The sequence below is a fragment of the Pseudophryne corroboree genome, chromosome 7 (assembly GCF_028390025.1).
Source record: "Pseudophryne corroboree isolate aPseCor3 chromosome 7, aPseCor3.hap2, whole genome shotgun sequence".
Classification (NCBI taxonomy): Eukaryota; Metazoa; Chordata; class Amphibia; order Anura; family Myobatrachidae; genus Pseudophryne; species Pseudophryne corroboree.
In genome coordinates, this window is record NC_086450.1 from 273,415,613 (window position 1) to 273,992,328 (window position 576,716).

General features: G+C 44.1%; 8 pseudogenes; 5 read left to right on the top strand and 3 right to left on the bottom strand.

Moving 5' to 3' along the window:
- Positions 1–70,985: 70,985 nt before the first annotated feature.
- Positions 70,986–71,103, top strand: LOC134945953 (5S ribosomal RNA; annotated as a pseudogene).
- Positions 71,104–71,250: 147 nt separating this feature from the next.
- On the top strand, positions 71,251–71,368 carry LOC134946981 (5S ribosomal RNA; annotated as a pseudogene).
- A 108,736-nt stretch (positions 71,369–180,104) lies between these two features.
- Positions 180,105–180,222, bottom strand: LOC134946331 (5S ribosomal RNA; annotated as a pseudogene).
- A 2,661-nt stretch (positions 180,223–182,883) lies between these two features.
- LOC134946291 (5S ribosomal RNA) lies at positions 182,884–183,001 on the top strand (annotated as a pseudogene).
- A 253,365-nt stretch (positions 183,002–436,366) lies between these two features.
- LOC134947039 (5S ribosomal RNA) lies at positions 436,367–436,486 on the bottom strand (annotated as a pseudogene).
- Positions 436,487–441,767: 5,281 nt separating this feature from the next.
- Positions 441,768–441,887, bottom strand: LOC134947040 (5S ribosomal RNA; annotated as a pseudogene).
- A 2,114-nt stretch (positions 441,888–444,001) lies between these two features.
- Positions 444,002–444,121, top strand: LOC134947082 (5S ribosomal RNA; annotated as a pseudogene).
- Positions 444,122–450,852: 6,731 nt separating this feature from the next.
- LOC134947041 (5S ribosomal RNA) lies at positions 450,853–450,972 on the top strand (annotated as a pseudogene).
- Positions 450,973–576,716: the final 125,744 nt, after the last annotated feature.

A 576,716-nucleotide genomic window follows, 5' to 3' on the forward strand; every position in this document is an offset into this window, starting at 1 on the left:
CTAAATAAACTACAATTCCCAGAAGCCCTTGCACTGACCATAATAGAAGGGATAATGGGGCAGATGTATTAACTTGGAGGCGGCATAAGGAAGTGATAAAACAGTGATATGTGCAAGGTGATAAAGGCACCAGCCAATTAGCCCTAATATGTATATTAACAGTTAGGATCTGATAGGCAGGTGCCTTTATCACCTTGGACATATCACTGGTTTATCACTTCCTTATGCCTACTCCAGGTTAATACATCTGCCCCATAATATGGCAGACAGAGATAGTCACAATGTCCATTAGGGGAAAATCATAGGGGTCACACACCCTGATATGTAAAAAAAGGTATAGTAGGAGCCTGGGAGTGGGGTTCACACGAAAACATACATCAATGTAGCAAAAACAACAGCAATATAGAATAATAAAGACAATTATTGATGTGGTAATGTAAATACATAACTATATCAAATGGCAACTGGATTAGAGAATATATTAAATAGAAAAAATAGATAAATAAATATAGCGAAGAGATGAGATCCAACCATTAGGTGCAGATGGATATGAGACCCCAGCATAGACTCAGGACCAGAAAAAATGACTTATAACATTATCAGATGACTATGAAGAGTAGACAACAGGCAATGATGTCACTAATATATCTAATATATAAAAAAAATATATCTTTTAAAAAAAATAATTTTTTTTTATATAAACTAAGAGAAGGATCAACAAAGCATAAAACTCAATGCTATGTCGGGTAGATGTCCAGGAGTGGTATTACTTGAGGAGGATGGATAATGGGTTATTCTCATTCATGCCTCTAGGCGCAATGGTGTCTAACTGGCAGATCCAATATCTCTCCTTCTTTCACAGCAACAGTGCTCTATCACCTCCACGAGGTTGTGGGGGGATCCAGTCAATAAGTTTACATCATAGGTTGGAGACTTGATGTTGTTGGGACAGAAAATGTCATGGGACAGGTTGCTCCGCTGTTCCTGATTCTAATGCCTGATGTATAGAGGTACGATGGTTAGCCATCCGGTCTTGGAAGTGCCTTCTTGTCATGCCCACATAATAGAGGACACATGGACAAGTGAGGATATAAATGACATATTCCCTAGTGCAGTGTAGTTTAAATCTAATATTGATGGGACGCCCAGAGTGTGGATGTGGAAATGTAGGACCTGTCAACATGCTCCTGCAGGTAATACATCCAGTGCTTATAAAGCAGCCCGGTTTCCTCTCATGCAGCCATGTAGTTGTGTTGGGCCTGCTCAGACTGGCCATAGGTCTGAGCAAAAGTTTTTTAAGGTTAGGGGTTTTTCAGTAGGCCATCATGGGTGGACGAGTTTTCTCTAGCCTAAGATGTGCATCAGTGGTGATAATGGGCCAGTGTTTCCGGAGAGAGCAGCTGATTTTGTTAGAGAAATTGTCATAGGTAGTCGTGAAGACCATACGATCTGGTTTCAGGGAAGAGTTTGAGATTGGTATCGGAGGGCCAAATTTTGATCGAGCCTTCTGTAGGCATTGTTGGACTGTGTTCTTGTCATAACCGCATACAAGGAAGCGGAGTAACATCTCCTGGAGCTGTCCTTCCATCGTCACCTCAGTGGAATTATTCTGCATCACTCTCAAAAATTGTGAAATACAGTAGGTAAATTGTCCTTGAGGGCCGGTGGGTGTTGGCTAGTAGCTAAGAGTAAAGTGTTTCTATCCGTAGGTTTCAGAAACAATCTGGTGTGGATCATATCACCCTCGAGAACCACTGTGATTTCCAAGAAATTGATGTGGTGGTCATCAATTTGATTAGTAAATTTGACAGGATTGTCCAAAGTATTTAGTGTCATCACCATCTTATTGAGTGAGTCAGCAGTACCCTTCCACAAGATAAACACATAATCAATAAAATGCTTGTAAAACTAAATCTATGAGCCGTAAGTTAGAAAAATATGTGCTTGTTCATAGGCCGTCATGTAGATATTTGCATATGCAGGGGCCAGGTTAGATCCCATTGCAGTCCCGGACTGTTGTACATAGTATTTATCTTGATAGGCAAAGTGATTATATTTCAGGACAAGTTCTGCCAATTCCAATATAAAGCCAATCGGAGGACCTGTAGGGGGATATGTAATCATAGTAACTAAGGTTGAAGAAAAAAAGACAATTGTCCATCGAGTTCAACCTATTTGTGGTCTCCTATGCAGTCTTATTATAGGACTAGTTATTTTTATGTAAGGACTAGTTAAATTAACTATAATGCATGCCTACACACCATAACCCTGAATGTCTTTATCCAATAGGAATTTATCTAACCCATTTTTAAAGGTGTTGACTGAGTCTGCAGTTACTACTCTCTCAGTCAGGGAATTCCAAACACGTATTGTCCTTACTGTGGAAAAACATTTTCGCCTCAATGTGCGGAAACTCCTCTCCTCTAACCTAAGCGAGTGACCACATGTTCTCTGTGCTGATCTTATAGAAAACAGGTCCCTCCCAAGCTCTGTGTATTGACCCCTTATATATTTGTAGATGTTGATCATGTTCCCTCTTAGTCTCCTCTTTTCCAATGTAAACATGCCTAGCCTTGTAAGCCTTTCCTCGTATTCCAGCGTCTCCATGCCCTTGATTAGTTTGGTTACCCGCCTTTGAACCTTTTCTAGCTCCAGGCTATCCTTTTTGTAATATGGTGCCCAAAATTGCACACAGTATTCAAGATGTGGCCTCACTAGTGATTTATATAATGGGAGTATAATACTCTCGTCCCTTGCATCAATTCCCCGTTTTATGCATGCTAATATCTTATTAGCCTTCTTTGCTGCACTCCTACTTTGGGTACTGCTGCTTAATTTGTTATCTATGTGAACCCCTAAGTCTTTTTCCAGTACAGAATCCCCTAATATTACCCCATTTAATATGTAGGTGTAATTTTTGGTCTTGCCCCTACAGTGCATGACCTTAGACTTGTCTGTGTTGAATCTCATTCTCCATTTTTCCTCCCATGTTTCCAATTTAGTTAAGTCGTTCTGAAGAGTGAGTCTCTTCATCCCGCTCCGTATTTATAACCTTACACAATTTGGTATCGTCTGCGAAAATTGACACCATGCTCTCTAGACCTACTGTTAGGTCGTTGATGAAAATGTTGAACAAAAGTGGTCCAAGTACAGACCTTTGTGGCACACCACTTAGTACTTTAGTCCAATTTGAAAATGATCCATTGACCACAACGCGCTGCTCCCTATTATCTAACCAATTACTGACCCAAATGCATATTGTGCTCCCTAGCCCTATTTTTGTAGCTTATAGATCAGATGCATGTGTGGTACAGTGTCGAAAGCTTTGGCAAAGTCTAAAAAGATTATATCCACCTCCTTACCCTGATCCAGGTTCGCACTTACGGTTTCATAAAAGCCAAGTAATCCTTCTTCATGAGGTATTATGGTGTATAAAGAGCCAATGTCCATAGTGGCTAACAAGATGTTGTCAATCGTTGGATGTATATTGGAGAGTTTTGATAGAAAATCAGCAGTGTCTCGAATATAGCTATCACTCTGGTGTACTATGGGCTGTAGAAAGGAATCCACATAAATTTCTAACGGTTGCAATAATGAATTCCTGGCTGAAATAATCGGCCTACCAGGTGGGTGAGAGAGGGTTTTATGAATCTTAGGAAGGGTGTATATGATAGGACAAACTGGTTGCTCAACAGTAAGGAATTCAAACGTGTTCTTATTGATCCAGAGTGATCTAAAGCCCTTCTGTAAAACTCTATCAACCAAAGTTTTAAAGTTGGAGATGGGATTAGTGTTAAGACAAATGTATGTAGTATCATCTGCTAATTGTCTACAGATCTCATCATGATAATCAGGCCATTCCTGCACCAAGACTTCTCCCACTTTATCAGCGGGTCTGATAACAATAGTAGTATCCTATTTTAAAGTGGCTAATGCTCTGGATAGATTATCAAAACTTCTGTTGGGTAAAGCAGAATTAATGTCCTGTTCAAGTAGGTGAACAAACGTTTTGATGCTTGGGTTGGAGGAGGGTGGATCAAAAACAGAGGGTTGGCGAAATGGTGCTATGGTATCACCCACACCAGTGGGAAAGTGTTCACAAAATGTAAGTTTGTGGCTGAACTTGTACGTCTACAGCCGTATCAAATGGTTTATGAGGACAAGTGGGGACAAAAGAAAGTCCTCGAGATAGCAAATTCAAAGATGCCTCACCAAGTGGTTTATTGGACAAGGTAAAAACTAGGTCCGCGTTTTGTCTCGGTACCTTCGCCACATATCACCCCTTCGTTGGGTGCAGTCTACATGACCTGCTGTGGGGGTAGGCCGGAGCTGGTTGACTGCCTAAAAAAGTATTCTGGGAAGGTCGAGTTTCAGAGTAATCGGTATCTGAGGCAGAAGCGGAAGAACCAGTATCCGATGTGTGGAATTGTCTCCAACCTCGGCGGCGTTGCCTATAAGGTCTCTGGGGTATATTCAGTCTAGAGTCACCCAGTAACCACCTATAAACTGTATGGTTCTGATAATCAGAGGATACCGTGGATAGTTTGTTACGTTTGAAGGCTCTAAGTTCCTTCTTATTAATATCAATCTGCACCCTTAGCTTTTCAATCAGGTTACATGTTTAATCGTTCCTAATGGTCGCCAAATGGGTGCTATTAAAAGCATTAATTAGTGTTTCTCTTACGTCCTAGAGGATGCTGGGGACTCCAAAAGGACCATGGGGTATAGACGGGATCCGCAGGAGACATGGGCACACTATAAGACTTTGAATGGGTGTGAACTGGCTCCTCCCTCCATGCCCCTCCTCCAGACCTCAGTTAGATTCTGTGCCCAGAGAGACTGGACACACACTAGGGGAGCTCTCCTGAGTTTATCTGAAAAGACTTTATGTTAGGTTTATTATTTTCAGGGAGACCTGCTGGCTACAGAAACCCTGCTTCATGGGAGTGAGGGGAGAGAAGCAGACCTACTTCTTCTGAGTTCAAAGGCTCTGCTTCTTAGGCTACTGGACACCATTAGCTCCAGAGGGTTCGATCACTTGGTGCGCCTAGCTGCTTGTTCCCGGAGCCGCGCCGTTAACCCCCTCACAGAGCCAGAAGAAAGAAGCCGGGTGAGTATAAAGAAGAACAGAAGACTTCAGTGACGACAGAAGACTTCAGTAATGAGGTGCAATTAAAGACGTTTTGTATATTTCAGAGGTACCTACTGTTCCTGATACAAGGGTTTGTTTGTATAAGGGAAAAAAGCCTGAGGTGACGTTTCCCCCCTCTCATGAGCTGAACACTCTTTGTGAAAAAGCTTGGGAATCTCCTGACAAAAGGTGGCAGATTCCCAAGAAAATTGTAATGGCATATCCTTTCCCCTCTGGCGATAGGGAAAAGTGGGAGTCATCTCCCAATGTGGACAAGGCTCTATCAAGACTGTCCAAGAAGGTGGTGCTTCCGTCTCCTGACACTGCTGCCCTAAAGGACCCGGCAGATCGTAAGCAGGCAACGACCTTAAAATTCATTTTTGTCACTACAGGTGGGCTGCTCTGACCTGCCGTGGCGTCGGCATGGGTGAGTAGTGCTATTGGTAAGTGGGCAGATAATTTGGCATCTGACATGGATACCCTGGATAGGGAGAGCATTCTTTTGACTCTTGGTTATATCAGGGATGCTGCAGCTTACCCAAAGGATGCGGCAAGGGATATTGGCCTCTTGGGATCAAGGGTCAATGCCATGGCAGTCTCGGCCAGGAGAGCGCTGTGGATTCATCAATGAAATGCTGATGCCGACTCTAAGAAAGTATGGAAGCTCTCCCATATAAAGGTAGTGTCTTGTTTGGTGACGGTCTCGCTGATCTGGTGTCTACAGCTACAGCGGGTAAGTTATCTTTTCTTCCTTATGTTCCTGCACAACAGAAAAAGATGCCGCATTATCAGATGCAGTCCTTTCGGCCTAATAAATACAAAAAAGGAAGAGGGTCGCCCTTCCTTGCCAGGCTCCCAGGAGCAGAAGTCCTCCCCGGCTTCTGCCAAGTCCACCGCATGACGCTGGGGCTCCTCTATGGAGTCCGTACCGATGGGGGTGCGTCTCCGACTCTTCAGTCAGGTCGGGTTTCACACGGGCCTGGATCCTTGGGTGTTAGACATAGTGTCCAAAGGGTACAAACTGGAGTGTCAAGACGTGCCCCCCCACCAATTTTTCAAATCAGCCTTGACAGTTTCTATCCCAGAAAGGTAAGTAGTGCGTGCTGCGATACAAAAGCTGTGTCAACAGCGCGTCATTGTCATGGTACCCCCATCTCAACGGGGAGAAGGGTTTTATTCAAGCCTATTTGTCATACCAAAGCCGGATGACTCGGTCAGACCGATCCTGAACCTAATTTCCCTCAATCTATATTTGAAAAGTCTCAAGTTCAAGATGGAATCTCTTTGAGCAGTGATCTCGAGTCTGGAAGGGAGGGATTTTATGGCGTCAGTCGACATAAAAAATGCCTACTTACATGTCCCAATATATCCTCCACATCAAGCTTTCCTGAGGTTTGCGGTTCAGGATTGTCATTACCAATTTCAGACATTGCCGTTTGGTCTTTCCACGGACCTGAGGGTCTTCACCAAAGTAATGGTCGAAATGATGGTACTTCTACGCAAGCAGGGTGTCACAATTATCCCGTACTTGGACGATCTCCTGATAAAGGCAAGATCAAAGGAGCAGTTGCTAAGAAACGTCGCACTCTCCCTGACAGTTCTGCAACAACATGGTTGGATTCTAAATTTGCCAAAGTCACAGTTGATTCCGACAACTTGGCTGTCTTTCTTGGGCATGATCCTGGACACGGAACTGCAGAGAGTGTTTCTCCCAGCGGAAAAAGCTCTGGAAATCCAGACCATGGTCAAGGAGATTCTGAAACCAGCAAGAGTGTTGATTCATCAATGCACTCGGGTGCTGGGGAAGATGGATGCAGCTTACGAAGCCATTCCAAATGCCCGGGTATTTCAGTGGGACCTGTTGGACAAGTGGTCCGGGTCTCACCTGCACATGCACCGGAAAATAAGCCTATCTTCCAGGACCAGAATATCTCTCCTGTGGTGGCTTCAAAGTTCTCACCTCCTAGAGGGACGCAGATTTGGGATTCAGGATTGGGTCCTGGTGACCACGGATGCAAGCCTCTGAGGCTGGGGAGCAGTCACACAGGGAAAAAATTTCCAGGGAAAATGGTCAAGCCAGGAAGCTTGTCTGCACATAAACGTTCCGGAACTATTAGTCATCTACAACGGCCTTCTGCAAGCGGAACACTTTCTTCGAGGTCTACCTGTACTGATTCAGTCGGACAACGTAACAGCAGTGGCGTACATAAACCACCAGGGCAGAACAAAGAGCAGAGCGGCGATGGCGGAGGTCACAAAAGTTCTCCGCTGGGCGGAAAAACATGTAAGCACTCTGTCAGCGGTCTTCCTTCCGGGCGTGGACAACTGGGAAGCAGATTTCCTCAGCAGACACGATCTCCATCCAGGAGAGTGGGGTCTTCATCTAGAGTTTTTTGCAGAAGTGACAAGTCATTGGGGAATTCCTCAAATAGACATGATGGTGTCTCACCTCAACAAGAAGCTTCAGAGATATTGTTCCAGGTCAAGGGACCCTCAAGCCAGTGCAGTGGACGCCCTGGTAACTCTGTGGGTGTTTCAGTCGGTATATGTGTTCCCTCCACTTCCACTCATTCCAAAAGTGATAAGGATCATAAAAAGAACAAGGGTTCAGGCGGTACTCATTGTTCCAGATTGGGCACGGAGGGCCTGGTATCCGGATCTTCAGGAATTGCTCATAGAAGATCACTGGCGTCTTCCTCTCAGAGAGGATCTGTTACTGCAGGGGCCGTGCGTCTTCCAGGACTTACCGCGGTTGCGTTTGACGGCGTGAAGGTTGAATACCAAATCCTAGCTCGAAAGGGTATTCCCGGGGAAGTCATCCCCACTCTGGAGGAGGTCACAGCGTAGCATTATCACCGTATTTGGAGAAAGTATGTGTCTTGGTGTGAAGTCAAGAAAGCTCCTACGGAGGAGTTTCAGCTGGGTCGTTTCCTCCATTTTTTGCAGGCAGGTGTGTATGCAGGCCTAAAATTAGGTTCCATTAAAGTGCAGATTTTGTCTTTGTCTATTTTCTTTCAAAAAGAATTGGCCGCCCTTCCAGAGGTTCAGACCTTCGTGAAGGGAGTACTGCACATCCATCCTCCGTTTGTGCCACCCATGGCACCATGGGATCTTGACGTGGTGTTGCAATTTCTTATGTCTCGCTGGTTTGAACCTTTGTGAAAGGTTGAGTTGAAATTTCTCACTTGGAAAGTGGTCATGCTTTTGGCCTTGGCGTCCGCAAGACGGGTGTCGGAATTGGCGGCTTTGTCTCACAAGAGCCCTTGTTGGATTTTCCAAGTGGATAGAGCGGAATTGAGAACTCGTCAACAATTTCTGCCGAAGGTGGTTTCTTTGTTTCACATAAACCAACCTATTGTGGTGCCTGTGGCTACGGATGCCTTGGCTGTTTCAAAATCTCTCGATGTAGTCAGAGCTTTGAAAATTTATGTCGCCAGAACGGCTCAAATTAGGAAATCAGAGGCTCTGTTTGTCCTATATGCTCCCAACAAAATTGGGGCTCCTGCTTCCAAGCAGACTATTGCCCGCTGGATCTGTAATACGATTCGGCATGCTCATTCTACGGCTGGATTGCCGTTGCTGAAGTCAGTGAAAGCCCATTCTACCAGGAAGGTGGGCTCATCTTGGGCGGCTGCCTGTGGAGTCTCGGCGCTTCAACTTTGCAGAGCAGCTACGTGGTCTGGTTCAAACACTTTTGCTAAGTTCTACAAGTTTGTTACCCTGGCTGATGAGGACCTCATGTTTGCTTAATCGAGTCATCCGCACTCTCCCGCCCGGTCTGGAGCTTTGGTATAGACCCCATGGTCCTTTTGTGGTCCCCAGCATCCTCTAGGACGTAAGAGAAAATAGGATTTTAATACCTACAGGTAAATCCTTTTCTCCTAGTCCGTAGAGGATGCTGGGCGCCCGTCCCTGTTCCCTGTGCGGACTGTTTTTGCAGTAGTTTTGATAGTTATTGCTTCTGTTACATGGAGGTTGTGCATCAGCTTGTTGCTGTTTTTAGTTCATGCTGTTAACTGGTATTGCTTAAAAGCCATGTTGTACGGTGTGTTGTGGTGTGAGTTGGTGTGTATTTCACCCTTGGTTAACAAAAATCCTTTACCTCAAAATGTCCGTATCACTGGGCACAGTTCCTATAACTGAGGTCTGGAGGAGTGGCATAGAGGGAGGAGCCAGTTCACACCCATTCAAAGTCTTATAGTGTGCCCATGTCTCCTGTGGATCCCGTCCATACCCCATGGTCCTTTTGGAGTCCCCAGCATCCTTTACGGACTAGGAGAAAAGGATTTACCGGTAGGTATTAAAATCCTATTTTTGACCTTAGCCAGTTCAATACCAACCTCCTCTACAACCAAAAGAATCAAACCTAGTGAGCATTTGTTCAAAACTCCGCACCAGCGGCTGCAAAAAGTGGGGTTATTTCTGCCTAGTGTCGGGATATTACTAACTCTCAAACCTCTGGGTATTTGTTTTTTCCTATGGTATTCGGACAGAAACTGTCCATGTAGGGTGAGAACTACCTCTCTACTCCTTAGTCTGAGGAGTTGGTGATATAGGTCATTGGCTGTCTCAGCCGGTAACGCATCAAATTCTAGTTGATCAAATAGGACCTTGTCCGCATCATCATCCGTAAGGGAGATGACTAGAGATGAGCGGGTTCGGTTCCTCGGAATCCGAACCCGCCCGAACTTCAGCTTTTTTTACACGGATCCGAGCGACTCGGATCTTCCCGCCTTGCTCGGTTAACCCGAGCGCGCCCCAACGTCATCATGACGCTGTCGGATTCTCGCGAGGCTCGGATTCTATCGCGAGACTCGGATTCTATATAAGGAGCCGCGCGTCGCCGCCATTTTCACACGTGCATTGAGATTCATAGGGAGAGGACGTGGCTGGCGTCCTCTCCATTTAGATTAGAAGAGAGAGAGTGAGATTGAGACAGAGACACTTGATTTACTGGAGCTTAGGAGTACTAGAGAGTGCAGAGTTTACTAGTGACTGACCACTGACCAGTGACCACCAGTGCAGTTTTATTTAATATAATCCGTTCTCTGCCTGAAAAAAACGATACACAGTGACTCAGTCACATACCATATCTGTGCTCAGCCCAGTGTGCTGCATCATCTATGTATAATATCTGACTGTGCTCACACAGCTTAATTGTGGGGGAGACTGGGGAGCAGTTATAGGTTATAGCAGGAGCCAGGAGTACATATTATTAAAATTAAACAGTGCACACTTTTGCTGCAGGAGTGCCACTGCCAGTGTGACTGACCAGTGACCTGACCACACTGACCACCAGTATAGTATACTATATTGTGATTGCCTGAAAAAGTTAAACACTCGTCGTGTGACTTGTGTGGTGTTTTTTTATTCTATAAAAAACTCATTCTGCTGACAGACAGTGTCCAGCAGGTCCGTCATTATATAATATATACCTGTCCGGCTGCAGTAGTGATATATATATATATTTTTATATCATTATTTATCATCCAGTCGCAGCAGACACAGTACGGTAGTTCACGGCTGTAGCTACCTCTGTGTCGGCACTCGGCAGTCCATCCATAATTGTATACCACCTACCCGTGGTTTTTTTTTTCTTTCTTCTTTATACATACTACATCTCATTATCATCCAGTCTATATTAGCAGCAGACACAGTACAGTACGGTAGTCCACGGCTGTAGCTACCTCTGTGTCGGCACTCGGCAGTCCGTCCATAATTGTATACCACCTACCCGTGGTTTTTTCTTTCTTCTTTATACATACTACATCTCATTATCATCCAGTCTATATTAGCAGCAGACACAGTACAGTACGGTAGTCCACGGCTGTAGCTACCTCTGTGTCGGCACTCGGCAGTCCATCCATAATTGTATACCACCTACCCGTGGTTTTTTTTTCTTTCTTCTTTATACATACTACATCTCATTATCATCCAGTCTATATTAGCAGCAGACACAGTACAGTACGGTAGTCCACGGCTGTAGCTACCTCTGTGTCGGCACTCGGCAGTCCATCCATAATTGTATACCACCTACCCGTGGTTTTTTTTTCTTTCTTCTTTATACATACTACATCTCATTATCATCCAGTCTATATTAGCAGCAGACACAGTACAGTACGGTAGTCCACGGCTGTAGCTACCTCTGTGTCGGCACTCGGCAGTCTGTCCATAATTGTATACCACCTACCCGTGGTTTTTTTTTTCTTCTTTATACATACTACATCTCATTATCATCCAGTCTATATTAGCAGCAGACACAGTACAGTACGGTAGTCCATGGCTGTAGCTACCTCTGTGTCGGCACTCGGCAGTCCATCCATAATTGTATACCACCTACCCGTGGTTTTTTTTTTCTTCTTTATACATACTACATCTCATTATTATCCAGTCTATATTAGCAGCAGACACAGTACAGTACGGTAGTCCACGGCTGTAGCTACCTCTGTGTCGGCACTCGGCAGTCCGTCCATAATTGTATACCACCTACCCGTGGTTTTTTTTTTCTTCTTTATACATACTACATCTCATTATCATCCAGTCTATATTAGCAGCAGACACAGTACAGTACGGTAGTCCACGGCTGTAGCTACCTCTGTGTCGGCACTCGGCAGTCCATCCATAATTGTATACCACCTACCCGTGGTTTTTTTTTCTTTCTTCTTTATACATACTACATCTCATTATCATCCAGTCTATATTAGCAGCAGACACAGTACAGTACGGTAGTCCACGGCTGTAGCTACCTCTGTGTCGGCACTCGGCAGTCCGTCCATAATTGTATACCACCTACCCGTGTTTTTTTTTTTCTTCTTTATACATACTACATCTCATTATCATCCAGTCTATATTAGCAGCAGACACAGTACAGTACGGTAGTCCACGGCTGTAGCTACCTCTGTGTCGGCACTCGGCAGTCCATCCATAATTGTATACCACCTACCCGTGTTTTTTTTTTTCTTCTTTATACATACTACATCTCATTATTATCCAGTCTATATTAGCAGCAGACACAGTACAGTACGGTAGTCCACGGCTGTAGCTACCTCTGTGTCGGCACTCGGCAGTCCGTCCATAATTGTATACCACCTACCCGTGGTTTTTTTTTCTTCTTTATACATACTACATCTCATTATCATCCAGTCTATATTAGCAGCAGACACAGTACAGTATGGTAGTCCACGGCTGTAGCTACCTCTGTGTCGGCACTCGGCAGTCCATCCATAATTGTATACCACCTACCCGTGGTTTTTTTTTCTTTCTTCTTTATACATACTACATCTCATTATCATCCAGTCTATATTAGCAGCAGACACAGTACAGTACGGTAGTCCACGGCTGTAGCTACCTCTGTGTCGGCACTCGGCAGTCCATCCATAATTGTATACCACCTACCCGTGGTTTTTTTTTCTTTCTTCTTTATACATACTACATCTCATTATCATCCAGTCTATATTAGCAGCAGACACAGTACAGTACGGTAGTCCACGGCTGTAGCTACCTCTGTGTCGGCACTCGGCAGTCCATCCATAATTGTATACCACCTACTCGTGGTTTTTTTTTCTTTCTTCTTTATACATACTACATCTCATTATCATCCAGTCTATATTAGCAGCAGACACAGTACAGTACGGTAGTCCACGGCTGTAGCTACCTCTGTGTCGGCACTCGGCAGTCCATCCATAATTGTATACTAGTATCCATCCATCTCCATTGTTTACCTGAGGTGCCTTTTAGTTGTGCCTATTAAAATATGGAGAACAAAAATGTTGAGGTTCCAAAATTAGGGAAAGATCAAGATCCACTTCCACCTCGTGCTGAAGCTGCTGCCACTAGTCATGGCCGAGACGATGAAATGCCAGCAACGTCGTCTGCCAAGGCCGATGCCCAATGTCATAGTACAGAGCATGTCAAATCCAAAACACCAAATATCAGTAAAAAAAGGACTCCAAAACCTAAAATAAAATTGTCGGAGGAGAAGCGTAAACTTGCCAATATGCCATTTACCACACGGAGTGGCAAGGAACGGCTGAGGCCCTGGCCTATGTTCATGGCTAGTGGTTCAGCTTCACATGAGGATGGAAGCACTCAGCCTCTCGCTAGAAAAATGAAAAGACTCAAGCTGGAAAAAGCACAGCAAAGAACTGTGCGTTCTTCGAAATCCCAAATCCACAAGGAGAGTCCAATTGTGTCGGTTGCGATGCCTGACCTTCCCAACACTGGACGTGAAGAGCATGCGCCTTCCACCATTTGCACGCCCCCTGCAAGTGCTGGAAGGAGCACCCGCAGTCCAGTTCCTGATAGTCAGATTGAAGATGTCAGTGTTGAAGTACACCAGGATGAGGAGGATATGGGTGTTGCTGGCGCTGGGGAGGAAATTGACCAGGAGGATTCTGATGGTGAGGTGGTTTGTTTAAGTCAGGCACCCGGGGAGACACCTGTTGTCCGTGGGAGGAATATGGCCGTTGACATGCCTGGTGAAAATACCAAAAAAATCAGCTCTTCGGTGTGGAAGTATTTCACCAGAAATGCGGACAACATTTGTCAAGCCGTGTGTTCCCTTTGTCAAGCTGTAATAAGTAGGGGTAAGGACGTTAACCACCTCGGAACATCCTCCCTTATACGTCACCTGCAGCGCATTCATAATAAGTCAGTGACAAGTTCAAAAACTTTGGCCGACAGCGGAAGCAGTCCACTGACCAGTAAATCCCTTCCTCTTGTAACCAAGCTCACGCAAACCACCCCACCAACTCCCTCAGTGTCAATTTCCTCCTTCCCCAGGAATGCCAATAGTCCTGCAGGCCATGTCACTGGCAATTCTGATGATTCCTCTCCTGCCTGGGATTCCTCCGATGCATCCTTGCGTGTAACGCCTACTGCTGCTGGCGCTGCTGTTGTTGCTGCTGGGAGTCGATGGTCATCCCAGAGGGGAAGTCGTAAGCCCACTTGTACTACTTCCAGTAAGCAATTGACTGTTCAACAGTCCTTTGCGAGGAAGATGAAATATCACAGCAGTCATCCTGCTGCAAAGCGGATAACTGAGGCCTTGACAACTATGTTGGTGTTAGACGTGCGTCCGGTATCCGCCGTTAGTTCACAGGGAACTAGACAATTTATTGAGGCAGTGTGCCCCCGTTACCAAATACCATCTAGGTTCCACTTCTCTAGGCAGGCGATACCGAGAATGTACACGGACGTCAGAAAAAGACTCACCAGTGTCCTAAAAAATGCAGTTGTACCCAATGTCCACTTAACCACGGACATGTGGACAAGTGGAGCAGGGCAGGGTCAGGACTATATGACTGTGACAGCCCACTGGGTAGATGTATGGACTCCCGCCGCAAGAACAGCAGCGGCGGCACCAGTAGCAGCATCTCGCAAACGCCAACTCTTTCCTAGGCAGGCTACGCTTTGTATCACCGCTTTCCAGAATACGCACACAGCTGAAAACCTCTTACGGCAACTGAGGAAGATCATCGCGGAATGGCTTACCCCAATTGGACTCTCCTGTGGATTTGTGGCATCGGACAACGCCAGCAATATTGTGTGTGCATTAAATATGGGCAAATTCCAGCACGTCCCATGTTTTGCACATACCTTGAATTTGGTGGTGCAGAATTTTTTAAAAAACGACAGGGGCGTGCAAGAGATGCTGTCGGTGGCCAGAAGAATTGCGGGACACTTTCGGCGTACAGGCACCACGTACAGAAGACTGGAGCACCACCAAAAACTACTGAACCTGCCCTGCCATCATCTGAAGCAAGAAGTGGTAACGAGGTGGAATTCAACCCTCTATATGCTTCAGAGGTTGGAGGAGCAGCAAAAGGCCATTCAAGCCTATACAATTGAGCACGATATAGGAGGTGGAATGCACCTGTCTCAAGCGCAGTGGAGAATGATTTCAACGTTGTGCAAGGTTCTGATGCCCTTTGAACTTGCCACACGTGAAGTCAGTTCAGACACTGCCAGCCTGAGTCAGGTCATTCCCCTCATCAGGCTTTTGCAGAAGAAGCTGGAGACATTGAAGGAGGAGCTAACACGGAGCGATTCCGCTAGGCATGTGGGACTTGTGGATGGAGCCCTTAATTCGCTTAACAAGGATTCACGGGTGGTCAATCTGTTGAAATCAGAGCACTACATTTTGGCCACCGTGCTCCATCCTAGATTTAAAGCCTACCTTGGATCTCTCTTTCCGGCAGACACAAGTCTGCTGGGGTTGAAAGACCTGCTGGTGAGAAAATTGTCAAGTCAAGCGGAACGCGACCTGTCAACATCTCCTCCTTCACATTCTCCCGCAACTGGGGGTGCGAGGAAAAGGCTCAGAATTCCGAGCCCACCCGCTGGCGGTGATGCAGGGCAGTCTGGAGCGACTGCTGATGCTGACATCTGGTCCGGACTGAAGGACCTGACAACGATTACGGACATGTCGTCTACTGTCACTGCATATGATTCTCTCAACATTGAAAGAACGGTGGAGGATTATATGAGTGACCGCATCCAAGTAGGCACGTCACACAGTCCGTACTTATACTGGCAGGAAAAAGAGGCAATTTGGAGGCCCTTGCACAAACTGGCTTTATTCTACCTAAGTTGCCCTCCCACAAGTGTGTACTCCGAAAGAGTGTTTAGTGCCGCCGCTCACCTTGTCAGCAATCGGCGTACGAGGTTACATCCAGAAAATGTCGAGAAGATGATGTTCATTAAAATGAATTATAATCAATTCCTCCGCGGAGACATTGACCAGCAGCAATTGCCTCCACAAAGTACACAGGGAGCTGAGATGGTGGATTCCAGTGGGGACGAATTGATAATCTGTGAGGAGGGGGATGTACACGGTGATATATCGGAGGATGATGATGAGGTGGACATCTTGCCTCTGTAGAGCCAGTTTGTGCAAGGAGAGATTAATTGCTTCTTTTTTGGGGGGGGTCCAAACCAACCCGTCATATCAGTCACAGTCGTGTGGCAGACCCTGTCACTGAAATGATGGGTTGGTTAAAGTGTGCATGTCCTGTTTTGTTTATACAACATAAGGGTGGGTGGGAGGGCCCAAGGACAATTCCATCTTGCACCTCTTTTTTCTTTTATTTTTCTTTGCGTCATGTGCTGTTTGGGGAGGGTTTTTTGGAAGGGCCATCCTGCGTGACACTGCAGTGCCACTCCTAGATGGGCCCGGTGTTTGTGTCGGCCACTAGGGTCGCTTATCTTACTCACACAGTCAGCTACCTCATTGCGCCTCTTTTTTTCTTTGCGTCATGTGCTGTTTGGGGAGGGTTTTTTGGAAGGGACATCCTGCGTGACACTGCAGTGCCACTCCTAGATGGGCCCGATGTTTGTGTCGGCCACTAGGGTCGCTTATCTTACTCACACAGTCAGCTACCTCATTGCGCCTCTTTTTTTCTTTGCGTCATGTGCTGTTTGGGGAGGGTTTTTTGGAAGGGACATCCTGCGTGACACTGCAGTGCCACTCCTAGATGGGCCCGGTGTTTGTGTCGGCCACTAGGGTCGCTTATCTTACTCACACAGCGACCTCGGTGCAAATTTTAGGACTAAAAATAATATTGTGAGGTGTGAGGTATTCAGAATAGACTGAAAATGAGTGGAAATTATGGTTTTTGAGGTTAATAATACTTTGGGATCAAAATGACCCCCAAATTCTATGATTTAAGCTGTTTTTTAGGGTTTTTTGAAAAAAACACCCAAATCCAAAACACACCCGAATCCGACAAAAAAAATTCGGTGAGGTTTTGCCAAAATGCGGTCGAACCCAAAACACGGCCGCGGAACCGAACCCAAAACCAAAACACAAAACCCGAAAAATTTCCGGCGCTCATCTCTAGAGATGACACTGTGTTCTGCCTGTGCAAGAAGATTGTCATCTAGAAACCTCAATGATACGCACCGTGGAATGGTAACTACAGCATCTGGTATTCCAAGTAGTCTCCTGTCCAAGTACTAACCAGTGGAATTGGGCATACCCAGTGTGGTATGGCTGTAGATTCAGTCACGTATCAATGGCAACAATAAAACAAAGGGCAGACAGGCAGGGATAAACAATACAACCAGATACCGGCAAGACAACTCTATGCAACATTAGTATAGAAGAAGCAGAGCCGGCCCTAACCAATATGATGCTCTAGGCAAGATTTTGGCTGGTGCCCCCTAGCACCACCGCTGGTTCCGCCTCTGACCTTGCACCTATTTCCCAGCACCATCACCCCTTATCCATAGCAGTCCTTATTTTGGTGTTTGTACCCCCTATATTTTAAATAGGAACAGTTCGCACATTTGGCGCACAGCCCAAAAAGGGGTGTGTTTTTGCTGGCAAGGCACATGGCCACACACTAGTAACCCCAATTCCAATTACGCCACACAGTACTGCAACTTTATTCACATTTGATCATGTGATAGTGTCCATAATTCATATTACATCCCACAGTGGTATCACTTTACCTTATAAACGTTACTCCTCACAGTAGAGACCCTTATTCACATTACATCACACTGAATTGCTCCTTATTCACATTACACCACACTCTATTGCTCTTTATTCACATTAGACGACACAGTAGTGCCCTTTCTATACGCAACGCCACATAATAGAGCACCTTATACACATAATGCCACACAATAATGCCCCTTACACATATAAGACACATTATTAATGTCCTTATAAACATAATGCGCCTTATACATTGTGACAACCCCGACCTTGCAAAGCTTCAAATGGGCACTAAAAACCCACCTATTCATCAAAGCATACCTTCCTGATGCATAATCCAGTCCTGAAGCCGCGCCTCCACCCCCCTGCCTCATGCCGTGAACATCTCAGCTTTGCTTGCATACTGCCATCAGGCTACCTCCCGCTTGCCTGCACCTCTTGTCATCTGTCTGTCGCCCCCCCCCCCACTAGATTGTTAGCTCTTCAGAGAAGGGCCCTCTTTCCTCTTGTTGTCAAAGCCCTCTTCTCGATACATTTCACTCGCAGCTCTCCCCTACTCAACAACGATCTTTACCCTGCTAGTAAAGGCTCATCTCCATCTATGGCCACCAGCCTCTAGTAGTATGATGATCACTCAGTCAATACTTACATCTTAGATGTATTATGTATGAGAATGTGTGGTGCTCTATGTTACCTGTACTCTATTTCTGTTATTTATTTACTGTAATGCTATGTTTTGTCTCCCTGTACTGTCCTTTGTACGGCGCTGCAAAACACTTGTGGCGCCTTATAAATAAAATGTAATAATAATAATAATAATAATTAATGCCCTTTTACACATAATGTCTCTTACACATATGCTGCACATTATTAATGCCCTTATATACACAATGATACACATAGTGCCCCTTACACATATGTTGCACATTATTAATGTATTTTTACATGACACACATAATGCTCCTTACACATATTCCGAACACTACTGCACAACCAACCCACTCACATGCACAAAGCACTCACACTGCCACTAACACTGTGACCTCTGCCTCTGCTTGGATACAGATGTGTCCTCATAAATCTTGCCTCAATACTAACGTTGGGCGCCTTTTTTTACGAAAATGCATCTTATTTGCATTCCTATGTGTCTAGGATGCACAAGCAGCTTCTGCTGATTAAAATTATATGCAGCATGCCTAAATACTGTGTGAGACTGTGGCTGTATCTGCCTATGAAAAGCTACACACAGAATATAGGCATCCCGCATATCATTTTATTCAGTAGAAGCTGCTGATGCTCCTAGACATATCAAATGCCCTAGGCAATTGCCTAGTTTTCCTATGCCTATGGCCGGCTCTGAGAAGAAGTATGTACTCAAATCCAGTGATCCCAGTCACCATATAGATAATGGTTTGAAAATAAGTGGTGGGTGCAGAAAAGGATATGGCTCAGAATCCTGGGCTATAACCAAATGTACACAGAGTATCCCACACTCTCACCTGACCTAAACAACATGTGGGGAGCCAAATCAAAGTCCAACCCACCACGGGGAGGGACCCATAGTACAGTGCACTGTTTTCCATGGGTGTAGTATGGTGTGCCGGCGGTCAGGGTCCCGGCGACCAGCATACCAGCGCCGGAATCCTGACCACTGGCATACCGACAGCTGGGAGAGCGCAAATGAGCCCCTTTCAGGCTCGCTGCACTCACCAAGCTGCGGGCACGGTGGCGCGCTACGCATGCCATGCTATCTATTCTCCCTCCATGGGGGTCGTGTACCCCCAAGAGGGAGAAAAGATGTTGGTATGCTGGCAGTTGGGATTCCGGCGCCGGTATGGTGGTCGCCGGGAGCCTGGCCGCCGGCAACCTGAAGACCACCCGTTTTCCACAATTGTGGAATTGATAGCACTCTCCAGACTTCTTAGATATTCAAAAGTCAAACAATTTATTTGCCAAAATCGTGGCAATAGTTCAAACAGTTCCAATGCTCACAGAAAATATGCTCACCAATGTTTCAGTCCCATTCTAGGACCTTTTTCAAGGTAACAGCAAGTCTAGCAGAGTCACAAATGTCAACAGTACAGCAGCAGTAGAAAATGTGGAACAGTCTCTGTCCGCCTCTATATCTGTGACATATGCATTTTTAGTTGAGGGTACCCGGCGTCTGAGCAAGTGGAGGGGTGAGTGCTGATCCCGGAAGAGGGGATACTTTTTTGCACCCCAGATCACGAAAAAGCTTTTTGATTAAACATGCCCTGACTTGTACCAGCAAATTCATAGTTTATTATATCAAATGCCCATGTGGTCTATTGTATGTTGGTAAAAGTATTAGGCAATTTAAGGAACGTATTGCCTTACATAGATCGAGTATTCGCGCTGCGCTGGAGGATAGAGGCAGTGATTTACCGGTTGCCAGGCATTTTAAAAATAATAATCATAGTCTGGCCACAATTAGATACAAAATGATTGACCACGTCCCCGCTAACAAAAGGGGAGGAGACCGGGGCAAGATTTTGTTACAGAAGGAGGCCTGGTGGATACATAAGTTACAAACGGTGCATCCCCAGGGCCTCAACGAATCTTTAAGCTTTAATTGCTTCTTATAATTAAGTTTTGCTCTTCGCTAGCTTGTTATGCAAATGTGCTCAGGTTCTGCATTGTAGCATTGGCTATATGAGCACTTGAGGTAATATTCGCTCTTTTAACATTATCATTAAGCACAGCTTAGGTCATACTGAAGAGTAGGGACACAGCGTATATAGTGCTACATTAATTAGTATTTGCATAGACAGGGGCGTCTAACGAGCGGTGATGTTCCTCATACTTTGTATCAGTGTCTTTGTATGTTTTTTTCTATTGATGTGCACATTGTGTTTGTTTAGGTTTCCAGGCAACCACACTCAGACCCGGGCTAGCCGCGCCTCCTACCCGACTGACGATGATTCCCGGCGCACAGTCGCATAGGTGACGTCATCGCATCTCGGCGGGACGCGGCGGCCTCAGATTCACGATAGGTGTTTGGTAAGTCTCATACTTGTATAAATATTTGTTCTTTGTTATATGCTGGTCGTGTCTTGATAAAAGGGATTCGTCCCTGAAACGTCGACCTATCCAGCGGTGTGTCGTCTTTTTCTTTCTGAGTGCCTCCATTGGTTCCAAGTTTGCATGCTCTGTGAGAGGTTGTGCACCAGAACAAGTTGTTTGAAGCTGAACAGTGAGTGCCGGACAAAGGGTATTTATATATATATATATATATATATATATATATAGACCAGGGTGCGGCACTCCGACAAAATAAAGCACTTGAGGTGACTTTAGTGAATCAACGTTTCAATGTGGATACATTGGGGGTCATTCCGAGTTGTTCGCTCGTTGCCGATTTTCGCTTTACTGCGCTTAGTTATTTTACACAAAAGTTAGGTATTTTACTCACGGCATAACAAAGCTTTTTCATCGATGTGCTGATCGTAGTGTGATTGACAGGAAGTGGGTGTTTCTGGGCGGAAACTGGACGTTTTATGGGAGTGTGCGGAAAAACGCAGGCGATCAAGTTGCAAAACGCAGGAGTGGCTGGAGAAACGGGGGAGTGGTTGGGCAAATGCTGGGTGTGTTTGTGACGTCAAACCAAGAAAGAAAAGGACTGAGTTGGTCGCAATGGCTGAGTAAGTCTGGAGCTACTCAGAAACTGCTAAGAAATTTCTATTCGCAATTCTGCTAATCTTTCGTTCGCACTTCTGCTAAGCTAAGATACACTCCCAGAGGGTGGCGGCTTAGCGTGTGCAATGCTGCTAAAAGCAGCTAGCGAGCGAACAACTCGGAATCACCCCCATTGTCATCAGGATTACAAAAGAACATTAAAAGTTCCTACCTTGAATAGCAAACACGAGTACCCTTACTGCGGCTGATGGCGGGATTCCAAACCCGATCAGTCGCGTCCAATTGACGTCATCACGCACGCTGCATGAGACATCTGTGACATACCATCACCATAACAACCAACACTTAAACAGGAACTGTGAAAAAAACACATCTATATGTCTGTAGTAGATCAACACAAATGCTGTTTTCAAAGCTACAATGTTACACAGCTACACGGGTCCCCAGGGGGTGTAGTATGAGTTAGCGGCACTTGGTTCGCCGGCGTTTATATTGGCGACTCCACCATGCCGAAGATTAATGATCCCGATGTAAATAATGCCGGTACAGTTGTATTACCTACAGACAGTGTCCCGATAGTGAATATGCCGACAAAGTTGTAATAAAGACATATAGAATTGTTGACCTTGAAAAGTCCAACAGATAGATATGCCGGCATCATGTTCATACCGACTTATCAGTATACCGAAAATGCCGTAATATAGACAGCGCCATGTGTACCGAAATGCACAATTCCGACACATAACATACCGAATAAACAAAACTGTGCATTACCCAATCCCGACACTTACCCATTCCGATTCCCCATATCCCGGCAGTACCATCTTTCTAACACATTACCGATACAAAAGCATCCCGGAGTTACCCAATCCCGACACTTACCATACCGATTCCCCATTTCCCTGCACTATCATCTTTCTAGCACATTACCGATACAAAAGCGTCCCGGAGTGCATCACCCTGACAACTACTACAATAACGAAACAAAAATGTCCCGACATAACAAAATACCGACATAAGGCAATACCGAGAATACCGACATTAACCAATACCAAAACCAAAATGTCTTCAACCTGTTCCTACTTCTACCTGTAAACCCCCCCCCCATCCCTGTTTGTCACCAACCAAGCTCCCGACGACCAGCATCCCGACCGCCGGCATACCGACAGCTTTTCGTGGAAGTACTCATCCAGCTGTCGGTCTGCCGGTGGTCTGGATTCCGGGAGGATGGGTGTCAGGTGCCAGCAGTGACCGTCTGCCCCCCCCCCTATCACTGACGATCCGTCTTATTACAGACGGCAAGCCCACCCGTACCTACTGTCAGCACCATCCTATTTATGGCTGCACCAGCTTATTACAGGCGGCAAACCCGGTCGGACTTCTAGCCCGTATATCCCCCCCTCCCTGTCCCCCAGGGTACCAGATGGGAGAGGACGGGTGTCAGGTGCCGTCATGTTGCTACCCGAAGGCACCAACATGATGGCACCAGACACCCGTCGTCCCCAGCAGTGACCGTCTGTTCCCCCCCCTTATCACTGACGATCCGTCTTATTACAGACGGCAAGCCCACCCGTACCTACTGTCAGCACCGTCCTATTTATGGCGGCACCGGCTTATTACAGGCGGCAAACCCGGTCGGACTTCTACCCCGTATATCCCCCCCCCCCTTGTCCCCCAGGGTACCAGACGGGAGAGGACGGGTGTCAGGTGCCATCATGTTGCTAACCCAAGGCACCAACATGATGGCACCTGACACCCGTCCTCCCCAGCAGTGACCGTCTGTCCCCCCCCCCCCCTTATCACTGACTATCCGTCTTATTACAGACGGCAAGCCCACCTGTACTTACTGTCAGCACCGTCCTATTTATGGCGGTACCGGCTTATTTCAGGCGGCAAACCCGGTCGGACTTCTACCCCGTATAGTCCACCCCCCCTTGTCCCCCAGGGTACCAGACGAGGGAGGACGGGTGTCAGGTGCCATCATGTTGCTACCCCAAGGCACCAACATGACGGCACCTGACACCCGTCCTCCCCAGCAGTGACTGTCTGTTCCCCCCCTTATCACTGATGATCCGTCTTATTACAGACAGCAAGCCCACCCGTACTACTGTCAGCACCGTCCTATTTATGGCGGCAACGGCTTATTACAGGCGGCAAACCCGGTCGGACTTCTACCCCGTATATTCCCCCCTCCCCTTGTCCCCCAGGGTACCAGACGGGGTAGGACGGCTGTCAGGTGCCGTCATGTTGCTACCCCAAGGCACCAACATGACGGCACCTGATACCCGTCCTCCCCAGCAGTGACCGTCTGTTTTCCCCCCCTTATCACTGGCGATCCTTCTTATTACAGATGGCAAGCCCACCCGTACCTACTGTCAGCACCGTCCTATTTATGGCGGCATCGGCTTATTACACGGTGGGTCAGCAGAAATTTCAAAAGTTGTTATTTTGGACCACGTCTAGACGAAGTGGCGCCCCAGTGATCAAATCTATTGTTTAAAAGCAGACTGTTTATCCTGACCACAAAGTGATTTCCAAGCTCACATATTGTTTATTATTTTCAAAGCTTTGGCCTAGTTCACACATAACAATGATGTCTGTCAAAGTGTAATATGTTATTTAGAGTCACAGTGACTGCCTCCCCTCCACACACCCCACTCCCCGCCCCTCTATAGTTGATATGTGTAAATTAAAGTGAACTCACAGGGAGAGGAGGGACATTGACCCTTATAAAAATGAAGACATCCAGCCAAATTATATACTACATTGATTGGTGGATCTGATCGTACTTGCAAAGACTCTGATCCAAGCTTTTTTGAACTTTGAAACTCATGTGCAATAGGTTTTCTGAAAACCTTTACTATACACCTGTGCTGATTACAAATTTCATCCTAACTTCTGGATTTATTTACAAAGGGATGTACAAGAAATACCACAGCTGTGTCAACTCTCCTGCAAACTTGTTCCTTCACAAAGGGGAGGTACGTTACTCAACATCGATGGATATCTTTTTGCCAAGAACAAACAGCGAGGGGACATTTGTTATTGGAATTGCGTTGAAAAGAAAAGTGGATACTGCTCATCGTACGCAAGTACCATTGATTTTGCTGAACATGCAGTACGTTCCCATGGTGAACATAATCACCCTCCCCATGCAGATCGGACTGCTTTAGCTATTGCAATAGCTGCTATTAAAGACAGAGCAAAACAGACAATGGAGACACCAGCGCAAATTATACAGACCGTAACCACTGAAATGCCCTCAGCTACTGCTATCTCAATGCCTAACCGTGCAGCACTGAGGCAAGTTATTAAGCGTGCACGAAAAGACAATTTGCCACCTGAGGCACAGTCATTGTCTGCTATAAATGTCCCACAACATTTGAAAGAAATAGATGGAGCTGTGTTCCTGGTAAAAGATAGTAGTTTTGCTGGAAACATAACACTGCTATTTACCACCGTAGACAATATGCGTAAACTGCAAGAGGCGCCATATTGGATCATGGACGGGACATTTAAAACGTGTCCCACCATTTTTCGTCAATTATATACTATACATGCACGTGTTGGAACTGATGAGTCAACTCAAAGGTTTCTACCATTAGTTTATGGTTTGCTCTCAAGTAAAAGCCAGGAATGTTACCAACGGTTCTTTTCGGATTTGCAGGATTTTGCTGAGGAAAATGACATACAGTTTGCGCCACAATTTATAATGACAGACTTTGAACTGGCTGCTATAAATGCTTCTAAACATGAATTTGGTGGCAGTGTACACAAATGCTGACTCTTCCATTTGTCACAAAACATATGGAAAAGTATACAGACAGCAGGACTTTCGCAACAGTATGGAGCTGACCCAGAATTTTCATTACAACTGAGACATTTGCAGGCATTGGCTTTCTTGCCAGAAAGTGAAATCCCAATAGCTTTTGTGGAGCTAAAAGGTGGCATGCCTTCCAATGCACATCAAGTAATTCAATATTTCGAGGACAACTATGTTCTGGGAATAGCTCGTACAGGAACTAGGAATAGGTCAACAAGAATCCCTCCCAGTTTCCCCCCCTCAATGTGGTCTGTAGCTGAAAATAATGCATTGGGTATTCCAAGGACACAAAATAAATTAGAAGGTTGGCACAGACATTGGAATACCATTCTTGGACACAGGAAATTAGGCATTTACCAACTTATTTCATATATCATCAAGGAGCAGCGAAACACTAATACCCAATTTGAACGAGTGGTTGCAAACATTGCAAGAAGTCCTTCCAGAAAAGCTCAATTCAACAAGGAAAAGGCATTGCAGGTGTGCATCCGCACTTGCCAATCTGTCGACACAATGATATTTCTAAGAGGTATTGCACACCATTTAAAATAGTAATTAATGTGTAACAAAAAATGTCTGAATGCAGGAACACATTTTTATACTTTATTTCTTGCACTTTGTATAAAGTTATGGAAGTTATTTTTATTGTTATGCACTTTTTAATATAATAAATTTTGAAAGGTTAAATTTATATATTATGTTTGCTGCACTAAGCCTAATAAGGAACAGTGTACTATAAGTAATCTACCTTGTTATGTTTTGTTGTGACTTTCAATAAACTTAACATTGTTTCAGAATTATTTGGTGTTTTCTTTTATAATAATATAATGACAGCTAAGCTAATGTACACAATTAAAGCATACCAATAGGACTATTTCTGTGACTCTAATAACAAATATAAACTACCACCCTTGTTATCACAGCTAGACTGCAAAGCAGTCATGGCTTGAATATGTCCGCTATCCGCACCTTTACACCGTGCATAGCCGCCATGTTGTAGACAGCTAGAACATGGCGGCAATCCTAGTTTTTAAAATGTGCATAGCCGCCATGTCACTGAGTAGAAGAGTACTTAACATGAGATTCTACAGTTATGTCCAACATCCAGTTTATGTGCTGCTTTGTAAAGTTTGTTCAGTTAGCACAGACACGGACCAAAAGGCCAGAGCGTCGGTGCAGTACACCTTTCTTCCATCACATACTGAGGGGATGGTGGGGGGTGGCGGTTTTGTTATTAGCGTTTGTCACATATATACATACATTTTAAGGTGTATGTAGTACAGTATATGTTGATTTTCAGTGTACTAATATTATTGGGTTCCGTCGTGTAAATAGTCTAAAATTCCACAATATATTTAATTTCTATTACTAACTGCATGACAGGAATAAAATGGCTGCAGGCAAGTATCCCCCTCCCTCTCTCTCCATCCACACCTTGTTCCCCTGGATTGTTTGTTTGTTTGATTGGTTGGATAGTTGCTGTCTGCGATGATGTATTGTGGTACCACAGAAGCCAACCAATTCCAATGCATAAATGAAAGCCAGTGGGAGGAGACAATAAAAAATTTTTTCCTAGGTGCCATTTTGCTAACACTGCCACTGATTGTGCCAGCGTGTCGAATTTGGCTTTGGTAATCTCTGATTACTACTACCTAATCGTGATCTTTACTGAGACCGCTACCAGTGCTGTGCGCCACCTGCCTTCTCCTGGAAAGAATATTTTATTTATCTTTCAGATTAAGGTAATGCCAAAACTTCCTTCTGTAATATAAAATCTCTACTCTATTTTCTTCTTTATTAACTCATGTCATGTTCTATATTGTAACCGCTTTAATACAGTTAGTTTTTCATATATATTTTTATACACTCCCTTAACTAACCTATGATCTTTTAACACACTAGCATGCCTTTTCATTTCAGGGACATCAAGGTGGGAATTCAAATGTTGTAAAAGTCAGTTGGGTTTAAATCCCCCCCCCCCCCCAAAGAGTGTAATGATGTGTTTGTCGCCATGCTTCTAATTAAATAAAGCACTTTATTCAGCCCTCCGCATGGTAACCAACACATGGGGGGGGGGGAATAAAATTTTGAAATCCCCCCATGGACTGTCCCGGACATGTGAGAACTTTTTGCGCTCATTTTTAATAATGCGCCTCTTGAAAGCCAATCGTGCTCGCGCTGCTTCAGCCACTGCATTGGCTGCCTTATAGCATGATTCTATTGGCATTCAGAAAGCGCCAGATTCAAAATGACAGCGGCGCAATCTGCATAGCTGTCTCAGACTAGAGGTGGGGGGGGGGCTAGAGGTGGGAGACTGAGGGGGTGGCCAGTCCATGGGCTGTTACTAGAGGAGGCAGAGTAGCTGCAGCACTGGAGCGACTGGAAACACTGAGTGACGCTGCGGCCAATTATTGGGATGATGCCACGGACATGGAGGTAGTGATGCGGCCAGGCTTCCATCGCTGCTGCTGCTGCTGCTGCAGTGGCAAGAGCTTTGCTCTGATTGATTCTCACACTGTCAGAGAGCCAATCACAGCATGCAATCTGCTCTGTTGCCTAGCCGCAGCCTGGGAGAGGGGAGTGACCGAGCAGGCACTTACGTCTGAGGCAGAGAAAACGTCCAATGGGTCACCAAGATGTTCGGCTGGGGCAGCGCAGATTTCATTGTTTAAATCAGCTAACCATCGGAAAACCATCCAATTAATACCATTTGATGGCAGCAAACATCGGAATGCCGCCATTGAATGGTAAAAACACTAACATTACAACAAAACATCGATGGTTGCTAAGCATCACAATTTGATGTCCATCCAGACTTCTCAGGCATTTACCATGGGGCATAATGACTGAATATTGCCGCCATGTTCTAGCCGTCTACAACATGGCGACTATGCACTTTTAAAAGGTGCAGATAGTGGACCTGTTCAAGCTGGGTGAAGACCACCCTGTCACAGCGCTGCCGCGGTCTCCATACTTACCCCTCCGGGCGCGCTGGGTCTCCGTGCGGCCGTCCTCGCTGGCGGTTCCCGGCATCCAGCGCTCCATCCGGCCAGCGTGTGCGCTCGACGTCCATGGGAGGTGCGGGTGACGTCATCGGTACCTCCACCAATCAGGCCCTGGCGGGAAATTCAAATTCAGACGCCGGGCAATGCTCCGGCGCCTAAGTATCATTGTTGCTGCGACTGTGGTGGTGATCTCCAGAGCTCCAGCATCTCCGTGCTTCCCAGCACCTCCGTGCCTCAGCATCTCCGTGCTTCCCAGCACCTCCGTGCCTCAGCATCTCCGTGCTTCCCAGCACCTCTGTGCCTCAGCATCTCCGTGCTTCCCAGCACCTCCGTGCCTCAGCATCTCTGTGCTTCCCAGCACCTCCGTGCCTCAGCATCTCTGTGCTTCCCAGCACCTCCGTGCCTCAGCATCTCCGTGCTTCCCAGCACCTCCGTGCCTCAGCATCTCCGTGCCTCCAGTGTCTCCATGCCTCAGCATCTCTGTGCCTCAGCACCTCCGTGCCCCAGCACTCAGCACCTTCGTGCCTCCAGTGTCTCCGTGCCTCAGCACCTCCGTGCCTCAGCTCCTCCGTGCCTCAGCACTCAGCACTTCCGTGCCTCAGCATCTCCGTGCCTCAGCACTCAGCATCTCCGTGCCTCAGCACCTCCGTGCCTCAGCACCTCCATACCTCAGTACTCAGCACCTCCGTGCCTCAGCACTCAGCACCTCCGTGCCTCAGCATTCGGCACCTCTGTGCCTCCAGCGCCTCTGTGCCTCCAGCACCTTCGTGCCTCCAGCACCACTGTGCCTTCAAGCATCTCAACGTCTCTAAGCGCCTCAGCGCCTTCAAATACCTCAGTAACTCTAGCATTTCGGTGCCTCTAGCACCTCAGTGCCTCCAGCACCCCAACATCGCTCACAGTAAGCTTTTGGTACTTTCCACCAATTCATCAGCACCTTTACAAGTCTTGTCTTTCAGGAGACCTTCAAGCATTCACCCGTGCCTCCTGCCTACCGTCCTAATCCTGTATGAGGAAGACCTACCCAGTAGCGGTTCCTCTTCCCAGTCACCGGAAGAAACCCAGAGTCCACAACACTTCCAAACCAGGTCAGTGATAGTATACTCAGGCCACATGGACCCGGGGATTCGGAACACAGAGTCAAGCGCCATCCAAAGTTTGGCTTCCCGAGTTCAGTCTCAAGAGGTGACACAGGGTCAGGTGATGCAATATCTCCAGGAATTGTCCGGCCGATTGGATCAAATCCAAGCATCCTTAGCCTCCGCAATTCCGGCTCCAGCTCCTGTAACTGCTCCAGTTGCTGTTTCCAGTAATGAAAAAGGTATAAGGAATATATACTCCTTTACATCGGGCGCTGGAATTTTTAAGAATTTAAAAAGCACACCTGATTGACAATTAGATAATATAGTAGCAGCTCCTAGAAGGCACCTGGATGCCTAATACAAGGATATAGCAGTTAATGTTCTATAGAAAACATTAAAGGAGCGCTGTTTACAGATAAAAAGTCATTTAATAATAAATATGGTGGAAAAGACCACCTGAATAGTAAAAATGAAGTTAGAAAAAAAACACAGTGCAAATACAGTTGCATATACAATAATCACATTACCCAATTGGCGATATGTTAGCTGTGATCGGCCTGAGCGCCAATTTGTTTTTTTCTAACTTCATTTTTACTATTCAGGTGGTCTTTTCCACCATATTTATTATTAAATGACTTTTTATCTGTAAACAGCGCTCCTTTAATGTTTTCTATAGAACATTAACTGCTGTTTCCAGTAATGTCCAACCTCCGGCCGGTACCAGGTCACGTCTTCAGCTTCCTACTCCTTCCCGCTATAATGGGAAACCAAAGAATTGCCGTGGTTTTGTAAATCAGTGCGAGGTGCACTTCGAGCTGCTCTCTCATAACTTCCCTACGGATCACTCTAAGGTAGCGTATATCATTTCCCTGCTTGAAGGGTCAGCGTTGGATTGGGTGTCTCCGTTGTGGGAACGATCTGATCCCGTGGTTTCCAACTACACCAACTTCATCACGTCCTTTCGAAGAATCTTCGACGAGCCCGGCAGGATGACCACTGCTTCTTCTGACTTGCTCCGTGTTCGTCAGGGCTCCCGTTCCGTAAGTCAGTACGTGGTTCATTTCCAGACCATTGCCTCTGAATTGCGCTGGAATAATGACGCTCTGAGAGCTGCCTTCTGGAACGGTCTCTCCGACCGGCTGAAAGATGAGTTGGTAACAAGGGATCTGCCGGATCCATTAGAAGAGTTGATTTCCCTTTGCGTCAAGGTGGATCTTTGGATGCAGGAGCGTGGAAGAGAACGTAGCCGTTCAGATCGTTCCAGGTTCCGGAATCCTACTCCTAGACCAATGGCTATGCCTAGCTCGGACGAGCCCATGCAAATTAACCGATCCCGACTGTCTCCGGAAGAACGACAGCATCGTCGTGAGGGTAAACTTTGCCTTTACTGTGGAGCCGTAGATCATTTACTCAAGTTTTGTAAATCCCGTACTGGAAACGGGCAGGCCTAGCTTGTTCCGGAGGAGTCAAGCTGGGGGTTACGACAAAATCTTCTCCAATTTTGGACTGTTTGCTTCCTGTAACTTTAGTCACCGATTCAGCCTCCAAGTCTTGTGAAGCCCTGTTGGATTCCGGAGCTGCGGGGAACTTCGTTTCTTCCTCCTGTGTTCAAAGCATGGATTTAAAGTTACGGCCTATCGAGCGGCCTATTTCATTGACGGCTATCAACGGTACTAGAATTTCCAAGGGTCTCATAATGTGGCGCACAGAGCCAGTTAAGCTGCAGGTCGGGGCTCTACATCAAGAAAGTCTGGAACTCTTGGTGATTCCAGAAATGCATCACGATCTGGTCCTTGGAATGCCTTGGCTGAAATTTCATAATCCCCACATTGACTGGAAGTCTTCTCATATTCTGTCTTGGAGTTCCTTTTGTCACGCTAACTGTCTCACTCCCGTTTGTCCGCTCCGTGTCTCTTCTAAGACGGATGAAGAGCATATTCCGGAGGCGTATCAAGGGTACAAGGATGTGTTTTCGGAACAAGCAGCTGATCTGTTACCACCTCATAGGCCTTGGGACTGTCCTATTGACCTTGTCCCAGGGAAGACGCCACCTCGTGGTCGCACATATCCCCTGTCTCTTCCCGAGACTCAAGCTATGTCGGAATATATTAAGTCCAATCTGCTCAAGGGATTTATTCGTCCCTCTTCCTCCCCTGCTGGAGCGGGCTTCTTTTTCGTGAAGAATAAGGATGGGGGTTGAGACCATGTATCGACTACCGCGGCTTAAACGATATCACTATCAAGAATAAATACCCCTTGCCACTAATCACAGAGTTATTTGATAGGGTTCGTGGTGCCCGCGTTTTCTCCAAACTCAACTTGAGGGGAGCTTATAATCTTATACGCATCCGAGAAGGGGATGAATGGAAGACTGCCTTCAATACCCGGGATGGGCATTACGAATACCTGGTGATGCCGTTCAGTCTTAGTAATGCTCCTGCTGTTTTCCAGGGATTCGTCAACGAAATCTTCCGAGACATGTTATATCAGAGTGTTGTGGTATATTTGGACGACATACTGATTTTTTCCAAAAATATTGTTGAACACAGGACTCAAGTCAAAGAAGTGCTCCACCATTTACGAGAGAATCATCTCTATGCTAAGCTTTCCAAATGTACCTTTGAAGTAACATCAATTCCGTTCCTCGGTTATATCATCTCGGGGACGGAGCTTCGCATGGATCCGGAAAAGCTCTCTGCCATTCGTGACTGGACTCAGCCTCTCTCTTTAAAAGCAATACAAAGATTCCTGGGCTTTGCGAATTACTACAGGAAATTCGTTAGAGGTTTCTCCACCATTGTTGCCCCCATTGCTGCCTTGACGAGAAAAGGCTCTAATCCGAGTTTGTGGCCTCCTGAAGCCATTGAGGCCTTTTCCCACTTGAAGTTAGCTTTCATGTCTGCTCCTGTCCTCCAACAACCAAATTTCGATGAACCTTTCTTCCTAGAGGTTGACGCATCTTCAGTCGGGGTTGGGGCCGTTCTCTCTCAGTACTCCTCTGATAAGAAATTACATCCGTGTGGCTTCCACTCTCGTAAATTCTCTCCGGCCGAACGAAATTACACTATTGGAGACCAGGAACTTTTGGCAATTAAATCCGCCTTGGAAGAGTGGAGATACCTCTTAGAAGGGGCTAAACATGTGTTTGCCATTTACACGGATCACAAAAATTTGTTATACATCAAATCCGCACAATGCTTGAATCCTCGCCAAGCGAGATGGGCACTTTTCTTTACTCGATTTTCTTTTGTTATCAAGTACCGGGCCGGGACTCTCAATATTAAAGCGGATTCGCTGTCCCGTTCACAAGTTTCCACAGACGAGGATGAATCTTTTGAGCGGAGTTTAATTCTAAATCCAGTTTCTGTCTCCGCTGCTTTAACTGCTCCAGCTCCTCCTCCTGGAAGAATGTCCGTACCTGCTAGATTCCGGCCAAGAATATTACAGTGGGCCCATAACTCCAAGTTTTCCGGTCATCCCGGTGCCCAGAAGATGTACAAGTTTCTGCAAAGGTCTTACTGGTGGAACACCATGAGGAAGGATGTACAGGATTACGTTAATTCTTGTCCACAGTGTACACAACATAAATCTCCTCGCCTGCCTCCTGCTGGGTTGCTTCGTCCTTTGCCTATTCCTGTGAGACCCTGGACTCACATTTCCATGGACTTCATCACTGACTTGCCCTGTTCCAATGGTTGCAACACCGTCTGGGTGATCGTCGACCGTTTTTCGAAGATGGCACACTTCGTTCCATTGACTGGTCTACCGACAGCTCCGAAACTAGCTCTACTATTCATCCAAGAACATTTTCGGTTGCATGGGTTGCCACAGGAAATAGTCTCTGATCGTGGGGTACAGTTCACCGCAAGGTTTTGGAAAGACCTCTGCTCAACTTTACAGATTAAACTTAAGTTTTCCTCCGCTTATCATCCCCAAACGAATGGACAAACGGAACGAGTCAATCAAGATCTAGAGACTTTCCTTCGTCTTTATCTCTCCCCTTCACAGGACAACTGGGTGGAGTTGTTACCTTGGGCGGAGTTTGCCCATAACCATTCGTTTCATTCTTCCACTGGTGAATCTCCATTCTTCGTCAACTACGGGTTCCATCCACGTGTTCCGGAATTACCAAGCCTTCTGATAGAAGAGGTTCCAGCTGTAACGTCCACTCTACAACACTTCGGACAAATTTGGAGTAAGATTCATGCTAATCTTAAGAAGGTTTCAGTCCGGTACAAGTTCTTCGCAGATAAGAAACGGCGAGCCGCTCCTCAATACAAGGTTGGTGACAGGGTATGGCTGTCCACACGTAATCTCCGGTTGAAGGTGCCCACCATGAAGTTTGCTCCAAGATTCATCGGTCCTTACCCTGTGCTACAAGTCCTAAATCCTGTGGTCTGTAAGCTGGGTTTACCTTCTCACCTACGTATACCAAATGCCTTCCATGTTTCTCTTCTTCGTCCTCTCGTCCTTAATCGTTTTCATTCAAGGACCTCTAGCCCCACCTCAGTGCAGACTGAAACAGGAACAGACTTCGAGATCAAAACTATTCTAGACTCTCGTTACCTTCACAAGAATTTGCAATATCTGGTGGAATGGAAAGGATATGGTCCTGAGGAGAGAAGTTGGATAAAGGCTTCTGAGGTCTCGGCTCCTCGACTAATCCGGATTTTCCATTCTAGACACCCTACGAAACCAGGAAAGTGTCCAAAGGCCACTCCTAGAGGAGGGGGTACTGTCACAGAGCCGCTGCGGTCTCCATACTTACCCCTCCGGGCACGCTGGGTCTCCGTGCGGCCGTCCTCGCTGGTGGTTCCCGGCGTCCAGCGCTCCGTCCGGCCAGCGTGTGCGCTCGACGTCCACGGGAGGTGCGGGTGACGTCATCGGTATCTTCCCTGGCGGGAAGTTCAAATTCAGACGCCGGGCAATGCTCCGGCCCCTGAGTATCATCGTTGCTGCGACTGTGGTGGTGATCTCCAGAGCTCCAGCATCTCCGTGCTTCCCAGCACCTCCGTGCCACAGCATCTCCGTGCTTCCCAGCACCTCCGTGCCTCAGCATCTCCGTGCTTCCCAGCACCTCCGTGCCTCAGCATCTCCGTGCTTCCCAGCACCTCCATGCCTCAGCATCTCCGTGTTTCCCAGCACCTCCGTGCCTCAGCATCTCTTTGCTTCCCAGCACCTCTGTGCCTCAGCATCTCCGTGCTTCCCAGCACTTCCGTGCCTCAGCATCTCCGTGCTTCCCAGCACCTCCGTGCCTCAGCATCTCCGTGCCTCCAGTTTCTCCGTGCCTCAGCATCTCCGTGCCTCAGCATCTCCGTGCCTCAGCACCTCCGTGCCCCAGCACTCAGCACCTCCATGCCTCCAGTGTCTCCGTGCCTCAGCACCTCCATGCCTCAGCACCTCCGTGCCTCAGCTCCTCCGTGCCTCAGCACTCAGCACCTCCGTGCCTCAGCATCTCCGTGCCTCAGCATCTCCGTGCCTCAGCACTCAGCACCTCCGTGCTTTAGCACCTCCGTGCCTCAGCACCTCCGTACCTCAGCACTCAGCACCTCCGTGCCTCAGCACTCAGCACCTCCGTGCCTCAGCACTCAGCACCTCCGTGCCTCAGCACTCGGCACCTCTGTGCCTCCAGCAGATCTGTGCCTCCAGCACCTCAACGTCTCTAAGCGCCTCAGCGCCTTCAAACACCTCAGTAACTCTAGCATTTTGGTGCCTCTAGCACCTCAGTGCCTCCAGCACCCCAACATCACTCACAGTAACTTTTGGTACTCTCCACCAATTCATCAGCACCTTTACAAGTCTAGTCTTTCAGGAGACCTTCAAGCATTCACCCGTGCCTCCTGCCTACCGTCCTAATCCTGTATGAGGAAGACCTACATCCGGCCATCTCTACTGCGACCCAGTAGCGGTTCCTCTTCCCGGTCACCGGAAGAAACCCCGAGTCCACAACACTTCCAAACCAGGTCAGTGATACACCCGTTCAAGCTGTGTAGAACATGGCTTCTATGCGGTCTAGCAATGATAACTGTGGTAGTAAGTTATAATTTTAGTAATGCAAGAATGGCGGTATGGGGCCGCACTGTGTACCAGCTAAAAAATTGTCAACCGGTACGCAGTAACACCGGGCCGACCGCTATGCTTGAAACCCGCTGCTGTGTCAGGGAAAAAGAGCAGAGCAAAGCGCGGTCCCTCAGTCTAGGGATGGAAATTAATGGTTGATGTTTCAGAAACATTGATGGTTTTCTTTACATGGGAGTATTTTGACCATTTGATGGTGACCTTCCAATGCTTGTGATGATTGATGGTGATCATTCAATGGTGTTCCGATGGAATTTTTTTTTAAATTTCGAATGTGTCCTCATATGTGTATATTATACATATACATATATATATCATATATATCATTATACACACAATGCACAGTGATGAAGTAGTGTATACAGAGCGTAGTCCTAGTGCTTGAACATGATATTGTAAAAGTTACACGCTGGATCTTGTGTGTTAGGATGCCGCTGTTTGTCTTACTATTTTCACAGGGGCACTGACATGATGTGAGGAGGGGAATGGAGTCACCCCGCGGTGGCGATAGATTAAAAACTTTATTATTAACTGAATCTAGATGGATATTCCACCTTAATTCTATGGCCCCTAAGGGGGTGTAGTATGGCATGCCGGCGGCCGGGCTCCCGGCGACCAGCATACCTGCGCCGGGAGCCCGACCGCTGGCATACCAACAGCGTGGCGAGCGCAAATGAGCCCCTTGCCGCCTCGCTGCGCTCGCCACGCTGCAGGAGCACTAATGAGCCCCTTGCGGGCTACGCGCACCACGCTATTTTATTCTCCCTCCAGGGGGCCCGTGGACCCCCACGAGGGAGAAAAAGTGTCGGTATGCCAACTGTCGGGATTCCGGTGCCGGTATACTGTGAGCCGGGATCCTGGCAGTCGGCATACTGAAGACCACCCCCCCCTAAGGGACTAAATGATAAAATAAACTGGAACAATCTTACGTAGTTTTTTATAATATAGTATCTAATTAATTTAACGGTCGACCATGCCAAGTGTTTAAGCATTGTGACTTAAGTAACTGTGTTCCAATAGTATTACTTTTTGTGTCTTAAATGTGACGAATATTAAGTTAATTAACAATATTTTTAAGGATGTCCAAAGAAAGTGGTGAAAGACAGTTTCCTTCTGCAAGGGAAGAAGAGAAGGACCAGCATTCACAGCAAGATAAAACTGAGAAAGAGACATTGGAGTCACAGCCTGTGACTATGCCTGGGTTACCCGCTGACAATACTCTGTCTCAAGAGAAAGACAATGAATTAGCAGAAGAAAGAGCAAGCTCAAGAGGACCAAAGTTTTCTGAGAAGGAAACTGAGGCTCTTATCAATGAGGTCAGTAGTCACACTTGTCGCTTATTTGGGCCACAGGCAAGGAATCTCAATGCAAAGCTGAAGACATCCACATGGGATCAGAAAGCCCAAGCTGTCTCAAGTACTGGTGGAACAGAGAGGACTGCGGAGGCCTGTAAGAAGAGGCTTAGGGATTGCAGGCGGCTCTCCCAAAACAAGCTAAACTCAAGACCAAAGAAACTAAAAGATTGGGAGAAGAAGTTCCAAGAGTACTTCATGCTAACCGAGGAAGAACCAGTTCCGGGCACCAGCAAGCAAGGTGAATTAAATTAATGTAGTATATATTATATGAAATCTAAAATATTTTAAATAGAAGTTTCTAATAACAAGTTATCTTATTGTGTATTTAAAAATCATAAATTATGTGCTTTGTGTATTGTACTACAGACACACCGGAAAAGACCAAGAAAGAAGACACTCCCAGAAAACAAATAGGTCCATCACCCAAGAAAGGGACACCGGAAAACAACATGAAGAAACCAGAAAGAATACAGATGGCAAGCTATATTGTTATTGTGGAATACATACCGTATCCCGCCAGACGGGATGCCGGCTGTCACGAATCCGACAGCATCCTCCCACCAGGCATAATACTGGCACTGAGTCCCCTCATGCGCTTGCCAGGGTGTAGTATGTCTGACTGGTGGTCAGGAGCCCGCCGGTCAGCATACCGACACTGGGATCCTGGCAGCATACCGACGCCGGGATCACGGCGGGGAGGGTCCAGTGCAGCAAGCCCCTTGCGGGCTTGCTGCGCTCGCCGCACTGCGACCAACCGCCGGTCACATGACTAACACCCCGCTTGCCAAGCTTCGTGCCTATACTCTCTTTTGTGTGGTGACGTGGACCCACCACCAAAGTAGGAATACCGTGGAGCTATGGTTAATCTGACCGCTGGCATTTTAACGGCTGTTGGGACACCGGCGTCGGTATCACAACAGTTGGTATGTTATGCGCATCCCTGTTATTGTAGTACTTCACATATAATTCCATTTTAATCTAATGTTTGAAAATACATATTTTAAAATGCAGGTAGGAAAAGAAGAAGAGTTTCCTTTTCAAAAACTGACAGCCAGTTGAAGACCAAACTGTGTCCCATGAAGAAACAACAGTTGAAGTCAATCTTCCAGTGGTTGAGGAGGAGTTGACTGACGAAAGCATTATGGGATCCGGTCTGAAGATCGACAGTGTCTAGGTCGGCAATGTTTAGGTCGACCACTATTTATACATTTCATGAACTTATTACGAGACTTTTCTCTTTTGTTTTATTTCTTTTGTGAGAAATAAGACGTATGGTATATATACTAATGTGAAGATTTCTGGTGGATAAAAAAATCATCTCACATATAATCAAAAAATTGTTTTATGGTGTTTACCACACCCTAAAAAAGTGTGCTATATACCCTTTCTAGTGCGCAGGAATTCTTTCCCCTTCTTTTTGACTATTGGTCGACAGTCACTAGGTCGACATGGATGGAAGGTCGACAGGGTTTCTAGGTCGACATGTGCTAGGTCGACAGGTCTAAAGGTCGACATGAGTTTTTCACATTTTTTTTCTTTTTTTGAATTTTTTCATACTTAACGATCCACGTGGACTACGATTGGAACGGTAAAGTGTGCCGAGCGAAGCGGTAGCGGAGCGAAGGCACCATGCCCGAAGCATGGCGAGCGAAGCGAGCCATGCGAGGGGACGCGGTGCACTAATTTGGGATCCCGGTCACTCTACGAAGAAAACGACACAAAAAAAATAAAAAATAAAAAATCCTCATGTCGACCTTTAGACCTGTCGACCTAGAAACCCTGTCGACCTTCCATCCATGTCGACCTAGTGACTGTCGAACTAGAGTGGTCGACCTAAACATTGTCGACCTAGACACTGTCGATTTGATGAACCACACCCAAGCATTATACCACTGAGACAGGAGCTCACGGATGTTGGCAGTGCAATCCCAGTGGATGTAGAAGAGACTGGTAAGGACAATATCATTACATTGGAGGTGCGGTTGCTAAAGTGAACCGCTCAGCATACATCTCTCTCCCCGCTCAGCACAGCGTGATGTGTGCTGAGCATGCGGGGGGAGAGGGGGGCGCTCATTTCACCCGCTGGCCTGACCTGCTAGATTGAGCCTGCAAGTGTGTAGGGCACTTCTGTGTGTATCCAGCTTAACAGGTGCGAGCTATAATGACTTGTGAATACAGCAGGTCCATACCTTGTGACTTGGAGAAGAAACACCAGTTAACCCCGGGAATGCTTGAGTCAAAGCAACAATTGCTCTTCTTACATTCCGCAGCACTTATTGTGGGGTAGCCGCAATCCCTTCTGCTGAACGGTTCCACATTACATTGTTTCTTGTCACTTGCTGTTGATGCAGTAAGGAAACATCCAGAAATTACAGCAGCTTCATTTTTTTGTTTTTAAACTGGGGCAAATTAGCTAGATCACAGGGCAATTTAGCTCCTTTGGTCAACTGATCATTTGGGTTTATTTGTGTTAAAATAACAATGTATTAATTTTTTGGGGAACAGTTATTCAAACTGAACAACAGCTTATAACAGGAAATTTCCACTTAAACAATGGCATTTTCTTATATACCATCTGACCACGGCTAAGAACAAAACTCTTAGAGCTATGGACCTTATCCATGTTTGTGCTCTATCACATCTCTAATAAATAGCACTACCTGCTCCTACTCTACCACTGCACTTCTGGGGTAAAAATAAAAACACCATTTAACCCTGGTAACAAATGAATTACAGCAGCAGCCTTTGGAATAGCATTCCTTAGGAAATATTACAATGCATGATAAGAAAGGTGTGAGCTCTACTGGAAGGCCTCTAACCCTTTGATGGTGCCAAATACATAGGGCCTAATTCAGATCTGATCGCTGCAGCAAATTAGCTAATGGGCAAAACCATGGCCCTCATTCCGAGTCGTTCGCTCGGTATTTTTCATCGCATCGCAGTGAAATTCCGCTTAGTGCGCATGCGCAATATTCGCACTGCGACTGCGCCAAGTATCTTTGCTATGAAGAAAGTATTTTTACTCACGGCTTTCTCATCGCTCCGGCGAACGTAATGTGATTGACAGGAAATGGGTGTTACTGGGCGGAAACACGGCGTTTTATGGGCGTGTGGCTGAAAACGCTACCGTTTCCGGAAAAAACGCAGGAGTGGCCGGAGAAACGGGGGAGTGGTTGGGCGAACGCTGGGTGTGTTTGTGACGTCAAACCAGGAACGACAAGCACTGAACTGATCGCACAGGCAGAGTAAGTCTGGAGCTACTCTAAAACTGCTAAGTAGTTTGTGCTCGCAATATTGCGAATACATCGGTCGCAATTTTAAGATGCTAAGATACACTCCCAGTAGGCGGCGGCTTAGCGTGTGTAACTCTGCTAAATTCGCCTTGCGACCGATCAACTCGGAATGAGGGCCCATGTACACTGCGGGGGGGGGGGGGGGGTGTATATAATATGTGCCGAAAGAGTTAGATGTTGGTGCGGTGTGTTCAAACTGAAATCTAAATTGCAGTGTAAAAATAAAACAGGCAGTATTTACCCTGCACACAAACAATATAACCCACCCAAATCTCTCTGCACATGTTGTATCTTCCCCCCCATCCCTGCAGTGCACATGGGCCCTCATTCCGAGTTCTTCGCTTGCTAGCTGCTTTTAGCAGCATTGCACACGCTAGGCTGCCGCCCTCTGGGAGTGTATCTTAGCTTAGCAGAATAGCGAACGAAAGATTAGCAGAACTGCTACTAAATAATTCCCTGCAGTTTCTGAGTAGCTCCGGACCTACTTATAGATTGCGATCAGCTCAGTCCGTGTAGTTCCTGGTTTGACGTCACAAACACGCCCTGCGTTCGGCCAGCCACTCCCCCGTTTCTCAAGACACTCCCGCGTTTTTCCCTGACACACCTGCATTATTTAGCACACTCCCGGAAAACGCTAAGTTACCACCCAGAAACCTGTCAATCATTCACCGATAAGCAGAGCGACTGAAAAGCGCCGCAGGATCCACAGCAAATCTGCTAAGTTTTTAGTTAAATAACTAAGCACATGCGCCCTGCGTGCCTTGCACATGCGCAATTAGCAACAAATCGCAACGAGCGAACAACTCTGAATGACCCCATGGTTGCACTGCGTACCATGCGCATGTGGCTTTTTGCCATTTTTCAATCTGATCGCTGCACTGTGAAAATCGTCAGCGAGCGAACAACTTGGAATGACCACCAATGTGAATTAACCATATGGAAACAACCATGGTTATCATTACAACCCGAGAGGTCTATTTACTAAAGTGACATTGTGGATGATTTCAGACTAATTTAAGATCGATCTTAATCGATGTTGGGCTTTCAGGATGAAAAACACACACATTTACGAACATTTAAATTTTTTAATTAAAAATCATATATTCGTACAATGTTTTTTGTTTTCCTACCACACACAATATATTACTGTTAGGTTATTTTTCTACAGACAGAGTATTGCACCCGGTGTGTAAATTTTCTTAATAAAAATTGGTTTATGTCAGGAAAATGGATGATTATCTACTGACAAATTCTGTTTGTTTTGCAGAGACCCAGGAGCAGGAGACGGACAGTGTCATTATAGCAGCGGAACAAGTAGAGACTGAGGTCTTAATTACCCAGGACATTCAGGAGCAAGTCACTGAGATACAGGGCATCCCAGGGATTGACGAAACAAGGGATGGTGAGAGACGATTAATACCCGAGGAACCAGTTGATCAAACTACTGGACAAGGTTAACAGTGTAATTTTTTTTAAAAAAATACACATTTAATATGTTGGTCTATATTAGTTAATAAATTGTTAACACAGTTTAAGATATTTACAACATGCTTTGTGTGTTTTTGAAAGAAGTCCTGGAGTCCCTGGATGTCCAAGAACAAATGAGAGATACAACAGTTCTAAAAGATCGTCAAATGATGGAATATCAATGTACTAGATTGTCACAGAATATGCAACATCAATTTGCCAGAATGTCGGAGAGGATGGACCGGATTCAGGAAATTCAACATCTACATGCTGAACTAATGATAACTATGGCTCGCAGCATTGATACCTTAGCTGCATCTCATGGGCATTCACATTCAGTAACAGAGCAAGTCCATCTTGGAATGCTGCAAATGCTCTCATGGCAACAAGAGGCGAATACCAACACGTCGTTGATTGCGACAAGTCTGCAGATGATGTCTGAAGATTTAAGGCGACCAACATTGACAGAGACAACAATACCAATCAGACAGGAAAACATGCCTGGACCTTCAACACATACGACGCAGCCATCAAGTTCAAGACAGCCAAGGTACGATGAAAATATGGCTCTCCGTGTGCAAATGGAGTACGAGCGTTTGAAAAATCATCCTGAAGGCAATTTTGAAAGAGAATTCAAATAGGCGCTGGTATGCTGAGCGCCGGGATCCCGACAGCCGTCCAATCATACTACACCTAGTAAGATCAAAGTACAATGATAATATCATTACTGAATACCTGAACATTGTGGACTATGTTTTGATTTGGGTTTGTTAAATGTTTTTTTTTTGGGGGGATGGGGGTGTTTGGTGACTTTCAGGGCAGGTATGGGCTTCGCTTTGAGTAAGGTATTTATTTAGATTTTTTAGAAGAACAAGTAAACCGACCACCGACGGCCACCGGAGAGAAGCACAGAAGTGTGCAAGGGCCCAGCCTGCAGCGACACAACTGAGACACAGAAGCAAAGCGTCACAACTGAATACATACAGCGTGTCATTTAAATAAAAGTGTACATTTTAGAAATGTAGATATTTCGTGATGTGCACCGGAAATTTTTCGGGTTTTGTGTATTGGTTTTGGGTTCGGTTCCGCGGCCGTGTTTTGGGTTCGGACGCGTTTTGGCAAAACCTCACCTAAATTTTTTTGTCGGATTCGGGTGTGTTTTGGATTCAGGTGGTTTTTCAAAAAACCCTAAAAAACAGCTTAAATCATAGAATTTGGGGGTCATTTTGATCCCATAGTATTATTAACCTCAATAACCATAATTTCCACTCATTTTCAGTCTATTCTGAACACCTCACATCTCACAATATTATTTTTAGTCCTAAAATTTGCACCGAGGTCGCTGGATGGCTAAGATAAGCGACCCAAGTGGCCGACACAAACATCTGGCCCATCTAGGAGTGGCACTGCAGTGTCACGCAGGATGGCCCTTCAAAAAAATACTCCCCAAACAGCACATGACGCAAAGAAAAAAAGGCGCAATGAGGTAGCTGTGTGACTAAGCTAAGCGACCCTAGTGGCCGACACAAACACCTGGCCCATCTAGGAGTGGCACTGCAGTGTCACGCAGGATAGCCCTTCAAAAAAATAGTCCCCAAACAGCACATGATGCAAAGAAAAAAAGAGGCGCAATGAGGTAGCTGTGTGACTAAGCTAAGCGACCCTGGTGGCCGACACAAACACCTGGCCCATCTAGGAGTGGCACTGCAGTGTCACGCAGGATGGCCCTTCAAAAAAATAGTCCCCAAACAGAACATGATGCAAAGAAAAAAAGAGGCGCAATGAGGTAGCTGTGTGACTAAGATAAGCGACCCAAGTGGCCGACACAAACATCTGGCCCATCTAGGAGTGGCACTGCAGTGTCACGCAGGATGGCCCTTCAAAAAAATACTCCCCAAACAGCACATGACGCAAAGAAAAAAAGAGGCGCAATAAGGTAGCTGTGTGACTAAGCTAAGCGACACTAGTGGCCGACACAAACACCTGGCCCATCTAGGAGTGGCACTGCAGTGTCACGCAGGATGGCCCTTCAAAAAAATACTCCCCAAACAGCACATGATGCAAAGAAAAATTAAAGAAAAAAGAGGTGCAAGATGGAATTGTCCTTGTCCACCCACCCTTATGTTGTATAAACAGGACATGCACACTTTAACGAACCTATCATTTCAGTGACAGGGTCTGCCACACGACTGTGACTGCAATGACTGGTTGGTTTGAGCCCCCACCAAAAAAGAAGCAATCAATCTCTCCTTGCACAAACTGGCTCTACAGAGGCAAGATGTCCACCTCCTCCTCATCGTTCGATTCATCACCCCTTTCACTGTGTACATCCCCCTCCTCACAGATTATTAATTCGTCCTCACTGGAATCCACCATCTCAGGTCCCCGTGTACTTTCTGGAGGCAATTGCTGCTGGTGAATGTCTCCACGGAGGAATTGATTATAATTCATTTTAATTAACATCATCTTCTCCACATTTTCTGAAAGTAACCTTGTACGCCGATTGCTGACAAGGTGAGCGGCTGCACTAAACACTCTTTCGGAGTACACACTGAAGGGAGGACAACTTAGGTAGAATAAAGCCAGTTTCTGCAAGGGCCTCCAAATTGCCTCTTTTTTCTGCCAGTATACGTACGGACTGTCTGACGTGCCTACTTGTATGCGGTCACTCATATAATCCTCCACCATTTTTTCAATGGTGAGAGATTCATATGCAGTGACAGTAGACAACATGTCAGTAATCGTTGGCAGGTCCTTCAGTCCGGACCAGATGTCAGCACTCGCTCCAGACTGCCCTGTATCACTGCCAGCGGGTGGGCTCGGAATTCTTAGCCTTTTCCTCGCACCCCCAGTTGCTGGAGAATGTGAAGGAGGAGCTGTTGACGGGTCACGTTCCGCTTGACTTGACAATTTTCTCACCAGCAGGTCTTTGAACCCCTGCAGACTTGTGTCTGCCGGAAAGAGAGATACAACATAGGTTTTAAATCTAGGATCGAGCACGGTGGCCAAAATGTAGTGCTCTGATTTCAACAGATTGACCACCCGTGAATCCTGGTTAAGCGAATGAAGGGCTCCATCCACAAGTCCCACATGCCTAGCGGAATCGCTCTGTTTTAGCTCCTCCTTCAATGTCTCCAGCTTCTTCTGCAAAAGCCTGATGAGGGGAATGACCTGACTCAGGCTGGCAGTGTCTGAACTGACTTCACGTGTGGCAAGTTCAAAGAGTTGCAGAACCTTGCACAACGTTGAAATCATTCTCCACTGCGCTTGAGACAGGTGCATTCCACCTCCGTTGCCTATATCGTGGCCAGATGTATGGCCTTTTGCTGCTCCTCCATCCTCTGAAGCATATAGAGGGTTGAATTCCACCTCGTTACCACCTCTTGCTTCAGATGATGGCAGGGCAGGTTCAGGTATTTTTGGTGGTGCTCCAGTCTTCTGTACGTGGTGCCTGAACGCCGAAAGTGGCCCGCAATTCTTCGGGCCACCGACAGCATCTCTTGCACGCCCCTGTCGTTTTTTTAAATAATTCTGCACAACCAAATTCAAGGTATGTGCAAAACATGGGACGTGCTGGAATTTGCCCAGATGTAATGCACGCACAATATTGCTGGCGTTGTCCGATGTCACAAATCCCCAGGAGAGTCCAATTGGGGTAAGCCATTCTGCGATGATCTTCTTCAGTTGCCATAAGAGGTTTTCAGCTGTGTGCGTATTCTGGAAAGCGGTGATACAAAGCGTAGCCTGCCTAGGAACGAGTTGGCGTTTGCGAGGTGCTGCTACTGGTGCCGCCGCTGCTGTTCTTGCAGCGGGAGGCAATACATCTACCCAGTGGGCTGTCACAGTCATATAGTCCTGAGTCTGCCTTGCTCCACTTGTCCACATGTCCGTGGTTAAGTGGACATTGGGTACAACTGCATTTTTTAGGACACTGGTGAGTCTTTTTCTGAGGTCTGTGTACATTTTCGGTATCGCCTGCCTAGAGAAATGGAACCTAGATGGTATTTGGTACCGGGGACACAGTATCTCAATCAAGTCTATAGTTGGCTCTGAATTAACGATGGATACCGGAACCACGTTTCTCACCGCCCAGGCTGCCAAGGCCTGAGTTATCCGCTTTGCAGCAGGATGACTGCTGTGATATTTCATCTTCCTCGCAAAGGACAGTTGTACAGTCAATTGCTTACTGGAAGTAGTACAAGTGGTCTTCCGACTTCCCCTCTGGGATGACGATCGACTCCCAGCAGCAACAACAGCAGCGCCAGCAGCAGTAGGCGTTACACTCAAGGATGCATCGGAGGAATCCCAGGCAGGAGAGGACTCGTCAGACTTGCCAGTGACATGGCCTGCAGGACTATTGGCTTTCCTGGGTAAGGAGGAAATTGACACTGAGGGAGTTGGTGGTGTGGTTTGCAGGAGCTTGGTTACAAGAGGAAGGGATTTACTGGTCAGTGGACTGCTTCCGCTGTCGCCCAAAGTTTTTGAACTTGTCACTGACTTATGATGAATGCGCTGCAGGTGACGTATAAGGGAGGATGTTCCGAGGTGGTTAACGTCCTTACCCCTACTTATTACAGCTTGACAAAGGCAACACACGGCTTGACACCTGTTGTCCGCATTTGTGTTGAAATAATTCCACACCGAAGAGCTGATTTTTTTTGTATTTTGACCAGGCATGTCAATGGCCATATTCCTCCCACGAACAACAGGCGTCTCCCCGGGTGCCTGACTTAAACAAACCACCTCACCATCAGAATCCTCCTTGTCAATTTCCTCCCCAGCGCCAGCAACACCCATATCCTCATCCTGGTGTACTTCAACACTGACATCTTCAATGTGACTATCAGGAACTGGACTATGGGTGCTCCTTCCAGCACTTGCAGGGGGCGTGCAAATGGTGGAAGGCGCAAGCTCTTCCCGTCCAGTGTTGGGAAGGTCAGGCATCGCAACCGACACAATTGGACTCTCCTTGGGGATTTGTGATTTCGAAGAACGCACAGTTCTTTGCTGTGCTTTTGCCAGCTTAAGTCTTTTCTTTTTTCTAGCGAGAGGATGAGTGCTTCCATCCTCATGTGAAGCTGAACCACTAGCCATGAACATAGGCCAGGGCCTCAGCCGTTCCTTGCCACTCCGTGTCGTAAATGGCATATTGGCAAGTTTACGCTTCTCCTCAGACGCTTTTAATTTTGATTTTTGGGTCATTTTACTGATCTTTTGTGTTTTGGATTTTACATGCTCTGTACTATGACATTGGGCATCGGCCTTGGCAGACGACGTTGATGGCATTTCATCGTCTCAGCCATGACTAGTGGCAGCAGCTTCAGCATGAGGTGGAAGTGGATCTTGATCTTTCCCTATTTTTTTAACCTCCACATTTTTGTTCTCCATATTTTAATGCGCACAACTAAAAGCCACCACAGGTATACAATGTAGATGGATGAATAGTATACTTATGGACGACGAGTGACGACACAGAGGTAGGAACAGCAGTGGCCTACCGTACTGCTGTATACAGTATAATGGACCTGGTGGACACTGTCAGCAGACTGCTAAACTAGTACTACTAGTATAAAGAAAAAAAGCCACCACAGGTATACAATGTAGATGGATGGATAGTATACTTATGGACGACGAGTGACGACACAGAGGTAGGTACAGCAGTGGCCTACCGTACTGCTATATACAGTATAATGGACCTGGTGGACACTGTCAGCAGACTGCGTTTATAGTATAAAAAAAAAGACACCACAGGTATACAATGTAGATGGATGGATACTTAGTATACTTATGGACGACGAGTGACGACACAGAGGTAGGTACAGCAGTGGCCTACCGTACTGCTATATACAGTATAATGGACCTGGTGGACACTGTCAGCAGACTGCGTTTATAGTATAAAAGAAAAAGACACCACAGGTATACAATGTAGATGGATGGATAGTATACTTATGGACGACGAGTGACGACACAGAGGTAGGTACAGCAGTGGCCTACCGTACTGCTATATACAGTATAATGGACCTGGTGGACACTGTCAGCAGACTGCGTTTATAGTATAAAAGAAAAAGACACCACAGGTATACAATGTAGATGGATGGATAGTATACTTATGGACGACGAGTGACGACACAGAGGTAGGTACAGCAGTGGCCTACCGTACTGCTATATACAGTATAATGGACCTGGTGGACACTGTCAGCAGACTGCGTTTATAGTATAAAGAATAAAAGACACCACAGGTATACAATGTAGATGGATGGATAGTATACTTATGGATGACGAGTGACGACACAGAGGTAGGTACAGCAGTGGCCTACCGTACTGCTATATACAGTATAATGGACCTGGTGGACACTGTCAGCAGACTGCGTTTATAGTATAAAAAAAAAAGACACCACAGGTATACAATGTAGATGGATGGATACTTAGTATACTTATGGACGACGAGTGACGACACAGAGGTAGGTACAGCAATGGCCTACCGTACAGCTATATACAGTATAATGGACCTGGTGGACACTGTCAGCAGACTGCATTTATAGTATAAAGAAAAAAAGACACCACAGGTATACAATGTAGATGGATGGATACTTAGTATACTTATGGACGACGAGTGACGACACAGAGGTAGGTACAGCAGTGGCCTACCGTACTGCTATATACAGTATAATGGACCTGGTGGACACTGTCAGCAGACTGCGTTTATAGTATAAATAAAAAAAGACACCACAGGTATACAATGTAGATGGATGGATAGTATACTTATGGACGACGAGTGACGACACAGAGGTAGGTACAGCAGTGGCCTACCGTACTGCTATATACAGTATAATGGACCTGGTGGACACTGTCAGCAGACTGCGTTTATAGTATAAAAAAAAAGACACCACAGGTATACAATGTAGATGGATGGATAGTATACTTATGGACGACGAGTGACGACACAGAGGTAGGTAGAGCAGTGGCCTACCGTACTGCTATATACAGTATAATGGACCTGGTGGACACTGTCAGCAGACTGCGTTTATAGTATAAAAAAAAAAAGACACCACAGGAGTGTTTTTCAGGCAGACAAACGTATACTGGTGGTCACTGTCAGCAAAACTTTGCACTGTACTCCTGCTATAGCTGCTCCCCAGTCCCTACAATTAAGCAGTGTGAGCACTCAGCACAGATATATCATGCAGCACACTGAGCACAGATATGGTATGGAGCGTTTTTTTCAGGCAGAGAACGGATAAAAAACTGGTGGTCACTATTAGCAATACTGTACTCCTCCTAACAGCTGCTCCCCAATCCTCCCCACAATAAGCTAAGCAATCAGATCAACTGTGTAACTATATAAACGGAGAGGACACCAGCCACGTCCTCTCCCTATCAATCTCAATGCACGTGTGAAAATGGCGGCGACGCGCGGCTGCTTATATAGAATCCGAATCTCGCGAGAATCCGACAGCGGGATGATGACGTGATGACGTTCGGGCGCGCTCGGGTTAACCGAGCCATACGGGAGAATCCGAGTATGGCTCGGACCCGTCTAAAAAGGGTGAAGTTCGGGGTGGTTCGGTTTCTCGGAAACCGAACCTGCTCATCACTAGTAGATATGAACTTTCAATGTATAGTTATTGATAATTGTATGTGGCTCCAGCACTGAGAATATTACTGTTTGTAAAAGGTTCCAAAAGTCAGGTGAATTTATTTGGATAACTTTGGATGAAAATAAACTTTGGAAAGTAACAGTTGTAATTTTTTGGCATTTTTACACATGATGACAATGGTGTGTGTGTGTGTGTGTGTGTGTGTGTGTGTGTGTGTGTGTGTGTGTGTGTGTGTGTGTGTGTGTGTGTGTGTGTGTGCATATATATATATATTTATATTATATTAAAAAACATGCAAGGGTTTGGGTATTCTGTAAATCACAGCAATTCAAATGGGTTTGGTATGGTATGCCGGCGCCGGTATACTGTGCGCGGGTATCCCGAAGACCACCCATTCAAATGGCAGCCTTCAGAAGAACAGAATAAATAATGAAAATATGCTGACACTGTGAAGTAAGTATCCCAACCATAACGAAAGCAGGCTAACACTATGGTTGAGCTTCAAATCTCTGCCCACCCTCTCCTGGCCCTTATAGTTCCCACTGACAATATTGTAATGTAACTGCAGAGGGGTGGCAAAAAGTTATTTTTGTGATGCTGATAAATACTATAGCGAGGAGGGACTGGGGTGCTTGCTGCTGCTTGTTGTATGCGGGGGTGGGTGGGGAAGCAGAGACGTGCTTTAGTTATTGCCGCCTGTAATAAGATGGAGCCGCCATAAATAGGAGGTGGCAGATAGCAGGTGGGGGTGGGGAATCAGGGAGATGCTTTAGTTATTATACCGACGTAGGTGTCGGTATTGTGGTTGTAGGTGCGCCTAGTCACTTTGAACATCTTCATCTGGATGAGCGCGCACGGATTGACAGAGATGCTCCATATTCACTTGAATTGAGAGCATCTCCGTCCGGTCGGCGGCGCACGCCCACAATACCGACACCTGCGCTTACAATGGGAAGCGACTTGTGCATTCCCGGCGTGACTAGGCGGACGGATCGCCTAGTCACCCCGGGAGTGCATGTCTGCGACTAGGCAGGATGAAATGACGGAGGCTCCATCTGCATAACTGTTTGTTGGATTTGACTGTGTAATTATAGGAGGGCTTTGAGCATGTTTTCTAGATTTGGCATTGGTGTCAAGATCTTCTAAGCATAAACAATCAAAGTTGTCAGTTGCATTTTTAACATAATTGTGCCCCCTCGTTCTACCTTGGGCAAGTTCCTCCCAAGTGCAGCAAGAAAGTGCCGCAAGACAGGCAGCTTGAAGCCAGCTGATGCTTCAGGACATTCTTGTACCACAGGTATTGACCCCCAGCCTTGCGTTTTACACTTGTAAACTCTGCTTAGAAATCTGACTTCGGCACCTTGAATCATTCAGCCCCACTAGGTGCCCACACCATCTCAACTGACCCCTCATTAGCATGCCGTTCTTCTTGGGCTGACAAAGAATTACAGAATTACACATGAAGAATGTGAGCATTTTCAGTTGGAAGCTGTCCAGTCTTCTAATGGAGGTGGCAGATAGCACGTGGGGGTGGGGGAAGCACAGACGTGCTTTAGTTATAGATAGAGAGGTAGAAGGAGGGCGGGCTCTGCTTGCTGCCTGTAATAAGACGTAGCCGCCAAAAATAGGATGGCGCAGATAGCAGGTACGGGTGGGCTTGCCGCCTGTAATAAGACGGAGCTGCCATAAATAGATAGAGAGAGGTAGAAGGAGAGCGGCCTCTGCTTGCATCCTGTAATAAGACGGAGCCGTCCTAAAGATACGGTCCGCCTGTAATAAGCCACCCTAAATAGCAAGGGTCAGACAGCGAATACGGGTAGAAGGCAGGCCGGGCTTGTGGGGTGATGAGGGATTGGGGATAGCTTAAACCTGAATGTTGGCTGTGTGGTTGTTGGCTGTGTGAATGTTGGTGTGAAGGGCCATCGGGATTTTTTGGGTCGGTATGTATTATACCGACGTAGGCGTCGGTATTGTGGTTGTAGGAGTGATGCGGTGTGAAGGGCCATCGGGATTTTTTGGGTCAATATGTATTATACCGACGTAGGTGTCGGTATTGTGGTTGTAGGTGTGATGGGTCGGCGGGTTGATGTAAGGCTGTTAATTGTTTGATTTCGCTATTTTGTTAAAAGATTGGATTGCCGGGACATTTACTGTCTGCAACCCAAGTGTCGGTAATGTGGCTGGCGGCGTGTTATGGCATAGGTATCCCAGTACATCGTTGTAATGTTCCGTCTGTAAGTAACGTGTGTGATCAGTGTGAGCTGTCGGTATTGAGTGTTGTGTCGATAGAATGTGTGTCAGTGTTTTTTTTGCCGGTGGGTTGTAGTATGCCGGGATGTTGATAATCGGTATGTTCATGTTTGTCGGCCTCTGTGCTGTCGGTTTTGTGTGGTGCGGGTTGTGTATTAATCTGTAACATGGATGCCGGGCTTGTGCTTGTGTCGGTAAAACGGATATCGGTGGTTTGACGTCGGCAATCCATTGATCGGTAAAGTATGTACCGGCAAACTGAATACCACCCGTCCCCAGGCACGGGTTACCATTTAGAAGAGCTACATCATAAACGCTCAATGATGTAGCTCTTCAAATAGGTAACTCGTGCCTGGTGACCCGTGTAGCTGTGTAACATTGTAGCAAGGGCACTGGTGTTTGCTATTTAAAGTAGGAAGTTTTAATGTTCTTTGTAATCCTGATGACAATGTATCCACATTGAAACGTTGATTCACTAAAGTCGCCTCAAGTGCTTTATTTTGTTGGAGTGCCACACCCTGGTCTGTATCTAAGTGTGGGGATTTTTTCCACTTATGTGAGGGCACCCGAAACAGTTTTCTTGGTTAATGGAGTGCCAGACACCACTCTGTATATATGTATATATATATATATATATATATATATATATGACCGAAACGTTGACATAAATTATATGCTTATGGTCTGAATAAATTACCTTTTTCTACTTGAAGACTGGTGAGTGCTCCCTTAATTTGGAATTGTATATTTATATATATATATATATATATATGTATATATATGTATATATATATATATATATATATATATATACTTACATACAAACATACATGGTGTGTGTATATATATATATATATATATATATATTTAAAAATTAACTCTCTAAATCTCTATATGGAATCTTTGGGTTAGGCAGGTCCTTCATCAGAAGGTACGGATGGGACTGCAGTCCCATGGCCCCCAGATAGACAGGGGGCCTGCCTCTGAAACTGCTGATGAGGATGTTTGTGGCACCAGGCTGTGTGCATGAGACCGGCTGCTGCTGTGGATCATGCGACCCTTTCCCCGGACAATGCTGCGTTCCAAGGTTGCTGAGCGTGAGACTGGCTGCTGCTGTGACCGTGCGCCACTCTTACAGAGGATAAAAAACAATATTAGTTGAAAATAAATATAAGTATAAGCCGATACTGAAACACACGACTCACAGTTTTGCCGGTAAAACCCTTTCACATACCCCATCTTAAACGCAAAGTCACCAACTGTGACCTACAGAAGTAGGGTAAGTGGAAATTATGCCATTACTGACTCACTTACAACTCCCCCTGTGATCACATGGCATCCAAAAGTTGGATGATATGATTGGAGGCCAGCTATATGTACATTGACATTTTATTTTATTTATACTACTGTCCTTTGGATGAGAAGGAATATAATTATTTTGCATCCGGGACTGTGCATCCACCTACTTTATCCAGGAGAGGGGCCCTGCCTTTTTTGTCAGTCCTGAGCCCCGCCATTTCTGATGGCAGCCCTGGGATTAGGCTTCGGAAAAAAGGGAGGGTTAGGGTTAGGCTGTGGAGTATGGAGGTTTCGGTATAGGCTGCAATGAGGGTGGAATAGGTTTAGGCTGCGGGGGGGGGAGTTAGGGGGCATTGGGATAGGGTAAGTATACTTACTTTGCCCATGTTGGAATTCTTAGCATCAGGATGCTGCGGTCGGTCTTCTAACTGCCGGCATCCCGACCACCGGCATTTCCTACACAATGCCTCTATAGCTCTATATCTTCCAGTGCCAGCTGAGGTGGTGAGCTTCTACTGCTACTGGCCATGGGTGGAAGAACAGGGGAATGACATTTCCTATGTCCCAGCATGTACCGGAGGCGATTGCATCCTGACAAGAGCTGGAGAGTGCACACAGTGTGTAAGGGTCACTACTGTGTAGCATAGTGTAAATAAGGGCTCTACTGTGTAGCGTTACGTGTATAAGGATTACTACAGTGATGCGTAACATGAATAAGGGATACTACACTGATGCGTAACATGAATAACGGACACTACTGTGCAGTGTAATGTGCATAAGGGGCACTACTGTGTGTTATAATTTGAATTGGGGGTACTATGGGGTGGCAACGTGTCTTCCCTATTTCAAATTGGGGGGGCGCCAGTCCATTACTTTGCCAGGGGCGCTCGGACCCCTAGATACACCCCTGGTGGTCCCCACGGTAGGGGTCATTGATTGACTGACAACTCTCCAATTGCAGGAAACATTGTGGGCGTGGGAAGGGAGGGTAATGGAGGGTAGTGTGGGGTAGTGTAGGAAACCAGTGTGTGGGGAGGCAGTGCAAGGTGAGGTGTAGTGTAGGAAATAAATTTGTTGAAAGGGGGTGCAGGGTGAGGTGTAGTGTAGGAGAGCAGTGTGTGTGGGTAGAGAGAGTGCAAGGTGAGGAGTAGTATAGGAGAGCAATGAGCGGAAAGGGGGTGCAAGTTTAGGGTAGTGTAGGAGAGCAATGTGTGCAGAGAAGGTGCAGGGTGAGGGGTAGTATAAGAAATCAGTGTGTTGGGAGGGTGACCAGGTGAGGAGTAGTCAGGAGGAGGGGGTGTGGAATAGTGTAGGAGAGCAGTGTGTGTGCCGTGACCTGGTACAGTGTGAGGGGTGGTGTAGGAGAGCAGTTTGGGGGTTGCAGGGTGAGGGGTAGTGGGCAGGAGGAGGTGCAGGGTGAAGGATAGTGCAGGAGAGCAGTGTGTATGGAGAGGGGGTGCAGGAGGAGAGATAGAGTAGGAGAGCAGTGTGAGCTGGGAGGGGAGCTACAAAAAACAGGGAAAGCCATCAGTCAAACATTCCAACTGGGGTAAGATAGAAATCTGAGATCTTGCCACGGGTGTTGTGGGAGAACTATACCAGGCAAGGGGGCATCTCGTGTATGGCATTGAACTGACATTCAAGTTGGTGAGTAAATCGACAGGTCTTGGGCTTCTTGCAAATAAATTTGGCCATCTTCAGGATCTGTAAAGTCCTTAAGGGAGTCTTCTTCAAATAAGCAAAACCTCACTGAGTAAATACTGTATTGTAAGAGCGAAAGTCGTTTTATCTTGCACAAGGCTGCAGCATATGGGAGCAAAAGCCTTTCCTGCTCTGTTTATTTCGGCAGAGACATCTTAAAAAATGTACAGCTTATTGCCTTCCCACAAGATTGCGCTTTTTCCTGGAGGCATTCCAAAATGCTGATTTATGCAGGCAATTTTTAACATTTTAGCAGGGTGACTTTAGGTTATCCAATGCTTTAGGGCACAGGTTCTCAAACTCGGTCCTCAGGACCCCACACAGTGCATGTTTTGCAGGTAACCCAGCAGGTGCACAGGTGTATTAATTACTCACTGACACATTTTAAAAGGTACATAGGTGGAGCTAATTATTTCACTTGCGATTCTGTGAGGAGACCTGCAAAACTCATCCTGAGGACCGAGTTTGAGAACCTGTGCTTTAGGGTATAGCCCTACCCTTTGGGCCCTCTCTATCACTATATCCTTGGATTTGTTGGCTATTGCCAGCAGTAAAGGTAGTGTGCAGTGTACAAATTGTGCTACTGCTGGCCCTTAAAAAAATTCAGGCAGCCCCACCAACCTACAGTATTACAGGTTGAGCTGTTATCCAAATCATCAAGTTTGATTCTAAGCTGATCATTTTCTTTATATAGCTTTTTCACTGAGCATTGCAGGTCTGCGTCACAAGTCAGCCAAGCAGCTTGTTCCCATTGTGAGTCCCTGTTGTTGCCTGGCAACCGGGACATTGTGTCTTCCATTTAGAAGGGCTGCTGGTCCCTGTCCAATTCTAGGCAACCAGGGTGCCGTGGGTGCCAAGAATTTATCCATGCTGCTGCAGGGTAATTAAAAGTATCGGGAATCCCCTTTTGGAGGCTGTGAAACACCTTAGGAATACAGAAAGTAGTGGGTTAACGGCAGATCTCCATAGGTTAGTGGCTCACTTAATTCCGCAGGGACTAGACGTCACTCACATAATTTTGTTCATGTGTGTAGGCACTTGACAGCCAATGTTATTCCTTTTGAGGAAGATAGATAATTTTTGTTTTCGTATTCTCCACCATTATCAGACCTCAACATTTTTAACTTCAGGTCTGTTTGAGTTTCTACAAGATTCTTGTATTCTGCAATCTTACGGCCTGTTACTTCACTCTTGACTTTCATAAAGTAAATGTGTGTAATCCTTGTAGCATCATCTCTGAGCATAATAAAATTGAGGTTGCCACTCACTAACACCATCTCCATTGACCCAGATACATCTGTGTGCACTAATTACAGTGGTCTTACTGTAGCCCCTGACATAGGAAAGGGCATCTTGTTTGCTTACCCGTTACACATTCTGGTCATTCAGTATTACATTCCCATCATCATGCCATCTAGCGGTTTATGCACATTGCAGTATCCTAGGTATCCAAGTCACCTACTGTATGCCATAGTTCCATTGACTATTTGTAATCTGAATCCATCATCGCACAACACTCCTCACTGTTCAGGATATATAGTTGTTTGCATAAAGTTGCTATTGCAATTACAGTCCCTCTTTTGTTATACACAACCAGTAACGTGCAGTGACGTAAATGGCTGGGGAGGCATTAGCTAGTATCAGAGCTAGATTTACACGCGCATACAAAGCTGAGGTTTCTTGCAAACATTATACAAAAGTGCAGCAGTATACACTGCTTTAATTTGTTGAATTTTGATAAAAGTTGTGTGGACAAGGTAGGCAGGGGAGACAGTGCCTCACCTGTCATAGACCAGTATACGCCAGAATTTTGACTATAAAAATGATTAGAATAATACAAATAAGATATTTATAATTACTTTTGTATTTTTCATATTATTTTTATAGTTAAAACTCTGTAGTTTTCTGGAGTATGACAGGATTGGCTCTGCCTCACCTGACCACACATCACTCTACACAACACACCTTCCCTTTGCATATAGGCACTCAGATTTGTTCATAGATCTGTTACAAACAACACATTTTCTATATCTGACAACTGGTTCTTAAGCATACTCTAACTTTCCCATCTTTCATTCCATTTTTTACTTTATCACCTAATCCTCTGAAATTTGTAGGTTCATAGTACTTTAGTGATTTGAACCTATTCTAATTACAGCTGAAGTGCTTTGTTGCTCCAGAGTCCATGTACCAGCATTCCATGCATGACTGTCTGCTAATTCATCGGTGACTCATTCTTGCTGTCATGCTTGTATGACAAAATACAGTACCACTTGGTTCACTTACTTTACATTCTAAGGCCTTATGTCCTAATTTATGGCACTTCAAGCACTTGTACTTGGGCTTTTAAACTTTATACCCTTTGACAGCAGAAGAGATTTCTCAGCATTGGCTTTGCTCTTGACACTGCAGTAGCTTGAACCATGCAATCTCCATTGATAGCTTAGTAGATCATGAGTCAAAAGCCACTGCTAGAAAATCATACTCTAGCATAAGGTTTTGATGCATCGCCATTGCTACCTCCTTGTCATCTATATGGACACCTACTGAAATTAATTCATGAGAGATAGACAGCATGCTATTTATATATTCATTCATATTCTTGCCTGCACTTACAGACATGTTTTCATTGCTGCAGTCACACCAAATAGCACCTCTGGCATGGCAGGTCATGTGGGAATCCTCTAGCGCCAGGCATAATTTTTGCTTCTCTTTTGTCAAAAATACTTCGTAGTTGCAGCACAATGTGACTAGTACACACAAGTAGACTGTGCTGATTAATTTTATATATGACACTTGTATATCTCTGTGCGTCTGACTCTCTGAATCTGTATGCAAAGTGCTACAATGACAGAGCCACAGCTTTTTTCCAATACAAGTTCTATTCTCCTCCATTTACAGATTCATTCACACGCAATAGTGTCAGGTATCAAATTAATCAGCACAGTCTCCTTGTGCATCTTAGTTACATTGCATTGCGACTAAGATGCATTTTTTGGCAAAAAAATGATGCCCAACGTTAGCAGAGTTGTATGGGACCTGGCAGTTCATTTATTCCAGGCATCTCACGCTGCATGTACATTGATGCTAGATGTATGAGGATGCATCTGTTGCTCAGTGCATTACAGAGTGTGCCTCAGGTAGATTCATATCATTACTGTAAGTCTTTGTACTTGTATGAAGTTAGTAGTACAGTACCACCCACATTTCATGTGTGGTCACTTGCCAAAGATCAGTAGAATTCATGTACTGCTCTACGACTAAGCCTATGGTTCCCATGGCTTTATCTACTGTATATCATCAAGGTTGTAGTTGGGATAACTAGTGACTTTCCATAATATTTCCTGCTTTAACGCATTTGAATGGCAAACTTCCATGAAGCATAGTGCACAGTGTCGTTAGTTTGGCAAATCCCATACTTTAATTAGTAGCATAAATTTTCTCCCATGGCATTAAAAAGGGGCTTTTTCATACTCACTCAGATCCTTTTATTCATTCTTCTTGTGACATGTGCATTCTTAGTATCATTGGTAGTCATTCCGAGTTGTTCGCTCGCTAGCTGCTTTTAGCAGCATTGCACACGCTAGGCCGCCGCCCTCTGTGAGTGTATCTTAGCTTAGCAGAATAGCAAACGAAAGATTAGCAGAACTGCTACTAAATAATTCCTTACAGTTTCTGAGTAGCTCCAGACCTCCTCCTAGATTGCGATCACCTCAGTCTGTTTAGTTCCTGGTTTGACGTCACAAACACGCCCTGCGTTCGGCCAGCCACTCCCCCGTTTCTCCAGTCACTCCTGCGTTTTTCCCTGGCACGCCTGCATTTTTTAGCACACTCCCTGAAAACGCCAAGTTGCCGCCCAGAAACACCCACTTCCTGTCAATCACACTACGATCACTCGAGCGTTGAAAAAACGTCGCTCGAGCTTGTGTAAATCTCCAAAGTTTTGTGTTAAATTACTTAGCGCATGCGCGCTGCGTACCATGCGCATGCGCATTTTCCATCTAATCGCTGCGTTGCGAAAAACGGCAACGAGTGAACAACTCGGAATGACCACTATTATTCAGTGCACACTGGCAGCCTAGGAGCCTGGTGGCCTGGTCCCATAACCTGTTTTTTTAGACCCTATGTTGATATAAAGTAGGAGGCAGTGGTGTGTGATGGAGATTAGTCCATACATTGAATAGCTTAACCAGATGTTTGGTTTATTAACCAGGTAGACCAACAGGTTGTGAGATAACACAGGGTTAATGAAGAATAAGTCAGGCACGTGCAGTATGATACGGATCCAGCTAGGAGTGGGTTAACAGAGGCATGGTGTCTGGGCTTTGCAGAGGTTAATGCATGCAGTGGTGGCACTGAATACTCATGGGCATGTCCCATGTTTAAGAAGGACAGAGGAAAAACACGTGCTTCATGCATAGTAGTAGGCACATTAGGTCGTAGGTCACGCATGCCCCAGTAATGTGCGCCTCTGTTACTATGGGAATAGACTGAGGAGGCAACATGAGCGCTCTACTTTAACAATTAACATACCTTTTTTTCCTATTGAAGACATCAAAATTTAGATTTTTATTTATCAGTAGTAGTAAATTTGATGGAATACATGACTAACTTTTGCAAGTATTTTTTAATCTTTTACAGGTTGATGTGAAAGGGATGCTTACTTTACTTAATTTTACTTTTTTTGATCGAAAATATTAAACTTCGACAAAAAGAGTGGAAAAGAACAAGACTCCAATAATTTGAATGCACTAATATAAATATATATCTTATAGTGTTAATAAGACATTTTTGGAGAATTAGGCCCTCATTCCGAGTTGTTCGCTTGCTAGCTGCTTTTAGCAGCATTGCACACGCTAGGCCGCCGCCCTCTGGGAGTGTATCTTAGCTTAGCAGAATAGCGAACGAAAGATTAGCAGAATTGCTACTAAATATTTTCTTGCAGTTTCTGAGTAGCTCCTGACCTACTCCTAGATTGCGATCAGCTCGGTCAGTTTAGTTCCTGGTTTGACGTCACAAACACGCCCTGCGTTCGGCCAGCTACTCCCCCGTTTCTCCAGACACTCCCGCGTTTTTCCCTGACACGCCTGCGTTTTTTAGCACACTCCCGGAAAATGCTCAGTTACCACCCATAAACGCCCCTTTCCTGTCAATCACTCACCGATCAGCAGTGCGACTAAAAAGCGCCGCACGAACAACAGCAAATCTACTAAGTTTTGGGTAAAATAACTTAGCGCATGCGCTCTGCGTACCATGCACATGCGCATTTAGCAACAAATCGCAGCATAGCGAAAATCGCCAACGAGCGAACAACTCGGAATGACCACCTTAGTGCAATACTTTAGCACTGGCAAGCAGCAAATATCAAACAATATAGGCTTAGAATGAAAATCTGTATAGTTGGAGCAGTATTTTAGACCAAATTCACAACAGAATTTGTGCCATACTGTTCTGCGATCATTATTAACCACCCCACATTACCAGATAAGAAAATGGAGTGGGTGGGGGTCCTACAGCACAATATATCGCTCTTCTTCAATTCCTGAGGTGCCAGATCACAATAAAAGGATAAAATAGCGCTGCTATTTCCAAATTTTAAAAACTACAAAAATGTTACTGTAAATGTTGTAGATGTAATGGTTTTAGGAAGAGATATAATGCAATACTGTGACTTTTAACCCATAAAGCCATAATTAACATTGATTTTCTTCCTAGACAATATGTCACTGGATTGTTTTGGCTCGACCATCAAACATGGTATACCTTCCTCTTGTATTCTGCTGTTTACTTCATTCTCTCCATTGTCTACATTTCTGCACAACTAAAATAAACATATACTTAATCTATTTCACTGTGCTAAACAATTGAATTATTTTCCCAGGAAACATTAATTTAACAAATGGCACATCTGCCCTTTTGGTTCAACTGAAAATGTAAAGTTTAGTTATGTACTGTTCTGTCATATTAAACTGACCTTGAAATATTGATTCTTTTAGAGATTCTCAAATAATCAAAATAATTGCATACTGTACTGTGCAAACAATATATTTAAAGCCTATTGTATTTTATCTGTATTTTAAAGGATAATGACTTTTAGAAATGATTAATGAATTCTGTCTCAACTTAGTTGAGTCTAATTAAATTTGATATTACTGGCACGTATAGAGATGATAATCTTTGCTTGTATACCGCTCAGCAAACTAGTTGGTGTACCCAGAACCAAATTAAGGGCCTGAACTGAAAATGTTCAAAGGCCTATACTGAGAAGGGAAGGAGTTGTGACAAGTCAAGTGTGATTGTAACCAGAGCCATGTGGGCATGTATACTCCCTATATTAGTAGATCTCTCTCTCACTGAATACATAAAAATGGCATAACTTTGTGAGAAAATACAATTTCAATACTTATGGTTTATGGCTGACTCTGTGGCAAACTCTAGGCAGTTGGTCATTAACATGCTACCATGATGATGGGCCTATTTTTGTTTTGAATTGAATACTCCACGAGCTGTCTTGTGTGAATTGGTCCACAATTGGGGCCACATTTCCCAGTAATCAAGGGGTAAAAAAACAGTAAAGTGCAAACACTGACAAGGACAGTTGGGGAAGGCATAACCTATTTACTGTACATCAAGTTACAGTACCAGCATCATTGCCTAAGTATAGTACTTCACACTATACAAAATCAGAGATGTGCTCGATTTGGTTCTCGTTCTAATTCGCCGGAGGGTTATGGTTTTGCCAAAACCGACTTACTGGTTTTGGATCCAGATTTTTTAATTTTTTTTAAAAAAAACCTTGCGAGAAACAGTTAAAACCATGTTATTTTTGCAATCCAAACCAAATCCAAAATTTGGATTTAAATTCTGATTCCAGATGTTGAAGCTAGATTAAAAAAATTCTTTGCTATTTGGCTACCTTATCTGATTACGCTACCTACCTCAACGAAAGATTATTTGCGTAAAGCTGTCAGACTAACCACATGGTATAATGCTGAGATACTTTCCAGTGGGGCTTCCCTGTTCTAGGTCACATTATATTACACAGTAATTGATTGATGACTATCGTTCTAACTGTTATGCTTTTGAAAGCAATGGATGCCATTTGTCTCCCACTACTGCTGATGTATTCATTATCTACAGTATATGCTTTGCCAAACTGTGTACATTATTTAATACATTTTTGTACATGGTTATGGATAACATGCTGTGTGTTACCTTCTGGAGATACGGTATGGGTTTTGGTTCGGTTCAGATTCCCAAAATTTGGATGAGTACAGATTTCTAAAGAACCGAACTGCAGTAGCTGATTTAGCACCAGAAAACCAAAGCAGCTGCTTAGGGCCCTGTGGGTCCCAGGGGGCCCGGATTATCCCAGAGGGCTCACGACAAGGTTGTATAAAGGGCATTTCTGGCGGGCCGCAAAATTGTCAGAGAGCTAGGCTGGCTGAATACTTTTGTGAGGCTGTCAGTGATTAGACAGATGTTGGATGCCAGCTCCAGTGCACACTTGTGTCTCCAGTCCTGTAGTATTGTGCGTGTGACCCGTCATAACACACGTCTTTATGATATCAGATGTGCAGAGAAGAGATCTATTACATGCACAGAGAAAAACATGAGGTCTTCCATCAGTATACATCCACCTACAGATGTAGCCATGCTCATCGTGGCTACATCTTAGCGCAATCGAGTCTTGCTTGACATGACTGTGTGTACATCTGGGGCACACATGGGTTTTAGATGTGCAAACTCCCCATTAGCATGAATGGGAGTGGCAAATGCCGCAGCTCGGCCCAGCCGCGCCAAGAGTGCACTTTTACCAGATGTAGCCACAATGAGGGTGGCTACATCTGTACTTCAAATTTAAATCAGAAGGGAGTGGTGGTGGTGTATGGACAGTGTTAGTTTAAGTACAGTGTATAACATCTGACTGCTACAATCATGACTTGAGGGGAGGCACACACTGACTAGTGTTATATCAATATACTATTAATATCTATTTTAAGTAGAGATGAGCGGGTTCGGTTCTCCAAGAACCGAACCCCTCCCCCCCCCCCGAACTCCACGTGGTTTACACCAGTCCGAGGCAGGCTCGGTTGTTCCCGCCTTACTCGGAAAACCCGAACAAGGCAAAACGTCATCATTCCGCTGTCAGATTCTCGCGAGATTCGGATTCCATATAAAGAGCAGTGCGTCGCCATCATTTTCATTCGTGCATTGTAGAGAGAGCAGAGAGGACGTGGCTATGTTCTCTCAGTGGCAAATCCCATATCAGTGCTCAGTATCAGTGCTTACTTATTGCTGCTCAGTAATACAAGTACAGTGTCTCTCTTGTGCTGCATCTTGCTGCTCAGTGTCAGTTCTCAGTAGTATCATCATCAGTGCTCAGTATCACTGCTCATTGTCTTGTGCTGCATTGTGGTGCTCAGTAATACTACAGTACATTACTAATATACTAGTCCAGTGTCTTGTGCTGCATCTTGCTGCTCAGTGTCAGTTCTCAGTAGTATCATCATCAGTGCTCAGTATCACTGCTCATTGTCTTGTGCTGCATTGTGGTGCTCAGTAATATACTAGTCCAGTGTCTTGTGCTGCATCTTGCTGCTGTAGGGTGCTGTGGTACTGTGCATAGGTCATCATCATTCCAGTCACAGTGGTATCTGGTATCTATCTAGTGGTATCTAATTCCAGACAATACTGCTGTCTAATTCCAGATATATTACTGGCATATAATTCCACACATTAAAAAATGGAGAACAAAAATGTGGAGGGTAAAATAGGGAAAGATCAAGATCCACTTCCACCTAGTGCTAAAGCTGCTGCCACTAGTCATGGCAGAGATGATGAAATGCCATCAACGTCATCTGCCAAGGCCAATGCCCAATGTCATAGTAGAGAGCATGTAAAATCCAAAAAGCAAAAGTTCAGTAAAATTACCCAAAAATCTAAATTAAAATCATCTGAGGAGACGAGTAAACTTGCAAATATGCCATTTACGACACGGAGTGGCAAGTAACGGCTAAGGACCTCTCCTATGTTCCTCATGACTAGTGGTTCAGCTTCACATGATGATGGAAACACTCATCCTCCCGTTAGAAAAATGAAAAGAGTTAAGCTGGCAAAAGCACAGCAAAGAACTGTGCATTCTTCTAAATCACAAATCCCCAGAGAGAATCCAATTGTGTCGGTTGCAATGCCTGACCTTCCCAACACTGGATGGGAAGAGGTAGCTCCTTCCACCATTTGCACGCCCCCTGCAAGTGCTGGAAGGAGCACCCACAGTTCAGTTCCTGATATTCAAATTGAATTGAAGTACACCAGGATGAGTATATGGGTGGTGCTGGCCCTGAGGAGGAAATTGATGTGGAGGATTCTGATGGTGAGGTGGTTTGTTTAAGTCAGGCACCCAGGGAGACACCTGTTGTCCGTGGGATGAATAAGGCCATTGACATAAAAAATCTACAAAGAAATATGAGTAGGCGCTGGTGTACTGGCTATGGACACTGATGATATCAATACTGACTGCAGCTTCACTTATTTGAGGTGCTGAGCCTTAAAAAACAAAAATTTATAAAAAACCACAGAGAGAAGCGCTGTCACTAAAGTATTACTATGTTTTATTAAAAATAACCTTATTTATATATAAAAATTATGAGAAAGCCTAAACATCCTGTGACTTTAAAAAATCTTTTAGCAGCAACACATCAAAACATGTAACAATTTGTATTCCTCACTAAGGTCTCCTTTGGAACAATGTGTCAATCTACCCTTTATATAATGTATGGTAACTCTTGTGATTAACAAGAATTCCTTAGAATAAGCTCCACGTGTGGGCTGATTGAAACACTTGAAACCATATATTGGTAGAGGGTTTAAAAGTTCATCCGTGATGTATATAGGGATTATTCACATTGATGTCATCCGCTCCATTATTTGTGAAATCCCTATTTAACTCTTATTTCTCAATAATGCCGTCCAGAATTGACCAGCTTTTCTTATGAAGCTTATAATTGCACAATAACAGATTAAGCATGTGACGCTATTTTGGAGCCTGTTATTATACTTAACCCAATTTATGCAATGGGCAACAATTGTGTTATGTCCGTAGGGCGCCGGCTGCCCGCTCTGGGACACTGCATTAGAATGTGCAGGGCTTGTGGGAAATAATAGATATAACGCTCACAGTCTCATTCAGAACGGCATGAAAATTCAAAGGCTATAATGCTCTCTCACCACTTTCCATCAAGCTTCACCTGGAGCACACTGCTAGCTGTCATAAGCTGAATCTCCGTTTGGTGCGGTGAGCCAAATGCCGAACAGATGCTGGGTGAGGCGCTGAGCGGCGGATGCTGTCGGGGACGTGCTGCTGAAATCAGTCTCTGTTCGTGATGGTTAGCTGGATGCCAGGCAGAATGTCGGGCAATGTAGTCAGACGGATTGCTTGACGCGTTTCTCAGCCTCAATCCTGGGGCTGTTTCCTCAGAAGTAAATAGAGAAATAAGAGCTAAATAGGGATTTCACAAATATTGGAGCGGATGACATCAATGTGAATAATCCCTATATACATCACGATGAACTTTTAAACCCTCTACCAATATATGGTTTCAAGTGTTTCAATCAGCCCACGCGTGGAGCTTATTCTAAGGAATTCTTGTTAATCACAAGAGTTACCATATATTATATAAAGGGTAGATTGACACATTGTTCCAAAGGAGACCTTAGTGAGGAATACAAATTGTTACATGTTTTGATGTGTTGCTGCTAAAAGATTTTTTAAAGTCACAGGATGTTTAGGCTTTCTCATAATTTTTATATATGAATAAGGTTATTTTTAATAAAACATATTAATACTTTAGTGACAAGGCCATTGACATGCCTGGTCAAAATACAAAAAAAATCACCTCTTTGGTGTGGAAATATTTCAACAGAAATGCGGACAACAGGTGTCAAGCCGTGTGTTGCCTTTGTCAAGCTGTAATAAGTAGGGGTAAGGACGTTAACCACCTAGGAACATCCTCCCTTATAGGTCACCTGGAGCGCATTCATCAGAAGTCATTGACAAGTTCAAAAACTTTGGGTGACAGCGGAAGCAGTCCACTGACAACTAAATCCCTTCTTCCTCTTGTACCCATGCTCCTGCAAACCACACCACCAACTCCCTCAATGTCAATTTCCTCCTTAGACAGGAACGCCAATAGTCCTGCAGGCCATGTCACTGGCAAGTCTGATGAGTCCTCTCCTAACTGGGATTCCTCTGATGGATCCTTGAGTGTAACACCTACTGCTGCTGGCGCTGCTGTTGTTGCTGCTGGGAGTCGATCGTCATCCCAGAGGGGAAGTCAGAAGACCACTTGTACTACATCCAGTAAGCAATTGACTGTCAACCAGTCCTTTGCGAGGAAGATGAAATATCACAGTAGTCATCCTGTTGCAAAGCGGATAACTCAGGTCTTGACAACTATGTTATTGTTAGATGTGCGTCCGGTATCCACAGTTAGTTTCACAGAAAGTTAGAGAATTGCTTGAGGTAGTGTGTTCCTGGTACCAAATCCCATCTAGGTTCCACTTCCCTGGACAGGCGATACTGAGAATGTACACAGACGTCAGAAAATGTGTCCTCAGTGTCCTAAAAAATGCAGTTGTACCCACTGTCCACTTAACCACGGACAAGTGGAGCAGGGCAGACTCAGGACTATATGACTGTGACAGCCCACTGGGTAGATGTATTGCCTCCTGCAGAAACAACAGCGGCGGCACCAGTAGCAGCATCTCGCAAACGCCAACTCATTCCTAGGCAGACTATGCTTTGTATCACCGCTTTCCATAAAAGGCACACAGCTGACAACCTCTTACGGAAACTGAGGAACATCATCGCAGATTGGCTTACCCCAATTGGACTCTCCTGGGGATTTGTGATTACATGTGGGCAAATTCCAGCACATTCCATGTTTTGCACATACAATTAATTAGGTGGTGCCGAATTTTCTGAAAAATGACAAGGGCGTGCAGGAGATGCTGTCGGTGGCCAGAAAAATTGCGGGCCACTTTCGGCATTCAGCTACCGCGTGCCGAAGACTAGAGCGCCAGCAAACACTCATGAACATGCCCTGCCATCAGCTGAAGCAAGAGGTGGTAACGAGGTGGAATTCAACCCTCTATATGCTTCAGAGGATGGAGGAGCACCAAAAGGCCATTCAAGCCTATACATCTGCCTATGATATAGGCAAAGGAGGGGGAATGCACCTGACTCAAGCGTAGTGGAGAATAATTTCCATGTTGTGCAAGGTTCTCCAACCCTTTGAACTTGCCACATGTGAAGTCAGTTCAGACACTGCCAGCCTAAGTCAGGTCATTCTCCTTATCAGGCTTTTGCAGAAGCAGCTGGAGAGTAAGAAGGAGTAGCTAAAACGGAGCGATTCCGCTAGGCATGTGGGACTTGTGGATGGAGCCCTTCATTCGCTTAACCAGGATTCACGGGTGGTCAATCTGTTGAAATCAGAGCATTACATTTTGGCCACCATGCTCGATCCTAGGTTTAAAGCCTACATTGTTTCTCTCTTTCCGGCAGACACAAGTCTGCAGATGTTCAAAGACCATCTGTTGAGAGAATTGTCAAGTCAAGCGGAATGTGTCCTGCCAACAGCTCCTCCTTCATTTTCTACCGCCACTGGAGCTGCCAGGAAAAGGATAAAATTTCCAAAAACCCCCGCTGGCGTTGATGCAGGGCAGTCAGGAGCAAGTGCTGACATCTGGTCCGGACTGAAGGACCTGCCAAGGATTACTGACATGTCGTCTACTGTCACTGCATATGATTCTGTCACCATTGAAAGAATGGTGGAGGATTACATGAGTGACAGCATCACTGTAGGCATGTCAGACAGTCCATACGTATACTGGCAGGAAAAAGAGGCAATTTGGATGCCTTGCACAAACTGGCTTTATTTTACCTAGGTTGCCCCCCTCCAGTGTGTTTAGTGCAGCCAGTCACCTTGTCAGCGATAGGCGTAGGAGGTTACTTTCAGAAAATGTGGAGAAGATGATGTTCATCAAAATGAATTATAATAAATACCTCTGTGGAGACATTTACCAGCAATTGCCTCCAGAAAGTACACAGGGACCTGTGATGGTGGATTCCGGTGGGGACGAATTAATACTCTGTGAGGAGGAGGATGTACACGGTGAAAGGGGTGAGGAATCGGGGGATGAGGATGAGGTGGACATCTTGCCTCTGTAGAGCCAGTTTGTGCAAGGAGAGATTGATTGCTTCTTTTTTGGTGGGGGCCCAAACCAACCAGTCATTTCAGTCACAGTCGTGTGGCAGACCCTGTCGCTGAAATGATGGGTTTATTAAAGTGTGCATGTCCTGTTTATACAACATAAGGGTGGGTGGGAGGGCCCAAGGACAATTCCATCTTGCACCTCTTTTTTTTAAATCTTTGCATCATGTGCTGTTTGGGGACTATTTTTTAAAGTGCCATCCTGTCTGACACTGCAATGCCACTCCTATATGGGCCAGGTATTTGTGCCGCCCACTTGGGTCGCTTAGCTTAGTCATCCAGTGACCTTGGTGCAAATTTTAGGCTTAAAAATAATATTGTGAGGTGTGAGGTGTTCAGAATAGACTGGAAATGAGTGGAAATTATGGTTATTGAGGTTAATAATACTATAGGATCAAAATTACCCCCAAATTCTATGATTTAAGCTGTTTTTGATGTTTTTTTTTTTTTAAACACCCAAATCCAAAACGCATCTGAATCCAACAAAAATTCGAAAGGGAGGTTTTGCCAAAACTCGTCCAAATCCAAAACACGACCGCGGAACCAATTCCAAAACCAAAACACAAAACCCGAACAGTGTCCAGTGCACATCTCTAATTTTAAGTAATATCATGTATAGGAGATACCTGCTACAATCAGTGGGGCACTGATACAGTATATAATCAATACAGTCACACTGACTGAGGGGTGTAATAATGGGTATTATAAGAGATGGTGGACCTGCTAGGCTGCTACCTACAGTATTAAAGGCACTCAAATATAATGCAGTCAACACTAATGTGGTAATAATACATATTATAAGGTATGGATGTCTGCATTATATATCAATTCCTCCCCCTCCACTGATTGTAGCACGCCCCCCACCCACTATTAGCCGGTCCCCCATGCCGTATAATACCCATTATTGCACCTCTCAGCCAGTGACTGTATTCATTATTAATCAGTAATATAATACCCATTATTGCACCTCTCAGCAAGTGACTGTATTCATTATTAATCAGTACCTTTCATGTAACTCAATTATGAATGCCTCCCATCCCCCTTCCCCCTCCTCACTGATTGTAGCTGGCGCTAGGGCTGCCATCAGAAATTGTGGGGCCCGTGAATGACAAAATAGGCACACCCCCCGCCCCCGAAAACCATACGATATATCTTGACGTGCTCCAGCACATTTGTTGTTTACATTATATGTTGCCCTTGTGGTCTCCTCTACGTGGGGAAGACCTCTAGGCAAATCAAAAAACAGATGGCTTTACATAGGTCTGCTATTAGACAGGCTATAGAAAGTAGTGGCACACATAGTCAGCCAGTTGCCCGACATTTCAAGGCTTTCAATCACGGCTTGAGTACCCTTCGATATAAAATTATTGATCAAGCCCCTAAGAGATTGCGTGGCGGAGACCGCAATAAGGTGCTGCTACAAAAAGAAGCGCGGTGGATTCACCGTTTGGACACGGTCTCCCCACGAGGTTTAAACGAGATGCTGCCCTTGAGCTGCTTTTTATAATTAGGGCTAGCAGCAGATGATACAGTTGGGTATTCAGTGAAGTTAGGGATCCTGTACCAGCATATTATGTCTACATTAGTGAGGTTTTTTACCATCCTCTGTCTGCCCACTATGAGTGCTGGTGTTGACATTATGATCATTGGTTTTTGTATTATGTTTGCTTGTAACAGTATTCAGCTTGCAATCATTTGTATGTTTTATATGTTTACAGGGGTTTGTTTATGTATTGCCGGGTTGCCATGACGCCGGGCTGTCATCTGGGTGCGCCGATGGGCGCGCGTCGCACACGGGCGACGTCATCGACCCGGGAGACGGCGCGATGGAGGCTTCCTGACAGGGGGAAACGAGGTTATGTAAGTATGCACTTCATGTTATGTTTGCTATATGATCCTGATGACGGTTTTTCATAAATTGAAACGGTGATCTCTACGGAGTAGTTTCTTTGTCTCCTCTATTGTTCTGAAGTTACCAGTCCTGTGAGTGCCGCCTATTGCTACACATTGATATATATATATATATATATATATATATATATATATGTATATAAAAATCCAGCTCTCCACGAATCAACAATTATACTTAGCCGGGTGACCTCCAGAAACCACGTCACTGCAGGTGGCGTGTCTCACATAACTCTCCAACGGCGGCACTCCGAGCGGAAAAATAAAGTTCAGAAAGACGTCATGACTATGTTTCAGCTCATTTATTGAGCTTTTTTCAAGCAGGTAACATAATACAAAAATACCTCACCTCACTTAAATACCCTCCACCAGTGCACTGTGCAGAAGCCTGTTACTGCTTCCGGTCACCGACGTGACTCAGACCAGGAACCTACGTCAGCTATGATCACCATAATTCCCAACACCACATACAATTACAAACATCAATAAAAATTATTAAAAAAAATAACATTGTCAATTGTTTGTTAGCATAGGTCTGTGCCTACTAAGTCTCTTAGTATAAATGCTAAAAAACTATACTATCTAATCATAGCGGTCAGTGTTAAATGGAACGGCAGCATGACACATGATTTGATGGATCACCTAGTTTAACAAAGACTTAATCACTGCTGAAAATATATGCTCAAATGGTTGTAAAATTACAAACGGGACTTAAGGATACATTTTACTTCAAACTTATCCTGATCAAATGAAACATTGTAGACCCAGTGTCTCATTCAATCCCTTTGGAGATAATGTATCTAATCTTATGATCCACTGTGATTCTAAACGTAGAAGTTTTTTAGCCCTGTCTCCACCTCGCTGTAAGGGGGGAACATGGTCTATTATTCTATAACCTAGTGTGGCTAAGCTTTGTTTGTTAATAGCAAAATGTCGCGCCACCGGCTGCTCACTAATACCTGACGTGAGAGCCAGGCGGATGGCAGAATGATGTTGGTTCATATGTTCCTTAAGGGTACATTCTGTTTTGCCCACATACAATTTAGAGCACGGGTACATTATGACATAAATGATAAAACGACTGGTGCAAGTTAAATGGAAACAGATATTATACTTAATCCCTGAGTATGGGTGAAAAAATGCAGATTATGTATTTATGGTAGCATTCTTATTATTATAATTTTTGCTTTCTCTGGTATTCATCAACGAAAAATTGACACTTGGTATCAATTGCTCCCACTCTGAATTTAAGGGTGAGAGTACCAGTTGTGAAATAGCCTTGAGCTCCTTATCAACAATTTCGGCTCTAATTATAGATTAATTGACATTTTGTTATTAACCCTCTCTACTCTGAGATCATATACACTGTTCATGAGCCAGCTTTGAGCTCTCTTTTTTTCATAAGATATCTACACATATCTTACAACATCCCCACAGTATTTCTGTGGGAATTTTACCATCTACTATACTTCACCAACCACACCATATATTTTTTCCATACACTTAGAACCATCTCGACACACCCTGTCCGGAGTTACCATTTGAGACCATCGGTGGCCCTGGTTGAGTGCGAAGTATAGAAAGCAGTGTATTCTTCTTTTCTATATATTTTCTCCATACTGGCCCACGGCCATACTACCCTGAATACGCCCGATCTTGTCCAATCTCGGAAGCTAAGCAGGCATGGCCTGGTCAGTACTAGGAAGGAGAACCTCCTGAGAATACCAGGTGCGGTGGGCCCGTTTTTAATTCTCCAACGCTTTCTATTCTCCATTTCCTGCTTTTGGAAAAACACTCCCGGACTACACATGGTTGTGTGATGCACAGTACGGACAATAGGAGTGAACCCTCTCCCTCATAATTTTCTCCTCCCAAACCGCACAATAGGCCCACGGCCATACTACCCTGAATGCGCCCGATCTTGTCCGATCTCGGAAGCTAAGCAGGTATGGCCTGGTCAGTATCAGGATGGGAAACCTCCTGAGAATACCAGGTGCAGTGGGCCCCTTCTTCTATCCATCTCTTTACAATATTCAGTTCACTCAATCCTGCTACCATACTACGTTTCTATTGATACCTTCACTTCTAAGGCATGCACAGTGATTGTTCTGGATACATTTACTTCATCAGAACACATGGATATTCATCTAACATATTGCTTCTGATATTTTCACCTTCTCTCAATAACTTGTACCTCATTTGCTAAAAAGGTAAAACAAGTTTCTTCGTAAACATTAGACACGAGTCTCATAATCATTCCACATTAATCTCTCTTTTTATTCAAGAAACAATTAAAGGTTAAGTTTTATTATACTCATCATTAATTTCATCTATACAAATTATCACAAACGAGTGCTCCCAAAAAAGGGTTTTTTGTCTTTTCTCTCCTTTTCAATTGTATCTCCTCCCAGACCTGGACTAAAGCATCCGCCAACTCCTGGACAGTCTGTGGTGCAACGTGGCATTGGTGGATGGAGCGAGACATGATGTCACAGATGTGCTCAATTGGATTCAGGTCTGGGGAACGGGCGGGCCAGTCCATAGCATCAATGCCTTCGTCTTGCAGGAACTGCTGACACACTCCAGCCACATGAGGTCTAGCATTGTCTTGCATTAGGAGGAACCCAGGGCCAACCGCACCAGCATATGGTCTCACAAGGGGTCTGAGGATCTCATCTCGGTACCTAATGGCAGTCAGGCTACCTCTGGCGAGCACATGGAGGGCTGTGCAGCCCCTCAAAGAAATACCACCCCACACCATTACTGACCCACTGCCAAACCGGTCATGCTGGAGGATGTTGCAGGCAGCAGAATGTTCTCCTTGGCGTCTCCAGACTCTGTCACGTCTGTCACATGTGCTCAGTGAGAACCTGCTTTCATCTGTGAAGAGCACAGGGCGCAAGTGGCGAATTTGCCAATCTTGGTGTTCTCTGGCAAATGCCAAACGTCCTGCACGGTGTTGGGATGTAAGCACAACCCCCACCTGTGGGCGTCGGGCCCTCATACCACCCTCATGGAGTCTGTTTCTGATCGTTTGAGTAGACACATGCACATTTGTGGCTTGCTGGAGGTCATTTTGCAGAGCTCTGGCAGTGCTCCTCCTGTTCCTCCTTGCACAAAGGTGGAGGTAGCGGTCCTGCTGCTTGGTTGTTGCCCTCCTACGGCCTCCTCCATGTCTCCTGATGTACTGGCCTGTCTCCTGGTAGCGCCTCCATGCTCTGGATACTACGCTGACAGACACAGCAAACCTTCTTGCCACAGCTCGCATTGATGTGCCATCCTGGATGAGCTGCACTACCTGAGCCACCTGTGTGGGTTGTAGGGAGGTCATACAGGCACGTGGAGGCCACACACACTACTGAGCCTCATTTTGACTTGTTTTAAGGACATTACATCAAAGTTGGATCAGCCTGTAGTGTGTTTTTCCACTTTAATTTTGAGGGTGACTCCAAATCCAGACCTCCATGGGTTAATACATTTGATTTCCATTGATAATTTTTGTGTGATTTTGTTGTCAGCACATTCAACTATGTAAAGAACAAAGTATTTAATAAGAATATTTCATTCATTCAGATCTAGGATGTGTTATTTTAGTGTTCCCTTTATTTTTTTGAGCAGTGTATATATACACACACATACACTGTATATATATTATATGTATTATATGTGAGTGCAGGATTGTTCGTATTCTTTATATATTGTATGGTTTTTTCCATATTTGCTGACACCCATAATTTGATTGTGCATTAGTAATTGAGGCATTAACTTGAACACCTCTGTATTTAGACAGATTTTTGAAAATAATTTTAATCTATCTGTATTTTTTGTAAATTTTGTTTATTTTGGTTAAGCTATACACGCACACTAGATACTTGCCAGGGTATGGCTCAAGGTGGCTCATGTCTATTTGATGAAGGTCTTCTTTCTCAGGCTGAACAAGGAACTATCTCATTTACGGATGACGATATTGAGAGTTTTATTTGCCAAACTAGATTTTGACACTCTGCCAGCCGAGTCATCTGCAGATATATTTTATAGGATACTGAGACTTAAGCGCCGTGAAGTGGACTTATTACTTCACGGTCAGTTTTTGTCAGAGTATCACAGATGAAAATTGATTCCACGTGGCTTTAGGGTAAACAATGTACCCACATTAGGGAGTAACAACCCTGTCTTCTGTAGTAGGTGGTGCTCTATCCTAAACAAGTGTTCACTTGACCTATTGATACTTGTGATTGAAGAAGCAGGCAGTGAACTCAAGAAAGTTAAGGTTGAGATAGAACAATTGGAGATTACTTCTATGCCCACGCTACGTGATGATAAAAGTACTAATTGGTTAGATAGACTTCAGTCACAAGTTGAGTCCTATAGGAACGAACTCACCTCATTTAAGAGAATGAAACTCACCACTGTAACGGCGGATTATCAAAATCACACTGTATACAGCTGGTTGTTAGGTAATAGCAATCCACAACAGGGTGATTGGGCTGGACGGTTCTTTAAGAGACTCAGACACGCGCCTTACTCACGTGAAATTGTCTCATCTGTATCTACCTCTGATACGGATCAATCTGATGCAACTCGGGGTAATTCCTCTAATTTTTTAGACACAGCCACTGAAGCAGCAGGTCTTCCACCGGTGCACGGGGATTCACGAAACACCGAACAATCACGAGGAGGGGCGTTTATAAAAAGAAGGGGTCGCAGGAAGCAAAATTAGACCTAGTATTTAATCTATCCAAGCGACCACTTGACCAGTCTGAGTTAAGCCTTCTTGCTAGGGGGACTGTCCTTTGTCCCCACGTTTCAACACCACACATTCCAAGGAACCGTTGATCAATATCGTTTCGGAAGGAATCTTAGGCTTAAGGAATATTTTGCAGATCGGTCCACACCTGTGGATAAGAAGCCCATTAAAAGAAGTTCTAAATTTGACCCTATTTCTCATAACCCTAGCATGAAGACGTTCCTAAGGCTGGTTAATAATGATGTGCAGAACTTTAAGCTCCCCCCCCCCCGTCTCTTTGATAATTTAACCACTGGTGAAAGGATGGCCCTTAAAAAATTGAGAGAAGATGCTTCCATTGTAATACGACCTGCGGACAAAGGAGGAGCCGTGGTAGTCCAAGATTGGATGGACTACGATACAGAGATTTGTAGCCAGCTGGCAGACACTAACACATACTGCAAGGTCAACACTAATCCTATTCCCTCCATCAAAAAAAACATTGATCTTGGTTTAAAGAGAGGACTCGATAGTTGCTGGATTGATCAAGAGATTTTTGAATTTTTGAGTGTTGAAGAGCCTAAATGTCCAATCATTTACACGCTTCCAAAGATTCACAAAACTATGATTAAACTGCCAGGGCGACCTATAATTGCCGCTGAAGGCTCGTTGTTACAACCCATTGCCCAGTTGGTGGATTCTATACTGCAACCTTTGGTGAGCAAGAGCTGTAGTTATATACGTGACACGAGTGATTTTCTGAACCAATTGGGATTGATTGATACACCCTTGAGTAATTGCCTTTTGGCTACTATGGATGTGCAATCACTGTACACAATTATTCCACATGGTGAAGGATTGGAAACAATTAAGGAAGTGCTTATCAGAAACCCTGGTGGCACTATACCTACCGAATTTGTTCTAGAACTGACTCATTTTGTTTTGAGTTTCAATCACTTTAAGCACAAAGATTCTTATTTTTTGCAGCAGTCGGGCACAGCGATGGGGTCCAATTTGGTGCCCGCATATGCCAATCTCTATATGTCTAGATTCGAAGAGACCCACATTTTGCCCATTTATGGTTCAAAAATGTTGTTCTATAAAAGATTCATTGATGATGTCTTCCTTATTTGGGATGATACACATGAATCTTTTATGGAGATGGTAAACAACATTAATGCACTTAACAGTCCCGTTAAAGTTCTAGCACCTCGATCCACTTCTTGGATGTGACGGTATCCATTAAAGATGGTGTATTGATTACATCCTTAGTTAGAAAGCCAACAGATAGGAACACTATGTTATTGACCAGTAGTTTCCACCCCCCCTTCCTTGAAAGATAATCTGCCTATCTCGCAATTTTTGCGTGTAATGCGTATTAACAACGATAGTACAATAAGGGAGAAACAACTTGGTGAGATGAATCTCAGGTTTACCGAAAGGGGTTATTCAACCAAAGTGATTAGTAATAACCTTCGTAAGGCTAGGAATATTTACTCAAGAACTGAACCAAAGGCTACCACTAAAGAGAATCACATGGTCTTTTCAACTAAATTTGATAACTACGCACAGGCAACGAGAAAAACATTACGTAAATACTGGCCTATACTCAAATCAGATCAAGGGTTACCCTTTACACATATGAATCCACCTATGATGGCGTATAAACGGGTACCCAATTTGAGACAGATGTTGATGAGACCGTCGAAAATCCCAGAGACTAAGTTGAACTTTCTTCAAATCATGAGTAGCAAACCAGGTTGTTTCTCCTGTGGAAAGTGCACTACATGTAGATCTCTCCTTGTTGGCCCTACATTCCGCCATCCACATTCGGGCAAGAATATTAAGATCAGGTTTCATCTTCATTGCAAACTTGATTTTGTGGTCTACATTCTTACATGCCCTTGTGGGTTGTATTATGTTGGACTCACCACCCGGTGTTTCAGGGAACGAATGGCAAATCACCGTCTATCAATCAGAACGGCCATACAAACAGGCACTACAGATAAGCCGGTAGCCCGACATTATCTACAAAGAGAACATCAGGTCGCGGACCTAAAATGTAAATTGATAGACTGGGTCCCACCCCTACCACTAGGGGGAGACCGCACCTTAGCGCTGCGTAAACATGACAGCTTTTGGATTTCACACCTCAATACGGTTTCACCTAAAGGTTTAAATGAGCATTCGGCTATGAATGCATTCCTGTAAGATATCCTTTACTACATCTTATTTAGCAGTATGGTTGGAAGCCAGTTAGATTTAATAAGTATCTAGTGTTATCTCTGCGTAGTTACGCTGACCTTGTGTACTTGGGGTATGCCAGGTAGCACAGTAAGACACATTTATCTACAGTTAATGAGCATCCATTTTGACCCCTATATTGCAACTGATTAAGTTAGAGTGAGGCATGTTGAACTTACGATATTAGCCTCAATGGATGTTTAGGGATAATGTGTGGTTTTGTGCTCGCTTGTTATGTCCTAGTATATTATTGTATATTATGAAATTTCTATTTTTTGTTTTATCATTGTCTTTATACGTTGACTCCCATGTCCCATTATTCATCATTAGATTTATTCTGTATTATTATTACATTTTTTATTATACTTTCTGTTCCTGATTCCAGCCACCGAAAGTGTGTTATGTTCTATCTGACTCTAGCAGAAACTGACTATCTGTTGGTGACGTCCAGAATACCCTGTTGTGAGTGGCGACTTATTTAAAACTGTGGAGACTTTCTCCCCATCCCCGTCTAGTATATTAGCACTGATGTCTGCAGTATAGTGTGTGGAACGCATTGAGTTTCCTGCTTCCGGGTTGTGGAACGCATGGTGAACTATGTGCTCCGTTATACACTTGGTGTGTGTTTTGTGTCTCAATTTGTACTTTATCATGTACATAGTTTTTGTTATCTCTATATTAGTTTAGTTATCTGTCCAGCCAGTGCTTTCCTCGATGCCTGCCTTGTTTTCCCCGAGCGGGACAACAGCGGTTCGCGTTGCACACGGGACTTCCGGTTCCCGGAGGTTGGAACGCATTGCATTCCACGAGTGCCGCGAGTAGCCGCGATTAGCCGCATTATTATGGCTGTACAGTAACCCTGGCACTCTATCTGGTTTGGAACTCCTCCAGTTTAGTTGTGGTACAGGTCTAGTTTTGTTGGTATAGTGTTTTAGAGGTGCCAGGACGGTTTTAGTTCTCGTTTCCAGCACACACAGCCTACTTCCTGTAAGGGGGTATATAAGGATCACACACATGCCGTTGGGCTGTGTGGCTGTAGATACTCTGTTGGCTCGGTGGGGCAATTAGAGCTGAGTTCTGGGTTGCTTATGTGATGATGTACCACATCTATATATGTCTCAGCTAGATTGTTATATGTACTTTTGTACTTTGCTTGCAGTTATGATCCCAGTTGACTGATTTGTTCTATGGCTGAGAGTCTATGTATTACAGTGTGAGTATTTCTCTCTCTATGTATATTTAATGGAGGAGTTATATATGCTACTTTACTCAACTGTGATATTGCATGATCTATCATTGCAGAATTGTTATATGAATTGTTGAAAGATTTGCCGTACAGCCATGACACTGTCTGAATATGACACATTGATTTTCTTGAGTAAGTGGATGGTATTACTGGCATATTGGCAATCGGGTGTTGGTATAAAATATCTACATTATCTTGTGTGCCACGTGTGTGGTATTCGATTATATAAGCCTTTTACAACTATGGCGCCCTGACATAACACAGTGACTCTGGTTAAGGGATATGGCACTTCTGACCTGCATTGGTCTTATATCTCTTTGTTAAATCCTTTATGGGACCTGGAAGTCTATCTTTGTGTTTTTGTTTTGTGTCTTTGCATCTTCTTTTATTTTGTCTATTTTTGTTTTTTATAGCAATCAATGTGTGATCATTGCAAATAATCTTTGTACACGGAAGCTTGTCTTGATAAAGATCCTGAACATAGGATCGAAACGTCGACAACTTTAAGCCTGATTTCGACAGAAATAAAGCTATTATGAAATTGAAGCTGCTGAAGACATTCTGATTGGATGAGTGCGCCTCCACATTGTTGGACTATATATATATATATATATATATAAAACCACAGCACTCACCATCCCAGAAGTGGGGTACATGAATACACTTACCACTCATAGGGTGGGGTGCATGTAACACAGCACTCACCACCCCAGAAGCGGGGTACACAACTGCACTTACCACTCATAGGGTGGGGTGCATGTAGCCCATGACCACATCACTCAAATACATACAAACAGAAAACCTAGCACTCACCAAAGTAAGCTCACATATCCTCAACACTTCAATAAATAAATGATGGGGGTTTAGTTAGTGGATTGGCCAATACACAGAAGCCTGCAAACCGATCACCAAGGTACCCCACCTTCATGCAGGTCCTACACTATCACAAAGTCTTAAAATCTGACTACTTAACTATTGTTTCACACATCATCTGCCTGCTAGAATTATTGTGCACCTGGCACATACTTCATGGCTTTTAAAGGTACACTAGTCACCTTACATTGACTAGATAGATTGCTAAGGAACAGCTGAGACAGATTCAGGATAATAGAGTCCACACAGGGGTGCATGAGAAAGCTAGTGGCCATGGTTAATAAGAGTTAATTATAGATTAACCCCATCATATACACAAATAGAAAACCACAGCACTCTCCATCACAGAAGCGGGGTACACCAGTGCACTTACCACTCATGCTTTAAACCCTGGTACTGGCTGATGAAGCAGCTTCTTGGGCTAAGAAGCCTATAAGACCTGGTCTGGGCCAAATGGATGGGAACCTGGTCCATCCACACTTCCCACCTACCCCCAGGACCCTGTGTGTAGCTTACAGGTGGCAAAGTACCTCTCCTGCCACATACCATTTCCCTCAGCTTTTCGTGGCTCAGAAAAGTGGCATAATTGTTCTGAGGTCATGGTCCAACTTTGCCTCCACCCTTTCCCTCAGAGTGATTCATTGGTCCCGAGTCTCAGAAAGTCCTTTCATTTGTTGAACTTCTAGTGCTTTCTTCAGTCTTTCCAGCTTTAGTAACATTTCCTTCATTAACGTGACTGCTTCATCCTCCGATCTCCCATCTTTGACCCTAGTCACCATTTCCTGCTGTTCTATGACCGGCACATAACCCATTTTGAGTCTCTTATCCAGGTCTCTTATTCGACTCCATAGCTTAGGAATCTCCTTCACTGTTTCTTTTAGCTGGCTGTTGCCAGCTTTTGGATCTCTCTCCTCAAATTTTACAGCTCTCTTGTCTCATATAGAGAACGCTCCCTGGGTAGAGCAACCTCAGAAATGGGACTCTGTACCGATTCCTCTGAGACAGGCTCTTGCTCCTTACTTAGTGTGTCCTTTATGAACTGTCCCAGTTCAGTAATTGGATCTTGAGCCTCTCCTGGTGGATCATGCCGGGGTGCAACAACCCCAAGATCGAAATCTTGCACCTTATCCTCCTCATACACGAGGGGAACCCCTTCAGAAGCAGGTTCCTGGATGACTTTGGAAGTGGACTCCTGTATTGCAACTAGCTTAGCCATGACTAGCTCATGTAGGCAAGACACCTCTAAAGGTACGGTCTTTGTCTGTGATTCATCAGAGAAAGTCTCACATGTGTACTGTATGTCTAGAACCGGGGGCTTCTGAACCTGTGATGTCCCATCAGGGATTAACTTCTGAACGTATATATTGCATCAACAGGAGAAGGAACCTGGGTTTCCAAGACCTCAACAGAAGCTATCACCAGCTCAGACAAGACATCCTGTTCTAGGATGGTCTTTTGAGTAGTCATCAAATTGCCATCTGTCCAGGTAGATTCCTGGGGTTCATCATTCTGCCACAGATCCAGCAGATTAGAGGATTCTTGTTTTGGAGGTGGATAATCACTTGACACCAAGTAAACCTCTTACACCTCCATTACCGCTTCCTCCTCACTCCCTGTCAATGGAGGAGCAGCCGGGAATCCCACATCCTCATCTCGTGTCTCCATAAACACATCTTCTGTGAGCCCCTGTGGCTGCCATGCTCCATCTTGAACAGGTTCCACTGAACTCAGGACTTTGTTCCACTCTTCACCTAAGCTACGACATTCTTTTTCCGGAGAATGAGGTGGTCCTGCTTCTCACTGCTGACCTAGGGGCTAACAACAAAACACTGCCATCTGATGTGGCTCTCTCTTGCTGCTTGAAAAATTCCAGTGGATTTTCTGTGTTTTGCGCAATAATGGCTGCAGCTTACTCCATGCTCTGGAATGGCAATACCAACTGAATGGATATTAGTGCCTGTAAATGCTCTACCTCTGAGGAAGGGCCCTCATTTCCACTTTCCAGGCAGATGACCTTACTAGTGACATAGCAGGGAGCCTTCCGGGCCTTAGGCACTGGCAGCTCTGGCTCAACTTTCCTGTTCCTTCTGGCTGGAACATGGAATCCAGTATAGCCGGGTTCCAATACAGTATGGTACCATTCTTACACAGCCTGCACCACCGTTGGCATAATTTCTCCCGAAGATGGCATCTCCATTTCGGCTAATGTCTCTGACCCAACATTCGGCATAACGTCTTCAGCAATTGGTGAAGCTACACCAGTCTCTGAACTGAAACTAGGCACAGCCAACAATTTTAGCTTAGAAACCTCCTCCTGAAGCTCCACCAAGTCTTGAAACTGAGTCTTAATGGCCAGCACCAGACTCCCATATTGTGTCTGGTCACAGGAGATTTCCGCTAATAGTCCTTGGCTATGTACTACAAAGTTTTCAGATCTGGGTTTAGCCTTTGCCAAGGTTTTCTGCAACTCTGACACCTGGCCTGAGAGCTTGGCAATCTCTTCTCTACTCCTTCCCAATTTGGTCAGAGAGTCAGTCAAAAGAGATTCTTTCTCCTCCAGATTTTGCGTTAAGGAGTTCACCTGCTCTTGAAGAAAATCCCATTTTTTCTTAAGCTCTTCTAGCTCCTGGTTCTTTAATTGGACATTCCTTTCAAGGTCACTTATCATGTGACACCAAAAAAAAAGGTTCCATGCTAAAATCTTCCCCAAGACCTGGATTACTCCCCAATAAGCTCTCCACTTCACTTTCCAACTGTGGGGCTTTAATTGGGTCATATAAGTTCCTGACCTGAGGTATTAGATCTGTCATCACTTTTGTTTTTGTAGCATGAAATCTCTTTTTGTTACCCATTTAAAGAGACACTTCAGAATGAGCTGTATCTCTGAAAATCTTTATTTACCCTGTTACCTTTGAAAACTGCAAGTGAAAGGGAAAATAAAAATTCCTTTTTTTTTTATAGCACAGATTAAGCTTTTAGCAAAGCACTGATAGGTAGCAGGTACATAGTGGTCCCAAATACCTTACACTTGTAGTGCAAATAAACAACTTCTCCCTTCAGGCACTTAAAACTAGAACTCAGGGATTGCTGGGACACATAGTGCCACAAAATGTCTCTATTTAAATAGAACCACATTTATAAAAGGTTTCAACTTTTTTTGATTGGTCTTAATGAGCTAATTAACAGGGACACCAGACTCCCTCTACTAGATTTTGCAGGCACAGGTAAACATAAGCTTGGAAAAGAAATTCAGTCATAAATTATCAGATGTTTGCAACCCCTTAGAGCAAATCAACACAGCTACTTTCAATGGATGGTGCGAAGCAGGAAAACAGAACAGTCCAGGCAAACTGTTTAACCTCTTTGCTGCCAATGCAAACCTTTGCACCAAAATCAAACACATTCAGTTTAAACAAATCATATCATTATTTTTACCCCGTGGGGTTGGTTTTAACCACTACTCACAACACCCTTGGTCTTGTCAAAGTCGAAAAATATCATGATGCATATGCCTTGTACTAACCCCTCATGCACATGCCCGCTGCGCGTGCACACACTCTGCCGTGCGTGCACATATCCGCAATTTGCGTAAAGATCGCTCCGGCGATCACGCACGTGGTATGCGCATTTACGGTAGAGTTTGTAAGCGTCTAGCGTGCGACTCGATCGTAGCATATTTAACCCATATAGTGTGTTTTGTAGTAAATATTCCCCTGGACAATGTCAGCAAGTATGTTTAGTTTAAACTGTTCCTGGACAGAGAGATTCCTCTTTACATGATAGGAAGGGTCAGACAAAGGTTGAAAGGTGGTGTCTAGTATCCAGCTGTAGGGTATTTTAAGGGTAACATTCCGATGCTAGTTAGGAAAGGATCGCTCGCTCCTGCGTATAGTTATGTACAAATGTAGTTTATGAACATTAACTGTATTTGCTGTAAATTACACATGCGGCGGGAATCCTGAGGATACCTCCCACCAGAGCAGTTGGGGAAAGACACAGCCCACCTGTTCAAATCCACCTATGACCTTTGCTATAATGTGGAGACACATTCCTGTGTCCAATGAACAATGAGATTACAAGGTACCATTGTATTGTGAATGTATGTTGTGCTATATAAAGACCACCATTGCCTGGCCAGCCTCACTCTCTCTGAAGGCTTTCTCCCTTAATGCTGAGGACTGGATCCAGGTCGCGCTTGCGAATCATCCCCACGTATGTATATTCTCTGTAGCCATTTTGTTCGCCATTTATGTTCTCATTTGTTCGCTCTTGTTTGAAATTGTTTGCCATTGTTCACATTATTTTCTGTTATTCTGTTTAGATTTCTATGTTAGTTTGTAGTGTATAACTTGTATTGTGTTTCCCTTTTTCTCTAAACCATCCACGGCGGTGTTAGAGCTGCTGTGGTTTTTAAATCCAAACCAGGTCTTGTGTTTTCACTGTTTACTGCAAGGGCTTTTCTTTGGTGTCTCAATCGCTCAAACAGCATACACATTGTTAAGGTTTTTAAGCGTTACATCACTGTAGTATCTGACTACTAAGGTTTAGAGAATAAGCATATTCTTACTGTGTTTTATTAATAAGGTTTACTGCGTATCATTCTGTGAGCGTCTGCGCCGCTCGTGTCTCACTCTCACGGCGCAGCATCAGCTACGCCAATAGCGTAGGAGTACGGTACTCGGTACGCCTATAGCATGCTTGATACGGAGCGTGAATCCGTGAGTGTACGTGTCGCTCATGCGTCGCACCCACGGCCTAGCGTCTGTTACGCTAAGTACATACCCCTACGGTACTCAGTACGCAAATAGTGTACTCAGTCTGTAGTTGTGTATAGCTTTATGTTTAATGGTAATAATTGACATTATCAATTGAGGGCTCGTCCGGTCCTCCTCATATCCGCAGCCTAGCAGGACAAGGCAGACTTCTATCTATCAGCAAAGGGCGGGAAGGTAGTATCCCCTGTTAGCCGTTTGGTGGTCGGAGATACAGTAGTGCTGATTAGATAAGCGTCTGCTCCGCTTGGTTTGTAGGGATGCTGGTGGGATCCAGATCCGAAAGGTAAGAATGTTAAGCTATTGTCTTTTAAATCTGTTAAATTTCTGTTTGGTGCAAACTGCACATGTAACACACGCACACACCTGTATTTTCATTTGTGTATTTTCACATATCTACCCTCTTGTTTGCCATTAGCATTGATCACGTGCTGAGAAATTTGTTGCTATTTAGTTAAAAGTAAAGGGTAATTCTTAAGGGAGTAATTGTAAAGCACACACGCAGCCTGACCCAGTTATAAAGGTTTTTACAGGAGATACTGTGCGGTGCTTGGTAAGCGATTATAGTTAAATATCATTTACATTTTATAGAAGCGTGTTATTTGTGTTACTGCGGACGTATCCGGCCTGTGTACACGTGTCTCTGACCGCGTGCGAGACTGCGTACGCAACGCAAAGGCCTACACCCGTGGCGTATATTACGCAACGTGCATACGGATACGCCCACTAAATACAAATCACACTATAGCATTATTTTAGTCTAGTAGATACGGAAGCCACGCGATAATAGCACAAATTTGTTCAGTTTCCAAAATTTTAGTTTAAAAGATCCTTCTCTTATTGCATCACCTCTGGGATTAGCCTGTTTCACCTGAATAAAAGTAATTTTCTGTACAGAAAAATCAAAGTGTATATGAGTGAGCAGGAGTGAGTGTGAAAATAAAGGTTTTGTGAACCCATAATTCGGGATCCCGTCGGAGACCACATCAGGTGAGTGGACACTTGGTGGCGTGGGAGTGGCTTTCTCACGTTACCATTGTATAAGGTATAAAGGAGCAAGGTAGCAATCAGCAGACCCAAAAGGTCGGCGAAGTCAGAAATCCATTTAAGGTAACTAGAGAAGTTCTGAAAACCCTGACTTGAGAAAGGTCAGAGGCAGTGAGCGCAGCCCCGGGGGTTTGCGTAGTACCCATATAGGCCCGTTTTAAGAATACGCTCCGGCTGAGGTTTCGCAGCCTTTACAATCGATTCCGCTGGTCGTTCGGCGGATAAGTAATAGTTACTTATACGCAGTGCGACTGGACCGCACGCTACTGTGTACACTAGTTAGTTCACCTTGATACCCACTAAATTTGCTGCGGGATCATAGATGCTAATTGTACAGGTAAACGTGATTTGTGTAGGTTTTTTTTATTTTAAGGAAGTTTCGCTGTCCACTCAGGAAATCTCCAACAACTGATATTTACTGGGAGGGGTAGCATACTCCCACATGCTCTCAGTAAATAGAGGTTACAAAAGATCCCGAGGTTGGGTACTACCGGCACTGGACACAGGGCTTGGTGTATAGGCCAATAGGGGCGTGAGTGGGTGAAAGCGCTCGGAGAACTTTCACCGTCGCCTTACCGCTGAGTAAGTTGGTTTTTGTAAGGGTTCGCTGAGAAGGCAATACCTGCAAAGAATGGGGGCCAGTTGCTCAAGTAGGGGACGATCAACAAGGGTTCACGTTGATATTTGTCGGCCCAAAGGGTCGGCGAGGTACATAATGTGTGAGAAATATGGATCACACGCAGAGGTCTTGTGCAATGAGTGGGAACGTATGACTGTGAACGATGGGGAACAGTTCCCTAGGGTAGGCAGTTTTAATCCTGAGGTTTTGCAAAATTTAAGGAGAAGGATATGTCTGATAAAATCCGGAAAGCAACGGATTAGACATTATGATTATTTACAGTTATGGCAATAGGAAGGTGAGATACAAAGGGGATTAGCTCAAGCAGCTGGCTCCAACCCTAGCAGGAAACTGATAGCAACAGCACCACCACCACCATACATGACAGGAGAGAAAATGGCTACAGAGAATGGCATACTGGTATATGATAAAAGTGCACTTAATAAATGTATTAATGATAAGAGTAAATTAGATAAGTGTATTGATGCTAATGCTAACCCGTGCAAGTTGTATCCCATCTTAAACTTCCCTCAGTACTGCGACCAGGAAGATGAGCCCACAACGATATCGGCACTCTCTTTAGCAGCCACCATACAAGAGACTACAGTGGGCACGGCCCAACCAGTAAGAGGAGTAGCGAAGGCCCCTAGTGGAGGGATAGGTGAGGTCGTGTAAGTACGGAACTGTACATTATGCAGAAACAATCACACCTCACATTGTAGAATCAACCCAGAGTGATGTAATTGAACTTAATCCTGTCAGGGTGATCGCAGTCCCAAATAGAAAGACTGACGCTCAGGGAGTCACTCCCGTCAGGAACATTGCGATGCATTGCACCTGGTCCCGGACAGAATTAAGGACAATTATGTCTGAATTTTCTGATCCCAGGAAAGATCTAGCCGCATGCCAAAGGTTCATTAAAGAACTAGGTAACGCCGCCGAACCCACTAACAAAGATTGGCGGACAGTACTGCGGGCATGTTTGCCCTCTACTATTGACCCTTTGAAATTCATTTCTGATTGTAAGTTAGATGAAGAGAAACCTCTCACTGATGCTTACAATCAGGAAAATGTTAAACAGATCAATCTGCAGTTAGGAGTATATTTCCAAACTGTTGTCAAGTGGAACAAAATTTTCTCCATTAGACAAAAAGAAGGTGAAACTGCTTCTGACTATTTCCATAGGGCATTAGAGGAAATGGCTAGATACACTGGAGTTGTAGACATTGAGGAAAATGTGCACCATAGGGAAGTAGCGGTTTCTGTATTAATGGATGGGTTAAAGGAAGTGTTGAGAACTAGGGTACAAACCACTCAACCTAACTGGAGAGGTATGTCGGTGGCTGCTATGAGAGAGACCGCTGTCGGGCATGATCGGAAAATCATTAGACACAAGGAGTCACAGGGCGATAAGCTGATGGCAGTAAGTATACAGGCCCTTACAACAAGGCCACCTCAGCCTAAGCCCCAGACCCCTGACTGTAAGTCGTATGTGGTAAAATGTTATAACTGTCAGAAGGAAGGACATTTTGCACGAAACTGCACCTATAGAAACCCACATAAGGTATATCGACCCCCTATACCGGAACATGACACACAGTATGACGCATGCAAATGGGATCAGGGACCGCAGAGGAGGAGTTATGAGCCACATGCAGGGTTAACAAAGAGGTACCCTCCAAAGAGAGACTGGCAGGTCTCTGAAAATTCTCTGTTACCCCCCTCACATATTGTAGCTGCCAACGCACTGCGGGAGGGCCACAACTTACAATAGGGATCAGGCCACACCTGTAGTCTGCAGCCAGTGAAATTAATTGCGAGCCTTGGAAGTGAACCCGAGGTCACAATTGATGTAGCTGGTAGATCACTACCTTTCCTTGTAGATACGGGGGCAGCCAAGTCAGTGTTAAATTCAACAGTGGGTATGAAAACCACTGGTAAAACAATTCCAGCCATGGGAGTAACAGGAGTAGTACAACACTACCCTTTAAGCAGACCAGCAGAGATTACGATAGGGCCTTTGCAGACCAAGCACTCCTTTTTGCTAGCTGCATCGGCTCCGACTAATCTACTTGGGAGAGATTTACTGTGTAAGATGGGGTGTGTCATATATTGTACTCCTGGAGGTGTGTTCTTAGATACACCCGATAATCTTGCTCAGGAAGTGCAGGATATGTTAGACTCCCCTCAAACGTTAATGTCACACTCTGCTGTTACAGACAGGTGTCCATCCAAGGTAGAGGAAATGATCTCCCAAATACCGGAGTCACTTTGGACCAAGGATGGACAGGACACTGGATTGATGGCAAATGTAGCTCCTGTAGTAGTTCAAGTAAAGGATGGTAGGATAGCTCCAAAAATCCCACAGTATCCTCTGAAGCCAGAGGTGGAGTTAGGAGTTTACCCAGTAATAGAGCGCTTGCTACAACAGGGCATTCTGGTTAGGACGTCCAGCACAGCCAATAGTCCCATCTTCCCTGTGAAAAAGAGTGGGGGGAGGGGTTACAGGCTAGTGCAGGATCTAAGGGGGATCAACAAAATAGTTGAGAGCCAATTCCCCGTAGTGCCAAATCCAGCTGTCATCCTTATGCAAATCCCTCCCACTGCGAAATTTTTCACTGTGATTGACCTCTGCTCCGCTTTCTTTTCGGTTCCTCTGCACCCTGATAGCCAATATTTGTTTGCATTTACATACAGAGGAGTACACCTGGACTCGTTTACCTCAAGGTTTCATTGACAGCCCAAGTATTTTCTCACAGGCTTTGCATGATTGTTTACAATCCTTTCAACCTGAGAGCGGATCAGTATTAATACAGTATGTAGATGACTTACTGCTGTGTTCTGATTCACTCGAAGCGTCCTTGAGAGACACGAAACAGCTTTTGTTTCATCTTTCTAATATGGGACACAAGGTTTCAAAGGATAAGTTGCAGTTATGCCAGACCAAGGTAATATATTTGGGACATTGCTTGACACAAGGACTGAGACACCTCACCGCTGATAGAATACAGGTGATTCGCGACATGACTCTGCCACAAACCCAGCAACAGATTCGCACTTTCCTAGGAATGTGTGGGTACCGCCGCAACTGGATCCCAGGGTTTTCCATACTGGCTTTACCTTTACAAGAGATGGTCTCATCAAACAAACCAGATCGGATTTCGCACACAGATGAGTCCGAACTGGCATTTGAGAGACTCAAACAGTGCCTATCGCAGGTACTAGCATTAGGTATGCTAGATTATGGGAAACCCTTTGAACTGTACTGTACGGAAAGTGCTGGGTGTGCGGCAGGTGTTTTAACCCAGAAACATGGTGATGCCAGCAGGCCGGTAGCCTACTACAGCGCTCAGCTAGACACCGTAGCACGATCTCTCCCCACATGCTTGCGAAGTGTTGCAGCGATAGCATTGCTAGTGAGTAAAAGCGAAGATGTAGTGCTAGGACACAACCTGACCATCCATACACCTCATGCAGTGTCAGCCTTACTGAATTCTGCCCAAACCAGACACGTCTCATCTGCACGGTTTACAAAGTGGGAATTACCACTAATGGCCCCTGTAAACATCACCATAAGGAGATGCAGCGCACTAAATCCTGCAACGTATCTCCCAGGTGTGCCTGGACAGGCACAAAGGGTGGGGGATGAGAGTGATGGTGAAGAAGGATTTAGTACAGACACTGACACACATGATTGTATGGAATATCTGAACCAAACTTTCACTGCAAGGCCCGACATCAGTGACAACCCACTGGAAGGTGTAGATTTTACTTTTTACACTGACAGTAGTTGCCACAGACAGACGGACTCGGGAGACTTGTGTACTGGATACGCAGTCGTAGATGACAAAGGTACCTGTCAAAGTCAGAAAAATATCTCTATGCACACTACCATATTTGCACCTCATACATGTCCCTGCTGCGCATGCGTGCGCTCTCCCGTGCGTGCGCATACTCGCTGTTGCGGGCACCCGCAGGCGCACGGTATGCGCATTTACGGTAGAGATTGTATGCGTCTAGCGGGCGACTCGTTCGTTACATATTTTCACCATATAATGTATTTTAAAGATCATGGTCCCTTTGATCTGATTCTGAAAGTTTAGTTAATGTAGCATGTTCCTGGACAGAGAGATCCCTCTTTGTATTGTACGAAGGGTCCAACAGGAGTCATACAGTGATGTTTAGTATCCATCGGAAGAGTATTTAATTAGCAATATTCCGGTGTTGGTTTGGAGCGGATTAATCGCTCGTGCGAATAGTTATGGACATAAGAAGTTTATGTCCATTTACTATTATTTGCACTTACTTAGCCATGCGGCGGGAAACCTAGTATCCCACCCACCTGAGCAGTTGGAAATAGCCACAGCCCACCTGTATGAATCAACCTATGACCTTTTGTTATAATGCGAAGACGAATTCCTGTGTCCAATGAACAATAAGAATGTAGGGACCATTGTACTGTATTGTGTGTAGTGTATATAAGGTCAGCCAGCCTGAACAGGGACCAGACTCTCTCCACAAAGGGTTATCATATTGACAAACTTGGGGTCTGGTACCAGGCTGCGCTGCGATCGTTCCCAGTGTGTGTATGTAAGTAATTCTCTGTAATCATTGCTCTTTGTTTGTATTTGCCACATTCTCTCTCTCTTTCGGTTTAGTTTAAGATTGTAACGTTATTGTATATTTCTGTCTAGATATTCTGTTAGATTTATATGTTAGTTTGTAGCGTATGACTTGTGAATTGTTTTCCCTTTTTGAAATAATTTAAGACTCTTGTTAGTAAAAGGTTTTGGACCCTTAACACGGTAGTGTGTATTCATTATATTGCAAGGGGTAATAAGAGCATCTCAATCGCTCAAACAGCTTTAGTATTAACAAGGTTAAACAGCGTTATATCGCTACATTGGTTCTAGTACAAGGTTTACAGCATAAGAATATCTTTTCTGTGTGTTACATATAAGGTTTAATGATTGTTATCTTGTGAGCGTATGCGCCGCTCGTGATCTCCTCGTGGTCTCGAGCGTCCGCTACGCTGATAGCGTAGCATTACGGTATTCGCTCAACTATTGTGTGCCCGATACCAACAGCGTATTCTCGCGAGCGTTTGTGTCGCTCGAGCGGCTCGCTCCCGATACAGCGTCCGCTACGCTAAGAGCGTACCCTTACGGTACTACATACTCCAATAGCGTACAAAGTCTCTTAACCTCTTAGAGTGTTTAATAAGGTAATCAAATCAACATTCTCAATTGAGGGCTCGTCCTCCCTCCACACATCCATCCGCACTAGCTAAAACAGACTTTATCTGTCAGCAAAGGGCGGGAACGCAGTATCCTATCGTATCCGTATTGGTGGTGAGGGATACAGTAGTGCTGACTAGATAAGCGTCTGTTTCGCTACGCTGTAGGAGTGCTGGGGTGGAATCCGGAACCGGAGGTAAGAACAATACACTACAGGTTGAGTCTCCCTTATCCAAAATGCTTGGGACCAGAGGTATTTTGGATATGGGATTTTTCCGTATTTTGGAATAATTGCATACAATAATGAGATAACATGGTGAAGGGACCTAAATCTAAGCACAGAATGCATTTATGTTACATATACACCTTATACACACAGCCTGAAGGTAATTTTAGACAATATTTTTTATAACTTTGTGCATTAAACAAAGTGTGTCTACATTTACACAATTCATTTATGTTTCATATACACCTTATACACATAGCCTGAAGGTCATTTAATACAATATTTTTAATAACTTTGTGTATTAAACAAAGTTTGTGTACATTGAGCCATCAAAAAACAAAGGTTTCACTATCTCACTCTCACTCAAAAAAGTCCGTATTTCGGAATATTCCGTATTTCGGAATATTTGGATATGGGATACTCAACCTGTATTATCTTTTAAAACTGTTTATTTCTGCTTTTGCATACGCACACACGCATGCACGCACACATCTACATTGTTGTAGCTCACTTTCTTGTTGCCATTAGAATTGATTATTAGACACGTGCTGAAGAAATCTGGTGCTATTTAGTTAAGATTACAAAGGAAAATTGTTAAGGGTATAAGTGTAAAGAACACACACACAGCATAGCAAATACTGTGTGGTGGACGGTAAGCGATTTCTGTTGAGTATTGTTTACATTGATAGAAGCGTGTTGATTGTGTCGCTGTGGGCGTATCTGCACTTTTGTCTCGGACAACGTACAAAAGCACGTACGTGACGCAAAGGCATACGCACGTGGCGTGTTTTACGCAACGGAGCGTACGGATACGCCCATTGAGACTCATATCACACAATAACCTTGTTTAGGGTGGGCGGTATAGTATAGCCACCTGATAAATAGCACACAGTTGTTCAGTTCAGTTTTCAAAAAAAAAAAGTATTAGTTAAAAGAAAACCTTTTTCTACTGCAAACCCAGGGATTGGACTCCTGCCTGTATGAAAGGAATTTCTGTACAGAAAGATTAAAAGTGTATATGATTGAATAGGAGTGAGTGTGGAACTTAAGGTATTGTTTTTGTGAACCCACAAATCGGGATCCCGTCGGAGACCACATCAGGTGAGTGGACACTTGGTGGCGTGGACTGGCTTGCCCACGTTAACATTGTATAAGGTAAAGGAGCAAGTAGTTTCCGCAGACAAAAGGACTGCGAGGTATTCAAGCGCAGCCCCGGGGGGGTTTTGCGTAGCACCCATATAGTTAAAGCTCCGGCTGAAGGTTTCGCAGCCTAAACAACCGATTCCATTGGTCGTAAAGCGTATAAATATTTAGTTATTTATGCGCTGTGCGACTGGACCGCACGTAATTGTGTGCATTAGTTTGTTACCTTGGTACCCATCAACAATTTATTGTGGGATCATAAACGCTATTTGTACATTCTAACGTGATTTGTGTAGGTTTTTGTTATTTTAAGGGAGTTTCGCTGTTCACTAAGCAAATCTCTAACGACCAATACTTGCTGGGGAGGGATCGCATACTCCCACGCGCCCCAGTAAATAGAGGTTACAAAAGATCCCACGGATTGGATAGGCCAATTGGGGCGCAGAGTGAGTGAAAGCACTAGTTGAACTTTCACCGTCGCCTTACCGCGGGCAATTTGGTCTGTTTGTCAGAATTAGCTAAGACAGCAATATCTACAAACGATGGGGGCCAGTTGCTCAAAGAAGGGACGTCCAACAAGGGTTCACGTTGGTAGTTGCTGGCCCAAAGGGTCCGCCAGGTATCAGGTATTATGCAACGAATGGGAACGGATGACAGAGGATGATGGGGAACAGTCTCCCCGGGTAGGCAGTCTGAACCCTGAGGTATTGCAGAACCCACAAAAAAGGATAGGTCTAATAAAATCTGCTAAGCAGAGGATTAGACAAAATGATTGTTTACAGTTATGGCAACGGGAAAGTGAAATACAAGGAGAGCTAGCTCATACAGCTGACTCTCACCTTGGTGAGAGAAGTGTGGCAGTGAAAGAGAAGGTGGTTACAGAGAATGACACACTGGTGAATGATAAAAATGCACTTAGTAACTGTGTTAAAAATGAAAGTGTTAAATGTACAAATGTTAACCTGTGCAAGTCGCACCCCATGTTAAACTTCCCTCAGGATTATCAGCAAGAAAGTGAGCCCAGAACGATGTCGGCACCTCTTCCAGAAGCCATCACACAAGACATCCAGGTGGTCGCGACCAAATCGGTAAAGGCAATAATCAAACCCCCTAACGGAGGGTCAGGTGAGGTCGTGTCCACAGGTACGTACAATGTTATATATCATGCACAAACAAATGTACCTCATATTGAAGAACCAACACAAGATGATATAATTTAATTTAGTCCTGTCAGGGTGATCACCGTCCCCAATGGGAAGACTGACGATCAGGGAATCATTCCCGTCACGGACAGTGCACTGCGCCGTCCCTGGTCCCGGATGGAATTGAGATCAATTATGTCTGAATTTCCTGATCCTAGGAAAAATCTGGTAACATGTCAAAGGTTTATTAAAGAACTAGGAAACTCCACAGAACCCACCAACAAAGATTGGCGGACAGTGCTGAGGGCATGTTTGCCCTCCAGTGTTGACCCTGCGAAATTTATTGCTGATTGTAAATTAAACACAGAGGTACCACGTACGGAGGAAAACAATCAGAAATGTATTAAGCAGATCAACCGACAGTTAGGAGTATATTTCCCTGCCATTGTCAAGTGGAATGAGATTTTCTCCATAAGACAAAACGAAGGGGAAAGTACTTCTAATTATTTCCATCGGGCATTACAGGACATGACTAGGTATACGGGTATAGAAAACATCGAAACAAGTGCACCGCACAGAGAAGTAGCAGTATCTGTGCTAATGGATGGTTTAAAGGAAGTGTTGAGAGCAAGGATACAGATCACCAATCCATACTGGAGAGATAAATCAGTAACTGCATTAAGGGACTCTGCTGTTGGGCATGAGCAAAACATCAGCAAGCACAGGGAAACGCAGAGACGTAAGGAGCCTCAGATCCCTGTGGGTAAGTCCAAGGTGATAAGGTGTTATAATTGCCAGAAGGAAGGCCATTATGCAAGAGATTGTAGATTAAGAAATTTACAGAAGGTATATAAACCCCCTAGACAACAACATAATCATGATATCCAAGGAATCAGGGAGGTACAGGGAAAGCGGTTGATGGTGATGAGCATCCAAGCGTTTGAGGAGGCATCAAATCAACCAAGACCCCATTTCACTGACACTTGGAGGAAGCCCAGGGTTTGTTATCGTTGTAAAAGAGAAGGGCATTATGCCAGCAACTGCAACAGCCCACATAAAGTCAGACCCCCTAGACATGAATACGAGCAAAGTTATAACACCCCAAATTATAATCAGGGATCACATAGGCCGCACCTGTAACATGCAATCAGGAAAGGTGATCATTAGGACTGATGGTAAGCCTGAGGTAACAGTTAATAAATTGGGAGGTCATTCCCTGAAGACACAGGAATGACCGGGTGAAACGCTGTAAATGTATCTGTGAAATGTTTTTTTTCTCTCTCCCCATCTCTGACGATTATTGGTAGGACTCAAACATTGCATATCTACTTGGTCTTTGCAGAAGTCTACCAAACCCCAGCATGACCTATCCGCATCAATGTATTCTGGCCAGATACAGACAGTGGAATATGGAGGTGCTGGTGGGAGGGACTGCGCAAGGAAACCATTGGACATGTAGATATGACAGCCTGATGATCTGACAATGTTTTAAAAATGTTTGAAAAATGTTTTTCCCTGTTGTTGTTTATTGTTGATTTATGTGATATATACATATATGAACGGTTCTCTCTCTCTCTTGTTGTTTTTTTTTCCTCTCCCTCTTCTCACCCATGTTTTTATGTTTTAAAGATGGTATGTCACACCTCAGTTAGACAAATGGTAATGCAAGATTTTTGCTCCTTACAGAAAGATCGCTGGTTTGGAAGAAATATTGCATCACCGGAATGTTCGTTTGGAAGACTGAGAGACAGCACCTTTGAGATGGCAACAGAACAGGAAGAACGACAAAGACTAGAGAACTTAATTATCGTAACAAGTTTCTCTCCCCCTCAAACTGATTTTCTGTACCCCATTACAAATTTCTTCTTTTCTCCTCCTGTAAGATGGACTTGCCCCAAAAGACTGTGATATGGATTTTTCCTGTTGACCAGAGCAGTCTGTTTCGGTGAGAGTACCAGTGAGGTCGAGAAAGGATCCAGAAAGGTTTCTGATGACTGAGACGGAGGTGTAAATTTCCAATAGCAACACAATCACCAAGCAAAGGCGAGTACCGGAAACGATCTAGCAGCCATGTTATTTGTAAACATTGTGAAGGATTGTTAGCTGAAGAAAACTGTATCTGTAGGCTCTGTGACAATGTAGTTGAGGATGGGTGCATCAAGAAATGCCAATCCAGTTTTAATATCCATATGGACCGGCATCCATTGAGTGACTATCACTCCTTAGTGGGTAGTGTGATAAATCAAACAGATTGTTGGGTATGCTCTCAATTACCTCAAGGTCATAGCAAATCAGGACTAGTACCATTTCCTTTAACGATAGGGGAGGTACTTGAGCTAAAGGGTGGGAGACCGGTGGACAGGAGGTTTAATATCTCCAGTCCTCCTAGTTTGAAGCTCCACCAATATCATGTGGATAGATCCCTAATATGTTTTAACATTACCAATCCCCGAAAGCCTGGAAGTTGGGAAGTGTCATGGAGCAACCAAACCATGACCTTTTCATATAGAGCAGATAGAATGCCTACAGATACAGAGCTTATACGCCACATAGCCAGTAGAGGAAAATCTTTCCGATATAGGTATACCCTAGGAAGTAGGATTACGAGAGTTGGAGAGGTATCACCAGGATACTGCGCACATATCGTACAAACTGATACGTGTACTAAACAGATGGGAGCATTAGGGTTAGGAGATTTCACATGGAAGATGTGTAATATAGTTATGTCCTACTCCGTCCCATATGTTCTCCCCGATGATGCATATTTCATATGCGGGAGGAAGGCGTATAAGTGGCTTGCCCCAAACTCTGAAGGATTGTGTTATATTGGAAAAGTACTGCCTGAGGTAATGACTGTATCACATGCCAAAATGAAAGATATACACCGTGTTGCCCAAGCTCCTTATACTCACACCCATTACGAGCACGTAGTTAAACGGCACCTGATAGAAAGAACAGAGCATCCGGCCTCTGACATGATCCATGAATCCACCGGGATTCAGTTTCTAATCGCGTTAGATTTCACTCGCACCGCCAGAGGAGTGTTGAATTATAAATACATATCTGCGCTCGCAAATTTGTTAGATAATATCACTGAAATGCATGATGACACGTTTAGGTATACTGGAAGAGAACTTCAAGCTTATAAAACAGAACTGGTACAGCATAGAATGGTTCTCAATTATCTCACAGCAGTGACAGGCGGATATTGCGTCACACTGGCAACGCAGTACGGCGTGAAATGCTGCACATATATAACGAATAGTACCGAGGACCCGGTCGAGGTCATAGACCAAAAGATGGACGATATTCTCCAATTGAAGTGGGAATTTCGCAGGAGACACAATCTCACTCTTGCTGCTGTAGGTAATAAGCTGACGGGTTGGGTGTCATGGTTGAACCCGCGAAATTGGTTCTCTGGTTTAGGAGAATGGGCTCAAGGAGTCATAATGGATGTTGGGAAGTTTCTTCTATGTATCTTAGGTGTTGTCATAGCCATTGGCTTGATATTTAGATGCGGTCAGGCTTTAATGAAGTGCAAACGGCGTACCAGGGTAATGAGTCTAAGGAGTGAGGAAATTGTAATTCCAATGGATTTGATTTATGACCCAAATGTAGAAACAATGATGTGATGAAAATGCGATTTCTACGGTCCGTTTCTTTCACTTGTTTTTCTGGTTTTTCCAAGGTAAAAAGACCCACTTTTGACGAGGAATTTGATGATCCGGTATACAGACAACTGATGGATTAAAGAAGAAGTTTTGACAACCTTATACACAGATATTTGATGAACAATGCCATAGACCCCCAGTTTCCCTAGAAATTTTAAAATTACGCTAGCCCAACACTTTTGTAAGCCTATGGACATTGACAAAGCTTTTTGCCCACACGCCTTTTGGCAAAAGCACAAAGAAGACTGCATTCAACAGACACCGAACAAGACTTCAACCGACAAATGTTCATTAACCTGACATAGAATACCACTGCATTTACCGTAATTATGTCTTTTCTTCATCTCTACAACCTTCAGGTAATTACACACATAGTCGATAGGGAATACAGGCACAGATATCAGCAATCACATATTTCCCCAATCATGTATCATCAACTAAAATGTGCTCCCCCATTTTGTTGCAACCAAAATCCGAAAAGAGCTCGGTAAAGTTTGACAGCCCATCCACAGACCCGTACCACGGGATAAGAAGGAATTCAAATGTATACTTCGCAATACCTCGAAGCTTGATGTACAACACGTACGGCACGATGATACACGACCCCCCAAACATGGATTCATACACACATGCTTCTGCTATCTCACTAGGTCATACCCTCTTCACACCTTCTCCTCTCTCCTCCCTTACCCAACCATGGAAATGTATTAACCCCTAACATATATTTTTCTCTTTTTGAAATGTTTAGAAAGTGGCAGTTATTGTTGACTGCCAAAGGGTGGACTGTCAAAGTCAGAAAAATATCTCTATGCACACTACCATATTTGCACCTCATAAATGTCCCTGCTGCGCATGCGTGCACTCTCCCGTGCATGCGCATACTCGCTGTTGCGGGCACCCGCACGGTATGCGCATTTACGGTAGAGATTGTATGCGTCTAGCGGGCGACTCGTTCGTTACATATTTTCACCATATAATGTATTTTAAAGATCATGGTCCCTTTGATCTGATTCTGAAAGTTTAGTTAATGTAGCATGTTCCTGGACAGAGAGATCCCTCTTTGTATTGTACGAAGGGTCCAACAGGAGTCATACAGTGATGTTTAGTATCCATCGGAAGAGTATTTAATTAGCAATATTCCGGTGTTGGTTTGGAGCGGATTAATCGCTCGTGCGAATAGTTATGGACATAAGAAGTTTATGTCCATTTACTATTATTTGCACTTACTTAGCCATGCGGCGGGAAACCTAGTATCCCACCCACCTGAGCAGTTGGAAATAGCCACAGCCCACCTGTATGAATCAACCTATGACCTTTTGTTATAATGCGAAGACGAATTCCTGTGTCCAATGAACAATAAGAATGTAGGGACCATTGTACTGTATTGTGTGTAGTGTATATAAGGTCAGCCAGCCTGAACAGGGACCAGACTCTCTCCACAAAGGGTTATCATATTGACAAACTTGGGGTCTGGTACCAGGCTGCGCTGCGATCGTTCCCAGTGTGTGTATGTAAGTAATTCTCTGTAATCATTGCTCTTTGTTTGTATTTGCCACATTCTCTCTCTCTTTCGGTTTAGTTTAAGATTGTAACGTTATTGTATATTTCTGTCTAGATATTCTGTTAGATTTATATGTTAGTTTGTAGCGTATGACTTGTGAATTGTTTTCCCTTTTTGAAATAATTTAAGACTCTTGTTAGTAAAAGGTTTTGGACCCTTAACACGGTAGTGTGTATTCATTATATTGCAAGGGGTAATAAGAGCGTCTCAATCGCTCAAACAGCTTTAGTATTAACAAGGTTAAACAGCGTTATATCGCTACATTGGTTCTAGTACAAGGTTTACAGCATAAGAATATCTTTTCTGTGTGTTACATATAAGGTTTAATGATTGTTATCTTGTGAGCGTATGCGCCGCTCGTGATCTCCTCGTGGTCTCGAGCGTCCGCTACGCTGATAGCGTAGCATTACGGTATTCGCTCAACTATTGTGTGCCCGATACCAACAGCGTATTCTCGCGAGCGTTTGTGTCGCTCGAGCGGCTCGCTCCCGATACAGCGTCCGCTACGCTAAGAGCGTACCCTTACGGTACTACATACTCCAATAGCGTACAAAGTCTCTTAACCTCTTAGAGTGTTTAATAAGGTAATCAAATCGACATTCTCATACCATAGAACCGGAACCCCTGGGCCCACCTCACTCAGCACAAGTTGCTGAGCTGGTCGCCCTAACCAGAGCGTGTGAATTGGCTAAGGGTAAGTCAGCCAATATTTACACGGATTCTAGGTATGCCTTTGGAGTAGTGCATGATTTCGGGGCCCTATGGCACCTCAGAAATTTCATGACGGCAGCTGGCACACCCGTGGCGCATGCGACCCACATCAAAAGACTTCTAGCAGCGATACAAGAACCTGACAGAGTGGCTGTTATCAAGTGTAAAGCCCACACATACAGCCAAGACCCAGTGTCACTTGGTAACAGCCGGGCAGATGAAGCTGCTAAATCAGCAGCCAGCACCCCCATACAGACAGACATCACACAACTGATGGTATTCAATACCATCAACACACAGAAATTGAGTGAAATGCAAAATTTGTGTTCCCCACAGGAAAAGGCAGTCTGGAGGTCAAAAGGATATGGCCAGGAGTCCTCGGGACTCTGGACATATGGACAGGGTAAGCCAGTGGCACCCAGAGCATACCTTCCAAGTTTAGCTGAGGCAGCACATGGTCTGACTCATCTAGGCAAATAAGGTATGTGCAAGTTGGTAAGAGCCTACTGGTGCGCGCCAGGATTTTCTTCTCATGCGGGTAAGAGAGCAATGACATGCCTCACCTGCTTCAGGAAGAATATTGGAAAGGCGATACCAACAGAACCATCCCATATCCTGCCAACAGACGGCCCTTTTCAGGTAATACAAATTGATTTCATACAATTGCCACCTTGTAGAAATTTAAAGTATGTATTGGTTTGTATTGATGTGTTTTCAAATTGGGTTGAAGCGTTCCCCGCTGCCACAAATACTGCTACGTTTACTGCAAAGAAAATTGTGCAGGAATTTGTGTGCAGGTATGGTATCCCAAAGATAATTGAAAGTGATAGGGGTACCCATTTTACAGGTGAAGTCTTTCAGGTAATGTGCAAATTAATGGGAATTAATAGTAAGCTGCATACTCCGTACCGCCCACAGGCGAGTGCGAAAGTGGAAAGAGTAAACAGCACTATTAAGAACAAGTTGAGCAAAGTAATGGCTGAAACTGGATTGTTGTGGCCAGAAGCTTTGCCACTTGTACTGTACAGCATCAGAACCACTCCCAGGTCCCCTCTTAACCTGTCACCCTTTGAGATTATTTTTGGTTGACAACCCCATGTAATGATTGACCCCCAGGATGATTTGAAATGTAACAATGAAGTAACTGTAAAGTATTTGGTTAAGATGAGCAAGCAGTTGAGGAATCAAAACAGCAATCTAAAGCTAGTGATTCCTGATCTGCCAGACAGTAATTGTCATGACATTGAACCTGGGGATTATGTAATGATTCAAAACTTTCTACGCTCAGGTTGTCTGATTGACCGGTGGGAAGGACCGTACCAAGTCTTACTGACCAGCACGACAGCATTGAAGGTTGCCGAGAGAGAGACTTGGGTCCACTCGTCCCACTGTAAGAAGGTCGCTGACCCAGAGAAAGCCCGTGACAAAGAGCAGAGTGTGGAGGAAACCATATCACTGCAGTGTCTGTTCCGGGAAGGTTGAGAGGCAGGACTGTTGTCACGGTACCTGAGCACAGAAAACTACAGGATCAGAGGCGGTTGTCGCACCAGTTTTCTTTCCCTCCTAATTATTTTCTTTTCCCCCATTACAACTCTTTCTTTCTCCTCCTGCAAGATGGACTTGCCCCAAGAGACTGCATTCCGTGTTTTCCTGTTGACCCTGTTGTTGACCAGAGCAGTCTGTTTCGGTGAGAGTACCAGAGAGGTCGAGAAGGGATCTGGAATGGATTCTGATGACAAGGATGGATTCGTAGAATTCCAAGAGCAACACAATCACCGAGCAAAGGCGAGTATCAGAAAATGATCTGGTAGTCATGACACTAAGAGACATTGCGAAGGATTGTTAGCTGAAGAGAATTGTATCTGTAGGAATTGTGAAAACATAGTTGAGGACGGATGCATCCAGAGATGTCAGTCCAGCCTTAATATCAACATGGACCGTCATCCATTGAGTGACTATCACTCATTAGTGGGTAAGGTTTTAAACCAAATGGAATGCTGGGTGTGCTCACAAGTACCACAAGGTCATAGAAAGTCAGGACTAGTGCCATACGCTTTAACGATAGATGAGGTACTTGAATTAAGGGGTGGGAGACCGGTGGACAAGAAATTTAATATTTCTAAGCCTCCTAGTTTCAAGCTCCACCAATATCATGTGGATAGGTCCTTAATATGTTTTAACATTTCCATTCCCCGAAAGCTGGGAAATTGGGAAGTGACATGGAACAACCAAACCATAACATTCTCACACAGAGCCGATAGAATGCCCGTAGACTCAGAACTTATATGCCAAATAGCCAACGGTGGGAGATATTTTCAGTATAGGTACACTCTAGGAAGTAGGACCATGCGAGTTGGAGAAGTATCACCAGGATACTGTGCGCATATCATACAGCCTGATACGTGTACTAGACAAATGAGAGAGTTAGGGATAGGATTTTTCACCTGGAAGGTTTGTAAATATGGTGATGTCATATTCTGTCCCATATGTCCTCCCTGATGATGCATATTTCATATGTGGGAGGAAGGCGTATAAGTGGCTTGCCCCAAACTCAGAGGGATTGTGTTATATTGGAAGAGTGTTGCCAGAAGTAATGACCATTACCCATGATAAAATGAAAGACGTTCACCGCAATGCTCAAGCTCCTAACACTCACACTCACTACAAACACATTGTTAAGAGACACCTTATAGATAGGACAGAGCATGCAGCCTCTGATTTGATCCACGAATCCACCGGGATTAAATTCCTACTCGCGCTAGATATCACCCGTACCACCAGAGGAGTTATAAATTTTAGGTATATTACGGCGCTAGCGAACCTGATAGACAATATCACCGAGATGTATGATGACACCTTCAGGTATACTGAGAGAGAATTGCAAGCTTACAAAACGGAACTGATCCAGCACAGGATGGTTATCAATTACATCACAGCGGTGACAGGCGGGTATTGTGTCACCCTAGCAACTCAGTATGGTGTGAAGTGCTGTACATATATCACAAACAGCACTGATGACCCAACCGAGGTCATAGATCAAAAGATGGACGATATCTTGCAATTGAAGTGGGAGTTCCGAAGGAGACACAACCTTACCCTTACTGCTGTGAGTAATGAACTGACTGGCTGGGTTTCATGGTTGAACCCACGCAATTGGTTCTCAGGTTTAGGAGAATGGGCTCAAAATGTTATCGTGAATGTAGGGAAATTTCTCCTTTGTATCCTAGGAGTTGTCATAATGATTGGTTTGATATTTAGATGTGTTCGGATTTTAATAAATTGCAAGCGCAGTACCAAATTGATGAGTTTGAGGAGTAAGGGCATTGTTACAACAACTGGTTTAATTTATGACCCATCAATCGAGGCAATGCTGTGATAAAATGTGATTCCACGGTCCACCCGTTTCTCCTTTGTTTTTCTCCAAGGAAAAAAAAAAGGCATCCACTCGGAAGAAGATTTTGATGACCCTTTATAAAGACCATTGATGAACTTTTTCACAGACATTTGATAAACTTTTAGAGACTTTAACTTTATATGGACACTTGAAAAACTTTGCTTGCCACTTACAGCAAAGATACAGCAACCCGGACAAGACATCAACAATACATCCATGGACAATTACACACATTACCATATGAATGCATTTATAATGCATGTTTCTTATCTTCATCTCTACGATCTTCAGGTAGTGACACACATAGCCGACAGGTAATATAGGTACATATTTTAGCACTCACATATTTTCCCCCTTCATGTATCATCAACTAATGTGCACCCCATTTGTTGGAACTAAAAGCCGAAAAGAACTCGGTAGAGTTTGTCAGCCCACTTACAGACCATTAACACGGGATAAGAAGGATTCAATGTATACTTCGCAATACCTCGATGCTTGTACGGCACGATGGTACATGACCCCTCAGACATGAATTTCATACATACATGCTTTTACTATCCCACTAGGTCATACATTTCCCACCTTCTCCTCTCCTCCCTACACCCAATCATATATAGGTATTTTACGGTATTATATATTTTTCTGCTTAAATTGTTTAGATAGTGGCAGTTATTGTTGACTGCCAAAGGGTGGACTGTCAAAGTCGAAAAATATCATGATGCATATGCCTTGTACTAACCCCTCATGCACATGCCCGCTGCGCGTGCACACACTCTGCCGTGCGTGCACATATCCGCAATTTGCGTAAAGATCGCTCCGGCGATCACGCGCGTGGTATGCGCATTTACGGTAGAGTTTGTAAGCGTCTAGCGTGCGACTCGATCGTAGCATATTTAACCCATATAGTGTGTTTTGTAGTAAATATTCCCCTAGACAATGTCAGCAAGTATGTTTAGTTTAAACTGTTCCTGGACAGAGAGATTCCTCTTTACATGATAGGAAGGGTCAGACAAAGGTTGAAAGGTGGTGTCTAGTATCCAGCTGTAGGGTATTTTAAGGGTAACATTCCGATGCTAGTTAGGAAAGGATCGCTCGCTCCTGCGTATAGTTATGTACAAATGTGGTTTATGAACATTAACTGTATTTGCTGTAAATTACACATGCGGCGGGAATCCTGAGGATACCTCCCACCAGAGCAGTTGGGGAAAGACACAGCCCACCTGTTCAAATCCACCTATGACCTTTGCTATAATGTGGAGACACATTCCTGTGTCCAATGAACAATGAGATTACAAGGTAACATTGTATTGTGAATGTATGTTGTGCTATATAAAGACCACCATTGCCTGGCCAGCCTCACTCTCTCTGAAGGCTTTCTCCCTGAATGCTGAGGACTGGATCCAGGTCGCGCCTGCGAATCATCCCCACGTATGTATATTCTCTGTAGCCATTTTGTTCGCCATTTATGTTCTCATTTGTTCGCTCTTGTTTGAAATTGTTTGCCATTGTTCACATTATTTTCTGTTATTCTGTTTAGATTTCTATGTTAGTTTGTAGTGTATAACTTGTATTGTGTTTCCCTTTTTCTCTAAACCATCCACGGCGGTGTTAGAGCTGCTGTGGTTTTTAAATCCAAACCAGGTTTTGTGTTTTCACTGTTTACTGCAAAGGGCTTTTCTTAGCGTCTCAATCGCTCAAACAGCATACACATTGTTAAGGTTTTTAAGCGTTACATCACTGTAGTATCTGACTACTAAGGTTTAGAGAATAAGCATATTCTTACTGTGTTTTATTAATAAGGTTTACTGCGTATCATTCTGTGAGCGTCTGCGCTGCTCGTGTCTCACTCTCACGGCGCAGCGTCCGCTACGCCAATAGCATACCAGTACGGTACTCGGTACGCCTATAGCGTGCTTGATACGGAGCGTGAATCCGTGAGCGTACGTGTCGCTCGTGCGTTGTGCCCACGGCCTAGCGTCTGTTACGCTAAGTACGTACCCCTACGGTACTCAGTACGCAAATAGCGTACTCAGTCTGTAATTGTGTATAGCTTTATGTTTAATGGTAATAATTGACATTATCAGTCTGGAACTGATGCCCACGAGTTCAGCTTGGTCTGGAGTTTGCTGGTATGTGTGCCGCTACCTTGCGGCTCTTGGGTCCTCTGCCACGTGTGACATGACTAGCAGAAGGGTCCCTGTTCAGGCGCCATTTGTAACAGGAGTCTTGCTAGAATGCACTCTGCTACAAAAATTCCACCAACGACCAGGCTTGTGCAAAAACAACAAATACCTTTTATTCAGGTAGCTCAAAAACAAAGATATACATAAAACAAAGATCACTGTCTTTAGTATAAAATATCAGGGAGGTTAGGCCCTGCCTCACTCCCTCTTACTTAATAAGGAACACTTCAGGTCCTAGCATCCTGACACTAGTGGCCCAGCCCTCCGGATCCCACTGTCCCTAGCAGGCCTATCACCTGGACACTAACTGCCTTCAGGAGCCCTGACTAATGGGAGAGACTCTGCTTTAAACCCAGCACCCAGGTACTGGCTGATGAAGCAGCTTCTTGGGCTAAGAAGCCTATAAGACCTGGTCTGAGCCAAATGGATGGGAACCTAGTCCATCCACACTTCCCACCATACTTGCCTACCTGACCCTCTCCATGAGGGAGAAAATGCCCTGTTCCTGGACTTTCCTGGTAATGTATGATAGCCATCAACTGTGGTGAAACACCTTTCTTATCAATTAACCAGCTCACCACAGGTGATGGCAATCATACATTACCAGGAAAGTCCAGGAACAGAACATTTTCTCCCTCATGGAGAGGGTCAGGTAGGCAAGTATGCTTCCTACCTACCCCCAGGACCCTGTGTGTAGCTTACAGGTGGCAAAGTACCTCTCCTGCCACAATATATATATATATATATATATATATATATATTTATTCTTTTTAAATCCTATGCACATTCAAAGCAACACCATATAATGCCCCTTGCACCATATTAAGGCCCAGATTTATGAAGCCTTGGAGAGTGATAAATAGCACAGTGATAAAGTACCAACCATCCAGCTTCTAACTGTCATTTTAAAAACACAGTCTGTGACATGGAAGTTAGGAGCTGATATGTTGGTACTTTATTACCGTGCTATTTATATCTCTCCAAGGCTCGATAAATGGGGACCTAAGTCCCGACAGTAATGCCCCTAACTCCATATTATGCCCCACACAGTAATTCCCCTGACACCATGTTATGTCCGAGATAGACAGTTGAGAAGATCCGCGACAAGAAAAGAACCCTTTGTTGCCAAAAATATGGTTAAAAATATGTAAAAAGGGGTCTATGAACCAGATACCTGTAATTGCTGTGAAAATCTGTCACAGGCAAAGGTTGGTGTTGCTCCCCAGAGTCAGAAAGTCAAGATAGAAATAGAGAGGAAAGAAGACTCTATTTTGGGGGCACTCTTTAGAAATATAAGACAGGGCTATTATTGTCCAAATTGTCATAAAACGTAACCTTTATTTCTCCATTAAAAATTATAACAATGTGACGAACATAACATAAAGAACTATACATAGACCTTATTGCTATAGTAATACTACAACACAACTACTCATATGTGTTGATTAACCAAACAGTATTGTTTGTTGATTATTAAATCAATCAGTGTACTACAACACAACTGACCATGTGTGTTGATTTCCAAACAATATTGTTTATTGATTATTAAATCAATCAATACCCACTGTAGGTATGCCACTACCATTAAACTCGTTGTGAACTTCACAAATGTGGCTACACCCCAGAAAAATTTAACTCCCTCTAGACCTGAAAGAGTATTTGATAATATTTTCAGAAAATTATCGTCTCAGCATACATAGACAGTACAAGTCTGCTGTCAGCATTAAGTGTAAATTTATGCCCCTTAAATATCATACTCACGATAATACATATTGCTCAAAAGTGATAATCATTAATGGGTATTGATTGATTTAATAATCAATAAACAATATTGTTTGGAAATCAACACACATGGTCAGTGACAATTTGGACAATAATAGCCCTGTCTTATATTTCTAAAGAGTGCCCCCAAAATAGAGTCTTCTTTCCTCTCTATTTCTACCATGTTATGCCCATCACCATTTATGCCTCACACAAAAATGCCTCTGACACCATATTATGTCCCTACATTAATGACCTTGTCATGATATTATGCCCCACACAGTAATTATAACAGTAGCCACTCCTTGTTAGGGATTCTGCTTGTTAACAGTTGATTTCCCCACCCCCCACTCCTCCTGTTCACGCCTGCCTGCTTCAAATTAAAACTATTGAAAACATCCATCCCAAAATGGCCGCCACCTCAGAGGAGAAGGTTATTAAAGATAATAGAGGCCCCTCCTCTAGTATCTTTAATTACTGTCTCCTGTGAGGCAGTGGCCATTTTGGGAAATTAATTACAGCACGGTGGGCAGGTGGGGACGGCCATGGCAGGCTGACGGCAGCATGAGCTTTCAGAGAAGCTGGGCCCGGGACAGCTGTGCCCCCAGCACCCCCTGATGGTGGTCCTGGCAGGCACTACAAGCAGTGAGGTCAGGAGGTGAGGCACTGATATAGAATCACTACAGTCACTGACTGAGAAGTGTAATAATGAGTATTATAAAATGCTGTCATTGAGTGAGGAGGGGTAATAATGAGTATTTTATGTGATGTGGCTTGCTACAATCAGTAAGCCTGGGACACTCATAAACAATGCAGTCAGGGGTGTGATACTGTATACCGGCATTTGGGGTGCCGGCAGTCATAAGACCCTTACCCCCCCCCCCCCCCACACACACACACACACATGGCCCAAGCTTAAACTAGAGATGAGCATGTTCGGTTCTGTGAGAGCTGAAACCCTACCGAACATCACATCCCGAGCCCGGATCCGAGTCCAGCTCGGGTTTTCCCGCCTGACTCGGAAACCAGAACAAGGCAAAACGTCATCATTCCACAGTCGGATTCTCGCGGGTTTTGGAGTCCATATAAGGAGTCGCGCATCACCGCCATTTTCAATCCAGTCCTGGAGAGTGTAGCGAGAGGACATGTCTCTCTCCTCAGTGTCTGTCTGTGTGGGAAAGTGGTGTGGTGACCTGCTCTGTCTTATGTGTGTCATTCCAGTGCTGTCGTGTGCTACATCAGTCCAGTAGTGGTGTCTTGTGCTGCATCAGTCCAGTCACAGTGGTGGTGTCCTCAGCTGCCATATGTCCAGTGCTGCTGTATAAGTCCAGCCCAGTGGTGCTGTGTTGTGCTGCATCAGTCCAGTGGTGGTGTCTTGTGCTACATCTGTAAAGTCACAGTGGTGGTGTCCTCTGCTGCCATATGTCCAGTACTACTGTATAAGTCCAGTCCATTGCAGTGGTGCTGTGTTGTCCTGCTTCATTCCAGTGGTGGTGTCCCTGTGCTGCTGTATAAGTCCAGTGGTACTGCTGTATAAGTCCAGTGATACTGCAATATAAGTCCAGTGGTACTGTTGTATAAGTCAATTAGTACTGCCATATAAGTCCAGTGATACTGCCATATATGTCCAGAAGTACTGCCGTATAAATCCAGTGGTACTGCCGAATAAATCCAGTCCAGTGATACTGCCGTATAAGTCATGTGGTACTGCTGTATAAGTCCAGTGATACTGCCATATATGTCCAGCGGTACTACCATATAAATCCAGTGGTACTGCCGTATAAATCCAGTCCAGTGGTACTGCCGTATAAGTCCAGTGGTACTACCATATATGTCCAGTGGTACTGCCATATAAATCCAGTGGTACTGCCGTATAAATCCAGTCCAGTGGTACTGCCGTATATGTCCAGTGATACTGCCGTATATGTCCAGTGGTACTGCCATATAAATCCAGTGGTACTGTCATATAAATCCAGTCCAGTGGTACTGCCTTATCAGTCTAATGATACTGCCATATATGTCCAGTGGTACTGCCGTATAAGTCCAGTGATACTGCCGTATAAGTCCAGTGTTACTGCCGTATAAATCCAGTCTAGTGGTACTGCCATATTAATACAGTGATGCTGCCGTATATGTCCAGTGGTACTGCCATATAAGTCTATAAGTCCAGTGATACTGCCATATATGTCCAGTTGTACTGCCATATAAATCCAATGATACTGCCGTATAAGTCCAGTGATACTGATGTATAAGTCCAGTGATACTGCCGTATATGTCCAGTGGTACTGCCGTATAAGTCCAGTGGTACTGCCGTTTAAGTCCAGTGATACTGCCGTATAAGTTCAATGATACTGCCGTATATGTCCAGTGGTACTGCCGTACAAGTCCAGTAATACTGTCGTATAAGTCCAGTGATACTGCCGTATATGTCCAGTGGTACTGCTGTGTAAGATCAGTGTCCAGTGATACTTTTGTATATGTCCAGTGATACTGCCATATATGTCCAGTGGTACTGCTGAATAAGTCCAGTGATACTGCCGTATAAGTCCAGTAAAACTACTGTATAAATTCAGTCCAGTGATACTGTCGTATAAGTCCAGTCCAGTGGTGCTGCCATACAAGTTCAGTGGTGCTGTCCTGTATATTATTTACTCCAAATAAAGGGGTTATTAATATTTAATCCAAATAATTTTTACAGGGTTTACCCTGTGTGGTGTAGAGGTACGCTCTCCTGTGCTGCATATTGTTATATAACTCCAGAAAAATAATGGAGAACAAACATTTGGAGGATAAAATACGGAAAGATCAAGAACCACTTCCTTCTGCTGCTGCTGCCGCTACTGTTGTTGCTGCTGGGAGTCGATAGTCATCCCAGAGGGGAAGTCAGAAGACCACTTGTACTACTTTAGCTAAGCAATTGACTGTCCAACAGTCCTTTGTGAGGAAGATGAAATATGGCAGCAGTCATCTTGTTACAAAGCGGATAACTGAGGCCTTGACAGCTATGTTGGTGTTAGCTGTGCATCCGGTATCCGCTATTAGTGCAGTGGGATTTAGACAATTGATTGAGGTAGGGTGTCCCCGGTACCAAATCCCATCTAGATTCCACTTCACTAGGAAAGCGATTCCCGGACTGTACAGGGACATTAAGAAAAGTGTCCTAAGTGTCCTGAAAAATGCGGTTGTACCCACTGTCCACTTAACAACCATAGGTGTGCGCAGCACATTTTATTAGGGGGTGCACCATCGGAGGGGTGTGTCTAGCACCATCTATTGACGGTCAACGCAATATAAAATATCCACCCTTGTACCAATCCTAATAAAGCAGATACATTGTGTCAGATGTTGTGGTGTGCACCAAACAAACACCCCTGATGGCACTCACTGCAATTACACTGCTCCTCCTCAGCCTGGTCTGGCTCCCTCTCACTTTCCCCTGCAAACTGCAGCAGCTTACTTACAAGTCAGCCACTCACTGACACTGACCGTCGCAGACTAGTACTGCTGCTGCTGGAAAATGAGTGACGTGTCAATGTTGCTGCCGACCGCCTGCCAGTATTGAATTTGTCTTCCTAAGAGGAACGCTGGCTGCATGCTGATACTCATCAGTGGCTGGCGCTGGCATAGCATTGAAGGAGAGAGGAGGGCATGTGGCTGGTGCGCGTGCGAGCAGCATGACGTAATCACATCACATCACGCTGTTTTTGTACATGGAGGTGGAGCCAGGAGTTTGAAAGCCGGTGGCAGTGGCACCCTTGATTAACCCATGCGTCTGGTCAGTACTGCAGTCCTGACAGGGTGCAGCACAGAGGGGACTGTAATAAGCCTGCTCGGTGATCGCTGCATCAGGCATGTGTGATCGGAGTGCCAGACATTAGGGGGTGCCTGTGCGCACAAGGCACCCCCCCTGCGCACACCTATGTTAACAACGGACATGTGGACAACTGGAGCAGAGCAAACTAAGGACTCCATGACTGTGACAGCCCACTGGGTAGATGTATTGCCTCCCACAGCAACAACAGCAGTGGCACCAGTAGCAGCATCTCACAAACACCAGCTCGTTCCTAGACAGGCTATGCTGTGTATCACCGGTTTTCGTAAGAGGCACATCAGTGACAACCTCTTACGGAAACTGAGTGTTAGGCGCGGCGGGTCTTGCCGGTGGCTGGACGTTGCTAGGCAACGGGGCCGGCGCGTCACGTCCGCCGCGCCTCCTCTTGCACCCCGCACAGCGCCTGGCAACGGGAGTAAGTTGTGCACGGAGAGCCGCCAGGTCTTTGGCAACGTGGACGCAGGAGGCAAACTGCGTTCACCGTTGCCATATAATCTATCATCCACCTGGACGTTGCTAGGCAACGGGGGCCAGCGCGTCGTCCGCCGCGCATCCTTTTGCTCCATGCACAGCGCCTGGCAACGGGAGTATGTTGTGCACAGAGAGCCGCCAGGTATTTGGCAACGTGGACGCCGGAGGCGAACTGCGTTCACCGTTGCCATGTAATCTATCATCCACCTGTCAGCGCTGGGTCGTTCAGCAGGGCAGCTGCACGACATTACCAATTTAGGTTCTCTACAGCTATTGGAGCAGATCCCTGTTATATTCTCCCTCAGTGTCTGACACAGACGCCGGAGATAGCTTCCTGTGAGCTGCTTCCTGCTCTGGAGTATTCCTTGTCCGGTATTCTGTGATCCAGTCAACCTTGTTCCAGTGGTCCTGAGTCCTGGTGTCCGGAAGCCTGCTATTGGAGTCTTTCCAGCCTTCCAGTCGTTTGAATCTGTGCCTGTGACCTCGGGGTTCCCGTTCACCTGCGTGTATCCACCCCGGTGTTGTGAGTAGAGGCTTTGCCGCACCTTACAGCCTTGCCCGTACCGTTCTCTTGTTGCGTGGTTGTTTTGCACGGAGGTCTCCGCCTAAACTGTCCTCGATGGTATACGACGGTGTCGTGTTGGCGAGTGGACAGCATTGCTTTTGTTGTTGTTTGTCTTGGCGGCCGCGCCGAACATACTTTTGGTTAGAAGTTCTTTAGTCGCCCTTTTCTCAGTGTTCTGTGTTTAGTTAGAGGTTCCCCTTGTTATCATCCCGTCTCAGTTACGCCTTGTCTCCAACTAAGACCGGGGGGCATCGGAGTTGGGCAGACCTAATCCGCCATTCAAACGCGGCTGCTGTGGGCCCAAGCAAACATAGTCTCGCAGGCGTAGCCTGACAACTTAGGTGAGACAACGGAGTCAGGGTTCCGTACGGGTAGCTACTGAACTTTGTCCTAACTACATCATCACGTTCATGTGCTTAGGGTTATCCACTCAGTAACTCTCATTCCTAGCACAGAGAACGTAACATTATTGCTGGCCCAAAACAAAACTGATATTAAAACCAGGGTGGCCTTAAAATTCTGTCCTCATGAATCCGTCAGTACTAGGACAGAACCCCAGCCAGGTTTTGACCAATCAGATCCAGGAACTCACTCAGATGGTGCAGGATCTAACCCTCCAGGTGAGGTCGCAGGAGGACCTTTTACGAGCCTCCCCGAGTATGACCCCTGAAACTAAGATGAACCTTCCTGATCATTTTTTGGGTAACCAAAAAGATTTCTTTAACTTTTGGGAAGGCTGTAAACTTTATTTTCGTTTAAGGCCCCGGTCCTCAGGTACTGAGTCCCAGCGGGTGGGTATTGTGATGTCCTTACCTCAAGGGGATCCACAAACCTGGGCCTTTGGGCTAAAACCCGATGATGCAGCCTTACTAGCAGTAGATGCCTTTTTCAAGTCATTAGGCCTTTTGTATGATGACCCAGACAGGGAAGCATCGGCTGAGAGCCACTTACGTGCACTAAAACAGGGTAAAAATCCCGCTGAGGCGTATTGTACAGAGTTTCGCCGTTGGTCAAACGACTGTGGCGGGAATGATCCTGCCCTGCGCAGTCAGTTTCGCCTTGGCCTGTCAGAAGTAATCAAGGATAGTCTCATTCAGTATCCAGCTCCGGAGACTTTGGATAAGCTCATTGAACTTGCTATCAAGATTGATCACCGTCTCCGAGAGCGGAGGGCTGAAAGAGGAGCTAGCTTCAGGCCTAATCCACGTGTGTATGCTCTCCCTGAGGACATCGAGGAGCCCATGCAAGTGGGTCTTTCCCGGCTGTCTCCAGAAGAGAGAACCAGAAGGCTAAATTTATGGCTCTGCTAATACTGTAGTGGCAAGGAACATGTTGCGCGCAGCTGCCCAAATAAACAGGGAAACTCTCTGACCAAGTGAATTTGTAAGGGGGTTCACTTGGGTCTGCAGTTAGTCTCCTCACATGATTCCTTGTTAGTGCCCACCGAAATTTCTTCAGGAAGTCTCAGTTCTTTTGTTTCAGCCTTCATTGATAGCGGAGCTGCTGGGAACTTTATGGATCTTGCTTGGGCTCAGACTCTGGGAGTTCCGCAGCTTCAACTAGATAGACCTATTACTATGCACGGACTAGACAGTGGTCCACTCTCTAATGGGGTAATTACCCATCGGACCCCACCAGTACAATTGACAGTAAGGGCATTACACTCCGAAAAAGGATTGAGTTCCTTCTCACCCATTGTCCGACCGTGCCTGTAGTCTTAGGTCACCCCTGGCTCGCCCTTCATAATCCAACCATAGATTGGCAGTCTGGGGAAATTTTTCGGTGGGGTTCCAACTGTGCTATGGGGTGGCATTTCTCGTCCGATCCGGATCGCGACCGCCACTTCGGAACTCATACCTTCGGTATACCAGGACTACACTGATGTGCTCTCCAAGGGTAATGCTGATTCTCTTCCACCCCACCGGTCTTATGATGGCACCATTGACCTCATTCCTGGTGCCACTCTGCCAAAAGGGAGACTTTATGCACTATCCGGCCCTGAGACTAAGGCCATGGATGATTATGTGCAGGAAAGCCTAAAGAAGGGTCCATTGATTTCCTAAATTAGGCCCTCGAAGTCTCCATTGAGTGCAGGATTCTTCTTTGTTGAAAAGAAAGATGGATCTCTAAGGCCGTGCATAGACTACCGAGCCCTGAATAAAATTTCTATTAAGAACACTTACCCCATGCCTTTAATTTCGGTATTGTTTGATCAACTCCGCACCATTGACCTCATTCCTGGTGCCACTCTGCCAAAAGGGAGACTTTATGCACTATCCGGCCCCGAGACTAAGGCCATGGACGATTATGTGCAGGAAAGCCTAAAGAAGGGTCCATTGATTTCCTAAATTAGGCCCTCGAAGTCTCCATTGAGTGCAGGATTCTTTGTTGAAAAGAAAGATGGATCTTTAAGGCCGTGCATAGACTACCGGGCCCTGAATAAAATTTCTATTAAGAACACTTACCCCTTGCCTTTAATTTCGGTATTGTTTGATCAACTCCGCACTGCGGTAATTTTTTCTAAAATCGATCTTAGAGGAGCGTATAACCTCATCCGAATAAGATCTGGAGATGAGTGGAAGACTGATTTTAATACCCAGTCCAGACATTATGAATATCTTGTGATGCCATTTGGTCTAACGCTCCTGCGGTGTTTAAGGATCTTATGATCCTCCGTGACTTTCTAGGAAACTTTGTGATTGTTTATTTGGATGATATTTTGATTTATTCTGAATCTCCAGAACTGCATATTGTCCATGTGCGGCAAGTGCTTCAAAGGTTACGGGAGAACCATTTGTACGCCAAATTGGAGAAATGTGATTTCCACATTGCTGAGGTGTCCTTTTTAGGATATATTATTTCTCCAGAGGGGTTTTTATGGAACCTAAGAAACTCCAGGCTATCTTAAGTTGGGTTCAACCCACTAACTTAAATGCTATTCAGACATTTTTGGGTTTTGCAAATTATTACAGACGTTTTATTCATGCCTTTTCCGATTTGGTTGCCCCTATTGTGGCATTAACAAGAAAGGGAGCTGATCCTTCCAACTGGTCGCCTCAAGCCGAGTCTGCCTTCCAGGCTTTGAAACAGGCCTTTGCCTCAGCTCCAGTACTCAGATACCCCAACCCTGATCTTCCTTTTATCATCGAGGTGGATGCCTCAGAGGTTGGAGTGGGAGCCATCCTATCTCAAGAAGACCCCAAGTCTCTGGTGCTACACCCTTGTGCCTTCATGTCCAAGAAATTCTCTTCTGCAGAATCCAACTATGATGTTGGTAATCGGGAATTGTTGGCAGTCAAATGGGCCTTTGAGGAGTGGAGGCACTGGCTTGGGGGAACTATGCATACCATTGCGGTATTCACTGACCATAAGAATTTACAGTATATTGAATCTGCAAAACGGCTAAATTCCCGGCAGGCACGTTGGGCGCTGTTCTTTACATGCTTCAAGTTCATCATCACCTACAGACCCAGTTCTAAGAACACCAAGGCCGATGCCCTGCCACGCTGTTTTCTTCCGGCTCACAATAACCACACCTCCGCAACTCCCATTATTACAGCATCCATTATCCAGGCAGGCCTCGCACAGGATTTACTCACACAACTAGTCCAGGATCAGCTGCAGGCTCCCAGCAATACGCCTGTTGGTCGTCTCTTCGTTCCTGAATTCTTGAGGGGCAGTGTCCTCACGGAGTTTCATGATAATAAAGTTGCTGGCCATCCTGTTGTTGCTAAAACCTTGGACTTAATCTCTCGCTCGGTGTGTTGGCCTAATCTTTCTAAGGATGTTAGGGAATTGGTTCTCTCCTGTCAAGATTGTGCTAAGCACAAAGTGTCCTGGTCCTTGCCTGTCGGGCAGCTCATGCCTCTGGCAATTCCACTCAGGCCATGGTCACACATTTCCATGGATTTCGTGGTGGGTCTTTATCTTTCATCTGGGTTTCAGGTGATCTGGGCAGTCGTGGACCATTTTAGCAAGATGGCCCACTTCATTGCTTTAGCCCGATTACCATCCGCACAAGTTTTGGCAGTCTTGTTCCTCCGTCATGTTTTCAGGCTTCATGGTTTACCCGTGGATATAGTCTCAGACCAGGGACCGCAGTTTATTACCCGTTTTTGGAAACTTTTTTTGTGCCTCGTTAAACATGAAACTCTGTTTAACCTCTGGATTCCATCCACAGTCCAACGGGCAGAAGGAACGTGTGAATCAATCACTGAAACAATATCTACGTCTTTATACTGCCAAGCTACAGAACGATTGATCAGAATATCTTCCCCTGGCCGAGTTTGCTTACAATAACGCCTGTCATTCATCCACTAAGGTGTCTCCATTCTATTCGGTCCTGGGCTTTCATCCTAGAGCCAATTCCTTTACTCCTAATTGTCCATCTTCTTCCCTGGCCTTAACCTCCTGTCTCAAAGCTATTTGGAAGAAGGTACACCTTGCTCTTAAGAAAGCTGCCTTCCGGGGGAAATTTTTTTCAGATAGGTTCCGACGCCCAAGGCAGGAGATAAGGTGTGGTTGTTGACCCGCAACATCAAGCTTCAACAACCTTCGGCTAGATTGGGACCTAAATTTGTCGGACCATTTCTTATTATCAAAAAGATCAATCCAGTGGCTTTTTTGGCTACATTTGCCAAAGTCACTTAAAATCGCCAACACCTTCCATTGTTCCCTGTTGAAGCCATATGTTCTTTCCAGGAAATTTCCTCTGAAAATTTTCCGGGGTAGACCTCCAGTGGATTTTCAGGGCCAACAAGAATTCCTAGTAGAGAAGGTGTTGGATTCTAAATTTTCTCGTGGTCTGCTGTATTTTCTGGTCCATTGGAAAGGGTATGGCCCAGAGGAGAGTTCTTGGGTCCAGGACAAGGATTTACATGCCCCTAGACTTAAGAAGATGTTCTTTTGGGAATTTCCTCATAAACCCGGGTGTAGGGGTTCCTTAACCCCTCCTCAAGGGGGGTACTGTTAGTCGCGGCGGGTCTTGCCGGCTCCTGGCCATTGCTAGGCAATGGGGCCAGTGCATCACGTCCGCCGTGCCTCCTCTTGCTCCCCGCACAGCGCCTGGCAACGGGAGTACGCTGTGCATGGAGAGCCGCCGGGTCCTTGGCAACGTGGACGCTGGAGGCAGACTGTGTTCCCCGTTGCCATGTAATCTAAAATCCATATGTCAGCGCTGGGTCATGCAGCAGGGCAGCTGCACGACATTACCAATTTAGGTTCTCTACAGCTATTGGAGCAGATCCCTGTTATATTCTCCCTCAGTGCCTGACACAGATGCCGGTGATAGCTTCTTGTGGGCTGCTTCCTGCTCTGGAGTATTCCTTGTCCGGTATTCTGTGATCCAGTCAACCTTGTTCCAGTGGTCCTCAGTCCTGGTGTCCGGAAGCCTGCTATTGGAGTCTTTCCAGCTTTCCAGTCATTTGAATCTGTGCCTGTGACCTAGGGGTTCCCGTTCACCTGCATGTATCCACCCCGGTGTTGTGAGTAGCGGCTTTGCCACACCTTACGGCCTTGCCCGTACCGTTCTCTTTTTGCCTGGTTGTTTTCCGCGGAGGTCTCCGTCTAAGCTGTCCTCGCCGGTATATGACAGTGTCATGTTGGTGGGTGGACAGCATTACTTTTGTTGTTGTTTGTCTCGGCGGCCGTGCCGCACATACTTTTGGTTAGAAGTTCTTTAGTCGCCCTTTTCTCAGTGTTCTGTGTTTAATTAGAGGTTCCCCTTGTTTTCATCCCGTCTCAGTTTACGCCTTGTCTCCAACTAAAACCGGGAGGGCATCGGAGTTGGGCAGACCTAATCCACCCTTCAAACACGGCTGCCGTGCGCCCAAGCAAACATAGTCTCGCAGGCGTAGGCTGCCCACGTGGGTGAGACAACGGAGTCAGGGTTCCGTAGGGGTAGCTACTGAACTTTGTCCTAACTACATCATCACCTTCATGTGCTTAAGGTTATCCACTCAGTAACTCTCATTCCTAGCACAGAGAACGTAACACTAAGGGACATCATCGCATAATGGCTTACCCCACTTAGACTCTCCTGGGGAATTGTGATATTGGACAATGCCCCCAATATTGTGCGTGCATTACATCTGGGCAAATTCCAGCAAGTTCCATATTTTGCCCATACAATTAATTTGGTGGTGCAGAATTTTTTGAGAAATGACTGCGGCATGCAGAAGATGCTGTCAGTGGCCCAAAAAATTGGGGCCACTTATGACATTCAGCCACTGCGTGCCACTACTAGATGGGCCAGGTGTTTGTGCCACACACTTGTGATGCTTAGCTTAGTCATACAGCAACCTTGGTGCACCTCTTCTTTTCTTTGCATCATGTGCTGTTTGGGGCCTAGTTTTTTTAAGTGCCATTCTGTCTGCCACTGCAGTGTCACTCCTAGATGGGCCAGGTGTTTGTGCCGCACACTTGTGCCGCTTAGCTTAGTCATACAGCGACCTCGGTGCAACTTTTACACCTAAAAATAATATTGTATGGTGTGAGGTTTTCAGAATAGACTGGAAATGAGTGGAAATGAATGTTATTGAGGTTAATAATACCGTAGGATCAAAATTACCTCCAAATTCTGTGATTTTAGGTATTTTTATGTTTTTTCAAAAATCATCCAAAACCAAAACCCTAAAGGGTGGTTTTGGCAATACCTATGCAGATCCAAAACACGAGCGGGGTTCCAGATCCAAAACCAAAACACAAAACACCGCACTTCTCTTTCTGAAACCCATTTCCCATGGCCAGAACCTAGGACCCGCTGCATACTTATTTTCTGGATATTGTCGGTTAGAGCATTGGCATTCCAAGTGATGTCAGAGTGCCGGCATTTTGCCAGCATGCCGGGGTTCTGGTACCAGGATTTCAAGCACTGGCATCATGACCGCATCCCGCAGTCAGTGAGTGATGGTGTAATAATGGTGTATTGGGACCTGCTACATTCAGTTAGGGGAGCACTGATCTTAAATGCAGTAAGAGTGGTGTAATAATGGAAATTAAGTGAGGGGATAAAGTGCAATCAGTGAAGGGGGAAGCTAGAGGAGGAAAAACAACAAATAATGTAAGAGGCATAAATCAGGAATGAAAATATAGTGCTATGATTATTTGATGGAGGGGGGTCCTAAATCAGTATCTTGATTAGGGCTCCATAAGGCATAAATCCACTTCTACCAAAATGCACATCTCTGTATAAAAGTAGGTAAGATTGCCTACAGTATATTACAGCTTTTATCAATATGATATGGAGCTGTTAGGGAACATGATAGAGCAGGAAAAGTGTTCTTTGTGACATGAGGCACCATTATGCTTTTTTAAAAATGAGATAAATGTTATATTTTCATATGTTGAAGAAACCAGCAAGCTGAGACACTGGTAAAGACTATAACCTGACAAGAAAAGTGTGCTGTATAATAGAAAATGTATAGAAACACATTATGTTCCTATATGTTATAAATAGACAGTAAGCTATGTGATTGTAAAAAGCTATATCCTAAAAGTAGTAGTGGAATATAAAGTGTTTAAAGTGGTATTCTGTCAAAAGGTGAAAATACATAAAATCTGTTCAACAGCAGGAGAAAATCATACTTCATAAGAAACTGCTGTCATATTTATTCATTGTTAAAAGAGCTAGTCAAAGACTTGGCATGACACCGCAGATAAAAGTAATGTAAAGAGACCATACATAGAGCACAGGAGACAAAACAGTTTAAAAATTGTATAATTTTTTCTGGATTATAGAGTTCCCATCTATCAAACCTATTTTCTAGATCATATTAATAGCTTGATACCCTAGTCATTTTTGGCAGCTAAATACTAGAGATGAGCGCCGGAAATTTTTCGGGTTTTGTGTTTTGGTTTTGGGTTCGGTTCCGCGGCCGTGTTTTGGGTTCGACCGCGTTTTGGCAAAACCTCACCGAATTTTTTTTGTCGGATTCGGGTGTGTTTTGGATTCGGGTGTTTTTTTCAAAAAACCCTAAAAAACAGCTTAAATCATAGAATTTGGGGGTAATTTTGATCCCAAAGTATTATTAACCTCAAAAAACATAATTTACACTCATTTTCAGCCTATTCTGAACACATCACACCTCACAATATTATTTTTAGTCCTAAAATTTGCACCGAGGTCGCTGTGTGAGTAAGATAAGCGACCCTAGTGGCCGACACAAACACCGGGCCCATCTAGGAGTGGCACTGCAGTGTCACGCAGGATGGCCCTTCCAAAAAACCCTCCCCAAACAGCACATGACGCAAAGAAAAAAAGAGGCGCAATGAGGTAGCTGACTGTGTGAGTAAGATTAGCGACCCTAGTGGCCGACACAAACACCGGGCACATCTAGGAGTGGCACTGCAGTGTCACGCAGGATGTCCCTTCCAAAAAACCCTCCCCAAACAGCACATGACGCAAAGAAAAAAAGAAGCGCAATGAGGTAGCTGTGTGAGTAAGATTAGCGACCCTAGTGGCCGACACAAACACCGGGCCCATCTAGGAGTGGCACTGCAGTGTCACGCAGGATGTCCCTTCCAAAAAACCCTCCCCAATCAGCACATGATGCAAAGAAAAAGAAAAGAAAAAAGAGGTGCAAGATGGAATTATCCTTGGGCCCTCCCACCCACCCTTATGTTGTATAAACAAAACAGGACATGCACACTTTAACCAACCCATCATTTCAGTGACAGGGTCTGCCACACGACTGTGACTGATATGACGGGTTGGTTTGGACCCCCCCCAAAAAAGAAGCAATTAATCTCTCCTTGCACAAACTGGCTCTACAGAGGCAAGATGTCCACCTCATCTTCACCCTCCGATATATCACCGTGTACATCCCCCTCCTCACAGATTATCAATTCGTCCCCACTGGAATCCACCATCTCAGCTCCCTGTGTACTTTGTGGAGGCAATTGCTGCTGGTCAATGTCTCCGCGGAGGAATTGATTATAATTCATTTTAATGAACATCATCTTCTCCACATTTTCTGGATGTAACCTCGTACGCCGATTGCTGACAAGGTGAGCGGCGGCACTAAACACTCTTTCGGAGTACACACTTGTGGGAGGGCAACTTAGGTAGAATAAAGCCAGTTTGTGCAAGGGCCTCCAAATTGCCTCTTTTTCCTGCCAGTATAAGTACGGACTGTGTGACGTGCCTACTTGGATGCGGTCACTCATATAATCCTCCACCATTCTATCAATGTTGAGAGAATCATATGCAGTGACAGTAGACGACATGTCCGTAATCGTTGTCAGGTCCTTCAGTCCGGACCAGATGTCAGCATCAGCAGTCGCTCCAGACTGCCCTGCATCACCGCCAGCGGGTGGGCTCGGAATTCTGAGCCTTTTCCTCGCACCCCCAGTTGCGGGAGAATGTGAAGGAGGAGATGTTGACAGGTCGCGTTCCGCTTGACTTGACAATTTTGTCACCAGCAGGTCTTTCAACCCCAGCAGACCTGTGTCTGCCGGAAAGAGAGATCCAAGGTAGGCTTTAAATCTAGGATCGAGCACGGTGGCCAAAATGTAGTGCTCTGATTTCAACAGATTGACCACCCGTGAATCCTTGTTAAGCGAATTAAGGGCTGCATCCACAAGTCCCACATGCCTAGCGGAATCGCTCCGTGTTAGCTCCTTCTTCAATGCCTCCAGCTTCTTCTGCAAAAGCCTGATGAGGGGAATGACCTGACTCAGGCTGGCAGTGTCTGAACTGACTTCACGTGTGGCAAGTTCAAAGGGCATCAGAACCTTGCACAACGTTGAAATCATTCTCCACTGCACTTGAGACAGGTGCATTCCATCTCCTATATCGTGCTCAATTGTATAGGCTTGAATGGCCTTTTGCTGCTCCTCCAACCTCTGAAGCATATAGAGGGTTGAATTCCACCTCGTTACCACTTCTTGCTTCAGATGATGGCAGGGCAGGTTCAGTAGTTTTTGGTGGTGCTCCAGTCTTCTGTACGTGGTGCCTGTACGCCGAAAGTGTCCCGCAATTTTTCTGGCCACCGACAGCATCTCTTGCACGCCCCTGTCGTTTTTTAAAAAATTCTGCACCACCAAATTCAAGGTATGTGCAAAACATGGGACGTGCTGGAATTTGCCCATATTTAATGCACACACAATATTGCTGGCGTTGTCCGATGCCACAAATCCACAGGAGAGTCCAATTGGGGTAAGCCATTCCGCGATGATCTTCCTCAGTTGCCGTAAGAGGTTTTCAGCTGTGTGCGTATTCTGGAAAGCGGTGATACAAAGCGTAGCCTGCCTAGGAAAGAGTTGGCGTTTGCGAGATGCTGCTACTGGTGCCGCCGCTGCTGTTCTTGCGGCGGGAGTCCATACATCTACCCAGTGGGCTGTCACAGTCATATAGTCCTGACCCTGCCCTGCTCCACTTGTCCACATGTCCGTGGTTAAGTGGACATTGGGTACAACTGCATTTTTTAGGACACTGGTGAGTCTTTTTCTGACGTCCGTGTACATTCTCGGTATCGCCTGCCTAGAGAAGTGGAACCTAGATGGTATTTGGTAACGGGGGCACACTGCCTCAATAAATTGTCTAGTTCCCTGTGAACTAACGGCGGATACCGGACGCACGTCTAACACCAACATAGTTGTCAAGGACTCAGTTATCCGCTTTGCAGTAGGATGACTGCTGTGATATTTCATCTTCCTCGCAAAGGACTGTTGAACAGTCAATTGCTTACTGGAAGTAGTACAAGTGGGCTTACGACTTCCCCTCTGGGATGACCATCGACTCCCAGCGGCAACAACAGCAGCGCCAGCAGCAGTAGGCGTTACACGCAAGGATGCATCGGAGGAATCCCAGGCAGGAGAGGACTCGTCAGACTTGCCAGTGACATGGCCTGCAGGACTATTGGCATTCCTGGGGAAGGAGGAAATTGACACTGAGGGAGTTGGTGGGGTGGTTTGCGTGAGCTTGGTTACAAGAGGAAGGGATTTACTGGTCAGTGGACTGCTTCCGCTGTCACCCAAAGTTTTTGAACTTGTCACTGACTTATTATGAATGCGCTGCAGGTGACGTATAAGGGAGGATGTTCCGAGGTGGTTAACGTCCTTACCCCTACTTATTACAGCTTGACAAAGGGAACACACGGCTTGACACCTGTTGTCCGCATTTCTGGTGAAATACCTCCACACCGAAGAGCTGATTTTTTTGGTATTTTCACCTGGCATGTCAACGGCCATATTCCTCCCACGGACAACAGGTGTCTCCCCGGGTGCCTGACTTAAACAAACCACCTCACCATCAGAATCCTCCTGGTCAATTTCCTCCCCAGCGCCAGCAACACCCATATCCTCCTCATCCTGGTGTACTTCAACACTGACATCTTCAATCTGACTATCAGGAACTGGACTGCGGGTGCTCCTTCCAGCACTTGCAGGGGGCATGCAAATAGTGGAAGGCGCATGCTCTTCACGTCCAGTGTTGGGAAGGTCAGGCATCGCAAACGACACAATTGGACTCTCCTTGTGGATTTGGGATTTCAAAGAACGCACAGTTCTTTGCGGTGCTTTTGCCAGCTTGAGTCTTTTCAGTTTTCTAGCGAGAGGCTGAGTGCTTCCATCCTCATGTGAAGCTGAACCACTAGCCATGAACATAGGCCAGGGCCTCAGCCGTTCCTTGCCACTCCGTGTGGTAAATGGCATATTGGCAAGTTTACGCTTCTCCTCCGACAATTTTATTTTAGGTTTTGGAGTCCTTTTTTTTCTGATATTTGGTGTTTTGGATTTGACATGCTCTGTACTATGACATTGGGCATCGGCCTTGGCAGACGACGTTGCTGGCATTTCATCGTCTCGGCCATGACTAGTGGCAGCAGCTTCAGCACGAGGTGGAAGTGGATCTTGATCTTTCCCTAATTTTGGAACCTCAACTTTTTTGTTCTCCATATTTTATAGGCAGAACTAAAAGGCACCTCAGGTAAACAATGGAGATGGATGGATTGGATACTAGTATACAATTATGGACGGACTGCCACGGTTAGGTGGTATAAAAAAACCACGGTTAGGTGGTATATATTATAATAATAATACAATTATGGATGGACGGACTGCCTGCCGACTGCCGACACAGAGGTAGCCACAGCCGTGAACTACCGCACTGTACACTGGTTGATAAAGAGATAGTAGTATACTCGTAACAACTAGTATGACACTATGACGACGGTATAAAGAATGAAAAAAAAACCACGGTTAGGTGGTATATATTATAATAATAATACAATTATGGATGGACGGACTGCCTGCCGACTGCCGACACAGAGGTAGCCACAGCCGTGAACTACCGCACTGTACACTGGTTGATAAAGAGATAGTAGTATACTCGTAACAACTAGTATGACACTATGACGACGGTATAAAGAATGCAAAAAAAACCACAGTTAGGTGGTATATATTATAATAATAATACAATTATGGATGGACGGACTGCCTGCCGACTGCCGACACAGAGGTAGCCACAGCCGTGAACTACCGCACTGTACACTGGTTGATAAAGAGATAGTAGTATACTCGTAACAATTAGGATGACACTATGACGGTATAAAGAATGAAAAAAAAACCACGGTTAGGTGGTAGGTATATAATAATAAATAATACAATTCTGGTCGGACGGACTGCCTGCCGTGTGCCGACACAGAGGTAGCCACAGCCGTGAACTACCGCACTGTACACTGGTTGATAAAGAGATAGTAGTATACTCGTAACAATTAGGATGACACTATGACGGTATAAAGAATGAAAAAAAAACCACGGTTAGGTGGTAGGTATATAATAATAAATAATACAATTCTGGTCGGACGGACTGCCTGCCGTGTGCCGACACAGAGGTAGCCACAGCCGTGAACTACCGCACTGTACACTGGTTGATAAAGAGATAGTAGTATACTCGTAACAATTAGGATGACACTATGACGGTATAAAGAATGAAAAAAAAACCACGGTTAGGTGGTAGGTATATAATAATAAATAATACAATTCTGGTCGGACGGACTGCCTGCCGTGTGCCGACACAGAGGTAGCCACAGCCGTGAACTACCGCACTGTACACTGGTTGATAAAGAGATAGTAGTATACTCGTAACAATTAGGATGACACTATGACGGTATAAAGAATGAAAAAAAAACCACGGTTAGGTGGTAGGTATATAATAATAAATAATACAATTCTGGTCGGACGGACTGCCTGCCGTGTGCCGACACAGAGGTAGCCACAGCCGTGAACTACCGCACTGTACACTGGTTGATAAAGAGATAGTAGTATACTCGTAACAATTAGGATGACACTATGACGGTATAAAGAATGAAAAAAAAACCACGGTTAGGTGGTAGGTATATAATAATAAATAATACAATTCTGGTCGGACGGACTGCCTGCCGTGTGCCGACACAGAGGTAGCCACAGCCGTGAACTACCGCACTGTACACTGGTTGATAAAGAGATAGTAGTATACTCGTAACAATTAGGATGACACTATGACGGTATAAAGAATGAAAAAAAAACCACGGTTAGGTGGTAGGTATATAATAATAAATAATACAATTCTGGTCGGACGGACTGCCTGCCGTGTGCCGACACAGAGGTAGCCACAGCCGTGAACTACCGCACTGTACACTGGTTGATAAAGAGATAGTAGTATACTCGTAACAATTAGGATGACACTATGACGGTATAAAGAATGAAAAAAAAACCACGGTTAGGTGGTAGGTATATAATAATAAATAATACAATTCTGGTCGGACGGACTGCCTGCCGTGTGCCGACACAGAGGTAGCCACAGCCGTGAACTACCGCACTGTACTGTGTCTGCTGCTAATATAGACTGGTTGATATTTAAAGAGATATTAGTAGTATACAACAATACTATACTGGTGGTCAGGCACTGGTCACCACTCCTGCAGCAAAAGTGTGCACTGTTAATTAATATAATTGTACTCCTGGCTCCTGCTAACAACCTGCAGTGCTCCCCAGTCTCCCCCACAATTAATTATAAGCTTTTAATTTATACATTGATGACTGTGCAGCACACTGGGCTGAGCTGAGTGCACACAGACTGAGTCACACTGTGTGACTGACTGTGCTGTGTATCGTTTTTTTTTTCAGGCAGAGAACGGATATAGCAGAGAGAAGTGAACGGATATATTATATTAAATAAAAGTTAACTAGCAACTGCACTGGTCACTGACTGTGGTAAACTAACTCTGTCTGCGACTCTGCACAATCTCTCTCTATCTAATCTATCTATCTCTATTCTAATGGAGAGGACGCCAGACACGTCCTCTCCCTATCAATCTCAATGCACGAGTGAAAATGGCGGCGACGCGCGGCTCCTTATATAGAATCCGAGTCTCGCGAGAATCCGACAGCGTCATGATGACGTTCGGGCGCGCTCGGGTTAACCGAGCAAGGCGGGAAGATCCGAGTCGCTCGGACCCGTGGAAAAAAAAGTGAAGTTCGTGCGGGCTCGGATTCAAAGAAACCGAACCCACTGGTGTGTCCATTTAGGACTTTATTGTTTTCCTGACATGCAGTATATCAACACAATGAACTAAAGATTGTTTTTTTTTTACTATATCTAAGTAAAAATATTTAATAAAGGTGCAGTAATTTAACATCACATGCCAAATTTAATAGCGTGCAATTTGCAGGAGTTGATGTGAGTTAATCACTAGATTAAAAGTGGAAGTTAGTTTAAAGGCAAAATAAATATGGTTTTGCCTTAAAACTAACTTCTGCTTTAAATCTAGTGACTGTCTTGCTGGAATAATCCTGGGTCCGCTGCCTCCACCACAACCCAAGCTCGCAACATGCCACAGAGCAGTGGGTGACAGAGAGGCAGGGGGTGACAGCATAAGGCAGAGGGAAGCAGAGGGTGACAATGCAAGGCAAGGGGAGGCAGAGGGTGACTGCGTAATGCAGGGGTAGGCAAAGGGTGACAGTGGGAGGCAGTGGGTTACAGGGAGAGACAGTGGGTGACAGTGGTACAAGCACAATGTCCTGCATGGTACAGAGAACATGGAGCATGTACCTTGGTGGGGACAGGAACACAGTGGCCTCTGCTCAGTCCCTGATAGGGTCCCTAACACCTTGTGCTTTCCTCAGTGTGGCTCTCGGTTAGGCAGCCTCTGACAGTGCCATTTGCATCGGATCTAAACTGTCTTTAATTCACATATATGACAGCAGTCAAAAAAAAAATGTACATCTGTCTTTCATTAGAGGCATAGTTATCCACATCCTTCAAAAAAGCCAACACCGTGGCCAAAATACATTGTAGTACAACATCCTCCCACCCTCACATAAAGAGCATATTGGGGTATACCTGTAAACATCTACAGTATTCATTACAGAGGGCACTGACACTCCACCTTTGGCCTGGATCACAGGTTCTAAGCATAAATAAACCAACTACTGTAATCCTGGGCAGGACAGTGTTACTAATACTACCACCACAGCTATTGAGGGACCAGACCACAAGTCCTTAAACTGTCACCCATGCCCATACCACTATGGAGAGTAGCCTTTGAAACTAATCTTCATGTTGCTGTCATCCTCACCCAGTGGTTCAAGACTGGCCCAGATTATTGCCTCTGCCATATTGGGCTGATGTCATCCATCCACCAGCCTAGTCAGAACATAGTGGATTTTGTCATGTGACTGAAGGAACCAATGTGCACTAAAGGTGCCTTATTTAAAGCAGGAAGTGCTGACAGTACATTTACAGTACAACTGTTCTTTCAGAGGCTCAGTACCTTGGCATAAGGTTCCTGCTTTGCATCCAGCTCTTCAGTTCCTGCATCTCTGATCCTACTATATAGTCTGCTAACCTGCATTGGTGACTCTATCTTAAAGTGCTTTCATAGAGGCATCCTGTCACTCCATAAAGCGAATATATGTAGAAATATTGATAGTTCCAGCACAGTATATACAGTATTGTACACTGTGTAATATAAGTTAAACAATCATACAATAAGTGGTATGCTCACCATTTGCAGAGAATTGCTCCTGGGGGAAAACTGGGTAAAACGTTGTATCTTTGAACTCGATCTGTTTGCTAGGAATTCACCTGCCTATGATGTCTGGCATGTGAATTGTAAAACATGATATACATTGGAGTAGGGAGTGGCTGTGAAGTAAAGGCTTTGAATGTGAACTTTAACACAAGAAGCATTAAGAGTTCAATAAATCAACACAATACTTGAACACAGGTGAATACAGATAAGGCAGGGTTTATTGCAGGTCAGCATATCAGGATAGCAAATGGAAGGATCAGCAGACAAGTATCCATAATAGCAGAACTTGTAAAAATTGAATGTTAACTACAATAGCAAAACTTGTAGAAATGGCATGTAATTCACAATTGCAGACTTGTAGAAATGGCAGGTTATATTTGTACAGGACAATAGTATAGAGGTATCTAGTGATGCAGGGTAGCTTCTTGCATAAGCAGGAGATAACAGTAGAGATGGCATTCATTTAGTAGCAAGACACATATGGCTTGTGGATGGTAATTAGCAATAGTGGATATACTGTGTAGAATATAGTACTTGCAGTTTAGTTGATAAAAGAGCTCACAGGAACATTGGAACTGGAAACAGGAACAACTAAGGAAGTCCAGAGCTGGAGACAGAGCTAAGATACACAAATACAGACCAGGCAGCAGTCCTCAAAAGCTATGACTCAGGGAACAGTAAGTCTAGGTACTTCAGGTAGGAAGTAATCCATGTAACATATGTAATGTTCTCCAGATAAGGTAACATAAGGTATCTGAGTAATATAACTGGTAGGTTTGTGTGGGTTCACTATGGTATGCCGGCGGTCGGGCTCCCGGCGACCAGCATACTGGTGCCGGGAGCCCGACCGCCGGCTTACCGACAGTGTGGCGAGCGCAAATGAGCCCCTTGCGGGCTCGCTGCGCTCGTCACGCTACGGGCACGGTGGCGCGCTACGCGCGCCACGCTATTTTATTCTCCCTCCAGGGGGGTCGTGGACCCCCATGAGGGAGAATAAGTGTTGGTATGCCGGCTGTTGGGATCCCGGCGCCGGTATACTGTGCGCCGGGATCCCATCAGTCGGCATACTGAAGACCACCCGTTTGTGTAGAGCTAGTTGCGTCTTATCAGGAGCATGGACAAATAGCAACACAGCCCTCTTGACGACAGGATAAACTGCATCTTACATACTGTTCACATACACACTGCAACTAAAACAACACTGCTCTGATGGCTGCACCTCTAGCAGCACAGAGGTACTGCAAGCCAGACACAAATGGCAAAGATTTAGCACTTTTGTAGTCCTCACTGGGTATATGGAATACAATGGAATAAAATCATTGTGCTCTCTATTGTAAAGGGTTGACCCACCAGATAAGGATTTATTGATCTATAGCTGTACACTATTAACCTTGGTGAACTTTTTTTATTTGGAGCTTAACTTTTCTTATATCTACATAATCTTGTCTCTCTCTCTACTGCCTACACCTTGGCTAATTCCCTCTGCACAGCTGATACCATTACTCCTGACTGCAATCTGTCAGTAGAGTCATCAGTTCTGCAGCAGATGATCTCCCTCTCCTACTTCTGCTCTGGATGAGGAACAACATCATCAAGGCTTCAGTCTTCACAAATCTAACAGTGTACTTTGCTAGCCCAAGGAGTCCCAACCTGAAACTCAAACCTTCTAGTGTCATAATAGTAGGTACTGGCCCAATGGAAACAACAAAGAAAACCTACCATAAATATGAATCATGTCCAGTACTTGGATAACAGGCTAGAAAAGCAAAAAGCCAATCAAGGACAATCCAATTAATTCCATAGAGGTATGTCGACCCATTTGGATGCTATTCAGGATTCACAAAATAACTAGACCATACCTGTGACATCTGATCATGGAAGAGGCAGTTCTCCATCTTCTATTTCAGGGCTGTGCCTTTCTACCTCATCCAAGTTTTATGGGAATCCCAGAACCTGCAGTAGTTTCTTCAATCAGTGTAGCAATCACTTTGAACTTCAACATGATAGAACCAATATGGCTTATATTATTTCACTACCCTCTGGCCCTATCCTGGCATGGTTATTATTCCTCCCCCCACTTTCATTTTCCTTTGTCTATCCTGGCATGGACATCTCCTCTATGGTAATGCTGAGATCCTCCTCCCAAAGACTATACTGGTTGCCTAGACACAATTTTTTAGAAGATCTTTGGGATACGGTCATTAGGTCAACACCACTTAGGTCAACCTTTTGACCTGTCAACTTAGTACATGTCGACCTAATGATGATGTTGACCTAATGACCCTGTAGACCTAATGCATGTCGACCAATAGTGGTCGACCTAATGACTGTCGACCCAAAAACCCATACCCAGATCTTTGACAAACCTGGGAGGACAACATCTTCTGCATCTGGCATTCTGCAACTTTGCCAAGGCTTGCAGACTGTTAGACAATAAATGGTGTTGTTTCAGACTCTTCTGACTCTTCTGAACTTCAAAGGATTAATGAGGCCCTTGTTTCTGTTTTCTAGAAAGCCCTATCAGATAGAAATAAATATGTTTTGGCTATCCATGAGCTTGCTAATTTAGATTACCTCATCTCCCTTTGCAATTATAATGACCTTCACTTCCAGGAAAGAGCTTTGGATTGTGGCAAGCTAAATAGTAGCAAGTTTCATCTGGCTCCAAATCCCATATACCAGCTCAGAAGGACCAATGCAATTAAGCAATTATTTTTAAGGTTTTGAGGAAAAGTTGGTATCTACTATGCTGGCCAAGATCATCTCCTAGATTCCTGCCCTTAGATGGTGGGGTTTTAGTCTAGTAGTCTCATATGAGTCTCCCAGTGTGACACACAAACAAGTTTGCATTATTTCTCTAATAACCCATGGGATCTGTATACCTACCAGCCCTTCTGAATTTAGTGTCAGTTAGGAACTTAATTTTAGCCACTTTAGGCAAGAAAATGTCACTGCCCTTAACCTCAACTTCAACTCTCCAGTCTTACAACCATGGATATACCTGGTATCATGCTCCATGCTGTATCCAGTTCCAGTCTGCTTGCCTCATAGACTTTGTTCTATTCACCTATCCAGTTCCAGTCCAGTCACCAATCTGGTACCTTTCCTGCCACCTATCTGGCTCCAGTCTAGTCACATATCTGGTTCCAGTCTGGTCACCTATCCAGTTTCAGTCTGGTCACTAATCCAGTCTGGTCACTAATCCAGTTCCAGTCCAGTCACCAATCTAGTTCCAGTCCAGTCACCTATCCAGTTTCAGTTCAGTCATCACTCTGGTTCCAGTTCAGTCACCTATCCAGTTCCGGTGTAGTTATCAATTTGGTTGTCAGTTTGGTCATCAATCCAGTTCCAGTTCAGTCATTAATGTGGTTCCAGCCTGTTCCAGTTCCTGTACAATAAAGTTTACTATTGATCTCTACCTGCTCACACCTTTTGGGCTCAGCTCTACTAGAGTGTCTACACTACAATACAAGTCCACTAGTCCACAGCCTCTGCTGTTCCACAGTGCCACCTAGCTCCAAGAACAGAAGCCGTATCTAAACTTACAGCTTTCTCCACACTCCAGCTCCAACAGCTCCAGCCACTCACACCTTCCCCAGCCTGACTCATACCTCAGTTTATTTCATCTGAGTCATTCCCAAGACTTACAATTAACTTATACCTAGACTTCCTGGGTTATACCTGCATAATCCTCATGTAGACTGTTTGTCTTCTCAGGTCCTGGACTGGAGTTATCTTGTCACATTGTATGTCTTCAGCAAATGCTTCCTATTCACACCTCTTCTTCTGGAAATCCTGCTATTCTTTCAAATATGTATTCAACAAGTGAGCTGCTCATACTTTACCGCCATTTCAAAACTGGGGCTGTTAAAAAACCTTCTACAGGAAGAGTATACCTTCCCTTGCTCCCACATCAATTCAGAATAAATTAAGGAGAACTTAGAAACATCCTTTTCTTGTACATTTAATCATAGCGTGATGATGATTTGGAGCTCCTTCCTTGAACGGCGTTTGCTCATAATATCCACAATCAGGAATCACTTGCTCCACTCTTTTCCACACAGTCTTTGGCATGAATTCTCAGTTTGTATCCTTCTCTTCAATGTCTCCTTCATCACTGAAATCATTACTCCAGGACTTAAGTAAAACTTTAAAAACTAGTTATCTCTTTCCCAAGTGCCCCAATATTAAATGTTCTATACAGACAGGGCCATTCCTAATTTACAACCTGGAGACAATGTACGGTTGTCCACTCACAATTTACATGTCTAAGAATTCCTCCAAAGACATTCTCTTCATGTTACATTTATCTCTTCCGCATATCCTGGGTCATTAATCCTGTGCAATTTAAACTTCAGTTACCTCCTTAACTCCGGATTCCAAATTCTTTCTATATTTCACTGTTAAAACTACTCATACTAAATGGATTCCATTCTCCCATGGGACCATTGACATTGCTGAAATGATTAGTTAGCACTAGTGATGAGCGGGTTCGGATCCTCGGAATCCGACCCGCCCGAACTTCACCTTTTTTTTACAAGGGTCCGAGCGACTCGGATCCTCCCGCCTTGCTCGGTTAACCCGAGCGCGCCCGAACATCATCATCCCGCTGTCGGATTCTCGCGAGACTCAGATTCTATATAAGGAGCCGCGCGGGCCGCCATTTTCACACGTGCATTGAAATTGATAGGGAGAGGATGTGGCTGGCGTCCTCTCTGTTATAGTAGAACACAGAGTGACTTAGAAAGTTATAATTGTGGGGAGGATTGGGGACGGGGAGCAGCTGTTAGGGAGTACAGTGCAGGGTTTTGATTATACCACCAGTGAGTGAGTTTAATCCTTTTAAAAAAACGCTCCGACCACCATATCTGTGCTCACTCAGTGTGCTGCACTGCTGCATGATATATCTGTGCTGAGTGCACTGCTCTGCTCACACTGCCTAATTGTGGGGACTGGGGAGCAGTTATAGCAGGAGTACAGTGCACAGTTTTGCTGACAGTGACCACCAGTCCAGTATACGTTTGTCTGCCTGAAAAACACTCCTGTGTTTTTTTTTTTCTTCATACTAGTTTAGCAGTCTGCTGACAGTGTCCACCAGGTCCGTTATACAGTATATTATATATATAAGCAGCAGTACGGTAGGCCACGGCTGTACCTACCTCTGTGTCGTCAGTGCACTCGTCGTCCATAAGTAATATAATACTATACTATCCATCCATCTACATTGTATACCTGTGGTGTTTTTTTTTTTTTCATACTAGTTTAGCAGTCTGCTGACAGTGTCCACCAGGTCCGTTATACAGTATATTATATATATAAGCAGCAGTATGGTAGGCCACGGCTGTACCTACCTTTGTGTCGTCAGTGCACTCGTCGTCCATAAGTAATATAATACTATACTATCCATCCATCTACATTGTATACCTGTGTTGTTGTTTTTTTCTTCATCCTAGTTTAGCAGTCTGCTGACAGTGTCCACCAGGTCCATTATACAGTATATTATATATATAAGCAGCAGTACGGTAGGCCACGGCTGTACCTACCTCTGTGTCGTCACTCGTCGTCCATAAGTAATATAATACTATACTATCCATCCATCTACATTGTATACCTGTGGTGTTTTTTTTTCTTCATACTAGTTTAGCAGTCTGCTGACAGTGTCCACCAGGTCCGTTATACAGTATATTATATATATAAGCAGCAGTACGGCAGGCCACGGCTGTACCTACCTCTGTGTCGTCAGTGCACTCGTCGTCCATAAGTAATATAATACTATACTATCCATCCATCTACATTGTATACCTGTGTTGTTGTTTTTTTCTTCATCCTAGTTTAGCAGTCTGCTGACAGTGTCTACCAGGTCCGTTATACAGTATATTATATATATAAGCAGCAGTACGGTAGGCCACGGCTGTACCTACCTCTGTGTCGTCAGTGCACTCGTCGTCCATAAGTAATATAATACTATACTATCCATCCATCTACATTGTATACCTGTGTTGTTGTTTTTTTCTTCATCCTAGTTTAGCAGTCTGCTGACAGTGTCCACCAGGTCCGTTATACAGTATATTATATATATAAGCAGCAGTACGGTAGGCCACGGCTGTACCTACCTCTGTGTCGTCACTCGTCATCCATAAGTAATATAATACTATACTATCCATCCATCTACATTGTATACCTGTGTTGTTGTTTTTTTCTTCATCCTAGTTTAGCAGTCTGCTGACAGTGTCCACCAGGTCCGTTATACAGTATATTATATATATAAGCAGCAGTACAGTAGGCCACGGCTGTACCTACCTCTGTGTCGTCACTCGTCGTCCATAAGTAATATAATACTATACTATCCATCCATCTACATTGTATACCTGTGGTGTTTTTTTTTTCCTTCATACTAGTTTAGCAGTCTGCTGACAGTGTCCACCAGGTCCGTTATACAGTATATTATATATATAAGCAGCAGTACGGTAGGCCACGGCTGTACCTACCTCTGTGTCGTCAGTGCACTCGTCGTCCATAAGTAATATAATACTATACTATCCATCCATCTACATTGTATACCTGTGTTGTTGTTTTTTTCTTCATCCTAGTTTAGCAGTCTGCTGACAGTGTCCACCAGGTCCGTTATACAGTATATTATATATATAAGCAGCAGTACGGTAGGCCACGGCTGTACCTACCTCTGTGTCGTCACTCGTCATCCATAAGTAATATAATACTATACTATCCATCCATCTACATTGTATACCTGTGTTGTTGTTTTTTTCTTCATCCTAGTTTAGCAGTCTGCTGACAGTGTCCACCAGGTCCGTTATACAGTATATTATATATATAAGCAGCAGTACAGTAGGCCACGGCTGTACCTACCTCTGTGTCGTCACTCGTCGTCCATAAGTAATATAATACTATACTATCCATCCATCTACATTGTATACCTGTGGTGTTTTTTTTTTTCTTCATACTAGTTTAGCAGTCTGCTGACAGTGTCCACCAGGTCCGTTATAAAGTATATTATATGTATAAGCAGCAGTACGGTAGGCCACGGCTGTACCTACCTCTGTGTCGTCAGTGCACTCGTCGTCCATAAGTAATATAATACTATACTATCCATCCATCTACATTGTATACCTGTGGTGTTTTTTTTTTTCTTCATCCTAGTTTAGCAGTCTGCTGACAGTGTCCACCAGGTCCATTATACAGTATATTATATATATAAGCAGCAGTACGGTAGGCCACGGCTGTACTTACCTCTGTGTCGTCACTCGTCGTCCATAAGTAATATAATACTATACTATCCATCCATCTACATTGTATACCTGTGGTGGCTTTTAGTTGTGCGCAAAATATGGAGAACAAAAATGTGGAGGTTAAAACAATAGGGAAAGATCAAGATCCACTTCCACCTCGTGCTGAAGCTGCTGCCACTAGTCATGGCCAAGACGATGAAATGCCATCAACGTCGTCTGCCAAGGTCGATGCCCAATGTCATAGTACAGAGCATGTAAAATCCAAAACACAAAAGATCAGTAAAAAAATGACCCAAAAATCAAAATTAAAAGCGTCTGAGGAGAAGCGTAAACTTGCCAATATGTCATTTACGACACGGAGTGGCAAGGAACGGCTGAGGCCCTGGCCTATGTTCATGGCTAGTGGTTCAGCTTCACATGAGGATGGAAGCACTCATCCTCTTGCTAGAAAAAAGAAAAGACTTGCGGCAAAAGCACAGCAAAGAACTGTGCGTTCTTCGAAATCCCAAATCCCAAAGGAGAGTCCAATTGTGTCGGTTGCGATGCCTGACCTTCCCAACACTGGACGGGAAGAGCTTGCGCCTTCCACCATTTGCACGCCCCCTGCAAGTGTTGAAAGGAGCACCCGCAGTCCAGTTCCTGATAGTGAAATTGAAGATGTCAGTGTTGAAGTACACCAGGATGAGGATATGGGTGTTGCTGGCGCTGGGGAGGAAATTGACAAGGAGGATTCTGATGGTGAGGTGGTTTGTTTAAGTCAGGCACCCGGGGAGACACCTGTTGTCCGTGGGAGGAATATGGCCATTGACATGCCTGGTGAAAATACCAAAAAAATCAGCTCTTCAGTGTGGAAGTATTTCAACAGAAATGCGGACAACAGGTGTCAAGCCGTGTGTTGCCTTTGTCAAGCTGTAATAAGTAGGGGTAAGGACGTTAACCACCTCGGAACATCCTCCCTTATACGTCACCTGCAGCGCATTCATAATAAGTCAGTGACAAGTTCAAAAACTTTGGGCGACAGCGGAAGCAGTCCACTGACCAGTAAATCCCTTCCTCTTGTAACCAAGCTCGCGCAAACCACACCACCAACTCCCTCAGTGTCAATTTCCTCCTTACCCAGGAAAGCCAATAGTCCTGCAGGCCATGTCACTGGCAAGTCTGACGAGTCCTCTCCTGCCTGGGATTCCTCGGAAGCATCCTTGAGTGTAACGCCTACTGCTGCTGGCGCTGCTGTTGTTGCTGCTGGGAGTCGATCGTCATCCCAGAGGGGAAGTCGGAAGACCACTTGTACTACTTCCAGTAAGCAATTGACTGTCCAACAGTCCTTTGCGAGGAAGATGAAATATCACAGCAGTCATCCTGTTGCAAAGCGGATAACTGAGGCCTTGACAACTATGTTGGTGTTAGACGTGCGTCCGGTATCCGCCGTTAGTTCACAGGGAACTAGACAATTTCTTGAGGTAGTGTGCCCCCGTTACCAAATACCATCTAGGTTCCACTTCTCTAGGCAGGCGATACCGAGAATGTACACGGACGTCAGAAAAAGACTCACCAGTGTCCTAAAAAATGCAGTTGTACCCAATGTCCACTTAACCACGGACATGTGGACAAGTGGAGCAGGGCAGACTCAGGACTACATGACTGTGACAGCCCACTGGGTAGATGTATTGCCTCCCGCTGCAAGAACAGCAGCGGCGGCACCAGTTGCAGCATCTCGCAAACGCCAACTCGTTCCTAGGCAGGCTACGCTTTGTATCACCGCTTTCCAGAATAGGCACACAGCTGAAAACCTTTTACGGCAACTGAGGAAGATCATCGCAGAATGGCTTACCCCAATTGGACTCTCCTGGGGATTTGTGACATCGGACAACGCCAGCAATATTGTGAGTGCATTACATCTAGGCAAATTCCAGCACGTCCCATGTTTTGCACATACCTTGAATTTGGTGGTGCAGAATTATTTAAAAAACGACAGGGGCGTGCAAGAGATGCTGTCGGTGGCCAGAAGAATTGCGGGCCACTTTCGGCGTACAGGCACCGCGTACAGAAGACTGGAGCACCACCAAAAACACCTGAACCTGCCCTGTCATCATCTGAAGCAAGAGGTGGTAACGTGGTGGAATTCAACCCTCTATATGCTTCAGAGGATGGAGGAGCAGCAAAAGGCCATTCAAGCCTATACATCTGGCCATGATATAGGCAAAGGAGGTGGAATGCACCTGTCTCAAGCGCAGTGGAGAATGATTTCAACGTTGTGCAAGGTTCTGCAACCTTTTGAACTTGCCACACGTGAAGTCAGTTCAGACACTGCCAGCCTGAGTCAGGTCATTCCCCTCATCAGGCTTTTGCAGAAGAAGCTGGAGGCATTGAAGGAGGAGCTAAAACAGAGCGATTCCGCTAGGCATGTGGGACTTGTGGATGGAGCCCTTCATTCGCTTAACCAGGATTCACGGGTGGTCAATCTGTTGAAATCAGAGCACTACATTTTGGCCACCGTGCTCGATCCTAGATTAAAAACCTACCTTGGATCTCTCTTTACGGCAGACACAAGTCTGCAGAGTTTCAAAGACCTGCTGGTGACAAAATTGTCAAGTCAAGCGGAACGCGTCCCGTCAACATCTCCTCCTTCACATTCTCCCGCAACTGGGGGTGCGAGGAAAAGGCTACGAATTCCGAGCCCACCCGCTGGCGGTGATGCAGGGCAGTGTGGAGCGACTGCTGATGCTGACATCTGGTCCGGACTGAAGGACCTGCCAACGATTACTGACAAGTCGTCTACTGTCACTGCATATGATTCTCTCACCATTGAAAGAATGGTGGAGGATTATATGAGTGACCGCATCCAAGTAGGCACGTCAGACAGTCCGTACGTATACTGGCAGGAAAAAGAGGCAATTTGGAGGCCCTTGCACAAACTGGCTTTATTCTACCTAAGTTGCCCTCCCTCCAGTGTGTACTCCGAAAGAGTGTTTAGTACCGCCGCTCACCTTGTCAGCAATCGGCGTACGAGGTTACTTCCAGAAAATGTGGAGAAGATGATGTTCATTAAAATGAATTATAATCAATTCCTCCATGGAGACATTCACCAGCAGCAATTGCCTCCAGAAAGTACACGGGGACCTGAGATGGTGGATTCCAGTGGGGACGAATTAATAATCTGTGAGGAGGGGGATGTACACAGTGAAAGGGGTGATAAATCGGACGATGATGATGAGGTGGACATCTTGCCTCCGTAGAGCCAGTTTGTGCAAGGAGAGATTGATTGCTTCTTTTTTGGTGGGGGCCCAAACCAACCAGTCATTTCAGTCACAGTCGTGTGGCAGACCCTGTCGCTGAAATGATGGGTTCGTTAAAGTGTGTATGTCCTGTTTTTACAACATAAGGGTGGGTGGGAGGGCCCAAGGACAATTCCATCTTGCACCTCTTTTTTCTTTCATTTTTCTTTGCGTCATGTGCTGTTTGTGGAGTATTTTTTTTGAAGGGCCATCCTGCGTGACACTGCAGTGCCACTCCTAGATGGGCCAGGTGTTTGTGTCGGCCACTAGGGTCGCTTAGCTTAGTCACACAGCTACCTCATTGCGCCTCTTTTTTTCTTTGCGTCATGTGCTGTTTGGGGAGTATTTTTTGAAGGGCCATCCTGCGTGACACTGCAGTGCCACTCCTAGATGGGCCAGGTGTTTGTGTCGGCCACTAGGGTCACTTAGCTTAGCCATCCAGCGACCTCGGTGCAAATTTTAGGACTAAAAATAATATTGTGAGGTGTGAGGTGTTCAGAATAGACTGAAAATTAGTGGAAATTATGGTTACTGAGGTTAATAATACTATGGGATCAAAATGACCCCCAAATTCTATGATTTAAGCTGTTTTTTAGGGTTTTTTGAAAAAAACACCCGAATCCAAAACACACCCGAATCCGACAAAAAAAATTTGGTGAGGTTTTGCCAAAACGCGTCCGAACCCAAAACACGGCCTCGGAACCGAACCCAAAACCAAAACACAAAACCCGAAAAATTTCAGGTGCACATCACTAGTTAGCACACGCTGTTCTTTTGACTAATGACTTTGAGAAGTGGAGTGAAATTCTCAGACCATTATAGAATGACCTCCAAAACATAGGTCAGAGAAAATGTTTAAAGGAAATATGTGTACAAGGTATTGAGTTCCAGGATAAAATTTGACTCTGATGGTCAACTACCAGACCAGGTTGCCAGCAAAAGGTAGGAAAAGTGTGGTCAGTATTCCAGGCAGAGGCTAGCAGTAAAATGACCTTCATCAGTACTCCAGTCGGGTGTGGTATGCAAGATCGACCACACTTAGGTCGACAGTGTCTAGGTCAACCACTATTGGTCGACAGTAAGTAGGTCAACATGGTTTCTAGGTTGACAGGGACTCTAGGTCGACATGTACTAAGTCGACATGACAGTTTTTTCACTTTTTTTGTTTAGTTTTTTCTCCATGCAGTGACCGGGATCCCCAATTTGTGCACCGTGTCCCCTCGCCATGCTTCGGGCAAAGTGCTTTGCACCACTACCGCTGCGCTCAGCACAGGTTACCATTCCCAATTGTAGTCCACGTGGATCCTAAAGTATGAAAAAGTAAAAAAAATGAAAAAAGTGAAAAACTCATGTCGACCTTTTGTCATATTGAAATAACATATGTAGACCTAGAGTCCAGGTCCACCTAGAAACCATGTCGACCTACTTACTGTCGACCTTTAGTGGTCAACCTAGACAGTGTCGACTTAAGTGTGGTCGACCTAGAGACCGGATACCACTCCAGTCACGGATCCTGAGCATGCAGCCTTATTCAGGTTTATTAGCAAACCAAAAAAGAACACTAATGGGCAAAACCATGCTGCACTGCAGGTGGGGCAGATGTAACTTGTGCAGAGAGATTTAGATTTGGATGGGGTGTTTCAAAATTAAATCTAAATTGTAGTGTAAAAATAAAGCAGCCAGTATTTACTAGAGATGAGCGCCGGAAATTTTTCGGGTTTTGTGTTTTGGTTTTGGGTTCGGTTCCGCGGCCGTGTTTTGGGTTCGACCGCGTTTTGGCAAAACCTAACCGAATTTTTTTTGTCGGATTCGGGTGTGTTTTGGATTCAGGTGTTTTTTTCCAAAAAACCTAAAAAACAGCTTAAATCATAGAATTTGGGGGTCATTTTGATCCCAAAGTATTATTAACCTCAAAAACCATCATTTCCACTCATTTTCAGTCTATTCTGAATACCTCACAATATTATTTTTAGTCCTAAAATTTGCACCGAGGTCGCTGGATGACTAAGCTAAGCGACCCTAGTGGCCGACACAAACACCTGGCCCATCTAGGAGTGGCACTGCAGTGTCACGCAGGATGGCCCTTCCAAAAAACCCTCCCCAAACAGCACATGACGCAAAGAAAAAAAGAGGCGCAATGAGGTAGCTGTGTGAGTAAGATAAGCGACCCTAGTGGTCGACACAAACACCGGGCCCATCTAGGAGTGTCACTGCAGTGTCACGCAGGATGTCCCTTCCAAAAAACCCTCCCCAAACAGCACATGACGCAAAGAAAAAAAGAGGCGCAATGAGGTAGCTGTGTGAGTAAGATAAGCGACCCTAGTGGCCGACACAAACACCGGGCCCATCTAGGAGTGTCACTGCAGTGTCACGCAGGATGTCCCTTCCAAAAAACCCTCCCCAAACAGCACATGACGCAAAGAAAAAAAGAGGCGCAATGAGGTAGCTGTGTGAGTAAGATAAGCGACCCTAGTGGCCGACACAAACACCGGGCCCATCTAGGAGTGTCACTGCAGTGTCACGCAGGATGTCCCTTCCAAAAAACCCTCCCCAAACAGCACATGACGCAAAGAAAAAAAGAGGCGCAATGAGGTAGCTGTGTGAGTAAGATAAGCGACCCTAGTGGCCGACACAAACACCGGGCCCATCTAGGAGTGTCACTGCAGTGTCACGCAGGATGTCCCTTCCAAAAAACCCTCCCCAAACAGCACATGACGCAAAGAAAAAAAGAGGCGCAATGAGGTAGCTGTGTGAGTAAGATAAGCGACCCTAGTGGCCGACACAAACACCGGGCCCATCTAGGAGTGTCACTGCAGTGTCACGCAGGATGTCCCTTCCAAAAAACCCTCCCCAAACAGCACATGACGCAAAGAAAAAAAGAGGCGCAATGAGGTAGCTGTGTGAGTAAGATAAGCGACCCTAGTGGCCGACACAAACACCGGGCCCATCTAGGAGTGTCACTGCAGTGTCACGCAGGATGTCCCTTCCAAAAAACCCTCCCCAAACAGCACATGACGCAAAGAAAAATTAAAGAAAAAAGAGGTGCAAGATGGAATGGTCCTTGGGCCCTCCCACCCACCCTTATGTTGTATAAACAGGACATGCACACTTTAACCAACCCATCATTTCAGTGACAGGGTCTGCCACACGACTGTGACTTATATGACGGGTTGGTTTGGACCCCCACCAAAAAAGAAGCAATTAATCTCTCCTTGCACAAACTGGCTCTACAGAGGCAAGATGTCCACCTCATCATCATCCTCCGATATATCACCGTGTACATCCCCCTCCTCACAGATTATCAATTCATCCCCACTGGAATCCACCATCTCAGCTCCCTGTGTACTTTGTGGAGGCAATTGCTGCTGGTCAATGTCTCCGCGGAGGAATTGATTATAATTCATTTTAATGAACATCATCTTCTCCACATTTTCTGGATGTAACCTCGTACGCCGATTGCTGACAAGGTGAGCGGCGGCACTAAACACTCTTTCGGAGTACACACTTGTGGGAGGGCAACTTAGGTAGAATAAAGCCAGTTTGTGCAAGGGCCTCCAAATTGCCTCTTTTTCCTGCCAGTATAAGTACGGACTGTCTGACGTGCCTACTTGGATGCGGTCACTCATATAATCCTCCACCATTCTTTCAATGGGGAGAGAATCATATGCAGTGCCAGTAGACGACATGTCCGTATCCGTAATCGTTGTCAGGTCCTTCAGTCCGGACCAGATGTCAGCATCAGCAGTCGCTCCAGACTACCCTGCATCACCGCCAGCGGGTGGGCTCGGAATTCTGAGCCTTTTCCTCGCACCCCCAGTTGTGGGAGAATGTGAAGGAGGAGATGTTGACAGGTCGCGTTCCGCTTGACTTGACAATTTTCTCACCAGCAGGTCTTTCAACCCCAGCAGACTTGTGTCTGCCGGAACGAGAGATCCAAGGTAGGCTTTAAATCTAGGATCGAGCACGGTGGCCAAAATGTAGTGCTCTGATTTCAACAGATTGACCACCCGTGAATCCTTGTTAAGCGAATTAAGGGCTCCATCCACAAGTCCCACATGCCTAGCGGAATCGCTCCGTGTTAGCTCCTCCTTCAATGTCTCCAGCTTCTTCTGCAAAAGCCTGATGAGGGGAATGACCTGACTCAGGCTGGCAGTGTCTGAACTGACTTCACGTGTGGCAAGTTCAAAGGGCATCAGAACCTTGCACAACGTTGAAATCATTCTCCACTGCGCTTGAGACAGGTGCATTCCACCTCCTATATCGTGCTCAATTGTATAGGCTTGAATGGCCTTTTGCTGCTCCTCCAACCTCTGAAGCATATAGAGGGTTGAATTCCACCTCGTTACCACTTCTTGCTTCAGATGATGGCAGGGCAGGTTCAGTAGTTTTTGGTGGTGCTCCAGTCTTCTGTACGTGGTGCCTGTACGCCGAAAGTGTCCCGCAATTCTTCTGGCCACCGACAGCATCTCTTGCACGCCCCTGTCGTTTTTTAAAAAATTCTGCACCACCAAATTCAAGGCATGTGCAAAACATGGGACGTGCTGGAATTTGCCCATATTTAATGCACACACAATATTGCTGGCGTTGTCCGATGCCACAAATCCACAGGAGAGTCCAATTGGGGTAAGCCATTCCGCGATGATCTTCCTCAGTTGCCGTAAGAGGTTTTCAGCTGTGTGCGTATTCTGGAAACCGGTGATACAAAGCGTAGCCTGCCTAGGAAAGAGTTGGCGTTTGCGAGATGCTGCTACTGGTGCCGCCGCTGCTGTTCTTGCGGCGGGAGTCCATACATCTACCCAGTGGGCTGTCACAGTCATATAGTCCTGACCCTGCCCTGCTCCACTTGTCCACATGTCCGTGGTTAAGTGGACATTGGGTACAACTGCATTTTTTAGGACACTGGTGAGTCTTTTTCTGACGTCCGTGTACATTCTCGGTATCGCCTGCCTAGAGAAGTGGAACCTAGATGGTATTTGGTAACGGGGGCACATTGCCTCAATAAATTGTCTAGTTCCCTGTGAACTAACGGCGGATACCGGACGCACGTCTAACACCAACATAGTTGTCAAGGCCTCAGTTATCCGCTTTGCAGCAGGATGACTGCTGTGATATTTCATCTTCCTCGCAAAGGACTGTTGAACAGTCAATTGCTTACTGGAAGTAGTACAAGTGGGCTTACGACTTCCCCTCTGGGATGACCATCGACTCCCAGCAGCAACAACAGCAGCGCCAGCAGCAGTAGGCGTTACACGCAAGGATGCATCGGAGGAATCCCAGGCAGGAGAGGACTCGTCAGAATTGCCAGTGACATGGCCTGCAGGACTATTGGCATTCCTGGGGAAGGAGGAAATTGACACTGAGGGAGTTGGTGGGGTGGTTTGCGTGAGCTTGGTTACAAGAGGAAGGGATTTACTGGTCAGTGGACTGCTTCCGCTGTCACTCAAAGTTTTTGAACTTGTCACTGACTTATTATGAATGCGCTGCAGGTGACGTATAAGGGAGGATGTTCCGAGGTGGTTAACGTCCTTACCCCTACTTATTACAGCTTGACAAAGGCAACACACGGCTTGACACCTGTTGTCCGCTTTTCTGTTGAAATACCTCCACACTGAAGAGCTGATTTTTTTGGTATTTTCACCAGGCATGTCAACGGCCATATTCCTCCCACGGACAACAGGTGTCTCCCCGGGTGCCTGACTTAAACAAACCACCTCACCATCAGAATCCTCCTGGTCAATTTCCTCCCCAGCGCCAGCAACACCCATATCCTCTTCATCCTGGTGTACTTCAACACTGACATCTTCAATCTGATTATCAGGAACTGGACTGCGGGTGCTCCTTCCAGCACTTGCAGGGGGCGTGCAAATGGTGGAAGGCGCATGCTCTTCACGTCCAGTGTTGGGAAGGTCAGGCATCGCAACCGACACAATTGGACTCTCCTTGTGGATTTGGGATTTCGAAGAACGCACAGTTCTTTGCGGTGCTTTTGCCAGCTTGAGTCTTTTCAGTTTTCTAGCGAGAGGCTGAGTGCTTCCATCCTCATGTGAAGCTGAACCACTAGCCATGAACATAGGCCAGGGCCTCAGCCGTTCCTTGCCACTCCGTGTGGTAAATGGCATATTGGCAAGTTTACGCTTCTCCTCCGACAATTTTATTTTAGGTTTTGGAGTCCTTTTTTTACTGATATTTGGTGTTTTGGATTTGACATGCTCTGTACTATGACATTGGGCATCGGCCTTGGCAGACGACGTTGCTGGCATTTCATCATCTCGGCCATGACTAGTGGCAGCAGCTTCAGCACGAGGTGGAAATGGATCTTGATCTTTCCCTAATTTTGGAACCTCAACATTTTTGTTCTCCATATTTTAATAGGCACAACTAAAAGGCACCTCAGGTAAACAATGGAGATGGATGGATACTAGTATACAATTATGGATGGACTGCCGAGTGCCGACACAGAGATAGCTACAGCCGTGGACTACCGTACTGTACTGTGTCTGCTGCTAATATAGACTGGATGATAATGAGATGTAGTATGTATAAAGAAGAAAGAAAAAAAAAACACGGGTAAGTGGTATACTATTATGGATGGACTGCCGAGTGCCGACACAGAGGTAGCTACAGCCGTGGACTACCGTACTGTACTGTGTCTGCTGCTAATATAGACTGGATGATAATGAGACGTAGTATGTATAAAGAAGAAAGAAAAAAAAAACCACGGGTAGGTGGTATACAATTATGGATGGACTGCCGAGTGACGACACAGAGGTAGCTACAGCTGTGGACTACCGTACTGTACTGTGTCTGCTGCTAATATAGACTGGTTGATAATGAGATGTAGTATGTATAAAGAAGAAAGAAAAAAAATCCACGGGTAGGTGGTATACAATTATGGATGGACTGCCGAGTGCCGACACAGAGGTAGCTACAGCCGTGGACTACCGTACTGTACTGTGTCTGCTGCTAATATAGACTGGATGATAATGAGATGTAGTATGTATAAAGAAGAAAGAAAAAAAAAACCACGGGTAGGTGGTATACAATTATGGATGGACTGCCGAGTGCCAACACAGAGGCAGCTACAGCCGTGGACTACCGTACTGTACTGTGTCTGCTGCTAATATAGACTGGATGATAATGAGATGTAGTATGTATAAAGAAGAAAGAAAAAAAAAACACGGGTAGGTGGTATACAATTATGGATGGACTGCCGAGTGCCGACACAGAGATAGCTACAGCTGTGGACTACCGTACTGTACTGTGTCTGCTGCTAATATAAACTGGATGATAATGAGATGTAGTATGTATAAAGAAGAAAGAAAAAAAAAACACGGGTAGGTGGTATACAATTATGGATGGACTGCCGAGTGCCGACACAGAGGTAGCTACAGCCGTGGACTACCGTACTGTACTGTGTCTGCTGCTAATATAGACTGGATGATAATGAGATGTAGTATGTATAAAGGAGAAAGAAAAAAAAACCACGGGTAGGTGGTATACAATTATGGATGGACTGCCGAGTGCCGACACAGAGGTAGCTACAGCAGTGGACTACCGTACTGTACTGTGTCTGCTGCTAATATAGACTGGTTGATAATGAGATGTAGTATGTATAAAGAAGAAAGAAAAAAAAAACCACGGGTAGGTGGTATACAATTATGGATGGACTGCCGAGTGCCGACACAGAGGTAGCTACAGCCGTGGACTACCGTACTGTACTGTGTCTGCTGCTAATATAGACTGGATGATAATGAGATGTAGTATGTATAAAGAAGAAAGAAAAAAAAAACCACGGGTAGGTGGTATACAATTATGGATGGACTGCCGAGTGCCGACACAGAGGTAGCTACAGCCATGGACTACCGTACTGTACTGTGTCTGCTGCTAATATAGACTGGATGATAATGAGATGTAGTATGTATAAAGAAGAAAGAAAAAAAAAACCACGGGTAGGTGGTATACAATTATGGATGGACTGCCGAGTGCCGACACAGAGGTAGCTACAGCCATGGAATACCGTACTGTACTGTGTCTGCTGCTAATATAGACTGGATGATAATGAGATGTAGTATGTATAAAGAAGAAAGAAAAAAAAACCACGGGTAGGTGGTATACAATTATGGATGGACTGCCGAGTGCCGACACAGAGATAGCTACAGCCGTGGACTACCGTACTGTACTGTGTCTGCTGCTAATATAGACTGGATGATAATGAGATGTAGTATGTATAAAGAAGAAAGAAAAAAAAAACCACGGGTAGGTGGTATACAATTATGGATGGACTGCCGAGTGCCGACACAGAGGTAGCTACAGCCGTGAACTACCGTACTGTACTGTGTCTGCTGCTAATATAGACTGGATGATAATGAGATGTAGTATGTATAAAGAAGAAAGAAAAAAAAAACCACGGGTAGGTGGTATACAATTATGGATGGACTGCCGAGTGCCGACACAGAGGTAGCTACAGCCGTGGACTACCGTACTGTACTGTGTCTGCTGCTAATATAGACTGGATGATAATGAGATGTAGTATGTATAAAGAAGAAAGAAAAAAAAAACCACGGGTAGGTGGTATACAATTATGGATGGACTGCCGAGTGCCGACACAGAGGTAGCTACAGCCGTGAACTACCGTACTGTGTCTGCTGCTAGTATAGACTGGATGATAAATAATGATATAAAAAATATATATATATCACTACTGCAGCCGGACAGGTATATATTATATAATGACGGACCTGCTGGACACTGTCTGTCAGCAGAATTAGTTTTTTCATTTTTATAGAATAAAAAAACACCACACAAGTCACACGACGAGTGTACTTTTTCAGGCAGACATTCAATCACAATATACTATACTGGTGGTCAGTGTGGTCAGGTCACTGGTCACAGTGGTCAGTGGTCAGTCACACTGGCAGTGGCACTCTGGCAGCAAAAGTGTGCACTGTTTAATATGTACTCCTGGCTCCTGCTATAACCTATAACTGCTCCCCAGTCTCCCCCACAATTAAGCTGTGTGAGCACAGTCAGATATTATACATAGATGATGCAGCACACTGGGCTGAGCACAGATATGGTATGTGAGTGTGACTGAGTCACTGTGTATCGTTTTTTTCAGGCAGAGAACAAGAACAGAACGGATTATTAAATAATAATAAATTATAAAACTGCACTGGTGGTCAGGTCACTGGTCAGTGGTCATCAGTCACTAGTATAACTCCTCCTAAGCTCCAGTAAGTAAATGAAGTGTCTCACTCTCCTATCTATTTTAATTTCTAAACGGAGAGGACGCCAGCCACGTCCTCTCCCTATCAATCTCAATGCACGTGTGAAAATGGCCGCGACGCGCGGCTCCTTATATAGAATCCGAGTCTCGCGATAGAATCCGAGCCTCGCGAGAATCCGACAGCGTGATGATGACGTTCGGGCGCGCTCGGGTTAACCGAGCAAGGCGGGAAGATCCGAGTCGCTCGGACCCGTGTAAAAAAACATGAAGTTCGGGCGGGTTCGGATTCAGAGAAACCGAACCCGCTCATCTCTAGTATTTACCCTGCACAGAAACAATAAAACCCACAAAAATCTAAAACTTTCTGCACATGTTACATCTACCTCACCTGCAGTGCAACATGCTTTTGCCTATTAGTGTGATTTTTGGTCTGGTAACAAACTGAATTACCCCCTTAGAGTAGTCAGCACTGCAGGCAAGGTTCATCGCAGGTGGCAGATAGTGATTAGTATTCAATGCACAAGTAAAGGGCATGTGTCAGGGTGTTTAATATTCCAGGCATCCAAGAAGAACCCAAGTGGGATGAGCACAAGGATGCAGCACATTAAATCTGCATTTAATCTTCATAGACATTCAGAATATTTTACTATTTTAAAAGTTACAATAGTAGTGAGTTAAAGCAGAATTACCAGTCTCAGTCTCCTATTACAAGATTCATGCAGTATAATCATGTGAACGTCTACACTGTAGGTCTGGTTCATTGTCTTAGCAAGCAAAATCCAGAGAAACAGTGAGTGGATTATGGTAGAGCACATTTGCACACTCCAATCATAAAAGTATGTTATGTACAGTAGGTGGTTATGACCTTTGTATCAGACACAGATATCACTTTTCTCTTACATCCCAGAGGATATTGGGGTTCCATTTAGTACCACGGGGTATAGATGGGTCCACTAGGAGCCATGGGCACTTTAAGAATTTGATAGTGTGGGCTAGCTCCTCCCTCTATGCCCCGCCTACCAGACTCAGTTTAGAAAATGTACCCGGAGGAGCCGGTCACGCTTATGGAAGCTCCTGAAGAGTTTTCTGCATTTATTTTATATGTTTGTTATTTTTAGGCAGGGCTGGTTGGCACCAGCCTGCCTGCTTCGTGGGACTTAGGGGGAGGGACAGCCCAACCTCTTGAAGGGTTAATGGTCCTGTTCCCCGCTGACCGGACACTGAGCTCCTGAGGGAACTATTCGCAACCCCCACCATGTCGAGCATACATTCCCGCAGCACACCGCCACCCCTAACAGAGCCAGAAGAATTTCTAACCGGGGCGGAATGCGTCTCCAGACACAGTACACAGCTGCATCTCAGTACAATGTACACAATACCCACACTGGCAAAAACAGCCTGTTGAAGTTAAAGCAAATATATCTGTATTGTCTCATTAGTTATGCTATGATTCTTTTTACTGTACTACGTTCCCTTTATACAGTATCTTATTTCAACACTTGTGCATCATTTGGTTAAGATGTTTACGGGACTAGTAGCCAAGCCTTTTGTGTAGATAAAGAGTGCTCAATGATATTGTTCGAGACTTGGTGGCATCACAAGAAGGATATATTATGGCATATCAGATGAACCTTCACTTTGGACAACAACACGTTATTATGAACAAGAATGACCTTTATGACAACAAAGCCTATTAGAGAACCTAATTGTTATGTATAGGAGACTCAAGATTCATGGACAAGTCTGCCATCTTGTGGATAATACGATTCTCTTTAATTAGCTAATCTGACCATATTTGTCATTTCCCCTTTCTGTTCATTAACCAATGTATTTCCATGATTTAATCTATTATGTACGCCTATGAATGATTGTATAATGTTATAAATATGTAAAGTCAGTGTTCTAAAGACACGGGCTCATGGTGAATTCTGTCCTGGTCCACACTCCTCTGCAGAGAATATTGGGTGTGGTTCCTTCTTTTATAATAAATTCTATATGCTGAATATCATCACAACGGAGAACTCTCAATTATTATTACTTTCTTAATTTTAAACTTTAACATATGGGAGCATTGTTCGGGATTGCTACGACCACCCAACGGTACGGAAAACGCTGCTTTTCCAGATGCAGCAGAAAGGGGGGGCATCAGCCTTCTGAACCTTTTATTTAAAATTCTAAAATGTACCCTTAAATATGCTATACATAAAAAGTCTTCTGTGGTTGCTGGGAAGCTAGCTATAGTGAACTCGGCTGATTGGTGAGTTCTTGTGATCCATATTCATGCATAATTAAATGTTAAATAACAAATTATTATACTTTTATGTTATTTTTCTATTCTCTGTCTAGCATGGCACTTTACGTATTTATATTATAAAATTATTAACAAAGAATTATGTGTGAAAGAGCAACTAAAAAGTACCTCTATCCAAACTGATGCAAGCATGTTGTCTGAAAGTAGAAGTACATTGATAAGAAGTTATGTAAACTTTGTGAATGCTTTAAGGATGAATTCAAGTAATATGTGAGAATACTATCCCTCGAGAGGGAGTGGGATAAAGAAGTGAGTCACTTGCGGAATATATAACTTATGGTCTTGGCAGTCTAAATTATACAGAAGACGCTGTAAGCAGTCTCATTTGAGAATCTTTGTGGCCACAAATAACAGTCCTGGCTTAAATTGTAACCCTCGTCAACAGACATTGTGGTGTAAAGAGAATATACTGTATATTGTTTTGTTGTTGTTGAAAAGGGGCAGTGACTCATCTAAGATTAGTAAGGGAACTGCGGTTAGTTGCATGATTGATTTGTATGGACAAGTGTGTGTGAAGTATGTGATGAATGACATCACCAAGGAGGAGGAACAATAAAGTTTCCTGAGATGGGTAGTTTTTGAACCCATGATACTGAAGTGCCTTGAGAGATAGATAAATAAAACCAAATGATAGAATAGAGCATTTACAGATTTTAGACTTAGACTTCTGAAAAAAAAAAAGAAACGTATAACTGGAAAATAAATAGTGTCAATAATTATAGTAATACTGTTATAGAAATGCATGTGTTAGAGTTAATGTTACTAGTACTCTAGAAAATATTTCTAGGTAATATAATAAGATCCCTACAAGAACATCCCAGGGTTGATTATAAAATCTTAAATAACACAGGACAGCAAGTATTCTACCATACAGGTAAAACAGAAACCATGGAGGGGGACAATCAAGATAAGTATGCCACATACACTATACAAGTGCCAACAGATCAAGCAGTCACAAGCACAGATACCTCCCACCCCGCATCTCCTCCTTTCAGTAGTAGCCCTGTACAACTGGCTCCTATACATACAATAACATTACCTGGGAGAGCAGAGATTAAGAATAAGGATAATACGGTAGTAATAAGTCCGGAAATCCCAGCTTCTACTGTAGAAGTCAACTACCCGTTCTCAAAGAGTAATTTAAAAGGTATTAAGGCTGGATTCCCGGATCCTAGGAAAGATGTACACAAGTTTACTTGCAGGGATCTGGAACAAATATTGTGGGCATGTCTCTCTGAGCATTTGGCAGCTTCTATCACTTCCATTATTAATTTATCAGAAAATGACTTTGGCCAGCCAATCCAAGATAAGTTAGATGCTTTGAAGCTTAAGCTACGTAACCTTTACCCACCGGTCCCAAAATGGGATGACTTATTTAAACTTAGGCAGAAGGACATTGAAACGGTGGATGAGTACTTTGATAGATTTAAGATAGAAATACCCAAACTTACAGCGGGCACCATCACAGTTAACCCCTCAGAGAGTAGTTCCATGCTGGTTTCATGTTTTGTTGAAGGTCCGAAGCCTGATTTAATGACTGCACTCAGGACTACCAAGCAAGCATGGAGAGACTCACCTTTAAACATTGTAGGAGGGGAAGCAAGGGCACATGAGCATAACCTCACTAAGCCCACCGCACATCTTGTGGTAGAACCAGTTACTCCCGCACAATATGGGCAACACAATTATACACCCAATTCCCATAGCGATCAACAGAATTTGGGACAACCTACATACAATAATTGATATACTGGAGAGCCAAGATATAGTCAACAGAAAATAAATTCCTGGCAGGGACCTCAAAGGGGTAGGTACATCCCAAATAGAGACACAGCTCTTACTATTCAGGGCCTCAAATACCCAAATCAGGGCGCATGCTTTATATGTGGTAAGTATGGACATAAAACTAGAAATTGCAGACACCCAGGGGTATATGCAATTCCGGGCGAATTGCGGCACTTTTTCGCCCGTTTTTAAATTCGAAACAATTCGACCGTCTAATTCCGGAAGGTGGGTGCCGGAATTCGACATATTCAATAAAAAACGAATTCGACAGTCCCGCTGTCGAAAAACGGCCGATTTGACGGATTTTGATTAGATTTTTAAAAATGTTTAAAAAACGGTAAAAAACCCGAAAAAAATTTGCGTGGGGTCCCCCCTCCTAAGCATAACCAGCCTCGGGCTCTTTGAGCTGGTCCTGGTTGCCAAAATACGGGGGGAAAAATGACAGGGGATCCCCCATATTTTAACAACCAGCACTGGGCTCTGCGCATGGTCCTGGTGCAAAAAATACGGGGGACAAAAAGAGTAGGGGTCCCCCGTATTTTTTGTACCAGCACCGGGCTCCACTAGCTGGACAGATAATGCAACAGCTGGGGGTCACTTTTATACAGCGCCCTGTGGCCGTGGCATTAAATACCCAACTAGTCACCCCTGGCCGGGGTACCCTGGAGGAGTGGGGACCCCTTCAATCAAGGCCCCCCCAGCCACCCAAGGGCCAGGGGTGAAGCCCGAGGCTGTCCCCCCCATCCAAGGGCTGCGGATGGGGGGCTGATAGCCTTGTTGAAAATGTAAGAATATTGTTTTTTGCAGAAGAACTACAAGTCCCAGCAAGCGTCCCTCACAAGCCGGTACTTGGAGAACCACAAGTACCAGCATGCGGGGGGAAACGGGCCCGCTGGTACCTGTAGTTCTACTGCAAAAAAAATACCCAAATAAAAACAGGACATAGACCCCGTGAAAGTATAACTTCATTACATACATGCCGACACACATACTTACCTATGTTGACACGCTGACTCTGGCCACATCTCCAATGTCGATGTCCGGGGTACCTGAAAATAAAATTATACCCTGAAAATAAAATTATACTCACCTGATCCAGTGTCCAGTTCTTTTATTGTAATCCACGTACTTGGCAAAACAAAAAAACGCATTTACCCGAACCAGACGGACTGAAAGGGGTCCCATGTTTACACATGGGACCCTTTCCCCGAATGCAGAGACCCCCCGTGACTCCTGTCACAGAAGGTCCCTTCAGCCAATCAGGAAGCGCCACTTCATGGCACTCTCCTGATTGGCTGTATGCGCGTCAGAGCTGTCAGACAGCGCATCGCACAGCCCCCTCCATTATCTTCATTGGTGGGAACTTTGCGGTCAGCAGTGAGGTCACCCGCGGTCAGCGGCTGACCGCGGGTAACCCCACCGCTGACCGCAAAGATCCCACCATTGAAAATAATGGAGGTGCTGTGCGATGCGCTGTCTGCCAGCTCAGACGCGCATAGGGAATCAGGAGAGTGCCACGACGTGGCGCTACCTGATTGCCTGAAGGGACCTTCTGTGACAGGAGTCACAGGGGGTCTCAACATTTGGGGAAAGGGGTCCCATGTGTAAACATGGGACCCCTTTCAGTCCGTCTGGTTCGGGTAAATGCGTTTTTTTGTTTTGCCAAGTACGTGGATTACAATAAAAGAACCGGACACTGGATCAGGTGAGTATAATTTTATTTTCAGGTACACCCCGTGGATTCTACTTGGACAAGTGGACCGAACGTCGTGTCAACATAGGTAAGTAAGTGTGTGTGTCGACATGTATGTAATAAAGTTGTACTTTCAAGGTGTGCGTGTCCTGTTTTTATTTTAGGTATTTTTTTTGCAGTAGAACGACAGGTACCAGCGGGCCCGTTTCCCCCCGCATGCTGGTACTTTTGGTTCTCCAAGTACCGGCTTGCTGGGACTTGTAGTTCTTCTGCAAAAAAAATCAATATTCTTACATTTTCAACAAGGCTATCAGCCCCCCATCCGCAGCCCTTGGATGGGGGGACAGCCTCAGGCTTCACCCCTGGCTCTTGGGTAGCTGGGGGGGACCCCTTGATTGAAGGGGTCCCCACTCCTCCAGGGTAACCCGGCCAGGTGTGACTAGTTGGGTATTTAATGCCACGGCCGCAGGGCGCTGTATTAAATTGACCCCCGGCTGTGGCATTATCTGTCCAGCTAGTGGAGCCCGGTGCTGATACAAAAAATACGGGGGACCCCTACTCTTTTTGTCCCCCGTATTTTTTGCACCAGGACCAGGCACAGAGCCCAGTGCTGGTTGTTAAAATACGGGGATCCCCTGTCATTTTTCCCCCCGTATTTTGGCAACCAGGACCGGCTCAAAGAGCCCGAGGCTGGTTATACTTAGGAGGGGGGACCCCACGCATTTTTTTTTCTGATTTTTACCCGATTCCATAAAAAAATAAATAAAACAAAATTACAAATATATAAATAATACTTGTGCCTCCTAAATAGACAAACAAAGTACCTAATCCCTTCTAATATAAATAGATATGCTATTACCAATAAAAAAAACACAAAAAAAACATGTTTTTAAATTTTTTTATTAGATTCCGCCAGCAAAGTGTGGCAGATTGAAAATGACGAATTTACTGTCTAAAAGCACTGTTGTCGAATTTACAATCTTCAATTGAATATACTTTTTCGAAATGCCGCATTTGTACCATTGCAGAAATGTCGAATTTGACAAATGTCGAATTTCAAAAAGTCGAATTTGGAATGGCCGTTTTTTTGACAAAAAGTACTGAATTGCATTGTCGATTTTTTTGGGGGCGAAAATGTCTTGTTTTTCGACATTTTCAGGAATTCAACCGCAATTGCATATACCCCCCAGCCTCTACGCATCAAATGCCACATGGTTATGTGCCTACTAGCACCTCAAATATTCCAATGCAACAACCTCCCAGCCATCAAAGCTTATTGTGATAATAATATTATCAATTATAATCTGTTATTTTATGTTCTTTGTAAATATACAGGTCGGGGATGCCAGGATATCGGATACTTACTTAAGTGATGGAACCAGGTCTAGATTTTCGTGCACACATTGCACTGCATATGTAGTAATTCCACATAGAAGTCACATATATTGTTAATTTTTTTCTCCCTCTACTTGTATTTGACACTATATCTACAAACATAATTTACATATTATTTCCTGCCACAAGGTCCTCATATTGCTGTTTTTTTTCTCTAAATATTATGTTTTTAAACTTTTATGGTTTTTATTTTATGATCCTGTTGTTACCCAAGGGTTATTTGCCCATATAACAAACCAGTTTTGTTTTGTGACAAGGTTGTCACAAAAGGGGGAGAGAGTAGAATATATTTGTTATAGGCAAAGATATTGTTACTATCAATAGCTGCATGGCGCATATTCCAGTGCATTATTTTTTAGAAAAGATATTCAAGTGAAGAAAGGAAAAGTATGTAGGGCAAATGAAGAAAGGAGAAGTATGTAGGGCAAGTCAAGAAAGAAAGACCATGAAGGTCGCATGAAAGTTTGAAGACTAAAAAGAAAGTCTGTTTTAGGAAAGACAAAAGAGAGAGACTATTGTAGTAATCAAGATAATGAGATGACACCTAGTCACCCCACACAGAATGACAATATTTTAATGCCCAAAGAAAACTACTGTACAGTCACAAAATACAATAAAGACATTGATTCATTCTCACTTGACAATGGACCAAAATGAGAAATCTAAAAAGTATCCTGTTCCAGAGAAGAAGAAAATATTGTATAATAGAGAAATGTAAATGCTAAACCTATGAGAAATTAATACAATTGTACCAGTTTTGTTTATAACAGGAAATATCCATGTGGAAGGGAAAATGGATGTGTATCAGATAATAATGATATCTGGTGAGACTAAAGGTAAGACAGCTGCACTGAAATCTCTATTACAGTACCTGGCCTGATGGAGAAAGCCCATAGGCTTGCTCACATTGGTAAGGGGAGTATGGTGACAGCAGTTCAGCTTTCTTTCCTATGGATGTAAGAAGATGCAGTCATGCCTTTCCTTTCTAAAGAGAGAATACCCAACTCTACACAAGGACCTTTCCCAGGCAATACAGAATAACTTTATCCACCCTATGGAAAATATGTTTGGTATATTGTAATGTGTTTAGTGGCGGCCAAAAGCACTGCTTGGCCACATTGTATAGAATTAAAATGAAATATATATATATATATATATATATATATATATATATAGATATATATATATTTAACCATAAGAGTCGAATCCACAATTACACAGCCCTAAAAGTATTTGGCCTCAGAGAATCCCACCATGATATTAATTATGTTGTCAAAAGTCACAGGGAACACAGTGTGGAGGTGGCGTAGTCTTGTATAAGTACCAGTTGATGTCTATCGCTCCACTAAACCTGTTCCCAAGAACCTGTTTCCATATTAGATTTTCATTGGCACATGCTCAAATTCTATAGTAAGCCATGCCTGAAAGAAAAAGGAGTTCCGGATGATACACCAGAGCACGGTCTCCTCACAGTCAAACAGCAGAGCCGGGAGCAGCTGGCATGATATGAAGCCTGGTGAGTTTATGAATGGTATGAATTCTCTTTTTAGGTCTTCTTATAGATCCATGGGAAGGACCATGTTTAAGACTACCTCCATTTGCAAAAAGCCCACCTGGAGAAGCTAAAAGCACCAACGAGGGGGGCTGATCTCACATTAGCTTTGGAGGCACTGTTTAAAGGACAGTAAATAGTTACATGCCTTGTTTGGTAAGGATGGAAAAGTGGAAGGATGTGGGACAGATCAGATGAGACTGTCCTGCAGGCCTGAATGATATAAATGAAAAGAATCACTAATTTCTATAAGGTATAATGTTTGAGAGTAGACCTGCCCATAGTAGATTGGATTGCAGATATTAGATAGTATATATATATTTCATACTTGGTTGAACAAAGGGGGGAAACAGGACGTAGAGCTGAATCAGATTCCTGATACTGTGGCAAGTAAGGTAACAATTCAGCTGTGGGTTCTATGTGACTGATGGCATTTCTCCCTACACCATGGTCCATAATGGTTAAGGAAAATACTCACAGACATATAGTATGTTCCCCACACTGACCATGGCATGTGAAAATATAATGAGTAACGCTAGGAATATGTACAAAATTATAATTTGGTAAGATACTGATGAATATGTACTTGAGCAGAAGAAATATATCACTTATCAATTGAGACACGCCTACCAAAAGTATCTGTTTATATCTCATGTTTATAGAGCGTATATAGAGTATATATAAACGCGTATATAGCGTTTATAGAGAGTATATAGTGTATACTGTGTTTTACAATTAATTTACAGGTTGAGTATCCCTTATCCAAAATGCTTGGGACCAGAGGTATTTTGGATATGGGATTTTTCCGTATTTTGGAATAATTGCATACCATAATGAGATATCATGGTGATGGGACCTAAATCTAAGCATAGAATGCATTTATGTTACATATACACCGTATACACACAGCCTGAATGTCATTTTAGCCAATATTTTTTATAACGTTGTGCATTAAACAAAGTGTGTGTACATTCACACAATTCATTTATGTTTCTTATACACCTTATACACACAGCCTGAAGGACATTTAATACAATATTTTTAATAACTTTGTGTATTAAACAAGGTTTGAGTACATTGAGCCATCAAAAAACAAAAGTTTCACTATCTCACTCTCACTCAAAAAAGTCCGTATTTCGGAATATTCCGTATTTCGGATATTTGGATATGGGATACTCAACCTGTACTATAAAAAAATGTGTTGTTTTAATATTTTGGATAATTACAATCCCATTGAACAGAAGGTTAAATTACTACAAGATTTACAGGAACACATGAACCAATCGACTAATTGGGATCCTTTAGGATGGTTGGTAGCCGGTATTTCTAAATGGCTTTACCAAATTTTACATTATGTTATAATGATAATTCTTATAATTTTTATATTAGATGTGAAAATCAAATGCGAGCCTACCCTTGGTAGACTATGTGGCAGATTATTGACACTGCCCCAAAGGAAGCCATGAACTAAGATGAATATTTGATTTATTATATGATAGTTGTTTAGAGATTAAACAAAACGGCGGAATGTTGAAGTTAAATCAAATATATCTGTATTGTCTCATTAGTTATGCTATGATTCTTAATACTGTACTACGTTCCCTTTAAACAGTGTCTTATTTCAACACTTGTGCATCACTTGGTTAAGATATTTATGGGACTAGTAGCAAGGCCTTTTGTGTAGATAATGAGTGCTCAATGATATTGTTTGAGACTTGGTGGCATCACAAGAAGGACTTATTATGGAATATCAGATGAACCTTCACTTTGGACAACAACACGTTATTATGAACAAGAATGACCTTTATGACAACAAAGCCTATTAGAGAACCTAATTGTTATTTAAAGGAGACTCAAGATTCATGGATGAGTCTGCCATCTTGTGGATAATACCATTCTCTTTAATTAGCTAATCTGACCATATTTGTCATTTCCCCTTTCTGTTCATTAACCAATGTATTTCCATGATTTAATCTATTATGTACGCCTATGAATGATTGTATAATGTTATAAATATGTAAAGTCAGTGTTCTAAAGACACGGGCTCATGATGAATTCTGTCCTGGTCCATACTCCTCTGCAGAGAATATTAGGTGTGGTTCCTTATTTTATAATAAATTCTATATGCTGAATATCATCACAACGGAGAGCTCTCAATTATTATTACTTTCTTAATTTTAAACTTTAACAAGCCTTAAAAAGGCTTTCTTTCCATTTTAAGCACCAGATTACCTCAGCCAATATAAAAAAGTGGGACCGTGCGCCATTGAAGGGGCGGGGCCTTCACTATGAGCGGATCCAGCAGCTCACCAGTGTCATTTTCCCTCTGCAGTGGACACAGACGCTGACTGACTGGGACGCGCAGCTCCTCCGGAGAGACTCCAGATTACCTCAGTGGTACCAGGGGTCATAGCAGGGGGAGCGATTATTAGTGAACTAAGTCCCCTATCAGGGTACTTAGTCTGCGACCCGGCTAAGCTTGGCATTAGCGATAAGGGCGCGGTGGGGGTTGGTTCCAAATAACTCTGTGTCTCCCTGAAGGGCTCTTTGTGGGATAATTGTGCTTAACATTTTCCTGTGTGTGTGTGTGTGCTGTCACATTTACATTATGTCAGGCAAAGATTGTTTCTTGTACAGCGGAGTGTACCTCTTCACCAGGGGGCTCTCTACTGGGTACTCAGGGCAGTGCACCTTCCCAGAATAGCGGGGCTGAACCGGAGTGGGTTAATTCCATTAAGGGAATGATCTCAAATATTTCTACAAAGCTATCCCGCAATGAGAAAGAGATGCAATACTTAAGACAGACTGTGGATGAGTTTATGAATATAGACTCAGTCACCAAACCAGCGTCTCAATCCCCTACCATTTTTCCTCAAAAATGATCTCTGACGGGTCAGACATGGAGGAGGGTGAGGTGGATTTGGAGGGGGAAGATGCTACTCTGTCACATGGAATAGAGCCTCTTATAGAGGCTATCAGAGATGTTCTACAAATTCCTGATAAGGTGTCAGAGGAGTGTGAAGAATCTTATTTTAATGTAAAAAAAGAAATCCTCAGTCACTTTTCCTGTGTCAAAGGAATTGAATACCTTGTTTGAAGAACCATGGGTTAATTCTGATAAGAAATTTCAAATCCCTAAAAGGTTGCTCTCATCTTTTCCTTTTCCTCTGGAGGATAGGAAAAAATGGGAAAAACCACCTATAGTGGACGCATCATTCTCTAGGCTGTCACGAAAAATTGTATTGCCTGTCCCTGGTGCAGCCTCCCTAAAAGATACGGCTGATCTTAAAATTGAGACTACACTCAAATCATTGTACACAGCTGCTGGGGTGGCCCAGAGACCCACTATTGCATTTAAAGCCATTGTTAAATGGTCAGGTAACCTAATTGAGGGTTTAGATTCCTTCTCTAAGGGGGATGTTGTTTTACTCCTGCAGCATATTCAGGACTCTGCAAACTTTATGGTGGAAACCATAAAAGAGATTGGTTTGCTTAATGCACGCTTGTGGCTATGCCAGTGGACTGCTGATGCAGACTCCAGGAATGGCGTGGAAGGCCTACCATTCACAAGAGAGGCCTTGTTTAGAGACAAACTAGACAAATGGATCTCCAAAGCTACTGTGGGTAAGTCTACATATCTTCCTTCCGCAGCTCCCCCAGCCAGGAAAGCTTATTCAGCTTCAAATTTACAGTCCTTTCGGACAGCCAGGTTTAAGGGAAAATCCAGAGGTGCTTCTACGGCCTCCAGAGGTGCAAGAGGTAAACCACGCAAAGCAGCAACTGCAGGTGCTCAGAAACAGAGCTCAGGCTCTGCTACCTCATAGGCTTCAGCATGACGTTGGGCTGCGATGCCTGGAGGACCGTCAGGTGGGAACCTGACTAAAATTCTTCAGACACATCTGATCAAGTTTGTGCTGGGATCCCTGGGTCAAAGATCTTATTTCCCAGGGCTACAGACTGGAGTTCCCACCTCACAGATTCTTCAAATCAGGCTTACCAGATTCACAAAAGGCAAGTATAACTTTACAGCAATCCATCCCAAAAATTGGTACAGACTCAAGTCATTGTTCCAGTTCCATCTCATCTGCACAACAAGGATTACTATTCCAACTTGTTTGTAGTACTGAAACCGGATGGTTCGGTACAACCAATTCTGAACCTCAAGTCCTCAAACCCATTCTTAAGAGTGTTTAAGTTCAAGATGGAGTCTGAGAGCGGTGATCTCAGGTCTGGAGGAAGGAAAATCCCTAGTGTCTCTGGATATCAAAGATGTGTACCTTCACATTCCGATCTGGCTGCCTCATCAGGCTTATCTACGGTTTGTACTGCAGTATTGTCACTACCAGTTCCAGGCCCTTCCATTTGGTCTCTCCATGGCACCGAGGGTGTTCACCAAAGTGATGGCAAAGATGATGTTTATACTCCGCAAGCAGGGAGTGAACATAATTCCGTACCTGGACGATCTTCTGATAAATGCGCCGTCCAGGGAGAGGTTGCTGGACAGCATTGGTCTCTCAACCAAACTTGTCCAGGATCACGGGTGGATTCTGAACCTTCCAAAATCTCACCTGGAGCCAACACGGTGGCTCCTATTCCTGGGAATGATACTGGACACGGAGTCACAGAAAGTGTTCCTTCCATTGGAAAAGGCATTGGTAATCCAGTCGATGGTTTGGAAAGACCTGAAGTCAACCCGGATATCGTTGCATCTATGCATTCACCTTCTGGGGAAAATGGTGACCTTTTATGAGGCACTGCAATAAGGAAGGTTTCACGCAAGACCCTTCCAGCTCGATCTGTTGGACAAATGGTCTGGATTGCATCTTCACATGCACCAGAGGATCCATCTGTCGCCAAAAGCCAGGATCTCCCTTCTGTGGTGGCTACAGATTTCTCACCTCGTCGAGGGTTGGAGGTTCAAAATTCAGGACTGGATCCTGTTAACGCAAGCCTCAGAGGTTGGGAGCAGTCACCCAGGTGGCGCAGTTTCAAGGAAGATGGTCAAGTCAGGAAGTTATAATTTCAATCAACATTCTGGAACTCAGGGCCATATACAATGCCCTTCTGCAGGCCTCTTATCTTCTTCATGATCAGACCATTCAAGTCCAGTTAGACAATGTGACGGCAGTGACGTACATAAATCGACAGGGTGGAATGAAAAGCAGAGCAGCAATGTCAGAGGTGTCAAGAATTTTCCTCTGGGCAGAAAAAAACGTTGTGGTGTTGTAAGCGGTCTTCATTCTGGGAGTAGAGAACTGGGAAGCAGACTTCCTCAGCAGACACGACCTGCACCCGGGGGCATGGGGCCTTCTCCCAGAAGTGTTCAGGTGATTGACACGTCAGTGGGGATATCCACAGATCAACATGATGGCCTTTTGCCTCAAAAAGAAGCTCAAGCTGTATTGTTCCAGGTTGAGAGACCCATAGGCAGTGGCGGTAGATGCTCTGACGACTCCATGGGTTTATCAGATTTTGTACGTGCTTCATCCACTTCCTCTGATCCCAAGAATTCTCAAAAAAATAAAAAGGGAAAAGGTTCAAGCAATACTCATTGCTCCGGACTGGCCAAGAAGGGCCTGGTACGCGGACTTCTGGAGATTCTCCTCGAAGATCCGTGGCCTCTACCTCTTCGCGAGGCTCTTCTGCAACAGGGCTCATTCGTCTATCAGGACTTACGGTGGCTACGTTTGACGGCATGGAAGTTGAACGGCTGATTCTAGCCAGAACAGGGATCCCTAACAAAGTTATCCTCGACTATGATCCAAGCCAGGAAGGGGGTAACGTGTAAACATTACCATAGTATTTGGAAGAAATACGTCTCTTGGTGTAAGAGCAGAACTTATTCTGCGGTGGAATTTCACCTGGGACGTTTTCTGCTTTTTCTGCATACAGGTGTGGATGTTGGCCTATGTCTGGGCTCCATAAAAGTCCAGATATCAGCCTTGTCCATTTTCTTTCAAAAACAATTGGCTTCTCTCCCTGAGATCCAGATGTTTTTAAAAGGTGTTCTGCGCATCCAGCCTCCCTTTGTGCCTCCCACGGCACCTTGGGATCTCACTTTGGTGCTGCAGTTCCTCCAATCAGACTGGTCTGAACCATTACAGGAGGTGGACGTAAAATATATTACATGGAAGACCATCACACTGTTGGCCTTGGCTTCAGCAAGACATGTGTCGGAGCTTGGGGCTTTGTCTCACAAGAGCCCCTATTTAATTTTCCATGAGCACAGAGCTGAATTCAGAACTCGTCAGCAATTTCTTCCGAAAGTGGTGTCTGCATTTCACATTAATCAACCTATTGTAGTCCCAGTTATCACTGACACTTTCGCTACTTCAAAGTCTTTGGATGTTGTGAGTGCTTTGAAGGTATACGTAAAGAGGACAGCTCATCACAGGAAATCCGACTCACTGTTTGTTCTATATGATCACAATAAAATTGGTTGTCATGCTTCAAAGCAGAAAATTGCATGCTGGATCAGGCTCACTATCCAGCATGCTTATTCCATGGCAGGTTTGCCAGTTCCAACATCTATACAGGCCCACTCTTCTAGGTTGGTGGGTTCTTCCTGGGCGACTGCCAGGGGTGTCTTGGCTTTACAGCTCTGCCGAGCGGATACTTGGTCTGGTTCGAACACGTTTGCTAAGTTCTACAGGTTTGATACTTTGGCCTCTGAGGACCTTCAGTTTGGTCAATCAGTTCTGCAGAAGCCTCAGCACTCTCCCACCCGGTTTGGGAGCTTTGGTACATCCCCATGTTACTAAATGGAACCCCAGTATCCTCTAGGACATAAGAGAAAATAGGATTTTAATTACCTACCGGTAAATCCTTTTCTCGTAGTCCTTCCTGCACTGTTACTTGGTTAATTATTGTTGGTTCAGCTGTTTCGTTTCCTGTTTAAAGTTGGGATAGCATTGCTTTCCTCTGGTTTGTGTGTGCTGGTTTGGAATCTCACCACTATCTTTATCTATCCTTCTCTCAATGTATGTCTGTCTCCTCGGGCACAGTTTCCTAGACTGAGTCTGGTAGGAGGGGCATAGAGGGAGGAGCCAGCCCACACTATCAAATTCTTAAAGTGCCCATGGCTCCTAGTGGACCTGTCTATACCCCATGGTACTAAATGGAACCCCAGTGTCCTCTATGGACTATGAGAAAAGTGTTTACAGGTAGGTAATAAAAAACATATTTTTTTCTGCCCCTAGGTCGTAAGTTGGTAGACAAAAGGTTAATTTGGCAGTCCCATTATCTCTGGGGTGAGAATGCCTCTTCTTTTTGTCAAAGATGCTACTAAGTCATTGGTATGCCTGGCTTGTTCTTCTCTTCTAGGATTCTTGCCTGCCTACAATCTGCTGATTGTAGGCAAGTTGGCTGGCCTCCATTCGTCTTTACTGCTTTAGCTCTCTATTCTTTCACTGAGTTGTGCAGGTAGAATTTTGCATTACAAAAGATGAATAGACCCTTCAGTGTGGGTGGTGCTGATCAGCTCAGCTCCAAGTGACTGGAAAAGATACACATCAGCACTTGGATAGGTTTTGGGAGTTGATGAAGCAGGTGATCTACTGTAGGTTATCCTTACATGGCTTCTTTGGCAATGGCCTCATTTCCAGAAGCAAGTGTAGTTCTACCCTGGAAATCAATTTTTTTTCCAATTCTTTGTATTGCAAGAAGCCCTGTGGAGTCGGTATCTAAGGAGAAAGTAATGGACAATTTAAGCTGAAGAAAGGAACTTGAGTTGGGTTCAGGATATTTCATTCTATCCAGTCCCATTCAGAAACCAAGAAATGGAGTGCAACCTCAAGTTTCAAGTTCAAACTGTTCAGTAGCTTTAGTACCTGCTGCCCTTAGTAGAAGTTCTGAGTATCCAGTCCCAGAAGAAGGCCCCAAATCCAAATTTATAAGAGAGGCCTCCAGGACCACAGCACCATAAAGGGGTCCCTTATATCCCAATCAAAGAATGACTTTAAGTTGTCCACCCTAGAATGGTCCTTTAATGCCACAGTGCCAGTCCCAAATGTCAGGGTGCCAACTCAAGTCCAAACCATCACCATCAGTCTCAAAGAAGGACTTAAGTCTGCCAGTCCAGACTCTACTACCTTATCAGGAGTTTCTAAGGCTGTCACCACAACTGGGGGTTCCAAGTTACCAACTTCAAGTACGGGTTCCGAGTTTCCAGCCCCAGGAAGGGATTCTGAGTCTGCCACCCCATCAGAGGTTCTGAACCTGTCACATCAGGTGAGAGTCTGAAGGAAGAACTTCTGTATGCTGGTCTAAAGGAGGTATTTCTGCCTGCTGGTCCCAAAGAGGGACTTCTGTCACCTGCCCTTTAAAGAAGTTCAGAGGCTGAAGTCCCAGGAGGGGTCCTGAGTGCCATAGCCTGGGAGTGGTCTCTTGTGTCATAGCTCCAGGAGCATTTCCTTGTGCCACAGCCCCAGAAGGGGTCTCTTTTTGCCATCGCCCCAAGAGGGATCTCTTGTGCCATTGATCCAGGAGAGATCTCTTGTGCCAAAGCCCCAGAACAGATTGCTTGTGCCATATCCCCAGGAGAATTATCCAGCACTTCAGCCCCAAGGGGGTGCTCTAAGTGTCCTTCTCAAGGAAGGGACTTCGAGTATCCAGCCCCAGCAGGAGGCTTCAAGTATCCTGTCCCAGTAGGAAACATTGAGTATCCTACCTCAGAAGAGAATACCACAATTCCTGCCCCAGAAGGGGGCTTTAAGTCCTACTATCCCAGCCAAGGAATCCTCTCTGTCAGCCCCAGCCAGGGTCTCCACCCTGCCATCTCCTTAAGGGAAACTGACTGTAATTCCAGCTGCTGTTTTCCAGTAGCCTCTTAATATTGCTTCACTGAGCTTGCTCATTGTGTGAGCTTGCATTCTAAACTGAAGCTTGGCTTTTTAAGTGAATTGTGAGTTTGAAACAGCAGCAGGTGAGTATCTGAGTATTCTCTGTCTATCCATATAGAGTTTGTAATATTGAGGGAGAAACTGAGTGTGAATCTGGTTGTGTTTATATCTGTGCTGTGCTTTCTTAAAAGGTGTGAGGAGAAACCAGGAGGAGGGGTTGAATCTAGGCGTGAAGAGATTAGGAGGAGGGGCTGAATATAACAGCTGCCTGAGAACCTATTTAATTAGTGAGCACACTTATTGAGCTTGCTCATTGTGAGAGCTTGCATTCTAAAGTGAAGCTTGGCTTTTTATGTGAATTGTGAGTTTGAAACAGCAGCAGGTGAGTATGAATACAGAAAAAGGGGAGTTTTATAATACGCAATCAGGAACACAAATATTTTCAATACCATTAACATCTGATACAATGTTTGGGCTAGTGCAGTGCAATGGATGTAAAGCTTGTTTGGAAAGAGGCATTGTGGAGACTCAGCTGCTGTCCAATCTGTGAGCAATTTTCTCTGCTGAAGGAGGAGAAAGCTAAACTGCATGATGAGAATTGTAGGAAGTCTGTGTCTTTGAGGCCTCCACTGCCTCAGAGAGTCACCAGAAGACATTCTGCCTGGACTACTGTGGGCTCTCAAGGGCAGAGATTTCCAGAGGAACACAGACACCTCCCACAAGCTGTGACACTGCAAAACTCATACACTACTCTTGTAGGGCTGGAAGATACAACTAATAGAGGCACTATAGAACAGGAGGATATGAGGACATCTACTAACTATAGGAACAGGAACAAGAAAATTGCATCTCAAGAAAGCACTGCACTTCTCTTGGGAGACTCCATCATTAGAGGAATACATCTGGGAAATGCAAATGAAGTAGAGAAACAAGTAAGTTGCTTACCTGGAGCCACAGCTCCAAGGGATAAAGAGCGCATGCTAAGAATTGTGAAGGCAGCAAGAAAAGATGGGGAGGTGGATGTCATTGTTCACCTAGCGACAAATGACCTGGCTAATGCTGAACTCGTGGCCATAAAAGATGAATTTAGGAAGTTAGGGACTGCTATGAAGCAGGTGGCAACCACTGTGACTTTTTCAGAAGTATTGCCAGTACACAGAAGGGAAGACAGAGCTCATTGCATCAGAAACTTCAATGTTTGGCTAAGAACATGGTGCAATGAGGAGAGATTTGGATTTATAGGTCATAGTCACACCATCTGGCAAGATAGGAGCTTATACAAAAGTGATGGCCTGCACCCATCTTCAAGGGGAACGAGAATACTAACTGAACAGTTTGGATGCTTCATCAAGAACTATTTAAACTAACAGAGGGGGACAGTGAACCAAATAGGAATAAAGAAATCTGCTCCCCCAACACAGAGGTATTGTTTCTGCAGGCAAAGGGAATAGGAAGCATATCCACAGCAACAGAAGATAATTCAGATCAAAACCAAATAAACATAGGTAGAGAGAAGAACATAGCTAGGAACAGGAAAAGCACAAACAAGACTCTAAAAGCTATGTGTGCAAATGCTAGGAGCTTAGGAAATACAATCCCAGAACTAACTGCAATAATGACAAGGGATGATCTAGATATTGTGGTAATTACAGAGTCATGGTGCAATGAAAATCATGACTGGGACATAGCTATACTGGGATATACTTTCTTTAGGAAGGACAGAATAGGAAAAATTGGAGGATGGTTAGCAATGTATATAAAAAAAAGCATAAATACTACCTTAATACAAAGTATTGAAGAAAAACTGAGGCTCTTTGGGTGACCATAGAAACAGGGGAGAAGCCGATTATTCGTATTGGCGTGATATACAGGCCACCAGGACAGGAAAAAGAACTGGACAAGAACCTATTGCAGGACATAACTAAAATGGCATTAAAAGGAGAGATAATAATCATGGGAGACTTTAATCTTCCAGATGTAAACTTGGAGGTGTCTGTTGCTAGTTCCACTAGAAGTAGAGACTTTTTAAATTCCCTTCAGGGAGCATCCCTCCACCAATTGGTGAGGGAGCCCACAGAAAGACACAATATTAGACTTAATACTTACAAATGGAGACAGAATAGCGGACTTAAAAGTGGGTGAAAATCTGGGATCCAGTGATCATCAAGCAGTATGGTTCAGCATAAAGACAGAGACTGACTCGTCCCATACAAAAACAAAGGTGCTGAATTTTGTAGGGATTGGAAAATGTGTAAGCAATTCTTTGGCAGAGTGGAGGAACTTGGAAGCAGTGCAGGAGAGGTGGGAAACATTAAAAAGTGCAATATTAAAGGCAACAGACCTTTGTATCAAAAGTGTTAGGAAAAACAAAAGGAAAAGGAAGCCAGTGTGGTATGCCAAAAGAAGTAGCAAATATTGTGAAAGAAAAAAAGATGGCTTTTAGGACATATAAGCAGACGCAAAATAATGAAGACAAAGATATATATCTTGTTAGACAGAAGGAAACTAAGAAGGTAATCTGATGTGCAAAGGCACAAGCTAAGGAGAAAATGGCCCAGTCAGTGAGTAAAGGAGGCAAAACTATTTTTAGGTATATAAGCGAAAGGAGAAAAACAAAAGGTGCAATTATAAAACTAAAGACAGAGACTGGGAGTCTTGTTGAGGGAGACAATGTAAAAGCAGATCTTAATAATTATTTTTGCTCAGTATTCACTACTGAAAGAAAGGGGAAGGGGCCACAGTTAAGTTGCATGGATATTCAGGAAAATAAAACAAGTACATTTACAGAGGAGAAGGTCCTAACAGAACTCTCAAAGCTGAAAGTGGACAAATCTATGGGGCCAGATGGGATACATCCAAAGATACTAAAAGAACTTAAAAAGGTGCAGGTAGCACCATTGACAGAATTATTCAACCAGTCATTAGCTACAGGAGTAATTCCAGAGGAATGGAAAAGAGCAAACATAGTCCCACTGCACAAAAGTGGAAGCAAGGAAGAGGCAAACAATTACAGACCAGTGAGTTTTAGGGAAATTGATGGAAATGGTCACCAACTGTCATCCCAAACTGATCCACTGGAAGTTGGTGTGGCTGCCCTATTGGAAAATTGGACTGTGCTACAGCTCCACCTCTGGAGCCACCACTGTTCTGCCCTTGCCTTCAGGTATGAGGACCCACCTGTTCTTACCTTTGGGCATGAGGACCCTTGCCTGCAGGTAAGAGGACTCAAGTTTTGCCCTTGCTTTTGGGCCATCTGTCCAGGTGCTTTAATAGTTTTGTCTTCCAGCAGAAATAATCCTCCCATATTGTGGTCCAAGGGGGATTAACTCTCCATGTCCAGGGTCTTAGGAGTGCTAGTTTTCTGTTCCAAAGTTCCTACCCAGATGGGGTCTTCCGAGGTTACTGCTCAGCTGGGTTCATCTGAGTTTCTTTTTTCAGCCAGCACCGTATAAGGTTCCTGCCTGGCTGGGGCTATCCGTGGTTACTGCACAGCTAGGGCTATACAAAGTTCCTGTCCAGCCAAGACAATCTGAGGTTCCTGCCCAGCCAGGGTCATCTGAGGTTCCAGTTTAGCCAGGGTCATTTAAGGTTCCTACCCAGCCAGGGTCATCTGTGTTTTCACCTTCTCTCCTGTTCCCATGGTATCCAGCACTGCTGAACCCTTCAAATGCCATGGGACTGCTCAGTTTAAAGATCTGACTCATCTGAAAGAGATTAAAATGACCTTGTGCCAATACATTGAGGATAACAGGGCTTTTTCTAATTGTGCTGTGTTCTCCTGAGTCTCCAGTGCCAGGTCTCTAGAGCCTTTTTGCATTTCACCATCACTGCTGAGGTCCCCGTTGCATTGCCAGCTCTGAGACTCCAGCAATCAGCTTGCACATAGGTTCCCTCCAGCCTCCGCATATGGTATCTGTGAGGAAATCTGCAAGGAGAAGAAGGAAGAAAACAAGTGTTCATGAGTTGAGGGTCTCTGCTGGTCTTCCCTGTCAACATGAGGATACCCTGATGTGCCCTTTACCCATCGATTCAGACTTGGATTTTTGTTAGAGCTTCTGGAATCCACTTGGGAAAGGGGATAATGTCACAATCCATGCAGTTCCTCCTCCCTGCCTCTAGGTCTTACACTGTCTGTGGTCTGTCTAGCATACTCCATCCTGACTAGTGTCACAACTGAGGGCCTGAGCTGACGGGAGGCAGCCTCAGTTGTAGGGGCTGAGATGTACCGGAACCTGGGAGGTTGTATCAGACCCCTGGACATGTAAGTAACATGAAGAAGAACCGCCCGAAGGCGTGACCACGACAACTTGAATAAAAGTCAATGATGTTTATTTATGACAAACTCCATGCATCACAGTAGCAGTAAAAGAAACATAAAATCAGCAGAGAAATAATACAGTTCCTGGGTACTACAGGGGCAGGGGCCACAGAGCTCTGGTAGTATGAGACAGTTCTTATTATCTGCGAGTTGGAAAGTCCTTACCAGGCCTGACTGTAGCAATGAAGAAAGCCCAGGATCGTATCAGCTGGTGTTCCAGGGAAAGCTGGACTGCTGTAAATAAAATAGCTGCTGTGGGTTCTGGTTGGAACCAGACAGATGTTGGCACGGAGTGGATACTGGCTGGAACCAGTTAAATAATAAATGAAGCTTGAGAGCGATGCAATATGAATGAAATGTAGAGTTTGAGAGCGGAGAAATAATAATACCGGTGGAGAGTGGTAAACTGTAGAAAGGACACCGGCCCTTTAAGAGAAGCTGTACTCTGCTGGAAGCTGGGCTGGAAGCAGGTAATGTTGTAGCTGGAAACAGATGAATCCACAATGGATCGGAGAGTCAGGCTACACCGCAGGTGGAATGCTGGTGCGGGTCTCTATGGTGGAAGTCTTGAGACAGGAGCTGGAACCTGGAAGACAATCACAGGAGAGAGACAAACAGGAACTAGGTTTGACAACCAAAGCACTGACGCCTTCCTTGCTCAGGCACAGTGTATTTATACCTGCAGCAAGGAAGGGATTGGCTAGGCAATTATGCAGATTAACAATACTGACAACAGATTGGAGGAAATGATCAGCTGACACAATCCAAGATGGCTGCGCCCATGCAGACACTTGGAGGGAAGTTTGGTTTGTAATCCATGTGGTAATGAAAACAGTAATGGCGGCGCCGGCCACCGGAGACAGGAGGCACCAAGCTGACAGGTGCACATCCAACCACGCGGACACAGCGGAGGCCGCGGCTGACGTAATCGCCACTCAGACACTCTGCATGCAGAAGCTCAGGGACGGCGGCGGAGGCCGCGGGAGACGCCATGCCAGGTGTAATATGGTGTTTACTGTGACAGCGTCTCAGAGTGACAGGAGAGGATACAGGAATGTAAACATCAGGATAACAGATGGGATCCGGTCCTGGAGCGCTGAGCCAGCCTTAGGAGGCATCTGATGGGTAAGAAATGGCGTCCAGATACCCGGATCGTGACAGCACCCCCCCCTTTAGGAGTGGCCCCAGGACACTTCTTTGGTTTTTGAGGAAACTTGGAATGGAATCTCCGGACCAAGGCAGGAGCATGGACATCAGAAGCATTGGTCCATGAACGTTCCTCAGGGCCATAACCCTTCCAGTCAATAAGATATTGTAGTTGACCGTAACAGTGACGTGAGTCCAGGATCTTGGCTACTTCATACTCAACGCCTCGTTGAGTTTGGACTTTCGGAGTTGGAGGAAGTGAGGAATGAAACCGATTCAAGATCAGCGGTTTCAACAGGGAAACATGGAATGTCCTGGGTATTTTTAAGAAGGGAGGCAACTGAAGTCTGTAAGCAACAGGATTGATGACTTGTTCAATCTTGAAAGGACCGATATAGCGAGGTGCAAACTTCATACTGGGAACTCTTAATCTCAAATTCTTCGTGGATAACCATACCCGATCACCCACCTTGAGAGCAGGAACTGCTCGACGCTTCTTATCCGCAAACTTCTTGTACCTGAACGATGCCTTGAGCAGAGTTGATCGTACGCTCTTCCAGATATTGGCAAACTGATGCAAGGTGATATCCACTGCGGGAACAGAAGTTGCTGGAAGCGGTTGGAACTCAGGGACTTTAGGGTGGAATCCAAAGTTAGTGAAGAATGGTGTTGAAGCAGATGAAGAATGATACTGGTTGTTATGACAGAACTCGGCCCAGGGAAGTAATTGAACCCAGTCATCTTGGGAGGAGGACACATAGATGCGGAGGAAGGCCTCCAAGTCCTGATTCACCCTCTCGGTTTGACCATTGGTCTGAGGATGGTAAGCCGTGGAAAACTTTAGCTTGACTTGGAGGACTTGACATAAACTTCGCCAGAATTTGGCTGTGAATTGAACTCCTCGATCTGAGATAATTTCTTCAGGAAGACCGTGGAGTCGGAAGATCTCTTGTATGAATACTTTAGCCAACTTGGAAGCTGACGGAAGACCGGTGAGAGGAATGAAGTGTGCCATCTTGGTGAACCGGTCAACTACCACCCAGATGGTATTGAACTTGTTGCACATGGGTAAATCTGTAATAAAATCCATCGACAAATGGGTCCAAGGTCGACGGGGAACAGATAGTGGAACCAGTTGCCCCGCAGGCGACTGGCGGGATACCTTATGTTGAGCACACTTTGGGCAAGATGCAATAAACTCCAAGACGTCCTTTTTCAGAGTTGGCCACCAATAGGACCTAGAGATAAACTCCAGGGTTTTTTGGATACCTGTATGTCCGGCAAAACGGGAAGCATGGGCCCAATGCATGAGCTTCTTCCTTAGCATCGGTTTCACAAAACTTTTCCCTGATGGGGGCGTAGAGTTCATCCCTACCGTGGAGAATGCCAACGGATTTATAATAGGATGCTTGTCTGAAGACTCTGACTCATTTTCTTGCTCCCATGAGCGGGAAAGGGCATCGGCCTTGCGATTCTGAGAGCCCGGACAGAACTGGAGTTTAAAGTCGAACCTGGAAAAGAAAAGTGCCCATCTGGCCTGACGAGGGTTGAGACATTGTGCGCCTTTCAGATATAAAAGTTTCTTGTGGTCTGTAAGTATGGTGATTGAATGAGAAGCTCCCTCCAACAGATACCTCCACTCTTCTAGAGCGAGCTTGATGGCTAGCAACTCCTGGTCGCCAATGGCATAGTTGCGCTCAGCTGGGGAGAACTTCCGGGAGAAGAAACTGCAAGGGTGTAAATGGCCATCTTTAGCCCTCTGAGATAACACCGCTCCTACTCCAACGGAGGAGGCATGCACCTCTAAGATGAAAGGAGAGTCGATGTCAGGCTGTTTCAGAACAGGCGCAGAGATGAACCTTTGTTTTAAAAGATGAAATGCTTGCATGGCTTCTTCAGACCACTTGGACGGGTTAGCACCCTTCTTAGTGAAAGCAGTAATAGGCGCCACAATGGTGGAAAAGTCTCGTATAAACTTTCGGTAATAGTTGGCGAACCCCAAGAACCTCTGGACCCCTTTGAGGGTTAAGGGTATCGGCCAATTTTGGATTGCTTGTAATTTCTCAGGATCCATCTCTAGTCCGGAACCGGACACAATGTACCCTAGAAACGGAATGGACTTGACTTCAAAGACGCATTTCTCTAATTTGCAATAGAGATGATTGACACGGAGACGGGACAGAACCTCTTTAACCCAAAAACGATGTTCCTCTAAATCGTTGGCAAAAATGAGGATATCGTCTAGATAGACCACGACATGACCGTATAGAATGTCTCTGAAGATCTCATTGACAAAATGCTGGAAGACAGCTGGAGCATTGCTCAATCCGAAGGGCATGACGAGGTACTCATAATGTCCGTCACGGGTGTTAAAGGCGGTCTTCCACTCGTCACCCTCACGGATCCGGATGAGATTGTATGCACATCTCAAGTCCAGCTTTGTAAAGATGGTAGCTCCGCTAACTCTGTCAAAGAGCTCAGTAATCAGGGGTAAAGGATAACGGTTCTTGATGGTAATGTCGTTCAAACCTCTGTAGTCGATGCACGGCCGCAGACCACCATCTTTCTTTTTTACAAAAAAGAAGCCTGCGCCGGCTGGGGAAGAAGAAGGTCGAATGAACCCCTTTGCTAGGTTCTCTTTAATGTATTCCTCCATAGAATGCGTCTCAGGCAGAGACAACGGATAAGTTCGGCCTCGAGGTGGAACCTTCCCTGGAACGAGATCAATCGGGCAGTCCCATTCTCTATGAGGAGGAAGGATATCAGCAGAAGCTTTACTGAACACATCCGTGAAATCTTGATATGGAGGAGGTGGAACATCAGACGACCTGGGGGAGGAAGAACAGACAGGCAATACTTTAAACAAACATGTTTCAGCACAGGAGGAACCCCATGCCAGGATTTGCGTAGTCGTCCAATCAATTGTAGGATTGTGAAGACGGAGCCATGGAAGGCCCAGGACCACAGGATGTGTGGCTCTTGGAATCACAAAAAAGAAATAAGTTCGGAATGAAGAACTCCCACTCTCAGACGAACTGGTAGAGTCCTTAAAGAAATAACTGCATCAAATTTTGCTGCCATCCACGGCAGTTAAAGAAATGGACGAAGGAAGTCTCTCGGTGGGTAGGGACCACCGTTTAACATAGGCTTCGGTAATAAAGTTCCCAGCTGCTCCGGAATCAAGGAGGGCAATGACGTTCCGATAACGTTGAGCAACTTGAAGCGAGACTGGGAGATTACAATCTTGAGGAGATGGAGAGGAGATCATTACTCCTAGCCGGCCCTCTCCTTGGCGAGCTAGGATTTGGAGTTTCCCGGACGTTTGGGACAGGCATTAATGGTGTGAGACGGAGCTGCACAATAAAGACAGAGAGACTCGGAGAGACATCTTCGGCGCTCAGCAGGAGTTAAACGGGAACGGCCAATTTGCATGGGCTCATCTTTAGTTGGTGACAGTTGGCGAGGAGGAGGAGCAGAAGATTTTGGAGCAGATGATCTTCCACGCTCAGTTGCTCTCTCTCTGAAACGTAAATCAACTTTCGTGCAGAGTGAGATTAGCTCATCTAACTTAGAGGGTAAGTCTCTGGTAGCTAACTCATCTTTAATACGCTCAGATAAGCCATGCCAGAATGCAGCATACAGGGCCTCGTCGTTCCATGCCAGTTCGGATGCCAGGATCTGGAACTGTATCAGATATTGTCCTACAGTACGTGACCCCTGGCGTAAACGGAGAATCTCGAATGAAGCTGAGGTTACCCGTCCTGGCTCGTCGAAGATGCGCCTGAATGTTGACACAAGGCAGTGTAGGAAGATAGCAGGGTGTCGGACCTCTCCCATAACGGTGATGCCCAATCAAGGGCTGAGCCACTGAGAAGAGAAATAATGTAGGCAATTTTTGTACGGTCACTGGGAAAATTGCCAGGTTGTAGCTCAAACTGAATCTCACACTGGTTGAGAAATCCCCTGCAGAATCTTGGAGATCCGTCAAATTTTGCTGGCGTTGGAAGATGAAGACGTGGAGCAGAAATGGGTAAGGTGGGTGGGGTTATAGCTGGAGTCACTGTGGTTGACGCACCAGACGCGCCTGATCCACGGAGAGTTGTCTGAATCCCATCCAGCCGAGTAGAGAAATCCTGGAGACAGCGGATGATGTGGCCCTGTGCAGCCTCCTGATGTTCTAGTCGGGCTGCCAGTTCTTGCATCGGCCTGGTCGCTTGATCCTGGTCTCCGGCTGGATTCATTAAGTCAGTGCTTACTGTCACAACTGAGGGCCTGAGCTGACGGGAGGCAGCCTCAGTTGTAGGGGCTGAGATGTACCGGAACCTGGGAGGTTGTATCAGACCCCTGGACATGTAAGTAACATGAAGAAGAACCGCCCGAAGGCGTGACCACGACAACTTGAATAAAAGTCAATGATGTTTATTTATGACAAACTCCATGCATCACAGTAGCAGTAAAAGAAACATAAAATCAGCAGAGAAATAATACAGTTCCTGGGTACTACAGGGGCAGGGGCCACAGAGCTCTGGTAGTATGAGACAGTTCTTATTATCTGCGAGTTGGAAAGTCCTTACCAGGCCTGACTGTAGCAATGAAGAAATCCCAGGATCGTATCAGCTGGTGTTCCAGGGAAAGCTGGACTGCTGTAAATAAAATAGCTGCTGTGGGTTCTGGTTGGAACCAGACAGATGTTGGCACGGAGTGGATACTGGCTGGAACCAGTTAAATAATAAATGAAGCTTGAGAGCGATGCAATATGAATGAAATGTAGAGTTTGAGAGCGGAGAAATAATAATACCGGTGGAGAGTGGTAAACTGTAGAAAGGACACCGGCCCTTTAAGAGAAGCTGTACTCTGCTGGAAGCTGGGCTGGAAGCAGGTAATGTTGTAGCTGGAAACAGATGAATCCACAATGGATCGGAGAGTCAGGCTACACCGCAGGTGGAATGCTGGTGCGGGTCTCTATGGTGGAAGTCTTGAGACAGGAGCTGGAACCTGGAAGACAATCACAGGAGAGAGACAAACAGGAACTAGGTTTGACAACCAAAGCACTGACGCCTTCCTTGCTCAGGCACAGTGTATTTATACCTGCAGCAAGGAAGGGATTGGCTAGGCAATTATGCAGATTAACAATACTGACAACAGATTGGAGGAAATGATCAGCTGACAGAATCCAAGATGGCTGCGCCCATGCAGACACTTGGAGGGAAGTTTGTAATCCATGTGGTAATGAAAACAGTAATGGCGGCGCCGGCCACCGGAGACAGGAGGCGCCAAGCTGACAGGTGCACATCCAACCACGCGGACACAGCGGAGGCCGCGGCTGACGTAATCGCCACTCAGACACTCTGCATGCAGAAGCTCAGGGACGGCGCCGGAGGCCGCGGGAGACGCCATGCCAGGTGTAATATGGCGTTTACTGTGACAGCGTCTCAGAGTGACAGGAGAGGATACAGGAATGTAAACATCAGGATAACAGATGGGATCCGGTCCTGGAGCGCTGAGCCAGCCTTAGGAGGCATCTGATGGGTAAGAAATGGCGTCCAGATACCCGGATCGTGACAACTAGTCTGTGATCCTTCAGCCCTTATTACCTAATGAGACAGTTGTGGGCTGCACCTGAGGACTGGCTATTTATGATGGCTCTGTGCTTTAACCAGAGATTACTCTCTGCATTATCCAGAGCCAGATCATTAGGTTACATTGCCAGTTGTTACAGCAAGTATTCACAAAGCTTGGCTGCTGGTTCTAGGCTCTGGCCCAGCTATCTGCTTCCTTTGTGCCTTTAGCTAGTAAATTATCCGGGACATTACTGTTCAACACTAGTGTTCACCTAATCTGTTATCTGGGACTTTATTTAATCACCAGCTATCTGGGACTTGTTCAGTTTATGAATCTGCATCCTTTGTACCTTCATCAAGTTAGATATCTGAGACATTACTCTGTATCGCCAGTGTTAATTTAATCAGCTATTCGGAACTAGTTTATTGGCTACCTATACCAGCTATTTGGAACTTGTTTTTTTCTGCGTAAACATTAGTTATATCCATTGTCTGCACTATTCCTTGTTGCCTGATAATCACCTACAGCACTCTGCAAATAGTTTTATGGTTTTCAGATTCATGTACTTGGCACGGGTTGTGTTCACAATGCTGGCGGTCGCAATACTGAGGCTGGTACCCTGAACTTTGAAAACCCATCAGGGATGCCCTATCCCTGTGTCGGGATTCAGGCATTGGTGTTTTGACAGCTTTAGATCCCCTTGGCACAGCATTTACAGTACTCTCATCCTATTTCTGTTCCAGTTCATTTATATCTCCAGCATTTTACAGGACTGTTTTACTAATATTCTTGCTTACAATCTAGCTATACTCATTAAGTGCTACCTGGACCTTCTTACCTGTTTGCTTAGTTGCCTGCTCAAACATTGCACTACCTTGTAATACAATAAACCTTGCTAATTCACCTGAATCATAGTACTGGCTCCTGTAAGTATGTTCATACAGTGAATTCCCCATGTGAACCATGACAATATATATTTGTTTTCTTCTTCAGGTTCCATGATCTCAACAGGGTTAACCTTGGGGAATGCTTGGTGAAGACCAAGATACAGGCAATGAATAGCAAATCTTTGAGCCTCCCAGGATGCACTGGGTCCCTCTTCCTTCATACCACACCCACAGCTCAGGCTCTTCAGTTTGTGTTTGGTGCCAGCAGGAGCTGGTCACAGTTTCACAGTGGGGATGCATGCTGCAGCCCAAGCTTTTAATTTTTACTTTTACTCATGAGCAAGCAGTGCTATGCAGACCTCTGGATGCCAGTGCTGTGCTCCATCACCCCCACCAGTGCCTCGATGCCAGCCCTGGCTTGGGGATTTCCGTGAGACCCGCTTGTCTTCCACTAGCAGGGGCACATGGGGACACCCAGGACTGCAAACCAGAATCATGTAAGGTGGGTTCCCGCTTGCGGGTCCCACAATCACAGCAGTCCTATACCGCAGGAACAAGAAGATGGACCGGCGGTGCTGATGTGGTACCAGACCATTACATGACCTTGGGCCTCACTAGACTACCAGGGCATACTTTACTGGCACTGAGAGATGTTTTTATACTGGCCTGGGAACTTGTGGTGGATGTCAGCAAGGTGCGGTAGCACTTCCTCAGCGGCCCCTCCCCCAGCCCAGATCACCATTCCACTGAGGTATTCCCATCCTGGAATGTTCCTCCTTCACCCTCCTTCCTCACAGAGACTCTGGACAGCTATTACAGAAGTTCTGCAGGTCTCCAGGAATGCTGGGTTTGGTCTTCCTGTATACCTTTACTTGGAGTCAGGTTATACACAGTGCTGCTTTCTACCAGCTCTAATAGCTGAATAGTTGATATCAGTGTCCACTGCAGTTAAATTGTATTTATGCATTGCATTTGACTTATGCCAGTTCTGCTGTCTGTACTTTTCTGTCTGTGCATGATATTGCTTTCCCTATATCTATCTTTCTATGGTAACCCTTAGATACTGGTGTGTACAGGGTTTACTTTGATCACATTACAAGATATTCTATTTGTGCAGGCTTATTGTCACATTCTATTCTCAGTTACACAGTGCACATTACCATATTTTGTCTCCTTGCAGTTATGTCTAACAAAGGCTAGACATCTAAGCAGGCTGGGGTTCTTACTCTAGTGTCATATAAGACCTATGCCATGAAGGTTTTACCTCAGGATTTATTACAAGACGGTCAGTGCACCTCTTGTTTTGTATCCTAGGGCCCATCAGCACCCCTAGTGCCACCATGGGAGCCTCCTTGGGCCTCATTTTCTAACATACTGGCTAAAATCACTGACACATTGCAACCCCATATGTGACTCCCCCTATGGGTCTCCCACAGCAATTGCAGCCTATTACAGTCCCACCTGTCCCTCCTCCCTGGTTGGACATGTTTTCTAATTCTGTACAGAGTCTGGCAGCTTCATCTGCTGCATTTCATAATATATAAAAGGACCAAGTAACACTACCTACACCTACTGCCGCTAAGCATGCTGTGCCATCTTCACAGTCTACACCACTCTCAGATTAAGAGGAATCTTCTGCTGTAGCAGACCATGCTGATTTCTCTGATGCAGACTTTCCATCTGGGGAGGAAGAGGTGCAATCCAAATTTAATGTGGCTGCTTTAGTTAGGGAGGATAAATTCTCACTTAAGCTTGAAGATACTGAACCAGCCCCAAAATGTAAAGATCCTCTGTGAAAACAGAAAGTTGTAGTGGCTGAGGCTCCACACTCTGACCATTTCTCTAATGCTATGAATGAGGCATAAAAAATTCCTAGCAAGAAGTTTACTGTTCTTAAATGGCTACACTCCTTTTATCCGTTACCCACGGCTGATTATACAACATTTGAAAATCCACTTACTGTAGATTCTCATCTGACATATTTGCTTAAACGTTCCATTCTGCCTAGTGCAACAGCATCCTCCGTTAAGGACATACCTGATAGGCAATTGGACGCATGTCTCAAATCTTTATATTCACTTAAAGGCGCCACAGCCAGACCTGCCATGGCTATGGCCTGGGTGGCTAAAGCCACTGAACACTGGGCTGATGCCCTTAAAAACAGTTTCCCCTCAGAGGTGACCAAGGAACAACTATCATTAATTGCCAAGATCAGGAATGGCACTTATTACATTGGCGAGGTTGCTCTGAATATAGTTTTACTATCCTGTAAAGCCTTGGCTGCTTCTGTGGTAGCATGCTGCATTGTTTGGCTTCATTCTAAGAAATAATGGATTTTTCAGTTATGTGACTCGAAATAGGCTTCATACTCAGAAACCGGCATCAGCCCGCATATATTACTGTATATGGCATTCTTCCTTTCAGTGGTGTGCGCATTGACACTATGATCATCAGGTGTTTCAGATTTCTAAACTCCTGGCATTTCTACAGGTGGGCCTTGACATGGTCCTCTGCCTTGCTTCTTTTACGGTTCAGGTCTCAGCCCTGTCCATTTAGTTTCAGAAAAGACCTGCTCCCTGGCCAGATGTACGTACCTTCCTTTAGGGGGTACTCCGACTGCAACTCCCTTTGTTACTCCAGTGTTCCATGGGATTTGTCCTTGGTTCTTCGGACCTTGAAACAGCCTCCCTTTGAACCATTAGATATGGTTGACCTCAAATGGTTGACCATGAAGACTATCTGACTTACAGTATGGGTACTCTACTGCCATCCCACCTTCTTGAATTTTAATCACAACAGGGCTGTCCTTTAAACTAAGCATGGATACCTATATAAGGTAGTAACAAAGTTCAATATCAATGAGGCAATTGTGGTACATGCCTTCCATGAACCTGGCCTTTCACCTAAGGAAGCTTCATTGGACATGGTCCATGATCTAAAGTTCTACATGGGCCATACTATTTTCATGAAGAAAATGGATTCCTTCTTCATTCTCTATGGCTTCCACAAGCATGGCTGGCCAGCCAATAAACAAACATTGGCTCATTGGCTCCACATGACCATCTCACAGGCTTACACGCAAGCTAATCTTCCAGTACCGAATACAGTCTCTGCTCACTGTACTCTGTGGGAATTTCATGGGCACCCACCGTGGTGTGTCTGTTGAACACCTACGCAAGGCTGCTACATGGTCCTGCACACATGCTTCTTAGGTTCTATGCCTTTGATACATTTACATAGTAACTTATTAACATAGTTTCTGAGGTTGAAAAAAGACAATTTGTCCATTGAGTTCAACCTATTTTTGATCTCCTACGCTGTATTATTTTAGAACTAATTATGTCTGTTGCTAAAGTTGGCTGTTGTGTTTATTCAGAAAAAGGATTGGTAGAGTCTGCACAGGATCACTCAATTTAGGTGTTTAATATTTTAGGATAATATCATTAAAGCAGTAGCTCTAATATAAACCAACATCTGGCCAATATACAACACAAATAATTAGTATTAGGCGCTGGGTTGGTGGTGCTCCCAGAGATAGTTCAGTAAACTAATGGACAAAAGAGGATTGGTTCCCGTATAGTACCGGAGCCAAGAGAAAAAAGAAAGACTATGTGTCTTTTCTGGGGCACACTTTTATTGAAAATGGAATAATGGGTTCTGTTTAAAATATAACTTTTATTATCAACCTTCATAAAATATTGGCTATGAGGCAAAAAAAAGAAAGAAAAAGGAAAAATTCTAATAATCAAAAATTATAATTGTTATAATATTATCTGAATAAATCACATGATATAATAACAGTTTGGCGTAATGGCTCTATAAGCGAAAATATGTGTGTGTCTCCAATAATGAAAATTATGTAAATCTTATGTGTTTGTATGAAGTTTTCTTCCTGAAATTGTAACAGTATAACATGTAGTGAAAATATAACTGGAAGAAAAAAATCAAACAGTGTGATATGTACCAGGCTCAACTCTAATTCCTGACTGTATCAGGAATTTACAAAAAGAAGGGGAAAAGGTGGAGGATAGTGATTCCAGGTCCTGTGTCCTGGGTTTGGATAAAAATACATGCAGTACCCGGTATTCCTTGGTGGTCTCCCAACCAGGTACTGACCTGGCCCACAGTGCTTGGCTTCCAAGATCAGACGAGGTTGGGCATACTCAGTATGGTTTGACCGCAGGTAAATATATCCCACACCTGATGACACCAGGAACTCAGTATCCTAGACTCTGAGAGAATTTCCCAGAATTTTCTTGTGGAAACCCATGGTCTCGTTGTGATGTTATGAGTGCTCCCGAATCTGGAAACAAGTAGTATCTAGTGTTCTCTAATATTCTCCCACACTTGAAAAAATGTGTGAGGTCTACTTGGTCTTGGCTTCAAATACGAACTGTTGAGGTGCCACCTCTTTTCGATGGTAAGCTTTGAGTAAATGAATCCCATATGATGATGGCTGAAAGTCCTATAGAAACCAAGGCAGTCACGGGTTCTGATGTCAAAATATCAGATGGGGCTTCCCAGGTTAGTGGAAGTCCTGAGGAAATGATGGTGTGGCCCTGCTGTGGATTAGATGGGCAAAGAATAGATAAGAGTGACAGAAAGAGAATGAGGGGAAAAAAGAAGAAAGGGGATCAGGTTTGGTAGCACACCACTTCTGCTTTTTGATCATCTGCCTGGGCATCGAATGAAAAAATGAGAGGGTGGTGCGGAACGACACTGATGCCGAAGAAAGCTAGAGGGACACTTCTACTGTCCTGTTTTTTAACAAGATGGTGCTCTGTTGACAAATTGCATTGCAGAGCCACCAAAATTGTTTAAACAGAATGAGAGGGTGTTCCAGAAATCTGTTATGATTTGAAAATTGTTGCTTCAAAGACTATTGATATTAATCTATGGTGAATCACGTGTAATATTAACAGTACTACAATAATACCCTCTGATGAGTCACGTGCAATCAACAATAATTGAAAAAACGGTATGCAACCTATTTCAAATGCGTGATGTATCCAAAAAAATCCCCTAAAAATCCCCTATGTGAAATCATTAAATCAATGAAAAATAGATACTGACACAATGATAGTGTAACCAGGACCCTAGAGCTGCTATTTGGTAAGTGTGGTATATGCCCACTGATGAACCTGTTCCCCTAAGTTGATATTAAAGATATAAAAGTCTCCTCAGTTGCTAATCTAATTGACAGAAAAATGTGCCTCTAACAGATGCTGGTATATGCATGTGATCCCAATAGTTCATTCATGAGGCTGTCAGAAAAATGAAGAAAAACAAATTGTCCGGGAAACTCGAAAATTGTGTTACTTCAGAGAAACCCCAGAGACCTACTGTTACGTAGAGGGGTAGAATACTCCCACAGGTCGCTGGACGCAGCTTCTAAATGTCCGTGGAGAAAAGTGAACCTGGCAAGGAGACGCCGGTGTCCGCGGTCCGCCGACCGGAAGTTCGGAGCGCAGGAACGGAAGTGACGTACGTTTCACTCGGTGGAGCTTGTTCACTGGATGAGGCATCCAGTGAACAAGCTCCACCTAGCGAAACGTACGTCACTTCCGGTCCGGTGCTCCGAACTTCCGGTCGGCGGACCGCGGACACCGGCGTCTCCTTGCCAGGCTCACCTTTCTCCACGGACATTTAGAAGCTGTGTCCAGCGACCTGTGGGGCTATTCTACCCCTCTACGTAACAGTAGGTCTCTGGGGTTTCTCTGAAGTAACACAATTTTCGAGTTTCCCAGACAATTTGTTTTTCTTCATTTTTCTGTCAGCCTCATGAATGAACTATTGGGATCACATGCATATACCAGCATCTGTTAGAGGCACATTTTTCTGTCAATTAAATTAGCAACTGAGGAGACTTTTATATCTTTAATATCAACTTAGGGGGAACAGGTTCATCAGTGGGCATATACCACACTTACCAAATAGCAGCTCTAGGGTCCTGGTTACACTATCATTGTGTCAGTATCTATTTTTCATTGACTTCATGATTTCACATAGGGGATTTTTTTGGATACATCACGCATTTGAAATAGGTTGCATACCGTTTTTTCAATTATTGTTGAATGCACGTGACTCATCAGAGGGTATTATTGTAGTACTGTTAATATTACACGTGATTCACCATAGATTAATATCAATAGTCTTTGAAGCAACAATTTTCAAATCATAACAGATTTCTGGAACACCCTCTCATTCTGTTTAAACAATTTTGGTGGCTCTGCAATGCAATTTGTCAACAGAGCACCATCTTGTTAAAAAACAGGACAGTAGAAGTGTCCCTCTAGCTTTCTACGGCACCAGTGTCGTTCCGCACCACCCTCTCATTTTTTCATTCGATGCCCAGGCAGATGATCAAAAAGCAGAAGTGGTGTGCTACCAAACCTGATCCCCTTTCTCCTTTTTTTCCCTCATTCTCTTTCTGTCACTCTTATCTATTCTTTGCCCATCTAATCCACAGCAGGGCCACACCATCATTTCCTCAGGACTTCCACTAACCTGGGAAGCCCCATCTGATATTTTGACATCAGAACCCGTGACTGCCTTGGTTTCTATAGGACTTTCAGCCATCATCATATGGGATTCATTTACTCAAAGCTTACCATTGAAAAGAGGTGGCACCTCAACAGTTCATATTTGAAGCCAAGACCAAGTAGACCTCACACATTTTTTCAAGTGTGTGAGAATATTAGAGAACACTAGATACTACTTGTTTCCAGATGCGGGAGCACTCATAACATCACAACGAGACCATGGGTTTCCACAAGAAAATTCTGGGAAATTCTCTCAGAGTCTAGGATACAGAGTTCCTGGTGTCATCAGGTGTGGGATATATCTACCTGCGGTCAAACCATACTGAGTATGCCCAACCTCGTCTGATCTTGGAAGCCAAGCACTGTGGGTCAGGTCAGTACCTGATTGGGAGACCACCAGGGAATACCGGGTACTGCAGGTATTTTTATCCAAACCCAGGACACAGGACCTGGAATCACTATCCTCCACCTTTTCCCCTTCTTTTTGTTTATTCCTGATACAGTCAGGAATTAGAGTTGAGCCTGGTACATATCACACTGTTTGATTTTTTCTTTCCGGTTATATTTTCACTACATGTTATACTGTTACAATTTCAGGAAGAAAACTTCATACAAACACATAAGATTTACATCATTTTCATTATTGGAGACACACACATATTTTCGCTCATAGAGCCATTATGCCAAACTGTTATTATATCATGTGATTTATTCAGATAATATTATAGCAATTATAATTTTTGATTATTAGAATTTTTCCTTTTTCTTTCTTTTTTTTGCCTCATAGCCAATATTTTATGAAGGTTGATAATAAAAGTTATATTTTAAACAGAACCCATTATTCCATTTTCAATAAAAGTGTGCCCCAGAAAAGACACATAGTCTTTCTTTTTTCTCTTGGCTCCGGTACTATACGGGAACCAATCCTTTTTTGTTGTGTTTATTCCTCTTTTTTTTTAATAACTATAGTGTGTGACTATGCACCATAACCATGTATATCCTTATCCATTACGTACTTATCTAGCCCATTCTTAAAAGTGTTGACAAAGTCTGCCATTACTACTCTCTCAGGCAGGGAGTTCCAAACACGTATTGTCCTTACAGTGAAGAAACCTTTATGTCTCTGTGTGCAAAAGCTCCTCTCCACTAACCTAAGCGGGTGATCACGTGTCCTCTGTGTTGATCTTACCAAAAACAGATCCCCCACAAGCTCTGTGTATTGTCCCCTTATATTTTTGTAAATATTGATCATGTCCCCTCTTAGTCTCCTCTTTTCCGGTGTAAACACGCCTAGCCTATGTAAGCCTTTCCTCATATTCCAGCATCTCTGTCCCCTTAATTAATTTGGTCACCCACTTATGAAACTTTTCTAGTTCCAGGATATCCTTTTTGTAGTATGGTGCCCAAAATTGAGCACAGTATTCAAGATGTGGCCTCACTAGGAATTTATATAATGGGAGTATAACACTCTCATCCATTTGCCTCTCAGGATGCAACCTTTAGCTGCAATGGCCTCCTTTCAGCTTAGGAGCATTCCCTCCCTATTACTTACCCTCAATAACTCTTTCCTTTGAGGTCCATGGGATCCACAGGGCACCCACCTTGACACACCAAGCTTCAGTGGGTTACTTTTCTTGGTCACCAGTTCACTTCTCCTACTAGTGAGAGTGTGTGTCCTGTGTGTACCATTCTTCCTTCTCTCCTCTCCAGCTCCTGCTTTGAGCTTGTTAACTTAAACTGAAGAGCCTGAGCTGTGGGCAGGGTATGAGGGGAGAGGGACTCAGTGCATCCTCGGAGGCTCAAAGCTCAAGTGTTTTTCTTGAGCCAGCTCATTTTGTATTTTATGTTTGTCCACAGCAGCACACATAGATATGTGAATACTGCGGGGGCTCTAAATCTATATATGTGGTGTGTATAAGGCATTTTGTGTGCTGTATCTGCCTACTTCCTGTAGTTGATTGGATGGGAGTGGTGTGAGGGGTGTCTCTGCTATATAAGTAGTCCATGAGGCAGTGTGCATTATGGGCTGCTGGGTGAACTCATGTTGTGAAGTTTTTTCTCTTTACAAAGATTCTAAGTGAACTGAAACATCAACATGCTGCCATTTGGATTTCAGCCAACTCTCACATTTGAGATGCATCTGTAAGGTACAATAAACTGTGTGTTGGAGCAAAGTGGTGAGTGCCTGTACTATTGGATTGGATATTTACGGACTCTTGTGGCCCATTATGGAGCACTGCCCAGTATAATACAAAAGCTATGAGGGTGGATTATATATACTGTACATATATATATATATATATATATATATATATAAATATATATATATATATATATATATATCTATCTATCAGATAGAAGCAAGAAGTCATACTCCTGGCATCAGATTCTTGCAAGTTTTGGATTCTATTTAAGGGACCCATGGTGGTGACAGTGCTCCATTTCACTCTGTGTCAGCATACTGCTTCATGCTGTGCTGTGCTCTGCTGATTCAAGAGGCTGTGTCCAGACTCCAGAATAATGGATGTATGTACAAGGCACACTGCTGTATGCTGTGCTGTACTCTGCTAGTTTAAGTGGCTGTGCTGTGTCCAGATTCAATATGTGGCTGCTGTGTCCAGCAGGGACATGCAGTCAGGTGAGGCAGGGGAGGCAATGCCTCCCCTGTCATTAATAATAACAATTTTTAAAATACTACAAAGAAGATACTTATGACACAGCTACTGTGTCATAAGTATTTAAGTATTTGCTTTATCCTTTATGTTAATAATTTTTGGGGGGTTTTAAATGTGTGTCTGAAGCACAGCTCTCGGTGCCTTCCGATACCAATGGGAAAGGGCTGGAAGCAGGGGGCAGGGCCAATCATTGGGCAGTAAATTCCCATTTAAAAAAGCCTTGGAAGAGACACCTCCTAGAAGTGCCTCTTTGACAGGGGCGTGCTTTCAGCTCATATGAAAGCACGGCCCCTGTCATTGAGGCTGATATGATTGGGCAGTAGGTAGGACCAGTCCAGCCGAGCAGCAAAGCTGTGTTCGGCGGCAGGGGCGCAGCAGATTGGCCTGGCGGGATGTCAGAACAGTCTGTGCTTGGCTGGTATCTCATCTGGGGCTGCCCTTCAACAAACCGCCCCCCTTCCCGGGCAGACTGCTGTGAGCATAAGCCACCTCCCACCACGCCAGGCTTACACCAGTGGCGGCTGATAGTGCCCATCCTCCACCACTAGAGATTACTGCCACAGCATATGAAGGGAGAGCAGGGCTGCAGAGGAGGTCATGCCCTCTTCCCAGGGCCGCCCGCTGCCACAACTGACTGTCACACAGGGAGCTTGCACAGACAGCGCCAGTGTGCGCAGGGAATGTCTGTTGGCTGCAGGCCACAAACTTTGGCAGTCACCAGTGATGAGGAAGGCACTGTTGTGGGCAGCCAGGCATTGAACATAAAGAGTCTTATCATGTACTGCCCCCACACCCAACCCGATTGAAGGCCATGTCCACCCCTCTGTCCAAGCTACCCTGGACGATGCAAGCAAGAGACTGGTGTGAGCTATAGGAGCAGCGGGACCCATCACTTCCACTCAGTCTGTCCGTCCGTCTGTGTGAGCCTGCTATCAGCATGGAGGGAGCAACGGTGGCTTGGACCCGGGAGCTGTCTAAGAGGAGGTGACATCCTTTTTCAGCTTATTCTAACTTCACCGAGTCCCATCAACTACCATACTGCCCACTTCTTCCCACCACTACTCCCATCCTGCCCCCTTTCTATTATTCCCTGCCTGACCCCCTACTCTACACTACTGTTCCTCCAATCCTCTCCCCCACTTTCAACTACTATCCCTGGTCTGCCCCCCTGCTCCTCCTTTCTATCTCTCCAGTCTCCCCCAATAACTCTCGTCTCCATATTTCTCCTCTCTCTCCTATCTCCCCATGTTCCACCTCTCTCGCTACCATAAATGTATCAAAATTGACAATATATTAGACACCTGCTCATCACAAGTTTGATGAGAAGGCAGGCTGTGGGCAATGGCATCAGACTGAGATGAAGATTAGTGGCTGGGCTGTGATTTTGTAGGTCATTGGCATTGGCCCGGCAGTGGTTGGAGACATTGGCAGGACTCAACGGACATTATGGCTGCAGTGCTTCACCAGCCACTGACCTCACCGCATGCCACTGGTGTCCAGACTCAATACTAGTGGCTGTGCTGTGTCCATACAAATGGATGTGCTTTGTCCAGACTGTGGGGGTCATTTCGAGTTGATTGTAGCTGTGTTAAATTTAGCACAGCTACGATCATTCACACTGACATGTGGGGGGACGCCCAGGACAGGCAAGTCTTCCCCGCATGTCAGTGCCGCCCCCCCCTGCAGAAGTGCAAAGGCATCTTTAGCGTGCTGGCCAGGAGCTACTCGTCGCTCCCCGGCCTGCAGCGGCTGCATGCGACGTAACGCAGCCACCACGGCCCACCCCCCCAATGGTCCGGCGATGCCTGCGTTGGCCGGACCGCTCCCCCTAAATGGCGGCTTAATGTCGCCGTCCAGCCCCCTCGCGCCCATCGACCGTCTCTGCCTCAGAGGCGATCACTATGCAATGACGGCTGCCATGCGCTGAACCATTGCGGAGCTGGCGCATGCGCAGTTCCGACCCGATCGCTGCGCTGTGACAAACTGCAGCAAGCGATCGGGTTGGAATGACCCCCTCTGTACAAGTGGCTTTGCTGTGTCCAGACTCTATACAAGTGTTTGTGCTGTGCCCATTTGGTTATGCTGTGTCCATTAAGTGTCTGTTCTGTGTCCATACAGGTGTGGCTGTCCAGTGTCTGTATGCTCCAGTGCTGCCGATACACCTGTCCAGTGTCCATCCACTCCAGTGCTAATGACACAAATGTCCAGTGCCAGTGTCCATCCGCTCAAATGCTGACGACACACCTGTCTATTGCCCATCAGCTCCAGTGTAAAAAAAAGTAAAGTTTAAGAAAAGTTAAAAAAAGTTTAAAAATGTTACCCCACTGTGTATCCATAACACACAAGTACTGTAACTCTACAGGCTGTACCCCACTGTGTATCCAGAATGTACAAGTACTGTGTCTCTGCAGGCTGTACCCCATTGTGTATCCATAACATAAAAGTACTGTGGCTCCACAGGCTGCACACTACTGTGTATCCATAATGTTCAAATTCTGTGACTCTGCAGGCCATACCCCACTGTGCATCCATAATGTACAAGTATTGTGATTCCACAGGCTGTAACCCACTGCAATCACATACGTGGTGGGACTCCACAGGGTAATTTGTCGACAAGTTTAAAAAAAGTAAAAAAAAAGTTTAAAAAAAAGTGTTTTTTTTTGTGCTGTACCCCACTGTGTATCCATTACATATAAATACTATGACTCCACAGGCCATACCCCACTGTGTATCCATAACATACTGTACAAGTTCTGTGATCTCCTAGACCGTACCCCACTGTGTATCCATAATGTACAAGTACTGTAACACAGCAGGACGTACCCCAATGTATCTACATTAGTGACGTGACTATGCAGTGTCATTTGTGAACAAAGTTTAAAATAAAGTTTCTAAAAAGTGAAAAAAATTTTTTTTGTGCTGTAATCCACTGTGGATCCGTAACATACAAGTACTGTGATTCCACAGGCCGTACCCCACTATGTATCCATAATGTACAAATACTGTGACTCCATAGGCCATTGCCTAACTGCTTATTCATAATGTACAAGTACTGTGACAACACAGGCCGTGCCCCACTGTGTATCCATAACATATAAATACTGTGACTCCACAGTGAGTGGTGATTTAACAATAAAAAGGTTCAAGTAAATAAATAATACTCTTAAACTGTAGTTAATTTTGTACAACCTGAGTGTGTTCATCAATATAGATCATGATCATCAGTCAAGAGAAGAAGCACTGCAGCAACCAGTCACGTGTGCTCAAGGTCAGGGGCGGATTGGGAACAAAAAGCGGCCCTGGAAAAATTTGTACTAGTGGCCCCACATGGGCAGCACCAGAGGTGTAAGGTCTAGCCATGGGCCATGGCAGCAGCACCCTCCCCCCAAGACTTTCCAGATAGTGGGCATGTCCAGCATCAAGGGGGAAGTTAAAAAGAAATAAAATTAAATATTATGAGCACATTATATGATACACCTTCAGAATTTAGGAAACTATATAATTCTTTAGAAAGATATTTTCTTGCTTATTACACCAACCGTATCCAAATCACTATTCACTCAATCTTATATATCAGCCAAGCAGGCAGACAGAGCATACACTAGATCATCTGCAATCACAGGCTAAGTGGCAAAGTAATTTTCATATATGCAAATTATTTTGCATCTTATTCATTATGTCTATAAAAAGGACCATATGTCCTCAAACAAAACAGGCCCCACAGGTGCGTCGGCCCACCAGGAATCTTCCCTGTAAACCCTATGGCCAATCCGCCTCTGCTCAAGGTTTTCTTTTATGTCTGTGTGGTTTATCTTTTGATGTATTACTTAAATCTTCTGTATTATGTGCATTGTTTGAGTTCAAGATGGTGCCACGGATGGCTACCTCTGTGCTGCTCTTGCAAGCAGCCTTCTTTTTACATGTATTTAATGTCTAATATGTCGAGTCTATCATGCAGTTTGAATGTGCAGTATGAACTCATACGTGTAATGTTTGTAATGTATGCTACGTTCGTCCCCCTTCTTATGCTATGTATTCTCCCTTTATGTTGCTGCTTGGCAATGCATTGTGCAACAAAAAAATCCTAGTGTACGTGAGTACACATGGCCAATAAAGCTGATTCTGATTCTGGCAATGAACTAGTCCTTCAACGTCATCTAAAACTGATGCTCTAGGGCAGGCATTCCCAACCGCGGTCCTCAAGGCACACCAACAGTGCAGGTTTTAGTGATATCCAGGCTGCAGCACAGATGGTTAAATCAAAATAACTGAGGTACTAATTAAGTCACTTGTGCTGAAGCCTGGATATCACTAAAACCTGCACTGTTAGTGTGCCTTGAGGACCGTGGTTGGGAAACACTGCTCTAGGGCATAGAGGGTTTAAATCATGGCACCTACAATAATAAAAAAAAAACAATATACAGTAGTACAGAAAAAAACCTCTCTACTAAATGGAAAGTTTAATGCAGAAAAACTTAAAATTACCAACATGCCATTCAGCAAATACAGTGGCATAGAAAGTCTCAGGTCTTGGCCTTTATTTATAAGTGCTGGTTCTGCAAATGTCAGTGAGGCTTTTTCTTCTGCCTCTCATGATGATAATAAAAATAACAACAGCATCAGCTAGCTCTCTTTTCTCACCTACATTCCAGAACCTGCAATGTCCACCACCAACACCTTCATCCTCAATATCTTCAGTAATGATCAGAGGTAGTCCTGCATACAATTTGTTAAGGTCACTGACTCCTCCCCTATCCAGGATTCCTCAGAAGAATCCTTCAGCACTAGGCATGCTGCTTCTGCTGCTTGGGATGGATCTTCATCCCAGAAGGGAACCAAGAAGATTACTATTTTAAAAAAATTGACTGTGAACAGTGAAATGGGAAGCAAGTATGACAATTAATACCCAGTTGCACAGCGGATCACTGACGCCATCACTGCTATGCTAGTATTAGATCTGAGGCCAATATCCACCATTAATGCAGTGGGTTTTACACAGTTAATTGAAGTCCTTTTCCTCCTGTCACAAATTCCATCTTGGATCCATTTTTTTAATGAAAATACATTCCTTGCCACTACCAGGACATTAAAAAAACTAATTAATGGCCTCCAAAATACCTTTTTAACCACTGTCCACTTAACCACAGACATGTGGAAAAGTGGTAGTTGGTAATCTAAAGATAACATGACTGTAACAGCCCCCTGTGTGGGTGAATCACCTTCAGCAGCAGCAACAGTATCTAACAAACAATGCTAGTTCATTCAGAGGCAGGCTACTTTCTCTATCATTGGCTTCAATAAGAGACATACAGATGGGTCCACGGTTATCTTCGCTAGTTTTCTGTGCCTAGGCACAACATGGTTTATTAACATAAACCCTTCATCTATTGTTCTCAGCTGCAATACAATACAGAGAACAATACAGCAGGGGATTAAGTCATTACAGCAGGGGATTAAGTCCGATTGCCTAGTCTCAGTCAATCCTATTAAAGTTCAAAATAAACATGGACCCATCTGTACTGCTTATAAATTCTTATAAAACCTAAGGAATGTCATAGAAAAATGGCTTACCCTACTTGGACTCGGATTTGCTCACACAATCAATTTAGTAGTGCAAGGTTTGTTTCAAACAATTTTTCTTTATTGATGCATGCATAGATTACAGATCAGTAGCAATTTTGATATTTATGGCATTGGGTAACATATTACTTATGAAAAACAAATGTAACATACATGACAATGGCATTATGTGATGTATTACAGTATTAATCACACATGTATGTATCAAAAATTATGCAGAATGTAAGCTATGTCAATATCATGTATTTTATAAGATCTGGGCCTGCAAATCACAGTCATCTGGAGGTGTTAGGGTCAATAGTTATCAGGGAATCTTAAGCACAAATTTATGTTTAAATACTACAGAGTACCTCGGAAACATTTCCATAATTGGTTTTCTAAGTTGTGGGGATAAAGTGGCAATATAGTTTTCCCATGTGTCAAATATGCACTCTGTAATTTTTTATTTTTTTCAGTGAAACTTCTAGCCAATCCATTCTAGAGATTTACAGGAGATGTAGTCTGTGGAATGAAAACGTTTGGCAATTTTAAGCATTCAGCCACAGCATGAAGGAGATTACAACATCTGGAAGAACAGTTCAATTTGCCCTGCCACTAACTGAAGAAAGAGGTAGTAACCAGGTGGACTTCCTCCCTTTATATGATTCAGCGGATAGAACAGCAAAAAGCCATCCACAGCTATACAATAAGTCATGACATTTGGAGAAGAGGGGGAGTGTACCTTAGTTCATCACAGTAGAGAATACTTCTGTCTTGTGCAAGGTGCTCCAAGACTATGAAGTGGCTACCTGAGAAGTAAGTTCATATACTGCTAGTTTAACTTAAGTGATTTCCCCTAATTAGGCTCTTGGAAAATCTGTTGGAGAAATTGAAGGAGGAGAAGAAATGAACTGATACCGCAAAGTATGTCAGACTTGTAGATCAAGTCCTTTTATTCGCTTTTGCCAGAATCCAAGGGTTGCTAAAATTATGAAATCGGATCACTACATTTTGGTGACCGTGCTTGTGCCTAAGTTTAAGTCATATATTGTGTCTTTCTTTCCAATTGACCCAGATCTTAAGGGATGCAAAGAGCTTCTGGTGAGCAAGTTGACAGATTAAGTGGTACACAACACAGCATCTCCTCCTTCAGTTTCTTCAGCAGCTGCCAGGAAAAACTCGGCTTTCCCAAAGTCCATGTGGTGATGCAGAGGCATCAACACAAAATGTTGACATTTGGTTGGATCTAAAGAATAGCTTAAACATAGTGACACCTCTACCATAACTCCATCTGGTACGGTCACCATCCTAAAATGTCATGTAGTCCCTTTGACTACTGGAAAGAATAATAAACAATTTGGAGGCCCATAAACAATCTGTCTTTGCATTACTTAAGTTGCCCTCCCTTTCAGCACAGAAATGAACCTTATCTGAGGCTACTTCCTCAAAATGTTGAAAATATGATTTTTATAAAAATTAACTACAAATTCCTTTATAAAGACCTTTACCGGCAATTACATAAAAGTACAGAGACTTCTGTAATTGTGGATTCCAGCCAGGATGAATTGATATTGTGTGAGGATGATGTACACACTGATGAGGGTGAGGATGAGGTTGGTAGTGATGATGACATTTTGCCACTGCAGAGGTGTTAGCTTAGTTGCCTTAAGCCCACTGTATTGTGATGTCCAAACAAACTAAGCACTTCAGCCACAAAAGTGGAAGTCCTTGTCGATGAAGCGCTTGGTTTGTTAAACTGTTCATTTTCTTTTTAATATCCAACATAAGGGAGAGTGGGGGGGAACAGTTCCATCTTGCGCCACAATTCATTTCCACCACTGCTGTGCTTGTTTGTTAGATGTGCTATAAAGTGCTGTGTGTTTGTGCCACTGCTCTGTCACTTAGAAACCAGCCAGCTTGCTGCAGCTTTTGACATAACTCAGATGTAAACAATACTGTGAGTTGTAAGGTGGTCAAAATGTCCTCAAAATGAGTTGAAATATTAATGTTATGGGGGTTAAAAATACTCAAGGAACAAAAAAAGGGGCAAATTATGTGATTTTTGTAAATTCTTTGAAAAAACCCCAAAACTGTTCATGACCGATTGAATTAGAACCAAAACCAGCAGAAATGGTCTGGCACACATCTCTTATATATAGGGTTATAGGGTATAGTGCAACTACTGAGCACACACTACTGATCTGCTGGAGGGTCTTATATGCATATGAACTCCTGTTAGACCTGAGTATCCGAGCTTTTTGTCCAAGCATTTGACTCATAAGGCCTAATCTAATACTCATCTGTATACCCCAGTGGTGTATGGTTTTGTTTCAAGTATCCTGAACACTTATTTGCTATTTCACTGACTCACTATCAGTACTTACCAAGCTTTCGAGATGTACCCCTGATGAAGTCTTGGAGTAAGACAAAACGCGTTGCATTGTATCTTTCTGTAACACCACTCTCCGTATTTCCAATAAGGAGAAGTAGGAGTCCGTAAAGATAATTCTACATGTCCTCTGTACAACTGATTGGTGTCATTTGTCAAAAAAGGATACTTTATAATATCTGTACTATTGCTTGTGCTTTTATGTTTTAATACATTTTATATAGAACATGTTATTATGATCTTTTAAAATATCTCTAACAGACATATCTGTGAGATCTCTTTAGAGTCCGGTTTAATTATTGGGAAACAATACAGCCCAAGGGCGCCCATTACTCTATTGTTATATATTCCACATTTTTAGTTCCTCCTAACAAGGAACTTAGTGGAATTTGGCAGCCTAATTCAGTTTCTATACATTTGTTTGTGTGAAAACGCAGGAGGAGAGTAACTGGTTTGATATATATATATATATATATATATATTAGAGATGAGCTGGTTCGGTTCGTCGAGATCCAAACCCCCCCGAACTTCACCTATTTTACACGGTACCGAAGCAGCCTCGGATCTTCCCGCCTTGCTCGAATAACCCGAATGCGGCCGAACGTCATCATCCCGCTGTCGGGTTCTCGCGAGATTCGTAATCTATATAAAGAGCCGGCGTTGCCGCCATTTTCACTCGTGCATTGGAGATTGAACGGAGAGGACGTGGCTACGTTCTCTGCCTGAAAAGCTCCATATCTGTGCTCAGTGTTCTGCAAATATCTGTGCTCAGTGTCCTGCAAATATCTGTGCTCATTGTGCTGCAAATATCTACGTTCTCTGCCTGAAAAGCTCCATATCTGTGCTCAGTGTGCTGCAAATATCTGTGCTCAGTGTGCTGCATTTTGGTGACACTGCAAGTATCCATTCCATATCTGTGCTGCATTTTTGTGAGCAGTATATATAGTAGTACAGTGCAGCATTTTGGTGACCAACAGTATATAGTTGTACAGTACAGTAGGCCATTGCTGTATCTTGCAGCTCTGTGTCACTGCAAGTATACATTCCATATCTGTGCTGCATTTTTGTTAGCAGTATATATAGTAGTACAGTGCAGCATTTTGGTGACCAACAGTATATAGTTGTTCAGTACAGTAGGCCATTGCAATTGATATAATAATATTACTGGCATTTAATTCCACACATTAAAAAATGGAGAACAAAAATGTGGAGGGTGAAATAGGGAAAGATCAAGATCCACTTCCACCTAGTGCTGAAGCTGCTGCCACTAGTCATGGCAGAGATTCAATGCCATCAATGTCGTCTGCCAAGGCCGATGCCCAATGTCATAGTAGAGAGAATGTAAAATCCAAAAAACTAAAGTTCGTAAAATGACCCAAAAATCTAAATTAAAAGCGTCTGAGGAGAAGCGTAAACTTGCCAATATGCAATTTACGACATGGAGTGGCAAGGAACGGCTGAGGCCCTGGCCTATGTTCATGGCTAGTGGTTCAGCTTCACATGAGGATGGAAGCACTCATCCTCCCACTAGAAAACTGAAAAGAGTTAAGATGGCAAAAGCACAGCAAAGAACTGTGCATTCTTCTAAATCACAAATCCCCAAGGAGAGTCCAATTGTGTCGGTTGCGATGCCTGACCTTCCCAACACTGGACGGGAAGAGGTGGCTCCTTCCACCATTTGCACGCCCCCTAGAAGTGCTGGAAGTAGCACCCACAGTCCAGTTCCTGATAGTCAAATTGAAGATGTCACTGTTGAAGTACAGCAGGATGAGGATATGGGTGTTGCTGGCGCTGAGGAGGAAATTGACAAGGAGGATTCTGATGGTGAGGTGGTTTGTTTAAGTCAGGCACCCGGGAAGACACCTGTTGTCCATGGGATGAATCTAGCCATTGACATGCCTGGTCAAATTACAAAAAAAAAAATCACCTCTTAGGTGTGGAATTATTTTAACAGAAATGCGGACAACAGGTGTCAAGCCATGTGTTGCCTTTGTAAAGCTGTAATAAGTAGGGGTAAGGACGTTAACCACCTAGGAACATCCTCCCATATACGTCACCTGGATCGCATTCATCAGAAGTCATTGACAAGTTCAAAAACTTTGGGTGACAGCGGAAGCAGTCCGCTGACAACTAAATCCCTTCCTCTTGTACCCAAGCTACTGTAAACCACACCACCAACTCCCTCAGTGTCAATTTCCTCATTAGACAGAAACGCCAATAGTCCTGCAGGCCATGTCACTGGCAAGTCTGACGAGTCCTCTCCTGACTGGGATTCCTCCGATGGTTCCTTGAGTGTAACGGGTGGTATTCATGTGACCACCGGTCAGCTGACCGACAGTCACATGACCTCCTCCACGAGCCCGACGGCTCACTATCCTGATGGTCGGCATGGCGACCAACAGGGACTATTTCCACTCGTGGGTGTCCACGACACCCATAGAGTGGGAATAGAACCCGTGGCGACCGCAGGTCGCCACCGAGCCCGCAGCGTGGCGAGCGCAGCGTGGCGAGCGCAGCGAGCCCGCAAGGGGCTTGCTGCACTCGCCCCTCCCCGCCGGGATCCCGGCGTCGGTATGCTGCCGGGATCCCGGCGTCGTTAAGCTGACTGGCGGTCAGGAGACCGCCGATCACCAGTACTACACCCGAGTGTAACGCCTACTGCTGCTGTCGCTGCTGTTGTTGCTGCTGGGAGTCGATCATCATCCCAGAGGTTAAGTCGGAAGACCACTTGTACTACTTCCAGTAAGCAATTGACTGTCCAACAGTCTTTTGCAAGGAAGATGAAATATCACAGCAGTCATCCTGTTGCAAAGCGGATAACTCAGGCCTTGGCAGCTGTGTTGGTGTTAGACGTGCGTCCGGTATCCGGCGTTAGTTCACAGGGACTTAGAGAATTTCTTGAGGTAGTGTGTCCCCGGTACCAAATACCATCTAAGTTCCACTTCTCTAGTCAGGCAATACCGAGAATGTACACAGACGTCAGAAAAAGACTCACCAGTGTCCTAAAAAATGCAGATGTACCCAATGTCCACTTAACCACGGACATGTGGACAAGTGGAGCAGGGCAGACTCAGGACTATATGACTGTGACAGCCCACTAGGTAGATGTATTGCCTTCAGCAGCAACAATAGCAGTGGCGGCACCAGTAGCAGCATCTCGCAAATGCCAACTCGTTCCTATTCAGGCTACGCTATGTATCACCGCTTTCCATAAGAGTCACACAGCTGACAACCTCTTACGGAAACTGAGGAACATCATCGCAGAATGGCTTACCCAAATTGGATTCTCCTGGGGATTTGTGACATCGGACAATGCCACCAATATTGTGCGTGCATTACATGTGGGCAAATTCCAGCACGTCCCATGTTTTACACATACATTGAATTTGGTGGTGCAGATTTTTTTTTTTAAATGACAGGGGCGTGCAAGAGATGCTGTCGGTGTCCCAAAGAATTGCGGGCCACTTTCGGCATTCAGCCACCGCGTGCCGAAGACTAGAGCACCAGCAAACACTCCTGAACCTGCCCCGCCATCATCTGAAGCAAGAGGTGGTAACGAGGTGGAATTTAACCCTTTATATGCTTCAGAGGATGGAGGAGCAGCAAAAGGCCATTCAAGCCTATACATCTGCCTACGATATAGGCAAAGGAGGGGGAATGCACCTGACTCAAGCGCAGTGGAGAATGATTTCAATGTTGTGCAAGGTTCTGCAACCCTTTGAACTTGCCACACGTGAAGTCAGTTCAGACACTGCCAGCCTGAGTCAGGTTATTCCCCTCATTAGGCTTTTGCAGAAGCAGCTGGAGAGATTGAAGGAGGACTTAAAACGGAGCGATTCCACTAGGCATGTGGGACTTGTGGATGGAGCCCTTAATTCGCTTAACCAGGATTTACGGGTGGTCAATCTGTTGAAATCAAAGCACTACATTTTGGCCACCGTGCTCGATCCTAGGTTTAAAGCCTACATTGTATCTCTCTTTCCGGCAGACACAAGTCTGCAGAGGTTCAAAGATCTGCTGGTGAGACACTTGTCAACTCAAGCGGAACGTGACCCGTCAACAGCTCCTCCTTCACATTCTCCCACAACTGGGGCTGTGAGGAAAAGGCTAAGAATTCCGAGCCCACCCGCTGGCGGTGATGCAGGGCAGCCTGGAGCGAGTGCTGACATCTGGTCTAGACTGAAGGACCTGCCAACGATTACTGACATGTCGTCTACTGTCACTGCATATGATTCTGTCACCATTGAAAGAATGGTGGAGGATTATATGAGTGACAGCATCCTAGTAGGCACGTCAGACAGTCCATACGTATACTGGCAGGGAAAAGAGGCAATTTGGAGGCAATTGCACAAACTGGCTTTATTTAACCTAAGTTGCCCCTCCTCCAGTGTGTACTCCGAAAGAGTGTTTAGTGCAGCCGGTCACCTTGTCTGCGATCGGCGTACGAGGTTACTTCCACAAAATGTGGAGAAGATGATGTTCATCAAAATGAATTATAATCAATTTCTCCTTGGAGACATTCACCATCAATTGCCTCCAGAAAGTACACAGGGACCTGAGATGGTGGATTCCAGTTGGGACGAATTAATACTCTGTGAGGAGGGGGATGTGCACAGTGAAAGGGGTGAGGAATCGTAGGATGATGATGAGGGGGACATCTTGCCTGGGTAGAGCCAGTTTGAGCAAGGAGAGATTGATTGCTTCTTTTTTTGGTGGGGGCCCAAACCAACCAGTCATTTCATCCACAGTTGTGTGGCAGACCCTGTGGCTGAAATGATGGGTTTGTTAAAGTGTGCATGTCCTGTTTATACAACATAAGGGTGGGTGGGAGGGCCCAAGGACAATTCCATCTTGCACACCTTTTTATATTTTATTTATCTTTGCATCATGTGATGTTTGGGGCCAATTTTTTTAAGTGCCATCCTTTCTGACACTGCAGTGCCACTCCTAGATGGGCCAGGTGTTTGTGCCGCCCACTTGGGTCGCTTAGCTTAGTCATCCAGCGACCTCTGTGCAAATTTTAGGACTAAAAATAATATTGTCAGATGTTCAGAATAGATTAAAAATGAGTGGAAATTATGGTTATTGAGGTTAATAATACTATAGGATCAAAATTACCCCAAAATTCTATGATTTAAGCTGTTTTTGAGGGGTTTTTGAAAAAAAAAACACCCTAATCCAAAACACACCCGAATCCGACAAAAAATTTTCAGGGAGGTTTTACCAAAACGCGTCCGAATCCAAAACACGGCCGCGGAACCGAATCCAAAACACAAAAAAATTCCAGTGCTCATCTCTGATATGTGTATATATATATATATATATATATATATATATATATAGTCCAACAAATGAACCCGCACTCGTTGCTATCACAAATGCAGCTAGATGGGTGCCTTCAGTAGAAGAATGAATAAACAAAACACAGAAAACTGCGGCACTCCGGTAGTAAACCTTGTATTGATTTACATGATCATAGTAGCAAATAAAGGTGGCGGCAACGTTTCGGTACGCGCAGGTACCGTTGTCAAGCCGCTTGCTAACAGGCTGTAAAGAGACAAACAAGATAAGCACAAAAGCACTTACGTATATACCGAACCCCCGGCGCTGAAGGAAGCCGGGTCCGGAGGGCTTCCCGCGGCGTGTCCATCCGCGGTGGTCGCCTCCGATGACGTCAGCGTGAAGGCGCCGACGGTCGCCCAGTGATGCGTGATGCGTTGCCTGGGAAACCCGACGTCAGCCTGCTGCGATGCCTCCCCGGCCTCCCCCAGCGCCTGAAGTGACAAAACAAACAAAAACATATGCAAATGTAAATACAGATGTGCAAAAGGCAGGATATGAAACAATGGCCAATTAGATAATACTCATAACATAGATGCTGAAAGCACCACTACTTGGGAATCTACACAGAACAGCAGCACATGAAAATCTGATAAAAAATAATTATTATGTATATATAATGCATGCATGTAAGCAATGAATGTATATAGTTAAATCACTTAAGTGTTACAGAAAATTATAAGAAAATATTCCAATTGTATCGTTCATTTAGACCCGCAGGTGATACTGTATTTAAATAGTGAATCCACTTCATTTCACATTTAAGAAGCTTGCCATTGCGGTCGCCCCCTCTTAAAGAGGCAGGAACATGGTCGATGACCATGTGTTTTAAAGAAGCTAAAGAGTGGCCAGTCTGTTGGAAATGGCGGGCCACTGGCTGGTCTGAGGTCCCACTTGCAATGGCTTTGACAATGGATGACCGATGTAGAGCCATGCGTTCCCGTGCTGTGCGAATGGTTTTACCCACGTAGTACAAATTGCACGGGCATATGATGATGTAGATCACGTGGGTGGAGAGGCATGACAAGGTATGTTTAATGAAAATGGACTTAAATTATGGGGATGTTTAAATGACGGTCCTGTAAGCATGTGAGAACAGGTGGTACACCGTGGGCATTTATAGCAACCAAAGGGTTTAGAGAGAAAGTGTGGAGGAGGGATGGGCTTAGTGAAACCCGTAATGTCCGTGTGGACTAGCATATCCCTTAAATTCCGGCCCCTGGTGAAGCAAGGCATGGGTCTTTTGTGTTTGAAACATGGCAAATTTTTATCTGAGGCCACTATAGGCCACAGAGCTCGACTAGCCCTCTGTACCACTTGACTTGAGGTGGAAAACTCCATCTTCCAAGGAATTACCGATTGTTTGTCCTTGACCTGCGGGACACGCAACTGCCTCCTATCTAACGCCAAAACCTCCATTTTTTGTTTTTTCAATGCTGTTAAATTATAGCCCCTAGCCACAAACTTATCTATAACAGTGTCAATACTAGCTTCTGCTATCTCATGGCTACTGGCAATACGGGCTACCCTGATCATTTGGGATTTGGGCAATCCTCTTTTCAGTGGTTTGGGATGAAAACTGGAAGATGCCAAAAGCGTGTTCCGATCTGTCGGTTTGAAAAAAACTTCAGTCCGTAGAGTATGATCTATAATAGATACTTTAACATCTAAATAGTGGATGGAAGTGGTACTGTAATTCGACGTGATTCTGATAGTGGAAGGTCTTGTATTGATGAACTCAATCAACCGCAATAACCCTTTTTCATCACCAACCCATACGAAGAAAACATCGTCGATGTAGCGCATGTATGACGTAATGCAGCTCCTAAATTCAGGAATCGAGAAAAACATAGATTCTTCTTCCATAAACATATATATGTTGGCATAACAGGGTGCTACATTGCTACCCATGGCACATCCCAGCAGTTGCCTGTAGAATGTACCATTGTAGATGAAATAATTGCGGGTAAGAGTGAGTTCAAGAAGTCTAATAAAGACATCCACATTTAAATCAGCAATCCCTTCTTTGATATAGAAAGATCTAACCGCCGTTAGACCTTGTTTGTGTGGGATTGATGTATACAAACTGTTTATGTCCATCGTGCATAAAAATGCATCTGTGGGGATGGTCTTCAAATCGGCCAACCGATTTAGAAAACTAGTGGTGTCCTTTATTAATCACTGTTGTTTTATGACATACGGTTGAAGTATGCTGTCCAAATACATCGCAATGGGTTGATAAAGGGAGTCTTTGGCTGAAATAATAGGACGGCCAGGAGGGTGTGCCGGGTCCTTGTGGATCTTGGGGACAGTGTACAAAATCGGGCTGACCGGAAAAGGTTGTTGTAATGCTGCCAATAGTGCATCATCAATGTGGCTGTCAGATCTAGCTAGTTGTAAAATGTCGGTGAGCTCAATTTGATATTGATGAGTGGGATCCACATCCAATTTTTGATATACATCAATATCTGCCAGTTGACGTTCAATTTCTGACATGTAGTCACAAAGATTTTGGACCACGACAGCACCCCCCTTATCTGCTGACCGGATAACAATATCTCTATAACCAGAGAGATCCTTCAAAGCTGAAGACTCTTGTTTGCTTAAATTGAAGTGTTGGACCGCCGATGCTGAAACAAATTTCTGTACTGAATCATCCATGAGTCTAGTGAACGTTTGAATGGAGGTATTTTGTGAATGAGGATCAAATCTTGATTGACTCCTTTTTCTGATGAATTGTTGTGTAGAAGTTATGTTAGGTACCTCAACATAATGCTGAAAATGTTCCTGTAATCGTAGATTGCGGGAGAAACGCTGTAGATCAATGTTCCACTTGAAATCATTGTGTCTGTTGGTTGGGACAAAGGAGAGGCCCTTGTTGAGGACCCTCTCCTCAGTCTCTGTAAGGATGTGGGAGGAGAGATTGTAAATCATTTTTTCTTTTGGGAGAGTACTTCTTTTTTGCCGCGTGTTCTGACCCCCGCGGCGGGTGGCTTTGATTTGACAGCTTGTTCTTTTGATTTTTTGACGAGTTCCCCCCTGGGAGCAGATGTCCCTTCTAAAGGGTCGTCAGAAGAATCTTGTACTTGAAAATCACTGTCGCTGTTGGAAGCCAAAGTATTACGCCCTCTATTCTCGCGGCGCTGACGCCAGCTTTGTCGAGATCCTCCTTGCTGTGATCGTGTTGGAAAACGATCTCCACCCATCAACCAAATGGTAGACCCTATTAGTTTCATAGTCCTGCACCACAGTATCATATTTCCTTAATTTGAACTTGGTGAGTTCTTTTTGATAAGCTTCAATGGTAGCTTTAATCTTAGAGTGCCAGTCAGTGTTGTCCTCTGCTGACAATGTTGATACACTCGTTAGTTGAAATTGTTTTATTTTATCTCTAACGAGATTTAATTCTTTTTCCGATTCTTTAATCACCAACAGCATGAGATCAAGTCCACACTTGTTGACGATTCCTATCCACTGCTGGCAGAATTCAGGACTGTAGCGGCCAATGGTGGGTGTATTGCGACAGCGAAAACCGCGAGGAATCATCTTCTCCTTATAATATTTTGTGAGCGTGATGCCGTGCATTAAATAATCAACTTCACGCTTTTTAAGTTTCACGAATTTATTGTAGACTTCCTCAGCAGATAATTCAGATGCTGACGTAGGCCATGGCTTTTTGGATAGAATCTCCTCGGCCTCTTCGTCGGTGAAGCTGTGTAGCAAGCCCTTGGCTGATGGCATAATTTTACACCCCACATTAAGGCCGCCATTGATGCCCGACTGGGACTCCATGATAACGAATGGCTTTGTTACAAAGGAGTGGTAACAAAAAATCAGCAAATGGTGCAGGGTTCCGTGTAGAGTCGTAGACTCACAATGTACAGTCCAATAAATGAACCCGCACTCGTTGCTATGACAAATGCAGCTAGATGGGTGCCTTCAGTAGAAGAATGAATAAACAAAACACAGAAAACTGCGGCACTCCGGTAGTAAACCTTGTATTGATTTACATGATCATAGTAGCAAATAAAGGTGGCGGCAACGTTTCGGTACGCGCAGGTACCGTTGTCAAGCCGCTTGCTAACAGGCTGTAAAGAGACAAACAAGATAAGCACAAAAGCACTTACCTATATACCGAACCCCCAGCGCTGAAGGAAGCCGGGTCCGGAGGGCTTCCCGCGGCGTGTCCGTCCGCGGTGGTCGCCTCCGATGACATCAGCATGAAGGCGCCGACGGTCGCCCATTGACGCGTGATGCGTTGCCAGGGAAACCCGACGTCAGCCTGCTGCGATGCCTCCCCGGCCTCCCCCAGCGCCTGAAGTGACAAAACAAACAAAAACATATGCAAATGTAAATACAGATGTGCAAAAGGCAGGATATGAAACAATGGCCAATTAGATAATACTCATAACATAGATGCTGAAAGCACCACTACTTGGGAATCTACACAGAACAGCAGCACATGAAAATCTGATAAAAATTAATAATTATGTATATATAATGCATGCATGTAAGCAATGAATGTATATAGTTAAATCACTTAAGTGTTACAGAAAATTATAAGAAAATATTCCAATTGTATCGTTCATTTAGACCCGCAGGTGATACTGTATTTAAATAGTGAATCCACTTCATTTCACATTTAAGAAGCTTGCCATTGCGATCGCCCCCTCTTAAAGAGGCAGGAACATGGTCGATGACCATGTGTTTTAAAGAAGCTAAAGAGTGGCCAGTCTGTTGGAAATGGCGGGCCACTGGCTGGTCTGAGGTCCCACTTGCAATGGCTTTGACAATGGATGACCGATGTAGAGCCATGCGTTCCCGTACTGTGCGAATGGTTTTACCCACGTAGTACAAATTGCACGGGCATATGATGATGTAGATCACGTGGGTGGAGAGGCATGACAAGGTATGTTTAATGAAAATGGACTTAAAACCGACAGATCGGAACAAGCTTTTGGCATCTTCCAGTTTTCATCCCAAACCACTGAAAAGAGGATTGCCCAAATCCCAAATGATCAGGGTAGCCCGTATTGCCAGTAGCCATGAGATAGCAGAAGCTAGTATTGACACTGTTATAGATAAGTTTTTGGCTAGGGGCTATAATTTAACAGCATTGAAAAAACAAAAAATGGAGGTTTTGGCGTTAGATAGGAGGCAGTTGCGTGTCCCGCAGGTCAAGGACAAACAATCGGTAATTCCTTGGAAGATGGAGTTTTCCACCTCAAGTCAAGTGGTATAGAGGGCTAGTCGAGCTCTGTGGCCTATAGTGGCTTCAGATAAAAATTTGCCATGTTTCAAACACAAAAGACCCATGCCTTGCTTCACCAGGGGCCGGAATTTAAGGGATATGCTAGTCCACACGGACATTACGGGTTTCACTAAGCCCATCCCTCCTCCACACTTTCTCTCTAAACCCTTTGGTTGCTATAAATGCCCACGGTGTACCACCTGTTCTCACATGCTTACAGGACCGTCATTTAAACATCCCCATACTTTTAAGTCCATTTTCATTAAACATACCTTGTCATGCCTCTCCACCCACGTGATCTACATCATCATATGCCCGTGCAATTTGTACTACGTGGGTAAAACCATTCGCACAGTACGGTCATCCATTGTCAAAGCCATTGCAAGTGGGACCTCTGACCAGCCAGTGGCCCGCCATTTCCAACAGACTGGCCACTCTTTAGCATCTTTAAAACACATGGTCATCGACCATGTTCCTGCCTCTTTAAGAGGGGGCGACCGCAATGGCAAGCTTCTTAAATGTGAAATGAAGTGGATTCACTATTTAAATACAGTATCACCTGTGGGTCTAAATGAACGATACAATTGGAATATTTTCTTATAATTTTCTGTAACACTTAAGTGATTTAACTATATACATTCATTGCTTACATGCATGCATTATATATACATAATAATTATAACTCATGGTTTGCTCACCATGAGTCCTTGAAAAAAACACCCTGCGCGGTGTTGAAACGTCGGACCTGTCATTCTGTGATTTTTTTCACCCATAAATATCACCATTTGTTTAAGTCCGTGGAGTGCCGCCTGTGTTTGTTCTCTGGGAACGGAGGACCGTCTCCCACTGTTGCAAGCCATACACAGTGTATTCTTGGATGGAGGGCACCCTGGCCATACATACATTACATGAGTGCCTACTGCAACACACGGATATATATATATATATATATATATATATATCAGTGACGTGCGGTGGGGTGAGGCAGGTGAGGCAGAGCCTTTCCTGTCATACCAACATTTGTGCCAGAGTTTTGAATGTACAAAGTATATGAAAAATACAAAGAATATGTTTGAAATATCTTCTTTGTATTATTCTAATCATTTTTATAGCGAAAACTGTGGAGTAAAGAGTCTATGGCAGGTGAGGCAGTGCCTCACCTAGCTAACTTTTCCGCACATCTCTGATCAAAACACACCAGATTTCCATGAGTTTATACTGCTGCACCTGTGCATAATGCCCAGATGTACGCTTTGGCTCATATATTGTGTGTAAATCTGGCTCTGGTGCTAGCCAGTGCCTCCTGAGCTATTTAGCTCACAGCACGTCCCTGATATATATATATATATATATATATATATATATATATATATATAAAATATATGCCAGTGTGTCATATACCTTGCTGATATGGCCACTGATTGGCTGGGGCCTGAGAAAGGGGCAGGGATTCCAAGAAGGAGGCAGGATGTTAGCAGTCTTGATTGCTCTTCTCCACTCAGCAGTCTCCTTATACCATCCTAAGATGGGAAATTTATTATGAGAAGTGAAGTGCAAATCAGTGCTTTCCTTGCTTCTATGAATCATTCTCCCAATACTAGTTTATGAGGAAGTGATCCTGACATGGATCTGTGGTACTGCTGGAGAAATGTGAGATTTCTCCTTGGTAACCCCTCCTGTGAATAGGATGTAGCAGCGAAAAGTGCAGGGCTTTTCACAACTTCAAAAATAGACCCCCAAAAGTTAAACATGTGACAACAGAAAAACCTACCATGATAATGTGTGAACTTAGGTTGGAATTGCATGGCTAAAAGTTGCAGCTGTATTAGAATGTAACAATTGTTTATATGGACTCTTGTGGTTGTATTTATAATTATTCTAAATTTTGCCATTGCATGGATTAGAAAATATTCTATAGCACTGCCATCTAGTGACTGTAGATAGTATGACTTTCATACTTTTATTATGTCCTTAGAGCATATTTTGTAGTCTCTGAATGGTGGTAATATGTTTAAATCCTGTATGTGTTGGGAGCCTGGTGCAGCATGGAGTAGCAGCATGTAGCTGCAGCTCCCTCCACTACTAAAACTCCTGAAATCCTGCTTCCCTGATGGAATCTCTCCTGGGCTGAGCAATGCACACTTACCGGCTGCCAAGATAACTTTTCTCCCCCTTATGCCCTTATCACTGTGCTGCTGGAGCCTTGCAGGGGGGGGGGGCGCTCGCTGGCGCTGAATCTCCTGGACGTCCTGATTTCCTGCAGCCTCTGCCGAGGGAGAGCGGGACAGACAGTCTGAGAGGCAGGAGACGCCGGAAGCAGCGTGCGCTTGGAGCGGCGGTCGGAGCCGGATTCTGAATGCAGGGGCACTGTGGAGGGTCCTGAAGCCGCGGCTGCTGAACAGCTGACTGGAGGACGCCAGACTCAGGTTTGCTGTGCTGGGAGAGAGAGGGAGTGTTCCCCGTTGGCTGGGTTGCTCCAGAGCTGGAGTGAATACTGCTTTGTACTGCAGCTGGGTTTGCACAAGCTTTAGAGGTGCAGGTGTAGACACTGAGGTATAGTCCTGTTTGTTCTGGACATAGACATTGGACATACATTGAAATCCTCTCAGCTACCTGCACGGTGAAATGTCAACTGGCATAAGGTCAGTTAAGCACAATATGCACTTTGTTTTTGAAGCATTCAGCACCTAGTATGTTTGTTGGCTTTCAGGCCCAATGAGACTTTCTACCTCCTATGAGCAAACAGCACTTCAATATAACAGACCGGCATGAGGAGAGCTGTGTCACAACTGAGGGTTTTGGCTGACAGGAGAAAGCCTCAGTTGTAGGGGCTGAGAGGAACTTAAACCGGGGAGGTTTAATCAGACCCCTGGACATGTAAGTGTTAAAAGGAAACCCGAAAGGTGTGACCATGACAACCAGGTAAAAGTCAAAATAAAAGTTTATTAACAGACTCCGTGTAAACAAACAGCATTCAAGGTAAATAATGGCAATGATAAATAATATGATTCCTGGATCACTCTGACCATGAAATGGTTACACAGGACACTGGTAGGTAAGAACAGCTGTTACAGTCCTTAGATGGAATAACCTTACCAGGCCTGGCTGTAGTAGTGAAGATATCCAAGGAACATGCCAGTAGATGGAACAGATGAAGTTGGTAACTTGAATCAGCTGTTGTAATTGCTGGATGGAACCAGCCAGGTGGTAAGACACGGAGTGGATGCGAAATGGAATCAGCCAGATGATAAAGTCACTGAATGAATGCTGGGTGGAACCAGCCAGGTGATGAAACATGGAGTGAATATAATAAGATGCTAGGGAGCGTGGAAACAGAGGAGTTGAAGGATGATTACCGGTGGTAGTGGATACTGCTGGAAGCAGATGAAATAGCTGGAAGCTGGAAACTGGATCAGCCACGGAGGACTGCAGAGTCAGGCTGCACCGCAGGATGGTAGGCAGGTGCGGGTCTCTTTAGTGGATGCTGGAGACAGGAGCTGGAACCTGGAAACACAACCACAGGAGAGAGACTGGAACAAGGTATGACAAACAAAGCACTGACCATTTCCTGGCCCAGGCACAGGATACTTATACCTGCAGCAATGCAGGTATTGGCTGGGCAATTATGCAGATTTCCAGGCAGTGGATTGGAGGAACTGAAGTAAGTGATTAGATCCAACATGGCTGCACCCATGTTAGAACTTGGAGGGAAAACTGGCTTTGGAAACCATGTGGAAACATAACTGTAATGGCGGCTCCGGCCACAGAGGACAGGAGACGCCAGACTGACAAATGTATGCTGAGACTCGTGGATGACAACGGAGGCCACGGCAGGCATGGAACACCACACTGACAACCTGCACCTATAACACAGGAGCGGCGGCGGAGGCCGCGGAGAACGGGAGACGCCATGCAAGATTCAAACATGGCGTCGCTGTGACAGCATCTCAGCGTGACAGGAGGAATGTGCAGCATGTGGACACAGATGAGATCCGGCCTTGGAACGCTGAGCGAGCCTCAGGAGACATCTGAAAGGCAGGTAATGACGTCCAGATACCCGGATCGTGACAAGCTGGTAACAGTGTATACTTTGTGAGTGCGGGATATAGACACTGGATATATATTGAAATCCTCTCAGTTACCTGAACAGTGATGTCAGCTGGCGTAAGGTCGGACAAGCATAATGTGCATTTTTGTTTCTGAACCATTCAGCACTTAGTATATTTATTGGCTTTCAGGCCTAATGAGACTTTCTATTACTTTTGAGCAAACAGAACTTTAATATAACAGACTGGTATGAGGAGAGCTGGCAACAGTGTATACTTTGTGAGCATGGGACATAGATACTGGACATAAATTGAAATCCTCTCACCTGCACAATGAAATGTCAGCTGGTCGGTCAAGCACAAAATGCACTTTGTTTCTGAAGCATTCAGCATTTAGTATGGTTGTTGGTCTTCAGGCCTAATGAGATTTTCTACCATCTTTGAGCAAACAGCACTTTAATATAACAGACCAGTATGAGGAGAGCTGGCAACAGTGTATACTCTGCGAGTGCAGGGACTTGGTTTTTAAAGTGACTTTATTTTTATTTTTGTATATTATTCTTTTTTTTTTCTCTCTTTCTGGTTATAGCTGCAGTGTAAAATTGTGGCTTGAAAAGAAGAGAGCTGGCGCCTTTTTTGCTGTTGCTGGAGTTATGTGTAAATACTTAGCTTGAACAAGATATTGCAGTCAATTACCAAAATTGCCTCAAGAGATCACCACCTGATATCACTAAAGTGCTCTCACGTGTTAATAAATTATTAATTTTAAAATGAGTAAAACAGGAACAGTAGCTGCTGCAGCCACAAATCTGGAAAAATATGCAAGATCATCATAGCCTCCCTCATGAGGTGCAACAAACCCTTCTTCTCCCTCAAAACCAGAATCAATATCAGAAAGTGGTAATAACCCTATTTATACTCAACAAATCCTTCAAGCTATTATGGCATCTGAACAAAGGGTTACAGAGAAAATTGGCCAGGTGCAGGCAGATGTCTCTCTGCTACACCAAGATATGTAAAATATAAGGGAGAGAGTGGGTGAAATGGAAGGGCGCATCTCCAATCTGGAGGATAGCTCCGCACCTTTAAAAAGTAAAGTTTAGGGCCTGGTATCCCAGGTAACCGCTATACAGGCAAGATTATCAGATATGGAGGGGCAGCTCCTTAGACGCAATTATATATGCATTGTCGCACTCTCTGAGAGAGCAGAGGGGACAGCACCTGAAAAATTCCTTGAAGATTGGTTCATTTATTTATTCACACGAGAGGCTTTTAGTAGTCATTTCTCAGTGGAGCGGGCCTATAGACTACCAGCAAGGCCTCCGGTGCCAGGGGCCCCCGCAAGAACATTTATTGCTCGTATACTTCATTATAGGGACAGAGACGCCATCCTTTGATTAGCACATCTTAAAGGCACAGTTCAATTTTAAAATCAAACAGTGTCTTTCTATCCTGATTTTGAGCAATAAGTGCAAAAAAGTCGCTATCAATTTCTTCAAGTTAAACGCAAGCTTAGAGACAGGAATATTCAATATTCTATGTTATATCCAGTGCAGCTGAGAATCTTGCACAATAATTCTACACAATTCTTTGTCTCTTCTAAAGATGCAGAGGAATGGCTGGGTCGGCAGCCTGAGGTAACGTGACTTTGAAAGTTTAAAGTGGTTAATGTGCACTGTCTAGTGATTCATTTGTGCGGTGTTTTATTTTTTATATATATATATTAAGCGTGGTGCATAGTTGCTTTCAGAGTGGATTAACTGTTCCGTTAAGGACAATATAGAGCTGTGTAAATAAATGGAAATTAATGGGCTGAAAGATAATAGAATCATGTAGTTAAATATAGGAAAACTGTCAAATCAGGGAACTAATGTCCTAAAAACAGGGAGTTTTTTTTCTTACTTCATGCTGAATACGGATGTAGGGTTAATTCCTTACAACCTCCATGTGAACGGGTGGGGTGGTTTGTAAAGATTGAGACTTGATGGGGAACAGGTATATCTTAGGATGTGGAAGATATACAGGGAGAGGGGAGGGGAATATAAATAGGTATGTCCTGTGGGTTTCCCCCTGCCCCCCCCCCTCTCTCTCTCTCCTCGCTCCTCCTTCTCTAATTGTATAAGAACATGGGACATGGAAAAATGCTCCATATGACTGCCAGAAGAGAGGCATGGATGTAATGTTAGCTCATATTAAAAGGATAGATAAATGGGTGGGGAAACTGGAAATATAAAAGTACTGGGATGGAATGTGCGAGGGGTTAATGACAAGATAAAAAGATCATTGGTTATGTCCCAACTTAAGAAGCATAAAGCAGATATAATATGTCTCAAGGAAACGCACCTGTATGGAAATAAGGTATTATCCTTTAAAAAATCATTGATTGGTTATATGCTACATTCAGTTTTCTCACATAATGCTAGAGGAGTTGCAGGTCTTGTAAATAAATCTGTGAAGTTTCATCTGGAATCCAGCCGGATAGATCCGGCTGGGAGGTTTGTTTTCTTGCAAGCAATGGTTAATCAGAAATTACTGCATATATTGGCTATGTATATTCCTCCTCCATATAATAATGAAGTACTGAAAAAGGCGGCTTTGTTCGTGGATCAATCACCAGACACCCCTGTGATAAGCATAGGTGACTTTAATAACATCATGGATGCCAGGTTGGACAGATGGCGACAAAGCCAGGATACAGATATTGTAACATCATCTGGTACACCATTTTCCAGATTGACTGAAGAAATGGGTTGGAAGGATATATGGAGGTTGTGCAATCCTACACATTTAGAATACTCATGCCAGTCTGCATCATACCACACAATGTCACTGATAGGTTTGGCTTTGGTTTCAACCTGCTTGATTCCTTCGGTAGTTGGAATTGAGTATTTGCCTAGGGGCATATTGGACCACTCTCCTGTGCTCCTAACTGTAAACTTGGGGAATGATAATGGTGCTACCTTTTGGAAACTGAACCCATACTGGGTATCCCAAATGGGCACAGGTTTGGATCTGGTGTCTGAATGGGAGAGTTTCAGGGCTGATAATATTTCATATATGAACCCGACAATTCACCATGATGCCTTTAAGGCATGCATGAGATGTACATTTATTAAGAAGATAGCAGAAATTAAGATGGGGAAAAAAGGAAAGAAGAGGTTAGCCTTGAGCTTCAATGTCAATACATGGAAGCCCAATATATAAGGTCTGCACTATCTAATGATAGGGTAGCTTGGTTGGAGGCGCAGAGAGAGTGGTCTGATTGCCTATATGATAAAGCAAGACAAAGATTACTGTTTACTAGACATCCACAATATTTTCAAGCAGAGATAGGGGAAAGAAATCTGGCTTTTCTAGCTAGAGAGGATCATAATAGTAATACTATCCAATGTATTAGGAATCTTCATGGGCAGATTGCTATTCAAGATCAGAAATTATAGAGGTGTTTGGGAAATATTACTCAACAATATATGCCTCTAAGGGGTGGTATTCATGTGACCGCCGGTCAGCTGACCGACAGTCACATGACCTCCACCAGCCCGATGGCACACTATCCCGACGGTTGGTATGCCGACCAGCAGGGACTATTTCCACTTGTGGGTGTCCACGACACCCATAGAGTGGGAATACAACCCGTGGCTTGCTGCACTCGCCCCTCCCCGCCGGGATCCCGGCGTCGGTATGCTGCCGGGATCCCGGCGTCGGTAAGCTGACCGGCGGTCTCCTGACCGCCGGTCAGCAGTACTACACCCCCTCTAAGGCCTCATATAGTGAAAGGCAGCTTCAAGAGTATCTGGAACATATTGAACCCCCAACTCTGTCAGGGGAAGCGGTAGAAATACTAGAAGCTCCTTTTACACTTGAGGAGATTGAGGTGGCGATCTCTTCACTTCCAGTGTCTAAGGCCCCAGGATTGGATGGAATACCTGAGGAAGTGTATAACAAATTTAGAGAATTTTCTCTCCCATATCTGCTGGAGTTGTTAAAGTCACTATATGAGTGGGGGTCTATTTCTTCCTCCATGACAGAGGCAATTATTATTGTACTACCTAAAATAGGAAAGGACTCTAATTTCCCTGAGTCATATAGGCCCATTTCACTTTTGACAACGGATGTTAAGATAATCGCTAAGGTATTAGCGATGCAGTTAAATTCAGTAATACAGACAATTATCCATCCTGATCAAACAGGTTTTATGCCAGGGAAATCTACAACACAGAACCTGCGTAGATTGTTTTGCCATTTACAGGGATGCAATGTAGAAGGGTCAGGGGCAGTGGTCGTATCACTCGATGCGGCCAAGGCCTTTGACTCAGTAGAGTGGGGATACTTGTGGGCAGTATTAGAAAAATTCTCATTTGGGCCCAGGTTTATAAAATGGGTCCAAATGCTGTACGCCCTACCAACAGCACGTGTATCCGTCAATGGATATATGTCAGAATCTTTTCCCCTGTTTAGGGGCATACGTCAAGGGTGCCCACTGTCACCTGCATTATTTGCATTGGAAATTGAGCCCCTTGCTTGCTCTATAAGAGCAAACGCAGGAATTTGTGGTATCAGACTGGGACAGAGGGAGGATGTGATAGCACTATTTGCGGATGACATGTTGCTATTTTTGAATGACTCAGAGAGCTCGCTAGAAAACTTGCTAAAAATGGTTAATACATTTGGGGCTTTTTCTGGCCTATTTATAAATTGGGAAAAGTCAATTATTTTCCCTATCTCAGGCCTTATACCGGAGGAGCGGCAAGATCATTGCCTGCTGCGGTGGACAGTAAGATTTAAATATCTTTGTATATGTATTACACCACAGGCCGTAGAATATGTGCAGCAAAATATTGACCCAGTGAGCCTTTTAAATCAAAGGCTCAGGTGTGGAAAAAGCTACCGTTGTCAGTGATTAATTTGTTCAAAATGTGTATCCAGCCAAAGTATGTTTATGTACTACAGCACAGTGCGCGTGGCTCTAAAACAAATGTAAATACAAGTACATATGGATATATTTAAAACATATGGGTTAAGAATACAGTAAAATTCAGTTGTATATGCATTAGGTAGTTCTGAAGACTATGAACGTCTTGCAGCTATATTCACCTTGTAGCTGGTTTAAGCAGATACACATAAATACATTTTTGACACAGTAATTAAAAACACAGTGTGATACTGTTGCTAAAATGAATCCTCTGTTGGATAGTCTTTCCAGTGCATGCACAGTCTGGTAAAGGGGAGAGTGCTTTTTTGCCCCGTTTTTAAAAGTTCCTTCTATTCTCGCTCCTGGTCTGTGTATAAAATAATGTCCTTTGCGTTTTGTGATATCGTTGGCTCTTAATTGATGAAACGGACATACATGTCTTCGTCCCCTACGGGACTGGTGATCTCTTCTCCAGGTGGTGTTAGGTTGTGAGTGCCTTTCCTTACGGAGCCGCAATGTTGCTGCAGGCGCCTGCAGTGCTGATCCTCATGGAGCTTAGTGGCCGGCATCTTCCCGGGGCTCAGGATCTTCGGATCTGAGGTGGGTGTCGGTGTGGGGGTGGCCAATGCGTTTCACTTGGCTCAGAATGCCGTGCTTCGTCAGGGACTGTAAATGGGTTAATATTCGGACATGACCAAAATATGTGTGTTAGAGTTAGAGATGAGCGGGTTCGGTTTCTCTGAAACCGAACCCGCACGAACTTCATGTTTTTTCACGGGTCCGAGCAGACTCGGATCCTCCCGCCTTGCTCGGTTAACCCGAGCGCGCCCGAACGTCATCATGACGCTGTCGGATTCTCGCGAGACTCGGATTCTATATAAGGAGCCGCGCGTCGCCGCCATTTTCACACGTGCATTGAGATTGATAGGGAGAGGACGTGGCTGGCGTCCTCTCCATTAGAAATTAGATTAGAAGAGAGAGAGAGATTGTGCAGAGTCAGACAGAGTTTACCACAGTGACCAGTGCAGTTGTTGTTAGTTAACTTTTATTTATTTTAATATATATCCGTTCTCTGCTATATCCGTTCTCTGCCTGAAAAAAAACGATACACAGCAGCAGCCAGTCACACAGTGTGACTCAGTCTGTGTGCACTCAGCTCAGCCCAGTGTGCTGCACATCAATGTATAAAAGGCAAAGCTTATAATAATTGTGGGGGAGACTGGGGAGCACTGCAGGTTGTTATAGCAGGAGCCCCCAGGAGTACATAATATTATATTAATTTAAAATTAAACAGTGCACACTTTTGCTGCAGGAGTGCCACTGCCAGTGTGACTAGTGGTGACCAGTGCCTGACCACCAGTATAGTAGTATATTGTTGTATGTATTGTATACTATCTCTTTATCAACCAGTCTATATTAGCAGCAGACACAGTACAGTGCGGTAGTTCACGGCTGTGGCTACCTCTGTGTCGGCAGTCGGAACTCGGCAGGCAGTCCGTCCATCCATAATTGTATTACAATATATACCACCTAACCGTGGTATTTTTTTTTCTTTCTTTATACCGTCATAGTGTCATACTAGTTGTTACGAGTATACTACTATCTCTTTATCAACCAGTGTACAGTGCGGTAGTTCACGGCTGTGGCTACCTCTGTGTCGGCAGTCGGCAGGCAGTCCGTCCATCCATAATTGTATTATTATTATAATATATACCACCTAACCGTGGTTTTTTTTCCATTCTTTATACCGTCGTCATAGTGTCATACTAGTTGTTACGAGTATACTACTATCTCTTTATCAACCAGTGTACAGTGCGGTAGTTCACGGCTGTGGCTACCTCTGTGTCGGCAGTCGGCAGGCAGTCCGTCCATCCATAATTGTATTATTATTATAATATATACCACCTAACCGTGGTTTTTTTTTCATTCTTTATACCGTCATAGTGTCATACTAGTTGTTACGAGTATACTACTATCTCTTTATCAACCAGTGTACAGTGCGGTAGTTCACGGCTGTGGCTACCTCTGTGTCGGCAGTCGGCAGGCAGTCCGTCCATCCATAATTGTATTATTATTATAATATATACCACCTAACCGTGGTTTTTTTTTCATTCTTTATACCGTCGTCATAGTGTCATACTAGTTGTTACGAGTATACTACTATCTCTTTATCAACCAGTGTACAGTGCGGTAGTTCACGGCTGTGGCTACCTCTGTGTCGGCAGTCGGCAGGCAGTCCGTCCATCCATAATTGTATTATTATTATAATATATACCACCTAACCGTGGTTTTTTTTCCATTCTTTATACCGTCGTCATAGTGTCATACTAGTTGTTACGAGTATACTACTATCTCTTTATCAACCAGTGTACAGTGCGGTAGTTCACGGCTGTGGCTACCTCTGTGTCGGCAGTCGGCAGGCAGTCCGTCAATCCATAATTGTATTATTATTATAATATATACCACCTAACCGTGGTTTTTTTTCCATTCTTTATACCGTCGTCATAGTGTCATACTAGTTGTTACGAGTATACTACTATCTCTTTATCAACCAGTGTACAGTGCGGTAGTTCACGGCTGTGGCTACCTCTGTGTCAGCAGTCGGCAGGCAGTCCGTCCATCCATAATTGTATTATTATTATTATAATATATACCACCTAACCGTGGTTTTTTTATACCACCTAACCGTGGCAGTCCGTCCATAATTGTATACTAGTATCCAATCCATCCATCTCCATTGTTTACCTGAGGTGCCTTTTAGTTCTGCCTATAAAATATGGAGAACAAAAAAGTTGAGGTTCCAAAATTAGGGAAAGATCAAGATCCACTTCCACCTCGTGCTGAAGCTGCTGCCACTAGTCATGGCCGAGACGATGAAATGCCAGCAACGTCGTCTGCCAAGGCCGATGCCCAATGTCATAGTACAGAGCATGTCAAATCCAAAACACCAAATATCAGAAAAAAAAGGACTCCAAAACCTAAAATAAAATTGTCGGAGGAGAAGCGTAAACTTGCCAATATGCCATTTACCACACGGAGTGGCAAGGAACGGCTGAGGCCCTGGCCTATGTTCATGGCTAGTGGTTCAGCTTCACATGAGGATGGAAGCACTCAGCCTCTCGCTAGAAAACTGAAAAGACTCAAGCTGGCAAAAGCACCGCAAAGAACTGTGCGTTCTTTGAAATCCCAAATCCACAAGGAGAGTCCAATTGTGTCGTTTGCGATGCCTGACCTTCCCAACACTGGACGTGAAGAGCATGCGCCTTCCACTATTTGCATGCCCCCTGCAAGTGCTGGAAGGAGCACCCGCAGTCCAGTTCCTGATAGTCAGATTGAAGATGTCAGTGTTGAAGTACACCAGGATGAGGAGGATATGGGTGTTGCTGGCGCTGGGGAGGAAATTGACCAGGAGGATTCTGATGGTGAGGTGGTTTGTTTAAGTCAGGCACCCGGGGAGACACCTGTTGTCCGTGGGAGGAATATGGCCGTTGACATGCCAGGTGAAAATACCAAAAAAATCAGCTCTTCGGTGTGGAGGTATTTCACCAGAAATGCGGACAACAGGTGTCAAGCCGTGTGTTCCCTTTGTCAAGCTGTAATAAGTAGGGGTAAGGACGTTAACCACCTCGGAACATCCTCCCTTATACGTCACCTGCAGCGCATTCATAATAAGTCAGTGACAAGTTCAAAAACTTTGGGTGACAGCGGAAGCAGTCCACTGACCAGTAAATCCCTTCCTCTTGTAACCAAGCTCACGCAAACCACCCCACCAACTCCCTCAGTGTCAATTTCCTCCTTCCCCAGGAATGCCAATAGTCCTGCAGGCCATGTCACTGGCAAGTCTGACGAGTCCTTTCCTGCCTGGGATTCCTCCGATGCATCCTTGCGTGTAACGCCTACTGCTGCTGGCGCTGCTGTTGTTGCCGCTGGGAGTCGATGGTCATCCCAGAGGGGAAGTCGTAAGCCCACTTGTACTACTTCCAGTAAGCAATTGACTGTTCAACAGTCCTTTGCGAGGAAGATGAAATATCACAGCAGTCATCCTACTGCAAAGCGGATAACTGAGTCCTTGACAACTATGTTGGTGTTAGACGTGCGTCCGGTATCCGCCGTTAGTTCACAGGGAACTAGACAATTTATTGAGGCAGTGTGCCCCCGTTACCAAATACCATCTAGGTTCCACTTCTCTAGGCAGGCGATACCGAGAATGTACACGGACGTCAGAAAAAGACTCACCAGTGTCCTAAAAAATGCAGTTGTACCCAATGTCCACTTAACCACGGACATGTGGACAAGTGGAGCAGGGCAGGGTCAGGACTATATGACTGTGACAGCCCACTGGGTAGATGTATGGACTCCCGCCGCAAGAACAGCAGCGGCGGCACCAGTAGCAGCATCTCGCAAACGCCAACTCTTTCCTAGGCAGGCTACGCTTTGTATCACCGCTTTCCAGAATACGCACACAGCTGAAAACCTCTTACGGCAACTGAGGAAGATCATCGCGGAATGGCTTACCCCAATTGGACTCTCCTGTGGATTTGTGGCATCGGACAACGCCAGCAATATTGTGTGTGCATTAAATATGGGCAAATTCCAGCACGTCCCATGTTTTGCACATACCTTGAATTTGGTGGTGCAGAATTTTTTAAAAAACGACAGGGGCGTGCAAGAGATGCTGTCGGTGGCCAGAAAAATTGCGGGACACTTTCGGCGTACAGGCACCACGTACAGAAGACTGGAGCACCACCAAAAACTACTGAACCTGCCCTGCCATCATCTGAAGCAAGAAGTGGTAACGAGGTGGAATTCAACCCTCTATATGCTTCAGAGGTTGGAGGAGCAGCAAAAGGCCATTCAAGCCTATACAATTGAGCACGATATAGGAGATGGAATGCACCTGTCTCAAGTGCAGTGGAGAATGATTTCAACGTTGTGCAAGGTTCTGATGCCCTTTGAACTTGCCACACGTGAAGTCAGTTCAGACACTGCCAGCCTGAGTCAGGTCATTCCCCTCATCAGGCTTTTGCAGAAGAAGCTGGAGGCATTGAAGAAGGAGCTAACACGGAGCGATTCCGCTAGGCATGTGGGACTTGTGGATGCAGCCCTTAATTCGCTTAACAAGGATTCACGGGTGGTCAATCTGTTGAAATCAGAGCACTACATTTTGGCCACCGTGCTCGATCCTAGATTTAAAGCCTACCTTGGATCTCTCTTTCCGGCAGACACAGGTCTGCTGGGGTTGAAAGACCTGCTGGTGACAAAATTGTCAAGTCAAGCGGAACGCGACCTGTCAACATCTCCTCCTTCACATTCTCCCGCAACTGGGGGTGCGAGGAAAAGGCTCAGAATTCCGAGCCCACCCGCTGGCGGTGATGCAGGGCAGTCTGGAGCGACTGCTGATGCTGACATCTGGTCCGGACTGAAGGACCTGACAACGATTACGGACATGTCGTCTACTGTCACTGCATATGATTCTCTCAACATTGATAGAATGGTGGAGGATTATATGAGTGACCGCATCCAAGTAGGCACGTCACACAGTCCGTACTTATACTGGCAGGAAAAAGAGGCAATTTGGAGGCCCTTGCACAAACTGGCTTTATTCTACCTAAGTTGCCCTCCCACAAGTGTGTACTCCGAAAGAGTGTTTAGTGCCGCCGCTCACCTTGTCAGCAATCGGCGTACGAGGTTACATCCAGAAAATGTGGAGAAGATGATGTTCATTAAAATGAATTATAATCAATTCCTCCGCGGAGACATTGACCAGCAGCAATTGCCTCCACAAAGTACACAGGGAGCTGAGATGGTGGATTCCAGTGGGGACGAATTGATAATCTGTGAGGAGGGGGATGTACACGGTGATATATCGGAGGGTGAAGATGAGGTGGACATCTTGCCTCTGTAGAGCCAGTTTGTGCAAGGAGAGATTAATTGCTTCTTTTTTGGGGGGGGTCCAAACCAACCCGTCATATCAGTCACAGTCGTGTGGCAGACCCTGTCACTGAAATGATGGGTTGGTTAAAGTGTGCATGTCCTGTTTTGTTTATACAACATAAGGGTGGGTGGGAGGGCCCAAGGATAATTCCATCTTGCACCTCTTTTTTCTTTTCTTTTTCTTTGCATCATGTGCTGATTGGGGAGGGTTTTTTGGAAGGGACATCCTGCGTGACACTGCAGTGCCACTCCTAGATGGGCCCGGTGTTTGTGTCTGCCACTAGGGTCGCTAATCTTACTCACACAGTCAGCTACCTCATTGCGCCTCTTTTTTTCTTTGCGTCATGTGCTGTTTGGGGAGGGTTTTTTGGAAGGGACATCCTGCGTGACACTGCAGTGCCACTCCTAGATGTGCCCGGTGTTTGTGTCGGCCACTAGGGTCGCTAATCTTACTCACACAGTCAGCTACCTCATTGCGCCTCTTTTTTTCTTTGCGTCATGTGCTGTTTGGGGAGGGTTTTTTGGAAGGGACATCCTGCGTGACACTGCAGTGCCACTCCTAGATGGGCCCGGTGTTTGTGTCGGCCACTAGGGTCGCTAATCTTACTCACACAGCTACCTCATTGCGCCTCTTTTTTTCTTTGCGTCATGTGCTGTTTGGGTAGGGTTTTTTGGAAGGGACATCCTGCGTGACACTGCAGTGCCACTCCTAGATGGGCCCGGTGTTTGTGTCGGCCACTAGGGTCGCTTATCTTTCTCACACAGCTACCTCATTGCGCCTCTTTTTTTCTTTGCGTCATGTGCTGTTTGGGGAGGGTTTTTTGGAAGGGACATCCTGCGTGACACTGCAGTGCCACTCCTGGATGGGCCCGGTGTTTGTGTCGGCCACAAGGGTCGCTTATCTTTCTCACACAGTCAGCTACCTCATTGCGCCTCTTTTTTTCTTTGCGTCATGTGCTGTTTGGGGAGGGTTTTTTGGAAGGGACATCCTGCGTGACACTGCAGTGCCACTCCTAGATGTGCCCGGTGTTTGTGTCGGCCACTAGGGTCGCTAATCTTACTCACACAGTCAGCTACCTCATTGCGCCTCTTTTTTTCTTTGCGTCATGTGCTGTTTGGGGAGGGTTTTTTGGAAGGGACATCCTGCGTGACACTGCAGTGCCACTCCTAGATGGGCCCGGTGTTTGTGTCGGCCACTAGGGTCGCTAATCTTACTCACACAGCTACCTCATTGCGCCTCTTTTTTTCTTTGCGTCATGTGCTGTTTGGGTAGGGTTTTTTGGAAGGGACATCCTGCGTGACACTGCAGTGCCACTCCTAGATGGGCCCGGTGTTTGTGTCGGCCACTAGGGTCGCTTATCTTTCTCACACAGCTACCTCATTGCGCCTCTTTTTTTCTTTGCGTCATGTGCTGTTTGGGGAGGGTTTTTTGGAAGGGACATCCTGCGTGACACTGCAGTGCCACTCCTGGATGGGCCCGGTGTTTGTGTCGGCCACAAGGGTCGCTTATCTTTCTCACACAGTCAGCTACCTCATTGCGCCTCTTTTTTTCTTTGCGTCATGTGCTGTTTGGGGAGGGTTTTTTGGAAGGGCCATCCTGCGTGACACTGCAGTGCCACTCCTAGATGGGCCCGGTGTTTGTGTCGGCCACTAGGGTCGCTTATCTTACTCACACAGCGACCTCGGTGCAAATTTTAGGACTAAAAATAATATTGTGAGGTGTGATGTGTTCAGAATAGGCTGAAAATGAGTGTAAATTATGTTTTTTGAGGTTAATAATACTTTGGGATCAAAATTACCCCCAAATTCTATGATTTAAGCTGTTTTTTAGGGTTTTTTGAAAAAAACACCCGAATCCAAAACACACCCGAATCCGACAAAAATAATTCGGTGAGGTTTTGCCAAAACGCGTTCGAACCCAAAACACGGCCGCGGAACCAAACCCAAAACCAAAACACAAAACCCGAAAAATTTCAGGCGCTCATCTCTAGTTAGAGTACCCTCCTGTCCACAAAGTCGCCAGCAAAATTTGGAGGAGTCAGGCCAAATTTGATGTAGTTTAGCCGGCGTGTAATATAAATTATGCATTAGTTTAAACATCATTTCTGAATGGTTGATGCATCGAGACATTTTAAAAACATTTAAAAAAATATTTTCCCAATCATCGTTTGTTAAGTTAATATTCAGCTCCGAGTCCCATCTAGCTTGAATTTGAAGTTTGGTGTCATCAAGAGGTGAAAGGAGGGTAGAGTACCATAAAGAGATGCCTTTTTTTGTGGCCTGGAGAAGTCAATTTAGATAAGATATATGGTGGGGGGCTAGGGAGATAGTGTGAATCAGGAGAATTTTTCAGGATCCAATGTCTAATATGTAATTACTGTACTTATAGAAATCAGAATTTGGGATAGAGTATTGCACTTGTAGTTGTTGAAAGGATTTAAGAGTCAAATTATCATAGAGATCTTTAATGGTAGAGATTCCCAACACACACCAATTTTTAAGAGAGATATCGGGAATTAGTTTAGACATTGCTAATAGAGAAAGACTAGAAGAAGGGAGAGAAAAGTCACCGAGAGAGATAATCAACTTGTCCCAGACTACTAATGTGCTAGAAACACTTTTTAAAGATATAGGATGGTCTATGCAAGGGTTTAGTACCTAACAGGTCAGCCAGGGGGAAACCTCGCCACTCATATCGTTCAATATCAACCCAAGGTTTCACAGGAGCGGATGAGAGCCAGTTTTTTAGTTGGTCCAGTATACAGGCATGTTCGTGTAATTCAAGATTAGGGAAGGCTAGGCCTCCAGATCTTTTAGACCTTTGTAGGCAAGCTCTAGCCATCCTAGGTTTTTTACCTTTCCACAAAAACAGTGAGATTATTGAATAAAATTTATTAAATAAAGTAATTGGTACTAAGTATGGGATAGCTCTGAACAGATAGAGAATCTTAGGGAGATGCATCATCTTAACAGAAGATAACTGACCTACCCAAGAAATGTCGTGGTTCATCCAGTTCCTAGTGAGTTCCGTAAACTGTGCAAGAAGAGGAAGGTAGTTAGACGTTATTACGTCTTGGGCTTGCAAGGGAATTCTAATTTCCAAGTACTGAAGGGAAGAGGTTTGCCAGGAATAATTGTATTGAGATCTTAGTGTGTGTATCAGAGATATATCTAAGTCTAAGGGGGGTGCTTCAGTTTTAGATGTATTTAATTTATAATATGATATTTTGGAATATTCTTGGAGAATATTATGAAGAGCAGTATGAGTAGTTATTGGATTCGTTATAAACAAAAGTACGTAATCAGCAGATTTTATGATGTGTTGGACCAATTTGAAACCCATCTATTTGAGTAAATGTACTGATTTTTTCCGCCAGGGTTTCAATAGCTAGAGCAAAGATTAATGGTGATAGGGGACAACCTTGGCAGGTACCATTAGTGATAGGAAAGGAGTTTGAGAGAAAGCCATTACTAAAGACTCAGGCAGTAGGGTTCTAATAAAGATGTAGTATAGCCTGTAGAAAATGACCCGAGAATCCAAACCTGGCAAGAACTTCCATCATGTACAGCCAATTAATTCTGTCAAAAGCCTTCTCAGCGTCGAGTGAGAGCAACAATAAAGGTTTCCGAGTGGCAGATTGAGTTTCTAGCAAGGAAAAGATCCTTCTGGTATTATCAGGGGCTTGTCTGCCCAATGTAAAGCCAACCTGGTCCTGGTTGACTAATGGGGGTAACAGTGGATTCAGCCTATTTGCAATTAGTTTAGCATATAGTTTTAGATCTGTGTTCAAATGTGCAATCGGTCATAGAAACATAGAAACATAGAATTTGACGGCAGATAAGAACCACTTGGCCCATCTAGTCTGCCCCTTTTTTATTTTATCCTTTAGGCAATCTCAACCCTTTTTTAACCTTAATTCTTTGTAAGGATATTCATATGCCTGTCCCAAGCATGTTTAAATTGCCCTACAGTCTTAGCCTCTACCACCTCTGATGGGGGGCTATTCCACTTATCCACTACTCTTTCTGTGAAGTAATTTTTCCTTAAATTTCCCCTGAACCTCCCCCCGTCCAGTCTCAATGTATGCCCTCGAGTTCTAATACTTCTTTTCCTTTGAAGAATGTTTCCCTCCTGAACTTTGTTAAGACCCTTGATATATTTGAAAGTTTCTATCATGTCCCCCCTTTCCCTTCTCTCCTCCAAACTATACATGTTAAGATCTTTTAGCCTTTCCGGGTAAGTTTTGTGATGTAGGCCATGCACCATTTTAGTTGCCCTTCTTTGTACACTCTCTAATGTATTTATATCCTTCTGGAGATAGGGTCTCCAGAACTGGACACAGTATTCCAGATGGGGCCGTACCAATGACCTATACAGTGGCATTATCACTTCTTTTTTCCTGCTACTGATTCCTCTCCCTATGCAACCAAGCATCTGACTTGCCTTTCTCATTGCTTTGTTGCATTGCTTTCCTGCCTTCAAATCACTTGAAATAGTGACTCCTAAATCTCTTTCCTCCTCAGTAGTTTCCATTATAGTACCCTTGATACTATACTTAGCCTTTGGGTTTTTGAGACCCAAGTGCATGATTTTGCATTTTTTAGCATTAAACTGTAGTTGCCACGTTCTTGACCATTTCTCAAGCCTACCTAGGTCATTAATCATTTGTTTGACCCCTCCCGGTGTGTCTATCCTGTTGCATATCTTTGTATCATCTGCAAAAAGGCATATCTTCCCTTCAATACCATCTGCAATGTCACCAACAAAGATATTAAAGAGAACTGGACCAAGTACAGATCCCTGGAGTACTCCACTGGTAACATTTCCCTCCATAGATTGCACTCCATTAACAATGACTGTCTGTTTCCTATCCTGCAACCAGGTTCTTATCCATTTAACTGATTTATAATCCACCCCAAGGCTTTCAAGTTTATTTAGCAGTCTGAGATGTGGGACAGTGTCAAATGCCTTACTAAAGTCTAGATATGCTACATCTACAGCTCCCCCTTGATCTATTATTTTCATCACAGAGTCAAAAAAGTCAATAAGATTTGTTTGGCATGATCTCCCACCAGTAAATCCATGCTGTTTTGGATCCTGTAAGTTGTTTGATTTAAGATATTCCACTACTCTTTCTTTTAATAGTTTTTCTATTACTTTCCATACTACTGATGTAAGGCTTACTGGTCTGTAGTTACTTGCTTCTTCCTTGCTTCCACTTTTGTGCAGTGGAACTACATTTGCTCTTTTCCAGTCCTCTGGAATAGCACCTGTATTTAGTGACTGGTTAAATAATTCTTTTAAAGGTGTAACCAGCACATCTTTTAGCTCTTTGAGTATCCTTGGGTGTATCCCATCTGGTCCCATTGATTTATCCACTTTTAGTTTTGAAAGTTCTGTTAGGACCTTCTCCTCTGTAAATGTATTTTCATCTACCTTATTTTTATGAATGTCCTTGCAACTTAACTGTGGCCCCATCCCTTCTTCTGTAGTAAATACTGAGCAAAAATAATTATTTAGGTGATCTGCTATTGCCTTGTCTCCCTCCACCAAATGCTCACTCTCTGTCTTAAGTCTTATTATTCCTCCATTTGATTTTCTCCTTTCACTTATATACTTAAAAAAAGTTTTGCCCCCTTTATCTACTGACTGGGCCATTTTCTCCTCAGCTTCTGCCTTTGCACGTCTGATCACTTTCTTAGCATCCTTCCATCTGTCCAGATACACCTCTTTATCATAATTATTTTGAATCTGTTTGTATTTACTAAAAGCCATCTTTTTTGCTTTCACACTAGTTGATACTTCTTTTGTGAACCACACTGGCTTCCTTTTCCTGGTGCTTTTCCTAACCATTTTGATACAAAGGTCTGTTGCACTTAGTATTGCACTTTTCAGTTTTTTCCACCTCTCCTGCACTCCTTCCAAGTTCCTCCAGTCTGCCAATGAATCACTTAAACATCTCCCCATTTTTGCAAAGTCAGCATTTCTAAAATCCAACACCTTTGTTTTTGTGCGACAGGAGTTGGATCCTGTCTTTATACTAAACCATACTGCTTGATGATCACTGGATACCAGGTGCTCACCCACATATATATATATCAGATATCCTATCACCATTTGTAAGAATTAGATCTAATATTGAGTCTTTGCGAGTGGGCTCCCTCACCAATTGCTTGAGAGATGCTCCTTGTAAGGAATGTAGAAATTTGCCACTTGTAGCTGAACTTGCAAAAGACCCCTCCCAATTTACACCAGGTAAATTAAAGATTTCCATGACTATGACTACTCCCTTTAAAGCCATTTTATAGATGTCCAACAATAGGTTCCTGTCCAAATTCTGCCCCTGGCCTGGTGGTCTATAGATCACCCCAATGCGAATAATGTCCTTCTTCCCAGTTTCTATGGTGACCCAAAGGGCCTCAGTTTTGGCTTCAATATTTTGTATTAAAGTAGCATTTATGCTTTTTTCACATACATTGCTACCCTTCCTATTCTATCCTTCCTAAATAAATTGTATCCTGGTATAGCTAAGTCCCAGTCATGATTCTCATTGCACCAAGACTCTGTAATTGCCACAAAATCCAGGTTATCCCTTGTCATTATCGCAATTAGCTCTGGAATTTTGTCTCCTAAACTCCTAGCATTTGCAGACATCGCTTTAAGAATTTTGTCTGTGCATTTGTTATTAGTAGCCATGTCCAGAGCGTACAAAATAAATGACAAGTTTAAAGTTGAAATTACCTGTTTGGGGTCTATAATTATGGCACAATGATGGGTCCTTGCCAGACTTTGGTATCGTGATAATTTGGGCCTCCAGCATTTCAGCCGGAAAGGGATTCTTAAAGGCATAATTATATAGTTGTAGCAGGATGGGGGAAAGGGATTCTTGAAAGGAGATATAGAAACTATTGATAAACCCATCCGAACCTGGGGCTTTGTCCTTTTTAAGGGACTTTAGAGCAGAGCTAAGCTTGTCATTAGTCCAGGGAGAGTCTAACAAGGAAGCCTCTTCCTGGGAAATAGAGGGTAAACTAATGGAATCTAGGAAAGAGTGGATAAGAGCAACGGAGGGTTGAGGAATGGAATTATCTCTTTTGAGATTATATAACTTTTCATAGTAGGAAGCAAATTGGTTAGCAATACCTTTTGGGTTGGAGAGTAGAGTTCTATCTGTTTTAGTTAAAGCTTTGATTCTATTGATTATGTTTTTACCTCTTAGCTTCTGTGCCATGAGTTTACTGGCTCTATTACTGAGTGTGTAATATTTATGATTTAGTTTAGAAATGCTTGCTGAATATCATACGATATTTCCGAGATTGGCACTAGAACAGATCATATAGAAAACAAAATGGCTGAGTTGGTAGCATCACATAATGATCTGATTTCTGCTCATGACTCTTTACAAGAGAAAGTTGTAATTGTCCGTGAACACAGGGTGCCTTGTACCTCCCGCAATCAGCGCCGCTCGGGGACATCTGGCACTGGTCTCCAGGGAGTGCAACATGGATGGGCTCGGGGCTCACAGAGGCTGGAGAAGAGAGCCTGGGCGAGGGCAGTGTTATCCAGTGGACCCGGCCTCATGATGCATATTAAGGTCCCGGCTTGGGGAATGTGAGCAGGCCGCTACCCGCAAGGACGGACAGGACCGTCCTCCGGCTCCGTTGCACTGACTCACCACTCCCAAGCACCCAGGTATAATAGGGGTGTCTCGTGGGAGTTCAGCGGGAAGCCCGGATAGCAGATGGAACAATATATAAATAGGGCCGTGCAGGTGCTCTCTTTATAGGCGTCCTAGCTGGTTGCTTGCTAGGTCATACCCACGTTTGTGGAATTTTTCAGTTGTTAAATTTTATCATGTAACTGAACAAAAGAACACTTATGTCAAAATTAGAGATGTGTGGTGGGCACTTTTTGTGTTTTGTGTTTAGGTTTTGGATCTGGATCCCCACTCGTGTTTTGGATCTGGATTGGTTTTGCCAAAACCACCCTTTCGGATTTTGGTTTTGGTTTTGGATCTGGATGATTTTTGAAAAAAACACAAAACAGCTAAAATCACAGAATTTGGGGGTCATTTTGATCATACGGTATTATTAACCTCATTAACATTCATTTCCACTCATTTCCAGTCTATTCTGAATACCTCACACCTCATAATATTGTTTTTAGTCCAAAAGGTTGCATCGAGTTCACTGGATGACTAAGCTAAGTGACACAAGTGGGGGGCACAAACACCTGGCCCATCTAGGAGTGGCACTGCAGTGCCAGACAGGATGGCAGTTTTAAAAACTAGGCCCCAAAGAGCACATCATGCAAAGAAAAAAAAGTGGTGCAACGAGGTCGCTGGATGACTCAGCTAAACGACACAAGTGTGCGGCACAAACACCTGGCCCATCCAGGAGTGGCACTGCAGTGGCAGACAGGATGGCAGTTTTAAAAACTAGGCCCCAAACTGCACATACTTGACAATGCACTTCACTTTAATTTAATTTAATTGACACTTGACAATGACTTCTGATGAATTCACTGCAGGTGACGTATAAGGGAGGATGTTCCAAGGTGGTTAACCTCCTTACCCATACTTATTATGGGTTGACAAAGGAAACAGATGGCTTGACACCTGGGGGTAAATTTACTTAGATGGGAGTTCTATTTAAGATGGGATGTTGCCCATAGCAACCAATCAGATTCCAGGTATTATCTTCTACCAGGTGCTAGATAAATGAGAAGTAGAATCTGATTGGTTGCTATGGGCAACATCCCATCTTAAATAGAACTCCCATCTTAGTAAATTTACCCCCTGTTGTCCGGATTTGTGGAGAAATAAATCCACACCGAAGAGGTGGCTTTTTTGGTATTTTGCCCAGGCATGACAATGGGCTTTTTCATCCCATGGCCAACAACTGTCTCCACTAGTGCCTTATTCAAACTAACCACATCACCATCAGAATCCTCATTGTCAACTTCCTCCGCAGCGCCAGCTACATCCATATCCTCATCCTGGTGTACTTTAACAGTGACATCTTAAATTTGAATATCAGAAACTGGACTGTGGGTGCACCTTCCAGCACTTGCAGAGGGCGTGCAAATGGTGGAAGGAGCTACCTCTTCCCGTCCAGTGTTGGGAAGGTCAGGTATCGCAACCACTGATACACTTGGACTCTCCTAGGGGATTTATGATACCATCTTAGAATGCACAGTTCTTTGCTGTGCTTTTGCCAGCTTAACTCTTATAATTTTTCTAGTGGGAGTATGAGGGCTTCCATTGTCATGTGAAGCTGAACCACTAGTCATGAACATAGGCCAGGGCCTTAGCTGTTCCTTGCCACTAAATGTCGAAAATAGCATATTGACAAGTTTACGTTTCTCCTCAGACAATTAAAATTTATTTTTTGGGGTCATTTTACTGAACTTTTGCTTTTTGGATTTTACATGCCCTCTACTATGACATTGGGCATCGGCCTTGGCAGACGACGTTGACGGCATTTCATCCTCTACGGCATCATGACTAGTGGAGCAGCTTCAGCACTAGGAGGAAATGGTTCTTGATCTTTCCCTATTTTATCCTCCAAAGTTTTATTCTCCGTTATTCTGGAGTCATATAACAATATGCAGCACAGGAGAGTGTACCCCTACACCATACAGGGCAATCCCTGTAAAAATTATTTGGATTAAATATTAATAACCCCTTTATTTGAAATACATAATATACAGCACAGGACAGCACCCCTGGACTTATACAGCAGTACCCCTGGACTTATACGGCAGTACCCCTGGACTTATACGGCAGTACCCCTGGACTTGTACGGCAGTACCCCTGGACTTGTACGGCAGTACCCCTGGACTTGTACGGCAGTACCCCTGGACTTATATGGCAGTACCACTGGACTGAACTTATACGGCAGTACCCATGCACTTATATGGCAGAACTTCTGGACTTATATGGCAACACGACTGGACTTATACGGCAGCACCACTGGACTTATGGCAGCACAGGACACCACCACTGAAGTGACTGGACCGATGAAGCACAAGACAGCACCACTGGACTGGACTTATACAGCACCACTGGACTTATACAGCAGTACTGCTGGACTTATATGGCAGTACCGCTGGACAGGACTTATACGGCAGTACCCCTAGCTTATATGGCAGTACCCCTAGACTTATACGTCAGCACCACTGGACTAGACTTATACAACAGCACCACTGGACTAGACTTATATGGCAGCACTATTGGACTGGACTTATGTGGCACTACCGCTGGACTTATACGGCAGTACCCCGGACTTATATGGCAGTACCCCTGGACTTATATGGCAGTACCACTGAACTTTTATGTCAGTACCCCATGACTTTTACGGTAGTACTCCTGGACTTATAAGGCAGTACTGTTGGACTTATATGGCAGCATCACTGGACTGGACTTATATGGCAGCACCAATGGACTTGACTTATATGGCAGTACCCCTGGACTTATACAGCAGTACCTGACTTGTATAGCAGCACCACTGGACTGGACTTATACGGAAGTACCCCTGGCCTTTTACAGCAGTGCCCCTGGACTTGTACGGGAGCACCACTGAACTCATATGGCAGCACCACTGGACTGGACTTATAAAGCAGTACCCCTGGTCTTATACGGCAGTACAACTGGACATATATAGAAGTACTGCTGAACTTATACGGCAGTACCCTTGGACTTTTATGGTGTAAAAGTTATTAAAATTTAAAAACCAGTGCAATTGTTAATGTAACCGGACACAACTCTGATGAGAAGTGTAGCACTTTACCTTAAATGAACAAGTTACAAGTGTACTGCACTCCAACCTGCAAACATTTAATAATGTGAAAAGGGAAAACCAGATACAGATCGCAGTAATAATTGATCAAACAATAAACACAATTATACAGAGAAATGCAAGTCCAGTATAATACACCATTAAGGGCTTACAGGTAACAGACTAAATACATACACTGGCGCCGCTGGATCCAGGTCTAAGTCATCTAACAAGATCACCTCTGAGAAATGTGACTGAAACCTGGGCCAGGTGCGTGTCTTTTTATACAATGTTCCAAAAACAGTACAATATGGGGAATATAAGATCTTCTTCCATTGGTCCAGGGATAGGACATATTCAGTACACCGTGGGTAATTGGTCAGTTTGAACACTGGGCAATGCCTAATCTCTGAATGAGATTACAATTGTTTACCTCTTGGCTCCCACCTAAAGACCAGTTCAAACCGACCACAGTATCATACAGGAATATACATGAATCCGGTATCGCTAATAACTTGTTGTCACAATATGTGACAACATCCTCACAACCACCGGATTACTACTTATGTGACCCTGAACAATTTGATCCCACACACGGTGTCCTTATGCAGTTCCATCCCTGTATTACACGTATGGCTGGATGTCTAATGAAACAATACCTTTATATATATATATATAGATATATAGATATACATACACAGTTGACCAGCTGTGTAAAGACTATGTGTAACTCATTGTGTAGGGGACAGGTCAGTACTGTGTAAGCCATAAGGCCAGAATACATAATACATTTGACATATCACTATTAATTCAAATATCAATGTCTGGTCTGTATTATATTGAATATCACTTAAAATACCTGGCTTAGATCACTTAAAAAGCACACAGGATTCTGGTATGTGCTGGGGTGTGTTGGAGCACACATTCAGAAATCTGCATTTCTTTAGCAAGTTCTATGGTATCTGGCTTCTTGTTTGTTATACTGCAATTTAGAGACAATGACAGCACAGGATCAATGGGATCATCACCAAGTCCCAATTGTTCATGCTAACAATTGAGGCAAACAATGGTATTTGCACATCCAATCAGTCAAAGGTGTATCTTTCATGAATAAAAGAATATCACATTTTATGTCACAATGATTGTTTGGACAGAACAATCTGATATGTTTAGGACACTATTAGAGTGTATATTTTCTGTAAGTAAGAAATATTTGATATTGTGTTACAGTATGATACTTATTAACAAAGGAGTCTTCTACCGTATTACCTATAGCATGCGTATTTGACGCATGTGTCATAGACACACCCATTAGTAAATGCCATGGTGTATTCTAATTATTGAAATATGCAATTTGACTTTGACATACCACCCTTTGATAGTAACCAAAACTATCACATAAATTTCATAATTCATATTTCACAACATTTGAGTAATACTTTAGAAGAAGAAGAAGAAAAAGATTGTAGATGGGAATATATCTATTATTGTATGACCTAGTGGAATAGGTAAAGCATGTATGTATGGGTGTGTGTTTGAGGGGAATGTATCATTGTGCCATAATAAGTCTTAGTTCTACAAAAAGCTTCAAGGTCTGCAAAGTATTCATTTAGTCCTTCTCATCCCATATTAAGGGTCTGTAAATGTTCAAACAAACATACCGAGCTTTTTACAAAATGGCATTACTATCTGCCCTCATAATAAATGGGGAAGCACATTTACCCGATGATACATTTAGGGAGATGTATGTGTATGCCATTATGTGTGGAAAATGTTCCTGCATCGGCTATGCCTATTATTAACTGGAGATTACAGAAAAGAAGGTAAGACAACGTATATATACACCCAGAGGATATAAGGCCAATGAGTGAGATGTGGGAGTGTATCCAACCTATAAAGGATGTTTAGGAAGTCCAAATCCAGGCATTGTTGGGACAACGATCAATGGCGCAGAGAGGGGAAAGAAAAGAGTGCATACAAATATTGGCATTTACATGGTATCCCTTATCTGATCACCGTTTCCACTTCAGGGTTATAGACTAAGTATTCTTCTACAGTACTGCTTCTCCTTAGCACAAATTTAATGAGCTTAACATCTTCTGGTCTCTCACGCCTACTTTTTCTCTGGTTTATTACCCAAACACATTTTTTTTCCACCAAAACGATAATAATGATGACACCACAGAGACACAGGAGCAGCTTCCCTATGCTGGATGTGAGTAGGTCATTGTCTGATTGTTCCATATTATCTCCCAATTTCCTGGTTTCTGGAATTGGTGAAATCTAAACATATAAAGGAATTTATCTACATGGTACTGGTGGAATCTTAGGCTAGGGAAATCTAGATATATTATATTTCCTGTCCGCTGGTCTCCCCCCATGTAACTCAAGTACCTCATCTAACATTAATGGGTACTAAGCCTACATTATTTTGTCTTTGAGGTACCTGTGAGCACACCCAACATTCTGTTTGGTTTAAGACCTTACCTACTAGTGAGTGTAAATCACTCAAGGGATGTCTATCAAATTCTGCCTTATTGCTAGACTGACATCTTTGGATGCACTCATCTTCAATTATAGGGTCACAATACTTACAAATACAGTATTTCTCAGACAATAAACCCTCACATTGTCTCCAAACTCCGTACTCTCCAGACCTCTTACTCTCTCCTGCTTTGAGCAAAGTATTAGATTGTGCCTGGGATTCTATCAAGTCATCGCCGTTTCCTGAAGAACCTGTCCCAAGCCCCCACTCAATTCTTTTTGAACCTTCGCAAAAATAAACAGTCCTCAGAAAAATAAAGGCAAAAAGGAAATAATGAAAAAAGAAAAATGTTGATTGCCAACGATCTTCCATCTCTCAACCAAAAGTCCTGTGTGACCATTTAATATGCACAGGGGGGGAAATGTCCACTGTTATCACCTCTCAGTTCTCCCGAAATAGGTTCTCTACTGATACAGTATCTCCTCAGTTTCACTTCTTTCCCGAGCTTCTTCCGGGTTACTAGCTTTCTTGCAGTGCGAGAAATGAACCCAAGTCTCTCTCTCTGCTACCTTCAATGAAGTGGTGATGGTCAACAAAACTTGATATGGTCCCTTGATATGGTCTATCAAACAACCTGACTGTAAAAAGATTTGAATCATCACATAGTCCCCTGGTTCAATATCATGGCAGTTTGAACTTGTCACATCTGGAATCAACAGTTTTAAGTTCTTTTGCTGTTTTCTCAAGTGCTTCTTCATTTTTTTATGAGGTATTGAACTGTCACCTCATTGTGGCATTTCAAATCGTCCTGAGGGGCTATCATCACATGAAGTTGGCTTACAAAAAGAATTTCAAAGGGAGATAAATTGAAAGGGGCCCTGGGAGTGGTCCTGATGCTATACAACACTAGTGGTAGCGCCTCTGGCCACAATAGTCCAGTTTCAGTCATCACCTTGCTCAATTTGTTCTTGCTATCAATCCCCAGGAGTTTGCACATGAACTGAAAAACCTCCCTCGTGAAGTGGGTACCCGAACCACTTTCAATAATCCTAGGTATACCATGTCTACATACAAATTCTTGCACTATCTTCTTGGCAGTGAAGACAGCAGTGTTAGAGGCAGCTGGGAATGCACCTACCCAATATCAATACAAACTAACACATATTTCAAATTTCTACAGGGTGGTAGGTGTATAAAGTCAATTTGTATTACCTGAAAAGGACCGTCTGTAGGAGGGATATGGAATGGCTCTGTTGGTACTGCCTTACCAATGTTCTTCCTCAGGCAAGTAAGATATGACATGGCTTTCCTGCTCGCCTAAGAAGAGAATCCTTGTGCACTCCAGTAGGCTCTCACTTGTCTGCACATTCCTTCCTTGCCTAGGTGAGTCAGACCCTGTTCTGCTTCATCTAGGCTGGGGAGATATGGTTTAGGAGCCACTGGTTTACCTTGTCAATCTCTCCAGAGTCCGGATGACTCTTGACCATATTCCTTCACCTTCCAGACCGCCTTTTACTGTGGGGAACTCAAATTTTGCATTTCAATTAATTTGTGGGTGTTCAAAGGCTGGTCCAGGTATACTGTACACTTCTACATGAGAAAGCAAACAGATACTGGCTGTCAGGGTGCAGTGGGACAAAAAAGAAAGCAGAACAGAGGTCAATTACAATAAAGTGGGTAGAATGAGGATGAATTTGCATTAGGATGACTGCTGGATTAGGCACTACGGGGAATTGGCTCTCAACTACTTTGTTTGCGCCTCTTAAATCCTGCACTAGCCTGAAGCCCCTCCCCCACTTTTCTTTACTGCAAAGATGGGACTATAGGCTTTGCTGGAAGTTCTGATTAGAATTCCCTGTTGGAGCAGCCTTTCAGTTACAGGATACAGCCCTAATTCCACTTCTGGCTTCAGGGGGTACTGTGGTATTCTTGGAGTTGTCCTACCATATTTTAATTGGATTACTATGGGTGCTAGAGTCACCATTAATCCAGCGTCCTGTCCATCTTTGGTCCAAAGGGAACCCAGTATTTGCGACCTAATTTCCTCTACCTGAGATGGATGTGAATCTAGAGCAGGAGAATGCAACATTAGTCTTTGGCGAGTGTCCAACATGTCCTGTAGCAAAGTTTCCAGGAGTGTCAAAAAAAATACACCATCAGGGGTACAATAAATCACACATCCCATTTTACAAAGCAAATCTCTTCCCAGTAAGTTAGTAGGGGCCGATGTAGCCAAAATGAATGAGTGTTTGGTATGCAGAGGCCCAATCATAACTTCTGCAGGTTTAGTTAAAGGGTAATGTTGCACAGTTCCCGTTACCCTCATTGCCAAAATATTTTTCCCAGTCATTTCTTGTACATCCTTTGGTAAGGATGTCTGCACTCTTACTTATAAACTTTCCTTTAGGCCATCCATAAGCACTGAGACAGCCACCTCCCTATGGTGTACATCGTCTTGATTCAGTAATTCCTGTGTATTTAGACATTGCTAGCAAACTTCTAGCAAAATAATCTGCGGCCATTTCATTGTCCTTTTATTTTATGGGGAAAAAAGTTCTTTCTCCAGTCCACTACTACTGGAAAGTATATTCCTAATTGGGTAATTATATGGGTCACATTTAATTGGTTGTCGGCATAGGATAAGGTCTTATCTTCCTCCAGTTGACAATTTTTCATAAATATCAAGATATCAATATAAGGAGGAAGACATGACCTCAATACTATCCGCCAGTCTTTATTCTTGGGTTCATGAGCATTGCCCAAGTCCCTAATGAATTTCTGACACCTGATTAAATCCTTTTTAGGATCCGGAAATTCAGTCATAATGGACCTTAATTCAGCTCTGGTCCATGGACAATGCATGGCGATATTATTCATGGGAATTATTCCTTCTCTGTTTGCTTTCCCACTAGGGACAGCCAGTGCACGTATGGGGTACATTCCTGTCACTGCATTACTTACCGATTCGATTACAGGAAGTAATGTTTCAGTGCAATGAATGGCCTGATACTCACCAAGTTCACTGATTTCAGCTGTCTTCTCATACTTAGGAGCAGCCCCTCCTTTTCCTTGTTGGGTCTGCCCCTTCTGCTCGCTAATACTAATGACATGTGAAATAGCCGAGATCAGTGCAGCATCGTCCACCACTCCTGCTCCATTACCTTGGAACTTACTTAAGACAGGACAGTGGGGCAAAAAAGTATTTGGATAGCCACCGATTGTGCAAGTTGACCCACTTAAAAAGATGAGAGAAGTCTGTAATTTCCATCATAGGTACACTTCAACTGTGAGAGACAGAATCTGTGGAAAAAAAAACTAGGAAATCACATTGTATGAATTTTAAACAATTTATTTGTATATTCTTGTTGAAAATAAATATTTGGACAATCAAAAAGTTTAACTCAATACTTTGTAAAGTAACCTCGGTTGGCGATTACAGAGGTCAAACGTTTCCTGTAGTTCATGACCAGGTTTGCACACACTGTAGCAGGTATTTTGGCCCACTCTTCCATGCAGATCTTCTCTAGAAGGGCTGTCGCCGGGCAACACGGACTTTCAACTCCCTCCACAGATTTTCTATTGGGTTGAGGTCTGGAAACTGGCTAAGCCACTCCAGGACATTAAAATGCTTATTATGGAGCCACTCCTTAGTTACCCGGGTGGTGTGTTTGGGGTCATTGTCATGCTGGAAAACCCAGCCACGTTCTATCTTCAATGCTCTTATTGAGGGAAGGAGGTTTTTGCCCAAGATCTCACAATACATGGCCCCATTCATCCTCTCCTTAATACGGATCAGTCGTCCTGTCCCCTTTGCAGAAAAGCAGCCCCAGAGCATGATGTTTCCACCCCCATGCTTCACAATGGGTATGGTGTCCTTGGGATTCCATTCATCATTCTTCTCCCTCCAAACACAGCGAGTGGAGTTTATACCAAAAACTTAAATTTTGCACTCCTCTGACCACATTACATTCTCCCAATCCTCCTCTGGATCATCCAGATGGTCACTGGCAAACTTTAGATAGGTCTAGACATGTGCTGGCTTAAGCAGGGGGACCTTTTGGGTGCTGCAGGATTTCAATCCATGGCGACATAGTGTGTTACTAATGGTAACCTTTGTGCCTGTGATCCCAGCTCTCTTGAGGTCATTGACCAGGTCCCCCCGTGTAGTTCTGGGATGATTCCTCACCATTCTCAAGATCATTGATACCCCACGAGGTGAGATCTTGCATGGAGCCCCAGGTCGAGGGAGATTGTCAGTGATCTTGTATTTCTTCCATTTTTTAATAATTGCACCAACAGTTGATCTCTTCTCACCAAGCTCCTTGACTATTGTCGAGTAGCTCATCCCAGCCTTGTGCATCTGTACAATTTTGTCCCTGGTGTCCTTAGACAGCTCTCTGGTCTTGGCCATGGTGGAGAGGTAGCAGTCTGACTGTTTGAGGGTGTGGACAGGTGTCTTTTATACAGATAACCAGTTCAAACAGGTGCCATTAGTATAGGTAACGAGTGGAGGATAGAAGAGCTTCTTAAAGAAGAAGTAACAGGTCTGTGAGAGCCAGAAATCTTGCTGCTTGGTAGGTGTCCAAATATTTATTTTCCACAAAAATATACAAATAAATTGTTTAAAAATCATACAATGTGATTTCCTGGTTTTTTTCAGATTCTGTCTCTCACAGTTGAAGTGTACCTATGATGGAAATTACAGACCTCTCTCATCTTATTAAGTGGGTCAACTTGCACAATCAGTGGCTGTCCAAATACTTTTTTGCCCCACTGTAAATTACAAGGGTTAGTCTTATCACTTTTTGTATTGGCTGTTACCTTTTCCCCAACCACATATGGTGGTGGTGGTGCAGTTGCCCTTATTAGTGTTATACTTGCATTCGCTGCATACTCCATTTCTCTCTGTGTTTCACCTTCATGCTGTCACAAATTTAAACAATCATTGGGGGAGATTCAATTGTTTGAAAAGTCAGTTAGGAAAAAACAGACACCCATCTAATAGACAGGAAAAAACAGACACACAACCGACTTTTAAAACATTTGAATTCCCCCTTTATATCTTATCCTCAATTTATGGGATTTTATAAGATGTAATACCTCCGGGTCAAAACTACCAATAATAGGATATTATGTTTTACCATTCTCATTCATACATACCCAGTCATCACAAAAAGCCTCCGTGCAAGGACCATGCTTCCTATGCATAATATACCCAGCGGATCCTTTCAGCCCCTGCTCATCAACCTGAACAACGGCTACTGCGCGCATCCCGCGTGCACATTTAGCTCCCATTGCAGACTTTTTTTTAACACAAATGCTAAATGGCCACCATGAAATGGCAGTGGAGGATATTCGCAAGCTGCTTCCATACACTTCCTCTCAACCAATATACAATGGTCCCCTGCAGGTCAGCACACGTATATGGTGAGGCCCCCTACTTTGGTTTATTTCTACTAGAATTACGGATGGGAAACATCACCAGCCCATCTAGTGGATTTCTACCAGGAATTTTCCTGAGAGAGACAGCGAAGTTCCTTTTACTTTATACAATCACATCTGCGTATGATGACGCAATGCGTATGATGATGCAATACATAAAGAGATGCAAGGCGTATCACGATGCAACACGTATCACACACACACACGTGTGGCCCAATTGCACGGAACATGGATACTTGTTTTCTGTGTGACTTCTTACCATTACTGGAGACAAATTTAACCGGGCTGCGCTCCTCACCCTGAACGTTCACTTACAAGTCACGTTACAATACACAATTCTTTAACGTGTTCCAATACACAATAACGTACGGTCATTAGCTGTCACACTGCCAGAACCTCTGCTTGTTCAGCGTCACCTCGGGATCCCCTTTTCTGGGTTCACACAATCACTTACTTTCAACTCACACAAATTCACAATATTTTTCTGAACAGAAAAGAATCACTTCTCAAAACTGGTAATGTCCCGGAGGTCTTACTATACCCTAGCAAGATGTACACTAGTAATGGCCCCTTACAAGTTGGATTATTATATTGCACCCTATACACTTCGCACTTATATACTTATTTTTTGCGTCTGAGTTCCAATTTCCCGCGACAATTTACACAATGTGTTTCTTATACGCTTACCTAACTCTATTACTCAGTACAACTACTTGCGTACTTTTACTTAAAGCAACTTATATCTGCTATTACTCAATTTAAACTGTGTTTCCTATAGCGTGCGTCAGAGGCTTGAGCTGCAAAGGTGCTCCAAATATGGTGTGACCACACAGCGTATTTTAGCACTCACCAGTACGTACTTTAGCACTCACCAAAGCGTACCTTAGCACTCACCCAAGCATACCCTATCACTCGCCAAAGCGTACTTTGGCGCTCACTAAAGCATACCCTAGCACTCGCCAAAGCATACTCTAGCGCTCACCAAGGATTACCTTAGTGCTTGCAAAAGCATACTATAGCACTCCCTGCAGGCACCGAGTGTCTTCTTGTGAAAACATACGCTGTTTGCAGATGAATCTCCGCTCAGCCGCGTTTTAATTGCGACCAAGTTTTGATTACAGGCTTATGATTTTACTATAGGAGAATATACGCACGGCTTTAAACTTTTAGCAAACAAACAATCCAACTTGAATTAAGCCCTAAATGATTTTCATAAACCTGTGGCAACCATACAGCAACCCACAAAAGAGAGAAGACAAAAGTAGATATTTAACACAGATAAAAACATATTATTTTAACCCAGTAGAGATAAGGAAATACATTTTCCTTATCGTCCCTGGAGACTCACACAAAACAGCAGATGTGGTTTGTTAGCATTGGATGAAAAAGAGGGGGGAAAAAAACTAAACAATTTTGTTTACCTTAAATGATGCATTTCCACCCTTTGGTGACAAACCAAAGTCTGCCGCTGTTTCTGCACAAAATCAGCAAAAATATAAAGCCACGGAAAGAGCTCCCAAACTGTAAAAGTTATTAATATTTAAAAACCAGTGCAATCGTTAATGTAACCGGACACAACTCTGATGAGAAGTGTAGCACTTTACCTTAAATGAACACATTACAAGTGTACTGCGCTCCAACCTGCAAACATTTAATAATGTGAAAAGGGAAAACCAGATACAGATCGCAGTAATAATTGATCAAACAATAAACACAATTATTCAGAGAAATGCAAGTACAGTATAATACACCAATAAGGGCTTACAGGTAACAGACCAAATACATATGCTGGCGCCACTGGATCTAGGTCTCAGTCGTCTAACAAGATGACCTCTGAGAAAGGTGACTGAAACCTGGGCTAGGTGCATATCTTTTTATACAATGTTCCAAAAACAGTACAATGGGAATGTAAGATCTTCTTCCATTGGTCCAGTTACGGGACATATTCAGTACACCATGGGTCATTGGTCAGTACGAACACTGGGCGATGCCTAATCTTGGGATGTGATTACAGTTGTTTACTTGTGGCTCCCACCTAAAGACCAGTTCAAACTGACCACAGTATCATACAGGAATATACATGAATTCAGTATCGCTAATAACTTGCTGTCGCAATATGTGACAATATCCTCACAATCACTGGATTACTACTTATGTGACCCTGAACAATTTGATCCCACACACGTTGTCCTTATGCAGTCCCATCCCTGTATTACACGTATGGCTGGATATCTAATGAAACAATACTTTTATATCCTATATATTAGCCCTGTGACTCTTTGCCTGGCCCTCTAACACTGGGTGGAGTCACAGATGTGGGCTAATCTATGCAGATCAGTGACGGCTGTCAATGAGAAGAAGCTCTGCCACACACCACTCGCCTTCTCGGCGCACATGTCCCCAGTCTTCCAACCAAGGTACAGTCTAGAGGCATACATCGTCCCCTGGTCCCGTGGCGGTGATGTGAGGGCGGGAGGCAACTCTCGGTCTGATGCCAAGTGGCTCTCAATCCTGCTCCCCGCCTGAGCCCCGGCACCTCTCCCCTGCTGCCTGTCACAGTAGCATATACAACGGCCTGCCCCAGCAAGGAGAGAGGCAACCCTGCACCGTGCTCCTATTGCCGGTACAGCCCTCCCACAGCACTCCGTCCGGTGCTCCCGGTAGAGACGGTCCTCACTGTGGACATGATGGCTGCCTGATGTGGCCAGTGCGGCCCACTGCATGTGGGGCGGCTTGTGGGGGGAGATGTGAGGCAGAGCAATTTACATGGGACCAGGGACACAGTACACTGCTGTGCTCCCCGGCTGCCCGCGACAGCGCAATAGTTACCTGACACTGAGCCCAGGTGGCCTGTGGCCCTGCTGCTACTGCTGACAGATGGGATCCTTGGGCCAGAGACATTAGCAGTGTAACTGATAGCTGTTACTGATTAACTTCCAACTACCTTTCTGGCAGGTACAGAACCCACAGCGCATCCACCATCTGCCGCACCTGCCCCTACCCTCCCCTATATGCGATGCCTCCGGAACTCCTACCCCACCCGCAGCCCCCACTCCCCTGCCCCTCCCTCAACCACAGAACCTCCCAACTGCAGATCCCCCTCCACCAACAGCATCTACAGACACCCTTCACCATTCGCAGTCATCCCCCGCAACTGCCCCTCCCCAACCCGCAGCACCTTCTGACCCCCTACCCATCCCGCAGCCCCACTGCACCCACCCCTCAACCACCCGCAGCACCTCCGGAGCCCCTCCCACATCTTCCGCACCTGCCCCGACCCCACGCACATTGCTTTCAGACCCCACCCATGGCGCACTCACCCCTTCCCCACCCGCAGCACCTCCTGACCCCCTACCCCACCCGTTGCCCCAATGCACCCGCCCCTCCACCACCTGCAGCACCTCCGGACCCCTTCCACCACCCGCAGCGCCTCCGGACCCCCTGCCCGACCTGCGGTGCACTTGCCCCTTCCTCACCTGCAGCGCCTCTGGAACCCCCTTCTCCATCTGCCAGATTCCCACACCTGCTTCTCCCCTACCCGTGGCACCCCCGCCCATCCCCCACCCATAGCGCCTCCGGATCCCACTTCTCCTCACATCCCCACCCGCTGCGCCTCCCCACCCCCTCCCCCATCCGCGGTCCCCCCCACACCCACTGCATTCTACGCCACCTTCACCATCCCACTCCCTTTCATTGTGCAATATTTAACCACTCACAAAACTAGGAATGCAGGTAATACTTCATATAATACATATATTGAACCCTAGAAAGGCGTGCAGGGGTTAAGGGGGCGTAGCAATCCTTTAAATGTACAACTGTTCATGCCGCTGCGACCGCTAAGCATGTGTTTGTAAAACCCCTATCAAATACGTACACGTTGCGTAAGCACGCCGGTACGTTGTAAGCACAAAGTAGCTACACGTGCGGCAGAATACACTTTAAAACCCCTAACAGGAAAGGAATGTGACACCAATTGTATATGCAATGTTGAGGTCCAACCCAGCAACAATGATGTACTCAAAAGGGGGTTACAACAGTAATACAATCACATAAGAGAATAGGCTACAATCAATGGATACATACGTTTGTTCACCAGCGCCACCCGGTCCCGGTACTCAGTCAATCTGGATAGATGACCTGCAGAGAATGTATATGACCGGCCAAGATGCTTGGCTTTTATACATTAGTCCAAATCATGAAACAATAGAAACTGTATTCTCTTCACCCATAGGTCAAAGGTCTGGTCATTTACAGTACAGGAGGGTTCATCGGTCGGTTTGATTAGGTGGGTGATGCCTGGTCCAGGTGCACTGGCAGATGTTCTCCACTGGGTTTCCTGATGAATATCAAGAGTACAGTAAATACAGTGAAATGTTAATATTCTGTTCCTGCGCATATCTATGTGCAGGAGCGTGCTATCTTCTGCAAACTGCTGCCGGAATATTGCTCTTAAAATACTGTACAGCTGGATACCAAATACCACCTCCTAACCTAATTCTGTCCCGTCATATCCTGTAAAGTCGAATCCCTCTGTTGTTATACCTTGGAAGTAAATGTAACTCACTGGTGTGGTGCATGTAGACTATGTGTAAATTACGTGCTATGTACATTAAATATGAAATATGTCTTTGTGGCTTTTCCATGCGAATGCATATGCCACCGTAATGACTCATACCACGCGCTGATACGCAGGACCTCGTGAGCCAATATACGCAATGTGCGAGCATGCGCACACACGGCGGAACAAGCACGCGCACGGAGGCCACTTGTGTGGAGTTTGTATGTGATGCATGTGACCATAATATTTTCGACTTCGACAGTCCACCCTTTGGAAGTCAACAATAACTGCCACATATTACTAATAAAACTGAAAATATTATCTATATATTATATACAAAGTTCGTATGACCGGGGGAGAGTTGTAGGTGGGAAATGTATAGCCTAGTAGCATAGGAAAAAGCATGTGTGTATGAATTAATGTCTGATGGGCATGTATCATTGTGCCGTATATGTTCTAAGTAAGCTTCGAGGTATTGCGAAGTATACATTAAATCCTTCTCATCCCGTATTAAGGGTCTGTACATGGGCAAACAAACACTACCGAGCTCTTTTCGGGCAAGGGCTTTTAGCCCTCCCCTTTCCGGCTTCTTATACCAACAAATGGGGAGCACATTTATCTGATGATACATGAAGGGGAAACATATGTGTGCTTTACACTTGATAACAGCCACTCTGTCCGGTTCCTGTATGGCTGTCAGAAGCCTCTTGATGTATGATGCATGCGCTACGGGTGTGCCAGCTGCCGTCATGAAATTTCTGAGGCGCTGCAGGGCCCCAAAATCATGCACCACTCCAAAGGCGTAACTGGAGTCCATGTATATATTAGCTGACTTACCCTTTGCCAACACACATGCTCTGGTCAGTGCTACCAGCTCAGCGACTTGTGCTGAGAGAGGTGGAGCAAGGGGTTCAGCTTCTATGATACCTTCGTCATCTACAACTGCATATCCTGTGCACAGGTCTCCCGATTCCGTCTGTCTGTGGCAACTACCATCAGTGTAGAAGGTAAAGTCTACGCCTTCCAGTGGGTTGTCACTGATGTCAGGTCTCGCAGTGAATGTCAGGTTCAGGTATTCCATACAATCATGCGTATCAGTGCTTCACTAAATCCTCCTTCCCCATCGTTCTCAACCTCCACCCTTTGTGCATGACAAGGCACACTTGGCAAGTAAGTTGCAGGATTTAGTGAGCTGCACCTCTTTATGGTGATGTTTACAGGGGCCATCAGTGATAGTTCCTACTTTGTAAACCAAGCAGATGAGACATGTCTGGTTTGGGTGGAGTTTAGCAAGGCTGATACTGCATGTGGTGTATGAATGGTCAAGTTGTGTCCTAACACTACGTCCTCACTTTTACTTAACAGCAAAGCTATGGCTGCAACACTTCGCAAGCAAGTGGGAAGAGACCGTGCTACAGTGTCCAACTGTGCACTGTAGTAGGCTACCGGTCTGCTGGCATCACCATGTTTCTGTGTCAAGACTCCTGCCACGCATCCAGCACTTTCAGTACCGTACAATTCAAAGGGCTTCTCGTAATCTGGCATACCCAATGCTGGTGCTTGTGACAAACACTGTTTTTGTCTCTCAAATGCCAGTTCGGACTCATCTTTGTGAGAGTCCCATTCTGGTTTATTCGAGGAGACCATTTCTTGCAAAGGTTGTGCCAGTATAGAGAACCCTGGAATCCAGTTCCGACAGTACCCACACATTCAGAGGAAAGTGCGGATCTGTTGCTTAGATTGCAGCAGAGACATGTCGCGGATGGCCTGTATTCTATCAGTGGTCAGGTGCCTAAGTCCTTGCGTCAAACAGTGTCCCAAGTATTTAACTCTAGTCTGGCACGACTGCAACTTATCCTTTGAAACCTTGTGTCCTGTCTGGGAGAGATGAAACAGAAGCTGTTTAGTGTCTGCCAAGGACGACTCGAATGAGTCAGAGCACGACAACAAGTCATCAACATATTGTATTAGCACCGATCCACTCTCAGGTTGAAAAGATTGCAAACAGTCATGTAAGGCCTGGGAGAAAATACTTGGGCTGTCAATGAAACCTTGGGGAAGTTGAGTCCAGGTGTTCTGTACTACACTGTAGGTGAACGAAAGAGGTGAGGAGGAAACTTGTGAAGAAAAACCACATAGAGGTTGGTAACAGATAAGTCTGCAGAGGTAAAAGGATTTTCTAAAAATGACCACTGGATTGGGCGCTACGGGGAATTGATTCCCTACTTGGTCTATTCCCCTTTAAAATTTCCTCTACATGTGATGGACATGAATTTAGAACAGTGAAATGTAACATTAGTCTTCGTGGGTGTCTTACATACTTTGTACTTCCTGAGTGGGAGCACACTATATGTATATCGGCCCTCATTCCGAGTTGTTCGCTCCTTCTTTTTCATCGCATCGCAGCGATTTTCCGCAAACTGCGCATGCGCAATGTTCGCACTGCGACTGCGCCAAGTAAATTTGCTAAGAAGTTTGGTATTTTACTCACGGCATTACGAGGTTTTTTCTTCGTTCTGGTGATCGTTGTGTGATTGACAGGAAGTGGGTGTTTCTGGGCGGAAACTGGCCGTTTTATGGGAGTGTGTGAAAAAACGCTGCCGTTTCTGGGAAAAATGCGGGAGTGGATGGAGAAACGGGGGAGTGTCTGGGCGAACGCTGGGTGTGTTTGTGACGTCAAACCTGGAACGAAACTGACTGAACTGATCGCAGTGGCAGAGTAATTGTCGAGCTACTCAGAAACTGCTAAGAAATTTCTATTCGCAATTTTGAGAATCTTTCGTTCGCAATTTTGCTAAGCTAAGATTCACTCCCGGTAGGCGGCGGCTTAGCGTGTGCAATGCTGCTAAAAGCGGCTTGCGAGCGAACAACTCGGAATGAGGGCCATCATATCTAACAAAGTTCCTGTTAAGTTTACCAGGGGCCATTGCTGCTAGGAACAGAAGTAAAGATTTAGCATCATAGAGGCCCCATCTTAACCTCAGCAAGTTTTGTCAAAGGGTAATGTTGCATTTATTTAGTTCCTCCCATTAGCCAAATTTGTGTTTTCTATATGGCTTTTGAATCCTTACTATCTGTCCCTTGGTCCTGTCTATGTGTTTAATAATGTGGCTCGTGTTCTGGTCTAGGGGGTCTATATTGACTATGTGTCCTACTACTCCTACAATCTCTGGCAAAATGACCTTCCTTCCTGCAATAGCAACATATTACTGACCGTTTCTTACCATAAGGGGTCTGTGGTTTAGGCTGATGGGACTTCCCTGTAAGAGCCTGTATACTTACAGTTCTCAACCTCTCCTCCTGTTGTTCTCTGCGTCTGGAGATATTCTTGTGATGTTCAATAGCGCACTCTCTGAGATTATCTACTGTGACCTCTCTCCAATTAGGCAAAGAAGTCTGCACCCTGACCCTCAATGCCTTATTGAGCCCGTCCATTAGCACAGAGACAGCCACCTCCCTGTAATTCGCATTGTTCCTTATATCCTATACCCCAGTGTATCTAGCCATTATTTGTAAGGCCCTATGGAAATATTCAGATGTCATTTAATTTTCTCTCTGTTTTATGGAGAACATTTTGCTCCACTTAACAACAGTAGGGAAATACAATCCTAGTTGTATGTTAATTCGTTCCATGTTCTCCTGATTGTATTTGTCAGTCAGAGGATCGTCTGACTCTATTTTACAATCTGTGATAAATTTTTTGAGTGTCAATAATAGGGGGTAAGCACGCTTTCAAAAGTGTCCGCCAATCTTTGTTTGCAGGTTCATGGGCATTACCCAGATCCTTGATATACTTCTGACACCTGGCTAAACGTCTCTGGGGATCAGGGAATTCTGAAATGATTGACCGCACTTCTGATCTGGTCCACAGGCAATACATTGCATTATTCCTGGTGAGGGTTACTCCCTGACTATCGGTTCTCCCATTGGGAGTTGCTATTTCCAAGACAGGGTGTAACCCAACCATTCCATTTCTAATTGGCTCACTGTGAGGTGTTATTGTCTCTGTGTAATGAACAGTCTCACACTTACCGATGTCTGTGATCTCAGCAGTCCTTTCAGTGGGAGACACTGCTCTTGTTGGTTGGGCCGGGCCCACCTGAGTTTCCTGTAAGGTGACTGCCTGGATAAGGACTGAGAGTAGGATGATCCATTATTTTCCTCCGACCTATGACCTTGGAGAGAACTTAAGACAGGGTACAATATACGTGGGTTAGGGTTAATACCATTTACATGAATGTTCCTATCATTTTCCGATGTACTATTGATTGCAGCCAATTTCTCCCCATCGACATGTGGTGGTGGTGGTGGTGCACTCGCATTCACCCTCCTGTCAGGTTTGGAACTTGCTGTGCAAGCAAGCTCCCTTTGCACGTCTCCCTCTTGTTGCACATATTTAAACAGTCGTTATGTCTGATCCTTTGTTCCTTAGACTCGATCAGACATATTCTATTACCTACATTCTGCAATACCTCTGGTTCAAAACTACCCACCCTAGGGAATGATGCCCTATCTTCAGCAGTCATACATACCCATTCATCGCAAAAAGCCTCCAAGTGTGGACCATATTACCCACACATAATAAACCTCGTGGACCCTTTTGGCCCTATATCTCCCCCAGCCTGAACCCTGGCTGCAGAACGTCTCTCACTTGAGCACTTGGCTCCCATTGTGAGCCTTTTACCACAAACACCAAATACACAATGCAAGCAGACGGTGAAAGTTCTCCGAGCGCCTTCATCCACTCCTGCCCACACTGGCCAGTACTACGATACACTGTCAATAGTGGATCGCGATGTACCCAACTTCGGACTCCTATCAGACCCTTCAGCACCGTCATTTCTTTCGGTGGAGGTTCGGTTGGAATATTTTCCTGAGAGAGGCAGCGAAAAATTCCTTTTCGGTATCTTTCCACTGGAATTTTTTTGTAGGGTAAAAAACAGAAAACTTCAATAACTATTGATCACCCTTTCCAATGGACTTCCACCAGGAGAGATTTCCTGACGTAATCAGCGAAAAACCCCTTGTTACACAATCACGTCTGCGTATGCTTTCCACAGCGCATATGACACACCTAGTATCACGCTGTGCTGTGTAGAACACATGGACGTGTGGTTCAAATCGAACGGCCTATAGATACTTGTTATCTATATGCCCTACGATTGCGGTAGTCGAATTCACAAGCTGCGCTCCTCAGCCGGAGCGTAACACAAAACCTTAACTTCAATTCACAATTCTATACTCAGTAATGCCTATAACAGTATGATATTATAGGCATTACTGAAACTTGGTGGCACGAATCTCATGATTGGACAGTCAATCTAGAGGGCTATGCACTGTTTAGGAGAGACAGACTAAATAAAAAGGGTGGAGTTGTGTGTCTTTACGTAAAGCCGTTTTTAAAACCTGATATACGGGAAGATATTCAGGAGGGGACTGTAGACACTGTCGAGACATTATGGGTAGAAATTGCATGCGGGGAAAAAGGAATAAAAAAGTTAGTATTGGGTGTATGCTATAGGCCACCTGGTATCAACGTATCTGATGAGGAATTGTTACTAAAGCAAATTGAAAGAGCAGCAGGAGTAGGAGACATAGTAGTGATGGGAGATTTTAACTATCCAGAGATAAACTGGAAAAACGATTCATGTGATACTGCTAGGGGCAATATGTTTTTAAACACACTTAATGATAACTACTTAGTTCAACTAATTGAGGAACCAACTAGGTACAATGCAATCTTAGACCTGGTATTAACAAACAATGGAGATTTGGTATCAGGTATTATAGTAGGGGAACCCATAGTAAACAGCGACCACAATATGGTCACATTCAATATCAGTTTCCATAAACAGCCCTATACTGGCTCAACTAGGACTCTAAACTTTAGCAAAGCAAATTTTGAAAAGATGAGGGTGTTTTTCAGGGACATTGAATGTGAAGGTTTGTTTTTAGGAAAAAATACTACGGAGAAATGGGAGGTACTAAAATTCCTGCTAGCTAAAAATACACTCAAATTTATTCCTACGAGCAGCAAAAAAAGGAATAAAAATGTATAAACTGATGTGGCTTAATAAAAAGATTAAGGAACTTATGGGCAAGAAAAGGCGAGCATTTAAAAAATACAAATCTGACGGGTAAGCAGAGTAATTTCAGCACTATAAGGAATGTAACAAAATATGCAAAAAGGAAATAAGAGTGGCTAAAGTAGAAACGGAAAAACTAGTAGCAAAGGAAAGCAAAGCTAATCCCAAAAAATTATTTAAATACATTAATAGCAAGAGATTAAAGAAGGAGAGTATAGGCCCTTTAAAAGACAAGTTGGGAGTCTTAAGCAAAAATGATAATGACATAGCGGACACACTAAATGAGTTTTTTTCAACAGTATTTACTAGAGAGGACCCAATTCAGGGACTAACATATAATCTCAATAATGAGAATATCCCACTGATAGGCACTTATTTAAGCGAGGAAGTAGTCTATGACCGATTAAAACAATTAAAGATTAATAAGTCACCAGGTCCCGATGGTATTCACCCAAGGGTTTCTAATGGAGCTTCATTCTGAACTTGCAAAACCGCTATTTTTGATCTTTAAGGATTCAGTAATATCAGCTATTGTTCCCAAAGACTGGCTTATAGCGGAAGTAGTGCCTATATTCAAAAAGGGAAGTAAATCTGAACCAGGTAATTATAGACCAGTTAGTCTTACATCTATAGTGGGGAAAGTATTGGAAGGTATTCTAAGAGATAGTATTCAGAAGTTCCTTGAAGTCAATAAGGTCACTAAAAGGAATCAACATGGGTTTATGAAGGACAGATCCTGTCAAACCAACTTACTTGGCTTTAATGAAACAGTAAGCGCAAACCTAGATCAGGGTAAAGAGGTGGATGTAATCTTTTTAGATTTTGCCAAAGCGTTCGATACTGTACCACACATGAGACTTATCTACAAGCTACAAGAATCAGGGCTAGGAAGCACAATATGCACTTGGGTCAAAAACTGGTTAGATAATAGGGAGCAGCGCATTGTGGTTAATGGATCTTTATCAACCTGGACTGAAGTGCTAAGTGGTGTGCCGCAAGGCTCATTATTAGGACCGCTATTGTTCAATATTTTCATTAACGACCTAACAGAAGGTCTAGAGAGCATGGTGTCAATTTTTGCAGATGATACCAAATTGTGTAAAGTTATAAATGCAGAGGGGGATGCTGAGTCGCTTCAGAATGACTTAGTTAAATTAGAAGCTTGGGCAGCAAAATGGAGAATGCGCTTCAATATAGACAAGTGTAAGGTAATGCACTGTGGTAACAAGAACAAAAATAACACCTACCTACTAAATGGGGTACAATTAGGGGATTCTGTACTGGAAAAGGACTTAGGTGTCCTCATAGATAGCAAACTAAGCAGTAGTACCCAAAGTAGGACTGCAACAAAGAAGGCTAATAAGATATTAGCATGCATAAAACGGGGAATTGATGCTAGGGACGAGAGTATTATACTCCCGTTATATAAATCACTTGTGAGGCCACACCTTGAATACAGTGTACAATTCTGGGCACCTTACTGCAAAAAGGATATCCTGGAGCTAGAAAAGGTTCAAAGGCGAGCGACCAAACTAATTAAGGGTATGGAGACGCTGGAATACGAGGAAAGGCTTGCAAGACTAGACATGTTTACACTGGAGAAGAGGAGATTAAGAGGGGACATGATCAACATTTACAAATATATAAGGGGACAATATACAGATCTTGTGCAGGACCTGTTTTTGGTTAGATCAACACAGAGAACTCGTGGACAATACGGCGTAAAGGCTTTTTTACGGTAAGGACGATACGTGTTTGGAATTCCCTGCCTGAGGGAGTTGTAATGGCCAATTCAGTCAACACCTTTAAGAACGGGTTAAATAAATTCCTAATGGATAAGGATATCCAGGGTTACGGGGCATAGTCACGCACTATGGTTATTATAAAAAAGAGGGGTTAATCGGAACGGCAGTCAGCAACTTCACTCAAAATTTTATACAAAATAATTATGCATAGGAGACCACAAATAGGTTGAACCCGATGGACAATTGTCTTTTTTTCAACCTTAAATACTATATTACTATGTTACTATGTAATTCACAATTCTATATCATGCTCCTGTGCAAGTCTCCTCACGACTTGCTTATTTCTCTATTTATGTATTAACGTAAGGTAGCTCACCTTACACCACCAAGCCTCTGCTTACTCAGTGTTTCCACGGGAACCCGATTTCCCCAGGGTTCAATACATCCACTCCTACTTTCACTCACTCAAAAACACAGTGTTTTTCTGTACAGAAAAATATCGCTCCCTTTGATTGATGGTTTTACCGCAGAGGTAGTACAGTTTAAACAAAATATTACAATAATCTGCTTTTGAAATCGGATAGTTATGTGCTATAGAATTAAATGTATACTATCCCACTTAAATTGAACAGTTATCGTGTGGTTATACCTTGCACACGCAACTCTACACAACCTTGCGTAAACACGCGACCGTGCGTGTCTACGCCATGTACGCGCTTACAAATGAGTGTTCGCAATTCAATAAACCACACTATCTCGATAAATGTGAGCAATAAAACTACTATCGCTCACTAACACAACACACAACACACAATTGTGTTTTACAATTACTCCCTTAACACACTATCAAATATATATATAGCAAACAAATGTATCCGATTTCACATAGAACTATAACGACCGTTAACCTATGGCAACAATGGGGTATATTTACCAAAATTCGTATTTTTCTGAATTAAGTTAAAGTTCAAACACAAATTACATCGAATGTGTGAATTTGCAACTTTTTGAATTTTGTACGCCTCATTTACTATGCTGTCGTATTCTGCATTTTCGTTTTTTCCAATGTCAATGTCATTCGTATTTTCGGCCAGTGTTTTACGGGAGTGAATAGTAAAACACTGGCCGAATTTAACACAATAAATCTTGGCTGGATCTGTGAGATTCAGGCAGGGCTACATTGTTCAACTTTAAAAAAAAAATAAAGTATTAAAAATCAAGAAAAAATTGACAGGGGTTCCCCCATATTTTAACAACCAGCACCGGGCTCTGTGCCTGGTCCTGGTGCAAAAAATACTGAGGACAAAAATCGTAGGGGTCCCCCGTATTTTTTTAACCACCACCGGGCTCCACTAGTCAGAGAGATAATGCCACAGCCGGGGGACACTTTTATCTTGGTCCCTGCGGCCCTGGCATTAAATCACTAACTAGTCACCCCTGGCCAAGGTACCATGGAGGAGTGGGAACCCCTTAAATCAAGGGGTCCCCCCCTCCAGCCACTCAAGGGCCAGGGGTGAAGATTGAGGCTGTCCCCCCCATCCAAGGGTGGTGGATAGGAGGCTGATAGCCATAGTGTAAAAAATAGAATATTGTTTTTTGTAGCAGTACTACAAGTCCCAGCAAGCCTCCCCCACAAGCTGGTACTTGGAGAACCACAAGTACCAGCATGTGGGGGGGAAACAGGCCCGCTGGTACCTGTAGTTCTACTACAAAAAAATATCCCAAAAAAACCAATACACAGACACCGTGAAATTATAACTTTGGAGGTAGTTCCAAGTTGATCACAGCAGGATTTTTGTTAGCAATTGGGCAAAACCATGTGCACTGCAGGGGAGGCAAATATAACATGTGCAGAGAGAGTTAGATTTGGGTGAGGTATGTTCAATCTGCAATCTAATTTGCAGTGTAAAAATAAAGCAGCCAGTATTTACCCTGCACAGAAATAAAATAACCCACCCAAATCTAACTCTTTCTGCACATGTTATATCTGCCTCCCCTACAGTGCACATGGTTTTGCTCAATTGCTATCAAAAATCCTGCTGCGATCAACTTGGAATTACCCCCTTTATTACATACATACACTCTTACATTCATACATACTTACCTATGTTAACACGAAGAGTCGGTCCTCTTCTCCACATAGAATCCCGGGGTACCTGTAAAAAAATTATACTTACAAAAAATCCTGTGTCTCCACCCTTTGTTGTAAATCAAAGTCTGTTTATGGCCTGCAAGTCTGTGAGTGTATGATGAACCGGCGGAGCCCACAATTGTTAAGTCTGATTAACTTTTGGGATGAAAAGCAATACTTTAAATGTACTACTGTTCACGCTAAGCGTGTGTGTGTTTAACCCCTATCAAATATGTGCACATTGCGTAAGCACGCCAGCATGCTGTAAGCACAAAGTAGCTACACATGCGGCGGAATACACTTTAAAACCCCTAGCAGGAATGGAATGCGACACCAATTGTATATGCAATGTTGAGGTCCAACCCTGCAACAATGATGTACTCAAAAGGGGGTTACAACAGTAATACAATCACATAAGAGATAGACTATAACCAATGGATACATACATTTGTTTGCCAGCGCCACCCGGTCCCGGTCCTCAGTCAATCTGGATAGATGACCTTCAGAGAATGTGTATGACCGGCCAAGAGGCTTGGCTTTTATACATTAGTCCAAATCATGAAACAATAGAAACTGTATTCTCTTCACCCATAGGTCAAAGGGCAGGTCATTTACAGTACAGGAGGGGTCATAGGTCAGTTTGAATAGGTGGGCGATGCCTGGTCCAGGTGCACTGGCAGATGTTCTCCACTGGGTTCCCACTGAATATCAAGAGTACAGTAAATACAGTGTAATATTAATATTCTGTTCCTGCGCATATCTATGCGCAGGAGCGTGCTATCTTCTGCAAACTGCTACCGGAACATTGCTCTTAAAATACTGTACAGCTGGATACCAAACACTACCTCTTAACCTAATTCTGTCCCGTCATATCCTGTAAAGTCGAATCCCTCTGTTGTTATACCTTGGAAGTAAATGTAACTCGCTGGTGTGGTGCATGTAGACTATGTGTAAATTACGTGCTATGTGGATTAAATATGAAATATGTCTTTGTGGCTTTTTCATGCGAATGCATTTGCCACCGTAATTACTCATACCACGCGCTGATATGCAGGACCTCGTGAGCCAATATACGCAATGTGCGTATACGCAATGTGCGAGAATGCGCACGCAGAGCAGAACAAGCATGCGCATGGAGGCCACTTGTGTGGAGTTTGTATGTGATGCGTGTGACCATAATATTTTCGACTTCGACACCCCTTACGACGGTGTGAAGAGCGCCCGTAGGGCATGATGAGGCACCTAGTTTATATAGTTGTGCTCATAAGTTTACATACCCTAGCAGAATTTGTGATTTTCTGGCCATTTGTCAGAGAATATGAATGATAACTCACAAACTTTTCTTTCACTCATGGTTAGTGGTAGTGATGAGCACCGGAAATTTTTTGGGTTTTGGTTTTGGGTTCGGTTCCGCGGCCGTGTTTTGGGTTCGAACGCGTTTTGGCAAAACCTCCCCGAATTTTTTTTGTCGGATTCGGGTGTGTTTTGGATTCGGTTTTTTTTTTTTCAAAAAACCCTAAAAAACAGCTTAAATCATAGAATTTGGGGGTCATTTTGATCCCAAAGTATTATTAACCTCAATAACCATTATTTCCACTCATTTTCAGTCTATTCTGAACACCTCACACCTCACAATATTATTTTTAGTCCTAAAATTTGCACCGAGGTCGCTGGATGACTAAGCTCAGCGACCCAAGTGGCCGACACAAACACCTGGCCCATCTAGGAGTGGCACTGCAGTGTCACACAGGATGGCCCTTCCAAAAAACACTCCCCAAACAGCACATGACGCAAAGAAAAAAAGAGGCGCAATGAGGTAGCTGTGTGAGTAAGATAAGCGACCCAAGTGGCCGACACAAACACCTGGCCCATCTAGGAGTGGCACTGCAGTGTCACGCAGGATGGCCCTTCCAAAAAACACTCCCCAAACAGCACATGACGCAAAGAAAAAAAGAGGCGCAATTAGGTAGCTGTGTGAGTAAGATAAGTGACCCAAGTGGCCGACACAAACACCTGGCCCATCTAGGAGTGGCACTGCAGTGTCACGCAGGATGGCCCTTCCAAAAAACACTCCCCAAACAGCACATGACGCAAAGAAGAAAAAAAAGAGGCGCAATGAGGTAGCTGTGTGAGTAAGATAAGCGACCCAAGTGGCCGACACAAACACCTGGCCCATCTAGGAGTGGCACTGCAGTGTCACGCAGGATGGCCCTTCCAAAAAACACTCCCCAAACAGCACATGACGCAAAGAAGAAAAAAAAGAGGTGCAATGAGGTAGCTGTGTGACTAAGATAAGCGACCCAAGTGGCCGACACAAACACCTGGCCCATCTAGGAGTGGCACTGCAGTGTTACGCAGGATGGCCCTTCCAAAAAACACTCCCCAAACAGCACATGACGCAAAGAAAAAAAGAGGCGCAATTAGGTAGCTGTGTGAGTAAGATAAGCGACCCAAGTGGCCGACACAAACACCTGGCCCATCTAGGAGTGGCACTGCAGTGTCACGCAGGATGGCCTTTCCAAAAAACACTCCCCAAACAGCACATGACGCAAAGAAGAAAAAAAAGAGGCGCAATGAGGTAGCTGTGTGACTAAGATAAGCGACCCAAGTGGCCGACACAAACACCTGGCCCATCTAGGAGTGGCACTGCAGTGTCACGCAGGATGGCCCTTCAAAAAACTAGTCCCCAAACAGCACATGTCGCAAAGAAGAAAAAAAAGAGGCGCAATGAGGTAGCTGTGTGACTAAGCTAAGCGACCCTAGTGGCCGACACAAACACCTGGCCCATCTAGGAGTGGCACTGCAGTGTCACGCAGGATGGCCCTTCCAAAAAACACCCCCCAAACAGCACATGACGCAAAGAAAAATGAAAGAAAAAAGAGGTGCAAGATGGAATTGTCCTTGGGCCCTCCCACCCACCCTTATGTTGTATAAACAGGACATGCACACTTTAACCAACCCATCATTTCAGTGACAGGGTCTGCCACACGACAGTGACTGAAATGACGGGTTGGTTTGGACCCCCACCAAAAAAGAAGCCATTAATCTCTCCTTGCACAAACTGGCTCTACAGAGGCAAGATGTCCACCTCATCATCATCCTCCGATATATCACCGTGTACATCCCCCTCCTCACAGATTATCAATTCGTCCCCACTGGAATCCACCATCTCAGCTCCCTGTGTACTTTGTGGAGGCAATTGCTGCTGGTGAATGTCTCCACGGAGGAATTGATTATAATTCATTTTAATGAACATCATCTTCTCCACATTTTCTGGATGTAACCTCGTACGCCGATTGCTGACAAGGTGAGCGGCGGCACTAAACACTCTTTCGGAGTACACACTTGTGGGAGGGCAACTTAGGTAGAATAAAGCCAGTTTGTGCAAGGGCCTCCAAATTGCCTCTTTTTCCTGCCAGTATAAGTACGGACTGTCTGACGTGCCTACTTGGATGCGGTCACTCATATAATCCTCCACCATTCTTTCAATGGGAGAGAATCATATGCAGTGACAGTAGACGACTTGTCCGTAATCGTTGTCAGGTCCTTCAGTCCGGACCAGATGTCAGCATCAGCAGTCGCTCCAGACTGCCCTGCATCACCGCCAGCGGGTGGGCTCGGAATTCTGAGCCTTTTCCTTGCATCCCCAGTTGCGGGAGAATGTGAAGGAGGAGATGTTGACAGGTCGCGTTCCGCTTGACTTGACAATTTTGTCACCAGCAGTTCTTTGAACCCCAGCAGACTTGTGTCTGCCGGAAAGAGAGATCCAAGGTAGGTTTTAAATCTAGGATCGAGCACGGTGGCCAAATGTAGTGCTCTGATTTCAACAGATTGACCACCCGTGAATCCTTGTTAAGCGAATTAAGGGCTCCATCCACAAGTCCCACATGCCTAGCGGAATCGCTCTGTGTTAGCTCCTCCTTCAATGTCTCCAGCTTCTTCTGCAAAAGCCTGATGAGGGGAATGACCTGACTCAGGCTGGCAGTGTCTGAACTGACTTCACGTGTGGCAAGTTCAAAAGGTTGCAGAACCTTGCACAACGTTGAAATCATTCTCCACTGCGCTTGAGACAGGTGCATTCCACCTCCTATATCGTGCTCAGTTGTATAGGCTTGAATGGCCTTTTGCTGCTCCTCCAACCTCTGAAGCATATAGAGGGTTGAATTCCACCTCGTTACCACTTCTTGCTTCAGATGATGGCAGGGCAGGTTCAGGCGTTTTTGGTGGTGCTCCAGTCTTCTGTACGTGGTGCCTGTACGCCGAAAGTGTCCCGCAATTCTTCTGGCCACCGACAGCATCTCTTGCACGCCCCTCTCGTTTTTTAAATAATTCTGCACCACCAAATTCAAGGTATGTGCAAAACATGGGACGTGCTGGAATTTGCCCAGATTTAATGCACACACAATATTGCTGGCGTTGTCCGATGCCACAAATCCACAGGAGAGTCCAATTGGGGTAAGCCATTCTGCGATGATCTTCCTCAGTTGCCGTAAGAGGTTTTCAGCTGTGTGCGTATTCTGGAAAGCGGTGATACAAAGCGTAGCCTGCCTAGGAAAGAGTTGGCGTTTGCGAGATGCTGCTACTGGTGCCGCCGCTGCTGTTCTTGCGGCGGGAGTCCATACATCTACCCAGTGGGCTGTCACAGTCATATAGTCCTGAGCCTGCCCTGCTCCACTTGTCCACATGTCCGTGGTTAAGTGGACATTGGGTACAACTGCATTTTTTAGGACACTAGTGAGTCTTTTTCTGAGGTCTGTGTACATTTTCGGTATCGCCTGCCTAGAGAAATGGAACCTAGATGGTATTTGGTACCGGGGACACAGTACCTCCAACAAGTCTCTAGTTGGCTCTGCAGTAATGATGGATACCGGAACCACGTTTCTCACCGCCCAGGATGCCAAGGCCTCAGTTATCCGCTTTGCAGCAGGATGACTGCTGTGATATTTCATCTTCCTCGCAAAGGACTGTTGGACAGTCAATTGCTTGGTGGAAGTAGTAAAAGTGGTCTTACGAGTACGACTTCCCCTCTGGGATGACCATCGACTCCCAGCAGCAACAACAGCAGCGCCAGCAGCAGTAGGCGTTACACGCAAGGATGCATCGGAGGAATCCCAGGCAGGAGAGGACTCGTCAGAATTGCCAGTGACATGGCCTGCAGGACTATTGGCATTCCTGGGGAAGGAGGAAATTGACACTGAGGGAGTTGGTGGGGTGGTTTGCGTGAGCTTGGTTACAAGAGGAAGGGATTTACTGGTCAGTGGACTGCTTCCGCTGTCGCCCAAAATTTTTGAACTTGTCACTGACTTATGATGAATGCGCTGCAGGTGACGTATAAGGGAGGATGTTCCGAGGTGGTTAACGTCCTTACCCCTACTTATTACAGCTTGACAAAGGCAACACACGGCTTGACAAATGTTGTCCGCATTTCTGTTGAAATACTTCCACACCGAAGAGCTGATTTTTTTGGTATTTTCACCAGGCATGTCAATGGCCCTATTCCTCCCACGGACAACATGTGTCTCCCCGGGTGCCTGACTTAAACAAACCACCTCACCATCAGAATCCTCCTGGTCAATTTCCTCCCCAGCGCCAGCAACACCCATATCCTCCTCATCCTGGTGTACTTCAACACTGACATCTTCAATCTAACTATCAGGAACTGGACTGCGGGTGCTCCTTCCAGCACTTGCAGGGGGCGTGCAAATGGTGGAAGGCGCATGCTCTTCACGTCCAGTGTTGGGAAGGTCAGGCATCGCAAACGACACAATTGGACTCTCCTTGTGGATTTGTGATTTCGACGAACGCACAGTTCTTTGCTGTGCTTTTGCCAGTTTGAGTCTTTTCATTTTTCTAGCGAGAGGCTGAGTGCTTCCATCCTCATGTGAAGCTGAACCACTAGCCATGAACATAGGCCAGGGCCTCAGCCGTTCCTTGCCACTCCGTGTGGTAAATGGCATATTGGCAAGTTTACGCTTCTCCTCTGACAATTTTATTTTAGATTTTTGAGTCCTTTTTTTACTGATATTTGGTGTTTTGGATTTTACATGCTTTGTACTATGACATTGGGCATCGGCCTTGGCAGACGACGTTGCTGGCATTTCATCGTCTCGGCCATGACTAGTGGCAGCAGCTTCAGCACGAGGTGGAAGTCGATCTTGATCTTTCCCTATTTTTGGAACCTCAACATTTTTGTTCTCCATATTTTAATAGGCACAACTAAAAGGCACCTCAGGTAAACAATGGAGATGGATGGATACTAGTATACTTATGGATGGACGAGCGACTGCAGATACAGAGGTAGCTACAGCCGTGGACTACCGTACTGCGTCTGCTGCTAATATAGACTGGATGATAATGATATAAAAAATATATATATATCACTACTGCAGCCGGACAGGTATATATTATATAATGACGGACCTGCTGGACACTGTCAGCACTGCAGACTCCTAAAGTAAGCTACTAGATTTAAGAAGATAGAAAAAAAAAAACACCACAGGTAGGTGGTATACAATTATGGATGGACGAGCGACTGCCGACACAGAGGTAGCTACAGCCGTGGACTACCGTACTGCGTCTGCTGCTAATATAGACTGGATGATAATGATATAAAAAAAATATATATATATATATCACTACTGCAGCCGGACAGGTATATATTATATAATGACGGTCCTGCTGGACACTGTCAGCACTGCAGACTCCTAAAGTAAGCTACTAGTATCAAGAAGATAGAAAAAAAAAACACCACAGGTAGGTGGTATACAATTATGGATGGACGAGCGACTGCCGACACAGAGGTAGCTACAGCCGTGGACTACCGTACTGCGTCTGCTGCTAATATAGACTGGATGATAATGATATAAAAAATATATATATATCACTACTGCAGCCGGACAGGTATATATTATATAATGACGGACCTGCTGGACACTGTCAGCAGCACTGCAGACTCCTAAAGTAAGCTACTAGTAGTATCAAGAAGATAGAAAAAAAAAACACCACAGGTAGGTGGTATACAATTATGGATGGACGAGCGACTGCCGACACAGAGGTAGCTACAGCCGTGGACTACCGTACTGCGTCTGCTGCTAATATAGACTGGATGATAATGATATAAAAAATATATATATATCACTACTGCAGCCGGACAGGTATATATTATATAATGACGGACCTGCTGGACACTGTCAGCAGCACTGCAGACTCCTAAAGTAAGCTACTAGCAGTATCAAGAAGATAGAAAAAATAAAAACACCACAGGTAGGTGGTATACAATTATGGATGGACGAGCGACTGCCGACACAGAGGTAGCTACAGCCGTGGACTACCGTACTGCGTCTGCTGCTAATATAGACTGGATGATAATGATATAAAAAATATATATATATCACTACTGCAGCCGGACAGGTATATATTATAATGACGGACCTGCTGGACACTGTCAGCACTGCAGACTCCTAAAGTAAGCTACTAGTATCAAGAAGATAGAAAAAAAAAAACACCACAGGTAGGTGGTATACAATTATGGATGGACGAGCGACTGCCGACACAGAGGTAGCTACAGCCGTGGACTACCGTACTGCGTCTGCTGCTAATATAGACTGGATGATAATGATATAAAAAATATATATATATATATATATCACTACTGCAGCCGGACAGGTATATATTATATAATTAATGACGGACCTGCTGGACACTGTCAGCAGAATGCGTTTATAGAATAAAAACACCACACGACGAGTGTTTAACTTTTTCAGGCAGACAATCACAATATACTGGTGGTCAGACAGTGGTCACTGGTCAGTCACACTGAGTGTGCACTGTTAAATAATATGTACTCCTGCTACTGCTCCCCAGTCTCCCCCACAATTAAGCTGTGTGAGCACTGAGCACTCAGCACAGTCAGATATACATAGATGATGCAGCACACTGAGGCTGAGCACAGATATGGTATACTGTTACTGTGTCACTGTGTATCGTTTTTTTTCAGGCAGAGAACGGATTATATTAAATAATAATATAATAAAACTGCACTGGTGGTCACTGGTCAGTCACTAGTAAACTCTGCACTCTCTGATTACTCCTAAGCACCAGTAAATCAAGTGTCTCACTCTCACTCTCTCTCTTCTAATCTAAATGGAGAGGACGCCAGCCACGTCCTTTCCCTATGAATCTCAATGCACGTGTGAAAATAGCGGCGACGCGCGGCTCCTCATATAGAATCCGAGTCTCGCGATAGAATCCGAGCCTCGCGAGAATCCGACAGCGGGATGATGACGTTCGGGCGCGCTCGGGTTAGCCGAGCAAGGCGGGAAGATCCGAGTCTGCCTCGGATCCATGTAAAAAGGCTGAAGTTCGGGGGGGTTCGGATTCCGAGGAACCGAACCCGCTCATCACTAGTTAGTGGTTGGGTGAAGCCATTTATTGTCAAACAACTGTGTTCACTCTTTTTACATAATAATGACAACAGAAACTACCCAAATGACCCTGATCAAAAGTTTACATACCCTGGAGATTTTGGCCTGATAACATGCATACAAGTTGACACAAACGGGTTTGAATGGCTACTAAAGGTAACCATCCTCACCTGTGATCTCATACAGAGCAAGAAGATAATCCCGCACCAGTAAAGACAATTTGACAGTAAACGTTCTCATTACCCTTAATTTACAATTACGTAGTATAGCATCCACATACTCTTTTTATTAGGTAGTGCTACCCTCAGCTTACTAAAACAACACAAACATACAGAAAAAGAAGCCTTTTCCTGGGTGCACTGAGAACCTGACTATTACACTATTCATAGATAAAACATATCCTATATTATTATTGTTTAAAATTTCGCAGCTATATGAAATATATAAAAAATCAAATAGATAAGGTAAGTGAAAAAGTATATGAAAAAAGTGATATTAAAATGAAATATATGATCACCAGAGACTGCCACTGCTATGTTAAGGATTTTCCTTATAATAAAGGCATAATAGCCCCCACTACTATTCAAAGCTTTTATTCATGTGAGATTCAGTTATCTCCTGGATGTTATTGCTCAATGTTACTCAGTAATTCTCACTCTCTGCTTTTAAAGAGTATCACGTGTCACACATAATATGTTGCTCTTTCTATAGAGTATCAAATGTCATAAATAATATGTAACTATTTATCTCAATAAAGCTTTGTTCATAAAGACATGTATCTGTTTTATGACATTGATTTTCCCACGTAATGAGCTCTATGTATATATGTCTTTATTTTAGCAATTGTACTAATGCTGTGTTTAAGGCTGCATTTTCCCCTTTCAAATAATAGCTTTTGAAGTACAAACCTTGCAAGGCACTACACATGCATTTACAGTAAGGTATGGGTAATCGGATCCTTACTCATGAGTTTATGAATTTAACATTATATTGTGGGCATCTACTGAACGTCACCTACTGATCCTTTTAGCCCGTGCCTTCCTGTTCTTATTCTAAATCTACCATCGTAAGCTGCTAAGTAGTTATTGTGCCGGTGCTCTGCCTTGACCAGTCATACAGCACCAATACTAAGTCCGATCATAGATCAATATGGTTCACAGATTAGATTCCTGTTAGCAGCATTTATGCACTGATATTCTCTAGCCACTATAGGAGGCACAGTATGTTCAGTATCCCGATCCTAATAAGCTGGGTATTAGATTTAGATCACTTCTGTTTAATGTATCCGCTACCTAACACATGAATACAGCATAAAGGACATCACATACATTTCTTATATTCCTGATATGTTCAACCAGTAGGCAACTCAGTAGGCAACTTAGAATGAGACTGGTTGAACATATCAGGAATATAAGAAACGCTGCGCAAGATCAGATGAGATTTAAGAACCTTACAAGTGTATCTAGACATTTTCTTAAGAAACATGGTGGCAATCCAGAGAGCCTAAGAATAAGAGGGCTAGAAAAAATACAGTTAGGAAGTCGAGGGGGAGATATGATGAGAGAACTCCTGAAGAGAGAAACCAAGTGGATCTTCCTGATGAACAGTGTGGACCTAGAGGGTCTTAATGAATATAATCAATTCTCCTCCTTCCTGGAATTATTTAGGGACGTGCGGTGAGCTAAATGGCTCAGGAAGCACTGGCTAACCCCAGAGCCAGATTTACATGCAATATATGAGCCAAAACGTACATCTGGGCATTATACACAGGTGCAGCAGTATAAACTCCTGGAAATCTTGTGAGTTTTGATTAGAGATGTGTGGAAAGGATACACAGGTGAGGCACTGCCTCACCTGCCATAGACTTTTTACTCCAGAGTTTGGGCTATAAAATTTATTAGAATAATTCAAAGAAGATATTTCAAACAAATTATCAGTATTTTTCATATATTTTATTTGGTCAAAACTCTGGTTTAAACGTAAGTATGACAGGAAAGGCTCTGCCTCACCTGCCTCATCCCACCATTGCAGATCAAATGGCTATTTATTTGGTTATATATATGTATAAAGATTCTTTTCAAGATGAAATCTATTAATAATAATTTATTATTAATAGATTTCATCTTGAAAAGAATCTTTACACATATATATAACCAAATAAATAACCATTTGATCTGCAAAAAAATGTTATGTGTTTACAAATAGCCATAGAAAGTGTACCTTGGAGATGGAATGCAATTCTGAGAAGATATAATGCCTATATATATATAAAGTAGAGGTAAAAAATGACCCAAGTATTGAAAACACAAGCGTATTTAATAACAGGGAGGGAGGGGGATAAGAATGGTATAACATTTAATAGAATGGCACAGAGAATAGAATAGAAGAAGAAATTAATAAAAATAATAACAGTACAACTATATACTTACCATGGGAATCTAAAGTAGTAGGTGAAAGAGAAGGAGATGACAAGATAACAAGAGGAGTACTAGAAGAAAGACAACCTAAGATAAGGTCTGCAAGAGGAAGGAATGTATAAATAGTGATGACAATTCAGTTCACACAGGATGAGGTAGAGAATATCTGCACAGGATTACTTCTGCAATTTAGTTAATGAGTACACAACTATAAACATAGAAGGTAGGGATCTAAAAGGAGCACAGTATGATATCACAGAGTGGAGTGATGGAGTTTTGGTATGGCACTATTTTTTTCACAGATCATCATTTTATTATATGTAGGTGGCACATTAGAACATACATGGACACACATGTGTAGATCTGCGTATGAGATGATAAAAATAAACATATGCACGGATAGGGGTTTTATTCCAATTTTTAATAGCACACTTTATAATCACATGTTATAACACAATAACATGTTGAGAGTTACATGTTAAAATATAAGTATTAATGCACAACACAAATGTAATTATATTTGTATAAGAAATCATTAAAGGTATCTAGACATATAAATATTTTAATTATTCAATTAGAACACGTGGTTTTGGGAGGCTTTTTGAGGAACACTATTGTTTATCACGAAACACAAATTATGTCACATAAACTTATTAATTATTGTACAGTACAATTAGAATTTATTCAGATAACATGTTAAAACTTCATAGGAATTCCTGGAAATATTTAGATAAATAAATATAAACATCTTATATTTCTCTCCTCCCATTCTTTAGATGTATCCCAAAATTATTAATAAATCTTCCCTCCCTCTGAGATATATTTCAAAACTAATAATAATATGTTTCGCCTCTTCTTTTAGATATATCCTAAATTAATGATACATTTTTTAATGATATAGAATATTCTACAGAGGGGGAAGCAATTGGATATCAATAATTAGATTACTTGAAGGATAGAAATAAAATATATTTTAAATTGATAATATTATAACTAGGTATGAACTGCATGTTTAAAACAATGGCTACCAGAGGTATAAAATAAATTCAGAAGAGCGAGGTAGAAATTCATCACTAAAAATACTATATGCTATTTATAAAATACGAAATAAGAAGTAAACCCTCTATGATATGTGATAAAGATAAAGTAGGAAGAACAAAAGATAATTAAGAACAAAACATAATCTTTAGGCATTCTCTTTCCATGAAAAAACTAGTAATACTTCATGACCAATAGAAAAAGAGGGAGGGGTATATAAACCTGTCAATCATGACAATCAGGTTGATGCCCTGACAAAGCAGCCTCTGTGAAACGTGCGTTGGCGTTTTTCAGAGACTGCCGCTTGCTATGAATTTCCACTGCTAATATAATCGTATTGTTAATTGCAATTGTACTATTGAATTATATCTACACTGCTGGCCCGCTTCATATGCTACAGTGTGAGGACCGGGGCAGTGAGAGCACCCGTGTAACTTTCAGCCACATACAGCGGCTGTCCAGGGCGCGGCTGTAGGAACACACATGCAAACAGCTTTAGCCGGCGGCACACAGCGCGATCTGACTAACACACAGAAATACTGTAAATAAAGTGTGAATCCAAATACCTATTCACTCAGAAAATATAAATGTATGTGATGTGCTTTATGCTGTATTTATGTGTTAGGTAGCGGATACATTAAACAGAAGTGATCTAAATCTAATACCCAGCTTATTAGGATCGGGATACTGAACATACCGTGCCGCCTATAGTGGCTAGAGAATATCAGTGCATAACTGCTGCTAACAGGAATATAATCTGTGAACCCATATTGATCTATGATCGGACTTAGTATTGGTGCGGTATGACTGGTCAAGGCAGATCACCGGCACAATAACTACTTAGCAGCTTACGATGGTAGATTTAGAATAAGAACAGGAAGGCACGGGTTAAAAGGATTAGTAGGTGACGTTCAGTGGATGCCCACAATATAATGTTAAATTCATAAACTCATGAGTAAGGATCCGATTACCCATACCTTACTGTAAATGCATGTGTAGTGCCTTGCTAGGTTTGCACTTCAAAAGCTATTATTTGGAAGGGGAAAATGCAGCCTTAAACACAGCATTAGTACAATTGCTAAAATAAAGACATATATACATAGAGCTCATTACATGGGAAAATCAATGTCATAAAACAGATACATGTCTTTATGAACAAAGCTTTATTGAGATACATAGTTACATATTATTTATGACATTTGATACTCTATAGAAAGAGCAACATATTATGTGTGACACGTGATACTCTTTAAAAGCAGAGAGTGAGAATTACTGAGTAACATTGAGCAATAGCATCCATGAGATAACTGAATCTCACGTAAATAAAAGCTTTGAATAGTAGTGGGGGCTATTATGCCTTTATTATAAGGAAAATCCTTAACATAGCAGTGGCAGTCTCTGGTGATCATATATTTCATTTTAATATCACTTTTTTCATATACTTTTTCACTTACCTTATCTCTTTGATTTTTTATATATTTCATATTGCTGTGAAATTTTACATGATAATAATAAAGGATATGCTTTATCTATGAATTAATAGTGTAATATTCAGGTTCTCAGTGCAGCCAAGAAAAGGCTTCTTTTTCTGTACGTTTGTGTTATTTCTCACCTGTGGTCTGTTTGCTTGTAATCAGTGTGTGTGTGTGTGTGTGTGTGTGTGCGTGTGTGTGTGTGTGTGTGTGTGTGTGTGTGTGTGTATAAAAGGTCAGTGAGTTTCTGGACTCCTGAAAGACCCTTGCATCTTTCATCCAGTGCTGCACTGACATGTCTGGATTCTGAGTCATGGGGAAAGCAAAAGAATTGTCAAAGGATCTGCAGGAAAAGGTAATTGAACTGTATAAAACAGGAAAAGGATATTAAAAGATATCCAAGCAATTGAGAATGCCAATCAGCAGTGTTCAAACTCTAAATAAGAAGTGGAAAATAAGGGATTCTGTGGAAACCGAATCACGGTCAGGTAGATCAACAAAAATTTCAGCCACAACTGCCAGGAAAATTGTTCAGGATGCAAAGAAAAATTCACAAATAACTTCAGCTGAAATACAGGACTCTGAAAAAAAAGTGGTGTGGTTGTTTCAAGATGCACAATAAGGAGGCATTTGAAGAAAAATGTGCTGCATGGTCGAGTCGTCAGAAGAAAGCCATTACTATGCAAATGCCACAAAGCATCACGCTTACAATACTCCAAACAGCACAGAGACAAGCCTCAAAACTTCTGGAACAAAGATGAGACCAAAATTGAACTTTTTGGCCACAACCATAAACATTACATTTGGAGAGGAGTCAACAAGGCCTATGATGAAAGGTACACCATTCCTACTGTGAAACACGGAGGTGGATCGATGATGTTTTGGGGATGTGTGAGCTACAAAGGCACTGGAAACTTGGTCAAAATTGATGGCAAGATGAATGCAGCATGTTATCAGAAAATACTGGAAGAAAATTTGCACTCATCAGCCCGGAAGCTGCGCATGGGACGTACTTGGAGGTTCCAAAATGACAATGATCCAAAATACAAGGCCAAGTCGACCTGTCATTGCCTACAGCAGAATAAAGTGAAGGTTCTGGAGTGGCCATCTCCATCTCCTGACCTCAATATCATTGAGCCACTCTGGGGAGATCTCAAATGTGCAGCCCAAGAATTTACAGGTACTGGAGGCTTTTTGCCAAGAAGAATGGGCAGCTTTACCATCTGAGAAAATAAAGAGCCTCATCAACAACTACCACAAAAGTCTTCAAGCTGTTATTGATGTTAAAGGGGGCAATACACGATATTAAGAACTGGGGTATGTAAACATTTGATCAGGGTCATTTGGCTAGTTTCTGTTGTCATTATGATTTAAAAAGAGTAAACACAGTTGTTTGATAATAAATGGCTTCACCCAACCACTAATCATGAGTGAAAGAAAAGTTTGTGAGTTATCACTCACATTCTCTGACAAATGGCCAGAAAATCGCAAATTCTGCTAGGGTATGTAAACTTAAGAGCACAACTGTATATATATATATATATATATATATATATATATACATACATACAGTTGACCAGCTGTGTAAAGACTATATGTAACTCATTGTGTAGGGGACAGGTCAGTACTGTGTAAGCCATAAAGCCAGAATACATAATACATTTGACATATCACTATTAATTCAAATATCAATTCAAGTATCAATGTCTGGTCTGTATTATATTGAATATCACTTAAGATACATGGCTTACATCACTTAAAAAGCAAACAGGATTCTGGTATGTTTCGGTGTGTGTTAGAGCACACATTCAGAAATCTGCATTTCCTTAGCAATTTCTATGGTATCTGGCTTCTTGTTTGTTATACTGCAATTTAGAATCTAATATGTTTAGGACACTATTAGAGTATATATTTTCTGTAATAAGAAATATTTGCTATTGTGTTACAGTATGATATTTATTAACAAATGTGTCTTCTACCGTATTAGCTATAGCATGCGTATTTGATACATGTGTCGTAGACACATCCATTAGTAAATGCCATAGTGTATTCTAAATATCGAAATACAGTATATGCAATTTTACCTTAACAACAGCATTACCCCTGGACTTATACGGCAGTACTGCTGGACTTATACGGCAACACCACTGGACTGGACTTATATGGCAGCAACACTGGACTAGACTTATACGGCAGAACCACTGGACTGGACTTATACGGCAGCACCACTGGGCTTATGGCAGAACAGGACACCACCACTGGACTTATGGCAGCACAGGCACCACCACTGGACTGATGCAGCACAAGACAGCACCACTGGAATGATATAAAAGAGCAGGTCACCACCCCACATGCAACACCATTTTCTCGCACAGACACTGAGGAGTCACATCCTCTTGCTACACTCTCCAGGACTGGAGTGAAAATGGCGGCAACGCGTGGCTCCTTATATGGAATCCAAAACCCGTGAGAATCCGACAGTGGGATGATGATGTTTGCCCCTTCTGGTTTCCGAGTCTGGTGGGAAAACCCTTTGCCCGACTCTGATCCGGACTAGGAGCATGAAGTTCAGGTGGGTTTGGTTGTCAGGGAACCAATCCCACTCATTTCTAGTCAAAATTGTTTAATAGTTAATTTATTTTGTGTATGATTCTAAATAAAATTTTCAATAAATTGTTGATTCTTAGACAATAAATCTATTGGGTTTTCATTGTGTTTGTTTATGAAAGGAAAACATGGGGTAATAATCGGTTGCATGTCATTTATTAAAATCATTGGCAATATGTACACCTAAATAGTTTAGACTAGCAGTCCCTACCCATCATTGCCAAGTGATGATTCATTTTACTCAGTCATTTCACGTAAATATTAATTTTATTCAATTACTTTTTTTATTTACCATTTTTTTAGTTCACTCATCTGTCTTAATATCTTCCAGTTAACTTGTTGAGTAATATTTGTGTTAGCATTGAAATATTGCTAAAAAGGAGCACTATAAACATAGACTCATTTACAAACATTTCATCTTTCATCTGGGTATATGGTGGTAGTGACACAGCAATAATATATGCATGTGTATGCGGATTCAGGGGGTGCACCAAGGCACATGCCCCCCCCTATCATTTAGGAAAAAAATATTTTATTATATTCATGTGTGCAACACTGTGTGAAAGATGTTTCCTGGTACTAGGGAGGGGGCTGCCTGCCTGAGCGATCAGCACTATAGTCAGGGACAAGCAGGCCATGGGAAAATGGTACTAGTTCCCTTTGTTCACGGCACAATACTGACTGGTGCACCTTTGCCCCCACTCCATACCGGCATGTGCCCTTGCCCACTGTGTTGCTACAGTTGATAAAAAGTAAATTAAAATGTTCCTAAATGACAGAAGTGCCCCATTATTATGTGCCCCATTACCCATGTGTGCCTCTGATCCGTCCCCTCCATTACCCATTTGTTGCTCTGACCCTCACATTATGATGACAGAGATGATTGAATGCATTGATTATTTTTTAAGCTTACAGTATGAGTAAATTAACATGATAGTAAGATGATTCATAGCCTATATTACTCAGAGGATCTCAAGAAACATTTCAGTGAAAACCTAATCAAAATCAGTTCATTAGTTCTCAAGTTTATCAAGAACATACATACAAGTTTATTAATAATATATAAGATGATTTTGTTTGCTAAATAGCCAATTAACATGATAGCGAGATGAGTCCTATCTTATGTTACGTTTGTTATGATTTCAAGGAACATTTCAGTGAAAACCTGATCAAAATCTGTTTAATAGTTTATTGTGAACATACTGTACATACAAACAAATTATATATATATATATATATATATATATATATATACACACACTGCTCAAAAAAATAAAGGGAACACTTAAACAACACAATGTAACTCCAAGTCAATCACACTTCTGTGAAATCAAACTGTCCACTTAGGAAGCAACACTGATTGACAATCAATTTCACGTGCTGTTATGCAAATGGAATAGACAACAGGTAAAAATTATAGGCAATTAGCAAGACACCCCCAATAAAGGAGTTGTTCTGCAGGTGATGACCACAGACCACTTCTCAACTCCTATGCTTTCTGGCTGATGTTTTGGTCACTTTTGGAAGCTGGCGGTGCTTTCACTCTAGTGGTAGCATGAGTCGGAGTCTACAACCCCCACAAGAGGCTCAGGTAGTGCAGCTCATCCAGAATGGCACATCAATGCGAGCTGTGGCAAGAAGGTTTGCTGTGTCTGTCAGCGTAGTGTCCAGAGCATGGAGGCGCTACCAGGAGACAGGCCAGTACATCAGGAGATGTGGAGGAGGCCGTAGGAGGGCAACAACCCAGCAGCAGGACCGCTACCTCCGCCTTTGTGCAAGGAGGAACAGGAGGAGCACTGCCAGAGCCCTGCAAAATGACCTCCAGCAAGCCACAAATGTGCATGTGTCTACTCAATTGATCAGAAACAGACTCCATGTGGGTGGTATGAGGGCCCGACGTCCACAGGTGGGGGTTGTGCTTACAGCCCAACACCGCTCAGTATGTTTGGCATTTGCCAGAGAACACCAAGATTGGCAAATTTGCCACTGGCTCCCTGTGCTCTTCACAGATGAAAGCAGGTTCTCACTGAGCACATGTGACAGACGTGACAGAGTCTATAGACGCCAAGGAGAACGTTCTGCTGCCTGCAACATCCTCCAGCATGACCGGTTTGGCAGTGGGTCAGTAATGGTGTGGGGTGGCATTTCTTTGGGGGGCCGCACAGCCCTCCATGTGCTTGCCAGAGGTAGCCTGACTGCCATTAGGTACCGAGATGAGATCCTCAGACCCCATGTGAGACCGTATGCTGGTGCGGTTGGCCCTGGGTTTTCCTAATGCAAGACAATGCTAGACCTCATGTGGCTGGAGTGTGTCCGCAGTTCCTGCAAGACGAAGGCATTTATGCTATGAACTGACCCGCCCGTTCCCCAGACCTGAATCCAATTGAGCACATCTGGGACATCATGTCTCGCTCCATCCACCAATGCCACGTTGCACCACAGACTGTCCAGGAGTTGGCGAATGCTTTAGTCCAGGTCTGGGAGGAGATCCCTCAGGAGACCATCCGCCACCTCATCAGGAGCATGCCCAGGCATTATAGGGAGGTCATACAGGCACGTGGAGGCCACACACACACTACTGAGCCTCATTTTGACTTGTTTTAAGGACATTACATCAAAGTTGGATCAGCCTGTAGTGTGTTTTTCCACTTAAATTTTGAGTGAGACTCCTAATCCAGACCTCCATGGGTTAATAAATTTGATTTCCATTGATCATTTTTATGTGATTTTGTTGTCAGCACATTCAACTATGTAAAGAACAAAGTATTTAATAAGAATATTTCATTCATTCATTCATTCATTCATTCAGATCTAGGATGTGTTATTTTAGTGTTCCCTTTATTTTTTTGAGCAATGTATATATATATATATATATATGTATACTGTGTATATAAATATATATATATATGCAGCAAATTGAACTCCGGCACTTGGATCTGTCCCTGTTATGGGACTGTCTTGCTCAGGTGCCCTCCTCCAGGGACTACGTCCATATGGATACAAGCATACAATAACGAGGCGGCACTCAGAGTCTTCAAAACGGCAGAAAATTTGTATTAGTGCATATCAACGTTTCGGGGTCTCCCCCTTCATCAGGATATATATACTAGAGGCACTTTTCATGTTTTGTGTTTTGGTTCTGGTTCCATGCTTGTGTTTTGCTTCTGTATTGGTTTTGCCAAAAACCACCCTTTCGTGTCTTGGTTTTGGATCTGGATGATTTTTGAAAAAAACATAAAAACAGCTAAAATCACATAATTTGGGGTTATTATGATCCTACGGTATTATTACCCTCAATAACATTAATTTCCACTAATTTGCAGTCTACTCTGAACACCTCACGCCTCACAATATTGTTTTTAGGCCAAAATGTTGCACCGAGGTGGCTGGATGACGAAGCTAAGCGACACAAGTGTGCTGCACAAACACCTGGCCCATCTAGATGTGGCAATGCAGTGGTACACAGGATGGCAGATTTAAAAAATAGGCCCAAAACAGCACATGATGCAAAGAAGAAAAAGAGGTGCAATTATGTAGCTGGATGGCTAAGCTAAGTGACACAAGTGTGCGGCACAAACACCTGGCCCATCTAGGAGTGGAACTGCAATGGCAGACAGGACGGCACTTAAAAAAACTAGGCCCCAAACAGCACATCGTGCAAAGAGGAAAAAGAGGTGCAATGAGTTAGTGGTATGACTAAGCTAAGCGACACAAGTGTGCAGCACAAACAACTGGCCTATCTAGGAGTGGTACTGCAGTTGCAGACAGGATGGCACTTAAAAAAACTAGGCCTCAAACAGCACATCATGCAAAGAAGAAATAGAGGTGCAATGAGGTAGCTGTATGACTAAGCTAAGCAACACAAGCATGCGGCACAAACAAAATAAGACATGCTGGAATTTGCCCAGGTGTAATACACGCACAATATTGGTCGCACAGGAGAGTATACCCCCAAACCACACACACACACATGGCAAAGCCTGTACAATTAATTTGTATAATAATAACCCTTTTATTTGGAGTTATTATAATAATATGCAGCACAGGCGAGCATACCCCTACACCACACATGGCAAAGCCTGTAAAATTAATTTGTATAATAATAACCCTTTTATTTGGAGTTATTATAATAATATGCAGCACAGGCGAGCATACCCCTACACCACACAGGGCAAATCCTGTCAAATGTATTTGGATCATAATATAAGTAATGTATATAACCCTTTTATTTGGAGTAAATAATATACAGCACCACTGGACTGATGCAGCACAAGACAGCACCACTGGACTGGACTTAAACGGCAGTACCCCTGAACTTGTACAGCAGTGTCAGACAGGATGGCACTTTAAAAGACTAGTCCCCAAACAGCACATGATGCAAAGAAGAAAAAGAGGTGCAAGATGGAATTGTCCTTGGGCCCTCCCACCCAGCCTTATGTTGTATAAACAGGACATGCACACTTTAACAAACAAATAATTTCAGCAACAGGGTCTGCCACATGACTGCGGCTGAAATTACTGGTTTGTTTGGGCCCCCACCAAAAAAGAAGCAATCAATCTCTCCTTGCGCAAACTGGCTCTATAGAGGCAAGATGTCGACCTCATCCTCATCCTCCGATTCCTCACCCCTTTTAGCAGTGCCGTAACTAGGCATTTTAGCGCTGTGTGCAAGAAACGACAGTTGCGCGCCCCCCCCCATGTAAGATAGGGGCAGTGCGCGCCGCAGGCGCGTGAAAAATTTATAGGGGCGTGGCTTCACGGGGAAGGGGCGTAGCCACAAAATAATAGCAATTCATACTACGGTGCACAGTAGTCTATATTATTCAAATTACGCTGCACAGTAGCGCCACTACACCAGGTAGAGCCCCTTTTATACATTACAGCAGACAGCGTCCCCCTTTTTACACATTACAGCAGACAGTCCCCCTTTTTACACATTGCAGCAGCCAGTCCCCCTTTTTACACACTGCGGCAGCCAGGCCCCCTTTTTACACATTGCGGCAGCCAGTCCCCCTTTTTACACATTGCGGCAGCCAGTCCCCCTTTTTACACATTGCGGCAGCCAGTCCCCCTTTTTACAGCCAGTCCCCCTTTTTACACATTGCGGCAGCCATCCCCCTTTTTACACATTGCGGCAGCCATCACCCTTTTTACACATTGCGGCAGACGGTGACCCCCTGAGAGAGAGAGAGAGAGAGAGAGAGAGAGAGAACGAGAGATATACTTACCATCTCCCTGCTGGCAGTCAGGCTCCTCGTGCAGCTCCCTCGGTGCAGGCAGTGAGGTGAGGAGGGAGGGGGAGCAGGGAGCCGCAGCAGCGCTATGTCATTGGTAGTAAGCACCGCTGCAGCATCCCCCTCTCCTTCCGTATTGGCTGCCCGGCGCTGCTGTGGATGCTGGGATGGAGGAACCGCATCTCAGCATCCACAGCAGCGCCGGGCAGCAAATACAGAAGGAGAGGGGGATGCTTCAGCGGCGCTTACTACCAATGACATAGCGCTGCTGCGGCTCCCTGCTCCCCCTCCCTCCTCCTCCTTCTCCGCTGCCCGGCGCTGATCCTCTTCTCCCTCCACAGCACGGCGCACGGCGCACACAGCAGAGGCGGCATGTAATGAGTCAATTTGACTCATTACATGCCGCTGGCCGTGCGCCCTCAGGGCACCTGCACTGTGTGCCAAGCCCACTTGGCACACACGTAGTTACGGCCCTGCCTTTTAGTGTGTACATCCTCCTCCTCACAGAGTATTAATTCGTCCCCACTGGAATCCACCATCACAGGTCCCTGTGTACTTTCTGGAGGCAATTGCTGGTCAAGGTCTTCCCAGAGGAATTTATATTTTATTTTGATGAACATCATCTTTTCCACATTTTGTGGAAGTAACCTCCTACGCCGATCGCTGACAAGGTTACCGGCTGCACTAAACACTCTTTCGAAGTACACACTGGAGGAGCGGCAACTTAGGTAAAATAAAGCCAGTTTGTGCAAGGGCCTCCAAATTCCCTCTTTTTCCTGCCAGTATACATACGGACTGTCTGACATGCCTACTTGGATGCTGTCACTCATATAATCCTACACCATTCTTTCAGTGGTGAAAGAATCATATGCAGTGACAGTAGACATGTCAGTAATAGTTGGCAGGTCCTTCAGTCTGGACCAGATGTCAGCACTCGCTCCTGACTGCCCTGCATCACCACCAGCGGATGGGCTAGGAAATCTTATCCTTTTCCTCGCAGCCCCAGTTGCGGGATAAAATGAAGAAGGAGCTGTTGATGGGTCACGTTCCACTTGAGTTGACAAGTTTCTCACCAGCAGGTCTTTGAACCTCTGCAGACTTGTGTCTGCCGGAAAAAGAGATACAACGTAGGCTTTATATCTATGATCAAGCACGGTTGCCAAAATTTAGTGCTCTGATTTCAACAGATTGACCACCCTTGAATCCTGGCAAAGCAAATGAAGGGCTCCATCCACAAGCCCCAAATACTTTGCGGAATTTCTCCGTATTAGCTCCTTTTTCAATTTCTCCAGCTGCTTCTGCAAAAGCCTGATGAGGGGAATGACCTGACTCAAGCTGGCAGTGTCTGAACTGACTTCACATGTGGCAAATTCGAAGGGTTGGAGAACCTTGCACAAGACAGAAATCATTCTCCACTGCGCTTGAGTCAGGTGCATTCCCCCTCCTTTGCCTATATCGTAGGTGGATGTATAGGCTTGAATTGCCTTTTGCTTCTCCTCCATCCTCTGAAGCATATAGAGTGTTGAATTTCACCTTGTTACCACCTCTTGCTTCAGGTGAAGGCAGGACAGGTTCAGGAGTGTTTGCTGGCGCTCCAGTCTTTGGCATATGGTGGCTGAATGTCGAAAGTGGCCCGAAGTTTTTTCGGCCACCGACAGATTCTCTTGCACGCCCCTGTAATTTAAAAAAAAATTCTGCACCATCAAATTAATTGTATGTGCAAAACATGGTACGTGCTGGAATTTGCCCAGATGTAATGCACGCACAATATTGGTGGCGTTGTCCGATATCACAAATCCCCAGGAGAGTCTAATTGGGGTAAGCCATTGTGCGATGATGTCCATCAGTTTCCATAAGAGGTTGAAGGCGGATGTGCCTCTTATGGAAAGCGGTGATACATAGCATAGCCTGCCTAGGAACGAGTTGGCGTTTGCGAGATGCTGCTACTGGTGCAGCTGCTGTTGTTGTTGCTGCGGAAGGCAATACATCTACCCAGTGGGCTGTCACAGTCATATAGTACTTAGTCTGCCCTGTTGCACTTGTCCACATGTCTGTAATTAAGTGGACAGTGGGTACAGCTGCATTTTTTAGGACACTGAGAACACTTTTTCTGACGTCTCTGTACATTCTTGGTATTGCCTGCCTAGTGAAGTGTAACCTAGATGGGATTTGGTACTGGGGGACACTACCTCCATCAATCCTCTAAGTCCCACTGAACTAATGGCGGATACCGGATGCACGTCTAACACCAACATAGCTGTCAAGGCCTCAGTTATCCGTTTTGCAACAAGATGAGTGCTGTCATATTTCATCTTCCTCACAAAGGACTGTTGGACAGTCAATTGCTTACTGGAAGTAGTACAAGTGGTCTTCCGACTTCCCCTCTGGGATGACGATCAATTCCCAGCAACAACAGCAGCAACAGCAGCAGCAATAGGTGTACCACTCAAGGATCCTCTGGAGGAATCCCGGTTAGTAGAGGACTCATCAGTCTTGCCAGTGACATGGCCTGCAGGACTACTGACATTACTGACTGAGGAGGAAGTTGACGTTGAGGGAGTTGGTGGTGTGGCTTGCAGGAGCTTGTGTACAAGAGGAAGAAGGGATTTAGGTGTCAGTGGACTGCTTACGCTCATACCTAAAGTTTCAACTTGACACTGACTTCTGATGAATGCGCAGTAGGTGATGTATAAGGGAGGATGTTCCTAGGTGGTTAATGTCCTTACCCCTACTTATTACAGGTTGACAGAGGCAACACTCGGATTGACACCTGTTGTCCAGATTTGTGGAGAAATAATTCCACATCTAAGAGGTGGCTTTTTTGGTATTTTGCTTAGGCATCACAAAGGGCTTATTCATCCGACGAACAACAGATATCTCCCCCGGTGCCTGATTTAAACAAACCACATCACCATCAGAATCCTCATCGTCAAGTTACTCCTCAGCGCCAGCAACACCCATATCCTCATCCTGGTGTACTTCAACAGTGACATCTTTAATTTGAATATCAGAAACTGGACTGCGGGTTCTACTTCCAGCAACTTGCAGATGGTGTGCAAATGGTGGAAGGAGCCACCTCTTTCCATCCATTGTTGGGAAGGACAGGCATCACAACTGCCGACACACTTGGACTCTCCTTGGGGATTTGTGATACCATCTTAGAACGCACAGTTCTTTGCTGTGCTTTTGCCAGCTTAACTCTTATCATTGTTCTAGTGGGAGGATGAGGGCTTCCACCGTCATGTGAAACTGAACCACTAGTTATGAACATAGGCCAGGGCCTCAGCCATTTCTTGCCACTCTGTGTCGTAAATGGCATATTGGCAAGTTTACGTTTCTCCTCAGACAATTTCAATTTATTTTTTGGGGTCTTTTTACTGAACTTTGGCTTTTTTGATTTTACTGTACATGCACTCTGCTATCACATTGGGTATCGGCCTTGGCAGACGACGTTGATAGCACTTCATCGTCTATGTCATGACTAGTGGCAGCAGCGTCAGCACTAAGAGGAAATGGTTCTTGATTTTTTCCTATTTTATCCTCCAAATTTTTGTTCTCCATTATTTTTCTAGAGTTTTATAACAATATGCGGTACAGGAGAGCGTACCTCTACACCACACAGGGCAAACCCTGTGAAAATTATTTGGATTAAATATTAATAACCCCTTTATTTAGAGTAAATAATATACAGCACAGGACAGCACCACTGAACTTATATGGCAGCACCACTGGACTAGATTTATACGGCAGTACCACTGGAACTATACGACATAATCCCTGGATTTATACGGCAGTATCACTGGAATTAAATGGCAGTACCACTGGATTTATACGGCAGTACCACTGGACTGGATTTATATGGCAGTATCAATGGATTTATATGCCAGTACCGCTGGAATTATACAGCAGTATCACTGGACTTTTACGGCAGTACCACTGGAATTATATGGCAGTATCACTGGAATTATACGGCAGTATCACTGGACATATAAGGCAGTACCACTGGACTGGATTTATATGGCAGTATGACTGGATTTATAAGCCAGTACCCCTGGAATTATATGGCAGTATCACTGGGATTATACGGCAGTACCACTGGATTTATACGGCAGGACCACTGGTCTGGATTTATACGGCAGTATCACTGAATTTATACACTAGTACCACTAAAATTATATGGCAGAATCACTGGAATTATATGGCAGGACCACTGGATTTATACGGCAGTACCACTGGACTGGATTTATTTGGCAGTATCACTGGATTTATACACCAGTACCACTGGAATTATATGGCAGTATCACTGGAATTATACGGCAGTACCACTGGACATATACGGCTGTATCACTGGACTGGATTCATATGCCAGTACCACTGGATTTATACGGCAGTACCACTGGACATATACGGCAGTATCACTGGATTTATACAGCAGTACCACTGGACATATACAGCAGTATCACTGGACTGGGTTTATACGCCAGTGCTACTGGATTTATACGGCAGTACCAGTGGACATATACGGCAGTATCACTGAATTTATATGGCAGTACCACTGGACATATACGGCAGGATCACTGGACTGGATTTATATGGCAGTACCACTGGATTTATATGGCAATACCACTGGACATATACGGCAGTACCACTGGACATATACGGCAGTATCACTGGAATTATATGGCAGTACTACTGGACATATATACGGCAGTATCACTGAACTGGATTTATACGCCAGTACCACTGGACTTATACGCCAGTACCACTGGAATTATACGGCAGTACCACTGGACATATATGGCAGCATCACTGGACTGGATTTATACGACCGTACCACTGGACATATACGGCAGTATCACTGGATTTATACGGCAGTATCACTGGACATATACTGCAGTACCACTGGACATATACAGCAGCACATGGACACTACCACTCAACTGATGCAGGATAACACAGCACCACTGCAATGCACTGGACTTATACAGCAGCACTGGACATATGGCAGCAGAGTACACCACCACTATGACTGGACTGATGCAACACAAGACAATACCACTGTACTGATGCAGGACAACACAGCACCACTGCAATGGACTGGACTTATACAGCAGCATTGGACACCACCACTGTCACTGGACTGAGGCAGCACAATACACCACCACTGAACTGATGCAGCACAACACAGCACCACTGGACTGGACCTATACAGCAGTACTGGACATATGGCAGCAGAGGACACCACCACTGTGACTGGACTTATGCAGCACAAGACACCACCATTGGACTGATGCAGGACACTGAGGGCAGAGACACTACATTCTCCAATGCCGGAGTGAAAATGGCGGTGACGCGCGGCTCCTTATATGGTATCCAAACCCAGTGAGAATCCGACAGCAGGATGATGACGTTTTTCCTTGTTCTGGTTTCTGAGTCAGGCAGGAAAACCTGAGCCTGACTCGGACCCGGGCTCGGGTAGTGAAGTTCGGGGGGGGGTCGCTTCTCAGGGAACCGAACCTGCTTGTCTCTAATATATACATATATAAAGTCTGCAATGACAGTCCTGCGCTTTAGGTTTCTGTTTGCTTGAGCTCTTTCCAATGAGGTCAATTAGTGCTGCATCTCCAGACTCCTTGCCAGATGTCTAAGGTGTTATGATAGTAATGGTGAGAGCACAGGTGAGAATGGAATAAAGCAACATTTACTAAAAATATAAGCTCACATACATCTCAGTTTAAAATAGTATGTAGATTACAAATGATCTATTCACCGCATGTATAGACCGTTTTCTCTGCTCTGTTTCTGATCGTCCACAAGACTTTTGCTGGCTTAGAATTCCTGATGAAGTCATGAGACAAAATATGTGGGGTGTAACCTACTGATCTGATTAAAATAACGTCATACACTATTGAGCCGGTGCGAGTCCTGTGGACGATCAGAGATGGAGCAGAGAGACCAGTCTATCTACGCGGTAAAACGATCCTTTGTAACAAACATGCTGTTTTAAACTGAGATGTATTTGAGCTTATATTTTTAGTACAGATTGTTTTATAATATTCTCCTGTGTGCGCTCTCCATTACTAATATATATATATATATATATATATATATATATATATATATATATATATATTTTTTTTTTTTTTAATTATTTCTTTAAGAAAGAGGTGCTATGTGGCCTGCACCCTTCGTTACCAATGATGAGTAATAATGTCAACCCTTAATTTCTTTAACAGTTCACAAAAATATGATCTAGTGCTTAAACACTGTCTCATTATACTCCCGTTTCAACAGGACGACAGCTAATCGCTAAAAGGCCTGTTGTTCAATACTGGCCTCAAAAGATATCTGTATGTTACTGGTTCTTAATGGGTTTATACCACCAATTAAAGGCAACCTAAGAATGAAGGTGTGCCTCATACAATGGTATAAAACTACTTTAACATATTATACCCGGGATGATATCCAGCATAGGTCAATATTGATCCTCACAATGGTATTGTCACGATCCGGGTATCTGGACGCCATTACTTACCCTTCAGATGCCTCCTAAGGCTGGCTCAGCGTTCCAGGACCGGATCCCGCTGTTCCTGAGTTTCCACATGCAGAATGTCAGAGTGGTGATTTCATCAGCCGCGGCCTCCGCTGTGCCCGCGTGGTTAAATGTGCGCTTGTCAGTCTGGCGTCTCCTGTCTCCTGTGGCCGGCGTCGCCATTACTGTTTCAATTCTCACATGGATTACAAACCAAACTTCCCTCCAAGTGTCTGCATGGGCGCAGCCATCTTGGATTTTGTCATCTGAGCATTTCCACCAATCTGCTGTCTGTATTGTTGATTTGCATAATTGCCTAGCCAACCCCTTCCTTGCTGCAGGTATAAGTAAGCTGTGCCTGAGCAAGGAAGGCGTCAGTGCTTTGGTTGTCTAACCTAGTTCCAGTTTGTCTCTCTCCTGTGGTTGTCTTCCAGGTTCCAGCTCCTGTCTCCAGACTTCTGCTATAGAGACCCGCACCAGCATTCCATCTGCGGTGTAGCCTGACTCTCCGATCCATTCTGGACTCACCTGTTTCCAGTTACAACAATCACCTGCTTCCAGCCCAGCTTCCAGCAGTGTACAGCTTCTCTTAAAGGGCCGGTGTCCTTTCTGCAGTTTACCACTCTCCACCGGTATTATTATTTCACCGCTCTCAAACTCCAAACTTCATTATTATTTCATCGCTCTCAAGTTCGTTTATTATTTAACTGGTTCCAGCCAGTATCCACTCCGTACCAACAACAGTCTGGTTCCAGCCAGTATCCACAGCAGCCGTTTTATCTTCAGCAACCCAGCCTTTCCTGGAACACCAGCTGGTACGATCCTGGGTTCTCTCCATTGCTACAGTCAGGTCTGGTAAGGACTTTCCAACTAGAAGATTATAAGAACTGTCTCACCCTACCAGTGCCTGTGGCCCTTGCCACCCTGTAGTACCCAGGAATTGTATTTATCCTCTGTTGACTTTTATGTTTCCTTTACTGCTGCTGTGTTACGGAGTTTGTCATAATAAACATCATTGACTTTTATCCTGGTTGTCGTGGTCACGCCTTCGGGCAGTTATTCTACATGTTACTTACATGTCTAGGGGTCTGATACAACCTCCCAGGTTCCGTTACATCTCAGCCCCTACAACTGAGGCTGCCTCCCGTCAGCTCAGGCCCTCAGTTGTGACAGTAAGCACTGACCTAATGAATCCAGCCGGAGACCAGGATCAAGCGGCCAGGCCAATGCAAGAACTGGCAGCCCGACTTGAACATCAGGAGGCTGCATAGGGCCACATCATCCGCTGTCTCCAGGATCTCTCTACACGGCTGGATGGGATTCAAACGACCCTCCGTGGACCTGGCACGTCCGGTGCGTCCACTACAGTGACACCAGCTGTAACCCCACCCACCTTACCCATTTCCAGTCCACATCTTCATCTTCCAACGCCAGCAAAATTTGATGGATCTCCAAGGTTCTGCAGGGGATTTCTCAATCAATGTGAAATCCACTTTGAGCTTCTACCTGGCAATTTCTTCAGTGACCGTACCAAAATTGCCTATATCATCTCCCTTCTCAGTGGCTCAGCCCTTGACTGGGCATCACCTTTATGGGAGAAGTCTGATCCCCTGCTATCCTCCTATACTGACTTTGTAGCTACATTCAGGCGCATCTTCGACGAGCCAGGCCGGATAACATCTGCTTCATCTGAGATTCTCCGTTTACGCCAGGGAACACGTACTGTGGGACAGTATCTTATACAGTTTAAAATCCTGGCATCCGAACTGGCATGGAACGACGAGGCCCTGTATGCTGCATTCTGGCATGGCTTATCAGAACGCATCAAGGATGAGTTAGCTACCAGAGACTTGCCCTCTAAGTTGGATGAGCTAATTTCTCTTTGCACGAAGGTTGATCTACGTTTCAGAGAGAGAGCAACTGAGCGAGGAAGATCATCTACTCCTAAATCTTCTGCTCCTCCTCCTCGTCAACCATCTCCATCCAAGGATGAGCCTATGCAAATTAGTAGTTCTCGTCTATCTCCCGCTGAGCGCCGAAGACGTCTCTCTGAGTCTCTCTGTCTCTACTGTGCAGCTCCGTCGCACACTATCAATGCCTGTCCCAAACGTCCGGGAAACTCCAGATCCTAGCTCGCCAAGGAGAGGGCCGGCTAGGAGTAATGATCTCCTCTCCATCTCCTCATGACTGTAACCTCCCAGTGTCGCTCCAAATTGCTCAACGTTACAGGAACGTCATTGCCCTCCTTGATTCCGGAGCAGCTGGGAATTTCATAACCGAAGCTTATGTTAAACGGTGGTCCCTACCCACCGAGAGACTGTCCTCGTCCATCTCTTTGACTGCCGTGGATGGCAGCAAGATTTTTGACGCAGTCATTTCCTTAAGGACTCTTCCAGTTCGTCTGAGAGTGGGAGTTCTTCATTCTGAGTATATTTCTTTTTTAGTGATTCCAAGAGCCACACATCCAGTGGTTTTAGGCCTTCCATGGCTCCGTCTCCACAACCCATCAATTGACTGGACGACTACGCAAATACTGGCATGGGGTCCCTCCTGTGCTGAGACTTGTTTAGCCAAAGTTCTTCCTGTTTGTTCTTCCTTCCCCAGGTCATCTGATGTTCCGCCTCCTCCATATCAAGACTTCACGGACGTGTTCAGTAAAGCCTCTGCTGATATCCTTCCTCCTCATAGAGAATGGGACTGCCCAATCGACCTCATTCCAGGGAAGGTTCCACCGCGAGGCCGAACTTATCCGTTGTCTCTGCCTGAGACACACTCCATGGAAGAGTACATCAAAGAGAACCTGGCGAAGGGTTTCATCCGACCATCTTCTTCTCCAGCCGGCGCAGGCTTCTTCTTCGTTAAGAAGAAAGATGGTGGTCTGCGTCCGTGCATCGACTACAGAGGTCTGAACGACATTACCGTCAAGAACCGATACCCTTTACCCCTGATTACCGAGCTCTTTGATAGAGTTAGTGGTGCAACTATTTTCACAAAGCTAGACTTGAGGGGTGCCTACAATCTCATCCGAATCCGTGAGGGTGACGAGTGGAAGACCGCCTTTAACACCCGTGACGGACATTATGAGTACCTCGTCATGCCCTTCGGATTGAGCAATGCTCCAGCAGTCTTCCAGCACTTCGTGAATGAGATTTTCAGGGACATCTTGTACCGCCATGTCGTGGTTTATCTAGACGACATCCTCATCTTTGCTAATAATCTCGAAGATCATCGTTTCTGGGTAAAAGAGATTCTTACCCGTCTCCGTGTCAATCACCTCTATTGTAAATTGGAGAAGTGTGTGTTTGAAGTTAAAACCATTCCGTTTCTAGGTTACATTGTGTCCGGTTCCGGACTAGAGATGGATCCTGAGAAACTCCAAGCAATCCAGAATTGGCCTATACCCTTAAGCCTCAAAGGGGTCCAGAGGTTCTTAGGGTTCGCCAATTATTATAGAAAATTTATACGAGACTTTTCCACCATTGTGGCGCCTATCACTGCATTAACCAAGAAAGGTGCTAATCCGTCCAAGTGGTCCGAGGAAGCTACACAGGCCTTTCACCTTCTGAAGCAACGGTTCATCTCTGCACCAGTTCTGAAACAGCCCGACACCGACTCTCCTTTTATCTTAGAGGTAGATGCCTCCTCCGTTGGAGTAGGAGCAGTGTTATCCCAGAGGGCCAAAGATGGACATCTACATCCTTGCAGTTTCTTCTCCCGGAAGTTCTCCCCAGCTGAGCGCAACTATGCCATTGGCGATCAGGAGTTGCTAGCCATCAAGCTCGCTCTGGAGGAGTGGAGATACCTGTTGGAGGGAGCTTCCCACTCAATCACCATTCTTACCGACCACAAAAATCTTTTATATCTCAAAGGCGCACAATGTCTGAATCCTCGTCAGGCCAGATGGGCACTTTTCTTCTCTAGGTTTGACTTTAAACTCCAGTTCTGTCCGGGTTCTCAGAATCGTAAGGCCGATGCCCTTTCCCGCTCATGGGAGCAAGAAAATGAGTCCGAGTCTGCAGACAAGCATCCTATTATTAATCCGTTGGCATTCTCCACGGTAGGGATGGACTCTACGCCTCCACCAGGGAAAAGTTTTGTTAAGCCAGTTCTAAGGAAGAAGCTCATGCATTGGGCCCATGCTTCCCGTTTTGCTTGACATACAGGCATTCAGAAAACCCTTGAATTTATTTCTAGGTCCTACTGGTGGCCAACTCTGAAGAAGGACGTTATGGAATTTATTGCCTCCTGCCCAAAGTGTGCCCAACACAAAGTCTCCCGCCAGTCGCCTGCGGGGCAACTGGTTCCATTATCTGTTCCCCGTCGACCTTGGACCCATTTGTCGATGGACTTTGTTTCCGATCTACCTATCTGCAACAAGTTTAATACCATCTGGGTGGTAGTTGACCGGTTCACCAAGATGGCACATTTCATCCCTCTCACCGGTCTTCCGTCAGCTTCCAAGTTGGCTCAAGTGTTTATACAAGAGATCTTCTGACTTCACGGTCTTCCTGAAGAGATCATCTCGGATCGTGGAGTACAATTTGTAGCCAAATTTTGGCGAAGTTTGTGTCAAGCCCTCCAAGTCAAGTTAAAGTTTTCCACGGCTTACCATCCTCAGACCAATGGTCAAACCGAGAGGGTGAATCAGGACTTGGAGGCCTTCCTCCGTATATATGCGTCTTCCTCTCAAGATGACTGGGTTCAACTCCTTCCTTGGGCCGAGTTCAGCCACAACAATCAATACCATTCCTCATCTTCTTCTACACCATTCTTCATTAATTATGGATTCCACCCTAAAGTCCCTGAATTCCAACCGCTTCCCGCAACTTCTGTTCCAGCAGTGGATGTCACCTTGCGTCAGTTTTCAAATAACTGGAGGAACGTCCGCGCAGCCCTGCTTAAAGCCTCATTCAGGTATAAGAAGTTTGCCGATAGAAAGCGTAGAGCGGTTCCTGCCCTCAAGGTGGGTGATCGTGTGTGGCTGTCCACGAAGAATTTGAGGTTGAGAGTTCCCAGCATGAAATTTGCACCTCGCTACATCGGACCCTTCAAGATTGAACAAGTCATCAATCCTGTTGCCTACAGGTTACAGTTACCATCCTTCTTGAAAATACCCAGGACATTTCATGTTTCTTTGTTGAAACCGCTGATCCTGAATCGGTTTCATTCCGCACTTCCTCCAGCTCCCAAAGTTCAGACTCAACGGGGAGTCGAGTACGAGGTGGCCAAGATTTTGGACTCACGTTTCCGTTACGGTCAGTTACAATACCTCATTGAGTGGAAGGGCTATGGTCCTGAAGAACGCTCTTGGACCAATGCCTCAGACGTCCATGCTCCTGCCTTGGTCCGAAATTTCCACGCAAAGTTTCCTTTAAAGCCTAAGAAGTGTACTGGGGCCACTCCTAAAGGGGGGGGTGCTGTCATGATCCGGGTATCTGGACGCCATTACTTACCCTTCAGATGCCTCCTAAGGCTGGCTCAGCGTTCCAGGACCGGATCCCGCTGTTCCTGAGTTTCCACATGCAGAATGTCAGAGTGGTGATTTCATCAGCCGCGGCCTCCGCTGTGCCCGCGTGGTTAAATGTGCGCTTGTCAGTCTGGCGTCTCCTGTCTCCTGTGGCCGGCGTCGCCATTACTGTTTCAATTCTCACATGGATTACAAACCAAACTTCCCTCCAAGTGTCTGCATGGGCGCAGCCATCTTGGATTTTGTCATCTGAGCATTTCCACCAATCTGCTGTCTGTATTGTTGATTTGCATAATTGCCTAGCCAACCCCTTCCTTGCTGCAGGTATAAGTAAGCTGTGCCTGAGCAAGGAAGGCGTCAGTGCTTTGGTTGTCTAACCTAGTTCCAGTTTGTCTCTCTCCTGTGGTTGTCTTCCAGGTTCCAGCTCCTGTCTCCAGACTTCTGCTATAGAGACCCGCACCAGCATTCCATCTGCGGTGTAGCCTGACTCTCCGATCCATTCTGGACTCACCTGTTTCCAGTTACAACAATCACCTGCTTCCAGCCCAGCTTCCAGCAGTGTACAGCTTCTCTTAAAGGGCCGGTGTCCTTTCTGCAGTTTACCACTCTCCACCGGTATTATTATTTCACCGCTCTCAAACTCCAAACTTCATCAATCACCTGCTTCCAGCCCAGCTTCCAGCAGTGTACAGCTTCTCTTAAAGGGCCGGTGTCCTTTCTGCAGTTTACCACTCTCCACCGGTATTATTATTTCACCGCTCTCAAACTCCAAACTTCATTATTATTTCATCGCTCTCAAGTTCGTTTATTATTTAACTGGTTCCAGCCAGTATCCACTCCGTACCAACAACAGTCTGGTTCCAGCCAGTATCCACAGCAGCCGTTTTATCTTCAGCAAACCAGCCTTTCCTGGAACACCAGCTGGTACGATCCTGGGTTCTCTCCATTGCTACAGTCAGGTCTGGTAAGGACTTTCCAACTAGAAGATTATAAGAACTGTCTCACCCTACCAGTGCCTGTGGCCCTTGCCACCCTGTAGTACCCAGGAATTGTATTTATCCTCTGTTGACTTTTATGTTTCCTTTACTGCTGCTGTGTTACGGAGTTTGTCATAATAAACATCATTGACTTTTATCCTGGTTGTCGTGGTCACGCCTTCGGGCAGTTATTCTACATGTTACTTACATGTCTAGGGGTCTGATACAACCTCCCAGGTTCCGTTACATCTCAGCCCCTACAACTGAGGCTGCCTCCCGTCAGCTCAGGCCCTCAGTTGTGACAGGTATAAAGCAATACAATAGAAAAGAAAAAGCAGGCACGATTGTGTAATACAATTTAACACAACATTTAATTATTAAAAGCAAACATATGCTTGTACATTGAAAATATAATAAATACTGTAGCTTATCTGAAAGTTCTCTTAATCCATTGTAGGAAAGGGTTAAGATTCAGTCAAACATCCTCAACATGTTTCGTCCTTCATGAAAGTGGCTGGACTTCATCAGGAGTGTGTAGCCATGATGCCCCTTTAGCTTTATTGATACCCCATGCAGTCAATTATGCCTGGGTAATTGTGTCACCTCCTCTGTGTGTCCACAGGAAGAGTCCACGTTGCCTTGGGTAATCATGTCAAGTCATGTGTGTGTCCTCAGGAAGTGTCCATGTTACCCTGGTAATGGCATCTCCCAGAAACCAGATGACATTTAAACACTGTTCAATAATGCTGCTATGTTGCCCCAGCTAATGGCGTCTCCCAATAATGGGATGATATCATGCCGCTGGTTGCATATCGTCCAAGCAAGCGCACAAGTGCAGGGGGTAACGCCATCTCCAGATAGCAGGATGAAGTCATGCCATTGGTTGCATGAGGGCCACGCATGTGATTAAGCACTGGGGGTGAATCCAGTCACAATGCCATTTCCTCGTTGCTTGCATCATGCTAGCACATTTCGTTTAACCCTCGGCTGCCATTTTCTCGTACTCCCTAATGGTGACACAGTAACTGCTATCTTTGATAGACTGTGGTAGCCATAATGTTGCAGTCTCTAATGGCATGAGAAGCAGCAGCAAATTCAATAATTATCTTGTTTTTAATGCTTCGCACATGTTCATGGATCCTAATTTGTAATTGTTTCTTTGTTTTGCAGGGGCACTCCAACATAAAAATTACCCATGTAGTATTGAAATCTGTTACTTCCTTGACCTTATAAGTATTAGAATTATTGTAGTTAGTGAAATTATATGGATTCAGATGTACAGTATAAATGTACAGGTGTTACAGTAGTTACACTTCAAAAGTCCATTCAGTTGTTGATCACATAGGCCAGTGGTTCTCAAATAATTTAGAATCACGGCTCCCTAGAGTATAGAATTTTTTTACAGCACCCCTAGGCCAAAAGTTTCTTATTAAGAAATTTAGAAAAAAATATTAAATCGAGTAAATTGTGTTTATATGTCATCCTTATGGTCAGTTATGTGGTGAGGGACAGGATTTGCTTCTGTTTGTCCACATATTGTATGATTGACGGTCATAAGCACTGGTTTTGTCTATTACATTGTTGATAAATTATTTTGAATTGGTCCTGGACCACCAATCCAAGGCATCCCTGCAAAAGCCTCGTGGCACCCCAGGGTGCCACGGCACATGGTTTGAGAATCACTGCCATAGGCCATTTTTGATCTGTTGTTTTTTGTAGGAGCATACTAGTGGCCAGGATGTCCTTAAGGTTCCTGGCCTTTTTAAAAACTATTCTTGGTTTCGGATTTAATGTCTTATTAAGTACTGTGTCCATTTTTACGATGTCCCAATGTTTGTTTAGGACTCTCTGGATGTTTTCCATGATTGTTGAATGGTGTAATGACATGAATCTAATTATTCTTCAATTTTCTATTTCAATACACAAGGTGGTCATCTCATTTAGAAGCTTCAGTCTTTACTTTAGCTTCTTCCATCAAAAAGGTATATTCGTTTTCACAATTTTGCAGAATAAAAAGAAACTGCATTAAGGATGAACACTGTGGAGAACAATTGGGACTCTGTGCTAAAAGATTTGTGGAAAGAGGCTACCCAAGGGAATTGATGGAAAAAGCTAAATTAACAAGGTTTCTTTGTTAATTTTTTCTTCTTCTTTTTAATAAAACTGTATTGTTAAGATAAAACTTGTGGCGTGTGATATAATAGGAACCATTGCTCCTTAACACTCTAACTAGCACAATTTTTAGTAATTTATTTGCAGTGTTGAAAACAGTATACACTATGTTCTTTGCCTTTTTCTTTTATTGCATATCACCATGAGTAAGAACTGGACTTAATAAGTCTTAAAATCATTGGTAGGTTACTATGTGCTGTAAACTGTCTTACTTTTATTTCCACAGACAATGAAACTGAGGAGACACAGCATGAAAGACAACTAATAAGCTTTCATGAGTCTCATGAGCTGTGTTTCCACTTTCAAGTTTCCAACTTTCCTGCTCTTGATTGTTTGTCCTGGTCAAATCCTTGTAAAATCCCTGACAAAATGTTTGCTTAAAATACTGTGTTGCAAGCATAACATGAAAGCTAAAAAACAGTAAGCAAAAATTTCCTTTAATCAGGAAAACAAAGAAAACAAACATACTTTAGGAACATTGGAAGCAAAACCATGCCTTGTAAATGATTGCCCCTTTAAAAAAAAACCTCAGAATTAAGCTGGCAACCCGCACATCTGGCGAACTCGGACGCTATTACATCCGGCCCGTGGTTGGAGTTGCTGTCACTGCTGTTTCCTTGGAAGAAGCAGTGGTTGTGCTGTATGGTAATGTAGCAGGAGGTATTATTACAAGCAGATGCCTCCTGCTGCAATAGTGATCCGAGTTGCATCCTAGGATGCAGCATCAGATCACTCTCCCATCATTGACTGGCTTACTGCACCCATGGTCCACGCAAGCCAGCCACTGCAGATGCCAAGAATCACTTACAGTCTGCTGCCGTCCTTCTTCTGACATTGCCGAACACTTCACGCACAAGCAGAATGAGGGAGACATGTACTAAGCAGTACTAAAAGTGGAGAAGTGAGCCAGTAGAGAAGTTGCCCATGGCAACCAATAAGCTGTTCTGTATACTTTTATAGTATGCAAATGATTAATGTTACAATGCTGATTGGTTGCCATGTCCAACTTCTCCACTAGCTCACTTCTCCACATTTATCACTGCTTAGTACATCTCCCCCTACTGATCATTGGTTTTCACAATGTACATGTTCTGTAGCCAAGCATATACAATAAATAGCATCTTAGTCATAACGCAACTAGCAGCTAAGTGAGTGTAACAGGACAGAAACTGGGCATTCTCCTGTAGGATTAGTGTTCAGTGGTCATGTCAAGGCCATATACTGTAGTTGGTTATTCAGAAATAAACATACACAGAGATCAGACATCAGATGGATTGCATATACCAAGTATAGGACTGGTGCAAGACCACACAGATTGGTAGCTATTCAGAGCTATTTGCAGCTTTGACTACAGGCAAAAATGTATACCAAGAATATTGCTGTTGAATCTGTACCCTACTTTGTGTAACTGTGAACTGGGTCTATAATGAATAAATAGTAATTACAAAATCAAATGCATGAGAATTCCCATCTCACAAAATAAGTAATATAATACAATTTCCAGCATTGTGCACCACAAATCATGTCATCACTGCTCACTTCAGTAGGAAGTGGCATTAACCATAGGCGTTTCTATTATTAGTACAATGTGTGCTGTGCACATGGGCCCCTGGGTCCAGGGGGGGCCCCACACCGCACATATTTTAATACTCACCTCTCCGGAGTCCAGCCTCGGACGCTGCAGCCACAGCTATCGCGGCACAAAAATCACTTCCAAAATGTCCGCCGCGCATACGCAGTAAAAAAAATTGTCTCCGGAACATGGCGGGCGATGTTTCCGGAGGTCTGCACATGCGCAGTAGACTCCGGCACAATGCCGGAGCTTACTGTGCCATGGAGAGGAGGGGGCCCACCCGGAGTCTGCACATGGGCCCCCTCATTGGCTTCAACCAAGTAGAGCTACCCAATTACGTTTATACTGACTAAAAGTTATATTTGTTTTGAAAATCCCCTACTATTCCTATTAGAAATAGCCATGTGGTTTAAGTGAGAATAATTAGGGAGCACTGTTACCCAAACTTTGTGTACCAGATTTTATTCTGTTACCTTTTGTGATGTGTTCCCCACACCTCTTGGACTGTAAAATTGCTTTGGCAGGGCAATCTTTACCTTCTGGTTTAAGTAATTTTGGGGCCTGATTCAGAAGTGGACACATTTGCAGTAGCAGCTGGAACATAGTTGCATCTTTATGCTAATACCACAGTTGATAGGCATCCTATTGAGACACCCACCAGCCAATCTGCCATGTGCACAAAGACACATCATCGATTCCACATCAGCTGCACCATCGGACATTAGAGCATCCACATAATTGCTCAGAATGTTTGTGGTAACCGGACACCCTCTTGACACACCCAAGAATCATAGTAATTGCAATTTCAATATGTGTTCAACGGCACAAACCATTGAGACACAGAGACGTCAACAGGTGTGGTGACACCCAGTGTGCGTTTCTGCATTGCTCCCTCTGCGCCTCCGGCACTCAGCTCCTGTCACTGCAGAAGAGCTGGCACATTGGTGTCACCCATTCCGAGGTGACATCCAGGTGCGGGTCACACACCCTGCACCCGCCATGTTACGCCACGGTCAAGACATATGCACATTGTACAGTGCACACACAGAATTAAATCTTTGGGTGCTTGCGTCAGAATGAGGCCCTTTATGTCTTTTATTTTCTCATGTCAATGTACAGCGCTGCGTAATATGTCAGTGGTTTATAAAGAAAAAATAATAAACAAAGGTTCTAAATGTCTAAATGTGTGGCACTGGCAGCGGTGCAAGTGTGTGGGTAAGGGTGGGTACGGCGTACCCTTAAGAATTTAGCCATGGGTACGACGTACCCACACCGATGGGCCACCGCTCCCTGTCCCTCCCTCCTTCTGCTGCTCACTGCCGCTCCCCATCCCTCCCTACCTCCCTCCCTCTGCTGCTCACCGCCGTCGATGTGAGGGGAGGAGAGCGCAGCCTGCGCCTCTCCTGCCCCTCTTTGTCTTTGTTCACTTCAGCGCCGCCCGTGAGCCAATCAGAGCTCGCGGACCGGCAGCCGCGATATTTGATTGGCTCACGGATCGGCGCTGAATTGAACTGAGACACCGGCACCCGCTAGAAACTGAGGGGAAGGAGAGGCGCAGCAGCAGCAGACACACACAGGAGAGGAGCAGCAGCAGCAGTGAGCAGCAGGGGAGGGGAGGGGGGGATTCATGTATACTTGGCACTCGGGGCATATCTAGCACTGGGGGGCATGTGTACTTAGCACTGGGGGCATATCTGGCACTGGGGGTATATGTGTACCTGGCACTGGGAGCATATCTGGCACTGGGGGGACATGTGTATCTGGCACTGGGGAATATCTGGCACTGGGGGCATATCTGGCACTGGGGGGACATGTGTACCTGGCACTTGGGGCATATCTGGCACTGGGGTGCAATGTATATCTGACACAGTGGGGACATTTGTGTATCTGGCACTGTGGGGCAATGTGTATCTGGCACTGTGAGGTAATGTATAGCTGGCACTCTGGGTGCATTTGTGTATCTGGCACTCTGGGGGGCAATGTGTATCTGTCACTGTGGGGCAATGTATATCTGGTACTGTGGGGCAATGTATAGCTGGCACTGTGGGGCAATGTGTATCTGGCACTATTGGGGTCATATGTGTATCTGATGAAAAGAATATATATATCAAGTATATACAGGCGCTGTGAAGAGTGTGCTTTGATAAAGCTGCCTGGAGCAGCGAAACGCGTTAGGCCAAGACCTGTGTGGACATTTGCTGACCAGCACCATCACCACGCCACCATCTACAGTCAGGACCTTGCACTTTCTTGTCTCCGTGAACCAGGACCCCTATAGGCACTGTCTTTTGCCTACCATATCCATAGGAGAGCCCATTTAATGGAACACGGAGTTCCGAGTGAACTGTGAACCAGGACCCCTACAATTGTCGCCGTTGCCATACGGACTTTGCACTTTATGGGAACCTCTTTAAACGGAACACAGACGTGGTAACAACATCCACTTGGATGAACTATTAATCATTTGGTCCATCTGCATGACTGTATATGTGCTGGTTTCAAATATGTTGATGTGTGCATAACACACCAGTTGGTGTCAGTATTAACAGATTTTTAAGTCCACCAGAAGTCATTATTGTGACATATTATATTTTAGTTTGTAAACATAACTGTTCAAATTTTATTGATTTTTAAAACAACTTATTATTAAATACCTACCTTTTTAGAATACACTGTGTCAAATAGCGCTGTATACCTATTTTCCTTCATATGTGTATCTGCTTCTCCCCATATGTGTATCACGCCCCCATTTTCATTGGCCACACCCCATGTGGCATTTGTCCACACCCATTTTTTGGGCATGCACACCTTAGGTGCGCGCACACAGTACCTGTAAGACATTTTTTCTACTTGCACCACTGGACACTAGTTAACCAGACTGAACAATCCAAGCATGCCTATCCACATGTGCAACAGTAAACACAGGGCCATGGTGGGTGGATGAGATATTCCACCTTGACTTTATCATATCAAATTAAATATGGATAGCATTCATTTCAATTAAACGCAATGGCGTACCCTTAAGAATTTAGCCATGGGTACGCTGTACCCACACCGATGGGCCACCGTTCCCTGTCCCTCCCTCCCTCCCTCCCTCTGCTGCTCACTGCTGCTCCCCATCCCTCTCTCCCTCCCTCTGCTGCTCACCGACGCTGATTTGAGGGGAGGAGAGAGCAGCCTGCGCCTCTCCTGCCCCTCTGTGTCTTTGTTCAATTCAGCGCTGCCCGTGAGCCAATCAGAGCTTGCCGACCGGCAGCCAAGGCTGCCGGACCGCGATATTTGATTGGCTCACGGATCGGCGCTGAATTGAACTGAGACACCCGCACCAGCCAGAGACTGAGGGGAAGGAGAGGCGCAGGCTGCTCTCTCCTCCCCTCACACAGACACACACAGGAAAGGAGCAACAGCAGCGGTGAGCAGCAGGGGAGGGGAGGGGGGATTCATGTATACTTGACACTTGGAGCATATCTAGCACTGGGGGGGCATGTGTACCTGGCACTGGGGGCATATCTGGCACTGGGGGGACATGTATACCTGGCACTGGGAGCATATCTGGCACTAGGGGGACATGTGTATCTGGCACTGTGGGATATCTGGCACTGGGGGCATATCTGGCATTGGGGGGACATGTGTACTTGGCACTGGGGGCATATCTGGTACTGGGGGACATGTATATCTGGCACTGGGAGCATATCTGGCACCAGGGGCATATCTGGCACTGGGGGGACATGTGTACCTGGCACTGGGGGCATATCTGGCACTGGGGGACATGTATACCTGGCACTTGGGGCATATCTGGCACTGGGGGGACATGTGTGCCTGGCACTGGGGGCATATCTGGCACTGGGGGGACATGTATACCTGGCACTTGGGGCATATCTGGCACTGGGGGGACATGTGTACCTTGCACTGGGGGCATATCTGGCACTGAGGCATATCTGGAACTGGGGGGACATTTCTTTCTGGCACTGGGGGCATATTTGGCACTGGGGTCACATGTGTATCTGGCACTGGGGGCATTTCTGTATCTGGCACTGGGGGCATATCTGGCACTGTGGGGGCATTTCTGTATCTGGCACTTGGGGGCAATGTATATCTGACACTGTGGGGACATTTGTGTATCTGGCACTGTGGGGCAATGTGTATCTGGCACTGTGAGGTAATGTATATCTGGCACTCTGGGGGCATTTGTGTATCTGGCACTGTGGGGCAATGTATAGCTGACACTGTGGGGCAACGTGTATCTGGCACTATTGGGTCATATGTATATCTACCCCTCCCCCAATATGTGTATCATGCCCCCATTTTCATTGGCCACGCCCCATGTGGCATTTGGTCACACCCATTTTGGCGTGCGCACCTTAGGCGCGTGCACACAGTACCAGTAAGACATATCCACATGTGCAACAGTAAACACAGGGCCATGGTGGGTGGATGAGATATCCCACCTTGACTCTATCATATTAAATTAAATATGGATAGCATTCATTTCAAATAAACGCAACCATATAAATCCCCACAAAATACTGTAGTAAAATCTACATTAGAATGCATACATGCATACACACATATTCCTTAACAGAGAATAAAGCATTGATATATTTAATTTTAAGGCACCATAAGTGTTCCACAGTGGCAAACAGTGGAGGCACAACTAACAATGTTTTACGAGTATAGATTAGTACAAATAAGTTACCAGTTTCACATCGATACATAGGGCCTAATTCTAAGATGTGCGCAAACCCGATAGTTTGCATATATCTCCGATTGTTTTAAATCTGTGCATGTGCAGATGTCGCACTGGGCATGCTCAGATCTCATTCTGCGCATTTGGTCACAGTGCCCCTAAGCCTAGGCATGATGGCAGACATGTCACCTCCATTTTGTGGGAGTGCCATGGCCATTGTCTGCGTCTTTCAATGCATATTTATTGGCCTCTGCAGGGTTACTCTGATGGCCAATGCTGTGACTAATTGTCATGATGGTGATCTAATGCTACGTATTCAGACAACACCTATGGAATTAGTATATTGTCACACAGAATCCAAAGATGTTTGCTGCTGTGCTCTTAATGTACATCTCTGAATCACACCCATAATTACAGTATGCAGGTAGCATAATTATATAGAGAATACTGTTGGGAGAATGCCCTATTCTCACGATCTTACAATCTATATTACAGTAGATAACCAAGCACACATTGGGAGTAATTCTGAGTTGATCGCAGCAGGAACATTGTTAGCAGTTGGGCAAAACCATGTGCACTGCAGGGGAGGCAGATATAACATTTGCTGATTACAGTATTATACCCCTCCTTTTAAATTGGAATTAATAAAGATACCCAAATGAATGAGGGTTTATGTGAGCAGTTATTTATCTGCGGCCAGGCTCTGGCTATAGTTGCACACATTCAAGTACTATAAATTATACAGACACAACGAAGACACATAGTAGGATTTGTTATTATTTTATTTTTGTGTGATGTTTGTAATTTTGTCTCATGATTTTTCACATTGTCAGGCATTTTATCTATATGGAATTAAAAGTTACATTTTAAATATTCATTCTTCTCCTTACAGTGCGCCAACAAAGAGACAATCCTTTTCTTTCCAGTGTTTCTCTTCTAGCCCATTGTCTATGGCGGCACCCCCACATAATATTGTTAATTGATTTATAATAATAAAATTGGGAAATCACATCAGTTTACTATTAGCATCATTAATTGAACAAGAGTCCAGTGCAGAGGATTTCGTTCCCTTTTCCCTTTTCCTTGAATCTATACTCTACCTCTGTGTTTCAAGTATACTATCCATATATGTGCTGCATTGTAGTTGTGCGCAGTATATAGTAGGAGGACAGTGCAGAATTTTGCTGACCACCAGTATATATATATATATATATATATATATATATATATATATATACGAACAAAGCAGTTGGCACTCAAAGGGTTAAATACCACAACCAGCCTCCGTGCCACAACCGAAAGTTCTATGCACAACACCAAAGAGGAACGGCACTGGAGGCAATATATTTCCAAAAAGAATACTGTGTATTGAAAGCGACAGCTGTTTCAGGGCGATAGACCTTTTCTCAAGCAATCACACCAAATGTTTTTGTCCAGCATTAGGTGTGATTGCTTGAGAAAAGGGCTATCGCCCTGAAACAGCTGTCGCTTTGCATACACAGTATTCTTTCTGGAAATATATTGCCTCCAGTGCCGTTCCTCTTTGGTGTTGTATATATATATATATATATAATATAGCAGTACGGTACAGTAGGCCATTGCTATTGATATATTACTGCCATATAATTCCACACATTAAAAGATGGAGAACAAAAATGTGGAGGGTAAAATAGGGAAAGATCAAAATCCACTTCCACCTCGTGCTGAAGCTGCTGCCACTAGTCATGGCCGAGACGATGAAATGCCATCAACGTCGTCTGCCAAGGCCGATGCCTAATGTCATAGTAGAGAGCATGTAAAATCCCCCGCAAAAAAGTTCAGTAAAATGACCCAAAAATCAAAATTAAAATCATCTGAGGAGAAGCGTAAACTTGCCAATATGCCATTTACGACACGGAGTGGCAAGGAACGGCTGAGGCCCTCTCCTATGTTCCTCATGACTAGTGGGTCAGCTTCACATGAGGATGGAAGCACTCATCCTCCCGCTAGAAAAATGAAAAGACTTAAGCTGGCAAAAGCACAGCAAAGAACTGTGCATTCTTCTAAATCACAAATCCCCAAGGAGAGTCCAATTGTGTCGGTTGCGATGCCTGACCTTCCCAACACTGGACGGGAAGAGGTGGCGCCTTCCACCATTTGCACACCCCCTGCAAGTGCTGGAAGGAGCACCGGCAGTCCAGTTTCTGATAGTCACATTGAAGATGTCACTGTTGAAGTACACCAGGATGAGGATATGGGTGTTGCTGGCGCTGAGGAGGAAATTGACAAGGTGTTATGATTCCAGTACTCCTGACCGGAGGAGATCTCATGGCAATGGCCAGAGTACTGGAAGGGAATGCTGGTTACGGTAGCTGGAAAGACTAGTTGCCCCTGGCGCCCTAACTCTATTGTCTCACCCGTGCTATCGGAAATCCCTTGCGAGACTATGGTTTCTTGAGCCCCTGGCAGCCACGTTTGAAAGGCGGATTATGTCTGCCCAACTCCGGTGCCCCCCGGTCTTAGTGAGAGACAAAGGGAAATCCGAGGCAGGATGATGACAAGAGGACCTCTGACTGACAACAGGCCAGGGGCAACAAGCTAACTAACCAAACCAGAAGTATGCGCGGAAAAACCGCCAGATAAAAGGACAACCAAAATCCACTAGTCCGTTACTCCTACCCAGCACCGCTGGATACCAGAGTGGATCTGTGGGAGCGGAATCCTCCGCAAAAGCTCTGAAACACAAATAATAAATAATAAGTAATAAAGCGGCCAAGCCGCAACACACGGCTACGCCGTGACTCACGAACACCACTGGATGTTTAAAGGTGCTCAGTCAGGACTCCAGGAACAGATGACAACTTCCGAGTACAGGACAACTGAGGACAGGAACGACCGGGTACAGCTGGACTGGAAACACTCTCAGCAAACAGATACAGCATGCAGGAAGCTATTACCGGCGTCTGTGAGAAGCCCTGGGAGTGTACTTAACAGGGAGTCCTCCAATCAGCTGTTTAGAGGCTGATTGGACTAAATGCCGTGCAGCTGCCTTGCTGCACGGCCAGGAAACAGGTGCCCTTATTAATTTAAATGGACCCAGCAACGGGGAACGCGGTCCGCCAGTGGCGTCCCCGTTGCTAGGGTCCGTGCGGCTCCGTGCGCCCGGCGTCTAGCGTTGCCAGGGAGCCGGCGGGCTGTTCGCGCACGGCGTCCCTGGTTGCTAGGCGCCGGGCCGCACCGACGAGCGGACCCCGGCGCCTAACAGTACCCCCCCCTTGAGGAGGGGTCAAGGAACCCCTAAAGCCAGGTTTCCGAGGAAATTCCCGAAAAAATGCCCTCTTGAGCCTCGGGGCATGGAGATCCTTATCCAGGACCCAAGACCTTTCCTCTGGACCATAGCCTTTCCAGTGCACCAGAAAATAAAGCCGACCCCGGGACAATTTGGAATCGAGAACCTTCTCCACCAAGAACTCCTGATGTCCCTGTACATCTACTGGTGATTTCCCCTGAGAGATCTTCCGAGGAAATCTACTGGAAGAAACGTATGGTTTCAACAGGGAGCAATGGAACGTATTTCCGATCCGGAGAGCTCTTGGTAAACGTAACCGGAAAGCAACTGGATTGATTTTTTTAATAATATGAAATGGTCCAATAAATTTGGGGCCCAATCTAGCTGAGGTTTGTCGAAGTCTAATGTTACGAGTCGACAACCATACCCTGTCTCCCACCTTAAAAGTGCAAGGACGCCGGAGCCTGTCAGAAATTTTTCTCTCTCGAAATGCCGCTCTTCTGAGAGCAAGGTGCACTTTTTTCCAAATGACTCTGAGATGAGAGGTTAAGGTTAGCGAGGAAACAGAAGAATGTTGAAAAAAAGAATTAGCTCTGGGGTGAAAACCAAAAACTGAAAAGAATGGAGACACATTAGTGGAGGAATGACAAGAATTGTTGTAAGCAAACTCCGCCAAAGGAAGAAACTCGGACCAATCATTCTGGAGTTTGGCTGAGTACAAACGCAAATACTGTTTTAATGATTGATTAACTCGCTCGGTCTGCCCGTTGGATTGGGGATGGTAGCCGGATGTTAAAGACAATTTCATCTTTAATGAGGCACAAAAAGACTTCCAGAATTGTGCAATGAATTGTGGACCCCGATCATAAACAATATCAGTGGGCAACCCATGAAGTCTGAAAACATGGCGGAGAAACAAAACAACCAATCCCTGGGCAGATGGCAGTCGGGGAAGAGCAATGAAATGGGCCATCTTGCTAAAACGGTCCACTACCACCCATATGACTCGGAATCCGGCTGACAGAGGGAGGTCTACCACAAAATCCATGGAAATATGAGACCATGGCCTGAGAGGAACATTTAAGGGCATAAGTTGCCCGATAGGCAAGGAACGGGGAACCTTATGCTGTGCACAGACCTGACAAGAAAAAACAAACTCCTTAATGTCTTTAGAAAGACCAGGCCACCATACTGAGCGGGAGACTAATTCCAAAGTCTTAGAGTTCCCCGGATGCCCGACAACTTTGCTATCATGAAACTCAGTCAAAACAGTAGCTCTCAAAAACTCAGGGACGTAAAGACGACCAGCAGGAGTATTTCCAGGAGCTTGATGTTGAAGCTGCTTTAACTGGGTAAATAAATCTTGTGTGAGGCCTGCCCAAATGACTGAAGACGGAAGTATGGGAGTAACAGGACTGTTATTATGAACTGGAAGAAAACTGCGTGACAGGGCATCCGCCTTGGTATTCTTGGAACCTGGCCTAAAAGTGATAATAAAATTGAAACAAGTAAAAAATAAAGCCCAACGAGCCTGCCGGGCATTCAGCCGCTTAGCTGATTCGATGTACTGAAGATTTTTGTGGTCAGTCAATACTGAAATGGTATGTGTTGCTCCCTCAAGCCAATGCCTCCACTCCTCGAAAGCCCATTTAATAGCCAGTAACTCCCGGTTACCAACATCGTAGTTGGATTCAGCGGATGAGAATTTCCTGGACATAAAGGCACAAGGATGTAGTTCCAGAGAGTCCGGATCCTTCTGAGATAGGATAGCCCCCACTCCAACCTCCGAGGCATCAACCTCAACAATGAAGGGCAATTCTGGGTTGGGATGTCTGAGGACTGGAGCTGAGACAAAAGCTTGTTTCAAGGCCTGAAAGGATAACTCAGCTTCACGTGACCAGTTGGTAGGATCCGCTCCCTTCTTAGTCAGTGCCACAATGGGAGCAACCAGGTCGGAACAAGAATGAATAAATCTTCTATAATAATTCGCAAACCCTAAAAAGCGCTGAATTGCTTTTAAGTTGGTGGGTTGCGCCCAACTAAGGATGGCTTGGAGCTTCTTAGGTTCCATACAGAATCCCCGAGGGGAAATAATGTACCCTAAAAAGGATACCTCCGTGACATGAAACTCACACTTCTCCAGCTTGGCATATAGATGATTTTCACGTAATTTTTGAAGAACCTGACGCACCTGGGTAACATGTTGTTCAATTGAATCAGAATAGATCAGGATGTCGTCTAAGTAAACGACCACGAATCTTCCTAGAAAATCACGGAGCACATTGTTAATGAGATCCTGGAAAACTGCCGGAGCGTTAGACAAGCCGAACGGCATCACCAGATACTCGTAGTGACCCGACTGAGTACTGAAAGCCGTCTTCCACTCATCTCCCGACTTGATTCGAATGAGGTTATACGCTCCCCTCAGGTCAATTTTAGAAAAAAATCACAGCCGAACGCAGCTGATCAAAGAGGACAGAAATCAGCGGCAGAGGGTAAGTATTTTTAACTGAGATCTTATTCAGGGCTCTAAAGTCAATGCAAGGTCTGAGTGATCCATCTTTTTTCTCCACAAAGAAGAAGCCTGCACTTAAAGGGGATTTAGATGGCCTGATAAATCCTTTCCCTAGGCTCTCCTTAACATACTCATTCATGGCCGCAGTTTCTGGCCCGGATAATGCATATAACCTTCCCTTTGGCAATGTGGCACCAGGAATTAGCTCAATAGCACAATCATAAGGCCGATGGGGAGGCAGAATGTCCGCATTGCCCTTGGAAAACACATCAACAAAGTCCTGGTATTCCACGGGAATGAGTTCGGGAATGGCAGCAGCTATTCTGATGGGAAACGTAATACATTCCTTATTACAGATGGTACCCCATTGTGAAATCTCCCCCGACTGCCAATCAATGATGGGATTATGAAAGGCCAGCCAAGGGTGACCCAGAACCACTGGAACTGCTGGGCAATGGGTAAGGAAAAACTCGATCTTTTCGGAATGAAGAGCTCCTACCGTAAGTAGTACAGGGGGTGTACAGAGGGAAATAACCCCATTGGACAAGGGACTCCCATCTAAACCATGCATGGTGATACACCTACCCAAGGCTAACTGAGGAATACCTAAGGCCTTGGCCCACGTTAAGTCCATAAAGTTCCCTGCAGCTCCACTGTCAACAAAAGCCGACACCGAAGAACTGAGGCTGCCAAAGGAAACTTTAGCTGGGACTAAAAGGGAGTTATTCGAGGAGATAAGCTGCAGACCAAAGTGAACCCCCTCACAATTCACTTGGTCGAGGCGTTTTCCCGACTTGTTTCGGACAATTACGGGCAAAATGTCCCTTACCCCCACAGTACAAACAAAGACCAGAGTTTTGCCTTCTGGCTCTTTCTTCTGGAGACAGCCGGGAGAGACCCATCTGCATGGGCTCCTCTACGTCCTCAGGAATGGAAAATACACATGGAGTAGACCTGACAGGTGCTCTTTTTTCAGCCCTCGGCTCTCTGAGACGACCATCAATCTTAATAGAAAGCTCCATGAGTTTATCGAGAGTCTCAGGAGCGGGATACTGAAGGAGACTGTCTTTTATAGACTCTGATAAGCCGAGGCGAAACTGACTGCGCAGGGCTGGGTCATTCCAGCCACAGTCGTTCGACCAACGGTGAAACTCTGTACAAAAAACCTCTGCAGGATTTCTACCCTGTCGGAGAGCGCGTAACTGACTCTCAGCGGATGCCTCTCTATCAGGGTCATCATACAAAAGCCCTAAAGACCCAAAAAAGGCGTCTACTGACAACAACGCCGGATCCTCTGCTATTAAACCGAATGCCCAGGTCTGAGGATCCCGCTGGAGCAAAGAAATAATAATTCCGACCCGCTGAGATTCAGTACCTGAGGAGATCGGTCTTAAACGAAAATAAAGTTTACAGGATTCTTTAAAATTAAAAAACTCCTTCCTATCACCAGAAAAACGGTCAGGCAAGTGCATTTTTGGTTCAGGGACTACCCTCGGGGAAGTTCGTAAAAGATCTTCCTGCGACTTCACCCGAAGGGAAAGATCCTGAACCATCTGAGTAAGTTCTTGAATCTGGCTGACTAGGAGCTGACCAGGATTTGGCCCTAAACCTGTGGGATTCATGAGGCCGATAACTCTTACAAAACTGAATAAGTAAAAAATTAAACCCTGTTTAATTTTAAGTTTTGGTTTGGCCGGTAATAATGTTATGATTCCAGTACTCCTGACCGGAGGAGATCTCATGGCAATGGCCAGAGTACTGGAAGGGAATGCTGGTTACGGGAGCTGGAAAGACTAGTTGCCCCTGGCGCCCTAACTCTATTGTCTCACCCGTGCTATCGGAAATCCCTTGTGAGACTATGGTTTCTTGAGCCCCTGGCAGCCACGTTTGAAAGGCGGATTATGTCTGCCCAACTCCGGTGCCCCCCGGTCTTAGTGAGAGACAAAGGGAAATCCGAGGCAGGATGATGACAAGAGGACCTCTGACTGACAACAGGCCAGGGGCAACAAGCTAACTAACCAAACCAGAAGTATGCGCGGAAAAACCGCCAGATAAAAGGACAACCAAAATTCACTAGTCCGTTACTCCTACCCAGCACCGCTGGATACCAGAGTGGATCTGTGGGAGCGGAATCCTCCGCAAAAGCTCCGAAACACAAATAATAAATAATAAGTAATAAAGCGGCCAAGCCGCAACACACGGCTACGCCGTGACTCACGAACACCACTGGATGTTTAAAGGTGCTCAGTCAGGACTCCAGGAACAGATGACAACTTCCGAGTACAGGACAACTGAGGACAGGAACGACCGGGTACAGCAGGACTGGAAACACTCTCAGCAAACAGATACAGCATGCAGGAAGCTATTACCGGCGTCTGTGAGAAGCCCTGGGAGTGTACTTAACAGGGAGTCCTCCAATCAGCTGTTTAGAGGCTGATTGGACTAAATGCCGTGCAGCTGCCTTGCTGCACGGCCAGGAAACAGGTGCCCTTATTAATCTAAATGGACCCAGCAACGGGGAACGCGGTCCGCCAGTGGCGTCCTTGTTGCTAGGGTCCATGCGGCTCCGTGCGCCCGGCGTCTAGCGTTGCCAGGGAGCCGGCGGCTGTACGCGCACGGCGTCCCTGGTTGCTAGGCGCCAGGCCGCACCGACGAGCGGACCCCGGCGCCTAACACAAGGAGGATTCTGATGGTGAGGTGGTTTGTTTAAGTCAGGCACCCATGGGAGACACCTGTTGTCCGTGGGACGAATATGGCCATTGACATGCCTGATCAAATAAAAATAAAAAAATCACCTCGTCGGTGTGGAATTATTTTAACAGAAATGTGGACAACAGGTGTCTAGCCGTGTGTTGCCTTTATCAAGCTGTAATAAGTAGGGGTAAGGACATTAACCACCTAGGAACATCCTCCCTTATACGTCACCTGGAGCGCATTCATTAGAAGTCATTGACAAGTTCAAAAACTTTGGGTGACAGCGGAAGCAGTCCACTGACAACTAAATCCCTTCCTCTTGTAACCAAGCTCCTGCAAACCACACAACCAACTCCCTCAGTGTCAATTTCCTCCTTAGACAGGAACACCAATAGTCCTGCAGACCATGTCACTGGCAAGTCTGACGAGTCCTCTCCTGCCTGGGATTCCTCCGATGCATCCTTGAGTGTAGCGCCTACTGCCGCTGCTGTTGTTGCTGCTGGGAGTCGATCGTCATCCCAGAGGGGAAGTCAGAAGACCACTTGTACTACTTCCAGTAAGCAATTGACTGTCCAACAGTCCTTTGCGAGGAAGATGAAATATCACAGCAGTCATCCTGCTGCAAAGCGGATAACTCAGGTCTTGGCAGCTTCGGTGGTGTTAAACGTTGATAATGTCGATATTATCTTAGACCGAAAAGCTATACCTCTAGATATACTATTACCGTGGAGCCGCTATGGCCGCTAGACTGAATACACATGCTACGCACTTTGTACGCTATTTGCGTACAGAGTCCCGCACGTGGTACGTACTTGGCGTACACACGCCGCGCTGAGTGTACAGAGTACACACAGCATGCGCACACACAATTGATAACCTTTAAACCTTGTTAATGATACAATGTAATGATATGATTACACTTTAAACCCTTAACAGCAAAGTACTGCAACGATGTTATACCTTAAACCTTAAGTAGCGCTGACGGTATAAAGTACCCGCAGTGCGTACACCTTACCAATACTTATACACCTTATACAGATAAATACACTTTAAAACCCTTGCAGGAAAGTGAAGACACAACACTGATTTGTAGTTGAAACCACAGGGTTCTAAGGCCACAGTGGATTTGTTCCAAAAGGTAAACAGTACAAATTATACACTACAGGCTAACAAGATAAGTCTAAACAGAATAATGGCTACAGAGAATGTACATACGTGAGAATGTTCGCAAGCGCAACCCGGCAGGTCCTCCGCTGGTCATACAGATAGCGTTCAGAGTCTTCTGACCGGCCAGGCAACAATGGGCTTTTTATACACAACATGCATACACCATACAATGGTCACTGTTATCTCATTGTCCATTGGACACAGGGATGTGTCTTTACATTACAGAAGAGGTCATAGGTTGATTTGAATAGATGGGCGATGTCTTTCCCCAACTGCTCTTGTGGGTGGTATCCTCTGGATTCCCGCCGCATACATAATATACAGTAAATACAGTTAATATCTATATTCTACTTTTGCACATAACTATACGCAGGAACATGCGATCTTTCTCTAACCAACACCGGAATGTTACCCTCAAAATACCCTACAGTTGGATACTAGACATCTCCTTCCAACCTTTATCTGACCCTTCCTATCATGCAAAGGTGAATCTCTTTGTCCAGGAACTGTTTAAACTATTAATACTCGCTGATGCGGTCTAGGGGAACTATATCTAAAATGTACACTATTTGGGTAAATTATGTAATGTTCTAATAACCTTCTATGCGCTCACAAACTCTACCGTAAATGCGCATTCCACGCGCTAAGGCGCATGACCGTGGAAAGCTACTTTATGCAAATTGCGGATATGTGCACGCACGGCAGACTGAGTGCACGCGCAGCGGGCATGTGCATGGGGTTAGTACAAGGCATATGCATTACAATATTTTTCGACTTTGACAGTCCACCCTTTGGCAGTCAACAATAACTGCCACTATCTAAACATTAAACAGAAAAATATACAATACATTATCTACAGATGATTGGATGGTAGGAGGAGAGGTGTAGGTGAAAAATGTATGACCTAGTGGGATAGTAAAAGCATGTATGTATGAAATCCGTCTGAGGGGCATGTATCATCGTGCCGTACATGTTCTAGATAAGCTTCGAGGTATTGCAAAGTATACATTAAATCCTTCTTATCCCGTATTAAGGGTCTGTAAGTGGGCCAACAAACACTACCAAGCTCTTTTCGGCTTCTTGTTCCAACAAATGGGGTGCACATTTAGTTGATGATACATGGAGGGGGGGGACATATGTGAATGCTAATATATGGGTATTACCTATCGACTATGTGTGACACTACCTGAAGGTTGTAGAGATGAAGATAAAACACGTATCACAAATACATTCACATAACATTTGTGCAATCGTTCTTGGGTGTTGGTTGAAGTCTTGTCCGGATGGGTGTATCTTTGCTGAAAGTGTTAATCAAAGTCTTTTCTGGATGGATGTATTGTTCATCAAAGGTCTTTTCCGAATGGATGTATTGTTCATCAAAGTCTTTTCCAAATGGATGTATTTTTCATCAAAGTCTTTTCCGAATGGATGTATTTTTGCTTGAGGGAAAACAAAGGAGAATCGGGTGAAAGAAAAAGACCATGGAATCACGTCTTATCACAACATTTTCTCTATTGATGGGTCATAAATTAAATCAGTTGTTGTAACAATGCCCCCGCTCCTCAAACTCATCACTTTGGTACTGCACTTGCGCCGCGTTAAAACTCGAACACACCTAAATATCAAGCCAATCATTATGACAACTCCCAGGATACAAAGGAGAATCTTTCCTACACTCACGATAACATTTTGAGCCCATTCTCCTAAACCTGAGAACCAATTGTGTGGGTTCAACCATGAGACCCAGCCGGTCAGTTCATTACTCACAGCAGTAAGGGTAAGGTTGTGTTTCCTTCGGAACTCCCACTTCAACTGCAAGATATCGTCCATCTTTTGATCTATGACCTCGGTTGGGTCATCAGTGCTGTTTGTAATGTACGTGCAGCACTTCACACCATACTGAGTTGCCAAGGTGACACAGTACCCGCCTGTCACCGCTGTGATATAATTTAGAACCATCCTGTGCTGGATCAGTTCCGTTTTGTAAGCTTGCAACTCCCTCCCTGTATACCTGAAGGTGTCATCATACATCTTGGTGATATTATCTATCAGGTTCGCTAGCGCATGAATATTCCTATAATTTATAATTCATCTGGCGGTACGGGTGATATCTAACGCGAGTAGGAATTGAATCCCGGTGGATTCGTGGATCAAATCAGAGGCTGCGTGCTCTGTCCTATCTATAAGGTGTCTCCTAACGATGTGTTCATAGTGAGTGTGAGTGTAAGGAGCTTGAGCATTGCGGTGAACGTCTTTTATCTTATTATGGGTTATGGTCATAACTTCTGGCAACACTCTTCCAATGTAACACAATACCTCTGAGTTTGGAGCAAGCCACTTATACGCCTTCCTCCCGCATATGAAATATGCATCATCGGGGAGAACATATGGGACAGAATATGACATTACCATATTGCAAACCTTCCAAGTGAAAAATCCTATCCCTAACTCTCTCATCTGTTCAGTACACGTATCAGGCTGTATGATATGCGCACAGTACCCTGGTGATACTTCTCCAACCCGCATGGTCCTACTTCCTAGAGTATACCTATACTGAAAATACCTTCCACCGTCGGCTATTTGACGTATAAGTTCTGGGTTTACGGGCATTCTGTCGGCTCTGTGTGAAAATGCCATGGTTTGGTTATTCCATGTCACTTCCCAATTTCCCGGCTTTCAGGAATTGGAAATGTTGAAACATACTAAGGATCTATCCACATGATATTGGTGGAGCTTCAAACTAGGGGGCCTAGAAATATTAAATTTCTTGTCCACCGGTCTCCCACCCCTTAATTCAAGTACCTCATCTATTGTTAAAGGATACGGTGCTAGTCCTGACTTGCTCTGACCTTGAGGTACTTGTGAGCACACCCAGCATTCTGTTTGGTTTAAAACCTTACCCACTAATGAGTGATAGTCACTCAATGGATGACGGTCCATGTTGATATTAAGGCTGGACTGACATCTCTAGATGCACCCGTCCTCAACTATGTTTTCACAGTTTCTACAGATACAATTTTCCTCAGGCAATAACCCTTCACAGTGCCTTCTAGTTTCTTGACTACCAGATCGTTTTCTGATACTCGCCTTTGCTCGGTGGATGTGTTGTTCTTGGAATTCTACAAATCTGTCCTTGTCATCAGAACCCATTCCAGATCCTTTCTCGACCTCTCTGGTACTCTCACCGAAACAGACTGCTCTGGTCAACAACAGGGTCAACAGGAAAACCCGGAATCCAGTCTCTTGGGGTAAGTCCATCTTGTTAAGGGGAGAGAAAAAGGAGCAAGGAAGGTGGGGAAAGGCGGGTAATGGGAGATGGAGAAAATAATAAAAAAGGAAAATAAATTTGGTGCGACAACCGCCTGTGGTCTTGTTATTCTCCTTGCTCAGGTGCCGTGACAACAGTCCTGCCTCTCAACCTTCCCGGAACAGGCACTCCAGTGATACGATTTCCTCTACACTCTGCTCTTTGTCACGGGCTCTCTCTTGGTCAGCGACCTTCTTACAGTGGGACAAGTGGACCCAAGTCTCTCTCTCGGCAACCTTTAATGCTGTCGTGCTGGTTAGTAAGACTTGGTACGGTCCTTCCCATCTGTCAATAAGGCAACCTGAGCGTAGAAAATTTTGAATCATTACATAATCCCCAGGTTCAATGTCATAACAATTACTGTTTGGTAGGTCAGCAATCACCAGCTTTAGATTTATGTTTTGATTCCTCAACTGCTGGCTCATCTTAACCATATATTTTACAGTCACCTCATTATTGCATTTTAAATCATCCTGGGGGTCAATCATTACATGGGGTTGTTGACCAAAAAGAATCTCAAAGGGTGATAGGTTAAGGGGGGACCTGGTAGTGGTTCTGATGCTGTACAATACAAGTGGCAAAGCTTCTGGCCATAACAATCCAGTTTCAGCCATCACTTTGCTCAGCTTGTTCTTAATAGTGCTGTTTACTCTTTCCACTTTCGCACTCGCCTGTGGGCGGTACGGAGTATGCAGCTTACTATTAATTCCCATCAGTTTGCACATAACCTGAAAGACTTCACCTGTAAAATGGGTACCCCTATCGCTTTCAATTATCCTAGGGATACCATATCTGCACACAAATTCCTGCACAATTTTCTTTGCAGTGAACGTAGCAGTATTTGTGGCAGCGGGGAACACTTCTACCCAATTTGAAAACATGTCAATACAAACTAACACATACTTTAAATTTCTGCAGGGTGGCAACTGTATGAAATCAATTTGTATTACCTGAAAATGGCCGTCTGTTGGCGGGATATGGGATGGTTCTGTTGGTATTGACTTTCCAATATTCTTCCTCAAGCAGATAAGACATGTCATTGCTCTCTTATCCGCATGAGAAGAGAATCCTGGCGCACACCAGTAGGCTCTCACCAGCTTACACATACCCTCTTTGCCCAGATGAGTCAGACCGTGCGCCGCCTCAGCTAAGCTTGGAAGATATGCTCTGGGGGCTACTGGCTTACCCAGTCCATCTGTCCAGAGTCCTGAGGACTCCTGGCCATATCCTTTTGACCTCCAGACTGCCTTTTCCTGTGGAGAACACAAATTTTGCATTTCACTTAATTTTTGTGTGTTGACGGTATTGAATACCATCAGTTGTGTGATATCTGTCTGTATTGGGGTGCTGGCTGCTGATTTAGCAGCTTCATCTGCCCGGCTGTTACCAAGTGACACTGGGTCTTGACTGTAAGTGTGGGCTTTGCACTTGATAACAGCCACTCTGTCAGGTTCCTGTATTGCTGTTAGAAGCCTTTTTATATGGGATGCATGCGCTACAAGTGTGCCAGCTGCCGTCATGAAATTTCTGAGGTGCCATAGGGCCCCAAAATCATGCACTACTCCAAAGGCATACCTAGAATCTGTGTATATATTGGCTGACTTACCCTTAGCCAATTCACATGCTCTGGTTAGGGCGACCAGCTCAGCAACTTGTGCTGAGTGCAGTGGGCCCAGGGGTTCAGCTTCTATGATACCTTTGTCATCTACGACTGCATATCCAGTACACAAGTCTCCCGAGTCCGTCTGTCTGTGGCAACTACCGTCAGTGTAAAAAGTAAAAATCTATGCCTTCCAGTGGGTTGTCACTAATGTCGGGTCTTGCAGTGAAAGTTTGGTTCAGATATTCCATACAATCATGTGTGTCAGTGTCTGTACTAAATCCTCCTTCACCATCAGTCTCATCCTCCACCCTTTGTGCCTGTCCAGGCACACCTGGGAGATAAGTTGCAGGATTTAGTGTGCTGCATCTCTTTATGGTGATGTTTACAGGTGCCATTAGTGCTAATTCCCACCTTGTAAACCGTGCTGATGAGACATGTCTGGTTTGGGCAGAGTTCAGTAAGGCTGACACAGCATGAGGTGTATGGATGGTCAGGTTGTGTCCTAACACTACATCTTCGCTTTTACTCACTAGCAAAGCTATCGCTGCAACACTTCGCAAGCATGTGGGGAGAGACCATGCTACGGTTTCCAATTGTGCACTGTAGTAAGCTACCGACCTGCTGGCATCACCATGTCTCTGGGTTAAAACACCTGCTGCGCACCCAGCACTTTCCGTACCGTATAATTCAAAAGGTTTCCCATAATCTGGCATGCCTAGTGCAGGTGCCTGTGATAGGCATTGTTTAAGTCTCTCAAATGCCAGTTCGGACTCATCTATGTGAGAGATCCGATCTGGTTTGTTCGAGGAGACCATTTCCTGCAAAGGTAAAGCCAGTATGGAGAACCCTGGGATCCAGTTTCGGCAGTACCCACACATTCCAAGGAAAGTGCGGATCTGCTGCTGGGTTTGTGGCAGAGTCATGTCGCGAATCGCCTGTATTCTATCAGCGTGAGGTGTCTCAGTCCTTGTGTCAAGCAATGTCCCAAATATTTTACCTTGGTCTGGCACAACTGTAACTTATCCTTTGAAACCTTGTGTCCCGTATTAGAAAGGTGAAACAGAAGTTGTTTTGTGTCTTTCAATGACGACTCAAGTGAATCTGAACACAGCAGTAAGTCATCTACATACTGTATTAATACTGATCTGCTCTCAGGTTGAAAGGATTGTAAACAGTCATGCAAAGCCTGGGAGAAAATACTTGGGCTGTCAATGAAACCTTGGGGCAAGCGAGTCCAGGTGTACTGTACTCCCCTGTATGTAAATGCAAACAAATATTGGCTGTCAGGGTGCAGAGGGACCGAAAAGAAAGCAGAACAGAGGTCAATGACAGTGAAAATTTTCGCAGTAGGGGGAATTTGCATGAGGATGACAGCTGGATTTGGCACTACAGGGAATTGGCTCTCAACTATTTTGTTTATCCCTTTTAGATCCTGCACTAGCCTATAACCCCTCCCCCCACTCTTTTTCACAGGGAAGATGGGACTATTGGCAGTGCTTGACGTCCTAACTAGGATGCCCTGTTGTAGCAAGCGCTCTATGACTGGGTACACTCCTAATTCCACCTCTGGCTTCAGAGGATACTGTGGGATTTTTGGAGCTATCCTACCATCTTTTACTTGCACTACTACAGGAGCTACATTTGCCATCAATCCAGTGTCTTGTCCATCTTTGGTCCAGAGGGATTCCGGTATCTGGGAGATCATTTCCTCTACCTTGGATGGACACCTGTCTATAACAGCAGAGTGTGACATTAACCTTTGTGGGGTGTCTAGCATATCCTGCACTTCCTGAACGTGATTCTCGGGTATATCTAAGAAGACACCCTCAGGAGTACAATATATGACACACCTAATCTTACACAATAAATCTCTCCCAAGTAGATTAGTTGGAGCCGATGCAGCCAGCAAAAAGGAATGCTTGGTTTGCAAAGTCTGAGGAAGGGGATATGTCCCCGAAACGTTACCTGTTTCACAATAAATTTCTTCACGGAGTGAAGTTTGTTTTCACTACAAGCTACAAGTCTGTGAGTGCCACCTGATTTCTTTGGTTCTACATTGGTGGGCCTGCCGGTCCACAAGGAAGGGCACCACAGCCAGCTGCTTTGGAGGAGTGACGGGGCAATTCTTGGATATATATATATATATATATATATATTATATAATACACAATATAATATATATTTATAATTACAGTTCCGTGCGTAATGTCCTTCCCTCTTGCAATTATAACATTTCACTACATACGACTTACCATCAGGGGTCTGGGGTTTTGGCTGATGTGGCTTCGTTGTCAGGGCTTTGATACTTACGGTTATTAAGCTTATCCCCCTGTGACTCCCTGTGCTTAATGATGTTCCAATCGTGCTCGATAGCGGACTCTCTTAATGCAGCCACCGAAATACCTCTCCAGTTAGGTTGAGTGGTTTGTACCCTTGTTCTCAACGTTTCTTTCAAGCCGTCCATTAATACGGACACAGCTACCTCTCTATGATGTACATTTTCCTTAATGTCCTCGACCCCAGTGTATCTAGCCATTTCCTGCAGTGCTCGATGGAAATATTCAGAAGCAGTTTCACCTTCTTTTTGTCTTATGGAAAAGATTTTATTCCACTTGATAACAGTAGGGAAATATACCCCTAACTGCAGATTGATCTGTTTTACATTCTCCTGAGTGTATTCATCAGTGAGAGGTACTTCTGCGTCTAATTTACAATCAACAATGAATTTCACAGGGTCAATATTGGAGGGCAAACATGCCCGTAGCACTGTCCACCAATCTTTGTTTGTGGGTTCGGTGGCGTTACCTAGTTCTCTAATAAACCTCTGACATGCGGCTAGACCCTTTCTGGGATCGGGAAATTCAGACATAATTGTTCTCAATTCTGTCCGGGACCAAGGACAATGCATAGCAATGTTCCTGATGGGAGTGATTCCCTGAGCGTCAGTCTTCCCATTGGGGACTGCGATCACCCTGACAGGATTTAGTTCAATTACATCGTTCTGGGTTGCTTCTACAATGTGAGGTGCAATTGTCTCTGCATAATGTACCGTACCGTACCGTACTTACCTGTGGACACGACCTCAGCTGTCCCTCCGCTAGGGGCCTTTGCTACTATTCTTACTGGTTGGGCCGTGCCCACTTGTGTGTCTTGTATGGTGGCTGCTAGAGAGAGTGCCGATATCGTGCTGGGCTCATCTTCTTGCTCGCAGTCCTGAGGGAAGTTTAAGATGGGATACAACTTGCACGGGTTAACATTAATACATTTATCAAGTTCACTCTTATCATATATTAGTATGCCATTGTCTGTAGCCACTTTCTCCCCTGTAATATACGGTGGTGGTGGTGCAGTTGCAATCAGTTTCCTGCTAGGGTTGGAACCGGCTACTTGAGCTAGTTCCCTTTGCATATCACTCTCTCGTTGCCATAAATGTAAACAGTTTGAGTGTCTGATCCTTTCTTTTCGGGATTTTAACAGACATATCCTAATCCTTAAATTCTGCAACACCTCTGGATTAAAACTGCCTACCTTAGGGAATGGTTCCCTATCTTCCGCAGTCATACGTTCCCATTCATTGCATAAAACCTCTGCGTGTGATCCATATTTCTCACACATTATGTACCTCGCCGACCCCTTGGGCAGCGGAATATCAACCTGAACCCTGGTTGATCGTCCCTTATTTGAGCAACTGGCCCCCATCTTTTGCAGGTATTGCCTTCTCAGCTAATTCCTACAAAAAAAACAAAATACTCAGTGATAAGGCAACGGTGAAAGTTCAACGAGTGCTCTCACCCACTCACGCCCACGTTGGCCAATACACCTAAACACTGTCGTCAGCGCCGGTTGTACCCAACCTAGGGCCCCTGTGTAACCTCTATTTACTGGAAATGTGTGGGAGTGACTTACCCTAACCAGTAAAAAATTTCCTGAGAGACCAGAGAAACTCCCTTAAAATAAAAAAAACTGTTACACAAATCACGTTGCGTGTGCTACACTTAGAGCCTATGATCCCGCGATTTTACGCAAATGCCGTAAAAGGGTATCACGTTGAGCTAATTATTGCACCCACTAACGCGTGGTACAATCGCACAGCTTATAGGTAACTGTTACTTATCCGCCGTGCGACCAATGGAATCGTTTTTCAGGCTGCAAAACCTCAGCCGGAGCGTATCTGAACGGGCCTATATGGGTACTACGCCAACCCCCTGGGCTGCGCTCTCTACACAAAAACCTCACTGACCTTTTAGGCCGCGGTATTCAGAGCTTCGCTTGACTTTGTCAGTGGTTTTCTGACTTCGCTGACCTCTTGGTCTGCTGTTATCTACTACTTGCTCCTTTGTACCTTAATCAATGTTAACGTGAGCAAGCCACTCTCACGCCACCAAGTGTCCACTCACCTCGTGTGGTCTCCTACGGGATCCCGAGTTCCCTGGGTCCACAAAACCTTTATTGTTTGCACACTCACGCTCGTTCACTCATATACACTTTGGTTTTTCTGTACAGAAAATTAACTTTCATTCAGATAAAACAGCCTTAGTTCCAGAGGTGATACAGTAAAGAAGGTTTTTAAACTAAATATTGGAAAAATGATCAATTTGTGCTATTATCGCGTGGCTACCGTCTCGCGCCTAAACTAAAACAATGCTATTGTGTGATTTGTACTTAGTGGGTATGCCTTTACGTTGCGTACGCAGTCCCGTACTTTGTCAGAGACACGTGTTCAAAGGCCGTACGTCCGCAGTACTACAAATCCCACACTTCTATAAATGTAAGCAATATTTAACTATAATCGCTCACTTAACACTACACACAGTTTCCTCTGTATCAACCTTTACAACTAGCTGTGTGTGCGTCTTACACTTACTTCCTTAAATATTACTCTATATTTTAACTAAATAGCAACAAATTCTTTTCAGTACAGGTCAAAATGAATCTAGTAATCAATGCTTACGGCAATAATGCGATCAGATATGCAAAGTACAAAATACAGGTGTATGCATGTGTTGCGTGCGCATTTGGCGCCAAACAGAAATTTACAGATTTTAAAAATAGCTTTGCGTTCTTACCTTACGGATCCCTCCAGCATCCCTTCAAACCATGCAGGGCAGACGCTTATCTAATCAGCACTAGTGTATCCACTAACCAAGAGAAGGCTTACAGGGGATACCTTTCCGCCCTTTGCTGATAGATAAAGTCTGCGTAAATCTGCTAGGCTGCGGGTATGAGGAAGAACCGGACGAGCTCCCAATTGATAATGTCGATATTATCTTAGACCGAAAAGCTATACCTCTAGATACACTATTACCGTGGAGCCGCTATGGCCGCTAGACTGAATACACGTGCTGCGCACTTTGTACGCTATTTGTGTACAGAGTCCCGCACGTGGTACGTACTTGGCGTACACACGCCGCGCTGAGTGTACAGAGTACACACAGCGTGCGCACACACAATTGATAACCTTTAAACCTTGTTAATGATACAATGTAATGATATGATTACACTTTAAACCCTTAACAGCAAAGTACTGCAACAATGTTATACCTTAAACCTTAAGTAGCGCTGACGGTATCAAGTACTCGCAGTGCGTACACCTTACCAATACTTATACACCTTATACAGATAAATACACTCTAAAACCCTTGCAGGAAAGTGAAGACACAACACTGATTTGTAGTTGAAACCACAGGGTTCTAAGGCCACAGTGGATTTGTTCCAAAAGGTAAACAGTACAAATTATACACTACAGGCTAACAAGATAAATCTCAACAGAATAATGGCTACAGAGAATGTACATACGTGAGAATGTTCGCAAGCGCAACCCGGCCGGTCCTCCGCTGGTCATACAGATAGCGTTCAGAGTCTTCTGACCGGCCAGGCAACAATGGGCTTTTTATACACAACATGCATACACAATACAATAGTCACTGTAATCTCATTGTCCATTGGACACAGGGATGTGTCTTTACATTACAGAAGAGGTCATAGGTTGATTTGAATAGATGGGCGATGTCTTTCCCCAACTGCTCTTGTGGGTGGTATCCTCTAGATTCCCGCCGCATACATAATATACAGTAAATACAGTTAATATCTATATTCTACTTTTGCACATAACTATACGCAGGAACATGCGATCTTTCTCTAACCAACACCGGAATGTTACCCTCAAAATACCCTACAGCTGGATACTAGACATCACCTTCCAACCTTTATCTGACCCTTCCTATCATGCAAAGGCGAATCTCTTTGTCCAGGAACTGTTTAAACTATTAATACTCGCTGATGCGGTCTAGGGGAACTATATCTAAAATGTACACTATTTGGGTTAAATATGTAATGTTCTAATAACCCTCTATGCGCTCACAAACTCTATCGGAAATGCGCATACCACGCGCTAAGGTGCATGACCGTGGAAAGCTACTTTACGCAAATTGCGGATATGTGCACACACGGCAGACTGAGTGCACACTCAGCGGGCATGTGCATGGGGTTAGTACAAGGCATATGCATTAAAATATTTTTTGACTTTGACAACGTGTTTCCGGTATCCACTGTTAATTCTCAGGGAACTAGAGAATTGGTTGATGTACTGTGTCCCCGGTACCAAATACCATCTAAGTTCCATTTCTCTAGGCAGGCGATACCGAGAATGTACACAGACATCAGAAAAAGACTCACCAGTGTCCTAAAAAATGCAGTTGTACCGAATGTCCACTTAACCATGGACATGTGGACAAGTGGACTAGGGCAGACTCAGGACTATATGACTTGTACAGCCCACTGGGTATATGTATTGCCTCCCGCAGCAAGAACAGCAGCGGCGGCACCAGTAGCAGCATCTCGCAAACGCCAACTCATTCCTAGGCAGGCTACGCTTTGTATCACCGCTTTCCATAAGAGGCACACAGCTGACAACCTCTTACGGAAACTGAGGAAAATCATCGCAGAATGGCTTACCCCAATTGGACTCTCCTGGGGATTTGTGACATCGGACGCCACCAATATTGTGCGTGCATTACATGTGGGCAAATTCCAGCACGTCCCATGTTTTGCACATACATTGAATTTGGTGGTGCAGAATTTTTTTTCAAACGACAGGGGCATGCAAGAGATGCTGTCGGTGGCCCGAAGAATTGCGGGCCACTTTCAGCATTCAGCCACGGCATGCAGAAGACTGGAGCACCAGCAAACACTCCTGAACCTGCCCCGCCATCATCTGAAGCAAGAGGTGGAAACATGGTGGAATTCAACCCTCTATATGCTTCAGAGGATGGAGGAGCAGCAAAAGGCCATTCAAGCCTATACATCTGCCTACGATATAGGCAAAGGAGGGGGAATGCCCATGAGTCAAGCGCAGTGGAGAATGATTTCAACGTTGTGCAAGGTTCTGCAACCCTTTGAACTTGAAGTCAGTTCAGACACTGCCAGCCTGAGTCAGGTCATTTCCCTCATCAGGCTTTTGCAGAAGAAGCTGGAGAGATTGAAGGAGGAGCTAAAATGGAGCGATTCCGCTAAGCATGTGGGACTTGTGGATGAAGCCCTTAATTCGCTTAAACAGGATTCACAGGTGGTCAATCTGTTGAATTCAGAGCACTACATTTTGGCCACCGTGCTCGATCCTAGGTTTAAAGCCTATGTTGTATCTCTCTTTCCAGCAGACACAAGTCTGCAGATGTTCAAAGACCTGCTTGTGAGACACTTGTCAAGTCAAGGAACGATTACTGACATGTCGTCTACTGTCACTGCATATGATTCTGTCACCACTGAAAGAATGGTGGAGGATTATATAAGTGACCGCATCCAAGTAGGCACGTCAGACAGTCCGTACGTATACTGGCAGGAAAAAGAGGCAATTTGGAGGCCCTTTGTCACAACTGAGGGCCTGAGCTGACGGGAGGCAGCCTCAGTTGTAGGGACTGTCACAACTGAGGGCCTGAGCTGACGGGAGGCAGCCTCAGTTGTAGGGGCTGAGGTGTAATGGAACCTGGCAGGTTGTATCAGACCCCTAGACATGTAGAAGAATTGCCCGAAGGCGTGACCACGACAACCAGGAATAAAAGTCAATGATGTTTATTTATGACAACTCCGCAACACAGCAGCAGTAAAAGAAAACGTAAAAGTCAGCAAAGAATAAATACAGTTCCTGGGTACTACAGGATGGCAGGAGCCACAGGGCACTGGTAGTGTGAGACAGTTCTTATAATCTTCTAGATGGAAAGTCCTTACCAGGCCCGACTGTAGCAATGGAGATAACCCAGGATTGTACCAGCTGGTGTTCCAGGAAAAGCTGGGTTGCTGAAGATAAAACGGCTGCTGTGGATACTGGCTGGAACCAGACTGTTGTTAGCACGGAGTGGATACTGGCTGGAACCAGTTAAATAATAAATGAACTTGGGAGCGATGAAATATGAGCTGAAATGTAGAACTTGAGAGCGGAGAAATAATAATACCGGTGGAGAGTGGTAAAGAGTAGAAAGGACACCGGCCCTTTAAGAGAAGCTGTACTCTGCTGGAAGCTGGGCTGGAAGCAGGTAATGTTGTAGCTGGAAACAGATGAATCCACAATGGATTGGAGAGTCAGGCTACACCGCAGGTGGAATGCTGGTGCGGGTCTCTATGGTGGAAGTCTTGAGACAGGAGCTGGAACCTGGAAGACAATCACAGGAGAGAGACAAACAGGAACTAGGTTTGACAACCAAAGCACTGACCCCTTCCTTGCTCAGGCACAGTGTATTTATACCTGCAGCAAGGAAGGGATTGGCTAGGCAATTATGCAGATTAACAATACTGACAACAGATTGGAGGAAATGATCAGCTGACAGAATCCAAGATGGCTGCGCCCATGCAGACACTTGGAGGGAAGTTTGGTTTGTAATCCATGTGGTAATGAAAACAGTAATGGCGGCGCCGGCCACTGGAGACAGGAGACGCCAGGCTGACAAGTGCACATCCAATCACGCGGACACAGCGGAGGCCGCGGCTGACGTAATCGCCACTCTGACACTCTGCATGCAGAAGCTCAGGGACGGCGGCGGAGGCCGCGGGAGACGCCATGCCAGATGTAATATGGCGTGACTGTGACAGCGTCTCAGAGAGACAGGAGAGGATGCAGGAATGTGAACATTAGGATAACAGATGGGATCCGGTCCTGGAGCGCTGAGCCAGCCTTAGGAGGCATCTGATGGGTAAGAAATGGCGTCCAGATACCCGGATCGTGACACCCTTGCACAAACTGGCATTATTTTACCTAAGTTGCCCCCCCTCCAGTGTGTACTCCGCAAGAGTGTTTAGTGCAGCCGGTCACCTTGTCAGCAATCAGCGTACGAGGTTACTTCCAGAAAATGTGGAGAAGATGATGTTCATCAAAATTAATTATAATCAATTCCTCCGTGGAGACATTCACCAGCAATTGCCTCCAGAAAGTACGCAGGGACCTGAGATGGTGGATTCCAGTGGGGGCGAATTAATAATCTGTGAGGAGGGGGATGTACACAGTGAAAGGGTTGAGGAATTGGACGATGAGGAGGAGGTGGACATCTTGCCTCTGTAGAGTCAGTTTGTGCAAGGAGAGATTGACTGCTTCTTTTTTGGCGGCTGCCCAAACCAACCAGTCATTTCAGCCACAGTCGTGTGGCAGACCCTGTACTTGAAATGATGGGTTTGTTAAAGTGTGCATGTCCTGTTTATACAACATAAGGGTGGGTGGGAGGGCCCAAGGACAATTCCATCTTGCACCTCATTTTTTTTATTTATCCTTGCATCATGTGACGTTGGGGGCTAATTTTTTTTTTTAAGTGCCATCCTGTCTGACACTGCATTGCCACTCCTAGATGGGCCAAGTGTTTGTGCCGCCCACGTGGGTCGCTTAGCTTAGTCATCCAGCGACCTCGGTGCAAATTTTAGGACTAAAAATAATATTGTGAGGTGTGAGGTGTGAGGTGTTCAGAATAGACTGGAAATTAGTGGAAATTATGGTTATTGAGGTTAATAATACTATGGGATCAAAATTACCCCCAAATTCTATTATGTAAGCTGTTTTTGAGGGTTTAAAAAAAAACAAAAAACAACCAAATCCAAAACACACCCGAATCCGACAAAAAATTTTCAGGGAGGTTTTGCCAAAATGCGTCCGAATACAAAACACGGCCGCGGAACCGAATCCAAAACCAAAACACAAAACCCGATATATTTCCGGTGCACATCTCTAACAATAAGACATACAGCGTTATAAAGACAAAACCTAACATAAAACATACACACAACATTTATCAAGTACTTTATACAAGGGAGACATGCAACCCTTGTGCAGTAAGTTCCTCTATTGGTATTGTTTCAGTGTATCCCCAATACACATATAGAGTATGAAATATCTTGGCTCCTTAGGAGATAATTAATAGCAATAGTCTGGTTTGATGTAGCAGCTGGTAATGTGCCTTAAGAGTCTGCATTAGAGTAAGTTTAAGAGTGCTTCCCTTTTAACTCACTGCTGGTGGCGAATGTAGTGCCACTTTGGTATGTAGCATGGTAACAGTTTCTGAGGTTGGAAAAAGGCAAATAATTCGGAAATGAGGGATAGAGTGTAACGATTTTTTACTGTGATGTTATTCAGGCCCGGTAATCTATAAAAGGTCTTAACCCCCCATCTTTTTTCTGGACAAAGAAGAACCCAGCTCCGGCTGGTGAGGTAGATGACCGAATGAACCCCTTGGCCAAGTTTTCTCGGATATACTCGGACATAGCCTTAGTTTCAGGAATTGATAAAGGGTAGGCCCGACCTCTGGGTGGATCTTTCCCTGGTTCGAGGTCTATAGGACAGTCCCATTTCCTATGGGGTGGCACGATATCTGCTCCCTGTTTACTGAAGACATCGGAGAAGGAAGCGTACTGAGGCGGAATCTGCGGGGGTGATGTGACAAGGGTTTTATTGAGTGGTTTGATACACTGCAAACAAGAGGTCAAACAAGTCTTCCCCCAGGATAAGATTTGCATGGAGTGCCAATCGATATGTGGGTTATGCCTATTGAACCAAGGGTAACCTAACACAATTTCATTTGATGCCTTGGGTATAACTAAAAGTTCCAATTGCTCTTTATGAAGAGCACCGATACCAACTGAAATAGGAAGAGTCAGTTGAGAAATTACTCCACCAGGAATACGGCTTCCATCAACCGCAGATAACGAAATGGAACAAGACAAATCTCGCACAGGGATCTGAAGATGCTGAACCAGATGGGCTGTGATGAAATTCTCTGCTGCTCCTGTATCTAAAAGGGAGAGAATGGACTTAGTACCTTGCGAGAGTTCAGTAGTGACTGGTAGAGTAGGTTCAGAGGAATTTGGAGACTGAGACAAGACTCCTAACCTGGTGTCTCCTAGCCCAGTTAGGAGAGGGAGTTTCCCGGATGCTGTGGGCATGATGCCACCATGTGTCCCGATGCCCCACAGTAAAGACTTTTTAATATTAAATATAAATAATTTGGAATAGGAACCAGCTAGCATACATCAAAGGCAAATCCTAGGTAAGTACTTGGACTGGAGGTGCTCCTGGAATTTATGAAGAGACTTCACAGAGACACTATTTTTGGGGACTAACCCCATAGGAAATTCCTTTTTGGAGCACTCTTTTAATGAAAAAATTTTTTTATGAATAAAGATATGCTGTATAAAGTTAAAACGTAACTTTTATTTCTTACCAAGATAATATAAATGGGGAAAATAATTAATTTCTGAGAAAAATAATAAGAAGAAAAAGAACATATGGCAATAGACCCAAAGCAACTGAGGTAAGTATTAAATGCATGTGACTGTATCCACTATAATAGAAAAAAATAATAAGAATAAAATACGTTCCAAATTAGGAACAATTTAAATCCCAGCTGTACAACTGGACCGTGTTACTAAATGCGTACAACAGTATTACTTGAATGGCATAAATTCACTCTCCCTGTTCTCTGAGTCACATTCTCTTACTGTTACAAAATGTTGGAATTTGCTACACAGTAATACGTAATGACATTGTTACATTGTTGCAGGCTTGCATTTTTTTGTGAGCTTCATGCAGAATTTCTATAATTATGTCCCCCTCCACAGATTTTTCTCCTGTTTTTTGAGGGCAGACACTACTGCATGATCCTATAGATTTGAACCCACGGCGGGGTGTATCATACACATAGGTTTAAACAGCTTCTTTATTTTGTCCACCTCCAAATATTGTGTTCATGAGGACAAACAGTGATGCATAATCCCGTCAGTTTTAGCCCACAGCAGGGTATCTTATACACACAAAATCAAAACAGTTTTTTCTTTTTTCAAAGTATTTACATTGAAGTGCTGTACTAATGGGAACAAGCAGTGATACACGGTCAGGATTCAATTCATAGGGGCACCTGTATAGAAATCAATATAGCTATTTTGCTAGGAGCATATGAAAGGTGTAAAAATTGAAAAAATTAGTACAGCATATTTTGCAGATACCCCCATCTGCTGCTCTTCCTCATCATAAGAGCGGAAGATGGGTGAGAGTGGGGATACTGCTATGACGAAAGAAATAAAGCCCCAGTGTCCCTCCGTGTCGCCGTATTTGGTGTAAGGGAAGCCTTGTTACTATATGCATTGCAAGGCTTCAATGCGCCACGGGGACCGGGGGAACACCTGTGAAGGAAGACAAGTTAAGAGAAAGTATATTACCGATTCCTCGGTCACGTAGTAAAGAGCCAAGAATAGATTGCTCCTATTTTAAATCACTAGGCATTTTGCTCAAACCATAGGTGCAAAATCAAAACAGTTTTTTCTTTTTTCAAAGTATTTACATTGAAGTGCTGTACTAATGAGAACAAGCAGCGATACACGGTCGGGACTCAATTCATAGGTGCACCTGTATAGAAATCAATATAGCTATTTTGCTAGGAGCATATGAATGGTGTACAAATTGAAAGAATTAGTACAGCATATTCTGCAGATACCCTCATCTGCTGCCCTTCCTCATCATAAGAGCGGAAGATGGGTGAGAGTGGGGGATACTGCTATGCTGAAAGAAATAAAGCCCCAGTGTCCCTCCGTGTCGCCGTATTTGGTGTTAGGGAAGCCTTGATACTATATGCATTGCAAGGCTTCAATGCGCCACGGGGACCGGAGGAACACCTGTGAAGGAAGACAAGTTAAGAGAGAGTATATTACCGATTCCTCGGTCACGTAGTAAAAAGCCAAAAATAGATTGCTCCTATTTTAAATCACTAGGCATTTTGCTCAAACCATAGGTGCATTTGTATTAAAATAGGTATAGCTATTAGGAACTATTAGAAATAATGGAAACCAGTATTAAACTAGAAATAGCTGTTTTAGGAATAGTGAAGACATGAAGATTAGTACAGCATACTTTGCAGGTACCCCCATCTGCTGCCCCTCCTCATCATAAGAGCGGAAGATGGGTGAGAGTAGGAATACTGCTATGCTGAGGGAAATAAAGCCCCAGTGTCCCTCTGTGTGGCCGTATCTGGTGTTAGAGAATCCTTGTTACTTATATGCATTGCACGGCTTCAATGCGCCACGGAGACCGGGGGAACACTTGTGAAAGAAGATAAGTTAAATCCCTTTGCACATATTAAGAATAGATGGAGGACAAATTGACCGTGCAAGGAGACACCGGGAAAGGAAAAAGGGTAAGGGACGTATAATACCAAACCGCCGGACGCAGCTAATGTGTTGCTATGCGCGTCCACCCTGCTCTCAAGTCCCGATTCACATATCCAACAGCTTCGTTCTCCTCCTCCTGAACTATTGGATTACTGGAGTCACAGCAGCTTCACTGATCGAACTAATAATGGTCGGTTCGTATACTAACAGGTACAGCGTCCTCCTGCAGAGAGGAGCTGTTTAGGATTGAAAGCAACTCAGCTATCAGCTGGACGTACGTTTCACCTACTGGGCTTGATCACCAGCCTGATCCAGGTGTTCCCAAGACAATGGAATTTCTGCAAAGATCCTATTGGTGGCCCACGCTGAAAGCAGATGTGACAACCTTCATTTCCTCCTGCGTTAAGTGCGCCCAACACAAGGTCTCTCGGCAACCTCCAGATGGGAAGTTATTGCCTCTTTCTGTACCCTTTCAACCGTGGTTCCATTTATCAATGGACTTCATAACTGATTTACCATCTTCTAGAGGCTACACTACAATCTGGGTGGTAATAGACCGATTTTCCAAGATGGCCCACTTTGTACCATTGAAGAAATTACCAACAGCGTCTGAATTGGCCCATCATTTCATTTCCGAGATTTTCAGGCTTCACGGTCTTCCCACCAAAATAGTATCTGATCGAGGGGTGCAATTTGTAGCAAAGTTCTGGAAATCCCTTTGTACAGCCTTACAGCGGTATTGCTGTGGAGCCAGGGCTTCTGTGAACAGGCTGGTCTGTGTTTCCGGTGGCCATCTTAGATGTGGGCAAAAAGCCTGTCTTGCCCACACTTCACCAATTTATCACTTTCCTGTGGCCAATTAGCTCCGAGCAGCTGCTATAACACAGGAAGGCCTGGAGGAGGGAATTTGCCAGTGCAACGTCTTTCACAGTATCTGTGAAGCTAGTTCTCTGTGCTTCCGCAGCGTCTCCAGTGTCAGGTTCTTGTTACAGCAAAGTACCCAAGTCTCCTGATATAGCCTTATGCAGACTGCTGACTCTGTTCCCGTGTCCTGCCTAGCTACCTGTTCCGGACGCCGCAGTAACCAGCCATCGGAAGTCCTCCTTTAAAGTACTGGGTCACGGTTCCGGTATCCTCAGCCACCCGCTAACCTACAGTCATATCTCCATTTCAACTGTCTTTTGTGAACCCTGTTAAACTACTCCAAGTAATAAATGCACAAGACCTTCATCCGTCCCGCTTGTTTGTTATTCAGAGATCCAAGTGCATCAGAATAAACTTCCCCAAATCCGGATCCACAAGAATCCTCAGACGTGACACACAGTATTCAAGATGTGGCCTCACTAGTGATTTATATAACGGGAGTATAACACTCTCATCCTTTGCATCAAATCCCTGCTTTATGCATGCTAATACCTTGTTTGCCTTATTTGCTGAATTCCTATTTTGGGTACTACTGCTGAATTTGTTATCTGTGTTAACACCTAAGTCTTTTTTCAGTACATAATCGCCTAGTTTTTCCCCATTTAGTATGTAGGTAGTATTTTTGTTCTTGCTACCAAAGTACATTACCTTACATTTATCTATATTGAACCTCATTCTCCATTTTGCGGCCCATGCTTCTAGTTTAAATAAGTCATTCTGAAGAGACTCAGCATCCCTCTCAGAATTTATAACCCTACATAGATTGGTATCGACTGCAAAAATTGACACCATTCTCTCTAGACCTACTTTTAGATGATTTATCAAAATGTTGAAAAGTAGAGGTCCAAGTATGGACCCTTATAGCACACCACTTAGAACTTCAGTCCATTTTGAAAAGTTCCCATTTACCACCGCTCGCTGCTCCCTTTTATGCAACCTATTTTTAACCCAAGTGCATATTGTGCTCCCTAGCCCAAAGTCTTTTAATTTGTAGATAAGTCTTATGTGAGGTACTGTATCGAAAGTAGTGATGAGTGGGTTCGGTTCCTCGGAATCCGAACCCCCCTGAACTTCACCCATTTTACACGGGTCCGAGGCATACTCGGACACTCCAGTATTGCTCGGTTAACCCGAGCGCGCCCGAACGTCATCATCCCGCTGTCGGATTCTCGCGAGATTCAGATTCTATATAAGGAGCCGCGCGTCGCAGCCATTTTTCACTCGTGCATTGGAAATGATAGTGAGAGGACGTGACTGGCGTCCTCTCACTTTGTTTCAGAGCTTTCAGGGGGCTGCAAATATCTTTATTCTGGGGACCAGCAGTATTATAGGAGGAGTACAGTGCAGAGTTTTGCTGACCAGTGACCACCAGTATTATACGTTCTCTGCCTGAAAAACGCTCCATATCTGTGCTCAGTGTGCTGCATATATCTGTGCTCACACTGCTTTATTGTGGGGACTGGGGACCAGTAGTATTGTATAGGAGGAGTACAGTGCAGAGTTTTGCTGACCAGTGACCACCAGTATTATACGTTCTCTGCCTGAAAAACGCTCCATGTCTGTGCTGCATTGTAGTATATAGTAGGAGTACAGTGCATAATTTTGTTGACCACCAGTATATAATATATAGGAGTACGGTACAGAAGGCCACTGCTCTACCTACCTCTGTGTTGTCAAGTATACTATCCATCCATACCTTTGGTGCATTTCAGTTTTGCACAGTTTGCTGACCACCAGTATATAATATATAGCAGTACAGTACAGTAGGCCACTGCTCTACCTACCTCTGTGTCGTCAAGTATACTATCCATCCATACCTGTGGTGCATTTCAGTTTTGCACAGTTTGCTGACCACCAGTATATAATATATAGCAGTACGGTACAGTAGGCCACTGCTCAAGCTACCTCTGTGTCGTCAAGTATACTATCCATCCATACCTGTGGTGCATTTCAGTTTTGCACTGTTTGCTGACCACCAGTATATAATATATAGCAGTACGGTACAGTAGGCCACTGCTCTACCTACCTCTGTGTCGTCAAGTATACTATCCATCCATACCTGTGGTGCATTTCACTTGTGCGCAGTATATATAGTAGTAGGCCATTGCTATTGATACTGGCATATAATTCCACACATTAAAAAATGGAGAACAAAAATGTGGAGGGTAAAATAGGGAAAGATCAAGATCCACTTCCACCTCGTGCTGAAGCTGCTGCCACTAGTCATGGCCGAGACGATGAAATGCCATCAACGTCATCTGCCAAGGCCGATGCCCAATGTCATAGTAGAGAGCATGTAAAATCCAAAACACAAAAGTTCAGTAAAATGACCCAAAAATCAAAATTAAAAGCGTCTGAGGAGAAGCGTAAACTTGCCAATATGCCATTTACGACACGGAGTGGCAAGGAACGGCTGAGGCACTGGCCTATGTTCATGGCTAGTGGTTCAGCTTCACATGAGGATGGAAGCACTCATCCTCTCGCTAGAAAAATTAAAAGACTTAAGATGTCAAAAGCACAGCAAAGAACTGTGCGTTCTTCTAAATCACAAATCCCCAAGGAGAGTCCAATTGTGTCGGCTGCAATGCCTGACCTTCCCAACACTGGACGGGAAGAGGTGGCGCCTTCCACCATTTGCACGTGGAGACTTTCACCAGCAATTGCCTCCAGAAAGTACACAGGGACCTGAGATGGTGGATTCCAGTGGGGACGAATTAATAATCTGTGAGGAGGGGGATGTACACAGTGAAAGGGGTGAGGAATAGGACGATGAGGAGGAGGTGGACATCTTGCCTCTGTAGAGCCAGTTTGTGCAAGAAGAGATTGATTGCTTCTTTTTTGGTGGGGGCCCAAACCAACCAGTCATTTCAGTCACAGTTGTGTGGCAGACCCTGTCGCTAAAATGATGGATTTGTTAAAGTGTGCATGTCCTGTTTATACAACATAAGGGTGGGTGGGAGGGCCCAAGGACAATTCCATCTTGCACCTCTTTTTTCTTTCATTTTTCTTTGCATCATGTGCTGTTTGGGGACTATTTTTTTGAAGTGCCATCCTGCCTGACACTGCAGTGCCACTCCTAGATGGGCCAGGTGTTTGTGTCGGACATTTGTGTCGCTTAGCTTAGCCATCCAGTGACCTTGGTGCACCTCTTTTTTTCTTTGCATCATGTGCTGTTTGGGGACTATTTTTTTGAAGTGCCATCCTGTCTGACACTGCAGTGCCACTCCTAGATGGGCCAGGTGTTTGTGCCGCCCACTTGGGTCGCTTAGCTTAGTCATCCAGTGACCTTGGTGCAAATTTTAGGACTAAAAATAATGGTGTGAGGTGTTCAGAATAGACTGAAAATGAGTGGAAATTATGGTTATTGAGGTTAATAATACTATGGGATCAAAATGACCCCCCAATTCTATGATTTAAGCTGTTTTTGAAGGTTTTTTGTAAAAAAAAAACACCCGAATCCGACAAAAAAATTTCAGGGAGGTTTTGCCAAAACGCGTCCGAATCCAAAACACGACCGCGGAAACTGAATCCAAAACCAAAACACAAAACCCGAAAAATGTCTGGTGCATATCACTAATCGAAAGCTTTAGCAAAGTCTAAAAATATTACATCCACCTCTTTCCCCTGTCTTGGTTCATACTAACTGTTTCATAAAAGCCTATTAAGTTAGTTTGACATGATCTGTCCTTCACAAATCCATGTTGGTTCCTGTTAATAACCTTATTGGCTTCAAGGAACTCCTGTTTTCTATCCCCCAAAATACCTTCTAGTACTTTCCCCACTATAGATATAAGGCTTACTGGTCTATAATTACCAGGTTCCGATTTACTTCTGTTTTTAAATATTGGCACTGCTAATGCAATATGCTAATCTTTGGGAACCATGCCTGATGTAAGGGAGTCATTGAAAATTAAAAATAGGGGTCTTGATAGTTCGGAGTGTAGCTCCATGAGAACCCTTGGGTGAATTCCGTCGGAACCAGGTGATTATTAATCTTAATTTCTTTTAATCAGTCCCCGACTACTCCCTCACTAAAATAAGCATTTAGCAGTTATCATTGCTGAATTTATGCTTTAATCCCGCCATCTGGTCCTCTTTTTTGTGAATACAGATAAGAAAAACTTGTTTCATTTTTCTGCTGTCATTGTCATCTTTGATTAGGAAGCCCAACTTGCTTTTTTAAATGGCCTATACTGTCCTTTTTTAATCTTTTTCTGTTGATGTATTTAAAAACATTTTGGAATTTGATTTACTTTGCTATTATCTTTTCGGTTTTTATTTTAGAATCTCAGATTTACTTTTTGCTTATTTTGTTGCATTCTTTATAGTACTGGAATGACTCCACCTTCACATCCAATTTATACTTTTTGAATATGTGCCTCTTTTTGGTCATTAGTTCCCTAATCTTTTTGTTAAGCCACATTGGCTCCTTCGCTTGCTGCCCATGGGAATGAATTTATGAGTATAACTGGCGAGAAATGTTTTTAATAAATCCCATTTCTCTGTTGTAGTCTTGCCTTTAATCAAAATGTCCCACTCAATGGCCCTCATTTCGAGTTGATCGATCGCTAGCTGCTTTTAGCAGCAATGCAAACGCTAGGCTGCCGCCCTCTGGGAGTGTATCTTAGCTTAGCAGAAGTGCGAACGAAAGGTTAGCAGTTCTGCTACTTAAAAATGTCATGCAGTTTTAGAGTGGCTCAAGACTTACTCCTAGCTTGCGATGACTGCAGTCTGTTTAGTTCCTGGTTTGACGTCATAAACACGCCCTGCGTTCGGCCAGCCACTCCCCCGTTTCTCCAGCCACTCCTGCGTTTTTACCTGGCACGCCTGCGTTTTTTAGCACACTCCCTGAAAACGCTGAGTTGCTGCCCAGAAACACCCACTTCCTGTCAATCAAACAATGAACACTCGAGCGACTGAAAAGCGTCGCTCAAGCTTCTGTAAAACTACAAAGTTTTGTGTGAAAGTACTTAGCGCATGCACGCTGCGTACCATGCGCATGCGCATAATTGCCATTTCTCCACCTGATCGCTGCCCTGCGAAAATCGGCAGCGAGCGATCAACTCGGAATGAGGGCCAATATCCCTTAGAGCTTCCCTTATCTTATCAAAGTTGGCTTTGCTAAAGTTTAGAGTCTTAGTTGAGCCTATATACTGTAGGGCTGCTTGTGAAAACCGATATCGAATGTGGCCATATTGTGGTCGCTGTTTCCCATGGGCTCCCCTACTATAATATTTGATATCCATTTCCCATTGTTTGTTAATACCAGATCTAAGATTGCATTGTACCTAGTTGGTTCCTCGATTAGTTGAAGTACAGTAAGTAGTGATCATTTAGTGTGTTTAGAAACCTATTTCCCCTAGCAGTATCACATGAATCATTTGTCCAATTGGGATAAGTATGATTTACCTGCAATCAAAATCCCGACGGTCAAAATACTGACAACAATTGACAGATGGTCAAAATACCGACAACAATTGACAGATGGTCAAAATACCGACAAGGTCAAAACACTGACATGGCCAAAATACTGACATTTAGAATGTCAACATGGTCAAAATACCGACATTTGAAATGTCGACAGGTCAAAAAGTAGACAATTGTTTTTTAAAAGGTGCGTATGTCGACATAGGTCATCATGAACACGGTATGAGTGTACCGCGTCCCCTCGCATGGCTAGCTATGCTCGCCATGCTTCAGGCATGGTGCCTCACTGCACTCAGCAAACTATTATATTCCCCCTCCACATCCGCTGGTATAGTAAAGTATGAACAAATCAGTTTCAATGAAAAAATCATGAAAAACTCATGTCGATTTTTTGACCTATTGACATTTTAAATGTCAGTATTTTGACCATGTTGACATTTTTAATGCAGCGATCATCTCAACCACGGCTAAACTGCGCGTGCGTATGCACTGCAATGCGCAGGTGCGTTGTATGAGTACAAAGCAGTTTATTGCTGAGCAATGGATTTAACGAAGAATCCATTCGCACAGCCGAATGCACTGTGATTGACAGGAAGAGGGCGTTTATGGGTGTCAACTGACCGTTTTCAGGGAGTGTTTGGAAAAACGCAGGTGTGTCCAGGTGTTTGCAGGGCCGGTGTGTGACGTCAAATCTGGACCAGACACGCTGAAATGATTGCAAGGGCTGAGTAAGTCTAGAGCTACTTAGAAACTGCACAAAATGTTTTCGGCCCGCTCGGCAGCACACTTGCAAAGCGAAAATACACTCCCCCGTAGGCTGCGACTATTTGATCGCAAGCCAGCAAAAAGTTGCTAGTGAGCGATCAACTCAGAATGACCCCCTTTGACCGTCGGGATTTTGACTGTAGGTAAATTGACTGCATCCCGTACAATTAATCACCTGCAATCAACAGCCTACAGAGAGTAACCTAATCCAGTACCACCAATGCCTGCAATCCACACAGCCTGGACACTGAACTCCCTGTCTGCTTAAGTAACAGCCATACTGCTCTCACACATTGCTTTCTGCTCCTCATTTATACTCTCTTCAACCACTGTGTAACATTCTCTGTGTTTCCATTCCCTCCATTATTTACAAAAAAACTGGTCTCCACTGTCTCTGCTTTGACTACATCCCCCTTCTTATTCTTATTGTTATTTCTTTATTACAGCCACTCCATTCAATACTTTTCCTCAGAACAACACTACTGAGCAGCAATTATGGCTCCTCGATCCTGTCCCATACCAATCCTCACTGCTAGATCACCCGCCACCCAAATTTCCAGACTACCCACACGCATTCAGAACCCAGCCAACCTGATCCCCATTTCCCCCGTCCCCTCCCTTCCCTTCTCCTGTGCACTCTGGAATGCTAGATCAATCTGCAACAAGCTGCCAACTATCCACGACCTCTTCATCTCCCACTCTTTTAACCTTCTCGCCATCACTGAAACCTGGCTCTCCTCCTCTGACACCACCTCCCCTGCTGCCCTCTCCTACGGAGGCCTCTCCTTCACCCACACGGTCAGACCTGATGGCCGCCAGGGTGGAGGCGTGGGCATCCTTCTCTCTCCTAACTGCACCTTTCGTGTCATCCCACCTGAGCCCTCCCTCACCTTCTCCACCTTTGAGGTCCACACTATCCGCCTCTTCTACCCCATTCACCTCCATGTGGCAGTGATCTACCGCCCCCCTGGCCGCTGTACACCTTTCCTTGACAACTTTGCTGCCTGGCTTCCCCACTTTCTCTCCTCCGACCTCCCCTCTATCATCCTCGTTGACTTTAACATCCCTATCGATATCACTAATGCAGCTTCCTCTAACCTTCTTGCTCTTTCCACCTCCTTTGGACTTTCTCAATGGTCCTCCACCCCTACTCACAATCTCGGCCACTCCCTCGACCTTGTCTTCACCCACCGATGTGATCTCTCTAATTTCTCTAACTCTTCCTTCCCTCTCTCTGACCACCATCTGCTTTCTTTCACCCTCTCATCTTCCCCTCTCTGCTCCACACCCAGACCCACCATCACCAGACGCAATCTCGGGTCCCTCAACCCCACTATCATATCCTCCCTCGAGACCTTCCTCTCTCCTCTTTCCACTATGACTTGTCCCAACCAGGCAGCCTCCTTCTATAACTCTTCCCTTACTGCTGCTCTTGACTCTGTGGCCCCCCTCTCATCTGTCCCCCTCCGCCGCTCCAAACCCCAACCCTGGCACACCAAACTCACACGATTCCTACAAAAATGTTCACGGTCTGCAGAACGCTCCTGGAGGAGATCCCACTCTCTGGCGGACATTCTCCATTTCAAGTTTATCCTCTCTTCCTATAGCTCTGCTCTTTCTCTCGCCAAGCAATCCTTTTTCCAAACACTCATCTCTTCTCAGTCCTCCAGTCCACGCCGACTCTTTGAAACTTTCAACACTCTCCTTTGCCCCCCTCCTCCTCCCCTCCCCTCTTCCCTCACTCCCACTGACTTTGCCTCCTTCTTCATCTCCAAAATTGAGGATATTCAAAATGACATCTCCTCCCGTCACCCCTCTGCTGCCCCCCTGCTCCCACCATCCCTCCCGTCCATCTATCCCACTCTGTCCTACTTCCGTCCCACCTCAGACAAGGAAGTCCACTCCCTCATCTTATCCTCTCCCCCCACAACCTGCCACTTGGACCCCCTCCCCTCCCGTCTTCTCCGCTCCCTCCCCCCCTCTGCATGCTCCCACCTTGCTCACCTCTTTAACCTATCGCTCTCTACTGGCATCTTTCCCTCACCATTCAAACATGCTCTGGTGTCCCCTATTCTCAAAAAAGCCAACCTCGACCCTTCATCACTCACTAGCTACCGCCCCATCTCTCTTCTCCCTTTCGCCTCCAAACTACTTGAACGACTGGTCTACAGCCGTCTCACAAGCTACCTCTCTGACCACTCTATCCTTGATCCACTACAATCTTGCTTTCGCCCACTCCACTCCACTGAGACTGCCCTGGTGAAAGTCACCAGTGACCTGCTTTCGGCCAAATCCAAGGGCCACTTCTCTTTGCTCATCCTTCTGGACCTCTCTGCTGCCTTTGACACCGTGGATCACCCTCTCCTCCTCCGCACACTCCAAAATGTTGGTCCTTGACTGGTTTACCTCATACCTCACTAACCGCTCCTTCTCTGTGTCTGCCTCCGGAACCACCTCACACCCTTCCATCCTTCCTGTTGGTGTCCCTCAGGGTTCTGTCCTAGGCCCCCTTCTGTTCTCCCTCTACACCTCTTCCCTGGGTGCGCTCATTAACTCCTTTGGCCTTCAATACCACCTCTATGCTGATGACACACAACTCTACCTCTCCTCTCCTGATTTGTCCCCCTCTGTCCTCTCTCAGGTCTCCAGCTGCCTCTCTGCCATCTCCTCCAGGATGTCTGAGCGCTCTCTGAAGCTCAACATGGATAAAACTGAACTTATTATCTTTCCCCCAGCCAGAGCAACACCCCCTACAAACATCTCTATCACTGTTGACAACACTATCATCTCCCCCGTTCCCCAACTCCGCTGCCTGGGCGTCACTCTTGACTCCTCCCTCTCCTTTGCACCCTACATCCAAGCTCTGGCGCAATCTTGTCGGTTCCAGCTACGCAACATTGCTCGCATCAGGCCATTTCTCTCCCAGAGTGCAACTAAACTTATCATCCACTCACTGGTCATCTCACGACTTGACTACTGCAATGTGCTCCTCACTGGCCTCACTTGCTCCCACATCGCTCCCCTCCAATCTGTCCTCAACTCTGCAGCTAGGCTCATCTTCCTCTCCCGCCGCTCCACTTCTGCCACTCCCCTTCAACAAAATCTACACTGGCTCCCATTCCCCTACAGAATCCTCTTCAAACTCCTCACCCTCACATACAAGGCCATCTCTAATTCCACTGCTCCCTACATCTCCAACCTCCTCTCCCATCATACTCCCTCCCGCCCACTACGGTCGGCTGATGACCGTCGCCTCTCCTCTGCCTTGGTCACTGCTTCCCATGCACGAGTTCAGGATTTTGCCCGTGCTGCACCCCTTCAGTGGAATGCGCTCCCCCGCTCCATTAGACTCTCCCCGACCTTGCAAAGCTTCAAACGGGCATTGAAAACCCACCTATTCATCAAAGCGTACCCCTCCAATGCATAACCTAGTCCTTAGGCTGCTCCTCCATCCCCCTGCCCCATGCCTTGGACATCTCTGCTTTGCTCGCATACCACCATCAGGCTTCTACCTGCTTGCACCTCATGTCATCTGTCTGTTGCCCCTCCCCACTAGATTGTTAGCTCTTCAGAGCAGGGCCCTCTTTCCTCTTGTCTAAACCCTCTTCTTGACACATTTCACTCAGCGACCATCTTTACCTGCTTTCTGTCCTGCTGGTTAAGGCTCATCTCTATTTATGGCCGCCAGCCCCAAGTAGTACAATGATTACTCCTTCGCTACTTGCATCTAAGCTGTATTATGTTTTGAGAATTGTGTTGCTCTTTGTTACCTGCACTCCATTTTTGTTATTTATTTACTGTTATGCTAAGTTTTGTCTCCCTGTACTGTCCTTTGTACGGCGCTGCGAAACACTTGTGGCGCCCTATAAATAAAATGTAATAATAATAATAATAATAATAATAGTTAAAATCTCCCATCACTATTACAGTATTTCTCCTAATCTTGCTGCTTTTTCGATTTTTTTTTTTGAGTAACAATTCCTCCTCAGACACATTAACATCAGGCGGGTTGTATCATATCCCTATTAGTAGCTTTTTAGTACCCTTTCCCCCATATACAATTTCTACCTATAAAGTCTCCACAGTATTTACAGTCCCATCGCTAATGTGTTCCTTTATATCAGGTTTTAAAAAAGGCTTTACATAAATACATACCCCTTCTTCCAGTTTATTTAATCTGTCTCTCCTGAACAGCGTATAACCCTCCATACTAACTGTCAAATCATGAGATTCATCCCACCAAGTTTCAGTAATACCTATAATATCATACTGTTTGTTTGCTGCAAGGACTTCTAGTTCCCCCTTTGTCCCTGTAAGGCTTCTAGCATTTACATACATACAATTAAGATAAGTACTCCCTCTTATGCTAGGAACATCATTTTCTATATACTGTACATTATTGGTGATCCATAATTATCATTAACTTGTGTTTTGGCAATACCCTTGGTAATGCCCTTGGTTATACCCTTGCCGGAAACTCTTTTCCTCCCCCCTTCTCCACCCCCATTCAGTTCACTCCCTCCATCCTTACTATTCTCACTGCTTGACCCATAGTTTATACTAAACCCTACCTGAAATAAAACAATTGGTTTGTTTGGGCTCCCACAAAACAATTTTTTAGAAGGGCTACCTCCAAAAAGTAATGACTCTGAGAATGTTGATGATGATGTGTTAATTACATTATAATCTTCTACAATAAATTTCATGTCTTCGCGACAGTGTGAGAAATGTCAGACTCACACATAGCTGACGTTGATACCCCTAACCTTTCCTCAAGATTGTTCGGTTTATGAATGCACAGTTTGCCCCTGCAGCTAACTTTCCTATTGATGTTTTTTTTCTTTACCACTGTAAAATTAAATGCTTTTACATGCCCGGAGTTAAGCTCTCTATGCACTTAGTAGTTCATTGTGATGGACTTATATCATCATGGTGGCAGCACCTGCACCACTAGTATGTGCTTCCTGTTCTTCTCTCAATTGTTCATCCTCCATATCTATCCACAAACATGAATGAAGTGGGGTACAGCACACACCACAATTTGTACAAAACATGTACTACCTTCAGTGTCACACAATACAAGTATGAGTCAGAAATAGTAATCAAACACTGCTGTTTAATTTCAGCAACAGTGTCGCAAAAATATGAGTACGAGTACGAAATAATAATCAAATATTGCGGTTTATTTCACCAACAGTGTCTCACAATACGTGTATGATTATGACATAGAAATCTAACACTGTGGTTTAATTTCACCAACAGTGTTGCAAAATAAGTGTATGAGTCAGAAATAGTAATCAAACACTGTGGTTGACCTTCACCAACAGTGTCACACAATAATTGTATGAGTAGGAAATAAAATATATTACTGTAATACTACCTTCACCACAGTGTCACACAGTATGTGTGTGCATCAGAAATACTGATTGAATACCGCAGTTGACCTTCACCCACAGCATCACACAATACGTGTATGAGTCAGAGAAAATAATCTAACGCTACGGTTTAATTTTACTAACAGTGTTTCACAATACCTGTATGGGTAGCAAATAAAGTATATTACTGTGGTACCACCTTAATCCACAGTGTCATACAATACATGTGAGCATTATAAATAGTGATCGAACACTGCGGTTTAATTTCACCAACAGTGTCGCACAATACATGTATAAGTATGAAATAATAATATACTGTGGTCTGACTGGCAGTGTCACATATAAAAATAAAATAAAAATTGTATAGTACACATTAAAAAAAATATATATTTTTTTTTAGGTTTTTTGTTTTTAGCTTTTATTACTTGTATCGCACTGACTGCACAGATTGGAAAAATCATTTGATGGTGAGTGAGTTGTGAGCGGATTTGCAGATGTCCACTGTCTGGCAAGGTTTTCTCATGGTGTGTGCATGCATTTGCACACTTGCATGGAGTGGGTTTTCACTCTCTATGGTCGGCAACTATCTGATCGCAGACCTCTGCAAATTTGCACAGGAGCGATCAGGTCTGAATTAGGCCCAGAGCACCCCTTGCAAATACAACAGACAGCGCACCCCTTTCAGATACAGCAGACAGAGCACCCCGCCTGGACTGATACAGCAGAGCACTCCTTTCAGATACAGCAGACAAAGAACCCCTTTTAGATACAGCAGACAAATAACCTGCGGCTCCACGCCAGAAAACACAGTATGGAGATGGACACATCCATCCAGTACACTCTCCACAGCCGGAGTATAGATGGGGCCAATCACCAGAGACCTTTATAGAATCCAAAACCTGCGAGAATCCGACAGCGGGATGATGACAGTCGGCCTCAATTTGGAATTAAATTAAGGCGGGAAGTCCTGAGCCGGACTCAGATCCGGACTCTGATTGCAAAGTTCGGGTGGTTCCAGTTCTCTGAGAACCGGACCCACTCATCTCTAGTCAGCGGTGTTCCAGGGGGAAGGCAGAATCAGGTCACAAGGAATGACAAGGTCGAACCAGGAATCACCAAACACAGTACTTAGGCATCAGGTGGAACCAGGTTACTGGGAATAGCCAAAGTCAGGAACAGATTGCTGATAACACAAGGGTCAGGTACGCTAGTACAAGGTATGAGCCTATACTCTGACACAGGAGTGCTCCCAGGTGCTTTTAGAGGTCGAATTCAAATCTAGTGCCAATTAGAACTCCACATTTTGGCATGCCTGGCCCTTTAAATCCACACAGTGTGTCACATTTGTCCCCATGAGAGCCATGGCTGCCTGTGCACTGATGCTGCTGGAAGAGGGAGCCGGAGGGGAAACTCCAGCAGTGGGCGCCAGGGACTCCCTGACCGTTGCCCTTCACTGGACAGGGCCACCAGAGCCGGCCCTAACTAATATGATGCCCTAGGCAAGATTTTAGCTGGTGCCCCCTAGCACCACCGCTAGTTCCGCATAAGACCCTGCACCCCTTTCCCAGCACCATCACCCCTCACCCATAGCAGTCCTTATTTTGGTATCCCTTACCCCTATATTTTAAATAGAAACAGTGCGCACATTCGGCGCACAGCCCAAAAAGGGGTGCGTTTTTGCTGGCAAGGGGCATGGTCATATAATAGTACCCCAAATTCAAATTACGCCACACAGTACTGCAACTTTATTCACGTTTTATCATGCGGTAGTGTCCCTAATTCACGTTACATCACACAGTAGCACCACTTTATCTTATAAATGTTACTCCTCACAGTAGGGCCCCTTATTCACACTACTGTACATCACACTGAATTGCTCCTTATTCACATTACACCACACCATATTGCTCTTTATTCACATTAGACCACACAGTAGTGCCCTTTCTATACATAATGCCACACAGTAGAGCACCTTATACACATAATGCCATACATTAGTAATGCCTTTATACACATAATACCACACAGTAATGACCCTTACACATATGGCACACATTATTAATGTCCCTTACATATATGTTGCAAACTATTAGTGCCCTTATACACATAAAGACACATATAGTACCCCTTACACATATGCCACACATTATTAATGCCCTTATACACATAATGACACACATATTACCCCTTACACATATGCCGCACATTATTAATGCCCTTATACACCTAATAACACACATAGTGCACCTTGCACATATGCCACACATTATTAATGTACTTAAACACATAATGACACACATAGTGCCCCTTACACATTTGCTGCACATTATTAATGCATTTATACACATGACATGCATAATGCCTCTTACACATACTGTATGCCGAATACTATTGCACAACCAACCCACTCACACACAGCACTAACACTGTGTCCTCTGCCTCTGTTTGGATACAGATGTGTTCTCATAAATCGTGCCTCAATGCGCTATGCAGCAGGAGATGCCTGGCATGAGTCAGCTGGCAGCTCTGCTGCCATCGGGGCCAGCACCTTTTTTTGATGCAAATGCATCTTATTTGCATTGCTATGTAGCTAGGATGCACAAGCAGCTTCTGCTGATTAAAATGATATGTGGCATGCCTATATACTGTGTTTGACTGTGGCTGTATCTGCATACAAAATGCTATACACAGAATATAGGCATGCCACATATCATTTTAATAAGCAGAAGCTGCTGGTGCCCCTAGCCATACCATATGCTCTAGGCATTTGCCTAGTTCACCTATGCCTAGGGCCGGCTCTGAGGGCCACAAAACTACCAGACCTGATAACTGTGACAATCATATATTATATATTAGCTCTGGGTTGCACTGAAGCCAGTGACAAAAAAACACCAGTGTGCTGTGCACCAAGGGTTAATGCCCAGCACTAGTGTGACATTTAGGGTTACACAGCAGCACCAGTGTGACACACTTAGACATAGATGCAACTTTACAAGTTCCTGCACTATAAAAATGTGAAAACATTTGCTAAGTGCCTGTACTGTCTCTAGCAGAGCAAATATTAGCACTAAAGAGCCCGAGGGGACAGGAGTGGTCAGATACTGTATGTGAGCTCAGCATTGGAGTGGACAAATATGGGTGAGCTCAGCACTGGAGTGGACAGATAGGTCAGCTCAGTCAGCATTGGAAATATAGTTCAGCTCAGCACTGGACAGATAGAGCAGCTCAGCATACAGTAGTACAGACAACGTCAGCACACAGCTGTCCGGCGGTCCTGTGTAAAATGGGGCCCAAATGACCGCTGCAGGAATTTATATCAAATGTAAAACCCACAAGATTATATGGCAGGATGATGATGTTTTGACTTGATTTGGAATCCAAGCCGGTGGGTAAACTCGTGCTGGTGCTTGGATGCCCTCGGATCCTGGAAATTTCATGTGGACTCAGTTTTCAGAAAACCAAGCCAGCTCATCTCTACTTAAGACTAGGAATGTGTTGAATAGAATAATTGCGCAAATTACACTGCAGCAATGGATAATATATAACAAAGTACAATCAATAACTTGGACTTAATCATTAGAATAAAAAAAATGTACTTTCCAGAACACTGTGGGGGTAAAGGTGCATACACACTGGGCGTTTTTGCCCAGCATGTATGCACAGAGACGATCGATGACATCGTTGGGCTGAAAGTCACTTAGTGCATACACACTGAGCGATTTTTGCCCCTGCCCAGCGATGTCAGTGAGGGTGAATGGCTTTCCATAGCAGGAAAACCGACCACCCCGCCGTTCATCTGCTGGTAATACCAGCAGATGAACAGCGGCCACCAGCGATTAAGCGGGGGCATGCATCAGCGCTCATCGCTCATTGCCAGGGCATACACACTGGGTGGTTTTGAACTGAAAGCAGCTCAACACACCAAAAGTGAGCTGCTTTCAGCTCAAAATCGCCCAGTGTGTATGGGCATTAATTCAGACCTGATTGTAGCAGCAAATTTGTTAGCAGTTGGGAAAAACCAGGGGGGTGATTCAGAGTTGATCGTAGCTGTGCTAAATGTAGCACAGCTATGATCAGGCACACTGACATGCGGGGGGATGCCCAGCACAGGGCTAGCCCGCCCCGCATGTTAGTCCCTGCCCCGTCGCAGAAATACAAAAGCATTGCACAGCAGCGATGCTTTTGTACTTCAGGAGTAGCTCCCGGCCAGCGCAGCTCCTGCACACTGGCCAGGAGCTACTCTTTGCTGCCTGGGTCGAAGCGGCTGCGTGTGCTGTCACGCAGCCACGGCGGCCCACCCCCGGCATGGAACGTCCACACCTGCATTGGCTAGACTGCGCCCCCTTAAACGGCGGCTTAATGCTGCCATCCCGCCCCCTCTCGCCCAACGACCTCCTCTGCCTGTCAATCAGGCAGAGGCAATTGCTAGCTAAGACAGCTGTCGGCTGTCTGGCGTGCGCCGGCGCACTGCGGCACTGGTGCATGCGCGCTTCAGATCTGATTGCTGCTGTGCGAACACACACAGCACCAATCAGGTCTGAATTAGACCCCATGTGTACTGCATGGGGGGCAGATATAACATGTGCAGAGAGTGTTAGATTTGGGTGGGGTGTGTTGCAGTGTAAAAATAAAGCAGGCAGTATTTACTCTGCACAGAAACTAGAGTGACCATATTATCCCTTTTACCTGGGATGCTTATGGATTACATAGGTTCTGTAATTGATTAAAACTAGCTGAAATGTAGGCTTGAAGTCCAGGTAAATGGGATAATATGGTCACTCTACAGAAACAAAATAACTCACCCAAACCTAACTGTCTCTGCAAATGTTATATCTGCCACACCTGCAGTGCACATGGGGGTAATTCTGAGTTGATCGCAGCAGGAACTTTGTTAGCAGTTGGGCAAAACCATGTGCACTGCAGGGGAGGCAGATATAACATGTGCAGAGTGAGTTAGATTTGTGTGGGTTATTTTGTTTCTGTGCTGGGTAAATACAGGCTGCTTTATTTTTACACTGCAATTTAGATTGCAGATTGAACACACCACACCCAAATCTAACTCTCTCTGCACATGTTATATCTGCCTCTCCTGCAGTGCACATGGTTTTGCCCAACTGCTAAAAAATTTCCTGCTGCGATCAACTCAGAATTACCCCCAATATGTTTACCTGAAAATGCTCTCTTTACAAACCTTACTAGCCCTTTTAAGAATGATGTCTTGATCCTTTCAAATCTCTGGCTGCGCTATTCAACATCCTACTGTTCCCATCATTTATACAACATTTGTGGCATATATCTAGAGGCACTTCTTCTATAAATCATTTCGTTATGGCTTGGGGGGAAAAAATCAATGAGGCTAATTCTGCCCCATTGGTTCACTTTTAAGACATCTCTTCCGCTTCAAGTAAAAGTTACCTCCATAATCACCTCTGGGGACTGCCTCAATATTTACTGCCTCTCCTAAACAGTCACATATTTTTCGCCATCTCAGAAAGATCTAGATATGTTAGATGGTCCTGTACCGCTGCATTCTATTCATACTATGGTATCTTCATTTAAGTCAGAAATAACATCAGAACTAAAGTCCAATATTCAAGCTCTGCGGTCTGATATTTGTGAAACTGGAACTCGTACAGACCATTTAGAAACATACATGTAAGAACTTGTAGCTTCCCACAATGACTTAATATCCGCACATGATGCTCTGCAGGAAGATACTGTATGGCATCGATTCGAGACAAAGCTATTGACCTGGAGGATCGCTGCAGTTGTAATAAAATTCAAATAAGAGGCATTCCAGATCCTGTTACCAATCAGAGCGATATGGATACATTACAGTTCTCTTTCAGAAACTTTTGCCCTCAGCCTCTACTTCAGACTTTATTATTGACAAGTTTTATAGACGTCCGAAATATAAATGAGCTCCTTCTCAAGCACCCAGGGACAGTCTCCTTAGGGTCCACTTTTTTCATATTAAAAACTGTATACTCAGAGAGACTCTTTCCTCTACTTGTACAGCTCAGTGTCTGGGTAATCTCCATTTATCCCCTGATATTTCTCTAGCGACTCTTACTATAAAATGACATTTTCACCCATTCACAACAGCCCTACAGAAGAGGAATGTGTAGTACAGATGGGGCTTTCCTACAAAACTGATTGTGGTGAGGAATGGGGTATAAATGACTATTCATTTTCCAGAAGAAGGACAACTTGAAAAATTGGGGCATTTACATGGAGTGCCCTCTGGCAACCTCTCCTAGTCCAATCCTACAGGACTGGTCTATTGCTCTGAACTGACCTTGTGGAATGCTCCTTCTATGCATATCATTTTCTTTTTGCTGTTTTTGATATTTATACTATTATTCACCTTGAGGTTATTTACACTCTATAGATGTGGCACTATTTGTATATTGTACATCATGAGCTACAGTATTATTCTGAGTGTCTTTCCATGTGAAACTTTGCACTTCAGCAGTGTCTATATATATAATTACAATTCCCTCTATAGTACCAGATATACTGATGTGTGGTGTATTAATAACATGAAGACATCTGTTTTGGTTTTATGCCATTAAGCGGTATACACATGACCCTGATCTTAGTACAATGTCTACGGGTTGTTATTCACTGAGGTGATGGTAGGTAGATTATTATCCAGCTATTTAGCTTTTTGTGGTTACATTGTGTATATTTTGTTATTTTGATTTTTTGCATTCTCTATGTTATCTTTTAAGCATAATAGTCCTCAGTTTATGCCTGCCCTTCATCACTCTAAGGAGTATATTCAATTGGTGTCGAAAACTGCCGTCTGTCGAAAAGACGGCAGTTTTCGACTTTTTAAGGTCGAAACGTGATTCGACCTATTCAATGCTTTTCGTCAAGTCGAGGCATTCGACTTGTCGAAAAGCACGTGAATTGGTTTAATAGCTGCCGATCCACGTGCTTGTGTCGAAAACGGGGCCAAAACCGACAGGTTTTGGCCCCCTTTTCGACCATCTCAGTTCGACATCAAAAGATGTCAGACTGAGATGTGGACCCAGAGGAGGAGAGGGGGGAGAGCCGCAAGGAGACGGGGGGGACAGGCGGTGGGCATACAGGGGAGATCAGCGCTATAGTAGCGCTGCAGCTGGATGTCACTCAGCCACCTGACCTCACGGCAGCTTTCACCCGGTTCCAGCACGCTTGCTGGAGCCGGGTGGACACTGCCGTGAGGTCGGACGTTTAAGTGACATCCTGCTGCAGCGCTGCTGTAGCGCTGATCTCCCCTATATGTCCGCCGGCTGTCCCCCGCTGGTCTCCCCGCGGCTTGCCCCCCTTCTCCTCCTCTGCGTCCCATCTCAATTCAACTTGAAAAAGTCGAATTAAGATGAGATTGAATAGGGGTTGTCGGATCCATTCTGACAAATACATGTCGGAATGGATCTGACTTTAATTGAATATACCCCTAAACCTTTCTGTCATTGTCCTCTTGTAACAAAGGATCTACATCATCTCTGGATGCTATTTCTGTTTGCATCTCAGTTTTTTTCACCTGCTTTCCCTTACTCCCCTAATATTTTTTTATTTTCTTTTTGATAAATATTTATGCACCCTAGGAAGTCTGCTCTTCTCTGTTTGGTTGAGTCTCATTCACTTTTACCACCCGTTTGATATCTTTTTTTATATTGTTAAGTTTTTAGATATTAATGTCAAAGGTCTCAATTCTCCTCAAAAGCGGTGCCTTGCCTTAAAATATTTTGCTGACCAGAAAGCAGATGTAGTAGCAATTCAGGAACCACACTTTCATTGCACTCTCCTCTTCCAATTTACTAATTGTAACTTCCCAACTTGTCACGTGAACCTTTTAAGAGAAATTGAATGGCCATCCTGCCTAGTAAAATTTGTCCCTTTAAACGGGAGAATAATGAGTGGATTGCACGCTAGGTACCTGATCCTGATTGGAAAGTTAGGATCTAAATACTGTATGTTACCTTTGCATTTTTGTATGCTGCTAATACTAGACATGTTTCTAAATAAATCCTCCTCTATCGATAAAAATTCCATCCAAGTATCTTGCTGTCTTGGCTCATCCTTTTCAAATTTTATTGCTGAATTCAATCTGTATGATGCATGGAGGATCAGGAACCCAGGGGTTCATGGTTACATCTACTATTCTGCTGTACATAAATTTTATACAGGGATCAACCTTATCTTGAATGATAAATGGTCATTGCAATTAATTTCCAACATTGATAAACTACCTATTTCATGGTCCGATCACACACCACTAATTTAGTCTTGGTCACCTTGCTCTTCTACCCTTCCCCCCAAACCCTAGGGCTTACAGGAATACATCTTATTAGATAATGAAGGTAAAAAGATCTTGCAGGAGGTTAAAATGATCTTGCAGTATTCATTGACCTCTAATTTAGAAGCAAACAACTTCTACTACGAACCACTGGTATGACCTTAAGGCGTTTGTGAGGGTGACGTCTATTCAAGCCGGAGTCCGAATAAAAAACTTACCCAAAAGTTCCAAGTTGCACGTGGCTCTGAGGTTGTGAAACTGGAGGCTCAACATAAACAAAACCCAAAAGATACCACTATTTATTCTGCTCGAGGCCAGGAGAAAATGAATAGTCTTGTTTTCTTCAGGTTCAACGAACAATTACCAGGTTGAATCACAAATTCTATTCTCCTGGTAACAGAGCAAACAAACTGCTTGCTCACAAACTGAGAGGCAAAAGTGCTGTAAATAGGATTACATGTATTTCTATGGGACTTCAGTTTCCAACCGTCAAGATATAGCACAACAGTTTGCTTTATATTAGAAGAAATTGTATAATCTCAATCAAGATATTTCTATTCCTCAGCCCACTAAAACTTTGATAAATTTGTTTCTAGATTCTGTCAATCTCCCATGTCTATTCCCTGATGATGCAGCTGCTTTGTGCAAGCCCTGGAGTGGTGACGAAGCTATCAAGTATCTCAAAAAATACATGACTCCAGGAGGGACGGGTTCATTAATAACTTTTACTTGCATTTTCAATCAATTTTTATGCCCGAACTAGTTAACCTTTACAATTTTGTGTCCAGTAATTAATTTCCCAAAGAAATGTTAGAGGCCATAATCACTTCAATACCCAAGCCTGGCAAGAACCTGCCTTTGTGACAAAATGACAACCCTATAGCCTTATTGAATTCCTTTGTCAAACTTCACGCAAAGTTAATAGCTAGCAGGCTAAATCCTATTCTTCCTAATCTAGTTTCTCGGGCTCCAGATTCACTGTGGGGAGACAGGCTCCAGACAATACTAGAAGAGTTTTTTTCATTTCTACTGCTCACTATATCGCTATGGTCCTCCTCTCCCTTGATGCAGAAAAAGCCTTCAATAGATTGCATTGGCTCTTTATGTCTCGAGATCTTGTTAAGTTTGGTGTTATTGGTTGATTCTTAAAAACAATTTTAAGATTGTACACTAATCTTTTGGCCCATATTTTTAGTAATGGGTTACCTGCTAACAGCTTTAATATTACCAATGTGACATGTCAGGGATGTACCTTGTGAACTTGTCACCTCTAATATTTGCTTTTGCCATAGAACCCCTGTCTGAAAATATTAGATCTTCCTCCTCCTTTGAAGGTTTCTCTACAGGTTCTAATCACCATAAAATAGTGATGTGCACTGGACATTTTTTGGGTTTTGTGTTTTGGTTATGGATTCGGTTCCGCGGCCGTGTTTTGGATTCGGACGCGTTTTGGCAAAACCTCACCGAAATTTTTTTGTCGGATTCGGGTGTGTTTTGGATTCGGGTGTTTTTTACAAAAAACCCTAAAAAACAGCTTAAATCATAGAATTTGGGGGTCATTTTGATCCCATAGTATTATTAACCTCAATAACCATAATTTTCACTCATTTCCAGGCTATTCTGAACACCTCACACCTCACAATATTATTTTTAGTCCTAAAATTTGCACAGAGGTCGCTGGATGGCTAAGCTAAGCGACACAAGTGGCCGACACAAACACCTGGCCCATCTTGGAGTGGCACTGCAGTGTCAGGCAGGATGGCACTTCAAAAAAATAGTCCCCAAACAGCACATGATGCAAAGAAAAAAAGAGGCACACCAAGGTCGCTGTGTGACTAAGCTAAGCGACACAAGTGGCCGACACAAACACCTGGCCCATCTAGGAGTGGCACTGCAGTGTACAGGCAGGATGGTACTACAAAAAAATTGTCCTCAAACAGCACATGATGCAAAGAAAAAAAGAGGCGCACCAAGGTCGCTGTATGACTAAGCTAAGCGACACAAGTGGCCGACAAAAAACACCTGGCCCATCTAGGAGTGGCACTGCAGTGTCAGGCAGGATGGTACTACAAAAAAAATTGTCCCCAAACATCACATGATGCAAAGAAAAATTAAAGAAAAAAGAGGTGCAAGATGGAATTGTCCTTGGGCCCTCCCACCCACCCTTATGTTGTATAAACAGGGCATGCACACTTTAACGAACCCATCATTTCAGCGACAGGGTCTGCCACACGACTGTGACTGAAATGACTGGTTGGTTTGGGCCCCCACCAAAAAAAGAAGCAATCAATCTCTCCTTACACGAACTGGCTCTACAGAGGCAAGATGTCCACCTCATCATCATCCTCCGATTACTCACCCCTTTCACTGTGTACATCCCCCTCCTCACAGATTATTAATTCGTCCCCACTGGAATCCACCATCTCAGGTCCCTGTGTACTTTCTGGAGGCAATTGCTGCTGGTGAATGTCTCCACGGAGGAATTGATTATAATTCATTTTGATGAACATCATCTTCTCCACATTTTCTGGAAGTAACCTCGTACGCCGATTGCTGACAAGGTGAGCGGCTGCACTAAACACTCTTTCGGAGTACACACTGGAGGGAGGGCAACTTAGGTAGAATAAAGCCAGTTTGTGCAAGGGCCTCCAAATTGCCTCTTTTTCCTGCCAGTATACGTACGGACTGTCTGACGTGCCTACTTGGATGCGGTCACTCATATAATCCTCCACCATTTTTTCAATGGTGAGAGAATCATATGAAGTGACAGTAGATGACATGTCAGTAATCGTTGGCGGGTCGTTCAGTCCGGACCAGATGTCAGCACTCGCTCCAGACTGCCCTGCATCACCGCCAGCGGGTGGGCTCGGAATTCTTAGCCTTTTCCTCGCACCCGTTGACAGGTCACGTTCCGCTTGACTTTACAATTTTCTCACCAGCAGGTCTTTGAACCTCTGCAGTCCCACATGCCTAGCGGAATCGCTCTGTTTTAGCTCCTCCTTCAATGTCTCCAGCTTCTTCTGCAAAAGCCTAATGAGGGGAATGACCTGATTCAGGCCGGCAGTGTCTGAACTGACTTCACGTGTGGCAAGTTCAAAGGGTTGCAGAACCTTGCACAACGTTGAAATCATTCTCCACTGCGCTTGAGTCAGGTGCATTCCCCCTCCTTTGCCTATATCGTGGGCAGATGTATAGGCTTGAATGGCCTTTTGCTGCTCCTCCATCCTCTGAAGCATATAGAGGGTTGAATTCCACCTCGTTACCACCTCTTGCTTCAGATGATAGCAGGGCAGGTTCAGGAATGTTTGGTAGTGCTCCAGTCTTCTGTACGCGGTGGCTGAATGCCGAAAGTGGCCCGCAATTCTTTGGGCCACCGACAGCATCTCTTGCACGCCCCTGTCGTTTTTTAAATAAATCTGCACCACCAAATTAAATGTATGTGCAAAACAAGGGACGTGCTGGAATTTGCCCAGATGTAATGCACGCACAATATTGCTGGCGTTGTCCGATGTCACAAATCCCCAGGTGAGTCCAATTGGGGTAAGCCATTCTGCGATGATCTTCCTCAGTTTCCGTAAGAGGTTGTCAGCTGTGTGCCTCTTCTGGAAAGCGGTGATACAAAGCGTAGCCTGCCTAGGAACGAGTTGGCATTTGCGAGATGCTGCTACTGGTGCCGCCGCTGCTGTTCTTGCTGCGGGAGGCAATACATCTACCCAGTGGGCTGTCACAGTCATATAGTCCTGAGTCTGCCCTGCTCCACTTGTCCACATGTCCGTGGTTAAGTGGACATTGGGTACAACTGCATTTTTTAGGACACTGGTGACTCTTTTTCTGAGGTCTGTGTACATTTTCGGTATCGCCTGCCTAGAGAAATAGAACCTAGATGGTATTTGGTACCGGGGACACAGTACCTTAATCAAGTCTCTAGTTTCCTCTGAATTAATGGTGGATACCGGAACCACGTTTCTCACCGCCCAGGCTGCCAAGGCCTGAGTTATCTGCTTTGCAGCAGGATGACTGCTGTGATATTTCATCTTCCTCGCAAAGGACTGTTGGACAGTCAATTGCTTACTGGAAGTAGTACAAGTGGTCTTCCGACTTCCCCTCTGGGATGACGATCGACTCCCAGCAGCTACAACAGCAGCGCCAGCAGGAGTAGGCGTTACACTCAAGGATGCATCGGAGGAATCCCAGGCAGGAGAGGACTCATCAGACTTTCCAGTGACATGGCCTGCAGGACTATTGGCTTTCCTGGGTAAGGAGGAAATTGACACTGAGGGAGTTGGTGGTGTGGTTTGCAGGAGCTTGGTTACAAGAGGAAGGGATTTAGTGGTCAGTGGACTGCTTCCGCTGTCACCCAAAGTTTTTGAACTTGTCACTGACTTATGATGAATGCGCTGCAGCTGACGTATAAGGGAGGATGTTCCGAGGTGGTTAACGTCCTTACCCCTACTTATTACAGCTTGACAAAGGCAACACACGGCTTGACACCTGTTGTCCGCATTTGTGTTGAAATAATTCCACACCGAAGAGCTGATTTTTTTTGTATTTTGACCAGGCATGTCAATGGCCATATTCATCCCACGGACAACAGGTGTCTCCCCGGGTGCCTGACTTAAACAAACCACCTCACCATCAGAATCCTCCTTGTCAATTTCCTCCCCAGCGCCAGCAACACCCATATCCTCATCCTGGTATACTTCAACAGTGACATATTCAATTTGACTATCAGGAACTGGACTGCGTACTGTACTGCTATATATACTGGTGGTCACTGTCAGCAAACTGCAAAACTAAAATGCACCACAGGTATAGAATGTAGATGGATAGTATACTTAATGACGACACAGAGGTAGGTACAGCAATGGCCTTCCGTACCGTACTGCTATATATAGTATACTGGTGGTCACTGTGTCAGCAAACTGCAAAACTAAAATGCACCACAGGTATAGAATGTAGATGGATAGTATACTTAATGACGACACAGGGGTAGGTACAGCAGTGGCCTTCCATACCGCACTGCTATATATAGTATACTGGTGGTCACTGTGTCAGCAAACTGCAAAACTAAAATGCACCACAGGTATAGAATGTAGATGGATAGTATACTTAATGACGACATAGAGGTAGGTACAGCAGTGGCCTTCCGTACCGTACTGCTATATATAGTATACTGGTGGTCACTGTGTCAGCAAAGTGCAAAACTAAAATGCACCACAGGTATAGAATGTAGATGGATAGTATACTTAATGATGACACAGAGGTAGGTACAGCAGTGGCCTTCCATACCGTACTGCTATATATAGTATACTGGTGGTCACTGTGTCAGCAAACTGCAAAACTAAAATGCACCACAGGTATAGAATGTAGATGGATAGTATACTTAATGACGACACAGAGGTAGGTACAGCAGTGGCATTCCATACCGTACTGCTATATATAGTATACTGGTGGTCACTGTATCAGCAAACTGCAAAACTAAAATGCACCACAGGTATAGAATGTAGATGGATAGTATACTTAATGACGACACAGAGGTAGGTACAGCAGTGGCCTTCCGTACCGTACTGCTATATATAGTATACTGGTGGTCACTGTGTCAGCAAACTGCAAAACTAAAATGCACCACAGGTATAGAATGTAGATGGATAGTATACTTAATGACGACACAGAGGTAGGTACAGCAGTGGCCTTCCGTACCGTACTGCTATATATAGTATACTGGTGGTCACTGTGTCAGTAAACTGCAAAACTAAAATGCACCACAGGTATAGAATGTAGATGGATAGTATACTTAATGACGACACAGAGGTAGGTACAGCAGTGGCCTTCCATACCGTACTGCTATATAAAGTATACTGGTGGTCACTGTGTCAGCAAACTGCAAAACTAAAATGCACCACAGGTATAGAATGTAGATGGATAGTATACTTAATGACGACACAGAGGTAGGTACAGCAGTGGCCTTCCGTACCGTACTGCTATATATACTGGTGGTCACTGTGTCAGCAAACTGCACAACTGAAATGCACCACAGGTATAGAATCTAGATGGATAGTATACTTAATGACGACACAGAGGTAGGTACAGCAGTGGCCTACTGTACCGTAATGCTATATATTATATACTGGTGGTCACTGGTCAGCAAAACTCTGCACTGTACTCCTCCTATATAATATTATACTGGTGGTCCCCAGTCCCCACAATAAAGCAGCACACTGAGCACAGATATTGAGTGGTTTTCAGGCAGACAACGTATACTGGTGGTCACTGTCAGCAAAACTCTGCACTGTACTCCTGCTATATAATACAGCTGCTCCCCAGTCCCCACAATTAAGCAGTGTGAGCACAGATATATGCAGCACACTGAGCACAGATATGGAGCGTTTTTTTCAGGCAGAGAACGGATAACTGGTGGTCACTGATCAGCAAAACTCTGCACTGTACTCCTCCTATATTATACAGCTGCTCCCCAGCCCTCCCCACAATTAAGCAATAGTGCACAATCAAGTTCAACAATAACGGAGAGGACGCCAGCCACGTCCTCTCCCTAACATTTCCAATGCACGAGTGAAAATGGCGGCGACGCGTGGCTGCTTATATAGAATCCGAATCTCGCGAGAATCCGACAGCGGGATGATGACGTTCGGGTGCGCTCTGGTTAACCGAGCTATACGGGAGAATCCGAGTATGGCTCGGACCCGTGTAAAAAGGGTGAAGTTCGGGGGGGTTCGGTTGCCGAGAAACCGAACCCGCTCATCACTACCATAAAATAGGTCTTTTTGCCGAAGACGTACTTTTATTTGTTACAAATCTGGAAACATCTTTACCTGCCCTTCAGGGTGTTCTCCAAGAGTACTCTGCAGTATCATATTATAAATTGAACACTTCTAAAACTGAAGTGTTAGCATATGACATTGATCAATCCTCCTTACCTTATTTACAGACCCTCTATGCTTATGCTTGGCAGAATACTTCTCTTAGATACTTAGAAATTAAAATTGCAGGATACTATATCTTTTAACTATCAGTCACTACTAGACAAATTAGCAGTTCTTTGTAAGATGTGGGTAAATAAGGAGATCTCTTGGATTGGGCAATTTTCTTCTTTCAAGCTATACTGTATTTGGTCCTGATGCACCTTCATGATAGGTTCTATACAGCTATCTTGTCATTTATTTGGAAAGGTAAAAGACCTCAAATGGCTAGAGCTCGTTTATTCAGATCTACTGTACGTAAGTGTAATGATGGTCTAGCTGCACCCCTCCTTGAACTGTACCAACATGCCTGCCTTTTGGATCAAATAAAAGATTGGCTTTCCCCTCCACATATTAAACAAAGGGTAGATAGTTAAAAAACTGCTTGTGCAATGCTTTTTCTCTAGAAGACCTGATATGGGTTAAGATTACAGATAGACCTCCTTCTTCTCTTGCATTGCAAACTGTATCTGATGCCCTCATAGTTTGGGATAAATTAAACCACATGGTAACTTTTCTCTCCCATCCTCTAATATCTCTATATTGGCAGTCGCAAAGTTGATCCCAGATTTACATTTGCAGAATTGGCATGATCATGGTATTTTAACAGTTAAGAACTTGTACGTTAGTCACCACGTTAAGTAATTTCAACAACTTCAGGATCAGTTTTCTATTCCTATGAACAATTTTTACAAATATCTACAAATAAGACACTGGGAACTCTCCAACTCCTCCCAAAGTCAACCTATCCCTCCTCCACCTCCATATACAGTATAATGTCTAAACTTTACTTACAGTACCAGGAAATAAAGGCGGTATATCTATCTGGTACGAAACTCTTCTATCTTCTATGAAGACAATATGCTTCCAATTCAGAACAAGTGGGAGCCAGAACTCCAAATTTCCTTACAGATGAGGATTGGATCACATTATTTTCAAATATTTTTAAAATGTCCAAATGTCTTAATCATTCAGAAATGATGTTTACATTAATTAGAAATGTGCGCCAGGCCATTTTTGCTAGATTTGGATTTGGTTCTGATACATCGGCTGGCTTTGAATTTGGATTTAGATTTGCCAAACCACCGTGAATTTGGATTTTTTCAAAAAAATCTAAAAACACTTAATTTGGGCCTCTTTGTTTTGTTCCTAGAGTATTATTAACCCCAGAAACATTAATTTCTGGTCATTTCCACTCTATTTTGACCATCTCAAAGCTCACAATAATGTTTTCACCAATACTGGCCAAAGGCTGGCTGACTAAACTGCGGTATACAGCGTGGGTTGGATACAGCGTGGGATACAGTGTGGGTTGAATACAGTGCTGGTTGGATACTGTGTGAGTTGGATACAGTGCAGGTTGGATACAGTGTGGGTTGGCTACTGTGCTAGCTGGATACTGTGTTGGTTGGAGACAGTGTGGGTCGGATACAGTGCAAAATATATTACTGGTTGTATACAGTGTGGGTCAGAAACAGTGCAGGTTGGAAACAGTGTGGGTTGGATACAGGACGAGATACACTACGGATGGTATACTTGCAGAATACAATGCGGGTCATATACAGTGTGAGTTGGATACTGTGTGGGTTGGATACAGTTTGGGCTGGATCCAGTGCTGGATACATTGCTGGTTGGATACAGTGCGGGATACACTGCGAGTCAAAAACAATGTGGGATACACTGCTGGTTGGATACAGTGTGGGTTGGATACAGTGCAGGATACAGTGTGGTTTGGATATAGTGCGGGATATAGTGTTGGTCGGATACAATGCAGGATACAGTGTAGAGCGGATACACCAATTGTGCATTTACTCTACTGTGACAGGGGATGCCATTGGTGTCCTCAGTGTGGAAGTGTCGGCACTGCAGAGATGCTGGCAGAGTCCTGTGGGGTTGCTGGTGGTGTCAGTACTGCTGGCAGTATTGGGAGTGATGGTGGTGTCCTCAGTGCTGAGTTGCTGGTGGTATTGGTACTGCTGGCTGTGTCGGCAGTGTGGGGGTGCCAGGGGTGTCGCAGTGCTGGCAGTGTCCTCAGTGCAGGATTGCCGGTGGTGTCAGTACTGCTGGGGTGCTGGCAGGGTCAGCAGTGCAGGTGTGTCGGTGGTGTCCTCAGTGCAGGGGTGCCGACAGTGATGGCAATGCAGGAGTGGTAGCGGTGTCCTCAGTGCTGGGGTGTGTCAGCAGTATGGGTGGTGTCCAATATGTCGACAGTGCAGGAGTGTCGGCAATTCCCTAAATGCAGGGATGCCAGCAGTGCGGGAGTGTCGGCGATATCCTCAGTCTGGGGTTGCCAGCAGTACAGGCAGCGGTGTCGGCAGCGTGGCCAGCAGTGTCATTAGTGCTGTGGGGGCTGCCATTAAAGTCTATGGGGACATGCTGATTGGCTGACAGCCATGACAGACAGCTTTACCAGCCAATCAGCATTCAGCCCATTGACTTACTGGCTTTACTGACTTTTGAAATTAGCGCCCGAGCTGAAACGACAAGATCTGACAGTGGGATCTCGTGGTTTTGCCTTGGGTCAGGATTCGACTGCCTCAAGCTGACTGCCTCGGATCCCAGATGTTCAGAGCTCATCTCTAAATATAATATATGGTCTATACCATGCTCCAGATAATTGCATAATATATGGCCTGAAACCTCTAAATATTGTTGGAGAAATTGTGGGCTGCAGGGCATTCTAGTACACATTTTCTGGTCTTGTCCTATAATTAATTCACTATGGACAGAAGTTTTAATTGATTAATCAAGTTACTGCGGAGGTTCTACCTGAACTCCCTGAAATTGCCCATTTGCATTATTTCCCTCTAACAGTACAAGATCCAAACAAATATGTTATAGTACATATTCTTATAGCTACAATGGCTGCTTTAGGGCCTGATTCAGCATGGATCTCAAAAGCAAAATCTTTCTCTAATGGGCAAATCCATATGCACTGCAGGTTGGGCAAATGTAACATATGCAGAGAGAGTTAGATTTAGGTGGGTTATTTTGTTTCTGTGCAGGGTAAATACTGGCTGCTTTATTTTTACACTGCAAGTTAGATACAGTTTGAACACACCCCACCCAAATCTAACTCTCTCTGCACATGCCCCATTTGCACTGCACATGGTTTTGCCCATTAGAGAAAGATTTTGCTTTTGTGATCCATGCTGAATCAGGCCCTTAGTCCACTATCTGGAAAGGTGTGATCTCCCTCTTCCACCAAAAATCAAAAAACCTATGTTCAAAGAAGCTTGGAAATGGAAACTGAAGTGCAGGTTGTGGCCCCCTGTCTGAAAACCCATGGTTTTAAATTCTTCACATACCTCTCATCCGCATTGATTAAGTGGAGCTCTTGGTCTTCTATGCTACTTGTCACTGCTTGGCTTGACCTGTTTCTCACCTATCCAGGGCTGTTCAGCCATGTCTTTGACTTTCGGATGTTGGCAGTCTTGTTGGTAGGAGACACCGAGGGGTGTGATGGTGGTAGCTCCCGTCGGCACCGGGAACAGGTGCCATCATGTTAGTTCCACTCACATGACTGGCATGAACCAATTCTGGTCATTTAGCTTCCCAGCTGATCGTAGCATATAAAAGGGGTAAATCAGAGTATGAAGTCACCAGTGCTATTCTGGTTTCAGCCTAGCAGCATGTTGATAGAGCTTCAGTGGATTTTCCAACTAGGTGCATGCGCACAGCATCTATTTAACAGGAGACAGAGGCAGGGCCATCTTAACAGCAGTGTAAGCACCTGGGCAAAGCAATGCACTGGGGCCCCTTCCCATCATTCAGCTGTAAGGGTGGGGAGCGCTATCAGCAGTAGTTTTGCTGTCCCACAGGTGATAGGGAGTGCTCAGCATGTAAGACCTGGAGCAGTCATTTCTGCTAATTACTCCTTTACAGTGATTAAAGTGGTCCTGCAGAGGTGACAGAACTCATTTACCCCGTCACCCCCCTCCCCCATGCAAACCATAAATTAATGCCCCATTTCCCATACATTATAAAGGGATTTTGTTGATCTCACAAAGAAGCAGCATGGTCACACAATAGTATCTCCAATTCAAATGACACCACACAGTAGCACAAACTTATACACATTACACCGCATGTAGTGTCCCTGATTCATATTACACCACACAGCAATGCCCCTTATTATGGTTACGTCACTCAGTAGTGCCCTTTATTCACACTGCTCTACACAATGGTACCCTTTATACATGTTATGCCACACAGTTGTGCCACTTATACACATAATGTCCACTTCCACAGAAGTGCTGCTTATACACAAAAATGTCCACAGTAGTAGTGCCGCTTATATACAGAATGCCCACAGTAGCAGTGCCCCTTACATATAATACCCACATCTCTGCCCTGTCATTCCAGCAGCTCACTGCCTTTTTCCCTCCAGCAGCTCCATGCCCTGTGTCCCTCCAGTAGATTTCCCATCTCTCATGTCCCTCCAGCCCCCTCTCATCTTGTCTTCAAGATGCACAGAGACTGCTCCTCTTCATGGCTCCTCTTCACTTCAGCAGCGGTGACAGCATGACATCACATATGCTATGCCAGAAAATGAAACCACTGGGACCTGAGGAGGGGATGAATGCTGTCCAACAGGCACAGCGTGTGTGAATACCAGGAGGGGTGGGCTATTGATGGAAGAGGACCATGGAGCCACCAGGACCTGAGGAAGGGGGTCATGGTTGCAGCTAATCAGTAACACTAACACCGCCTGCATCATCGATTGATGCAGGTGATGGAGAGGGCTTTTCTGTTGGAATTAATGTGCAAGGCAATGGAGGAGGTGGAATTAGTTCTCCCTACAATTACATGTGGTGGAACTCAGTTTTACCTCGTTCCCCCCACTTTAACCCCTACTCCTTTACTACACAGATGGTGGGAGATGAGGCTGGAAGGAGAACAGTAAACTGTTGAAGGGGGTAATGGCCTGAATGAAGGGGCCCCAGTACACGACTTCCATGGTGGTCGGGGGGTGTTTAATATGGGGTGGACAGTGGAGTGGGCTTTATATTCATAATTTTCATGTGGGAGGTCATCTTGCTTTACTGCAGATATCACTAGTACCTGGAAATAAATTCCATAGCTTTCAATGGGATAACAATACTAGTGAGTCCCAACTTTCACGAAGAACTGGGGACTTGGGGATCAGAGTTCAGGAGCCAGAGCAATCCACTGACGGAAAAATATAAAACTGCAAACCAGGCGTGTGGAGCTGGAGTAGGGACCAGCACCTGTAAGGCTGATATCTCTGGTTCTGGGCATAGTAGAGATAAGCTATCAGTGTATAGCGCAGAGGGAGGGGAGTCACAGAATTACCCTCAGAAATATTCTAAATCAGACTGAGCCCAAGATATCTGGCTGTTTAGAGCAATTAACAGGCTCGGATTATGACCACTGATTTGAAATCGTATATATCCCCGGATCCCCAGGGCCAATTTAAAAAAATCTGGCACCCTTGGAAAAAGGGGACCCTCAGCTATCAGCTTAGAACCCTTATACTCCTGGAGCCCTTGGGCAACTGCCCACTGAGCCCATTCAAATAGACAGCCCTTGGCAAATCGGTTGGGGCATGACCAGCAGTTCACAGAGTGATATGCCCCCACCAGGACAAAAATGGAAGGCGAGGATCTTGGCATTCCTGTGAAGCTACGACTCCTTTGTTGTGGCGACACACCCTTTTTGGGTACATGCAAGAGTCCCGATCTTGCTGCTCACAATGTTGGGAGGAATGCGTGGTTTGCATTCCGGAGTTTGGTAAATTTTCCAATTAAGCAAGCCCCATAGAAACTAATGGCGGCTGTTTTTGCAGTTGAAAATAGTCAGCTTCTTTTATTTTACTGGCTGTGCTAGAAACATGACAGAAGCTGATTGGTAAATTTTTTCTCCAAGATTTGATCTCCCCAGTAATCAAATAGGCTAAATGTTTATAAATGCATCTGAAAATGCAATAATAGATGTTTGTTTGCAAAATGTTCAGTACATGAGCTAGTATACCATGTATAAACCCAGAGCCGGCCCTAACCAATATGATGCCCTAGGCAGGATTTTGGCTGGTGCCCCCTAGCACCACCGCTGGTACTGCCTCTGACCTTGCACCTCTTTCCCAGCACCATCACCCCTCACCCATAGCAGTCCTTATTTTGGTGTTTGTACCCCCTATATTTTAAATAGGAACAGATTGCACATTTGGCGCACAGCACAAAAAGGGGTGTGTTTTTGCTGGCAAGGGGCATGGGCACACAATAGTAACCCCAATTCCAATTACGCCACACAGTACTGCAACTTTATTCACATTTGATCATGCTATAGTGTCCATAATTCATATTACATCCCACAGTAGTATCACTTTACCTTATAAACGTTACTCCTCACAGTAGAGCCCCTTATTCACATTACATCACACGCTATTGCTCTTTATTCACATTAGACGACACAGTAGTGCCCTTTCTATATGCAACGCCACATAGTAGAGCACCTTATACACATAATGCCACACATTAGTAATGCATTTATACACAATTCCACACAGTAATGCTCCTTACACATATGAGACACATTATTAATGTCCTTATAAACATAATGCTCCTTACACATTATGACAACCTTTATTAATGCCCTTTTACACATAATGTCCCTTACACACATATGCCGCACATTATTAATGCCCTTATACACATAATGACACACATAGTGCCTCTTAACACATATGTTGCACATTATTAATGCATTTTTATATGACACACATAATGCTCCTTACACATATTCCGAACAATACTGCACAACCAACCCACTCACATGCACACAGCACTCACACTGCCACTAACACTGTGACCTCTGCCTCTGCTTGGATACAGATGTGTCCTCATAAATCTTGCCTCAATCCTAACATCGGGCATACCTTTTTTTATGAAAATGCATCTTATTTGTTTTGGTATGTGGCTAGGATGCACAAGCAGCTTCTGCTGATTAAAATGATATGCAGCATGCCTATATACTGTGTGTGACTGCGGCTGTATCTGCATACGAAATGCTACACACAGAATATAGGCATGCCGCATATCATTTTAATCAGCAGAAGCTGCTGATGCCCCTAGGCATATTAAATGCCCTAGGCAACTGCCTAGTTTGCCTATGCCTATGGCCGGCTCTGTATAAACCTAATCTTAGATTACATTGATTTTACGACACAAAGGGAGCATATCTGGCTCTCAGGGTGAGCATATTTGGCACTGGGGGGGAGCATATTTGGCACTGGGGTGGGATATTTGGCACTTGGGGAGCATATGTGGCTCTGGGGGAGCATATTTGACACTGGGGGGGCATATTTTGCACTGGGGGTATATGTGTACCTGGCACCGGGGGGGGGGATAAATGGTACTGGGGGCATATGTGTACCTGGCACTGTGGGGGAATATCTGGCACTGGGACCACAGCCCTAGCAACAAGCGTTACACCCTGGTTACAAGAACAAAACCCAGCTCATGAAATCCCTGGCAACAAGCATTACCCCCTAGCAACGAGCATGACACCCAGTGCATGAAACCCCTGGCAATGAATATTACCACCTGGCAACAACCTTGAAACCCAGCACATGATACCTCTGGCAATAAGCATAACACCTACCGAATGAAACCCCTGGCAACGAGCATGACACCCTGAGCATGAAAACCCCTGGCACCTTGCATGGAACCAAGAGCATGAAATCCCTGGCAATGAGCAGGTAATTTAAAAGTAATTAGAAGCCTTACTGTAGGACTTAATGTGTAATGGGCATTGCGGTGTGTGGCATAATGTATCACGGACATTTCTGTGTGTCATAATGTGTCACAGGCATTACGGTGTGTGGCATACTATTTCACGGGCATTGTGGTATAATGTCACGGGCATTGCAGTGTGTGGCATAATGTATAATGGGCCTTGCGGTGTGTGCCATAGCGTATAACGGGCATTGCGGTATGTGTCACAGGCATTACGGTGTGTGGTATACTATATCACGGGCATCGTGGTATGTGGTATAATGTCTCAGGGTCATTGAAGTGTGTGGTATAATGTATCACGGACATTGCAGTGTGTGTCATAATCTGTCACAGGCATTGTATGTGCTATAATGTATCAGGGGCATTGCAATGTGTAGCGTAATGTATAACGGGCATTGCGATGCCAGTCATAATGTGTCACAGGCATTACGGTGTGTGGCATAATGTGTCGGGGGCATTATGGTGTGCGGCATATTGTGCCATGGGCATTATTGTATGTGGCATAATGTCTAAGGGCCATTGCAGTATGTAGCATAATGTATACTGGGCATTACTATACGGAGGAAAAATGACAAATAACATAAGGGGCGTGAATCAGGATTCTTTTTTTTCCTGTGGTGGCCAACGTCTGGGCATGCAGGTTGCAAAACTGGGGTATAAGGTAGTCTTTTCCTGCAATGCCACACCCCTTTATGCAAAGCTACGCCCATCTCAGCATAGCCACGCCCGCAAATTCACGACTATACTGGTGTCAATTATGGGGGGGGGGGGGGGCAGAGAATTTTTTGGCTTGGGGGAGAACATTTTTTAGTTACGCCACTTGCTGCCACAAAGTGTTCCCCTTTTTCTGGATTTTCCTCCTGACTATCCTGTAAGATTTATTCTTATGCTTAGTGCCTGTATTTATATCCCAAGCTCTATATACTGTATAGTATTTCTTAATACTGTATACCTTACTCCTCAGTATATAAAAGTTACTGCCGTGCTCCTATTTGAAATAATAAAGCAATGAAATAGAAATAACCTGCATTATAAGGGTCTGCATCAGTTTCCACATGTACAGTAGGTGGAAAAGTGCATCATATACTAAGCACACTATAGTAGATTAAGTAAAGGTACGTACACACTAGGCAATATTTTAAACAATATCGCTCATCTTCACCCTTCTGAACAATATTGTTTGTAATATGCACTATGCAATGAACTATGGTGATCATTCCGAGTTGTTCGCTTGGTAATTTTCTTCGCACCGCAGCGATTTTCCGCTTATTGCGCATGCGCAATGTTCGCACTGCGACTGCGCCAAGTAAATTTGCTCTGAAGATTGGTATTTTACTCACGGCATTACGAGGTTTTTTCTTCGTACTGGAGATCGGAGTGTGATTGACAGGAAGTGGGTGTTTCTGGGTGGAAACTGGCCGTTTTATGGGAGTGTGTGAAAAAACGCTACTGTTTCTGGGAAAAATGCGGGAGTGGCTGGAGAAACCGAGGAGTGTCTGGGCGAATGCTGGGTGTGTTTGTGACGTCAAACCAGGTACGACAAGCACTGAACTGATCGCACTGGAAGAGTAAGTCTCGAGCTACTCAGAAACTGCACAGAGAAGTCTTTTCGCAATATTGCGAATCTTTCGTTCGCAATTTTGATAAGCTAAGATTTACTCCCAGTAGGCGGCGGCTTAGCGTGTGCAATGCTGCTAAAAGCAGCTTGCAAGCGAACAACTCGGAATCACCCCCTATGTGCACTCCCGAGGGTCGTCAATGACTCCCCCTGTTGTCCATACATGCTGGTCAATCTGGGGATGTCCTCGACATTACCATGCAGCTGAACGCATCATGGCACCCTGCTCATCCCCCAACCCCCCACCACCATTAATCGCTGATGGCATCGGCAAGTGTGTAAGCACTTGCCAATGCCTGCCATGCCGCCGGGTCCCTTCATCACATAGTGTGTATACAGCATTAGATGTCATTGTATATGTGACATCTGTCTGCAAGTTCTCAGAGCCCGGTGTTGGTTGTTAAAATATGGGGGACCCCTACTTAATTTTTCCCTTTATTTTAGCAACCAGGACCGGCTCAAAGAGCCCAGGGCTGATTATGCTATTTTCATCATTTAATTTTATTTTTTTTGGGAGGGGGGCTATATGTCTTTTTTTCTTTTTTCACTATTTTAACACTTTTACAGACAGAAGCATGCAAGGATCTAATTGATCTGTACATACTTCTGTAAAACTCGCCAAACAAGAGCTGGTCTATTGTTTTTGCAAGTATTGGTAATGTTTAGGTGCGAGTTGTTAACTCATATCCTATTACATTGTCATATGTTTGCATTGGCAAAACATTTGGATGCGAGTTTTGCCATTGCTAGTTTTGGGATTGCAGCAAACATGCGAGTTTGCATGTTCCCTCACCCCATTACATTTGCCAAATGGTCAAAACGTCCAAGTTTAGCGCTAAACTCACATTTTTTACCAATTCGTACCCCATTACATGTGGCCCATATTGTGTCCATTTATACCTGTTTTTGTTCATATACAAATGAGTACTCCTGCTGACTATGAGGGTCTGGTTATATAAATGTGAATTATACGTGATTACGATAAACCATTACCATTACATTTATTGTTACCGTAGGACATAAATTTATGAATTATAGCTTGACAAAGCTGTAGCAAACAGCAGAACGCGTTGGTAGTATAGGAGCTGGACATCATTTTTAAGTCACTCTTACCTGGAGAAAACGCCTAGAAGTACATGACATCAAAAGGGGATTCCACTGAGTTTTACAGTCTGCCAACGACCGGAACTTTACTAGGCCCAACATCAAGTCCAAAACAAGCTGCATAAACAGGTTCTATCTGTTGCAGTGGATCAATTGCACTTGCATGCGCCCCCAGGACTATGATTATTCTCTATGGACAATGTGCACGTAAATATTCAATTAAATATTCGTATTCTATTCTATTAAATATTTTATATGTTCTAATAATATGTTGCAACATTCAGTGAATATTATTTTCAAATAAATTGTTATTTTAGTTTTTACCAGAGCCAGTTCTTAGCGCTGTTTTTATCTGTATATTTGTGTTTTATAATAAGGGACTAACTATCCCTAAAAACAGCTGCTTTTTGGTTGAAGCCTCTCCTTTCATAGCGCCAGACTAATTACCTTGGTAATTTTTTCTCTAGAATTATAGTCATTTGTTTGATATTACAATAATATCTGCTATTTGTATTCTTAAAGATTATTAATTGATGCAAATCAATTTCCTACCTTTTAAACACCATTTATTAAGGGTGGATCACTATTTTGGGATAATCCAGTATAGGCATGGCCATTGGTAGGTTATCCATAGATGGTTACCATCGATGGTACCATTGATGGATAACCTTGATGGCTTAAAACCATCTGCAAAGAAAACATTGATGGTTTTACCCATCGATGGTCACCCCCTGCATTACTGTTGACTGTAGTGCGGGCCAATCAGAGGCCGGGGGTATGGCTTTACGGGTGTCAGGGGGCGGGGCTAAGCTCCATGCCCTGACACTATGAGGGAATATTAAAAAAAAATATTCGGTAGCACTAAACCATCAATGGTGGGAAATCATCTGGTTCTCCTCCATCGATGGTAAAAGTATTCGACATCGGTCATAGACCATCGATGATTTCAAATCATCAATGATCGATGGCCATCCCTACTCCAGTATAATCATTATTGTATTAAATATTAATGTTGTATTAATGCCCTAAATTAATCTGTTTTATTATTATTACTTTAATTTATTAATAACTGTCAAGATACTATTTTTTCTTCTCTACATGAGGCTTAATTATATTATTATATTGTGGCAAAGAGTGTAATATTAATTCAGCCTTTACTTCTTAAGTATTCATGATAATTTTTCATTGCTGCTCCAGCCCTCCAGCTTCCTCAAAGACCTTTGGCCCTCAGTTGTTCGCAGCAGTTCATCGCATCGCAAATGGCGAAAATCCGCAAACTGCGCATGCGCGAATGCTGAACTGCGTGTGCGCAAAGGGAGCGATACGACGCTTGTGCAAAATTACTAACTGAAAATCTGCTCCTACTACACCACCGAAAACAGGGAGTGACGGAGGCGTGACAGAGGCTCGGCTTCGCTATCTAACGAAATGGGCGTGAAAGTGGGCGGCTAGTGTGGTAGTATGCAACCAGCAGTATGCGTGTTTTGAGCAGAAATGCGTATCCGATGGTAAAATGTACACAACAAATGTTCGCTATCTTGTCGCAGCCGAGGAGTAAGTCTGCAGTTACTCTGCACTTGCGAAGTACTGTTACAAGTGTGTCTGTCCTAATTAGCAATTATTTAGCAAATGAATTCACCTGTTGTCCAATTACTTGGCAAACACTGCTCTGCCAAAATACTGCAAACAGCAATTGTCTGGACACATAACATTTTTATTGTTAGCACCTATAAATCTGACACGCTACCAAATAATGCATTTTTTTTTTTATTGCAAAATAAACATTGATGTTAAATGCATGTTGTAATTATTTCTTTAATACTAGCAAATGCAATCAAGTCTGAATAAACCAACTTATAAACTACATCAGCTAAATCTTATCGACATAGACATATTCCTTTGTACATACCAAATAACATGAACAACATAATGCAGCCTACACTTAATGTTACTTATTAATTTTTTTGTTAAATTTGGTGGGAATATGTGTCTATATCTAATATTATGTCATGTTGCCCCTAGTAACCCAAGGTCCTATTTTTAAATTATTATTTATATGCCCAGTTAAGTGTTGTGCAAGGCATACCTGTTTAAAATTATAATATGCAATGTTTGTATGAATATTCTGATTGTTCCCTTGTTCCACAAATGTCTATATGCCATGCTAAAGTTTACAGGGCTAAGTTTTCCATAGTGCATAATCTTTAATAAAACACACAAACAATTTTGTAATCAATATTTTTTTACTTCAAAAAATATATTAAATCAGAAACACAACATGGCTAAAGATGAGCATCACATACAAAGATGTACATAGCAACAAGCAGATGCCACTGACAAAATTCACATAGCAGAACCCAGTACTATGGTAACCCCATCTTCTGACAAAATATGATGTTTAATATTTAATAAGTATATGTTGTGAACCCCCAGCCAGATGAAACTTTTAGGGGAACTGAGCTCGATTCTGGAACCAACACACAAACACAACCATACACAGCACGCTTGGAAGAGGAAGATGGCTCAGGTGTACACGAAAATAACTCACAGGCTACAATATAAATAAACACAAATATACCCTTTCACTTTGAGGGAGTTGTACATTCTGGCCACACAAGCCAAACATATAAAAAAAACATTGAGGCAACATGTAAAACATGGGTGCTGCCCATCTGGAGAGACATCACTTTCTCTTCTTTTTACCCGCCTGATGTAGTTCTACACGGCTTGGTCCGCGAAGCAACCTTCGAGGGCCCTGCCCAGTGGGATGTTCTTCCTGGGCAGAGGGAGGGGAGGGAGCAGATGTGGCTGGCTCTCTGCCACTGTGGGCAAGGGAGACGACGATGTCCTGGAGCCCTTGCAGAATGGAATTGGCAATTTGATGGAAGGAGGAGGCGAGTTGCTCTTGGCCCTGCCTGATCTCTGCCAGACCTTGGCAGAGTTGAGCTACACCTTGTTCCACACTGGTTCTGTGCTCAGTGAGCCGGACAGGTATCTGGCTTACCTCCCGGATCATCCTGTCTTGAAAAGCATTCAGGCTCTCACCATACCTTGCAATTTGAGACAGGATGTCCGGGATAGCAGAGGGTTGGGTGGGGGGGGGGGGCAGTTGGAATCTGGATGGATGGAATTTGTGGTCCCACAGTGCCAGATACACTAGGTCCCCCCACCTCAGCCTCAGCCACATAACCCTCCTCTGACTCTACCTGCTCACCCACCTGTGCTGTGTTATTTTCAAAGCAAACATAAGAATGAGTGGAAAAAGAGAAGAAAAAAACAACATGAGACTTTTTGAACCACTAAATTAGTTGTTTAGGAATCTGTGTGTAAACTTACCTGGCAAGTCATGTGCATTCAGTATTTCAGGCAGGTCCGTGTCCATATGAGACACCCCAACAACCCCCTCCTCGTAACTCACACACTCCATCGCCATCTCCTCCAGATCTGTGTACTCCACAGTGGCAGCTGGACCTCCCCCTGTTGCCCTCGAGGCATTCCACTCCGCAGACCTCTTGCCCTTCAGGCGGGATTTGAAGTCGGCCCAACTACATATGTGATGAAAATTAGGGGCAAAGTACAGAAAAGTTATGAATACCTGCTTTAATTGATAGTACACATGTTATGTATTTGGTTGCTATAGGCAACATCACATCTAGCTAAGTTTTTAAAAATACTTGGCTCAGAAAATGGTGTCAATATACACTTACCGTCTTCTAACTTCCTGTGATGTGCGGACTATTGAGCCGACTTCATTAACAGAATCAGTGATGTCCCTCCAGATTCGCTCTTTGGATGCCGCACCCATGTTTTTGGGTCCTCGATGAATTTTTGCCATGGCCTTTGTGACCAAAACACGTAACTCCCTCTTAGTGAAGGCGGGCTGTCTTTTTTTTTTTTTTTGGGGATGTAGCCTGTGAGCTATCGTCCTGTCCCTCATCACCATCTTCCTCTTCACTAGCTGCTTGTGTACTTTGTGTTTGAGATGGTATTCCAGAATCTCCCTCAGTTACCCCAGTATCTATGTCTGGCAGGGGATTCACTCCTAACTCCTGGGTATCAGAAGATGGAGTTTGTACAGTACTGGGTCCTGCTATTTCAACTTCCAAACTTGCTGCTTCCAACATCTGCCTCCGCAGCGCTAGGCGCCTATGTGTCAAAGCGGACATCTGCTGCTGCACGCGGTCCATCTCTGCTGCCATCTGCTCACGAGTAGCCATGTTGCTGGTGGCATGTGTGTTTGCACAGGTGTGTAGCGATTTATAGCTGCGTGTGGTTTCCAGTGCGGTAATTCTCACAGGTGTCAATTATGCTAATACTTCCAGTAATTGTTGGATAGCCTATTTAAAAGCCTGGATTGCAGCCTGTGTGAGTGGGTGTATGATGCCAAATGCAGTTTTGTCGAATTTCATACAAGGTGGTCGTGTTTGCTCAAACATTTCTGAGTGAGTTTTTATTTCAGTATATTGCAGACAAATGTGCGTTTGTTGGCTTGCAAATGTTTTAATGTTGTGTTGTGTAGTGCTTATTTTCTGCGATTTTAATTTTTTTAGTATTACTAAATTAGGATATTAACAAACCAAGTATGTATGGTTGTGCAATGGTTGTTTGTAGTGTTTAATACAGGGTATTTGTATTTTGGTGGATAATGTTTTTGCATATAAATTTATTCTCATGTACTATGTAATATTTGTGTGACCTGTAATTTACAGTGTGTCCGTTCTATTGTTGAGAGTGGATACTTTATTTCTTATAGTCCATTTCTCTCTCTTGTAGGTGTCTCATTAGTGGTTTTTGAAACCAAATTTAGTTTCTGCCCAAGTAGGCTGCATTTTTTTTTGAATAATTAGCCAAATTTGTTTCTTCATTTATTGAGCAGGTAAGTTGCCTATCCCTGTGTGTCCTGGTGTGTGTTTGTTGCAAGTGTGTATCTGATTTCTTATAGTCCATTTCTCTCTCTTGTAGGTGTCTCATTAGTGGTTTTTGAAACCAAATTTAGTTTCTGCCCAAGTAGGCCGCATTTTTTTGGAATAATCAGCCAAATTTGTTTCTTCATTTATTGAGCAGGTAAGTTGCCTATCCCTGTGTGTCCTGGTGTGTGTTTGTTGCAAGTGTGTATCTGATTTCTTATAGTCCATTTCTCTCTCATGTAGGTGTCTCATTAGTGGTTTTTGAAACCAAATTTAGTTTCTGCCCAAGTAGGCCGCATTTTTTTGGAATAATCAGCCACATTTGTTTCTTCATTTATTGAGCAGGTAAGTTGCCTATCCTGTGTGTCCTGGTGTGTGTTTGTTGCAAGTGTGTATCTGATTTCTTATAGTCCATTTCTCTCTCTTGTAGGTGTATCATTTCTTTGTTTACAAAGCATTTACTTTTGACAAAGTAGGGCTGATTTTTGCTGTATTTGCTACTAAAGGATCCCCATTTTTTTCAGATCTGTGTTTTATGTTTTTTTTGTTTTATTAATTTAAATTAGCCATACTTATTTTGGATACAATATATTGTAGCATTAATTATATGGGTAGGTTTGATAACTCAAATTGTTTATTATTTGTGATGTTAACCTATGTTGGAGATAATTACCTAAATTTTTTTTGTATTTTTTTAACCAATTATGTGTTTTGGGTCCGTATTTTAATCTTGAAGAAATGGAGTATGCACAAGCAGTAAGTTAACACCCATACACTATGAATTTGATTATGGATGACAATATTTGTGTAGTTATGTTTTATGTTTTTTAATGATTCTTAACTTCATTTTAAGTTGGTGATGTCCATTCATGTGGCAGCTGAAGCCCTCCCACCACAACCCACAGAACCACTCCCACCCCAACCGCCGCAAGCCCTCCAACCCCAACCGGCTCCTCATCATCCAAGGCAACGGAGGCGTGCTAGGCCACCAATTTTCCATACCCGTGTCCTCCTTTTTGGGATGCCAGATGATGTAGTGTTGCGCAGATACAGACTGCCACCTCATCTAATCCTAGACACTCTCTCCATAATAGAGAGTGATCTAGAACAATCCATTAGGTATCCTACAGCAATACCAGCATTGACACAATTCCTTGCTGTGTTACATTTTGTTGCCACTGGGTCGTATCAGCATGTGGTGGTAGATCTGGTTGGCATGTCGCAGGGCAAGTTCAGTAAGGTCCTGCGGCGTGTCAGCCAGGCTTTCATAAAAAGAGTAAAGCAATTTATAGCAATGCCTTTGGATGTTGGTGCCCTGGATGTGGTGAAGCAGCAATTTCAGGAAGGTGATAGTCGCTTCCCACACGTTATTGGGGTTGTGGATGGAACACATGTAGCTATTGTTGCACCAAGACATAATGAAGAAATTTATAGAAACAGGAAACTGTTTCATTCTCTGAATGTAATGGTTGTTTGTGGGCCATCCCTCCAGATCCTGTCCCTGAATGCTAAGTTCCCGGGGAACTCCCATGATGCACATGTCATTAGACAATCAGGGATATGGCAGAGATTAAGAAAAATGTTTTGAGCAGTCAATATTTTGGTATTACATTATGTTTAGTTAAATTTTACTTTTGCTATTTTCATCTTATCAAACAGGAGACCGTGGATATCCTTGCACCCCCTGGCTCATGACTCCATACAGTAAACCCAGGCCAGGACCACAGATGGCATTTAACTCCGCACATACTGCCACTAGACAGCTGGTGGAGTGCACAATTGGTGTCCTTAAAGGGCGTTTTCGTGTGCTCCACCGCACTGGTGGCGACATCATGTATTCGCCGGAGATGATAAGTAAAATTGTGGTCCTGTGCGCGATCCTACATAACATCGCTGTAAGGAGTCGCGTTGAGCTTTCCCTTACGGAGGAATTGCCGGATGAGGAGCCAGGGGTTGGCCGGACATTCGGTGGGGGGAGTGTGTCCCGGCGGGGGAAAGAAGTAAGGGCAAGAATTGTCCATGATTATTTCAGGTATTTTTTTTAAACCTTATTTCCTTTCATTTTCCCAAAGTCTCTGTATTTGTATTGTAATTTTGGTCTGATGTCACTTAGGTAGCTTGGTAAAGTTCATAGTGTGTTGTTTTTGTTTTGTTAGTCTATATTATTCTTTGTTTAAGAAATAAATCTGTAATGTTCTCCTTATCATGTATTTTGTTCGAATAATGTTGTTGAGAATGTTTGTTTTTTTGGTAATTTATGATTAATTTTATTTTGGTAAATTGTGTTAATAACTATATTGTTTTTAATTTTTTTTTGTTTTGGCTTGTGCATCTGTTTACATTACAAATGACACAACATATGATCCTAAATGTCGATAACTTTGTGACTTGGTGCAGCTGATTGTTATTGAAAAATGTGGTGAGTACACAGATTGTAACAATTTCTTTTCAATACGTGTGTGTGTATGTGAGTGTGTGTGTGTGTGTGTGTGTGTGTGTGTGTGTGTGTGTGTGTATGTGAGTGTGTGTGAGTGTGATTGTGAGTGAATGTGATTGTAAGTAAGTGTATGTGTGTTTTTTATATTTTTGTCTTCTGTGGCTGCGAATTTCCGCTAATGCAAACTGTACCCACTGTATTTCACATTAATGCACACATATCAATAAAGTTTATTACAGATGACACCATCAATAGACAACCAATCAAATGGCAGCACACACTATAAATATATGCCCATGTATGGAAAATGCCATTGGCACCATGCGCGCAGCTGCTTTCACAAGACAGGAGCTGGTCGCGCTGGTCGCTGTAATGGACCGCCGTGTAGGCCGCGCAGGGCCCTTAATCCCAAATAGGGTAAAGCGCGAGGCCTACGCGGCGGTCCGCCGTTTACTGCGAACACGCGCCCGGAGCAGGAGGACCATTATTCAATTCGAGAGGCGCTGGAGCGACCTCCGCAGACGCACGACGGACCTGTTGGCGGAGCTACGCCAAGAGATCCGCAATAGACGTAGACGCAGTAAGTTTCACATTTCATTAAATAACACTGAGATTGTTAGCAGAAACTTTTACTATAAAGACTGGGTTAATTTACTAAGGTGGGAGTTTTTTAGAACTGGTGATGTTGCCTATAGCAACCAATCAGATTCTATCTATTATCTTCTAGAAGCAGCTTGAAAAATGTTAAGTAGAATCAGATTGGTTGCTATGGCAACATCACCAGTTCAAAAATTTAAAAATGCTTAGTAAATTTAACCCTGTGTCTTTAACATGGGACAGAACAGTGTAATTGTAAAATGCTGTTGGTATAATTTAGTAACCCACAACCTAAATATTACATATCTCATTCTAGGACAAGCACAATGGCAAGCTGCTGATGGAAGCCCTGACCAATCCCCTTCTCAGCCCCCCTCCCCTTTTGTGGTCCAATCCCCCTCTCTGCCCCAATCTCCTACTCAGCCCCCCTCCCCTTCTGTGGCCCAATCCCCCTCTCTGCCCCAATCCCCTTTTCAGCCCCCCTCCCCTTCTGTGGCCCAATCCCCCTCTCCGCCCCAATCCCCTTCTCAGCCCCCCTCCCCTTCTGTGGCCCAATCCCCCTCTCCGCCCCAATCACCCTCTCTTTCCCAAACACCTTCTCTGCCCCCCTCCTCCTCTCTTTACCAATACCCCTCTCTGTCCCCCTCCCCCTCTGTAGGCCAAACCACCACTCCGCCCCCCTCCCCCTCTCTTACCCATTCCCCCTCTCTGGCCCCCTCCCCTTCTGTAGGCCAAACCACCACTCCGCCCACCTCCCCCTCTCTTACCCATTGCCCCTCTCTGGCCCCCTCCCCCTCTGTGGCCCAAACACCCTCTCCGCCCCCTTCTCAATCAGACCAACCCTCTGTAATCAGCTCCCCAATACATCCTCCTTCCCCAATCTATCCTCCTTCCCCCATCCATCCTCCTTCCCCCATCCAGCCTCCTTCCCCCATCCAGCCTCCTTCCCCACCCAGTGAATGGGCAGCAGAAGCCCCTGAGGATGTTGAGGTTGCTGCGCATGTGTCAGATGAGAGTAAGATTTTACACATTTTACATGTATTTGTTACCTACTTTAACTTCAAATTCCAATACATGCAGTGTTGTACTGTGGCCAATCTTTGGCCAAGGAAAAATGTTTGTATTATTCATCATGGTATGGATGTTGCATTTACATTTGTGTGAGTATCATTAGATGTACAGTGTCTATGTCTGCAATGTTTAGGGTGTCCACTCTAGGTCGACACTCATTAGGTCGACAGGGTTGCCAGGACAACAGGGTTTATATGTGCTAGGTTGTCAGTGAAACAGTTAGACCTGAGTGGAGTTTAGTATGTTGTTGGTCTTTTACACTTGTGCCTGGGTATTCTGAATATTAGCACATTCAACTCGCATGCTTCACTTTGTTAGTCAGGCTAAGCACACAGTGATTTGTGTTGTGAAAGTTACACTCAAAAAATGATTAATTTTTAATAAAATAACATGTTTCACCTCATGTAGTAAGGCAGGCTTTCAGGGAGTGTGGGCATGCTAGGATATGTTGTCCTTCTGAAGATGTTGATATGCAGTGTGATGATGCAGGGCCAACAACAAAAAAGAAAAGTCTGCTTCACTACAGATGTGAATGAATCCCAGCATGGTGTTACATTTACTAAGATGGGAGTTCTATTGAAGATGGGATGTTACCCATAGCAACCCAGCAAATTATACTTCTCATTTATTTTGCACCTTCTAGAAAATAATAAGTGGAATCTGATTGGTTGCTATGGCCAACGTCCCATCTTAAATAGAACTCCCATCTTAGTAAATGTATGCCATGGTGTGACACACTTTTACAATGAAAAATTTGACATTAAAGAACATTGCTGAGCATGCTTGTGTGTTGGTATGCTACTGTTTTAACATTAAAACATACATGATGTAGTCACTTAGGCATTAAAGTAGGGGTGGGCAAAATACGGCCCGCGGGCCGGATGCGGCCCTCGAACCGATCCTGCCCGGCCCGTTGCCTCCCACCTGCATGCAATGACAAGCGGCCCGACAGGGCCGCTTGTCATTGTCCCGGCCAGCTTCCAGCCCAGGTCACCAGCAGCGGCTGCGAGCTGATGCCTGCGGCAGCGCGGCTCTCTTGACCGCAGCCGGCACTATGCGATCTCTCCCCCCCTGCTTCCTGTCAGCGCAGCTCCTCCTGCCCCTGCTACTCTCACTCACCCAGCCAGGCAAAGCTCCGCCTCTGAGACAGGGGGAAGGACTGCTTGCTTTGCCGTGCGGAGAATGGAGGGCTCTCAGTAGCAGGGGTCTCTCGGGGCATGTGTCCTGGGCCCCCCTCCTTCAATGGGTCATCCCTGATTATCAGAAGGAAGAAATAAGGAGGAAGTAGTGTCCCTGCAGGGGGCGGGGCTATCCAGCACGGAGCACAGCCCTGATGCTCCTGCACTTTATTATGCATGGCAGGTAGGATGATGGACTTCCAAAAAAGTCAAAGTTTTCATGCAGTGACATTCTTTCATTTAAGGTATGAGGGACCATAACTTATATTATGTCTGTGTAACTGTAAATGATAATGTGCCTGTAACTCTGTGTATGTGTCTGTATATGGATATGTCTCTGTGTAACTCTATATGTGTCTATAGCTCTGTATATGTGTCTGTAGCTCTGTATACGTGTCTGTAGCTCTATATGTGTCTGTGTAACTCTATGTATACTGTATGTCTGTAACTCTGTATATGTGTCTGTGTAACTATGTATATGTAGCTCTGTGTATGTGTTGGATCAGTATGATTCACCGCCACTTGGGATCCCGTCGGTCAAAATACAGACGCTGGGATCCCGATATCTCGAAACTGACAGGGGTGAGTAAGGGGTGTTCTCCCTTCTCCCCAACCCCCTAACCCTCCCTCCCCGCAACCTAACCCTTGGTGCCTAACCCTAACCACCCCCCATGGCTGCCTAAACCAAGGGCCCTTTCCCCAGTAGCCTAACCCTAGCCCTCCGAGGGCGGTGCCCAACCCTAACCTCCCCTCCCCGCAGCCTAACCCAAACCCCCCCCCCCCCACCCACAGTTTGTAAAAGAGAGCTCTACCGGCTGTAATGTAAAAGGGGCTCTACCTGGTGTAATGTGTGTAAGTGGCGCTACTGTGTGGCATCGTTCAAATAATGGAGACTATTGTGCAGCCTAATATGAATCTGTATGATTTTTTGGCCACGCCCCTTCCACACAAGCCACATCCCCATATTTTTGGCGCATGGAGGAGGGGGGGAGCTGCTATTTTGTGTGCGGCCCTCGAATACTGACAGGAAAGTGTCAAGTGGCCCCTCAGCTGAAATAATTGCCCACCACTGCATTAAAGTGTGCTTTGTGCCTTGCTTGTATAATAGGTAATGTGAGTAAGTTAGTAATGTTTTCTTTGACTCTTCTTTTCAGATGCTGCAGTTGGAGATCACAACAGTTTGCCTGCACTTTTACAACGCCTAAAAGGCAATTTGAGGGCAGTAATTGCCGATATAGAGGCAATTGAGAATTTTTTTTAAGTTTATAATTTTTATTTTGTTCACATTTTAATTTCTGAAAAACAAACAAAAACAAATAAATAGAAAAATGGTTGAAGTTAAGCGGGTGTTGTGTTTATTTATGCTATAAAGGAACAGCACATTGGCGTGCAGAAATTGGTGACCTAAAAAAGTTCACACATCTTACTTAAGAATAATTTCATAAAAATACACCAACAATAATAAAAAAAAAAAAACTGTTAGGAGGTTATGGATTATAAATACATGTAAACACATTTATTTATACACTACACATCTACACAATACTTCAAACATTTGCATTAGACCAGGCACATTTCACATATCTATATTTGTAATTTTTCCTGTTGAATGTTTATGGCCAATTATGCCTACAAAGTGTTCTTCTGGTATTCTTTGAAGACTTAATTGGTCAGGACCATTGTCATTCATTACACTAATTGGATTCGTAATTGAGGAAGGCTTGTGGAGCCTTATTTAACTTAAAATTTGTAAAAAAAAACCCATTGGGGGTCATTCCGAGTTGTTTGCTCGTTATTTTTTTCTCGCAACGGAGCGATTAGTCGCTAATGTGCATGCGCAATTTCCGCAGTGCGACTGCGCCAAGTAATTTTGCTAAAAAGTTTGGTATTTTACTCACGGCATTACGAGGTTTTTTCTTCGTTCTGGTGAACGTAATGTGATTGACAGGAAGTGGGTGTTTCTGGGCGGAAACTGGACGTTTTATGGGTGTGTGCGAAAAAACGCTACAGTTTCTGGGAAAAACGCGGGAGTGGCTGGAGAAACGGAGGAGTGTCTGGGCGAACGCTGGGTGTGTTTGTGACGTCAAACCAGGAACGAAACTGACTGAACTGATCGCAGATGCCGAGTAAGTGTGGAGCTACTCAGAAACTGCTAAGAAGTGTCTATTCGCAATTCTGCTAATCTTTCGTTCGCAATTTTGATAAGCTAAGATTCACTCCCAGTAGGCGGCGGCTTAGCGTGTGCAAAGCTGCTAAAAGCAGCTTGCGAGCGAACAACTCGGAATGACCCCCATTGATGTGCGGATTTTAGCAAAAGCGTGTGCAATTTTAAGAGGAATGTGTAAATCTACGAGAAGTTAGGATTTTTACGATGAGGTTTGTGGAATTTCGATGGGTTCGCATTAGTGCGATGTCATTTGGCATACGCCTACTTTGTGTAATACTGCGTACGAAACTGCAAAAATGCGTTGGGGCGGTTATTCGCTATTGTGCAACGTGTTCGCAATATTGCGAATATGTTGTGCGAACGAAAAAAATAGCGATCAACTCGGAATCACCCCCTTTGTCTCTTAAAAGATACAGCAGTTCTGTGGGTGCATACTTATTGTGTTGCATATTATTATTATTTTTTATTACCTGTAATTTATATAGTGCACACATATTCCACAGTGCTGTACAGACAATCATATCAGTCCCTGCCCCCAGTGTGTACAATCTGTTTTCCCTACCACATGTACACACAGACACATTCATGCTATGGTTAATTTTTTTGGGAGCCAATTAACCTACCAGTATATTTTTGGATTGTGGGAAGAAACCTAAGTACCCAGGGGAAACTCACACAAGCATGAGGAGAATATACAAACTCCACACAGTTAAATCCATGGTGAAAATTGAATCGATGATATCAGTGCTGTGAGGCAGTAATGCTAACCATTACACCATCCGTGCTGCCCACATACCATCCATGTTACCCATTGTACAGGACAAAGGCGTTTCTATAATGGGTGCAGTGTGTGTGGTGCACACAGGCCCCTGGGTCCACACCGCACACACTGCAACCATATATTATACTAACCCCACTGGAGTCCTGCGATGGCGGCCCTGCTGTGCGGGACAAATCATTCAGAAAAAAATGGCCGTCGCAGCCGGAAAATGGGCATGTGCACTGGAGGTGTCCCCGGGAGCAAGGTGCGGGTGCCATGTTCCCAGAGACCTGTGCATGCACAGTAGACTCTGGCATTATGCCACAGTCTACTGCTGTTGGAGAGAGGAGGGGCCTGCAATAGAGGTTGCACATGGGTCCCCTCCTCTCTTAAAACGCCCCTGGTACAGGCTGTGTTTGAAAAATTACAGTTAGGAGCTAATTGGTTTGTAGTTTATCACTAAACACTTTATCACTCTCCAAGGATTAGTACATCTGCCAATATGTTTAAAATTAGGTTGTGCACCCGACCACCCATTTTCTCTGTGTCTGTGTATATAAAGTATACTTGAAGGTAGAGATTCTTTCACCTTGATAATGGCACCCTTCACATCTGCCCTTAGGTGATTTTAATGTACTTGCACTGCTGACCACATATTAGAATTAGTGATGAGCGCCGGAAATTTTTCGGGTTTTGTGTTTTGGTTTTGGGTTCGGTTCCGCGGCCGTGTTTTGGGTACGAACGCGTTTTGGCAAAACCTCACCGAATTTTTTTTCTTGGATTCGGGTGTGTTTTGGATTCGGGTGTTTTTTTCAAAAATCCCTAAAAAACAGCTTAAATCATAGAATTTGGGGGTCATTTTGATCCCAAAGTATTATTAACCTCAAAAACCATAATTTCCACTCATTTTCAGTCTATTCTGAACACCTCGCACCTCACAATATTATTTTTAGTCCTAAAATTTGCACCAAGGTCGCTGGATGGCTAAGCTAAGCGACCCAAGTGGCCGACACAAACACCTGGCCCATCTAGGAGTGGCACTGCAGTGTCACGCAGGATGGCCCTTCCAAAAAACACCCCCCAAACCGCACATGACGCAAAGAAAAAAAGAGGCGCAATGAGGTAGCTGTGTGAGTAAGCTAAGCGACCCTAGTGGCCGACACAAACACCTGGCCCATCTAGGAGTGGCACTGCAGTGTCACGCAGGCTGGCCCTTCAAAAAACTACTCCCCAAACAGCACATGACGCAAAGAAAAAAAGAGGCGCAATGAGGTAGCTCTGTGACTAAGATAAGCGACCCAAGTGGCCGACACAAACACCTGGCCCATCTAGGAGTGGCACTGCAGTGTCACGCAGGCTGGCCCTTCAAAAAACTACTCCCCAAACAGCACATGACGCAAAGAAAAAAAGAGGCGCAATGAGGTAGCTGTGTGAGTAAGCTAAGCGACCCAAGTGGCCGACACAAACACCTGGCCCATCTAGGAGTGGCACTGCAGTGTCACGCAGGCTGGCCCTTCAAAAAACTACTCCCCAAACAGCACATGACGCAAAGAAAAAAAAAGGCGCAATGAGGTAGCTCTGTGACTAAGATAAGCGACCCAAGTGGCCGACACAAACACCTGGCCCATCTAGGAGTGGCACTGCAGTGTCACGCAGGATGGCCCTTCAAAAAACTACTCCCCAAACAGCACATGACGCAAAGAAAAAAAGAGGCGCAATGAGGTAGCTGTGTGAGTAAGCTAAGCGACCCAAGTGGCCGACACAAACACCTGGCCCATCTAGGAGTGGCACTGCAGTGTCACGCAGGATGGCCCTTCAAAAAACTACTCCCCAAACAGCACATGACGCAAAGAAAAAAAGAGGCGCAATGAGGTAGCTGTGTGAGTAAGCTAAGCGACCCAAGTGGCCGACACAAACACCTGGCCCATCTAGGAGTGGCACTGCAGTGTCACGCAGGCTGGCCCTTCAAAAAACTACTCCCCAAACAGCACATGACGCAAAGAAAAAAAGAGGCGCAATGAGGTAGCTGTGTGAGTAAGCTAAGCGACCCTAGTGGCCGACACAAACACCTGGCCCATCTAGGAGTGGCACTGCAGTGTCACGCAGGATGGCCCTTCAAAAAACTACTCCCCAAACAGCACATGATGCAAAGAAAAATTAAAGAAAAAAGAGGTGCAAGATGGAATTGTCCTTGAGCCCTCCCACCCACCCTTATGTTGTATAAACAGGACATGCACACTTTAACCAACCCATCATTTCAGTGACAGGGTCTGCCACACGACTGTGACTGAAATGACGGGTTGGTTTGGACCCCCACCAAAAAAGAAGCAATTAATCTCTCCTTGCACAAACTGGCTCTACAGAGGCAAGATGTCCACCTCATCATCATCCTCCGATATATCACCGTGTACATCCCCCTCCTCACAGATTATCAATTCGTCCCCACTGGAATCCACCATCTCAGCTCCCTGTGTACTTTGTGGAGGCAATTGCTGCTGGTCAATGTCTCCACGGAGGAATTGATTATAATTCATTTTAATGAACATCATCTTCTCCACATTTTCTGGATGTAACCTCGTACGCCGATTGCTGACAAGGTGAGCGGCGGCACTAAACACTCTTTCGGAGTACACACTTGTGGGAGGGCAACTTAGGTAGAATAAAGCCAGTTTGTGCAAGGGCCTCCAAATTGCCTCTTTTTCCTGCCAGTATAAGTACGGACTTTCTGACGTGCCTACTTGGATGCGGTCACTCATATAATCCTCCACCATTCTTTCAATGGGGAGAGAATCATATGCAGTGACAGTAGACGACATGTCCGTAATCGTTGTCAGGTCCTTCAGTCCGGACCAGATGTCAGCATCAGCAGTCGCTCCAGACTGCCCTGCATCAGCAGTCGCTCCAGACTGCCCTGCATCACCGCCAGCGGGTGGGCTCGGAATTCTGAGCCTTTTCCTCGCACCCCCAGTTGCGGGAGAATGTGAAGGAGGAGATGTTGACAGGTCGCGTTCCGCTTGACTTGACAATTTTGTCACCAGCAGTTCTTTGAACCCCAGCAGACTTGTGTCTGCCGGAAAGAGAGATCCAAGGTAGGTTTTAAATCTAGGATCGAGCACGGTGGCCAAAATGTAGTGCTCTGATTTCAACAGATTGACCACCCGTGAATCCTTGTTAAGCGAATTAAGGGCTCCATCCACAAGTCCCACATGCCTAGCGGAATCGCTCTGTGTTAGCTCCTCCTTCAATGTCTCCAGCTTCTTCTGCAAAAGCCTGATGAGGGGAATGACCTGACTCAGGCTGGCAGTGTCTGAACTGACTTCACGTGTGGCAAGTTCAAAGGGCAGCAGAACCTTGCACAACGTTGAAATCATTCTCCACTGCGCTTGAGACAGGTGCATTCCACCTCCTATATCGTGCTCAATTGTATAGGCTTGAATGGCCTTTTGCTGCTCCTCCAACCTCTGAAGCATATAGAGGGTTGAATTCCACCTCGTTACCACTTCTTGCTTCAGATGATGGCAGGGCAGGTTCAGGCGTTTTTGGTGTTGCTCCAGTCTTCTGTACGTGGTGCCTGTACGCCGAAAGTGTCCCGCAATTCTTCTGGCCACCGACAGCATCTCTTGCACGCCCCTGTCGTTTTTTAAATAATTCTGCACCACCAAATTCAAGGTATGTGCAAAACATTGGACGTGCTGGAATTTTCCCAGATTTAATGCACACACAATATTGCTGGCATTGCCCGATGCCACAAATCCACAGGAGAGTCCAATTGGGGTAAGCCATTCCGCGATGATCTTCCTCAGTTGCCGTAAGAGGTTTTTAGCTGTGTGCGTATTCTGGAAAGCGGTGATACAAAGCGTAGCCTGCCTAGGAAAGAATTGGCGTTTGCGAGATGCTGCTACTGGTGCTGCCGCTGCTGTTCTTGCGGCGGGAGTCCATACATCTACCCAGTGGGCTGTCACAGTCATATAGTCCTGAGCCTGCCCTGCTCCACTTGTCCACATGTCCGTGGTTAAGTGGACATTGGGTACAACTGCATTTTTTAGGACACTGGTGAGTCTTTTTCTGAGGTCTGTGTACATTTTCGGTATCGCCTGCCTAGAGAAATAGAACCTAGATGGTATTTGGTACCAGGGACACAGTACCTCCAACAAGTCTCTAGTTGGCTCTGCAGTAATGATGGATACCGGAACCACGTTTCTCACCGCCCAGGATGCCAAGGCCTCAGTTATCCGCTTTGCAGCAGGATGACTGCTGTGATATTTCATCTTCCTCGCAAAGGACTGTTGGACAGTCAATTGCTTGGTGGAAGTAGTAAAAGTGGTCTTACGATTTCCCCTCTGGGATGACCATCGACTCCCAGCAGCAACAACAGCAGCGCCAGCAGCAGTAGGCGTTACACGCAAGGATGCATCGGAGGAATCCCAGGCAGGAGAGGACTCGTCAGAATTGCCAGTGACATGGCCTGCAGGACTATTAGTATTCCTGGGGAAGGAGGAAATTGACACTGAGGGAGTTGGTGGGGTGGTTTGCGTGAGCTTGGTTACAAGAGGAAGGGATTTACTGGTCAGTGGACTGCTTTCGCTGTCGCCCAAAGTTTTTGAACTTGTCACTGACTTATGATGAATGCGCTGCAGGTGACGTATAAGGGAGGATGTTCTGAGGTGGTTAACGTCCTTACCCCTACTTATTACAGCTAGACAAAGGCAACACACGGCTTGACAAATGTTGTCCGCATTTCTGTTGAAATACTTCCACACCGAAGAGCTGATTTTTTTGGTATTTTCACCAGGCATGTCAATGGCCATATTCCTCCCACGGACAACAGGTGTCTCCCTGGGTGCCTGACTTAAACAAACCACCTCACCATCAGAATCCTCCTGGTCAATTTCTTCCCCAGCGCCAGCAACACCCATATCCTCCTCATCCTGGTGTACTTCAACACTGACATCTTCAATCTGACTATCAGGAACTGGACTGCGGGTGCTCCTTCCAGCACTTGCAGGGGGCGTGCAAATGGTGGAAGGCGCATGCTCTTCACGTCCAGTGTTGGGAAGGTCAGGCATCGCAACCGACACAATTGGACTCTCCTTGTGGATTTGTGATTTCGAAGAACGCACAGTTCTTTGCTGTGCTTTTGCCAGCTTGAATCTTTTCATTTTTCTAGCGAGAGGCTGAGTGCTTCCATCCTCATGTGAAGCTGAACCACTAGCCATGAACATAGGCCAGGGCCTCAGCCGTTCCTTGCCACTCCGTGTGGTAAATGGCATATTGGCAAGTTTACGCTTCTCCTCCGACAATTTTATTTTAGATTTTTGAGTCCTTTTTTTACTGATATTTGGTGTTTTGGATTTTACATGCTCTGTACTATGACATTGGGCATCGGCCTTGGCAGACGACTTTGATGGCATTTCATCGTCTCGGCCATGACTAGTGGCAGCAGCTTCAGCACGAGGTGGAAGTCGATCTTGATCTTTCCCTATTTTTGGAACCTCAACATTTTTGTTCTCCATATTTTAATAGGCACAACTAAAAGGCACCTCAGGTAAACAATGGAGATGGATGGATACTAGTATACTTATGGATGACGAGCGACTGCCGACACAGAGGTAGCTACAGCCGTGGACTACCGTACTGCGTCTGCTGCTAATATAGACTGGATGATAATGATATAAAAAATATATATATATCACTACTGCAGCCGGACAGGTATATATTATATAATGACGGACCTGCTGGACACTGTCAGCTCAGCACTGCAGACTCCTAAAGTAAGCTACTAGTATCAAGAAGATAGAAAAAAAAAAAACACCACGGGTAGGTGGTATACAATTATGGATGGACGAGCGACTGCCGACACAGAGGTAGCTACAGCCGTGGACTACCGTACTGCGTCTGCTGCTAATATAGACTGGATGATAATGATATAACAAAATATATATATATCACTACTGCAGCCGGACAGGTATATATTATATAATGATGGACCTGCTGGACACTGTCAGCTCAGCACTGCAGACTCCTAAAGTAAGCTACTAGTATCAAGAAGATAGAAAAAAAAAACACCACGGGTAGGTGGTATACAATTATGGATGGATGAGCGACTGCCGACACAGAGGTAGCTACAGCCGTGGACTACCATACTGCGTCTGCTGCTAATATAGACTGGATGATAATGATATAAAAAATATATATATCACTACTGCAGCCGGACAGGTATATATTATATAATGACGGACCTGCTGGACACTGTCAGCTCAGCACTGCAGACTCCTAAAGTAAGCTACTAGTATCAAGAAGATAGAAAAAAAAAAAACACCACGGGTAGGTGGTATACAATTATGGATGGACGAGCGACTGCCGACACAGAGGTAGCTACAGCCGTGGACTACCGTACTGCGTCTGCTGCTAATATAAACTGGATGATAATGATATAAAAAATATATATATATCACTACTGCAGCCGGACAGGTATATATTATATAATGACGGACCAGCTGGACACTGTCAGCAGAATGCGTTTATAGAATAAAAAACACCACACGACGAGTGTTTAACTTTTTCAGGGAGACAATCACAATATACTGGTGGTCAGCAGACAATCACAATATACTGGTGGTCAGTGGTCACTGGTCAGTCACACTGGCAGTGGCACTCTGGCAGCAAAAGTGTGCACTGTACTTAAAATATGTACTCCTGCTATAACTGCTCCCCAGTCTCCCCACAATTAAGCTGTGTGAGCAGTGAGCACTCAGCACAGTCAGATATACAGTATTACATATGATGCAGCACACTGAGGCTGAGCACAGATATGGTATGTGACTGTGTCACACTGTGTATCGTTTTTTTTCAGGCAGAGAACGGATTAATTAAACTGGTGGTCACTGGTCAGCAACAGCAAGTAGTACTCCTAATATGCTCCCCAAAATTAGTAAATCAACAATCAAGTGTCTCTACTCTAGTCTAAACGGAGAGGACGCCAGCCACGTCCTCTCCCTATCAATCTCAATGCACGTGTGAAAATGGCGGCGACGCGTGGCTCCTTATATAGAATCCGAGTCTCGCGATAGAATCCGAGCCTCGCGAGAATCCGACAGCGGGATGATGACGTTCGGGCGCGCTCGGGTTAACCGAGCAAGGCGGGAGGATCCGAGCCTGCTCGGACCCGTGTAAAATAAGCTGAAGTTCGGGGGGGTTCGGTTTACGAGAAACCGAACCCGCTCATCACTAATTAGAATAGCCACTAGTATTGGTAAGTCCTGGATAAATTGATATAATAGAATGTGTTAGTATTAGGCATGCTAGGGACCCATCTGATGAGGTTCACTTTGACATGATTAGTGGACATGCATATTTGGCCAAACATGTATTAAGAAACCAATTTATACTCCATGAAATTGTAGAATTTATCATAATTGTTTGGACAATCAGTATTCTTAGTGCTTATAGTGTGAACCTGCATTTTCTTTTTTTTCACCATGACACTAGAATTCTCAGCATGGTAGCACATCATATTATAGTACTGTATGTTTACAATTAAGGTGTGCACCCCTTTCCAGAATCACTAAACAACTTGCTGTCACTAACTTTGGTTAGGTCTGTGCTACAAGCTACTTATATTGGTGGTAATTATCTTCTGTACATTGATGCACTTATGCTGATATATTTATCCCAGGTACAATATGGTGCATCTGTGCAATTTTGTGCTTTTAGATGGGTTTTTTTATACATTTTTATAAATTGTTGATTGGAGCTTCATTGAATATTTGCTCTATTGTCTTGTTTGCGATCAAAAAACAGGAGTTAAATTGTGGTCCCCTGATTTGTACTTTGATGAATTGCCCTTAGCATTTTATTTTAAAAATTTTTGCAAGACACTGATGTTTTTGGAAAAATTATGCAATCTGTTTCACAATTGCTGTAACTAGATAAAAAAATCTGAGAACAGTGTTAAAGTATGCTTCCAATAGTGTGAAAAAAGACTAGCAAACACCTGTTTACCATAATAAATATTTTCATTTAAAATGAAAACATTATTCTTATTAAAAGTTAACAATTGGATGATGTTTCTCATTACTTTAGTGATAAATGTTACCCACATTTGTGTAGAGCAGATGTTAGAATATAATACTATACATTTATATTTAAGGCTAATTTATTCCAGACTAATGAGGATAAATATAGAAAGTAGGATCAGCCTGAAAGGATCATTATCTAGTCAGGTTATTCCAGCATTCCTTACAATTGGCCAAGAGGAGATATAATTGATACAATTCCTTTATATCCAGGTCATTAAGCAGCACAGCAAGCCACTAACAACATTATGTAGCCATTGCTCATGGTACTATTATGTGTTAAATTGTACTCCTCTCCTATTTACTTAATCACGCACATCTTTTGAGAGATTCATGTCAAGTGTAATATGAAACAGCACATCTGTTGTAAGAGGAACGAGATACAACAGTGACCTGCTCACAAGAAGAATACTGAACATTTGGCATACATTTACATTCATACTATCAAAATTAATGATTTACAGCATTGTTGCATTATAAAGATTTCTGACTTTTATGTTTGTGAACAATATGAGTAAAGAATTCAGCCCAATAGACAGTTCTACAGACAGAATTCTAATAAACTATGTTTTGTCTGAGAGTGTAGGGAAATACTGCACAATAATGTTTCCTCCATTAATTCCTGCTTTAGGACAATGTCAGGTGAACATTTTAGAAAACCATCTCTTTTGGACCCAGAAAATTTATTATTGAGTGATGATGAGTGCGGTCAGTATATCATTAAACTGAAAATGAAATGCTTAAAGTGATTCCATTGTCCAAGCTCTGCCCTGGCATAAGGAGAGGAGGCACATGTTGGAGTAATGAGGAGATAAAGGCTCATGTGATAAGAATGTTCAGGCTGGTATTATGAAGTAGCACAGGTTGCAATATTGAAAGGCATACAGTAGCTCAGAATAAACAGGAATCACAGGCTGAAGCACTGAGATGGACAGGCTGATATAATGAGGGACTCTTGCACAGGATAGTAAAATGAGGGGAGGGCACAGGATATTATACTGTAAATACAAATGTGCATGCTGGTATGAAGCATGGTGCTATTTAAGGTACTGTATAATGATGCAAGTTGGTATAATTGCTGGATTAATGAGCAGGAAAAAGGCAATATGAAGATGGCAATGTAATTTTGCTGACATTTGCATTCTATATTCAGCTGCTACAAAGAGAAGATATTAATGTGGTTCGAACAGTTACTGTCATATTTTGTTCATTTATTACTTTTATTTATCCTTCTTATACAACAGCCAGTTTATCCAATAAGGCAGCCAATGAGAAGATGAAGGCTGTAATAATACTAAATGGATGGTATAATGAGAGAATGCAGGCTATCATGATGAGAGGGTGCAGGCTGGTATAATGAGAGGGAGGAAGCTGTCATAATGAGAGGGTGCAGGCTGGTATAATGAGAGAATGCAGGCTGGTATAATGAGAGGGAGGAAGCTGTCATAATGAGAGGGTGCAGGCTGGTATAATGAGAGGGAGGAAGCTGTCATAATGAGAGGGTGCAGGCTGGTATAATGAGAGAATGCAGGCTGGTATAATGAGAGGGAGGAAGCTGTCATAATGAGAGGGTGCAGGCTGGTATAATGAGAGGGAGGAAGCTGTCATAATGAGAGAATGCAGGCTGGTATAATGAGAGGGTAGAAGCTGTCATAATGAGAGGGTGCAGGCTGGTATAATGAGAGAATGCAGGCTGGTATAATGAGAGGGTAGAAGCTGTCATAATGAGAGGGTGCAGGCTGGTATAATGAGAGGGTGGAAGCTGTCATAATGAGAGGGTGCAGGGTGGTATAATGAGAGGGTGGAAGCTGTCATAATGAGAGGGTGCAGGGTGGTATAATGAGAGGGTACAGGCTGTCATTATGAGAGGGTGCAGGCTGGTATAATGAGAGGGTGGAAGCTGTCATAATAAGAGGGTGCAGGCTGGTATAATGAGAGGGTGCAGGCTGGCATAATGAGAGGGTGCAAGCTGGTATAATGAGAGGGTGGAAGCTATCATAATAAGAGGGTGCAGGCTGGTATAATGAGAGGGTGCAGGCTGGTATAATGAGAGGGTGGAAGCTGTCATAATAAGAGGGTGCAGGCTGGTATAATGAGAGGGTAGAAGCTGTCATAATGAGAGGGTGCAGGCTGGTATAATGAGAGAATGCATGCTGGTATAATGAGAGGGTAGAAGCTGTCATAATGAGAGGGTGCAGGCTGGTATAATGAGAGGGTGGAAGCTGTCATAATGAGAGGGTGCAGGGTGGTATAATGAGAGGGTGGAAGCTGTCATAATAAGAGGGTGCAGGCTGGTATAATGAGAGGGTGGAAGCTATCATAATAAGAGGGTGCAAGCTGGTATAATGAGAGGGTGGAAGCTATCATAATAAGAGGGTGCAGGCTGGTATAATGAGAGGGTGCAGGCTGGTATAATGAGAGGGTGGAAGCTGTCATAATAAGAGGGTGCAGGCTGGTATAATGAGAGGGTGCAGGCTGGTATAATGAGAGGGTGCAGGCTGGCATAATGAGAGGGTGCAGGCTGGTATAATGAGAGTGTGGAAGCTATCATAATAAGAGGGTGCAGGCTGGTATAATGAGAGAGTGAAGGCTGGTATAATGAGAGGGTGCAGGCTATCACAATGAGAGGGTGCAAGGTGGTATAATGAGAGGGTGCAGGCTGGTATAATGAAAGGGTGGAAGCTGGCATAATGAGAGGGTGGAAGATATCATAATGAGAGGGTGCAAGCTAGTATAATGAGAGGGTGGAAGCTGTCATAATGAGAGGGTGCAGGGTGGTATAATGAGAGGGTGGAAGCTAACATAATGAGAGGGTGCAGGCTGGTATAATGAGAGGATGCAGGGTGATATAAGGAGAGAATGCAGGCTGTCATAATGAGAGGGTGCAGGCTGGTATAATGAGAGAATGCAGGCTATCATAATGAGAGGGTGCAGGGTGGTATAATGAGAGGGTGGACGCTATCATAATGAGAGGGTGCAGGCTGGAATAATGAGAGAATGCAGGCTGTCATAATGAGAGGGTGTCATTACTTTGTACCAGCAAGCCTCTCTGCTACATTGTGGGAAGGGAGACCTGGTGAAATCATTGCCAGAAGGAAGGAAGATCCACAGGGGTGCGGGATGATAGATAGACAGTGTCTAGTTAGACAGTCAATAGAAAGACACCATGTGTTAGACATTAGGTCAACAGGGTGAGAAAGGTAGACAGTACAAAAGGTCTACAGGGTGAAAAGGTCAACATGAAAATGGTCGACGCAAAAAAGGTAGATTTTTTTGCATTTTTGTGGTTTGTGTGGATAGTTTTGTCATCTGGGACCCCCAATTGTAGAGTAGCATCCCCTTGCGGGGCTCGCTTTGCTCACCACGCTTCAGGCTCGGTGGCTCACTGCACTTGCCACAAGGTTTATAACTGACTCTAAGCCGACATGGATAGAGACGGTATAAAATAGTCCAAATACATGTAAAAAGAAAACAAAAAAAGTGTCTACCTTTTTTGTCAACCATTTTCATTTCAACCTTTTGACCCTGTCGATCTTCAGTACTGTCTACCTTTTTCATGTTGACTTGTTAACCCTGTCTACCTTTTGAACCTGTTGACCTAATATCTGTCTAACATGTGGTGTCTATCTATTGACTGTCTAACTAGGCACTGTCTATCTATCATCCGGATGCCGTCTGGATCACAACATGGATCAAAATGCCAGGACCCATAAACCCAACTGCGAGCATCCCAAACATAAGTATGCTGGAGGGTGAGGCTTAGGCTTGAGGGGGGGTTAGGGTTAGACTGTGGGAAGTTTGGGTTAGGGGGTAGAAAAGCAGAGTTAGCATATTTACCTTCCAAGTGTCGGGAACCTGGGCATAGGGGAACCTGGGCATCAGGATGCGGTTGCCGGAATTCTCAACGTTGGCATCCCAAGTGCCAGGATCCCAGAACTATCATGGTGGAATAATCTGGTAGATTTATTATAAGCAAAATAGTGACTCCAGCTGCCACTATGTTTGCTGTTAGAGGAAGTAAAAACTAGATATGTGCAGCGGGCACTTTTTGTGTTTTGTGTTTGGATCTGTATCCCCACTCGTGTTTTGGATCTGGATAGGTTTTGCCAAAACCACCGTTTCGGGTTTTGGTTTTGGATCTGGATGATTTTTTTAAAAACATAAAAATAGCTAAAATCACAGAATTTGGGGGTAATTTTAATCCTACGGTATTATTAACCTCAATAACAATAATTTCCACTCATTTCCAGTCTATTCTGAACACCTCACATCTCACAATATTGTTTTTAGGCCTAAAAGTTGCACCGAGGAAGCTGTATGACTAAGCTAAGCGACACAAGTGTGCGGCACAAACACCTGGCCCATCTAGGAGTAGCATTGCAGTGGCATACAGGGTGGCACTTAGAAAAACTAGTCCCCAAACACCATATCATGCAAAGACGTAAAAGAGGTGCAATTAGGTAGCTGTATGACTAAGCTAAGTGACACAAGTGTGCGGAACAAACACCTGGCCCATCTAGGAGTGGCACTGCAGTGGCATACATTATGGCACTTAAAAAAAACTAGGCGCCAAATGGCACATCATGCAAAGAAGTAAAAGAGGTGCAATGAGGTAGCTGTATGACTAAGCTAAGCGACACAAGTGTGCGGCACAAACACCTGGCCCATCTAGGAGTGCCACTGCAGTGGCAGAGAGGCTGGCACTTAAAAAACCTAGGCGCCAAACAGCACATCATGCAAAGAAGTAAAAGAGGTGCAAATAGGTAGCTGTATGACTAAGTTAAGCAACACAAGGGTGCGGCACAAACACGTGGCCCATCTAGGAGTGGCACTGCAGTGGCAGACAGGATAGCACTTAAAAAAACTAGGCGCCAAACAGCACATCATGCAAAGAAGTTAAAGAGGTGCAATGAGGCAGCTGTATGACTAAGCTAAGCAACACAAGTGTGTGGCACAAACACCTTGACATCTAGGAGTGGCACTTCAGTGGCAGACAGGACAGCACTTAAAAAAAACTAGGCCCCAAACAGCACATCATGTAAAGAAGTAAAAGAGGTGCAATGAGGTAGCTGTATGACTAAGCTAAGCGACACAAGTGTGCGGCACAAACACCTGGCCCATCTAGGAGTGGCACTGCAGTAGCAGACAGGATGGAACTTAAAAAACATAGTCCCCAAACAGCACATCATGCAAATAAGTAAAAGAGGTGCAATGAGGTAGCTGTATGACTAAGCTAAGCGACAATATTGTGCGGCACAAACACCTTGCCCATCTAGGGTTGGCACTGCAGTCCCACTTCACTATTGGCAGATACTGGATGCATGTCTAACACCAACATAGCTGTCAAAGCCTCAGTTATCCGCTTTTTAACAGGATGACTGCTGTCATATTTCATCTTCCTCGCAAAGGACTGTTGGACAGTCATTTGCTTGGTTGAAGTAGTGCAAGTGGCCTTCTGACTTCCCCTCTGGAATGACGATTGACTCCCAGCATCAACAACAGCAGCGGCAGCAGCAGCAGTAGGAGGAAGTTTTTCTTGATCTTTCCCTATTTTATCCTCCAAATTTTTGTTCTCCATTATTTTTCTGAAGTTATATAACAGAATGCAGCACAGGAGAGCATAACTCTACACCACACTGGGCAATCCCTGTAAAAATTATTTTGATTAAATATTAATAACCCCTTTATTTGGAGTAAATAATATACAGCACAGGACAGCACCACTAAACTTATATGGCGGCACCACTGGCCTGAACTTATATGGCAGTACCACTGGACTGGATTTATATGGCAGTACCACTGGATTTATACGGCAGTATCACTAGACTGGATATATACAGCAGTATCATTAAAATTATACGGCAGTACAACTGGACATAAATGGCAGCATCACTGGACTTATATAGCAGTATCACTGGACTTATACGGCAGTACTACTGGACTGAATTTATACGGCAGTATCACTGGACTGGATTTATACGGCAGTATCACTGGACTTATACGGCAGTACCACTGGACTTATACGGCAGTATCACTAGACTTATATGGCAGTACTACTGGACTGGATTTATACAGCAGTATCACTGGATTTATACAGCAGTATCACTGGACTTATATATGGCAGTACCGCTGGACATATACGGCAGTATCACTGGACTTATACGGCAGTATCACTAGACTTATACGGCAGTACCACTGGACTGGATTTATACAGCAGTATTACTGGAATTATACGGCAGTACCACTGAACATATACGGCAGTATCACTGGACTTATACGGCAGTACCACTGGACTTATACAGCAGTACCACTGGACTTATACAGCAGTACCACTGGACTTATACGGCAGTATCACTGGACTTATACGGCAGTATCACTGGACTTATACAGCAGTACCACTGGAGATATACATCAGTATCACTGGACTTATATGGCAGTACCAGTTGACTGTATTTATACGGCAGTATCACTGGACTTATACAGCAATATCACTGGATTTATATGGCAGTACCACTGGACTGGATTTTTACGGCAGTACCACTGGATTTATACGGCAGTATCACTGGACTTATACGGCAGTACCACTGGACATATACAACAGCAAATGGACACCACCACTGGACTGAGCAAGGACAACACAGCACCACTGCAATGGACTGGACTTATACAGCAGCATTGGACATATGTCAGCAGAGGACACCACCACTGTGACTGGACTGATGCAGCACAAGACACCACCACTGGACTGATGCAGCACAACACAGCACCACTGGACCGGACTTATACAGTAACACTGGACATGTGGCAGCAGAGGACACCAGCACTGTGACTGGACTGATGCAGCACAAGACACCACCACTGGACTGATGCAGCACAACACAGCACCACTGGACAGGACTTATGCAGCAGCACTGGACATATGACAGCAGAGGACACCACCACTGTGACTGGACTGATGCAGCACAAGACATCACCACTGGACTGATGCAGCACAACACAGCACTGTAATTACACACATAAGACAGAGCAGGTCGCCACACCACTTCCCACACAGACAGACACTGAGGAGAGAGACACATCCTCTATTTACAGTCTCCAGGACTGGAGAAAAAATGGCGGCGATGCGCAGCTCCTTATATGGAATCCAAAACCCGCGAGAATCCGACAGCGGGATGATGACATTTTGCCTCATTCTGGTTTCTGAGTCTGGCGGGAAGTCCCGAGCCAGACTCGGATCCGGGGTCGGGACGTGAAGTTCGGGGGGGTTCAGTTCTCAGAGAACCGAACCCGTTCATCTCTAGTAAAAACTATGGCATAGTATGGTATAACATGTTGTTCCACAGCAGCTGGCGTGTCACAGGTTGTCCACAGTTCCAGAAGGGGACACATAAACAGAAATAATATTTTGTTTTGTATTTACTAACTAAACATGCAGTACAAGAATGGTGTGTATTATTTTTACACCTTTGAACCCCAAAGTTAATATTATGAGTCAAATATAATGCAGAAATTACCATTAAAGGTCAATGTTTTTAACTGTGTTTGTGTGCAAGTCACTTAAAAGACACACAGTGCTTGCATCCCGCAAAGTGTGTGCAGAGGTTTAGCGTATAGCTATGGTGCCTGGAGCACATGCGTACTACGGCGCCTCACTCCCAAATGTGCACGTAGGGTTAAATTAAAGGGGAATAAAAATAAATATTAGGATAAAATCCAGAGTTTTGTCAGCACTAAATAAAAATACACAATATACAAAATATGAAACGGGGAAACATCTGAAGAAATTGATCCTCCCTGGGCAACAGCGTCTTTATTCAGTATTCACTAATCATGTAGAGATTACATGGTCTGGAAGATGCCTGTTTGTGTAGGAATATAACCAATGTCATCATCATACAACAGAGTGTCCCTAATTCACATGCCAGACAGTAGAGCCCATTCACGTTTTGCCACACAGTAGTAATGACCCTTACACATTAGACCACACACAGTAATGCCCATTACACATTAGGCCACACACAGTATTGGCCCCTATATATTAGGCCACACACAATAATACCCCCTATACACTATACATTAGGCCACACACACTAAAGCCCCATACACATTTACCTTCCACAATCAACTCACCTCCCCCATGTGTCCCTCTCAGAGCCCGCCCTGACCAATTTGATGCCCTAGGCAAGACTTTGGTTGGTGCCCCCAGCACCAATGCTAGTGCCGCCTCTTACCAAGCACCCCTCTCGCACAGCACCCATCACCACAGATCAAAGCAGCAGTCAGCAACACCCATCACCCCTCACCCATAGCAATGCTCTTTTTGGTACCATTACCAGCACTGGCACCACTTATTTGAAATAGGTACAGTGCATGCGACACAAAAAAGGTGCATGTTGTTGCTGGGAAGGGGCATGGCCACACAATAGTACCACCAATTCAAATTACACGACACAGTAGTGCAAGTTTATTACATTATATCTCCTTAGTAATAAAATACAGTGGCCTTAAAAGGGGGTAAAAAAACATCTCATTAGCCCCCACATGAGAAAAAACACACACATAGCCCCCCCCCCCCCCCCCCCCCCCACATGAAAATACAGCTGTACTGTTGCTGAAGCTGATTATGTTGCTGCTGGGAGTCGATCGTCATCCCAGAGGGAAAGTTGGAAAACCAATTGTACTACTTCCAGTAGGCAATTGACCGTCCAACAGTCCTTTGTAAGGAAGATGAAATATAACAGCAGTCATCCTTTTGCAAAGCAGATAACTGAGGTCTTGATAGCTATGTTGATGTTAGACGTGCGTCCGGTATCCGCCATTACTTCAGTGGGACTTAGAGAATTGTTTGAGGTAGTGTATCCCCGATACCAAATCCCATCTAAGTTCCACTTCACTAGCAGGCGATACCGAGAAGGTACAGAGATGTCAGAAAAAGTGTCCTCAGTGTCCTAAAAAATACAGTTGTACCCAATGTCCACTTAACCACGGACATGTGGACAAGTGTAAGAGAGCAGAATAAGGACTATATGACTGTGACAGCCCACTGGGTAGATGTATGGCCTCCCGCAGCAAGAACAGCAGCGGCGGCACCAGTAGCAGCATCTCGCAAACGCCAACTCGTTCCTAGGCAGGCTACGCTCTGTATCACCGCTTTCTGGAAGAGGCACACCACTGACAACCTCTTACAGAAACTGAGGGACAACATTGCACAATGGCTTACCCCAATTAGACCCTCCTGGGGATTTGTGATATCGGACTATGCCACCAATATTGTGCGTGCATTACATCTGGGCAAATTCCAGCATGTCCCATGTTTTGCACACACAATTCATTTGGTGGTGCAGAAATCTTTGAAAATGACAGGGTCATGCAGGAGATGCTGTCGGTGGCCCAAAAATTGCGGGATACTTTCAACATTCAGCCACCGCATGCCGAAGACTGGAGCACCAGCATACACTCCTGAACCTGCCCTGCCATCACCTGAAGCAGGAGGTGGTAATGAGGTGGAATTCAACACTCTATATGCTTCAGTGGATGGAGGAGCAGCAAAAGGCTATTCAAGCCTATCCATCCACCTATGATATAGGCAAAGGAGGGAGAATGCACCTGACTCAAGCGCAGTGGAGAATGATTTCCATCTTGTGCAAGGTTCTCCAACCCTTCGAACTTACCACAAGTGAAGTCAGTTCAGACACTGCCAGCTTGAGTCAGGTCATTCCCCTCATCAGGCTTTTGCAGAAGCAGCTGGAGAGATTGAAGGAGGAGCTAAGATGGTGCGATTACACAGAGCATGTGGGACTTGTGGATGGAGCCCTTCATTCACTCTGCCAGGATTCAAGGGTGATCAATCTGTTGAAATCAGAGTACTACATTTTGGCCACCGTGCTCGATCCTAGGTTTAAAGCCTACGTTGCATCTCTCTTTCCGACAGACATAAGTCTGCAGAGGATCAAAGACCTTCTGGTGAGAAAATTGTCAACTCAATCGGAACGTGACCCATCAACAGCTCCTCCTTCACATTCTCCTGCCACTGGGGCTGCGAGGAAAAGGATAAGATTTCCTAGCCCACCCGCTGGTAGTGATGCAGGGCAGTCCAGAGCGAGTGCTGACATCTGGTCTGGACTGAAGGACCTTCCAATGATTATTGACATGTCTACTGTCACTGCATATGATTCTGTCACCATTGAAAGAATGGTGGAGGATTTTATGAGTGACAGCATCCAAGTAGGCATGTCAGACAGGCCATATGTATACTGGCAGGAAAAAGAGGCAATTTGGATGCCCTTGCACAAACTGGCTTTATTTTACCTAAGTTGCCCCACCCCCACCCCCCTCCAGTGTGTACTCCGAAAGAGTGTCAACGAACGGCGTACGAGGTTACTTCCACAAAATGTTTAGAAGATGATGTTCATCATAATGAATTAAAAGTTCCTCCGGGAAGACCTTTACCAGCAATTGCCTCCAGAAAGTACACAAAGACCAGTGGTGAGTGATGGTGGATTCTAGTGGGGATGAATTAATAATCTGTGAGGAGGAGGATGTACACAGTGAAAGGGGTGAGGAATTGGAGGATGAGGATGAGGTCAACATTTTGCCTCTGTAGGGCCAGTTTGTGCAAGGAGAGATTGATTGCTTCTTTTTTAGTGGGGGCCCAAACAAACTAGTCATTTCAGCCACAGTCGTGTGGCAGACCCTGTCGCTGAAAAGATTGGTTTGCTAAAAGTTTATACAACATAGTTTCTAAATCCATCTTGCACCTCTTTTTCTTCTTTGCATCATGTGCTGTTTGGGGACTAGTTTTTTTAAAATGCCATCCTGTCTGACACATCCGTACAAGTCCAGGGGTACTGCCGTATAAGTCCAGTCCAGTAGTGCTGTCTTTTGCTGCATCAGTCCAGTGGTGTTGTCTTGTGCTGCCATAAGTCCTGTACTGGATATTATTTACTCCAAATAAAAGGGTTATATACATTATTTATATTATTATCCAAATCATTTATATAGGCTTTGCCCTGTGTTGTGTAGGGGTTTTGGGGTTATTACTGTAATAGCTCCAAATAAAAGGGTTATTATTATCCAAATTAATTTTACAGGTGTTGCCGCATGTGTGTGTGGTTTAAGGGTACGCTCTCCTGTGCCACCAATATTGTGCGTGTATTACATCTGGGCAAATTCCAGCACGTCCCATGTTGTTTGTGCCGCACACATGTGTTAGTCATACAGCTACCTCATTGCACCTCTTATTCTTCTTTGCATCATGTGCTGTTTTGAGCCTATTTTTTAAATCTGCCATCCTGTCTGCCACTGCAGTGCCACTCCTAGATGGGCCATGTGTTTGTGCCGCACACTTGTGTCGCTTAGCTTAGTCATCCAGCCACCTCGTTGCAACCTTTTGGCCTAAAAACAATATTGTGAGGTGTGAAGAATAGACTAGAAATGAGTGGGAATTAATGTTATTGAGGTTAATAACACCGTAGGCTCAAAATTACCACTAAATTATTTGATTTTAGCTGTTTTTCTGTTTTTTTTCCAAAAATCATCCAGATCCAAAACCAAAACACAAAAGGGTGGTTTTGGCAAAACCAATCCAGATCCAAAAAATGAGCATGGAACCAGAGCCAAAACACAAAACACGAAAAGTGCCCGCCGCACATCTCATATATATATATATATATATATATATATACTGTGTGTGTGTATATATATATATATATATATATATACACACACATTCATACATACCACACACACTTTTTTTAAGCATCTAAATAGCATTTGTTCTTCATTTTAATAAACCTGTTAAGATATAAATATTCCTCTGTACCTCGTCGGTCCCGCCTGCACTTGCTGCTGCTGTACTTTGTGTTGTGGTGGGGGTATGAAGTAGTGTGGTGGCTGGCAGAACAGACTGGCTGGAGTCTGGTCAGACTCCACAACGGACCATGGGAGGAGGAGCTGCTGTGTCTAGGCATGCGCAGTGCAGCAGCCCTCCGTGCAGCAGCCCTCCATCAGGACCAGCGTGGCCATGTTTGTAACTGGCAGGCCACACGTACAGGGAGCCTCTACTCCCCCGGACTCCAGTAGCAATGCAGCTTATTACTGTGGCCAGCAGCGCCGTGGCCAGCGCCGATGATCAGTCTTTCCCTGGAGGCAGCAATGGACTGTGTCTGCGGCGCCCTTATCAGAACAGGCGCCGGGGCTCAAGCTCCACTGGCGCCACCCTCGCTACGCCCCTGAGTGTATGTACAGAGGCAAAGTAGTGATTGAAGTGCATGGTCTTCAAATATATTAGAAATGTATTGGACATTCCAGCACAGTAACTGGGAGGTGGTTATTCAGAGATGGAGATCCATTGTTTCATGGGCATGTTATCGAACTGATGCAAATGTGCTGCATAACTGATTGCAAACTCGGGTGTTTAATACAGATGGAGCCGCGCTAATCATGGCTCTGTCTGTGCCTGGGCGCGCCCGCCTAGGCACGCACATCGGCGCGTCCGAGACACGCATGCGCCCCATCCACTTTAATGGGAGCGTCTCTGTGCACTCCCATAGCAGGGCTAGGCTTTGAATCGCCTAGTCCCGACGGGAGTGTACGACAGCGATGGAGCTGCACTAGATGAGTGCGGCTCCATCTGTAGCTTACATTGGAGGCCATACTCTTGTACAGATTCTGCACCTACTGTAGTATGGGGCTGGTGAAAGTTTCGATAGTGTGACCATCGGTTCTGTCTAATGACCAACCAAGTGAGATTGTTGTATCTAAGGAAGACGTCTCAGTCCTTAATGTCAGACACAAACTTGTACACCAAGGAAGAGCTTATATTAGCTTTATAAAGTCACAGATGCGACTATGGCAAAAGATGCTAAAACAGTCGCAACAGCAATTGACTGAATCATCCTCCTTGTGGGATAAGGACTAGCTTTGCACTATATTTGTTACTTATTCTCTGCAGGATGATTTTGGCTTGCAAGTACATTAAAGACACGTTTGTAACACCATAGTGGAAGGGAGTGACTACAATGCCAGGACTTACTTCTTTTTCTTCAACACTGTTCTTCCTTCTTCCCCCGCAATTTAGATTTGGTTGGTAATAGGCAGGGTCGGTGCTATGGTGTTCGGCGCCCCCCTGCAAACTATACATTTGCGCCATCCCATACTTTACAAAGGGATGGCCCAAATGGGTGTGGTCTCACAAAGAAGGGGTGTGGCCACACAATAGTACTCCCATTTCAAATTACACACAGTAGCACAATCTTATTTACATAGTAACATAGTAACATAGTAATTGAGGTTGAATAGAGGCAAATTGCCCATCGTGTTCAACCCGTATTAAGTTGTGATGATTCAACATACCCGCTGAATAATGTTTTATGACTAGTTAACTACTATAACTCATATTGGCCCCGGATTAACCATGTAGATATTATAAATATTATAACCTTGGATATAATTTTCATTCAGAAATGTATCTATTCCTTTTTAAATCCATTTATAGAGTCTGCCATTGCCACCTTCCCTGGGAGGGAATTCCAAATCCTTATTGCCCTAACAGTGAAGATCCCTTTCCTCCGTTGCGTTCGAAACTTTCTCTCCTCCAGCCGCAGCGAGTGCGCACGTGTCCTAAACTGTGTTCTTTTAATAAATAATTCCTCTGATAACTCTTTGTGATGTCCCTTTACATATTTGAAGATATTAATAATATCTCCTCTTAGGCGCCTCTTTTCTAGTGTATACATATTCACCCTAGTAAGCCTTTCCTCGTAATCCAGTCCCTCTAGGCCTTTAATCAATTTAGTAGCTTGCCTTTGAACCCTTTTGAGATTTACATTACATCGCACGTACTAAGGCTGCTTATACAGATAATGCCCCCAGTAGTAGTGCTGCTTATACACATAATGCCACCAGTAGTAGCACTGCTTATGCATAATGCCCCCAGTAGTAGTGCTGCTTATACACATAGTGCCCCAGTAGTAGTGCTGCTTGTTCACATAGTGCCCCTAGTATTAGCACCGCTTATGCACAATGCCCCCAGTATGAGCTGCGCTTATGCATAATGTCACCAGTAGTAGTGCTGCTTATGTATAACGCCCCCAGTAGTAGTGTGCTTATGTATAATGCACCCAGTAGTAGTGCACTGTATAATGCCCTCAGTAGTAGTGCGCTTATGTATAATGCCCCCAGTAGTAGCAGCGCTTATGTATAATGCCCCCAGTAGTAGTGTTCTTATGTATAATGCCCCCCAGTAGTATTGCGCTTATGTATAAAGCCACCAGTAGTAGTGCGCTTATATATAATGCCCTCAGTAGTAGCAGTGCTTATGTATAATGCCCACAGTCGTAGCAGCGCTTATGTATGAGGCCCTCAGTAGTAGCAGCGCTTATGTATAATGCCCACAGTAGCAGTGCGCTTATGTATACTGCCCCCAGTAGTAGTACGCTTATGTATACTGCCCCCAGTAGTAGTGCACTTATGCATAATTACTGCAGTAGTGCCACTCATACACGTAATCGCTAAATACACACACATACACACACACACACACACACACACACACACACAAACACATACATATATACTCGCAGTCTTTCCATTCACTACTTACTTACTTATTACACTAGTCTGGCTGGCAGGATCTGTAGCAGCCTGGACCCATTTAGCTCCACCCCTTCATCCCATTTGGTTCTACCCCATTGCTCCTTTTAGCTCCCCCCCCCTTTCACCCTGGACGGCCACTGAAGATGACACTGTCAGCGGGGTAAGTGGAGCTTCAAGCTGCCGGCCCCACTGCCTGTCAAACTGTGACGGGCACAGCAGCCGGTAGCAGCAGCAGCAGAGGGAACAGGATGGGGCAACAGCGGGCATTCAGAGCAGGGAGAGCGCCTCTCCAGCCTGGCGCCTACCTGCTCTGCCTCCCTTTGCTGAGCGGGTAGCGCCGGGCCTGGTAATAGGTATGAGAATGAATATTGGTGAAAAAGGGGCAAAGGTAACTCAATAACCAACAGCAAGAACCTTTAACCTTTTATTTTCTGGATCAAAGAGGTTAAGGTGGGAAAAGGCAACTTGGAATAATACATTCAATTACACATTGGATAGACAACTACATTTCTCCAGGCCATTCAATAACCTATTCATTGAAAATTAAATAGACACTTTGATGTACAAGTAAATGGTTATTTCAATTAACCAGTAAATAGACACTTCAATAAGCAACTAATGTAGCAATTAAACTAGGTGGAGCAAACAGTGAAATTCCCTACAAATCACAATGGTGCCTCAATAAAGTTCCAGATCTACTTTCCGGTACAGATGTGGGCTTAGCTAAATCCCTGAGCATAATAGCATTGTAATGAAGTTTGATCATATTGCATTAAATCGTCTGATATCGCCAATTGACATTGGTCTCTTTAGAAAGATGAAGTCACTGTGGTGTATCCTTCCCCATAATGGTACTAAAGTTCCTCTCAATGGTGTCAGATAATAGTTTCTAAAACAAATGGGTGAAATAAAGCAGATCCCATAAAAAACATCTTGCTTCTAGAAAATATGCTTCTTTATCAGCTCAATGGTTGCCCTACTAAAACTCTCCATGTGCTGGCAATAGTGTTGTAGCATAATACTTGTGTGTTAAGACAAATTGCATTCAGATGGGCTGCGATCTATGGCTCCACAGAACTGAACACTATCTAACAGTCACAAAGTTTTCTTACTGTGAGGGTATGAAACAAAATGTACATGCTGGGCTCTCTTTTGTTTGTGGGGTGCAGCAGTGACAGAACTTGTGAGTGGTGGGCCCAGGTGCAAAAATATAATTTGTGGCCCCCACCTTCACCCTGTCCCAAGTTTATACTATGCCACACAGCAGTAGTGACAGAGAGAGGCATAGGGTGAAAGCGTAAGGCAGGGGGAGGCAGAGGGTGACAACGGAATGCAGGAGGAGACAGAGGTTGACAGTGAGAGAAAGCGGGTGACAGGGGTAGAAGCACAATATCTTGCACAGTACAAACAGGGGGCATGTACCTTGGTGAGGGCAGGAACACAGCAGCTTCTGCTCTGTCCCTGACAGGTGCCCTCAACCCTTATGCTTTCCTCAGTTTGGCACTCGGTCAGGCAGACTCTGACAGTGCCAGTTACACTGGTGTATGCAACCTTTAATTCACAGACAGCACTGAATCAGAAAACATATACAGCTGTCTGTTAATTAGGGGCAGTAAGTGGATGTAATCACCAGCACTGGTAGGTGGCAGGATTCCTTTATCAGTCCGGCACACATACTGTAAGTTCAGCCCTGCCTCATTAAGGTAAGGGACAGGTCCCTCAGGCAGTGGGGTCCACCCTGCTCTCTGCACTAGGCCATTCATCTGACATGCTCAAAATGGTCTGCAGGTGGTGTGTGTGTGGGGGGAGGGGGGGCGGGGGTGTCAGTGGATAACTCATTTCTGGTCTGGGCAGTAGTCAGCCCGTTAATTCTACTGCACCAATGTTAGTTCTGCTCCTGGGGTGCAGGTTGTATACAGTATATAGGGACTACTGCTGCTATGTGGTTATGTGTTATTTCCTGCAATTCTTTCAGTAACAATAAGATTACAGGCATTTTAGTGCCTACATCAAACAAAATGGATGATCCTTAATGTAGCAAACAAAATGGCTGATCCATGATGTTGCATTCTCTTGTCTCATAATGGTTGTGCTTATAAAACAACAATTTATGCTGGCAGTCTTAATAACAGTTCTGGAACAATAAAATTTTAATGTAATGTGTGGAACACTTTAATCTCTGTGTGCTTCTATGTCTTGATGCCGGCTAGGGCTTGTAGTGCCGTGCTTTTGCCCAGGCTCAAAAAATGTATATAATATAGGAGATACTCACCTCCAGTACCATTGTGCTGCTGATATCTCATTTTTTACTTTTACCCAATGGAAATCTTGCCAGCACACTTCTCTGGAACTCCAGCTAGCCTCCTCCTTGACTGTTCCTGTGCAAGAAACTCTATCCAAACTTTCATTGCGCTCTTTCCAATAAATTCTATTTGGGGAGTGTTCTCCAGATCTCGCACAATTTCAGCTATGATGTCTCTCTCAGTCTGTCCCTCCTTGAATGACAGCTGCATGAACCCTGGAGCAGCAGGAACAGGAAAACTCCTGTGTACAGTACAATGCTAGACAAAAAAGGGGAGAGAAGAAGACTCTTGTTTGGGCATACTCTTGTTAGTGGTAATGAGAAATGTAAAGGTTAAAACAACTTTTATTTGATTAGTATATAAGCTAAAAGTTGTATCCCACAAATTATTTTAAAAACAAAATATGTTCTGATCCATGATACAAATTGTATTCCACGATGGAAATGTAGACACAAGTAGTACTACCTCCATCTTCCTGGGATCAGTACAAACCAAGTTTGTATTAATGAGACCACGATGGATCAATCAATGTAAAGAAGGGTGTAGTACGGCTGACCGGCGGTCTCCTGACTGCCGGTCAGCTTACCGACGCCGGGATCCCGGCAGCATACCGACGCCGGGATCCCGGCGGGGAGGGGCGAGTGCAGCAAGACCCCCCCCCTAGGCAGGCCTATATGGTACACTCATCCTGTGAAAAAATTCCTATAATCAATAGTAAAGTGTTTGATTCAAAATAGGGCTCCAAGTAACCAATGAAGCAACATTTGAGACAAATCAGTGAAAAGATATGCACAAGTATGCAGCATTAAGGTGCACACCTGAAATTTATTCTATTGGAAAAGAAAAACAAATACAAAACAGTTCCACAACAGGTCACAATGACATACACCCTGTTTAAATAGCAGATAGCTTTATCTCAAATGCCTAAAAGACAGAGATTATTTACACTGAATAGCTGCACTCCTGAGTACATCAGAGTGATACTGCAGACATAGGCTGAATTGTATATTCATACAGTGGGAAGGGCAAAAATTATGTCACAGGGTACCCGTGTGACAAAGAGAAAGAATAATGATGGGTACCATTAACCATAGGATGTGATCATCCAAATTTAGAAACCATTTGTACAAAGTAACAGTGATTAAGTAGGTAAACCAATTATATATAGTAACACTGTTAGCAGCGAGTGACAAGAAAATATAAAAGATTCAAAATACCAGGTAAAGCCCAAGTCCTGGGTATGTCACAATGGTTGTGTCTCAATGTGGATAGTCCGGTGGATCAGGTTCATATAGAAAATGTGTTTCACCCACTAAAGCAGGCTTGTTCACTTCCTGGGAGACTGGTGCAGAATCACAACTCTTTTTTATAGTACAATGCCTCCCGAACTCGCATGATCTTTTCAAGGTGCTTAGAAACATATATATAAAACTCTGGGACACTATTTATGCAAATATTTTACAGTGCATAGGCTATGAGATGTCTTGCAAAACATAATGCTAGATGTGCCCCCATACACTATTGCTGCAGTCGCACCCGCAGCCCTTCTTGGTACATCAGGTCCGGTTGACCTGGCTTTGGCCAAGCATGTTTTTACTGGAATGTGCATCTTAGTCACACAAATTAAACATTTCAATCTGACAAACCTGCTTAATGAGACTACACTGATTAAGTTGCAATACATTACTTGTACATCTGTGTGTAAATGAGTCTGAATCTGTGTACAAAGTGCTATGATGCAGCAGCCACGTTTTTTTTCATGCCAAGATACATTGTGCTTCAACTACAATTTTGTACTTTTTTGAAACTAACTCCTGTGCAGTTAAAGTTGCAGCCTACAGTCTCTGGTACAGATTGAGTGGTGTTCCACTATATCTGTGCTGCGAATAAGATGCAAATTTTAAGAAAAAGTAACTACGCCACACCAATATGTGTGACTCATTCATACCACATGGTGTATTACGGCTTAACATTATGAGGACACATCTGTATTAGCTAGTACATATCTCTGTGTGCTTTAACCTCTTCAGAGGTACAGGTACATATGTGTATGTTTTCCTTATGGTAATTTTTAATTGCAAAACGTTTTGAAGTTTGACTAATTCGGTCAATATATAAAACTTTTTTTTTAATACTTAAAATGTATTATCCTTTCGATAAAATATATGCAAAAATGCTTTAAATTATTTATATCTAAAATGTAAAAATTTTTCCTGAAGATGTTACAACATTGGTAAAAGTTTAAATTGTTATTGTACTTTTAATGGTTAACAAGGAAAAAAATGACAATGCAAATTTTCAAATGTAAAATGTTTTTTGCTGGCCATGTTTACAAAAAACAGCTCCATTGTAAAATTTCCTCTACGGATAAAAACGAATCATTTTCTGTATTTATGTAGTACAATTTTTTTTTTTTACTTTCATTGTGAACAAAGGTTACACTTCTATAACGACATTAGTTTTGGCATTTTGAAATAGAGATATTTTATTCTCTTTTTTCTCTTCTTATTTTATTTGAATAAGACACTTGATGACATTTTTGAAAGCAATAGGCCATGTGGGTTTCAATGAGGAGTTTTAGTCAGCTTGATGTGAAATAGTACAATCGCTCACAGAAATGTGTGGGTTCAACTACTTCTTATTGCTGATTCTAATAACTCATTTTGACAGTTTCTGACAATACATTGCTGCTTGTTATTATATATGCAATACTAAGAAAATATACTGAGTAATAAGTTATTATTTTGCTCAGAATCTTTCAGTTTCTATGAATTAGCAACTGGCATCATTTGAATGACTTAAAATACTTTTTATTTTATACAGTGCTCACTTAGTAATACCTTAAATGTTTCATAGTTGTTCAGTTAACAAAAAAATGGAAATAAACATTCTTTATTGCAATTTTTTAAATATCTATTTTAATTGGATCAAAGGCATTACATACTGTAGACAAAATGAAAACATAGGAGTCATGACAGTACAAAACAGTGGTCTCCAATGGATATAAACAGGCACTAAAAAAACATATGCGACACATTTTACAAGAAAAACACCACAAGTAAGGCATTAAAAATGATAACAATGACCCAAGTATAGTAATGGCAACAAAGCCAGATTCAGATATAAAATACTGTATAGAGCACAATAAAATGTTACAAGAGAAATTGTCAGAATAAAATAATATACAGTAAAATCAAAATAAATGGAATAAGGTAAGTTCACCAAAGGTCTTAACTCATTTCTCATAAATAGAGTGGATCCAGCCTCCTAATTTCCAGTTATACAGTACTTCCAAAGTGCTGGCATCGCCTCAATTTATATTTTCTAGTATTCTGTAAGTTTCACCAAATCAGACCTAACACATAATTCAATACCTTTAATACTCCATTAAGACAGTTGCCAATATAAACAAATGTTGTTATTGCCATGATTACTCCCCATTAATATTAAATATATACAACTTAACTTGATAAATAAAATTTGGCTTCAAATTTGATCAGTGTTTATTTGATACATTATGATTTTATTATTTATGAAACTTGTTATGGTGACAAACAAACAAGCAGAATGGACAACACTGAGCATGAAACATTTATGCATACAAAGCTCAATTGTTATTTTACAACTTTCCCATATTAGATACAACCAGACAGGTAGTGTCAAATGCTTTGATGAGACATAATCATATATCACACTGGTGAATTATAGCGCACCCTCTAAACAAAATAACTAACAACTAAACTAAAACTGTTCTTACTGGCAACAGCAAGGTCACTAAAGTCATAGCACTGTCACCATGCCAATGCTAAACCAACTCCAAAATCCCATTAAAAATATCATCTAAAAACAGAAAATACTCTTTATCAGTAAAAGGTAGGCCATCTTGTCTGTACAGGAGAACATCTTTAAATCTAAACCTATGTTCTACCACAGTCTCATTCAGCGGAGTCAAACAAGGAGCAACTACCAGGTTCACCTTCATTTTCACGTCAGAAAAGTCAAAATTGGGAAAGCAATTTTAAATCACACACAATAGCCCAACACGAATCCAAAGAAGCGCACCTGCACAAATCATTTCCACCTAATTGCAGACCAACATTCTGTGCATGGCTTTTCAAAGACATTCCCCGAAAGCTTAGTCAACATACTGTACAGTACATCCGAAGTCTGAGGTAAAAGGCAGGAGTCAATGGCCACAGAAAACATAAGAATGTGCAACATTCCAAATGGGCTTAGAATCAAAATATCCTGCAAAACAAAATATGAGAACTTTATCAATGATAAATCCAACACACCCATCACAATTTGTCTACCTAAACCACTCCAAAAAACAAAGGGGTGGCAAAGGATGGTAATAAAGAACAAAAAAAAAGGACATACCATAGTAACTGAAAAAAATAAATATTCATTAGAGTATGGCCTCAAATGTAAGTGATTAAGAATCTTAATTTGTTACCAGAAAAATTCCTTACAGACCCCACCAAAACACAACAAGTACAGTAGTTAATCTTTTGGTTAGCATACCAAAACAAAAAAGCACCAAATAAAATTGAAATGAGGATAAGCTCCTCACTACCAGTGTTCCAAAGTTTGGATGTCAGAAGCAGGGAGGCCCCTGCAGCAGTGCAATTGGCCACCCAATCTGGAAGGAATCGGTGATAGGACCACCAAAAGAAAGATACAAATATAATACAACACTTCATGATCTTATTGAACTACTATTTAGTAGGGGGAGACCCATCTTCATGCACAGGCCAGAGTCTGGCCAACTCCAGATGTGTTAATAAATAATCCTGACTAATGGATAAAGAAACCCAGTGGCAATGTCCTAACTGGTCTTTCTTGACACATTGTAATTTTACTAATAGAAAACTTTCCTTTAATAAGACATTCCGTAAAAGGAGGGCGTCACTAACTCACAAACTCTAAACGTGCTGTGAAAGGCGATTGCAAATGCCACTTTAAGCAGCAAGGTCTCATAAATTGAAAATCAAACACCCTATACCACCATCAATAGGTGTGGCAACATGTGGATGTCAATATGCTGACACCATTACATCTTTGCTGGCACACTCCTTGTCTGACCCCTCAAGGCCTTCTTTATCACAAAATCCTTAATGGGATCGGGATGCCCATTCAATCCAGGGAAGTAAACAATGTGTTATGAGCCACCGCTGTGACTCATTCTTGTTTATGTTCTGACTGTCTCCTAGCAACCTGGAAACCGGCTGCTATGTATGTAGCACGGGGATTGGTATGAAATACCTACAATCAAAATACCGACGGTCAAAATCCCGACAAGGTCAAAATCCTGACATAGTCAAAATACCGGCATTTAAAATACCGACAAGGTCAAAATACCGACATTTAAACCGACATACCGACACACTCTGCCTCTGTGTGTTATTACAGCCTAGTCACTATTCATCACGCAAGTCTCTCTGCCCAAGCTGACAGAACTTTGCTTTTAATCAACTCACACCCACACTCACTTGGTTACTCCCAGCAGTTATAACCTCATTCATTCAGATCCCATTGTTCAGTTACCAGTGCATATTCAATCCTGAGGCTTCCAGTTATTATTATTATTATACCTTGTCAAGCCTGTCTGCAGTAACTATTTCAGTATCCTACTATATACAGAATATTCAAGTGCACAACCAGCAGCAGATGGTATAGGGATGGTCGATGTCCCCTCTAGGTTCAACAAAATATATGATAATCAATGTACCAGCACAGGCTGTTAAATAAAATTTCTAACAATTTGGATGGTTTGTTTATAAAGATAATGAAAATGTATTACATATAATAAGAAGACACAGTAAAAAATTGTTTTGAATAACAATTCACATACAGTGATTAAAAAAGAGATAATTTGGATCATTTATAGCCACCTCACTATATCTACATCTGGATTCCTTTTACCCAACCTGGCACTGCTTTTGGACACTTGCTCCATATTTGCTCTACCACAGCAGCAGTTTAGCTGGCTCTCCCCCTCAGCTACCTATGGATCAAACCTAGGCTGAATTTCTAAAGGGAGTTCTGCACACTACCATCCGGTAAAATATACTGCATACAGTATATGATGACTGTATTGAACTGGAGAATGGCCTAGCCACATCCATTGGAACTGTTCATAGGAACCTATGAGTGGACTTGAAAATATAAGCTATATAGAGAGGTGGCTATAAATGACCCAAATAATCTCTTTTTTAATCACTATATGTGAATTTTTATTCTAAGCAGTTTTTTACGGTGTCTTCTTATTATATGTAATAAATTGTCATTATCTTTATAAACAAACCGTCCAAATTGTTAGAAATTTTATTTAACAGCCAGCGCTGGAACATTGATTATCATATCTTCAGTATCCTACTAACCTGACTTGCAATTAACCCACACTTTGCTATCTGGTTTAATCAAGTCTTGCTGTCTTCACTTGCATCAGCCTTGCCAGTATCACCTAGCCAAAGTTTAAAATTAACCCCAGCCTTGCCAAGTCATCTTGCATTCAGTCTGTCTGCAATCAACCCTTGCCTTGCCAGTGGCTATACTCCAGGTAAATTAACATAGTGGATCTCTGCCAATCCCAAACTTGGCTCAGGCATATCCTAACATTACTGTATGTCAGCCAATGTTTATAATAAATATAAGGCAACAGCCTGCCACATATGCCAACCAGAGAAAAAAGTGCAACATCTGCTGCTGACTCTTACATCTATTATAATATGCAGATCAATAATACTCCCATTCATCTCAAACCACTTTGCATGAGTGCAACATCCCCAGAGCAAGAGATCACCTTGCTAGTCCTGCCAATCTGGCTAAATGTTCTTCCAAGCATAAGGAGGACAGCTGTCACCAACCACTGGGGTATGGGGCACCAACTTATGAAATTTAACCCAATTAAAACCTATGCTTTGCATTGACAATGCCGTTCTTGATCCCAGGAACACATCTAGCATGAAAAGTAATATTGCAAACTACACAATATAAAACAAAGTGAACAAATTAATCGCAGGCAAGAATTATGTATCCTGATGGTTGAGAGAATATCGCCGAGTTTGCCGGAGGTGCTAAATGCCGTCCAAACTCAGACTTGTTTTTTAAAGCAGCAGTCATTTACAAGGCATGGTTTTGTCTTGTAAAAGACTGTCGCTTTAGAAAACATCAGCGTTCAGCCGGCAACCTGCTCCTCCAGCAAACTCGGACGCTATTACATCCCGCCTCTAGGTTTTTTTATGATTCTTTAAGATGAGAGGAGCATAATATAAAGAAGTTGAAGGCTTCCTCTAGATATACTGCTGGAATACAAGAAGCAACGCTGTTTTTCTCCTAGTGGTAGAACACACCACCATGTTGAATCTGACCAACACACGTGTAGTTTCTTCTAATTAGGACCTGCATATTATAGTTTCCTTCTTTAAGGTGCATATTGTATTTGTATTCCATGAGTGGAACACATATTGGTAATTTGCCATTTTAAATAAATATAAAGTTGCTTGAAGATTGTAGATTGAAGATGCCTTTGACAAGTTCACTATGCAGTTCACTATATACAGTAAATTCTATATTTCTTTTTGATTCAATATATATCTATTTTATGGTATTCACCAATAAACCCCAGCCCCAAAATAAATATCAGAGGGAGGAATAAACCCAGAGGTATATAAATCATCCCCATTGACCACCAACGCACATCTTGAGAAAGACCTAGTGCAGAAATGTATTGTTGAGGAAGAAGGACTATTACGGTCAAGGACCTGTTGTGAGACATTCCATTTATCAGGCAAAGAGGTTTATTTCCATGGACATACCAATTTACTGTACCTCATATCCTGAAATGTGTGCCTTTTTATAGGCTTAATACCATACACAGTAACCTGATTTTAATGGTGTTTTTTACAGTATGTTGTATTATAATAAATGGTTATGACTCCACACTACGTCTGTTTTTGAGTGAAATATGATCATCCATTCTTGATTGAATAATACTGGATGAACAAATGGGAAAACTGATGAATTTATCTGTTTACCCTTACACTGCTTCATGTACCTACTGTATGTACAATACATGTATAGACCATTCATGATACAAATCAACTTTACACGTTGAATTTATTAGTAGAGCAAATACAGTATGTGTTTTAACTGTTTTACACTATGAGTTTTGTCTTTTTTCGTTGGGGGATATTTTTGAACTGGAGTTTTCCACTGAGAGAGTCAGTTGAATCCATATATAAATGATCAACAGATCATCAAAGTGATCTTTTTATAGAAGTGCAGAAACAAAAAATTATGCTGGATAATGATTTCTAACACCAGTTTAATAAACCTGTAAGCTTCCTGGTTCTCAGTCTGCAGCAACCACTGCCCACTATGGTCAAGTGCCTGTGTTTCTAACTACACTACAGGCTAAAATTCTGTGTCCATCAGTGTCCACACCTTGCTCCTGATTATGGTGTTTACCACAGCCCATACAAGCAAGTGCTGCTATAGTGCATTTCTCTATCTGCTTCAGAGATCCTGAAGGCTGCCCTGCTGTAATCCCCTGCATCATCTGCTAGTTTACATACTACTCAATGGGGTATATTTACTAAGGTCCCGATTTTGACCGAGATGCCGTTTTTTCTTCAAAGTGTCATCTCGGTAATTTACTAAGCAAAAATCACGGCAGTGATGAGGGCATTCGTAATATTTTGGAAGTCCTAGGAAAAAATCACGAATCAATACACCATCGGTCAAATACGCCTGCAATTTGGTAGAAATCGGGAATTTACTAAAAAGTGCAAATCACAAACACTGCCGACAATAGCCAAACACTGCCGTGCAGAAATACAAATCGTAAAAAAGTGCTAAAAAAAAACAGACCTGCTTTTTTATCCCGTGTTTGGATAGGCATGCAGGTATCCATGAGATCCATGCATGTTTATCAGTGGGAAGGGGATGGGAAAGTGTTAATTTTTAAAAAAAAAATTGCGTGGGGTCCCCCCTCCTAAGCCAAACCAGCCTCGGGCTCTTTGAGCCGGTCCTGGTTGCAAAAATATGGGAAAAAAATTGACAAGGGTTCCCCCATATTTAAACAACCAGCTCCATTGTAACCAATGGTGGGAACTTTGTGGTCAGCGGTGAGGTTACTTTCGGTCACCCGCTGACCACAAAGTTCCCACCATTGGTTACAATGGAGCGCATAGGCGCTACATTGTTACACTGCCGTGTGCCGCCTGTCATACAGTACAGGAGCACACAGCCGATCAGGAGGGTTCCACAACGTGGCGCTCCCTGATTGGCTGATGGAACCCTCTTAGACTTAAGTCAGAGGGGGTTTCTGGCATTCGGGGAAAGGGGTCCCATGTGAAAACATGGGGCCCCTTTCAGTTCGTGGTCGGGTGTCCGTTTTTTTATTTTTACAAGTACGTGGATTACAAATGGATTACCCGAGGAGCCCTCTACACTGGATTTGGTGAGTAGAATTTTTTCAACAGGTACACCATGGATTCTACATGGAGAAGAGGACCGACCCTCGTGTGAACATAAGGTAAATATGTGTATATGGTGGTGTGTATGTATGCATTAAAGTTATACTTTCAAGGTGTGTGTGTGTGTTATGTCTTTATTGGGGTATTTTTTTAGTAGTAGTACTACAGGTACCAGCGGGCCCGGTTTTCCGCCGCATGCTGGTACTTGTGGTTCTCCAAGTACCAGCTTGCGGGGGAGGCTTGCTGGGACTTGTAGTACTGCTACTAAAAACAATATTCATAACTTACAACAAAGGCTATCAGCCTCCCATCCGCAGCCCATTGGATGGGGGGGACAGCCTCGGGCTTCACCCCTGGCCCTTGGGTGGCTGGAGGGGGGGGACCCCTTGATTGAAGGGGTTCCCACTCCTCCAGGGTACCCCGGCCAGGGGTGACTAGTTGGGTATTTAATGCCACGGCCACAGGGCGCTGTATAAAAGTGACCCCCGGCTGTGGCATTATCTGTCCAGCTAGTGGAGCCCGGTGCTGGTTTAATAAATACGGGGGACCCCTACGCTTTTTGTCCCTTGTATTTTTGGAACCAGGACCAGGCGCAGAGCCCGGTGCTGGTTGTTTAAATATGGGGGAACCCCTGTCAATTTTTTTCCCATATTTTTGCAACCATGGTCGGCTCAAAGAGCCCGAGGCTGGTTTGGCTTAGGAGGGGGGACCCCACGCAATTTTTTTCTTAAGTTTAAACATTTTTTTTTTTTTTACAAGGTGCACAATGAAGCCCAGCACGGATCTCTCAGATCCGGCCGAGATTCATTGTATTAAAGTCGGCAGTGTTTTACAAGTCACTCACGTAAAACACTGCCTAAAAAAACGAATGACACCGACATCGGAAAAACCGAAAATGCAGAATACGGCAGCTTAGTAAATTAGTCGTAATCAATTCAAAAAGTTGCATATTTACACTTTCGATGTCATTCGTGATTGAACTTTGACCTCAAACGGGAAAATACGATTCTCAGTAAATTTACCCCAATGTGTACATTACTTACCTCTATTGATTGCATCAACACCCAGCAGTTCAGTCTCAATTCACCAGTTTCCAGTGACCGTTGTTCTGGTTCAAGCACAGCGTAATCCAGTCAGTACAGTGTTGTACCTTGTTCTGTGTAAATCCTGCACTCCTGACTTCTCAGAGCTACACTCAGTATCAAGTGTATATCAGTCAGGGTTGGACTGGCCCACAGGGGAACAGGGGAAACCACATTGGACCCTATTGCCTGTGGGCGCTCCTCCTCCTCTAGGAAACAAGTTCCAGACTATCCTAGTGCACTGGATTTATGCATTATACATATGTTACATTATACTTCACAATAATTTGGTTTATTTTATATTTACCAAGGGGCACAGAACAAGTAATGGTTAGCAAAGCTCTGTGGTGGCTGACCACGCCCCCACTGGAACCTGGCTACACCTTTAAGCAAGGGCCCCTATGACAGCATTCCCCCGGTGGGCCCTTTATGCCCCAGTCCGACACTGATATCAGTTCAGTATCATTCAAGTATTTGACTCTTGTCTGGTCCATGACCAGTTCCAAATAAATAAATATTTAAGCTGAATAAACTGAAAAAGTGCAAAATTTCATAGTCTAAAAGGTCTACAGGGAACATATGAATGGGATATGACGTTTAGAGAAAAATAATACTTTTGATAAGAGCCACCCTTCTTAAAAGAGAGAGTAGTAAAAAATGTCAGGTATCAAGCAGTTAGGTGATTTTAGAAATAACACATAGGAAATTAGATTTGTATTTATTGTCACAGACTAGGTATTCTGTAGATCCGTCTCGGGTCCCTTGGGCTTAACTGAAGAAAAAGGTGATACATGGAGTCTTTAAGTAATTTTTGATGAGTAGGTACTAGCTAGGAAATACTAATGGCATAGAAAGGAAATCACTGACTGGATCGAAAGTTTTTTTTTTAATCCATATGTGTCCTTATACATTGCCATATAGCTCTCGGTGCGCCAGGTCCCAGGTGACTTGGCCTCACTGAGTAGCTTTTTGCTCAAAATGTGTGTTCTAGAGTCTACTGGCATTGACAAAACTATATTGCTGGTGTACACAGACCACTATGATTTGTGGCTTTCTACATACAGTATAGTATGTGTGTGATTGAGTCTGAAGCTCTGTAAAACATCTCCCGCGTGAATACCCACAGCTTTTTTCAAGCCAAATTTTGTTAATCTGCGACTGTGTACATGTATAAATCCAAATCCTGTGCTATTAAAGTCACAGCCTAGTTTTTCTGGTACACTGTGTGTGGCTATTCGCTGATTCTGCAATGCATATAATATGCAAAACTTAAAGAAATATATGGTACACTCCCCCTCTCATAGTGCCCCTGTCGTGCCATGTGTTTAGCCGCCATATGGCGTAACCACTAGGTGAATGAGGGCAAATCTGTACAATCAATTATCTCAAAAAGCCCCCAAAACTAATTTCTTATTGCTTCATAGCACGGTTATAAGTAATTATTTTATCAAGTCATTCAATTTATTTATTAATATCTACATAACAGGACACTGCTGGTTTCTAAAATACTAAAAAAGCTAGAAGAAGAGGAGGTATCTGAAGAGATCCCTCTTAACACTCTAATAGCTCTTTCTATTGGATAAAAAGTGCTAATGCCAATGGAGTTTGATAAATAGCACAATCACACTATTCCCTTACTTTTTGGGGTTGATTGAGAGCTGGAGGTGGCCGCATCTGTGTCTGCATCTATTGCAGGTTGCACGTCTGCGACTTTACACAAATGCCACCACAAAGCCCTTCCCTGGTATACATCCACATGTCTGAATGTGCAGAACTGAGGCACCCACTTTCTTTTTTTTTATATTTAAGTCTTTCTTTATTACATTTCTATTTTTACAATACACAATTGAACATACATTACCCCATACATTAATACATAATACATTTTAAAAAAAAAGACATTGCCCAATCATTACCCATACCCTGCCCAGCATTATCAAACATGATGTCCTACCCTCCCACATCTCCTCCCCCCAATGTTAAATACCATTCCATATAAATGGGGCAATACTAACAATTCAGGGATGTTGTAAGGCACAGGTCATTGTTATTCTCACCTTCTATTATCAGAATTTATTACCTATTTCACCTAGTCTAACCCATCTTAACCCCTCAATATCCTGTTTGTGTGCCATGCAAATTCAGTGATATAATTAAATATTTTATATATTCCACTCCAATTAAATATATCGCTCGTGTAATGGCCTATATATTACATATTATATTAAGTGCTGTTTACCATAGTACATTCTCATACCTTACATGTATACTAGCCATTTATTTAAGTATTTTCAGTGATAACTTTAGCATTATGCTTATTATTCTGTCTCATTCTTTATATTTATATGATTAATATTTTACTTTACCTTCCCATCTCTTTTTCTCCACCCACCCCTCCCTGCTCCCCTCTCTCTAGCCCATACCCTGTGCTACGTGAAATTTCAAAAAGACATATGTTATATTCCACACTTCCTATCTTATTTATAACCCTACCCCTTGCATTTAACAATAATATAATGCATAGCATCTGCTGTGCACCTACTCCTGAACCAATGGTTAGGGAGGAATCGTCGGATAACCGCGAGCATCAAGAACACAATAAGAAGAGAAAAAAAGAATAATAATAAATAAGTTCTCTCTCTCTCCCACCCTACCCTTCCCCAGTACACGCTGCACCCAGCCTCAACCCTCTCCAGCCATCCCACTTCTCATTATATTTTCCCAGGGCATTATGAGAGGCATACATAACTCTCTCGTGTCTCATAATATCATTCACCAGCGCCCTCCATTTAACTGCTTCAGGGGGGTTACTTGACGTCCATTCACGAGCAATGACAACTTTAGCCAATGTTATAAAACTAATTGTGTAGCTATACTTCTTGTTGGTATACATTACATTAAGTCCCATGCCCAAAATACAAACACGTGGGTTTTATCTGGGCAGTGCTGAAATTGAGGACCCTATATTGCTCCATATTTGCCCCCAGTAGCAGTGTACCTTCGGGCATTTCCAAATCAAGTGCCAGAACCCTGCCTCTGCTGACTTGCACCTTGGACATAGGGTATTATCTCTCAGGCCCACTCTGTTCATAGATATTGGCGTATGATACTCTCTAAAGCACGCAAAAATTTACTTGTTGATATCTAACACATGCCGTGGCCTCCTTTATTGTGCCTAGCACTTGAATCCATTGCTCATCTGGGATCCAACCCAGATCCCTTTCCCACTTCAGTTTGAGGCTCTCCAATGGTTCTAAGGATAACCTATCATTCAGTAGGTTATATGCTAATGATATCCGATCTTTATGGCCAAGTCTAGTCAGTATAATCTTAACAGGGGAAGAAGATATAGTGGGCGCTTTCTGCTTAAACTGGGTCATTATTGCATGGCATAGCTGCAAATATCTACAGAAGGCATTTCTAGGGATATTGAACTCCTGCTGTAACTGTTGGAATGATTTAAAAATACCATTGTTATATAATTGTCCCAGAGTGGAAACACCCTCAAGGACCCATATATTATCTTTCAATATTTTTACCAACTCTGGAAAGGCACTATTATGCCATATTGGAGTTTCTTCATCCATATCATGCCATCCATAGATATTGTTTGCATGCCTCCAGACCCACACTACCTGTTTTAACATATGGGGCATATTTTTTACCCACTGTCCCTGAAAACAAACACATTAATAGAGAAGCATCTGACTCTGTCCTCTCATTCATCAGGTCCTGTAGTATAGATCCCTCTGGATTCATTATCCAGCCAGGCATTTGATCCACCTGTGCTGCCATGTAGTACAGTCTTAAGTAAGGCAAGCTCAATCCTCCCAAATTGTTATCCTTATATTATGTTTTTATCGCCACTCTAGCTGGCCTAGCCCCCCATATATATGACAAAATCAAACTTTCTATTAATGCAAATATATTTTTAGGTACGTATATCGGAGAGTGCTGCAGTACATACAAGTACTTGGGTAAAATGCTCAATTTAAAAAGATTTATCCTGCCCATAACGGACAAGGGCAGCTTTTTCCATACATGAGCTTTTTTTCCCAAAACTTTTCTGTTACTAAATTAATGTTTTTTATTACATAATCTGTGACATACGGTGTAATCCAAATACCCATGTTTTTGAATCTGAGCGTCCATTGCAAACAATGTGCTACTTGCAGCCGCTTCGGTATATGCCCTGAAATTGGGAGGATATATGATTTTTCCCAATTTATACATAGACCTGAGAACCCCCCGAAAGTCTCAACAACAATGAGCATTTTCTCTATTGATATCTCTGGGTTTTCGAGGAATAACAGCATGTCATCTGCATAAAGCGATATAACATCTTCCTTCTGCCCTATCCGTAGGCGACAAACTCCTGGATCTGCATGAAGAAGGCAGGCAAGAGGCTCAATAGCCAGAGCAAACAACGCCAGAGACAGTGGGACCCCTGGCGCGTTCCGCTAGTCAGATTAAATGAATCTGACACATAGTCATTTACGGATACACGTGCTGTCAGTTCCGTGTACATAGGTTGGATCCATCCTACAAAGTGGGGACCAAACGCAAATTTCTCTAAAACTGCCCAAAGATATTCCCACTCTACTGAGTCGAATGCCTTGGCGGCATCTAATGATACCACCACGGCATCCAGCCCAGCCCTGCCCCGCCGGTGACAGAATAATCTTTGTAGATTCTGTATTGTGGACTTCCCTGGCATAAAGCCAGTTTGATCCAGGTGCACAATTGATGCTATTGCTAAATTTAATCTCAAAGCTAAATTTTTTGCTATTATTTTAACATCTGTTGTCAAGAGTGATATAGGTATATATGACTCTAGACAAGAAGGGTCCTTCCCTTGTCTCTTTCATGGAGGGAGAGATCGAGCCCCATTCGTATAGTGAATGAAATAATTCTAGTAGGTATGTCAAAGAGAATTCCTTAAATTTTTTGTAGACCTCAGCTGGAATTCCATCTGAGCTCGAAGCTCTAGATGACGGTGTAACAGTATTGATTTCTGACCTACAGCTAACTATTTGTCTTCTATGTATAAAATGTGTACACATAGCCATATACTGTATTTGTGTTGTAAGACTTTAGTTTTCCATCTTTGTAGGAACAAGCTGTTTGTTCTTTATAGTATGTTAACAAGCAATTGTTAACATTTTTAGCTTACATAATAGGCCAGACAATAGGTCTATTCATGATCAACAAACAGATGTTTACCTTTGATTAAGTGGCCTAGACATCTAAAATATACAAAGGTAAAAGGCTATTTGTCCTACATTAGAATTCAATACAACAATAGATTTCCTAATATTGTACAAGTGACCAGGGACTCCAATGACATGTGGATGGAGATATGATCCCTTGACCACCTCTCAGAATTCTGGGTTAAATAGAGGGTCATGTCAGACTGATAGAAGCCTCCATTGAGACCTGAGATTGGCAATAGGGTTCCTTTGACTGACAAGACCTAGGCGCTACGCAGCGACAGGAGGCTCCCTGGGACTACACCTTATGCTAGGACTGTGATTATCCTGCATAACTGCCTTAAGGAATGTGGATAAGTATATTTTAATTATTGTCAATGATATTGTAAATAAATGATTTGTTAAACTGTATTAGTGTTCCTGACTCTCACTATACTTCCGATATAATAGTCCCACTGGGAACAGACGGGAGGGAAAAAAACGCTTTCTCGATCTCCCCCAATGTAAAAAGGAGCCTCAAGAGCTTCAACCATCTCCCTCGATAATATATCGCATTGTATGTTTCTCTCTGATTCTTTGCTAGATGAGAGAGGTATTTTGTGATTTAGTGGAAAATCACAGTGTATGTTTGTCTGTCCTGTATGTTTCCCTCTGTCTCATCCATATGAGAGAGGTTATGTGATTTAGTGGAAAATCACAGTATATGTTTGCTGTTTCCTTCTGTCTCATCCATATGAGAGAGGTTTTGTGATTTAGAAGTAGGAAATCACAGTGTATGTTTGTCTGTACTGTATGCTTCCCTCTGTCTCATCCATATGAGACAGGCACGGATAGAAAGGGGGGCGATGGGGGAGGTCGCCCCCCCTAATGCACTGCAGCTTTCAGTGTGATGAGATGAGATACAGTGTCTCAGCAATCCCGCTCCCTCCTCCCAGCTTGTGTACTCCCTGCTGAGCAGAGGCTGCAGAGCTCTCACACGCAGCGTCTCTCCTCCTTCCCAATCACTCCTTTGGCTAATAGGGCAGGCAATAAAGATAAGTTTGTTGACTGTGGAGTGGGATTCTCACCCCAGTGTCTCCACACAGATGATCAAAGGAGATCCGTCCGGGAACTGGCTGCTTGTTGGAGGCGGGGCTAAAGTTACTTGACAGTCAGGCTAGTCGACAAATGAAAAACACTATAGTGTTGGGTGGGCTGAACATGTCTGTGTACAGTGTACAATGTACACAGGAAGTGGAAGCAGGAAGGAGCTGTGCGTTCCATTTCTACTTTGATTCAACTTACCTTGGCTGCAGTGTGAGACCAGCCTGATGCTGCTGCCAGAGGGACAAGGGCCAGCCTGCTGCTGTGGCCAGAGGACAAGGATCAACCTACTGCCTGCCAGCCAGAGACCTACCAGCAATCTGCAACTTAGTGTAAGTAAGTGCAGGTATGCTTCAGAGGTATAAAGGTGTGGGTATATTGCAGAGGTGTAAAGGTATGCAGGAACATAGCAGTGGTATACAGGTGTGTGGGTACATAGCAGGGGTATACAGGTGTGCGGGTACATAGCAGGGGTATACAGGTGTGTGGGTATATACTGTAATGTGCGGGAATATAGCAGGGGTATACAGTAGTGTGGGTATATAGCAGGGGTATACAGGTGTGCAGGAACATAGCAGGGGTATACAGGTGTGTGGGTATATACTGTAATGTGCGGGAATATAGCAGGGGTATACAGTAGTGTGGGTATATAGCAGGGGTATACAGGTGTGCAGGAACATAGAAGGGGTATATAGGTGTGTGGGTATATAGCAGGGGTATACAGGTGTGTGGGTATATAGCAGGGGTATTCAGATGTGCAGGTATATAGCAGCGGTATACAGGTGTGTGGGAACATAGCAGGGATATACAGGTGTGCGGGTATATAGCAGGGGTATACAGGTGTGTGGGTATATAGCAGGGGTATACAGGTGTGTGGGTAGAGAGAGAAGAGATTTGTTTTTTCCCCTTAGACCCATTTATGCCAGTGGGTCTGCTAAAAAACAGATTCTCCTCTTACAAGACCCATGGGCAGTTTTTATGTTGCCTGCATTCAATTGGGGTATCTGATTTCAGGACATTACTTACTGTATTTCACTACTGTTCATTTCTTACTTTACTGAAAAACCTATACTACTCGTACAAGCACGTCAGATATATTAAAAATTTATTTAAAATGCCAGTGAGTGTGACCTTTATTTTCCACCACATTTAGTTCTCATAATTAGTGGCATTAACATAGAAATACATGACTGTTAATGAATTTTTTTAGGCACTAAAATAAAAAATAGATTTTGACCCATTGTTTATAGGGTCACCAGACCATATTGCTGCTGCTAGCAATGCTAGAATAAAACATTGATTCCCGTGCACACTTTAGTAGCAATAAAAATCAAACCCATTGTCTTGCTGTGTACATGTCTGTAATAGGCGGGTGTCTCTATCCGCTTATACCCAGCCAGGTTGATCTCTTTTGTGTTGTGATCTCCAAACAGCAGCAGCACAGATGGTGTAATGGTAGCATTACTACTTTTGGCTCACTGACACTTAGCTAAGGCGGTGGATTTTACTGGGGGGGCTCCAGTCCTGGAGCCCATAGAGAAAATCTGCCACTGGATGGGACCCAAGTCTCTAAACACAGATTGCATTTATGTTTTATATACACCTTATACACACAGTGGGTTATTCAGAGATGGACGCAGATCGCTGCATACGCAGCAAGATCTGCATTCATCTCCTCACATGCTGGGGGCCGCCCAGCACAGGGCAACGTCGTTAAGCATGTGTAACACCGTCTCATGATGCGTCTGCAATTAAGGTTGACCCCTGCCAGCGCAGTCAGGATGGGAGAGGGAAGGAGTCGGGAATGGAAAGGGGAGGAGTCATTATTGGAGATGGGAGGAGTCATGACTGGAGAGGGGAGGAGTCATGACTGGAGATGGGAGGAGTCACAATCAAACAGTACACCGCCCCCCCTAAAGGAAAAGTCTAGATCCGTCCCTGATATGAGAGAGGTTTTGTAATTTAGCAGTAGGAAATCACAGTGTATGTTTGTTTGTCTGTACTGTATGTTTCCCTCTGTCTCATCCATATGAGAGAAGTTTTGTGATTTAGCAGTAGGAAATCACAGTGTATGTTTGTCTGTACTGTATGTTTCTCTCTATCTCATCCATATGAGAGAGGTTTTGTTATTTAGCTAAAGAAATCAGTGTATGTGTGATCAGATACAGGATCACGATATATCAGAGTGCTTATATATAAAAAAAACCTGTTCTGTATAAATCAACAAAATGATGGCATGGTTTAAGGCTAAAACTGATAAAGTTAAGGGTGTAACTTTACCATCATGGGTGTCAAAATATGGACACTGGACCCCATGTATGTGTGAAGCATGCAAATATGTTACCTTGGTCCGTTTAGCGGACCCCAGAAATGCTGTGGTAAATATTGATTTAAGTAAAATGACAAAAGGTTAACTAGTACAATGTGCTCATGTATTATCCACGTGTGCTCAGGCTTTGTTTGCAACAGAGGAAGAAGTGGTTAAGTTAACTGATGAAAACACTGTATTGAAAGAACAATTAGCTGTCTTACGTACATGTATTAGAGATCAGGGAAAAGAGATTGAAACTGTAAAAGATAATGCCACCCAATATGTTGTAAATGTATTGAACCAGAAACAATTGAACAGGGGAAGGCAGACAGTTGACCCTTTACTGGTTAGAACTGTTGTAGAAGGAAACAATTGGAATGGACTGTGTAGAATAGACCCAGAGGAAGAATTCACAGATGATGGCATTGAGTTTGAGGTGAATGGCGGAGAATTACGCCCGGTAACCACCTCCAAAGTAATATCACATAAGAAACAGAAAAAAGATAGAATAAATGTGTCAGGTAACACTGCATCAAACAGTGCAGAGAGTGAGGATGAGGAGTCAGAAAAAGAGGGTGATGACACCACCACAGAGACCCGTAATTATACCCCTAGTGAAATTACCGAGTTGGTTGCAAAATACAGGCAGCAAAAGGGACAGGGACTTTTGCAATGGGTCCTACAGATATGGGATAATGGAGGAGACTCTATTATGCTGAACACCACTGAAGCATTGGGGTTGGATTCCATAGGTGCAGATCCACGAGTCAGACGGCAGTTACAAAATCACAAAGTTGGATTATGTGTCTGTTCTTTATTGCATAGGGTGAGAGAGGCAATAGCTACTGTGTATGACCATCCCGCTGATCTCATTCCCCTTGACCCTTGGCCAGATTTGTGTGCAGGGATTGAACGATTGAGAGTGCTGGCATGTATGACTGCTTTTCAGAAAAATGTGGGGGGGAGACAGGTTGAAGTTGATTGGGAAGGTCCTGATATGACCCATGTCACACAGCGTATGATGTCTTTCTTTCTACAATCAGCCCCACTGCATTTGAGAATGTCTTTGTTCACTCTTTTACCTGGCACAGCTAAGCAGGTTACTGTGTTTGAAATGATTACTGTGTTAGAATAGATGAGTTTACTGCAACCAAAGGGAGTAGCTCCAGACAAAGTAGTCCAAGCTAGGGCGCTGGCCACCCCTGCTACCCAGTACAAAAGCAAGATGTGGCATGATAGACACCCCAATAGATACAGACGTACACGTAATCAAATGTTTTTTGATCTGTTGAATGCCGGGGTCCCAAAAGATAAGATTGATGGCATTGGAAATGATGCTATGTTTGAAATGTGGAAAAAGATTCAGTCTAAGCTCAAAAGTGAACCAGTTAGTAGACAAAACAATGAAATGGGGAAGGAAAGCAGGTACAGATTACACAACCCTTTACCCCCACAGCCAAAAGCCCTTATGCAGAGGCACAGGAAATGCTAAGGGAGGTGACCCATGGGGGTGGGAACACTGGGACTTCCCCCTGGCCAATGTCACAGCCCCTATGAAGGGGAGGCGGGTCCCGGGAAGCAAAGATACCCTACAGTATTTGTTTAAAGAAACACCGGGACCGACGCCCTTTTGCTAATGTTAGCATACAGTGGAATCAAAACAGACAAACACAGTGCATAGCCCTGCTCGATACTGGTGCTGAGGTTTCCCTATTTCATCGGGCAGGCATCCTACATGACACCCCATCGGGCAAACATACATGGGTTGCTGTAGAGGGACTAGGAGGTATGCAGACATGGGCTGCCCGGATACAGTGCAGACTCCAAATAGGGGACGGTCCCTACTTTGATGCTTCAGTGTTGGTTTCTGAGCTCCCCGACAACATAATTGGAATGGATATCTTGAGAGGACAGTCCATAGACACATCCTCTGGTAATTATGTTTTTGGGGGTTCTGTAAGAGCCTTCACGGTTTCTGCACTGAAGCCGGTAGTTAGAGGGAGTACAAAATGGTCACCCATACACATACCTTCTCCTGCACAGCCAGCTAACCTGAAGCAATACCACATACAAGGTGGTCTGAAGGAAATTGGGGACACTGTTCAGGCTCTGCTACAAGATGGAGTATTCCGTGAAGCACAAAGCATTAACTATCAAGTGTATCCCGTGAAAAAGCCAAATGGCTCATACAGACTGTCTATTGACTCTTGGGGACTAAACAAAGCGACACCACCCCTAGCTGCAGCAGTACCTTATATGATAACTTTGGTGGAACAAATCTCAAACACTAATGGACAAACAGCCTTACATGCTAGGGTGGATTTAGGAAATACTTTCGTTTCTGTACCCTTTGCAGCAGACAGTCAAGAATTTATGTGGTCTGCTGAACAAGAAGAGGTTTTTCAAATTGCAAAGCAAGCTATCACAGGGCATAATGTTCTGAGTCCACTACAGTCAGATCAGCCATTCTTTCTGGATGTAACTACCACAGAGCATGGAACGTCTCGGGGCTTATGGCAGGAAAATGCAATCAAGGGACAAAAGAAGAAGCCCATTGGATTCCGGGAAAAGCAGTTTTCCTCAGCACAAAGACAATACTCTCCCTTAGAAAAGACTTTTCTAGCTGCATATAATGCTCTCCAACATGTAGAGAGCACAACCAAACAACAGCCAATTGCAATACGTACAGACCTCCCTATTGCAGTATGGCTGAGGCAAGAAGGATTTGAATCACGTTCTGCTGTTGCACGGAAGCCCATGGTACAGAACTGGAAGTGGTACTTATCAGAGAGGGGAGGAGTAGCCTCTCAAGAGCCATCTCAAGTCACCTGCCACCTTACAGGAATTGTTACTTTCCAATCCGATAGCACTGAACAGCTACCCCCACCGTTGAAAGAAGAATCTCCAGTTTCAACTGCTGAACATTACTCCAGTTTAACAGATGAATAGCAGAAGATTGCTTGGTTTAAAGATGGCTCCTCTACCCTGACACAAAGGGGCCGAACTTGGACTGCCGCAGCATTCTAATCTGTACTGGAGGAAGTTATATATGTGAATGGTGAAGGGGGACCCATCCAAAATGCAGAACTGTAAGCTGTACTGATGCTTCTACAAGAGACAGATGGTCTTTGGATAATCTACACTTACAGTTGGGCCCCGTATAAAGGTCTCACTATTTGGATGCCCTCGTGGAAAGAAGAAGATTGGAGAACCCATTCCAATACTTTATGGGGTGGGCCTGAAATATGGAATCAAATTTGGAACTACAACTCATGCAGGTCTATCTCAATTGTTCATGTAAATGCACACACAGGTTTCTCACCTAATGACACAGCTGATGCCCTTGTACAAATCAAATCAGCCACTCAATCACCAGTGGAGGAAGATGAAAAAATTTACATATACAATCTAGGATGGTGGGCGTATGAACAATGTGGACATAGTGGAGCAGAAAGAACCTATGATTGGGCAAAGGAGAACCATGTGTATTGGGTGTACCATATTCCATTTTATCCAAATGCAGCAGGATTAATAGGAAGAATGAATGGCCTCCTTAAGGAACAAATAAGCAATAGAATGCCCATGCACACTTTAAAGGGTTGGGACAGTGTCCTACAGGAGGCAGTATGCTGTTTGAATGAAAGGGTCCTTACAGGAACCACCCCCTTTCAGAGATTGTTAGAGCCCATGCCACCCAGGCCACCTCACTGTGTCATATTCATAGCTAAGTATAAGCTCCTAATTGATAAGAACAATAGGGACAACCAGGTTAGGAAAAAGAAGGGGGAGATAGCAGCATTAAGGCAAGGAAAAACATACTATGTTCTGGTTAAAGGTGATGCTAACCCTGCCTATCATTTGTATCCAAGAGCATGCTGATAAGAAACTTAACACTTGTTTATTTTTCCCAACAGGTTGAACCAAGATGTATGCCGGCCTGAGGGAATCTCGCCCTGACCAAGGAGTATGGTGCTATGAATCAGGCACATTCTTGATGATAGTTGGATTCATCTTTTTGTTTTCTTTGGATCGTGTTTGAACAGCGTACAGCAGACCAGACATTAACTTTGAAAGCGAACGTAAAAAGATCCAGTAGATCACTCTATGAACTGGATTCAGTTTGGGAGAAAAAGAATATTGGATCCGTACTCCCCAAATTCATCAAAAACTTTTGCATATGTAGCTACTCCTGTTAGCTTGAGAGAGATGAGCCAATGGGAGGAAGGATGGAAATTTGACTGATCAAAAGTTTGGAACGATTATACACACCGTAGTTTATGTTATTTTTTTTTTTTCTATAATGATTATGTATTCTGTGATTAAAATAGTGTTTCTATTATTGTTTAAATGCTGTAAGGTTATATAGAATGCAAAGAGGTTTTGACACTCAGGTTGATGGGTCAGTATAATAATATTGGACATAACACTTAATAATACATAGAAGCCAAGGGTGGATTGTAACAGTATTGATTTCTGACCTACAGCTAACTATTTGTTTTCTATGTATAAAATGTGTACACATAGCCATATACTGTATTTGTGTTGTAAGACTTTAGTTTTCCATCTTTGTAGGAACAAGCTGTTTGTTCTTTATAGTATGTTAACAAGCAATTGTTAACATTTTTAGCTTACATAATAGGCCAGACAATAGGTCTATTCATGATCAACAAACAGATGTTTACCTTTGATTAAGTGGCCTAGACATCTAAAATATGCAAAGGTAAAGGGCTATTTGTCCTACATTAGAATTCAATACAACAATAGATTTCCTAATATTGTACAAGTGACCAGGGACTCCAATGACATGTGGATGGAGATATGATCCCTTGACCACCTCTCAGAATTCTGGGTTAAATAGAGGGTCATGTCAGACTGATAGAAGCCTCCATTGAGACCTGAGATTGGCAATAGGGTTCCTTTGACTGACAAGACCTAGGCGCTACGCAGCGACAGGAGGCTCCCTGGGACTACACCTTATGCTAGGACTGTGATTATCCTGCATAACTGCCTTAAGGAATGTGGATAAGTATATTTTAATTATTGTCAATGATATTGTAAAGAAATGATTTGTTAAACTGTATTAGTGTTCCTGACTCTCACTATACTTCCGATATAATAGTCCCACTGGGAACAGACGGGAGGGAAAAAAACGCTTTCTCGATCTCCCCCAATGTAAAAAGGAGCCTCAAGAGCTTCAACCATCTCCCTCGAAATTTAGGCAACTCAATCTGATCTAAGTATCCATTTAGTTGTTCCCTGCCAGAGGTAGCCCTAGTTGAGTACAATGAAAGATAATATTCCCTAAATGCATCCGCTATTTCTGGCCTTGTAGTACACTCCTGCCCCTGAAAGTTATGGACATACTGAGGCCAGATACTTTCCTCCTACCTTAGCTTGATAGTATTGCGTATGTCTATTAAACAACAACCTACGTTTTACTTTGTCATGAAGATAATCTGACCACTTGCTCTGTGCAGCCAGCCACCCCTCCCTAATGCTTGGCATAGCTAAAGCTATGTATTGAGTCTCTAGCTTTTGACATCTTTCCTCCAATTGATGTTCCTCTTTCCTACTTCCCATCTTAATCCTAGCTATCTTTTTGATAAAGGGTTCACGCATATATGCCTTAAAGGCATCGTGCTGTATAGTAGGGTCTGGGTGAGAGGAATGCTCCTCTTTAAAACATGCTCATTCCTCCACCAAGTCTGATCCTTCCCCCCATTTGGGTCATCCAATAGGAGTTTAATTTCCAGAATGGCGCCCCATTATTATTCACTAACTCTATATTTACATAAACAGGGGAGTGATCGGATATACCTCTAGACAGATACCCAACATCGCTGACCGTTGGGCCAAGACATGTAGATACCAAAACCATATCTAAACGAGAGAGGGTATGATATGTAGCAGATTGGCACAAATATTTAGCCATTGTAGGATTACGTATCCGCCAAACATCTATCCAGCCCAATTCATCTATAAGACTTGTGAATGGAGTTTTAGCAGAGCACAATGTGCCTGTGGCATGCTTTCCACCCCAGCTATCCAAATTGTTATCCATTACATTATTATTTTCTCCGACACTTATAACTGGCGTATCTGGTGATTGATTTCTAAATGGGGGGGATATAAATAGCTAGTAGATGCAGTAGCTTCTGGTTAATCTTTGCTCTTAGAAATACAAACCTTCCCCTTGAGTCAATAAGACTAGTCTCCAGTTCAAATTGTACTGATTTTTTTATAAGGATTGAAACTCACCTGGCGTTATTTGAAAAAGCTGCATGGCTTTTTAAGGGGGAATTGTTTACTACCACTCGGATGTGTCTCAGATAGGCAGATTATGTCAGCTTTATATTTTTTAATCTGGGCCATAACTAGTGCCCTTTTAATTTTATCATTAATTCCACTAACACTCCAGCCCAGTATTCCTAATCCTTCTTTCTGCCTAGTCATTAGGATAGTGAAGAAACATTATTACCTGGACATAAATAAACCTTTGGATACAAATACACCGTACCATTACACAATAATGCAATATAATCAGGCAGCCTTCACCTTTTAAATATACTGAAGTCAACACCTCCTCAGTCTCTGCAGGGCAACAGCAACTGCACAGGGAGAGAGGGAGAGAGAGAGAGAGAGAGAGAGAGAGAGAGAGAGAGAGAGAGAGAGAGGGATAGGGAGAAGAAATTAAAAAAAAAAAACAACATCCGACATTCTGCTGGGCAGCAAAAACATCCTAAAAACCATCTCAAACATAATTTTCCTTCCCATTCCCTCCCTAACCCACACTGTATATCCACTACCCTTGTGGAATACCTAAATCCCATTCCACCCTTCTCAACCTTTTCCCACTTTCCTCACTCAATCACGCACACAGCAAGGGGGATATAGGAAACAAATCCTATAGCTATATACAGCATACAAACTCCCTATCCTAGGATATATTCCCTGGGGTTATTAGCCAGCAGATCTTGTTGTTTATAGTTTCTGCTGCTCTATCCGTTAACCCTTAAATATATCAATGTTCTATCATAAGCACATATAAACTCTACACCTCTCCAAATCAAATTTTATCCAGCATTCTTTTTCAAGCAACCTCAGGCTGCCTTGCCAGCCAGTCCTCTGCTTCTTTAGCCGAGGTAAAGAAATGTGTATTGTTGTTATACACAACTCTCAGACGAGCCAGGAACATCATGGAGTATTGAATATTCTTCTCTTACATCCTACTCTTAACCCGTTTTACACGTGTCCGAGGCAGACTCGGATCCTCCCACCTTGCTCGATTAACCCGAGCGCTCCCGAATGTCATCATCCCGCGGTCGGATTCTCACGAGATTCGTATTCTATATAAGGAGCCGCGCGTCGCCGCCATTTTTCACTCGTGCATTGGAGATGATCGTGAGAGGACGTGGCTGGCGTCCTCTCAGTTTCTATGTTCAGTGGGCTGCAAATTGTGCTGCAAATATCTGTGCTCAGTGTGCTGCAAATATCTGTGCTCAGTGTGCTGCAAGTGCAAATATCTACGTTCTCTGCCTGAAAAACGCTCCATATCTGACTGTGCTCAGTGTGCTGCAAATATCTGTGCTCAGTGTGCTAATTGCTTTATTGTGGGGACTGGGGACAGCAGTATTATATAATAGGAGGACAGTGCAGAGTTTTGCTGACCAGTGACCAGTGACCACCAGTATTATACGTTCTCTGCCTGAAAAATGCTCCATATCTGTGCTGCATTGTAGTATATACAGATGTATCAGATGTACAGATCTTTGCTATATCCCGCCATGTATGGCACAGCTTTGCATGCCATAGACTCAGAGATTTAGCCATGTCTTGTGATTTTTCTTAATTTGCTTCTTTAATATGTTACTTTATACATATTCTGTTATGGAAAACAAAAATTTTGAAAATCATCCACTCGCTACTCGTGAAAAACAGCTTAGCCGTGTTTTGCATGTTGTGCCAAATTTATAAAAAAGCAAAGATTTAAGTGGACACATCTGTAGTAGGAGGACAGTGCAGAATTTTGCTGACCGCCAGTATAACTATATATATAGCAGTACGGTACAGTAGGCCTCTGCTCTACCTACCTCTGTGTCGTCAAGTATACTATCCATCCATACCTGTGGTGCATTTCAGTTTTGCACAGTTTGCTGACCACCAGTATATACTATATAGCAGTACGGTACAGAAGGCCACTGCTATACCTACCTCTGTGTCGTCAAGTATACTATCCATCCATACCTGTTGTGCATTTCAGTTTTGCACAGTTTGCTGACCACCAGTATATACTATATAGCAGTACGGTACAGTAGGCCACTGCTCTACCTACCTCTGTGTCGTCAAGTATACTATCCATCCATACCTGTGGTGCATTTCAGTTTTGCACAGTTTGCTGACCACCAGTATATACTATATAGCAGTACGGTACAGAAGGCCACTGCTCTACCTACCTCTGTGTCGTCAAGTATACTATCCATCCATACCTGTGGTGCATTTCAGTTGTGCGCAGTATATATAGTAGTAGGCCATTCCTATTGATATATTACTGGCATATAATTCCACACATTAAAAAATGGAGAACAAAAATGTGGAGGGTAAAATAGGGAAAGATCAAGATCCACTTCCACCTCGTGCTGAAGCTGCTGCCACTAGTCATGGCCGAGACGATGAAATGCCATCAACGTCCTCTGCCAAGGCCGATGCCCAATGTCATAGTAGATAGCATGTAAAATAAAAAAAAATAAAGCTCAGTAAAATGACCCAAAAATCTAAATCAAATTCGTCTGAGGAGAAGCGTAAACTTGCCAATGTGCCATTTACGACACGGAGTGACAAGGAGTGGCTGAGGGCCTGGCCTATGTTCAAGGCTAGTGGTTCAGCTTCACATGAGGATGGAAGCACTCATCCTCCTGCTAGAAAACTTAAAAGAGTTAAGATGGCAAAAGCACAGCAAAGAACTGTGCATTCTTCTAAATCACAAATCCACAAGGAGAGTTCAATTGTGTCGGTTGCGATGTCTGCACCTTTTTTTTCTTTCATTTTTCTTTGCATCATGTGCTGTTTGGGGACTATTTTTTTGAAGTGCCATCCTGTCTGACACTGCAGTGCCACTCCTAGATGGGCCAGGTGTTTGTGTCGGCCACTTGGGTCGCTTAGCTTAGTCACACAGCTACCTCATTGCGCCTCTTTTTTTCTTTGCATCATGTGCTGTTTGGGGACTATTTTTTTAAAGTGCCATCCTGTCTGACACTGCAGTGCCACTCCTAGATGGGCCAGGTGTTTGTGTCGGCCACTTGGGTCGCTTAGCTTAGTCACACAGCTACCTCATTGCGCCTCTTTTTTTCTTTGCATCATGTGCTGTTTGGGGACTATTTTTTTGAAGTGCCATCCTGTCTGACACTGCAGTGCCACTCCTAGATGGGCCAGGTGTTTGTGTCGGCCACTTGTGTCGCTTAGCTTAGTCACACAGCTACCTCATTGCGCCTCTTTTTTTCTTTGCATCATGTGCTGTTTGGGGACTATTTTTTTGAAGTGCCATCCTGTCTGACACTGCAGTGCCACTCCTAGATGGGCCAGGTGTTTGTGTCGGCCACTTGGGTCGCTTAGCTTAGTCACACAGCTACCTCATTGCGCCTCTTTTTTTCTTTGCATCATGTGCTGTTTGGGGACTATTTTTTTAAAGTGCCATCCTGTCTGACACTGCAGTGCCACTCCTAGATGGGCCAGGTGTTTGTGTCGGCCACTTGGGTCGCTTAGCTTAGTCACACAGCTACCTCATTGCGCCTCTTTTTTTCTTTGCATCATGTGCTGTTTGGGGACTATTTTTTTAAAGTGCCATCCTGTCTGACACTGCAGTGCCACTCCTAGATGGGCCAGGTGTTTGTGTCGGCCACTTGGGTCGCTTAGCTTAGTCACACAGCTACCTCATTGCGCCTCTTTTTTTCTTTGCATCATGTGCTGTTTGGGGACTATTTTTTTGAAGTGCCATCCTGTCTGACACTGCAGTGCCACTCCTAGATGGGCCAGGTGTTTGTGTCGGCCACTTGTGTCGCTTAGCTTAGTCACACAGCTACCTCATTGCGCCTCTTTTTTTCTTTGCATCATGTGCTGTTTGGGGACTATTTTTTTGAAGTGCCATCCTGTCTGACACTGCAGTGCCACTCCTAGATGGGCCAGGTGTTTGTGTCGGCCACTTGGGTCGCTTAGCTTAGTCACACAGCTACCTCATTGCGCCTCTTTTTTTCTTTGCATCATGTGCTGTTTGGGGACTATTTTTTTAAAGTGCCATCCTGTCTGACACTGCAGTGCCACTCCTAGATGGGCCAGGTGTTTGTGTCGGCCACTTGGGTCGCTTAGCTTAGTCACACAGCTACCTCATTGCGCCTCTTTTTTTCTTTGCATCATGTGCTGTTTGGGGACTATTTTTTTGAAGTGCCATCCTGTCTGACACTGCAGTGCCACTCCTAGATGGGCCAGGTGTTTGTGTCGGCCACTTGTGTCGCTTAGCTTAGTCACACAGCTACCTCATTGCGCCTCTTTTTTTCTTTCCATCATGTGCTGTTTGGGGACTATTTTTTTGAAGTGCCATCCTGTCTGACACTGCAGTGCCACTCCTAGATGGGCCAGGTGTTTGTGTCGGCCACTTGGGTCGCTTAGCTTAGTCACACAGCTACCTCATTGCGCCTCTTTTTTTCTTTGCATCATGTGCTGTTTGGGGACTATTTTTTTGAAGTGCCATCCTGTCTGACACTGCAATGCCAATCCTAGATGGGCCAGGTGTTTGTGTCGGCCACTTGGGTCGCTTAGCTTAGCCATCCAGCGACCTTGGTGCACCTTTTTTTTTTCATTGCATCATGTGCTGTTTGGGGACTATTTTTTAAATCTGCCATCCTGTCTGACACTGCAGTGCCACTCGGAGAATGGGCCTGGTGTTTGTGTCGGCCACTTGGGTCGCTTAGCTTAGCCATCCAGCGACCTTGTTGCACCTCTTTTTTTCTTTGCATCATGTGCTGATTGGGGACTATTTTTTAAATCTGCCATCCTGTCTGATACTGCAGTGCCACTCCTAGATGGGCCAGGTGTTTGTGTCGGCCACTTGGGTCGCTTAGCTTAGTCACACAGCTACCTCATTGTGCCTCTTTTTTTCTTTGCATCGTGTGCTGTTTAGGGACTATTTTTTTGAAGTACCATCCTGTCTGACACTGCAGTGCCACTCCTAGATGGGCCAGGTGTTTGTGTCGGCCACTTGGGTCACTTAGCTTAGTCACACAGCGAGCTTGGTGCAAATTTTAGGACTAAAAATAATATTGTGAGGTGTTCAGAATAGACTGAAAATGAGTGGAAATTATGGTAATTGAGGTTAATAATACTATGGGATCAAAATGACCCCCAAATTCTATGATTTGAGCAGTTTTTGAGGGTTTATTGTAAAAAAAAACACCCGAATCCAAAACACACCCGAATCCGACAAAAAATTTTCAGGGAGGTTTTGCCAAAACGCGTCAGAATCCAAAACATGGCCGCGGAACCGAATCCAAATCCAAAACACAAAACCCGAAAATTTCCGGTGCACATCACTAGTTACTAGTACCTCTGTCAGCTTCCTCGCTGAGAATCATCAACATTACCATTTGCTCCAGTTGCTATTTATATTTCTGTGCGCTTAATAAAACATCATTGCGCACATGCGCAGGAATTTACTACAGCCTCCTCATTTCCTCCACTGCAAAACCACTGACCCACTAATGCCTTCTCCGGGAACAGACACAGACCTGACAGTTTGTTCAAGGCCCATGGACCCAGACGGCGGTTAGAGTATGGTGGCAGAGGCCCTTAAAAGTTTAGTGTCATGACTCGATGGTCAAGAGGCTGCACAACAGCAAATTATACAGTTTAAGCAAGGGATGTCTTCCCGATTGGACACTCTATAACAGTCCCTTCCAAGTTCCATCTCTCCAGCTCAATCTTCAGCTCCAGCTCCAGTTCTCAGTTCCACAGCTTCAGATTCTCCAGTTGCTACCATTCCAGTGTCTCGTCTTCATCTTCCTACGCCGAGAAAATTCGATGGCAATCCCAAAATGTGTAGTGGAATTTTGAAGCAGTGTAAAGTTCACTTTGAATTGCTGCCGCACAAGTTCCTGACACCCAGAGTAAAGGTTGCATACATTGTGTCCCTCCTGACTGGTCCTGCCTTGAATTGGGTTTTCCCTTTACGGGAGCGAGCAGATTCTTTTCTAAACAACAATATATAAAATTTGTTGCTGCATTCCGACGAATCTTTGATGAACCTGGGCGTACAACATCTGCTTTCTCAGACATCCTCCAGGTTTGCCGGGGAACACTTACCATGGGACAATATGTCATCCAGTTCCAGACATTGGCATTGGAGGTTAAGTAGAATAATCAGGCATTGGTTGCTGCATTCTTTGCATGGCTTGTCTGATCATATAAAAGATGAGTTGGCTACCCAAGATCTCCCAGAGCAACTGGAAGCTTTAATTTCTCTATGTGTGAAGATGGACTTGCATTTACATGAACGAACCATTGAATGCTCTCAAAGTGACCTTCGCAAGTATCGAGTTTTGCCTCAAGTACAGTCCCAACCCACTGCTTCTGATGAGCCTATGCAAGTGAATAGGTCCCACTTAAATCCTGAGGAGCGGTCAAAAAGGTTATGGGAAAGACTGTGCCTATATTTTGCTGCTGCTGGTCACATGATTAGTTCCTGTCCTACTCGTTCACCAGATTCTAACTTGCAAAGGAGGAGTCAAGTTAGGAACTTTAACCAAAGCTCCTTCTTCTGAGACCTCATCTTACCTGTAACCCTGGAAACACAGAGTGGATTACAGACTTTTTCTGCTTTAGTAGATTGCGGTACTGCTGTGAACTTCTTTACACAGGCTGCAATTGACAAGATCCATCTTCCTGTTTCAAAGCTGTCTCACCCAGTCTACCATACTGCTGTGGACAGTAGTTGTTTTGCTGAGGGTTCCATCAATCAGCAAACTAAGCCAGTGGTCCTGGGATTGGGTTTCCTTCATTCTGAGGTCATTGAACTTTTGGTCATTTCTAAAGCTACTTATTAGATTGTACTGGGTATGCCCTGGATGGTCCACACTACAGTTCACAGCATGGAGTTCTTCATGTTTCCACTCCTGTTTGGCTCAAGTCTGTCCTGTGAGATCTTTAGGGTTAAAACCCCAGTCCAAACTTCCTGAGGCCTACAAGGACTTTGCTGACATCTTCAGTGAAAAGGCCGCTGACGTTCTGCCTCCCCATCTGGAATGGGATTGTCCCATTGATCTCATCCCTGTGATAAAGCCACCCAGAGGACGCATGTATCCTCTCTCTGTTCCTGAAACTCTAGCCATGAGGGAGTATACAAAAGAAAATCTGCAGAAAGGGTTCATCCGTCCTTCCCCATCTTCAGCAGGAGCAGAGTTTTTCTTCTTCAAGAAAAAAATCATTACGCCCCTGCATTGATTATCGAGGATTAAATGATATTACCATTAAGAACCGCTACCCCTTGCCATTAATTACAGAAATATTTGACAGTCAAATGTGCCAGTATCTTTACTAAGCTAGATCTCCGTGGGGCTTACAATCTCATCAGGATCTGAAGTGGTGACGAGTGGAAAACCGCATTCAACACCGGCGATGGCCACTATGAATTTCTAGTGATGCCTTTAAGATTTAGTAATGCCTCGGCTGTGTTCCAAAACTTTGTCAATTAAATATTTTGAGATGTTCTGTATAAGTATGTGGTAGTCTACCTTAATGACATCCTGATCTCCCATGATTTGGCTTCCCATCGCCAGCAAGTGAAAGAGGTTTCTTCGACGTTTTCGACAGAATCATCTTTATGGTAAATTGTCTAAGTGTACTTTTGAAGCTTCTTCAATGCCCTTCCTAGGGTACATAATTTCTGGTTCTGATCTTCAAACGGACCCAGCCAAGTTGGACGCCATAGAGAACTGGTCTCTTCCCACTACACTTAAGTTGGTTCAGCGTTTCATTAGCTTTGCCAACTATTATAGAAAGTTCATCAAAGGATTTTCTACATTGATTGCCCCAATTACTTGCCTCACTTGAAAAGGGGCAACTCCTTCCCAGTGGTCTGAAGAAGTAATGTCTGCCTTTCAAAAATTAAACAAGCTTTTGTTTCCGCTCCTGTGTTACAGCAGCCAGATATCAACAGGGCTTTCATTCTAGAGGTGGATGCCTTGATGGTTGGCGTTGGTGCAGTCTTGTCCCAAGCTGTCGCCGATGGTAAGGCTCACCCTTGTGGGTTTTTCTCCCATAGATTCTTACCTGTTGAGATTAACTACTCCATCAGTGACCAGGAGTTTCTAGCAATTAAACTGGCCCTCGAAGAATGAAGGTATCCGTTGGAGGGCACAAAGTTTCCCATTACCATCTATACCGACCATAAGAACCTCCTTTACTTAAAGGCAGCACAGTGTCAAAATCCTTGTCAAGAAAGGTGGGCCTTATTCTTTTCTTGTTTTAATTTTAATTTGTAGTTTCATCCAGGCTCTCAGAATGATAAAGTGGATGCTTTATCATGCTCTATGAGTGTCAATGAAAAATCTTCAGAACAAGTTTCTCGTCCAGTTCTCAATCCTGCAATTTTCGTTTCCACTAATGTATCTCCAGTTCCGCTTCCTGGCAAGATGTTTGTTTCTCCTGAGCTTCATCCAAATCTACTGTCTTGGGCTCACACTTCCAAGTTCACAGGTCATCCTGGGATCCTCAAAACTTATAAGTTCTTGTCTCAATCCTACTGGTGGCCTCATATGAAAGCTGATATCCAAGAATTTGTGGCTTCGTGTCCCAAGTGCGCCCAGCACTAAGTTCCTCGTCAAGCTCCTACTGGTCAACGGTTGACAAATTCCATGCCAAGTCATCCCTGGTCTCATCTATCGATGGATTTTATTTTGAATCTACCTCCCTCCAAAGGGTATGATACCATCTGGGTAGTGGTCGATAGGTTCTCTAAGATGGCACACTTCATTCCCCTCATTGGCTTGCCTTCTGCTCCAAAGCTTGCACAGTTATTCTTAAGTGAAATCTTTAGATTACATGGACTTCCAACTGAGATTATATCTGACCGCGGAGTTAAATTTGTGGCAAGATTCTGGAGAGCCTTATGTTCTGCCTTGCAAGTCAAACTCAAGTTCTCTACAGCATATCATCCTCAAACGAATGGGCAGACAGAGAGAGTGAACCAGGAGCTTGAGACCATCTTCTTCACAAGATGACTTGATTAGCTGCCTTGGGCCGAATTTGCTCATAATTTCCATTTTCATACAGCCACCGATATGACTCCTTTCTTTGCAGTTTATGGTCAACATCCCAGAGTTCAGAATTTTCAAGATCTTCCCATTGTTGATGTACCCGCAGCCTCTTCAGTTCTATAGCAGTTCTCTCAGGTTTGGAAAAATATTTATCTCCTTCTTAAGAAAGCTTCTCAACAGTACAAAGTCTTCGTTGATCAGAAAAGGCGAGCAGTTCCTAGTTTAAAGCCGGGTGATATAGTCTGGTTATCCACCTGTAACCTCCGTCTCAGAGTTCCCTCAATGAAGTTTGCTCCATGGTTCATTGGTCCATTTCCAGTTGAACGTTTTATCATCCCAGTGGCCTACAAGTTGAAGTTACCTCCTTATTTAAAAATTCCCAACTCATTCCATATTTCTCTCCTTAGACCCTTTATTCTTAACTGTTTTCAGAAAGCTCTTCCAGTGGCTCCCAAAGTTCAAACTCATCGAGGCGTAGATTATGAGGTTGAGAAGATCCTAGATTCCTGTTGTCGGTATGGTTGTCTATAGTATCTGATTAACTGGTCTGGGTATGGTCCTGAAGAGAGGAGTTGGGTCAATGCCACTGATGTTCATGCTCCACAGTTAGTTCAAGTTTTTCATAGACTTTTTCCTTTCAAGCCTCATGGGTGTTCAGTGCCCACCCATAAATGGGGGGGTACTGTCAGGAATCAGCATTCAGTAATATCTCACTTACCAGTGTGCTGGTGTGCAGGCCTCCGGAGCTCAGGGTCCCAGCTTGTTGCTGCATGAGTAGTCTGTCCGTGGAGCACAGTACCCATTATCACTGTGTACCCCTGAAATTCATTCAGCGTGTACCCCGCTGTGTGCCTGCCATCTGTACAGCATGGGTGCCGTCATGACACTTGCGATCAGCTGACCTGTAACACCCAATCCTGTGCTGTGTCTGCACACATGATTCAAGCATTAAATGCCTGCTGACAAGGGGGTATAAATCCAGAAAATCGGCTCAGTCTCATCGCCTTGAACAATGCATTGCATCCAGTGTACAGCGTCTCCTGGCTCCAGTCTCCTGTCTCTGGTGATTTCCCAGCTCCAGTTTCTCTGTGGAACTACAGGCACCAGCCATCCAGCATTGCTACAACTACTTCCAGAGTCTGCTACCACTTCTACATGCAGTAAGAGACTCTCTCCAGGTCCTGCCTTACCATTCTCACCTGTGTGTTGTTAATCTGCATTCAGCACTGTGCTATTGCATCCAGTACTTAAAACAACCAGCTTGTAATTACTAGAGATGTGTGGCTGGCACTTTTCATGTTTTGTGTTTTGGTTTTGGTTCTAATTCCATTTTGTGTTTTGGTTTTGGCTTGGTTTTGCCAAAACAACCCTTTCGTGTTTTGGTTTTGGATAATTTTTTGATAAAAAAAACCCATAAAAACAGCTAAAATCACAGAATTTGGGGGAATTTTGCTCCTACAGTATTATTAACCTAATAAAATTAATTTCCACTCATTTCCAGTCTATTCTGAACACCTCACATTATTGTTTTTAGGCCTAAAAGTTGCACCGAGGTGGCTGTATGACTAAGCTAAGTGACACAAGTGTGCGGCACAAACACCTGGCCAATCTAGGAGTGGCAGTGCAGTTACAGACAGGATGGCACTTAAAAAAACTAGTCCCCAAACAGCACATGATGCAAAGATGAAAAAAAGGGGTGCAATGAGGTTGCTGGATGGCCAAGCTAAGCAACACAAGTGTGCAGCACAAACACCTGGCCCATCTAGGAGTGGCAGTGCAGTTACAGACAGTATGGCACTTAAAAAAATATTCCCCAAACAGCACATGATGTAAAGAAGAAAAATAGGTGCAAGATGGAATTGTTGTATAAACAGGACATGCACACTTTAACAAACCAATAATTTCAGCGACAGGGTCTGCCACACGACTGTGGCCGAAATGACTGGTTTGTTTGGGCTCCCACCAAAAAAGAAGCAATCAATCTCTCCTTGCACAAACTGGCTCTACAGAGGCAAGATATCCACCTCAACATCATCCTCTGATTCCTCACCCCTTTCACCGTGTACATCCTCCCCACTGAGTATTAATTTGTCCCCAATGGAATCCACCATCACAGGTTCCTGTGTACGTTCTGGAGGCAATTGCTGGTAAAGGTCTTCCCGGAAGACTTTATAATTCATTTTGATGAACATCATCTTCTCCACATTTTGTGGAAGTAACCTCCTATGCCGATCGCTGACAAGGTTACTGGCTGCACTAAACACTCTTTTGGAGTACACACTGGAGGGGGGGGGGCAACTTAGCTAAATTAAAGCCAGTTTGTGCAAGGGCCTACAAATTGCCTCTTTTTCCTGCCAGTATACGTACGGACGGTCTGACATGTCTACTTGGATGCTGTCACTCATATAATCCTCCACTATTCTTTCAATTGTGACAGAATCATATGCAGTGACAGTAGACATGGGAGAAAATACCAAATAAGAGGAAATGGAAAAGAAGTAGACTCTTTTTTTGGGAGCACTCAACCTCAGAGGAACTGAGTATATCAATATCTTATACTGATAAAATCATGATTTTAATAGTTTCTTAATAAAATATATAGAAGTGTCGGAGTTCAATAAATATGTGATTCAAGACTATTGTGCAAAAATATTAGTATCAATTAGAGTAAATAGTAAGCAAAAATTGCTATAGTATAGTGTAAGCCGGAAAATTTGTCAAAAGGATGTCACCTTCTAGTCTCAATAGTGTCCGTCAAAAGAGTATATGACCTTCATTCATACTGCAAGAATCCCAAGTGGAAAAAATAGTTGCAGAAAATTAAATCATAGGTCATATGGATCCGAGTACCTATCTGTGACTTGAAATTGGGCAGCAAAATTTATTTGCAGTACCAGGATGTTCCAAGGTGGTCTCCCATCCAAGTACTAGTCCGGCCCTCCACTGCTTAGCTTCCAAGATCGGAAGAGATTGGGCATCTCCGGTGGGGTATGTCCGCAATTTTTTAAGCTAGCCCTTTCATTTGTCACCTTGAGTAGGGAATGGAATTGGTCATATTTTCCACAAGAAAAAAAAGGGGACGGACACACATGTGACAATTAGGCTCAAAATATATACAAATTGTATATGGCAATTGTGTGGCAAGAAAATATCAAGGCCATAGATATCCAAACAAGGTAAATCCTTCCTTATTTATACAGTACTGTACACCAGTCAATTGTGAGTGAATAATAAACTCATTCTTATTTGTGCTGTCTAAATATGTCAAAGTAGGCATGCATTTATCACCAAGAATAATCCCAGAATTACTACAAATAATCCTTTATAGTTAATGGGTTTGCATCTATATTTTTCTGACAACCAAAAATCCACCTTTGTTATATATATCTCTGAAGTATACAAGTGATAGCAAAATGTTGCAGTAACAGGGTGTTCCAAAGTGGTCTCCCATCTATGTACCTACCCTGTCCACCACTATATAGCAGTCATGCTCAGATGCAATTAAGCACCTTTAGTGGGGTACATCCGCAATTGTATGCTTATCACTGATTGGTGTAATCACCTTCAATTAGTGAATGACCAGGTGGCTCATTAATGGTATATGCAGAAAGTTAAGGTGCATTTAATGCCCTGTGTACAGATTTAAACAGGGTATTTCCCAATATAGTTCATGGTTTCAAAAAATTGAGAAAACAAATGATAAATGGATAAATAAACCATCTATGTACACCTCTGCAAGATATGCAGCTGGTTTATTACCGCTGCATATAGCGTATTATTCTTGCAAAAGAGTGTAAGGTCAAAACGCAACAGGTGTCAGCTTTAAAGGCAGAAAGATCATCAGCCATTCTGTAATGATCAAAAAGCATGGGTCAAAGCCTGACAGGCTTTGTAATATATCATTTTGAAATAGCATTACCACTAAATAATATGGCAAAAAACCATTTACTGATTACCCTATGTAGAGACTGCTAGAGATGTAAGCATGACAGGTACTGTTATATTTATATCAAACACTCCGGTATTTCATACGATACCAAACTGTGTAAAATTTGATGTCCCCAGTTTTTCTGGTGCAGGTAAGGTGAGTATGGATAGCGGGAGGAGTGCCGCTGATCCCCGCTGCTCCTGCCCACAATTGAGCTCCAGCAGGTGGGGAGAATGCCGCTACGTCCCGCCGTGTGTACCCGCAAACGGGTTCCAGAAGGTTGGGGATGATTCAGGTGGATATCCACCACTGTTTGCCCGCAGTCGAGCTCCGGCGGGTGGGAGAAGCCGCTGACTTCCGCGGCTTCTATGGTTGCCTGGTGACAGGCTGTAATGGTCCGGCTTCCAGGTCACGTGTGCGCACCACATGACCATGTGGGTCCTGACGTACGTTTCGCTGATAGGCTTGATCACAGGACATGAATCGTCACTGTAGGTTTCAGTTTTTAAAGGGAAGTCTGGTTGCTGACTGATTGGATATAAAATAAAAAAGTGTGATATACAGGAATTGAGAACAGAGGAGTAGTAATAAATAATTGATAATTAATAGAAAAGGGGGAGAGGCGACAGAAAGGGCATTAGTTTCATATATAGAGGGTCTTTTATGTCCATTACGTATAGATAGTGCAGGTCATGCTGGTATAATAGAAATAGCAAAGATAAGTGAAGATTGAATGATTTAATGATTAATAAACAGAAATAGGGGAGTTCAATTGAATAATTGAACAGTGATGAATAATGATACGTGAAATAGAGGGTGAAAAGAAAGACTGTAATTGGTGATAAAAAGGGGATGGTGACGATAGTGAAAATATAAATTATAAATGTAGAGGGCAGAGTATAAAAAGTGTGTGAAATTAAGAGCCCATGGTGAGAATTATATAATAGTGGCAAAGTGTGAGTATATACAGCTGAGTAGACTTTCCAATTGGAGAGAGTGTTATTATAAAGTGGCACAGATTAAATCTATGGATTATATATACAGCGAGTGAGCCTTCCAAGTGTAAAAAATATATAAATAACTAGGAAAAAGAAAGTTGCTAAATAGTGAGAGGAATTATAGGATAAATTGCCGTTGATAGGAAAATACCGAGACCTATTAAATATTGACTGGACAAGTATTAATCCAAGACATTAGCCAGCAATTTAATTTAAAAAGGCCCCATAGTTTATATTTTCATTCATACCAGCAGGGTAAATGGATCCCATTTTGAAAATCCATTCACTCTCTTTTTGCAGAAGGACATTTGTAAGGTTTCCTCCTCGTATACCCAATTTTATTTTTTCCAGACCAAACACTTTTAATTCTTCCCATCTGTTGTTATGGTGAGTGTGGAAGTGGCGAGCGACTGATGTCAGTTGCTTTATTTTTGCTTTATCCGAAACAGCATTGCGTATTGATCCTATGTGTTCTAGAATCCGCTGTTTTAGTGGGCGAGTGGTCATGCCAATGTATTTCTGGTTACAACTGCATTTGATGCAATAGATGACCCCTTTCCATCTGACAGTTCATATAGTCTGAAATTTAATGTTTTTTCCAAAACTTATCCTCTATTTCCTTGGTTGGGTCAATGAATTTACAGGCTTTACACTTGCCGCAGGGGTATGTTCCAGTTGTTATTGGTTTCTTATTAGGCACTCTTTGAAAATGGCTCTGTACAAGTTGGTCTTTCAAATTTCTAGACCTACGCCAGCTCATGGAGACTTTAGGGCCTAGTTTGGCTGATAGGGTAGAGTCTACATGCAAAATATGCCAGTGTTTTTGTATGGCATCATTGACCTTTCTCCATTCCTGACAGAAATTGCCGACAAATCGGATAGTTGTGTTTGCTTTTGTTGGATTTGAAACTTTTTTGAAGATAATGTCGTCTCTGTGGGTAATTTTGGCAAATGTCATAGCTTTCTTCACTGAGGTGTTGCTATATCCCCTAGTATCCCCTAGTATAATTTTGTAATGGATTCAGAAGTAGTCTCTTATAGCATTCCGTTGTGTGTAACTGTCGTTGTGCTTCTTTGATATAATCTGTTTTGGACCAGATTACGACATTACCCCCTTTGTCCGATGGCTTTATAACGACATCTTGCCATGATCGTATTTCTCTCAAAGCCAATATTTCATGCCGTGTGAGGTTGGATTGTCTGGGATATTTGTCTTTATTCTTATGAATTTGGTCAAATTCATTAGCCACAAGTTTCATGAAGACCTGTACTTCTGGGCATATATTTTCCTGAGGAAAATATGTGGATTTCTTTTTACACACAGGTCTAGTAGGGGATCTAAGTTCCATATCTGCTAAGATGTTCTGTTCCTGTTCAAGTTCTTGTAAAGCACTAAGGGCTTCTTGTTCGGCCAGAGAAAAGTCCAGATGTGTTGATATTGTTTCTTCTACTCTAGATGATGTTCTTGGGAAGGTGGGTATTGTAATTTCCATTCTATCTGTGTTTCTTTGTGCTTCAGGAGAGGTGTTTTCTTTATTGGCATATAGTTTGGTAAGAAGTAATTTTCGACCAAATAATTTGAGATCTTTCTCCCACTTAAACCTATCAAAATGTTCTGTGGGAGAGAATGTCAAACCTCTACTAAGTACAGACTCTTGTGCTTGTGTAAGTTCATGTTCAGACAAGTTAATGATCTTCAAATTGGATTCCTCATTAGGATAAGTTGAATTCACCATTGATCCTGTTGGGGTTGCCTTCTGTACGTATTGCGAGTCATTGGGGGTGAGAAATCCCATTGCTGTGTACCCCTTCTTCCTCTTGCGCCCCCGCCTCATCTTCCTCCTCTTTGTCTGCCTCTTCCTCCTCGATGATCCCCTAAAAAAGGGGTAGAGATTTGTGTGTTGCTTGTTATTTCATTCCTAGTGTTGGAGTGCTTCTCTGGAATATAATCGGAGGTATCTTCTGCTCCAGATGTCTCAGTTTCTGATGAAGAATATTGATCCGTGTGTCTGGGAGGACCTTTTCTCCAGGATGTCTTTTGCCACCTAAATATTTTACCGGATGAAAAGTCACGTTTGTCTCTGGCGTATTTGTTCTTTTTACGTTCAATGATTGTTTGTTCATAGGTCTGTAGTTCTTGTTTATTTTTTTTCAAAGCATCTTTGGAATTGGGAATCTTTTTCCCATGTCTCTAGTTTTTTGCCTAGATCTTCAAGGCCGTGTTCACACTCCTCCAATATAAGGTTGTTGTGTTTTATCAGAATGTGCATAAGATCATTGGAGCATTTCAAGAGGGCGTTCTCCCATTCCTTTTTTAGATTTTCACTAGCTAGGTCAAAGGTTGGGAAGACTCTTGGGCGAAGGCCCCTGGGGGATATTTTATTTTTAATGTAGTTTTCCAGAGTAATGAGATCCCAATTAGTTCTGATTTGTTTCCTTAATAAGAGGTTTAAACTCTGGAAATCTACCTCCCAGCTGATGTGAGGTTCGTTATCTGTTATTTCACTGGGAAAGATATCATCCAAATTGTCCTTATTTTTTCGTCTTGTACTCAATTCCTGTTTCAGATTGAAGGTCATAGTGGGATTTATGAAAAAGAACTCCTATTATAATTAATTCTGAAAGGGTCAGATTGGGTTTCCTAAGAGAAGGAAAGACCTATCCTTAATGCGTATTGTGGCCGTGCAGGTATTCCCGAGAAAACTGGAAAACCAGTTACTAGTCAATATTCGAGAGAGGGGTTTGTGGGAACCGCACCGGTCTAACAGTGGTTTTTGTATGAATAGAAATCTGAGTAATGTCCTCTGAGAAACTGAAATTTATGTTTTGGAATTGCTTCGGATTAGGGTAACTATGCATATATGAAGATATTATCTTTTCAGGTGCACTAAGTTTGGTTACCATTCAGTGGTGCTCCCATGAGTCAAAAATGTATTTAGAGAGAAAATACCAAATAAGAGGAAATGGAAAAGAAGTAGACTCTTTTTTGGGAGCACTCAACCTCAGAGGAACTGAGTATATCAATATCTTATACTGATAAAATCATGATTTTAATAGTTTCTTAATAAAATATATAGAAGTGTCGGAGTTCAATAAATATGTGATTCAAGACTATTGTGCAAAAATATTAGTATCAATTAGAGTAAATAGTAAGCAAAAATTGCTATAGTATAGTGTAAGCCAGAAAATTTGTCAAAAGGATGTCACCTTCTAGTCTCAATAGTGTCCGTCAAAAGAGTATATGACCTTCATTCATACTGCAAGAATCCCAAGTGGAAAAAATAGTTGCAGAAAATTAAATCATAGGTCATATGGATCCGAGTACCTATCTGTGACTTGAAATTGGGCAGCAAAATTTATTTGCAGTACCAGGATGTTCCAAGGTGGTCTCCCATCCAAGTACTAGTCCGGCCCTCCACTGCTTAGCTTCCAAGATCGGAAGAGATTGGGCATCTCCGGTGGGGTATGTCCGCAATTTTTTAAGCTAGCCCTTTCATTTGTCACCTTGAGTAGGGAATGGAATTGGTCATATTTTCCACAAGAAAAAAAAAGGGGGGGGGGGGGAGAACGGACACACATGTGACAATTAGGCTCAAAATATATACAAATTGTATATGGCAATTGTGTGGCAAGAAAATATCAAGGCCATAGATATCCAAACAAGGTAAATCCTTCCTTATTTATACAGTACTGTACACCAGTCAATTGTGAGTGAATAATAAACTCATTCTTATTTGTGCTGTCTAAATATGTCAAAGTAGGCATGCATTTATCACCAAGAATAATCCCAGAATTACTACAAAGAATCCTTTACAGTTAATGGGTTTGCATCTATATTTTTCTGACAACCAAAAATCCACCTTTGTTATATATATCTCTGAAGTATACAAGTGAAAGCAAAATGTTGCAGTAACAGGGTGTTCCAAAGTGGTCTCCCATCTATGTACCAACCCTGTCCACCACTATATAGCAGTCATGCTCAGATGCAATTAAGCAACTTTAGTAGGGTACATCCGCAATTGTATGCTTATCACTAATTGGTGTAATCACCTTCAATTAGTGAATGACCAGGTGGTTTATTAATGGTATATGCAGAAAGTTAAGGTGCATTTAATGCCTTGTGTACAGATTTAAACAGGGTATTTCCCAATATAGTTCATGGTTTCAAAAAATTGAGAAAACAAATGATAAATGGATAAATAAACCATCTATGTACACCTCTGCAAGATATGCAGCTGGTTTATTACCGCTGCATACAGCGTATTATTCTTGCAAAAGAGTGTAAGGTCAAAACGCAACAGGTGTCAGCTTTAAAGGCAGAAAGATCATCAGCCATTCTGTAATGATCAAAAAGCATGGGTCAAAGCCTGACAGGCTTTGTAATATATCATTTTGAAATAGCATTACCACTAAATAATATGGCAAAAAACCATTTACTGATTACCCTATGTAGAGACTGCTAGAGATGTAAGCATGACAGGTACTGTTATATTTATATCAAACACTCTTGTATTTCATACGATACCAAACTGTGTAAAATTTGATGTCCCCAGTTTTTCCGGTGCAGGTAAGGCGAGTATGGATAGCGGGAGGAGTGCCGCTGATCCCCGCTGATCCTGCCCACAATTGAGCTCCAGCAGGTGGGGAGAATGCCGCTACGTCCCGCCGTGTGTAACCGCAAACGGGTTCCAGAAGGTTGGGGATGATTCAGGTGGATATCCACCACTGTTTGCCCGCAGTCGAGCTCCGGCGGGTGGGAGAAGCCGCTGACTTCCGTGGCTTCTATGGTTGCCTGGTGACAGGCTGTAATGGTCCGGCTTCCAGGTCACGTGTGCGCACCACGTGACCATGTGGGTCCTGACGTACGTTTCGCTGATAGGCTTGATCACAGGACATGAATCGTCACTGTAGGTTTCAGTTTTTAAAGGGAAGTCTGGATGCTGATAGGAGATTCAGATTTGATGGACATTTTTCTGGATCTATCAAATTGATTCATTCATTCATTCACTAATTGAAGGTGATTACACCAATCAGTGATAAGCATACAATTGCGGATGTACCCCACTAAAGGTGCTTAATGGCATCTGAGCATGACTGCTATATAGTGGTGGACAGGGTTGGTACATAGATGGGAGACCACTTTGGAACACCCTGTTACTGCAACATTTTGCTTTCACTTGTATACTTCAGAGATATATATAACAAAGGTGGATTTTTGGTTGTCAGAAAAATATAGATGCAAACCCATTAACTATAAAGGATTCTTTGTAGTAATTCTGGGATTATTCTTGGTGATAAATGCATGCCTACTTTGACATATTTAGACAGCACAAATAAGAATGAGTTTATTATTCACTCACAATTGACTGGTGTACAGTACTGTATAAATAAGGAAGGATTTACCTTGTTTGGATATCTATGGCCTTGATATTTTCTTGCCACACAATTGCCATATCCAATTTGTATATATTTTGAGCCTAATTGTCACATGTGTGTCCGTTCTCCCCCCCCCCCCCCTTTTTTTTTCTTGTGGAAAATATGACCAATTCCATTCCCTACTCAAGGTGACAAATGAAAGGCTAGCTTAAAAAAATTGCGGACATACCCCACCGGAGATGCCCAATCTCTTCCGATCTTGGAAGCTAAGCAGTGGAGGGCCGGACTAGTACTTGGATGGGAGACCACCTTGGAACATCCTGGTACTGCAAATGAATTTTGCTGCCCAATTTCAAGTCACAGATAGGTACTCGGATCCATATGACCTATGATTTAATTTTCTGCAACTATTTTTTCCACTTGGGATTCTTGCAGTATGAATGAAGGTCATATACTCTTTTGAGGGACACTATTGAGACTAGAAGGTGACATCCTTTTGACAAATTTTCCGGCTTACACTATACTATAGCAATTTTTGCTTACTATTTACTCTAATTGATACTAATATTTTTGCACAATAGTCTTGAATCACATATTTATTGAACTCCGACACTTCTATATATTTTATTAAGAAACTATTAAAATCATGATTTTATCAGTATAAGATATTGATATACTCAATTCCTCTGAGGTTGAGTGCTCCCAAAAAAGAGTCTACTTCTTTTCCATTTCCTCTTATTTGGTATTTTCTCTCTAAATACATTTTTGACTCATGGGAGCACCACTGAATGCTAACCAAACTTAGTGCACCTGAAAAGATAATAATCTTTATATATGCACAGTTACCCTAATCCGAAGCAATTCCAAAACATAAATTTCAGTTTCTCAGAGGACATTACTCAGATTTCTATTCATACAAAAACCACTGTTAGACCGGTGCGGTTCCCACAAACCCCTCTCTCGAATATTGACTAGTAACTGGTTTTCCAGTTTTCTCGGGAATACCTGCACGGCCACAATACGCATTAAGGATAGGTCTTTCCTTCTCTTAGGAAACCCAATCCGACCCTTTCAGAATTAATTATAATAGGAGTTCTTTTTCATAAATCCCACTATGACCTTTAATCTGAAACAGGAATTGAGTACAAGACGAAAAAATAAGGACAATTTGGATGATATCTTTCCCAGTGAAATAACAGATAACGAACCTCACATCAGCTGGGAGGTAGATTTCCAGAGTTTAAACCTCTTATTAAGGAAACAAATCAGAACTAATTGGGATCTCATTACTCTGGAAAACTACATTAAAAATAAAATATCCCCCAGGGGCCTTCGCCCAAGAGTCTTCCCAACCTTTGACCTAGCTAGTGAAAATCTAAAAAAGGAATGGGAGAACACCCTCTTGAAATGTTCCAATGATCTTATGCACATTCTGATAAAACACATCAACCCTATATTGGAGGAGTGTGAACACGGCCTTGAAGATCTCGGCAAAAAACTAGAGACATGGGAAAAAGATTCCCAATTCCAAAGATGCTTTGAAAAAAAATAAACAAGAACTACAGACCTATGAACAAACAATCATTGAACGTAAAAAGAACAAATACGCCAGAGACAAACGGGACTTTTCCTCCGGTAAAATATTTAGGTGGCAAAAGACATCCTGGAGAAAAGGTCCTCCCAGACACACGGATCAATATTCTTCATCAGAAACTGAGACATCTGGAGCAGAAGATACCTCCGATTATATTCCAGAGAAGCACTCCAACACTAGGAATGAAATAACAAGCAACACACAAATCTCTACCCCTTTTTTAGGGGATCATCGAGGAGGAAGAGGCAGACAAAGAGGAGGAAGACGAGGCGGGGGCGCAAGAGGAAGAAGGGGTCCATAGCAATGGGATTTCTCACCCCCAATGACTCGCAATACGTACAGAAGGCAACCCCAACAGGATCAATGGTGAATTCAACTTATCCTAATGAGGAATCCAATTTGAAGATCATTAACTTGTCTGAACATGAACTTACACAAGCACAAGAGTCTGTACTTAGTAGAGGTTTGACATTCTCTCCCACAGAACATTTTGATAGGTTTAAGTGGGAGAAAGATCTCAAATTATTTGGTCGAAAATTACTTCTTACCAAACTATATGCCAATAAAGAAAACACCTCTCCTGAAGCACAAAGAAACACAGATGGAATGGAAATTACAATACCCACTACCCCAAGAACATCATCTAGAGTAGAAGAAACAATATCAACACATCTGGACTTTTCTCTGGCCGAACAAGAAGCCCTTAGTGCTTTACAAGAACTTGAACAGGAACAGAACATCTTAGCAGATATGGAACTTAGATCCCCTACTAGACCTGTGTGTAAAAAGAAATCCACATATTTTCCTCAGGAAAATATATGTCCAGAAGTACAGGTCTTCATGAAACTTGTGGCTAATGAATTTTACCAAATTCATAAGAATAAAGACAAATATCCCAGACAATCCAACCTCACACGGCATGAAATTTTGGCTTTGAGAGAAATACGATCATCGCAAGATGTCGTTATAAAGCCATCGGACAAAGGGGGTAATGTCGTAATCTGGTCCAAAACAGATTATATCAAAGAAGCACAACGACAGTTACACACAACGGAATGCTATAAGAGACTACTTCTGAATCCATTACAAAATTATAGTACAATCTTTTACAATATAATAAATCAAGCATCTTCACAAGGGATAATCACAAAACAGGAATTTGATTATCTACACACCCAAAATCCAAAGGTTCCCACATATTACTTATTGCCGAAGGTACACAAGAACATCCAGACTCCACCTGGGAGACCCATAGTGTCCGGCATAGGGGGACTGACAGAAAAGGCGAGTATTTTTCTAGACCTGCATCTAAGACACTTTGTTCTAGACCTTCCCTCATACGTTCAGGACACGACAGATATCCTGAGGAAATTACATGACATAAAACTAGAGGATAACCAATACCTAGTGTCACTAGACGTTGAGGCACTATATACCTCTATAGGCCATGAAGATGGAATAGCAGCAGTAGAATATTTTCTACATTCAGAAGGAATGGACGAGTTCCATCTTTTCCTTATTCGACTACTTCATTTTGTATTACATTACAACTTCTTTACTTTCAATGACAAGTTTTTTCTTCAAACAAGGGGCACCGCAATGGGGGCTGCTTGTGCGCCCACGTATGCCAACATATTTCTTGGGTGGTGGGAAAAAGAGGTTGTCTTTAATGATGGCAATGACGTATATACATCACATGTCATTATGTGGAATCGATACATAGATGACATCTTCCTGATATGGGAGGGAGACTTTCAGCTACTACATCAATTCATAGAACATCTCAATACAAACGATCTGAACATTCGCCTCACCCACAGTATCAGTCAGCTAGAACTACCATTCCTTGACCTTATGATTTACAAAGACTCAGAGGGAATGGTGGCAACAAGTCTATATCGGAAAACCACAGCAACCAACACACTCTTACATCAAACCAGCTCCCATTTCCCCCCCACCATAGAGAATATACCTAAGGGGGAATTTCTCCGTCTCCGCAGAAACTGCTCAGACAATAAGAAATTTGAGACACAAAGTTTGGAGTTAGCCCAGAGATTACGAACTAGGGGATATAGCAACACCTCAGTGAAGAAAGCTATGACATTTGCCAAAATTACCAACAGAGACGACATAATCTTCAAAAAAGTTTCAAATCCAACAAAAGCAAACACAACTATCCGATTTGTCGGCAATTTCTGTCAGGAATGGAGAAAGGTCAATGATGCCATACAAAAACACTGGCATATTTTGCATGTAGACTCTACCCTATCAGCCAAACTAGGCCCTAAAGTCTCCATGAGCTGGCGTAGGTCTAGAAATTTGAAAGACCAACTTGTACAGAGCCATTTTCAAAGAGTGCCTAATAAGAAACCAATAACAACTGGAACATACCCCTGCGGCAAGTGTAAAGCCTGTAAATTCATTGACCCAACCAAGGAAATAGAGGATAAGTTTTGGAAAAAACATTAAATTTCAGACTATATGAACTGTCAGATGGAAAGGGGTCATCTATTGCATCAAATGCAGTTGTAACCAGAAATACATTGGCATGACCACTCGCCCACTAAAACAGCGGATTCTAGAACACATAGGATCAATACGCAATGCTGTTTCGGATAAAGCAAAAATAAAGCAACTGACATCAGTCGCTCGCCACTTCCACACTCACCATAACAACAGATGGGAAGAATTAAAAGTGTTTGGTCTGGAAAAAATAAAATTGGGTATACGAGGAGGAAACCTTACAAATGTCCTTCTGCAAAAAGAGAGTGAATGGATTTTCAAAATGGGATCCATTTACCCTGCTGGTATGAATGAAAATATAAACTATGGGGCCTTTTTAAATTAAATTGCTGGCTAATGTCTTGGATTAATACTTGTCCAGTCAATATTTAATAGGTCTCGGTATTTTCCTATCAACGGCAATTTATCCTATAATTCCTCTCACTATTTAGCAACTTTCTTTTTCCTAGTTATTTATATATTTTTTACACTTGGAAGGCTCACTCGCTGTATATATAATCCATAGATTTAATCTGTGCCACTTTATAATAACACTCTCTCCAATTGGAAAGTCTACTCAGCTGTATATACTCACACTTTGCCACTATTATATAATTCTCACCATGGGCTCTTAATTTCACACACTTTTTATACTCTGCCCTCTACATTTATAATTTATATTTTCACTATCGTCACCATCCCCTTTTTATCACCAATTACAGTCTTTCTTTTCACCCTCTATTTCACGTATCATTATTCATCACTGTTCAATTATTCAATTGAACTCCCCTATTCCTGTTTAATAATCATTCAATCATTCAATCTTCACTTATCTTTGCTATTTCTATTATACCAGCATTACCTGCACTATCTATACGTAATGGACATAAAAGACCCTCTATATATGAAACTAATGCCCTTTCTGTCGCCTCTCCCCCTTTTCTATTAATTATCAATTATTTATTACTACTCCTCTGTTCTCAATTCCTGTATATCACACTTTTTTTATTTTATATCCAATCATGGGATTGTATTAAGCATAATTAATGCTTCAGCAGTAAGATCTAATAATGGAATTGCAATGCAATTCCATTTTCTTTAAAAAGAAGTAAATGAACAAGGCTTTCGTCACTATAGGAAGAATGAATCAATTTGATAGATCCAGAAAAATGTCCATCAAATCTGAATCTCCTATCAGCAACCAGACTTCCCTTTAAAAACGGAAACCTACAGTGACGATTCATGTCCTGTGATCAAGCCTATCAGCGAAACGTACGTCAGGACCCACATGGTCACGTGGTGCGCACACGTGACCTGGAAGCCGGACCATTACAGCCTGTCACCAGGCAACCATAGAAGCCGCGGAAGTCAGCGGCTTCTCCCACCCGCCGGAGCTCGACTGCGGGCAAACAGTGGTGGATATCCACCTGAATCATCCCCAACCTTCTGGAACCCATTTGCGGGTACACACGGCGGGACGTAGCAGCATTCTCCCCACCTGCTGGAGCTCAATTGTGGGCAGGAGCAGCGGGGATCAGCGGCACTCCTCCCGCTATCCATACTCGCCTTACCTGCACCGGAAAAACTGGGGACATCAAATTTTACACAGTTTGGTATCGTATGAAATACCGGAGTGTTTGATATAAATATAACAGTACCTGTCATGCTTACATCTCTAGCAGTCTCTACATAGGGTAATCAGTAAATGGTTTTTTGCCATATTATTTAGTGGTAATGCTATTTCAAAATGATATATTACAAAGCCTGTCAGGCTTTGACCCATGCTTTTTGATCATTACAGAAGAGTTCACTACGGCTGGCCGGCGGTCGGGCTCCCGGCGACCAGCATCACGGCGCCGGGAGCCCGACCGCCGGCTTATAGACAGCGTGGCGAGCGCAAATGAGCCCCTTGCGGGCTTGCTGCGTTCGCCACGCTACGGGCACGGTGGCGCGCTACGCGCACCACACTATTTTATTCTCCCTCTATGGGGGTCGTGGACCCCCACGAGAGAAAATAAGTGTCGGTATGCCGGCTGTCGGGCTCCCGGCTCCGGTATACTGAGCGCCGGGAGCCCGACCGCCGGCATACAGAAGACCACCCTTACAGAATGGCTGATGATGTTTCTGCCTTTAAAGCTGACACCTGTTGCGTTTTGACCTTACACTCTTTTGCAAGAATAATATGCTATATGCAGCGGTAATAAACCAGCTGCATATCTTGCAGAGGTGTACATAGATGGTTTATTTATCCATTTATCATTTGTTTTCTCAATTTTTTGAAACCATGAACTATATTGGGAAATACCCTGTTTAAATCTGTACACAAGGCATTAAATGCACCTTAACTTTCTGCATATACCATTAATGAGCCACCTGGACATTCACTAATTGAAGGTGATTACACCAATCAGTGATAAGCATACAATTGCGGATGTACCCCACTAAAGGTGCTTAATGGCATCTGAGCATGACTGCTATATAGTGGTGGACAGGGTTGGTACATAGATGGGAGACCACTTTGGAACACCCTGTTACTGCAACATTTTGCTTTCACTTGTATACTTCAGAGATATATATAACAAAGGTGGATTTTTGGTTGTCAGAAAAATATAGATGCAAACCCATTAACTATAAAGGATTCTTTGTAGTAATTCTGGGATTATTCTTGGTGATAAATGCATGCCTACTTTGACATATTTAGACAGCACAAATAAGAATGAGTTTATGATTCACTCACAATTGACTGGTGTACAGTACTGTATAAATAAGGATGGATTTACCTTGTTTGGATATCTATGGCCTTGATATTTTCTTGCCACACAATTGCCATATCCAATTTGTATATATTTTGAGCCTAATTGTCACATGTGTGTCCGTTCTTTCCCCCCCCCCCCCCTTTTTTTTTCTTGTGGAAAATATGACCAATTCCATTCCCTACTCAAGGTGACAAATGAAAGGGCTAGCTTAAAAAATTGCGGACATACCCCACCGGAGATGCCCAATCTCTTCCGATCTTGGAAGCTAAGCAGTGGAGGGCCGGACTAGTACTTGGATGGGAGACCACCTTGGAACATCCTGGTACTGCAAATAAATTTTGCTGCCCAATTTCAAGTCACAGATAGGTACTCGGATCCATATGACCTATGATTTAATTTTCTGCAACTATTTTTTCCACTTGGGATTCTTGCAGTATGAATGAAGGTCATATACTCTTTTGACGGACACTATTGAGACTAGAAGGTGACATCCTTTTGACAAATTTTCCGGCTTACACTATACTATAGCAATTTTTGCTTACTATTTACTTTAATTGATACTAATATTTTTGCACAATAGTCTTGTATCACATATTTATTGAACTCCGACACTTCTATATATTTTATTAAGAAACTATTAAAATCATGATTTTATCAGTATAAGATATTGATATACTCAGTTCCTCTGAGGTTGAGTGCTCCCAAAAAAGAGTCTACTTCTTTTCCATTTCCTCTTATTTGGTATTTTCTCTCTAAATACATTTTTGACTCATGGGAGCACCACTGAATGGTAACCAAACTTAGTGCACCTGAAAAGATAATATCTTTATATATTCACAGTTACCCTAATCCGACGCAATTCCAAAACATAAATTTCAGTTTCTCAGAGGACATTACTCAGATTTCTATTCATACAAAAACCACTGTTAGACCGGTGCGGTTCCCACAAACCCCTCTCTCGAATAGTGACAGTAGACATGTCAGTAATCTTTGGCAGGTCCTTCAGTCCGGACCAGATGTCAAATTTCGCTCCTGACTTCCCTGGATCACCGCCAGCGGGTGGGTTAGGAAATGTTATCCTTTCCTTGCAGCCCCAATGGTGGGAGAAATTGAAGGAGGAGCTGTTGATGGGTCACGTTCCGCTTGAGTTGACAGTTTACTAACCAGCAGGTCTTTGCACTTCTGCACACTTGTGTCTGCTGGAAAGAGAGATACAGCATAGGCTTTAAACATAGGATTGTGCACGGTGGCCAAAATGTAGTGCTCTGATTTCAACAGATTGGCCATCCTTGAATCCTGGCAAAGCAAATGAAGGGCTCCATCCACAAGTCCCACATAGTTTGCGGAATCGCTCCGTCTTAGCTCCTCCTTCAATCTCTCCAGCTGCTTCTGCAAAAGCCTGATGAGGGGAATGACCTGACTCAAGCTGGCAGTGTCTGAACTGACTTCACGTGTGGCAATTTCGAAGGGTTGGAGAACCTTGCACAAGACAGAATTCAATCTCCGCTGCGCTTGAGTCAGCTGCATTACTGCTCCTTTGCCTATATCGTAGGTGGATGTATAGGCTTGAATGGCCTTTTGCTGCTCCTCCATCCTCTGAAGCATATAGAGTGTTGAATTCCACCTCGTTACTACCTCTTGCTTCAGTTGATGATGGGGCAGGTTCAGGAGTGTTTGCTGGCGCTCCAGTCTATGGCACGCAGTGGAAGAATGCCAAAAGTGGCCCGCATTTTTTCGGGCCACCGACTACATCTCCTGCACATCCCTCTCATTTTTAAAAAAATTCTGCACCACCAAATTAATTGTATGTGCAAAACATGGGACGTGCTGGAATTTGCCCAGTTGTAATGCACGCGCAATATTGGTGGCATTGTCCGATATCACAAATCCCCAGGAGAGTCCAATTAGGCTAAGCCATTCTGCGATGATGTTCCTTAGTTTCTGTAAGAGGTTGTCAGCTGTGTGCCTCTTATGGAAAATGGTGATACATAGTATAGCCTGCCTAGGTACGAGTTGGTATTTGCAAGATGCTGCTACTGGTGCCACTGCGGGAGGCCATACATCTACCCAGTGGGCTGTTACAGTCATATAGTCCTTAGTCTGCCCTGTTCCACATGTCCGTGGTTAAGTGGACACTGGATACAACCGCATTTTTTAGGACCATGGTGACTCTTTCTGACGTCTGTGTACATTCTCGGTATCACCTGCCTAGAGAAGTGGAACCTAGATGGGAATTGATACCAGGGATACAGTATCTCAAATCTTTAAGTGACTCTGAACTAATGATGGATACTGGACGCACCTCTAACACCAACTTAGCTGTCAAGGCCTCAGTTATCTGCTTTGCAAAAGGATGACTGCTTTCATATTTCATCTTACTCACAAAGGACTGTTGGACAAACAATTGCTTACTGGAAGTAGTACAAGTGGTCTTCCGACTTCCCCTCTGGGATGACGATCGACTCCCAGCAGCAACAACAGCAGCGGCAGCAACAGCAGGCGTACCACTCAAGGATCCTACGGAGGAACCCCGGTTAGGAGAGGACTCAACAGTCTTGACAGTGACATGGCCTGCAGGACTATGGACGTTCCTGACTGAGGAGGAACGTCCGTACAGACTACGGACGTTCCTGACTGACAGAGTTGACATTGAGGAAGTTGGTGGTGTGGCTTGCAGGAGCTTGGGTACAGGAGGAAGAAGGGATTTAGGTGTCAGTGAACTACTTATGCTCTTACCCAAAGTTTCTGAACTTGACAGTGACTTCTGATGAATCCGCAGCAGGTGATGTATAAGGGAGGATGTTCCTAGGTGGTTAACATCCTTACCCCTACTTATTACAGATTGACAGAGGCAACAGATGGCTTGACACCTGTTGTCCGGATTTGAGAAGAAATAATTCCACACCGTAGAGGTAGCTTTTTTGGTAGTTTGCCCAGGCATCACAATGGGCTTCTTCGTCCGAAGGACAACAGGTGTCTCCCCCGGTGCCTGACTTAAACAAACCACATCACCATCAGAATCCTCATTGTCGACTTCCTCCTCAGCGCCAGCAACACCCATATCCTCATCCTGGTGTACTTCAACAGTGACATCTTCAATTTGAATATCAGAAACTGGACTGTGGGTGCTCCTTCCAGCACTTGCAGGGGGCATGCAAATGGTGGGAGTAGCCACCTCTTCCCATCCAGTGTTGCGAAGGTCAGGCATCACAACCGCCGACACAATTGGACTCTCCTTGGGGATTTGTGATACCATCTCAGAGCACACAGTTCTTTTCTGTGCTCTTTCCAGGTTAACTCTTTTAATTTTTCTAGCAGGAGGATGAGGGCTTCCATCGTCATGTGAAGCTGAACCACCAGCCATGAACATAGGCAATGGCCTCAGCCATTCCTTGCCACTCCGTGTCGTAAATGCCATATTGGCAAGTTTACGTTTCTCCTCAGATGATTTAAATTTCTTTTTTTGGTCCTTTTTACTGAACTTTGGCTTTTTGGATTTTATATGCCCTCTACTATCACATTGGGCATCGGCCTTGGCAGACGACGTTGATGGCAGTTCATCGTCTATGTCATGGCTACTGGCAGAAGCTTCAGCACTAGGAGGAAGTGGTTCTTCTTGATATTTCCCTATTTTCTCCTCAAAATTTTGGTTCTCCATTATTTTTTGGGAGTTATAAGAGACAATATGCATCACAGGAATGACTAGAATTGCTGATGACACAGGACACTACCAATGGTCTGATGCAGCCTAACAGGTTGTTATAATTGTTATACTGCAGTATATATATATATATATATAGCAGCAGCGTATATCATCACTGGAATTACTGATAACACAGGAGACTACCACTGGTCTGATGCAGCTCAACAGGTTGTTAATAATAATATAATTGTAATTTGTTATACTGCAGCAGTGGATATATATATAGCAGAAGTGTATATCATCACTGGAAATACTGATGACACAGGACACTACCAATGGTCTGAAGCAGCCTAAAAGGTTGTTTTAATTGTTATACTGCAGCAGTGGAATTATAGCAGCAGCATATATCGTCACTGGAATTACTGATGACACAGGACACTACCACTGGTCTGATGCAGCCCAACAGGTTGTTAATAATGATATAATTGTAATTTGTTATACTGCAGCAGTGGATATATAGCAGCAGCATATATCGTCACTGGAATTACTGATGACACAGGACACTACCACTGGTCTGATGCTGCCCAACAGGTTGTTAATAATAATATAATTGTAATTTGATTGACTGCAGCAGTGGATATATATAGCAGAAGTGTATATCGTCATTGGAATTACTGATGACACAGGACACTACCAGTGGTCTGTTGCAGCCCAACATGTTGTTAATAATAATATAATTGTAATTTGTTATACTGCAGCAGTGGATATATATAGCAGCAGCGTATATCATCACTGGAATTACTGATGACACAGGATACTACCATTGGTCTGATGCAGAGCAACAGGTTGTTAATAATAATTAGTGATGAGCGGATTCGGTTTTACTAGGTTTTACCCGGTTCTCAAAACGGCATCTTATTGGCTCACGGATGTCACGTGTTTCGGATAGCCAATAAGATGCCGTTTTGAGAACCGAATAAAACCGAGTAAAACCGAATCTGCTCATCACTAATAATAATATAATTGTAATTTGTTATACTGCAGCAGTGGATATACATAGCAGCAACATATATCGTCACTGGAATTACTGGTGACACAGGACACTGGATATATGGCAGCAGAGAACACCAACACTGTAAATGGCTGGACTAATACAGCACAATACACTGGCTAACCTGGACTGGTCTGCACAACACAGCCCCACTTTACAGCTACACTGGATATATGACAGCAGTGAACATCAATACTGTGACTGCCTGGACTGATGCAGCACAATACACTGAGTGACTACACTGGACTGGTCTGCACAACACAGCACCACTTTACAGCTACACTGGATATATGGACTGGACTGAGCAACACTTGTCACCCCACTTTCCCACCCCAATAAACAGAGGCTGAGCACACTGAATACATGTCCTCTCACTCTCCGAGATTGGAGTGAAAATCCGCGCGATGTGCGTTTCCTTATATGGAATCCCCAAATCCAGTGAGAATGCAACAGCGGGATGATGACGTTTTGCCGAGTTCGGGATTCCGAGTCAAGAGGGAAGATCCGAGCCTGGCTCGGATCCGTACTCGGAAGGCAAAGTTCGGGGGGGTTCGGTTCTCTGAGAACCGAACCCGCTCATCTCTAGTAATTTCTAACTGTCTCCTGCTATAGCCTTGTTTGGCTCTGAGGACTTTGTGCATATCAACTGACTGTGTGATCCTATTTTAAGTTGCTGTCTGTTTCCAGACCGATTACCGGAGTTACTTATTGCCTGTATTTACTGTCATCGGTTGCATTACTTACCTTCTGCAAATTGACTCTGTTTACCATCGGCTTCCAGGCTGACCATCAATGTTCACCATCGGCTTCCAGACAAACCATCGTTGTTTGCTAACCGCCACTGGTTTCCAGACCAGCCGATTACCTGTGACTGTTACTAGTACTTCTGTCAGCTTCCTCGCTGAGAACCATCAGCATTACCATTTGCTCAAGTCGCTGTTTATATTTCTGTGTGCTTAATGAAACATCATTGCGCACATGCGCAGGAACTTACGACAGTCTCCTTGTTTCCTCCACCGCACCACCACTGACTCACTAGTGCCTCCTCCGGGAACAGACACAGACTTGACAGCCACCTATACAAGCAACTAAACATCTATGGGCCTAATTCAGCATGAATTGTTTTTCTGAGAAATTTCAGTTGTCTGCGATTAGAGAGGCGCCAGCCTGACAGGAAGAAAAACCGCCTTGTGCAAGTTTGTGAATGCATCACAGATCGCAATCCATTCACAGATGCATATGCAATTCCCGGAACATCACATAATCTTTGCCATCTAAACAAATGTGAGTGGGTCTGAGACTGCCTGGAATCTGTGACTAAGAAGGCCTAGAAATGTTCTGTGCTGACATCAGCAACCCTCCCCAAAAATGCATGGGCACGCCTGCTTTTTTTCTGACACACCCAGAAAACTTCAGGTTTCCACCTAGAAACGCTGGCTTCCTGTCAATCAAACAGCGGGTACATTGCAATTATGATCTGCACACAATTTCTGTTGCTATTACCCCTCATGCATGTACAATGTGAACGCAATGCATGCGCAGTCGCTCGATAATCGCTCAATTTGCAAATTCTCTGAATAGCGATCCATGCTGAATTAGGCCCTATGTAAGCACTTTAGTGACATATCTAAAACACATAACACATCCATAAGACAGACCACCTCTGTGTGTCTGAATAGCCACATTCCAGTTACCACTCTGAATTTTCAATGTACTTCTCTGTGCATGCTTCTGAAATAGCAGATTTTGTGTCAATCACCTACTGTGTGCACCATTTTTTTTAAATTATGTGTGATGAATAGTAATTAAAACCTTAGTTTATGTCATAGTAATTTAGATTGAAGGGGAATGACATACAATAATATTATATACATTATATAGTGTGGTCTCATAAACTTTCATGCTTCATTTCATCAAAATAAATGTTGTTTCCCTCCATTATTTTTATTTTACTATTTCACCTTGTCATTGTTTGAGGGTTCCAATTATGTAAGTGTCAAGGATATGGGGCCTAATTCAGACCTGATCATAGATGTGCTAAATTTAGAACATCTACGATCAGTCTTCAGACATGCGGGGGGACGCCCAGCACAGGGCTAGTCTGTCCCGCATGTCAGGCCCAACCCCCCTGGCACAAGTACAAAAGCATAGCATCACACAGCTGCAATGCTTTTGTACTGTAGGAGTAGCTCCCAGCCCGCGCAGCTCCTGTCGCTGGCAGGGAGCTACCTGTCGCTGTGAGGGTTGCAGCGGCTGCGTGTGACATCATGCAGCCAATGCGCCCCCCCCCCCAATGGGCCGGGCACGCTTGCGTTGCCCGGACTGCTCCCCCTAAATGGTGGCCTGCCCTGTCCCCTCCCGCCCAGCGACCGCCTCTGCCTGTCAATCAGGCAGAGGCAATCGCAGGGCTAAGACAGCCGTCGGCGCATGTGCAGTTCAGATCTGATCGCCGCTGTGCGAAAATGCACAGCAGCTATCAGGTTTGAATTAGCCCAATGGTGTTATAAACAGCAATAGCCAAATTGATCCTAAATACCATACATTACTGCAAATAGCTTCTCACTTGTTTATCACTTGCAGAATTAATTAATCACGATGACAATGATATACGGAACATATGTTTTAGTGAAAAATACATAACAGATACATATGGTAAATTGTTATAAAATACAAATAAAAAATATGAAACACCGCACTCACTCCTGGGATAAAACCGTAAGTTTATTATTAAACACATGCAGGCAGAGGAGACGCTTACTATACAGCCTCCTAGGACCCACAGTAGCAAAGCCCACAGCAGCATGTACTGGGCTGGGGAGAGAAATTGCTGCCACTGACTAGTAAGAAGTGATAGGGTCGGCGGACCCCGATCCTAACAGGGCCCTTCCATCAAGCTCAGGCCTGGGTAATTAGTACCCGCTCTCCCTATCACACCAGGATTTAGCTAGTACAGGTTGAGTATCCCTTATCCAAAATGCTTGGGATCAGAAGTATTTTAGATATCAGATTTTTCTGTATTTTGGAATAATTGCATACCATAATGAGATATCATGGTGATGGGACCTAAGTCTAAGCACACAATTCAGTAGTGTTTCATATACACCTTATACACATAGACTGAAGGTCATTAAACACAATATTTTTAATAACTTTGTGTCTTAAACCAAGTTTGTGTACATGAGCCATCAGAAAACAAAGGTTTCACTGTCTCACTCTCACTCAAAAAATTCCGTATTTTGGAATATTCCGTATTTCGGAATATTTGGATATAGGATACTCAACCTGTATTTACTATTTAGGGGTCTACTTACTAAGCCTTGGATGGAGATAAAGTCGCTGGAGATAAAGTACCATCCAATCGGCTCCTAACTGTCATGTCACAGGCTGTGTTTGAAAAATGACAGTTAGGAGCCGATTGGCTGGTGCTTTATCTCCAGCGACTTTATCTCCATCCAAGGCTTAGTAAATAGACTCCTTAGTCCATTACACATATTACACATACATCACAAATTCTCTTTATTTATAATTAGATCATACAGTAAAGGTCCCTCTGAAAAGCAGATTCACTTTTTAAAAATAATAAAAATCTTTAAATAAATACTAGCATCATGGGTATTATCGGAAATATCCAAAAAGTGTAAAAAGCCTATTTTAAGGGTGATTACACATTATTTTGGCTTATAATGCTGTAGGTATAAAAAACCTCATGAGAAGCCCTCTGTAAGTGGGGTATTGTGCAGCATTTTCCATATTCACTGAGCATTTCATTAAGATTTGATTTTTTTCTAAAATCTTGTCTAGGGCACCAAATTGGTTAAGTCCGGCTCTGCACATGTTCCTCCATAACTAAGTGTGCACAAGTATGGTGATGCAGTGTATGCATTTCAATAGATTATTTACTTATGGGGGTGTTCCAATGCAGGCAAAGTTCTGTGTTAATGCAACTGGAAGAAAGCATACTGTACATTTGCATGTTTTCAGACGTGTCATTTAAACTTAGCAAATGCTGGTGTTGATGATGATTATTATTAGCAAACCAAGCACACAGGGAATGGGCGTTTCACAAGTAGGGCTGGGTATGACACAAAATGCATACAATTCTGTACACAGACACAACAAATTGAAATTAGACTGTAAAAGTTGTGAATGTACTACAAATTCAGAGATGTTGATGTCCTTGTTTTGCAAATGTTTATTGTGAAAAAGAGATATTTTGCAATGTGCCATAGAAAGCATGAATTATAATTCAGAGAGGAAAACTAAACAAATCAAAAACAATGTATTTGTTTGGCTGACATTTTTATGGTAATTCCTTTTCTGCCAAAGAACTAATGCCAGTGCCTCAAAGCATATACTAGCATGTACTGTTGTGGTGTCATTATTTCCTATGTCAAAAGATAGACATGGAACCATTGATTTTTATCTGGCCAGAGGGATTGGCAAATAGAAGCAGCTTTTAGAAAAAAAAAAAAATCAGCAAAAGCATTGCTTTATTCTTATATATACTAACAATATCTGTAAATTGTATATGCATACTAAAAGCAGTATGTCCTAAAATTATATTCAGGTGCTAATAATTTCTATAAATAAAAATTATCACAGTGAATGCAAATAGGTAATAGGGTCATTTTAGATGGGAAAAACATTAGCAGATTTTAAATAAGAAACCATAAAAATACAGTATTTTCTTTCTGTTTATATACATTTTGGAGTTTTGTCATCTTGTCTCTAAACTACTGTATGTATTATTACTGAAACCTGGAATAACTAGAATGTTAGAAATGGAATGCATTGTGTCTCTAACTTTAACTATTTTTACATTAAACTTTAATCATTATACTCTACAGGACACATACGAATCTATTATTCTATTATGAATCTATTATTCTATAGTATTCAAGTCTTATTGATGATACTTTTTGGTGTGCTGGGGAAAACTTTTTTCTCTTTTTCTTCATTAGAATAACCCCTCCTTTTCATGCCCCTGAAAAGTATTACTACATTGATTGAGTAGCTACCATTTTATATTGATGTTCTTAGAGGCATAGATGGGACAAGCATTTGGAGGGCATGCTGGTTCTTTCAGTGCCATTTGGATGATATAGGGGTGAGTTGGTTCTCAATTTAGATATATTTCTGTATGAGCTATTGTTATGTTGCATAACAATAAGCACTTTTATGACTCAGAGTGGGTGCTATTATCACGTAGCATTGATGACAGGCAGTTTCAGAGAAGGTCTCTGCATTTAATATTATTCAAGTCTAGCGTCTAGTCTAGTGTTCAAGTCTTATCACTGTTTGGTTTGCCTGGGGACAAAAAAAAAATCTAATTGTTTTTTCTTTTTTTAACATTAAATATATATATATATATATATATATATATATCAGCAAAATGATTGTCATCAGGAAAAACAAGAATACAAATCAATCTTACATTATATCGCCTAGTCCCACAAATGATTGCTGCAATGCCAAACATGGGATCGCTACTCTAAACTCTGGTGCAGCTCAGTGATGTCACCACATATAGACACGGGACATGGTGCAAAACAAGGTTACCATGGAACCATAAACACACTGGTTGAAAACACAAAATAATACATGTCATGAATATACTGATTACCAAAGAGATTTAAATGCTTATATAATCAAAAACAGGCCCCCATTCAGACTTATGTTGGCTGTCATTCTCTCTCTGAATATTATTTGGGTCTTACTGTACCTATATACAGGAGCGGATCCAGAAGAAAATGAAAGGGGGGGTGGCACCATGATAGGGGAACGGTAATAGTTACCGAATTTTTCGGACCATAAGACGCACTTTTTCTCCCCAAAAATGTGGGGGGAAAAGTATGTGCGTCTTATGGAGCGAATAAGACGTTTGCGGGTAGTGGCGGCCGGCGGCGGGTCCTGGATGCTGCTGCGGCCACATCTCAGCAGCAGAGCCGGCGTCATGTAAACTCCCCCGCTCCCCCCCACCTCCTCAGGAGACGCTGGGAACCACTGGTACTGTCGGGTAGCGGCGGCCGGCGGGTAGCGATGGGTCCTGGATGCTGTTGCTGCTGCTGCTGCGCCGTCATCAGCAGAGCGCAGAGCGGCCACATCTCAGCAGCAGAGCAGGTGTCATGTGACTCCCCCGCTCCACCCCACCTCCTCCCTCCTCAGGAGACGCAGGGAACCACTGGTACTGTCGGGTAGCGGCGGCCGGCGGGTAGCGGCGGCCGGCGGGTAGCGACGGGTCCTGGATGCTGTTGCTGCTGCTGCTGCGCCGTCATCAGCAGAGCGGCCACATCTCAGCAGCAGAGCAGGTGTCATGTGACTCCCCCGCTCCACCCCACCTCCTCCCTCCTCAGGAGACGCAGGGAACCACTGGTACTGTCAGTGTGTGTGTGTATGCTGGCTCTGATGTGTGTGTGTGTGTCTGTGTATGCTGCCTCTGACTAGAGATGAGCGCCGGAAATTTTTCGGGTTTTGTGTTTTGGTTTTGGGTTCGGTTCCGCGGCCGTGTTTTGGGTTCGACCGCGTTTTGGCAAAACCTCACCGAATTTTTTTTGTCGGATTCGGGTGTGTTTTGGATTCGGGTGTTTTTTTCAAAAAACACTAAAAAACAGCTTAAATCATAGAATTTGGGGGTCATTTTGATCCCAAAGTATTATTAACCTCAAAAACCATAATTTACACTCATTTTCAGTCTATTCTGAATACCTCACACCTCACAATATTATTTTTAGTCCTAATATTTGCACCTAGGTCGCTGGATGACTAAGCTAAGCGACCCTAGTGGCCGACACAAACACCGGGCCCATCTAGGAGTGTCACTGCAGTGTCACGCAGGATGTACCTTCCAAAAAACCCTCCCCAAACAGCACATGACGCAAAGAAAAAAAGAGGCGCAATGAGGTAGCTGTGTGAGTAAGATAAGCGACCCTAGTGGCCGACACAAACACCGGGCCCATCTAGGAGTGTCACTGCAGTGTCACGCAGGATGTCCCTTCCAAAAAACCCTCCCCAAACAGCACATGACGCAAAGAAAAAAAGAGGCGCAATGAGGTAGCTGTGTGAGTAAGATAAGCGACCCTAGTGGCCGACACAAACACCGGGCCCATCTAGGAGTGTCACTGCAGTGTCACGCAGGATGTCCCTTCCAAAAAACCCTTCCCAAACAGCACATGACGCAAAAAAAAAAAGAGGCGCAATGAGGTAGCTGTGTGAGTAAGATAAGCGACCCTAGTGGCCGACACAAACACCGGGCCCATCTAGGAGTGGCACTACAGTGTCACGCAGGATGTCCCTTCCATTCCAAAAAACCCTCCTTTAACAGCACATGACGCAAAGAAAAAAAGAGGCGCAATGAGGTAGCTGTGTGAGTAAGATAAGCGACCCTAGTGGCCGACACAAACACCGGGCCCATCTAGGAGTGTCACTGCAGTGTCACGCAGGATGTCCCTTCCAAAAAACCCTCCCCAAACAGCACATGATGCAAAGAAAAAAAGAGGCGCAATGAGGTAGTTGTGTGAGTAAGATAAGCGACCCTAGTGGCCGACACAAACACCGGGCCCATCTAGGAGTGTCACTGCAGTGTCACGCAGGATGTCCCTTCCAAAAAACCCTCCCCAAACAGCACATGACGCAAAGAAAAAAAGAGGCGCAATGAGGTAGCTGTGTGAGTAAGATAAGCGACCCTAGTGGCCGACACAAACACCGGGCCCATCTAGGAGTGTCACTGCAGTGTCACGCAGGATGTACCTTCCAAAAAACCCTCCCCAAACAGCACATGACGCAAAGAAAAAAAGAGGCGCAATGAGGTAGCTGTGTGAGTAAGATAAGCGACCCTAGTGGCCGACACAAACACCGGGCCCATCTAGGAGTGTCACTGCAGTGTCACGCAGGATGTCCCTTCCAAAAAACCCTCCCCAAACAGCACATGACGCAAAGAAAAAAAGAGGCGCAATGAGGTAGCTGTGTGAGTAAGATAAGCGACCCTAGTGGCCGACACAAACACCGGGCCCATCTAGGAGTGTCACTGCAGTGTCACGCAGGATGTCCCTTCCAAAAAACCCTCCCCAAACAGCACATGACGCAAAGAAAAAAAGAGGCGCAATGAGGTAGCTGTGTGAGTAAGATAAGCGACCCTAGTGGCCGACACAAACACCGGGCCCATCTAGGAGTGGCACTGCAGTGTCACGCAGGATGTCCCTTCCAAAAAACCCTCCCCAAACAGCACATGACGCAAAGAAAAATTAAAGAAAAAAGAGGTGCAAGATGGAATTGTCCTTGGGCCCTCCCACCCACCCTTATGTTGTATAAACAGGACATGCACACTTTAACCAACCCATCATTTCAGTGACAGGGTCTGCCACACAACTGTGACTGAAATGACGGGTTGGTTTGGACCCCCACCAAAAAAGAAGCAATTAATCTCTCCTTGCACAAACTGGCTCTACAGAGGCAAGATGTCCACCTCATCATCATCCTCCGATATATCACCGTGTACATCCCCCTCCTCACAGATTATCAATTCGTCCCCACTGGAATCCACCATCTCAGCTCCCTGTGTACTTTGTGGAGGCAATTGCTGCTGGTCAATGTCTCCACGGAGGAATTGATTATAATTCATTTTAATGAACATCATCTTCTCCACATTTTCTGGATGTAACCTCGTACGCCGATTGCTGACAAGGTGAGCGGTGGCACTAAACACTCTTTCGGAGTACACACTTGTGGGAGGGCAACTTAGGTAGAATAAAGCCAGTTTGTGCAAGGGCCTCCAAATTGCCTCTTTTTCCTGCCAGTATAAGTACGGACTGTGTGACGTGCCTACTTGGATGCGGTCACTCATATAATCCTCCACCATTCTTTCAATGGTGAGAGAATCATATGCAGTGACAGTAGACGACATGTCCGTAATCGTTGTCAGGTCCTTCAGTCCGGACCAGATGTCAGCATCAGCAGTCGCTCCAGACTGCCCTGCATCACCGCCAGTGGGTGGGCTCGGAATTCTGAGCCTTTTCCTCGCACCCCCAGTTGCGGGAGAATGTGAAGGAGGAGATGTTGACAGGTCGCGTTCCGCTTGACTTGACAATTTTCTCACCAGCAGGTCTTTCAACCCCAGCAGACTTGTGTCTGCCGGAAAGAGAGATCCAAGGTAGGCTTTAAATCTAGGATCGAGCACGGTGGCCAAAATGTAGTGCTCTGATTTCAACAGATTGACCACCCGTGAATCCTTGTTAAACGAATTAAGGGCTCCATCCACAAGTCCCACATGCCTAGCGGAATCGCTCAGTGTTAGCTCCTCCTTCAATGTCTCCAGCTTCTTCTGCAAAAGCCTGATGAGGGGAATGACCTGACTCAGGCTGGCAGTGTCTGAACTGACTTCACGTGTGGCAAGTTCAAAGGGCATCAGAACCTTGCACAACGTTGAAATCATTCTCCACTGCGCTTGAGACAGGTGCATTCCACCTCCTATATCGTGCTCAATTGTATAGGCTTGAATGGCCTTTTGCTGCTCCTCCAACCTCTGAAGCATATAGAGGGTTGAATTCCACCTCGTTACCACTTCTTGCTTCAGATGATGGCAGGGCAGGTTCAGTAGTTTTTGGTGGTGCTCCAGTCTTCTGTACGTGGTGCCTGTACGCCGAAAGTGTCCCGCATTTCTTCTGGCCACCGACAGCATCTCTTGCACGCCCCTGTCGTTTTTAAAAAAATTCTGCACCACCAAATTCAAGGTATGTGCAAAACATGGGACGTGCTGGAATTTGCCCATATTTAATGCACACACAATATTGCTGGCGTTGTCCGATGCCACAAATCCACAGGAGAGTCCAATTGGGGTAAGCCATTCCGCGATGATCTTCCTCAGTTGCCGTAAGAGGTTTTCAGCTGTGTGCGTATTCTGGAAAGCGGTGATACAAAGCGTAGCCTGCCTAGGAAAGAGTTGGCATTTGCGAGATGCTGCTACTGGTGCCGCCGCTGCTGTTCTTGCGGCGGGAGTCCATACATCTACCCAGTGGGCTGTCACAGTCATATAGTCCTGACCCTGCCCTGCTCCACTTGTCCACATGTCCGTGGTTAAGTGGACATTGGGTACAACTGCATTTTTTAGGACACTGGTGAGTCTTTCTCTGACGTCCGTGTACATTCTCGGTATCGCCTGCCTAGAGAAGTGGAACCTAGATGGTATTTGGTAACGGGGGCACACTGCCTCAATAAATTGTCTAGTTCCCTGTGAACTAACGGCGGATACCGGACGCACGTCTAACACCAACATAGTTGTCAAGGCCTCAGTTATCCGCTTTGCAGCAGGATGACTGCTGTGATATTTCATCTTCCTCGCAAAGGACTGTTGGACAGTCAATTGCTTACTGGAAGTAGTACAAGTGGGCTTACGACTTCCCCTCTGGGATGACCATCGACTCCCAGCAGCAACAACAGCAGCGCCAGCAGCAGTAGGCGTTACACGCAAGGATGCATCGGAGGAATCCCAGGCAGGAGAGGACTCGTCAGAATTGCCAGTGACATGGCCTGCAGGACTATTGGCATTCCTGGGGAAGGAGGAAATTGACACTGAGGGAGTTGGTGGGGTGGTTTGCGTGAGCTTGGTTACAAGAGGAAGGGATTTACTGGTCAGTGGACTGCTTCCGCTGTCGCCCAAAGTTTTTGAACTTGTCACTGACTTATTATGAATGCGCTGCAGGTGACGTATAAGGGAGGATGTTCCGAGGTGGTTAACGTCCTTACCCCTACTTATTACAGCTTGACAAAGGCAACACACGGCTTGACACCTGTTGTCCGCTTTTCTGTTGAAATACCTCCACACTGAAGAGCTGATTTTTTTTGTATTTTCACCAGGCATGTCAACGGCCATATTCCTCCCACGGACAACAGGTGTCTCCCCGGGTGCCTGACTTAAACAAACCACCTCACCATCAGAATCCTCCTGGTCAATTTCCTCCCCAGCGCCAGCAACACCCATATCCTCCTCATCCTGGTGTACTTCAACACTGACATCTTCAATCTGACTATCAGGAACTGGACTGCGGGTGCTCCTTCCAGCACTTGCAGGGGGCGTGCAAATGGTGGAAGGCGCATGCTCTTCACGTCCAGTGTTGGGAAGGTCAGGCATCGCAACCGACACAATTGGACTCTCCTTGTGGATTTGGGATTTCGAAGAACGCACAGTTCTTTGCGGTGCTTTTGCCAGCTTGTCTTTTCAGTTTTCTAGCGAGAGGCTGAGTGCTTCCATCCTCATGTGAAGCTGAACCACTAGCCATGAACATAGGCCAGGGCCTCAGCCGTTCCTTGCCACTCCGTGTGGTAAATGGCATATTGGCAAGTTTACGCTTCTCCTCCGACAATTTTATTTTAGGTTTTGGAGTCCTTTTTTTACTGATATTTGGTGTTTTGGATTTGACATGCTCTGTACTATGACATTGGGCATCGGCCTTGGCAGACGACGTTGCTGGCATTTCATCGTCTCGGCCATGACTAGTGGCAGCAGCTTCAGCACGAGGTGGAAGTGGATCTTGATCTTTCCCTAATTTTGGAACCTCAACATTTTTGTTCTCCATATTTTAATAGGCATAACTAAAAGGCACCTCAGGTAAACAATGGAGATGGATGGATACTAGTATACTTATGGATGGACTGCCGAGTGCCGACACAGAGGTAGCTACAGCCGTGGACTAACGTACTGTGTCTGCTGCTAATATAGACTGGATGATTGATAATGAGATGAAATCAATATATATATGTATGTATATATAATATCACTAGTACTGCAGCCGGACAGGTAGATAATATATTTATTAGGTAATGATGACTGATGACGGACCTGCTGGACACTGTCAGCTCAGCAGCACCGCAGACTGCTACAGTAAGCTACTATACTATAGTAGTATGTACAAAGAAGAAAAAAAAAAAAAACACGGGTAGGTGGTATACAATTATGGATGGACTGCCGAGTGCCGACACAGAGGTAGCTACAGCCGTGGACTAACGTACTGTGTCTGCTGCTAATATAGACTGGATGATTGATAATGAGATGAAATCAATATATATATATGTATGTATATATAATATCACTAGTACTGCAGCCGGACAGGTAGATAATATATTTATTAGGTAATGATGACTGATGACGGACCTGCTGGACACTGTCAGCTCAGCAGCACCGCAGACTGCTACAGTAAGCTACTATACTCTATAGTAGTATGTACAAAGAAGAAAGAAAAAAAAAAACCACGGGTAGGTGGTATACAATTATGGATGGACTGCCGAGTGCCGACACAGAGGTAGCTACAGCCGTGGACTAACGTACTGTGTCTGCTGCTAATATAGACTGGATGATTGATAATGAGATGAAATCAATATATATATGTATGTATATATAATATCACTAGTACTGCAGCCGGACAGGTAGATAATATATTTATTAGGTAATGATGACTGATGACGGACCTGCTGGACACTGTCAGCTCAGCAGCACCGCAGACTGCTACAGTAAGCTACTATACTATAGTAGTATGTACAAAGAAGAAAGAAAAAAAAAACCACGGGTAGGTGGTATACAATTATGGATGGACTGCCGAGTGCCGACACAGAGGTAGCTACAGCCGTGGACTAACGTACTGTGTCTGCTGCTAATATAGACTGGATGATTGATAATGAGATGAAATCAATATATATATGTATGTATATATAATATCACTAGTACTGCAGCCAGACAGGTAGATATTATATTTATTAGGTAATGATGACTGATGACGGACCTGCTGGACACTGTCAGCTCAGCAGCACCGCAGACTGCTACAGTAAGCTACTATACTATAGTAGTATGTACAAAGAAGAAAAAAAAAAAAAAAACACGGGTAGGTGGTATACAATTATGGATGGACTGCTGAGTGCCGACACAGAGGTAGCTACAGCCGTGGACTAACGTACTGTGTCTGCTGCTAATATAGACTGGATGATTGATAATGAGATGAAATCAATATATATATGTATGTATATATAATATCACTAGTACTGCAGCCGGACAGGTAGATAATATATTTATTAGGTAATGATGACTGATGACGGACCTGCTGGACACTGTCAGCTCAGCAGCACCGCAGACTGCTACAGTAAGCTACTATACTCTATAGTAGTATGTACAAAGAAGAAAGAAAAAAAAAACCACGGGTAGGTGGTATACAATTATGGATGGACTGCCGAGTGCCGACACAGAGGTAGCTACAGCCGTGGACTAACGTACTGTGTCTGCTGCTAATATAGACTGGATGATTGATAATGAGATGAAATCAATATATATATGTATGTATATATAATATCACTAGTACTGCAGCCGGACAGGTAGATAATATATTTATTAGGTAATGATGACTGATGACGGACCTGCTGGACACTGTCAGCTCAGCAGCACCGCAGACTGCTACAGTAAGCTACTATACTATAGTAGTATGTACAAAGAAGAAGAAAAAAAAAAAAACACGGGTAGGTGGTATACAATTTTGGATGGACTGCTGAGTGCCGACACAGAGGTAGCTACAGCCGTGGACTAACGTACTGTGTCTGCTGCTAATATAGACTGGATGATTGATAATGAGATGAAATCAATATATATATGTATGTATATATAATATCACTAGTACTGCAGCCGGACAGGTAGATAATATATTTATTAGGTAATGATGACTGATGACGGACCTGCTGGACACTGTCAGCTCAGCAGCACCGCAGACTGCTACAGTAAGCTACTATACTCTATAGTAGTATGTACAAAGAAGAAAGAAAAAAAAAACCACGGGTAGGTGGTATACAATTATGGATGGACTGCCGAGTGCCGACACAGAGGTAGCTACAGCCGTGGACTAACGTACTGTGTCTGCTGCTAATATAGAGTCTAGACTGGATGATAAATTATTGATAATGAGATGAAATCAATATAATATCACTAGTACTGCAGCCGGACAGGTAGATAATATATTTATTAGGTAATGATGACTGATGACGGACCTGCTGGACACTGTCTGCTCAGCAGCACCGCAGACTGCTACAGTAAGCTACTATACTCTATAGTAGTATGTACAAAGAAGAAAGAAAAAAAAAAAACCACGGGTAGGTGGTATACAATTATGGATGGACTGCCGAGTGCCGACACAGAGGTAGCTACAGCCGTGGACTAACGTACTGTGTCTGCTGCTAATATAGACTGGATGATTGATAATGAGATGAAATCAATATATATATGTATGTATATATAATATCACTAGTACTGCAGCCGGACAGGTAGATAATATATTTATTAGGTAATGATGACTGATGACGGACCTGCTGGACACTGTCAGCTCAGCAGCACCGCAGACTGCTACAGTAAGCTACTATACTATAGTAGTATGTACAAAGAAGAAAGAAAAAAAAAACCACGGGTAGGTGGTATACAATTATGGATGGACTGCCGAGTGCCGACACAGAGGTAGCTACAGCCGTGGACTAACGTACTGTGTCTGCTGCTAATATAGACTGGATGATTGATAATGAGATGAAATCAATATATATATATGTATGTATATATAATATCACTAGTACTGCAGCCGGACAGGTAGATAATATATTTATTAGGTAATGATGACTGATGACGGACCTGCTGGACACTGTCAGCTCAGCAGCACCGCAGACTGCTACAGTAAGCTACTATACTCTATAGTAGTATGTACAAAGAAGAAAGAAAAAAAAAACCACGGGTAGGTGGTATACAATTATGGATGGACTGCCGAGTGCCGACACAGAGGTAGCTACAGCCGTGGACTAACGTACTGTGTCTGCTGCTAATATAGACTGGATGATTGATAATGAGATGAAATCAATATATATATGTATGTATATATAATATCACTAGTACTGCAGCCGGACAGGTAGATAATATATTTATTAGGTAATGATGACTGATGACGGACCTGCTGGACACTGTCAGCTCAGCAGCACCGCAGACTGCTACAGTAAGCTACTATACTATAGTAGTATGTACAAAGAAGAAAGAAAAAAAAAACCACGGGTAGGTGGTATACAATTATGGATGGACTGCCGAGTGCCGACACAGAGGTAGCTACAGCCGTGGACTAACGTACTGTGTCTGCTGCTAATATAGACTGGATGATTGATAATGAGATGAAATCAATATATATATGTATGTATATATAATATCACTAGTACTGCAGCCTGACAGGTAGATAATATATTTATTAGGTAATGATGACTGATGACGGACCTGCTGGACACTGTCAGCTCAGCAGCACCGCAGACTGCTACAGTAAGCTACTATACTCTATAGTAGTATGTACAAAGAAGAAAGAAAAGAAAAAAAACCACGGGTAGGTGGTATACAATTATGGATGGACTGCCGAGTGCCGACACAGAGGTAGCTACAGCCGTGGACTAACGTACTGTGTCTGCTGCTAATATAGACTGGATGATTGATAATGAGATGAAATCAATATATATATGTATGTATATATAATATCACTAGTACTGCAGCCGGACAGGTAGATAATATATTTATTAGGTAATGATGACTGATGACGGACCTGCTGGACACTGTCAGCTCAGCAGCACCGCAGACTGCTACAGTAAGCTACTATACTATAGTAGTATGTACAAAGAAGAAAGAAAAAAAAAAACCACGGGTAGGTGGTATACAATTATGGATGGACTGCTGAGTGCCGACACAGAGGTAGCTACAGTCGTGGACTAACGTACTGTGTCTGCTTCTAATATAGACTGGATGATTGATAATGAGATGAAATCAATATATATATGTATGTATATATAATATCACTAGTACTGCAGCCGGACAGGTAGATAATATATTTATTAGGTAATGATGACTGATGACGGACCTGCTGGACACTGTCAGCTCAGCAGCACCGCAGACTGCTACAGTAAGCTACTATACTCTATAGTAGTATGTACAAAGAAGAAAGAAAAAAAAAAAACCACGGGTAGGTGGTATACAATTATGGATGGACTGCCGAGTGCCGACACAGAGGTAGCTACAGCCGTGGACTAACGTACTGTGTCTGCTGCTAATATAGACTGGATGATTGATAATGAGATTAAATCAATATATATATGTATGTATATATAATATCACTAGTACTGCAGCCGGACAGGTAGATAATATATTTATTAGGTAATGATGACTGATGACGGACCTGCTGGACACTGTCAGCTCAGCAGCACCGCAGACTGCTACAGTAAGCTACTATACTATAGTAGTATGTACAAAGAAGAAAGAAAAAAAAAAACACGGGTAGGTGGTATACAATTATGGATGGACTGCTGAGTGCCGACACAGAGGTAGCTACAGCCGTGGACTAACGTACTGTGTCTGCTGCTAATATAGACTGGATGATTGATAATGAGATGAAATCAATATATATATGTATGTATATATAATATCACTAGTACTGCAGCCGGACAGGTAGATAATATATTTATTAGGAAATGATGACTGATGACGGACCTGCTGGACACTGTCAGCTCAGCAGCACCGCAGACTGCTACAGTAAGCTACTATACTCTATAGTAGTATGTACAAAGAAGAAAGAAAAAAAAAAAACCACGGGTAGGTGGTATACAATTATGGATGGACTGCCGAGTGCCGACACAGAGGTAGCTACAGCCGTGGACTAACGTACTGTGTCTGCTGCTAATATAGAGTCTAGACTGGATGATAAATTATTGATAATGAGATGAAATCAATATAATATCACTAGTACTGCAGCCGGACAGGTAGATAATATATTTATTAGGTAATGATGACTGATGACGGACCTGCTGGACACTGTCAGCTCAGCAGCACCGCAGACTGCTACAGTAAGCTACTATACTATAGTAGTATGTACAAAGAAGAAAGAAAAAAAAAACCACGGGTAGGTGGTATACAATTATGGATGGACTGCTGAGTGCCGACACAGAGGTAGCTACAGCCGTGGACTAACGTACTGTGTCTGCTGCTAATATAGACTGGATGATTGATAATGAGATGAAATCAATATATATATGTATGTATATATAATATCACTAGTACTGCAGCCGGACAGGTAGATAATATATTTATTAGGTAATGATGACTGATGACGGACCTGCTGGACACTGTCAGCTCAGCAGCACCGCAGACTGCTACAGTAAGCTACTATACTCTATAGTAGTATGTACAAAGAAGAAAGAAAAAAAAAAAACCACGGGTAGGTGGTATACAATTATGAATGGACTGCCGAGTGCCGACACAGAGGTAGCTACAGCCGTGGACTAACGTACTGTGTCTGCTGCTAATATAGACTGGATGATTGATAATGAGATGAAATCAATATATATATGTATGTATATATAATATCACTAGTACTGCAGCCGGACAGGTAGATAATATATTTATTAGGTAATGATGACTGATGACGGACCTGCTGGACACTGTCAGCTCAGCAGCACCGCAGACTGCTACAGTAAGCTACTATACTATAGTAGTATGTACAAAGAAGAAAGAAAAATAAAAAACCACGGGTAGGTGGTATACAATTATGGATGGACTGCTGAGTGCCGACACAGAGGTAGCTACAGCCGTGGACTAACGTACTGTGTCTGCTGCTAATATAGACTGGATGATTGATAATGAGATGAAATCAATATATATATATGTATGTATATATAATATCACTAGTACTGCAGCCGGACAGGTAGATAATATATTTATTAGGTAATGATGACTGATGACGGACCTGCTGGACACTGTCAGCTCAGCAGCACCGCAGACTGCTACAGTAAGCTACTATACTCTATAGTAGTATGTACAAAGAAGAAAGAAAAAAAAAAACCACGGGTAGGTGGTATACAATTATGGATGGACTGCCGAGTGCCGACACAGAGGTAGCTACAGCCGTGGACCAACGTACTGTGTCTGCTGCTAATATAGACTGGATGATTGATAATGAGATGAAATCAATATATATATGTATGTATATATAATATCACTAGTACTGCAGCCGGACAGGTAGATAATATATTTATTAGGTAATGATGAGTGATGACGGACCTGCTGGACACTGTCAGCTCAGCAGCACCGCAGACTGCTACAGTAAGCTACTATACTATAGTAGTATGTACAAAGAAGAAAGAAAAAAAAAAACCACGGGTAGGTGGTATACAATTATGGATGGACTGCTGAGTGCCGACACAGAGGTAGCTACAGCCGTGGACTAACGTACTGTGTCTGCTGCTAATATAGACTGGATGATTGATAATGAGATGAAATCAATATATATATGTATGTATATATAATATCACTAGTACTGCAGCCGGACAGGTAGATAATATATTTATTAGGTAATGATGACTGATGACGGACCTGCTGGACACTGTCAGCTCAGCAGCACCGCAGACTGCTACAGTAAGCTACTATACTCTATAGTAGTATGTACAAAGAAGAAAAAAAAAAAAAACCACGGGTAGGTGGTATACAATTATGGATGGACTGCCGAGTGCCGACACAGAGGTAGCTACAGCCGTGGACTAACGTACTGTGTCTGCTGCTAATATAGAGTCTAGACTGGATGATAAATTATTGATAATGAGATGAAATCAATATAATATCACTAGTACTGCAGCCGGACAGGTACTATATATATTTATTATGTAATGACTGATGACGGACCTGCTGGACACTGTCAGGTCAGCACAGCACCGCAGACTGCTACAGTAAGCTACTATAGTAGTATGTATAAAGAAGAATGAAAAAAAAAAAACCACGGGTAGGTGGTATACAATATTATATATATATATATATATTATATACAATTATATATATATATATATATATATATATATTAAACTGGTGGTGATTGATTATTAAACTGGTGGTCACTTCAGGACAGGTCACGTTGCAACTTGCAACTAGTACTCCGAGGCCTAAGCAGACAATCACAAAATATATTATTATACTGGTGGTCAGTGTGGTCACAACAATGGCAGTGTGGCACTGACTCTGGCAGCAAAAGTGTGCACTGTACGTTATATGTACTCCTGAGTCCTGCTCTCAGACTCTAACTGCTCCCCACTGTCAGTGTCTCCCCCACAAGTCAGATAATACACTTACAGTCACACTATCTAATCTATAAATATCACTTCAGCAATTAGTATAGTAGTATACAGTAGTACTCCTCCTAATAATGCTCCCCGAAAATACTGTGTCTCTCTCTTCTCTAAACGGAGAGGACGCCAGCCACGTCCTCTCCCTATGACTCTCAATGCACGTGTGAAAATGGCGGCGACGCGCGGCTCCTTATATAGAATCCGAGTCTCGCGATAGAATCCGAGCCTCGCGAGAATCCGACAGCGTGATGATGACGTTCGGGCGCGCTCGGGTTAGCCGAGCAAGGCGGGAAGATCCGAGCCTGCTCGGACCCGTGTAAAAAACCTGAAGTTCGGGCGGGTTCGGATTCAGAGGAACCGAACCCGCTCATCTCTAGCTCTGACAGAAGGCTGCACTGTATTCTTGAGTCTGAGAAATCACAGAAATATCTCTTAGAGGTCAGAATATTTTTTTTCCAGTTTTCCTACTCTAAAAACTAGGTGCGTCTTATGGTCAGACGCGTCTTATGGTCCGAAAAATACGGCATATTTATGTGCACCTAAGGCACGTGTGCTCCCAGATAAGGGGTGTAGTATCACAGGGGCCGTGGCCTCACAGAATACGTCATAACATAATGATTGGCTGTAGGAGCACATCCTGGTTTATTGCCAATGTTTCACCCTGATGAAAAGGCTGATTGGGCATTGAAATGTTGGTCACCAGTTCCATTAGTTATGGAAGCCTGGAAGGCACCCTAGCACAACATAATTATTAAGGTTTTTAGTTGGTGGTGGCAGATACAGCATACCTTATTTTGGGCACTGCTCTGAGACTCAGACTGCAGGGCACAAACTGCCCATCTTTGAATAGCAGAAGCAGCCAGCTGAATCTCCAACAAGCAGCATAAGATATCTGCAGGACAGCCCTTTCACAATCACACGGGCCGCCTTCTCAAAGCTGAGGCTGAGTTTGACTGCACCTATCATGCTGATAAAGGAAGTGGAGGAGGAAGTGCTGGGAAACTGTGCAGTGCAGTGAGGGCTGATGAAGCCTTCTGTGTCGTCATAAGTAACAGTCTTACTCGATGTTGGCATTTGAATCCTGCACCTGGGCTGGACTTTGGCCAGCTGGCAGTGGGGGAGGCAGGTTGCGGTGTGAGCAGGGGGAGGCTGGAGCTGCAGCTCCAGCCTACCCATTGGTTACCACACGGACTTGCTGTTAGAGCCGCGGCGGGTACTGGTGCCTGCCGGCTATTTTATCTAATCTGACTGAAATAGCAGTAGTGCTGCTGCTGTTCTCCTTTAGAAAAATAAAAAGAAGTCAGAAAAGACAGGGGGGGGGCAAGGGCCCGAGTGCCCCCCCCCCCCCCCCCCCCGGATCCGCCTATGCCCATGTATGAAAGCCCACATAAGCAAATTAGTTGATAGACCACAAATATACTCTCACTAGTTGAGTGATGGATAATCTTATATTTTTTCTCTGAGTGAGGGTGACAAAAAGAGTCAGCTGCAATAAGGAAAGTACACTTGGTACACCCACACCTAAAACAGCCTGCTTTCTTGATGGGCAAGACATTTTTTGAGGGATGGCCAACACCAGACAAATCTGTTTTAACTAAGATGTCTTTTATTTTATTTTTCCTCTAGAGTAACATGGCATTGAAGATGTCATAGATAATTTAAGTTCAGAATCTGAAAACACTACTGGCCATAATTTTTTAGAGATAACGTTAATATTGATTGAAAAAACATTGTATTTATTGACCCACTGGAATTTATCTTTGTTATCTGTGCATGGTTTCTGAAGCAATAAATAATTACGGTTTAGAGAAAGGACCCTCGCTTTAGTGTCAAGCAAATTTTCATGATGATAACCTCTCCTTAGTAGTTTCTCTATTAATACATCAATCTGAGAAGTTGCAATGCTAATATCACTATTAATTCTCATAATACGGATCATTTGGTAATATGTCAAACCCACTTTCAAACTTTTGGGGTGGCAGGTAATGTATTCTGATTTCTTTCTTTAGAAAAAAATGGTAGATGAGATAATGCCACTCTCGCACATCTAGAAACTGAATCGACTCTTTATTCATGTTAAAAGTAAATTTAGCTGAAGCTATAGGGCCTAATTCAGATCTGATCGCAGCAGCAAATTTGTTAGCAGTTGGGTAAAACCATGTGCACTGCAGGGGGGGCAGATATAACATGTGCAGAGAGAGTTAGATTTGGGTGGGGTGTGTTCAATCTAAAATCTAAATTGCAGTGTAAAAACGAAGCAGCCAGTATTTACCCTGCACAGAAACAAAATAACCCACCCAAATCTAACTCTCTCTGCAAATGTTATATCTGCCACACCTGCAGTGCACATGGGGAGTCATTCCGAGTTGATCACTCGCTATCTGTTTTTAGCAGACATGTGAATGCATAGTCACCGCCCACAGGGGAGTGTATTTTAGCTGTGCAAGTGTGCAAACCATTGTGCAGCCAAGCAGTACAAAAACAGTTTGTGCAGTTTCTATGTAGGTCTGAACTTACTCAGTTGCTGTGATCACTTAAGCCTGTACGGTATTGACGTCAGACACCCACCCTGCAAAGCTTGGACAAGCCTACGTTTTTCCAAACACTCCCAGAAAATGGTCAGTTGACACCCAAAACGCCTTCTCCTTGTGATCAGCTGTGCGAATGGATTCTTCGTACAATCCACCGCCCAGCAACGATGTTATATCTGCCACACCTGCAGTGCACATGATTTTGCCCAATGGCTAACAAATTTGCTGCTGTGATCAGATCTGAATTACCCCCATAGACTTATTATGCTCTTGTAATAATGATGTAAACTCTACTTCTGAACCTGTCCAAATAAGGAACAGGTTGTCTATAAACCTTGTGAAAAACTGGAACTTTGCAGAATGTCAGCGTTATCAAAGGATATAGCCTTTTCCACTCTGAACATTAGCATATGCAGAGCTACCATAGAGCCCATTGCACATCTTGTAGTTTGCAAATAAATATTTTTTTGTAAGAACCAAAAAATTAAATTTCAGCTAACTAAACCCTGCAAGACTACCTATGGGAAAGAATACAAACTGTGGGGCAACAATGCCCTGAGATGTTTTAAGCAACCGAATAGTATGTTTGCGTACAACAATGCACAGGATGTAATAATAAATTATGAAGTAATGAGTTCCTAAATATCTAGACAGAGCTAAGCAAAGCATAAACAAGAACACTTAGCTGCAAGAGACTCCTGTATTTCAGGCTAGGCTAGGCAGAGCAAGACAAGGCAGGAACAACTGAAGCTGTCTGATATTTCTTCCAGGGAAGGTCTCAGGACAGAAAACACAGGATTCAGACCAGACCGGGAACTCCAAACCATGCTGTGACTCCAACTGCAGAAGTCAAAGACAACACTCCACAGGACAGGGACCAGGCATAAGCACATACAGGAGCAAAAACCTATCACTGGCTCCAGATGCAGGACAAGCTGGGTAATAAAGGAAGAATGCCCCAATTAGGATGGCTGGAAGCCAGGCACAAGGTAATGGCCTACTTAACTGACAGGTGAAACAGCACAGGCCCATACAAGAGGCAGACTGCAGTTACACAGACTCACCATGTAATGACCTAATAATCTGACAGGTGAGACTGCACACATAGGAAACAGGCTGCAGTTACACAGACTCACCAAAGGCAGCCCAAAACAGTACTCTAAACAAGTACATGAGAAATCCTGGCATGCAAACAGAAATATAACATAAAATACATGGACAGAATGCAAACAGGAATGAACCACTGCTGTGGCTCATAATGTCCCCCCCATAGAGTGTGGACTCCGGACACCCCATAAGAGCCAAGGGGAACTGAAACAACAAATGTATAACATAAAATACATAAACAGAATGCAAACAGGAATGAGCCACCGCAGCGGCTCATAACAGTAAGGTTAGGATGTGATTTCAGACAGGTCCTAAACTGTTGTGAAACCCCAGTATTCAACATTCTGATAAACATTTTAATCAATGCATTAGTTGATATTGGCTCAAACGATGACCTCTTTTGATTTTTCTTGATTGAGATGGAATCTTCAATTCATATTGGTTGACTCCAATTTATAAAAAAAAAAATTCATTTAAGGTGCCTATGTAAATGATACTTTTCGATCTGCCATTATAATTCCTCCAAAGATGTTGATGGAATAAACGAAAGACCTTTTTACAACAAGCTTTTTTCACATTGACATGTTTGCAATAAATGAGATGATAAGTTGAAAATGATCTCTTCTTGTGTTGTGGTGTTTTTTTGCCAATATTTTTGTCTCCTGTTTTGCCCACCTCTTCTGTTTATATCTCATTGTGCTGCTTTGCCTCTGTTGCGAGATGCTACTCCTAAAGAGACACCAGATTTATTTTTATAACTGGTGCCTGGAGCATTGGTTTCACTCGTTGTACTATTTCCATCAAGTGAAGATCCTGTATCTACAGTTGTTCTTGGATATGTATTGCTACGGAAAAAAAAGGTAAGAACACTGGCTTCCTTGCCCTCTCACACCCAAGGCCCTCTGGCCTGGCTTTGTCTCATAGAAACATAGAATTTGACAGCAGATAAGAACCACTTGGCCCATCTAGTCTGCCCTTTTTTTTTTTACCAGATTTCTATCTCAAACCTTATTTGATCCTTATTTATTTGTAAGGATATCCTTATGCCTATCCCATGCATGTTTAAATTGCTCTACTGTCTTAGCCTCTACCACCTCTGATGGGAGGCTATTCCACTTGTCCACTATGCTTTCTGTGAAGTAATTTCTCCTCATATTTCCCCTGAAACCCCCCCTCCAGTCTCAGTGCATGTCCTCGTGACCTATTGCTTCTCTTCATTTGGAGAATGTTTCCCTCCTGGACTTTGTTAAAACCCTTGATATATTTGAAATTTTCTGTCATGTCCCCCCTTTCCCTTCACTGCTCCAAACTATATATATTGAGATTTTTTTAGTCTTTCCTGGTAATTTGTGTGATGTAAGCCATGCACCATTTTAGTTGCCCTTCTTTGTACAGTCTCCAATGTAATAATATCCTTTTGAAGATATGGCCTCCAGAATTGAACACAGTATTCTAGATGAGGCCGTACCAATGACCTATACAGGGGCATTATTACTTATTTCTTTCTGCTGCTGATTCCTCTCCTAATGCAGCCAAGCATCTGACTAGCCTTCCTCATTGCTTTGTTGCATTGCTTACCTGCCTTTAAGTCACCTGAAATAGTGACTCCTAGATCCTTTTCCTCCTCAGTAGTTTCCAGTATAGTGCCATTAATACTATATTTAGGAGACCCAAGTGCATGATATTACATTTTTTTGGCATTAAACTGTAATTTCCACACTCTTGACCATTCCTCTTGTCTACCTAGATCCCCAATCATTTGTTTTACCCCACCTGGTGTGTCTACTCTGTTGCATACCTTTGTGTCATCTGCAAAAAGGCATACTTTCCCTTTAATTCCATTTGCAATGTCACCAAAGAAATTAAAAAGCACTAGTCCAAGTACAGATCCCTGTGGTACTCCACTGGTAACATTTCCCTCCAGTGAATGCACTTCATTTACCACAACTCTCTTTTTTCTATCCTGCAACCAAGATCTTATCCCTTCAATAAGCCTAGTATTCAATCCCAAACTTTCAAGTTTATTTAGCAGTCTGTGATGTGGAAAAGTGTCAAAAGCTTTACTAAAGTCTAGATAAGCTATATCCACGGCTCCACCTTTATCCATCACTTTAGTCACACAGTCAAAAAAGTCAATAAGATTTGTTTGACATGATCTCCCCCCAGTGAATCCATGCTGTTTGGGATCCTTTAAATTGCTGGATTAGAGATAATATACCACTCTTTCTTTTAGGAGTGTTTCCATCAATTTCCCTACTATGGATGTAAGACTCACTGGCCTGTAGTGGTTTGCCTCTTCTTTGCTTCCACTTTTGTGCAGTGGGACTACATTCGCTCTTTTCCAGTCCTCTGGAATTATTCCTGTATTCTGGTTGAATAATTCTGTCAATGGTGCTACCAGCAACTCTTTAAGTTCTTTTAGTATCCTTGAATGTATCCCACCTGGCCCCATTGATTTATCCACTTTCAGCTTTGAGAGTTCTGTTAGGACCTTCTCCTCTGTAAATGTACTTATTTCATTTTCCTGAATATCCCTGCAACTTAACTGTGGCCCCTTCCCTTCTCTTTCAGTAGTGAATACTGAACAAAAATAATTATTAAGATGATCTGCTATTAAATTGTCTCCCTCAACAAGACTCCCAGTGTCTGTCTTTAGTTTGATTATTCCTCCTTTTGTTTTTCTCCTCTCGCTTATATACCTAAAAAAAAGTTTTGCCTCCTTTACCCACTGACTGGGCCATTTTCTCCTCAGCTTGTGCCTTTGCACATCTGATTACCTTCTTAGACTTCTTCTGTCTAACAAGATATATCTCTTTGTCTTCATTATTTTGTGTCTGCTTATATTTCCTAAAAGCCATCTTTTTTGCTTTCACAATATTTGCTACTTCTTTCACAAACCACACTGGCTTCCTTTACCTTCTGTTTTTCCTAACAGTTTTTATACAAAGGTCTGTTGTCTTTAATATTGCACTTTTTAATGTTTCCCACCTCTTCTGCACTGCTTCCAAGTTTTTCCACTCTGCCAAATAATTGCTTACACATTTTTCCATCCCTACAAAATCAGCCTTCCTAAAATCTAACACCTTTGTTTTTGTATGGGATGAGTCAGTCTCTGTCTTTATGCTGAACCATACTGCTTGATGATCACTGGATCCCAGGTTTTCACCCACTTTTATGTCTGATATTCTGTCTCCATTTGTAAGTATTAAGTCTAATATTGCATCTTTCCGAGTGGGCTCCCTCACCAATCGGTGGAGGGATGCTCCCTGAAGGGAATTTAAAATGTCCCTACTTCTAGTGGAACTAGCAACAGACACCTCCCAGTTCACATCAGGAAGATGAAAGTCTCCCATGATTATTATCTCTCCTTTTAATGCCATTTTAGTTATTGCCTGCAATAGGTTCTTGTCCCATTCTTCTTCCTGTCCTGGTGGCCTGTACATCATGCCAATATGAATAATAGACTTCCCCCCTGTTTCTATGGTCACCCAAAGTACCTAAGTTTTTCTTCAATACTCTGTATTAAGGTAGTATTTATGCTTTTTTTCCCATTCTATCCTTCCTAAATAAAGTATATCCCGGTATAGCTTTGTCCCAGTCATGATTTTCATTGTACCAGTACTCTGTAATTGCCACAATATTTAGATTATCCCTTGTCATTATTGCAGTTCTGGGATTTTATTTCCTAAACTCCTAGCATTTGCACACATAGCTTTTAGAGTTTAGTTTGTACTTTTCCTGTTCCTAGCTATGTTCATCCATCTGCCTAAGTTTATTTGGTTTTGATCTGAATTATCTTCTGTTGCTGTGGATATGCTTCCTATTCCCTTTGCCTGCAGAAACAATACCTCTGTGTTGGGGGAGCAGATTGTTTTATTCCTATTTGGTTCACTGCCCCCCTCTGTTAGCTTAAATAGTTCTTGATGAAGCATCCAAACTGAAGATGGGTGCAGGCCGTCACTTTTGTATAATATCCTATTTGCCAGATGGTGTGACTATAGCCTATAAATCCAAATCTCTCCTCATTGTGCCATGTCCTTAGCCAAACATTGAAGCTTCTGATGCAGTGAGTTCTGTCTTTCCCTCTGTGTACTGGCAATACTTCAGAGCAGTCCCAAACTTCCTAAATTAATTTTTTATGGCCATGAGTTCAGCATTGGCCAGGTCATTTGTCCCTAGGTAGACAATGACAGTCTCATCTCTATAAGCCCAGTCACAGAGAACGGTGGTCCCCACTGGCTTTCTGGCTCTTCAACTGCCACCACAGCCTGACTGTCTTTTACAGCCCCACCTGGGCTGGACACACAGACAGAAATCTCACCTGAGTGCAGCAGTCTTTTGCAGACTGACACCACTCTGCAGCCCTTAGGTGAGGTCATGCCTTCCCTTTCTACCCTGTGTGGGCAGATCCCTCCTGCCCCACACAGACTCTATGGCACACTACTGCCATTTACCTTCATACTGCTACAATATATACACATGCACACACTCACATATGTAGTATATACAGTACATATCTCTAATACATATGTATTTTATTTATTTAAATGTTGTATACAGATGTGTCCCTATATACTGTGGCTCAGACACAACAAATAGCCTCTGCACCTTAGCCGTGCTGAATATTTTCTTACTCAAAATGTGTGTCTTCATTGCTTAAATAAAAAAGTGGAAGCCACAAAACTGCATTGCTAGCATACACTGACCTCTGAGGTGTGTGACATTTGTATATGTGTTCTGAATCTGTAGTCTGAATGTTTCCCGAGTTATAGCCACTGCGGCTGCTAAACATAAGTTAATAACCGCTAGGATATGTATGCACGTTGTGTATACACGCCGGCACGTTATTCGCACATTTTAGCGACACGTGTGGCTGAATACACCTTATTCCCCAAACAAGAATGGAATGCGACACCAGTAGTTAAATGTTATGTTGTGGTCCAAAGCAAACAATTTTTACTCAAAAGATACAAGTAAAAGATACAACAATATTACAGAGAAGAGCTACAACCAATAGTACATACGTTTGTTCGCGAGCGCTCCCGGATCTAGGCCTTCCTTTTATACAATGGGTCCAAATACAATACAATAGGGAATGTAAGCTCTTCTTCCATAGGTCAAGGTGCAGGTCATTTACAGTACATGAGGGGTCATAGGTTGGTTTGAATGAGTGGGCGATGCTTGGTCCAGGTGTGCTTGCAGATCTCCTCCACCGGGTTCCCGCCGAATATCAAGAGTACAGTATTTACAGTATTTGTGAATATTACAATTCTGCACATATCTATGCGCAGAAACATGCGATTAACTGCACATAACAACCAGAACGTAGATCTCAAAATACTGCACATCTGGATACCAAACACTAAGTCCTAACCTTGTTCTGTCCACTCACATCCTGTAAAGCTGAATAAATCTATTGTTCTACCCTTTGAGTAAATGTAACTTGCTGGCAATGTGTGTGGAGACTATGGGGTATATTTACTAAGCTCCCGATTTTGACCGATTTGATGTTTTTTCATCAAAGTGTCATCTCGGGAATTTACTAAACTGAAATCTCGGCAGTGATGAGGGCATTCGTATTTTTTTGAAAATCAAAGATAAAAAATACGAATCAATACACCATCGGTCAAACGAGGCTGTTTAGGTATAGAACTTGGTAATTTACTAAAAATTCAAATTCACAAACACTGCCGGCAATAGCCAAACACTGCCGTAAAAAAATACAAATCGTAAAAAAAAGCAGTTTTAAAACAGACCTGCTTTTTTTTACCGTGTTCTGATAGTCATGCACGGATCCATGAGATCCGTGCATGTTTATAAGTGGGAAGGAGTGGGAAAGTGTTAAAAATCAAGAAAAAATTTGCGTGGGGTCCCCCCTCCTAAGCATAACCAGCGTCGGGCTATTTCAGCCTGTCCTGGTTGTAAAAATATGGGGGGGGAAATTGACAGGGGTTCCCCCATATTTTAACAACCAGCACTGGGCTCTGCGCCTGGTCCTGGTGTAAAATACGGGGTACAAAAAGCGTAGGGGTCCCCCGTATTTTTTGAACCAGCACCGGGCTCCACTAGTCAGAGAGATTATGCCAAAGCCGGGGGACACTTTTATCTTGGTCCCTGTGGCCCTGGCATTAAATCACTAACTAGTCACCGCTGGCCGGGGTACCCCAGAGGAGTGGGAACCACTTAAATCAAGGGGTCACCCTCCTCCAGCCACCCAAGGGCCAGGGGTGAAGCCCGAGGCTGTCCCCCCATTCAAGGGTGGCGGATAGCCATAGTGTAAGAAAAAATAATATTGTTTTTTTGTAGCAGTACTACAAGTCCCAGCAAGCCTTCCCCGCAACCTGGTACTTGGAGAACCACAAGTACCAGCATGCGGGGGGGAAACAGGCCCACTGGTACCTGTAGTTCTACTACAAAACAAATACCCCCAAAAAACCAATACACAGACACCGTGAAAATATAACTTTATTACATACATGCACACTTACATTCATACATACTTACCTATGTTGACACGAAGAGTCGGTCCCCTTCTCCACGTAGAATCCCGGGGTACCTGTAAATAAAATTATACTTACAAAAAATCCTGTGCAGATCTCTTCTTATAAATTATAATCCAGGGACTTGGCAAAACAATAAAACGCATTACCCGAACCATGCACTGAAAGGGGATCCATGTTTACACATGGATCCCTTTTCCACCGACTGCCGGGACCCCCCGTGACTCCTGTCAAAGAGGGTCCCTTCAGCCAATCAGGGAGCGCCACGTCATGGCATTCTCCTGATTGGCTGTGTGCTCCTGAACTGTCAGTCAGGCAGCGCACGGCAGAGATACAATGTAGCGCATAGGCGCTACATTGTATCCAATGGTGGGAACTTTGCGGTCAGCGGTAGACCGCAAGGTTATGTGAGGTTAGGAGGGGGGACCCCACGCAAATTTTTTCTTGATTTTTAATACTTTAATTTTTTTTTTAAAGGTGCACAATGAAGCCCTGTACGGCTCTCACAGATCCGGCCGAGATTCATTGTGTTAATTTCGGCAGTGTTTTACTATTCACTCCCGTAAAACACTGGCCGAAAATACAAATGACATCGACATCGGAAAAAACGAAAATGCAGAATACGACAGCATAGTAAATGAGGCGTACAAAATTCAAAAAGTTGCAAATTCACACATTCGATGTCATTCGTGTTTGAACTTTAACCTAATTCAGAAAAATACGAATTTTAGTAAATATACCCCTGTGTGTAAATTGTGCGCTATATGAATTGAATATTAAATATGTTTTTGTAGCTTTTCTGTGCGAATGAGTATGCTACCGTATATACTCATACCACATGCCAACACACAAGGCTCATGAATCAGTGTATGTAGCATGCGGGTATGCGTACGTGCAGCGATTACTCGCACGCACAGAGGTCACTCTGTGGTGTTTGCACGTGCTGTGTGTGTGTAATATTTTCGACTTCAACAGTACCCATTTCCATGGTAACCCATCATCTGAATGGGTTTACCATGGATTTGAATTTCCAATGGGTGGGTTTAAATACCCAGCATTTGGTAGCACTCGTGTTCCTTGATATTGGGCCTAATTCATACCTGATCATAAATGTGCTAAATTTAGCACATTTACGATCAGTCACACAGCTCCTGCACGCTGGCAGGATCTACTCATTGCTGTAACTGCGAGTGACGACACACAGTCGCCGCGGCCCGCACCCACAATGGTCCGGGCATGCCTGCCTTGCGCGCACTGCGACCCCTAAATGGTGGCCAAATGCCGCCATACCACCCCCTCCTGCACAGTGACTGTCTCTGCCTGTCAATCAGGCAGAGGTGATTGCAGGGCTGAGACAGCACTGCGATGCCGGCGCATGCAGTTTAGAGCTGATCAGCTGCTGTGTGAAAATGCACTGCAGCCGATCAGGTCTGAATTAGGCCCAAAGAACCCTTGTTAGTAGAAACGCGTTTGTGAGAAACATCAGGCTTGTTATGCTGTTTTCGGCTGATGGCTAAACTTGTGTACAAATACTTTACCTCAGAGTGGATCATGGGGGTCATTCCGAGTTGATCGTAGCGGAGCTAAATTTAGCACAGATACGATCGTTAACTCAGACATGCGGGAGGACGCCCAGCACTGGGCTAGTCCGCCCCGCATGTCAGTGCCGGCCCCCCCGCTCAAATACAAAAGCATCGCACAGAGGCGATGCCTTTGTATTTGAGGAGTTGCTCGTCGCTCCCGCTGACATAACGTCATGACGTCTCTTCCATAGAGAGGAGCCGGCAGTGACCAGAGACAGCAGCAGCATCGGTCTGGAAGCAGGAGCGGGGCTGGTAAGTATTGTTTGTTTGTTTTTCTTGTTTGCAAGTGGCACTACTACAGGGGGCACAACTACAGGGGGCACATCCTGGGGGGCACTGCCACAGGGGGCACTGCTAAAGGGGGTACAGCTACTGGGGGCACAGCTACTGGGGGCACAGCTACTGTGGGCACAACTACTAGGGGCACAAGTACAGGGGGCACTACTACAGGGGGCACTGCTACATGGGGAACAGCTACTAGGGGCAAATCTATTGAGGGCACTACTATAGGGGCACAGCTACTTGGGGCAAATCTACTGGGGGCAAATCTAATGGGGGCACAGCTACAGGGGGCACAGCTGCTGGGGGTACAGCTACTGGGGGCACAACTACTGGGGCACAGCTACAGGGGGCACAAGTAAAGGGGGTTAACTGTGGCCATGCCCCTACCCTATGAAGAAGCAACGCCCCTATTTTTGACCATTGTTAAGTCTTATTAACTTTCAGGAAGAAAAAGCAATACCTTATATATATATATCTGTTCAGGCCGCTGCGACCGCTAAGCGTGTTTGTAAAACCCCTAACAGATGCGTACACGTGGCGTAAGCACGCCGTCATGCTGTAAGCACAGAGAAGTTACACGTGAGGTGGAATACACTTTATAACCCCTAGCAGGAAAGGAACACGACACCAATTGTATTTAAAATGTTGGGATCTGACCCACCAACAGTTATTTACTCAAAAGAGGGTTACAACAATAATACAATCACATAAGAGAAGAGGCTACAATCAATGTATACATATGTTTGTTCACCAGCGCCACCCAGTTCCGGTCCTCAGTCTATCTGGAAAGATGACCTTCAGAGAATGTGTTTGACCGGCCAGGCAGCGTGGCTTTTATACATTTGTCCAAATCATGAAACAATGGAATCTGTAATCTCTTCACCCATAGGTCAAAGGGCTGGTCATTTACAGTACAGGGGGGGTCATAGGTCGGTTTGAATAGGTGGGCGATGCCTGGTCGAGGTGCACTTGCAGATGTTATCCACTGGGTTCCCGCCGAATATCAAGAGTACAGTAAGTACAGTGTAATATTAATATTCTGTTCCTGTGCATAGATTTGCGCAGGAGCATGCTATCTTCTGCAAACTGCTACCGGAATATTGCTCTTAAAATACTGTACAGCTGGATACCAAAGACCACCTCCTAACCTAATTCTGTCACCCTCATATCCTGTAAAGTCGAATCCCTCTGCTGTTGTACCTTTTAAACAAATGAAACTCGCTGGTGTGGTGCGTGTAGACTATGTAAATTATGTGCTATGTAAATTAAATATGAGATATGTCTTTGTGGCTTTTCCATGCGAATGCATATGCTACCGTAATTACTCATACCACGCACTAACACGCAAGACCGCGTGAGCGATTATACGAAGCTTGCGAGTATGCACACGCACGGCAGAACAAGCACCCGCACGGAGGCCATCTGTGTGGTGTTTGTACATAATGCATTTGTCTATAATATTTTCGACTTCGACAGTCCACCCTTTGGCAGTCAACAATATCTGCCACACCTTACTAATAAAACTGAAAATATTATCTATACATTATATACAAAGTTCAGATGACTGGTGGAGAGTTGTAGGTGGGAAATGTATAGCCTAGTGAGATAGGAAAAAGCATGCATGTATGAATTAATGTCTGAGGGGCATGTATCATCGTGCCGTATATGTTCTAAGTAAGCTTTGAGGTATTGCGAAGTATACATTAACTCCTTCTCATTCCGTATTAAGGGTCTGTAAATGGGCAAACAAACAATACCGAGCTCTTTTTAGGCAAGGCCATTAGCCCTCACCTTTCCGGCTTCTTATACCAACAAATGGGGAGCACATGTATCTGATGATACATGGAGGGGAATCGTATGTGTGTGCTACTATATGTAGATAACGTTTATCGACTATGTGTGCCAATACTGAAGGTTGCAGAGATGAAGGTAAGACACATAAAAATATACATTCACATAAATTTGGGTATGGTTAATGTCTTTTCCGGTTGGATGTTTCTGGGTAGAGGGGGAAACAGAGAGAAATGGTGAAACAGGCCATGAAATTCATTTGCAATCCTAATCATAACACAAATCCGCTGCTGTAACAACGCCCTTGCTCCTTAGACTTATTACATTTGTGCTGTGCTTGCGCAGTGTCAGAATTCGAACACACCTGGATATCAAAGCAATAATTATGACGACACCCAGGATACAAAGGAGAAACTTTCCTACACTTGCAATTGCATTCTGTGCCCACTCTCCTAATCCAGAAATCCATTTGAGTGGGTTCAACCATGAGGCCCAGCCGGTCAATTAATTACCCACAGCCGTAATATACGTACAGCACTTCACACCATATTGAGTTGCTAGAGTAACACAGTACCCACCTGTCACAGCCGTAACATAATTAAGGAACATCCTGTGCTGGACCAGATCCTTCTTATAGGCTTGTAACTCCCTGCCCGTATACCTGAATGTGTCATCATACATCTCAGTGATATTGTCTATTAAGTTCGCTAGTGCATGATATACCTATAATTTATAGTTCCTCTGGCAGTACGGGTGATATCTAATGCGAGAAGAACTTGAATCCCGGTGGATTCATGGATCAAATCAGAGGCTGCGTGCTCTGCCCTATCTATGAGGTGTCTCTTGATGATGTGTTCATAGTGGGTAAGAGTATAAGGAGTCTGAGCGTTGCAGTGAATGTCTTTCATTTTGTTGTGCGCTATGGTCATAACCACTGGTAGTACTCTTCCAATATAACATAACCCTTCGGAGCTCGGAGTAAGACACTTGTACTCTTTCCTCCCACATATGAAATAAGCATCATCTGGGAGAACATTAGGGACAAAATGCATCAACTCCATATCACATATCTTCCTTATAAAGAAACCAATCCCTAGTTCTCTCATTTGCTCAGTACAAGTATCGGGCTGGATGATGTGGGCACAATACTCCTGCGACAAATATCCAGCCCACATGGTTTTAATCCCACATGTATACCTATACCGAAAGTACTTACCACTGGTGGCTATCTTGTGTACAAGTTCAGAGTCGATAGGTATTCTATCAGCTCTCTGTGAAAAGGTCATTGTCTGGTTATTCCATGTCACTTCCCAATTTTCTGGTTTTCGGAAATTGGACACATTAAAACACAATAGTGACCTATCTACGTGGTACTGGTGGAGCTTCAAGCTAGGGGGCCTAGATATATTGAATTTCTTGTCCACCGGTCTCCCACCCCGTAATTCGAGTACCTCATCTATCGTTAAAGGATATGGCACTAATACCAACTTACTCTGTCCTTGAGGCACTTGTGAGCACACCTAGCATTCCGTTTGGTTTAAGACCGTACCCACTAATGAGTGGTAATCACTCATAGGATGTCAGCCAATGTCAATATTACTGCTTGACTGACATCTCTGGATGCACCCATCTTCGACTATATTTTCGCAATTTCTACATATACAATATTAATCAGACAATAACCCTTCACATTGCCTCCGAGCTCCGTGACTACAAGATCACTTACTGATACCAGCCTTTACTCAAGCGATATGCTGCTCCTGAGGTCCTACAAATCCGTACTCTCCATCAGAACCCATTCCAGATCCTTGCTCGACGTCTCTAGGACCCGCACAAAAACAGATTGTCCTGTTAAAAAACAGAATCACAAGAAAAAGCCAAAACACAGTCTCTTGCTGTGGATCCATTTCGTTATGGAACAAAAATAGGAAGAGAGGAAGAAAAAAGAAAAATGCAGTGGAGGGGGGTGAAAAAAAGAAAAATGGTACAACAACCGTCATTGATTTTGTTGTTCTCCTTGCTCAGGTGCCATTCAACAGTCCTGCCTCTCAGCTTTCCCGCAAAAGACTCTTCTAGTGATTCGAGGTTCTCTTCACCTTGCTCTTTGTCACAAGTTTTCTCCGAGTCAGCAACCTAACTTGCAGTGGGACGAGTGGACCCAAGTCTCTCTCTCGGCAACCTTTAGTGCTATCGTGCTGGTCAACAAAACTTGATACGGTCCTTCCCACCTGTCTATGAGGCAACCTGAGCGTAAAAAATTTCAAATCATCACATAATCTCCAGGCTCAATGTCATGACAATTGCTGCTTGGTAGGTCAGGTATCGCCAGTTTTAGATTCCTTTGCTGGTTTCTCAGTTGCTGGCTCATCCTAACCAAATATTGCACAGTTATTTCGATTTTGCACTTCAAATCATCCTGGGGGTCTATCATTACATGAGGTTGTCACCCGAAAAGAACTTTGAAGGGTGATAAGTTAAGCGGTGACCTGGGAGTGGTTCTGTTGCTGTACAACACTAGTGGCAAAGCTTAAGGCCACAACAATCCAGTTTCACCCATCACTTTGCTCAGCTTGTTCTTAATAGTGCTGTTCATTCATTCTACCTTTGCACTTGCCTGTGGCCGGTATGGAGTATGCAGCTTGCTATTAATACCCATCAGTTTGCACATCATTCTAGGGATACCATATCTGCACACAAATTCCTGCACGATTTTCTTTGCAGTGAACACAGCAGTATTTGTGGCAGCGGGGAATGCTTCTACCAAGTTTAAAAAGACATCGGTACAAACTAACACATATTTCAAATTCCTACAGGATGGTAACTGTATGAAGTCAATTTGTATTGCCTAAAAAGGTCCGTCTGTAGGAGGGATATGGGATGGCTCCGTTGGTATTGCCTTACCAATATTCTTCCTCAAGCAAGTAAGACATGTCATTGCTTTCTTACCTGGATGAGAAGAGAACCTCTTACCAGTTTGCACATACCTTCCTTACCCAGATGAGGCTTGGGAGATATACCCTGGGGGTCACTGGCTTACCGTGTCCATCTGTCCTAAGTCCTGAGGACTCCTGGCCATATCCCTTTGCCTTCCAGACTGCCTTTTCCTGTAGGGAACACAAATTTTGCATTTCAATTAACTGTTGCATGTTAACCGTGTTAAATGTCATCAGTGGTGTGTTGTTAGTTTGTATGGTGGTGCTTGCTGCTGATTTTGCAACTTCGTCTGCCCGGCTGTTACCAAGTGAAATTGGGTCTTGGTTGTAAGTGTGTGCTTTACACTTGATAACAGCCACTCTGTCTGGCTCCTGTATTGCTGTCAGAAGCCTCTTGATGTTTGTCACATGCGCTACAGGTGTGCCAGCTGCCATCATGAAATTTCTGAGGCACCACAGGGCCCCAAAATCATGCACCACTCCAAAGGCGTACCTAGAATCTGTGTATATATTAGCTGACTTACCCTTTGCCAACTCACATGCTCTGGTCAGTGCTACCAGCTCAGTGACTTGTGCTGAGTGAGGTGGGCCAAAGGGCTCAGCTTCTATGATACCTTCATCATTTGCAACTGCATATCCGGTGCACAGGTCTCCCGATTCCGTCTGTCTGTGGCAACTATGGTTAGTGTAGAATGTAAAGTCTACTCCTTCCAGTGGGTTGTCACTGATGTCAGGTCTCGCAATGAATGTCTGTTTCAGGTATTCCATACAATCATGCGTATCAGTGTCTGCACTAAATCCTCCTTCACCATCGTTCTCATCCTCCACCTTTTGTGCATGACAAGGCACACTTGGCAAGTAAGTTGCAGGATTTAATGAGCTGCACCTCTTAATGGTGATGTTTACAGGGGCCATCAGTGATAGTTCCCACCTTGTAAACCGAGCGGATGCGATATGTCTGGTTTAAGCGGAGTTTAGCAAGGCTGATACTGCATGAGGTGTATGGATGGTCAAGTCGTGTCCCAATACTACGTCCTTGCTTTTACTTACCAGCAGAGCTATAGCCGCAACACTTCACAAGCAAGTGGGGAGAGACTGTGCTACAGTGTCCAACTGTGCACTGTAGTAGGCTACCGGTCTGCTGGCATCACCATGTTTCTGTGTTAAGACTCCTGCCATGCACCCAGCGCTTTCAGTACCGTACAATTCAAAGGGCTTCTCATAATCTGGCATACCTAATGCTGGTGCCTGTGACAAGCACTGTTTTAGTCTCTCAAATACCAGTTCAGACTCATCTATGTGAGAGACCCATTCCAGTTTATTCGAGGAGACCATTTCTTGCAGCGGTAGTGCCAGTATAGAGAACCCTAGAATCCAGTTCCGACAGTACCCACACATTCCAAGGAAAGTGCGGATCTGTTGCTGAGTTTGTGGCAGAGTCATGTCGCTGATGGCCTGTATTCTATCAGTGGTCAGGTGCCTAAGTCCCTGCATCAAGCAATGCCCCAAGTATTTCACCTTAGTCTGACACAACTGCAACTTATCCTTTGAAACCTTGTGTCCTGTCTGGGAGAGATGAAACAAGCTGTTTAGTGTCTGCCAAGGATGACTTGAATGAGTCAGAGCACGACAACACGTCATCAACATATTGTATTAGCACCGACCCACTCTCAGGTTGAAAAGATTGCAAACAGTCATGTAAGGCCTGGGAGAAAATACTTGGGCTGTCAATGAAACCTTGGGGGAGACGAGTCCAGGTGTACTGTACTCCCCTGTAAGTGAAGGCAAAGAGGTATTGGCTGTCAGGGTGGAGAGGGACAGAAAAGAAAGCAGAACAGAGATCAATGACGGTGAAGAACTTCGAGGTTGAGGGAATCTGCATTAGGATGACAGCTGCATTGGGCACTACGGGGAATTGACTCTCAACTATCTTGTTTATCCCCCTTAGATCCTGCACTAGCCTGTAACCACTCCCCCCACTTTTTTTCACAGGGAAGATGGGACTATTGGCTGTGCTGGACGTCCTGACTAGGATGCCCTGCTGTAGCAGCCGTTCTAGGATGGGGTATACTCCTAATTCTATCTCTGGCTTCAGAGGATACTGGGGAATTTTTGGAGCTATCCTGCCATCTTTTACTTGTACTGCTACTGGGGCTACATTCGCCATCAATCTAGTGTCCTGTCAATCTTTGGTCCAAAGGGAACCCGGTATTTGCGAGATCATTTCCTCTACCTTTGATGGACACGTGTCTATAACAGTAGAGTGCAACATTAGCCTTTGAGGGGTGTCTAATATATCTTGTACCTCACCGCATTTTACACAACAGATCTCTGCCAAGTAGATTAGTCAGAGCCGATGCAGCCAGCAGAAAAGAATGTTTGGTTTGCAAGGGCCCTATCGTAATCTCTGCAGGTCTGCTCAAAGGGTATTGCTGCACCTTTCCCGTTACTCCCATTGCCAAAATCATTTTTCCCGTGGTCGTTACACCTGTGGTGGAGTTTTACACTGATCTGGCCGCCCCTGTATCCACAAGAAAAGGTAATGATACAACAGCTACATCAACCATGACCTCAGGTTCACTACCAAGGCCAGCAATCAATTTCACTGGCTGCAGACTACAGGTGTGGCCTAACCTCTATTGTGTAGTGGGACCTTCCCACCGGGCATTGGCAGCTACCATATGTGCGGGGGATAAATGCGAGTTTTCGGGGGCCTGCCAGTCCCTCCTGGGTGGGTACCTCCTTGTTTCACCTCTATGCGGCTCATAATCTCTTCTATGTGTTCTCTGTTCCCAACTATGTTTCTGGTAACGTGGTTCGTATTCAGGTCTAGGGGGTCTATATACGTTATGTGTCCCGTTACTTCTACACTACTTTGCAAAATGCCCTTCTCTATTGCAAAGATAACATGTTTTTGACCGTGACTTACCATCAGGGGTCTGGGGTTTAGGCTGATGGGACTTCCCTGTAAGAGCCTGTATGCTCACCATCATCAGCTTGTCCCCTTGCGACTCCGTGTTTAGTGATGTTGCGATCATGCTCGATGGCAGACTCAGCGCAGCTACCGAAATACCTCTCCAATTTGGCAGAGATGTTTGCACCCTCATTCTCAGTGCCTCCTTTAATCCATCCAGTAGCAAAGAGACAGCTACCTCCTGTGGTTGGGATTCTCCTTAATATCCTCTATCCCAGTGTATCTAGCTATTTCCTGCAGTGCTCTATGAAAATACTCGGATGCCATTGCACTGTCCTTCTGTCTTATGGAGAAAATTTTGTTCCACTTGACAACAGTAGGGAAATACACTCCTAATTGCACACTGATTTGCTTTACATTCTCCTTGTTGTACTCATCAGTGAGAGGCACTTCTACATCTAATTTACAATCAGTTATGAATTTTGGGATGTCAATGTTTGAGGGTAAACTCGCTCGTAGCACTGTTCGCCAATCCTTATTTGTGGGCTCATGGGCTAGCCCAATTCTTTAATGAATTTCTGGCATCTGATTAGATCTTTTCTGGGATCGGGGAATTCTGACATAATTGATCTCAGTTCTTATCGGGACCAATGACGATGCATTGCAATGTTCCTGATGGGAGTTACTCCCTGACTGTCAGTTTTCCCACTGGGGACTGCAATCACCCAGACTGGATTTAGCTCAACCACTTCATTTCTGTTTGTCTCTATAATACGGGGAGCTATTGTCTCTGCATAATGTATGGTGCTGTACTTACCGGTGGACATGACCTCACTCGCCCCTGCGCTGGGGGCATCACCACTGTTCTCACCGGTTGGGCCATGCCCACCTGAGTATCCTGTATGGTAGCTGCTAAAGAGAGTGCCGATATCGTGCTAGGCTCGTCATCCTCCTCACTACCGTGGGGAAAATTCAAAACAGGATACAACTGGCATGGGTTAGGGTTAACACATTGATTAATCATTTTGTTATTCTTTATCGATGCACCATTGGTTGTAGCCAATTTCTCCCTATCGACATATGGCGTGGTGGTGTGCCCGCAATCGCTTTCCCGCTAGGTTTGGAACTTGCTGTTGGAGCCAATTCCCTTTGCACCTCCCTCTCCTGCTGCCACAGATTTAAACAGTCGGTTTGTCTGATCCTCTGTTTTCTAGATTTGATCAGATATATTCTAATTCTTATGCACTGCCATACCTCTGGTTCAAAAGTACCCATCCTAGGGAATGATGTCCTATTTTCAGCAATCATACGTGCCCATTCATTGCAAAAAGCCTCCGCGTGTGGACCATATTTCCCACCCATTATCAACTTTGCTGACGCTTTTGGCAGCACCACTTCAGCCTGAACCCTGGCTGCTGTACGTCTTCCGCTTGTGCAATTGGATCCCATTGCAGACTTTTTAAACACAATACTCAACTGCACAACGAAAAGACGGTGAAAGTTCTCTGAGCGCTTTACACCCACTCCTTCTCTGACTATGTACCACGACTCACTCCAATAGTGACCACCGCATACCCAGTGAGGACCCTATCAGCAACTGGTTTCTATTTACTGGAAATTGTGTAGGGAGAGAAACAGTCTATTGATCCCCCTTTCCAGTGAACGTCTCACCTTGGACAATTTCTTCCTGAGAGAGACAGCGAAAAAACTTCCTTCTACTATACACAAATCAGGCTTGCATATGCTCTACATGACGCATATGATAGCACAATTTACACAAAGCACGCAAGCTGGTATCAGGTTGCACCACATATCGCATGCACAAACGCGTAGTCCAATCGCACAACATATAGATACTTCTTATCTATCCGCCCTGCGATCAGTGGAGTCGAATTCACAAGCTGCGCTCCTCAGCCAGAGCGTAACACAAAACCTTAACTTCAATACACAATTCTAAACTCTATCACGCTCCTGTGCAAGTCTCCTCACGACTTGCGTACTTCTCTATTTATTAACGTAAGTCAGCTGACCTTATGCCACCAAGCCTCTGCTTACTCAGTGTCCCCACGGTATACCGATTTCCAGGTTCAATACATAAACTCCTTCTTTCAGCTCACACAAATACAGTGTTTTCTATGTACAGAAAAATATCGCTCCCTTTGATTAGTAGTCTTATCCCAGAGGTAGTACAGTTTAAACAAAGTGTTACAATAATCTGCTTTTGAAATCTGATAGTTATGCGCTATTGTATTAAATGTTATCCCAGCTATCGTGTGGTTTTACCTTGCTCTCGCAACTCTGCGCAACCTTGCGTAAACACCCGACCGTGCATAGCTCTATGCCACGTGTGCGACCCTGCGCCACGTGCACACTTCTGTACGCTGTCCTCACGTTCCATACCACGTGTACAAACATGCATTTGCAATTTAATAAACCGCACAATCTCGATAAATGTGAGCAATAAAACTACTATTACTCCCTAACACAACACACACTTGTTTCGTATACTTGCCGGAAGTCCCCCCCAAAGGTGATCCTCTTTTGACGTTTTTAAACGTTTTAGGCCAGAAACTGTGTTTCGTGTTTTACAATTATTCCTTTAACAAACTATCAAATATATATACAGCAAACAAATGTATCCGATTTCACACAGATCTATAATGACTGTTAACCTTTGGCAACAATATGTGAGAGAGCATGCAAAGTATCTGTATGCTTTGTGTATGCTTTTCGCGCCAAAAAATTTACACACAGATTTTAAACAGCTTTTTTCCTGTGTCCTTTGGGTTACATCAGCACCTCTTTAGACTAGACAGAACAGATGTGATCTAACAGCACAAACTGGTTTTAACACAATGCAAGGTTATTTAACATGCGTCTCCACCCTTTGCTTATAGATCAAAGTCTGTTATGGCCTGCAAGTCTGTGAGTGTGAGATGAACCGGACAGAGCCCCCAATTGTTAAGTCTTATTAACTTATAGGAAGAAAAAGCAATACCTTAAATATATATATCTGTTCAGGCCGTTGCGACCGCTAAGCGTGCGTGTAAAACCCCTAACAGATGCGTACACATTGCGTAAGCACGCCGTCATGCTGTAAGCACAGAGTAGCTACACGTGAGGTGGAATACACTTTATAACCCCTAGCAGGAAAGGAACACAACACCAATTGTATTTAAAATGTTGGGATCCGACCCACCAACAGTTATTTACTCAATAGAGGGTTAAAACAATAATACAATCACATAAGAGAAGAGGCTACAATCAATGGATACATACGTTTGTTCGCCAGTGCCACCCGGTTCCGGTCCTCAGTCTATCTGGAAAGATGACCTTCAGAGAATGTGTTTGATCGGCCAGGCAGCGTGGCTTTTATACATTAGTCCAAATCATGAAACAATGGAATCTGTAATCTCTTCACCCATAGATCAAAGGGCTGGTCATTTACAGTACAGGAGGGGTCAAAGGTTGGTTTGAATAGGTGGGCGATGCCTGGTCCATGAGCACTTGCAGATGTTATCCACTGGGTTCCCGCCGAATATCAAGAGTACAGTAAATACAGTGTAATATTAATATTCTGTTCCTGCACATAGATATGCGCAGGAGCGTGCTATCTTCGGCAAACTGCTACCGGAATATTGCTCTTAAAATACTGTACAGCTGGATACCAAACACCACCTCCTAACCTAATTCTGTCCCCTCATATCCTGTAAAGTCGAATATCTCTGTTGTTGTACCTTTTAAACAAATGAAACTCACTGGTGTGGTGCGTGTAGACTATGTGTAAATTATGTGCTATGTGAATTAAATCTGAGATAAGTCTTTGTGGCTTTTCCATGTTAATGCATATGCCACCGTAATTACTCATACCACAAGCTAACACGCAAGACCGCGTGAGCGATTATACGTAGCTTGCAAGTATGTGCACGCACGCCAGAACAAGCACCCGCACGGAGGCCATCTGTGTGGTGTTTGTACGTGATGTGTTTGTCTATAATATTTTCGACTTTGACACCATTTGCCTTTTGCGCGCACCAACTCTGTTTTATTGTGGGGGGGGGCACCACAGGAAACTTTCTCCCTGGGCGCCACAAGGTCTAGAACCGGCCCTGGGTACACAATGCATACTAAGTGGATTATATAGTATGATACTAGATAAACGTGGATTGAACATCATTCTGTTGTAAAGGTCGTACTATACCATGATATCTTGCTAAATCTTATTAAATATATGTTTGACCATCACAAGACATACATTCGGACAAAGGACAGCATCTTGAAGGAGGACATATGAACTCGTGACCCTGTGCTTCATATATGGACTGTAAGTATAATACAACTATTAGTTGTTCCTTTCTGGTGTCTGGCACTGCATGAAACAACACTGAGTGCTTCGACTGGGGATTTTTTGTTTATCTGTATAGTGTATATAAGGGTGTAGGCATTGCTTAAAGTGAGCCTAGAGAGCTGGTGGGTCTCACCCCCCCTCCCCCCGGCACACATGTAATAAAGGTATTGCATGCGACTCCAAGAAAGGGGCGATGTCACAGAACAGTACCCCCAATTAAAATTACCACACCCTTTAGTTTAGCCTCCCATGATAATGTCCCCAGTAGTTTAGCCCCTGTAGTTATGCCCCTAGTAGTTTAGCCGCTGTAGTTATGTCCCCAGTAGTTTAGCCATCATGTAGTTTAGCCCCCCTGTAGTTTAGCCCCAGTGGTAATGCCCCCTCTAGTTTAGCCCCTGCAGTTATGCCCCCATAGTTTTGCCCTCCAGTACTAATGCCCCAGTAGTTTAGCCCCTAGTAGTAATGCCCCCAATAGTTTAGCCCCCATGTAGTTTGTCCCTAGTAGTAATGCCCCCAGTAGTTTAGCCCCTGTAGTTTAGCCCCATGTAGTTTTCCCCCAGTAGTTTAGCCCCCATGTAGTTTGCACCTAGTAGATAGTCCCCAGTAGTTTAGCCCCCAGTAGTTTAGTCCCACTGTAGTTTGCCCCCAGTAGTTAGCCCCCCCGTAGTCTGCCCCAGTAGTTTAACACCCCTGTAGTAATGCCCCCCAGTAGTTTATCCCCTATAGTAATGCCCCCTACAGTTTTTTCCCCTGTAGTTTTCCCCCAGTAGTTTGCACCCCTTTAGTTTCCCCCTGTAGTTTGCGCCCTTGTAGTTAGCCCCCTTGTAGTTTGCCCCCAGTAGATGCGCTGATTACACTCAAACATATGAAAAAAAATAAAACACAATAATCACCAAGACCCACTCCTGCATCTGACCGCTGCAGTCCTCCTGTCATCCGCTCCTCGGGACTTTGGGAGATCATGACATCTCTCCCATAGCGCACCCTGACAGAGCTGGGAGCCGGAAGCTGGAGCTCAGTAGTGAGCTCCTGCCGCTGGCTTCTGCTGTGGAGAGAGTGCCGGGTGCCCGCTGGTAACACAATCTCAGCAGGCACCCGTCATCTCCCTGTGGTGCTGGGCACACATCGGGTTAGGTGAGCCGGAGGAGGCATATCTGCGTTCCGTCTCCAAGTGGAACTGATGGAACGCAGTTCCGTCCCATTCCAGCTCACTTTAACCCCTGGGTGTAGGGGCCCTTGTCATTCCCAGGTGGCTGCATAGGTGTGTTTGCTCCTTGGGTTCCAAATTATTAGCAGTTTTCTTATGCCTTTTCTTCATGGCAAGTTCCACTGTGGTTCACCTGCTACTCTGTATGTGTGTAAACCAATTCCTGTGCAGTTAAAGTTGTAGCCTTGTGTCTTGAGTAAACTGTGACTGGCTTTTAACTAAATCTGCAAATCAACTAAGATGCAAAATTTAAATAAAAATGCAGCTTGCTACTCAGAACATCTGTCATGCGACAGGGGGCTTCGCTCCATATGGTGTAAATATGCTCAGTGTATACTCAGTAGAGATGAGCGGGTTCGGTTCTCTGAGAACCGAACCCCCACAAAGTTCACATCCCGAGCCCTGATCAGAGTCCGGCTTGGGTCTTCCTGCCAGACTTGGAAACTATAACGAGGCAAAACGTCATCATCCCGCTATCGGATTCTCGCGAGTTTTGGATTCCAAATAAGGAGCCGCGCATCGCCGCAATTTTCACTCCGGCATTGGAGAGTGTAGCGTGAAGACGTGTCTTTGTCCTCATTCAGTGTCTGTACGCGAAAGTGGGGTTGCGATTCCAGTGCGGTCTTGTGCTGCTCAGTCCAGTGTAGTGTCTTATGCTACATCAGTCCAGTCACAGTGGTGGTGTCCTCTGTTGCCATATGTCCAGTGTAGCTGTATAAGTCCAGTGCAGTGGTGCTGTGTTGTCCTGCATCAGTACAGTGGCAGTGTCTTGTGCTGCATCAGTCCAGTCACAGTGGTGGTGTTCTCTGCTACCATATCGCCAGTGCTGCTGTATAAGTCCGGCCCAGTGGTGCTGTGTTGTGCTGCATCAGTCCAGTGGTGATGTCTTGTGCTGCATCAGTCCAATCATAGTGGTGGTATCCTCCTCTGCCATATGTCCAGTGCTTCTGTATAAGTAAAGTCCATTGCATTGGTGCTGTTTTGTCCTGCATCAGTCCAGTGGTGATGTCCCTGTGCTGATGTATAAGTACAGTGGTACTGCCGTATAAATCCAGTGATACTGTTGTATATGTCCAGTGGTACTGCCATATAATTCCAGTGATACTGCCATATATTTCCAGTGGTACTGCCGTATAAATCCAGTGAAACTGCCATATATGTCCAGTGGTATTGCCGTATAAATCCAGTCCAGTGATACTGACGTATATGTCCAGTGGTACTGCCATAAAAAATCCAGTGGAACTGCCATATACATCCAGTCCAGTGATACTGCCATATAAGTCCAGAGGTACTGCAATATAATTCCAGTGATACTGCCGTATATATGTCCAGTGGTACTACCGTATAAATCCAGTCATACTGCCATATATGTCAAGTGGTACTGCCATATAATTCCAGTGATACTGCCGTATATGTCCAATGGTACTGCCGTATAAATCCAGTGATACTGACGTATATGTCCAGTGGTATTTCCATATAAATCCTGTCCAGTGATATTGCCGTATAAAGTCCAGTGATGCTGCCGTATATGTCCAGTGGTCCCACCGTATAAATCCAGTGATACCTCTGTATATGTCCAGAGGTACTGCCATACAATTCCAGTGATACTGCCGTAAATGTCCAGTGGTACTGCCGTACAAATCCAGTGATACTGCCATATATGTTATGTGGTACTGCAGTATAAATCCAGTGATACTGCCGTATATGTCCAGCAGTACTGCCATATAATTCTACTGATACTGCCGTATATGTCCAGTGGTACTGCCGTATAAAACCAGTGGTACTACTGTATAAATCCAGGGCAGAGATACTGCTGTATAAGTCCAGTGATACTGCCGTATATGTCCAGTGGTACTGTCATATAAATCCAGTGATACTGCCATATATATCCAGTGGTACTGCCATATAAATCCAGTCCAGTGATACTGCCGTATATGTCCAGTTGTACTGCCATATAAATCTAATGGTACTGTCATATAAATTCAGTCCAATGGTAATACCGATTCCAGTGATACTGTCGTATATGTCCAGTGGTACTACCATATATATTCAGTGATACTGCATATATGTCCAGTGGTACTGCCGTATAAATCCAGTCCAGTGATACTGCCATATAAGTCCACTGATTCTGCCATATATGTCCAGTGGTACTGCCATATAATTCCAGTGATGCTGCCGTATATGTCCAGTGGTACTGCCGCATGAATCCAGTGGTACTGCCGTATAAATACAGTCCAGTGATACTGCCTTATAAATCCAGTAATACTGCTGTATATGTCCAGTGGTACTGCTGTATAAATCCAGTGATATTGTTGTATATGTCCAGTGGTACTGGCGTATAAGTCCAGGGATCCTGTTGTATAATTCCCTATAAGTCCAGTCCAGTGGTGCTGCCATATAAGTTCAGTAGTGCTCTCCTGTGCTGTATATTATTTACTCCAAATAAAGGGGTTATTAATATGTATTCCAAATAAATTTTAGAAGGGTTTGCCCTGTGTAATGTAGAGGTATGCTATCCTGTGCTGCATTTTGTTATATAACTCCAGAAAAATAATGGAGAAATTTTTTTTGGAGGATAAAATAGGGAAATATCAAGAATCACTTCCTCCTACTGCTTCTGCCGCTGCTGTTGTTTCTGCTTGGAGTCAATCGTCATCCCAGAGGGGAAGTCGGAAGACCACTTGTACTACGTCAACTAAGCAAATGACTGTCCAATAGTCCTTTGCGAGGAAGATGAAATATGACAGCATTTATCCTGTTGCAAAGCAGATAACTGAGGCCTTGACAGCTATGTTGGTGTTAGACGTGCATACAGTATCCGCCATTGGTGCAGTGGGACTGCAGTGCCAACCTTAGATGGGCCAGGTGTTTGTGCCGCACACTTGTGTCGCTTAGCTTAGTCATACAGCTACCTCATTGCACCTCTTTTACTTCTTTGCATGATGCGCTGTTTGGGGACTAGGTTTTTTTTAAGTGCCATCCTGTCTGCCACTGCAGTGCCACTTCTATATGGGCCAGGTGTTTGTGCCACACACTTGTGTCACTTAGCTTAGTCATACAGCTACCTCGGCGCAACTTTTAAGCCTAAAAACAATATTGTGAGGTCTGAGGTGTTCAGACTGGAAATGAGTGGAAATTAATGTTATTGAGGTTCATAATACCGTAGGATGATTTTTAGCTATTTTTATGGGTTTTTTTTTCCAATAATTATTCAGATCTAAAACCAAAACACAAAACACGAAAAGTTCCCGCAGCACATCTCTAATACTCAGTGTATTGTTCCTTTTCTTTTCTCACTGTGTCACTCATTTGTCAAACATACTATAGTTAAAAAGGCTTCAGAAGTCCAAAGACCGGCTGGATTTGAATGGACAGGATTTTTGGTGAAAACAATCTATGCTACATCACTGGAGTATAATTTAAATACCATGCTGCTAATTTTTTTTTAAATACAGTATACCTGATAACTTGTCCTTTATTTTGAAACAGAGCAATAATTTTCAATGGAATTTATAAGCAACCTCACAGTCTCTGATTTTTTCCTGCCAATGAGACAGTCACATTCTTAGTTGTATATTATTATTATTATTATTATTATTATTATTATTATTTTCCTTTATTTATATGGCGTCACATGGGATCTGCAGTGTCAACGTCCGGAGTCTTACCGGTACGCTGGGGCTGTGGGGATGGCTTCTCTGGCAGTGTGCGGGCAGCGGCGGAGGTGGGCTGCTGCGCTGGGTCTGTGGGTAGCAGTTGCGGTGGTGAGGGGGTCCGCTCGTGGCGGCGGGACGCCGCTACAGTGAGTTGCTCTTGCTAAGCCATTGCTAGGAGACCAGAGGCAGTGAGCAATATGGCTTTGCAGAAAGGTCTGCATTACTAGGCGCCGCTATGTTGGAGACCAAGTTTTAAGCATAGTTCCTGTTTCCTGTTTCTTCCAGCCAATCCAGGGGAAGCTCTCCCTATAAAAGGGGGCTGGTTTAGGACAGGGATGCCAGTGCTTCAAGTTACAACCCTGTTGTAGGTGCTTTAGCCTGTGCTCCCAGGATCCTTGTCGTATTTTGGTTACTCCTGCTCCTGCATGGCCGGTTCACTGTTGCTGCTGCAGTCCTGCCATTCCTAACCTGCTACTGCCTGTGGAAGTGGTCCTGGAAAACCCGGTCCAGTAAGAGTCTTTGGGCACAGTCGGCCCAGGGTCTTCTGCCTAGTCTTTCAAGCCACACTCCACAGATCTACTTCACCAGCCACATCTTTGTACCACCGACCACAACCTGCAGATTGTTATCTTCAGCCTCATCCTCCAAACCACTGTCAAAGTCAAAAATATTACATAGAAAGAACATACAAACTCTACACATATAAGTCGCTATACTTTCAAATACGCGCAGCGTGCACAGCAATATATGGTAACACACGCATTTACACGGACATGCCACAGAGATGGATTCAACACTTATTTCATACAGTACATAATTATAATAATATCAAGTGCCAGACATCATAATGATTTAACATTATATAATGGAGTAATGTCATGTATGTGTATTATTGGAATGAAGCAAGTTAGGCCTGTCCTATTTTGGTATTAAAGCAAGCAGATAAATGTGTAGATTCATTTGATACTTGTTATTAAGTTGTAGGACATTGCAACAAATAGTTATGATTAAATGTATGAAAGCTAAAATCACTCTTATTAGTACAATGGACAGGAAACTCAGGCCAGCCCCTTTTGATGTCTTCAAGGCTGAACCTGTTTAGCATACGAACAGACTAGTGACTCATCATGAATGAGAAAGTTCCCTCCCCCAAAACTAGATAACACATTACAGAGACACACAGTTGCCAGTTGCTGTTTTGTCCCAGACGATGATGGAGGTGCTTCAAGTCCGGTTCCTGTATTTATTTGCTGAGAAAAAGAGATATATTAAGAGGAGGATGCATTGAAAGATATGGTAATTGTATGCTGGCCTGTAACTGTATGTATTTTGTATTAACTGATTACTGTATAAATTGTAACCATATAACTATATGTATACTGTACATTGTAATATATTGAATCCATATCCTTTTAATAACAAATATATACATCAATGAGCTTTGGAACTCAGATAATGTATGGGTGTATTCTTTTCTCTTAAGGGATGTAGTGTTTTGAGATGTACAGCGCACTTTTATCGTATATGGTAATAAGATGCGCCTGGCGTCTGCAGTATATATTAGTGTGTGCATTTTAAATATTTGTTAGAAAGCAATTTGGTATTCACAGATGAGGGCTCTTCTGCGATATCAAGGTCTTAATGATGCACTGTACATTACAAACGCAGCTGTGATCGACCGGCTCCGATGGACGCATCGCGACGCTGATGAATAACATCCACGTGTACTGTTGTGTTATCAGTAAGCCGATGATATGAAAAAATTCAAGGGACAATGTGTTTCTCATAATATTTAAGATGATAAAGCATATTTTTATTGTTGCAAAACAAAGTTTAAATAAGTCATATTGTGTTTGATTCAGATTGGATTGTTTATCTGTTAAGTAGATTTAAAAGTACATTTAAAAGTTGCTGCATAGCCTTGATATAGTTTTTTTTAAACTAAGGCCTAAATTAACTTCTGGTGCTTGTATAATGTGTGATTTCTTTGTGACAAAGGAAGCCGCATGGTCTGTCCTCCATTTTAGACTAACCACATGGCCTGTCCACCATCTTGTGTAAACCTCATGGATGTGGAAGGGGGAGGAGCTGTGGCCATTTTCGGAAGGTCATTTTCTAAATAGCTAATTTTCAGTCTGCTCAGAACAATCAGTTTCCTTTTTCACATCAAGCACCATTTATGAGTTACCAATGCATTTATTTAACCCATGCCATAGTCAATTACAAATAGTTTAAATTGGGCCTAGTGAGAGAGAAATGGTGAGATAAATGCTTGGCTTGGTGTAAGAAATTGCACACAGAAAAAAAACAGAGAATACTTTTTTTTTTCTCTTTCCCAGGATTTAGTTAACTCTCTGTTTGCTATAAGTTAGGCATTGAAATGCTAATTAACTGGTTAAACCACGGTTACAGGCAGGCAAAACATCTTTGATATGCAAATTAGAAGCACTGAATGGGTGAATGAGTCTCATAGGAGGCCAGTAAATTATATATATATATATATATATATAATATTATTATAATTATGTGTATATTTATATCAGTGTATGTTCTGCAAGATAGCTATCCAATCTGAATCATATCATTTAAATTATAGATTATTTAAGACATTATAGATCTGTGTGAAATCGGATACATTTGTTGCTGTATAGGTAAATTTGAAATAAATGTATATAAGGGAGTAATTAATGACATGAAACGCAGTTCTGGCATGGTTGTTAAGAAAAAACTGGGTGTTGTGTTAAGTGAGCGATTATAGTTAGTATTGCTCACATTTATAGAGACTGTGTGGTTTGTTTTATTGCGTACGCACATTGGTACACGTGGTACGGAATGTGAGGACAGCGTACAAAAACGTGCACGTGGTGAAAGGCCGCACACGTGGCATAGGGGTAGGCATCGTTGCGTAATTACGCAAGCTTGCATAGGGTTGTGTGTGCATAATAAAAGCACATGATATTTGTTCAATTAAGGTGGGATAGTAGACATTTAATACTATAGCTCATAACTATCCGATTTCAAAAGCAGGTTAATCTAAATTTAGTTTAAAAACTGTAAGCACCTCTGGGGGTAAAGCTGCCAATCAGAACGAGTGAAAATTTTCTGTACAGAAAAACAAAGCGTATTTGAGTTAGTGAAAGCGGAGCGAGTGGAGCTGAACCCAGGAACTGAAGTGGTCTAAGTGATCTGAAGTGGTCTAAGTGTCCCATACAACTAAGTGATCTGGAGTGGTCTAGGTCAGATGGTCTACAGCAGAGGTTCTCAAACTCGGTCCTCGGGGGCACACACAGTGCATGTTTTGCAGGTAACCCAGCAGGTGCACAGATGTATTAATTACTCACTGACACATTTTAAATGGTCCACAGGTGGAGCTAATTATTTCAAACATGCACTGTGTGTGCCCCCGAGGACCGAGTTTGAGAACCTCTGGTCTACAGCAATCCCAGGGCATATAGATAACTAGTATCTATAGGCTGTGCTATTGCATCGCATGTCCGTGTGTTCTGCACAGCACAACGTGATACCATTGTGTCATATGCGCTGTGGAAGAGCATACGCAGACGTGATTGTATAGACATATAGGTTTTTCTTTGATAACGTCCGGAAATCTCCCTGGTGGGCTTCACTGGAAAGGGTGAAGGATAGTTATCTAATTTCTCTGTTTTTCACCCTACAAACAATTCCAGTTGAAAGATACCGAAAAGGAATTTTTCGCTGCCTCTCTCAGGAAAATATTCCAACAGAACCTCCACCGAAAGAAATTACGGTGCTGTAAGGTCTGATAGGAGCCCTAAGTTGGGTACATCGCCTCCTCTATCGACAGTGTATGGTAGTACCGGCCAACGTGGGCGAGAGTGGGTGGAAGCGCTCGGAGAACTTTCACCGTCGCCTTATATTGAGTATTTTGGTATTTGTGGGAATAGCCGAGAAGGCAAGACCCACAAATTAATGGAGCCAGTTGCTCAACTAAGGGACGTATGGTAGCCAGGGTTCAGGTAGAAGAGTTGGGACCGAGAAGGTCAGACTCGGGCTGAAGTTTACTGTGACAAATGGGTACGTATGACTGACAAAGATAGGGTACCATTCCCTAGGGTGGGCAGCTTTGAACCAGAGGTACTGCAGAATGTAGGTATTAAAATATGTCTGATAAAATCCAGGAAACTAAAGGTCAGACATACAAATTGTTTAAACCTGTGGCAGCAAGAGGGGTTTGTGAATTTGATCCTAAGGTATTGCAGGTGGTATCTCTAACCAAATTCATATAAGACAATAATGGAAATATAAGAACTGTTTGAACTTGTAGCAACAATAAACAAGTAAAAAAAAAAAAAGAGAATGCAAGTATACCGCCTTATGTAGATGTGGAAGCAGTTACGGCCAACATACAAACTATAGAAAATAATAAAAATATGAAAAATATGACTGTAACCTATATATATATACACTAATGAATGTTGAAGTTTATTTAGGAGGAGAAGGTGACCTGATTGTTTTCAGCCATTTCTCATGCACCCAGAGGAGTATCCAACCGGTAAAAGAAGAGTAGTAGCCTGCAGAGGAAGTGGCTGAGACCAGTGGAACAGGTAAGTATGGTATCATTCATGTACATATATAGTAAAACCCAAAAAATAAAACAAAACAAAAAAATCAAGAAAGTAACGTCAGAAATGGAGAAAAACCTGTCCGCACATTAGTATTTGCCAGTAGGAAAGCGGACAGAGACAAGGTAACCCACGGGTATTTCTTTGAGTTACCATATATGAAGTATTCATTCCTAGTAATGCCCCTAGTCAAGATGAGCTCGGAAATGTTTGTTGGACCATGTACAGACCCTTAATACGGGATGAGAAGGATTGAATGAATACTTCGCATGACCTAGAAGCTTGTTAATCTTTTTTTTTTGTCTTTTGCAGTAATAGAAAACTCTCCATCTGAATAAGATCACTGGTAAACACTAATTCGGCAAATGGGAGGTGGATGTCTCTGTGCTAATGGACAGGCTCAATAAGGCATTGAGGGCAGGGTGCAGACTTCTTTGCAAAATTGGAAAGGGGTCACAGTAGCTAATCTTAGAGAGTGTGCTATTGAACATCACAAGAATAGTGCTAGGCACAGAGAACAACAGGTGGAGAGGTTGAGGACGGTAAGTATACTAGCACATACAGGAAAGACCCATCAGTCCAAACCCCAGATCCCTAATGGTCAATAATATGTTACACTTGTAGGAAGGAAGGGCATTTTGCCAGAGATTGTAGGAGTAGTAGAACACATAGTCAATATAGACCCCCTAGACAGAAAACAAAAGCCACATTATTAAACATATAGACGGGACTAAGGGACATATAGTAAGGAATCATAAGCCATATAGAAATCACAGATTCGGCTAATAGGAAGAACAAAATAAATTGAACATTACCCTTTGACAAAACTTGCTGGGGTTAAGATGGGGCCTCTAAACTTTTGCTTCTTTTTCCTAGCAGAAATGGCCCCTGATTAAGTTAATTTTGTTAGATATGATATACACAGGGCCGGCCCAAGCTTAAATTTTTTGGTAAGCGAATATAGATTTTGGCGCCCCCCCCATGGTTGATGGAAAATATTATACAAAAGCTTAAAGCGCATTAAGCGAAATATGGGTGAAATCAACTACCTACCATAAAGTTAAAACTTAAAGGGCAAAGCCGTTAAATAAGTGTTTTCTAATTAATCTGTTATAAATTGGGGTCCTACGTGTCCTTTTCTGGGTACTATTGGAATGAAGGTTTTTATTAATCTTATTAATTATTAAAATATAAAAACAGAGACTTGATTTGGACACTAAAAAGTGTTGAAGGGGGGAGGATGGGGTGACAGTGCTGCTGGGCTGTGTAGCATACAGGACACTGTCAGAAAGTAAATTAGTGCTCCCCCCCATATCTGAGTACAAGGACAAGGGGCGTGGCTTTATGGGGAACGAGCATGGCCACATAATAGTACCAATTCACATTACACCACACAGGTAGAGCACGTTACACACATTGCACCAGGTAGAGCACGTTACACACATTGCACCAGGTAGAGCACGTTACACACATTGCACCAGGTAGAGCACGTTACACACACTGCACCAGGCAGAGCACGTTACACACATTGCACCAGGTAGAGCACGTTATACACATTGCACCAGGCAGAGCACGTTACACACATTGCACCAGGCAGAGCACGTTACACACATTGCACCAGGCAGAGCACATTATACACATTGCACCAGGCAGAGCACATTATACACATTGCACCTGGCAGAGCACATTATACACATTGCACCAGGCAGAGCACATTATACACATTGCGCCAGGTAGAGCACGTTATACACATTGCACCAGGTAGAGCACATTATACACATTGCACCAGGTAGAGCACGTTATACACAATCCGCCAGGCAGAGCACGTTATGCATATTGCACCAGGTAGAGCATGTCATACACATTGCACCAGGTAGAGCATGTTACACACATTGCACCAGGTAGAGCATGTTACACACATTGCACCAGGCAGAGCACGTTATTCACATTGCGCCAGGTAGAGCATATTATACACATTGCACCAGGCAGAGCACGTTATACACATTGCACCAGGTAGAACATGTTATACAGATACCTGGTGCGCAGTGGCGTAACTTCATCCCAATAGCCCGGACGCAAGAACAATCTTGGTGCCCCTCCCAGCATGGGATGTAGTCAATATCCTGGCAGTTGGGATACCAGCGGTCAGAATACTATTACCGGGATCCAGACCGCCGAGAATGCCAACAGCTGCGCAAGGGCTATTCCCACTTATGGGTGTCCACAACACCCATAAAGTGGGAAAAGAATCTGTGGTGAGCACAGCAAGCCACCAAACCTGCACGTGGCGAGCGCAGCTTTCTAGCGCTCGCCCCGCTGCCGGGCATTCTGGCAGCCGGGATTCCATACCCAACGCCCCAGCACCATTTTATATATATATATATATATATATATATACACACACATTTATATATACACACACATATACACACACACATATACATATATATATATATATATATATGCCACCCGCTTGTCACACTAAGTGCCCAGGTGCCCTCCAAGGTGATCTCCCACCAGATACATAGCACAAGAACGGGCGGCACTCATGGGACTGTCAATGGCGGAAATCAATGGACGCAATACAGGTGTGACTCCTGTGTCCATTGATTTCCGCCATTGACAGTCCCGTACCAATACCCCGAAACGTTGATCTGTTTATGCAGTTTTTGCACTAAAGTCACTTTGCAGTTTAAGCCTCTGAGTGCCGCCTCATTCTTTGCCGCATGTATATGGGGTTAACACCCTAGTGGAGGGCACCAGAGCAAGCTAGCCCAAGGGGGCGGACCAAGTGCCTGCGATTGGTGTGTGTCTATATATATATATATATATATATATATATATATATATTATATATACATACACATTTATATACAGTATATATTTACATACAGTACATGCACAGACACACATATATATATATATATATATATATAAAAAATATACAATAATAAAACATCCAGGCTTACTTTTGCTGTAATACAGAACAGGAGACAGGAGAGTGAGAACTCACTTTTCTCTGTCTCCTCCAAGGCGCAAACATGCTGCTCCACACGCTGCCTGCCACTGCCAGGGACATTTCTTTACCCTGCAGCCTGCGCGCTCAGCCAATTACCGAGCAGCAGGCTGCTGCATTATAGGCTATTGGACAACTGAGCCGTCGCTCAGCTGTCCTGTACTGTTAGGCTGCCCTGGCGGTCGGCGCTGCAAGTGTAAGGTTGCCAGGGCAACCAAGGGAAGCCGGAAGCGCAGCTCCGTGCCGCAGATCGTTAAGAGCTCTGATCTGTGGCGCTGTCACAGCGCAGCTCCCTCTCCTCCTCACCTTGGCCGCCTCAGCATCCGGGGGCACCTCTACTGATCTCCGTTTGCGAGCCCACACACCGCATAGGACTCGGAGCTGGCGGTATACAGCAGGCAGCATGGGCTGGGAGCGTGGTCCTAGCTGCCGGCGCCCTCCACAGTGTGGCGCCTTACTCTTACGCGCCCTGGATATACATATACTGTGCTCCTGCTCAGGAAGTGCAAAGTATGTTAGACACCCACGAAGACCAATGTTACATTTCACTGTTCTAGATGCATGTCCATCACAGGTAGAGGAAATTATCTCACAGATACCGGGTTCTCTATGAATTTAGGATGGACAGGACACTGGATTTATGGCTGGGATAGTCCCAATAGCGATACAATAAACACAGATTTTTTTTTTAAGGGGAGTAGACCAAGTAGAGAATCACTTCCCCATAGTGCCCAATCCAGTTGTCAAATTTTTATAAAATCTTCTCCACCTCTACAAACTCATCTGTCACCAACCTCTATTCTTTTTCTCTACAGTTTCCTCTTCATCTTTTGCGTTCACACAGGGTGGTACAATACATGGACCCAATTACAGTTCAAACTCCACATGCCTAGGTCCTTCAGAGTTCTGCCTGTACCCAGTATATCCCAACAGGATATCACCAGTATTACTGCAGTGTGCCTTGTCATGCACAAAGGGTGGAGGAAGGATGAGAATACTGGTGAAGGGAAATTTTGTATAGACACTGATATGCCTGTTGGTGAATGGCAAACCTGACATTTTCTTTTTCATTTTCTTCTTCTTTCTCTCCTCTAGAGATGTTTCTTTTTTCTTTTTTTTTGAGTTATGCTCATGGTACTCTACATTGCAAAGACACAATGACTTCATACAGTTAACACCTTTTAGGAATTATTGTTATGTATTGGTGTGCACTGATGTTTTCTCAAACTGGGTAGAAGCATTTCCTGCCACCACGGATGCTGCTGTGTTTACCACAAAGAAAAATTGCGCAGAAATTTGTGTGTAGATAATGGTACCCCTAGAAGTAGGAGCAAAGCTTGAAATTGTACTATTGTGATCATAGATACTGTCACTAGTATTATGCAGCATCGGACCCACTTCCAGATCTTCACTTAATGAATCACCCTCTTCAAAATTAGTTTTTGTTTTGGTATTTGTGTCTTTTTTGGGTTGTTTTTGGAAGACAACCTCATGTCATGTCATGTCACCTCATGCTCAATGATCAGAAATACACCAATGAGGTGACAGTACAGTAAAGTACCTTATTGAGATGATCCAGCATTTGAGAACATGACAAAAGAACTTGAAACTGTTGATTGCTGGTATGCCAAATACTAACTGTCTTGATTGTGAACCAAGAGACTGTGTGATTGTTCTTATGCTCAGGTTGCCTAATAGACAGGTGGGAAGGACCATACCAAGTTTTGTTGACAGCACTATCCCAGTGAAAGTAGCCGAGAGAGAGACTTGGGTCCGCGATTCCCATTGCAGGAAAGTCGGTAGTCCAGAAGGAACTCATAAATGGAGTGAGATCACAAAAGCATCACCAGAGAATCTGTTCCGTGAAGATTGAGAGGCGGCACTGTTGAACACTACCTGAGCATACTAAAGGATTACAGAAAGACAAGTCATTGTAATTGATTTGTTATGTACAAGAGTTGTTTTGTTCTATTTCTCTTTTCTCTCTTTCCCGCTGTCAAACATTTTTTTTCAGGACATTCTATTTTTGCAAGGTTTTTTTTATGAGGAGTCGAGTGTGGGACTGGAACTGGTTCTGGAGGAAGGAGTGATTTCCTTATAGGATCCCAGGATTAGCCGATCAGTTTTTTAAAATCAGAGAAAAATCAAAGGTCTAGTAGTTATGGAGTTCTGAGGTAATCAGGTACAATTAGACAATGGCTATTCACACATTGCAGATAAAGAGCTCATTAATATATGTGGAAGAAAGGTTTATGAGTGGCTCTCTCCGAACTCTGAAGGTTTATGTTATTTAGGAAGGACGCTACTTATAACCCTTGTTCAATTATTAAACAGACCTAGCATACGTTCAAGAAATGGGAACAATGTTCAGAAAATGATAGGAATATGTAGATCATGAAAATGTTATATGTCACTTTCACGATTTGTTTGTGTCTTCTTCATCTACCCAGCAGAACCTCAATTGAATCCAAACATCAGTGTACAAAGACGTAGGTACATGTATGTGTGAAATGTTCATAGCAAATCAGACATTATAGGCCAAAGCACTGTCCCAGCAGACTCTATAGGTTGAATGTTGTCCCACACCCAACCAGTGGTCCCGTGACCTCCGAGTGCATATAGAGGATGTCTCATCCTCCTCCCTGTCTTCCCCAAATATAGTCAAGTGTCTGATTTGCAAAATGAATACATACTTGTGTTTAGGTCACCGATTATTGTCAGAAATATTTTTTTTTTCTTATGTTAATAATTGATGGCAGTTATTGTTTACTGCCAAAGGGTGGACTGTCGAAGTCAGAAAATATTACATAGAAAGAACATACAAACTCTACACATATAAGTCGCTATACTTGCAAATACGTGCAGCGAGCACAGCAATATATGGTAACACACGCATTTACACAGACATGCCACAGAGATGGATTCAACACTTATTTCATACAGTACATAATGATAATAATATCAAGCGCCAGACATCATAATGATTTAACATTATATAATGGAGTAATGTCATGTATGTGTATTATTGGAACGAATTAGAAAGTTTCCTCCCCCAAAACTAGATAACACATTACAGAGACACACAGTTGCCAGTTGCTGTTTTGTCCCAGACGATGATGGAGGTGCTTCAAGTCCGGTTCCTGTATTTATTTGCTGAGAGAAAGAGATATATTAAGAGGAGGATGCATTGAAAAATATGGTAATTGTATGCTGGCCTGTAACTGTATGTATTTTGTATTAACTGATTACTGTATAATTTGTAACCATATAACTATACATATATACTGTACATTGTAATATATTGAATCCATATCCTTTTAGTAACAAATATATACATCAATGAGCTTTGGAACTCAGATGATGTGTGGGTGTATTCTTTTCTCTTAAGGGATGTAGTGTTTTGAGATGTACAGCGCACTTTTATCGTATATGGTATATCGTATATATATGGTATATATACAGGTTGAGTCTCCCTTATCCAAAATGCTTGGGACCAGAGGTATTTTGGATATGGGATTTTTCCGTATTTTGGAATAATTGTCTATCATAATGAGATATCATGGTGATGGGACCCAAATCTAAGCACAGAATGCATTTATGTTTCATATACACCATATACACACAGCCTGAAGGTAATTTTAGCCAATATTTTTTATAACTTTGTGCATTAAACAAAGTGTGTGTACATTCACACAATTCATTTATGTTTCATATACACCTTATACACACAGCCTGAAGGACATTTAATACAATATTTTTAATAACTTTGTGTATTAAACAAAGTTTGTGTACATTGAGCCATCAAAAAACAAAGATTTCACTATCTCACTCTCACTCAAAAAAGTCTGTATTTCGGAATATTCCGTATTTCGGAATATTTGGATATGGGATACTCAACCTGTATATATATATATATATATATATATATATGGTATGGTATCGTATATATGGTATATGGTATATCGTCTGCAGTATATATTAGAGTGGGCATTTTAAATATTTGTTAGAAAGCAATTTGGTATTTACTAGAGATGAGCGCCTGAAATTTTTCGGGTTTTGTGTTTTGGTTTTGGGTTCGGTTCCGCGGCCGTGTTTTGGGTTCGAACGCGTTTTGGCAAAACCTCACCGAATTTTTTTTGTCGGATTCGGGTGTGTTTTGGATTCGGGTGTTTTTTTCAAAAAACACTAAAAAACAGCTTAAATCATAGAATTTGGGGGTCATTTTGATCCCAAAGTATTATTAACCTCAAAAAACATAATTTACACTCATTTTCAGTCTATTCTGAATACCTCACACCTCACAATATTATTTTTAGTCCTAAAATTTGCACCGAGGTCGCTGTGTGAGTAAGATAAGCGACCCTAGTGGCCGACACAAACACCGGGCCCATCTAGGAGTGGCACTGCAGTGTCACGCAGGATGTCCCTTCCAAAAAACCCTCCCCAAACAGCACATGACGCAAAGAAAAAAAGAGGCGCAATGAGGTAGCTGTGTGAGTAAGATTAGCGACCCTAGTGGCCGACACAAACACCGGGCCCATCTAGGAGTGGCACTGCAGTGTCACGCAGGATGGCCCTTCCAAAAAACCCTCCCCAAACAGCACATGACGCAAAGAAAAAAAGAGGCGCAATGAGGTAGCTGTGTGAGTAAGATTAGCGACCCTAGTGGCCGACACAAACACCGGGCCCATCTAGGAGTGGCACTGCAGTGTCACGCAGGATGTCCCTTCCAAAAAACCCTCCCCAAACAGCACATGACGCAAAGAAAAAAAGAGGCGCAATGAGGTAGCTGTGTGAGTAAGATTAGCGACCCTAGTGGCCGACACAAACACCGGGCCCATCTAGGAGTGGCACTGCAGTGTCACGCAGGATGTCCCTTCCAAAAAACCCTCCCCAATCAGCACATGATGCAAAGAAAAAGAAAAGAAAAAAGAGGTGCAAGATGGAATTGTCCTTGGGCCCTCCCACCCACCCTTATGTTGTATAAACAAAACAGGACATGCACACTTTAACCAACCCATCATTTCAGTGACAGGGTCTGCCACACGACTGTGACTGATATGACGGGTTGGTTTGGACCCCCCCCAAAAAAGAAGCAATTAATCTCTCCTTGCACAAACTGGCTCTACAGAGGCAAGATGTCCACCTCATCTTCACCCTCCGATATATCACCGTGTACATCCCCCTCCTCACAGATTATCAATTCGTCCCCACTGGAATCCACCATCTCAGCTCCCTGTGTACTTTGTGGAGGCAATTGCTGCTGGTCAATGTCTCCGCGGAGGAATTGATTATAATTCATTTTAATGAACATCATCTTCTCCACATTTTCTGGATGTAACCTCGTACGCCGATTGCTGAAAAGGTGAGCGGCGGCACTAAACACTCTTTCGGAGTACACACTTGTGGGAGGGCAATTTAGGTAGAATAAAGCCAGTTTGTGCAAGGGCCTCCAAATTGCCTCTTTTTCCTGCCAGTATAAGTACGGACTGTGTGACGTGCCTACTTGGATGCGGTCACTCATATAATCCTCCACCATTCTATCAATGTTGAGAGAATCATATGCAGTGACAGTAGACGACATGTCCGTAATCGTTGTCAGGTCCTTCAGTCCGGACCAGATGTCAGCATCAGCAGTCGCTCCAGACTGCCCTGCATCACCGCCAGCGGGTGGGCTCGGAATTCTGAGCCTTTTCCTCGCACCCCCAGTTGCGGGAGAATGTGAAGGAGGAGATGTTGACAGGTCGCGTTCCGCTTGACTTGACAATTTTGTCACCAGCAGGTCTTTCAACCCCAGCAGACCTGTGTCTGCCGGAAAGAGAGATCCAAGGTAGGCTTTAAATCTAGGATCGAGCACGGTGGCCAAAATGTAGTGCTCTGATTTCAACAGATTGACCACCCGTGAATCCTTGTTAAGCGAATTAAGGGCTGCATCCACAAGTCCCACATGCCTAGCGGAATCGCTCCCTTTTAGCTCCTTCTTCAATGCCTCCAGCTTCTTCTGCAAAAGCCTGATGAGGGAATGACCTGACTCAGGCTGGCAGTGTCTGAACTGACTTCACGTGTGGCAAGTTCAAAGGGCATCAGAACCTTGCACAACGTTGAAATCATTCTCCACTGCACTTGAGACAGGTGCATTCCACCTCCTATATCGTGCTCAATTGTATAGGCTTGAATGGCCTTTTGCTGCTCCTCCAACCTCTGAAGCATATAGAGGGTTGAATTCCACCTCGTTACCACTTCTTGCTTCAGATGATGGCAGGGCAGGTTCAGTAGTTTTTGGTGGTGCTCCAGTCTTCTGTACGTGGTGCCTGTACGCCGAAAGTGTCCCGCAATTTTTCTGGCCACCGACAGCATCTCTTGCACGCCCCTGTCGTTTTTTAAAAAATTCTGCACCACCAAATTCAAGGTATGTGCAAAACATGGGACGTGCTGGAATTTGCCCATATTTAATGCACACACAATATTGCTGGCGTTGTCCGATGCCACAAATCCACAGGAGAGTCCAATTGGGGTAAGCCATTCCGCAATGATCTTCCTCAGTTGCCGTAAGAGGTTTTCAGCTGTGTGCGTATTCTGGAAAGCGGTGATACAAAGCGTAGCCTGCCTAGGAAAGAGTTGGCGTTTGCGAGATGCTGCTACTGGTGCCGCCGCTGCTGTTCTTGCGGCGGGAGTCCATACATCTACCCAGTGGGCTGTCACAGTCATATAGTCCTGACCCTGCCCTGCTCCACTTGTCCACATGTCCGTGGTTAAGTGGACATTGGGTACAACTGCATTTTTTAGGACACTGGTGAGTCTTTTTCTGACGTCCGTGTACATTCTCGGTATCGCCTGCCTAGAGAAGTGGAACCTAGATGGTATTTGGTAACGGGGGCACACTGCCTCAATAAATTGTCTAGTTCCCTGTGAACTAACGGCGGATACCGGACGCACGTCTAACACCAACATAGTTGTCAAGGACTCAGTTATCCGCTTTGCAGTAGGATGACTGCTGTGATATTTCATCTTCCTCGCAAAGGACTGTTGAACAGTCAATTGCTTACTGGAAGTAGTACAAGTGGGCTTACGACTTCCCCTCTGGGATGACCATCGACTCCCAGCGGCAACAACAGCAGCGCCAGCAGCAGTAGGCGTTACACGCAAGGATGCATCGGAGGAATCCCAGGCAGGAGAGGACTCGTCAGAATTGCCAGTGACATGGCCTGCAGGACTATTGGCATTCCTGGGGAAGGAGGAAATTGACACTGAGGGAGTTGGTGGGGTGGTTTGCGTGAGCTTGGTTACAAGAGGAAGGGATTTACTGGTCAGTGGACTGCTTCCGCTGTCACCCAAAGTTTTTGAACTTGTCACTGACTTATTATGAATGCGCTGCAGGTGACGTATAAGGGAGGATGTTCCGAGGTGGTTAACGTCCTTACCCCTACTTATTACAGCTTGACAAAGGGAACACACGGCTTGACACCTGTTGTCCGCATTTCTGGTGAAATACCTCCACACCGAAGAGCTGATTTTTTTGGTATTTTCACCTGGCATGTCAACGGCCATATTCCTCCCACGGACAACAGGTGTCTCCCCGGGTGCCTGACTTAAACAAACCACCTCACCATCAGAATCCTCCTGGTCAATTTCCTCCCCAGCGCCAGCAACACCCATATCCTCCTCATCCTGGTGTACTTCAACACTGACATCTTCAATCTGACTATCAGGAACTGGACTGCGGGTGCTCCTTCCAGCACTTGCAGGGGGCGTGCAAATGGTGGAAGGCGCATGCTCTTCACGTCCAGTGTTGGGAAGGTCAGGCATCGCAACCGACACAATTGGACTCTCCTTGTGGATTTGGGATTTCGAAGAATGCACAGTTCTTTGCTGTGCTGCTTTTGCCAGCTTGAGTCTTTTCATTTTTCTAGCGAGAGGCTGAGTGCTTCCATCCTCATGTGAAGCTGAACCACTAGCCATGAACATAGGCCAGGGCCTCAGCCGTTCCTTGCCACTCCGTGTGGTAAATGGCATATTGGCAAGTTTACGCTTCTCCTCCGACAATTTTATTTTAGGTTTTGGAGTCCTTTTTTTACTGATATTTGGTGTTTTGGATTTGACATGCTCTGTACTATGACATTGGGCATCGGCCTTGGCAGACGACGTTGCTGGCATTTCATCGTCTCGGCCATGACTAGTGGCAGCAGCTTCAGCACGAGGTGGAAGTGGATCTTGATCTTTCCCTAATTTTGGAACCTCAACATTTTTGTTCTCCATATTTTAATAGGCACAACTAAAAGGCACCTCAGGTAAACAATGGAGATGGATGGATTGGATACTAGTATACAATTATGGACGGGCTGCCGAGTGCCGACACAGAGGTAGCCACAGCCGTGAACTACCGCACTGTACTGTGTCTGCTGCTAATATATAGACTGGTTGATAAAGAGATAGTATACTCGTAACTAGTATGTATGTATAAAGAAAGAAAAAAAAAACACGGTTAGGTGGTATATACAATTATGGACGGGCTGCCGAGTGCCGACACAGAGGTAGCCACAGCCGTGAACTACCGCACTGTACTGTGTCTGCTGCTAATATATAGACTGGTTGATAAAGAGATAGTATACTCGTAACTAGTATGTATGTATAAAGAAAGAAAAAAAAACCACGGTTAGGTCACTGGTATATACAATTATGGACGGGCTGCCGAGTGCCGACACAGAGGTAGCCACAGCCGTGAACTACCGCACTGTACTGTGTCTGCTGCTAATATATAGACTGGTTGATAAAGAGATAGTATACTCGTAACTAGTATGTATGTATAAAGAAAGAAAAAAAAACCACGGTTAGGTGGTATATACAATTATGGACGGGCTGCCGAGTGCCGACACAGAGGTAGCCACAGCCGTGAACTACCGCACTGTACTGTGTCTGCTGCTAATATATAGACTGGTTGATAAAGAGATAGTATACTCGTAACTAGTATGTATGTATAAAGAAAGAAAAAAAAACCACGGTTAGGTGGTATATACAATTATGGACGGGCTGCCGAGTGCCGACACAGAGGTAGCCACAGCCGTGAACTACCGCACTGTACTGTGTCTGCTGCTAATATAGACTGGTTGATAAAGAGATAGTATACTCGTAACTAGTATGTATGTATAAAGAAAGAAAAAAAAACCACGGTTAGGTGGTATATACAATTATGGACGGGCTGCCGAGTGCCGACACAGAGGTAGCCTCAGCCGTGAACTACCGCACTGTACTGTGTCTGCTGCTAATATAGACTGGTTGATAAAGAGATAGTATACTCGTAACTAGTATGTATGTATAAAGAAAGAAAAAAAACCACGGTTAGGTGGTATATACAATTATGGACGGGCTGCCGAGTGCCGACACAGAGGTAGCCACAGCCGTGAACTACCGCACTGTACTGTGTCTGCTGCTAATATAGACTGGTTGATAAAGAGATAGTATACTACTAATATTATATATACTGGTGGTCAGGTCACTGGTCACTAGTCACACTGGCAGTGGCACTCCTGCAGCAAAAGTGTGCACTGTTTAATTTTAATATAATATTATGTACTCCTGGCTCCTGCTATAACCTATAACTGGCACTGCAGTAGTGCTCCCCAGTCTCCCCCACAATTATAAGCTGTGTGAGCTGAGCAGTCAGACAGATATATAATATATATAGATGATACAGCACACTGGCCTGAGCCTGAGCAGTGCACACAGATATGGTATGTGACTGACTGAGTCACTGTGTGTATCGCTTTTTTCAGGCAGAGAACGGTTATATTAAATAAACTGCACTGTGTGTCTGGTGGTCACTCACTATATAATATATTATGTACTCCTGGCTCCTGCTATAACCTATAACTGGCACTGCAGTAGTGCTCCCCAGTCTCCCCCACAATTATAAGCTGTGTGAGCTGAGCAGTCAGACAGATATATATAATATTATATATAGATAATAGATGATGCAGCACACTGGCCTGAGCCTGAGCAGTGCACACAGATATGGTATGTGACTGAGTCACTGTGTGCTGTGTATCGCTTTTTTCAGGCAGAGAACGGATTATAAAGTAAACTGCACTGTCCTCACTAGTAAACTCTCTCCACTCTGTCTCTACACTTCTACAGTAACAGTACTCCTCCTAGTCAGCTCCAGTAAATCTCTCTCAGTCTCTTATAATCTAAATGGAGAGGAAGCCAGCCACGTCCTCTCCCTATCAATCTCAATGCACGTGTGAAAATGGCGGCGACGCGCGGCTCCTTATATAGAATCCGAGTCTCGCGATAGAATCCGAGCCTCGCGAGAATCCGACAGCGTCATGATGACGTTCGGGCGCGCTCGGGTTAACCGAGCAAGGCGGGAAGATCCGAGTCGCTCGGACCCGTGAAAAAAAACATGAAGTTCTGGCGGGTTCGGATTCAGAGAAACCGAACCCGCTCATCTCTAGTATTTACACCACAGTCCACAGCCCTTGTCTCCAGCCATGTCTTTTAACCACCATCCACAGTTCCGCAGTTCAGTATTCACAACCCCGTCTTTCAAGCCACAACCTGCAGTTCTTTATCCACAACTACGTTCTTTAACCATCGTGCTCCAGCCACAGTTCTCTACCTCAGCCCTGTACATAATAAATACTATTCATTGACTTTCAACCCCGCCTACGTTCTTCATTGCTCCGTGTCCCATGCGAAGGAACAATATCCAACCCCCTCATCTTGTTCACCCACAGCCATCTACCTCCTTGGGCAAGTCTCAGCTGCCGGATCCTTAAACTTTGCTAGATGTGACACTGCAGTACCCAGTTACAGAGTACATAAACAAATAGGCAAAACAAGAAAACAGTGCCTTTTAGTTCAAGACAATATAAGACAAGTACAGGGTATATAAACATAGCTGCATCAGCAGACAACACTGAAATTAATTTCAGGGCAGCAGAAAACTGGGGGAAGATAGGTTAAGTCAGAGATGGAAAAGCACAAGAGGGAAGAGGGCCCTGCTCATAAAAGCTTATATTCTACATGGCCCTCCCATGACACACAAACAGGGGTGACACAGATGGGGTCAAAAGTCAGTGTGGGACAGAGGGCTTAGGATGAAAGACAGCTGGGTTTAGTAAAAAGAGGGATTTGAGAACCCATTTGAAGTTTTGTAGAAAGGTGGAGAGTCTGAGGGGGGAGAGGTAGAAAATTCCAGAGAAAGGGAGCAGCATGTGAAAAATCTTGGAAGTAGGCATGGGAGGAGGTAATCAATAGGCAGGAGAGACAATGGGGGTATTTCCAAGTTGATCGCAGCAGGAATGTAGTTAGCAGTTGGGCAAAACCATGTGCACTGCAGGGGAGGCAGATATAACATTTGCAGAAAGAGTCAGATTTGGGTGGGTTATTTTATTTCTGTGCAGGGTAAATACTGGCTGCTTTATTTTTACACTGCAATTTAGATTGCAGATTGAACTCACCACACCTAAATCTAACTCTCTCTGCAAATGTTATATCTGCCTCCCCTGCAGTGCACATGGTTTTGCCCAATTGCTAACTAAATTCCTGCTGCGATCAACTTGGAAATACCTCCAATGTGCATTAGCAGAATGAAGAGGATGGGCAGAAGTATAAAGGGAGATATTATAGGCATTACTGAAACTTGGTGGGATGAATCTCATGATTAGACAGTCAATCTAGAGGGCTATACACTGTTTAGGAGAGACAGACTAAATAAAAAAGGGTGGAGGGGTGTGTCTTTACGTAAAGCCGTTTTTAAAACCTAATATATGGGAAGATATTCAGGAGGGGACTGTAGACACTGTCGAGACATTATGGGTAGAAATTGCATGCGGGGAAAAAGGAATAAAAAAGTTAGTATTGGGTGTATGCTATAGGCCACCTGGTATCAACGCATCTGATGATGAATTGTTACTAAAGCAAATTGAAAGAGCAGCAGGAGTAGGAGACATAGTAGTGATGGGAGATTTTAACTATCCAGAGATAAACTGGAAAAACGATTCATGTGATACTGCTAGGGGCAATATGTTTTTAAACACACTTAATGATAACTACTTAGTCCAACTAATTGAGGAACCAACTAGGTACAATGCAATCTTAGACCTGGTATTAACAAACAATGGGGATTTTGTATCAGGTATTATAGTAGGGGAACCCATAGGAAACAGCGACCACAATATGGTCACATTCAATATCAGTTTCTATAAACAGCCCTATACTGGCTCAACTAGGACTTTAAACTTTAGCAAAGCAAATTTTGAAGAGATGAGGGTATTTTGCAGGGATATTGAATGGGAAGGTTTGTTTTTAAGAAAAAATGCTACGGAGAAATGGGAGGTACTAAAATTCCTGCTAGCTAAAATACACTTAAATGTATTCCTATGAGTAGCAAAAAAAGGAATAAAAATCATAAACAGATGTGGCTTAACAAAAAGATTAAGGAACTTATGGGCAAGAAAAGGCGAGCATTTAAAAAATACAAATCTGACGGGGAAGCAGAGTCATTTCAGCACTATAAGGAATGTAACAAAATTTGCAAAAAGGAAATAAGAGTGGCTAAAGTAGAAACTGAAAAACTAGTAGCAAAGGAAAGCAAAGCGAATCCCAAAAAAATCTTTAAATACATTAATAGCAAGAGATTAAAGAAGGAGAGTATAGGCCCTTTAAAAGACAAGTTGGGAGTCTTAAGCAAAAATGATAATGACATAGCGGACACACTAAATGAGTTTTTTTCAACAGTATTCACTCGTGAGGACCCAATTCAGGGACTAACGCACAATCTCAATAATGAGAATATCACACTGATAGGTACTTATTTAAGCGAGGAAGTAGTCTGTGACCGATTAAAACATTTAAAGATTAATAAATCACCAGGGCCCGATGGTATTCATCCAAGGGTTCTAATGGAGCTTCACTCTGAACTGGCAAAACCGCTATCTTTGATCTTTAAGGATTCAGTTATATCAGGTATGGTTCCCAAAGACTGGCGTATAGCGGAAGTAGTGCCTATATTCAAAAAGGGAAGTAAAGCTGAACCAGGTAATTATAGACCAGTTAGTCTTACATCTATAGTGGGGAAAGTATTGGAAGGTATTCTAAGAGATAGTATTCAGAAGTTCCTTGAAACCAATAAGGTCATTAAAAGGAATCAACATGGGTTTATGAAGGACAGATCCTGTCAAACCAACTTACTTGGCTTTTATGAAACAGTAAGCGCAAACCTAGATCAGGGTAAAGACATGGATGTAATCTTTTTAGACTTTGCCAAAGCGTTCGATACTGTACCACACATGAGACTTATCTACAAGCTACAAGAATCAGGGCTAGGAAGCACAATATGCACTTGGGTCAAAAACTGGTTAGATAATAGGGAGCAGCGCGTTGTGGTTAATGGATCTTTTTCAACTTGGACTGAAGTGCTAAGTGGTGTGCCGCAAGGCTCAGTATTAGGACCGCTATTGTTCAATATTTTCATTAACGACCTAACAGAAGGTCTAGAGAGCATGGTGTCAATTTTTGCAGATGATACCAAATTGTGTAAGGCTATAAATACAGAGGAGGATGCAGAGTCTCTTCAGAATGACTTAGTTAAATTAGAAGCATGGGCAGCCAAATGGAGAATGCGCTTCAACACAGACAAGTGTAAGGTAATGCACTGTGGTAACAAGAACATAAATTACACCTACCTACTAAATGGGGTAAAATTAGGGGATTCTGTACTGGAAAAGTACTTAGGTGTCCTCATAGATAGCAAGCTAAGCAGTAGTACCCAAAGTAGGACTGCAGCAAAGAAGGCTAATAAGATATTAGCATGCATAAAACGGTGTATTGATGCTAGGGACGAGAGTATTATACTCCCGTTATATAAATCACTAGTGAGGCCACACCTTGAATACTGTGTACAATTCTGGGCACCGTACTACAAAAAGGACATCCTGGAGCTTGAAAAGGTACAGAGGAGGGCGACCAAACTAATTAAGGGCATGGAGACGATGGAATACAAGGAAAGGCTTGAAAGACTAGGCATGTTTACATTGGAAAAGCGGAGACTAAGAGGGGATATGATCAACATCTACAAATATATAAGGGGACAATACACAGAGCTTGCGCGGGACCTGTTTTTGGTTAGATCAACACAGAGGACTCGTGTACACTCGCTCAGGTTAGAGGAGAGGAGATTCCGCACAATACGGCGTAAAGGCTTTTTCACGGTAAGGACAATACGTGTTTGGAATTCCCTGCCCGATGGAGTTGTAATGGCGGAATCTGTCAACACCTTTAAGAATTGGTTAGATAAATTCCTAATGGATAAGGATTTCCAGGGGTATGGTGCATAGTCATGCATTATAGTTACTATAAATAGAGATAAAATGTAACGGCTGACAGCAGCATCAGTTAGAAATTTTAGTCAAATCATCATGCATAGGAGACCACAAATAGGTTGAACTCGATGGACAATTGTCTTTTTTCAACCTCAGATACTATGTTACTATGTTACTATGTCAGAGATGTAAGTGGGAGAGGAGTGGGTGATGGCTTTGTAGGTGAGTGTGAGGAGCTTGAAATGGATTCTGAAAGAGAAAGGGAGCAAGTGAAGGGCTTGTAAGAGAGGGGAGGTGCATGCAGTACATTTGTTGAGGAAGATGAGCCGGGCAGCAGCATTGAGGATAGATTGGAGTGGAGAGAGGCATTTGTCAGGGATGCCATACAGGAGAAGATTACAGTAATCCAGTCTGGAGATGACCAGTGAGTGGATAAGGGTCTTAGTGTTATCCTGGATGATAAGGTTTCTGATCCTAAAGATATTTTTGAGATGAAAATGACAGGTTTGAGAGAGGTGCTGAATGTGTGGTTTGAAGGAGAGGGAGGAGTCAAGTATTTCTCAAAGACAACGCACTTGGGGGCTAGAGGTAGTAGTGCCATCAATAGATAATGAAATTGAGGGAGTTGAGGTAGTGCAAGAGTGTGGGAAGATTATCAACTCTGGGACATCCAGGAAGAGATAGCAGAGAGAAAGTTAGATACACGAATGAGAAGAGCAGGGGAGAGGTGGAAAGGTAGATTTGAGTATCAGCAGCATAGAGATGATATTGTATGTCAAAAGATCTAATGAGCTCACCTAAAGAGGACATATAGAGAGAGAAAAGAGGTGGACCAAGAACAGACCCTTGGGAGACACCTAGAGTTAGTTGAAGTGGGGGGGGGGTGGAGTCATGAGAGGAGACAAATAAGGAATGGTCAGAGAGGTAGGAAGATAGCCTGGAGAGGGCAGTATCATGCAGACCAAGGGAGTGAAGGATTTGCAGAAGGAGCAGGTGGACCATAGTGTCAACAACAGCAGAGAAGACTAGGAGAATAAAACAGAGAGTAGTGGCCCTTGGATTTAGCAGAAAGGAGGTCATTGCAGACTTTCATGAGGGCAGTTTCAGTGGAGTATAGAGGACGGAAGCCAGACTGGAATGGGTCAAGCAGTGAGTGGTAAGAAAGAAAGGCAGTAAGGTGGTTGTAGTCAATACGTTCAAGGAGTTTGGAGGCAAAAGGGAGGAGAGAGATGGGTCTGTAGTTGGAGAGAGTGTGTGGATCAAGGGTAGTTTTTTTAAGAATAGGGGAGATGAGTGCAGGCAGAGGGGACAAAGCCAGATGAGAGGGAGATATTGAGGAGGTGGGCAAGATGGGAAAGGCCAAAAGAGAGTGGTAGCGGAGGAGGTGGGATGGGATAGGGTCAAATGGGGAGGTGGAGGGGGGAAGGATAGGGGCCATGACTTCCTCACCAGATACATTGGAGAAAGATGTCAGAGTTGGTAAGAGGGATGGGGAGGGTTGGTAAGGGAGAGGAGGTGGCTGGTTGCTGATGGTTTGGTTGGATGTGATGCCCTGAAGTATGGAGTCAATTTTGGAAGTGAAGCAAGTGGCAAAGTCAAGAGCAGAGAGTGAGGAGGAGAGACGAGGTGGGAGTGGGCAGAGGAGGGAGTTGAGGGTGACAAAGAAGCGCCGGGGGTTGGAAGACTGGGAGGAGATGAGGTTCTTGAAGTATGACTGTTTAAGCAAGGTAAAGTGCAGCACTGAAGGATGAGAGAAGCATAAGTTTGAAATGGAGGAAGTCTGCATTAGAGCATGACTTCCGCTGCTGTCGCTGAGCAGTACATGAGCATTTTTGCAGATATCTGGTGCATTTGGTGTGCCAGGGTTGAGGTGTTGATCTGCGAGGGTGAATGGTGGTTAGTGGAGTGACAGAGTTAAGTTAAGAGCAGAAGTAAGGGAAGCATTGTATAGGGAAGTGACTTGTTCAGGGCATGAGAGAGACAGTATAGGAGAGAGAAGCGAATTGAGCAGGAAGGATAGGGAAGTGGTGTCGATAGCCTCAATGTTATGTTTAGTGATGGTAGCCTTTAAAGGTAGTGATGGAGTAGCAGTGAGAGATAAGTTAAAGGAGAGCAGGTGGTGGTCAGGGAGGAGAAATGGGAGAGATGGAGAAATCAGAAATATCACAGCGGTGAGTGAAGACCAGATCCAGTGAGCTCCCATTCACATTGAGTTTAGAGGCAGGGGATTTTGTGGGGATATCGACTGGGATGTTGAAATAACCTAAGATAATGGAATGTCATATGAGAGGAAGTGAAGAAGTCAGGAAGCAAAGTTGACAAGGAATTTGTAGGGAATCCCAGGGGTGTGGTAAATGACAGCTACTCTAAGAAGAACAGGTTGGAAAAGGCAGATAGCACGGACCTCAAATGTAGAGAATGTAAGGGACGGTTCTGGCAGTATGAGTTGGTAGCAGTAACTAGAGGGTAGTAGGAACCCAACACCACCATCGTGGTGACCTCCAGGTCGGGGTGTGTTTGAGAATGTGAGACCCCCAGCAGAGAGAGCCACACGAGAAGTGGTGTCAGAGGGGGTAATCCAGGTTTCTGTAGTGTCAAGGAAATGCAGGGAGTTGGAGATGAAAAGGTCATGTGTAGGGACCAGTTTGTTCCAAACAGATCTGGCATTCCAGAGGGCACAGGGTATGTGAGTTTGTGGGAGAAATGCGAATGAGATTATGAGGATTGCTGTAGCATTAAGTTGAGATTGTTTTGGAAGGCAGGGATAAAGTGGGCATAGTGTTGGTGCGGCTTCTATGTTAGAAGGGAAAACTGCAGAAGTAGGACATGGGGTTGAGGTGAAGTGACAGAGAAAGGAGGGAGCGAGCTGGGCTGAGTTGTGGGGTAGTAGGACCATGGTTGGGCAGAAGTGACTAAAAGTGGGGTGACTGGAAGGGAAGAGGGGAATGGAAGCAGAGGGGTGGGTGGGATACAGAGGAGGGGAGAGAGTTTAAGATGTAGGAGACTAGGGGGAAGGATAGAGGTGTGAGGAAGGGGCAAAATAAAGGATTAGGTACACAAGGATTGACTGAGAGGGTTGATGAAAACCTGGTATGGGTGGAAAAATTTTTTGGGAAAAAGGTATGTTGACTGTATGATGGAGCCAGAACAGTAGAATTGCAGGAAATCAGGTAAAAGCATGGTGTTAGTAATTGTGTATGTTAATTGACAAAATAAATTTACAAGTGAAATGTACTGTAAAGTGACAATAATAAGATTGCATACTGGGGGTAATTCAGACCTGATTGCTCGCTAGCATTTTTTGCAGCGCTGCGATCAGGTGAGAACTGCGCATGCATATGCACCGCAATGTGCAGGCGCATCGCATGGGTACAAAGCGGATCGTTGCTGTGCGATGGGTTTTACAAAGAATCCATTCGCACAGCCGATTGCAAAGAGATTGACAGGAAGAAGGCGTTTGTGGGTGGCAGCTGACCGTTTTCCAGGAGTGTTTGGAAAAACGCAGGCATTTCCAAGCGTTTGCAGGGCGGGTGTCTGACGTCAATTCCGGCCCCGGACAGGCTGAAGTGATCGCAGCAGCTGAGTAAGTTCTGGGCAACTTAGAAGCTGCACAAAGTTTAGTTGTACCACCCGGTTGCACATGTGCTCGCACACTTACACAGCTAAAATACACTCACCTGTAGGCTGCGACTATCTGATTGCTGCACTGCAAAAAGCTGCTAGGGAGCGATCAGGTCTGAAGTACCCCCACAGTAAATTGAGTTTTAAAGTAGTGTTTCTGGTAAGGTCAAAACATAAATATGAGTAGTTGCAGATGAAGCTAAAAGGTCTTGCATTGTTTCTAACACATAACTTAAATCTGTGAGTGGGTACATCAGGCGTATGTACCCATAGTGTTTCTTGCAGAAGTAAGTGATGTAATTGTACATTTTATCTGTGCACTGAAATTCATCAGTTTTGAACATCAGGCTGCCAGGAATATGTATTGCCCATACTGGACAGTTTTGTTTCTTTTTCCACTACTGGAGCTGTGGATCTGATCTTCTATCTTTTCTATATTATTAACAATAGTTGAGATGGAACAGGTTATCTGTCATATGTACAAGAAGGTGCTTGATCACTGTAAGACATGTCATTGTCGGGTTCAGTAACAAATTATATTTTTACATTTCACTTAAGACGTGACTCATGTGCCAGTTTCAGAATACTTTCCCTGCTTCCATACCTTATGCTTGTTCCTTTTATTTATCGGGAACAAGGTATCAACTGCCAGTGCTATTCTACTTTCCTCAGTTATGTTAGTTGCAGACAAGGGGATGATATTTGAAAGGATTCCCTATTCACATCCCCACACAACTTTCCAACTTTCACATACTTTTTTTATTTTTTTATTTATAAAGTGGGTTGGTGCCTTTAATATCAACTGAGGAGTTTATAAAGTTGGGGATGGTAAGCCATGGACAGAAGGATCATAGAGCCTGATTCGTATTGCGTCGCCATCGCCACTATCGTTCGCAATGGTCGCAGCATTCTGCCATCTGAGTAAGCTGAAGCATACTCAAAATGACAGGTTGAACCGCTCAGCCAAGGCCAGGAAGTCTGCAGACCAAGTTTCAGTATGACTACAAAATGGGGGTCGCAAGCCACCATTTAGTAGAACAGTCCCTGTCACCACCCCCCAAATGCTGCAACATGAGAGACTGCATACATCTTTAAGAATCAGAGATGTACACAAACCACTCTGAATGAGGCACATTATCCATACCTAAAAAGCACAATATCACTAGCTAACTTTGTAAGACAGGGTATTCTTGCCGCAAGTTGATTGAATTTGAGGACAGGACTGCAACTAGAAACTACTGAGCCCTAACAAAATTCCTTACCTACAAAAATATCACCTTCATTGCTTATACAAGGAAAGGGGTGTAGCATTAGTATTATATAATCAAAAACAAAGATATACACAAGCCATAAGGCGTAGTCACAAATAACTATAAAATACATAGTAACATAGTATCTGAGGTTGAAAAAATACATTTGTCCATCGAGTTCAACCTATTTGTGGTCTCCTATGCATGATGATTTGTCTAAAATTTTTGACTGATGCTGATGTCAGCCGTTGCATTTTATCCCTATTTATAGTAACTATAATACATGACTATGCACCATAACCCTGGATATCCTTATCCATTAGGAATTTATCTTACCCATTCTTAAAGGTGTTGACAGATTCCACCATTACAACTCCCTCGGGCAGGGAATTCCAAACACGTATTGTCCTTACCGTAAAAAAGCCTTTACGCCGTATTGTGCGGAATCTCCTCTCCTCTAACCTGAGCGATTGTCCACAAGTCCTATGTGTGGATTTGGCCAAAAACAGGTCCCGCACAAGCTCTGTGTATTGTCCCCTTATATATTTGTAGATGTTGATCATATCCCCTCTTAGTCATGCTTGATGTTTTCAACAAACATATATTTATGTTTTATATAGGTTGATTAAACAATCATCTATAAAAAAAATGTCAGTGGTTTATAAAAGTTCAGATGAGCTAATAGATAATTTCTCTAAATTACTATCATAAGATCTGATATATTCTAATAATACACTGTGAATATATACCCACCATTCACACAAGGTCTATTTTCAATAATCTAATCTAAAATATACTATTTAGAAAGACATCACATTTGAACAATTCAAAGAAAAACCTTCAAAGAGTAATATAAATGTTCCAGATATTTCACTTTCTCACTTTGTTACAATTAGCAGGCAGCCCGAGTTTACACCTGTGCCTGTGTAATTATTTATAAATTCCAACTACATTCTAGCTAGATCTGAAAAAAAGTGTCAGCTGCTTATAAAAGATTGTGTGAATATTCTCCACCAATAAATTACAAATGAGACATTAAAAGTCCAGTACTTCCCAGAAATCTATCTACAGTGCAAGGAGTATCAGAGTAATTAACACTCTCAGAATCATTACAGAACAATAATTGTTTTGTTAGAATCTGAACTCTCTACCTCTGGAATAAAAACCCACCTAAAAGGTTTAAGTTATAAACTAACTAATCAAGATCTGTTTTAGAACCATAATGGAGAATTTACATGGAAATTCAACTAAAGTGTTTCCCTGTACATGTGTTAATAATACTAGTATGTAGTATTCTTGAGTGATTTAAGTTCGCTACAATGTCTTTCTCTAGTGCTATAACTGTACGTAGTAACTAGATTTCTCAAATGCTTCAACAATGTAAAATAAAAGTACATTAAGGGGTGTATTCAATTAGCTCTGATCATTTTGGAGCTATTGAATTTCATTTTTAAGACATTTTTGTCAATGCCTTTTTACCTTTTTTTTTAAAGTGAAAATGCATTGCTGAAAAACAGCCCGCATTTTTGCCAGCTCAGGTGGGAAAACACATGGCAAAAAAATGGCCCTGCTATTGAATTGGGTGAATCCTCATTCACCTTAAAAAATAGCAAAAAGTGCATTTTTCGACTAGGTGAAAAAAATGGACCTAATTGAATACTCTCCTAAAGCTAATTCTTTTTTGATATATTAACATCAGAGGGTAAAAACCAAAGATAGAAATATTTTCTTTCATAAATGTGTTGAGCTGCATGGAAGTAATATTTTCCTTCATGAATGTGTTGAGCTGCATGGATGCCGGCCACAATTGCATTAACATTGCATAAAAATATGAATGCATGTATTTCTGTGCATGTCACTCCATCTGTACCAGCACTTCATATAGTAGGTGCAAGAGATGCCTATGCATTGGATCTCTGCATACAGACAATTCAGCATAGCCTGCAACTGCATCTATATACCCCAACACTTCCTCACAAAACTTAACCAATGCGCAAAAGCCCCATTGACACCTATTGAATTTTCAACCATTCAGCCAGAAGAAGACAATCCAACTGAGCTGCATACAGTATGACACTTGACAGCTTATACACTATGTATAAAAAAGTGATTGGGCACCCGCACCACCTCCCCCACACAAATGAGATGGTGTGATACTGCAACAGACGTGTTCGTAGGGGTATAAAATGCGAAGAGGGGCACTGATTAGCTGCTTTTCTAATAAAACGGCTTGCCAGAAGGAGCTAACAGAGTTTGAAAAGTAGATCATCATAGGCTGCATGATGTCATGTTTCCACAGTGATACTGGACTGGTCTACAGAAAATTTGGCAACCCAGATGGACTGGTAAGCTCAGAGTCCAGATCCTAGAGCCTCTGGGATGAATTGAAGTGACACATTCATTCTAGATCTACTGTTCTTCAGTGTCGCAGTTGGTCACTGTACTTAAGGTGGAATGGCAAAACTTTGCCTGCTGTTGTCCAGGAACTCGTGGACAGTTTGCCAAGAAGGGTGTCTGTGGTAATCACTGCATGTGGTGGACCTACAAATTTCTGACGTCAATAAAATCTCATTGATCTGTTTGATGTCATTGTCCAATCACTTTCGTCTACATAGTAGATTTATACACTTGTCTCCATAGTATGCAGAGTGCAAAAATTACAACTTCTGTCTGCATATTGTCTGTATAACATTGTAGCCTTAAGACACAAAGAATTCCATAGCCAAAATGAAAGACAGAGCTACAGTACTGTAGCTAAAGATAAAGTTATTATATAAAATACAACTTTTAGAAGAAGTCACAAATTCTAAATGTTCTGTATTCCAGAGTACAAAATCAATATTTTAATATATCAACAACTTCTAAGGGTATAGAAAATAACATCATCCTTAAAGCAACTGGATTTTTTTTTATTATTTCATCACCACATGTATTAATATTTTACTTCATAAAATTCATAACAATTTATGTTCTCTCTTAGAACATCTTATTATTTTGAGTATATATTTCTTCAACCTATTGGTAAGTGATCCATATATTTTTTTTACAATCTTTAATGCCTAAAACACAAATTTATTAAAAGACAAAGCACAATTCTTGAATGTGATAATAATGGTGTTCAGGTGAACTATTATTTAGCAACTATTGACATAAGAATTGTGTTTGGTCGATTTTTCATTTTTCAGTGATAAAGTCGTGATTTCACAAATCGTTAACTTACAATTTGACAATTCACATGGATATCGCATGTCAAACGCGACTTCACAGACCAAATCATGGAAACTCACCATCACACTGGGCCTTGTTCATCTTCAGTTGCAGCTCTGTGATTGTAGCCAAACTGCAACTTCTGATAATTGCACAGCAAGAGCTGTCCAGCATGTTAAAAGTCCACCCAGCACAGAACAAGCTGCCCAACGATGGATTCATATTTCTATAAATGCAGCCGCAGAATTGCGAAAGCATCACAAAAATTGAGCACCATCGACAGTTGCGGTTGATCCAGAGCTACTCAGAATAATGAGAATGTTGTCACAGAGGGCACCGTGTTTTAAGTTGCAGCAATTGCAATCATATGAATGCCATGACACACCCGCGTTTTCTCCACCACTCCCTGCAATCGCCATGTGTATGCCGTGCAATGCGTTTGTAGCATATGCGCAGATGACCGATAATTGTCCGATTTATGCGTTTTACAACTGAACCTAAATAAGGCCCTAAACATTGACAATATAACATTGATAGTAATGTAAATCACAAATTTACTAAGAATCGTGTTTGCAAAATTGATTGAACTCGATTGAACTTGCACCAAAATCGAAACAAAACCATTTTGTTTTAAAAACCATGTTGACTTGTGAAATCCATTTTAATTAGCACAAACTCAATTAGGATGCTTATATAGGCCACAAATTCAGCTTCAGAATTCTCTTTCTGCTATCTAGCTTGATATACAGGTATATAGGCAGTTATGTGCATACAGGCACTTATTTCATGTGTATATAAACTTCCTTAGTACATTCAGCGCAAGAGCATATAACAAGGAAAAAAAAACATATATACGTCCCTGTTTTGAAAACGTAGGGTCGAATGCTCCTTTCTCGTATTCCTCAAATAAGTGATGTTCAATTTGTGTGTCCCAATCTGAAATATGAAAATAAAGGACACAAAAACCAATGTGTAGTATTTCACACACAATTTGTTACAGTCTCAAGGTGTCAAAATACGTATAGATCCAGATCTGGCGTACCCCCACTCACTCATTCATAGACGGATTTAAACATATCAAGGTGTCTTTCATGTGGTATCCTGACACATTCAAAGAAAACCCCTCAAGGTGAACGGTACAGAATGCAGATGAATGGTTATTTAAATGTGGAGCTTACCCCGAAACTCACAAAAGAGAATGGTGTACGGGACACATCAAGGTATCTTTAAGGCATACAATTTCTCATATACAGCGTACCCAGACTCACACTTGATGGTGTAGGATAAATCCTATAAAGGTATCTTTAGTTGGTCTTCCCTTTCCATAGACATAAATCGTTAAATGGATCTCATATGACCTCAGTGTGGTATGAAAAAAAAAGAACAAGACAAAAGGACCAATGTGTAGTATGTAAGCCGTCCAACGTTTAGTTTAGGCTAAGCCTCACAAGAAGGGGTGATATATCAGACACACCAAGAAATCCTTAAAGTATATGGTTCCACAGAAATAGCGTACCCCAACTCACACTTGATGATATAAGGTGAATCCTATAAAGGTATCTTTTGGTGGGTTCTTCTCCCCAGTGTAAAAGGAAACAACACACGTGGTAAATATTTCAAGATGTCTTTACAAAGGTATAGTAATCTCCATGTGTAGCGTACCCCAACTCACACTAAGTGATATAAGGTGAATCCTATAAAGGTATTTTTTGGTAAGCCCTTCTTCCCGCTGTAAAAGGAAACAATGCACGTGGTAAGTAATTCAAGGTATCTTTACAGAGGTGTAGTAATCTCCATATATAGCAGGGGTGGGCAATTATTTCAGCTGGGGGGCCGCTTAACACTTCCAGTGAATATTCGAGGGCCACACACAAAGTATCTTGTATATACAATACAAGACAATTTTACACATTACAGTAGCAGAGTCCCCTTTTTACACATTACAGTAGCAGAGTCCCCTTTTTACACATTACAGTAGCAGAGTCCCTCTTTTTACACATTACGGCAGCAAAGTCCCCCTTTTTTACACATTACGGCAGCAGAGTCCCCCTTTTTTACACATTATGGCAACAGAGCCCCCCTTTTTTACACATTACGGCAGCAAAGTCCCACTTTTTTACACATTACGGCAGCAGAGTCCCCCTTTTTTACACATTAGGCAAGCAGAGTCCGAGAGAGAGAGCGAGCAAGCAGTTCAAGGCTGGTGACATCCACAGCCACACTAATATAATGTACAAAATACCAATAATTTTTAACCAAAGCAACAATACATCACTTGTCCCCCACACACTCATGCCCATGACATGAGTGTGTGATTTTTCACCTTGCAGGATCCTGTTTCCCCGTAGTAGGAGGAGGTGGTGGCGCCAAGCTGCCTGAGGAGGAGGCAGCACTGATCAGTGAGCCGGGGAAGGGAGGCGGAGCATGTGCCCATGCAGCTGCATCGCCTCCCCGCTAATGTCACCTGTGGAGTGCGGACATCTGATGACCCAGCGATGTAATGCGGGGTAATGTATGTAGAGGTGTGCTCAGCAGACACAGAGCTGAGCGCACAGCTACATACACTACCAGCGCATTCAAACAAAGACAAGACAGTGCGGCCCCGCTGCTGCTGCCGCTGATGCAGAGGGCACATATCCACAATCCTGCCGTGGCTCCACCCCCAGCGCTGCCCAGCGCCTGACGTCACAGAGGAAATACCGGTCAGCAGTCCCTGTGACGTGACCGGGTCTTTCCTCAGCGGCGCCGCGTCTCAGAGCTCTGTAGCGCAATGACAAGCGGCTCAGCCAGACGGGCCGCTTGTCATTGCACACTGGTGGGGGACAGCGGGCCAGGCAGCATCGGTTCGCGGGCCGCATCCGGCCCGCGGGCCGCATGTTGCCCACCCCTGATATATAGCGTACCCTGACTCACATATATAAGTGAGGTAATGTTCCCATCAAGGTATCATTATACTGTATGCCGCAAACTTCAAATCCGCATCACAATTTTTCTTAAAAACAAGATTTTATTCGGCTATACAACACTTTCCATCAACTCCGCCTCGGAGTGTACAAAAATAAAAAAAATAAAAAATAAATTATTAGCCCCAGAGGGAGTCCAATATGCAATATAAAAATCAAAACATAAAAACAGCTCAGGAATCAATCCAAGTTGAAAGAAGATAGCTACTCACACTCCCAGAAGTATATTCAATCAACGTGTTTCGGTCGTAAAGACCTTTATCAAGATGAACTGGAGTGTACTGGAGTGAGATATTTATGGTGCAGGTAGCCAAACGTGATGTACAGGAAGTGACATCATTCAATTAAATCTAAGTAGACAGGCAATGTTCAAAGCATTGTCTATTAGTGCTCAACATAAGAGGCCTGACAAAATATAACAGAACCTAACTGCATTCATATATTTTTTTAACACAGATTAGTAATAGATACAGAAAGTCCGCCTCCGCTCCGTCAGATCGCGCCGACCGGAAGTTCCGGTCACTCGGGGGATGCTGGGAAATGTAGTTTCCTGCATGTTCTGTAGTTCAGTCGCTTGGTTTGCGCTGGTTGCCGGGAAATGTAGTCCTAATTGTCCGTAATTTGTAGTCCTATCCACCCGGTTCCCGGAAGTGACGTGTCGCATGATCGGCGGAGCTGGGGCATTAATAATGGAATTATGGGAACTGTAGTTTGATACTGAGAATAAACAAGAAACTGTCAGTGTGATCAATGCAGATAGAACATAGAACATATACAATATATACATATGCACTAGAACACAAATGCAGTTGATAATACTGATAGTTGTTATAGCACAGAAATACTTTGTATATAAACATAGTGATCCTACACATCATTTGCATGCAAATAAGAAAAGGTTTCATTGGATATAGTCGACAGACTTCAAAGGTTACAAGAACCACTTTAGTTCGAAGTCACAATTGAGGCCGTGTGGGTCCAAGGTGTTATAATTATAGATGCAACTCATTTCGGTCTTAGCCAGAGCACATGCTATATTTTTATTTCTTAATGACGCTTTGACATGTCTAATACCGAAAAAACCTGTGATACCAGAAACCGAGTACTCATGTACATTCTTACAGTGTAGAGACAATGAATGTGTATCAATTCCTTTCTTTATATTTTGGATATGCTCTCCTATTCTAATTTTAAGAGAACGAGATGTTCTTCTAATGTAGAACAAATTGCATTTACACCTAATGGCGTACACCACGTTCTTGGTGTCGCACGTTATAAACTCTCTAATATCAATGGTAATATTATTGATAGAAATACTAGTAATTTTACTAGTACCCTCACTCTTAATGTTTTTACAGCCAATACAGCCTCCACATCTGAAGAAGCCTTTTCACATGGTTTTTATTGTGGACAGAGAAGAAGGAAGTGCAAATCATCAAGTGTGAGTTGGGGTACGCTATTTCTGTGGAACCATATACTTTAAGGATCTCTTGGTGTGTCTGATATATCACCCCTTCTTGTGAGGCTTAGCCTAAACTAAACGTTGGACGTCTTACATACTACACATTGGTGGTCATTCCGAGTTGATCGCTCGTTATTTTTTTTTCGCAACGGAGCGATTAGTCGCTAATGCGCATGCGCAATGTCCGCAGTGCGACTGCGCCAAGTAAATTTGCTATTAAGTTAGGTATTTTACTCACGGCATTACGAGGTTTTTTCTTCGTTCTGGTGATCGTAGTGTGATTGACAGGAAGTGGGTGTTTCTGGGCGGAAACTGGCCGTTTTATGGATGTGTGCGAAAAAACGCTGCCGTTTCTGGGAAAAACGCGGGAGTGGCTGGAGAAACGGGGGAGTGTCTGGGTGAACGCTGGGTGTGTTTGTGACTTCAAACCAGGAACGAAACTGACTGAACTGATCGCAGTGGCAGAGTAAGTTTCGAGCTACTCAGAAACTGCTAAGAACTGTCTATCCGCAAATCTGCTAATCTTTCGTTCGCAAATCTACTATGCTAAGATTCACTCCCAGTAGGCGGCAGCTTAGCGTGTGCAAAGCTGCTAAAAGCAGCTTGTGAGCGAACAACTCGGAATGAGGGCCATTGGTCCTTTTGTCTTGTTCTTTTATTTTTCATACCACACTGAGGTCATATGAGATCCATCTAACGATTTATATCTATGGAAAGGGAAGAGCAACTAAAGATACCTTTATAGGATTTATCCTACACCATCAAGTGCGAGTCTGGGTACGCTGTATATGAGAAATTGTATGCCTTAAAGATACCTTGATGTGTCCCGTACACCATTCTCTTTTGTGAGTTTCGGGGTATGCTCCACATTTAAATAACCATTCATCTGCATTCTGTACCGTTCACCTTGAGGGTTTTTCTGTGAATGTGTCAGGATACCACATGAAAGACACCTTGATAGGTTTACATCCGTCTATGAATGAGTGAGTGGGGGTACGCCAGATCTGGATCTATACGTATTTTGACACCTTGAGACTGTAACAAATTTTGTGTGAAATACTACACATTGGTTTTTGTGTCCTTTATTTTCATATTTCATATTGGGACACACAAATTAAACATCACTCATTTGAGGAATCCGAGAAAAGAGCATTCGACCCTACATTTTCAAAACAGGGATGTATATGTTTTTTTTTTCTTTGTTATATGCTCTTGCGCTGAATGTACTAAGGAGGTTTATATTCTTTGTTTCGATTGTATATGTTAAATGTGGTGACATTTATTTTTAAACCTTTAAGTACTACAGCAGCATTGCGCCATTTGGGTACACTATCCTTCCATTTCTTGATAACTTATTTCATGTGGTCTGCACCAGCTTACTAAAAGGGCCCAGGAGGTGCGGGTGGTGCAGAACCTATGTAAGCCTTGTATCCTCTGTGGCCAATTGAACCTCAATGCAGTGTCTGATAACAATGTCATACAGATGTTCCACCTCAACCGCAACTTAATGTACCTGTATGACCATGTCAAAACTCAGTTTGAGCCAGACACTGCATGGTCATGGCCTACACAAAGTACTGGCTGTTCTGCACTTCTTTGTTACTGGGAATGCTCAGTGACGGGGAGAGCGTTAGGCATTTCACAAGCCATCTTCTCCCTCTTCCTGGCACAAGTGCTTGCCACAATCAAGACCCTATCCCTCACCTATATGTGCTTCCCTAGCCAGGCGTCACAGTGGCATGATGTCAAGTTAGCTTTTTATAAGATTGCAGGCATGCCCAATGTCCTAGATGCAAAAAACTGCACACACATTGAGCGGAGGCCACCTAGGGTGTAGGCCAATGTTTATCTGAGCATGCACCACAGCCACTCAACCAACATGCATGTGGTTTGTGATGCAAACCTAAGAATCATGAGTGTAATGCTTGGCTATTCTGGCTCATGTCATGATTCATTTATCCTAAGTCAGTCATCCCTGTGTGCTGGATGATGTATGATGCTTTAAAAATAGTCCAAAAGTCAGACATTTGTGGAGCTGACCATAACAAACATGTAGTTTAGCACAATGCATTTCTCAAGAAGATGTAAAAATGTGCTTTGTTGCCGATTCTTGCCTATGCTAACTTTCTGCACTTCAACACTTTTTAATTAACTTCAGACATAAAACTCTAAGAAAGACATTTCCAAAGGACTTAAAAAGTCAAAACATTTGCCTGCAAGAAATACGCTAAGACTTTTCATTGTTCTTTGCAAATACTCACCAAATGGCTGTGCACATGAAGGTGTCTGTGGTGTCTGGTATTGGTCTTTGTCCCAACTCCTGACAGAAGGTGGTGCTGGTGGCTGTCTGGCAGAATGGCATGTTGGGGATGGCACTTAAAGAAATATAATGGTAGTGTGGACACATACTGCATATTTGCTGACATGTGTAGTCGAATATCCTATTAGGATTTGAGATTGTGGGGTGTGTATTGTAGTGTGAAATTAGCAGTGCAGCCTTGGCTTGATGTAAACCTCTAATCATGTTTACCAATTTAAAGTGGTATCAAAACATTAAAAAAACTGCGGGCGCAGCAAGATAATCACAACATATATGTATTTATTAGATCTCGTGTCATGTAAGATGATCATAATAGTTAGACAAGTGTGTAAAGGAGGTAATTACAGTAATTCTACCAATATTCTGTACATATGATGCAAACAAATAGCATGAATAAAGAACTGTCCAGTTCCTATATAATAACAAATCATATAATTGTTATTGTAAAAATGAAATAATCAGAAAAGCTATAAAAATCAAAAATTTAGAGTAGAAAAATGAAACAATACTGTATATATATATATATATATATATATATATATAGCATATATCCAACCTGGTACTCCTACAGGGCAGCAACAACCCCCACTTGTGCAACTTGCTTGTGTGCCCTCCTGGGGTACAGCCACCCCAAATACAACCAAGGAAGAACAGGCGGCACTCCAAGACCTTTAAGCAAATAGAATTTAGTGCACAAAATCAGTGCATATCGTCAACGTTTCGGGGCATAACACCCCATCATCAGGATAACAACAGTGTACAATAGTGAATACATTTATACTTACACACTCCCGCCTCTACCTGCTCGCTGTCACAGGCCGAGTCTGGAAACCGCCGCACTTCCGGTGACGATTACCGGAAGTGACATCGTCATCTGGACAGTGCCGCCAACCACCGCCAGACCGTGCCAATCTTCCTGTCACGTGTACCGGATGCGGCATCATCCATGAAACAGCGGAGTTGACGGGCTGGGAGGAGAGAGCACACACAGGGCTAGTTACCATGGCAATCGCCAAACAATAACATTATAGCAAAAACAGTATTGTTCAGTGCAAAACCTATAAAATCAATACATGACAATGATAGCCTTAATGTTACATGTTACACAGTACATATAACCATGGATAATCCTTGTACCAAAAGTGCTAAGTGCATGAACAAAAAATGGAATCGACATACAGATAAATGAACAAAAAAACAAATAAACAAAAATAATAATGAAACATCACCCTGCACAGGATACTTGGTCACCGAGCCATATACTAACAACACATATGTTATCAAAATTTATTTAGAACTGTGTATAATACCAAAAACTCCCTGAGGGTACCAACCCTTACAAGGACCCACCAGTTCTATTTCGACTTATCAACTCTCTAATTGTCACCATGGATACACTTTTAGATAGCTACGATAATTCACAGGAAACAGGTCAGGCTGAGGGATTCATTTAAATCCCTTGGATTAACCGTATCTAGGGTAAAAATCCATTTAGCTTCTAGTTGAAGCAATTTTTTTGATCTGTTTCCTCTTCTTAAGGAGCTAGGCACTTGTGCAATCATTCTGTATTTTAACATGGCCATGTTATGTCTGGCCTGCGCAAAGTGTCTAGCTACCGCTTGATCACTGTAGCCTGATATCAGTGCAGCTCTAATGGCTGCCAAGGGGTTTAAATGAATCCCTCAGCCTGACATGTTTCCTGTGAATTATCGTAGCTATCTAAAAGTGTATCCATGGTGACAATTAGAGAGTTGATAAGTCGAAATAGAACTGGTGGGTCCTTGTAAGGGTTGGTACCCTCAGGGAGTTTTTGGTATTATACACAGTTCTAAATAAATTTTGATAACATATGTGTTGTTAGTATATGGCTCGGTGACCAAGTATCCTGTGCAGGGTGATGTTTCATTATTATTTTTGTTTATTTGTTTTTTTGTTCATTTATCTGTATGTCGATTCCATTTTTTGTTCATGCACTTAGCACTTTTGGTACAAGGATTATCCATGGTTATATGTACTGTGTAACATGTAACATTAAGGCTATCATTGTCATGTATTGATTTTATAGGTTTTGCACTGAACAATACTGTTTTTGCTATAATGTTATTGTTTGGCGATTGCCATGGTAACTAGCCCTGTGTGTGCTCTCTCCTCCCAGCCCGTCAACTCTGCTGTTTCATGGATGACGCCGCATCCGGTAAACGTGACAGGAAGATTGGCACGGTCTGGCGGTGGTTGGCGGCACTGTCCAGATGACAATGTCACTTCCGGTAATCGTCACCGGAAGTGCGGCGGTTTCCAGACTCGGCCTGTGACAGCGAGCAGGTAGAGGCGGGAGTGTGTAAGTATAAATGTATTCACTATTGTACACTGTTGTTATCCTGATGATGGGGTGTTATGCCCCGAAACGTTGATGATATGCACTGATTTTGTGCACCAGATTCTATTTGCTTAAAAGTCTTGGAGTGCCGCCTGTTCTTCCTTGGTTTTATATATATATATATATATATATATATATATAAGATATATAAAATGATTTAAAATAAAAGTAAAGATAACAATAAAACAAAGAGTCGGTAAGACCAAATGTTATAGCAAGGGTAAGCAGTTACTCAGTTCTTTGGAATCCTTTGAAGAAAGGCAGTATTAGGGGTGGATAAATGTCATATTATAAACAAATATCCTGATCCCAATAGATGGTAAAGGTAGTGTCAGTGCTATCAAGCATTTAACTTTCTTCAGTGGTGGCAATAACAGCCGGAGTCCCTTGTGCAGTATAGCAGTGAGCTGGTTCTTCCTACTAGACCCGGCTCTGTTGGTAGTGTTTTCCTGTGTCTCTCCCAAGCAGCGCAATGTTCACATACAGGCGCCTGTGTGTCCGAGACTCCTGCAGTTGAGTGTCAACGTCTAGAAGGAGATGCAGGGCTTCTGGGTTTGAGACAGGTGTGAGTGGAGCAACGTGTTTCATTCGGCTCAGTAGGGCCATACTTAGTCAGCAAGATGTTGAAAGTGGTTGGCTGGAGTTGTTTTAAGTAGTTGCAGGGTTAATCTCACTGGTTCAGAAATGGTTGTTATTTATTGGTTGTTAAGGTTGTCAGTCATCTATATGGAGACGCTTGCTGTTAAGTGTTGCCAGTGTCTCTTTAATAAAATAGAAATAGTTGGTAACTGCACTGCTTTTTGCTGAACTAGTTACATATTTACAACATTCCATGGTTGAATGAAAAACAATTGTTGGTAGAAATAGTATATTTACAACATATTATATTCTGAGGGGAAAGTATCGTTTATAAGGAAACTACAGATTACAATAGTAGGAAACTACTACTAAAAAAACATTATTTCTACCAACAATTGTTTTTCATTCAACCATGAAATGTTGTAAATATGTAACTAGCTAAAAAAAAAAAAAAAAAAGCAGTACAATTTGCAACTGTTTCTACAGGTTGAATATCCCATATCCAAATATTCAGAAAAACAGAATATTCTGAAATACAGAATTTTTTGAGTGAGAGTGAGATCGTGAAACCTTTGTTTTCTGATGGCTCAATGTACACAAACTTTGTTTAATACACAAAGTTATTAAAAATATTGTATTAAATGACCTTCAGACTGTGTGTATAAGATGTATATGAGACACAAATGCATTCTGTGCTTAGACTTAGGTCCCATCACCATGATATCTCGTTATAGTATGCAATTATTCCAAAATATGGAAAAATCCGATATCCAAAATACTTCTGGTCCCAAGCATTTTGGATAAGGGACACTGTATTTTACTAAAGAGACAGTGACAACACTTAACAGCAAGCCTCTCCATTCAGATGACTGACAACCTTAACAACCAATAGAGAACAACCATTTCTGCACCAATGACACAAACCCCGCTACTACTGAAAACAACTCCAGCCAACACCTTTTTACATGTCCCTGATGAAGCATTGCCCTATTTTGCCCAGTGAAACACGTTGGTCCACACACCCTTGTCTCAAACTCAGAAGCCCTGCATCTCCTGCTAGAAGCTGGCGCTCGATTGCAGTAGTTCCAGACACACATGCACCTCTGTGTGAACATTGCGCTGCCAGGGAGAGATGCTGCAAAACACCACTGACAAAGGGCCTAATTCAGACCTGATCGTTCCTCTGCAAATTTGCAGAGGGCTGCAATCAGATAGTCAACACCCATAGAGAGTGAAAACCCGCCCTGTGCAAGTGTGCGAATGCATGCGTACGCTGTGCAAAAACTTTGCCAGACAGCAGAGAGCTGCAAATCCATTCAGAACTTACCATTGAATGATTTTTCCAGTCTGTGCAGTCTGTACGTATTCCAAGACTTACTCCTACAGTGCGATAGAAACAGGATGTTTGGGCCGGAGCTGACGTCACACACCCTCCCAGAAAACGCTTGGGAACACCTGCGTTTTTTCCTGACACTCCCAGAAAATGGGCAGTTACCACCCACAAATGTCCACTTTCTGTCAATCACCTTGCGTACGCCTAATGATCAAAGTTTTGGCACCATTCTGTCACTGTTAGGCGTCGCGCCTGTGCACTGCGGTGCATACGCATGAGTAGTCGTTCAATCAGTGCCGTAACTAGACATTTTTGCTCTGTGTGCAAGAAACAGCACTGGCGCCCCCACCCCTCTGCTCATATATAAAACAGGGTCAGTGCCAAAAATATAGGAGAATGGCCATGGCCACAGAGCTCCCTTTTGCACATTATGGCAGGCAGAGCTCCATTTTACACATTACGGCAGGTAGAGCTCCCTTTTACACATTATGGAAGGCAGAGTCCCCCTTTTTACACATTATGGCAACATAGTCCCCCTTTTTACACATTAGGCAGGTGAAGTCCCTCTTTTACACATTAGGCAGGTAGAGCTCCCTTTTATTCATTACGGCAGGCAGAGTCCCCCTTTTAATAGTTTACGGCAGGCAGAGTCCCCTTTTTACACATTACAGCAGCAGAGTCCCCTTTTTACACATTACGGCAGCAGAGTCCCCCTTTTTACACATTATGGAAATAGAGGCCCCCTTTTTTACACATTAAGCGGGCAGAGTCCCCTTTTTACAAATTATGCAGCAGAGTCCCCCTTATTACACATTACGGCAACAGAGCCCCCCTTTTTTACACATTAGGCAGGTGTGCACCAAAAGTATAGGGACATGGCTTTATGGGGATGGGCCATGGCCACAGATATGTATCAATTCACATTACGTCACACAGTAGCATCCGTCAGTCACATTACCATGCACAGTAGTATCCATCAGTCACATTACACTGCAAAGTAGCGTCCATTAGTCACATTACACTGCACAGTAGCGTCCATCAGTCACATTACCACGCACAGTAGCGTCCATCAGTCACGTTACACTGCACAGTAGCATCCGTCAGTCACATCACATAGCGCAGCAGCACCCGTCAGTCACATTACACAGCACAGCAGCGTCTCACATTACACAGCACAACAGCATCTGACAGTCACAGTACAAAGCGCAGCAGCATCCATCAGTCACATTACACCGTGCAGCAGCATCCGTCAGCCACATTACACCACACAGCAGCGTCCGTCAGTCACATTACACAGCGTAGCAGTGTCCGACAGTCCCAGTACACAGTGCAGCAGTGTCCAACAGTCCCATTACACAGCACAGCAGAATCTGACAGTCCTATTACACAGCGCAGCAGCATCCAATAGTCCCATTACACAGCGCAGCAGCATCTGACAGTCCCATTACACAGCGCAGCAGCGTCCGAAAGCCCTATTGCACAGCACATCAGCGTCCGACAGTCCCATTACACAGTGCAGCAGCATCTGATAGTCCCATTACACGGCACAGCAGTGTCTGGCAGTCCCATTACACAGTGCAGCAGCATCTGGCAGTCCCATTACACAGCGCAGCACGTCTGACAGTCCCATTACACAGCTCAGCAGCATCTGGCAGTCACCATAGAAGAGCCCCTTATACACATTACGCTAGATAGGTAGAGGGGAGAGTGTGTGTATGTGTGTGGAAAGAGCGTGTGTGTTTGTTTGTGTGTATATATATATATATATATGTATACTGAGAGAGAGAGAGAGAGAGAGAGAGAGGGTGTGTTTTGCACTGCTTACTTATCTATTCAGCTGGCAGCTTCTGTTCTGTTCTCTCTCCCTCTCCACATACTGCAAGACAGGCGGTGCGGGTGGAGTCTGTTAGCGCATGGGAAGAAGCTCTCTTTCACTGTTTACATACAGCAGACAGACATTGGGGTGGAGGTCATGAGGAAGTAAGTGGGTGGGGCTTTGGTTGGCAACTGATTCGACTGTAACAGGAGCAGAAGGAGCTGCGGACGAATATGGGGAGCCAGGGGAGGCAGCTGTAGCGCCGTGGTTGTCACGGCAATTGTGGTATCAGGGGCCAGGCATACAGTATCTCACCTGTCACCACAGCCAGCGCTACAGCTAGCACCGGTAGCTGTGGCCCCATGGTTTTTGGTGGTGGTCCTGCACCCACAGTGCCTTTGTGCTGTGTGCCAGGTACCGCTGGCCCATTGCTAGTTACGGCCCTGCATTCAATAATTGGCTGCAGTGCAATTTCGCCCAACAGCAATCAAGTCTGAATTGGGCCCGAGTCGAGTCTAGGAGGTAGCACCTGCACACTACTACACTGCACCATGGACTTCAGCTGTCATCGCTGGACGATAGTACAGTAAGTGCTTAACTTTACCATCCATCGGGATCAGAATATTTGTTTTTATTATAATGTTAACCAGCCCTTAATGCTACCTTTCTTTAAAGGATTTAGAATTTATTTAAATTTAATTTTACATATCTTTTAAATATTATATATAGAGTGTTTTACTTATATATACAGATGTATCCTCATACATCATTGCTCATAGTGCACTATTTAGGGTCCTGTATCGTGAGTTGTAAATAACGTTATGGCATGCGTTGTGTCCTATGCCATGTAATACACAGTTTAACCGCTGGGTGGCGAATGCTCCACGTTAAGACTACAGTGCTGAATACAATGCTGTGGCAGTAGGCAGTGATCTGTGAGAGGCCGGCCAATCACGTTCTTCCCTTTATAAAAAAATCCCTTTCCACAAAATACAATGCAACGCTGCCGCCCTGTTCACTTAATTCATTTTGTCGTTACGCTGTGTACAAAATCCCGGATTGTATTAGCATACACAGCATTAATATTTCGGACAGCATTTCCGGTTCAGTTGCTTCAAATGGCCAGAAATATTTAATGCACTGTGCCACTCGGTCCCTATCTCATTAATATGACTCCCAGATGGTCTAAATTGCTTTTCCGACACGGTTGGCGGATTCCAGTGGCGTGCGGTGAGGTCAGTGGCTGGGGAAGCACAAGCAGCTAACATCCCCGCCCCATAGAGGGGAAGAAAAAAAAAAAAAGCGTAGCCCTTCCTCCCTTTATTCATAAAACCAGCACCAGGCTGAACCAGCCAGGTGGGGGTGGGGGGGTAATGCCATAGCAGGGGAGACACTCGGTATGGGGTCCCCCTGCCATAGCATTAATCTACCCCCCCAAGCTAGTCAGCCCAGGGTTGGAATTCCTCAGAAGTGGGGTCCCCAAAAAATAAACATGGGGTCCCCCTCCCGAGCAATAACCAGCACTGGGCTGATAGCCCAGTGCTATGCCCCGCACCCCTGGTGGCGGTGGGTGCGGGGTTCATTGTTAAAATTGTTCTTTACAGGTGGCCTACAGATCCCAGCAAGCCTGCCCCAGCATGCTGGCACTTGGAGAACCACAAGTGCCAGCCTGCCCGGACATAATGGGCCCGCTGGCACCTGTAGTCCGCCTGTAAAGAATAGTAATATTGTTCTTTACAGGTGGCCTACAGGTCCCAGCAAGCCTGCCCCAGCATGCTGGCACTTGGAGAACCACAAGTGTCAGCATGCCCGGACATAAATGGCCTGCTGGCACCTGTTGCCCACCTGTGAAGAAAATATAAAAATAAAAACACCACACAGTCTTAAAAAATAAGTTTTATTGCACAGGGTCTTCACCTGAGGGCGGAGGCCTTTAAGCTCTTTTGCATGGCCGCCGCTTCCCCAGGGCTTCAGGCGTCTTCACCTGGGGGGGCGCCACCTCCCCAGGGCTTCCAGCATCTTTCTCTGAAGTCTTCACCTGGGAGGCAGCGGCCTTAAAGCTTTTTTGCATGGCCGCCGCCTTCCCCAGGGCTTCCAGCGCCTTCACCTGGTGGGCGGCGGCTGCTAAGCTCTTTTGCATAGCCGCCCATCCAGGACTTACGGCGTCTTCAACCTTCAGGAGCTCTTCTCCGCTCCTCCTCCGCCGTCGGACTGACAGCCGCTCCCTCGCGCTGACTTATATAAGTCAACCAGAGGGGGCGGAGCGATGACGCGGCGAGCCGTGATTGGCTCGCGGCGGCCATCTTCAATTTCAAAAATGACGCTGAGGCGCCATTTTTGAAATGGGTTACCGCTCCGCTGCTCAAACTCTGCACCGCCGCCCGCACTCACGCCGCTCGCACCGCCGCAACCACGCCGCCCGCACCCCCGCCGCCCACACCCCAGCCACCCACGCCGACGCCTGCACCTCTGCCGCACCCACAACAGTGATTGACAGCGGATCCAGTGATGGATCCGCTGGCCAATCACTGTGGCCTGACTGACAGGGGACGTGCTTTCATAGGTTGAAAGCACGTCCCTGTGTGAAAGCGGCACCACTAATGGTGCCGCTTTCCCATGTATTTTCAATGGGCTTTTAATGCCCATTGCTAGGCCCCGCCCGCCCCCGCCCCCCGCTCCCATATCTTTCCCTATCTGACAGGGAGGCACCACGATCGGTGCCTCCCAAACACTTTACAATGGACTGGGACGATTAGGATAATATAAAGCAAATACTTATGACACAGAATATGTGTCATAAGTATCTTCTTTATATTATTTTAATCAGTAATGACAGGGGAGGCACTGCCTCCCCTGCCTCCCCAGACTGCACGTCCCTGGCAGATTTAATCCATTTTTTTTAAAGCAATCAGATAAAACACATCACATATACACCCAGAGGGCCTGCTTGTACCATGGCCAGCTATGGCATAATGAATACAGTGTCCACCTGCAATGCGTGCATTTTGGGTTCGATACCCAGTGGGGTATGCAATTATTATTATTTTTTATGTATTTATTCTTTTTTAATACAATAAAGCTATTTGGTGTGATGCTACTTCCCTTATATAAAAAAGTACCCTTCTACAAAACATAATGCAACGCTGCCGCCCTGTTTACTCAATTAATTTTGTCATTATATTGTGTACAAAATCCCGGATTGTATTAGCATAAACAGCATTAATATTTCGGACAACATTTCTGGTTCAGTTGCTTCAAATGGCCAGAAATATTTAATGCACCGTGCCTATCTCATTAATATGACTTCCATATTCACTCCATTGCAAAATTCTCTTCTACAGTATTCTATGACACGCTATGATGAGGCTCTATTTACACTGTATTGTTTACAGTCTAGACAGCTCCCTACACTACATTATGCCACTCAATGCAGGCTTCTGCTTTACCCCACATTGATCACTCATTAGTATTCTTTCCCACTGAGCTCATTGTATGCCTGAACCAAAGCCACGGCTACCGCCCGTTCACGCTAGCTATTGATAATGTTGTTACAGTGTGTACAAAGTCCTGGATTTGATTAGCATAAACAGCATTATTATCTCAGAAAGCATTCCATGTTAACTTGCTATCAAATATGACAAAGGATGACCTTCTCTCCCAAATTCTGATACAAGTGCATTTGCATTGTGGTCTACCAATAGCAGGGCAGACCCAACGGCAATGCACACAATGGCAATTAGTAGCTTTGTCTAAGGTGTCAGCCGCTAAGAGCTCACACAAATGAGTCTTCCATTTTGAAAATTGGTATCACAGACTTGGTGGCACCGCAGACAGAGTGGCCACACACTTTACAGACACCTCATACTGTATAAATCCACTTTGTAGACACAAGTAGCTATCTATTCTGTGATTCTGCATCTTACAGTGTAGACTTGCTACTGGATTCATCTCTTTGGCCGTATCACCCGTACAAGCCCTTGAGATACATTCTGCCGCTTCTGCTGACTTCAAAGTCAAGTTGTTGCTGCATTCTACTGTTTCTACCACAAAAAGTGCCTATTACTGAATGATCATCTTGCTGGTACAGTAAGTACAGGTCATTTGTACATTATACAGTATGCCGCTGATTTCCGCATTTATATACACTAATGCTACGTCCATTTACCTACAGTATAAACTAGCCCCTTGATTTGTGCAGTGAGCAAATTTGTCAGGCTCCCTCCTGCTACAGTAGCTAAGGGGTCTATTTGTCTATTTATTAAGCCTCAGGTGGAGATAAGTGGAGGTCACAAAGTACCAGCCAATCACCTTCTAACTGTCATTTTTCAAACTCAGCCTGTAACATGGCAGTTAGGATCTGATTGGCTGGTACTTTATCTCCTACCACTTGATCTCCATCCAAGGCTTAGTAAGTAGACCCCTAAGCCCCCTGCTGCTACTGCACTGTATCATACTGTACCTCCCAACATGACCCTCTCCACTGGAGGGACAAAATGCTATATTCCTTGACTTCCCTCTTAATTAAAGATTGCCATCACCTGTGGTGAACTACAGTGTAGTTATTTGAAAATTAAGGTGTTTCTCCACAGGTGATGGCAATCATTAATTAAGAGGGAAGTCCAGAAACACAGCATTCTGTACATCCTGGAGAGGGTCATGTTGGGATGTGGGTCATGTTGGGTATGAATGGTCGACCATGTTAAGGTCAACAGTCATTAGGTTGGCCACTAGTCGACGTAGACAAATAGTTGACACATTATAGTGGTCGTCGACACATGGAAAGGTTGACATGGATTTTTGAACTGTTTTTGGTGTCATATTTTCCATAACATGCTCAGGAACCCCAATCAGTGTACCGCATTCTCTTGCATGGCTCACCTCACTCGCAATGCTGTGGGCAAGGTGCCTTGCTCCACTACCGCTGTGCTCGGTGCAGGTTACTATTCCCAATCGTAGTCCATGTGGATGGTAAAGTATGAAAAAGTTACAAATCAAATTTTTTTCCTAAAAAAACACATTGACCTATTCATGTGTCAACCTGTCATGTGCCGTCCATGTCGACCAAGTCAATGTCAGCCAATAGTGGTCAACATGGTCAACCATCCAAACGGATACCTGTTGGGAGGAACAGTATGCAGTACCGAGAAACCGAACCCACCCGAGCTTTACCTTTTTTTACACGGGTCCTAGCAGACTCGGATCCTCCCGCCTTGCTCGGCTAACCCGAGCGCGCCCGAACGTCATCATCCCTCTGTCGGATTCTCGCGAGATTCGGATTCTATATAAGCAGCTGCGCGTCGCCGCCATTTTCACACGTGCATTGAGATTGATAGGGAGAGGACGTGGCTGGCGTCCTCTCCGTTTATAATTGTAGAAGAGACAGTTGATTGCTTGTTTTATTACTAATTGTGGGGAGGATTGGGGAGCAGCTGTTAGGACTCAGAGTAGAGTGCAGAGTTTTGCTGATAGTGACCACCAGTTTTTTTTTTATCCGTTCTCTGCCTGAAAAAAACGCTCCATACCATATCTGTGCTCAGTGTGCTGCATGATATATCTGTGCTGAGTGCTCACACTGCTTAATTGTGGGGACTGGGGAGCAGCTATAGCAGGAGTACAGTGCATAGTTTTGCTGACAGTGACCACCAGTATACGTTTGTCTGCCTGAAAAACACTCCTGTGGTGGCTTTTTTTTATACTAGTTTAACAGTCTGCTGACAGTGTCCACCAGGTCCATTATACTGTATATAGCAGTACGGTAGGCCACTGCTGTACCAACCTCTGTGTCGTCACTCATCGTCCATAAGTATACTACCATCCATCTGCATTGTATACCTGTGGTGGCTTTTTTTTTATACTAGTAGTACTAGTTTAGCAGTCTGCTGACAGTGTCCACCAGGTCCATTATACTGTACATAGCAGTACGGTAGGCCACTGCTGTACCTACCTCTGTGTCGTCACTCGTCGTCCATAAGTATACTACCATCCATCTACATTGTATACCTGTGGTGGCTTTTTTTTTATACTAGTAGTACTAGTTTAGCAGTCTGCTGACAGTGTCCACCAGGTCCATTATACTGTATATAGCAGTACGGTAGGCCACTGCTGTACCTACCTCTGTGTCGTCACTCATCGTCCATAAGTATACTACCATCCATCTGCATTGTATACCTGTGGTGGCTTTTTTTTTATACTAGTAGTACTAGTTTAGCAGTCTGCTGACAGTGTCCACCAGGTCCATTATACTGTATATAGCAGTACGGTAGGCCACTGCTGTACCTACCTCTGTGTCGTCACTCGTCGTCCATAAGTATACTACCATCCATCTACATTGTATACCTGTGGTGGCTTTTTTTTTTATACTAGTAGTACTAGTTTAGCAGTCTGCTGACAGTGTCCACCAGGTCCATTATACTGTATACAGCAGTACGGTAGGCCACTGCTGTACCTACCTCTGTGTCGTCAGTCACTCGTCATCCATTAATAATAATAAGTATACTATCCATCCATCTACATTGTATACCTGTGGTGGCTTTTTTTCTTTATACTAGTAGTACTAGTTTAGCAGTCTGCTGACAGTGTCCACCAGGTCCATTATACTGTATATAGCAGTACGGTAGGCCACTGTTGTACCTACCCCTGTGTCGTCACTCGTCATCCATAAGTATACTATCCATCCATCTACATTGTATACCTGTGGTGCCTTTTTTTTTTATACTAGTAGTACAAGTTTAGCAGTCTGCTCACAGTGTCCACCAAGTCCATTATATTGTATATAGCAGTACGGTAGGCCACTGCTGTACCTACCTCTGTGTCGTCGCTCGCCATCCATAAGTATACTACCATCCATCTACATTGTATACCTGTGGTGGCTTTTTTTTTTTATACTAGTAGTACAAGTTTAGCAGTCTGCTGACAGTGTCCACCAGGTCCATTATACTGTATATAGCAGTACGGTAGGCCACTGCTGTACCTACCTCTGTGTCGTCAGTCACTCGTCATCCATTAATAATAATAAGTATACTATCCATCCATCTACATTGTATACCTGTGGTGGCTTTTTTTTTATACTAGTAGTACTAGTTTAGCAGTCTGCTGACAGTGTCCACCAGGTCCATTATACTGTATATAGCAGTACGGTAGGCCACTGCTGTACCTACCTCTGTGTCGTCAGTCACTCGTCATCCATTAATAATAATAAGTATACTATCCATCCATCTACATTGTATACCTGTGGTGGCTTTTTTTCTTTATACTAGTAGTACTAGTTTAGCAGTCTGCTGACAGTGTCCACCAGGTCCATTATACTGTATATAGCAGTACGGTAGGCCTCTGCTGTACCTACCTCTGTGTCATCACTCGTCGTCCATAAGTATACTACCATCCATCTACATTGTATACCTGTGGTGGCTTTTTTTTTATACTAGTAGTACTAGTTTAGCAGTCTGCTGACAGTGTCCACCAGGTCCATTATACTGTATATAGCAGTACGGTAGGCCACTGCTGTACCTACCTCTGTGTCGTCACTCGTCGTCCATAAGTATACTACCATCCATCTACATTGTATACCTGTGGTGGCTTTTTTTTTATACTAGTAGTACTAGTTTAGCAGTCTGCTGACAGTGTCCACCAGGTCCATTATACTGTATATAGCAGTACGGTAGGCCACTGCTGTACCTACCTCTGTGTCGTCAGTCACTCGTCCATAAGTATACTATCCATCCATCTACATTGTATACCTGTGGTGGCTTTTTTTTTTATACTAGTAGTACTAGTTAAGCAGTCTGCTGACAGTGTCCACCAGGTCCATTATACTGTATATAGCAGTATGGTAGGCCACTGCTGTACCTACCTCTGTGTCGTCACTCGTCGTCCATAAGTATACTACCATCCATCTACATTGTATACCTGTGGTGGCTTTTTGTTATACTAGTAGTACTAGTTTAGCAGTCTGCTGACAGTGTCCACCAGGTCCATTATACTGTATATAGCAGTACGGTAGGCCACTGCTGTACCTACCTCTGTGTCGTCAGTCACTCGTCATCCATTAATAATAATAAGTATACTATCCATCCATCTACATTGTATACCTGTGGTCGCTTTTTTTCTTTATACTAGTAGTACTAGTTTAGCAGTCTGCTGACAGTGTCCACCAGGTCCATTATACTGTATATAGCAGTACGGTAGGCCACTGCTGTACCTACCTCAATGTCGTGACTCGTCGTCCATAAGTATACTACCATCCATCTACATTGTATACCTGTGGTGGCTTTTTTTTTATACTAGTAGTACTAGTTTAGCAGTCTGCTGACAGTGTCCACCAGGTCCATTATACTGTATATAGCAGTACGGTAGGCCACTGCTGTACCTACCTCTATGTCGTCACTCGTCGTCCATAAGTATACTACCATCCATCTACATTGTATACCTGTGGTGGCTTTTTTTTTTATACTAGTAGTACTAGTTTAGCAGTCTGCTGACAGTGTCCACCAGGTCCATTATACTGTATATAGCAGTACGGTAGGCCACTGCTGTACCTAGCTCTGTGTCGTCAGTCGCTCGTCATCCATTAATAATAATAAGTATACTATCCATCCATCTACATTGTATACCTGTGGTGTCTTTTTTTCTCTATACTAGTAGTACTAGTTTAGCAGTCTGCTGACAGTGTCCACCAGGTCCATTATACTGTATATAGCAGTACGGTAGGCCACTGCTGTACCTACCTTTGTGTCGTCACTCATCGTCCATAAGTATACTATCCATCCATCTACATTGTATACCTGTGGTGCCTTTTAGTTGTGCACATTAAAATATGGAGAACAAAAATGTGGAGGTAAAAAAAATAGGGAAAGATCAAGATCCACTTCCATCTCGTGCTGAAGCTGCTGCCACTAGTCATGGCCGAGACGATGAAATGCCATCAACGTCGTCTGCCAAGGCCGATGCCCAATGTCATAGTACAGAGCATGTAAAATCCAAAACACAAAAGATCAGTAAAATGATCCAAAAATCAAATTTAAAAGCGTCTGAGGAGAAGCGTAAACTTGCCAATATGCCATTTACGACACGGAGTGGCAAGGAACGGCTGAGGCCCTGGCCTATGTTCATTGCTAGTGGTTCAGCTTCACATGAGAATGGAAGCACTCATCCTCTCGCTAGAAAAAAGAAAAGACTTAAGCTGGCAAAAGCACCGCAAAGAACTGTGCGTTCTTCTAAATCACAAATCCCCAAGGAGAGTCCAATTGTGTCGGTTGCGATGCCTGACCTTCCCAACACTGGACGGGAAGAGCTTGCGCCTTCCACAATTTGCACGCCCCCTGCAAGTGTTGGAAGGAGCACCCGCAGTCCAGTTCCTGATAGTCAAATTGAAGATGTCAGTGTAGAGGTACACAAGGATGAGGATATGGGTGTTGCTGGCGCTAGGGAGGAAATTGACAAGGAGGATTCTGATGGTGAGGTGGTTTGTTTAAGTCAGGCACCCGGGGAGACGCCTGTTGTCCGTGGGAGGAATATGGCCATTGACATGCCTGGTCAAAATACAAAAAAAATCAGCTCTTCGGTGTGGAATTATTTCAACACAAATGCGGACAACAGGTGTCAAGCTGTGTGTTGCCTTTGTCAAGCTGTAATAAGTAGGGGTAAGGACGTTAACCACCTCGGAACATCCTCCCTTATATGTCACCTGCAGCGCATTCATCATAAGTCAGTGACAAGTTCAAAAACTTTGGGCGACAGCGGAAGCAGTCCACTGACCAGTAAATCCCTTCCTCTTGTAACCAAGCTCCTGCAAACCACACCACCAACTCCCTCAGTGTCAATTTCCTCCTTACCCAGGAAAGCCAATAGTCCTGCAGGCCATGTCACTGGCAAGTCTGACGAGTCCTCTCCTGCCTGGGATTCCTCCGATGCATCCTTGAGTGTAACGCCTACTGCTGCTGGCGCTGCTGTTGTTGCTGCTGGGAGTCGATCGTCATCCCAGAGGGGAAGTCGGAAGACCACTTGTACTACTTCCAGTAAGCAATTGACTGTCCAACAGTCCTTTGCGAGGAAGATGAAATATCACAGCAGTCATCCTGCTGCAAAGCGGATAACTGAGGCCTTGGCAGCCTGGGTGGTGAGAAACGTGGTTCCGGTATCCATCGTTAATTCAGAGCCAACTATAGACTTGATTGAGGTACTGTGTCCCCGGTACCAAATACCATCTAGGTTCCATTTCTCTAGGCAGGCGATACCGAAAATGTACACATACCTCAGAAAAAGACTCACCAGTGTCCTAAAAAATGCAGTTGTACCCAATGTCCACTTAACCACGGACATGTGGACAAGTGGAGCAGGGCAGACTCAGGACTATATGACTGTGACAGCCCATTGGGTAGATGTATTGCCTCCCGCTGCAAGAACAGCAGCGGCGGCACCAGTAGCAGCATCTCGCAAACGCCAAATCGTTCCTAGGCAGGCTACGCTTTGTATCACCGCTTTCCAGAATACGCACACAGCTGAAAACCTCTTACGGCAACTGAGGAAGATCATCGCAGAATGGCTTACCCCAATTGGACTCTCCTGGGGATTTGTGACATCGGACAACGCCAGCAATATTGTGCGTGCATTACATCTGGGCAAATTCCAGCACGTCCCATGTTTTGCACATACCTTGAATTTGGTGGTGCAGAATTATTTAAAAAACGACAGGGGCGTGCAAGAGATGATGTCGGTGGCCCGAAGAATTGCGGGCAACTTTCGGCGTTCAGGCACCGCGTACCGAAGACTGGAGCACCACCAAAAATACCTGAACCTGCCCTGCCATCATCTGAAGCAGGAGGTGGTAACGAGGTGGAATTCAACCCTCTATATGCTTCAGAGGATGGAGGAGCAGCAAAAGGCCATTCAAGCCTATACATCTGGCCACGATATAGGAAAAGGAGGTGGAATGCACCTGTCTCAAGCGCAGTGGAGAATGATTTCAACGTTGTGCAAGGTTCTGCAACCCTTTGAACTTGCCACACGTGAAGTCAGTTCAGACACTGCCAGCCTGAGTCAGGTCATTCCCCTCATCAGGCTTTTGCAGAAGAAGCTGGAGACGCTGAAGGAGGAGCTAAAACAGAGCGATTCCGCTAGGCATGTGGGACTTGTGGATGGAGCCCTTCATTCGCTTAACCAGGATTCACGGGTGGTCAATCTGTTGAAATCAGAGCACTACATTTTGGCCACCGTGCTCGATCCTAGATTTAAAACCTACGTTGTATCTCTCTTTCCGGCAGACACAAGTCTGCTGGGGTTCAAAGACCTGCTGGTGAGAAAATTGTCAAGTCAAGCGGAAAGTGACCCGTCAACATCTCCTCCTTCACATTCTCCCGCAACTGGGGGTGCGAGGAAAAGGCTAAGAATTTCCGAGCCCACCCGTTGGCGGTGATGCAGGGCAGTCTGGAGCAAGTGCTGACATCTGGTCCGGACTGAAGGACCTGCCAACGATTACTGACATGTCGTCTACTGTCACTGCATATGATTCTCTCACCATTGAAAGAATGGTGGAGGATTATATGAGTGACCGCATCCAAGTAGGCACGTCAGACAGTCCGTACGTATACTAGCAGGAAAAAGAGGCAATTTGGAGGCCCTTGCACAAACTGGCTTTATTCTACCTAAGTTGCCCTCCCTCCAGTGTGTACTCCGAAAGAGTGTTTAGTGCAGCCGCTCACCTTGTCAGCAATCGGCGTACGAGGTTACTTCCAGAAAATGTGGAGAAGATGATGTTCATTAAAATGAATTATAATCAATTCCTCCGTGGAGACATTCACCAGCAGCAATTGCCTCCAGAAAGTACACGGGGACCTGAGATGGTGGATTCCAGTGGGGACGAATTATTAATCTGTGAGGAGGGGGATGTACACAGTAAAAGGGGTGATGAATCGGATGATGAGGAGGAGGTGGACATCTTGCCTCTGTAGAGCCAGTTTGTGCAAGAAGAGATTGATTGCTTCTTTTTTGGTGGGGGCCCAAACCAACCAGTCATTTCAGTCACAGTCGTGTGGCAGACCCTGTCACTGAAATGATGGGTTTGTTAAAGTGTGCATGTCCTGTTTATACAACATAAGGGTGGGTGGGAGGGCCCAAGGACAATTCCATCTTGCACCTCTTTTTTCTTTCATTTTTCTTTGCATCATGTGCTGTTTGGGGAGTATTTTTTTGAAGGGCCATCCTGCGTGACACTGCAGTGACACTCCTAGATGGGCCAGATGTTTGTGTCGGCCACTTGGGTCGCTTATCTTAGTCACACAGCTACCTCATTGCGCCTCTTTTTTTCTTTGCATCATGTGCTGTTTGGGGAGTATTTTTTTGAAGGGCCATCCTGCGTGACACTGCAGTGCCACTTCTAGATGGGCCAGGTGTTTGTGTCGGCCACTTGTGTCTCTTAGCTTAGTCACACAGCGACCTTGGTGCGCCTCTTTTTTTCTTTGCATCATGCGCTGTTTGGGGAGTATTTTTTTGAAGGGCCATCCTGCGTGACACTGCAGTGCCACTCCTAGATGGGCCAGGTGTTTGTGTCGGCCACTAGGGTCGCTTAGCTTAGTCACACAGCTACCTCATTGCGCCTCTTTTTTTCTTTGCGTCATGTGCTGTTTGGGGAGTATTTTTTTGAAGGGCCATCCTGTCTGACACTGCAGTGCCACTCCTAGTTGGGCCAGGTGTTTGTGTCGGCCACTTGGGTCGCTTAGCTTAGCCATCCAGCGACCTCGGGGCAAATTTTAGGACTAAAAATAATATTGTGAGATGTGAGGTGTTCAGAATAGACTGAAAATGAGTGGAAATTATCGTTATTAAGGTTAATAATACTATGGGATCAAAATGACCCCCAAATTCAATGATTTAAGCTGTTTTTTAGGTTTTTTTGAAAAAAACACCCGAATCCAAAACACACCCGAATCCGACAAAAAAATTTCGGTGAGGTTTTGCCAAAACGCGTCCGAATCCAAAACACGGCCGCGGAACCGAACCCAAAACCAAAACACAAAACCCGAAAAATTTCCGGTGCACATCACTAGTATTGTTACAGTACCTACTGTAGCCCCTGGCCTTGTATACCTCCCATGTCTATGGACGCACATTTACTGTGTCACGCACCTTGGGCAGCGGCGACCGCGCTTGTCCCTGCGGGTGGCCTGGTCTGCCCGGCGCCTCTCTTCTCCTGGCGGTCTCGGGCTTCGGCGGCGGGTCGGCGCGTCCCTCCGGCGGCTTCCCGGAAGCAAGGACCCCGCCATCATAAGCGAGGGCAAGGAGGCGGAGCAGGTCTGACGTCACCTGCCTGCTCCGCCAATCAGGCTAGGGCGGGGGATTTAAAACCAGACACCAGGCAGAGATCCGGTGCCTGAGTATCTTCGTTTCTCCTGCGGAAGCTGTGATTCCAGAGCTCCCTCATCCCTGTGATCTCCTGTGCCTACAAGCATCCTGTGCCTCCAAGCATCCTGTGCCTCCAAGCATCCTGTGCCTCCAAGCACCCCGTGCCTCCGAGTACCTCCGTGCCTCCGAGCACCCCCGTGCCTCCGAGCACCTCCGTGCCTCCAAGTACCTCCATGCCTCCAAGCACCTCCTTGCCTCCAAGCACCCCGTGCCTCCAAGCACCTCTGTGCCTCCGAGCATCTCCGTGCCTCCGAGCACCTCCGTGCCTCCAAGTACCTCCCTGCCTCCAAGCACCTCCTTGCCTCCAAGCACCTCCGTGCCTCCAAGCACCTCCGTGCCTCCAATTACCTCGTGCCTCCAAGCACCTCGTGCCTCCAAGCACCTCGTGCCTCCAAACACCTCGTGCCTTCAAACACCTCCGTGCCTCCAAGCACCCCCGTGCCTCCAATTACCTCGTGTCTCCAATTACCTCGTGCCTCCAATTACCTCGTGCCTCCAAGTACCTCCGTGCTTCCAATCACCCTCGTGCCTCCGAGTGCCTCCCAGCACTCCCTGTACTCCCAGCACCTCAGTGCCTCCAACACCACAGTGTCTCCAACACCACAGTGCCTTCAATATCTCAGTACCTCAGCCTTCAGTATTTCTACAAGTCTTGTCTTTCAGGAGACCTTCAAGAATTCCTCTGTGCTTCCTGCCTGCCGTCTTAATCCTGCATGAGGAAGACCTACATCCGGCCATCTCTACTGCGACCCAGTAGCGGTTCCTCTTCCCGGTCATCGGAAGAAGCCCCGAGTCCACAACACTCCCAAACCAGGTCAGTGATAGTATACTCAGGCCCCATGGACCCGGGGAATCGAAACACGGACTCAAGTGCCATCCAGAACCTGGCTTCTCGAGTACAAAGTCAGGAAGCGGCACAAGGCCAGGTGATGCAGTACCTCCAGCAGTTGTCCGGGCGTCTGGATCAGATTCAGGCGTCTCTAGCCTCAGTAATTCCGGCACCTGTTCCAGTAGTCGCACCAGTCGCCGTTGCCAGCAATGTTCAACCATCGGCCGGTATCACTCCACGCCTTCAGCTGCCTACTCCGTCCCACTATAATGGGAATCCTAAAAATTGTCGTGGTTTCTTGAACCAATGCGAGGTACATTTCGAGCTACTTGCACACAACTTTCCTACAGACCGGTCCAAGGTAGCATATATTATTTCTCTGTTGGAAGGTTCTGCTTTGGATTGGGTGTCTCCATTATGGGAACGATCTGATCCCATGGTTTCCAACTATACCAACTTCATCTCGTCCTTTCGAAGGATTTTCGACAAACCCGGCAGAATGACCACTGCTTCTTCCGACTTGCTCCGTGTTCGACAGGGCGCCCGTTCCGTGGGTCAGTACGTGGTTCATTTCCAGACCATTGCTTCCGAACTACGCTGGAATAATGACGCCCTGAGAGCTGCCTTCTGGAACGGTCTTTCCGACCGGCTGAAAGATGAGCTGGTTACCAGAGATCTGCCGGATCCATTAGAAGATCTGATTTCCCTTTGCGTCAAGGTGGATCTTCGGATGCAGGAGCGTGGAAGAGAACGTAGCCGTCCGGATCGTTCCAGGTTCCGGAATCCTACTCCTAGACCGGTGGCCTCACCTAGCTCAGATGAGCCCATGCAAATTAACCGATCCCGACTGTCTCCGGAAGAACGACAGCGTCGTCGTGAGGGTAAACTCTGCCTTTACTGTGGAGCCGCGGATCATTTTCTTAAATCTTGTAAATCTCGTCCGGGAAACGGGCAGGCCTAGCTTGTTCCGGAGGAGTCAAGCTGGGGGTTACGACAAAAGCTTCTCCAACTTCGGACTGTTTGCTTCCAGTAACTCTAGTCTCCGATTCAGTCTCCAAGTCTTGTGAAGCTCTATTGGATTCCGGAGCTGCAGGGAACTTCATTTCTTCCTTCTGTGCCCAAAGCTTGGGTTTAAACTTACGGCCTATCGAGCGGCCAATTTCACTGACGGCTATCAACGGGACTAGAATTTCCAAAGGTCTTATAATGTGGCGCACGGGGCCAGTTAAGCTGCAGGTCGGGGCTCTACATCAGGAAGATTTGGAACTCTTGGTAATCCCAGAAATGCCCCATGATCTTGTTCTTGGAATGCCTTGGCTAAAAAGTCATAATCCCCACATCGACTGGAAGTCGTCACAAATTCTGTCCTGGAGTTCCTTTTGTCACACTAATTGTCTTACTCCTGTTTGTCCGCTCCGTGTCACCTCCAAAACGGATGAAGAGCACATTCCGGAGGCATATCAAGGGTACAAGGACGTATTTTCGGAACAAGCTGCTGACCTGTTACCACCTCACAGGCCTTGGGACTGCCCTATTGACCTTGTCCCAGGGAAGACGCCACTCCGTGGTCGCACATATCCTCTGTCTCTTCCCGAGACTCAAGCCATGTCGGAGTATATTAAGTCCAATATGCTCAAGGGATTTATTCGCCCCTCTTCCTCCCCTGCTGGTGCGGGCTTCTTTTTCATGAAGAAAAAGGATGGGGGGTTGAGACCATGCATCGACTACCGCGGCTTAAACGACATTACTATTAAGAATAAATACCCCTTGCCACTAATCACAGAATTATTTGATAGGGTTCGTGGTGCCCGCATTTTTTCCAAACTCGACTTGAGGGGAGCTTATAATCTTATACGCATCCGAGAGGGGGATGAATGGAAGACTGCCTTTAATACCCGAGATGGGCATTACGAATACTTGGTGATGCCGTTTGGTCTTAGTAATGCTCCCGCGGTTTTCCAGGGATTCGTCAATGAAATCTTTCGTGACATGCTGTATCAGAGTGTTGTGGTATATTTGGACGACATACTGATCTTTTCCAAGAATCTTGTCGAACACAGGACTCAAGTCAAAGAGGTGCTCCACCGTTTACGAGAGAATCATCTCTATGCCAAACTTTCCAAATGTACCTTTGAAGTAACATCTATTCCGTTCCTCGGTTATATCATCTCGAGGACGGAGCTTCGCATGGATCCGGAAAAGCTGTCTGCCATTCGTGACTGGACTCAGCCTCTTTCTTTGAAAGCAATACAAAGGTTCCTGGGCTTTGCGAACTACTACAGGAAATTCATTAAGGGTTTCTCCACCATTGTTGCGCCCATTACCACCCTGACGAGGAAGGGTTCTAATCCAAGTTTGTGGCCTCCGGAAGCCATTGTAGCTTTTTCTCACTTAAAGTTAGCTTTCATGACGGCTCCAGTTCTCCAACAACCAAATTTCGATGAACCCTTCTCCTTAGAAGTTGATGCATCTTCAGTCTGGGTTGGGGCTGTTCTCTCCCAGTACACCTCTGATAAGAAATTACATCCGTGTGGCTTCCATTCTCGTAAATTCTCTCCAGCCGAACAAAATTACACTATTGGAGACCAGGAACTCTTGGCTATCAAATCTGCCTTGGAAGAGTGGAGATATCTTCTGGAAGGGGCTAAGCATGTGTTTACCATCTACACGAATCACAAGAATTTGCTGTACATCAAATCCGCACAATGCTTGAATCCTCGCCAGGCGAGACGGGCACTTTTCTTTTCCCGATTCTCGTTCATTATCAAGTACTGGGCCGGGACTCTCAATATTAAAGCAGATGCGCTTTCCCGTTCACAAGTTTCCACAGACGAGGATGAACCTCCTGAGCGGGGTTTAATTCTGAATCCAGTTTCTGTCTCTGCTGCTTTAACTACTCCAGCTCCTCCTCCTGGAAGAATGTCCGTACCAGCTAGATTCCGGCCAGGAATACTACTGTGGGTCCATAACTCCAAGTTTTCCGGTCATCCCGGTGCCCAGAAGATGTAAAAGTTTCTGCAAAGGTCTTACTGGTGGAACACCATGAGGAAGGATGTACAAGATTGCGTTAATTCTTGTCCCCAATGTACACAACATAAATCTCCTCGTCTGCCTCCTGCAGGGTTACTTCGTCCTCTGCCTATCCCTGTGAGACCCTGGACTCACATTTCCATGGACTTCATCACTGACTTGCCCTGTTCCAAGGGTTGCAACACCGTTTGGGTTATCGTTGACCGTTTTTCGAAGATGGCACACTTTGTGCCTTTGACTGGTCTCCCGACAGCACCGAAACTGGCTCTACTGTTTATCCGAGAACATTTTCGTTTGCATGGGTTGCCACAAGAGATTGTTTCTGATCGTGGAGTACAGTTCACCGCCAGGTTTTGGAAAGCCCTCTGTTCAACCCTACAAATTAAACTTAAGTTTTCGTCCGCTTATCATCCCCAAACAAATGGTCAAACGGAACGAGTCAATCAAGATCTAGAGACTTTTCTTCGTTTGTATCTCTCTCCTTCACAGGACAACTGGGTGGAGTTGTTGCCTTGGGCGGAGTTTGCCCATAACCATTTGTTTCATTCTTCCACTGGGGAATCACCATTCTTCGTCAACTACGGGTTCCATCCCCGTGTTCCAGAATTTCCAAGCCTTCCGATAGTAGAGGTTCCTGCTGTAGCGTCCACTCTACAACACTTTGGACAAATTTGGAGAAAGGCTCATGCTAATCTTAAGAAGGTTTCTGTCCGGTACAAGTTCTTCGCAGATAAGAAACGGCGAGCCGCACCTCAATATAAAGTTGGGGACAGGGTATGGCTGTCCACACGTAATCTCCGGTTGAAGGTGCCCACCATGAAATTCGCTCCAAGGTTCATCGGTCCTTACCCGGTGCTACAAGTCTTAAATCCTGTGGTCTGTAAACTGGGTTTGCCTGCCCATCTTCGAATACCTAACGCCTTTCATGTTTCTCTACTCCGTCCCCTCATTCTGAATCGGTTCCACTCAGCATTCCCTAGGCCAACGTCTGTAGTGGCAGAAGCTGGAGCGGAGTTTGAAATCAAAGCTATTCTTGACTCTCGTTATCTTCATAAAAAATTACAGTACTTGGTGGACTGGAAGGGTTATGGTCCTGAGGAGAGAAGTTGGATTGAGGCTACTGAAGTAACGGCTCCTCGTCTGGTTCGGATCTTCCACTCCAGACATCCGACTAAGCCCGGGAAGTGTCCAGGGGCCACTCCTGGAGGAGGGGGTACTGTCACGCACCTTGGGCAGCGGCGACCGCGCTTGTCCCTGTGGGTGGCCTGGTCTGCCCGGCGCCTCTCTTCTCCTGGCGGTCTCGGGCTTCGGCGGCGGGTCGGCGCGTCCCTCCGGCGGCTTCCCGGAAGCAAGGACGCCGCCATCATAAGCGAGGGCAAGGAGGCGGAGCAGGTCTGACGTCACCTGCCTGCTCCGCCAATCAGGCTAGGGCGGGGGATTTAAAACCAGACACCAGGCAGAGATCCGGTGCCTGAGTATCTTCGTTTCTCCTGCGGAAGCTGTGATTCCAGAGCTCCCTCGTCCCTGTGATCTCCTGTGCCTACAAGCATCCTGTGCCTCCAAGCATCCTGTGCCTCCAAGCATCCTGTGCCTCCAAGCACCCCGTGCCTCCAAGCACCCCATGCCTCCGAGTACCTCCGTGCCTCCGAGCACCCCTGTGCCTCCGAGCACCTCCGTGCCTCCAAGTACCTCCCTGCCTCCAAGCACCTCCTTGCCTTCAAGCACCACGTGCCTCCAAGTACCTCCGTGCCTCCGAGCACCTCCGTGCCTCCGAGCACCTCCGTGCCTCCGAGCACCTCCGTGCCTCCAAGTACCTCCCTGCCTCCAAGCACCTCCTTGCCTCCAAGCACCTCGTGCCTCCAAACACCTCTGTGCCTCCAAGCACATCCGTGCCTCCAAGCACCTTGTGCCTCCAAGCACCTCCGTGCCTCCAATTACCTCGTGCCTCCAAGCACCTCGTGCCTCCAAACACCTCGTGCCTTCAAACACCTCCGTGCCTCCAAGCACCTCGTGCCTCCAAGCACCCCCGTGCCTCCAATTACCTCGTGTCTCCAATTACCTCGTGCCTCCAATTACCTCGTGCCTCCAAGTACCTCCGTGCTTCCAAGCACCCTCGTGCCTCCGAGTGCCTCCCAGCACTCCCTGTACTCCCAGCACCTCAGTGCCTCCAACACCACAGTGTCTCCAACACCACAGTGCCTTCAATATCTCAGTACCTCAGCCTTCAGTATTTCTACAAGTCTTGTCTTTCAGGAGACCTTCAAGAATTCCTCTGTGCTTCCTGCCTGCCGTCTTAATCCTGCATGAGGAAGACCTACATCCGGCCATCTCTACTGCGACCCAGTAGCGGTTCCTCTTCCCGGTCATCGGAAGAAGCCCCGAGTCCACAACACTCCCAAACCAGGTCAGTGATATACTGTATGTACTGTAATTTGTCACACACCCTAGTAGGAATGACTGTATACTGTATGTGCTGTGTCACACACACTCCTGGGGGCATCATTGAGGGATATAAGGGGTCATTCTGACCTGATTGCACGCTGTGGTTGTTGGCAGCGCAGCGATCAGGACAGAACTGCGCATGCACCGGCATCACAGTGCGCCGATAGCCATCTCTGCCCTGCGATCGCCTCTGCCTGATTGACAGGCAGAGGTGGTCGCTGGGCAGAGGGGGAGGCACAGCGATGAGTAGCTCCCGACCAGCATGCAAAAGCTGCGCTGGCCGTGATCTACTCCTGAAGTACAAAAACATCGCCGTTGTGTGATGCTTTTGTACTTCTATGACAGGGCAGGGACTGACATGTGAGGCGGGCTATCAGGGGTGTATCTTCTTATTGGCCAGGATGGCACTCACCAGGGGTGCCAGTTGAGGAGGAGCGCCATCCAGAGGTGCCACCCACGGGCAGTAGGTACTGTAGATTCACTTTTAGAGGCAGCAGCTATTCCCCCACCCCCATGTAGTTCCTCACCAGCATGGATGCCCAGTACGATCACAGCATGCAGCAGCAGCTGATGGGAGGTGTAGTTTACAGTATGTAGAGTTTCGGTGCAGGACCCCGGAGCCAATTACAGTGGCTTTTGCTGCATTCTTTGATCATTAATGAGCAACCCTGCTGTTGAGGAAATACATGGGGGTGGGGGGATACAGTAGCTGCTGCCTCTAAAAGTGGATCTACAGTACCTAAAAGTGCTGCCTTTAATAGTAAAATCAACATGAGGGAATACTGTATGTGTGTCTGGCACTGTGGGGGCATATGTGTATCTGGCACTGTGGGGGCATACAGTATGTGTGTCTGGCACTGTGGGGGCATATGTGTATCTGGCACTGTGGGGGCATACAGTATGTGTATCTGGCACTGTGGGGCATACGTGTATCTGGCACTGTGGGGGCATACATGTACTGTATCTGGCACTGTGGGGGAATTTGAGTGTCCGGCGCTGTGGGGGTATACGAGTATCTGATACTGTGGGAGCATACTGTATGTGTATCTGGCACTGTGTGGGCATACAGTATGTGTATTTGGCACTATACTTGGAGGCATTACAGTATGTGTATCTGCAGTGCACTACTGGTGTCATTATGTGTAACTGGCACTATACTGGGGGACATTACTGTATGTGCATCTGACACTATACTCGGGACATTATGTGTAAGGAGAACTACTGTGGGTATTGTGTGTAAAGCTGCTAATTGTGTGTGTGCATGTGTAGGGGGTGTGATCATACAGTATACTGTATTTATAGTTTGATATCATAATATAAAATTGTGAGGCTATGCCCACTTTCCCAGGAGCGTGCATGCCTTCCCATATATATGAGCACTACTGTGTGGCATAATGTGTATAAGGGGTAGTACTCAGTGGCGTATCTAGAATGGGTGCAGTGTGTACACACACACACACACTGCACCCATTTCTCCTATACCTGTACGTACCTTTCCAGAGTCCATTGCTGACTGTGTGTAGGCCCCCTCCTCTCCTGTAGCCGTCACTGCCGCTGCTATTGAACTGAGCACTAGAGACTGTGGCAAAGGGCCAGAGTCTACAGCGCATGCGCAGAACTTAAAAAAATGGCGCAGTGGCCAATTTTCTGAGTCCTGCGCATGCACTGTAGACTCTGGCACTCAGAGCACTATCAGCAGTGGTGACGGCTATGAGAGAGGAGGGCGCCCAAACATTGAGTCTGCACATGGGTCCCCTCCTCTCTAGAGACACCCCTGGTACTACTGTGTAGCATAACGTGAATAATGTACTGTATATTACTGTGCTGTGTAAAGGCAGTAAGGTACACTATTGTGGTGTACTGTAATTTGAATTGGGGTACTATTGAGTGGCCACTAGAGATGTGCACTTGAAATTTTTCGGGTTTTGTGTTTTGGTTTTGGGTTCGGTTCCGCGGCCGTGTTTTGGGTTCGACCGCGTTTTGGCAAAACCTCACCGAATTTTTTTTGTCGGATTCGGGTGTGTTTTGGATTCGGGTGTTTTTTTCAAAAAACACTAAAAAACAGCTTAAATCATAGAATTTGGGGGTCATTTTGATCCCAAAGTATTATTAACCTCAAAAACCATAATTTCCACTCATTTTCAGTCTATTCTGAATACCTCACACCTCACAATATTATTTTTAGTCCTAAAATTTGCACCGAGGTCGCTGGATGACTAAGCTAAGCGACCCTAGTGGCCGACACAAACACCTGGCCCATCTAGGAGTGGCACTGCAGTGTCACGCAGGATGGCCCTTCCAAAAAACATTCCCCAAACAGCACATGACGCAAAGAAAAAAAGAGGCGCAATGAGGTAGCTGTGTGAGTAAGATAAGCGACCCTAGTGGCCGACACAAACACCTGGAGTGGCACTGCAGTGTCACGCAGGATGGCCCTTCCAGAAAACACTCCCCAAACAGCACATGACGCAAAGAAAAAAAGAGGCGCAATGAGGTAGCTGTGTGAGTAAGATAAGCGACCCTAGTGGCCGACACAAACACCTGGCCCATCTAGGAGTGGCACTGCAGTGTCACGCAGGATGGCCCTTCCAAAAAACACTCCCCAAACAGCACATGACGCAAAGAAAAAAAGAGGCGCAATGAGGTAGCTGTGTGAGTAAGATAAGCGACCCTAGTGGCCGACACAAACACCTGGCCCATCTAGGAGTGGCACTGCAGTGTCACGCAGGATGGCCCTTCCAAAAAACACTCCCCAAACAGCACATGACGCAAAGAAAAAAAGAGGCGCAATGAGGTAGCTGTGTGAGTAAGATAAGCGACCCTAGTGGCCGACACAAACACCTGGCCCATCTAGGAGTGGCACTGCAGTGTCACGCAGGATGGCCCTTCCAAAAAACACTCCCCAAACAGCACATGACGCAAAGAAAAAAAGAGGCGCAATGAGGTAGCTGTGTGAGTAAGATAAGCGACCCTAGTGGCCGACACAAACACCTGGCCCATCTAGGAGTGGCACTGCAGTGTCACGCAGGATGGCCCTTCCAAAAAACACTCCCCAAACAGCACATGACGCAAAGAAAAAAAGAGGCGCAATGAGGTAGCTGTGTGAGTAAGATAAGCGACCCTAGTGGCCGACACAAACACCTGGCCCATCTAGGAGTGGCACTGCAGTGTCACGCAGGATGGCCCTTCCAAAAAATACTCCCCAAACAGCACATGACGCAAAGAAAAAAAGAGGCGCAATGAGGTAGCTGTGTGAGTAAGATAAGCGACCCTAGTGGCCGACACAAACACCTGGCCCATCTAGGAGTGGCACTGCAGTGTCACGCAGGATGGCCCTTCCAAAAAACACTCCCCAAACAGCACATGACGCAAAGAAAAAAAGAGGCGCAATGAGGTAGCTGTGTGAGTAAGATAAGCGACCCTAGTGGCCGACACAAACACCTGGCCCATCTAGGAGTGGCACTGCAGTGTCACGCAGGATGGCCCTTCCAAAAAATACTCCCCAAACAGCACATGACGCAAAGAAAAAAAGAGGCGCAATGAGGTAGCTGTGTGAGTAAGAAAAGCGACCCTAGTGGCCGACACAAACACCTGGCCCATCTAGGAGTGGCACTGCAGTGTCACGCAGGATGGCCCTTCCAAAAAATACTCCCCAAACAGCACATGACGCAAAGAAAAAAAGAGGCGCAATGAGGTAGCTGTGTGAGTAAGATAAGCGACCCTAGTGGCCGACACAAACACCTGGCCCATCTAAGAGTGGCACTGCAGTGTCACGCAGGATGGCCCTTCCAAAAAACACTCCCCAAACAGCACATGACGCAAAGAAAAAAAGAGGCGCAATGAGGTAGCTGTGTGAGTAAGATAAGCGACCCTAGTGGCCGACACAAACACCTGGCCCATCTAGGAGTGGCACTGCAGTGTCACGCAGGATGGCCCTTCCAAAAAATACTCCCCAAACAGCACATGACGCAAAGAAAAAAAGAGGCGCAATGAGGTAGCTGTGTGAGTAAGATAAGCGACCCTAGTGGCCGACACAAACACCTGGCCCATCTAGGAGTGGCACTGCAGTGTCACGCAGGATGGCCCGTCCAAAAAACACTCCCCAAACAGCACATGACGCAAAGAAAAAAAGAGGCGCAATGAGGTAGCTGTGTGAGTAAGATAAGCGACCCTAGTGGCCGACACAAACACCTGGCCCATCTAGGAGTGGCACTGCAGTGTCACGCAGGATGGCCCTTCCAAAAAATACTCCCCAAACAGCACATGACGCAAAGAAAAAAAGAGGCGCAATGAGGTAGCTGTGTGAGTAAGATAAGCGACCCTAGTGGCCGACACAAACACCTGGCCCATCTAGGAGTGGCACTGCAGTGTCACGCAGGATGGCCCTTCCAAAAAACACTCCCCAAACAGCACATGACGCAAAGAAAAAAAGAGGCGCAATGAGGTAGCTGTGTGAGTAAGATAAGCGACCCTAGTGGCCGACACAAACACCTGGCCCATCTAAGAGTGGCACTGCAGTGTCACGCAGGATGGACCTTCCAAAAAACACTCCCCAAACAGCACATGACGCAAAGAAAAAAAGAGGCGCAATGAGGTAGCTGTGTGAGTAAGATAAGCGACCCTAGTGGCCGACACAAACACCTGGCCCATCTAGGAGTGGCACTGCAGTGTCACGCAGGATGGCCCTTCCAAAAAACACTCCCCAAACAGCACATGACGCAAAGAAAAAAAGAGGCGCAATGAGGTAGCTGTGTGAGTAAGATAAGCGACCCTAGTGGCCGACACAAACACCTGGCCCATCTAGGAGTGGCACTGCAGTGTCACGCAGGATGGCCCTTCCAAAAAATACTCCCCAAACAGCACATGACGCAAAGAAAAAAAGAGGCGCAATGAGGTAGCTGTGTGAGTAAGATAAGCGACCCTAGTGGCCGACACAAACACCTGGCCCATCTAGGAGTGGCACTGCAGTGTCACGCAGGATGGCCCTTCCAAAAAACACTCCCCAAACAGCACATGACGCAAAGAAAAAAAGAGGCGCAATGAGGTAGCTGTGTGAGTAAGATAAGCGACCCTAGTGGCCGACACAAACACCTGGCCCATCTAGGAGTGGCTCTGCAGTGTCACGCAGGATGGCCCTTCCAAAAAACACTCCCCAAACAGCACATGACGCAAATAAAAATGAAAGAAAAAAGAGGTGCAAGATGGAATTGTCCTTGGGCCCTCCCACCCACCCTTATGTTGTATAAACAGGACATGCACACTTTAACCAACCCATCATTTCAGTGACAGGGTCTGCCACACGACTGTGACTGAAATGATGGGTTGGTTTGGACCCCCACCGAAAAAGAAGCAATTAATCTCTCCTTGCACAAACTGGCTCTACAGAGGCAAGATGTCCACCTCATCATCATCCTCCGATATATCACCGTGTACATCCCGCTCCTCACAGATTATCAATTCGTCCCCACTGGAATCCACCATCTCAGCTCCCTGAGTACTTTGTGGAGGCAATTGCTGCTGGTCAATGTCTCCGCGGAGGAATTGATTATAATTCATTTTAATGAAAATCATCTTCTCCACATTTTCTGGAAGTAACCTCGTACGCCGATTGCTGACAAGGTGAGCGGCGGCACTAAACACTCTTTCGGAGTACACACTTGTGGGAGGGCAACTTAGGTAGAATAAAGCCAGTTTGTGCAAGGGCCTCCAAATTGCCTCTTTTTCCTGCCAGTATAAGTACGGACTGTCTGACGTGCCTACTTGGATGCGGTCACTCATATAATCCTCCACCATTCTTTCAATGGGGAGAGAATCATATGCAGTGACAGTAGACGACATGTCCGTAATCGTTGTCAGGTCCTTCAGTCCGGACCAGATGTCAGCATCAGCAGTCGCTCCAGACTGCCCTGCATCACCGCCAGCGGGTGGGCTCGGAATTCTGAGCCTTTTCCTCGCACCCCCAGTTGCGCGAGAATGTGAAGGAGGAGATGTTGACAGGTCGCGTTCCGCTTGACTTGACAATTTTGTCACCAGCAGGTCTTTGAACCCCAGCAGACTTGTGTCTGCCGGAAAGAGAGATCCAAGGTAGGTTTTAAATCTAGGATCGAGCACGGTGGCCAAAATGTACTGCTCTGATTTCAACAGATTGACCACCCGTGAATCCTTGTTAAGCGAATTAAGGGCTCCATCCACAAGTCCCACATGCCTAGCGGAATCGCTCCCTTTTAGCTCCTCCTTCAATGCCTCCAGCTTCTTCTGCAAAAGCCTGATGAGGGGAATGACCTGACTCAGGCTGGCAGTGTCTGAACTGACTTCACGTGTGGCAAGTTCAAAAGGTTGCAGAACCTTGCACAACGTTGAAATCATTCTCCACTGCGCTTGAGACAGGTACATTCCACCTCCTATATCGTGCTCAATTGTATAGGCTTGAATGGCCTTTTGCTGCTCCTCCAACCTCTGAAGCATATATAGGGTTGAATTCCACCTCGTTACCACTTCTTGCTTCAGATGATGGCAGGGCAGGTTCAGGCGTTTTTGGTGGTGCTCCAGTCTTCTGTACGTGGTGCCTGTACGCCGAAAGTGTCCCGCAATTCTTCTGGCCACCGACAGCATCTCTTGCACGCCCCTGTCGTTTTTTAAAAAATTCTGCACCACCAAATTCAAGGTATGTGCAAAACATGGGACGTGCTGGAATTTGCCCATATTTAATGCACACACAATATTGCTGGCGTTGTCCGATGCCACAAATCCACAGGAGAGTCCAATTGGGGTAAGCCATTCCGCGATGATCTTCCTCAGTTGCCGTAAGAGGTTTTCAGCTGTGTGCGTATTCTGGAAAGCGGTGATACAAAGCGTAGCCTGCCTAGGAAAGAGTTGGCGTTTGCGAGATGCTGCTACTGGTGCCGCCGCTGCTGTTCTTGCGGCGGGAGTCCATACATCTACCCAGTGGGCTGTCACAGTCATATAGTCCTGACCCTGCCCTGCTCCACTTGTCCACATGTCCGTGGTTAAGTGGACATTGGGTACAACTGCATTTTTTAGGACACTGGTGAGTCTTTTTCTGACGTCCGTGTACATTCTCGGTATCGCCTGCCTAGAGAAGTGGAACCTAGATGGTATTTGGTAACGGGGGCACACTACCTCAAGAAATTGTCTAGTTCCCTGTGAACTAACGGCGGATACCGGACGCACGTCTAACACCAACATAGTTGTCAAGGCCTCAGTTATCCGCTTTGCAACAGGATGACTGCTGTGATATTTCATCTTCCTCGCAAAGGACTGTTGGACAGTCAATTGCTTGGTGGAAGTAGTAAAAGTGGGCTTACGACTTCCCCTCTGGGATGACCATCGACTCCCAGCAGCAACAACAGCAGCGCCAGCAGCAGTAGGCGTTACACGCAAGGATGCATCGGAGGAATCCCAGGCAGGAGAGGACTCGTCAGAATTGCCAGTGACATGGCCTGCAGGACTATTGGCATTCCTGGGGAAGGAGGAAATTGACACTGAGGGAGTTGGTGGGGTGGTTTGCGTGAGCTTGGTTACAAGAGGAAGGGATTTACTGGTCAGTGGACTGCTTCCGCTGTCGCCCAAAGTTTTTGAACTTGTCACTGACTTATTATGAATGCGCTGCAGGTGACGTATAAGGGAGGATGTTCCGAGGTGGTTAACGTCCTTACCCCTACTTATTACAGCTTGACAAAGGCAACACACGGCTTGACAAATGTTGTCCGCATTTCTGGTGAAATACTTCCACACCAAAGAGCTGATTTTTTTGGTATTTTCACCAGGCATGTCAACGGCCCTATTCCTCCCACGGACAACAGATGTCTCCCCAGGTGCCTGACTTAAACAAACCACCTCACCATCAGAATCCTCCTTGTCAATTTCCTCCCCAGCGCCAGCAACACCCATATCCTCCTCATCCTGGTGTACTTCAACACTGACATCTTCAATCTGACTATCAGGAACTGGACTGCGGGTGCTCCTTCCAGCACTTGCAGGGGGCGTGCAAATGGTGGAAGGCGCATGCTCTTCACGTCCAGTGTTGGGAAGGTCAGGCATCGCAACCGACACAATTGGACTCTCCTTGTGGATTTGGGATTTCAAAGAACGCACAGTTCTTTGCGGTGCTTTTGCCAGCTTGAGTCTTTTCATTTTTCTAGCGAGAGGCTGAGTGCTTCCATCCTCATGTGAAGCTGAACCACTAGCCATGAACATAGGCCAGGGCCTCAGCCGTTCCTTGCCACTCCGTGTGGTAAATGGCATATTGGCAAGTTTACGCTTCTCCTCCGACAATTTTATTTTAGATTTTGGAGTCCTTTTTTTACTGATATTTGGTGTTTTGGATTTTACATGCTCTGTACTATGACATTGGGCATCGGCCTTGGCAGACGACGTTGCTGGCATTTCATCGTCTCGGCCATGACTAGTGGCAGCAGCTTCAGCACGAGGTGGAAGTGGATCTTGATCTTTCCCTAATTTTGGAACCTCAAAATTTTTGTTCTCCATATTTTAATAGGCACAACTAAAAGGCACCTCAGGTAAACAATGGAGATGGATGGATACTAGTATACTTATGGATGGACCAGCGACTGCCGACACAGAGGTAGCTACAGCCGTGGACTACCGTACTGTGTCTGCTGTTAATATAGACTGGATGATAATGAGATGAAATTAATATATATATATATATATATATATATAAATAATATCACTAGTACTGCAGCCGGACAGGTATATATATTTATTATGTAATGACTGATGATGGACCTGCTGGACACTGTCAGCTCAGCAGCACCGCAGACTGCTACAGTAAGCTACTATAGTAGTATGTATCAAGAAGAAAGAAAAAAAAAACCACGGGAAGGTGGTATACAATTATGGATGGACCAGCGACTGCCGACACAGAGGTAGCTACAGCCGTGGACTACCGTACTGTGTCTGCTGCTAATATAGACTGGATGATAATGAGATGAAATTAATATATATATATATATATATATATATATATAATATCACTAGTACTGCAGCCGGACAGGTATATATATTTATTATGTAATGACTGATGACGGACCTGCTGGACACTGTCAGCTCAGCAGCACCGCAGACTGCTATAGTAAGCTACTATAGTAGTATGTATCAAGAAGAAAGAAAAAAAAAAAACCACGGGTAGGTGGTATACAATTATGGATGGACCAGCGACTGCCGACACAGAGGTAGCTACAGCCGTGGACTACCGTACTGTGTCTGCTGCTAATATAGACTGGATGATAATGAGATGAAATTAATATATATATATATATAATATCACTAGTACTGCAGCCGGACAGGTATATATATTTATTATGTAATGACTGATGACGGACCTGCTGGACACTGTCAGCTCAGCAGCACCGCAGACTGCTACAGTAAGCTACTATAGTAGTATGTATCAAGAAGAAAAGAAAAAAAAAACCACGGGTATTTGGTATACAATTATGGATGGACCAGCGACTGCCGACACAGAGGTAGCTACAGCCGTGGACTACCGTACTGTGTCTGCTGCTAATATAGACTGGATGATAATGAGATGAAATCAATATATATTATATCACACTAGTACTGCAGCCGGACAGGTAGATATATTTATTATGTAATGACTGATGACGGACCTGCTGGACACTGTCAGCTCAGCAGCACCGCAGACTGCTACAGTAAGCTACTATAGTAGTATGTATAAAGAAGAAAGAAAAAAAAAACCACGGGTAGGTGGTATACAATTATGGATGGACCAGCGACTGCCGACACAGAGGTAGCTACAGCCGTGGACTACCGTACTGTGTCTGCTGCTAATATAGACTGGATGATAATGAGATGAAATCAATATATATTATATCACACTAGTACTGCAGCCGGACAGGTAGATATATTTATTATGTAATGACTGATGACGGACCTGCTGGACACTGTCAGCTCAGCAGCACCGCAGACTGCTACAGTAAGCTACTATAGTAGTATGTATCAAGAAGAAAGAAAAAAAAAACCACGGGAAGGTGGTATACAATTATGGATGGACCAGCGACTGCCGACACAGAGGTAGCTACAGCCGTGGACTACCGTACTGTGTCTGCTGCTAATATAGACTGGATGATAATGAGATGAAATTAATATATATATATATATATATATATATATAATATCACTAGTACTGCAGCCGGACAGGTATATATATTTATTATGTAATGACTGATGACGGACCTGCTGGACACTGTCAGCTCAGCAGCACCGCAGACTGCTATAGTAAGCTACTATAGTAGTATGTATCAAGAAGAAAGAAAAAAAAAAAACCACGGGTAGGTGGTATACAATTATGGATGGACCAGCGACTGCCGACACAGAGGTAGCTACAGCCGTGGACTACCGTACTGTGTCTGCTGCTAATATAGACTGGATGATAATGAGATGAAATTAATATATATATATATAATATCACTAGTACTGCAGCCGGACAGGTATATATATTTATTATGTAATGACTGATGACGGACCTGCTGGACACTGTCAGCTCAGCAGCACCGCAGACTGCTACAGTAAGCTACTATAGTAGTATGTATCAAGAAGAAAAGAAAAAAAAAACCACGGGTATTTGGTATACAATTATGGATGGACCAGCGACTGCCGACACAGAGGTAGCTACAGCCGTGGACTACCGTACTGTGTCTGCTGCTAATATAGACTGGATGATAATGAGATGAAATCAATATATATTATATCACACTAGTACTGCAGCCGGACAGGTAGATATATTTATTATGTAATGACTGATGACGGACCTGCTGGACACTGTCAGCT